Source organism: Colletotrichum spaethianum (genome assembly GCF_022836535.1).
Source record: "Colletotrichum spaethianum MAFF 239500 DNA, contig02, whole genome shotgun sequence".
Taxonomy (NCBI): Eukaryota; Fungi; Ascomycota; class Sordariomycetes; order Glomerellales; family Glomerellaceae; genus Colletotrichum; species Colletotrichum spaethianum.
In genome coordinates this window covers 1614507-2063102 of record NW_026054772.1, presented here as the reverse complement: position 1 = coordinate 2063102, position 448596 = coordinate 1614507, and the positions used below count along the sequence as shown (strand labels likewise).

The following is a 448596-nucleotide window of genomic DNA, read 5'->3' as shown; positions in this document are numbered from 1 at the left end:
TAAGCTAAAAAATCTTTTTTAAATAAATTATTTTTATTTTCTTAAACTAATATCTTTAATATATTTATTTTTATTAAGGCTATAAGGAAACTTAAGACGTAAAGTAATTAGCTTTTATAGTATATAACTCTTTAGCTTAAAGTAAAATTAAAGTATATTTAAGAATTTATTAACTTAAATAGACTTAAATAAATAAAAAAAAAATTTAAATATTTTAATAAGATTTTAAATATTTTAAGGATTTTTACTTTTAATAAATTTATTATTAATATAAATCTTAAATAAACTAATAATAAACTTTTTTTAATAATAACTAATTTAAATATTAAGGTTATATATTAAATATATATTTTAAATATTAATATAAAAGAAGTTATTTAGAAATAATAAAAAAAGGTATTTAATATAATTAATATATAAGTAAAAATATTAATTATTAAATTATTTTTTAAGTTAACTTAAATAAAAGCTTTAATATAAAACTAAATAATATTTTACTTAATATTTAAGATTTTTAAGTAATAATATATATTAAGTAACTTATTTAATTAAACTATTATTTAAAAAAAATATTTAGTTTTATTAAATTAAATAGCTTTAAGTATTAACTTATTTATTTAGTTAATAAAATAATAAAATTTTTATTTTTATATAAAAATCTTAAACTTATTAGAAGTCTAAGGTACCTTTACTTTAAGAACTTTTCTAAGAGTAATATTATATAAAATTACTTTATTTTAAGTAACTTATAAACTTATAGAAATTATTTAAAATAAAATAATAAGCTTTTTAGTTAAAAACCTAAATAACTATATAATAATTTTAATTAGTATTTTATAAGAAAACTTATTAGTAATAAAGTACTATAAAAAAAGGCCTAATATTTATATAACTTTAATAAGTTATTTTATTATATTAACTAAGAATAATTGTTGAATGGATTCTCTCTTTCTAAGAGAACCTGTTTGTATGATTGTACTTAGGTTAAAGTTAAAGTAAACCAAAGATATATTTTCTGTAATTATCTTCTTAACTATAAGACTTAGCTTTTATATATAAGATATATGATCTTATATATCCCTAAGTTAGTTTAGTATAAATATACTTTTAATCCCCTTAATAGATAACTAAGGGCTAAATATCCAGTCTATGCCCTCTGCTATAATATGTATCCTTAAGTCATGCGTATTATATAATCAGCTAGTACTATTATTCTAATACTTATAACTTTTTCTTTTATGACTATATAACTTCTTATAATGTCTAATTAGGTTATACTAATTATAATATTAATAACCTTATTGTATAACCTTATAGGTTAAGCTATTTGTGTTATATAATAAATTACTAATATTAAAACTCTAAGTAACTATTTATTTCCTTCTTACTTAGTTAAGTAGATAAGTTATATATTAGTAAAGTTTCTTTTTTCTTTATTAACTTTACTTTTACTTTTATTATTAATATACTTTTTTTTTTTTATATAGTAATTTTAGTTATTTAAAACTTTTTTTATTTAATTTTTTTTTTTATTTTTATTTTTTATTTTTTATATATATTATTTTTTTATATAATTAATTAATAATAATTTTTTTTTTTTTTAATTAACTTTAATAATAACTACTTATATATAAGATTTCTTTTTATATATTTCCTTTTACTAATTTATTAATAGTACTTTATATAATTAATTTATTATATTTCTTATTACTCTTAGTAGTTTAATCTTTAGTAATATTAGTATATATATTAATATATTTAATAGTTATTAGCTTTATTTTTTAACTAGTAACGCTAATAATTACACTCTTTTGTTAGCTTTAGCTATTAATATATATTACTTTTGTTTTTACTTTGTTTTTATATATTAACCTTAATTGTAGAATAAGGAGCGTCTTATTATTAATATACTATTACGTAATATTAAGATTTATATCACTAGTAACACTTCTATTCAGCAGTTTATTACTAGTATTATTTGCTACTAAGGCTACTTCCTTGTAGTCTTAGTTTAGTCTTATGGTTATATAGCTATTACTTATAGTAATAAATGCGTAACTACTAACTCCTTATGCTTCTACTAATATACCTATATTCTCACCTTTCAGGGTAGCGCCTACGCTAAGTGCGTCTAGTAGTTGCATAGCGCTTATTATACCTACTATAGTTAAGATATTGATTCGTCTAACAACCTGGGCAATAATAATAATAATAATAACAGTGGCCTTAGCAACTACAAGGCTCTTAATATCACTAATGCTTATAAGCCTTATATACCTGGCAGTAAGCTTAGTAAGAACATCAGCAAGGGTAATCACTTTCTTGGCACTTCTGTTAGCCTTATGGTTATTAATAAGGAGTAATTATATAACTTCTTTTTCTTAAAATCTTATATAATAATTAAATAGATTATATAATATAGTAATTTAAGAAGGTTATAGATATAGTAGAGGTATAATTTAATATTAAGATTAGTATTAGTAGTAGTTAAGTATATTAGATACTTTTTTAAGGTTATACTTTATTTTTAGATAATTAGTAATATATAGTAATAAGGTTATATAAATTAATTATTAAGTATTTTCTCTTAATCTTTTAATATATACTTTAATTTAAATCTTTAATATGTTTATTATAATTAATTATTTAAATGTTAAGTTTAGTGATTTCTTAGTAAAGGCGTTAGTAAAGTTATTTTTTTTATTAATTTATCTTACTTCTAAGATCTCTTTTTTTTTATATAACTTATATAGACTTATAATATTAATTATAAGCCTTTTTTTATTTATTATATTTAGTTATATAAGGTACTTATATAAAGATTATAAGTCTAAATAGATAATAACTAGAATTTTTAAGAGTTATAATATATAAAGGATCTTAGTAAGTGTTATATTAAGGGATATCTTATTATTAAATCCTGTAGTTATCCTATATAATTTGCTTATAAGTATACTTTATATGACTCTCTTGTATTTTGTTAAACTTTAATATATAATGTTTCCTTTAATCTAGAAGTTTGTTGTTATATAAGCTATTTTTTTAGCTAGTATAATAATAAATCTAAGTTATAACGATAGATCTAAGTTATTTATAAATGATTTATCTATAAAGATATATATTTTTGTATAATAGAGATTAAGAGGGATATATGTAAGGCCTTATGTAGGGTTATTGATTTACTACTAAAGTTATATATTTAAAGCTTTAATATTCTTCTTATCAGGTTCTTTAGTTTAGGCTATAGTTAATAGGTTATATAATGCCTCTAGTTAATAGATAAATGTGAGGTATGCTTTTCTTGCCCTTTAAAAAATATACTACTAATATGTATTATGTATATCAGGATTAATGAGTTTTAGGTGCTTTATTTAGCTTTTTTAAGTAAAAGTAATATAGTTATTATACGATTAAATCTTTCCTTTATTAAAGTTAATTTTACTATTAGGTAATAAGGTGGTCTTTAGTTTTATATAAAGTCCTTTTCTTTTTAGCTCTTCTTCTTCTTTCTAGGAGAAGGTAGGTGTAGTAAAGCTAAGTGTATTATTTGTTTATATAGCTATAATCCTAAAGGTATTTGGTTCTTTTGTTGTATATAATAAGTATAAATTATATATTAACTTTGTTATTTTTAGATCTTTCTTGTGATGCTTAGAATAGGTTTTGTACTAGTATAGGCCTGATTTTATTAGGCTATATAGTAGTTTTAAGATATAAAGAAGTGTATTCTTAGGGTATTTGTTTTTTAACTTTTTAGGTAGTTATGTAATAATTGTTTTAGTTAGATGATTATTTAACTATGTATATACCTAAGTTATGTCTCTGAGTTCTTTTTTGTATTTATAGTCTTATATAAGAGTAAGTCTAATTATAAGTATAAGCCTTTAGCTTATCTATTAGATAATAGGTGCTTAAGTTAAGAGTTCTTCTTTTTTCTAGTCTTTATACTTTTATATAATAAGTCTTAATTTCTTATATAGCTTAAATAATAAGTTCTTAATCTTTTATATTATTTATGTCTTATAAATATAAAGGTAGTTATGCTTTTTTAGATTATATAATACAAAGGTAAAGACTCCTTAGTTAATAAGGTTATTTATTTCTATTTAGTTTAACTCTTTATATAGAGTACTTAGTATTATAATTATATTATTAAGCTATAACTTTTCTATTAACTTCTTATAGTCTTTTTTTTTTTAAGATAAAAATATTTAATTAATATATATGTTGGAATAACAGCACCAGCTGGTTGTACGACACGCACGACTCAGGGACACACATCATGGCAGAGGGCACAGACTGGATATTCGGCCCTCGGTTATCCATTGAGGGGATCAAAAGTATATTCATGCCGAACTGACTCAGGGACGTACGAGATCATATATCTTGTGTACGAAAGCCAAGTCTTGTAGTTAGGAAGATAATCACGGAAAATATATCTTTGGTTCACCCTAACTTTAACCCGAGTACGATCGTACAAACGGGTTCTCTCAGGAAGAGAGAATCCATTCAACACTGATCAGTGGTTGCTTGGCAATCCGTGCGATTGCTTTGTGCAATCACAGATTAGCAAGAGTGAAGAGACAAGACTTAGGCTTTACGGCCGGGCTACCGGGTAGTCTTGCACTTCGTGCGAGGCGAGAAATCCTCAGGGATACCTAAGGGGTCACGCTAGAAAGTCTCTTGTGCTAAGAAGCCTTAATCCTACCTATTGTCGCCTGCTAAGCTGAACCGGGTAGATAGGATAAAGACGACTTTTGCTTTACTATCGTACAAGACAGATTCCCGTTGTCGCCTGCCAAGCTGAACCGGACGAGAATCTTTATTGTACCGTACGTAGAGTACAAAGTGTGCGCCACGGCACCAAACAAACCAATTTTGACGTCGTACGATACGAAACGACTACCGAACACAACATGGCTTCCCAAGAGGATCCAGAAGACAATCGTCAAAGCCAATATGACAATATTGATGGATACCTGCCAACGTACGAAGAAATAAGTGCAAGGAGCGAAGTCCCACTGCACACGTGGAAGAAGACTGTGAATCCTAGACGCTGGGGAAATCCAGTCGATATTACACAGGCACCGTCCGAAGAAGAGATGACTACGTACATTGCGTACATCAACATGGAAATGCTTCATCTTAGGCAATCAAAGGAAAACCTGACAATATCACTGTACGAAGATTTTAACGAATGGTCTACTTTCCAATGGGAAAAGGTCTATCGTGCGTTCAGGGCAGAGTTCATACGACTTATTGAGCTAAAGGGATTCCGATTACCGCCAATAAGAAATGTGAATCAACAGTTGGTTGAATTCATCAAGGAGATTGGGAGGAAGTTTGATGAGCAAGAAGAACAGCTTTCTACTCGTACAGCACTTACACCAAGTCGTACGATTACAACAACTCAAACACCTGTTCGAAACCCTGAATCAACTTTACCCCAAAACACAGCTGAACCAACAACAGAGCCAATCGAACCCCCGTACGATACACAGACAACTCAAACATCAATCGTACGAGAGCAGTCACAATCAGCTTCAGGAAACATACCTCCTGGAACAAGATTCACACAGGAGGTTGAGAGTTTTCCACAAATCCAGGGTCGTACAACACCTTTACATCAAGGAGACAGCATCTATGACCTACCACCAAGACGAATAGTCCAGAATGGATTGTGCGAGCCAACTACAATTTCAATCTTCCAAAAGGGATGGAGAAAGGACAGGAATTATACGGGCAAGCCGTACGATATCCTGTACGACAAGGCAAAGGTCTTTATCAGTTTTTGTCGACGCCTCAGGATCACTGAAGACCAATACCATGCAGTATTTCCTGATATCTTGGCTGATCGTGCGGAAGAGTTTTATCTCCATCACATTGGACCAACAAGGAGATGGGACGAGATGTACAACATGTTAGAAATGCATTTTAACACTAACATCAACCACACTCTCTATTGGACAGATTGGACAAGTCTATCCTTCGCACGAGTCAGACAAGACAATCCAGACAAGAATCTGATGGACGTATTAGAGATACTCTTAGACAAGATACCCCTCGTACAACGGGCACTTGGCCCAGGTTTTCAGGGGGAGATTATGCTTCGTACGCAAGTCACCCAAGCGTGCAGAGGTGTACCAGAGCTAGAAACTGCTCTAAGCAATCTTAAAGCACATCACACGTGCGAGCAATTCTTTTCTAGTCTAAGAGCATCACTACAAGTCGCTTTAGACAGGAAGTCTATGTCGCACGACATCAACTTCGTGGATAGAAGGTACTCTAACAACAAGAGTTACCCACGACCATCGTACAATAGACCGTCAGACAACAGAGGATCTTCTCGACAACCTTGGAAAGGTCAACCTTCATCACGACCTAGGTTTAATCGTGCAATATCTAAGAAAAGATGTTTTGTGTGCAAGAAGGAGGGTTGTTGGTCTACGAATCATTCGGACGAAGAACGTAATCGCGCGAAAGACCAATACCTTCAGGCATGCGGTATACTTGAACAAGAACCACAGAGAGATTTTGCCTCGTACCTTCTTGACTTTGAAGGAGAAAACCCAGTGGACGAATCGTGCGATGAGGAGGGAGAATTTACAGGAGATGAAGAGACATCAGCTTTCCTAATGTCTTCTTCATTCTTCCATCGCACGACAGGGGAGGATATCTTTTCATTACCAAAGACGTCAGAGGCCTGTCAATTCTTGTTGCACGATCCTTATATCTCATCGTACCAAGGGGAACTATGGGATACAGGAGCAGCGAAGTTCTCTACTGTAGGAAAACCTCAAGTCCTTGCATACCTACGGGAGAACCCTCGTACGGCAATATCCTGGGGACCAGGATCAGCAAACGTACGATTCGGGGCAAGTGACTCAATCACATCGGTTGGCACTATGGAAATGGAGAATCAGCTTGGAAAGGTTACGTATCACATCCTTGATGCTCCTACTCCGTTCCTGTTTTCATTGTACGATGCAGACAGGTTAGGTGCATATTTCAACAACGTCGACAACGTGATTGTACGGCAGGATGGAAAACCTATCCCAGTCGTACGGAAATGGGGTCACCCATTCTTCAACCTTAGTCGCACAGAGGCCAGCATGTTCTTCACAGAAGGACAACTCCGAAGGCTTCACAGACGATTTGGACATCCTCGTACGGACCGTCTTTACCACCTCCTGAAGAAGGCTGGGCATCACAACATTGACATCAACATTCTAGAAAAGGTCCAGAAGTTTTGTCATCATTGTCAATCGCACGACTCAGCACCGAAGAGGTTTAAGTTCACACTTAAAGACGAAAGCTACTTCAACTATGAGATAGTTGTGGATGTCGTACGACTAAGAGACAAGAACGCCTTACATGTTATCGACACAGAGACAAGCTTCCAAGGAGCCACCTTCCTGAAGTCCTTATCTGCACGAGATACGTGGAATGCACTTTGCAAGTGCTGGATCAGCACGTACGTTGGTCCACCAGACCATATCGTACATGACCCAGGTACAAACTTCGCATCAGCAGAATTCAGGAACTATGCCGACATCATGGGCATATCGTGCGAAGAAATGCCAGTAGAAGCTCACTGGGCAGTAGGCAAGATAGAAAGAGCTCACGCTCCTCTGAGGCGTGCGTACGATATCTTGTATGCTGAGCTTGGGCACAACACGGACGAGGAAATCATCCTCCAGATGGCTGTGAAGGCATTGAACGACACAGCTGGTCCGCACGGCATCGTACCTACACTACTTGTCTTTGGTACATATCCAAGGATTAACAAGGACTCACCTCCATCGCCCGAAATCACCCAAAGGGCAGAAGCAATCCAGAAGGCAATGAAAATGCTTCAGAGCATTCGTGCAGAAGTAGAGATCAATCGTGCGATCAACACCAGAAATGGCCCTAACCTCCAGAGCATACTATCACTACCGATCCAGAGTGAGGTTCTAGTATGGAGAGAAAACAAGGGATGGACTGGACCGTACGAAGTCCAGGCTATAGAAGGCCATACAGTGACAGTCAAGATGGTCAATGGTCCTACACAGTTTCGTGCGACACATGTCAAACCATACCATCAAGACACAGCACAGTCAGATTCAGATATCGCACGACCTATTCCTCAGAAACAGCCAAACAAGAGAGGAAGACCAAAGAAAGGCCAGAGAAGGGCTGTACGACAATCACCACGTACCAATCAAGCATTTCTATCTCAGAAAGAAAAAGACCACAAGGAGTTAGCAGAAAAGTTACGGCTTGACAATGTGATTACAACACCAGGTGCTCCGTACGAAGAGTCAGACCAAACAGAGATAGACAACCTTATTAACCAGGGAGTCTTCACCTTTGTACCGTACAATCCAAAAGAGCATGACCACCTCCGTATCTACAAGACACGGATGGTACGAGAGATCAAGAACTTGTCATCTAAGCCGTACGAGAAGTCAAGACTCGTCGTACAAGGGTATGGGGACTGGGAGAAAGAAGAACTCTTAACCCAGGCACCTACTATCCAACGGATGAGCCAAAGGCTCATACTTGCGATTGGACCTACCCTTGTGCGAGACTACAAATGCAAAGGGGAACTCAGAGACATAACTCAGGCATATACACAGTCGGACGATCGTCTAACCAGGACAATTATCGCACGACTACCCAAGGAGTTAGAAGACAAATACCCTAAGAACACACTTCTCCATATCTTGAAACCACTATACGGCCTAGCAGAGTCAGGCCTATACTGGTACAAAACCTATTCTGAGCATCACAAGAAAGATCTGAAGATGACAGAGTCAACGTACGATCCATGCTTGCTGTATACAACAGAAGGACCGGATACCTTCGGGATTACAGCTATGCAGACAGACGATACACTTAGCTTTGCTACACTTGCCTTCTCCCAGAGAGAAGAAGAAGAGCTGAGAAGGAAAGGACTTCGTGCGAAACCAAAGACCACCTTATCGCCCAACAGTGAAATTGACTTTAATGGGGGAAGGATTCAATCGCACAATGACCACATTACCTTTACTCAAAAAGGCCAGGCAAAGCACCTGAAACTCGTTGATCCTGATGCGCACGATGCACATCAGCAGTATGTTTCCCAAAGGGCAAGAGGAGCATACCTCGCATCTATCTGTCAACCAGAGGCATCGTACGACCTGTCAACTGCAGCCCAAACTAAGGAGCCTGATAAGAAGGATATTGAAGCTTTGAATGTACGACTTCAGTGGCAAATCGATAACCCTACACGAGGTCTTACATATATCCCTCTTGATCTCCATCGTGCGAAGATGTACATCTTTACGGATGGATCATTTGCAAACAACTCAGATCTATCGTCACAACTTGGATTTGTTATCGTACTAGCTGAGGAAACAGCTCGCACGACAACAGACTTCCAGATCAAAGGAAACATTATACACTGGAGTTCAACAAAGTGCAAGAGAGTCACACGAAGCGTACTTGCAAGCGAGTTGTACGGGATGACCACAGGATTTGATAGTGGGATATCCCTTAGTACGACACTTACCAAGATCCTTCGTACATTACAACTCCCAAGGATTCCAGTTATCATCTGTTCAGACTCACGATCTCTGTACGAGTGCCTCGTACGACTAGGCACAACAGATGAAAAGAGGCTTATGATTGATATTATGAGTCTACGTGAGTCGTACGAAAAGAAAGAGATCTCAGAAGTGAGATGGATTGATGGGAAAGATAACCCTGCCGACGCCTTCACCAAGAAATCGCCAAACTCAGCACTTGGACAATTGATTACAACAAACACATTGAGGATTCGAATCGAGGCGTACGTTGAAAGATTAGGAGAAAACACTTGACAATTAATTCGTACGACCTCACCGCCGTACGTTACCAACTATCTGAAAACGAAGTGTAACCTCAAGAAGGTATCTGATATACCTGACCACTACCAATTCCGATATCAATGTCGGATCGTACCTCCACCATATCCACAACCTTCCCGAATTACCATATCGTGCGATCCATCTGATTGTCGTACGAGATTTCAGGGAAGAGAAGTTGTGCGACTACTCCTTGTCGATAACCATGGGGCTGGCAGAAGTGCCAAGGAAGCGACCGCCCTTGCCGATGTTCTTGCCAAGCTTGCTGCCAGGCGTACGAGGCTCACGAGCATTAGTGACGTTGGGAGCCTTGTAGTTGCTGGGGCCGCCGTTGTCATCATCGTCATCATCATCGCCCGGGTTGTCGGACGAATCAACATCTCGACCGCGGTGGGTGCAGCGAGCACCGTGCAACTGCTAGACGCACTCGGCGCAGGCGCCACCCTGAAAGGTGGGAATGCGGGTGCACTGGCGGAAGCGCGGGGAGTCAGTAGTCGCGCATTTATTGCCACAGGCAATGGCCGCACGACCACGAGACTGAACCAAGACCGCAAGGAAGTAGCCCTGGCGGCGGATGATGCTGGCAACAAACTGCTGGACAGAAGTGTTGCTAGTGACGCGGATCTCGATATCGCGCGACGGCATGTTGATGATGAGACGCTCCTCATCCTGCAGTCAAGGTTAACGTACGAAGACAAGGTAAGGACAAAAGCAACGTACGTTGATGGCCAGAGCCAACAGAAGAGCGCGATTGTTGGCGTTGCCAGTCGGAAGACGAAGCCAACGACCACCGGACGCATCGGTATGCATACCGATGTTGCCGAAGATCGAACCACCGGGGGCAGCGAGAGACATGATGGATTGATCGTGCGAGGTGCTATTGATGAATCAGTAAGAGGAAACGTATGAGAGGAAATCCTACGTACAAGTAGTTGTTGTTGGAGTTGATTGAGGAAGAAGGGGAAGATCGTCGTTGATCGATTGTATGGGAAAACGACGCGTGCGAAGGGTGAAGAAGAAAAGAAAAAGAGGAAAAGAAAAACAAGTGAGAAGGGGTTTAAATAGCTAAGGTTGCCGTACGAAGGAAGGAAGGTACGTCAACAGCAGGAGCAGAAGTGAAGTCAACGAGGAAGGAAGGAACTTCACCAACACGTGACTTGCCTGCTCAACCAGGCAAGAAGGAAATGGACAGTTGCCTGGAGTTTTGATATTGGTGATTTATCGTACAACGCAAGTGGCCTAACCCACAGGGTTGTACGATGAGGTTATTGATGTCACAATCAGCGCAACCTGATTGGACACCGCAGGGAGTCGTGCAGTCACAAAAGAAAAGTTGTGAGTGTTGGAATAACAGCACCAGCTGGTTGTACGACACGCACGACTCAGGGACACACATCATGGCAGAGGGCACAGACTGGATATTCGGCCCTCGGTTATCCATTGAGGGGATCAAAAGTATATTCATGCCGAACTGACTCAGGGACGTACGAGATCATATATCTTGTGTACGAAAGCCAAGTCTTGTAGTTAGGAAGATAATCACGGAAAATATATCTTTGGTTCACCCTAACTTTAACCCGAGTACGATCGTACAAACGGGTTCTCTCAGGAAGAGAGAATCCATTCAACAATATAGTAATTATTATATAGCCCTTTTTTAGTTTTTCTTTAGTCTTCTTTTCTTATTTAGCTGTTTCTAAGGAATAGGTTATGTAATATCTGACTTTAACTGTGCTATGTCTTGATGGTATAGTTTGACATATGTTGCACAAAACTGTGTAGGACTATTAACCATCTTAACTATCACTGTATAGCTTTTTATAGCCTGGACTTTATATAGTCCAGTCTATTTCTTGTTTTCTCTTTATATTAGAACCTTACTTTAAATTAGTAGTAATAATATACTCTAGAGGTTAAAGCTATTTCTGGTATTAATTATACAATTAATCTCTACTTCTACACAAATACTTTAAAGCATTTTTATTACTTTTTAGATTACTTTTACTCTTTAAGTAATTTTAAGTAATAAAAGTAAATCCTTATTAATCCTTAAATATATACTAAAGATAAGTAGTATAAATATAATACTATATGGACTAACTATGTTATTTAATGCCTTCATAGCTATTTAGAAAATGATTTCCTTATCTATATTATACCTAAGCTTAATATATAAAATATTATATATATACCTTAAAGGAGCATAAGCTTTTTTTATCTTACCTACTACTTAGTAAGCTTTTATTAGTATTTCTTTATATAATATGCCTATAATGTTAGTATAGTTCCTAAATTCTACTAATATAAAGTTTATACCTAGGTTATGTATAATATAGTCTGGTAAACCAATGTATATACTGATCTAGTACTTGTAAAGTGTATTCTATATATTTTGTGTAAATAAGGACTTTAGGAAGGTAGCTCTTTAGAAGCTTATCTCTATGTTAATAACATGTAAGGCGTTCTTATCTCTTAGTTATATAATATCTATAATTATCTTATAGTTAAAGTAGCTTTTGTCTTTAAGTATAAACTTAAACCTCTTTAATGTTAAGTTATATAATTAATAATAATAATAAAACTTTTAAACTTTTTCTAAAATATTAATATTAATATTATAATACTTAGCCTTCTTTAGGAGGTAGTAAAGATAGTCTATATAAGGATATCTAAATTATTTATAAAGCCTTTAAAGTTATTCTTTTATAAAGAACATATTGGCTTCTGTGTAACTAAGGTTGAAGAATAGGTGACCCTATTTCTGTACGACTAGGATAGGTTTTCTATTCTGCTATATAATTATGTTATTAACATTATTAAAATATATACTTAACTTGTTTATATTATATAATGAAAATAGGAATAGAGTAGGAGTATTAAGGATATAATATATAACCTTTCTAAGCTAATTCTCTATTTCTATAGTGCTAACTAATATAATTAAGTTATTTGCCTTAAATTATATGTTTACTAATCTTAGTCCCTAGGATATTATTATACAAGGGTTCTCTTATAAATATATAAGGACTTAAGGTTTCCTTATAGTAAAGAACTTTGTTGCTCTTATATCTTATAGTTCCCCTTAGTATAATAAGATATAAGGATTATATAATAAGAATTAATAGGCCTTTAATGTCTTTAGTAATAAAAAGATATTCTCTTTTATTATATAATGGAAAAATAAAGAAGACATTAGGAAAGCTAATATTTCTTTATCTCTTATAAATTCTCTCTCTTTATCACATAATTCATCCACTAGGTTTTCTCTTTTAAAGTTAAGAAAATATAAAACAAAATCTCTTTATAGTTCTTATTTAAGTATACTATATACCTAAAGGTATTAGTCTTTTATATAATTACATTCTTTATCCAAATAATTCATAAACTAATAACCTTTTTTTTTATATATAAAATATTTTTTTTTAGATATTATATAATTAAACCTAAGTTATAATAAAGGTTAACCTTTTTAAAGTTATTAAGAAGATCTTTTGTTATCTAATAGTTTATTATATAATAGTTATAAGTAACTCTTATTATTAGAGTATCTTCTATTTATAAAGTTAATGTTATATAATATAGACTTCTTATCTAAAGTAACTTATAGTAATGCTTTTAGGCTAGAAAAGAATTGCTTACATATGTAATATGCTTTAAGATTACTTAGAGTAGTTTTTAGCTCTAGTATACCTCTATATGCTTAAGTGACTTATATATAAAGCATAATCTCTCTCTGAAAACCTGGGCTAAGTGCTTATTATATGAGGGGTATTTTATCTAAGAGTATTTTTAATATATCTATTAGATTCTTGTCTAGATTATCTTGTTTGACTTATGTGAAGGATAGACTTGTTTAATTTATCTAATAGAGAGTATAGTTAATATTAATATTAAAGTGTATTTTTAATATATTATATATCTTATTTTATCTCCTTATTAGTCTAATATAATAGAGATAAAACTCTTCTACATAATCAGCTAAGATATTAAGAAATACTATATAGTATTAGTCTTTAGTGATCCTAAGGTATTAATAAAAACTAATAAAGACCTTTACCTTGTTATACAAGATATTATATAGCTTACTTATATAATTCCTATTTTTTCTTTATCTTTTTTAAAAGATTGAAATTATAGTTAGCTTACATAATCCATTCTGGATTATTTGTCTTAGTAGTAGGTTATAGATACTATTTTTTTAATATAAAGGTGTTATATAACCCTGGATTTATAAAAAACTCTTAACCTCTTATGTGAATCTTATTCTAAGAGGTATATTTCTTAAAGCTAATTATAACTACTTTTATATAATTGATATTTAGGTTATCTATGTATTATATAAGGGCTTAATTAGCTCTATTATTAGTTTAGCTATGTTTTAGAGTAAAGTTAATTTAAGGTTTTAAATAGGTGTTTAAGTTATTGTAATTGTATAACTTAGTGTAAGTGTTGTATAAGTAGAAAGCTGTTCTTCTTGCTTATTAAACTTCTTTTTAATCTCCTTAATGAATTTAACTAGCTGTTGGTTTATATTTCTTATTAGTAGTAATTAGAATCCTTTTAGCTTAATAAGTTATATAAACTTTGCTTTAAACGTATAATAGACCTTTTTTTATTAGAAAATAGACTATTTATTAAAATCTTTGTATAGTAATATTATTAGGTTTTTTTTTAATTACCTAAAATAAAGTATTTCTATGTTAATATATATAATATATATAGTTATCTCTTCTTTAGATAATACCTATATAATATTAACTAGATTTCCTTAGCATCTAGGATTCATAGTCTTCTTTTACGTGTATAGTAGGACTTTACTTTTTATACTTATTTCTTTATATATTAGTAGGTATTTATTAATATTGTTATATTAGCTTTAATAATTATCTTCTAGATCCTCTTAAGAAGCTATATTATGTTTAGTAGTTGTTTTATATTATATAACGTTAAAATTAGTTTATTTAGTGCTATAGCGTATACTTTATACTTTATATATAGTATAATAAAGATTCTTGTCTAGTTTAGCTTAATAGGTAATAACAAAAATCTATTTTATATAATAATAAAGTAAAAGTTGTTTTTATTTTATTTACTTAGTTTAGCTTAGTAAATAATAATAAATAGAATTAAGGTTTCTTAGTACAAAAGACTTTCTAGTATAACTCTTTAGGTATCTCTAAGGATTTCTTGTCTTATATAAAATATAAGACTACTTAGTAGCCTAGCTATAAAGCCTAAGTCTTATCTCTTCACTCTTACTAATCTATAATTATATAAAGCAATTATATAAATTACTAAGTAACTACTAATTAATGTTAAATAGATTCTTTTTTTTTAAGAGAACCTATTTGTATAATTGTACTTGGGTTAAAGTTAAGGTGAACTAAAGATATATTTTCTATAATTATCTTTTTAACTATAAGACTTAGCTTTTATATATAAGATATATGATCTTATATGTCTCTAAGTTAGTTTAGTATAAATATACTTTTAATCCCTTTAATGGATAACTAAGGGCTGAATATCTAGTCTGTGCCCTCTGCCATGATGTGTGTCCCTGAGTTGTGCATGTCATACAACCAGCTGGTGCTGTTATTTTAATAATTATTTTTTATTAAAGAACTTAAATAAAGTATATATTTATAACTATTTATACTATTAGCCTCTACTTAAATATATTTATATAAAAAAAGCTTTTATTAGCTACTTATTTAGATTAGCTTTAATTACTAATAATAATAAATAATAAATCTATAATTAAATTAATAACTTTTAGAATATAGACCTTTAAGCTAAACTTACTTAAAAAAAGTAGCTTTAAGTAATTCTTTTATTCTAAAGAAAAGATCTTAAGAAATATAATAATAAGGCTAATAATAATAAAAATAATAATAATAAACCTAGTAATAACTTACTATTAAAAGTTATTATATATATTATTAACTTTACTTTACTTTAACTAAACTTAGATAAAGCTACTTAGAAAAAGAAAGTTTATAGCGTTTTTATTACTTTATACTTTAGCCTATATATCTTTTTATATAGTACTATATTAAATAACTATAGAGCTACTTACCTAATAAATAATATATTCTTCTTAGAGTTAAGTATAGTTTAAGTAGTTAAGAAAAGCAATTAATAGGTTAATTTAAGTACTACTTTATACCTTATTTATATAAAAAGTAGATATATAATTAAAGGGATTTTTAGAAGCTAAAATAAAGTAAACTAGGACCTTATACTTAAGTATATAGTATATATAGAGAATTTTTATATAAACGTTATATTAAAAGCTTTACTTTATATAATAGGTATTTAGTACTTAGAACTTAATTATACCCTTTAATATAAAAGATATTTAGATAGCTTTATAGTTAAATAACTTATATAAAAAATAAATATTACTTTCCTTAAATATAAGCTTTTTATTAGTTATTTTACTTATATATAAATCCTTATAAGTAATATAACTATAGTTAATATTAATGTAATAATACTACTTTACTATAATACTCTTATATAACCTTTATACTATAAGAAAAGTACTTACTTAAACTCTACTTAGCTTTAGTATTTATAAAGTAGCTATTTAGGACTTTAAGCGCTTAAGTAATTAGTCTTAAATACTTAAAGGGTAAAGATTAAGGCCTATAAGAGATTAAAATACTTTTACTACTAAATAACCTATATAAAGAAAATAGTCTTAAGATAAAGATTAGAATAAAAGTTATTTTACTTATACTATAGAATTACTTAGGACCTCTTTAATTACCTTAAAGGGTATAATAAGAACTTATAGCTTATAGTAATTAAAGATAAATATATTAGTTATTTTTTTAGATTTCTAAGGGTATTAAAAACCTATAAGAGTATATTTAGAGTTCTATATATCTTTAAGTAATAAGTAATAAGGTAATATAGCTTTACTTTATATAAAATAAGGTAAGATATAGACTACTTTGTTATAGTGATTAATAATGATATAGAGTTCTAATAATAAATAAAAAAAGAAGAGATTAAGGTTAAGATTACTTCTTTATATATAAAAAAGCTAAATAGTAAAGCTAAGAGGGTTAGCTAAGAAGTAATAACTAGAGGTATTAAACTGCTTTTTAGAGTAAGCCTTTTATATAAACTATAGGTTAAAGTAGTAATAGCTAATATATATTTCTATAATATTAACTCCTTTTAGTATAATATTTAGCTTTATTTAATTAAGAAAAAAAAGAAATAGTTTAAATAATATTTTTACTAATAATAACCTTAATACTAAGTAACTTTTAGCTAAGACTTATATTTATAATAAAGATAATGTTAAATAGATTCTCTCTTTCTGAGAGAACCTGTTTGTATGATTATACTTGGGTTAAAGTTAAGGTAAACTAAAGATATATTTTCTATAATTATCTTCTTAACTATAAGACTTAGCTTTTATACATAAGATATATAATCTTATATATCTCTAAGTTAGTTCAATATAAATATACTTTTAATCCCCTTAATAGATAACTAAGGGCTAAATATCTAGTCTGTGCCCTTTGCTATGATATATATCCTTGAGTTGTATATATTATATAACTAGCTAGTACTATTATTCTAATACTTATAACTTTTTCTTTTATAATTATATAATTCCTTATAGTATCTAATTAGGTTATACTAATTATAACATTAATAACCTTATTATATAACCCTGTAGGTTAAGCTATTTGCGTTATATAATAAATCATTAATATTAAAACTCTAGGTAACTATTTATTTTCTTCTTACTTAGTTAAGTAGGTAAGTTATATGTTAGTAAAGTTCTTTTTTTTTTTGTTAACTTTACTTTTACTTTTACTATTAATATACTTTCCTTTTTTTATATAATAACTTTAACTATTTAAAACTCTTTTTACTTATTTTTCTTTTTCTCTTTTTTTTTTTTTCTTTACCCTTTATATATATTACTTTCTTATATAATTAATTAATAATAATTTTCCTCTTTTTCTTTAATTAACTTTAATAATAACTACTTATATATAAGATTTTCTTTTATATATTTCCTTTTATTAATTTATTAATAGTACCTTATACAATTAATCTATTATATTTTTTACTACCTTTAGTAGTTTAATTTTTAATAATATTAATATATATACTAATATATCTAGTAGTTATTAGCTTTATTTTTTAACTAGTAATACTAATAATTGCGCTTTTTTATTAGCTTTAGCTATTAATGTATATTACTTTTGTCCTTACCTTGTCTTTATATATTAACCTTAACTGTAGGATAAGGAGCGTCTTATTATTAATATGTTATTATATAATATCAAGATCTACGTCACTAGCAATACTTCTATCCAGTAGTTTATTACTAGTATCATCTACTACTAAGGCTATTTTCTTGTGGTCTTGGTTTAGTCTTGTGGTTATGTAGCTATTGCTTATAGCAATAAATATGTAACTATTAACTCTCTGCGCTTCCGCTAATACACCCATATTCCCACTTTTCAGGGTAGCGCCTACGCTAAGTGCGTCTAGCAGTTGCATGGCGCTCACTGCACCTACTGTAGTCAAGATATTGATTTGTTTAATAACCTAGGTAATAATAATGATGATAATAATAGTAGCCCTAGCAACTACAAGGCTCCTAATGTCACTAATGCTTGTAAGCCTTGTATGCCTAGCAGTAAGCTTAGCAAGAACGTCAGCAAAGGCAGTTACTTCCTTGGCACTTCTGCTAGCCCTATGGTTATTAATAAAAAGTAATCGCACAACTTCTCTTCCCTGAAATCTTATACAATAATTAGATAAATTACATAATATAGTAATTTAAGAAGGTTATAGATATAGTGGAGGTATAATCTAATATTAAGATTAGTATTAGTAATAGTTAAGTATATTAAATATCTTTTTAAGGTTATATTTTGTTTTTAGATAATTAATAATATATAATAATAAAATTATATAAATTAATTATTAAATATTTTTTTTTAATCTTTTAATATATACTTTAATTTAAATTTTTAATATATTTATTATAATTAATTATTTAAGTACTAAGTTTAGTGATTTCTTAGTAAAAGCGTTAATAGGGTTATTTTTTTTATTAATTTATCTTACTTTTAAGATCTTTTTTTTTTTATATAACTTATATAGACTTATAATATTAATTATAAGCCTCTTTTTATTTATTATACCTAGTTATATAAGGTACTTATATAAAGATTATAAGTCTAAATAGATAATAACTAGAATCTTTAAGAGTTATAATATATAAAAGATCTTAGTAAGTGTTATACTAAGGGATATTCTACTATTAAATCCTATAGTTATTTTATATAACTTACTTATAAATATACTTTATATAACTCTTTTATACTTTATTAAACTTTAATATATAATGTTTCCTTTAATCTAGAAGTTTGTTGTTATATAAGCTATTTCTTTAGCTAGTATAATAACAAATCTAAGTTATAATAATAGATCTAAGTTATTTACAAATAATCTATCTATAAAGATATATATCTTTATATAATAGAGATTAAGAGGGATATATATAAGGCCTTATGTAAGGTTATTAATTTACTACTAAAGTCGTATATTTAAAGCTTTAATATTCTTCTTATCAGGTTTCTTAGTTTAGGCTGTAGTTGATAGGTTGTATAATGCCTCTGGTTAACAGATAGATGTAAGGTATGCTCCTCTTGCCTTTTGGGAAATATACTACTAATGTGCATTATGTGCATCAAGATTAACGAGTTTCAGGTGCTTTGCTTAGCCTTTTTAAGTAAAAGTAATATAGTTATTATATAATTAAATCTTTCCCTTATTAAAGTCAATTTCACTATTAGGTAATAAAGTAGTCTTTGGTTTTACATAAAGTCCTTTTCTTCTTAGCTCTTCTTCTTCTCTCTAAGAGAAGGCAGGTGTAGCAAAGCTAAGTGTATTATCTATCTATATAGCTGTAATCTTAAAGGTATCTAGTTCTTCTGTTATATACAGTAAGCATAGATTATACGTTGACTTTGTTATCTTCAGATCTTTCTTGTAATACTTAGAATAGGTTTTATACTAGTATAGGCCTAACTCTACTAAGCCGTATAGTGGTTTTAAGATATAGAGAAGTGTATTCTTAAAGTATTTGTCTTCTAACTTTTTAGGTAGTTATGTAATAATTATCTTAGTTAAATAATTGTCTAACTATATATATACCTAAGTTATATCTCTAAGTTCCTCTTTGTATTTATAGTCTTATATAAAGGTAAGTCTAATTATAAGTATAAGCCTTTAGCTTATCTATTAGATAGTAGGTGCTTAGGTTAAGAGTTCTTTTTTCTTTTAGTCCTTATACCTTTATATAACAAGTCTTAACTTCTTATATAGCTTAAATAATAAGTTCTTAATCTCTTATATTATTTATATCTTATAAATATAAAGGTAATTATACTCTTTTAGATTATATAGTATAAAAGTAAAGACTTCTTAGTTAATAAGGTTATTTATTTCTATTTAGTTTAACTTTTTATATAAAGTACTTAGTATTATAATTATATTATTAAGCTATAACTTTTCTATTAACTCCTTGTAGTTTTTTTTTTTCTAAGATAGAAATACTTAATTGGTATATAGTAATTATTATATAGCCCTTTTTTAGCTTTTCTTTAGTCTTCTTCTCTTATTTAGCTGTTTTTAAGAAATAAGTTATGTAATATTTAACTTTAATTATGCTATGTCTTAATAGTATAGTTTAACATGTGTTGCATGAAACTATATAGGACTATTAATTATCTTAACTATTACTATATAGCCTTCTATAGCCTAGACTTTATATAGTCTAGTCCATTTCTTATTTTTTCTCCATACTAGAACCTTACTCTAGATCAGTAGTAATAGTATACTCTAGAGGTTAGGGCTATTTCTGGTATTAATTACATAATTAATCTCTACTTCTATATAAATACTCTAAAGTATTTTTATTACCTTTTAGATTATTTTTGCTCTTTAAGTAATTTCAGGTAATAAAAGTAAGTCCTTATTAATTCTTAGATATATATTAAAGATAAGTAGTATAAATATAATACTATATAGATTAGCTATGTTATTCAATACCTTCATAGCTATCTAAAGAATAATTTCTTTATCTATATTATACCTAAGCTTAGTATATAAAATATTATATATATGCTTTAAAGAAGCATAAGCTCTTTCTATTTTACTTATTACCTAGTAAGCTTTTATTAGTATTTCTTTATACAATATACTTATGATGTTAGCATAGTTCCTAAATTCTACTAATACAAAGTTTATACCTAGGTTATATATAATATAGTTTAGTAGACTAATATATATACTGATCTAGCACTTACAAAGTATATTCCACATATCTTATGCAGATAAGGACTTTAGGAAGGTGGCTCCTTGGAAGCTTGTCTCTGTGTTAATAATGTGTAAGGCGTTCTTGTCTCTTAGTCGTACAACATCCACAACTATTTCATAATTGAAGTAGCTTTTGTCTTTAAGTATGAACTTAAACCTCTTTAGTACTAAGTCATATAATTAACAATAATAATAAAACTTCTGGACTTTTTCTAGAATATTAATATTAATGTTATAATACTTAGCTTTCTTTAGGAGGTAGTAAAGATAGTTTATATAAGGATGTCTAAATTATCTGTGAAGCCTTTAGAGTTATTCTTCTATGAAGAACATACTAGCCTCTGTGTAACTAAGGTTAAAGAATAAGTAACCCTATTTCTATATAACTAGAATAGGTTTTCTATTTTGCTATATAATCATGTTGTTAATATTATTAAAATATATATTTAACTTATTTATATTATATAATAAAAACAGGAATAAAGTAGAAGTATTAAGGATATAATATATAACCTTTCTAAGCTAATTCTTTATTTCTATAATATTAACTAATGTAATTAAGTTATTTACCTTAAATTATATATTTACTAATCCTGGTTCCTAGGATATTACTATATAAGGGTTCTCTTATAGGTATATAAGGACTTAAGGTTTTCTTATAGTAGAGAACTTTGCTGCTCTTGTATCCTATAGTTCCCCTTAGTATAATAAGATATAAGGATCATATAATAAGAATTAATAGGCCTTTAACGTCTTTAGTAATAAAAAGATATTCTCTTTTGTTATATAATAGAAGAATAAAGAAAATATTAAAAAAGCTAATATCTCTTTATTTCCTATAAATTCTTCCTCTTTATCACATAATTTGTCCACTAGGTTTTCTCCTTTAAAGTCAAGAAGGTATAAAACAAAATCTTTTTATAGTTTTTATTTAAGTATACTATATACTTAAAGGTATTAGTCTTTTATATAATTATATTCTTTATTTAAATAATTCATAAACTAATAACCCTTTTTTTTACATATAAAATATTTTTTTTTAGATATTATATAATTAAACCTAGGTTATAATAAAAGTTAATCTTTCTAAGGTTATTAAAAAGATCCTTTATTATCTAATAGTCTATTATATAATAGTTATAAGTAACTCTTATTATTAGAGTATCTTCTATCTATAAAGTTAATATTATATAATATAAACTTCTTATCTAAAGTAACTTATAGTAATACTCTTAGGCTAAAAAAAAATTACTTATATATATAATATGCTTTAAGATTACTTAGAGTAGTTTTTAGCTCTAGTATACCTCTATACGCTTAGGTAACTTATATACAAAGTATAATCTCCCTTTAAAAACCTGGGCTAAGTACCTATTATATAAGGGGTATCTTATCTAAGAGTATCTCTAATATATCTATTAGATTCTTGTCTAGATTATCTTATTTGACTTATACAAAAAATAAACTTATTTAATCTATCTAATAGAGAGTATAGTTAATGTTAATATTAAAGTGTATTTCTAATATATTATATATCTTATTTTATCTCCTTATTAGTCTAATATAATAGAAATAAAACTCTTCTACATAATCAGCTAAGATATCAGGAAATACTATATAATATTAGTCTTTAGTAATCTTAAGGTGTTAATAAAAACTAATAAAGACCTTTACTTTGTTATACAAGATATTATATAGTTTACTTATATAATTCCTGTTCTTTCTCCATCCCTTTTAGAAGATTGAAATTATAGTTAACTTATATAATCCATTCTAGATTATTTGTCTTAGTAGTAAGTTATAAATATTATCTCCTTAATATAAAGGTGTTATATAACCTTGGATTTATAGAAAACTCTTAACCTCCTGTGTAAATCTTGTTCTAGGAGGTATATTTCCTAAAGTTAATTATAACTGTTTTTATATAATTAATGTTTAGGTTGTCTATATATTATACGGGGGCTCAATTAGCTCTGTTGTTAGTTCAGCTGTGTTTTAGGGTAAAGTTGATTCAGGGTTTTAAATAGGTGTTTGAGTTATTGTAATTATATGACTTAGTATAAGTGTTATATAAGTAAAAAGCTATTCTTCTTGCTTATTAAACTTTCTCCTAATCTCTTTAATGAATTTAATTAGCTATTAATTTATATTTCTTATTAGCAGTAATTAGAATCCTTTTAGCTTAATAAGTTATATAAACTCTGTCTTAAACACATAATAGACCTTTTCTTATTAGAAAATAGACTATTTATTAAAATCTTTATATAATAATATTGTTAGGTTTTCTTTTAATTGCTTAAGATAAAGTATTTCTATGTTAATGTATGTAATGTACGTAGTTATCTCTTTTTTGGATAGTGCTTATGTAATATTGACTGGATTTCCTTAGCGTCTAGGATTCATAGTCTTTTTCTATGTGTACAGTAGGACTTTGCTCTTTGTACTTATTTCTTTGTATATTAGTAGGTATCTATTAATATTATTATATTAGCTTTAACGATTATCTTTTGGATCCTCTTGGGAAGCCATGTTGTGTTTAGTAGTCGTTTTATATTATATAACATCAAAATTGGTTTATTTGGTACTATAGTGCACACTTTATACTCTACATATAGTATAATAAAGATTCTTGTCTAGTTCAGCTTAGTAGGTAATAATAAGAATCTGTTTTATATAATAGTAAAGCAAAAGTTATCTTTATTTTATCTACCTAGTTTAGCTTAGTAGGCAACAATAGGTAGGATTAAGGCTTCTTAGCACAAGAGACTTTCTAGTGTAACCCCTTAGGTATCCCTAAGGATTTCTTGCCTTATATAAAGTATAAGACTACCTAGTAGCTTAGTTATAAAGCCTAAGTCTTATCTCTTCACTTTTACTAATCTGTGATTACATAAAGCAATTACATAAATTACTAAATAACTACTGATTAGTATTAAATAGATTCTTTTTTTTTAAGAGAACCTGTTTATATAATTATACTTAGGTTAAAGTTAAGGTAAACTAAAAATATATTTTCTGTAATTATCTTCCTAACTACAAAACTTAGCTTTTATACATAAGATATATGATCTTGTATGTCCTTAAGTTAGTTTGGTATGAATATACTTTTGATCCCCTTAATGGATAACTGAGGGCCGAATATCTAGTCTGTGCCCTCTGCTATGATGTGTGTCCCTGAGTTGTGCGTGTTATATAACTAGCTAGTGCTGTTATTCTAACAGATAACTTTATATATATAGTTACTAAGTATACTTTATTTAAAAGGACTAAAAGAAAAACATAAAAAGATAATGTTTTAAGGTAAAACTAAGGGGCTATATTAGATACTTAGTAAGCTATATTTAGAATACTTATAACTTATACTAAATATAAATTTTTTTATTTTAATAAATTATAATTATATAAAATATAATGTTTAATAAAAGCTAATTATATAAAAAAAATAATATAAAAGTAATAATTTTAGCTAAAAAAATATAAGTAATTATAAATAATATATAATACCTAAATATAACTTATAACCTTAAATTCTATATTCTAAGTATTATAAAAGAGGATAATATTACTCTAATCTTATAAAAAGAATACCTTTTATAATAGCTCTTATTATCTATTTTTATACTAAAAATAGTATTTTTAAATAAAAAGAAATAAAGTAACTATAAAGTAAACTATATTTAGTAAAAAGAGTAGCTATTAACTCTTAATCTTTTACTTAAACTAAAAGATATTTTAAATTAAGAGATTAGAATAATAATAACTATTAAAGACTAAGCTATAGTAAACAAAGATATATTAGAATCTAAAGAAGTTAATTACTTAACTAAAGTAATTAAAAATAAGATTATTGTTTATACTAATTTACCTTTAAATAAAGGGAATAAAGTAAAGAAAGAACTAATAATACGTTTAGGATTAGTATTTATAAGCTATACTAACTAAAAGTAAAAATTAGGTAATAGTAATCAGGACAGCCTAAACTATAATGCCTTAACCTAGTAAAGCTAATACTAATAAGGCCTGCTACTAAAACTAGCGTTAATAGGCCTATTTAATAAGATAAAGAACACTAGTTACCTTTCTATATTCCTATATTTAAAATAAAGCTAAGATATATTCTTTAATACTTTTATATTAGATAAATAAAAAGTACTAAATAAAAAGGCTACTAGATACTAAATAATTTATAGTTATATTTATATATTAATTATTTAAGTAAAATATACTTAGAAAATACTAATATTATATAATAAGAAATAAATAAAAGAGCTATTATTTTTACTAAAGAACTAAAAAAAGCTTTTAAACTTTTTTTAGTTATATTAAGACCTTTTTTTATAAATAGTAATAACTAAGATTTAAAAGCTTAAGTAGATAAGTACTTAGAAGGTAATAAACTAGAGTAAAGTCGCTTAAAAACTAATTCTTTTAAAGTAAATCTTTTTATATAAGATAAACTAAGATAGTCTTTTTAACTATTATAAAGCATAAATCTATATAAAAAGTAATATATAAGAAAAGTATTTTTTTAAATAGATATATATAGTAATACTTATAGTATAAACCTTTTATATTATAATAGCTATTATAGCTAGATTTAACTTTAAGATATACTAATTTAATATAGTTAATACGTTTTTAAACGCTAAGAAAAGACTAAATAAACTACTTATTATATACTTTTTCCTAAATAGCTTTAAGATACTAGATAAAATTATTGAATTATAATATGTACTTTATAGTCTTAGAGATATACTTCTTCTTTAGTATAAAGAACTTTTAGGTACCTTATATTATCTTAGGATAAAGGCTATAAATAAAGACTTATATCTCTTTTAGACCTTAGATAAAAAGATATTTCTTTTTTTTTATATTAATAATATCTTTATACTTTATTATAAATCTTATATAAGAAATATAAAGAGGATTATAAAAGGAATCTAAATAATATATAAGGTAAAAGACTAAGGCTTAGCTAAATAGTATTTAGGTATATAGATTTTATATAACTAGCTAAAGCAAAAGATTTATTTAGCTTATAACTAATACATTAAGTAAATTACTAAAAGATTTAACCTTATTAATTTAAAGATACTAATTACCTTATTACTAATAGTTACGCTTAAAAAGAATAACCTTTAAGTAACCCTAGTTAATATAAAACGTTTCTAAGAAAAGGTTAGATTAATCCTTTATACTATAATAATAATTTAATTTAATATTATATTTATATATATTTTGCTTTTATATTTCTTAATAAACCTTTTATATATCTATTAATAGGTAATAAATTAAGTTATTAGATACTTATATTATACTTAGTATTTAGTAATATACTTTAGTACTTTAAGGGGTATATAGGTATTACTAATTATAAGTAACGCTTTATTTATAGATAATAATAAAACATAAAGATTATTTTAAAAATATATTATTTTACTTTTTAGAGGGCTAATTTAGTAAAAGGCTATTTAGTAAAATACTATTATAACGTTAATAACTAAGGCTAAGCTTCTTAGCCTTAAGTATATTACTAAAGAGATTATTACTCTTAAATATCTTTTTTAAAATATATAACTAAAGCTTAGTAATATATAGAAAATTAATTATAATAATAATTAAACTATTTACTTTATTATAAATAAAAGTAACTAAATTTTAATTTACTTATAGTATATTAATATTTAAAATATATAGCTTTAATAAGAATATAGTAAATGTTTATTTAATATTATATATATACTAATAAATAATATACTAGTAAATAGTTTTACTAAGAACTTTATTAAAGTAAAGTTTAAGTACTTTAAAGTACTCTTTAACTTATAAGATATATAAATAAAGATTATATATACTAAAAAAGAAATATTAGTAAAAGAAAAATACTTATAAGCTATTTAAAATTATTATTTATAGCTTATAGGCCTTTACTTCTAGTAGAAGCCTAAAAAAGAAGTTTTTTTAGTACTACTAACCTTTTAGAAGTATTATATATTAGTCTATAAAGAGCTAGTATATAAGTAGAGATAATATAGGTATTAACTAACTAATAAGACTATTAATTATAACTTAAATAGTATTTACTTAACCCTTATTTATAACAGTAATAGTTATACTAGAGGTAGAACTACTAAACAGGGTTAGACTAACTAGTATATTCTTACTAGGTAGTACTACTATTACCTTACTACACTTTTATATATTATACTAAATATCTTTAAGTTAAAGGGTTTACTTAAATATAATATAGCTTTATAATATATTAATTATTTAGCTAAAAACTTATAAAAACAATTAGTATTAAATAAATAATTATTATATATAAAAATATATACTTAAAGTTATATTATTATATTTTATAGCTAAAGACTTTTAAGCTAAATAGTAAAGCTTAAAACCTTTAATAATTATAATATAAGAGGTTTTACTAAATATATAATACTAGTACTTAAGGGTCTAGCTACTACTTACTAGTATATATTAACCTAAAAAGTTACTATATAGTATACTCTAAACGTACTATAAGCACTTAAAGTCTCTTTAAAGGGTAAGCTCTAAGGTCTTAGTATACTTTATCTCCTTCTCCTTTTTCTTCTCCTTATTTAACTCCTTTTTCTTCTTTATAAACCTTATTATATTTATTACTATTTAATTAAGTTAATATAAAGTTTAGGTTAAATATAAGTAAATATAATATATAGTTGTTCTAGGTTATAGCCTAGGCTTATAGGCGTATATTAGTATAGGCTAAGGCACTAAAAAAAAGAAGTAACTTTAAATTATCTTTATCTTTATTTATAGTACTTATAAAGAAGTTATCTAAGAAAAAAGGCTATAAGCTATTCTCTTTATTATTAACCTCTTTACTATTATAGCCTCTAGTAAGAAAAGTCTATTTTTATATATTAATACTACTTAAGATATAAAGGAGCTAGCTAAAGGATAAATATATAAAAAAAAGAAAAACTATAAGCTAGTTACTAAAAAAATTAAGAGAGCTACTACTTTTCTTATTACCCTTATACGCTTTATTACACTTCTTAAGTTAAACTATATGTATTATAGTAATATAAGTATATATAATAGCCTTTTTATTAAGCTTTAAAGGCATTTATTTTTAAACGTTAATATTATATAAAAAGCCTATAATATAAATAAATATATATATATATAATAAAAATAAAAATATTTTAGATATATAATTATTATTATTATAAATAAAAAAAATAAAAAAACCTTTTTTTATTAAACTAAAAAAAAATAATATTATTAAAGAAAATAAATACTTAATTTAATAATTAATTAGTTAATTAAAAGTTATTAATCTAATTAAATTATTTAAAAGTAATAAAAAAAAAAGTAGTTTTTTTATTATTAATAACTAAATATAATATTATATAATTATTTCTTTTATATTTATTACTTTAAAAGTAAATATTTATATTTTTATTTATTTTTTTAAAATAATTTTTTTATATATAGCTATTATTAGATATATAATAGTTAAAATCTATTAATCTACCTAGGGGAGTATATCCCAATGCCTTCACGCACATCACATAGCCTTGTGAGATTTGCGCTGGGCCCAGATTAACTATTAGTCCAGTCCCTTCATGCAGATCCACCACACAGGATACGTATTTATTCGTTTCAGACAAGGCAATCCTACACATAGAAATCTAAGCCGTTTTCCTTATGTCTTTTCCACCCTAAGTGGTGACTCTACGACACTAGCCAAATAATGTATGTATGACGGCTATTATACAGGGATTAGTGGTACCCTAACCATTTCTTAGACTCTTATCCATCAAAGAGATCGAACTCGCCAGGAAAGCCGAGCATAGCATAGTCAAACACCTCTGCGCCAAGATCTGATATGTTCGACTGGAAGAAGTGAGGCGTAATGGGCTGGAACATGTCACCAGTAATGCTTGTTCGCCAAGACGGGGAGTCTTCTTCGACTGGCTGAGCCGTGGTATCTGCGCGGGCCACTGCTTGTGTTTTCGGCCTTGCTCCTTCTGGTGGTGGGCGAGGAAACTCGTCTTGGGCCATCTCGTTGATCATTCGTAGCGTGTTGCGGTGCACTACAATGATCTCGAGCTGGACCATGAGCGCCTTGAGAGCATCGGCCGACTCTTGTCTCATCTTCCGCGAGCCCAATACCTCAACATCTATTGATGATTCAAAGAGCGGAATTTCGCGAGCCAGGATGTCAAAAGCGTCTCGGAGACATTTGCTCTGAGGCCACCGCTCAGCAAGAACTGCAAGAATTATGCTACATGCTCTGACGGCCTCTGAAGTGTCTGGGAGTTGATATGCGGCAGTCCTCAGGTGTGGTGGCGTAGCAAAGAAGCAGTACAGCAGTGCAACACCACACTTGAACTGTGCGATGAGGCCCAGCCATAGCTCGGTAATGGGTGTCTCCCGCTGGAACTTGCGGAATATCAGACATGCCTGAACGCATGACTTTACCGTCCAGTCACCTGCTGGCCCCGTCACTGTCGTCTTCGTGGGCTGATACAGCATCGCGAGGCTGTAGTTGTAAATCATGTGCAACCACTCGCTACTCGTAAAGTTTTTCGACCTTTTGTCGGCGTACTGATGGCACAGCGCTCTCCATCTATGAAGTTTCTGGAGCACCCGTAGACGCCAATGTGATAAGCCATCAAATTGCGCCGAAAAGTCACGATGAAGGGTAGTGTTGAGAATTTCGGATTGAATTCGTCTGCAGTAGACCACATGAATGGCCGCGGAGACACTTGTGAGCCGCGGGGTGTCTGGATATGGATCCAGGGGGAATGAGGTGCCACAGGTAGCTTCGAGGTCCATTTCATCGACGTTTGCGTACATCTTCACCGTAATTTGATAATCTGGGACAGAAAAGGGCAGGTCGAACATGGTGCTGACGGCGCGGTCCAGAGTGTACGCGGACCAGAAAACGCGGCGGCGCATTTGTACGCGGATTCTGGTGGCTACGTCCAGTGGAGGGGAAGGTTCTGCGTCGGCGAGATGGAGTTGGGCCATGATGCAATAGCGCATCGTGGCCGAAGCGATGGAGATTATGCGCTCCGTAGAGGGGGAGTAGATTGCGTGCATTGCGAGGAGAAGGTAGGCTTGGATGTGAAGGAGGCGGTCGGGTTGGGCGAAGACGTGTGAGAGATATTGAGTCACGGCAAGGCGGTAAAAGGCCTGGTGCGAATGATGCCGGACCTGATTCTGAGAAGATGTCTTTCCGACAAGCAGGCCTATTGAAAAGATCATGTTGGTAAAGTAGGATGCCCATGTTTCTTTGGGACGTCTGGCAGGGCTGCGGAAGCCATCGAGGCTGAGAAAGGGATATCGACAGTGGACCTTGTCGTGGTAGATGTTGAACAGAGCTTCCTCTGTTACTACATCGAGGGACCGCCCTACGTCGTGGTAACTGAGGCCAACATGCCTTCTAACCGCGTTATCATCTTCGAAAGTTATAGGTGACGGGTTATCCTCTTCTGAGCGAGCGAAGGTAGCCAGTAGACCTATAGCGGGAGAAGTTCTGGAGAGTGAGGTTTCTGGTACCGCCTTGGATGCGAATGATACTCTTCGTTGCGAAATCTCTTCAGAATGAACCGTATGAGATATTGCACTTGTATGAGACGGTTCCATCTCATGAGTGTAACGGTTGTTACTCTGATCAACAAAAGCCTGAAGCCGAGCGTTGGTTTCTTCTAAACGTGATATGCGTTCCTCCAACGACGCGATGTCACCTAGCCAGGCCAGAGGCATATGCGTTGAAGTAAGATGGTCCGAGTTTCTGAACATACCAGTCAGCCTGCAGCCGTGGAGCAGTGGCAGTAGCAGTGCTTGTAGCAGGAAGCAGAACGATGAGAGATCCTCGTTGCAATCATCTTCACCATAGCGTGCAACCTGACATTCAATTGCCTTGGGATCGGGGCATCTTACACTTGTGGGTACCTGGGATCCAGGGGACGAGGGTGACTGAACGAAGGCAGGACTGGGTCGTTGCATTCCTCTCCTGATCTAGCGCAGTTGCTGCACGGTCTTTGATCGTTACATTTTTGCTGTAGAACGGTCATTAGCTTCGTGTTGCTCTTGATGTTAAAGTTCAGGGTCAAGAGTAAAACTGTGAGCGAGTAGTTTCAAAGATTCCATGATAATGCTCCAGGGAGGCCAAAATATGGCTTGACTTGCTTTACCTTTCTCCGACGACAACGCGAACACGCATGCGTCTTGACTCGTTTGGCCGGTGGTTCGCTGTTCTCGGATGCAGATGAGGCGGTTGTGGGGTCGAACAGCAGGCTGTTGACGGGCCCCGGCGTCGCCATGGCCATGAGTGTTTCTTATATTCTACTCAGTATTTTTTGCGTGGGGTATTGTTTCGTACAAGACAATTGATGGTTCACTAGAAGACCTGCAAGCTGGCTACGCAGCCGTGTAGTGAGTCAGGAGTCGCAACGTGAGAGGAGATGATTGTCGTCCACGGCTGAGTTGCCCGAGGAAATAGTGCAACTGATAACTAGATAAGTCACATTGACCCCCCCCCGTCCCTTTTGGGAGGCTGGCCAGACTGCCGAAGCTCTATCTTATCCCATCGAGTGCGGCAAGACGCCAAAAACTCATATCCACTCAAGTCTCCATCTTTTCTCCAAAAATGAGAAGTTTTAGCCATATGATTGGGCAAGTACCTATCTCTGTGCAATCCCGAACAAGTATATAAATGGCTTTACCCCGCATAGGGGTTTTCTGACGTCTTGCCGCACTCGATGGGATAGGACTGAAGTGAACCTGAGCTGAGGACTAAGTATCCGAGCATAAACCACTCATCTGTGCATGTATTACCTACTATTGCGTGCAATAGCGCTCGCTCTTTCGTTTGTTTCGCTTAACACTGATCGCGTTGCAGTTCAGGTAATTCTCTTCAGTTTCTGCGTAGTCTCTTCCGTCTGCCATATCGTAACACAGGTTAGGTTTTAACGGTCGGCTTCGCCGCTCAAATCACGCGCTTTAGCGTCAAAAAAAGGAGGACCAGGCTCCACCAAAATTCCCACCTCCGTTAGATCCGCCATAACGGGAAGCTAAGACAACTCTACACACTCCAACCTGTGTAGTTTACTAGTTTTTAACATCTCTCACTTATGCTTCAAGAATCTAAACAACCTCAACCCGATGTAATAAACGGCGTATTGGGTTTCGCCAGACAATGGTTTCCCCTTTAGTTCGCAGAATAGTGCAGGTTTGTGCAAATGTCTCCAGACTCTGGGCTGTGATCCAACCGCCCACAGGCCTCTGCCAGGCCCGTTGGCGTGCCAAGCTCCTCCCCAAGATGCCCTTCAACGCCCCAGAGGGTCCTTCAGACTGCTCTAGAGGGACAAGGACACCAAATTGCTGGACCACGGGACGCAAATTGCCGTTGAATGGATTTGAACTGGCATTAGCACCCGTGCCCTTCGCTCCAAGGTACCTACCTAGTGAGTGTACTCTGTAGACGGCTTGGAGGCAACATGGGCAGATATCAACCATGACACTTCATACAGAACATGATTAACACCGTCAATCGAGATTCCCGAGGAGGAGCCCACTAACTTTTGGGGTTTTACCCGCCAGTACAGTTTGCAAGTGGTGAATCAAAAGTCTCATTTCTTGTGATGTTCATGTAATTGTGCTTTTCTAACTATCCAATGGCTTTGCTGGCGGTGATGGGTATTTCAAAGTTAAATCGTGGGTGAATCACCGCAATCCGATTGGCAAGGGATATACAGTGTTAGGCCGGGATGCCCCCGGCGATCTGAATCACAGGCCGAGAACCTGGCGAGCGGCCAGCTGACCCAGATCTAACGGTCAATCTGACAGTAAAGTTATTGTAGTGCTTATCTTAGTGTTACTAAGTCATACGGAATGCTTATACAACGCTAGTCGAGGAACATATATTCAACACCTATCTTGGTAGTCTCAAAAATTCATCCTATGTCTCTACTTTTTGTGTTACATCTTACTCCCTTACTCAATTCCTCGCCATAGGGAGGAGTTTGCAGTGAAACAACTCGTTTTTGCGAATGTTATACCCTCGTACCTTGATCATACTCGCCTCTCATGTTTTGCCCAACCCCTACCGCACTTACAGTCTATCTTGCATACCTGTTCCTGGTATAAGCTGCCCGAACACCCAAGGTAGATTTCGAGATTGAGACTGCCTACTATTCCTTCTTTAACGGGGAGTGCTCAGAAACCGCATATGAGGCCATGAAGGGCCAAAGTGGCGATGGATGGTTTCTAGGTGTCGACGCAACGCCAGCAGTAAAGTCGCTTTTACAGCCCGAATATGATGTACTTTGCGACTTGGACGATGCAAATAAGCTTGAGAGCTTGATCGGTAGCGTCATAGAGAATATGGTAAGTACTTATACTTTTACAACCCTGCAATCGAATTCAATTCCATAGGTTAACACAGGAGCTCGCCGCAAGCGCCTTCGACCCAGTGAAAAGAAAAAGTTTCTCAACATAAGGCCCCAAGACTTTAGTGTGGCTCATGCCACGCAATTATTGGACGTCGGTGTTTTGCCTTGTTAAGAAGAAGCTGCCTAAGGGTTATCTGCTTTGGGGATGCTTGAGCACCTAGCCTGTTATCAAAACACCAAGGATGGTACACTCAAGTAAGCAAGAGAAACCAAAGGTAGTTCTTAAATAATCTACTAACTGATAATTCTTAGTCTTGACAATAATTCCTGTGCAGGTAAGGAGGACAGCCCCGAACCTAACGGAAAGCTACAAGATAAGGCTTGGTCTCTCAAAGGCAGCCTTCATCCTTTATTAGTTAGGACGTAGGTTGAAAGCATCATCACCCAGCCCACCGGGTACCCGGACGAGCTTAGCGTGTGGATTGCTAAGCACTTCGACGCCCAAATCGGCGCCTTCAATAAGCTTGGGAAGACCTTTGAGAACGTTCTTAACTCTAACCGTGAGGTTTCATTATATGAGTTCCGCGGCTTAGGCGTGTCCCCCAGAGCGGGCCTGTCTGAACGCGTTGGTCAGATGCAAAGCGAGGTTGTAAAGTTTCACAAGCAATATTCTCAGGAGCCGACATCTTAACTTGGTAGATAAAGCAACAAGGTTGTGAGATTTTGACAAAGCTAGTAAGGATTAATGTTAGTAAATAAACAGCATTTTACCATGATTAACTAACTAGTATTATCATTATTATCGCCATTGTTATGTAGCTGTGATTTCAACCTCGGTTTCCTAACGGCAACATTCAATGCGGCCCATTCTGGTTTGACGGAGACACGTTGTAGACTTATATTGATTGCAGTGGAGTAACTAAAATCATAAAAATGCTTGTACCTCATCCATACATCCAGTTCTTCGGTCGCGACTGGATATCCTCTGTTCCAGCAGCCGTTTGCTCTTAGCCTCTCTGGAAGCATACACAACAAAACCGACGTCTGGACTGTTTCAGTCGTTAAAGTTATTGACTATTAGGTTGAAGATTAACAATATGCATGATTTGGACTCCTTTACAATGACAAGAAGCCTGATATGCTTCTCGGGTTTATAGGAAGCGATACGAGGCTTTGATCATCATGAAAGCTCGTTGACGGTATCACATTACTGCTACCACGTTTTAAATGCCCTTAGTTATGAAATCTATCTTGATATGGCAGGCTGTAGTGATGATTCACTGTTCTCCTACGTCTCTAGACCAAAGTAAGCGCGTGTCGCTGAGCAACACTTTTGAAGCCTCTTGGCTAGCATGAATGTAACTCGGAGGGACACGAAAACTTTCTGTTTGTGAATAATACCCTAGGGTCGGACATTTTGAAGCGGACAGTATTGCTCCCAGCGATTGCTACTGGAGCTTAGCCGATAATTCGTTCATTGCCGCCGCTTGTTTTGTCATGCCGGCAAGTAAGAGGGCCAGGTCACGTCCAGCCATTGCAAACCTGACGACTTTGTCAGTAGCAGGCCACGTGTGATAACAAGCAAATTCTTTAAACTTACCGAATGGGAGCATGGCGTTTCGAAAACTCTTCCAGAAGGTCTGGCCTAGGTTCTAGTCCTCCCAATCCTACGAACACTTTGCGTCCGTTTATGCTCGCTTTTTCGGCAGCAACAGCAATCTTCGCGACAGTCGAATGGAAGAGCTCCGAATCATACTGGCCAGGGATACCAAGCCTTCAGAGCTGTTAGCAGCCATACTATTCACGATTCTTATCACTGAATTCTTACTCCATGCAAAGATCTGCGCAGCCGATGAACAAAGCATCGATACCAGGCACAGCTGCGATTGCTCTACCCGGTTGTTAACATATGGACTTGAATGATCGTCTGTCCTTGGCTCGACTCACTCTACGTTTTCAACTCCTTCCTTTGTTTCGATCATGGGCATAATAAGGACCTCGTCATTAACGACCTCTGCAATGGCCGCGTAAGACAGTTGCGACGTGTACTGAGTCATTGCTGTGACCATAGTCACTGAGCGATGCCCCTAGTTATTCAAATGTGAGTCTGCGTTACCTAAGAAGAAACTGCTGTTCGTGTTCATAGAAGCTTAGAGACATCGCCGAGATTGACTAACCAAAGGAGGAAACTTGGAAGCGTTGACGCACAATCTTGCCTGTTCCACATTGTTGACGTGAGGCACGATGATAGCTTGCGCGCCAGAGTCCAGACAGCGGGATATCCATTCTGGGGCGCATGTTGGTACAACTACTGTTGGTGTAATTCTATGTTTCGCTGTTAGCCAACGCTGCACTCAGCACCAAAATCGATGAACCAAATACAATACGAATGTGGGAATGTTAGATTTATGATGCGACTTACCCGACATTTAAACACGAGACGGCAATGTCTTTCATCGTCTCCATGCTCATGGCCATGTGTTCAAGGTTCATCAGCACGGCCGAGTATCCAGCGCGCTTAGCGACCAGCGGCATTTCGGTAGAGAAGGCGACCCGGAGGCCGAAGGAGTGTGCAAGCTTGTTGGAGAGCATCAGATTCTTTACGAGGTTTGGGCGGCAAACCTCCCGCGCGAGAGCTACTTGATCAGTTGTAGTTGATGACATGCTGAAGTTTTTGTAAGTAAGCGTTGGTAACTTGTAAGAGTCCTATTGTAAGAGGTCCAACAGCATCAATGTAGACAGATAGTATTGGAAGATTGAATATTTAAAGTACAATAAGTGAGATCTGAAGAAATGTTACCGAAGAGTCAACAGCTTGCATACAATTCTGAAGCTTGAATATGTAGAGAGTGGAGAGGCAATTTTGGGATGATAACAACCCGATCTGGCCGAGCCGAATTCGGATCCCTACTTAGCTTTCCTTAGCTGGCTTGGACTGTTAGTCTTATCCAGCCCTCGTCGGAGAAGCGTAGATAGATAAAAATGCGGGGAAAGATCGGGGACCGTCCGACAAAGAACTGCAATCTGACTGTTGCTTATCTTCGGAAACAAGGGGGTGTAGGATGCCGACGAGGGTGACCCACCAGTCTGTCCTTGGCCACTTAGTATGCTGATAGTGCAAACTACCGATATGAAGTTGGTTTGATACGTTACCGAGAGGCTACTGGGTGTTTATCATGATCCGCGGTGGTGGATCGAGTGGTATTAAGATAACTCAATCGTCAATTGACTTGTAGAATGGACGACATGTTTCTTTACCTATGTTTCCACCACAAGCTGTAAACCCTTCGCTTTCCGTTTCGTCGTGGTCAACCGAGACGCGCTATACAGATCTTTGCGACAGACCTGCTACTGTCTGTTATTATGGGCGACGAGAAAAAGACCCATGAGGTCAACTCGGCAACTTCTCCCACTGCCTCGGACGTTGGCATCGGTTTCCACGAAGATGCACCTCAACACGCTTCTTGGGGAAAGAGGATCATGTATCATCTTTGGGATGCTGATCAGCACTTGAAGAGTCCGCAGGTACTACCAACACCAAAACTTGACACTAAGCGTGGTAATTGACGGAGAACAGGAGCGTGCCTTGGTTCGAAAGCTTGATTTCGGCATTCTCATCTGCGCAACACTTGGATGGGTAAGTGCCTAAGTTAGATTTTGTGTCTTATTAAGGTATCTAACTCAAACAGTGGATGAAATACATTGACCAGAGCAACATAACTAATGCTTGTAAGTTACCGTGTTCGCTTTCAAGGAGTACCTGGTTCTAATACGTGGGATCTAGACGTTAGCGGAATGAAGGAAGACCTGAATATACAAGGCAACGAATACACCTACATGCTAAGTTAGTTGGTTTTCGGAATTGGTCAGGTTTCAAACCAGGACTGACGGACAATCAGTGTGCTACACAATTGCCTTCGCCATTATGCAGATCCCATCCAACTTGATTGCCCTCAAGATCCGTCCACGTTACTGTATCGTAGTTTGCGAGCTAGGATGGACCGCCTTTACGTATGCACTTCTCACTTTTTCGGCTATTCTTCTTTGAAATGACGCAATGGCTCGAAAATATGATCTGGCAGCTGACAGAATAACTTTATTTATAGGTTCGCACAAGCTGCCGCCCAGAGCAGCAATCAGATGTACGCCTTTCGCTTCATGATTGGCCTCTTCGAATCTGGCTTCTCTCCTATTATCATTTTTCTTCTGGGCTCGTGGTATACGAAACCAGAGCTTGCCAAGCGTGTGGCTATTTGGCATATTACGGGCTTTTTCGGCCAGGCTACTTCTGGGTTCCTTCAAGCTGGTATTCACAAGTCGTTGAACGGACATCTTGGGATGGCGGGTTGGAGATGGATGTACATCAGTAAGTGGAAGATTTCTATCACTGTGAGTATGTTTTGGCTGACCGGAGCAGTTTGCGGATGCATGTCCCTACCCGTCGCCCTCTCCGTGTGGTGGCTTCTCCCCGATTACCCTCATAATACAACTGCTTGGTATCTCACCGAGGAGGATAAGCAGATTGCCATGCAACGCGCTGCGAAACAGGGGAAAGCTGAGATTACAGGAATAGTGGACTTGAAGCTGGTCAAACGGATGTTTGGTAACTGGCGTTGGTGGATATTGTGTCTGATGTACATCTTTGTAAGTCACGCAGCATCCTGTTCCGCTTCGCTGGCCCATTCGAGGCTGCTAACATGACACAAATAGTACGGGAATTCGTGCCAGGCCAATAACTACTTCGCCATCTACCTTCGTAGGTATAACAAATTAAAGACCTACAGCTTTATAAGCTAACATCACTGCAGGCGAAAATGGGTACAGCGTTACTCAGCGCAACGTCATCCCCGCCTGCGCCAATCTCGTTACCATGGTCACCGACTTTGCATGGGGCTTCATGTCCGATATGACTGGCAACAGACCTCTTTGGATCATCGGCCCTCTGGTGTGTGATAGCATCCCCAATGGTTCGATACATTCACTGATATTAGCGCCCAAGATGTGCACCACTGTCGTCGGCTCTTCTATCTTGACAGCTTATCCACCGACAGACGCTGCTCGTGTAGCTGGATTCTTCCTAGTCTCCTGCGGTTATGTCACAGCCGTCACCTGGGTAAGTGGATTACGGACGTTCCGCATTGCTGATCGCGGACTAACGAAAGCCCACACAGACTTGGGCAAACGAGGTCAATAACGGCAACGCGGAAGAACGTGCCTTGACCATTTCTAGCATGAACGGACTGTTCTATGCAACGAGTAAGTACCTACCATCTTGCACCGCTAGAGGCCACGATTGACCCAAATTCAGACTCTTTCCTCCCTATTCTCATCTTTCCTCAGACCATGGCACCCACATTTGAGCGAGGATTTCCTTCTATCTTGTCATTTGCCCTTGCAGCGGTCGTACTAGTTTGTAAGTCACTCCCTTTCCCTGCCACAGACCCTGATTATAAGTTAACTCCGGTCATCTAGTCATTGCAGACTTCCTGCATAAACGCCAACTAGGACAGGAAGCTCAGGTGGCTGCAGCTCAGCCTGTCTCTGAAGCTGCTATGCCAGGCGAAGGGGAGGAAAAGGAGAAAGAGATGGATAACAAGCTTTCTGGAGTCATCGAACCAGTTCGAAACTCTTCCAGTATCATTTGAGTAACAAGGGTGAGAATGCCGGTACGTGGATGTTGTTCACAATGTCGATTCTAGCGAGCATGCCAGTCATTACCTCTATTTCTCCTAAGCTTGACAAGCTTTCAGGTTTACTCAAGTATTTATGCTAGTAAAGTGTGTCAGATTGGGTTCTAGTACTTTGCAAAATAGCGCAATTCAAATTTACAGTTACCTCGATGAATTTGCTTTGATGAATAGACAGAACTGAACGTTGGAATAGGCGCTGTGATAGGCACTACGATAGGCGATGGCAGAAGAAGATAGGAATAAGCCCTAGTGATGATGAAGAAAGTAATCACCTGGGCGTATGAGTCAATAGTGATGTAGCCCTTATCTCTACAGTGATATTAGTGGCCGAGTGTGGTATGGCTCCAGGTGTCCATGTGGGCAGCCTAACTCGGCCTGACATTCGGCTATCTATAGGCGGTTTCTGGTAACAAAGCACCGTAGGTTGTCTGAGTGACTTGCCAATCGTCCCCATTATTCTGTTGTTGTAACAATTCAAGATTCTTTCCCCTGTATTTGCGCATGATACTGATATTGCTAAAGTCCTTTTTCTCTCTTCATTTGACCAACGTGCTAGCCGGCTACCTTATACCAATTGCAACCTGCTTATCAAACCTTTCGCCACTCTCTATTCTGGCTCTGATGTCATTGATGGTTTCTGCTAGTCTTATAATACCCTCTTTAATGTCAGCCAACTCATGCCATGCCCAGCAAAGTCGGACGCATTGAGCGAAACCATTCTCAGACTCCGCTCTGAGCACACTACCTTCGTCCCCGGTTACAACGAACATGTGTCCAAAGGCGATACGAAGTTGTTTTTCTTCAAGAGCTATGGCGGCTACAACTCGAGCAGCGGGCAGGTCGTGGGGAAGCCGGAGGTATGTGAAAAATCCCCCAGCTGTCGCTACCGTAACATCCTTAGGATGTCTTGTCTCACTAACGACCCCTAGCGGAACTAAGATGTCGTTGATAGAAGACATGAGAGCATAGTATCGCTCTCGATACGTGGGGATCAAGGTGTCTTTGATATGTGCTTGGAGATTGCCGCTGCGGAGCATTTTGTCAACAAAAGTTGACGTAAGATGTGATGGCGCACCACCCGAGCTTGAGGAGCCCCTCAAATCGCAAGTTAGTTGAAACAGTTTTGCAGTTTTATTGTTTTGTTTTCTCAGGAAGAGAACTTACACCTCCGCTAGTTCTTTGGCAAAAGCCGGAGCGCTATCCGCCCATCCTACTCGCACACCAGGGCCAATCACCTTGGAAAACGACCCGTTGCTGACCGTGTTTCCCCAAGTGCTGTAGCCTAGCATGTTTCGATCTACATCTACGAGTCGTGGCGGGACGATGGCAATAGGTTGCTCTTGGATAGACGAGATATCTGCCCAGCACAGAAAGTCGTAGACGTCGTCGGACACGACGAGGGCATCGTACTCTCTAGCGAGCGCGACAAGTTCTTTACGTGTTTTTATAGAAAGCGTCTTTCCACTGGGATTCGAAAATGTCGGAACAAGGTAGATGACATACTTATAAAGCTTTGGGTACGTTTTGCCCACCTTTAAAGTTGGCTGATCAACCCGATCAGCTTTCTTGGAGTCTTCGATTGCTTCAGCCTCGGCTTTTGCTAGCTCGTGGCGCAGAAAATCCATGTCGATGCCCTCTGTGTTATCTTCTGGTACGCCCCTGAGCCTGCCTTGGAAGCCATTGTCCTCGAAGATCGGACAGGCGAGGAAGTACGTTGGCTCAACCATGAAGATTTTCCGGGTGTAAAGAGGGTCTGTGAATTTGAGCAAAATATTGGCCAAATTACCCGACGCGCCGTTATTGATGGATATACCCTCATGGTCTATTCCGATACCATAGACAGAAGAGAGCCAATCTGCAACACTTCTACGAAGTGGAGGATGTCCAACGTGAGGTCCATAAATAAGGGCAGCTGCAGTCTCAAACTCTGAACTAAGAACCTGAGTGGCACCCTCCAAGAGACCGCTAGCTGCAAAAAGTCGAGGAGATGGCCAACCCAACTGCAAGTTGATGAGTGGAGGCCGTTCGGAAGGGGTTACGACAATGTTGCTTCCCATTGTAACAGTAGTCCGAAGAGTAATACAATGATATGAATATGGATTCGTCAGGATATGACACTGAGAATGATCAAATAACAAAACTGTGTAAGCTGTTCTCCAGGTTCACAGAGGAAAACACAAAACTCTACGACCTCTTTTCATCTGCCAGTGATTCTTATCGGGTGGTCTCCGATACTTGGCGATAGGACCTTCTCCACATCGGGCGCTAGGCGACAGTCTCCGAAAGGATCCCGACACAACCGATGGATGGCCTCATGATCTCATCGTTATCCCTTATCCACCCAACAGCGTGCTGCAGGCATATCTACGGATCAAATGTGATAGAAAGTATCAGCGACTGGAAATCTTGATCCATGATGTTCCGAGCTTGAGCTTGTGGGAGCGAAATGTTGCTGATAAGCTTTGCAGTGTGATTATGGAAGAACTAAAGGAGCCTACTCCCCAGATAGAGTACTGATCGCTAGAACCAGCTCATACGCCAGCTCATTAACACCGTAGTAGAAGTTCATCGTTGCCTAATCAAAGATTTGTCACAAATGTCTCAAAAGTGGAACGGCGTCAAGGCTGAGAGCGAAGCCTTCGCAGCTGAGGTGCGTGAGATAGAAGCATGGTGGCAAACGGACCGACAAAAGCATATCAAGAGGCAAGTACCGTTGCCGTTCATGAATCTCCAATATGGTAACATTAACAGGCCTTACACTGCAAATTCCGTTGCTGCCCTACGAAATATCGGATTCAAGATCGAATATCCGTCAAGTATTCAAGGCAGGAAGTTATGGCGCATCCTCAACGAGCACAATGCCAATGGCACGTATGAGTTGACATTCGGCACAACTGAGCCATTGATCGCGAAGGAGATGGCTAAAACAAGTATTATGCCAAATGAGATTATTTCTGACTTCAATTCTGACTTCTAATGTTAGTGCAAACCGTATACGTATCTGGGGCGTTGTGCGGACTTTCCCAGGCAATGTGGCCTGGAGAGGATCATGCAGACTACCCAGCGGACCTTGTGCCGTCCGTCGTAAAGCGAATCTTCAATACCCAGCTCTTCCACGACCAGCGCCAAACCCAGTTACGGATGCGATACTGTGAAGTCGATCGCGAGTCTCTGGAGTGCATTGACTACATGCTCCCCATTGTAGCTGATGCTGACATGGGCTTTGGAACTTTGACTGGGTGCATGAAGCTCACCCGAAGTTTCGTTGAGGCCGGTGTTGCTATGATACACATTGATGATCTGGCCATGGGTCTAAAGAAGTTTACTAATGGCGAAGGAAGGACGATCGTACCTACATCAGAGTACTTATCGCGACTCACAACTGTGAGAATGACTTTTGACATTATGGGGTCAGTAAGCGCGAATTCATTAGAGAAAGGCCCAAAGCTAACTGCTACATCACAGAGCAGACACCATGTTGCTTTGTAGATGCGACAGCGATCATGCGGAGTTCATTACAAGGCAAGCCCCAACGGTTAGATGGACTCGGCAACCATCAAAGGCTAACCTTACATTTAGTGTGATCGACCCTCGCGACCACCCCTACGTACTTGGAGCTACCAACTCTACACTCTCCTTCATACAGTCATTAGAAGAAGGAAAAAGGACCGGTAGAGATTATTTGACCGTAAAGACAGAGTGGAAAGCCTCCGCAGGGTTAATGACTTTTGATGAAGCTGTTAAACTCGCCGCAACTGAGGAGCAATATGAGGCTTACATTCAAAAGATTGGTCATGGAACTGTAGCTTTGCAGGACCGACGAGCGGCTGCCAAGCTTGTAACTGGAAAAGATGTTGTTTTCGACTGGGAGCTTCCGAGAACACCCCTTGGCCAGTACATGTGGCAATGGAGCACAAAGGCTGTCATCGATAGATGTGTTCTTGCGGCCCCTCTAGGAGATGTTACATGGAGTCGCCAAGGTATGTGCATTCGCCTCCTCATATTGAATTTTGAGACTGACCGAAAAAGACAAACCAAGTATGACCCAAGCTACTCGTCTATATTGTATTCGCCCGTGAGATCTGTACATACTGATCGACTTTCCCACAGACAAGGAAGACATGCAAGAGTTCCACACGGCCTTGAGAAAAGTGTACCCCAATCGCCTCTTCGCCTTCGGATACACCGGTGCGTATGACTTCGGCAAGGGCGGTTACTCGCCAGAAGAAGTCGAAACCTTCCCCACGGATATCGCCAAGATGGGCATCGTATGGCAAGTGCAGCCAATCTGGGCCACGCAAGGTTTGAGTCTGCACGCCAAACAGTTTGCGGAGAAATTCAAGAAGGAAGGTATTGCCGGTTATATGCGGGATGTAGCCACTCCTGCGATTGCAGGCATGGCCACAGATAAGTACGGTAAACCGACTTCTCGTGGTGGATATCTTGCAGATGCGTTCTTTGACATTGTCGCAGGAAGTGAGATCACTGAGCAAGTCTGAAGAAGTTATCAAATACGGCATTATTGTTTCATTTGTTTAGATGACGATGAAGTAGCTTTTACTATGGTTTATCTCAATAACCAGGTCACGGAACATGTCAATTATCTCACTAGAAGCAGGTACTATAGCAAAATCTTAAGTTCGCTGAATACGCGTAAGTTGTCCGAAGCCACAATAAATCATCAGTGCATACATGGAAACTGATGTGGTGTCTTATTTACCCAGCTCTTTTTGGTTTCTTTGTCTGAGCCGCTTGTAGCGATAGCCTCGGTGTGCGCAGCAGAATCATAGCTTCAATTACTGCGTGTTACAGTCATTTCTGATTGAAATGGGGTGTTTGGTTAATCAGTTCACTCCTAACATAGCTGTCTAATCCTTGTTCCTAGTCGGTGCGCGTTTTGCTCCCTGACCACTGAGTCTGTAGATGCCGTTAAGCTAGAAAACCGACATCCCCGCTTTGAAGTGGAATCCACCCCTCGGCTTGGTGGCAGAGTGGTCTAATGCGCAAGACTAGAAATCTTGTTCCTTCGGGAGCGTCTGTTCGAATCAGGCCCAAGTCGTAGCTTTGCTTTTTGCACATACACACATTGTTTCGGAAGGCACAGTCACATCTAGAAAGCTTGGGCTATGGTGAATGCTTAGTATCCTGACCGTGTACGTGCGGGGCAGACAACGGCTCGAGGGGTTTTCTTTCGTGGGGCTCAAAGAGATATTCTTCCTGACAATTCACCACCCGACATAATGTAGTTCAAATGTTTATCTAATTCATCAATCGTAAGATTCTACAGATGCATCCTTTCTAAAGTTTCCAAGACGGGCCAATAGAAGTGATTTCATCATAAAGGAGACTGTATGTCACAACCAGTCAGTATTGCATACCTGTGAATGGAGTCGGACAAGATACTTACGTAGTGACGAAGTTAGCATAATCTTCTCCTGTCACTTGCGGCCGTAGATACTTGGCCGCCAGCTCAAACTTGTTATTCGCGGGAGCGGCCTTGATTAGTTCTTTTGTGACGTCGTCAAGTATGTTGAGCATCGTCGCCTTGTCGAGTTTCGTGCCCTCGGCGGTGCTGACGCCGTGACGGACCCATTGCCAGAGCTGTGTGCGTGACACCTCGGCGGTAGCAGCATCCTCCTGGGATTACGTTAGCTCTGGTCGCGGAGAGTAAAAATGCGAGTTTTTCGACGCACCATTAGGTAGTTGATAGCACTGCAGCCGACACCACGCAGCCAACCCTCCATGTAGGCAAGAGTGATGTGGAGGTTCTTCCTCACGCCATCGTCGGTGATCTTGCCAGGAACCACAGGGTTTAGAAGGTCATCGCGTTTAACGTCTACTTCCGAACGAACAAATATCTGATTCGCAGTTGGCATGTGCTCGTTGAAGACCTCACTTGCGATAGAAGCCAGCGCAGGATGGGCAACCCATGTGCCGTCGTGTCCAGCTTTAACTTCGCGAAGTTTGTCGGCGCGGACACTGTCCATCGCCTTGGCATTGGCCGCGGGTCGTCCTTTCTTGGGATAAGGGCCGCCATGCCACCCATGGCGTGCACACCGCGCTTGTGACATGTGCTGATAAGTAGTTTAACGTAAGCATCCATAAATGGGACAGTCATAGTGACGTCGGAACGATCGGGCAGAATGAAGCCGGGGCGATTGCGGAAACGTTTGAGGAAGGTGAAAATGTAGTCCCATCTACCGCAGTTGAGGCCAGAGCTGTGGTCTCTGAGTTCGTAGATGATCTGCCAAAGGTCAGTACGTCTCTTGAGAACAACCGCGGGTTTCGCAAACCTCGTCCATCTCAAATACAGCACTGATGGTCTCAATCAGAACAGTGGCGCGGATCGTACCCCTTGGGATTCCCATATAGTCCTGTGCCATGTTGAAAACGTCGTTCCATAGCCTGGCCTCGAGATGAGATTCCATCTTAGGCAAATAGAAGTAAGGTCCAGCTCCACGAGAAATGAGCTCTTTGGCATTGTGGAAAAAGTACAGTCCGAAATCGAAAAGGGCACCAGACATGGGCTCCCCGTCGACAGTGAAATGCTTCTCATCCAAGTGCCAGCCGCGCGTTCTGGCAATCAACGTTGGAAGAGTACGGTCAGTTCTGAGTTTGTATTCCTTCTCGCCGAGACGGAAGTCGACTTGGCGACGGATGGCGTCGTATAAGTTGGCTTGGCCGTAGATCATGTTGTCCCACGTGGGTCCATTGGAATCTGGTATGTATAAGCCTAGGCGCCCATTTCTGATCTGACAACTAACCTTCAAAATCGGCCATGTAAGCCCAAACATCAGAGTTGAGCGCGTTGACAACCATTTTCCTGTCTGTAGGCCCGGTGATTTCGACTCTGCGATCGACCAAGCCAGGCGCAGGTGCCGCGCCCTTCCAGTTCTTGTCATCACGGATGTGCTTGGTTTCTGGAAGGAAATCCGGTAGTCGTCCCTTGTCTGTTTCGATCTGACGCTGTTCGCGGAGCTTTAGAAGATTTTTGCGAGTTGTCTCGAAACTGCAGTGCAAAACGGCAAGGAACTTTACGGCATCCTTGGTGAGGATGCGGCGGGAGGCTTCATTCCCGGCACCAAGAATGGAAACGCTTTCTAGTGTTGATGTTGATTGAGACATTCTTGTGTTTTCGAAGGTTTGAGGGCAAATGGAAATGGTCTTCACTGGCGACTGCAAAGTAATTTATGATATCACTCATGAAGGATTGAAGTGACTATGCTAGGCATTAAGTACTGTTCTCACGGTTAATGGCGCATCATGCCATGCTCGGCTTTCTTCCGATGGTGTTCTACTTCTTCAGGGTATCTGATGAAGCTACTCGGCTCGGCAGCCGAACCGGAGGCGGATGAGACCCGATTGGCCCCACTCACCCTGATACTCCCACTCACGGCCGAACGGAAGACCCACTTGGGAGATTCCCTGCCGAGTTGCTCTTCATACGTCATTCTGATACTGAACTTCAGAGATCCGATGCTTTTGAATGTTTGATAGCCTTTACATTCTGTATTAAGTGATATTACTATGACCCGTAACCGCCTGGTGCCATCATCTTCTCTAACTCAGCCCAATCAAGCTGGTCAACTCCTGTAAGAGGTAGTGTAGGATCATTGAAACTGTTGTAGATGCCCTCAGCAGCTTCCAACCCGAAGGCCTGCTCAAGGTTTTCATCCAGATTCAAACCAAACAGCGTATCCGAACCATAGGTATCCGCACCAGGTCCTCCAAACATCTCACCCTCCCATGATGGCACTGAAGAACTCGGCGTCGGTGTGGTCAGAGGCATCTGGGACGTTGAAGACTGCCCCGACTGCTCCAGTAATACAGATCCAGGAGTGTTCCCCATGTGGGGCACCCCATGTGCTTCCCCGGATTCTCCCATTTGTACGTCATGGTCCTTATCAAAGGCTACTACATCGGCCCACACATGGGCTGAGAACTGCCGTACGTCCTTGAGGCGCTGCGCCGCTGCATTGTTGCCTGCTTGAGACAAGTACTCCATAAACTCAATGGCTTGAAACAATTCCTGTGGCGGTGGTTTTTGACTATCGTTCTTGTGGGCGAAACCGCGCATGATCAAGACAAAGGCGGCAGCAAAAGCGGCGTCTAGATCGAAGAAAGCAAATGGTGCTGCATTCATGTCAGTATCGATATTTATTTGAAAAACGCCAACAGTACTACTAACCAATTTCCTCTTGTCTCTGCATAGCCATAAGAATCCGAATAATCCTCAAAGCCGATTCGTTGCAGAGCAGACAAAGCTGAGAGATAGCGGATGACGCCGGTCCCTGTTTTTGTGTCTTTTGAACCTTGTCTTTCACCTTTTGGAGTAGAATAGGTCTGATACAAAGGATGATGGCCTTCGGGTAAACACAAGTCAGCATGCTACTTAGTTAAAAGGCGCAAAACGCTTGGAGGGATTAACACTTACTTGGAACAACCGTAGATATAGTGATGCACCAGCTCTGGTGACCTCAAACTGCTTATTACTAAAATCTATGGCAAGGTTTGCTGGGATAGATCGACCAGTGTCATGGAGTGATTGGAGCAGGTTCCGCATTTTCCTGACCAAATCGGCTTGCGATAAGGCGCCTCTGCTGTATAGCGCTGTGGTCCGTCACAGTCAGCAAATCCAATCATGTTAAGTGATGACAGAACTGTCCATAGACGCTGGAATCACATACATGACATTATCTCGCCCGTTGTACGAGCAATTTGCACATTTACATTGAGTGGCTCTGGAGAGTCGAAACCTGGTGATGGTCCGGGAAGATCGAACGAAAGATGGCGGTCGTCGACAGAAGCAGGACGTCCAAGTCCTGCGGATATACGTCTGATGGGGCATGAAGTCAGCTCGTACTCTTCCACTTCGGTTCACGACACACTTACTGATCCAACATATATACTGTCCACCACACTCTCATTCGATGTGCTCTTTCTGATGGGAGGCACTTTTGCTCTGCGAATGGCAGATTGCAGCCTAAAGTCAGAGCAAGCCGCACGGTTGTGCCCACCTGATCGGTCGTCAGTGTTCGTTGCGGAAGGTGACTAAGCTTGCCCTTACGAAAAAATACGCATCGTTTTTCCTATCATTCCACTGCAAATATGTGGTTGCAAGGCAGAGAATCTCAAGGCCAACAATGCCATACTCGCTGATGCTGTGCAGTGGCGGCAGCCGTCTCATTGCTTCAGCGAACCAAAAGGCTCCCGGAGGTCCGCGGACTTCGCGCGGATCTTCTTCCATCAACTTGCCCATCGCCATTACCAACAAGTACAGAGTGAACCACGGAGTGTCCATTTGTCGGGTGCGCGAGGACTGGCTCTGGAACAGCAATGTCATGTTGTCTGTAAACGTCCGTTGATCTAGAAAGTGTTGCGTAACGCCCATATATGAGTTGAACAAGTTTAACAGTCGGTTGGACTCGGCTTCCTTGGGGAAAGCCTGATGAGGAATGCCCTTGATCAACTCATTTGTGGAGGTCCACTCAGGGGTAAAGGGAAGATCTCTAGGGTCTTCGTTCTCCAAATGCTCTGGGGCGTCTCTTTCCGGCGAGTTTCGATCTTTGCCATTGTTTTCATGGAAAAGACTCCGCAGCCGCTGCTCAAAGAGAGGGCCTGGTGCGCTTTCTATAGATGCTGTTTCATCGAACGTTAATCTCTAACCACATAAGCTTGCTATCTGAATCAACAAACCATAGCTCGGAGGCGGCACTTCGCCGGCTGGTTCAAACGGCGCAATGCCTGTCGGACTAGGATTTGATGCTGCGGTTGACACACCCCTTGACTGGGGGCTGGGGTGTGGGCGTGGTTGTTTAGCAAGCTCTGTTGGAAGTTAGACCCGGCTTCTTCACAGTTGTCCGGTGAACTAGAGAACATTCAACTCCTTATCTACCTTTAATTTGATCTTCATATCGTGTTAAAGTTGCCCTCAGCTCTGAGACGTAGCTAGTTAATGGGTTAGTTGGCTAGTTGGAGAAGTCCGATTTCGGAACCCGCTTACGCTTCTGAATACCGCTTTCGCCCATCGCCAAACTCGCAGTCTAAGTTGTTTCGCGCACAATTCCTACAAGGCTGTTCTCCTGAACACTTCACCTTGCGTCTTCTACACGTATTGCACCTGCATATCACCACCTCGGTCAGTAAGCCCGTCATTCGGTGGAGTGTTGGTGGGGGAACAAATTGGGCAACTGACGCGTTTGCGGACCGAGCTTTGACCGCCGCTTGCGGAGGCATTGCACCTTCGTTGTCTGCTTCGGTCTTGATGTGACGTTTCCTCTTGCGGCTCGAAGACGACGATGAGGCTTCAGTCACCTTGAGAAACTGCCAGATTTCGTCTCAGTCAATTTGCAAAGTCTTCATGTGATGGCGTTGAGGTAATTGAGAGAGTGTGGGGCCGATAAGGATGACTCGCCTGGGATGAGGGGTCCGGGGTAGGCGATAAGGAGCCCCTGTAGCTGCTAGTCGACATTGTGATATCCGATGTTCAGCCCCGGTAAGCTGAAGTCCTGCAGGTATGTTCAGCTGATGCATCAATCGAAGGTTATGCAGGTTTCGGCCAGGCTGATGGACAGTGCCTAGAACAGACCAGAATCCTTGATGCTCCACTGAACCAATTCTGAAAGGCCTCGTAGCCTGTAGCGGTGACTGGAATTTTAAATGCAGTTGTTTAGACGAGAAAAGTCCGGCCTAAACTGGGTTATGAGGCAACATAATAATCTTAACCACGGAGCATACATTAGGCTCCTCGGCGCTTATCCGAGACCGTGCTTCGCTCTATCCTGGTGAGGGTCCACCCTCGGCATCAAGCTCCGAACCACCCATAACAACACTGCCCATGATGAATTGTCAACAATTGAAAAATCTGGAATGCATAGGGTTTGACGTCGAAATCAATTCCAAGTCCTAGCGTGGGACGCCTTACATTCTCGCGTGTAATGCGCCCTTGGCGTTCGCCCTTTCGCCTTCATAGCGAGTTGTGTGTGTCTCAAACTCGGTCCTTGAACCATTAACTATCGTGCTCGCGATCGAATAGGCCCTACTTAAGAATGTCGAACGCATCGCATTGTCTCGACACTATATATTGCTTCAACAAAAAAATTTTTCACAATTCCAGAATTACCCGAGACTCTCGTTGATGGATGGATTTTGGTGGTTTAACCCCATTGAGCCAATACTAGTTTGAATCCGGAAAACTTGCAGTCCCATTCATCCTTCAACACTAGCCGTAGGTCTAGCACATCCATTGCAGGATGATATAATTTCCAATCCTTTTCCAACCTTGTGGACGTTAAAACTAAGCTGACGTGAGATTACCCACACCAGCTAATGTGAGGTCACCAGCGCATTAACTTTATTATAAGAAGCGACCTGGGTCCACAAAAGTTAGTCAAATACTCCGAAAACTACTTCCTCAGTAATCCATACTTCTACCTTATCTTCTACGTTGCATTCAGAAACTTATCTTCATAACGCAACATCGTCAAAGACATGGCTTCAACTCAATCATCGACAGAGCGTAGGAAGGTCATCGAGGCAACAACAAGATCCTTTTTAGCAGCATACACAGACAGTCAACAAGATCCCTCGCTCATCAATCGCGACGTGACTTCAGACTGTACCCGTCATATGATCCCAAACAGCATGCTCAAGGCCTTTGGTGTCCCACTGGATTTCACCATCGATAATGAAATGTACTTGCAGAATATCACTAAGGAAGTCCGAGTGTATTCTGTCCAGAATAGCGTCATTTCAAACCTGGTCATTGACACCGAGGCTCGCAAGGCCTCGTTCACATCCACATCGGATATCGTGTACAAGGAGGGCTCAGAGGCGCATCTAATTGAGTTCGCCTGGTTCTTGGACTTCAATGAAGATGGGTCAAAGGTGAAGAAGGCCATTGAGTTTTGCGACAAGGATACGGTCCTTCTTTTGCACAGCAGAGTTGAGGCGGCACAGTCCAAGGAGGACAAGGGCTCGTCGATCCAGAAGCTTGATTAAAGGCAGCATCAGCAGTCACTTGCAGTCATAATCCCTAAATCATATGGATTTACTTTCCGAAGATTCTCTTTGCATGCTTTCGCCACGGGTCTGCAAGAAGGCAGACATGTGTATGACCGCTGTATAAACGGCTGCTAGCGATGAATTAAGACTTCATTCGACAGGCGGCCCCTTCTTGCCCAATTTCTCAGTCTGAACGTGCAAACAAGAAGCAAAAATGATGCAACTTTCATCCACGCATTAAAAGTCGATTGTGGCCTCTTTGAGAAAGGTTTAAGTCGATGCTATGACTCTGCCTTCGCTGGGAGCCTGATTGAATACCACCATGACTTCTTGACCACTAATTGAGTTTCGTTTTAAGAATGTTAAAAATATGAGCAGTCCTATGATTGAGGCCAGGCGCAGAGTGAATTGAACTTCTATTCAAACTAGGATACCATCCTATCCTGCTGTAGCAACTAAGACCCGTGCTTACGCCCTTCCAAATCCTGCGATTGGCCGCTATCAGTTTCTGATCCCCCGTCTTAGTTGGATGCGTCTAAGACCTTATAGAAGAATGAGACAGCATGCAGCTCCCCGGTGGCACTCGTAGCATATTTTGGGCAGATACCCCATTCTGTGTACCCAAGCTTCAAGTAGAATATGCGTGCCGGACCCTCTGTCGAAGTGTCTAGCAACATCATTGTCTTGCCCAACGCCTCCAACGCAAATTTCTCGGCTGCGGCCATAAGCTTCTTACCCAGCCCGTGGCCCCTTTCTTCTGCAGCGACTAACAACTTCCTGATTTCTGCCTTGTGCGCATGCGTCTCTTTTGGCTGAGTAGCTATTTGGACAGTCCCAATCACGTTGAACTCTGGGTACGATGCATGAGTAAGAACGAGCAATGCGGTGGCAGGTTCCACTCCGAACAGTTGAGCTGATAGTGATTCCCAATATGCCGTCGCTTTGGCTTCGGAAAGAGGCACGCGAAAGCCGAGAGATGACGAAGCCGGATCAATATTGACGCATGATTGGAGAAGTCGACCTAGGCCTGGGACCCATTGTTTGAAGTCTCCTCCGCTTTTTACATGATGAATAAGAAAGCCTTCGGAAACGTTCTTGTCCGTCATTTCGGTCATGTTGTGGTCTTTGGGGAAACTCTGTAGTTTTCGACAATGCAGCACATAAAGGGTTTTCGAAGAAGCAGAAGCCATAGGTAATGCACCATTCTTATCTTAAAAGAACGGCTGTGAGTCATACCCTTACGTGATTAGTGCGAAGGCAATGCCGCGCAATGAGCGGGTGGATCAATTTCTCCGGCATCTGGAACCTATTTTCCCCGAAGGACCAACCCTTGATAGTTGTCACCCATGCTCCATCTTCACTTTGCCGAAACAACTACAGATTCTGACACCTCGTCATTTGCATCGGAATAACTCCCTGCCTGCTCGCGTTTTCTTCCCCTGAGAGTCAATTTCACCTTTCATCTCGGACCTCTTTGGAGATTCATAACCACTACAACCTATCGTTATATTCAGCATCTAGGCTGAAGACAAACGACTGAATGACGGAGAGATGTTCACTGTTGAGTAATCCCCTTCTTACTCTGATGCTGCTCACATGAGCTACGGAAGACAATGCAATAGCCTCGAGGTAGTATAAGCCGAATCTTGCAAATGGGCTCATAGTAAGGAACGGAAAAAAGGTGGGGCTAGCAAGCAAATAACATTGTTGTTGCTATTCTCGGGTTTTGTGAAAGAAAAGACTATGGCACAAACGCTTGCACAATCTCATCCCATCTCTTCAGAGCAAAATCCGGGTGGCCACACTGACCCTGGCATTGTGTTCGGCTGTCCAACAATCTCGTTCCTAATATCCAGCTCCTTCTTCCTGTCTCCGAGTTTCAGTGATGAATCACCGCGGCCCAATGTCGCCTGGGAAGACTACCCATACCTAAGGCGGTATCGAACTTGCTGTTTCTGTGAGGGTTGGTCGACGGCTTGGTCTTGTCGCTGATTTTCAGTGTTATGTAACTGGGTTTAAACCCTTTGAGGAGGAGCGGGAGGAGCACCGGAAGGAGGAGGGCCAGTGGGGGTTCCGGTAGGCTTGGGAGGCGGGGTGCCGCTGGGAGGAACACCCTCAGGCTTAGTACCGGTAGGACGAGGTCCGGCAGGAGGAGTGCCGGAAGGAGGGGCAGGGCGAGAAGACTCCTGACGGCGCTGCTGCTGGGGGAGAGCAGACGGAGCACCGGAGGGAGGGGGACCTGTGGGGGTTCCAGTGGGCTTCGGAGGGGGGCTGCCAGAGGGGAGAGCACCCGAAGGGCGAGGACCTGCGGGAGGAGTGCCGGAAGGAGGAGGTCCAGAAGGCTTCACACCAGAAGGCTCAGCACGCTTAGCGTTGGCCGTAGGAGCAGGAGCATCGCTAGGGGGGGCTCCAGAAGGCGGAGGGCCTAGAGGCGCACCGGATGGAGGAGGACCGCTGGGACGGGGAGGAGGAGTACCAGAGGGCGGGGTACCGGAAGGAGGGGTTCCAGTCGGCTTGACGCCAGTGGGAGCAGCATCGTCAGCGCGCTTGGCGTTGGTAGGCTTGGGGCCGTCGCTGGGCGGGGCACCCGAAGGAGGAGCGCCGGAGGGAGGGGGACCAGAGGGGTGAGCACCCGAGGGGCGAGGACCTGCGGGAGGAGTGCCGGAAGGAGGAGGTCCAGACGGCTTCACACCAGAAGGTTCAGCACGCTTAGCGTTGGCCGTAGGAGCAGGAGCACCGCTAGGGGGGGCTCCAGAAGGGGGTGCTCCAGAGGGAGGAGGACCGTTCGGTCGGACACCAGAGGGCGGTGCGCCGCTTGGGCGAGGAGGGGGAGTACCGCTGGGAGGCGCTCCACTCGGCGGGGATGGGAGGGCCGAGTTTTGGCGACGGTTCATGATGCCGCGGCGGCGATTCTGAGCTGGAGGAGTGCCGCTAGGGGGCGGGCCGGTAGGCTTGAAAGTTCCGGAGGGGTGCGGGGGAGGGGTGCCGCTCGGGGGTGCTCCACTACCATGGGGCGGGGGGGGGCGCGAGGCCGGAAGGAACCGGGTCAGAGGCCTGGGGCGCCGGCGCCGCATGGCCGATAGCCGCAATGGCGGTGACAAGGGCGAAAATGAGGTTAGAACGCATCCTGGCGACTAACGAAGTGAAGAGCCGGGGGAAAATGCGGCAAGCAAAAGAAAAAGGATAAAAACCTTTGTACGGGGTAAATCAAAAAGAGGTTGATGGTAAAAAGAAGAAAGCTGCTGAAGAAGTAAGATGGGATGAGTGTAGTGATGAGAGGGGAAGAAGCCCGGATATGTTGGATATCCATCGTGTTTATACCTGTTTCGACGCTTCACCGATGGCGAGGGCGGGTCGACCTACACTATGTTCGAAGCCTAGCACGTCTGCTATGGTGGGACTTGACGACAACACAGCTTAGCTCCGCAGTTCGAACCTCTGTGGCTCCATCACAACTCTGGCAGCCTGGGTTCATTAGACGATCCGTCACGGCAGTACACTCGAGAATCACGACGAGAAGCTCCATTCCCCTGAGGGAGGTCAGTGCAATGCTTGAATAGACAAGGTACTCTGTGGCATGTCCGCTTGCGCGGCTTTCCGTCTTCGACTATTGTTGGCCAAGTCCTAATAAGGCCGGTGGTGTCAGGTTGAGTGAGATGGCTCCATAGGAGGCCGTCAAGGGAGACCAGGGTTGATCTTCGCGTCTATTTTCAATATAGGAGGTGTTCATCGGTTCTGACAGTTTTTGCAACGGTTGGCCTTGGGAAGCCGCTTGTTTCGAAACGTCTGGTCTCGCACGGCCATCATTTGCTGGTAACAAAACTTGGCCCCCTTACTCCAAAGCCTCCCGAGACTACGCTTGTGGCGGGGACACGCAAGCCCGCCCACTTCCCGAATTAGGGTCCTGGTTAACATTCCGAAAGGCTTGCGCCGCTGCCCGCAAGCACTCAGGGGCGAATCAGTCGACTGAATTCGGGACTAAGGCAATGGAAATGCTTGCTTCGATGAATTCTTTTCAAATGCGACTTTATCCTCTAAATTGCTTGCATATTGAAGACGGATCGAACAGCGATGACCGAGGTTTCCCAACATGGGCTCTCGGAATGGCTTTGTGCTATCCAGAGAGGACAGATCCCTGCATAACTGTGACTAAAGGCAAAGGAGAGAAGGATCCTTCTCAGCCACGAAGATGCCATTACCCCTCTGCCCCCTTACAACGGAGCCTGCACTGATGACGCGGACAGCTCTATTGTAAGTTCCCCATCAAGTCGTACGCATCTTCTGTCTATTCTTGGAAAGAAAGCATCTTCGATACAAAGGGGAGGCGAGTTGACAGCATCCCATCCGAACTGGGACTGACCTGCCCTGGTAGACCTATCCAATAGCTACGAGAAAGCCTGGCACCTATGCAGTCACAAAGTCGATGAAACCAATAGCTTGGACACAGGCGACGTACACCACAATCAACTTGGTTCAGTCGCTACTAGGGGGTGTTGATCAACTGAGATGTAAAAAATAATTAAAAATGCGGTACGGAGTGGGCACAGCTGCAAGGGATGCGGTGTTTCCAGGCCAATCGTTCGCGTCGACGATCTGCGCACAACATATCAGCCTAATACAGGTTGAAGCATAACTGGCGGTAACTCCTAGTTCGGTTTGATGTAGATAGTAGTGAAGTCCTATCGCATCATTGCAGGGAACATTGTCGTCAGGTCAGATCGACAGCTGAGCCATTCTCCGTCCATTGGTATCCAGATTTGCAGTTTTCTCTTTGATAACGAGTTTTCAGCTGGCCACTGTACTTCGTGTGCGATGTTTTGTCTCCACGATTCTTTATTCCAAGCGGGAGGTCCGTAAAGGGTTTCAACTTATTCAAGATGATTCTGTACTCTACCACATATTAGTGTTTATTGTCGCAGCCAGGACTAGCGTCATGTCAAGAATATGATGCAACTGTCTGCGGAAGTCGAGCTCCGTTCTAATGGTCCTTATCATTCTCCGCAACCAAGTCATCTTAAAAGAAATATTAGTCCACCAAACATCCACAGCGCGAACAGTATGCGTTTTAAGTGCCATAAGTTATCCACTCTGGTTTGGCTAAGCTATAAAACACTTAAACCTGGCGAACTCGAATGAGAATAACCTATCCCTCTTAGGTTCTCAGTAGTAGTAGAGACGAATTAGTATAGCAAGTGAACCGGTAAAGCCTGCAGTACCCGATCAGATGCCATATTTCTAGACATCAGCACGCTTGAGTTACTAGTAGCAAATATTCGATCCAAGGTGCTGGCAGGATCGTCGCCGCACTGAAAACTTGGGACTTGGCAGCTGAACTTCAGACTGTCTCCCTTCAATTTACATGTATAACCAACTACTAATTGACAGTCAGAGAGGGAACCAGGAAGGAAAAGAAATAGCACAGGGACAAAGCAGAGAGGCTGAGCTAAAATCTCATTATTGCCTACACTTGGTACTTGGCTGAAAAGTGTAAAGACTCGACATCCGGAGGCGGAGACAACCCATATGCAACCCGTCAAGCTTTCACAGCTTTCCACAGCAGCGAAAGAGCGGGGTCCAACCCTGAGACAATGCATGAGAGAGTCTTACAGCATTTCAGCCGCACTACGCAAGCTTTCCCCTACACCTACGACATTCTGCCCTTCAGTGGGCCCTTCAAGCGGGCCTACAGCGTCAAGCATCATTGGAAACTCCAGGGCATCATGCCCGAAAGCCAATTGGCTGAGCCCCCTATTCGATTCCCCGTTCCGGCCTGTGGGGCCGGTCCGACGCGCGTGTGCGCACGCTGCAGCAAAGCCGCCCGCAACCAATTTTTTCCACGGCGCAGGCAAAGCCTCAACCGCCACATCACGCACTCGCTCATTCTCATTCGGTCTCAGTGAGGTACTCACTCACCCACTCACTCTCATACGCATACTTTACCCACATACCTGCCTTCCCTTCCGTCTCGCGCGCTTCCACCCGTGGCGCCGGCGTGGCGATGCCTTCCCCGGCACTCGGGGTACACAGCCTGCCTTTCGGATTTCACGGCGCAGTAATCTTTCTTCGCAACTCGGTGTTACTCACGTCATTGTCGCTTATTCTCGTCACGCTCGGCGTCATCGGGTACCGTCTGCTCTTCCACCCCCTTGCCCGCGTCCCCGGCCCCCGGCTGGCTGCCATTTCGAATGTCTGGTACGCTTGTCAGGTCCGCAACGGACGGATGCTCAGGTTGGGCAAGTCACTGCATAAGCGGTATGGTCCGGCTGTGCGCGTCGGGCCGAATGAGGTTTGGTTTGATTCTGTAGATGCATTCAAGCACATTTACCGTATGTCCACCAAAAAACTCGTCACTTGCCAGATTAGTGAAGGAAGTGCTCACCTATGACAGGTGCTGGTAGTGGCTACGACAAGTCAGACTTTTACCGTGCGTTTTCTACCATTCCCAGACACCTTGATTACAATCAACTCACCGCGATCTTCCAGTGTCCACTGCGTTGCAAAGACCAGACATTACTTACACCCCTCTGCCAACCTTTACATCTCCCGATACCCTTGACTTGCTCTCGGAACGCAACACGCAGCGCTACCGCCTGCAACGTCGTCTAGTAGGACCTCTGTACCAAACCAGCTATCTGAAACGTCACGAACCAGCACTTGATGCCGTATTAGGAAGGGTAATCGCCACGCTTCGTTCGCTTGACGGTGCCGAGATCGACCTCAAGGAATGGATGCACATCATCGCGGTCGAGTCTCTCTCAGCCGTCGTCCTCACCTGGTCGCCCAACTACCTCCGTGACAAGACAGATCACTCGTCCAGCAGCCATGGTTACATGGGCTGGCGCCGCAAATCCATCTTTGGACTCTTTCCTCTCGCCGTCAAATTGGAGCTGCTCTCGAAAACATTCGGGAGGACATTTGCCAACCTCTGGCGCGTAACGTACAAGACGCCCAAGAACTTCAAGCCCTTCTTCACGGGCGTCTACAGACAAGTTTCGCGACGGGTCACGTCCGCCCTGGCTGGCAAGCCGATCTCGAAAAACGACCGCAAGGACGACTTCCTCACGGACCTCATCCAGCTGCACAAGGACAAGCCCGACTTTTCGGAGACGTACCTCCGTCGCATGGCCATCACCAACTTTGGCGCTGGGCACGAGACCATGTGCTCGGCGCTGACGTCCATCATGGCCATGATCGGCTCCCACCCCGAGGTACAGCGCCGTGCCGCCAACGAGGTGCGCTCCGCGACCGAAGACCCGAAGGTCTACGACCACGCCGTGCGGTTGAGCTACACCCAAGCCGCCATCAAGGAGGCCCAACGGCTGTACCCCGTTCTCGGGATGGCGTTGCCCCGCACGGTACCCCCTGAAGGGTTTGCCGTCGGTGGGCAAATGTTCCCTCCGGGGACGACCGTTGGATGCAACCCCGTGTCCTTGCACAGGAACACGGCAATTTTCGGAGAGGATGCGGAAGGATACAATCCGGAGCGCTGGTTGGACGCAGACAGAAACCTCAAGTCCATGGAGCGGTTCAACCTCACCTGGGGAGGGGGCGGAAGAATGTGTCCCGGGAGACACCTTGCCGAGTTGGTGGTCTACAAGACGATACCGGCCCTGCTGGAGCACTTTGACGTGGAGGTTGTCATGCCCCGGAGGAAGAAATACACTATTACTTTATGGCCATGCTTACGGGTGTGAAAGCCCGATTCGTGGCCAAACAGAAGAATAAATGATACCCTTGGGCCGTTGCTAGGATACATCACGAGGTAACGGGTCGAGGACTGCTATTCGGGGGTCGAAAGCCTGTCAGACGAAGAACACGGGTAAATGTCATCAAGAGGGGCCGATTAAAAGCAATCCAGGCAAAATCTTGATGTGAGAAACGATACAAACGAGGGGTGGTATCACGGCGGTGCTATAGTAGATATATATAAGTTCTCACGACACAAAGACAAACATCTACTTTGGGACACATCACCTAATACGCAGCTATGCTTGCATCATGCTTCTGTTCAAAAATATCTTAGCCCATCGAGCAAAAGTCGGAATGTCGACGATCAGGGGTTGATATTCTTACAGTGCCAAATGCATAGTGCGGTTCACTAAAAACCGTACACCGAGTACGTACCTCGAGGTCTGGAGAAACGGTGCATCCGATGTCCCGCGGACCGCAAACTCCACACCGCAGACTCGCCAGTCAGAGGCACGGATTCCAGCCTGGTGGCGCACTGGTAGCGCAGCAATCAATCCACATGCCACCTCCGAGGCCAAATTCCCATTTGCAACACGTCGCCAGCCTGAGAGCATCACCAACAGAACCTCCCCGCCATACACCCCAAGTCGGCTCGACAGCCGCAAACCGCCCACCATGGTTCTTCAAGATCTTGGCCGTCGCATCAACACGGCCGTCTCGAATCTCACCAGGGAGCCCAATCTCGACGAAAAGGTGCGCGCCCTCATTCCCCCCTACTCTACTCTACCCCGCAGAACCCTCGTCGCATCGCCACCGTTGGCAGAGAGGCACAGCTACTGACTTCTCACCCGCGTTGCAGGCTTTCGATGGCATGCTCAAGGAGATTTGCGCCGCTCTGCTCGAAGCAGACGTCAACGTGCGCCTCGTCGGCCAATTGCGAAAGTCCATCAAGAGCACCGTCAACTTCAAGGAGCTCCCGCCCGCCGTCAATAAGAAGCGCCTCATTCAGAAAGCCGTCTTTGATGAGCTCGTCAAGCTCGTCGACCCCCACGCCGAGCCCTTCAAGCCGAAGAAGGGCAAGTCCAACATTATCATGTTTGTCGGTCTGCAGGGTGCCGGTAAGACGACGACGTGTACCAAGCTCGCACGACACTACCAGGCGCGAGGTTTCAAGGCCTGTCTGGTGTGCGCCGATACCTTCCGTGCCGGTGCCTTTGACCAGCTGAAGCAGAACGCGACCAAGGCCAAAATCCCCTACTACGGCTCGTTGACGGAGACGGACCCCGCCGTCGTGGCGAGAGAAGGTGTGGAAAAGTTCAAGAAGGAAAAGTTCGAGATCATCATCGTGGACACGTCGGGTAGACACAGGCAAGAGGAGGCACTGTTCCAGGAAATGGTGGACATTCAGACGGCAATCCGGCCTGACGAGACCATCATGGTGCTCGACGCATCCATCGGTCAGCAGGCCGAGTCGCAGGCCAAGGCCTTCAAGGAGGCGGCGGACTTTGGAGCCATCATCATCACCAAGACGGACGGCCACGCCTCCGGCGGTGGCGCCATCTCTGCCGTCGCAGCAACACATACGCCCATTGTCTTCATCGGCACGGGTGAGCACATGCTCGACTTTGAGCGTTTCGCGCCGCAACAGTTTGTGTCGAAACTGCTGGGAATGGGCGACATGGCCGGGCTCGTGGAGCACGTGCAGAGTCTGAAGCTGGACCAGAAGGACACAATAAAGCACATCACGGAGGGAATCTTCACGGTGCGCGACTTGCGGGACCAGCTCTCCAACATTATGAAGATGGGCCCGCTATCCAAGATGGCCGGAATGATTCCGGGCATGAGCGGCATGATGCAGGGCATGGACGACGAGGAGGGCAGCGCCAAGCTCAAGCGCATGATTTACATTTGCGACTCGATGACGGAGAAGGAGCTCGACTCGGACGGCAAGATGTTCATCGAGCAGCCGACGCGGATGACGAGAGTGGCCCACGGATCGGGCACGTCGGTGCGCGAGGTCGAGGACCTGCTGACGCAGCAGCGGATGATGGCCGGCATGGCCAAGAAGATGGGCGGCAACATGAAGAACATGCAGCGCGCGCAGTCGGCCATGGCCGGAGGAAACAAGGCGCAGCAGCTGGCGGCCATGCAGAAGCGGTTGCAGAGCATGGGCGGCGCCGGGGCTGGCGGCGGCATGCCGGACATGGGCAGCCTCATGAAGATGCTTGGCGGCGCCGGCGGCATGGGCGGTGGCGGCGGAATGCCCGACATGTCGGCGATGATGCGGCAGATGGGTATGGGCGGCATGGGCGGCATGCCCGGCATGCCTGGCGCGCCGGGTGGTGGCCGAGCACGACGAGGTTAGGTTTGACGGGGTTGTTGTTCCATGTTTTGTTTCCTGGCGGAGGGGGGTGATGTCAAAGAAAATATCCGTACAAATGATGTTGCATCGACGAGGCGACTGAAAGTGGAGCGAAGGAGAGAGAGAGAGATATGGATGAAGACATGACAGTAACTGGAGTCGCCGGGGCGGGACCACATTCGGAGCCCTCTTATTCATAGGCTTGGCGTTTAGGAGGAGGGCGGAATACAGCAAGACTCTCCAACCAGGAAAAAAACAAACAAATGCTTAGGGACTTTGGTATCGACATTGATGCAATCGTGAATCCGAGATGATCTATTTGTCGCGAACCTGTAGCCGCGCCTGTTGCTGCTGCTCGACCGGTGATGCAAAACTGACATGCCCGGAGATGAATTTGGGTGCGAGGCGTAAGGATCATCTCACGAAGCCGCGCAATGCGGTGGAGAAAACTGCTAATCCCAGCGTCGATTCCCAGCAGCAGACTCCATAGGCACGCGGCCGTGTTTCCCAGACCGGATCGTCTCCTTTGGGGTGGTTTTCTATCCCTCCCACTTGCGTGTGTGGACGGACCAAGTTCCAACCGGCGCCGATCTCCCTGGCGGGCCAAGACCGCGACCAACTGCGCGCCCTCACGGGGGATGGCCGGGCTCGTGCCGCCTTAGCCAGGCGAGCCATGGCGCAGCAGGTGGAATCGTGATTGTGGCGCGGGATGGTGGTGGCATCTGACCAGAGGTTCGGCGATCAGTACGTGAGTGAGCGAGTCTGGAACAGACCGGCGTCTACGAACATTATAGGGGGCTAGGGACTGTGATTTCCTAGCAGTGTGCGCCCGAATGGCATGGTGAGATGGGATGATGTTGATTGGCAATGATCGGATCTGGTGGGCCTTGACATGGGGTGTTTAATATTTTAAGTGTGTAGAATGACGTCGGTTACGCCCGCCGTAACGATCCCATCTTTCAAAGACTTCACCTTTGCACATCACGTACGATGTGTCACATAATTGGTCCTTTCTTTTGTATTGCAATAGGGAGTCGTACTGTATCTCGGACATTCAATGTGTCGCGCTGTTCAAGCACTTGGACGACACCGCAGACTGTCAATACAAGCCACTCGCAAGTGAGATAGTGCGGCCTTGGCACGCGCGAATCAACCAACGTCTGCCCCAGTCCCGGGTCAAAACAGACTACCTAGGTACTGCGTGCTGCCAGGCCTCAGGGACCCAGGATTGAAGAGACGAGACCGGATCAGCCAAGCTGCTTCCTGGTTGTGGAACGCCGTCTCGTCTAATAAGCGAGGGAGATTGGCTCGGGCGACGTCTCTTTTCCATGGGAGACGGTATGAGATCCCTGGCTCAGCACATGGTACCTAATTACTTAGTGACCACATCCAGGTACAGCGAAGCAATATCCTTCAGCACTAGACGCGTTTCAGCAACCCAGTTCTATTGGCGTTGAAAGTTTTGGTGCGCCCGAAAAGATATGCATTGTGTAACTGTACTTCGAGGATCGCAGGGGAAGAATGCGGTCAGGTCATCAGAGTTCTTTTCGCGAAACGCAACGTTGGACAATAACACCCTCTCCCGCCGCCACCGCGTTACGCCCCGGAGCAAATTGTCCTGAAACTGTATTATGTATGCTTGCCTGCCCAGGCCCCAGATTGTTGGTTAGGGTCTCTGCTATGGCATTCATCCGACAAGACAACAAGAAAACCAGAAACCCAGCCGTACCTGTAGTTTGTTTTGCAGCGGGACAACAATGACATCCCAAGGGCCCACCGGGCCAACAGATAGCGACAGGCTGCAGGACGGGTCGCGATCGGCGACTCTTCTCTGAAAGGTCCTTTTGGAACAACATGCGCCCCTGTGCGGACACCCGATAAAATCCTCGGCCAGGGAGACTGCAGTGTTGACGCCTCAAATCTTGTATGGCGTGGCTTGCACACCTGTGGCATCATTCAAGTCCAGGCCTTTCCCAAATCTCTTGGCGCCCCGGGGCCATGATTGGACAACTCGGATCTGGAGTGCCGGCGACAGGGGTTTCGAGCGACGGGAACGGACCCGGTGCCCACGCGTTGGAGGCGGGATGACGTCGGTCTGTCGTTCTGTTGTTTCTGTCGCACTCGAAGAGTGGCTTGACCTTTTTTTTTGATGAGTATGGTCGACAAACAGGGATGGCTGCCACGCTTTTCTCGTCCTGCACCACCACACACCATGACCGCACCGGCTCGCCTTTCCACGGTCGCCCACGTCGAAAAGCGTCGAATCACTAGCCACAATCCGGGGTTTTAGTGTGTAACAGGAACTGGACTGGGCCTGGCGCGACTCCCTCGCAAAAGGGCGCCCCCCTCGGAGCTGACAGTGAACCATGTCTTGACACTCGTCCCGGTCGTCTAGCCGCTCATCGAAACGCCCCTAGCAGAAAAAAAGCCTGAAATGAAGCACGGCTGGAATGACATATGGCATGTCCACTTTTTTGCTGCTGCAAGAGAGCGTTGTTGACTCTGTCTTGCCTGGCTTGCGCATTCGTGCGTTCGCGCTGCGTCCCCGTCCCCCCTCTCTCGATCCATCTCCCTCCCAGACGACCCTTTCTCGTCCCAAATCGACGATGGTCCCCAATTACGGGATTAAACAAACATGACGTCAAGCATGGAAAGCTTCCTTCCCTACCCGCATTGCGGACGGCCTGACGGCCTGGTCCAAGCACCATCCTACCTTATTCCTTAAGCTTAAAATCGACGCTGTCCTCCCCTTTTGCCGTTCCTCTCGGTCTCTTGTAGTTCAAGCCACCCCTTCCATCCAACACAAGCTCGCCAAGAAACGTCTTGCAGCTCCCGGCGAGGCACAAGCACAGCCATCCCGTCTTGGCGTTTTCTCCCGCGAGTCTTAGTCCAACTACACCTGACACCATCCCAGTATCGCAGAAACAACATCACCATGGGCATCTTTGGAAAACGTCGCGAGGCGGCTGCGGCTCCCGCCAACGGTCATGCCAACGGTCACCACGGCGTTGCCAACAAGCGTCGCACCGCCGAGCCCTACACCATGGCTCGCCGCCCTACCTTTGGACAGTGGCTCAAGGGAACGCTGATCGACATCATCACCATGATTTGCATGGGTGCCATCGGCCTCGGTGTGAGTGACACTCTCAAATAAAACACCCGCTCGCAACAGCACCACTAACGCAGACACCCAGATCTACATGGCCCCTCCCGCCCCGAACCGCTCCTTCGCCGTCACCTTCGCCGACGGTGAGGTCGTCTACCCGCAGTTCGCCTACCCCCTGCGCAACGAGATCATCCCCATCTGGCTCGCCGCCTTCCTCGCCTCCGTCATCCCCATCTGCATCATCCTCCTCATGCAGATCCGCATCCGCTCCTTCTGGGACGTCAACAACGCCGTCATCGGCCTGCTTTACTCCCTCATCTGCGCCGCCGTCTTCCAGGTCTTCCTCAAGTTCCTCATCGGCGGCCTGCGCCCCCACTTCCTCGAGGCCTGCCAGCCCGACCTGTCGCGCGTCACCGTCAGCCAGGGCGGCATCGCCCGCGCCGGCTACAGCGCCGCCGGCTTCCAGTCCCTGTACGTCACCAAGGAGGTGTGCACCGGCGACATCAAGGAGATCAACGACTCGCTCGAGAGCTTCCCCAGCGGCCACACCACCGCCGCCTTCGCCGGCCTGGGGTACCTCTACCTCTACCTCAACGCAAAGTTCAAGGTCTTCTCCGACTACCACCCGGCCATGTGGAAGCTCATCATCACCTACATCCCCATCCTCGGCGCCGTCCTCATCGGGGGCGCCCTCACCATTGACGAGTTCCACAACTGGTACGACGTCTTTGCCGGCGCCGCCATCGGCATCGTCTTCGCCTTCTCCGCATACCGCATGACCTACGCCGCCGTCTGGGACTTCCGCTACAACCACATTCCCCTGAACCGCGGCCAGGCCTTCACCTACGGCGCCGATGCCGAGCTGTACGATGCCGTCTTCACCCGCAAGGCGGGCTGGGGCAAACGCGGCGCCGGCGGCCTCATGCACGGCGGCGAGAAGCACCACGGCCACGGCCACGGCGCCACCACTGGCATGCATGGCGGCGGCGTCCACGGTGCTGGCGTCAACGACTACGGCGAGCCCGTCGGCTCCCGCAAGCCCGTCGGCTCCGGGTCGCGCCACCCCGACGCGATGGTCTAAGCGTGGATATGCCTCTGGCATGCGGCTTGTAAAGCACTTTTGTCTCGTCTGGCAGTATTCAACCAAGAGGTTGAACCTTTGCAGCAGTAGCGTTGGAGTCTTGGAGTTTGAGAGTTATGAGTAACGGCCTTGCTGAGAAGAACTAGAATACCCTACAGCACGACTGCTTGTAAATTAGTCTTTTCGCGTGGTAGCATTAATGAAGTGGTAATACTGAAGCTTGTTTGCCGCGGCTGGTGTGATGTCTATGTTTGATCCGTAATTGTTTGTTCCGAATGCCGCGTGAGTACGATGAACAAACAGGCCGTGGTACCGATCGTCTCTTGGGTTTGTGGTACTGGTCATCGCGCTGTGGTACATGTCTCTGGCAGCCATGGTATTCCAATGTTCTGGTTGCAAGCTGAATTCATGGGACAGCAACACTTCGAGACGGATGTTGACGAAATTGGCCTTCGATTTCTCATATCAAATATAAACAATTGAGTTAAAAAATAATTCAGGGCGAATTTTGATCTAGAGTTTGGTTTTGTCCGAAGTATGGAATCCCAAATTGTGTTAGCGAGGCGGAAGTTGAAGATTCAGTACGGACGCCACTTCGGCCCGAGGCTGGGATAGCTTTATTGCCGTACAATTCATGGGACAAGAGCTAATTTCCAGACCATATGGTCATTTCTCTCCCAGTAAGCCGGTAAGCTGTTGTCGGACTCTAATCTCCTCGCTCTGCGTCGGCGCGTAGTCTTGGTTTCCCCCCAGGCAGTTGTGGCCGATTTCAAATATGTAAGGTCCTTTGACTAGCAGCAAGCCTGGCTGTCATCTTCCAAAAGCGTTGATTGGTAGGCTACATCTTCAAGTAGGATATTCTACGATGGCTCAAAGTTCTATTTGTTGAGGAGAGCTTCCAACGACCAAGTACCCGTCTGAATCAAGTTACACCCCCTTGCTCGTAGCAGCACCACAGTTAGGATATAAACCCCGATGTTGTAATTATGACAAAGAGCCCACGAAAGTTCAACTTTAATTTTAAAATGCTTCAATGAAACGGTAATTTGTACCCGGCAAGGAGAGCAAACACCGAGCACTGGTACCGTTGACGGCCTTGAATTTTTTTACAATAAAAAGTGCAACCGAAAGCTGTGAGTCTTGGATTTTTTTTCGATTAAAAAGCTATTGAGCGGCGGTCAGAGTCTTCCGTGGAGACCTACGAGATATGGAGGACTGTGAGCGACCGAATCCGAGTGCCATGTAGGTTATGTCATGTAATTTCAGCATGAAAGGGGGCTTCAACAGAGAATGTGAAACTTGATGGGCTATTGGGCCAACAAGAGAACTTATTGAACGCTATATGGTATGGCACTCCCCTTGACTTGTCTCTTGTGAACGACTGCGAGGTTGATGGAGAATTGTGTTTGATGAAAGTTATCCAAAAGGTGACGTTTCAGATCAGTTCGGCTGTCAATTGACATCGGAGTACAAAAACTTAGCTTGACTACTTGGACCTACTTCACTTCACTCCGATGACCTACATAATAGCTGTTGAGTTCATATGCAGCAGCAGTTGTAGATAGATAGGCTGTATCATCGCATAATACACTTGATTACTGCTGACACAAGCCTGCAACTGGCTGAAAAGGGTTACGGTTAAAAGGGCCTTTTGCTTAGTCAAATCCCTGTTCCTCTGTAAGTCAATATTGATTGATGGGATCTTAATCCCGCTTGCGATAAATTTTCACTCACAAGTAACAGTCACTTCCATTCAAAATGGCGGAATCACGTAGTCTGGACCCCAACTTTGGATCCCTTGGAGCCAGGGAGGAGGACTGGCCTGACGTCGATGGAGATCCTGATACAGAAGAAGGGGCCGAGGCCATGCGGCGCGCTGATGCAGCTCTACACGCGACCATCGAGCGGTCCATATGGCAACGAAACGCGCAATCAGTCCACAGCGACGCCATCCCAAGGGCTCTGTATATCAAAGCGCAGAACCAGCAAGACCAGCTCACAGACGAAGAGCGGCAGCTACTCCTCGGCCGCGGCGACGTCGTGGGCAAGGCGCTCGCTCGCCCCGACTCCCTCACAACAGACGAGATGCACCAGGCTCTCCTCTGGCCGCGGCCGGGCGTGGTACGCGCCAGCATCCAACGCGCGACGGGCGGACGTTTAAGCACGCCAAATGAGCTTTACGCGAAGGGGAAGGATGCACTGAATCGTGGCCAGTTCAGCACGATGCTGAACGACGAGGAGGTTGCGTTGCTGGCGCGCCGATTCCACGCCATGGACGACGCAACATTCTCCGATGTAGCCATATCGCAGGCTCTCGGCCAGCTCGGGGTCGCGCAGGCCGCTGAGCTACTGTCAAGCAGGTTGGGACTGGAATTCTCTGTTTTTCATGCTGCTTTGATGCGTCAAGTGGGCCAGATGCACCCAATGCGACAGATGGCACCGTCGTTCCTTGGTCCTGGTCCTGGACAGTCGTTTCCCATGCCAGGACCAGGATTTCGTGCGGCGCAGAGCCAACTAGAGCAGAGACAACAGCCTAGCGACATCATCAGCGCTATGACAGCTCTCCATGAGCAGCACCGGCTCGGCAACGTTACCGACGAAGAGGTGGCCGCTCGGAACAGCGAATACCTCGCTGCCCTACGAGCTTCTTCCCAGGTTCCATCGTTATTTTCTCCCAACGGCTTCCCATCACCATGGCCCGCGACACCTCCTCCCTCGCGCGCCGACCGCTTCGGATCTGGCCCCTGGCCTCCCATATCCAGAATGCGCAGTCCAATCATCCTCTTCGCCAACGAAGCGGGTATGTCAGGCCACGGAGTCGAGCCTGGGTGGTCTGTCCTGTCCGAGGAACAAAAGACAGCTTACCGCACCCGATCCGAGACAATGCGTCGCGAGGCTTGGGCTGAGCATGAAACAGCTGTAGCCGAGGGGTCATCAACTTTTGCCCTTCCAGTCTGGTACAGCGGCAGCAGCCCGCGAGAAACTTAGCAGGCCTTCCATAGCAGTGTTCGGGTTCAGAACTCGACGATACGTCAGCGCAAGAGAACAAAGACGCAGCCATTGGACTACATGGGAAGTTTTTTAACAGCACGCCAACGGTACCGTTTTCTGAAGAGCCACGAACGGAAGCACATCTACCAGGGAGTCCTACACGGTCCCGTCCGAGGTAGCTGACGCTGCGCCCGTTTTGTCCGAGGCGAATCCACTTCCCTGTCTGAATACGGTGCACTCCTCGCTGATGTTCGGGTGCTAATGCTGAAGCGCAATACTCACCTCAATGGCACCAACGTTATGCCGCAAAAGAAGAAGCGCGCCCCGAGTCTCGTCGGGTACGTGCCGCCGGCAGAGCTGGCCATCACAGTCCAGAACGGCACCCAGGTAGCAGACCCCGAGCATCCAGGTGATTTCCATTTCGGTCACCGGGGGCGGCAAACACTTTTGTACCTTACTTAAACGATCTATACTAGAGCAAAGAAAGCACTTTGTTTTGGTTCGTGTATTAAATAGAGGTTATTTGCATAGTCGTGCAGGTGATCTTAGTTAGGAGCAACGGTGGAGGACTTGCCAGGGCAGGCTGTAAATCTGGACTATGTCCATATCCACAAACATCCACGTATGAACCGTTAATATCCAAGTTGCATTTCGGGATTTCAAACCTCAATCGCTCTATCTCGTCCCCATGTTGGTTTAACGGGCGGTTGGATACTCGTACAAGTGATAGCAACGATCAATTCAAGTGTTGATAATTGCTAGTTGTTGAGTTTTTTTGCATGGAGAAAGCAAGTCTTCTTGGCTAGCCAGCAGCAAGTTGAAATAGGCTTGCCGAGTGTGGGTGATACTGGCCCACGCCTCCAATCTCCTGTTGCCTCACAATTGTCACTTTCCAACATCCCAAATCAGAGGCTCGTAACACAAATAGGGTTGCCCGTTCCTGAAGGTCCCTCGCCGCAAAACCCAGAGCAACAGTCGTTTCCGGCCTGACAGCCATCTATTCAGATGTCAACACCGAGCCAGAACCCTTTTTTTCTTCCTCTCCTTTTTCTTCTCTCGTGCAGTGAAGCGACTAGTGTTACGAAGAGGTGCGGAGTACACTTACGATCGAGCGGGAAGCATTCAGAAGAAACCTCATTGGGATCTACAAGAGAATCAATGTGTGTCAGCGTTGAGCACTATGAAGACCCAGGAGGGTCAAAATATTGCTTACTGATGGGATAAAGAGTGATGCCAGGAGCTGCAGGAGCCGGTGCTTTCACGAGTTAGAGTGTCAGTACGGAACCGAATTGAAATAGTGTTCCTAGCTCGCTTACAGGCAGCGACAGTGGCCAACAGAGCCGAGAGAATAAAAGTAATCTGCATCTTCATGTTGTCGATTGTAATAGTGTCCAGACTGTCAATAGAGCTGTGTTGGACAGGCTTTTATGGGACAATTGCTATAACGTTGGTTGAAGGGTATTCTTTATTGAGGGGAGCAAACCGAGGCAGCGGGCGTCATTTTAACAACCATCTAAGTTCAGAGGCATATATCATCATCTACGATATTATTCAAGATCGCCGTGATAATAATAGACAACACCTGATGCGATGCCTATAGCTAACCAAGCGTTAAGCCTCAAAACAGGAATGCTGTGAACTCCGCGGCTTCCGACCAGGCTGAATGAAGTCCAGTTTTCCCCGGAATTTTGGCTACAGTGAAAGAATGACTCGGCGTTGCGTCGAACATTCATAGCTCCATCACTTTCCCAACCTGTCCGAAGCTCTCGTTTGTATCGGCTTCTGAGGAAGAATGGTTAATAAAAGGGGTTCCGCCATTGATCGTATGCGCAAGTTTCATATAAAGTAATATTCAACAAAGAAAGCTCAGTAGAGAAATCGGTTTACTTAATCTAAGTCTTATTAATCTAGGGTATTCTACAAAGGCGAAACAAGACGGTGCCGAGTAACCGGCTACAACTTACTGGGCCGACCGTTCCGATGGGGCCGGTGGGGGTGGAGATGATAGACAAAATGTTTAAGAAGCAGTGAACGTTGATAGACTGAATATAAGATCAAATAAGCACACGGAGTTCGTCGCCTCCGACCTCTCCATCTGATACAACACTAAAATCGGTGGGCATTGAATGGACATCAGCCATGCTATCTATGGTGGAATATATGAACCTCTTTCAAAATCGCTCAGAATGCCTCGAGAGACTATGAAGCACAAGTGGTGTCTTCAAAACATCCTTCCTCACGCCAGGCAGGATTTCCGATGCTGAGGTAGGTTGCTGGAGTTTCTCACAAAGTTTTCATTCAGCACATACGATTTGAATTATTTCGTCCCTCCTTGGTGACGCGCAAGTCATCTGCTTTCCGCGCCTTCATACAGACGCACCGGCAATCTCGAGCGGTTTCTCAAAGTCCTTCAAAAACAACCACTTCCCGCTCTCCTTCCACCCCTTCTGCTTCCATTCGTTGGCACCCTTGGGGAAGTATTCCATGACCCCGTATAAACTGTCATCGTGCGCCGCCACGACAAACACATCCGCGCTCGCATCGAATTTCTTCACCGCAGCTAGCGTCTCCCGCGCCTCGCGCACATCCAGTGCCAACAACGTCTCTCCCTCTGGGGTCTCGGAAATCGTGTGGAACGCGATACCGTCCGCGTCGCCGCCCGCCGGTCCCATGACCTTGCTGTAATGCTTCAACTCCGCCGCGTTGCCCGCCACGGGGTGGATCGCGTGGAACGTCCGGCCCGCGCAGCACAGTCCCGGCAGACGCACTTCGTCGGGCAATCTCGCGCCGGCGTGCGGTCGCAAAAGGGAGCTGTGATGGAAAGAGTCACCCGCAAAGTATATGAAGCTGTCCCCCGCCGTGCGGGCCAGGGCATTGATGTGGCCCACGGCGTGGCCCGGTGCCGAGAGGAGGTAGAAGCTGCCGTCGCCGAAGTAGTCGAGGGCTTTCAGGCCGCCAATCTCGAGGTCCGTGGTACCGAAGTCGAGTTCCCGGACCTCGCGACCCTCAAACTCGCGGGCGAGGATTGGGGCGTCTGGGACGGTTGGCCAGCCGGGGAAGTAGGCTTGCTTGACGCCGGGACCGACCACGAGGGATGTGGAAGGCGGGAAGAGAGATGGGCGGCCGATGTGATCTGGATGGGCGTGGCTGTGGATGTGAGCATGATGGCTGATCGACTATTCACCGCCAATCGGAGCTCCCTACCTCCAGAACAGGGCTTCGATGCCCCCCAAATCAACACCATTCTCCGTCAGAATCTCCGAAACATATTTCTGCGCCGTCATGGTTGCGTCCATATTCTTACCCATTTCAATGACGGGCGGCGAGAAGTCATGCTCCCAGTCCTTCGGCAGCCCGAGATCGAACACTACACGTCGCTCGTTCCCCTCCGAGTCTGTGTGGGTCACCAAGAAGGCATACCCGACACCGTGCCATTTCTCGAAGCCCTTGATGGCAGGGCCCATGAAGGGCGCCGTGGGGAGTTCGCCATCGAGGGTCGTGTCGATAATGGACACTTGGACCGAGGAGGTCGAGGAGGGGATGTGCAGGGAGTCTGTCGTGGACATCTTGCGATATGGTTGGTTTGTTGCCAAAAGGAAAAGCTGGCGCGGTTCTTTATCGACCGACAGAGTCAAATTGGCAATCAGTGTGGACTTATATACCCTGAACGGAACTGGGTAGGCGACCCTCTCGACCCCGCCAGCTTCCTATTGTAGAATGATTCTGCGCGGATTGTTGGAGCTGAACACCAGGCTAGCGGCTCCATTGACTAGATGCTGCGGTGATGGTTAAGCGACATTCGGCGGGACCCGGTGTTTCGGGATGACGGGGCCTGCAGGCTGACCAAGATCACTGACCGCGGATAACCCGAACACAGTTGGCACATGTGTGTGCAGTCAGAGTTGGCAAGTTCATCGAAAAAGATTCCGCGATCTCATCTCAGCAATGGAGTCGGAACATGGAAGGACTGCTCTTTCAGCCTCAATCTGCAAGGCAAAGCCGGACATCCCCAATATTACCCGCAAGAAACCCAACAACCACCGACACCCAACATCACTTGCCACTTCTCCCATGTGATCTGAGGGTTTTCAATAATAGGAAACGAAAACGTTCCATCAAATGCGAATGGGGAGTTTTGCCTGGATTTCGAGTACTCACCGATTCTGTCTACCCATATTTTATCATTCCCCTTGCCCTTTCTTTCTATCCTGATGACAGATCCTTATGAAGGATGAAGACAACCGGTGCGAGTTTGCTCAAAGACGTAGTAAATGGCTCGCTGAACGATAGTTCTCCAAACTAAGCTTTGTTTAAGAAAATTTGTCAAATTCAGGCTTCATAGTCAGTGATGGTAGTTATGGATTCTTGGTCGTTGATAGTAATCGACTCCAAGCGTATGGTCCGTCACTGCATACAATGATCTTCTCAACGTCTCTGTTAATTCATGCATATATCCCAACGCAGAACATAAGCCGTTGCTCCGAAGCGGAATTTATCGGCTTGCCTTTAACAATAGACATCCTGAGATCGTCTAGATGAAGTGTCTGCCACATCATTGTAAGCATGGCTAGGTTGTGCATGGAAAAAGCTGACGGATAGTTGAATCTCAATGACAATAGGAGACGCTACTATAGATATGGGCGTGTACTACGTTAACTCTAGATGGTACTTTTAGTCTCAGGCCGGGTTCCAACAATGCCGAAAAATACACAGTGACATCTTTTTTACTAAGATGAAGTGAAAAAATAATTCAACATATGTTCAATCATCATGTTCTTTCCAAAGTGATTTGAAGTCACAAGTCTAGAATACAGACCTACGCAACAGCACAAGATATGGGATCTGGCTAGTGGACAGCCACATCAGCCACGATTAATGATCAGACAATGTTGACATGGTAAAAGGTCATTATTAAGCACATCCTATTAATTGACAAGACAATGAATCCCTTTTGTTCCATCTTAATGCAAATCCGTATTCTTCATGGAGCAGATAAGCCGCTTAAGCGGTCATCTCAACTCAACCTCCACCTATCTCTCGGCATGCCTAATTGCCTTTCCTCTCTGAGACTCGGCCGTCAAAAAAGTCATGGCGTGGATCTAGCTTATAGCTACGATGCGTTTATGCAAACGGAATCCTCTTCGTGATAGTGGTATCAATTACTCTTCTTTTTGCGTAAAATGGCAAAAGAACACAAAACGACGAATTCGACAATGCTGTTTCGGATGATGTATCAGACAACTCAGACCTTCTCGTTGCTGTTGCTGGGAGATCCCTCGCCGGTGCGGGTGTCGCCCGAGAGATTGGTGTTGGTGCGGTGCTGGGACCGGCTGCGGCGGCCGGTCGATTCGCCGGTGTCCTTGCGGCCAAAGGAATGCCAGCTCTTGAAAGAGCTGAAGGTGATAGTCTTCTTGAAGTCGCGGCCCTCATCCTCGCCACCCTGGCTGAAGGCGCCCTTGACAACCTGGTGGTCGTCGAGGAGGTTGAAGGTGCGCTTGACGAACTTCCAAGCCTCGACGCCAACGACATAGAGGAGAGTGAACCCGACGACGATACCCCATTCCCAGGTAATTCCAATGTGCTTGAAAAGGGTGGTGTTGAGAGTCGGGATGTAGATGACAGGGAAGACAGAGAGAGCGCCGATGATGACGGCCCAGAAAAGGAATTTGTTGGAGTAGATGTCCTTGAAGAAGGGGAATTTGCTCTTGCTGTCGGGGTTGAGACGGAACATGGATCGGCGCAAGTTCTTAAACTCCCATGCGGAGATGAGGATGATCCAGGTGAGCTCGGCAAAGACGGCAGCACGGGCGCGGAAGACTGGCCTGCAAGCCTCGGTAAAGGTCTTGTTGCACTCGTTACCCAAAGCTCCGCCGTTGGCACCGTAGACGACGATGATGAAGGTGGCCAGAGTCAGGGCGCCCATGATGATACCGTAGACAATCATATCGACGATGATCTGGTTGGTGAAGACACCACGCTTCTTGTTCTGAGGGGGCTTGCGCATGACATCGGCGGCGGCTTGCTCACGACCCAGACCGAAGGCGGGGAAGGACGAGGTAACCATGTTGATCCAGAGAATCTCGAGGGGGGAAATAGGGAAGACTGAGAGGTCGGCGCCGTCACGGAAAGCGAGACCGCAGCAAAGTAGGATGACCTCACCGACGTTGGAGCTGAGCAGATGGAGAATAAACTTCTGGATGTTGTCGAACATACGACGACCTTGGCGGATAGCGGAAACGATGGAGTTGAACTTGTCGTCAGTCAACACGATCTTGGAAGCGGACTTGGCAACGTCAGATCCGGAACCCATGGCAATACCGACGTCAGCACGGGCCAGGGAGGGGGCATCGTTGACACCGTCACCAGTCATGGCCATGAAGGCGTTGCGGCGACGGAGGGCGTCGATCATGCGAGTCTTGGTATCAGGAGCGCAACGAGCAATGACCAGGGGCAGTTCAGGCATAGCGTCGATTTCCGCATCCGTCATCTTGTCAAAGTCGGTGGCCTTCTGGACAATTGATTTGGCGAGCGCGTCGGGCAAGACACCGAGGTTCTTGGGGATGATTCCAACCTCCTTTGCAATGGCCTTGGCGGTCTCGGGGTGATCACCGGTGAGCATGTGGACCTTGATGCCAGCGGAAGAACACTCAGCAATAGATGGCTTGGTCTCGCGACGGGGAGGGTCGTAGATTCCAGCGAGACCGAGAAGAGTGAGACCTTGTTCGACTTCGGTGCGCAACGCGTTCTCTTTCTCTTGGGAGACGTCAGCCTGCTTGGTGGTGAATCGTCCATTCCAGTCGCGGTAGCCGACAGCAAGCACACGCTGGCCTTGGGAGGCAAGGTTGTTCATCTGGTTGAGGACTTCTTCTTTGAGCTCCTCGGTGAGTTCCACCTTGTCATCGCCGAAACCAATGTGGCTGCACAAGTCCAAGATTCGCTCGACGGCGCCCTTGGTGAAAACAAGACTGTTTTCGGGGCCCCAGATGTCGGAAGCCTCGTTGGTCTGAGGAAGGTCGTAGATGACGGACATGCGCTTGATAGAACTGTCAAATGGGAACTCAGCAAGCTGCTTCCAACCGAGGCCCTCAAGGGACTTCTTGCCGAGCTTGAAACGGTGGGAAAAGATCTGGAGGGCAATCTCGGTAGGCTCGCCAGTTGTCTGCCACTTGGCCTCCTCTTCGTCGTATCGAACGGTGGCGAGGTTGCAGAGGGCGGAAGACAGGAGGAAAGCCTTGAGACGGGGCGTCATCTCAGCCTCGTTCTCGGCCTCGGGCTCCTTGGCGGGTGACTTGTTTTGCAGCTTCTCCTCGGGAACGTCAAACTTGAGAACAGCGGCGGAACGCTCCTGGTCGTAATCGCGCTTGGGCGCCTCCTCAACCTTCTCTTCCGGCTCCTTGGACTCGGAGTAGGTGACTCGGCCCTTGGTCGGGTCGTTGGGGCTTTGCGAGTCGCGGACGGTGTAGGTGTGGGAGAAGGGCAGCCAGGCCTTGCGAACAATCATGGCACCCTGAGTCAGGGTCCCGGTCTTGTCGGAGCAAATGTTGGTGACACCACCGAGAGCCTCGAGGGCTGAAAGGTCTCGAACAACGACGTTGGACTTTCTCATGACAGTCACGGCGACAACCATGGTGATGGTGAGGACACTATTTCGCTGTTAGTCAACAGTGTGAATTGAGAGACAGAATCCAGAACCTACGCCACAAGAGATTCGGGGATGATGGCAATACCGAGAGAAACGGCATAGATGATGACCTCGCCAGTAACGTCGAACTTGTGGGCGGCGAACACAATGATGGCCAGGATGATGGCACAACCGAAGAGGATGTAGGCCAGAGCAGCGAGCTTCCTCTGCAGAGGAGTACCCTCAGTGAGACCCAGGAATTTACCGACGGCATCGTAGATGCGCTTGGTGAGACCAACGACGGGCTGGCGCTTGCCGTACTTCTTGTAATTCATTGAGCGGCCAGGCTTGCGAGTCTTCTTCTGGGTAGAGGCGGCGATCTTGCCAACCTCGGTCTGCATGCCGGTAGCGACAACGATACCACGGCCACGACCCTTGCGGACAATAGTGGTGGCATAAGCGATATTGAGACGGTCACCGATACCGACCTCGCCCTCCTCGGTGGCGAGCTTGTCAGTGCCAGGGACCGTAATGTTGGCCTCGGAGATCTTGTCGACGGGCTGAGCCTCACCGGTCAGGGACTGCTCATCGCAGGACAGGTTCATGGCCTCAAAGACGCGCATATCGGCGGGCACGGTGTCGCCCATCTTAAGCAAGATGATGTCACCGGGAACAACTTCGGCACTGTTGCACGGGTCAGCTGTTTGCCAAGCAGAATCAAGCAAGATGGCCAAGGGCCAAGGGCCAAGAGAGCCAAGGAGTGAAAGTGGGGGGGAATGCGTGTCGACGCATTGCGTGTACTTACTTGGGGATGACCTTGGTCTTTCCGTCGCGCAAAACAGTGGCAGAGGGAGCAGATAGGGTACGCAGAGCGTCCATCTGCTTCTCGGCGCGATATTCCTGCCAGAACCCGATGGTGACGTTGGCGACGATGACGAAGGCGAGGACACCGCCCTCAATGTAGTCGTTGATGGCGAAACTAAGAATCATGGCAAAGACGAGGACAAGCACCATGGCATTGAACAGCTGCTTGCTGAGAATGGTGTACCATGGCACCGACTCGCCGACTTCGAATTCATTGGGAGGGTATTTTTCTTGCGCCTGCTGGACCTGCTGCGATGACAATCCCTTATCGGGATCGACTCCAAGCGTCTGAGCGGTCTCTTGGACCGACAGCAGGAAGGGGTGCTTTTGGTAGTCACCAGACATTGTGTCGTGTCTGAGCCGGCGACGTCGATGATATGGAAGCTGCTCCCATTCACGGGGGAAGTTGGGTAGGGAGGAAGCTTAGATCAGCAGAGGCGGGTTGGTGGAAGTGAGACGGTGTTTTGGTGTGTCTCTCAGGTGAGGTCGGAAGAAAGATTGGCTTCGAGGACTAAGAAGCTTCTTCTGATGAGTTCGTGGGGTGGAGAAGAAGGTGTTTGGGTTGGCAATCTAGACTTTGAGATCGCTAAGGATTGGGGGGACAAGGCTACCTTTATAGATGGACAGCCGAGGGACTGGTAGACTTGGAAGCCAGCAAGGTTTAGAAAACTTTGGAAGCTTGTGCTGAGTAGCTTGTAAGGTCATCGGGGTAGGAGAAAGAAAGAAAAACCTGGGAAAGACGCCAAGGTCTGGGCATATGATAACAAGACACCCCCCCTCTTCCACCGTCTGCTCGGCGGCCCACGGGTGACAAAACAAATCGCCGCTTTGACCAAACGGCCACACCAACCACACACATACATTTCTTGCCTCAACACTACCGCTTTGAATCAGCGAGAATGGGCACCGCGCACTGCGATTTCCGAGAAGGGCTTGATTTCATAGAACTAAAGATGCTCTTTAAGCAGAGGGTATTGAAGATTACTTAACACTTCAGCACCTATGGGCTTTAGGTTCTGCGGAGACCTCGTAGAGCCTTTGCCTTCTGATGCTACCATCCATAACAACTTTACGGAGAAGGAGCCACATGGCTGTGAGAGAATCCAAATGAGTACGGTGTTAACTTCAATGAGGCCCTTACTATGCGGAGCGATCTGAAGTTAAAATGCCCGCTTTGCGAAGCTCTTGATTGAACTTTACATGATTAAGGCAAAACTTGCGATTTCCAATGTATGAAAACTCTGTGAGCCTGAGTGGGGGGAGAATAAGAAGAGAACATGCTCCTTCTGGGCTGTAACCAGCAACGACTTCAGATCCAACAACGTAAGATACAAATCACCAAACCATGATAGTAGGAGGCTGATATTGCAGGCCTATAGTGATGCTGTTCTGCCTACAATATTTTCCCAACTGTCGTCAAAGTCCAAACTTGATGCCGGGCTATGCCTAGACAGTATGTCAAGCGGCCTTCGTTGAGCCAGTTGATTTGAAACAATTGTGAAGCGTTGTGCTGTAAACGTATGATTAGGACGGTCCAAACCGAAAATAATAAAGCAGGCAATAGCCTCACATGAAGAGAAAAATTTGTTTCTGACCTCATCGCGATCGAAAGGCGCTTATCTTGATGGGCTTGACACGGTGTTGTGGTTTGGGGTGTGGCAGTTGGACAAAAGCGGCGGGTTGTGTTTTGGAATTCACTTGCGCGGGTCGGGTCCCTCACGGAGGGGCTTGGAGTAGGAGACAGGCAAGGCATTCGGTCATTGTGCCGACTGCAGCGAGTGTGATTGGGCACGGATGCTGTTTCCAAGACGGTAGGCATGGAATTCGCAGCTTGGCAGAGGGTCGAGAAATGGTGAGCAAAGACTGCTGTATACGCAAGGGTGGTAAGCTCCTTGGCCTCTTGGCTTTTGGAGACGGAGTTGGGACCGTTTCTGAGCCTTTGGAGGAGAAAAGAAGACGGTCCGGTTCAGTGGTGGTTCTCGGGTGACGATGACCTTGGCGGAGCGCTTGGCGGAGCTCTTGGCGGAGGGAAGCGGCGTCGACGGAAGTGGGGCGTCCCAGAGGGAGTGGGGACCGGTGGTGGGGAGAGGAATAAGGTAGGGAAGGGACAAGGGAGGGTGCTGGGGAAGAGGGAGCAAGAGCGACTCTAGACCCGGACCTAGACTGGGACCCCTCAGCTTGCTAGATGGAGCAGGACCGAAAGACGACGCACGAAGAGGAGGAGGTGCGTGGGGAAGAGAGACAGATAAGACAGACTCACAATCATGCAGAAATGGAGAGACATCGAGATGGACCGGGGACTGGGCATTTGAGAGGAAGGACCGTCTCTGATACTGACCTGATGCGATGCGGGTGAAAGGGCGCGTTTGCTTTGCTTTTCTCGCAGCCGGGAGGCCAATTGCGCTGGAGAGGGTGCCCTTTTGCTTCCTCCTGTTGCCCAACTAGAGTTTGATCAGGGTTGCCAGTTGCGAAAACATGTAAACATACCGAGACACGCGTGTGGTGAGGACCCGGGGAGACAAAGGACGGACGAACCACAGACACGAACGACATTCCAGGATTCCCCCTCTCCAGCCGGCAGCAAAAGCACCCGACTAGCCAAGCATCCGCAGTGCACAGAGTTGAGATATCAAAAGTGAGTAGTAGGGGAAAGGAAGTTGAGTGCGAGTCTGCAGCCCGGACGATATGACGGCAACACACTCCAGCAAGTGACCAGTGACGCCATTGGCCGCCACCGGGCGAATAAGGTTATTTGATGCGGTGCACCAATGACAAGGTGCTAGTGTCGACTGCGCCATGGGCAGGAGGCGCATCACGTGCTGCTGCACCTGCTCCTGACCCCGGGGCACAGGCCTTCTCGCATTTTCTATGGAGACTTCAAGGCAATCTATATTGTGTGATTGGCTGCAGACTTCTTGGCTGCTGGGCTCGTTCCTTCTTGGCTTTTGCCTCTGGCGCCCTGTCGGCCTCCCCTCAGCGCTGGGTTACAGCGGGTGGAGGTACCTTGCCAGCCAAGATGCATAGCCCGGGTACTTACGCGACTCAGCGGACTCGCCGCAACTGTTTTGCTGTACGGCGGTCACAAAGGGGGCAGATCGTAGCGCCTTGGCTGCTGCAAAACTCCACCGCAATAGCTGAGAGCCACTGAACCTCGATGTTGTGTTTCGCCTTTTGGCTGTTTGCGTTGCACCTTCCCGGCCTTTTCTGCCCTCCAGTCCCATATGTGCATCCTGTGTTGCACGCACGCTGCAAAAAATGGAACAACTCTCGGCTTCACCTCAACAAAAAAGCCTCCGAAACAGCAACATCCTGACCACTTCTCCCTTTTCTATACACGCCACTCATCTGCTGAACTCCAGTTTCCACCCCATGCGCCATGCCGAAGCCAATCTGAATATCCTTGGAGGCTGAGAGGCTCTATCCTCACAGTACCCTCTCTCTCTGTTTACGACTCTTACAAACAAGGTTTGATATCACGTGTAAGCGTCAGCTGACCGGTCTTCCTCGTATGGGACTGCTTCCGGCCACGGCGGAACGCTACAAGGCCATCCGTCATTGTTTGCGATACCGAGAAACCGAGAGCCGCAATCTGGCTTCGCGTTCCGCCGGGCGGAGCGACACCGGATGGCCACGGCACGCCACGTTCAGTCACTTTTCGCTCAACTCCGCTGCCAAGATCCGACTTTCACCACATCAATCCGCCACGCGCACTCACATAAGCACACCCCATGAACTCGTGTACACGCAGCCACAGCGACATAACAACAGCCGCTAGCTACACAAGCCAGACAAGGCAGACCGGGGATTGGGCGGTCGGCCAGTCGGCGCGGGCAATGCAGGAAACGACATCTCCAGATTCCGGACAACCATTCACAATGACGGCCTCCGTAGCGAGCCCCGAGGGACGGATGGAGAGATGTGCAGACGAAAAAAGCAACGCTGTTCCGGCTTCAAGTGAAAAGAATGTAATTGTCTCTTCCACGGCATTCCTGTCATTGCTGCTTAGCCAACTTACGTGCGTCTCCGAACCCTCCAGATGCGTCCATCCCGAGCAATGGAAATGTACAAATGCGACGGACGCACACGACCCCCCCTCTTGATGGTAGTGCTGCGGCGCCTTGTGCGTGCGGCCTCGTATGGATACGGTAGCCACCCACCATTGCGACTCCGTTTGCGCCGGCTCTACTTGGCGCACCTTGGCAGTTCTTGTCCTACGACTCAACGACGTTGGGTTGACTCCAACGTGGGATGACCGTCGCTGGGCCTAGACATTCCAGACTCCAGAAGTTCCCCATGGTGCCCATCTAACCCACCCTCCCACTTTGTCGTCAATTGACCACTCACGGCCTGCTTCTGCATCTCTTCCCCATCAGCGATCCGAGAAGTCAGGACACACGTCTCGAAAAAATCGAGACATCTATAAACACAGGCCACAATGGGCGGACGAAGAGACACCACATCGCACATGGAAGGGCACGGCTGCGATCCAACCGCGATGCTGATCCTGTCTGTCGGTTTTACGTCAACCACCCATCAACCCCGCGCCCGGCGCCCGTCCTTGCGCTCATCCCCCATGCGAAACAAGTATCGCTCCCGGCGGCTATCTCTGTTTTTTTTTTACAAACACTCCGTCCGACCCTTTTCCAACCCCCGAGCATCTCCATCATCGAGAGCACCCTAATTCCAATTTCTATCGGATTTTTCCCGGCCCAACTTCATATGGTCTGACACGGTCACAATCTTCTCGGTGGGGTCGCCAAGCGCTTGGCTTCTCGCGACCGCGCAAGATGGTGTGGGCCAGGCCAAGTGACGTAGGAGGTTCAACCCAGAAACGCCCTCCCGTTTCCCTTCTCCGCCCCCTTGGCCTTTGGGCTCTCGATTCTCTCATTTCTCGCTCGCTCGGGCCAGAAAACACCACCGGTTCTTGGTCGTACGTCCTTGGCAAAGAAATCTTTCGCGCCAAGCCGTCGACCGTTCGCCGTGGTCCCCTGACGCTCTAAGCCGTCGAAACCCAGATCCGGTCCATGAGACGACTCGGGTGGGAAAAAGCTCCAAATCCTGCTCGTTTCCTTCGATGCCGTCACCTCGCACTATCGGCTTTCGCCCCGAACCAGACCCTCGGAGCCGCTTGTCATGTTCGTCATCATCAGACTAGTCGAGCGCGCCAGGCTATGGTGGCTGCCACTCGGTAGTGTAAACTAACCTCACCCTCTAGGTATCACTACGGAATATACGTTTGCGGCGATCCTGGGGTAAGACAGACCGTATGGTGGCTACATGTCGCCGGCCGGCCACAGGCACTCAAACACAACTCACTGAGTAAATCCCACGCCGCGGAAACGTGCCTGCAACGATGATCAGCAATGGCATTGCAACCTAAGCCTTCACCTATCCGTCTTGTCCGTATTGTCCGTCTTGTCTTTGTCTCGTCATGTGACTGCTCCACGCAAGGCTTGACTTTTGCTTGACTTGCTTCCTCCCATGAGCTTGTATTACGGCACCATGCATGCACCCGAGTCTTGGATGATGGCATCGGCCCCATTCTCACAGAACCCTTTTCTCTACCGGCCTCGCAGGTTTGGGGGTGTTTATGCAGAAAGCCCACCTTGGCTTCGATGCTTGGCCGCGACGCCGTCATCTCACAGGAGAATAAACGGCCGCTGGATCTCAATGCGGTCAAGGAGGCAGGAAGGAGGGCCTGGCCCGATTCCTAAGGGTCCTGTTCTCTGCGTTAACGCCCTCCTCTCCACTTGCGAGTCCCGTGAAATCTTGGTCCTCTTGGGTCTTTCTTGGCCTTGGCGATGCTGACCAACGGCCGCACTTCACGTTGTTGAGCGACTCTCGCCAAGACTGAGCGATCATCTGAAACTTTACGGAAGAGGAACAAGTCCATACGAGAATCGACGCCTTGGGGTCGTCGATTCGTCTTGCCACACCTTATCTGTCGAAATGTCTTCGGACTTGGGGATTGTAGATTACCGACTTTGGATGACTGCCATTGGCTTCGCGTCGCAAGGCCAAGCTTCGGCCGAGACTATCGATTGAGTAACACTCTCAGAGTCTATTAGCTGGTCAAGCTTGTAGATACTGGTTACGATGATGAGTTTACTGTGACTGCTTTATTGAGTTTTTCTTTTTAAAATCTTGTCTGTTCGACGCCAGTATAATCTGAAGCTGATAGCGGCGTTACAAATCATCGTGCTGGAATGAGCTTGCTTCCACAGTATTCTTCACCATCTATTTTCCTCAGTGGGAAGTGCAGAGTATGCGAATATGTGCTTGAAGCTGGCCCATAGTCACAGTCTCGATCGCACGTTGTATACGTTCTCATTGTACTGTATCCGATTGCCTTCAATGTCCTTCGAATCACAGGCTTCCGTTTGGCAGTATTGGAATCCGAGGATATAGTTCTGGCCGTTATATGAAGTCTCAGATACTCAAGACACCTAGAACTCCAGGGTTACATCCCGAGATAGAAGCTTCGCCCCAGACCATAGTGTTTCAAGGCTTCTCATAAATGTATTGAGATTATCGCATAAACGCTTGGGCAACTGTATACGTGGCCGGCCTTCCATTGGTAGTAGAGGCAACGATACGTTGATCATCTAAGGCCCTTGCGTAAAGGTTACACACACCATCAGGCAATTCCCTCGGCCAATATGCGCTCCGCGTACAGCCTCGGTACCATTATCGACGATGACATCCGAGGTTTGTATTTGGTTGTCTGCCATGCGCCTCAAGAAAAGTCCGTCGGTTTGGTAGGGTATAGAAGCAGTAAAACCGGCGGATTTTTCTTGAGGGCGCGTGTCTGCTTGCTCCTGCAATACACCCTCCCAGACTGTTCAGATCTCTCCTAAAACTGCGATTCAACGTCCAAAGAAGTTGCTTAGGGCTGGCTCTAGGGGCGTATTTGTTGGCCGGGTGGTGGATGAAAAGAACCGCGACAAAGTGCGAGGAGAAAGTGTGTTGTTCCATGATTCGACTTCTCCCTGTGCTCAGGTGCCGGTGGGATCTACGGCGATCAACAGGATCGTTGCGGCGATCACAGTGGGTGCGTGCTGAATGCCAAATTCCAAAAGGAACCGTGATGATCGCTGGAAAAGTGTGGGTGGGAACGTAAGCATAAATTGTCATTGCGTGCGTTAACGAAAGTCAATCCGTCTACAGCCGATGTTCTTGACCTACCAAGAGACTTCATCAATAAGTACGTATGATGAACATTTTGCCCACCGAGCTGTCCGATTAATTAATCAAATTGTGAGTGGACTCAAAAGATGTCCTACGAACTTGGCAAATTGTTAAGGCGTCTGGATCGCATTGACTGGCCGGGTCGTCAAAATGGCCTTTTTTGCAAATTGAACCTATGTCAGTATTGCTGCGAAGCCCTGAAGCACGGAATCGCAGTCTGACTGGCTCCGTTGAGAAGATCAATGTCGCAGTTGCGCACAAGCTGCGGAGATCCGACCTAAAGCAGCCTACATGATGTATCTGTTTCACCTGTATTCATCCCCTGCCGCCGTACTCGGCGGTGCAGTTTGCTATGATTGTGGTGTTAAGTAGCGTCGACCGCTTTGAAGAGCCTGGGCAACTTCCTTTTGGGGGCCTCACCGTTCACAGCCCACCAAAGATTGAGTTGAGTTCATCTCCCTACTCTTTCAAGTGTTGATAAGATCCCCCAGGTTTTCATACCAAACCCAGTCACAAGGTTCTTAAGAATTGCAGTTATCACTCACTAACGGTTTTCAGGGCAGAATCGAAACCTACATTGGTGGCGGTGCTGTTCGCAGACATCAGCCCTACTGGTGGTGTACTCGCATTTAAGACTCCACCATCCCAAGAGCAAACCTGTGATCTACCGGCACTTCTCCTTTTGAAAGCTAACGAAGATCAACAGGGTATTTTCGAGATGAACCAAGATCACTTAAGATCCCTATCTAATCGCGCGTATCCCATTCCTTGCTCTTTGCGGTTCTGCTTGACAGATTAGAACCTCCCGACAACATAAACCTTGTCGGGGTCCCTACTGACGCTCAATTGACCTCGAGAAAGGAAGGGGGAAAACCCGGACTCTAGTAGCATGTAGTGTGTCTGTAAATACAGGGCTATAATTGGGGATACGGTAAGGATGCCTACTGGCAGGAGGCAAAACAATCTTCGGACTCGCCAATCGGTCTGACACGACATCACCAAGTCGCCGTTCACCTCCCTTGTAGCGCTCCCAAATCTGCGAAAATAGGTCCGAGCACCTGTCATGCATGCGGCCTTAATCCTTATTCTCTTCCACATTTAGCCCTCAGTTCGCCATTCATCTCATCTTTTGACGTATAGCAGCTCTTTAAAGTCTTCGAGGCCGGACATTGCTGCTTCGGATGTGGCTGTTGCTGATGTTACAATTACGAACACGGTGCGATTGTTTCACAGCTCCTGTAATTTATGCTTCGTCATGGTGAGAGACTCACTATCCCTGTTGGGCTGAGAACTGGCTTTCATTCGCGCATTCGGCTACTCTACGATCCCAGCAACAGTTCCTTGTCATTGGCTGGTCCGTGACTTTCAAGCTGTCAAGTGTTGTCAGGCTGCCAATGACGGGTGACGACAAGCATCTCGCAACCTGATACCCACGAAACCTCAACACGGACGTTGGTCGTCTGCTTCCGAATACAATCGCGTCAGAGGGATAGGGCTTCCGAGTACGACCGCCATACCCAAGGGTAGGAACCTTAATTACTCGTGTATACATCACAGCTGTGTCTCACGTCTGAGGCATCGACACAGACGGTAACCATTGATGCCGGCTTCTTTATCTCGTCTCAACTGCGATCTGACTATGCTCCAGTCTGTCGCAAACAGCTTGACCGGTGCCTATAAACACTCCATCTCCCGCCAACAGAAACCCAACTTTTGCGACCTTTATCGAGACCTCAAGCACAAGAACCCAGCTATCCACTAAGTTTCAAAACACCTGAGCTATAAAAAAACATCTAATCCCACTTAGCTGAAATCCTCACATCCTTACGTAATGCACGCCCAAACTTTGGTTCTTGGCCTCCTAGGCCAGGCTGTACTTCTCCTTGCCGCCCCCCTCAAGCCCAGAGCAGTCATTGAAAGGCGTAATGACCTCGACAACATCCAAGCAACCCTCGCACCAATCTTCGCCTCGCTTCAAAACGTCGATGTTGCAGTCCTTGGCCTTGGCACTCCCGCCTCAGCAGCCAACTTACTTGCCGCCTCTCAACAAGTCCAGGTTTCCCTCAACCAGGCCACCGTGAACGTCCGAGCCATTGGAGACCTTTCCGCCGCCAAATCCCTCAAACTGCGCCAAACAACAGACAGCCTTGCCTCCCAGACAAGAAGTACACTCAATGACCTGGTTGCTCGGAAGCCTATCCTCGACCAGCTTGGCGTTAGCAATGTTGCCCTACAGTCCCTCCAACAGCAGCGGGTCGCTACCATGTCGCTGAGTCAAGCACTAGCCGAAAAGGTCCCCAGAGTCGGACAAAAAGATGCCACAGCAGACCAGATCAGCCTGCAGGCTATTTTCAACCAGGCAATCGCTGCTTTCTCTATTCCTGCGACTCCCGGCGCTGCGGTTCCCGCCCCCGCCGTCCCCGCCACTACTCCTCCAATTATGGCGATAGCTGTACCGCCTCCCCAGAGGAAATCTTCCACCCGTCGCAAGGATAAGAAGAAGGCAAAGAACAACATGGTCGATGGCGTTGCCCTAGCTTAGGGTCGCCTAGTTTCAATGACGTGGACGTAACGGCCTAGGTTGATGGGCAGTAACGAATTATGTTGGTTTTATAATATTGATTTTGAAGCCGGCGTTTCATAGCACCGCAGGACGGTGAGGGAGAAGAGTAATTTGAACTAGCTTACTATCGAGTAAGATAAAATGGAATAGAACAAAAGCGATTTTGACAATTGTAAAGTCTCTGCATTCAGACAATAAAACGAGAAACTATGAAACAAAGTGCTACATGAACCAGGAGTCGCTGGAAGTACCGTTGAAACCTGCCAAAGTAAGGCACTCGAACCGACTCATCAAATGCTCCCCTGGCTTTTGTTTTATTACTTTTGCTGCCTGCGCTATCCTTCCAGTTTTCGATGCTTTTTGGGCCAGGAATTGGATCCAACTCTCATAAACAGGTGGCAATTCTCACCTTTGGGAGTAGGCGAAGGTGTCTTCTTCGAGGTTACAGGTTAGAGCACCCGGTAGATAATGAAACAGTACGCCAGGATGTCCTGTAAATCAAAAGGTCATGTTCAAAGTGTACTCTTCTAGCCCATTTCTTATCGATCGCTTGTCAGCCCAATTCTAAATTTCCCTTTCCTTTGTTACCTGATTTGAAGTTTGGTCTTGAGAATTTAGTTTTTGGTAACCAAAGCTCAGGAAACTTTCCTTCACCAGCAGGGTATGCTGCTTTTCAACAACACAAGATTTTTCGAGTAGCGATTCGACCATTTTGGTAGGTCCATGAGACCTGATTCTCTTGATAATCTATAAAACTGCACCCCGCTGACGAGCTGGTCATGGAAGCCTACTTCTTTTCGACTTTGCACACGCCAAAAATTATAATCACTCCTATACTTTAAATCTGTGTAAGAGGGAAGCCGTCTCCTGATACTCCTCATTTTTGAATATTCTTACCAGTTTGTGTATCCTTCAAACATACACCAGCCACTTAAATAAGAATAAGCTAATCCCCGCGATGAAGCTCAACACCCTCGCCATACTCCTGGCACCCCTTGTCCTCCTCACTGCCCCAGCAGCCGCCGGTAAATACCGGTTCACTCCAAACCGTGTCTTCAAAATTGAGAGTGTCCCCGCGTGCATAGCAATATGCATGAAAGAGCTCGAGTGGCGTTTGCAAGAGAAGGCGCTCCCCAAGGCCATCATCGAGTGGTGCGACAGAACGTCACCACCGCATCGCGCTGACTGGATCGACTTTGGCCGCAAGATGGACGAATGCAAAGTAGTGCAGTGCACCAACGTGCGGTACTGGTACGATATGGCGACATGGCACTGGAACTATTGCTCGTGGCATGACCATCGCAAGGCTAGCTTGGCGTGGGTCAACGATTACCGCGTCAGCGCGTGGTGGCCCAATGACGAAGGTCGCCCGAGGCCGCCTGGTCATGAGAGTTGGATTTCAGAGAACAGGACTTCAGATGCTACACCGCGATAAGCTTGGATTTTGGTGATTGGACTGAAGTCGCGAATTCCGTGAATTAAGGTTTTGGTTATCCCTAAACTAGAATTTCCTGTTGGGTTGCATGGTTAAGTATGATCATGATTACCGCCAAAAGATACTGAACGAGAAATCGGCAGTCTTGAAACCTTGAAACATTTTTGTCGTCTAGTCAAATCAGATGGTTTTCTACCAGTATTAAGGTCCAAGATTCATGGAGTATGCATGATGTTCAACCGAACAGCATTTGTTACATAACAAACAAACGCTTTCCCTCTTGGATATTTTTTTGTCTTACGCGAAGACAGAATATCGTGAGAAGCCACAATCATCGCACTGAAAAGTTAGTTCCACGTTCGTAGCACCTCTTGGGGTCGATCAAGGGAAGCAGCCTAACCCTGTTAAAACCATGCTGGCTAGGTGCTGTTTTCTAGGGCGAGACTTAGATGTACCATGCAGCCATCGGCGGGTCGTCTATAAACAAACAAATGTTGATTGGAGTGAGTTGGCAGCATTGTGTAAAGCATGTTGGCGGAGAGTGAGGAGCTGATATTCTGTATATACTGTAGCCAACGTAATAACAAGAGTCCGGGTTGGCTTGCACTCACTCATCTGAAGCCATTTTACTATAGAGGTCTCTTTTAGATTATCAACTCCGTCAATATTCACCGCTGGCACTTCTTGTTTGATACGGTGACTCTGGGAGAAGTCAACTTAGTATGAAGGAAACCACTAATGGGGGCTACTCCAATACAAACAGCAAACAGCAAGGCCAGAAGGACAGAAATGCACCACAGCTACTACACAATATAAGGTATGGCTAGTAACTTTGACAGAGAGCGCCAACAGCGCATACAGCAGGAGGCGCGGGAGCGGCAGCTCAGACTTATTCGAGAGTCAGAGGAGGTAAGAAAGTCCCTGAACAACTCCACATGAGAAAGTACAACAGAAACATTAGTCGCCGGACCCAAGGCAGAGCGTTTTCATTATCGAGAATTTTTTATTGAAAAGTTTGGCGTTCTTTACAGAGAGTGCGACAGCAGCGACAAGAACAAGAGCGACAACGGCGTGAGTGGCAAGAGACCCGTGGTCTAGAGCAGCAGCGGCGACAACTTGAGCAGCAGGAGCAACAAAGACGCGAACTCGAGCGTCAGGAGCAACAACAACAAGACCGTGAGCTTCAAGAGCAGCGGACACGAGAGCAACAGGAACGAGAACACGTACGCAAAATGTGGCGTTGTTTTTAGAGGGTTGATTATTGGCGAAGGTACTAGACCAGTGTAGTTCCGTTTTAGCGGTAAACTTGCATACCTTCCCAATGGCGTTAATAGTAGTTGCGAAGACGGTCTTGTCACTTAGCAACTAATACAATAATTACTCGTTGTCGCCAAACACCTCTCTAGACGCAAATAAAAGACGAGGCCACTGTTGGATCCCCTCCCACATAATGTTGGACCTTGGGATACATGCAGATGTCTCTTTCCACCTGAACACCAAGTCCGTTTGGTCCCGAGGCTCGCAACGTGTCAGGAGCTATACCCTTCTCCACCCAGTCAACAATGTATTCCATCGTCGGTGGAGGACTAGGTCCGCAGTGGAAGCAGTGGCCGACGCCAGGAGCCACAAAAAAGCGATAGTAATCAGGAGCCTCTGGATCACGGATTAAGACACGGTCGTAGTAGTCGGTGCTCCCGTTGAATGGAATAGCCGCGTCTACAGTTCCATGCCAGTTGACCATCTTGCCACCCCTTCTCTTGAAAGCAGATAAATCCGGGTCCGAGGTTCCGATAATGGAGTCGTATTCATTGACAGAATCGTGTACAAGATCATCCCATTCCTGATGCGTTATTAAGCTTATGTCGAACGAGGGGTCTTTTTTGACCCAGTATCGAGCCCAAACAGCGAGTGACTCGGCCTGGCAAGAGCCTTCTTCATTACAATGGATCTGTATCGGTCCAGTGAGTGGCTGTGTTAGATTAGTGCCTTTGCTGAACCCGTACCATTGAAACTCGCCCGTGGAGCTTCGAGGCCCATCCCATGTCGCTTTGATCACATGCGCAGCCGCAGAAGACACTGTTGTCTCACCACCGTCGCAGTCAATTGCCTTTCCTACGACGTCCTGGGGGTCAAAGTCACAGAGATCAATCCTAGAAATAATCCCATCTTCTAGACCGTCTAGCTTATCGCAGGCGGACAGAACAGCGGTCGTGATAGCATCAAACTCGCAAGATCGGGGATAAGTGCGCAATTTGTCCATGACGAACTTTGGCCAAAAGGTGGCCCAGAAAAATCTGACCCAGTTCACAGCAGGAAACAAAGCAACGATACCGTCGTAGTCCTTTGGATATCTTTGCGCAAGCATATGACCTTGTCTGCCGCCAGTAGAACCGCCATGGAAGTATGAGTACGTTGGTGCGGTGCCATAGAACGCTTCTGCGACCGCCTTGCCGATAGTGGCCGTATCATGTAGCGCAACGGAGGCGAAGTCCATAAACAATGGCCAGTTGACGTTGCCAGGGCTGGCCAGAGCCCAGGAAGGTTCGTTAGCCTCAGGACCAAGAACGTCTGACGAGTGCCCGCCATCAGTGGTGGCGGTAGCAAATCCTGATGCCATAATAGGCATCATCAAGAATTCTGCCACCATCCCTCCCCCAGTGGCAAGATTGCCTCCACCGATACCCGTGAATCGACCGTTCCAATCGTCGGTGGGAAGCAGAGTATTGACGTTGATTATGTCGTGCCAACCTGGATGTGTGTAGGTGACAGTGACATTACAGAAGTTGAGGCCTGCGATAATTTTGGAGTCTGGCAGGCCTGCTGCAAACGGGCCAGGAACGTATGTATGATTTCTTTGCTCGAAGGCTTCGATAGAGAGTATGCTCACTCCAGTGATATCGGGGAGAGATAACCCTGCCGGGCTGCACTTGGCAGTAGACTCTAGAGGTATTTGAGTAAGCCACTGGCTTGCCCAGGCTGAGGGGTTCCAGTCGCTAGGAAGCAAACCCCAGGCCATTTCGAGAGTATGTTCGATTGGATAAGGTTTGGTACTTTGTATGAGGAATCAGGAGATGAACATGGATGGCATTGAGCCATTACAGTGATGTGGATGCTAGCCGTTTATAATAAACCCTGGGTGGTGTCAGAAAATTGTGAGGGCAAAAAGATAGTAAAAAGTAGTGTGTTGTAAAGATTGTTCGTCTTCTGATCTCAGCATGTTAAGTCTGACCCTAATCGCCGAAGGTCACAGCCAGGTAATCATCAGGAAACCAGTTAGGAATGCCCAGCTTAAGGATGAGACTCGGCACGCTATAGCCTGCAGCAAAATAGTACAGAGCCAGTGAGGGCCGTTGGTGTTGTTCCCGCGTACCCTCTGGGACTGAATGTACAATCCAGTTATATCATGCAGTAAGCGCTTACTTGCATCAGGCGCTTTTCATGGCGCCAATGTGGTCAAGCAATCTCGCAGCAAGTGGGCTAGTTTGACGATGAAGGTGCTTCCGGAATCACTCCTATCTCGATGCTTCTCACTCTCCCGAAAGCCCATTCCGGGGAAGGAATCATGCCGGGGTACAAACAGAGCATCTCCTGCATTGGAAAGAGAGACAGCGAATACCGCATGACACGCATCCGACTTGTGACGGCGTCGAAGAGTCGAGGACTACCCGATATGAACCATACGCCTTGAAAGGCGAGCGAGAGGGGCGCAAGTAGATATGCTGGTGGTTGCCCTCCGGATACAGCGGAATATCTCACGTCGAGGTTCCGAATGGAGAGACTGTGCTTGCGTCTATTTTCGAGTTTCACAATAATGTTGTCCATTCATGTCGTGATGCTCTGCATCTGCGTTTCTCACCTTTACACCGATCCTTGATTGAGCACCTTGCAGCATGGAGCCGCTAGGGGCGCAACCGCGCAAGGGTCTCCCTGGACTATCTGTATCTTTTTACAGCGAAATGCCCGTAAACAAACGTCACCGAACAACAATCGTCCGACTCTGAAACCTTGACCGGCCATCAAAATCCAGCAGATTCGGGCGTAGGGCTTCAAGTATGTCAGCACCGTAGTGAGTTCTGTTCTTGGGCGCATCTGCAGGCGAGTTCTGACGACCTTCTCAATCGGTGCTGGCTCGAGGCTCGGCACTGTCTTTAGTATGCAGGACATGACAAAGCACTCCTCAATTATCGAAATGCATGCGCTCTCCACAGAAGATGGGGATCTGACTTTACTGCCTGAGTGAAAATGCTGTGGTTCTCAAACTCCGATTGCGACTCAATAATCGCTCTGCTGTGTGTCCTTTTAGGTTGGATGTGCTCTACAAGGATTTAGTTAGTATCATCAAACCCAGCTTTACAAGCTCTCGAGTGAAAATTCTTGACGTACCCCAGCCGATTGCCCACGCAACACCACGTAAGACTTGAGAGAGACCTGTTTGTCGCTACGGCCTTCCAATCGCTGAGTATTTCATCATTGTGAGCATTGCCCATGTGCAAATGATCTAAGCAGCTGGAAGGAGGACTTGCGAACGCCAACTAGCCAACGAGTCCCAACGAATGAGAAAGAAATACAGGCTAATGGAGATGATATGAGGCCGGTATATCGATAATCCAACCAAATTGAAGGCTATGTGGTCTTGCTGTCTGCGGTTGGACTTGATGTAACACAGCCTTATCATAAAGTTTGAAGCTTTGGTAAAGACATCAACTCAATCAACCAGTCTGAAAGACCTTGGAAGTAGTTCTTTCCATATAATATTGCGCACATATGTTTCTAGCTAGCTATGGCAGTCATACGTGGTACCAATCACAGATCGGATGAAGGCTCTTGCTTTGCTTGAGTCTTAAGAACACCAAGTCAAGCAACATGTTTAGCACAGACAGAAATTTAGAACATGATAGCGATTTCTGTTAGCGTGCTGATGGAAAAGAGCAAAGATTTACTTGCTTGTCGGAAGTCATCGCCCGAGTATCTGTTCCTGACACTCATATTCGCACTTAAATCGACCTCTTCAATTAGCCTTTGTCCAAGGCCATCGTATTGGTTTCGCTGCAGAGAAGGGCTATCAAAGTAGGTAAATTCCGTGCTGTCCCCTTAGAAGGGTCTGATGAAAAACATAGTCGGATAGATTGTAGTTTGCAGTATAGTTTCAAACAATCAAACAAGTCTCCAGTGCGACCACACGCATCTCCTAGGCAGCCAACTGCCTCTATGTTCGAGAAGTTCGGTCCAACGTAAGCTTTTAGCTCATATCTCGTGGCTGTGCATCCCTCAGTCTATGTCATTGGGATGGGGACGTGCCTTCATTGTGAGCTACATAGGCTGGCCGTAGATATTGCCCATAATGTTACAGCACGCGCCCCAACGATGGAAACTTAATCCGTTGGGGATATCTCCAGCCATTACTCAACTTTGGACTGAAATACGGTACATTCAATATGCAGGCTCACCAGCTAGTTCATGCCGTTAACAATTAGCCGAAACCTGCAGCGAAATCGTGCTTTGGTCTCGACGAATAGTTCGCCCTCTTTGACTGCCAGTAAGTTCGAGTTGCTCGCATACTTACAAAAACATAAGGATCTCTCTTCTTGGTAACCCTACACTCACGGAATTCGAGCACATCACCCGGAGTCGCAATCATGGACCTCTCAGAACTCACCAAGAAGACGATCGACGTCTTCCGCGGCTCCACTTATACATACTACACATCGCCGGCCCAAAAGTCTAAGCTAACTCTCATCCTTTTCCACAGATGGCCCGACACCGCTCATCTCTGGGTCGGCCTCATCAATGACCACCTCTATCTCAGGGTTACGGCATTACTGCTGTAGATAACCTCGGATTCGGCGAGTCTTCCAAGCCCACCGACACAAAGATATACGCATGCGATGGTATCGCAGCCGACGCTATTAAAATCCTCGACGCAGAAGGCATCAACAAGGCGATATCGCTTGGTCACGATTGGGGCTGCATGATCGCCCAGCGGCTGTACAACTTCCACCCCAACCGCGTGTGTGGTCTCGTCGTCATGCTCAATGTCGCCTACACGGTACGCACGGATCAATTCGACCTCGACAAGATCAATGAAAAGACCAAAAAGATGTTCGGTCGAGGCATTCACGAATATTGGCACTTCTTCACGGCTGACGACGCCTTCGAAATCATGAATCAGAACCTTGAGTCCGTCTACGCCGCTGTTTTCGGCAAACCCGAAATCTGGTACGAGACCGTTGTCACCCTGGGCGGCATGCGTCGCTTTGTCAGTGAGGGCCGTACGCAGCCGACGCAGCCGTTCGCGACCTCTGAGCACAAGGCGGACTCCATGGAGCGCTTCAGCAAGGACGGCGGGTTTGCGGCGCCGAGGTGTGTGTATACGGCCACCAGCACGGCTGCTCAGACTGAGTCGGACAGAAAGTTAACCGAGGAGGCCAAGACGGTGAAAGTCTCTGTGTTGTATTGGGGCGGCACACGAGACTACGTGTGCAGACCAGAGTTATGGCAGCAAAGCATCGCTTCTGGCATACCACCCAACGTGAAAAGTCTCACTCGGGCCGGTGGGCACTGGGCTTTTCTTGAGAGGCCCAGAGAATTTGGAATGGACGTGTTACGATGGTTGCAGGATACATTCCCATAGGAAATGGTAGCGAAATAGTTTGGTACTCGATGTGGGCATTCTCTTTGTCTTTCGGGGTCGTTTGAGAGCGGTGTGTTTGTTGTGTTAGGTTTGTTAGGGAGACCGTCGAATAGTGACAATCAGTCGAAATGGATTTCGCAGGGATGGCCTAGCAAGCATGAGTGCAGCGGGGCAGTCGAATTATCATCTTCAGCCACGAACATACAAAAGTTAAAATATTATCAACCTCACGATGTAGGATTGAGACTGGACGATCAGGGGATTGAACCCTGGGCCTCCCGCAGACATCAGAGACAATGCAAAGCGGGCGCTCTACCACTGAGCCAATCGCCCGGTGTAGTGTTGTGACAAGTGATGCCGCAATCGGATGCTCACGACGGCCGAAAGTGATACTGAGAATCCCCGCCATGCGCGCCCTCACGCGAGCGGAGAAGTCAGCACAGCAAAGCCACGACAACGAGACACACTATCAAACCCTAAGTGGATTGTCACTTGTCTCCATCAAGCCCCACAATGACACAGTAAAGCCGGGGCGAGCTGGAGTCTACCTGGATCAAATGTTCAACAGCAACTGGGTCATGATCGGGCACAAAATCAAGCTGTGGGAACTGGATGTTTCCGATAGGTTCTTGAGCCACCTGCACGAGACATGTTGCCACACCGAGCGAGGCTTAGCCTCGATTTCTCCCCTTGGTGTAGTTGGTTCATCACGTTCGACTGTAATGGTTACATTGTCATCGAAAGGTCTCTAGTTCGATTCTGGAAGGGGAGAATTTCTCTTTTTGCATTTAGCGTGGTGTGTATGAGTGGTTTTTGTTCATCTCTCAAGTTATGTGGCGTTGCGAAAGGTAGTTATTGATTATTTTTATCCTTTCTCGCAAACATTTGGCCATGTCGATTTACCCTTCGAGGAACAAGACTAAGCGCCCGTCGATTAGGCGAGAGTGACAGTTTGTGACCCTCGCAGGACTGAGGCATTCTGAGCTCAATCTTTCGCTGCTTGAAATACAATTCACCAGCCACATTACACGCGAAGACAAGCAGTTAACAGGATCACTTCTCGACTCAGACATCGCGGTTATCCTCCCTCCATGACCGCTGCCCAATGCCCCCGTCAACATCAACGCCCGCGCGGCGTTCCTCCTTGATCGCGTCTCTCGCCTCTTGTTGCTCCTGCTTCTTCCTGTCTCACTGTTATCATCAAATTCACTCATACATCGGGCTTTAGTCTCAGTCCCAAAAAAACAAAAACAAAACACTTACTTCTCAAGCCCGCTGCTAAAATCATCGATCCGAACCTCCTGCCCGGGCACTTTCTGCGTTCCGCTCTTCCTCTCGACAGCGTCCGCGACTTTGCCTTCGGCCAGCGTCTCCATCTGCTCCGCCTCGACGTTGGGGTTCTCCAGTCCCTTGCGAGACTCACTTTCAGAAACGTATGCCGTGTTCTCGCGCTCCGTCGCGTCCACAGGACCCGAGGAGTGCACTCCGGCGCCCAACGCGCTCGGCACCGCGTCGTCGGTGGACCGGGTCTGCGACTGCGGGAAGGGCGTGCGGCCTAGCGCCGCGTCGCGCGCAGTGGTCTCGTTCTGCTGAGTATGGGAGGCGGCGGCGTTCTCGACGGGGTTGCGGGTTGCCGGGTTCGAGGCCGTGGTGTAGGCTTCCGCCTTGGGGGGCTGAGAGGGCATCGAGGACGACATATTTAGTGGTTGGCGGTTTACAATGTTGATGAGATATGTGGAACTAATAATGCGGCTGAAGTATCGGCTGCTTTGAGACTTTTACTGCGTGCAATGAATGAGATGTTCTCGACATGAGTGTCCGGGTTGCACAGGTCGTTCATGCGAAAGCTCCAATGATATCAGTGACCGTTCGATGACGTCGGTGGGCGGGCGGCCGTGGATCGACGCTTGTTCACTCGATGACAAGGCGAAAACAAATCCTGTCCGATTTCCCCATTTCCGTCATTTCAAACCCGCAATCAATTCAGTTTATCACTTTCTGTGGTCATGGAAAACTGTTATCTAAGCTGATTGCAATATGTTTGGACCATGGGCCGTCCTATTGCTGGTTGTTTCCTACCGTCCAGATCGTGCTGCATCACGCCTCTTTCCAGCCCTGACCTTATTTGAACACAACCGCACCTAAGAAATCAAGCTTCTGCAAGCTATTCTACTCGCACAAATGAACCATCGTTGTATCAATCGCGGGCCCCAGCTGTCAGAAGCCGGCGACGGCGGAGCTCGGTGACCCGCTCGGTGATCGGCTCCGGCAGCCGCCGACCGGGTGTCCCGTCGTCCCTTCCGAATTTGTATGTACATCAACTCTTTCGTCGCTGGCGAAAGCTACATGGACTGGCATCAACGGACTCTCTGATAAACAGTCTCGGAACTTGCAGTTTGATGATTCGATAGGGCAACCCAGCCAGCAGGGCGTCGTGGCGGCAGCAGCTAAACTCCACAGAGAGGGACGGCGTAGCCCGAGGGAGACATGGCTTCTCGACTCGTGTCCTCTGTAGAGTGCCCCTAAGATATTCGTGCTAACGTTGGTGGTGATGTTAATGATCAGCTGTGCCTCCATGTCTTTAAGCCGGCGTCTGCAACGCACCTCAAAGCCTTCCACACCAATGTTGCAGCTTCCCAAGATTCATGGGTTTCAACACGTCGACCCCCGCGTGGACGACAATAATTGGTCATAGCACCTCGTAAGCACATGTTCACTTCGTGATTGATTTCGTCCGAAGGTTATCCCCAAGGATGCGATGCGATATCCCCTTGTTCGGATTGGTCCGCCGGCGCGGGGTCATCCCCTCTTCGCTCGCGATCGATACCAAAATTGCATCACCGCTAATGCCACAACACTGCATCCCATCTATTCTCTACAAGGCAGCCTGATGTTTCCATCAAGCATCCAGGTCTCATTGGCCGCACTCGCATATCGATACTCCAGCCAAGACAAACTATCCATCGAGATGGGGGTGGAGCGTCCGCGCACACGGTTCCGATTCGGCGTCCGCAGGTGCTGCCGAGTACCGGCGAGAAATTGTTTGGCCCAATGTCTACCACCTGTGCTCTCCCAACAGTTAATCCGCAGATCTAGCGCTTCTCTATTGTAGGATATGAGTCGTAAATCGCGTGACATCGCGCAAGCTTTCGCCTCAACGGCCCGGGTCTCGGTGTCTGGAGTGGTGTGTAGTCGTAACAAGGGCGTGTATAAGATACAGCTGAGGTCCTCTGTCGAGGTTTCATGCAACCATCCTCATTATACGTGAAGCAGCGTTCATAGTGAGAGTAATTCAACAATGTCTCCATCAGCAACAGAGGCCGCAGCAGCCAAGGTCGAGGATATCAAGGCGAAGATCCTTCCCACGAAGGAATCGCAACCTGATTCTGACTTTACGTCTCAAGATGAGGCGCTCCCCGAGCTCCTGACAGGCCACAGAGAGCCACTCAAGCCGACCGGTGTTCTAGACCAGTACGAGCACTTCGACGTGACGCCCGTCATCGGCCGCGAATACCCGACCGTCGATCTGAAAGAGCTCCTCAGGGCCCCAAACTCTGACGACCTGCTTCGCGACCTAGCAATCACCAGTAAGCCCATTCTCCACTGGGGAAGTATACATGACTGACGACATGCTTAGTCTCGCAGCGTGGCGTTGTATTTTTCCGCAAGCAGGATAATATCGACAACGACCTGCAGAAGGAACTCGTCCAGCGCCTCGGCGAGCTTTCGGGGAAGCCGTCGACTTCGAAGCTCCACATCCACCCTGTCAACAACTCTGGAAGAGGCGACACCACGGACGACGAGATCAGTGTCATCTCGTCGGCGCAGGCGAAAAAGCTGAATCTGCACCGCTTCCTGAACTACAACAAGAAACAGACGCAAAAGACGCAGTGGCACTCGGATATCACCTTTGAGCCAGTGCCGAGCGACTACGCTCTGCTGCGCCTGACACAGCTGCCAAAGACTGGAGGAGGTCGGTTCCCTCCACTTTTGCATTCTCTCACTCCGTTGACATCCTTTTAGACACGCTCTGGGCCTCGGGCTACGAGGTATACGACCGGATATCGAAGCCACTTCAAAAGTTCCTCGACACCCTGACTGCGACATACGCCCAGCCAGGCTTCAACGCAACAGCGGAGAGTAACGGCTTCAAGCTCTACACCGACCCCCGCGGCGCCCCGGAGAACGTCGGTGAGCTCCTCGAGGCCGTCCATCCGGTCATCCGCACCAACCCAGTAACCGGGTGGAAGAGCGTCTTCGCCACGGGCCAGCACGTGGCCAAGATCAACGGTCTGTCGGAAGGGGAGTCGAGGCACTTCCTCGACTGGTTCGTGCAGCTGATCGTGGAGAACCACGACCTGCAGGTGCGAAACCGCTGGCAGAACGAGAACGACGTGGCAATCTGGGACAACCGCTCGGTGTACCACGCCGCGACGCCGGATTATCTGACGGAGGGCTTAGGAGAGAGGAAGGGGTCGCGTTCCGTGAGTCTTGGAGAGAGGCCGTACTTTGATCCCCAGAGCCTGAGTAGGCGGGAGGCCTTGCGTGCAGAGGCCATTGCCAGCCTAAAGTCGGACTCGAGTTGAGACAGCTGTACAAAGCGGAATGCAGATCGTGCGAGGTTCACGGGGCCTCGGGTGCGATTTCAGTCAGACCGGGCGGAAACCTCTGCTTTTCAACCTAGGGCTGTTCTCTGGATGAAGTAGCGCGCGTACTGGACCTTGGCCAACACACGGTCTATGGCTCGCGCTCTGGTCTTCTAGGTTGCCTACTGAGCACTCTTTCTTTCTCTTCTTTTCCGTCTATTTCGAGCGGAATCTAGAATACAGTTTGGGAGAAAGATCAGATGAGGTCGTAAGCCAGCCGATGTTCCGCTTTTCGACCGGCCCCCGTTAGAGTTTATAGCCATTGTCATGGCAGTCGCAACAGCCAGGTCAAAACAGAGCACGTTCGCTTTCGTCGACCCCCAATCCCTAAAGATCGAGTGGATGTTCGTCACAACCATTTGCTTGTTTGCCTGCTTGTTTGCTTGCAGAGAGTCGGGCAACCTGCCTCTACGCATGCAGAGAAAATGGCCGTGATGGATACACCCTTCAGCCATGAATTAGCAGCGAGGTTTGAGACTTTGGGAAGAGCAAGGAGGGACGTTGGAGTCTTGACATGATGCAGACTCCGTCCTTTCTGCGACAGTGAGACGCTGGAACGGTTTGTGCTGAACTACCCGGTGCCGTTACTTGAGACACTCTGTAATCCGGTTCCTTCCTGTCGGAGGCAGATGAATTAATGGCCCAGGAGGATGTGGCCACACCGAAACGCTCTCGTTTCTCATTGTCCCGTTGAATCAGTGTTCCGTAGCGAGTGAGTCGTCAAAATACCGCAGTTGGCAGGAGGAATAGAAACCGACGATAGTGGCATACAAGCAGCTCATCAGCTTCCGGCAGCTGTCGTATGAGGTCCGGTCTGGAGCTCGGGTGCGTTGGGCTCCCTGTGCCCTGTTCAACACCCGACAGCCGAACATGGGTCGTATCGGTGACCGCCAAGCGACTCCATCGTAAGCCCGGGTGACTGAAGCTGACCGAGCCAGAAGCCACGAGAGTTTTGGGGGGGGTCTCTAGATGCTTCGGATAACACGATTTTTGAGCGCTAGCGGCGAAGTTTGAACCTTTGAGAGGGGTTGATGAGGCAGCGCCGAGTACAGTGTTGTCATGGATCGGGAATTCGAGCCGACATGTTGGTCAAATAGGAGCTGAGAAGCTTGGTTCAGACGTGGATTTTGAGCACTAGACCGGAGGGTTCGTTTGTTGGAGGACAAGCCGAAGCGAAACAGACACGGCTGCGCGTGTGCTGCTCATACCTGGTGCAGTTGGGATGAAAGGGGTGGTTGACCGATGGAGATGGACAACTCCCCAGGACTCTTCCTACTCGCTCCATGCCAAATGAGACGACAGCAAGTTCACAGCGCGTCACAGCAGTGCCAGCAAAGGCAAGTCTTCACGGCCCGCTGCACGGCTTCCGGCCAGAATCCTCGGGCGACAGCTGCGGCAGCAAACTTACAACCCACACGGAGCCGCGTCAGTCGCTTAGCTTCAGGGGCGACTCTAGCCATAGCCGTCCCGGGTCAGCCACAATAAGGGGGTGGTGACCCCTGCACCGGCGCACTGTGTCTCGCTGGGCACCTCTTCCGCATCGGGTAAACTCGACTGTATCTCAAACTGACCTCTCACTCGTTCGGTCTCTTGCGCCCACTCACCCTCCGTGATGTTGCCGTGGTACCGGTATGGACGTGAACACCCGCCTCGAGTCGACTCGACCTATGCCAGAGCGCGTCTATGCAGAAACTCTAAAGTAAACAGGGCCGGCCAGATGCGAGGAACGCGAGACGGCCGGATAGGCGAGGCCTGCTCCGGCATCTTCCCCCGAACCGACGACTCTACACCCTTTTGTTTTCCCAGAGTCGCGGCTCCAACCCATCGGGTCCTTGGCAAACGACCGAGCTAGAGCTGAAACGCCCTCATCAAGGGAGGCCCGTCGTCACCCTCAAGGCCTGGCATACCTACCGCCTATCGTTACACCGTACACCGTACACATGCACCAAGATATTCTCCGACCGACGTTGAGAGATAACCCGAGGGAGGCTCTTCCCAGCCGTTCTAACCGCCTCATGCCTGCTCAACTCTGTTGATCTCCCGACTGCATGGGTGACTCAGCGGAGGAAACAATGGCTGCTGTGTTTGTATGTCTCCCAAGGGCCAATCCTCCGCGGTGGAGGAGAACAGAGCTGGCGTCAGGGGGAGCACGACCAGATCCGTGCAAGTCGGACTGTTAGAGAGAATGCTTCGCGTTTTCTGATGGAGCTGTTGTTCGTACGACGCCCCTTGTTGGTTATGGGAGTATCATCAACGGAACCGTGCATCCGGGCACGTATTTCGTTCTGCCATTCCAACTCTGCAATATAACAACGCTTCAAGATCGGTATTGAGAAACGCATTCGCCCTGTAGCATTGAAATCCACCGCACCGATTCGCGCTCCCAAACCAAACCGCTTCACCACGGCCCGGGGAGGGCACCACGAACCACAAAGATGTAACGGGAGCGGCACATTGTCCCGGCCTCCTCCTCTTGTTCCTCCTCTTGTTCCTCCTCGACCCCTACCCAATATTAACCCAGGCCTGGGCTCCGCTGATTCGACCACACAACACTCCCGCTCCTTTATCCCGTTGTCACCGCTTTCCGGCTGCGGGTACATTTTCAAGGCCGCCCATCCAACGGGATCATCACCCGAAAGTCTGGGGCACTGCTACGCAGTGGTCTGCAAGACCGCAGAGACCACTAGAGAAACGACAGGGGTTCATGTGTCTGTCACAGATCGTCTCCATCCACCCCCCTGTCGTTGCCCCTGACCCGTCGTGCGCGTCCACATCGCGGCCATTTCTCTTTCTGATTATCCTCGACTAGCAGGGGCCGCATCGTTGCACCCGTTCCAGAAGCCCCGTTGGTATAAGGGCGAGTGACCCGCCAACCGGCTTCGACGCCTCCTGGGTGCTTCCTTTTCTCTCTCGTCGTCTGAATCTTTTGGGGGCGTCTTCACTCCTTCGACGTTCGACAGGAATAGTACGTCGAGCTCGGCCTCGTCTAGGTCAACGAGTCCCTTCGAGTGCGAGCCACTGGTGGCGTACGGAACACAGTACACATCTCGAATACACAATCAACAGCCCAAGTCAATAACGGACCTCACTACCTCAACCAAGGCGGTCAAACATCATCGCCAATCCTCGAAGAAGAAGAAGAAAACCAGCTTCGAGACAGAACCCCCAACCAAACAATGGCCTCATGACAGCACTTCCCCTGACCGACACCTCTAACATGACCAAAATGCCGCCGCCGCGCCTCAGCATCGGCACCGGCGCTGCCCCGCTCCTCGCCCTCCGCTCTGTTGTCCCCGACGCCGCGGCCACGGCGACGACAAATATCACAGCCCCGCCGTGGCTCAGCCTTCTCTCCCCGCCAGACGACCCGAACGAGTGGAACGGCGCCTCCGTCGTGCCCGTTGCCGTCATCTCCGCCATCGTCGCGACCGCCTTCGTCTGCATGCGCTTCTACACCCGCGCCCGCATCCTCCGCTCCATCGAGTGGGATGACTGGACCATCCTCGCGTCTCTGCTGTTCGCCATCGCCACGAGCGCGGGCATGGTGACACGTACGTTCTGCTCCCGATGCCCCCCCCCCCCCCCCCCCCCCCCCCCCCCCCCCCCTCAATTTTTAATATTTCCCGGACTTTGCCATGTGAGAAATTCTGGATCATTGACGATGCCCACAGAACTCAAGTTCGGCCTCGGCGAACACCTCTCCTACGCTTGGCCCTCGTACTCCTCCTACGTCGAGGCGGGGATCTTTACAAACCTCTTCTACTCCATCAGCCTCACCCTGACAAAGATCTCCATCCTGCTCCTCTACATCCGCATCCTCACCTACGACCTCTTCCGCCTCCTCGGCAAGATCCTGCTAGGCGTCGTGCTCGTTTCCCACACCTGGATCATCATCAGCATCCTCACGACCTGCATCCCCCTCAGCGCCGCCTGGAACTACGACCCCTCCGCCCCGCCCGCCTACTGCCACCCCATCTCCGTCTTCTGGGGCAACGCCGTCATGCATCTGATTAGCGATTTCTTGATCTTCCTCCTGCCGTTGCCCGTCATCGCGACAATGCGCCTCCCACGCCGGCAGAAGATGGGGTTGTACTTTGTCTTCTGCCTCGCGTTCCTGTAAGTCGTCCATGCCCCCATGCCCCCCTCCGTACCGAACAGCAACACTAACACCACCGCCCCAAGCGTCTGCGCCATCTCCATCCTCCGCCTCGTCCGTCTCTTCCATACAGACGAGTCCCTCGAACAAATACTAGACGTGACCTGGTCCAACGTCCGCATCGCCAACCTCACCAACGTCGAGGTCCACGCCGCCATCGTCACGGCCTGCCTCACGACGCTGAAACCCCTCCTCACCCGCCTCTTCCCCGCCTTGGCCACATCCGTCACCGGCAGCGGCTCCTCCTCCACTACCTTCGCCGCCACCCGCGACGAATGGGAAAAGAACTTCTCCACCGCCGACGCCGAGGCCCACTACCAGCGGCCCCTCACCATCGGCACCAAGCCGAACCGCCCGCGGGTGCAGCGGGACACCTTTGCGAGCATAGACGACATGAAGCTCGCGCTGCCGACGCCCGAGGACGCCGACGTCCTGACGTCCATGAGGCCGTCGGCGGATACCAAGGGCGGCCGGGACGGGGAGTTCCGCCTGGCCGAGGTCGACGCCGGCGCGCCGCTGCGGTGGCCGTCGATGCTGGTGCGCAAGTCGAGGCTGCAGATGCCGCAGGGCGTAAAGACCCGCGGCTCGACGCTGCGGCGCGCGATGAGCTACCAGTCCGTCGACCGGCTCAGCACTTCGGTTTCCGAGAATCGAATCTCATGACGCACATGTACAACAACTAAGGGGCGTTTACTGGGGGATTCTTTTCTGTTTTTTTTTGATAGCGAGCATATACAACAAGCAGGCGCACGCGCACGCACACACAGCTGACAGCTGATAGCGTTGACAACGCGGCACAGCAACGAGCCACTGGGCTCTGGATCACCAGGAACATGAAGTTAGTCACACACGGCGTTGGAGTAGCAAAAGGTGCTTAGGGTGGTATCATGCGGTTGTATACCCGTTCAGTGCAGAGCGCGCCTGTTCATAGTGCTACGAATAATGACGTTTTCCCAAAAAGCCAACGATCCAGTTGCTTGTTTTAACGCTCGCCGGTTACCCAGAGGGTTCTTCTTTTTTTTGTGACAATCTGAATTTGGTCCTTTTCAAGGGGTCAGCAACGTGGAATCTTTCGATAAGACAGGTCGTATTGTGCTCACCTGCTTCCAAACAGAGCCCCCTTCCTCCACTGTCTCATGGCTCGACGACCTTCTCGTCTGCCTTTATATCATAACGCCCGCCATCTGGTGATGCGGGGTTTCAAACATGTTGGTTCCATTTCGGCCACAAGTTTAAGAGATGAGATCAGCCACGTTCATGGGCATCTCATCGATCTGGGTCGAGTAGTACACTGCAGTCCGAGTCAGCTCCATCATCTGCCCAATGGGTTCGGACGATACTCACACTCAATGTCGCGCAGAATGCGCACGTCCTCGCTGGTAACGAAGTTGATGGCAACACCCTTGCGTCCAAAGCGACCACTTCGGCCGATGCGGTGGATGTAGTTCTCACGGTTGCTCGGCAGATCGTAATTGATGACCAAACTGACCTGCTGGACATCGATACCGCGCGCCCACACGTCAGTCGAGATGAGCACACGGCTGTTGCCCTGGCGGAAGTCTTGCATAATGCTGTCGCGCTCCTTCTGCGGCATGTCGCCGTGCATGCTGCTGACGGTAAAGTTGGCCTCGCGCATCTTGTCCGTCAACCAATCGACCTTCCTACGGGTGTTGCAGAAGATGACGGCCTGCGTGATGGTCAGGGTGTCGTAGAGATCGCACAGGGTGTCGAACTTCCAGTCCTCCTTCTCGACGGCAATGAAGTATTGCTTGAGTCCCTCGAGCGTCAGCTCGTCACGCTTGACAAGGATACGCACGGGGTCGGTCATGAACTTGGTCGTCATGTCCAGCACGTCGTACGGCAGCGTGGCGCTGACGACGACAACCTGCGTCGCGGGGGGCAGGTAACGGTAGACGTCGTAGATCTGCTCGCGGAAGCCGCGGTTGAGGAGCTCGTCGGCCTCGTCAAGGACGAGCATCTTGATGTGGCGCGTGCGCAGGTGGCGGCGGCGGATCATATCGGCGACGCGTCCCGGGGTGCCGGAGACGATGTGCTGGCCGTAGTCGAGCTTACGGATGTCCTCGCCGACGTTGGTGCCGCCGATGCAGGCATGGCACTGGACGTTCATGTAGTCGCCGAGGGCCATGACGACGGACTGGATCTGGGTCGCGAGTTCGCGGGTCGGGGAGAGGACGAGAGCCTGGGTCTCGCGCACCGCCGTGTCGATGACCTGGAGCATGCTGATCGAGAAGGTCGCCGTCTTACCCGTACCGGACTGGGCCTGGGCGATGGTGTCGCGGCCCTTGCAGACCTGGACGATGGCGCGGGACTGAACGGCCGAGGGAGACTCGTAGCCGTAAGCATAGATGCCACGGAGGAGGTTCTCTGCGACACGCAAGTCAGCATGCGATTATCCAATGGCAACGGGCAGAGGGGTGAGTGGTGTTCGGCAGCCTTACCCTTGAGAGACATCGACTCGAAGGTCGGGTGGACGGTGACTTCCTTGGAGGTGGAAAACTCCATCCTCTCCTCGGCCTTACGGTCGATTCCGCTGCCTTCCGCCATGATGATGGTTGTGTATTGAGCCGGGGTGGTGTGTAGTGGTGTTTGTAGAAACGGGGTTCGCGATGGTGTTTGATGGTGTTGCGGGCAGTCGACGCAGGCAGGCAAAGGCGAATTTTTAGAGGGGCGCGCTGAAGCTTCAATGGGCGCGGCGGCTTTCCAGAGCAGTGACCTTGCCTCAATGGAAGAGCCCAGCAGGACCGGCGCGGAAGATCCAAGAAGCCGGGTGGTGGAAATCAGCGCCGAGTTTGCCACAGGGCGGTTTCCACAGCGCTCGACAGCAGCTTTGCAATCGCCAGAACCAGAGCTAAAGCGACCTTATTCAGTGGGCCACTCAGCAGTCGCGCTCGCCCAGAAGGCTGCCGACCTCGAATTTTCCCCGTAGCCTTGCGACGACCACCATCGTCAACCCTCCCCACGAACTCCCCCAGACAAACACACACAAACAGCTAGCCCGGTTACACTCCCCTACGCGCGCGACAATGGGCGTAATCGAAGAGCAGCGCTACCTCCACGAGGACCTCGAGCGCCTCGAGCAGGGCATCGCCGACCGCATCAGCGAGGAACCGAAACACATCCGCGACCGCCTCAACCGTGACCACGAGATCGGCCAGCTGCTCGACCAGATCCAGGCGCAGTCCGTCAAGCTCCTCGATATCTACCGCGATGCCGACGGCCAGCGGTCGCGTGAGATCCAGAGCATTGGCACGGGCGACCCGTTTGAGGAGTTCTACAGCCAGCTCAAGGATGCGCGCGAGCACCATGCCAAATACCCCAACGAGCAGGCCGAGAACTCGGAGGTGCGGTACCGCGTCAAGAAGCCCGACGACGGCGAGATCATGCCCTACATCGTCGACCGCCTCTTCACGGGCGAGGAAGGGTTCGGCCGCTTCTTCGACCTGCACACCTGCCACGAGTCGTACCTCAACCTGCCCAACGTCAAGCGCCTGTCGTACCTGCAGTACCTCGAGGTGTTTGACAACTTCAGCCCGGGCCAGGGCGGCCTGAAGCGCGGCGAAAAGCTGACAGACCAGTACTTCAAGTACGTCGGCGAGCTGGCCGAGTACCTCGAGTCCTTCATGCGGCGGACGCGGCCGCTCGAGAACCTCGACAAGGTGTTTCTGGGCTTCGACAACGACTTCGAGACGGCGTGGGAAAAGGACGAGGTGCCGGGGTGGCAGAAGGAGGAGGGCACAAACGGCACGGCGCGGGAGCCCAGCACGGCGGACGCCGTCTGGTGCGACGACTGCGAGAAGGAGTTCAAGAACGAAAACGTCTACCGGTCCCACCTGACGGGCCGCAAGCACATCAAGGCCGCCGAGGCGAGGAAAGCGCGCCGCGACGAGGAGGGCGGGGACGGGACCAACGGCAGCACCGACGGCAACAAAGTGTCGGCCACGAGGCTCAAGGAGAGGGCGGTCGCCGAGCGCGAGTACCGCGTCAAGCGGCTCGCGGCGGCCATGAGCACGGAGCGCGGCGACACGCGCGTCAACGTCGAGCGGCGGCAGGGCATGACGGAGCGCGAGCGCCAGCAGGAGCTCGAGAACATCATGAACCTGTCGTACTCGGCGCCCGGCGGCGGGGGCATGCACGGCGGGGCGGACGACGGCGATGACGACGACGACGGCGACGACGGCGAGGAGAAGATCTACAACCCCCTCAAGCTGCCGCTCGCGTGGGACGGCAAGCCGATCCCCTTCTGGCTCTACCGGCTGCACGGCCTGGGTGTCGAGTTCCCGTGCGAGATCTGCGGCAACTTTGTCTACATGGGCCGGCGGGCGTTCGACAAGCACTTCAACGAGGCGAGGCACGTGCACGGCCTGCGGTGTCTGGGCATCAACAACACGAGCTTGTTCCGCGACATCACGAGCATCGAGGAGGCCGTCAACCTGTGGGACAAGATCCAGCGCGAGGCCAAGAAGTCCAAGGTCGACGAGGGCAGCGTCGTGCAGATGGAGGACGCCGAGGGCAACGTCATGCCAGAGAAGGTATACTACGATCTGCAGAAGCAGGGCCTGTTGTAAACGGGGCGAGATTTGACGAGTGGGGGGTCAGGAATGAGGGCGCCAGGTGTATAAAAAAAAAAAGGTAATCCGAGTCGGAGCCTCCAAAGACGAGAGGCAAATGGGGGGGGAGACACTTGTACATGTAGACGATCATCTCCTCGCCCCTATTGATGAATGGGGCGTGGGACAGCAGAAGAACCTCAAGCGTGGTCAACTATTTTTTTCCCCCGTTCAAGTCAATGAATGATGAGGTCTGGAATCCATGCGCGTGATCCGGTTGCAACGAGAACGACATGCTTGGCCTCGCAGCCGTGGCTTCTGAAGGTCGGCGCAATGACGTGCAAAATGTAGGCTTGCCCGAATACCTGGCCCAGATCGGGTACGACAGAGCTCCAAGAGGCTTCACTTGTCTCGTAGACGTTGGTGGAGGCGAGGGAACCAGACCAAGTCCCGTGCCTTTAGCCAATCTCGTGATCGGCAACGAAGAGTGGAAAAGGTACCGGTGTGCGGATGAAGAACCATCGTCACGCTCGTATCAAAAGCTGGCAAGCAAGCAACACAGGAATCCATCTATAGGGGTTGAAGCACACCGTCACGTCAGAGAAGCCAGGTGGTCAGCCGCATTGCGTCATTGGGAATGCAGGTGGAACAGATGTAGATGTAGTAAAATCTGCGCCATTCTCTTTGTGAGGCTGCAGTGAGGTGTGGGCGGGTTTCTATGTCTCCGTCTCAACGTCTATGTAGTCTATCAACTTTGTACAGTATCGCCTGAGTCTCCTTCTCTTTTCGCTTTCCAAAAAAATCCATCGCTTTCCCAAAAACAAAACAAAATTCGACTTTTTTGTCTTCCATTTCGATCTTTTCTTCCTTTCGATCGTCGTGTGTAACCCAGAAAACCCAGATTGATTCTATGTGAAGCCCCGATTGTCTCCGCTGATATCAACTGACGCCCGCCGTAAAACCGTTTGGTGTCCCAAGAAAACAAAAGGAAGTTGTCTCACTGGTTGTCACCATTTTCCCTCCTCATTAAGTTGTCCTTTAAATCGTCCCCTGTGAGTATAGTGCGGGTATCCAGTTGTTGGATACATTCAAAAGCATGTCGCTATTATCCCTCTCCGGATATATTTAATCGTCTTCAAAATCGTGAAATGACCTTTGGAAAGTAGTCTGTAACTTTAGTCCACGAACAGGCCAGACATCTCCTCGAGGAGCTGGTCGGCAGTCGGGCGCTCAGCAGCATCCATGCGCATGATGCGGTTGATAAAGTGGGAGGCGGTGCGGAAGTCAAGAGGCTCAACCTTGCGACCAACGGTCAACGCCTTGGCAGCCATGGCCTTGCCGGGACGCGCACGCTCAAGGTAGGTCTCGGGAATGGCACCGAAGCGGCGGGACTGCTGGCGGAGGACCTCAAAGACGTAACTACGGTCGTGGTAGCGAGCGTTGGTAGGACGGAAGGGGTTGTAGTCGCCGCCGTGGAGGAGGGCAATCATCATGGAGCCGAAGGCCCAAATATCGCTGGCAGTTCCCCAGGGAACCTCCATGAGCACCTCAGGGCTCGTCCAGATGGGAGCACCAATCAAGAAACCCTTGGTGGCGACATCTGAGTCAACCGAGTAGGAAGCACCCAAGTCACCAATCTGGACATCGGAGAAGCGCAGATCGGGATCAGCCTCGGAGGCCGAGGCGTAGTTGACGAGGATGTTGTCGGGCTTGATGTCGGTGTGAACATAGCCATCCTTGTGCAGGGTGGACAAGCCGCGGAGGACGGCGCGGGCGACGAAGTGGATCTCGCGGTTGGTCAGGGGCTTCTGGATGGTCGCGTTCAAGAGGTGGTCGTCCATGTGGCGGAGGACGATCATCGGGGCGTCCTGCTGGATCTCGTCGATGACAGGGCGGAGGAAAGGGTTGCCTTGGAACTTGCGGAGGACGTTGTGCTCGTTCTGGGCGCCGGAGATGCCTTGAACGCCCTTGACGATGGACTTGTTACCCATGGGGTTCCTGGTCGAATCGTTAGTCGGTTGACCTTGTTTTCATTGAGAGAAAGAGCAAACTTACGTGGCGATCCAGACACCTTCACGGATCTTCTTCTGAATTGTGTAGCGGCTGGCGTTTCCGAGAAGGATCTGGCCGATCTCGAGGGACGGGGTCCCGAAGGCGGAAGCGAGACCTCTGGGAATCATTGTGACTGTGCGTGTGATGTGTAGATGAGGGATGTGCTTATATTCGGCTGCGGTGAGATAGTCTTTGACGGTTCGTCTCGTCCAAGTTCGGTTCTTCAAGTGACAGCTTGCAAGGGCTGTCTGAGAAGAAACAGGTCGATCACGGTCATTAGGTGATATATGCCCCGATCGAAGTCGTGGAGAGAAGCGCCTAGAACAAGATTGCCGTCATTCGTAAAGATCTTGTCTGTTCAAACTCGGTGAAATGGTCTGGTAGAGGAGTGTTCGTTGGTATGTCGATCGAGTCGAGTCGTCGAAGAATTAGATAAGGTAGTGTTGAGCTGGTTGTCAGAGGAGAAGTAGCAAAGCTGAGGCGAGTTGAGTCGGAGGAGCAACGCTTCTTTAACGGGCAGTCGGGTACTTTCTGGCGGTACCTCGCAAAAAGCCAAGACGACCACCAAAGGCAGGCTGCAGGGCAGGGGCGTGGCGTGGCGTGGATGTGCATGCATGTGGGCGTGGGTGTGGACGAGGGGTGTGGGTGTGAGTGTGGATTGGTGTGGAAAGGGAGTGGGGTGCAGGGTGGAGGGGAGGCAAACTTAGCAGCATTTGGCGTCCAGTTTGGCACTTTGTTCGACGTGTGGCACTCGGATCACCTCAGTGACTGGGAGGGAAGGGCGAAGAGGACCAGTGTAAAAGGCAGAAAGGTCCAGACTTTGCTCGATTGCAGCGGGATGCGCGAGCCGGACTTGGCAGATGAACTGAGTGAGGCAGGGGGCGGCGGTACGTATCTCCCCCCCCCCCCATTGTCGGGATCGAGAAGATACGTACTCTGTACAGAGTACCCTCATCGTGTTGCAACACAGACGGACGAACAGACAGACGGACAGACAGAGACAGATGGGTTCCGGCTGGGCATCGGCTGGAAATAGGACTTAGCAGCTGCCACCGCTTACTGGCGCGGGTGTCACGGACTGCTGAGGTTGCCACGGGTTGAGCGCGCCGCGGCGGTGAGGCAAATGAGTTTGCTCCAATTTAGTTTCAGTGAGCTGGGAGCGACGGGGAAGGGGAGGAGGGGAGACGGGTCCAGAATAATCGCACAGAACGTTCCCCGAGGAGGGGGAGAAAATATTTTTCTAGTGCAATTGCACCTTATCCTTCTACTTGGGCCACGCCTGCGGGCACCACACACAGCCGCCCAGGGTAAACGTGCATGGTCGAAGGGGTTCGGACTGTGTGTGTGTGTGTGTGTGATGGAGGGTGGCCTATCGGTCCATTGCCGTAGAACTCGCAGCACCGCAGCGGCCGTGGGCGGTAGCCTGTGGTCTAGATCGCCCATCCGTGGCCGAGTCGAAACAGCAGAACACAGTGTTCAACGAAGATTGGAGCACAGAGAAGAACCAGCCATCAGGCTTAGTAGGGAAGGTCGAATTGCCCATCACTGGGAACTGATGCTCCAGTCCCCCCTCCACAGTGATCCAGCCTGTTCCAGTTTGCTCCATGATTGACCTTGGAACCCTTGAGATCGACAAGGATGCGCCGTAACTGGATGATGCGCCCATCACACCCATCTACCTAGGGGTCCCTTCTCCGGCCCAGGTACGCGCTCACACCCTCTCGGGGTCTCGAGCCCTGTTGGCTAAAGAGGGCCATTCGCGACGACACCCTCAGTGACCACCACCACTAAGTATGTCCATGAGGTGAATTGGTTGGTTGACAAGCCGCTGTCACCGATGGGCCGGATAGCTGTGTCTGCATTTGTGGCTTGCCCAAGTGCTCACGTCGTATTCCGGCACGGCCAGACGTGTTGGGTTTGGTGCACACAGAGTTCTGCCGTTGTCATCTTGTCACGCATCCGCAAGTTAAATGCCCGACGGGGGGTGGCCGTCTCCTCTTTCCTGTTCCCGAATCAATCGGCTTCGGCTCCCAGCCAACTGCCATAGTGCGCCGCGCATACCGGCTGCGGGCTGAGAAGGTGACTGATCTGAGGTGTGTGTGAGCGAGTGATCAAAAACGAGAGATGAGGTGCAGGCAGTAAGCCGCAACCCGTATTCCGTACACCACGGCTTGTCCAGCCCATTTAGCGGTCAGCCACCCACAAGCGCCTCCAACGCCTCCAACGCCGTGGCCGACAAGCCTCCAAAGCCGCAGGACCGCAAGCGTTACGCCAGTCAGTTGAGGAAACTGCTGGTTCTTGCTCCAGGGGCTTTCGCCGGGGGAACAAGCTGACAAGCGTGGTCCTGTTGCTGCTTGGTCCGGCTCTGATAGCTTGGAAGCTTGAGCGCTTGGCAATGCCTGCATCTGCATCTGCATCTGCGTCTGTGTCGCCGCACCTTGCACTTGCGTCGTCTGCATTCCTCACATATAGACACAGTGTGTCAGGTGATACAGTGGCCTGTCCCGCAGCGGCATTGTTGTGTCTCGGAGACTCGGTCAAGATTATCTCACCAGTGAGTCAAGTCAGACGTGGGGGAGGAGCAGCCGCGCCGATGACGGCGAATTATTGCGAAATGGCAAGCGAAACTGGCCCCCTATCGGGTCAGCGACACGAAGGGACCAGCGTCAGTCCACGGGCTTCTGTGCCAATCGACAAGGCCAATTGATCGTATGTACTAGCATTCTGCGGATAACAGCAACAGCGGATGCGGGCAGGAGGCAAATCGAAGTGACTGATGTGCGCTGGGATAACTGGATGCAGCGGCTCCTCTCTTCTTCGACAAACACCAGTCCGTCCGTGGTGTCTCTCGAAGGCTCGATCGGTGCGCCCGGCCACATCATATTTTGGGTTTGGCTCGGGCTTCTGGGGTAGGTCGGTCGCAGGTCGGACAATCAATTGCTCGATTTCTGTCCCGCCTTGCATGCAGCAGCGGCACTGCTTTGACACAATTGCTGCGTACTACGTATGCCTGGGTCGCCATGCTTGGTAATAATTGTCACCGCCAGCGAATGGCCATCTGGAGACGGCCGGCCATTTGCGAAGCGTGCGTAAATGTGCGTAATTTTTCGTAATGGCAGACGAATGGCTTGCTCGTCGGCCACAACCAAGGTGCCGTGCCCTCGATTTGTCTCGATAGTCGCTCCGTTCGGAGACTCTGGCAATCTGAACGAGGCAGTGAGGAACTATGTTTCTCAAGCGACACCAATCGAGCAGGTTGTTTGGGCGGAATGCTGGAATTCTGTTTTTGACAAAGGGATAACAAATGATGCCAAGGGGGTTGAGTTGTAGTGAAACCGGCCTCATTGGGTTCGCATCGATGTGGCGCGCGAGCTTGATTACCGGTAGAAGGGAGCTTGGTCAACTGAGTTCGTCAATGGAGTTAGCGTGAAAGTGGAAGCGGTGCGTCGTGACCCAGCTAGGGAAAGCTTCACCCCCAGAGCTACGAGGGTGGGGTTTTGCGCACCACGGGACGAAAATGTCACGACATGGGAAAGTAAAGTGAAGGAAGACAAAGTATGGGGGAATTTGGGGCCCGGGGATCGTGGTCAGTGGCCGGGGACGACGATGGACGAAGCCGGACGACGATGGCTTGGATGGGGTGATGAGGGGGATGGGGGGCACGAACAGGTACAGCAAGCAGGTACCTACTGTAGCCAGTGGGAGAAGGTGCGAAAAAGTGCAGGTGCACTGCTATCCCTCGGACAGCAGCGCCAACCGGAAGGCACGACGATACGGAAGGCTAGCGGCCAGCTTCCCCGGCGTGTCTCTGAACCCCCCCCATCCCTCATGCCCCCCTCCCCCCCTGCGCCCCTGTTCCTGCCCGTTCCTCGTTTCCTAACCTGTGCCTGCCATCCCGGCAAGGTGAAGGCCAGGTGAGCAGCCACAGCCTTTCCCGAGTCCCAAAGTAGACTAGCGTCTCCCAACTCCCGACCGAACATTTCTATTTTGGAGGCACTCCACGCCATCAAATGATCCGGAACACCGTCACGAATCAATAATCACTAATAATTCTCGGCCGGCCCCCCATTCTTTTTGGCATTTCCCTCGCCAAATTGCTTGTCTCCCACCCCCATTTCACACATTTCAAAAAAATTTCCGTCCATTTCGGTTTCTTTTCCCCCGTTGGCTGGCCTGGAACTCACTTCCTTCCCTTGCCCCTGGAAACACCACGGCTGCATCCCACGGGTCACGCACGTCAATCTGTCTCACCGTGACATTTTGCTGCATTCCTACCCCAACTTCGTGCCCTCACCTGACCAGATCCAATTTGTCGGTCCCTGGCCGTGTGCAACCCTGACACCCGAAAATTCCAGCTCCCCCAACTTTGGTCTCGTTTCTCTCTGCGCCTCCCACGCTTTCCCGTCCCCAAGCAAGACAAGACGTGGAGATACCCGACTGTCCGAGCCCTCGGCCGACATCGCTCGCGTCGTCGGCTAGCCGAGCTTCCTATTGCAAGCTCGTGTTGCTGTTGCTGCAACCCCCCAGACAGATCCAGAACCTGGAACCTAGCTTGCCCTGCAGTGCAGTTAGTTGCACACCGCTCTCTCACCGGAGGACGTCCGATGTCATCGTCTCGAGCCGTCTCGCCTCGCGTCGCGCATTAATCAACAGCGCAACAACACTGGTAGCCACCGCCAACAATAGCATTATCGAGCGCGCGCGCGGTCGCACACACACCCCTCGAACAAGCTGCCTACCTTCCTACCTTCAGAGCATACACCCGTCACTTGCATTCTCCCCAGTTCCCTCCCAACTCTCTCACGCAACCTAATTCGACTCGGCCCAAGATCTGGCCTGAACCCGAGGCTCGCTGACACAGGCCCAAACCCAAGTCCACGTATGCTTTCACAAGCACGCCGAGTCTAGACTCGCCCGCTGTGCCTGCGCCCAGCAAAACTTTTTTCCTCCAAAACACGTCGCACAACACAATGTCCTGACACCGTCCGCCCTTCCCTGTCCAGTCATGCCTGTCCAGTCCAAACCCATACCCGCCCTCTACACGGTGTACATCCTCCGGTCTACGGTGCGCCACGCGTCTCTCTACATCGGCTCGACACCCAACCCACCGCGCCGTCTGAAGCAGCACAATGGTGAGGCTCGCGGCGGCGCTGCGCGCACCTCCCGCCTGAGCCTGCGGCCCTGGGAGATGGTGGGTTTGGTCTCTGGTTTCCCGGGCATGGTTGCTGCATTGAAGTTTGAGTATGATCTCCGTCCTGTCCCTCCCAACAATGGGGGTTTTTTTTTTTTTAATCTTCTCCGTATCAGCTTCCGCTCTGCTTCGGATGAAGGCTCCCCGACCCACCCCCCTAGCTTGCACATGCTTCTTCCCGCCGACTGCAACTACAACATGTTCGTGCTCGTGCTGACTACCAGACAAATAGGTGGGCGCTGACCAACCCACATCTCTCCCTGCACATACCATCCGCGTCGCGGATCACTGTCTCGACCGGAGTTAAGAAAAATGGCCATCCTCGTCGGCCTCGAGCGAGCCTGTCTTCGATCCTGTCCAACCTGCAGTTGCTCCTGAGCGTACCCAGCTTCCGTCGTTGGCCACTGAGACTGCACTTCTTCGCAAAGGATGTCCATACGGCATGGCTAGTATCGTCCGCCACCTCGACCGAACCTCTTCGAAACACGCTGGACGTGGTCACTGACTTTGGCCCCGACCCTGCGGCATCTGCAGGCGACGCCGCTTGGGGCATCCATGCCTTGCCTCTGGACTACACGCCTATGAAGGAATATGTTGAAAAGGGACAGTCCATCACAAATTTCGAGAGAGAGGGCAACTGTGTTGTATGTGACAAGGCGCTGCCTCACGGTCAAGGATTGCTGGCTGTGTGCCCAAATGAAGCCTGCGAAGGCGTCGGTCATCTGTCATGCTGGAGTCGTCATATGCTCCACAATGAAAGCGAGCAGCAAGCGGTTGTCCCTATTCAGGGTCGCTGCCCCCAGTGCGGGGGTTATGTTCAGTGGGTCGATATGATGAAAGAACTGACGCTGCGGGAAAGAGGCGCCAAAGAGGTTGAGACCCTCCTCAAGAAGAAGAAGAGGCGAACCAAGACATGATAAGATCGATGTGGACCCGCAAGTGTCAACGATGGATCTACAAGATCAATCTGCGAGGTAAAATCTCTGTCGGCCCGCGAATCCTGTTTACCCAAAATGCCATGAGTCAGATTGCGTCTTCATGAATCGGATGGCCAGGAACCGTTTTTTCGGAGTTCGTCATAGCGGAGGGACGCTGCTCCGACAAAATGTCGATCCCACTTGACAACCCAATCAGTGTTTCTACTGTCGTCGCGAAAGACAACTTATGTCTGAACAAAATAGCGGTCGCTTCTCGGAAATGCTACCGATCGGGTTATCTTTACCTTCGACAGCACATGGTCAGGGGCGTCTCTCTTTCCACTCGATTGGAAGAAGGATGGTTCAGTCTGATTACTTGGGCCACCGTCGTACATGATTGTAGCCTCGGTCTTGGAAGCTCAATGTCAGTGATGGCAAGAGTCGTCCGACAGTGCTGAAATGCATCGTCAAAGTGGCCAGGAGAGTGTGCTCGCTCTCAAATCGGAACATGCGTATCTCGGAAGTTCCACATCCGGATGCGAAGTTATCCAGAAGATGCTGAACGCCGCGACATAAGAGTTGCTGCCAGGCACGTCCGGCTTTAGGTAAAGTCAGACACCGAACCGGCAACGGCCTGGGGATCTGCAACACCGGTAGACCTTGACGCCACGGTCTAAGACTTTAAGACAGCCTCGGGCTGGAGGATACGGCTGCAAACGTGGATGACAAAGATGTCGACTAGCTTGGGCGTGTGCGCATGGCATAGCCCATACAGCCAACCAAGCGGTAGGTTGTTCACGCCTAGATCTCAGTAGCTCAGACTAGACAATACAGTTAATGCTTCCATGGAGATCATCACTGTCCCCGGATAATGTTTCGAACGTCCCCGCGTTTTGATATCGAAGATATGCCTTGATATAGGTGTGATCTGCCATTGATTAGCTCGTCCGTAGTGTATAGACATGTGAAGCATCCTGGACTACTCGTGGTTGATAGACCAACAAACACCACGTAGAAGATGGCGCCGCATGGTCTTGGTCGACGGCTGCATTCGCACTGGGTTTGTGTTTCCAAGATTCGAATATTTCTAACCGCTGGGACAGCCGAGTTCAGAACGCGGCCTAAGACGGAGCGTTTCTCCCCTGACTGCGGCCTGCCATGTGCGCAAACGACTGAGACTCTGTGAAAGAATGGATGCTGAGGGATCGCGTGGGGTATGGATATCATGGTCCTGATCGGAAAGCGAGGCCGGCTTTGACGATTCCCATGGTGATCCCGCGGGGGTGGTCACCGGTCTGCGAGTGTAGGTAGCTCGGTAGCTGTGGGATGCCAGGTGTCGTTGGCTTCTCCATCTCTCAACGCTCTTGGTCGGGCTCGGTCCTCTTGAAAATGGAATATCCAAGATTGACAGGACGTCCACTGGACCGGAGATTGGTTGTTGAAACTTGATAGCATCGATGTGAACGAGCTCCGAAAAGAGTGGGTTTATTTCGGACTTGGGCTGGCGTTAACGGGTCTTCCCGCTGCTGCTTTTCCAAGCATGAGTTATTGATCCACAGAACTGACCGGTATACGATGTCCAAGGTGTAGTTGAATACGGATAAGACCAGCCCATCAGCGGTCGGCTGCACCGACGGGTGGTTCTTGTCTCTTGCTGCCCAGATTTGAAGTGAAGTACTCGCGGTTATCAGATGAAGGCTCGTTACTAACTAGAACTGAAATCATTCTGACTACTGAGTTCTTGGGAGTGTTGACAGTCGTGTAAGCTGCTCCTGCTCCTACCTTTCGGACGGCCGCTTCCTGACGGGTGAGCGGTATACGACATGATATCAGTTCACACATTCAGAACTACAGACAGCATGCATCTTACAAGTAAACAGCATGAACCCAAAGATACTCATGTGTTGCTGTTTTCAATCATGTACAAACTCTCCGTTTCCTCCGTTCGTCAAGACGAACACGGAGCGGGCAGATGGGTTCCATGACGGATGAAGATAGGAGTGGATGAGGGTAGAAGTGGAATTCTTCTCATCCCTCACTGCCCGGGGTAGAAAACAACAAAGAAAAAGGCGAGTATCGAAAGCCGATAGTGGTTATTCAAAGCGTAAATTGAACAAGCTGTGAGGGATTCTAGCGCAGTAGATATATAAACCTTATCAAACACACTATCCTATCACCATCATTATACCGCCATTAGAACTGTTGATAGGAGAGGGCGTCTGACTGCCCACAAGGGGTCATGGCAGGCGTGCCTCTGTTCTTGTACATGGTATAGTATGTTCGTATGCTGGATCTTTGGGAATACCAAGTTATCATGGCCGGTGGTCCCCTCTGGTCCTATTACACGGGCACAACGGGTTCCCTCGTCAGGAGACTTGACGCGGGTGAGAACCGCAGCCCGTGATCCGTAAGATTGAAGCCGATACCGAGGTCATTGCTACTCTGTGTCAACACTTATACCTGTTTGGCTATACCAACAACAAGTGGCGCGGGCAAGAACATCGAAAGTAGCAGGACTAGGCCGTGCTACAGAAGAAAGCGATCTCCTCAGTGCTAGGTAGGCTTGGCCGCGAAGACTACTTGGATACCCATAAGAAGGTCCTACATAGGCGTTAGTTTGACCTTAGACTACGACCCGAGGACGGTGTTCAACGAGAAGACGTCCAGAACAACCTGACTCCGACCAGGGCAGTGTCAAGGCTGACCTCTCTTTTCATAGGCCCGTCCGCGAAGGAAGAAATGAACTACACGAGGCCATTGCCATCATGTAGCATCCACACTTACGTCTATGGCGTGTTTCGCTGCGAAGAGAGTAAGAATGACGATTGTGGAAAGGCAATGCTTTCAAATACAACTGAATTGGTCCCCTCGCCCGTCACGGACATTCGGCTCCAGCAACATCCGATCCCAGCAGATGATCGAAAACTGCAGAATTACCATCATCTCGTGTTGTCGTTTGCCGAAATCTTGACCGTGGTCAGAAAATATGAAGGCATGCATACTCCTACTAGCATTTCATTCCAGGTTCGAAGACTGGGCGTGTTCACCGCTACACTCTGGGCAGCGGTTAGCTCAACACCATCGAATAGACTGTAGTAGTACCACGGTGGTATCATGGAAAGCAACGTTTCAAGGGCGGTTGTAACTTTTCGACCCTGAACGCCGTACTGAGGAAGAAACCCGTTCATAGATGGAGAGCACAAGCTCAATGCATGGACCAGTGTGAGCTCAGTCTCACATTCATAACAGATAGTTTGTACAAGTTCCTAGGGTTGAGGCTACCTCAATATTGGACAATAAAGCTTGAAGCCGAATCTAGCACCGCCTCTCTTTATGCAAAGTTTGAAGACGTAGAGCTGATGGTGGTCGTGGATAACAAGCAACGGCAGGCCGTATGACAATGATCAGGAGAAGACCATAAGAGCGTCTAGAGTTTTGGTTCCTACAGGCCACTCTAATTCAAGTCCAGTCAGAGGCTAGCATGATGGATCTCTTTTAGAACCTATCATTAAGTTCGCCAAACACCATCGCAAGGGACGATTTCTACCAACATCGATTGCCGTGGCAAGCCCGATTACAAACACCGACTAACAATCTCACCTATGAGACAAGACAACACGAGTCGTGAGACGGATATAGCATTAGGCTTCCGAAGACACGATTGTTCAAAGTAGAGCCATGGCATGATGCTCTTACTGCGGAGCATCCGAATAACAATTCTCAGCCAGGAGAAGAGTGACAACCTCTGCTTTTGGTGCTTTTCGAACACAGCAGCCCGGTCCAAGAACAGACCTTGACAAAAGTGTTCAAGTCCCCCCCAGTATGACCAAGTGGCATGTCCTGCTTCAATATCAAACCGGCCCAAGGATCGTGGTCATGGTCGCGAAGCCCAGTTCCGTCGGCCGATGACTAAGCCGAGGCCGAAGTCTGCGGTGCGAATTGGGCTTGCCGCAAGAAATGCAAAGGAGAAAAAAAAAGGAAAAAGAGTGAGTCTTCTGGCGCCCGCCCCCGCAAACAGGGCTCATCCTCGACCATGGACCGATCTGGGACGCTAGGCAGGTTTCTCCAACGTCATGCTGCCGTGATTGGTTCGGTAAGCGATGAAAATTGGCCACCCCCTGTCGAGTCAGCGACCGATATCAGATGTTGGTTTCCTTACGCATGGGCGGGAACACCGTAGCGAAAAGAGCGAAAAGAGTGGGCTTGCTGCTAGCCCGGGCTTTTTCCAGTCTCGTGGCCTGTGACACCCAAGGCACCATGAGGCAGCGGAAGCCTAATAATGCCTGTGATCTGGCCCCCATCCTGGTGGTTCCGGCGCGTTATCTACCAGCAGATGCTGTGAGCGCTGCTTCGGCGACAGCATTTCAATCGGCATTGTAGTACAGTAAGATGAGTATTTATGTGCGTAAAACCCGACCGAAGCATCCATCCCTGGCTGTCGTTAATGCCCTTCCAGGGGCAATTGATTGACTTGCCTGCCGGATGGCCCCTCTGCTATGATAGCGCAGGGAGAAATGCTTCAACATGTCGCATCCATCAGCTCAGCTTGGCAGTTCGGCCAATCGCCGGATACATGTCGGACGACCACTCCGGGATGGCCCTTGGCGGCCAATGTTTACTCGACGATCAAATGCATGCATGCACCCCATTCCCACAGAACTCATAACAAGCACATCGTACACCGCAGTGGACGGCCAAGCGGTGATTCCAGCGATGCGCGCTGCAGATTTGCGACCGTGCACTAAAGCGATTCATGGGCCCGCCGCTGCGACGTCGTCGGCCTTTGGTGGAAGTGTGTGTTGTGTTGTGTGTGTGTGTGTGTCTGATGTCGCATGTCGACCGACTTGGATGGCCACAATTGGGGCGTTGTACCTAGGTACTTAGGAGTCCCAAGAGACGGAGGGCGATGTACCTCGGGCCAAACACCGCAAGGACGGCAGGGTTGGTTCTCATCAAAGGGAAGCGAGTGGGAAAAAATCGAAATGGCGCAGGGGCTAGTTGCAGCTAATCCCCATCGCTCCCTTTGACCCGAAGCCCTGATCTAACAATTGATACTATGTACAGCCGTTACGATCGGAGAAAAAGAGTGGCGAGCATAGCCTTGGGTTCGGTTTGAGAGGGTTCATCAGGAACAGACGCCATCTGGCAGGCCCAGCAGACAGAGGCTCCTGCTGTGAGGGGGTCAGGGTAAAAGGCCGAAAGGCTTCATATGGTGCGTCGGGTGCATCTAGTGCAGAGGGAGGGAGAGAGACTCCAAGGACGTCATGGGTGAAGGACGGGTACCCGTGGAGGTACTCGGTACTTCCAACTGGTGACCTGACGTCCAGTGCGGACCCACTTGTAGTGGGATTTTGCACCGACAGACGTGAGCTGTCCCTTCCGTTCCGCCCTTAATCGCCCTCGCACCTGCCCCCGTCGACGGTGTTGTTCCTTCCTGAGAGCGCAGGTACCTTGGCAGGACCCGTGGAACCTCCGCCCCCGTTCATGCTGCGCTGCTGCTGCTGCTGCTCTTTCCCACAGCTGAGGTGCGCTTTCTGCTTTTGCTTTGGTCTCGGTCTCTCTCACCTTAGTGGAGGAGGTATGAAAGAGACGGAGAGGGAGAAAGATCCTCCTCCTCTCCTGCTGGCCTCTGCCCGAATCTAATATCCCGTACAGTACCGGGTGTTGCTACCGCTGCCTTCTTCGTTCCCGTCGCTCTTGCCCGTGCATGCCTGCTTTTCCACTTCTTTGCATCGCACCTGCCTTGCCTCGCCTTACCGTGCCTTCCCTTACCTTTTCCTCATCCGCACAATTCACCTGCCCGTTTCCATTTTCTCTCCTCCTCCCAATTTCGCCCACACTAAGCCAGAAGCTGCCCGTGCATCCATCCATCTCTTGTCCCTTCCTCTCTCCCCTCGCTTCCCATTTTCCTCCCGTCTCCTTCGCCCACTTTGTTCATCCACCCGGCCCGGCCTCCAACTGCACCTCCCCTTCTCTTATCCACACATTCCCACTTCCACATCGCTTCCTCCTCCAAACCCCAGTTTCCCTTCTACAACCCATCTTCATGACTCGGATCCCCTCCTAATCCGGTCATTTTCAAGGTGTTTTTAGCACACGGGCTCGTCACAAACACACCTGTGCGCCATATTCAACCTGGATGCGAGCCACACCCAGTGAGTACCGTACCTTACCATACGCTATCCCAATCCTTCTCGCCGCCGCCGCCGCCGGCATGTACCTGTTGGTTGTCTGCACATTAAGCTTTTATCGACTGTACCGTATATCTGACTTCTCCCGCTCTTCTACTCCCCCAGGCCCATCTCTCCCTCACAGCTTTTGTGAGATGCGCTCTTTCTGGTGACGGCAACCCGAAGAAAAAACAACCATCGGCGGAACAAATCCACTGCCTCGATCGAACAACATCGAGCTCTCGTAGAACCTGTGATGCGACAACACCCCTAGCCTACCGATCCCAATCCGCTCGCATGATCTCTCACGGTACCCGCCGTATATCCAAACACTCGTGACTGCGACACCAACGAGAGCCGATATTCCCCGAACCGGTCCGCCATTGCGTCCGTTGAAAGCTCTCCGACCACACTGCCACTATGGTGTCTGCCCCTACGACGGGCGGCACTGCCGCTGCTAACGGTAACGGAAGCGCGAACGCGAGCTCGCGAGCCTCTCCGGCCGTCGGCGCCCCCAATACGGCCTCGGCCAAGTCGAAGGCCGCCCAGGTCAACTCCAACGGCTACCACCCGACGAACCCCCAAGTACCTCTCAGCTCCATGCGAAGCACACCCCTCGACTTGACCTCGGTCGAGCGACGCGGACAGGCGACAGCGATCAAGGAACCCGTCAAGAAAAAGTCCCGCCCTCACGGCCTTGAGGATGCGCCCACCTACTGTCCGACGGACGAGGAGTGGAAGGACCCGATGGAATACATCAAGAAGATCTCTCCCGAGGCGAAGAACTACGGCTTGTGCAAGATCATCCCGCCCGACTCGTGGAACCCGGACTTTGCAATTGATACAGAGGTTGGTCTCAATGTTACACCCAAGGAGCGCAGGCTCTGATGCCGCGATGTGTTGAATGGAGACATAATGGCGTTCAATAATGTGCTGACAATGATGTACAGAGATTTCACTTTAGAACCAGGAAGCAAGAGCTGAACTCGGTTGAAGGAAGTGAGTTGCCGCCAGGTCGATTCCCCTGGCCGACGTCGATGCTGACCATCCCAGGCACACGAGCAAACATCTCGTACCTCGACGCTCTCGCCAAGTTCCACAGGCAGCAGGGCAACAACCTACACCGCCTTCCTTATGTCGATAAGAAGCCCCTCGATCTCTACCGTCTGAAAAAGGCCGTCGAAGCCCGCGGCGGCTTTGATAAGGTTTGCAAGCTGAAGAAGTGGGCCGAAATCGGTCGTGACTTGGGCTACAGTGGAAAGATCATGTCTTCCCTGTCCACCTCACTCAAGAACTCATATCAGAGATGGCTTTGCCCTTATGAGGAGTATCTGAGGCTCGCCAAGCCCGGAGTTCATCAACAGCTCGAGTATGAGAACGGCGGTCCCTACACCCCTAGCCCCGCTGTCACTCCCATGAAGCGGTCAAACGTCAACACTCCCTCCAGCGCTCGAGCGGACTCCCCCGCTCGTAACGCCTCGGATGCGCTGCAGGCAAGTATCAACAGCCTCAAGAAGGAGGGCGATCGGGATACTCCTATGGCGGATGCACCACCAGCGCCTACTCCCGTCACATCAGGCTTTAGAGCAATCAACACGGGAGGCTTCACTCCCGTCAACTCTGGTTTCAAGAGCGTCAACCGTCCTACACCCCAGGACGATGTTACCAGCACACCGCCACCCAAGTCTTTCAGTCCTGTGAACTCCGCAAAGAACACACCAGAGTACCGACCTTCAAACCTTGGTCCCGCAGCGCTCAAACGTCAAATGAGCTGTGAGAGTCTCGACTCAGCAAAGAAGGACAATGCAGCAGACAAGGATGATGGTGATGCTGGAAGCAGCAGACGAAGTAAACGTCTCAAGAAAGGTGAGTGACTTCCCCTCATTCTTGCACACGCACCGGTCAGCACAACCGTGCCATGTCAGCAGCTGCATTGCCAACTGTACCCGACCGTCACGGCGGGCTCTGCATGCAGCGAACACAGGGTTGCATGGGTTTGGCAGGGGTTTTGTGCCGTCTCGCATCCCATTTTCCCGACCGAGGAAGGCGGCTTGATTGTTTCTGCGACCTGCTGTATCATGATTGGCTGCCTGACACTTTACTAATGCATTTGATTTGCAGATACTGTGCCGACAGTGGCTGGATCTCACATGTCCCTGTTCCGCCCTTCCGTGCCCAGAATTCCCCGAGATGAGGCATCAAGCCCTGGCGAGGTGAGCTGCGATGTATCATCTCGAGTGCTAATCCAAGATATTGACCCTCGGCAGAAATGCGAGCAATGTGGCAAAGGCGATGAGAGCAGCCCCCTGATTGTCTGCGAGTCTTGCGACCACGCTTATCACGGCACCTGTCTCGATCCCCCGTTGAAGCACAAGCCTGAATCCGAATGGAACTGCCCGAGATGTCTTGTCGGCGACGGTCAGTATGGTTTCGAGGAAGGTGGTCTCTACTCCCTGAAGCAGTTCCAGCAGAAGGCCGCGGACTTCAAGCAGGGCTACTTCGAGAAGAAGATGCCGTTCGACCCGGTCCTCAACTGCCATCGCCCAGTCACTGAGGAAGACGTTGAGACGGAGTTCTGGCGCCTTGTCGCCGATATTGAAGAGACGGTTGAAGTCGAGTACGGTGCTGACATTCATTGCACCACTCACGGGTCCGGCTTTCCGACGGTTGAGAGACACCCTAACAATCACTACTCCACCGATCCCTGGAATCTCAACCTGCTGCCTCTGCATCCCGAGAGTCTGTTCAGACACATCAAGTCCGACATCTCTGGTATGACTGTACCGTGGGTGTATGTTGGCATGATTTTCTCCACCTTTTGCTGGCACAACGAGGACCACTACGCCTACTCTGCCAACTACCAGCATTTTGGCGCGACCAAGACGTGGTACGGTATCCCGGGCGAGGACGCTGAGAAATTCGAGGCTGCGATGCGAGAGGCTGTCCCCGAGCTGTTTGAAACGCAGCCGGACCTTCTCTTCCAGCTGGTTACTCTCTTGACACCGGAGCAGTTGAAGAAGGCCGGTGTTCGAGTGTATGCCCTCGACCAGCGTGCAGGCCAGTTTGTCATCACTTTCCCGCAAGCGTACCACGCCGGCTTCAACCATGGATTCAACTTTAACGAAGCCGTGAACTTTGCCCCGTGCGACTGGGAGCCTTTTGGTCTCTCGGGCGTGGAGAGGCTGCAGGTTTTCCGCAGACAACCCTGCTTCTCGCATGACGAGCTGCTTTGGACAGCTGCCGAGGGCACAACGAACATCGGGCTCACGATCCAGACAGCTAAGTGGCTCGCCCCGGCACTTGATCGAATCAAGAAACGCGAGTCAGCGCATCGAGCCGATTTCGTGGCGAAGCATCTCGAGTCACAGTGGCACGACTGCGGTCTGGCCGGCAAGGAAGGCACCGCTTGTCCCCTGAAGTTCGAGATCGACGACACCGACGTCCCCGAAGAGGAATACCAGTGCTCCTACTGCAAAGCCTTTACCTACTTGTCTAGGTTCAAGTGCCTCAAGTCGGGCAAGGTTCTGTGCCTTGCACATGCAGGCCACCAGCCATGCTGCGACATGCCCGAGCAGCAACGGCTGAACGGCGATGGCCACGCCGTTATCTACAGACAATCCGAAGAAGACATCGAAGCAACCTATGAAAAGGTCCTCGAAAAGGCGCGCACGCCAGAGGCCTGGGAAGAGAAGTACGAGAAGCTTCTGGAAGAAGAGGCCACGCCTTCTCTTAAGACTCTTCGGAATCTCCTACACGAGGGTGAGAAAATACCCCATGACCTGCCCTCGCTCCCTTTGCTTCGGGAATTTGTCGAACGGTGCAACGACTGGGTGGAAGAGGCCACCAACTACACGATTAGGAAGCAGCAGAACAGGCGCAAGAGCGAGAAGTCCATCCTGAACCGAAAGAACTTGCTGGACCAAAAGGAACGCGATGCGCGCAATGTTTCCAACGTGTACCGTCTTCTCAGCGAGGCTGAGCAAATCGGATTCGATTGCCCTGAAATCACCCAGCTGAGGGAGCGGGCTGAGGCTATCGAAGCCTTCCAGAAGAATGCAGCTAAAGCGCTGGAACAGATCCACCTCGCCGAGCTCTCCGAAATCGAAGACCTACTTGAGGAGGGCCGGACTTTCAACGTCGATATGCCGGAGGTCGACCGCCTCTCGCGAGTTCTCGAGCAACTCAAGTGGAACGAAAAGGCCAGGAACAACAGAGGCGTCCTCCTCTCACTCAACGAAGTGCGCGAGCTCATCGAAGAGGGAAAGCGCCTAGACATTCCCCCATACAACGACCACCTGTCCTACTACATCGATCAGATGAACCTCGGTCAGCAGTGGGAGAAGAAGGCCCGAGAGTTGATTGTCGCCGAAGTCGTCCACTACCCTCAGTTGGAGGCGTTATCGATGCAGGTCACCGCCAACTTCCTACCCGTCTCGGCAGATACCTTGGCTGCTGTGGACCAGATCCTCTACAAGCAAAGAGAGGCCCACCGCCAGATTGTGGACTTGACCGAAAGATCGCGCGACCCCGACATCCGGAACAGACCTAAGTACGCAGAGGTCGCCGAGATCATGCGCCGACTCGACGACTTGAACTCGAAGCCCAATGGCACGCTGGACCTAGAGCGTGAGCAGAAACGGCACGAGGATTGGATGCGAGAAGGCAAGAAGCTATTCGGCAAAACCAACGCGCCTCTCCATATCCTCAAGAGTCACATGGATTACGTCTTCGAGCGGAACCAAGACTGTTTCGACATCGTCAACGACAAGCCTCGCATGCCCGCCGAACCCGCGTCGAGAGAAGCCAGCCCGGATCAAAAGGTACACCGGTGGGAAGATCCCCGATTCCGCGAAGTGTTCTGCATCTGCCGAAAGGTGGAGGCTGGCATGATGATTGAGTGCGAGCTCTGTCATGAATGGTAAGTGTCATCAAGGCCCCGGAAGAGTCTAGAGCTAACAGGCGCACAAGGTACCACGGCAAGTGTCTCAAGATTGCCCGTGGGAAGGTCAAGGACGAGGACAAGTATACATGCCCGATATGTGACTGGCGTGTCAAGATTCCTCGAGATGCCGCCCGACCAAAGCTCGAAGAGCTCATCACTTGGTCCGAGAAGATTCCAAGCCTGCCTTTCCAGCCCGAAGAAGAGGAGGTTTTAACAAAGATCATCGACAACGCCCAAGACTTCCGGAATCACATCGCCGGATACTGCAACCCTCTCATGTCTACGGAGTCCGAGGCGGACACGCAGCGGTTTTATCTGCGCAAGATTGAGGGAGCTGAGATCCTGCTTGCCTACGAAACAAACTTCTTCAGACAAGAATTGCACAAGTGGTGTCCTGTGGCACCCAACGCACCCCCAGTCCTCGAGGTCTCCAAGAGTACACGCAAGCCACGACCGACCAAGCTCCAGAAGCTTCTGGCCCAGTTTGGCGTTGACGATCCTGAGGATCTTCCAGAGAACATGAAAGCTAAGGCCGCGAGCCTGAAGCGGAAAGCCCAAAATGCCGAGGCCGCCGCTGCCGCTGCTGCTGCCGCTGCCGCCGCCTCTGCAACCGGCGCGACCGTGCCTCCTGGCATGTCAGGGAACAGCCGCAAATCGGAACAGTCGTCAGCGACACCTCCTAGCACTTCTCATGGTAACGTTGGCCGCCAGTCCATTAGCAGCAACCACGACCCAATGGATATCGATAACGGCCCGACGCTTCATCCGGGCCTGTTCATGTCCAACGGGGCACCGGGCCCGCAGCTCGTTGTTGGTAACTCGTCGCTGTCTCTTGAAGAACGTTTGCTCCAAGGCCAGGAAGATGGGCTTAACCTGCACACCGAGGCTGGGAAGAGTAAGGCTCTCGAGATACTGCGTCGGACCGAGGTTGGCCGGAAGCGAGCGGTGGAGATGTTCGGCCCCGACGTGTTCAAGGGCGATGTTGGGATGCTCAACGGCAGAGACGATGTGCCTCGGTCCCAAGAAGAAGAGCGAGCAGTGAACAAAATGTTCGACGACCTCACGAATCAAGACGACGACGACGTCAAGAGAAAGCAGGAGTCTTTTGATGGCCCCATTACGGCGGAGAGTCTCGAGAGTGAGCGAAACGGCATGGATGCCCTGCTTGACGGCGATTAGGGTCTCCGTCCTGCTGCCTACTATGCTGCTTCGCCTCATTTCGACCATAGTACTTTCAACTTCTGAGGCATGGGCGTCAATGGTGTTGACCGGTATTCTTTATTTGCGACGGAGTTTCGAATCGGGACTCGATATTTTCCTCAAGGCGTGGGAGAGCCAGTTTCTATGGGTGGCGGGGTGTATGATCAGGTGTCTGAGGTTATGGCATACCACTTTGCATTAGATGGATAGGGGCGTTTATGAGGATGCCAGATGCGTGACTCAGTTCCGGCTATCGTCAATAATTGTGCGTCGCATTATCACAGAAAAGTGTTCAGTCACTGGAAAAGTAGTTTTATTTCAGACGTTAATGAACATCAAGGCATTGTGGCCTTGCTAGTTGATCCCTCATTAAGCCCAGGCGCAAGCGAGTCTTGGGGTAATTTTGATCGCATGCCATTAACCTTAACCTTACCTTTATCCAAAGTAAACGTCCGAGAGATGCCGTAATTTGCAAGCTACAACTCAATGTCGTGCTCTTGATTACAGATACCCTGGCCAGAAAGCCAAACTTGTTTCAACACCTGAGGGTTGGAAATCTTGGTTATGAGCCGAATATAATGTACAGATGAACCGGAGAATATGGTTACGTCAATTTCTTGATCTGATGGTACTAACTGCAAGCTAGACCTCGGTCTTTCGTTATTCATGTTCCTGTCATTTCAACGAGCTGGAGGCCAAGACTGGAAGCGTTTGCCTTTCAACAAAAGCTGTCGCCGTCCCGCAGAACGGATCCTGCCATCTCCTACGCGTCGACATGAAGGCTCATCCAATGGGCTGCACCAAATATGTATGTCTAGACCACCAACCAACCATCCGCAGTAGCCAGCGCAGATTCCTGTGGATTTCAAGTGGAACGATGCAGGGAATCATTGAAGGCAAGAGACCATTGGCATGCGCTTAGCACAATACAGAAGCATCAAGCTTGACCTCTGCAAGGTATCAAAACACACCCCTACAGCGTGATGCTTGCCTATCTCTCGCAACAGCACTAAGTAGAGTGGCCTGGGGTCTACAACTCAATATAACAATATTCGCACTCTTCAGAGCTGTGAACGCGGCTCAAAAGCGCACGCTACAGACTGGAGGTCGTTCCCCATCCGCGTCAAACATCACGAAAAACATTCAGTCAAGGCGAAAAAGTATGTAGATGCCTATAAATGAAACGGCTTCTAGACGGCTGCAAACCAGAACCCGAGATCAACGAAGGATCCATTCCCAGAATTACTCTCCGGCCACCCTTAACCCAAGGGCTTTACCAGCAGCGCCTTTCATGGGTACTGTCTTCCTCCCAAGGGAGTCGGAAGCACCATTAGTTATGCTGCGGCGGGCGGCCGTTGCTATCTGAAGAGAAGAAAAAGAAGAAGAAAGAGGAAAGAAGCGCAGAAAGTCGCGTTGGTTTTGTGGCCGTGGGAGAATTTTCGGAAGCGGTCTGTGCGCCGGGGGCTGCTGCTTAGCTAAGGCACTATGCGTCTTCTGCCCAAGCTTTTTTTCTCCTTGGCCAGTCAGCACGTCCCTTTGCTGCGCAAGTCACGTGGTCTGCGCGGCTTAGGAAGTGGTCTGCGCTGATTGGTCGATCGCAGCCGAAAAGCCGAGGGGATTCCCGTGCTTCGCTTCAATCGGGAGGTAGATGGGCAAGCGCAGAAGTCTCCATTTATTCTTGGAGAGAGCTTGACATCAACACTCTTCGACCCGATATCTCTCGCCCGACCGCTCCTCCACGAAGAGCGCACCCTGCCGACGCGAACAAACTTCCCGAGTTCGAACCACTGCTGGCCTTTCCCGAGACACCAAATACACACAACATCTATCCAACATGATTGCGCAGCGGGTGGGCGTGTCGGCCCTGCGCCGAGGTTCGTTGACATCATTGAAACTTGAGGAGAGCGAAGGATCAATGGAAGGCTGACAATGTGGTTATTGGTATGGCAACAGCGGCAGGAAAGCCCTCCGTCTTCTTCAACTCCCAGGTGCCCAGGATTGTCGCCGCATCGAACATGTCGACGACCCAGATCCGGTACGCAATTGCTCCCCCCAACCCAAAGCCCTCGACTATTCCCTCATCCCCCGACGTTCCGATCTTGAAACTCAGATCCTAACCATGCATGCATCATAGCCCCGTCGCGACCTCCAAGCTTACCCCCGATGACGGCCTCGAGCTCCTCGCCAAGCAGCGCCTCAACCGTCCCGTCTCCCCGCACTTGACCATCTACAAGATGGAGCAGACGTGGCTCGGCGCCTCCATCTGGACCCGTATCACCGGCGGAGGTCTGTCCGCCGCCTTCTACGTCTACTTCGGCACCTACCTCGTCGCGCCTCTGCTCGGCTGGCACGTCGAGACGCAGTCGCTCGTCGCCGCCTTCGGGTCCCTGCCCCTCGTCGCCAAGGGCGGCCTCAAGTTCCTCGTCGCCTGGCCCTTCACCTTCCACTTCTTCAACGGCATCCGCCACCTGACCTACGACCTCGCCATGGGCTTCGCCAAGCCCGAGATTGTCAGGTGGGGCTGGATCATCTGGTCCACCTCGCTGGTCACTGCCGCCGGCCTGGCCTTTGCGTGGTAAACGAAGAGGAGAAGAGACAGAGACGAGGGGGGAAGAAGGCTCGAGCGGCCTGGTTCTGCAAGGTGGTAATGGGGACGAGGTGGGGATGAAGCGATGCTGCTGCGAGGAAGACTTTGGGAGGACGGGAGACGGGAGACTGGAGTTCTGATTGGTTGGCGCCTGGGATTGCTGGGCGTACGGCCTCCCTCTGCTTAAGGCGAGGGATTGTATAGACTGAAAGTTGTAAAATGAATTCCCTTGAGTAACAAGCAAGTTAATCAATTGTTCCACCTACTCTTATCGACAACCCATTGAGAGCAGCGCTGGAGCTGGGGAGGTGTTGGCTCGCCGTACGAAACACGAAAAGCCGGGGCCACACATACACACCCCTTAATCACTCGCTGTCATACAGGAACAGTTGAATGCCTATGTATGGCGGCGCTCCCGGCAAACCGACCTCGAGATTGCTTATACATAATCTTTTTCAGCGATGTACTGAAACTCCAAAAGGGCCGCTTTCGGGCAAGACGCAAGATGGGTTACCTACATCAAGCACACATGTCGCCTGACTGGGTTATCACATGAGATTGGTAGGCAATATGAGACTTTTATGCCGAGTGAATCGATTGGATGTTATACACCGCGTTGCAACTAATGTGGTATGCCTCCCGGATCCTCTTTTGCCCTGCCTTAACCCAAACGCCATGACGCCTTCCTGAAGACTACCTGCACAGGTGCACATTACTCTATGTTTCTGGCATCCAGGACGTGCTTGATCAGCCTCCGATTGCCCAGGCTGTTGAGCCGTTCGCCCAAGATGGGCCCAATGAACTCGTTGAGTTCGGCGGCGTAGTTGTTGGCGCTGCCGTTGATGCCGTTGACGGTCGCCCTGTCGTCCTCGATCATGGTAGCAATGGCCTTGAGGATGCCTCCGACCAGCATCTCAAACTCGATGCCCTCGCCCTTGTCCTTGAGCGGCTGCAGAATGTTGTCATTGTAGGCCCGCAGGCACTTGAGGACCAGCACGCGCACCGCCTCGGGGCCGCCGGCGGATGCGACGCCGGTGATAGCACCAAAGTGCGTCGCGGGCGGCTTGTCAGGGTCCATGAAGAACTTGAGGCACGTACGGACGAGCTTAGGGCGGAGCAGGTTATTCGAAGCGGCGTACTTGCGCGCGATCTGGCCCAGCAGCGAGGCCGAGAACTCTCTAAGTTGGTATTGCTCCCGCATGGCGTCCGCGCCATCCTCGGCGCCGATCTTGCGGCTGAGGATGCACGTCAACACGGGGGCGGCAATGGAGTTTGCGTAAGGGTCCAGATAGAGCTTGGTATTGGCGATGAGAGCGGCCGTGAGTTCCATGGCCTGGCGGAGGGTAAAGACGTCGTCAAGGCGGTGGGTAACCTGGTTGGCGACGAAGTTTATGAAGTAGGGGATTAACTGGTGTAGGCCGGGGTCGTCGCGGACAGACTCGAGGGCGGCCTGTCGGAGGCGCACCACTTCCTCGTCCGGGTTGTCGTCGAGGAGGGCATTTTGGACCTTTTCGAAGTAGAGGATGAGCTCTTTAGAGACGACGTGCTTGACGGCCGGACGGAAGGAGAGACTGTCGTTGCCAGCGAGGGCGGCAAGGGCAGGATTGGCGCCGGGACCCTTGGGGACGAGCTCTTGGCTTCGCGATTCTGCTGTCGTCGGGTTCTGGGGGATGGATGGCTGAACGCCTTCGATGGCGAGCCAGTGTGCTAAACGACAACAGTTAGCAGACGCGACGAATTGCGGAAGGCTTGTAGGGATGGCGCACCCGTGAAGCTCATATCTCGCGGCACTTTAGGCAGGGGTGCGTTGATCAGCTTCTCAAAGTCGACCTCCTCGTCCTCGATGTAGAACAGCGGCTGTCCGGGGCCCAAGCTGGCCTCTCCGTATCGCAGCGGGCGCGTTGAATCGTACCCGTAAAGAGGCTCGATGTTGAGCGCCTTGAGAGCGGTGCTGATATCGTTGACAGTCAGGGTGGTGCGGCGTGAGGCGCGCATGAAGCGAAGCGCCTCGACAATGACCTGGCCGATGCGGTACTCGACATCTTGGGTTAGGCAGCGCAGTGCATCGTCGTTGAGGTTGGGAATGCCGACCGACTCCGCAACATCTTTGACGTTGTCTGGGTTCCAGAGCAGCTTTGGCGTGTCCTGTGCCGCCATCGCGCCTGTCGTTTGTTGGGTGAGGTATTGATGTGGCGGAAGTGGTGGTGTTTGCGACACGAGGCGACGCGCGGGTTGGTTTGAGTGGAGGAGCAGGACGAGGCTGATGGGAATCTGAAAGTTGGGGTAGCACGAGCGCGGCGGCACCGCTAGCCAGGGGAGGAGCTCGGGACGGGCAAGATTCAGACAGGTTGTTCGGAGTGGGGCTATCTAAATTCGGGAATTTCTCGCACCCAGCATCCTTTCTCTTTATGGGAGACGCAGATAACAATTAATCACCACGATGAGCTTGCAGATACTTCCTTCTGAATAAGAGAGCCATAGCTCCACAGAAAGTGCTACTTGTTCCACTCGTAGCTGCTGCAATAGTCTCAAATGACACCTTCAGAAGTGGAAGGACCCCGCTGTTCCAAACTGCAATCAATGTCATGTTGCTCAGCGCGAGGAAATAGAGCTTTGTCTTGATCAACCACAAATACGGTAAACCCCAGGACAAAATTTCATCCTGCAGAATTCAATTCGAATTTTTTTTCTGCCTGTGGGAGCCCGCTTGGGATTTTGCTTCACTCCCCGATACGTCGCGAGATCAAGATCTCCCACGTCTTCCTCTAAGGCGATGCGGGGCTTAGCAGAGCGTGTAGATCCTACGATGTATTGGCCTGTCTGACTAGGGATGAACCTTCTTGCTTTAAGCCTTCTACTGACTGCTTATCTAAAACTCTAAAGATCATTGAGGGAATGAGGTCGCCAAATGGATTGTTGTATTAGTGATATCAACCCGAGGCTATCATTGCCCTTGGATACCGTGCTGATTTCGTGAACGAACACATCTGTGCCAACCAGATAAACAGACGCAACGGGTACTTTGAATGACTTGTGAGCATAACGGACCATGGCCAGATTTTCAACGCCTGTAATAGGTATGGATCGAGGACTTATCAGCTCGAGCCTGTAAACGATCATGAATACAGTGGAGCTTGGCACTGTCCCAAGATACCGATAGGTTTCTGGCGGACGGGGACCACCGACAAACTTTCTGGGAAACGAGAGTAGCCTATGAAAGACTTGAAAGAATCATCTTCACAAAGCAAGTGGAGATTAAACCAAGGGAGAGTTCCGGATATTATAAGAACAAAAACTAAATTGTTCGAAAAGACAAATGAAAGTGGCATGAGAAATTGGGGCGGAAGAAGTTGCACTGGGGAGGGGGAATCCTGGATTTTGAAGCATGGTGGATAAATGGAAGAACGCAAGAAACATGCCTAGCGTTGTACTCGAAGGCTAAATAACAGTGAATGTTGTTTGATTCGATATAAGTTCTGCATCAACCGTACTGTGGACATAGCTCGGCAAGAAGGATTAAGCTAATGGTAGCAGTTCTTTGTATGCAACTTCTGTAAACGTGCTAGGCTGGGAAGCGAGGTCGTTTGTCTGTACGGGTGATTGCCCTTGGGCACGTAATTTTACTTTACTTCTTTCTCCGCAACCAAGTCCGCAGGATCTCCGCATCTACGGACCAATGTCTTAGTACGTACTACCAAAGCTTGTTCAGGCTACATTCTAGGACTTCGTACAGCAAGCAGACTATTGGCATGATCTATCACTTCCAGTGACTGATTTCTCTAGCCTCAATATCCACGCGCAAACCAGCATGGGCCGAAGATCCAAACAGAGAGCTTGCTTGGCCTGCGTCGAGGCCAAAAGACGCTGCGACCAGACTCTTCCGTCATGTTCGCGATGTGAGGATAAGGAGGTCGACTGTGTCTATCCCGCAATTCGTCGGTCCCGACCGTTCCCGTCATCATCATCAATATCATCGCACTGCCTTGACCCAAGGTTGAGCTCCGGTTGGCATATCCCTTCATCATGGCCTGAAAGCAGCATGGACGATATCGGGCTTCAAGGGTCAGATATAAACGCAATGGACGAGGTTCTCTTTGCTCCATCAACGACATCAGATCCGACCAACGCCGCAACAGCAGCATCATCTTCATCTTCCTCCACTGCCAACCAGACCGATAACGAGGCGGCAAGCCATCTTGGTCCACATGCGGAAGGTCTGAGGTGGTTCCTCCAATCCCCGTCCTGGGCTATCGCCTACCAACGCTCACCTCCGACCTCCGTCCCGCCTGCCGCCGTCTTCACAAATTTTGTTCGCGGATTACAGACATGGCTCGTCCGCTTCCTCCACAAGGGTCACAATCCTTTCATCCACCGCCATCTATACTCCGAGACTACACTGCCGCAGTGTATGCAGGACGCCTACGCAGCCATTGCTATAGCGCAGACCGTCACCCCAGATAACGAGCACTTTGTTGACGCTGTTTCTAATAGCTACATCATGAATCTATTGGCCGCCCACTCCACCAATGATCCGTCTTTCATGCCACTGCTCTCCACTAGGGAGCATCTAGGTCGCACGCAAGCCCTCCTGATTCACCTCTTATTGTCTCTATTTTCTCCGTCAATCTCCCGCCGAGCCAAGGCAGAGAGTCTGATAGACACACTCCGTCTATGGGCACGTCAGTTATGGGAGTCAGCCGCCGTGGATGCAACTGCATCACCGATATTTCCAAACACGCTATCCATGTCATGCGATCAGGCCCTCGAGAACCACGAAGTGGTTCCGAGGTTGTATCAGGCTTTTGTCCTCTCCGAGTCCATACGCCGCACGTTTCTTCTCACAAGCATCGCCACTGGTGTTTATACCAGTCTCAAGGCAACCTGGAGTCACGCTTGTGCTGGGGATGTCTGTATCACTTTGCGAGGAGAACTTTGGGAGGCCCCGTCAGCTGCCCGGTGGGAGGCTGTCGCTAAGAAAGATGATCCGCTGTTCACATATAGTCTTAAGGGCCAGTCCCTTCTATCACGCGGCATAAGAGCTGCCGAAGTCGACGAGTTTGCTCGACTGATCTTCACCGTCCTGTGGGGACTCGAGAAGGTTGAACACTGGGTTGTCAGCACCGGAGATGCAGTATCTGTTACATACTGAGACGAGAGTTCGCTGTGTTCTTGCTACTGATATAATACACAAAGAATGGACCACAAACATAATTTGAGAAGACATGTGGCACGAAACAAGCAGCGTGATTTACTAGAAAAACTGGCCTCGGGTCTGTTTGGCTCACGAATAGCTAAGAACGCAGTAGAACAACGCGAAACCTGAGAGCGCCTTCTAGCTGAAGACCGATGACAAGTTGTAATTTGTAAAAGGATTCTCTAATTCTATAAACTTGACTTGCTACATTAAATCTATACCCACGAACATTTACCCAAATGCAATCACCACAGCGCCAAACTAGGGAGGCCAGCAGCCTGTAGTTGCTTGTTAACCTCCGTTGTCGTGTTCTGCCACAACCCCCTAACCTGGTCCTCATCCGAAGCGACTGGGTTGGGTTCTCCTATCTTTCCTACCGGGAACACGAATTTTCCCTTATACTTGACCGGATCTTCGCGCGCTTCTTTCGCAACAGCAGCAAAGAGGGGCGTCGCGGCGCCTTGCTCCGGCGTCACAAAGGTCCACCGCGCAATCACTCTGACCAAGGCTGTGTTGATTGAATCGACACCCACGGTAGCAACCTCACCTGGATGAACTGCCATTGAAAGGATCGGGAGCTTTTTCTCGTCCAATTTTCGCTGAAGCTCTTGGGCAAAGATTACGTTCGCGGCTTTGGAGACGCCATAGCGAGTGGTATCGAAACCGAACATGAAGCGGCCAAGGTAGCGCCACTGCCAGGGTGGCGAAGGAACAGGGTTGCGGAGGAAGTCGGGGGAGGTGAAGCGGAACTTGTAGCTGGACGGAACCATCGCAGTTTGGGCGCTCGAGCTCATTGTCACAATTCGGACATCGGAATTCTTCTCTTTGGTAGCATTTTCAAGGAGGGGGAGGAGGCGGTTCGTGAAGACAAAAGGTCCGATTAAACTAGGGAAGAATGTTGTTTTAGCACAGCAACTAATTGGATTCGGGAAAATTTCTCAACGTACTTGACGGCCATATGAATCTCCCATCCAGGTCCCACAAGCTCTGTGGATGTTGTTGCAGCAGCCGCATTGTGGACTGACCAGAGCAAACATTAGACCGGGAGAATCAACTGCGATGCAATATCTCAACCCTCACCTAATATGTCAATTTTCGCCTCTTTTTCCTTCAACTTATCGGCGACAAAGCATATGCTCCTTAGGTCAGTGACGTCCATGATTATCCACTGCAAGTTATCGGTGTCGATCTCTGGGTGAGCATCCTGGATACGCTTCCGCGTCTCGATTGCTTTCGCCTCGGATCGTGTGGTGAAGTAGACTTTTGCTCCCTTCCAGGCGAGGAGTTTCACTGTTTCGCGACCAATGTCGCTGCTGTTGAGGGCTTTGGTTAGTCTCTTATCCTTTTCGAGGCCAAATGCGTCTTGCACTTACTTTCCGCCTGTGACAACGGCAACTTTGCCACGCAAACTGACCGTGTCTCTTAGAGGATTCCACTGAATAGTCATTTTTATTGAGCCTTTCTGCAAGACGACTGGGTATATTTGAAACTCGAAACTGTTGCCAACTGGAAAGGTTATCGGGTGGTTCCTATCTGCGATCAAGTTGCATAGAAGTGATTGTGGTGGCTTTAGGAGGATCTGCTCTATGATATACCCAGAGAGATGCCCCAGTAATGGCATATTGTTGTGTTTTGGCATCAGAAGACAAGCATAGGATCAGGAGGCTGGCGGAGTCATGTAAGATGTTGATAGCCAGCGCTCTGCCTCCGCTCAAGCCGGCTTGAAATATTGAGACGCGGACATTGGGTGATGAGATTCCGTTCAAGGCAAATTGCAATACTGCATTTGAAAGTAAGCGCTGCTAAGCCACGCGAATTGTTCATTTGCTGATCACATTTGTTGGGCCGTCATAGGATCGGGGACGAAACAGCGGACTTGCGGTGGAGGTGGCGGAGGTAGGGTGGACAGGACGCGGAGGAACGTGGGCACTAGCATACGGCGTGCCGGAAACTCATACCAGCTTGTCCCCTCCCGAATATTGTCACTCGAAGCATGGTATGGTTCGATAAATTGGAGCTAGTACATACGACTATTATAATGTTTGATTTTTGCAACTATATTCTCAGATAATTGACCCATCCTATGATCTTGAGCAATATAGATTTTGTACAGGTTGATTCAAGGGCAGCCTTCCCGTTCCTTTACATAAGTAATGGGAGGCTCCCAAGTCAGTCTTCATACCCGAGCAAATGGGCGACGTTGATATCAGCCGAGTTTGACCTCTTGATTGAATCACTGGGAGATCGTGACGAGCAATTACAACTCCATTATTATCGAAGCAAAGAGCGAAGCCGGCTACTTTTTTGTACAACAAATAAGTCGATTTTAGTGTAAGGGGTATGAGTTGGGTGCTGAGATGAAGACAGATACAATGCTGTAGCATTAGGAGAGACTTAACTGATCCTGAAACAGAACATCTGTGATGTCACAATGAACAAAGTAATGATTCGTAGACAGGGTCAAACGTCTGATTTGGCTCTTATTCGATCTTTGATTACATGCCGTACAGCTTGATGCTGTTTGTCTGAAACATAGCGATACGCTACGCTGATTCAGGCCTCAAGGCATACACCACGATGAACTCCGCCAAGTCGATCGGGGTATCTACAATCTAGGACTGAATAGCCCACGAACTTAACAATTGTTTGTTTAATGTCGGTGAGTGCCCGTAAAGTGAAACCCGCCCACAAACCGGCCTAACGTTTTCAATTCCTATAGTTACGATACATGGAGTGACAAAATCAGGTCAACTGTCAAGACAGCCTTTATAAACATAAACTTTGGAGTACAAAGTTTAGTTGGGTTTAGAGTTGTTTATCGGTGACTGTATTTTGTTTGAAGTAGAAACATCCGATGTCGCCATTTGCATGTGGGCTATTGAAACACATGCCCAGGGATAAATGAGACTTCACTTCTCATATAGTTTGACATAGGATGATCGCTTTCGGCTTCAAAGGTGGATACTGATAAAAACCGATATGTTTATTCTTACCCAGCTGCCATCATATTGACATTCAAAGCATGCTCAAATATATTTCGCACATCAGAATGAACAGCTAACAATGAGCTTGAACTTGTTAGATTTGAAATCTGATTACCACATCATGTTTCTGGACTCCGGGCTCTTCGTTCAGTTGAGGAAACCAGATCCTCCATCTCACTACTCCCTTTGTCCTGGCTTCGGTTATCTTTAACCTGCTTGTAATGACTATCTAGACCCCAGATAGTCCATACCACACATGCCAGGATGGCAAACTCCATTAACATTGTCATGAAAAGGTAAGTCGTCGTGTCGCCGTTGACAGCACTGAATTTCTTCGCGCCTGTGCTGACATAGGCGATCGTGTATGAGATTCGGACAGCCATGAACGGAAAGCAAGCGGCGAAGCCAATCAGAGAACGTCTCTCAGGTTGAGGGACCTGTTTCCACTTCTGCACCAGGTATATGAAAAGAAGCACTCCCCAGAAGTAGAGCGCCGCGAAGAGGCCCACTCCAGCTTTGGTCAACGTCCCGGGCGCCATAGCATTTTCCGTCTTCTGACTTGCGAGAGCGTAGTCCGCGATGGAGATGGCGAGTCCGGCCCAGCAGATGAGCTCAGGTATGCGGAAATGCCATTGTGTTAGGACGTGAACGAACGAGTTTCTGCAATGCCAGAAGTCAGCATGTCAGGTCCTTCTTAGATATAGTTGGCGATAAGAATATTTACACTCTCTTCAGTAGATCCAGCAAGACGAAAGTGAGGAGGACGAGTCCCAAGGACTCACAGACAAAGATGGTGGCCCAGAGAGCCCTGGAATCGTTGGTAATGGTGCCCAGCATGCAGCCGGAGCCGACTATGCGTATTGTAGATATGAAGGAGATACCAAACCAGCCCATCTTATTTTGCACCCGGAAAAGGATACCGAAGCACAGAAACACAAAAAAGACTGTGATTTGGGCGATGGCTACACCGTCGCGATAACGAAACTCGCGCGCCATGTTGTGGAAATGATACGTTGATTATGAGCTAAATTCCAATGACAATGTCTCTTAGTATGAGACTCAGAAACCGGACTGGTGTGGTAGCAAAGCGACAAGTAAGACTGTATTTAAATAACCTCTTGTAATCTTTTCCGGGCAACTGCTGCAACTTCTCGACTTTAAACTTTAGGTGAAAATGGGGTGTAAAGGGTATACTGGTGACCTTCCACAGCCCCGGAGGCCGCTTCAGGCCCCTCTTAATCGGATAGACGAGTGCGAGTGCGACCCGCACCAGGCAGATTAGCGCCGATTTCCCGTGATTCGTCCAATAGCAACCGCTGACATGGACCAAGACGGCTCTGGCATCTCGAAGTTGGCACCTGCCCCCTTACGGCACCACCCTGCTCACCCATGCTGATGGATCTGCATTCCTGTAGGACACTACCGTAACATGTGGATTACATCAACCCAACTGCCCACAGTGGCGAAAATGTACCTTCAAAGATGAAACTAGATTGATGGGCCATCGGCTTCTGGTATAGAACCTTCATACATAGAATTGAGACAATGCTTTCAGATAGCGACAATGATATATTTATATACCTGCTCTCAATTGTCAAAGCCCAAGAACTCAATATTGATAATTCGAGCAGACGGTACCACGACTTGTCCCAAGAAATCAACCAAGCCAAATAATGGACTTGGACGACCTCTCCAGGTGCCACTGAGGCCAGAATTCTCTCGGAGTTATTCGCGGAGACGCTACTGCCCTGAAGGACATCTACAGGTTCGGTCTTTCTTAGAACCTTCACTGTTCCAGAAGCACTAAGGGCGAAGTTTCATTGCCTGTGCTCTCCGTTACGAATCGAAATCCGAGCTAGCAACCCCTCACTGGCTGCGTATGCACACCGACCTCAATCATCAGCTCTAAAACCCCTTCGTGACGTAGAAGCTGATGCAACATGTCGCCTTCTTATTTTGATACTTGATCATGAATTGATTAGCTCAGTAGTCCCTTAGCCCGTAATGGAACCACTGTACTCAAATGCCGCTGGGCCTTGTTGCTGTAATGTAGCTCTGTTCAGAACATTGATATCGTCCTTCATGGAAAAACGATGGTTTCATGCCTGTAAACCAATATGTCTCGATGTTTGTTTCCAATTCCTTTTGAACCCATTTACCTGCGCGATTTCCATGTGCGACTACGGCGAAGGCATTTCTTTATCAACCCCTGTTGCAGGTTTGTGCGGGTCAGTCTGTGACAGCAAAATGCTCCGAATGCACATTCTGACTAAGACAAGCAACCACCAAACGTACTCCCGGTATATTTGGTGGATTCTAGAGACTAGCGCCATGCCTTACTACCTAAGACACCCAGCCATCGATATGACCGCTAAGATGAAAGCCGCGGGGTCCTCAACGATAGTGTGCATCTAGTCTCGGCCACATTCAATCCCCTTCTCTTATTGGACGTCGAGCGGATACGAATATGACGCCATGGCGTTAACATTCTGCCGTGAGAGTGCCCTTCCGTCCTTCATTACGGTCTATCTTCTTCATCGCTGAGCCAACACATTTTTTTCCAAAGCAACAACCGACGACACACCCATCTGAGCTGCCAGTTCGGTTTACAGTCAGTGACATGGAAGCCCCAAACTATGAAGTCCGTACCTCAGACCCAGACCAACGGGAGATATTGGTTCATGGTAGCTCGGAGAGCAGCAGCGTCACCCAGGCTGCGATGTCAGCAGGCGGCGATGGTTGGTCCAGTAGACTGACAGCCGCTGCGCTTAGCGAACTAAACGCGTCGCACGTTGACAATGATTCTCTCGTGTCGCTGAGCATTGATACTGATCTTAGCGACGGCGATTCAGCTTTGGGAATCGATGTGGATAGGGCATCGTCATCGGCCTCAGTGGCATCGAGTGTGTACAGGTTTGTGGAAGAGTTCGGCAGGACGTATCATAGATACAAGGAAGGCAGTAAGCTAGAAACGTGAAAAGCCGCCTTCATACGCTTCACTGACAACATGCTCTAGAATACTTCCTCCCCAACGATGAGGTTTGCAACGCCGCGAAGTACACCTGAACATAAAGGCTGATCTCTAATTAGCAAGAACAAAGCCGTCTGGACCTACAGCATGCAATCGCCCTCCGCATCTTTAACAACGAGCTTAGTCTGGCCCCCATATCCAAGCCTCACCGCGTCCTCGATATCGGAACTGGAACGGGCATCTGGGCGATAGAGTTCGCCGATAGGAATCCGGAGTCAGAGGTACTGGGCACCGACCTCAGCCCGATTCAGCCCGAATATGTCCCCGCCAACTGCTCTTTCGAGATCGACGACGCGGAAGATGAGTGGGCTTTCGGGCAAAAGTTCGACTACATCCACGGCCGGTACATGTGCACCTCCATCTTCGATCTTCCAAAATTGTTCGGCCAAGTGTACGACAACTTGAACCCAGGTGGATGGGTCGAGTTCCAGGAGACTGTGATCGACTTCAAGGCCGTGGATGCTTCGCTGGAAGGCACCGCGCTGAGGCGGTGGAACAACTATCTTCTTGAGGGCATTCGGAAGGCTGGACGTGATGCGCTTTCACCATTCGAGTATGCAAAACACATGACCGATGTTGGGTTTCAGAGCGTGCAGGAGAAACGATTCGCAGTGCCCTCTTCTCCTTGGGCTCGAGGCAGGAACCAAAAGATCCTCGGCGCCATGCAGATGACGAACAACCTCGAAGGAGTACAGGGCATCACAATGAAGATCTTCACCCAGGTGCTGGGCTGGTCTCGGGAGGAGGCTGAACTGTTGCTTGTTGATGTGAGGAAGGATATGGCGGATAAGAACATACACGCGTACATCACAATGTTAGTATCTCCTTCCCCGTTGGTATCAGCGGCATTTGTAAGCCTGGCTGATTGTGCAAATGCAGCATGTCTATTTGGGGCAGAAACCTTAGCAGACGGGGATGTCTGCCTTTTGAGAAGGCGATTGAAGGTCAAATCCCTGAATGCACGGAGGAAAGAATGTTGGCGTGCTACGGCCACTCGGCAAGTGTGTACTTCGTGTCACGATCCAGTCCTTTCAAACCATAGCGCCGAGAACTCAAGGACCTGTCTTCTTCGTATGGTGAATGATATCTTTTGATATCCTCGAGTGCTCAAAATACGAATCGCCTGTCCATTTTACGAGATGGTACGGCTCTGTGCCGCGTACTTCAATAAACTTCGCCAATGACAGACGGGATGTCGCTGCTGCTATCGCGGCGGCTGCCTTCCACCATTTCGGGACCCGAGTTGTATGCAGGTAAGACTCATGATTTTACGCTAATCTTTAGAGCTGAAGGTTGCTTGATGTTCATATTACAACGACATCAGCATACCACGCAAGGCGCATACTTGCGCATACCGTAGCGCTGATAGGGCTTGGTTGTTTGAGTGGTGATTGTGAGCCGAGGCTGCTGGGCTCAAGATCCACTTTCAATTCTTCCATTCGCGCTGTAAAAAGCGATAACGATGGCGAGGTTCATGGTAGGTTGACCGATGGTCCGGGGGAGTGTGTGCCAAGAAGGGCAGCAAAGCCGGGCCCATTGAGTACGATCATCGGCGTTATGACGATGCGCCCCATCGGGATTAAGGCCGAGACAGCTCTTATTAAGTCGTAGCTCTAGGATACAGCGAGTTTGTGGCGGGGACGATCTCTTCCAACCCCACTCGCTGTCACCGATTCATCCACTCGGCGTCATCCTCCCGCAACCAAACCCGGGACCCCTGCCCCTCCAGATGCTGCTTCTGGCAAGGCATGGAAGCAGCCGGAGAGTTTAATCGTCCGCATGCTTTGTCAACTGAGCGTAAACATTCGAAAGAAATGTGGAGTTTTCCTTGTCTTTCTGTTGTTGAAGAAAATTTGGCGGGGTTTCCACATCAATGCAGAGGTGCGAGTCAAACCACAAAATGCCCACCACATGTCAGGGCCAGGCGGAGTGAAGGAAACGAAAAAGGACTACATGGGTGTGACGTCAACCTGACCAATTGGCGCCGAGGAGGTGCCCATGCAATTCTTTTCCGCACTACATTCCGCGCCCCTACTCAGGCCAAATAAGCTGCTTGATTCTGATGGTGGGGTAAATGCCCAGAAATACCATGATGGTCAAACCGTCGATGGAGCTATGATGGAGTTACGATGCGAGTACAAAAGAGCTCGACACCCCGCTAGACAGGACACATCTGCTCTAGAATCAAGACACTGAATACTGCACAAATCAATACGCAAGATACCCCCCAATAGTTCAACTTTAACTTTCCAACTTCTCGCATCAACAACGAAAAATCATACACAATGGCCCCAAGGTTCTCGTCGTTCTTACCTCTGTCGACAAGACTGAGAAGTCTGGCAAGCCCATCGGCTGGTACTTGGTACGTTGAAGATCTCTTTGCTATCCGTCATTTGTGACCACCAATGTTAACCCAAAACTTCAGCCCGAGCTTGCTCACCCCTACGATGTCCTCAAGGAGGCCGGCGTCGAGATGACCTTCGCCTCCCCCAAGGGTGGTGTCGCGCCCCTCGACCAGGCCTCTGTCCAGATGTTTTCTAGCGACCCTTCATCCAAGAACTTCCTTGAGAACCACAAGGACGTCTGGGAAAACACCGAGCCTCTTTCCAAGTTCGTCGGCCGCGCCTCCGAGTTCGACGCTATCTTCTACCCTGGCGGCCACGGCCCCATGTACGATCTCGCCTTTGACGCCGACTCGCACAAGCTCATCGCCGAGTTTGCTGCCCAGAACAAGCCCATCGCGTCCGTCTGCCACGGCCCTGCCGCCATCGTCAACGCCAAGACCAACGACGGCGAGTATCTCATTAAGGGCAAGTCTGTTACCGGCTTCTCCAACACCGAGGAGGACCAGGCTGGCTACACCGCCGAGATGAACTTCCTGCTCGAGAACCGTCTCAAGGAGAATGGTGGCAAGTACGAGCTCGCTGATGCCCCTTGGGGTGAGAAGGTCGTCGTTGATGGCAATGTCATCACCGGCCAGAACCCTGCTTCTGCCCTTGGTGTTGGCAAGGCCATTGTTAAGGCTGTTGGCTTGTAAGAAATGATTGTATGACATAATGAATCGCGTTATGATGGGTGGTTATTTATATGATAAAATCAAAGCGTATCTTTTATATCTTATTGAAACACTTGCATGAGTCGCGGCTTTGGGATCGTTGTGGTGGATTGTTAAACTCATCGCTTAAACTCAACAACAAACGTGGGTATTACTGGCGAAAACATTGCTGACACAATATCATGACTTTATTATGCTGAATAAATAGCGTTAAACAGTTCAATACGATTTCCTTTTTTGCGTTTAAGTGCCTTCAAGATTTCGCATCCAGGACCCCAAGAATTTCAGCTGATACGGAAGAAAGTGAAAGACCCGCACGTTGTTCTTCAAGCTCCATGGTTGTTGGGCTGATCTACCTTTTTGCGGGCATCCTCCTTCAACTTGGTATCGTCAGGCCTACTCAGCTCCACTTGAGGCATCAAAAAGAATGCAACAAAAAAAGCGATTGCGGCAAGTCCTGACATGACTAAAAATATGACGCGAAATGCTTTTCTATATCCAGGTAAAATCACGGCTCGCAGCTTATCCGCCTCTGCTTGCGAGAGTGTTGAGAGAACATGTTGTGGGTTTGCAAGCAGCTTCCGTGATTCTTCGTCATCCAATCCAAGTGTTGCTATGCTGCCGGAAAGAATGTTGTTGCTGTTGATTTACGGTCAGTCCCAGGTTTAATTACAAGATCTGGACGATGGCAGCAAGGAGAGCGAGTGCTTCAACTTACATGAGAGTTCCGGATATTGCAAGCCCGATGGTGCTTCCAAAATTTCGTATGAAGCTAGAACATTCATAAACATGAGTAAATCCATGGTGAGGGTGAATGAGTTGACTTACTTCCGAAACGAGGTTATCACAGCCATATCTCTTCGGCTAACACCTGCTTGAATTGCTATCAAAGCTCTGAGTGAGCCGTCAGCATTTGGGACTGCGTCTCCATGCTTTCTTGAGCGTTCACTTACGGCTGAAGTGTATTTCCAACCCCGGCACCCACAAGTAATGAGTACCCTACCTGCTTTCCCACGCTGGAGTTCTCATCAAGGGTCGACAACAGGCCAGCACCAACAGCCCATAGTACCCAGCCTAACAAGATGCACTCTCGGTAACGCCCGACCTTGTGTACCACAAGTCCAGACAACGTGCTGAATAGTGTTTGGGTAAGAGTGATGGGAAGAAGCATTGCACCAGCCTTGGTTGCTGAGTACCCATAGGCCAGCTGGTAAAAGGTTGGGATATAGTAGACTTGAACAACGAAGTTCCATCCGTTGATTGCCATGGTGATGCAGGCTCCGTTGACTATCTTAGACTTGAAAATGTGGACTAAACATAGCTATATCAGTGTGTGTCCTCAAAGGGGAAAACGCAGACTGATTTGACTTACGAGGTACCAACGGAAACTTGGCGCCTCTCCACTGCCAAAGGGTGAAGCCAACACAGACGAAGAAACCTACAACGAGAGTTGCGATAACGTGGGGCGAGTTCCAAGGATAATCTCCGCCACCCCAGGTCAGGCCCAGCATGAGGACAGTAGTTCCAGCCAAAGCAAGGAAACTCCCGACGAAGTCAACAGCTCTGACTTTCCTGTCCATGGATACCTAAGTCAGCTGCTACTCCTATGATAATTGATTTTGCCAGCTCCACACTGGCCGCACTTACACTTTCCAGTTCCCTTCTACTTTCCTCAGAGGCATAAAAAAGATGACGCAGAAAGTGCATAGAAGGGTGAGTGGCATATTCAAACGGAAAATCCACCTCCATGAGTCCCCGGACTGCGACGCCAACGCACCGCCAATGACAGGCCCTATGCCGTTCGCTATGGCGACAACTGCACCCTAGCAATTCGTTAATTGAGATTGTTGACAAATAGTGTAGACTCTGGCGATGAACTGAATGTCTTTTTGAAACCCCAAAAAGAGAAATCTTACCAGAATACCCTGGTACTTGCCCCTTTCCCTAAGAGGCACCACGTCGCTCACAATCATCTGTGCGACGGTCATGAGCCCTCCACCTCCAATTCCAGTCCATGCTCGAAAGATGATGAGTTGAGTGCCCGAGTTTGCAAGTGATGAAGCCAGAGAACCGGTGAAGAATATGGCCAACCCAATCAGAAGAATTACCTTGCGCGACCAAATATCCGACAGTCGACCGTATAAAAGCTGGCCTACCGTGGATGTTCTGTGCAGGGCCTATTAGAAGAGTAAACTCTCATAACGAACCGATTGCCCTTTGATCAAACTTACATGAAGTACCCACTAGCAATCCAAGCCGTCTGGTTGCTGGCATTAAGCGAGTTGCCGATGATGTTCAAGCTGGCAGCCAGTGTGGTCTGGTCCATAAGAGCCACAAGGTCCACGCTGGCGCAAGCCAGAAAGATCTAATGTCGATGAGCTAAAGTCCTGTTCTCTTCTGAGTACTCTCTTTCAATAGATAAAACTTACCGTGATGATTACTCTTGGACGAACATAGTTAGTCTGCTCATTGAATTCGTGCGCGGGCTTCTCATCCCCAGAGGCATTCGCCAATTCTGAGCCCAGACTTTGCTGAGTTTCATCCGTCGGCCAAACATCAGGCGATGTTTGCGTAAGTATTCCGCTCACATGTCCCTCCTTCGCGGCCATCTTAAGAGCAAACGAGGGGTCTCAACTCTCTTCCAAGAAGTCAAAGAGAGAAGAGCACTTGATCTGGCCGATCTTTAGCTCAAAAGAAAGAAGAAACGGGGAGAGAAGTTAGCCGACCGGGTCGTTCATTCGTAGCATCGGAGACCGAACATCGGAAATCAGATGAAAGGGGATATTAACAGCTAGGGCTTTGAAGTGGTATCAGCTTCGTAACAATGTCGTTTAAAACCTCTAGACTCCTGGTTTCCGAGTGCAAACTGCCGGAGGCCAAAAGCTTGAATCCACTTTCATGATGAGGGTCGGTGGGCTCGAACCCTTGTCTGGGCATCTGATGAGCTGGCTTAGTTTGACAGGGATAGGGTTGGAAACGAGAACCCTTGTGGATTGGCTGGATTGCTCCCGCGAAACGTGCTCAACTGGGGAAATGAGCTCAAACCAACTCCCCCAAACCTCACAATTGAGCGCCGTTTATATGTCCGCGAAACTCATTGGTTTTATCCTTGTATGTCACGGCATCTTGAGCCGTATTGTAACAGTAGTTTATGATGCTTGCGGCTTTTGCTCGGCCCCCCGAAGTGTGATCGTCGGCTCTGTGTTACGTAGGCTCTGACATGCTGGACATTACCTGCAAGGTGTCAACAATTGTCATCCCAAGACATGAATAACCTTGATGACTCGTGTCGATCAGAGGTTCTTGACTGCGACTTTTTCCGTTTTCTGCATGGTCTTCGCATTAGTCTGGGATTTCACGCCAATCACTCAATAAAGCCTCGAGAGGAAAGTGGACGGATCCGAAGCAGGAGTTGTACCAGATGCCGCCAATTGGTCAAAAGCACACGTTTCTCACCCATGGTCATAGTTTGGGGCTGTTACAGCAGAGCTGCACTCGCAGATGAAGCCCCACGATTGCGGATATCAACGGTGACCGACACCACGGATGAGCGTGTTTCTTTAACCCACACGTCGTCGAATCATGGCATGAACTGTTTCGCTAGCTGCTTGAAGCAGCATCTCGCAATTCGTTGTGATGAAATGTATATAATGCCACATCCAGTCTGTCAGAAACACCGACTTCTGTGTTTCCGGTCTCATCATACTTTCTTGTTGTTCAACAAGTTTCCCAATTCTGCCCAAGAGTATCGCTATCATGATCGAATCCAATCCTCTCAATGTCTATACCGGACCAAACTCCGTCAAAAACTACTTTGATCCTGATACCGCCCCCCCACTACCCCTTGTTGAGATACCAGACAGTCTGAACCCTTACCGGAGGCATGGCGTCCGTATCTATGCAAAGATGATGTCAATGCATCCCGCCAACAACGTCAAAGCTATGCCCGCCCTCAACTTGCTCCAGAAAGGCGTCGTTCCAGGTAAGACCGAGACAATTGTCGAGTACAGTTCTGGGTCAACTGTCATCTCCATGTCCCTAGCGGCTCGGGTCTACCATGGAGTGCCAGATGTCCGTGCTTTTCTCAGCAATAAGACAAGTCAGGCAAAGCTACGGTTGATGCAATTTTTTGGATTGGATATGTAAGCCATTTATAATGATCCATTACCAAACGGAGACTGGGTAAGTTTGGCTAATCTGGTTAACCACCATCTCTTAGCACGTTGTTTGGTGGACCATCTCAGCCTGAGCCGTTGGACAAAAGAGGCGGCATCTACGCCGCAAAACATATAGGCAGCGAGAAAGGTTCCGCGATTAACCCAAACCAGTACGAAAATGATGATGTAAGATACTCGTCTTCATGACGGACACGACTCGACTGATCACAAGTTGTTGGCAGAATTGGAAGTCTCATGTCAGATGGACTGGGCCTCAGATCTTCAAGCAGTTGCCACAAATCACACTGATTTGTGCGGGCATGGGAACTTCCGGTGAGTCCGGGTCAACTAATTTTCTCAATGAAATCTAATAGTGATATTAGGGACCCTTACTGGCTTGGGGACTTACTTTAAGAACGCCAAGCCTTCTGTTTACAGGCTGGGTGTTTGCACCGCACCAGGCGATCGTGTTCCTGGCCCCCGCTCGTATGCGCTGCTCCAACCGGTCGAGTTTCCTTGGAGATCTGCTGTTGATCACGTGGAGCACGTGGGGTCCCATGAATCGTATGCCCTTTCCCTGGATCTATGCAGACAGGGTCTCATTGCGGGCCCCTCGTCCGGATTCAACCTCCAAGGTCTTTATCAATTCTTGGACAAGCGTCTCGCAGCTGGAAGTCTGACTGAGCTTGCTGATGAATCTGGCGAGGCGCATTGCGTCTTTGTATGCTGCGATTTGCCTTACCAATACATCGACGAGTACTTTGCGAAGCTGGGGCCTGAACACTTCCCCACTATCCACAACGAGGTATGTGTATCATTCTTATTTTTAACATACACTTTGCTAAACGTTCTCCAGAACCTTCAAAAGGTTGATCTCCATCGTTATGACGAAGCCTGGGAGAAGGATCCGATAGAGATCTTCATGCAAATCCCTCAAGCAAGCATCATCGATACCGAAGACGCTCAGTTGCCCAGCACGCCAAGATATATCGACGCCAGCAGTGCCTCCCTTATTCCTCGTCTTCCGAACGTAATCATAATTGACCTGAGAAAATCGGAAGACTTCCAAATGAACCACGTTAGCGGCTCCGAAAACATTTCTATCGTGGAATCAACCGATTGGAAGCCCTTTTCAGACGCAACGGTTCTCGAGAAGTTATGGCTGAAGCTGGAGGCCACGTTCGACCCAAAAACCGAGACAGGAAAGACCCTGGAAGCGCATCGACAGAAGCCGATTGTTGTGCTGTGTTATGATGGGGACAGCGCCCGGGTCGCCACTAGCGTGCTGCGTGCAAAGGGATTTGGAGCAGACAGCATTCGAGGGGGGATGCGCGCGTTGATGGATTTCCAGCATACTCCCGAGGCTTCCATAGTCGCATCCAAGAACTTGGCCGTGACCTCAAATGTTGAAGAACTGCTGGTTAGAAAAGAACCTTATCTGAGACTGGTGTGAGCTGTGCAAAGGGTGGACAACTGATTGAAAAGTGGTACATGACGAAGCTATGAAACACAATTTAATGACACATAAATTTGCAATCCGCGCGACTTCTACCGTACAATCTCCAACGAAACGCCCCCAGACAAATTTCACCAACTCTCTTGGTATCAATCATCATTTAAGCAGCACTCCTTATACCTGTTCCCTATAATAGACTTGCAAATTGTTCAACCATCCAATACTTATGGAAACATACAGATCCTCCACCTCCTTCAGAAAACTCGATCTTTTGACATTGTCTGAACTCGATGAGAAAGAATCAACTCCCCAATTGCAAAATTACCTATCAGATGGCAAGCTTATTTAAAGCACAGCGACAGACCAGTTGTTGTATTTTTGGTTCAGCTCTTGAAGTGGACCGTAATGAACGTCCTTGCCTCTGTCATTCGCCGTGACAGGGATTCCTATCTCAATGTGAGAAATGAGATCTTAGTTCACGGTCAATTAGCTCGAGCAGCAAAATTATATCAACGGGACACTGACTTGATTGTGGATGAAAGGTCGGCCGAAAATGATCAGATCGAGCTTTTCATCCCTCACTAAAGCATCGGCTTCATCAACCGTGCAATCGTAGTTATCCATCAGAGCTGAAGGACTGCCCGGAAACTTGACTAAAGGACCAAACTCGAGTACCGGGTCGTATCACGCTGGTAGTGGGAACCCTTCGGGTCGTGTAGTATTGCCAAAGAAGTCGCCAGTTTCAGTATTGTGATTGGCTCCACGACGAGAGAGATTCATGATGCCCACCCTTCGCTTCACAAACTCTCGGATGAGGTATGTGTAGACCTCTTTCATCTCTTCGTAAGTGACCACGAATCTTTAGTCTGATCCGTTGGGCAGATCTTCATGCAAACAAGCTCAGGCTCGAACACTTCAGCGAAAGCGTCAGTAACTTCAAGGATAAACCATACCGGTTCTCGACTGATCCGCCGTATCCGCTAATGGGCTTGTTAGCGCGACTTCCCTCTTTATCAGCAGGCTATTATTTGAAGAGAACGTAAACCAACACCTACGAATTCAAAAATTGCTGAGGCAAGTATTCTCTACAAGGTTGCTAGCTGCCCCCATCACGAGAAGATTCAAGAAACCAGTACTGACCCTTGAGCCAATATCTAAACGCCGTCAAAGCCCGCTTTTTGGGCGAGAATCACAGAGCGGCGATACATAACAATTAGCTCGCGGGGATCTTCAATCGAGGTGATGTTATCGGTGTGCTCCTGGTAATGTTGTACTTAGCATACAGAGTCGGAACAAGACTAAGGTTTGTCAAGTCATACTGGGGCATCTGGAAGATCACGATATTTGCATCTCTCAGCCTGGATTGTGGACGGAGCTACAACAAACTGGCTTCTTTCATGCATGATGAACACCCGATCATTCTCGAAGCGTACTACTGCAGAGATGATGGATTGACTACATTCAGGAAATCCTTTAACATTAGAGATGGCTCACCACCATCGAACCCCAAAAAGACCAAAGGGCTATACCACATTGCACAGGCGCACAATGCCATCGTCAATCTTGGAGAAAGGCAAGAATTTTCTGGTGTCCAGACATTTAGATAGGATGGAAGGCGAATTGAAACTGTCCAAACGCCAGAAAGCTTGTTCATTCCCCAAAATAGTGTCAAGCGCTTGTCCAAAACATACCTAGCTCATCTGACCGCCATCGTAAATCCGTCTTACGCAACTACTGTAAATGCTCCCATGGCCCTTTCTTGAATCCCAAAACACACAAAATTTCTCTTAGCGCAGTTCTGGAAATAGCTCATGGCGGAAATGTTTACCAGCAACCGCACCATTCTCTTCGAGTTATCTTCCCCAAAGCATAGGCCTTTTCAACTGCATTTAAATCGCTCACATTCTATCAAAGACACATTCTATAGGAACATGTGACAATGGGTATGAGGCGTTAACTGCTGCACGCAATTGACGGTGTCGTTTTTGCGACAGAAAAAGAGATATAAACGCAAGCAAAGACCGCAAGAAGTGATGAAGTGGAGACTATTTAAATCCATGTCTTGCAGACTACAGTTACACCTTTTTGAGGGAGAAACGAAATTCAGAGCTGGGAGCTAAATTGCTAGCTGACTGCTAGTCTCTAGCGCAGGGCATAGGTTTCGGTCAGTGAACGCTCAAACCTCGAAAGAGTACCATCAATTTGTTTTGGTGACGCGTGGCGTTGTAGATGCTGGAATGCTGTGACAGACTGTGCAGCAGAGGATGCGGCTTCTAAGTACCGCTCCCCTCTTGCTAGCTATATCAAAGAGTCTACCAACACTAAAAGAACAATACCGTGCGGGATCATATTAAAGCGTTGCCAAAGTGTTCGGTCAAAGCAGTCTCGAGAGAAACGAGAAAAGGCTGACTGGATCCGTAAAATTATGCGTCAACTATTGCCTTGGTTTTTCACCTTCATTCGCATCTGATTTTTCTACCAGTTTCTCTTCTCTCATTGCCATCTATATCATCCCTTCGTCTGTCCAGGCCAATTCTGAAGTGCGACCGGGTTACAGAATGATAATGGCAAACGAAAAAGAAGTTAGTGTCTCTTTATCTCCGATATCTGGAGATCTAGAGCGTGGAATAACTTTCTCGAGCCTGCCGAATAGTACCCCGTCAGCATTCCCTGCTTCCAAGACAAGACGATCTCCCCGTGTAGGGAGTGCCGACAAAGCCCGAGAATTAGTACGACTGGCACTCACAAGGCTACGAGTACTCATCAACGAGAGACATGACACACGAAAGCCTGTGTCACAAAAGGGTCTCTTTGCGCACAACTACGTCGAACCCCTATTCAACTGGTGGGGTGCCAACACTCGCGTTCTCACCACGCAATGTCTCGGCCGAGTGGAAGCACGCGACGCCTTCGGGTCTGTAAGCAAGCTGGTGAATGGGGCCTCTCATAACTACGCCGGATTCTACAAGGCCTCGCCAGAGGCTGAGGAGCTTCAGCGGATGTGTCTAGAGATGCTGCCGGTGTCTGACAGCAACGCCGTTCCTTTTCTCCGAGACGAGATGCACCGCGCAACTGCCAATTTCCTAGGGGCAGATTTTTGCTTTACGACCAGCACAGGATACGGCTCGAACTACGTTGCGCTGCCTGCATTGATTGACGGTTCTACGGTGATCCTCATGGACGAGCATTGCCACAACTCCATGTTTACTGGTGTTTTTCTTGGGTTCTATTCGAACTTGCAGAAGTTCAAGCACAATAACATGGAACACCTTGAGACATTGCTCAGTGGTTGTGTTGACGAGTCTGTTAAAATAATTGTTGCCATTGAGGGGCTGTACAGGTTAGTGCCCCATTGGTTTGCCGCCAAGATTCTATGTATGCCTTTCTGTGACTGACTTCCGAAACGAAAGCATGGAAGCCGACGTGCCACCACTAGACAAGATTCATCGTCTTAAAAAGGACTACAAGTTTATCCTATACTGCGACGAGGCACATTCGTTATTGTCCCTTGGTAAGACGGGTCAGGGATGTCTCGAATACTGGAACGACAAACACCCACATAGCCCCTTGCCATGGAATTTGATTGATATTCGGACCGGTACACTCTCAAAGGCCGTTGGTGGCATCGGGGGTGTTATTGCTGGCAAGGGCGTTTTCGAAGAGACCATACGGAAATACATCAGCAACCTGGACGAGAAAGAAAACGTCTCCTTGCCGAGCTCCACTATGGTACAGACGCTATGGCTGCTTGGTCAACCCAGCCGAATTGACCGCAACCTCCAACGGCTTGCTGAAATTTCACACTTTTGTCGGGAAGAGCTGGGGCGCTTCGGCATCTTTGTCTACGGCGACATTGGCACTCCTGTGCTTCCAGTCTATGCTGGCAGGCCTAGTGTCGCTGCAAGATTGTCCTACGCATTGCGTCGCGGTGGGCTGCTGGCGACTCCTGTATGCACTCCGGCCGTGCCTTTCTGGGAGAGCAGGGTCCGCATCAACTTATCAGCAGACTTCACCGACGACGATGTGAACCGGCTTGTTGAAACTGTTATCCGAGCTAGCACCAGCGTGGGCCTTTGCAAGACAGCCGGCATTGTCAAAACTTTCTCCAAGGCTGATGTCTGTTCTTTCGCGAGTGAAGCAGACCCCAATGAAGCATCAAGGACATTTGATCGAATTCAAAACCTCATCAGGATGGATGCTGCTAGATGCGCCAACAGCCACCAGCAGCAATTGTTCAAAAAGACATGCGGCCCACCAGTAGTCCAAGCCGGACACGTTGCCCGGGCTCAGTATGGCATTGGGGCAGGAGGTGCAAGATGGATCTGCGGCACATTCCCGCCACACCTCGAGGTTGAGAGCCTCGTTGCTCGTGCGACAGGTATGGAAGCTGGGCTGACCTATGCAGACGCGTCTATTGGTCTTGCTTCAACGATCGCAGCCCTTTCACGTCCCTTATTGGGGCACAGCACGCACTACATGCTCTTCGAACGAGGTGTGTCCCAATTTGTCCGTGACGGCCTCATGATGGCACCAAAGAAGGACGCACCAGTGCTGCTTGGCTACATCGACCTTTTTCAACTCGTGCATCATGTCAGAAAGCTTGCTCAGAGTCATGAAAGGCTGTGCCTGACTGTCTACGTCCGCGTTGGAGAGGATTTGCAGCACAGTTTCTTGTCATCCACTCTGGAGGGGATTGCCACCTTAATGAGCCCCGAGTCCGTCATGACAATCTTGCTCCACTGCACCTCTCAGTCCTTGAACTTGAGAGAGCTCATTTCAGTTCCAAGTCGAGAGAACATCCATGTTCTGATGTCGGGGTCGTTCAATCGTATCTTTGGCCTGCCATCCGGCTTTCTCACCGGCCCAGAGAGTTTGATCCGAGAACTTCGGTATACGAGTCGGGCATACATGTTTACCACGTCTCAGCCTCCTTTCGTTATGGACATGTTGCGCGCCGCACTGCAATAATCTCAGAGGACCGGCGGGTTAACTTGAACAAAAATTCGTTCGGTTTCCCACGACTTGTTCGCCATTGCGCCAAGGAAACGATCGTGCCGTGGGCGTGCTTCCTGAATGAATGTTTAGCATCAAGCTTAGCCGCGTCATCAAAATCTGACAAAGTCATTATGTTTTCAAAACTCAGCTGTTTGAGGTTTTTACTGCAAATGTACCGTTTCAATGTTCCACCCAGCTATCGAAGATCGAGTAGATAAAATACAATTAACGAGCATGAAATGAAACTACTTCTTTACCTGCAGTTCCACTACTAACGCCACCATGGGTGTCTTATTGACGATTCTCATATTGAACATATGACCCTCGGTGGAACGTTTATGAGATCATCGCCTACACACGTAACAGCCTTCTCAAAGTCAAACCCAGCACTCCAAATCATCAGGGATACCTAAAAACTGTCCACGAGTGTTGTCATCAGAAAACTACTTGTTTTTCTGGGCTCTGATCATAACCCATAGTTCTCCAAAGGCGAGGAGCTCGCAACTACGACTTTTACTTCCAAACCCCGTTACACTTCGAATGAGTTTCCAATCCACAGCATGCCAGAATGCCTGCAAATATCAACAATTTCCTGAAGATAATAGAAGGATTGATCGACGAGATCAAAGTAACCTTGTTCCTTGTAGCTCAAGAATTTGAGTATGCATTACGGTATAGTTTGAAAGACAAAAAGCAAGCCTGGAAAGGTGTATTTCCAACAATGTTAAGTAAGGGTAACCGGCGGCTAAGCTAATAAACTCATTTTGCCACCCATGACGGACGTGGAGTGGGTAAACAGGGAAATCTACCGTCTCACGTGTCTATTATCATGCCTTAGGAAAAAGGGAATAAAGATAGCCTACTTGTTGCTGAAAGTGGCAAAGTCACCGGGGACTATAGTAGGGTTCAGGCAGAGAGCTTGCAGAAGCTTGGAGAAGCTTGGAGAAGCTTGTATATGACGGACAAATGCTTTCGACATCAACTTTGAACGACGTTGAAATATGGGGCTAAAGTCGAGACGCATCTTGATTCTCGTCCTTGATTAGACCACCCTGTTTTAATGGAGAAAGTTTCTAGCCTTTTGCGGCTCAGCAAGGATCAGCAGACCGCGCTACGGGAAACTCTTGGGGAACGAAGACACAGGAACCCTGAACCTAGGCCAAAGAATTCCAAAGCTTAACGGCACCGGACGGGCGCGGAACAGATGGCGGGGTTGAAGGCGGACACTGCCGGGATCTTGTGAACCTAAGCGCGGAGCTAGGGACATGTTTAACAAGTATAGAGCGCGGGGCATCGAGCAAGCTTATTCAAGGACAAGGTATGATTAACTCAGGTTCATTATAGTATAGGGAGACGCGTACTATGTACAAGGTGGCTTCAAACTCTGCTCTGATTTACGGGAGTCAAATGGCTTTACTATGCAAAGCATGAAAATCATGTTTGGCAGAACTCTAAATCACAAGTTGACAGCTAGACCCTTTCAGAGGGGACAACTGTAATATTGTAGACGTAACTCAGAAGCCTTCCTCTGGTCATAAACACGGCTTTGAAAATAGGAATCTTGCCGTGTGCTGGTGTCCAGCATGGCCTCAGCTTTGCAACTTGGCCACAAGTAGCAGGCGCTCTCAGCCTTTCCAGAAACAAGCGTATCAATCAAAGCATCTTAGATAGTAAACACTATGTTCCTCGGTGGAAGGCAGATCAAAAGCCGAAGCTTTAGGCTTTTTTGGGCTGATCGGCGGCCGGGTCAGGAGAGATCGCCATTCGGGCTCAAATGGAATGTATTCGATGATCGACGGCTTCCCGCCTCTATTACCATTCCGTCGGGATCGCCGGCGGGCCATCTCGGTATCGTTTTGTCGTCTGGTGAAAGTTTATTCTCATGCTCAGGGCCACTGTGCGGGATGTCGGCGTAACACGCCGCACCGACCCCTCTAGGCCTGGACGGTCATTGTTAAGCTCTGGGGCTATGCAAATGTGTCGGGTAAAGAACCTAGTTCAAGACTAGCGCAGTGTATCTCGAATTGTCCGACGCGTATGTCCAAGTTGCGGCCTGGGCAACAGACGGATCTTCTTAACGGTCCTGGGCCGAACTTTCCGCCTTGTTTCCCTTCGTCTCGTTTTTACCTTCTCCTTTTGTTTATAGTGACTGGTACGTGCGAGCCCTACATCTCCAAGCTTCACGCAAGTTTCGTTTCCCATCCTGTCGGCGGGAGTCATGCATGGCCTTTGGCCAGCATCCTACCTGACCCGCCAAGTCGTAGTCCAGGAGACGCAGGCCTTTGGTGCAAACCGAGATCTGGATGAACAACGAGTGGAAAAGCTTAGAACATTCAACGGACTTTGAAGTTTCGCTAGTTGAGTTAATCAAGGTGGGGTTTCTCGGGCTTCATCCGATATTACTGATGGCAGATGGGCATTTCATGAACGACAAAGGATGTCCGAGCAGGCAAACAGCCTAACGGACCCGAGCGTCTCCGCGGGTGGGCTAACGGGCTGCGAATACTTGCCCAGGGTGCCTTGTCGGAAACTCTCGTGGTCGTTTTCGCAACTGGCAAGCGATGGGAAAAAATGAGGCTACCGCCGATGGTACGCGGCCGAGGTGGTGATGTTGCTGCCCACCTAGGCCGAAGCATGTCGGCCAAATTCGCTGGCTGTGCATGATGGTGACGAACGTATTTTCAAAGTCGGAAGCTTAAACGGCTGGATTCTGCAAGCAATCCTCGGCGTCCGTTCTAGACCTGAGCTGGAAAAGTACAAAAGAGGTTGAAGTCCCCAGTCCAAGTGCTTCTCTGTCTTCAGCAGCGGCATGACAAACAGGCTCAGCTTCTCGAACCCAAGATAAAAGACTTCAATCATCTTCAATTCTCTCCTCTCTCGAAGCTTCTAAGCCCACCACAAACAAAAATGGTTTCCTTCAAGAACTTCCTCATCGCCACTCTCGTCTCCAGCGTCATTGCGACACCCATCCAAAGCCCCGATTCTACCGACAACGATCTTGAAATCGTCAAAAAAGTCCCTGTAATTGAGTCCCGGGACAAAGATTACTATCGTGCCCCTTCAACTACCAATGGTGGCGTGGGGAACGGGTACAACAACGGGTACAGCACCAGTGGCGGCGGCGATTGCAATTACTCTGAGAAGCAAAGGCTTGATCAGGAGATCCAAAACAGGTACCAAGAAAAGGACCGCCTTGATAGTGAAATCAAGAAACGTGAAGCTATGAAAGATCAGCTTGACCAGCAAATTCGTCAGAAGCAGGGAGAGTGCCACTAAGGAACAGAATGGATCAATACATACTGGCGAGGCGTTGGCATTGGAGTTGAAAGGCGCTGGTAATTTGTTGTTTGCTGGGAACATAAATCGCCTGATGAATGGGGCTTGAAGGATACAACTATCAATTAGGTTGAAAAATAGATTGAGAGACCACAGACACTGGATATCGGAAAAGATGCAAATACATTCCTTAATCATCTATATCCATGATAAAACTTTGCGAAATATTTAGCCCGTCATTCTAGTATACACACCCACATTCGCACTCAATTTCTGAGACCGGCCATGAGTCCGTAAGGCAATAGTTTGTCTTTCATCAACCTGCCTAATCAGATATTGTGGTATGTCTGGTCAAACTAATCTAGCCGTATTCTTGCTAACTAATTGGTCTTTATGGTGAATGCTAAGGAAGCGAGGAGAAATGAGACATGGAAGGCGTGCACCAATGCATGGCACACAGAATATCTCTGGACTAATTATTCACTGAGTCTAAACACGTGAGACAATGACACACTGCTTTAACCGCCTTCATAGTCCACAATAGCGTCCGCAGCACATCGCAAGAAGACCTTTGCGGAACTGCTTAGCGGCACGGTAGAATTGTAGAGAAGCCTGACGACCCACTAGCGCGAAGAGCACCTCGACATCTACCATCAAGCCCCTTGGAACGCCGGCATCCACATGACGGAGATGCTTACATGTACCCGTGACTTCGTCATAGGCAACTACCAAGCATTTTTTCTCGTCTTGGCCTTGAACGATGACGGTACCATAGCGCAGTTCACGAAGATAATGAACTACCATACAAACAATTAGCCTCGTGGCGGTGGCAAGTTAGGCACTAGGAAATCATTGAGTACACACGGACGGGATGCCAGTGTTCCAGAAATAAAGAGCCGAGTTCGGTGCGAATGCATAGACAGTCGCATCGCCGAACAAGATACATCAAACATGAGGTATATAATCAGACCAATCTCTTGCTTATTGACTCTTAATCCCACAATAATCTTACAAAAACAAGAGTCTCCGGAGCCTCCTTATTCCTGCTTGCTAGCGGCGCCCTCCTGCTTCATGCCGTCACACCCGAAAGCCTTGCCCGCGACCTCTTCGGCCTTGCCATACCCCTGCGTCGAGGGGTCGCGCTGCTGGCTCGCAGCCTTCATCGTCGATGCTGCGTGTGCCTTGTCCTGCTCGCCGGACGAGGTCCAGGCGTGGGAGCCCGTGACGCTACCAATGGCGGCCTTTTGTAGACGTTAGCTAAGGTGCTCCCATCACGCAGATATGTCTTCGGGTTGAGGACCGGAAGAGGATTGGGGGTTGAACCATACCTCGGCGGCGCCCTTGATGTACTCGACGTGGCCGGCGACAAGGCCGGGTTGCTGCTGGTTGTTGGTGTTTTGGGAGGCCATTATGGGTATTTTGATATGCGGTCTACTATTTTTTGAGATGATATGAATCTGGTCGTTGTCTTTGAAGTTGTGAGGCACTATTGGTATCCAGTAGATGCTCTTCTTAAAGGCAGCTTGCGGTGATACAAGGTGCAGAGGCGACCATGTTTCCCATGACGTCAAGGATTACCGACGTCATTATGCTGTGGCTGCATCACATGATTCTCCCGCCAAAACGTAAGACGACCGCAATTAATGACAACTTGCCATATCTGGAGCTAAGATGCACACGGATTCGATGGTATTTAACTGATAACATTGTTGTGGTGCATGTTCGTCCGGAGACACTGTCCCATTTAATGCACCAAAATGAACACAACGGACGAAGGAACTCAAAGTATGAATGACATTGATATTTCGGGGTATCGCTAGGTTGGAACGCATCAATTCATGACACTCGCATCTTCCAAATATTTAAACATCAACGTTCTCGTTGTGAGATGCATCGAAATCGGACTTCTTGCCCTCAACAGCAGCAACGCGGTCCTCGAAACGCACACCAGCCCTCTTGGTGCGCCACGCGGGAATGTTGGCGTTGAAGAGCTCGTCAATCTCCTCGAGGGTCTTGCCAGCGGTCTCGGGATAGGTGAAGAAAATGTGCACGGTCATGGCGGCGCAGAAAGTGCCGAAGATCATGTAGGTCTTCCACTGGATGTTGGTGAAGGCTGGCGGGACGAAAAAAGCAAGGGCAAGGTTGAAGGCCCAGTTGCAGGCGGCGGCGAAACCAACACCTGTGGCGCGGTACTTGAGAGGGAAGACTTCGGAGGCGTAAATCCAGCCGATAGGGGCCCAGGTCAGACTGCGGCATGTTAGTCATGTGGTTCTCTTAATTTGCAAAGAAAGGGCTGGACACTCACCCGTAGACACCCACGAAGATGTAGCAGAGGGCAATAACACCCTGAGCGGGCGGACCGGAGATGGCCCATCTCAGGTTCGTGTCGCCGTCTACGCTGTCGACGGGGTTTCCGTGGACTTTCATAACAGCACCCGTGGTGAAGTGGATGATGCAGCAAATGATGGCACCGCCGATGAGGAGAGGTCGACGGCCGAGACGGTCAATGATGGGAAGGATGGCTCCGGTCGTGACCAGGAAGATGACATATTGGATGATGGACGACGTCAATGCAACATTGCCAGTCTGTGAAATCGCGGTCAGCTGTGTTGTGAAGAGATGGAATCTTGAGGATGGGCAACTCACCATGCCAGCCATGTTGAAGATGTAGACGAGGTAGTACAGCATGACGTTTCCTCCGAGAAGCTGCTGCCAGATCTGGACACTGCATCCAGCCAGGGTGCGTTTCCAGACGCGGGGACCGAAGAGGCCCAGAACGCCGATGTGCTTAGACTCGGCGGCAACGCGTGCGGCTTCCTTGACCTCGTCCAGCTCAGCGAGAACAACGGGGGCCTCACGGTCACCGCCGGCATGCAGGTGAGCGAGGACCTCGTGGCACTCCTCCCATCGGTCCTTCTGGGCCAACCAACGAGGGGACTCGGGGAAGAAGAAGAGGGCAACGCCGAGAATGAGACCAGGAATTCCCTGAACACCCCACGCAATGCGGAAGGCACTGGGCGTTTTGATGGTGACGACGCAGCCATATGAAATAAGGTACATGATTAGGATACCCCACTCGATGGACCACTGTTGAATACCGACAATGCGGCCACGAATGCGAGATGGGGCGAGCTCGGCGAGGTAGACGCAGCACTGCGAGCTGGTGATACCGATGGCAAGACCACTGACGACACGACCAACGATGAGGTGGGGGACGTTCTGGGAAGAGCACTGGAGGACGGCGCCAATGATCCAGACGACGGAGGCGAGCTTGAGGGCGCCGCGGCGGCCCCACCAGTCGGCAAGGAAACCTGCAACCAGAGCACCAACCAGGGAGCCGCCGGACATGGAGGCAGTGATACCGCCCTGCAAGGTCGAGCTCGGATGGTTGAAGTACTCCTTGTAAGAATCGGCACCGATCCAGGCACTCATGGAACTAATATCGAAACCGAAGAGCATGCCGCCAATGGTACCAAAGGCGGCGAGCGCTGGAGAAGACGAATCAATATCGAGAAACGTAGCAACGGGCCCCGGTGTCGGGGCTCGGAGCAGGTGAGCCTAGGTCGAGGTGCATACCGTAGATATTGTAGATGCGATACATGATGGGCAATGGTTATGCCTCTTCAAGGCATTCCCGGGGATAACGAGGTGCAAATACTTGTCGCGCAAGGGGGGAATCGAGGAAAGAGTAGCACGCTGCGATGCTGCATTGAAGTTGTGATCAAATCCACGAGAAGGTAGAACGAACGGTGGGAATGGGGAGGCCACCGATTATATAGATGAATGCCACCGTCTGCATACCCTGACGCAACATACGGTAAACCGACCACTATCACCGAGGCGCACCTGTCAAGGAAGCCAATAAAGGAAACCCACCTTTCCACCCTGGTGCTTCGTTCAATGAGGGCGGGCGGTTGGGCGGGCGGTGGAGTCGAAAGTCAATCTCTCGACTTTGAGGTAGGGTATTTAGTATCTAGGCGTGATCTGAGGCGTAGAAAGCAAGGCTACCTGCCCCGGCAGCCGGCGTTGAAGCCATCTCAGACCCTAAATTGCAAAAGGTCTACCGTAGCCATTGTCTCGTGTTAAGCGCACGTATGAGAGGGCGAGAAAGTCGACGGGTCTGGGGCACACGACGTCATTTCCGGGCGAGAAGCCAAGGACATGGTGTTTGCTGTCTGGGGAGCAAGGCGTGGAGATGTCAATTAGTGTGTCGTTCCAAGCCCGGGATGGCATGGGATGGACCAATGTTTATTGGTTGGTTGGTTGGCGGTTTGAGGGTAGCGGAGGAGGAAAGCATGGTGCCCACCGCCGAGGACGACGCCGTGGGGCGTGAGGGGAAACCTAGGAGAACGAGGGGGAATGGGGGAAGCAATTGGGGAAAATTGGGGGAAAAAGGCATACCTAGGTAGGAAGGAATGTCTGTCGAGTACCGGTATCGTCGCGAATTGTCGCCTGGGAAAAGAGGTGGGAAAAGGGCGGCCTCTGCGTTGGATTGGAGACCGTACGATACCCGACCCAGTCACGTCTCCAGTAAAGAAAAAAGAATGGGCCCGTATCAGCTTACTGCCGTGGGTTTTGGGCAAAATCTTGGTGTTTGGGTTGTTTGTTGAAAGCACAGCACTTGCGCTTAATCAGGCCAGACGCCAAGATGATGGCAGTAAGGTAGGAGGGAAAGTGGAGCGCATGTCGTTGGTGCCTCGGGCAAATACCTATCTGGGGCTCTACGAGATCGACGTCACCTCTTTCCTTGCCGAGGAAGGCACCATCCCGAAGGTGGATCCACCATTCCGGCGACCCGCACCTGCTGTACCGTATCTACTCGGTCAACTGGGCCCCCATATTAATCCGAGCTAACCTAAAGCAGCTAGCAGCCATCCGGCCCACTAGGCCTGAAATCGAAGGCGGTCAATCGGCCTATAACCATCATCCTTACCTCAAGCAACCTCCACTATTCACCTCTACTATACCACTATTTTCGTCAACCCACTACCACTTTCTCCACAATGCCTAACCGCCAGCCGCTGGGCAATATCGACCGCAATACCCTGCTAGTTACGCTGCCGTAAAAGAAGCCTTATAGCAAGACGGCTACTCTAATAACTAAGTAAAGTTATACTATAGTAAAGCTAGCCCAGAGATCATAGTAATCTTATTACTAATATAAGTAAGTTGTTATACTAATATACTTTAAGTATTACTAGTACTTTATTAAGGCCTAGCTAGTTATATTTTAATAGAAAAATAATATCCTTTTTAACCTTACTAATGGCTTTTATTGCTTAACTTTTTGTAAAGCTGCTAAGTACTTTAAGGTACCCTCTTCAATAGTATTTAACTAGTATTAATATAAAGATATTATTATTAACCTAGCTATTAGTAGTAATAGTAGTTAGCTTAGCTAGCTTGATCTAGAGGCTGACCTTTATATTTAATTTTGCTAATAATATGATAAATCTAAGGTTATTATTATTGGTTAGTTTAGATGTATAGTAAGAGCCCTTTTTGCTAGTAAATACTCTAGCTTATTTACCTTTTGCTTCTCTGTTGGTTGGTTTAGTTGCTTCTGTAGCTACTAGAATATTTCTTATTATTAGCTTATAAAGTAGGCCTTAAAGTTGTTTACTAATTATCTTGTTATTGTTACTTAGTTCTTTTATTTTAATTAATAAGTTAGTTAGCTAGTACTAGCCTAGTTGCCTTTTAACCTATTTGGCCTTTGATTTTTAACTTATTATATTATTAACTTTGATAAGACCCTTATACCTTTTAAGTATCTTAATAGGTTAATATAAGTTAATAAGGGTGCTTATACTATTACTAATAAGACTAATTATAGTAGCTAAAGTAAGTATTAAGTTACTTTTATTTTTTATATTTTTACTAATAGTATTTAATATATTTTACTTAAGCTTATTTTTTATAGTAAGCCTAGTAGTTAAGGTAATTAGATTAAGGGTAATAAAGGTAATAAGTATAGTAGTTAAATTATTATTAAATTTAATAATATTACTTATAATAATAAATATTTATTTAATAGGTAAATAACTAAAGAGTTTTTTTTTTTAATAGCTAGGTAAGAGTATTTGTTAGTTATAGATGTTATTATCTTCTATAAGACCTTATTTATTTTATCTTGACTTTATATTAATTATATTATGCCTAGCCTTATACTGCTTAGCATAACCTCTTTTCTTTAACCTCTTAATACTACTATTAATAAGCCTTTTAAGTAGTGGCTTTCTGAAGCAATAGATGACTATATCTATAATATAGAGCAGCTAGCCTAGGCAGCTAGCCAGCCATTTGTTTAGACGACGTTAATGAAGTGTATTATGGTTACTTATATAGTGGCAGTAGCAGCCAGCTGGCTGGCTGCTGATAAGGCTGCCCAGATGGTCTGTCAGTCATTTATCTAATGTGGGATATCTGGTTACCTAGATGGCAGCGATATTACAAGGATCAGGATCAAGGATACCTTAATAGAGACTATTTTATAGGATAGGTAAGATACCTTTAACTATAATAAGTATATTAAAGAAGAAATGCTTTCTGACTTAGAGATTCTTGAAGATGTTGATGGGGATAATATAGAGTATATATCTACAGCAGAAGACGTCTAATAGCCTATTGGAAATAATCTAATGGTTCCTATTGACCTCATAAGGCCTGCGCGGCTGTGGGATCTCTAGGTACTGCTGTAATGCTGAAAACAAGGTTTATTTGTCATCCCTTGCCCCTCATCCGCCCCCTGACGTACTTGACTAACCCCTGATTCTGCCAGCACACTATCCCCTTTTCAGCAGCCGCTTGGCCCCTTTCTGTTACCTGGAATTAATATGGGGGCCCAGTTGACCGAGTAGATACGGTATCCGCTTGTGGCTGCCGCAGAAGAACCCCGGGGTTCGTATGGAAAGGATGGGAAGGACGACGGGAAGAGGCAAGCAGGGGTGGCGTCGGGTGAAACCGAGGGAACCGGGCCTCTTGCACGGCTTTGTCCAAGATTCTTACTATGTACTATGTACTATTATTTCTTTCGCCCGTTGCCGCAATGCAAGCGTCACTCTCATTGGGCTTCAATCCCACGACGGTGACGTCCTGATATCTGACTGTCACAGCCAGCCAAGGCCATGGTCCTAGTCACGAGTGTCACGATGTCTTCTTCCCGACACGACAACACCGAACACCTCGGACTCGTTGTCTGGTCCAGCGCGTCATGACCCGACTGGAAGGATACCCCAAATGTCCACCCGACATCAAAGAATCACTGCACCCCAAAGGGACCCCCAAGCAAGCCCAGCTGAGTCCACTAGAGGTTGGACATTTCATCTCACAATGAAGGACATCTACTTTGTACGTGTTGGTTGCAGTCGAAACTTGTGGCAGATCTGGGTCATGTCAAAGAGTCCATCAGATGCATGGCCGTTGCTGAGAATACTGGAGCCTGTGATGCTTGACTTCGCGCCAATATCGGGGTAAACGGGGCAGCACCACGACGTTGGCGCTTGTTCCCGACGAGGCAGAACATGGTCTGCCCAGCACTTCGCACAACGCGAGTCTGTTTCTCATGTCACCCTCATGCACACTCCGAACCGCGCCGTGCTCGGCGTTCTAGAACAAACAAACGAGCAGTTCAGCAGAATAGAGACCCAAAACGGAGACTGTAAGTGCATAGGCTATACTCAGGCTCGGCACTTAGAATCGCCCCGGGATTCGTCCTTGTCGTCTTGGCCGTGATTGGCGCGTGGCGGAGCTTACCAGGAAGACAAAGATACGCCCAAACGCTCAAACGCCCAGTCGCAGCCCAGACTTTTTTGTTGTTCGCGCTCCAATCGTATTCTCCAGAGCTTCACACACTCTCCCCATTGCGACCCTCGCGCCGGCCCCACGCTACAAACCCAAGTTCAAGGCCGGTGGAGTTTCGGCCCCGGGACGCATACAAGCGCACCCATCCCCACCACGATGACCCACGACTTCGGTCCCCCGCGGCCGACTAACAACGTTGCACCCTGCTTCGGGTATATCGGTGCTACGCCGGCGCGCAGGATCCGGGGAGACGCCACTTGCTTAGACGGCCAATATTCAGGTCAGTCATGACAGGTGGGCACGTCCATCTTGGCTCTCGTGAGACTTCGCGCTAATTCAGTCGTCTGCGCGGTAACTTGGCATCATGTTGAAGCGGGAGAGTAAGGATAATGTACGTTGGACGCTATCAACCGTCAAACACGCGCTAGTATTCCGGCGTTTCCGTTACACCAATACGTCAAGACCCATTGGGTCTTGTATCAAGACCGCAATGACCTTGGCATGTCGTTAGCCATGCGCCGAATTGGGCCGATAATGGAAGCAGTTCCAGCCAGTGCAGTGGATCTTGGCCTGTCGTTGATGGTTACTATCCCGCTCAGTTGAAGCTGGAGGCGAGCGCTTTGGTCGATAGTAAGCCCTGAAGAACGGATAACAACCACTTAATTAGTTCATACTGTGGATATGCTCGGCAGCCTCCACGCTCATAGAAATGTACTAAGCATTCCTCAACAAGAGTCAGTCTGCTGGTATCTAACCCCCTCATGAGAAACGGCCCACTACAGCCATCAAGACGTTGGGCCTCATCCGCAATCCTTCCGCCATGCGGAAACAATCCTAGATATTCGAGGCTCGTAGTATTACCCAGTGGCTCGTTTTAGCCTGAATCGTAGCGATGTGACCTTCCGAAATGTCTTTTAAGAGTTCGGTAGGCTGGGTTCGCTATCTCGAGTCTCGAGTTTCTCATGGCTCGCCTTTATTTCACAGAATCCATTGGTCTGAAGAGTTATGGCAAGAAGATCGTGGCTGTGCTATGAGAAGGCAGATAGTAATCTGCGATGGTGACAGCACTTTCGCCACGTAGAACTTTTTTCTCCTGTGCATGTTAGTTTATCAAGAGGCTGACAAGACGACATTTTGATAAGGCTGGTCCTGCGGTAAGCAGACCAACATTATAAACCTTGACATCGTCTCATTGTCCATGGCCAAATTCTGATGCTGGATGCGACACGGTAAAAGTAATACTGATCTACACAACGGGTTGAATCAACATCTTTTGCATTCGTTATTTGGATTGCCCCCGACTATCCAGCGTTGCAACAGGTTTGCCGATTTCCGATATAACCGCACGGCGACAAAGTAGATCCGTAGATTCGTGGTCTACGCCTGCGAGTATCCCTTCCCTTACACTCTGTTCTGATGGAGAATCAAAGGGGGAAAAAAGCAGTCAAGTCGTGGCAGACTTGGAGATAAGGGAATGTGGTCATGAACTCGGCTTCGCCGCCGCTCTGTTTGAGTCGTAACAGAGCTCGAAGACCACATAGAACCCGGGTGTCGCAATACTGGGGTCTGCTATGTCGAAGGTGAGTTGTAAAGTAGTATGATAACGTTGTATATCCTTACCTTCATCTTTTCAAGGTATCTTACTAGGCTGCCAGCATTTCCATGGTCAGTCATCAATGCGCTGCTGACGTTATTATACGGCGCGAGTCATCCTGTACGGGTGTGATGCATGCAGGCCCAGGATGACACGCGCCATGTAATAATGTCATTCTCAGAGACCCTGCATAACCTCATCTTCGGAGTTCCGAGGGCTGAGCTGCTCGAACTTGCCAGGGGCTACGTAGTCTTCTTGCAAACTCTAGAAGCTTTCCCTGCATTTCAGAGGTCCGATAGCCGAGTCGGCACTGCCGATCAACTATTAGAGGTGGATGATAGACTTCACTAAATTCTATTACACCCGGGTATCAGAGGATCTGCTGTTTCTTTTCCTTGCGCTCTTTCGGTTGACGCCAGTGTAGTCGGATCCACATGATCATGGACTCGCCGTTTTACGAGATCCGCACTGCTTCGTCGAGCAGATGGGTGATCGCGAAAGACTGCTTCCTCAATAGTTATGGGGAGACAGCAAGTGTGGTTGAGCTTAGTATTCAAGACGGAGCTGAAAAAGTTATCCATGAAAGTGGATTGTGTTCTCAGCCAGTGTGGAAAATGGTGCATATAACGCTGAAGATGGTACCCATTGCCTTCAGCTTAACGTCCAGCATACAGATCACGTAGGAATGACAGTGGGATTACACAACTTCAATGCTTTGTAACGGATCCTTTCAATGGTCGCTGTCTTTGTCGATGCCCTGCTGCGAATATGTCGATCAGTCCTCCGCTGGAGCCAGGATCCCCAAGGTACACAGGCTTTAACTCCTTGCCTATCTCATATTTTCCTTGCTGCTTGGTCAAGCCTGTCCCTCCAAGAACTGGGTATCGTTGTCTGCCCTTGGCGATTTTGAAAGCCAAACTCGAGCCGAGGTGTGATTTCGGATAAAAGTTTATAGGCGATGAAAGACCAACCACTTGGGAAGACGACGCCAGATAACCAGAAGAGTAGTCACGGGCACAAAATCTACACCATATTTAGACTGAAGAATACAGATAGACAAAACCCCTTATGTCACAGTCAGCGCACACATGAGTGGGTTACCGAGATTGTAGGCTCGCTGTCGTGCAACCCTTACATCAGCGTCCTCGCCTTACCTTTTCCTCCATACCAGTATTACAGGAGCAAAGTCTATCGTTCTTATGCGAAAGCATTCTACGGTGTTTGAATCAATGTTCGCATTGTAACCTTGATATCATCACCCTCCTCTAGGGGTTTCTGAGGTTGGCTTTTTTGCAGGTGCTTAAGACGCCCTGTGGAGCGCTGTTTTTTCGCAAGAGAGGTGTCAACAGCCAAAGTATCCAGAACAAACCACGTGTTAATCGAATTGCCGCTTTCTCAGAAAATGGGGACGAGGTCAACTTCTACAATGTAATTCATCCTCAACATTGATACAAGGACCCGATCCCCGAAAGAAAATTTGCAATGAAGGAGTTGATCTCGATGGCAATTTCGGGGTGAAACCCCTATCAAGCATTGACTTCAATGCTCAGATGTGAACCGGAGTTTTACAGGATACGCAAAAGTCCGGTCGCCAGCGCAGCCTGGTCAAGCGATGAACCAGCCACTCCAGATAACCGGTCGAGATCCCCCCCCCCAAATCGCTTTGGAATCCATTTTCAGTTAGATGGAAGTGACGAGTGCCTTATTTTAAGCAGAGGGTACGTGAGAGCCCTGCACGGAGTCGGCAAGTCAACATCATGCAGATACATGTCCGTGACGGGTGTTCGGCTCCAGCGCGGCAGCCTCCATGTCCGCGTAATGTGTCATCCATCGGCGACGGAGTTGTAGCTAAAAGGCCGACTGGTTTTCTTGCAGGAAATTGCATGATAATGAGCGACAATCTGACAATATAACAAAGCATCTGCACCACTTGGCATTGGATCAACAGCTCATATCAAGCTTTCAATCGCAACCAAAGTCATGGCGAACGCACTAAAAAGTATCGAAAAGGTGAGAAGAAACATGGAATGACTTCAGGACTGAAGAGCAGTCTAACTAACTCTGATGTTAGGTTATTATCATCGGAGGTGGTCCGGCCGGGCTGCTAGCGGCACTTCAACTCCACAACAGCAACGGGTTGTCGCCAGTGGTCTATGAAATCCGACAGAAACCAACCACCCTTGGCGGAGCCGTAGGCATACCGTCCAATGGCCTCCGTCTTCTGCATCGCCTAGGTCTGTACGATGAGGTCGTAGCCAAAGGCGCTTCTACGCCGAAGCTTGTCTTGCACGCTCTCAAAGGATGTGTCATGGGCGAGATGGATCTGGCGTCATGGAGCAAGCAGCAAACCGGATTCGGGTACTTGCGGATCCTGCGAACCGACCTGATGGACGTGCTGCTGCATGCTGTCAAAAAAGCAGGCATCCCGATCCACTTCGCTAAAGCCATCCAAAGCATCGACGAAAGAGACAACAAGGTCACTGCAAGGTTCGCTGATGGAACAATGGACACGGGCGACTTCTTGCTCGGTTGCGACGGAATACATTCTTCGGTTCGCAGCCTGTACATTGATCCGGGCTGCACACCGGAGTACACCGGCTTCTCGAACATGTATTCCCTCATTCCAACCGCGAGCGCTTCACCCGCCGCATTGTCTATTCGGACTCTCACAGCAACTCTTACATCGAATGGGCTCCTCGCATTAACGCCTGCAACAGCGAACCGTGATCTCCTATACTGGTTCTTTTCGCGCGAGGTCCCCCTCCCGCCCGGAGGCGATGTGCGTGACGGATGGGAGGAGCGCGGCAGGACAGAAGCCGACAATTTCAAAAACACCTTGCTCGATCTTTTAGGGAAAGAGAAGTCGGAGTGGACTGATATGGTGCGGGATATCATATGGAACACCAAGTCTGTTCAATTCTACCCGATCTACAAGATGCCAAGGAGGAGGCCGTGGTCCAGGGGACGTTGCCTTATCATTGGCGATGCCGCTCATGCGATGCCGCCGCATGCCAGTCAGGGAGTCTCCATGGCACTCGAAGATGTCTTTTTGTTTTCAAAGCTGTTGAAAAGCAACATTTCTCACATCGACGACGGTCTGCAGGCATATGAGAAGAAGCGCAAGGCTAGGACGGAGCAGATGCTTGATACAGCGGAACGAAACGGGTCGGTGCGTAAGCAGACGGCTCCATGGCGTCTTCGAGCCAATGAGCTAGCTATTTCCGGGGGCTTGTGGGTTTACAAGATAGCAGGCTTGGAGAAGTTGGGCCTGGGTCAGAAGCCTCTGGCTTATGATGTTGAGGAGGAAGAGTTTTAAATGACTTTTGTCAAGTGCCTGTTAACTACTTGGTGCATGCAGTATCCCGCTGGGGAGTTCAGACGCTGGGTATAAAATGCAATTCAATCTGAGTTTAGAAACCCAGATTACCTCATGTAGAAACCGAGATCCTTGCATCGCATTCAATCAAGTCTGATATGTACCGTTAGGGCAGATCGAGGTCATCACCGAACGTGACTCTATGCACATGCCCGGGGAGAGCTTGTGGCTTGAAGATTTTGATTATACTCAAGGGGCTATCTTCCGTCTATGCAATGGTGTTAGACGACCAAATCACAGTTTCGTCTGCGCAGTAAGATGTAAAAGCTAAACTTCCGCATACCATCCACCGGTTGGGTTCGAAGGGTGTTCATAGCACCTGAAACATATGAGCGTCATTGCTTGTGACGTAGATAGATGCGTTGCAAGATGATTGCCCTGATTGATACTTTTTGAAGACCGACGTTCCAGGCTCTGTTATTTGGCTTTGTCGAGCTGAGCTCGGATGCTAGGACCGCCAAAGGTTATTTATCATGACGACAATCATTTCCGTCGGACTTGAAGTCGAAGCCCCGCCGACCGCTTCCAATGCAGGGTAAACTCTACCAGACAACTTTGTTTCCGTGATACAGTCTCGCACGAGCTTTGATATATAAACAAGATACCATTTAACTATTCAGGGGGGCTCGTTTCCCTGTCAACAAGCAACCGAAGATTTAACATCAGTATATTAGCCATCTCCACAATGTACAACTCTCCGACCCCCCCTAGCCCTCTTTCTAGCAGCAAACTAGGATGGATAGGCAAGTTTAAACCCAGCCCCATATCAGACGCTGCATTGTACATATTGTTCTTACCTGAGAAACAAATCAACAGGACTGGGAACTATGGGTTCAGCCATGGCGACTAATTTACAAAAGCACTTATCACAGAAACAGGCACCAAGTCTCCGATTCTATAACCGCACTGAATCCCGTGGTGAGATGCTCAGCGAAATCGGAGGGATCTCTTCCACGATTCACGACCTCGTTGCGAGATCAGACATCATATTCTTATCTCTGAGTGATGACGCGGCGGTCGAGTCGGTGTTGGAAGAAATGCTCGAAGCGGGAAAACTGCCCACCTATCTCGACAAGAAGATCGTTGTAAACACAACAACCGTTCAACCTGACACTTCCGTCAAGGCGAAGTTGAAACTGCAAGAAAGAGGGGCGAGTTACGTTGCAGCACCCGTTGTGGGAACCTGTCCTACCGCTGCTCAAGGACAACTCATCTGGATCTTGGCTGGAGCTGAGGCTTCCGTTGATGCAATCAGTCCGTACATCATGTCCGCAATGGGAAGAGGTGTCGTGATGCTAGGAGAAGATGTACAGCTCGCGAGTTTAATGAAGTCTCTGGCGTACGTACAAATCTGAACACAAAACAAAAAAGGTTGAAATGTAATACTTTTCACAGAAACTCCATTACAATGGGTATGGTAGAAGTTATAGCCGAAGCTCACGTCTTCGCCGAAAAGGCAGGACTGGGAGTACAAGCTGTTGAAGCTTTGATTCAGCAGCAGATTGGGTCTATAGGGCTTTTCGTTTCACGGCGACTGACAAATGGAGCCTACATACCCCCACGAGGCGAGCGGCCATGGTCTGATGCTGGCCTTGCATTGTCAACTGCCAAAAAGGCTATGGATACCGCTTGTAAAAGCAAAATACGGCTGGAAATCCCCTCACTAGTAATGAAGCAGCTGGAAAAAGTAAAAGAATTTGCCGAGACAGAAGGACGGCAGTTGGATGCTTCGGCAATTTATGGCGTCATTCGGATGAACTCAGGACTTTCTTTTGAGACAAACTACGTAAAGAGGAGAGATGCTTTTGCTCAGCCTTAAAGTGTTTTGGTATCTGTCAATTGACTTTTGTAATTCTTAGTTGTCGAATAAACCGGGTTTGAATGTTTCGCTGAGATATCCTCTTGATAGTAGGCTGCGCTTAGAGTGATGGTATCACGAGTCCTTCTCAGTCATTCTTCACCAGATGACGAAATTAAACGAACTGAGTGCGAAAATACCCCCCCCCCCCGGGAAAAAAAAAGGAAAAAAAGGAAGAAAAAAAGAAAACAGAGACGATGAAAGACATCCTGTACGAGTGTTAGGAGAGACTCTCCATCCCAGTCATCGTGACGGTAGACTATCCTAAGTGCACCGAAGGCGAGTTGATGTTTTGGCATCTTCTAGCGGAGCCTTTCGTCTTGCGATTATGCTCTGAAATGTCTACGTCGCCAACATGTGCCTGCCGGTGGGTGTTTTTTGAACCCTGCGCTGGTGCATGCACTGAGGTAGCCTTGCATTCTGTCTCCATGCCATCCCCGCGCGATCCGCCCCCAAGGTGCATATCGGGGGGCCTTGAAGCAAGGATCCGCTTGCTGATCTCACAATAGCTTCTTCCTCGACCCTTTCAATGAACCTTACAGGAAGGGAGATATCATCCGCCACACCAAAGCTAGTGGTCAGATAGGAATCTTTAAACTCCTCCCATAACCTTGCCTCGATGTTGCTCTTTTTGTCTTCTTCCCTAGTTGGCCAGGGATAGTACGGGTCATTATCTCAGAACCCTCTCACCGCCTTCTTAACGCCTTCTTCGTTCAGTGTGATCTTTCCAACCTGGTTAAAGTCAAGAAGCCAAACGTTTACCGCCCGCTGTAGACATTTGGGGTTGTTGTCGCCGAGCTCTCGATTCCAGGTGGTTGCCATTTCAACCGATGCATCATCTCCAGGCTGAACACATCGAGTCCTCGTCTTTGGCGACGAGCCTAGATCAAACTCGACATCGAAAGCGTCATAGTGGGTTTCCCAGTGCATGACGGCGAGCGCTTCAGCTATGGGTGTGACGAATGGCATGGGGTCGACCCCCAGTATCTCCATCTTATCCAAAGTAAGCTCAAAATTCCGCAGAGTGAAGTCGCCCTCGACCCGATTGTTTGTTCGACGACGGCCAAGATAAATACGCAGCAGGCAGTTCCTGTTCTTCTGGTTCATATATGCAAGTTCCTTCTGTTCCTCTGGGCAAAAAGTGTCAATGAGTGCATCTCGAATCTTCCGGGGCAGCGCTAGTATTCTCTCGGAAACAAGGAGTGCCGTGGACTTGGTGAGAAGGATAGGATCATCTGGAAGCGCTCTAGCTGTTCTATATCAAGTATACCATATGTGGATGTCTTGCGGGGTGATAAAGTACGCCGGCTGAGGAATGCAAACCTGTACACCCTTCCTCAGGTCGGCGGAGTAGGTATGTTGGTGAATAGTGTAGTCCGTCCACAACTCTGGGTGCTTGTTCCATCATTTGGTCTGTTTGATGACACCTTCTCCGCTTGCAGAATCGTATATTGTAGCGCAAAACCCTTCGCCAATATGCTCGAGATGATGCTCTTGACGCTCATCATTTTTTCCTGTTGTATTGCGGCGGAAGTCATCGGGTCCAGCAGTGTTTTGAGAGAGATGTAGCGTCGCAGTGTTTCGATTGATCCGAGATCTTGGTTGAAGTCGATGGTGTGGACATGGTCCCTATGGAACCTAGTATTGTTGTTGGTGTCCATGATATGGGACTATAACTTGGAACGATCGAGATATAGAGAAATGTTGAGTGGCTGAACACTTTCCTTCGGTTCTTTCAAGCGTTCCCATACTACTTCCTTCACCTTTCATATAGCAGTCATATGCAGCTTGAAATGCCATTGGAGAAAGGACAATGTGTCCTCGCGGAATTCTAGATTCTACAAGCATAACTGTGGCATTTCTGATTCCATGGTGACTTCTAACTTTGGGTAAACCACGGAAGGTTTGAGGGTTTTTGCAGACGACAGCAGTAAGTGTCTTTCCACTTGCCATGCCCATTGAGAAAGCATTGATAAAAGGTCATCCTAACCATGGCATTGTTAATGGTTTTTTTCCCCCCCCTTTTTCCTTTTCCACCTTTTCTTTTTCCTAATAATGCATGTCAAAAGCGACAGGAAGAATAGTGTTTGAAGTCCAAATTTTCTAATCACTCACAATTAGGGGTCAAGCCTTTAACTGCTTATTCACCTGTTGGATCTCCAATGCCTCTGATGTAGTGGTTGGAACAAGGGCAACCTGAGGCAACCGGAGGATGGGATGAGACCGGTTGGTCAGCCACACCTATTAAGTTAGGGTCAGCCATTCAGCCACGAGAAGGGGCATATCTCACTTGCCGCTGGCTACGCTATTAACTTCCCATCTCCATACCGGTCGACCACATTAGGCAGTCAAGTGACGTAGCTAAGTCTACTTGTCCTTGCCGCGAAGAAAACGCCAAAGGACAAGTCACCAACGCTAAGATCCTTCAGAAGCACCTCCGGCTTTAAGCAACATATTCCCGTAGCCCGCTTCCTCGATGCTATGCCCTGCGCTGTCACATTGTTACTCTCGAGATCGTCGTCGGTTATTTTTAACATCTTTCTTCTCATTTTCTCGGAGCTTCCATAGTTTCAATGGCGGCTGCATCAACAATCACGATCCGTGGAGCAAGAGAGGGGGATAGTGATGCCATCGCTAAGGTGCACTACGCCGCTCTTGACCAATTCCACGAATTTTATGCGGCATTTTTCGAGCGCCATCCAAGAGAGATCTTACTCTTATCCACCAGGGCCGCCTTACAAGACCCCAAGAACCGGATTTTGGTTGCAACTCTCCCCGAATCAGACGCCGTTGTGGGTTTCATAAAGTACAATGTTGTCGATGCCACCGAGACGCTTGATGCACCTACGGCGGTAGAATCAATGCAACCTTCCGAGAGTCAACCCATCGTACCGTCCTTTTTCACGATCAAGCCTCACATGAAGGAGCTATGGGAGCGCTTTGGTCACCCTAGGGAGGATGAAATGGATGAGTGCTACATGAAGGCAGTGAACGGGCGAAAACACAATTGTGAGATCCCTGGATAAGGCACTAATCAGGGCTTGGTCTATTGGCCGCTTATGTCCTGCAAATTCAATTGCCACTGACACGGGTTTCAGACGTGAAGAACATCATGGTGGACCCTGAACACCAGAGAAAGGGGATTGGGGCAAAGCTTCTGCAGACAGTCATTGACATCAGTGATGCTGAGAGGCTCCCTACATTTCTCGTCGCTTCGGCTGAGGGTTACTGTCTCTACCGAAGGCTGGAATTCGAGGATCTGGGAACGTGGACTATCGACAATGATCACTGGTCAAAGGAGATTTTCCGACACGAGCAGAAGCTTGGAATTGCGGGAAATGAACAGTTGATTGAGCAGTACCGAGGAACCAAGGAAATTGAGCGTTACATGATGCGATGGATGCGGGAGGAACACTGACCACAAATTGTCCTTTGCCTAGGTATGGAAAAAACAAAAAACCAAGGGTCATGAGGAGATGCCACAGTGTCGCATCATGATCAAACTTTTTCTCAAAACTCTGTAATACCATGATTTGACTCCGTGCTCGTAGCCGTCTTGGAGCCGTGTACTATTACTGAACGACGCTCGCAGAGCTCGCAAGCTTTGGTCATGTCTTGGCAGTTCGGGAGTCTAACAAAGTGGTTACCGTCAAGCTTTCAATGTTAGGCCACTTTGTCGTCAAAGCTGCGACATAAGGTTCGGCTCTGGCTGTCAAGCCGTTAACAGTCATTCTTAGTCCCGCCGGAGCCTGTTGGATGTCCAAGACAATGCACCAGAACACGAAAAGCGGGAATGTGAGCATCCATTTCAGCAGAGATCAACGCAGTCTAGGGGACAGACTCTGGATGTCATTGGTGTATGCAGGTAAATGTAGGTTATTGCTGCGACACTGCTCATGATTAGGACCGAAAGTAAGGGAATGCCGTCCAAAGCTTGTTTATGTGGGCAGATGTCTTATCAATCCGATGAATACAGGCGTTACGATCCATCTACAGGTGGGATGCGCGATGCGGAACGTTTGGCAGCCGTTCTTCTAGAACTCAACCAAATGGGACGAAAAACATGTTCGACGTCACGCGACGTTTGTATTAGCACAGAAGCTTCTTGGCTATTTTGTTTGTGCTTAGAATTCTCGATATCTTTCTTCACATTCACGTTGCGAGCGACTCACTCATGTTCTCGGGCCGAACCGTGCAGGTTGATAAAACCTAATTCGGCTGTCGTACGGGGATGAACTACAAACAAACATAGCGCTCTCCATATACGGCAATTCTTGGCAAGGCACAAAGCCAAGCTCAATGGCGAACCCGAGACTCTGATTTGTCGACGCTGAGTTCGTCTGATACGATACAGAATCGGCGCGTGCGGTCTTGTCCGATTGCCCACGATGCTACTCCCCCACCACTCGGCTACCTGCCGATTTGACAAGAAACCAGTAGTCGCAGTCGATCCTGACCACATTATTCGCTGTCTTGTGGTCAATGCTTCAACTCAGACCGCGTGGGTTCAACCCTGACTAGCAATACGACGGAGTTGGTGCGCTGATAACTCAATGGCTGAACAGAGAGTCCGTGACCACGACTCCAACCTGATGAAAACACTGTGATGGTGACATTTCTCTCGTGAGGTAAAGCGCTTTGAGAAGCAAAGCCAGTCTTTGGACAGCCGAGAAAGGAGCCTAAGACCGAGATGGATCGCCTGACCTCTCTGTCAGAGATGCATTGCATAGTGACAGCACTTGATGTTTACTACAATTTCCTTCTTGGCCAAAACCATTAGCCAGTCCATACCGCTGCAATCCACTGCCATTCTTAAATTTAACTTCCTGATCGATTCAAAGATGGCCTTCAAATTCAAATCAAAATGCAGAAACTCACGCTGAGGTCAGAAAGTCACGGTTAGTCCCTGATCGCTATGCTCAAAAGCTGGTTTTGTCCAAAGCTCAGACTTCGCAGCGCTCTCGACATGTCCGCAGATTATTTTGCCGGGGGCGCAGGTCTTCGAACTAACTCTCATTGCTTGGACCTAACCACGACATAAGCAAGGTCGATACTAAACAACGCGGGATGCAATCTAGCAGCATATACTAATGAAAGACTATGCGTGTCTCGAGTTACTGAGCAATATGGATTAAACATGCATGGAATGCTGCATGGAAGCCAATCTAATAAAAGTGCTCAAGCGCATCTAACCGACGTCACCTCTGCGCAGAGTCCAGATAGCAAAACGACAACCATTTGAGATTGCAGAAGGTATTGGTGCGACTCGCTCGCACACTCGTGTTCGCCGACTGAATCTTCTGATCTTTTCAGATTGGAAGAGTTTTTCTGGTTGCGTGGCTGCGCGAGCGACCGGACAACTTTGATTGATAACCGGCTGTGTCATTTGACTGCGAGACTAGACGAACGGCTTTCACTCATGAAATGTCCGTGTTCAATGAACCTAGTCAAGGTCTCAGCGTCATTGCTTTGAAGCATAGTATGGTGGCCCGCTTTGAGCCATTGGCGCAAATTGAACCTCGAAAAGACTTTCCCAACTAAGAATGAGCCTCGTGGGACATCTAAGACCAGAGGTTCGGGAACGGTGGGGCTTTGTCTAATTGTTGAACCGTTACACGGAGACTCCGCGGGTTGGTATGTGCTTTCCTGGATGAACTGCTGTGCTATTCGGAGTACCGAAACCCTTTCAGATGCAGGTTTAGACGACAAACTCAACGTCACCGTTGACGGCATCTCCCAAACCGGAAATCTTAGATGTAGTGGAGGTTCATGGGGTGTTCCCCCAGATCTATTTCCTATAAAGTACGAGAGAGAATCCTCTGTAAGTTATCTCTCTTATCATTCAACACACTTCACTTCTTCTGTCTCGTTCTTACAATCAGCTCTCATACACTTGCATTCTCTACAAAATACTCCAACATGAGGTTTCTTCACACCGTTCTTACCTTGTCGGCCCTGGCGGTCAGCATTGATGCTCTCCCTTCTCGGTGATTAAGCAAGAGGATGGCCCGATCCAGTAAGCATTAGCTTGTCCTATCGTATGTTTTGACCATGCTAACAGAAAATTAGCGATATGTCTCTCCATGGCTCCAGCCTCATTGCCCGTCAGGCACAGCCACCTCCTTCAGCTTTGACTCCTGAGCCCGCCGCCGACGCCGACATTGATGAGTTCGAGGAAGAAGAAGAAGTTGACGACATTACCGATGATGGTGAAGTTGATGCACAGGGAAAGAAGAAGAAGAAGAAGAAGAAGAAGGGCAAGAAGGGCAAGAAGGGTAAGAAGAAGGGCAAGAAGCCTGAAGCCGAGAAGCCCGACGCTGCTACCCAACCACCTCCGGCCGCTGGAGCAGCACCTGCTCCGGGAGGCGCCGCCGCTACGCCTGCATCAGGTACCACTCCAGCTGATGCCCAGTCTCCGGGGGCACCCGCCGCTGCCGCACCTCCCTCAACACCTGCTACTCCTCGCTTCGTTGCCAGAGCATTCAAGGCTTGATTCCTCAATCATCTCATTACGGAGTGAAGATCTGTCAGAGCATGGAAATCTAGAATTGCTTAGAAGGGATAGGAATAATAGTTGCTGGGTTCACGGTCTTCTTGAGTTTTTCTTTAAGTAATAACTTTTTTTTAGATGTGTTGTGGGCTGTTTGATACAGCGGCGATACTTAATAATGTACAAATGTTTGATCCATCAACTCTAGCCCATCATCGTGAATCATCTCAGTTGATGCTAACAATGGGAGACTCGGCTCTTGGACCTATGGAATCGCTCCCAATAATTCTTCCGAACCACGAAAGTAGCTCGTTTCAACATGTTCCTCAAGAGTTTCTAAACCAATGTGTTAGTTCAAATTGCCTATTGTAGTGCTTACCCATCAGTCATCTGTAATAATTTATACCACACTGCCATCTTTTGTAAGAGTTGATTCATACTGAGCAGATAAGGAAAATACTGTGGCTGTCTGGGGGCTGAGATATGGAGATGTAAATATGGGTAGGAAAAGCATAATTCACCACGCCCTTGAGATTACGATGTGGCCAACTACTAGATCGTGCATGGCTAATCACTCCATTCTCAATCTACCCCGACTGTTTGAAGTCTGTCTTCTTACAAAGCATTTAACGTGACTTTCGGAACCGTCGCACTGCTTCTGAGCTGAGCGTTCACGCAATTACATCATGCCCTCGCCTCTGCACGATACCTACGTGCCGATAATGTCAGTCCTCCAAACTCCAACATGCTTCTATGTTCTAGCATCAATCTCAGCAGGGTTGCATTGTTAGGTGATAAAGGAACTCATTCAGCAAACGACGCTCATTTCATGAATGCTTTCACTCATGACGCCGTATCTGATATCATGGCCTTTGAGATAGCCTCTACACATGATTCATGCAACCAGTTCTCTCAGCAACCGTACAAATTGTACCTTCTTTTGGGTCATTTCGCATCAAAACGCTTTAAAAGTTTTGAATGCTCATGGTCGATAAGACTCATTGAAGTATACTTGATACCTGTGATAGCGTCAGAAAATAGTGAGATGGACATTCCACAACTACGTTAAGTTCAAAGGTTATCCATCAAGAGATTGTTTCATGAGCTGCCAAAGTGATTGATCGTTTTCCTTCATTGACCTCGCACAGCTGCCTGTAACCTGAGAACGTCCTCATCACATACTGGCATGCTGTATTCAAAGAGCTTTAGCACAGCAATACTTAATAATATTCTTTTGTCGTCTATGCACCATGCTTCTCGCATTCCCATGCGGGCTTAAATGTCCATACGTATACGGATGGCAATGGAGGTAATGGATAATTAAGATCAGTAGATTCGGGAACCCTCTTGCAAGAGACTCCCCAGCAAGTAACGTGCTCTTAGGGTGTGCCGAATTGTCTGCATCCAATGCGGCTTGTTATCGTTTATCGAGAACGATGTCCAAGCCATTTATGAAAAGAGACACTCAAAACTTCATGCTGATAGAAAAAAATAGTAAGTTGATATTTAGAGATACTGGCGAAACTTATCAAGCCAACAATCCTAAGCTCACGTCACTTTTCAGTACTCAGCATCTTCCATCTGCAATCTAGACGCTTTTTTTCAGCCATAACTTGCGACGTGACACGGCGTATCATCGAGACATATATGCTACATACTCATATCCCAGAACTGTTACGACTTGTTAAACCCTCTTCTAAATACCTATGACGCGTGAAAAGACATAATCAAAACGGTTAGTCAACGACAAATAGAGGGCCGACCTGAGAGTCGAAAACAAAAGTTTTAAAGTTTTGAAGAATGCTTATCATTCAGTGAAAAAGCTTTTTAACTTAACGTCCTTTTCTTCGGGTAGAATAACTAAAGAGGGGGCAGTATTTAGTCTCTAGGTTTAGAATCAGATGACAGTAGTGCCAATCATTCACTTAAAAGACCCAAAAAGATATACCAGTCTTTTCCATACCCCGTTTTGAGAATCGAAGTTTTCGACACCGCATTTGAGATCTGTCTCCAAAAACCTATCCATTTTTGTCCAGATATGTGGTTCGGAAGACACGTGCTGGCAAGCCCAGCTGAAATCACGTTGTGACCAACCTACACAATAGCGTAAACCATAATAGAGCACCTGTCACTGTAGCATCACTCAATAAGAGAATTTTTAGATCACGGGCTATAGCTTAGCCGAACCAAGAACGGAGGAAAAGTATCCAATTTTTGGAAGCAGCTGCCGTCCCTAGAAGAAACCTTATCGGAAGAAGGTTTTTATGTAACAGTCGAGGTTTTGCAGTGCTCGTATCTGCCGAACCCCTCTTCTCGAGAACAACGTCGTCGCGCCAATCGATGGCAGCTTCATCCCAGGTGGATTGCAATAAACGAAGTTGATCAGCCCCGTCTTACTCGATGGTTCGCTTCATGTTGCCTGCACCAGTCGTGCGGCATGCAGTTTTGAGTGACATTGCTAGCCATTAAGTTTTGGATTGTTCCCCCGCTCAGACCAAAGCTCGGATGGTTTGGATCTCAATCTGTATATCAGCCCGTGCCATGTCACGGTCTGCTTAAGAGGAAGTCGCGATCTGTGCTATGTTCCCACACGTATTGAAGAATTTCACCAAATCTTCACAACTCTTTGGCCACAAAAGTTCAACATGTCTTACAATGAATCTTCCAACATGGGTCGTGATCGAGAAATGAAGATTCGGATGGCTCAGGAGGCTCAAGCCGTAATTGAGTTCGAAGAGGATCCTCACCGCGCGGCGCTAGAGGATAACCCAGCTGAGGCGCGGGTCAGCATAAAAACCTGGATTGCTATCTTTGTACAGTCCCGGAAATTTCGAGCCGCAAAATGATAGCCAGCTAACCACAAGCAGTCTATGGCGTTCTCTTTCGGGCCACCTGTTGGACTTGCATTCCTCACCGTCGCCTCGGTCGTTGTGCAAGTTACTGGAGAGCTCGGTGGGCAAGACCAACTTGCCTGGGTCGTAGGATCATGGTCTCTTTCGACAGCCTGCTCCTTCTCTCTCGCAGGACCCCTCAGCGATGTATTCGGCAGAAGGATATTGGTTCTGGGAGGCCAATTCACCGTTGCAATCGGTTGCATCGCTGCGGCCGCCGCGCATAATATCTCGACTCTCATAGCGGCCGAAACACTTATTGGCCTCGGGACCGGTTTTGTCTTCGTTTCCTACGCAGGCGTACCCGAGATGCTACCCAATAAGTGGCGGTCTCTTGGATTGGGAATTTTGGAATCTGGCATCGCTTTACCCTGGTAAGTCTGAACATCTAAGTAACTTCCGCGTTCCGTTTCGCATGGTTCAAATGCCTTCTTGAGTCAAGAAACTCTGTGTTCTTCCCCCAACTTTTCGGCACACAGATCTGGACACCGGTTCCAGGCAACGTGCCGACCATACCACACCTCCCTTATGATGATGAGCTGGGGAAACCCCCGCATGAAATGCAAGCGGTTAAAATAGCATGTTCGTCTGCCAGAATAGATTCCAGATGCTGACCTTGAACCTACAGGGGGATCCTTTCCGTCCTGCTCGGCAACGCCCTCTTCAAGTATACTTCGTGGCGATGGATATTCGGCATCGGCATCATCATCGAGTTCATAGCCCTTGTCGGCACTTGGTTCTCCTACCATCCAACTCCTCGGCCCCGGGGCGACTTCGACAAGACTCGCCTGCAGCAACTCCAGGATGTCGACTGGATCGGATTAACCCTCTTCACATTCGGGCTAGCGATAGCTCTCATCGGCCTGACGTGGGGCGGCACGCCGACCTACCCATGGAACAGTGCTGGTGCCATCGCACCCATCGTCATCGGATTCTTAGTCTTGGCCCTTGGATTTGCCTATGACTTCAAGGTCGCTGCACATCCTATGTTCCCATTGAAGCTATTCGTTATGTTCCGATGTTACTCTGTCCTGCTGGTTGTCATCTTCGTCTCGGGCATGAATTTCCACGCCATGTCAGCTCTTCTACCACAGGGGTTCTTGTACATGTTCACCACCGACGGTATTCATATTGGAGTGCTCTCTCTACCTAATACACTGATGATCGGCTTCACAGGTGTGCTTGCGCCGCTTATCGCACACAAAGTGGGCTATATCAAATGGCAACTTGTCATCGGCATGGCCTTTCAGGCGATATTCATCGGCGCCAGTGCAGCAACTGTCTACCCCAACCAAAAACTTGCTTACGCTTTTGTTCCTGCCATCGGCGTGCCCATGTTTGTCTGGGTCACAATTCTGTCTTACGCAATTGCCAGTCTTCATGTCCCCCATTCGAATCTCGGCGTGGCCATGGGTCTGCTAGGTACCTTCAGATCAGGAGGCGGAGCCGTGGGTAACGCGATTTTCAACACAATCTTCCAAGAGAAGTTCCACGAGTTCGCCGGGGAAGAAATCTCAAACGTGGCCATCAGTAACGGACTGAACCCTGCTGATCTGGGCCTCATAATCCCGGCAGCTATCGAGTTCAACATGGGCAATCCTCGAGCACTACTCAATGTCCCTGGTATTACGCCAGGAGTCCAGGAAGCTCTTCGAACGGCTGTGCGAGCTGGAGCCGGACACGCCTTCAAGATTGTATTTTACGTCACTATTCCATTCAGCGTTGTTGCATTGATGTGCAGTCTTGTCGTGGAAGACCCAACGGCTTACATGACAAACCATATTCAATCTGCTATGGGTCAGGACCAGGAGGTGTCGAAGTGTGGCAAACGTTCAATGATACCCGAGGACAGCCAGGCCATCGAGTTCGACACAAGGGAAATCCACGTAGAGCCCATCAGAAAGAATTGATGGTGACGACCGCCTTTGTTTTTAGGACCAAGGAGTTGTATATATAATGTGAACATTGTATAGACTCGAGCTGGTAACCCGAGGAGCCAATCCATCTACTATTGCACCGTTGGGTAACATGATGCTCGAGATGGGTGTCCGATTCTAACCTTGTTGTTTCTTTCCCTGTGCAAAGAAAATTCGCCTTTGACAGAAGGCTAAGGCGTGCTTGTTGCCTCTGACGTCCAAATGCCGATTTCAAACTACTGAAAGTGTGATATTCATATATAGATATGATGTATATGACCCAGTCCTATATGAACCATTCATCGCCAGCACCTATGTCACAGTAAAGCCGAATTTAGAGTAGTCGAAGAGCGTCGGTACTACCTGCACATATAGATACCAGCCCTCAACTAATTGTAACGAATACTAAACGACTATTGTTTAGTCCAGATAGAAACAAACTGTCAGACATGAAATACAAAAGGTATCCTTTACAAAACTTCGAAGGGTCCATGTCATTATCTACGTGCCAGTCAATCGAGCACCAGGCCACTAACTTCCACATAGGCCTTTTATTGACCTTTCCAAGCTCACTGACCTGAATTGATATGTTATTGAAATTGATCGCTCGTATGCCAATGTCGCCTCCTTGCTCCCCTGCTTCAGGCTCTTTCCAGACAAGCCTCATTCTATACTCCTCATCTTCACCGTCTCGCATTATGGTCTGGCAGTTCGTTTTGCGCGGTTGTATGAGTAGGAACTGCCATTCCAGAGTCTAGTTCGTATCGAGCGTCGGTTGGGGCTTCGAATATTGGATTCGTATTGGCTTCGGCGGAATGCGTATGCGGTTGCATGTGACCAAGCACCTTAGACTCTTGTCCGTAATAGTCGTTGGCCGGTGAATGCGAGCCGGCGGTAGATGCGTTGACGGTTTCAGGGCTCGGCTTTCCAATGGTGCTGCCATCGTGTCCAAGCTCGTGATGACGGTCGCTCGCTGAACTTACTGCGTTTCTGGAGGCTTTTCTGCGGCGCCACCAGAAGAAGAACGCGGCTCCCAAGATTGCAACGGCTCCCAAAGAAACGCCTACACCAATGCCGGCAGCAGCGCCTGTTGAAAGCCCTCCAGAAGACGAAGACTCAGGGCTTGAGCTCGCGGTAGTAGAGCCATCGGTGGCAGTAGGTGTCACTGCTCCTGAGTCCGTTCCTGTCGCAGTTGCGGTTGCAGATGTCAATCCCGATCCGGATGATGTCGCTGTGCCGACGGGAGTTGTCTATAAACTGTCAGTAATTTTCTCACCTCCACATCCACGATTCCAGAAGTAAACTTACGCCTGCAGAGTAGATGGTAGAGTATGCTCCATCGTCAACCGCCTTGGAGCTAGTCATGATCCAATGCTGGGCAGGCTGCCGTGCCGACACGCCGTCGGTACCCTCAATCTCGCTCGACATGAATAAGTTGGACCCCGGGTGGACGTCAAGAACGTATCCTGTGCCATTCGCTACATTGGTGAACTTGAGCGTGCCCTTCTCGCTCTCCCATTCGGTAATGTCCCACTGTTGACTCTCGTCCGATTCCGTCTTTCTTAAGCACCCCCTCGTTCCACTGGGGTGGACCTCCGCTGAGCTCCAGCATACAGAAAGTTGCTGGCCCACGCCGGCGGAGTTCAGTCTCACAAGATACCGTCCGTCCTTATCACCAACCGGTTGAAATTGCCACAGCGCGTCCGTTTTCCCGAACACTCTAAGCCCATTGTTGGTGTCCTGCAAATTCGATGTGAGAGGATCCGAGACGTTGGCGACACGACCCTCTGAAATGGCGTACCACGCGTTCGAGTCCAACTTGACTGCCGACATCTTGACCGCTTCGTTGAGGTGCAGATGTGGCTAGCTTTCGTCTTGTGGGGGGTACTACTGATTCAGTATTGTCCCGGATGGTTCGTAGATGATTCGTCACAAGACCATTGACGGGCAAAAACGCGGACAATGCACCAAGACCAGAATGAAATTTGGTAAACTCAGCAGATCAAAGGGAGGGAGGACGAGATCTAAAAGGCAGACACCAAAGAGGCCTGCAGGGGCTTGGGGGTGACAAGATGCTGGACCCCAACAGTAAAAGGCACATCAACCGGCGCAGGGGTGAGATTGCATACACCATCACGCAGGAGGAGCGGGACGGGGAGACATGCCAAGCGGCGGAAGGGCTTAGACTGGCTCATTTAACACTCCCCCCCTGACGCCCTCAACTACTTCTGCTGCTGAAGGATCATCGAGAGATGAGGTGGTTTTGCAGTCAAAAGACTTCTTACTGGCCGACGCCTGCCTAAGTACAGCGCTGCCGCCACACGTGTGAAACCGATCATGAGGAAACAGACGCACACAAGCACAACCAAGCTCGCCAAAGTCCCACTGAGACACTGAGGCAGACATGGGATAGGTCTCGCCTAGCCTTTAGGCTACAAAGTCCTCTAGTTTAGCGGAATCCTTCAGGCCCACATTGACCGGCCTCCTGCTGGAATTTTCTCCTCCTTGGTAGCTCTGGGCGTCATCCACAGAGGGATGCAACGGGCCCAAAAAAGCAAAGATTGGCGCGATGCTCGTGATAGTCGCGGCTTCGAAGGGAGTATCAGAGGCGCACAAGTGCCGGCTCGTGTTGAGCAATGCAAAGCCACAACCGTTTTATTTTTTCCTTGGGATTCAACACTAAAGAACAATAAACAGCCACACGACGATGGATTCCACTGCAAGAGAAAATACGACAAAAGTAAGCTTCTGTTAGACGCCACTGGAAACTTAGAAGCAGGATGTCGCACAACCAAGAACAAGAAGAGTGGGTGCTGTTATAAGACAGTAAGCGCTAGCAACTCAGCCCTGTCTATTGGGGGCGCGAATGGCCATTCAGGCACGCCAGGTCAACATCGAGACCAGGGTTGCCTCAATTTGTTCGTCATCCCTCGCCAGGCTTTCCGTCTTGATTCGGCAAGATGAGCGTCGACCACCTATCCGTGGTCGGAGCATGGCCGCCAATCTACCTGCACAGATAGAAAAGTCCGATGGACTTGTCTGAGCGAAATAGGAACGCAGACACAGTCACGCGCATGCGGAGCTGTGACCCATCGGCATTCCGCTGGGTCATCTCATTCGCGTATGTGCTGCAACCACGATTCGAGTTCACGTATATCTAGCCCTATGAGAGACGAGGAGGTGTGGCTGCTCGATGATTCTACTAGCACAGAGATGCTTCAGAAACACAGCACTTCGCTCCTGTTTCCAAGCAACAACCCGTCCGTTAAATACTGATCGAATAAGGCATGGAAACCCTGACCAAACCTCTTGTTACCTATGGGCTGTAACTCCCTACGAATCTGCCAAGGTCATCCATCGTTTCATTTATTAATGCTTGGCTGCTGAAAGCCCAATCGCCGCCCATTGCAGGGGCAGACAAAACACCAGGCCAGGCCTGCTGCTGTTGACCGTCTGACAGTCAGCTGGATCCTTGCTTTTTTTGAATGATATTATTACGGTCAGTGTAAGCGAATCCGAATACAATCCGCTGCTTTCGCACAAATGTGTTGGAAATCTACTGCCTACCGCCAAAGTATCACAACTCATGTCAACCAGTTGGTCGAGTGTCTTCTCTTCTTTTGATTGTACTGTGTTGCAAGCACCGCTGTTCATGCCGCATCATTGGCGCCAGTCTGCTTCATGACTTCGGTCGAGAATGAGTCTTGACTGGTTCGGCAACAATCTATATGAGATCAAATGCACAGGTATCAAGTCACTTTGGGACTGTCAGTACCAGAAGTAGCGGAGCGTTTGGGTACCTTACTCGATTGGTCAGCTCGCAAATGTTCCTTCAGCGCACTGATTAGTCAGTTCGACAATTAAGAGACGAAAGAGACGGGCGGCAAATCTTTACCCCTAGACGCTCTTCTGACGCCCCAAGATCATACATAGTACCAAGATCCACAAAAGTATTTCGCGGTTGCCTCGTCTCAATGTTTTGACGCTGTAGACGCGTCAGACACTCGAGACTTGCATACCGATGATCCGAACCCCTCGTTTCCCTTCCTTAGCTTCTAGATCAAAGCTTATTTTATTGAGTGTCTAGAACTAGGTTAGGACGTCCAAACTAGTCAATATACCCGCTGTTGTCAGCACGGTTCGATATCTTCACCGTGCCTGGGATATCTTGCATCAAAACACAAGGGAACAAAGCACTATTCCTGGGCCATCCGATTTTAACGGCCGAGCTTTCGGACATGCTTCCGAAAACATAGTCTGTCCGGTACTAATGCTGTCCGTGTACTGGATTCCGTCGATAACGGCTTAGAGTCTGTTATCCAAGTCCCACCGCCTGTGTCGAAGAGCTGGCAAAGATCAAGTTTGTTTGTAGTCATGGAATACCTCTACCATTGCCTAGAATTCGACTGCCTGATTTAGCTAACATAGATTGCAAGAGAGGCATCCTTTTGTGAGAGCTTGAAGCTTTCTTGTTATATTTGCATCGCTATCTTTGGACTGTCTCATTGACGTTCGCTTTGTATAAACAGTACTACAGAGCAGCCGAAGGCCACCCAACTACTGATAAACCAATTTCACCCACATGTGAATTGAACAAAGGACCTTGACGGGTAGTGGGGCAAGGTGCTGTGGCGCTCGGCTCTCAGCCAAGAATGCCCTTAAAAGTCCTAGCAGTTGTCTGATTCTCCACTAAGGAGGTTTTCTTCCGCCCAGCGGCTACGGCAGTTGAAAACTGGTGTAACACCCATTCTTCCTGGCATTTCACAGGCTCTAGGCCACATGCCTTGAAATCCTTGTCATGTTGGCTGCTTTCGGTCCATTTCCTGACTCCTTATGGACCAAGGCACGGATCATTCGGAGAACCTGAAGCTCCTTGCTGTCAGTCAAGCCTTCGACTGAAGTTGTAAGACAGTCCGGTACGGAACATCTACCTCATAGGGTTTGTTAACGGTCGATCAATGGGGAAAGCTCAGGCGGTGTTCAGTGAGGTATTGCGTAGGGGCATCTGACGATCAATGAAACTAAGCCAGGGCTCATCCTTAAATGGAATTTTCATGAGAATTCACATGTTGAGCTTACCATCAGATGTGTTTCTCCAACTTAGAATTAGAAAAATGCTTTTACGAGTCCTACATTCAGTCCAATTTTTCTTTTCCTTAAGAGACACGGGTCTCTCCCTACAGTGTGAGACAATTGTTTTCAGTCCTCCGTAGCCACTTGGATCAAACAACCGTGCCACGACAAATTGACCAAAAAGCCTTAATGCCCTTGCCGATACGTGGCCATGACATGGGATGGCGCCTGCTAGCGCCATCTCCGTCTGAACTAAGACAGAACACCCGTGACTCAAGAGAGACAAGCTTGCACCTTGGTCGCTTTGATCAGCTCCCCTATAAACCTTGTCGACGTGGTAGGCCCCAAGTATCAGCTCTGTCGATACTTGGTCGACTGTTTTAAATCTGCAGACTAGCATGGTGCGGTTTACTAGCAAGGTTCTATCTGAATCTGACAAACACGTTACGCCAGCGTAGTTGAAATTCAATCGTGGACCGTTGAAGAATTGATATTAGACTCTCATAGCTGCCCAATTCGAGCAAAAAGTTTGCAAAGGTTTGGATTTTGCATCTTTCAGACTACTTCCTCGCGACCATATCTCATCAAAGATCTTCCTTCACCTCCCATCCTCTTGAAGACCAGTAGGATCAAGCATAGCCTCACCTGAAGCCACGAACGTTCATTTTCTGCTATGCAGCTATCGTCATCCCGAAAATAGAATTCAGATCACATACGACATGAGATTTCCACCGGCCAAGGTGGTCCTATCATGGCCATCGCCGAATTATTTTGATCCCGTTGACCGGGCCCAGCACTCATGATCATCGAGCTGACTTCGCTGAGCATTGCAATTCTTTGTCTGTGTCTGCGATTGTACGTCAGATTCTTCATCATCCGCAAAATCTGGTGGGATGATTGGCTGATGGTTGCTGCGACTGTGAGTTCCAATGCAGTCTCGTCATGTAAAAACGTGAACTGATAGATTTATAATAGATATTCTGCGCGTCTGTCACAATCTGTGTCATCTTTGGTACGACTTCTTGCATTCCTTCTAGCCATGGTTTCAAGTTCCAACATAGAATGGCTAATATTCTATCACGCAAATAGCAACGCAACTGTATGGATGGAATCTTCATGTGTGGGACTTGACTCCAAATCAGCTGAGACACGGTCGTCAAGTAAGCATTACCAGATTTCGCCAAATCAAAGGCCTGACCTAGGGACTGACAAGATGAACAGGTCTCCATTGCCGGGCAGACCCTCTTTCTTTTCGCGTCTGGATTGTCAAAACTCTCAATCCTCGCCAGTTACCTGAGGATAGCTCCTCTTGGCTCCTTATTCCGACGGTTGACATGGGTGGCCATGGCTGTCATCTTTGCCCTCCTATGGATATTTCTCATCGTCCTGTGGACGCAGTGCTTGTAAGTTGCGAACATGTTCAAACTTGGGTGCCTCTTATACCAAGTTAGAGAACTCTAACGCCGTATAGGCCTGCTTGGCACTATTGGGACCTCTCTGTCCAGAACCGGAATTGCCTCGATGAGTGGCCACCATTGGCTGGTCAGACTATTACAACAGTAGCAACCGATTTCCTCGTTTACATCCTACCCATACCCACCCTATTCCGTTTGAGACTTCCTGCAGCACAAAGACTTGTGCTTATTTTCCTCTTCAGCCTCGGCACAGTCGTTGTTGTGGCTGGAATCATGAGGACCTATTGGGCTCACTACGTTGAAGAAGAAACGTACGATGTCACCTGGGAAGGTTTTGATCTTTGGGTATGGACAGCGCTTGAGGCCAACCTTGCCGTTGTCTGCGGTTGCATCCCTGTACTCCGTCGCCTGTTAGCATCGATGTCGGAGACTAGATCATCAGCTTCGGTAAATATATCAGCCCCCCCAACGATCGGGTCTAGGAAAAAGCACAAAGGAAGGCGAGACGACCTGGACCATGATATCGAAGGTTATGCGCTGGGCCTAGTCAATGTGCCCTCGTCTACCGACGGTGATTCCATAAACATTCCTCTTCCGATTTCAAGTGTTGGATGGTCACCGATTCTAGACTCATGGGCAAGACGGCAGCACCAGCGACATTACAGACATGGACATTATAAGTAGGGACAAAAACCGTAGCCCATTTTAGCACTGACCTATAGTAATTTAATGCCAGTTGTACAAATATCCGTAACAGTTCTTTTCACGTAGACATCCTCTTCTACACGGGGATAGACACCGCTCATAGCTAATAGGATGTGTGTTTCTTCCAAGTGGAAAGTCTCCTCAAGACTACGATATGTACGCACGTGACAAGGGTGGCCAAGCTGTGGAATTGTGGTGCTACTCCTTCACCTCATCAAGCAGCACAAATCAGAACGAAACATATGCGATATTTGGGCTAGTGCTCTGGAGAGCCTAGTTGTATCTCATTGGCAAAGCCTAGATCCATTTTCCGTCTCCCAGACGTTCCTCTTCACTGCCAAGCGAATGTCCCAGGATGCACCTCGATCGGTAAGTCGTAAGGCGCTCAGAGCTTTCCCATGATGCAATTATTCCTTTCTCTTCAATAGATTAACAAGCACGAAAAACAAGGTAACGGGAGGATTTCTAGAGCAGTGATATCTGCTTGTGGCTTTGTTGAAGCTTTATGTCTTCTGCAGTACAGGATAACCGCAAAGGAATAGAGAGACTCTTGAATGTTGCAAGTAGGTTTGCAAAAGTCACAGATTCACTGGCCAAGGTTCCCAAGACAGAAATTCCATGTGACCATAAGCCAGTATGATCCTAACATATAATAATCTTCCCGGAGAATTTTGACATAGTACTCGAGTGTTTGGAGTTGACTGTTTCAAGGGCTGACGATGACAGCAAGGATTTCTACCTGCATCAACGAACTAACCAGGACGTCATAACCTACGAAAACACATTTACCCTACTGTTCCCTCTCCGCACAGTCGAAAGCCAATATTTTGATCTTCTTTATCCTCCTGAACTATTGCGAAAATCCAAGGCGCTAGAGTAAGCGAGAAGCCTTTCGGAGGGGACTAATGCACTAATGTAGCGCAAGGTCCAAGCTAGATAATTATGTCGCAAACACGCTTTAGGCCCTATCAGATGTGAGAAACAAGCTTGACCCGTATTTCCCACTCGAGAATAATCGAGTCAAACCTGAATCGTGATAAATACCCAGATGAACCTTGAAAAATAGCTAGGAACCCTATTTCTTTCCTTCGCATGTTTGGTGGGGGCATCTGTTAATCATTTCCTTGGTTTTTACTAGCTCGCCGTTCCCCCACAAAGACCATAACTCGAGTCACCAGCGTGCCATTCGGGCGGCAATCGACCGAGTGCGGACACCCCTAGCCCCTGTACCCTCACCAAGCCTCTCCCCGCCTTTTTCATTGTCATCAGTGTTGCCGGTTTGAAGTCGCGGTTGTCCTATAGTATAGCAGGGGTAGCGGTGCAGTTCGATTGGCACGCCTGCAACGAGCTCATAGCTACTTGCAGACCGCATGCGGGACACAAGAGGCGCGACCTCGTTAGACATGGCGACGTGTCAGACATGGTAATTGGTTTACAAAGCCAAGATGCCAAGTCATTCGATGGCTTGTGAGACCTTGAAGCGACCCAGTCTCCTGTAATATCCAGGAACATACTGATCTGGTCGTTGAACTGCCATTAACATCAGTAAGTCGTATATAATTATGGAGTCATTTCCTATCAGACATTGCTTTTCAAGGTTCAGCCACCTCATGACTTCGCCCATTCACCTTTGCTCTCTAGTCTCTCTGAAAACATGAGACTTTCAGCGGCTTTGTCAATTGCCCCCCTGGGTGCCGGTCTGGTCCAGGCCATCTTGGACGTCGATGCCATTACTAAGAAGTACTTTGGCAATGACGCGCCTTGGTACAAGAACCGCGTACCCTTTTCGAGTCGAGCGACACCCAGATCACTGATGTTTATTACTACCGGTGGAACCTCTTCCGCACTCATCAGCGCGACATCGGCTCAAAGCATGGCTTCATCTCCACTGAGTTTATAGATAACGTCGGTTGGCAGACTCAGCCTTGGGCCTCTAACAACTGCGCCGCTATCTTCCATCTTTCTGAAGGTCGGTGGTGCCGTGACCCGCGGTTCAAGCAAGACTATGCGACATTCATGTATAGCTCAGACAGCAACCCGCGTCAGTTCTCCGAGAGCATGGCCGATGGAGTTTGGAGAAATTACCTTGTCGATGGTAATCCAGAACTGGCATTTTCTCTCTTGGACGATATGCAGAGAATTTACAATCTTTGGGTTGGAGACCATTTCGATAAATCCAAGGGCCTATTCTGGGTAGAGCCCATTGCAGACGCTACGGAGTACACCATCTCCAGTATCGATGCCTCTGGCGGCTACGACGGTTTCTTTGGAGGCAATGCGTTTCGACCCACTATCAACACCTATCAGTACGCGAATGCTCGTGCCATCGCAAAGATCGCTTCTCTGAAAGGCGGCCTTGATAACGTCGTGGAGGAGTACAATACTCGCGCCGAGGCACTAAAAGCGACCCTTCAAAGGGATTTGTGGAACTCTACCTTCGAGCACTTCATCGACCGCTACTTCGTCGACAACGAGAACGTAACCTACTGGGACTTCATCAGAGGGCGTGAGCTTGCTGGCTTCGTCCCCTGGGCTCACGACCTCCCTGATGATGATGCGAAGTTTGGCAAGGCTTGGAAGCACGCACTCAACCCCGACGAGCTTGGCGGTCCCTTCGGGTTGCGTACCGTTGAGCCCTCGTACGAACATTACATGCGCGTGTGGAGATACGAGGGCACTCACACCGAGTGCCATTGGAACGGTCCTTCTTGGCCCTACCAAACGACGCAGGTACTGACCTCATTGGCCAATGTGCTTGACCACTACCCAAACTCCTCATCCTTTGTTGCCGTGAGCGACTACACCAGACTCCTTCAGCAGTACGCCCAGCAACACTACAATAAACACTACAACAACACTCTCGACATTGAGGAGAACTACGATCCTGATACTGGTGAACCGATTGTTGGCCTTGGTCGCTCGCACCACTACTTCCACTCTGGCTACGTTGACCTTATTCTCACAGGGTTCGTCGGTATCCGTCCACGCGAAGATGATGTTCTTGAGATCAACCCCCTAGCCGATCCTACTGCCATCTCTTACTTCCGCGCCGAGCGCATCTTGTACCACGGTCGCGAGGTAGCTGTTCAGTGGGACACCACTGGCGAGTACTACGGCCAGGCAGGTTTGCGCGTTGAGGTGGATGGCAAGGTCGTTGCTTCTTCGGATAAGCTCGAGCGACTCACTGCCCAAGTCATCCGCACATCCGTCTCGGTAGCCCGCCCCTTGGCCAAGTCAATTCAGCTCCAGGCCACGGAGCCTCTTCCAATGATCAATGCATCCATTCCCAACTACAACGTTGATCGTCTCCACGACGTGTTTGATGGACGTATCTGGTTCTGGATTCAAGACGCTATCGCAAACGGCTTTGATACTCCTGAGGACAGCAGTTCCGAAGAGTGGGTCAGCATAGAGTTCGGCTCAACTGTCGATACCGCCCGTGCTGAGATTGCGTTCTTCGCGAATGAAGAAAAGGGCTTCGATGTGCCTATTAGCTACAAGCTACAGGTTCTAAGCGGCAAGTGGACTGATGTCGCCGACGCGACCTATGAAGAGCCTCTAGCGAACGGTATCACCAACGTCAAGTGGACTGGCGTTTCTACAGAGTCTGTCCGCATCCTAGTCACGCCGCAAGAAGGGAAACGCGTCCGCTTAGTGGAGTTGAAGATTTTTGAAGAGTGAGCACGTTGTCAACAGGACCAAAAGCACTATACGTAGAACAGCTCATAAGGATATTAAACTAGTAGTATTGGCGTTGTAATGAAATGTGCAAGCAGAACTTTAGTGAAGAAAGATGGTGAACGGTACGCAAGCCACCAAACATACTTAAATACTAGCAGACTTTCAAATAAACAGTTATTAGTGTAAAGTTTGCCGATCTGTTCTCAGTGATCAGCCGGAATCGTAAGTCGAAGTTAACTACTCAAATATTGAGAAAACCTACATTGTCGATTCGAGGTACAAAACCGAGTCCTTTACATCAACTGAGAGACACCGCGACGGGCCACAGCAAGATTAAGATTGTCTAATGGTTCATCTGAATGAATGCGGGGGGCTGGTGGGTTCTCGATGAACAAACTTCAAGCGAGCTACATAAAAAGACACTGTCAACCACAACCGACCGACGTACTTCCCATCGCATCAACTTCAGTTATTGATACCTCGTTTCTACAACCCTAAAGTTAGTTAGCTTTCGGGTGACTTCGACAACCTACAAGCTACCTTTGTCAATCTAAAATGCCTCAGGTCAACAAGAGGCTGTTCAATTTCTCAATAACCTCTAAGTCAAGTCACCCACTTCTGGGCACCCCACCCATGTGGGCACCCACAAAACGAAGCTATCGCAACAACACCACCCTTTTCAATTGACTATCGCCGAGGCCCAGATGCAACTATGATACAGCTTTCTGCCTTACTAGGGCAATTAGATGCGCTGGATTCATCTGTGTCAATTTCAGCATCACTAGCCTCGATCTAGGCTTGCCATATATCGCTAATGTTAGTGAACTTAGTGTTAAGGTTGATTTTGATAGTCTTCTTTTTTTTTGCTGTAGTATTGCTGACTTAGGCCTGGAGAAGCTGTATCTAGTGTTAGGTAATAGCTAGCTAGAAGGACTGCTCTTGGAAGCCTTTTTTGACCTTTCTGAAGAGCTAGCGTTATGTAGTAATACTTTGATCTAGTTTGCTAAATAAGTCTAGTTAACTATTAAGGTCCCTTATCTTCCTAGGTATAGACTATACAATAGCAGATGAAGCAAATGCCTATCCCTTTATATCCTAGGTATCCTAGATACCCTGGGTACCTTAGGTAGCCTTATTAAGTGGTATTACTAGTGTTATTGCCTTAGGTAATAGCAAAGAGCTTATAAGAGGTTTATCTATAGTAATAGGCTATAGTCTAGTATATTTCTAGCTACTTAGAATATTCTTTTTTATTAGCCTAGCTAAGCGTGCTAGCTAATAATAAGATAAGAAGTGTCTTTTGTTTATTATAGTTGAATTGTTCTATTAGCTAAGGTTAGGCTAAAGCTTTTTATAATAAGCTGCCTTGACTAGGCTAAAGACTGACTGATCTAGTGGCTGAAGGATATGGGAGGTATGTGGTAGTAAGAATAATAGATAGACGTTATTAATATAGTATTATTATATGAATTCTATTGTTATATAGCTCTTATGCTTATCTAGGACTAGTAGTCTAGCCTAATTAGGCTAGGAGGGGGTAGTCTATAGCAAGAAGACCTTTAGTAGCCACTTAATAGCAGTTTTATTAGTTGTCTATCTATTCTCTATTACTGTAAACTCCTATCTATCATAAAGGCTAAGATTTAAAAGAAACTACTACTACTAGACTATCTTACCCTTATATATCACAAGAGGATATAGTACTAGGCTATCAGCTAAGATATACTTAATAATAGATACCTAGGCTTGTAATCTAGGCTGTTTTTTGTATATAGACTTTGTCTTTACCTTGCCTAGCACTAGCCTATTTGCTCTTTAACCCTTAAGGATACTAGTCTTATCTATATTATATCTATTAGCTAACTAAATAGCTGATATTGATGGGATTACAAGATATTTAAACTAGTCCTTAATAATCTCAGTAGATGCCTTATTAACACGTCTAGAATCAATAGATCAACTTCTCTAGACCTTAATAGATAGGTTTCTTTGTACAAAGGCGTCTATTTATCTTTTCCCTAGAGGCTAGGTATTACCTATAGCATGGAGGATACGCTGGGCAAAAACCTTGACTTGTTGATGCGTTGGCGCAAGCCTAAGGTCAGCCTGTATCTGTACCTAATTGGCTAGCTTAGCCTCCTGACTAACAGAGAGCTGCTGGAGGTCAGTAAATGCGATATCTCTAGGTTGGATACCCTTGAGGCGATTCTGAAGTGTTGACCGAGGGACGCCCTATTTCCTAGATGCTGCCTGGACAGGGACGCCGTTGGCGATATCCCCAAGAGCCTTGCTAACCTCATACTCGGTATATTGACCTATAGGGTATAGAAGAAGGTATCTGCAAAAGATGAAGTGATTTGGATAAGGGATGAAAATGTTGTGATAGTTTGAAGTGGGAGGCTGGTCATGGTGTTGAGGGATTTTTGGGGTGCCCAGAAGTGGGTGACTTGACTTACTCTAAAATCGGTCTGCCTATTCCTCCGCACGAATGCAGAGCCAGCGGAACTGGAGAAGGCAAGAGAAGACTAGGGCAGGAGTGGCGTTAACAGACCCTGTCATTCTCTAGAATCATCAAGCTACTGGGCACTTTAAGAGATGAACTACCAACATCAAGTAATTATGATGACATTGGTTTCCTTGGAAATGTCTGATCATAACACGCCGTATCGCCACCTAATCACATAAATGCAATGCTAATCTGAGCATAATACACCGTGGTAACCGTGCATCACATGCAATTCGCGATCCCTTCGTTTTACCTCCGCTGCAGCGAATTTACGCTTTCACTTAGGGGTTCATTTTTTTATTTAAAGAATCTGCTGCATCTTTGCAACCTGGGGTGCGAAAGAAATCCAGGCTATGGTGCCAGTGGCTCTTGGAAAGGAAACACATCAAGAGCATTTGTTACTATCCCTCTACTAGTGTTGGTATTATTTCCCTTACAGGGTGTACCAGCTTTAATGCTAGATGTGACTGAAGCCGCTAAGCCACCATACATGATTTCTCGCCAGGGAGAGCTAAATCTATGCAGGTGACGCACCAACTCACCAATGACTGTGTAGCCTGTGACTTCATCGGCACACGCCACAATCCTCTGCACCGTCTGGTGTCCAAGTATGTGCCCGCTAATTCCCCCGCGTGTAACGCCACACTAGCAACATAAAAGGATTGGATCTGCCCCCACCGCGGAACCGGCGGTTCTATCTCTCAATTGCCTCGGTCAGTATGCAGGCAATCCGACTGTTATCATCCACAAGACTGTCTCTACTTCTTATATCTAATTACTGTAATTTATACCACCCATAATTTTCCTCGGCACTGCATATGGTGTCAGTTTTGTGATGGCTTCCTCCCCGGCACAGCAGGCGGGACTCGAAGGCAAGAGTCGAGAAGGGATGATTGCCGAATCTATCAGGAAGAACGAAGAGATTCAAACCTTATATCCCCATGTCGACTTCAAAGAACAAGTCATAGAGCCCTCTATCAATCTGACATTCGACATCCAGGTAATCATGTCCCAAATTTCGTCTTTAAATGGATGACCGTGTGTCTGGAAGTTGTGAGGTCGCACCCGTTCCTAACATGAGGCCAGGAACACGTTGACGAAGCCAATCAGAGAAGATATAATACCCTCATTGCTGAAATGCTGGAACACACTGCTGAGCCAGACCTCGCTGAGAGGCTCCTTTGGGAAGCAAGAGAGTGTCTTACCGGTTACCCTAATATCCTCGCTCAGTTCGATGCGATCTTTATTGGGCAGCGATCGGCTTCGAATGTGATTCGGGAGCTGCACGAGTGTATGATGATGAAGAAGGGAGTGGAAAGAAGGATGAGCCAGCAAGCCGACGATAGTCTAAATGGAAATGGACAATGAGGCCGGTTTGTGCATTACTCTCGGGTACAAAGTACGGTTAAACGTCCATACAAAATAAGGATTATCTGTCAAATAGCATTTTTCCTCCGACCGCTCTCGTTTGTAGTTGGTTGTCAAACAGTATGTAGACTTATGGCAGTATATTAAAAATCTACATAGTCGAGATATGGAGTCTGGGTTGAACCGCCAAACACGAGCAAGTATCTATGAAATAACAACTCAATGGCGCTGGTGATAGAAGCCTCCACGTATAATAATTTCGACAAGGATTAATCCGAAATTCAAGAGAGTCAATTCGCCAAGCACTGGTTCAAACCTCCCAATCGGGCATGCGGCTATCCAACCTCTGGCCAATCTCTGGCCAAGGAAAACCAGAATATTTATTAAGGTTCCTAGCTCGCCAAAGACGTGTCTCCAAAATGCAGATCATGTCGAATTACGTGACGCGGTCATTTTTCTAACCCCTGTATCTAATCTTCCTTTGTCTCTTTAGGAAACTGTAAAGCAGGGTACATTCATAGGACAAGTAAAAGGGCTTATTCACCCTTGACTTCACACTCTTTATGGACGACGAGCGGATGCTTCGAGCCTTGTTGATGTGTAACATTTATGCTAAGACTCCTCAAAAGGTTTGATGAGAGAGCCACCAAGGCTATAAAAAGGATTACCCACTCTTGTGAGTCAAAAATCTGAGTAATTCATGGACATGACAGAGAGGATCCAGATAGTGAAGGTAAACCCTAAAGTCACGCTCAGGAGAGTATCAATGGAACTGTGTGTTCTGCGACATGATCAGCAAGATACCGAGAGGTAACAGATGGTCAGGTATATCCAGGCGTTGGGCTGACAACTTTCCAATATAACTAGCTACATATGATTTGATACGAATTGGAGCGCAAGATTATGCAACAGTTCTGTTCACCACAAAGGCTTCTGGTCAGACTTTCGTACGGCAAATCAAAATACGCTTATTCCAGACACCGAGATGGGCTGTTGTCCGGCCATCATTCGGCCTTACCTGAAGCGTCATATTTGGAATGGTCTTGGTCAAATAACTCTTCAGCAGGCAAGTACTTCCTGAACGTGTTGTAGGTTAATGTCAATCCCATTCTGCATCTGTTATATTCTCAGTGAGAACACAGCAAATCGTCCTGCGGGCGCCGCCAAGAGAGAAGTAACGAGTGGAATCTAACCGCCTCACTCCTGATATATGGACACAGAAACATAGGGAAACAATACGGCACCCCAGACATGCGGCATTTGTTACTTGTATGGAAATTGGTTGCCTGCACTATCATCAAATCGATAAAGGCTCGAAGCTCGGCACCCTACTTAAAGTTATTAAAACAAGTGCTGGGATCATCGAGCTACCTTTCCCATGTTCTGTGCTCCAGATGCCCGCACGCTTTGCAATACAGCTCATTTCAATAGCCGACAGCCTTCTGTGCAGCACCAGACACCAGCATCGCCGCGTTCGTCAAGCTACTCTTTACGTTGCCTTCGACAAACGCAAACGTCGCAGCGACGACCTCGAGCCCGTTCTTCTCGATAAACGCCAGCGTGTTGAACCCCATGCGGTCAATGATGTTCTGGGAGCTGCCACCAAGCTTGCTCGCGTCGCCCTCGTACTCGCCCCTCAGTGTCGGTGGGTCGAATGTCGCGGGGAGGCTGGGCGAAGAGGTGTGCTTGAGCAGAAGGAATGTGTACCGGGACGGACGGGCGTTACCCACAATCAGGTGGGCAGCCAGGGGCGCAGGGCCGACGTAAGGGGAGATGGCGCTCCCGCCGTTGACGATGACGTCCCCCGAGTGGCTGAGCGCCACTTTGGCGACGAGCCAGTGCCGGACCTGGCCGAAGGTGCTATCGTTGTAGTGCGTGAGGTCTGGGTCGACCATCAGCAAGACGTACTCGTCGTCGGATACATCGTCGGGCTGAGGGAAATGTTCAGCAGGGTCTTGGTACTCAAAGGGCCGCCTTGAGACTCAAGTTTTTACTTTGAAGTTGGTAGTGATTTTCGGCTCTACTTGGACTTGATCCCTATGGAGCCTCTCCGCTGGAGCCCTGAGGCTCACTAAAGGCCAGTGTACTCCGAGATTATACGGGATCTTCGTCCCTGCGGGAAGAACATCCGGGATGAGCTGGTGCTCTTGGAAGACCTTTGTAATGTCCGTCATTTTGAGTGCTGGCTTTTCGATTTGCGGTTTGGTGAGTGCAATAAATCCAGCTCGTAGGCGAATTCGTCTGGTTTTAGATTGACGGAACATATTAATAGTTGTAAAAAGCAGTGCCTCTTGGTAGATAGCCAAGGCAGTGAGTGAACAATGATGCCGCGATGACGCGACCACTCAACCGCACTGAGACCACATAGTGGCAAAGTTGTTAACGGCCGCTGTGACGCTGTTTCTGAGATGCCTATAGCCCTAATTAGGCCAAAGAGCATCTAAAAAAGCTATCCATTGGTTTGCAGGCTTAAGTTAATCACCTTTACTAATTAGTCACTCTAGGTACACTAGGAGCAATGAAAGATTCTGTGTGTAGTGTAGCTTGTGTACTAATCGCCTACTTGCGGGCTCTCTTTATCCTACACAGTTTTAGTATTGGTATACGAAGAAGATTATTATCATAAGAGTATGTCCTAGCTAGACATTCTTCTATTGATCTTTATATTGCAGAACCATGCTAGTTACCTTTGAATTCGCTACTATACCACGTCATTCATGCATGTCACCCCCTCTTCTTGTTTTTTTTTATACATCTGCAATTACAATGGATCATTAAAGAGGTTAGGTTGAGATGGAAGACCTACAGAGACTAGCGAGAAGATCCCAGGTTTACAAGGCTACGAACAATCAAACCTGGCCTCTCAGCTGCCCTTAGGTCTAGATAACCCCCTTTATACCTAGTTAGGGTCCTGCATCTCTGGACATCCAGTTCCAGTAGCGTAAGCTCCGTGCCATGCATCCTCTGGCTTTAGTCAGTATACTAAAAACCTTGCTCTTCCTCTGCTAGGTAAGGTTTTTAACGCACTAGAGAATTCTATGCTATGTACTGCGAGACCTAAATGGCTATGGTCAGACGGTTGGTAAAATCAAGGCTGACCAATTACACACAGATCGGGGTTCCTAAAAATAATTTCTTATTCCAAAGGTCGCACCAGCTTGTGAACTCTATGAGTTGAATTCTGTATTCCCTCTCGATAGTAACATCTCTTGATATGTTCAAAACATCTAGAACCTCGTCTTTCATATCAAAGAGGCTACGTTTCCACGAACCCGCTGGCTGATGCTCATACTCAAGCAAAGTTTGTTCAATAAGCATCATGGGCGTTATTTCGAACAGCTGGTAATGTCCGTAACTACCGTAACTACGGTAACTGGCGCCGGGGACAGAGAATATAAAGGTCTCTTCATCGAGAAGAAAGTAGGAGCGCACCTTGTCCTTCGCTTCGTCCCTGATGTTTTTGGACAGGAAAGACGGCTCATTATCAACGGCTTTGCAAACATCTTCAAAGAACGAATGATCCTTGCCGCCCTGGGCTAGAACACGTCGCTTTATGCGAGCAGCTTCTCTGAACCAGTCATAAGAGATCAGCAGAGGGACTTTCCGTGCTTTCTCCAGCATACCAAAGCAAGTGGTGAGCTTTTTGATTCGTTGAGGGAGCGCCGTATTTGGCTTGGGAAGCTGATACTCTGAATCCGATACGCCGTGAAGCAGGGCTGTGAAATACGAGGCCATGATCGTGCCAGGGTCTATGGATGCCCCATTGGACCCAAATGGCTGTTTCGCCGAGGCCAATTCTCTTTCTAATCCAGGAGTGAAGTGGGCATGAAGTTGATCATCGGCTGTAGTCCAGGCAAGTTTTCCGAAAGGGAAGTCGCACTGTCTCCCCAGAAGTCGATTCGGCAATTCCTCATCAGCCATGCGGACATCAGGGCTTGGATCCAGCGTCACAGAATACAGGTTGATAACATGGCACAGCACCGAGCCCTCTATCTCCATCTCGATGCCTCCGTTCTGAGTGTTGATATAGCCATCAGTTGAAGGTCTCCAGGCAGCCACACCCGTCCCGGGGTGGACCCCTAGAGCGTACAGGAAGTAGGCCCAACAGGCCGTTCCAGCCAAAGGCAATACTGGCTTTGGGCTTAGCCTCGGACTCTGTGCTCCCCAGCCACCCCAAGACAATCTAGGCTTTCTGCCGCCAGTTCCCAGAGCCGAAGGTGCAGCCGGGATGGCTCCGTCGATCCGAACGAGATACTCCTCAAACTCCTTCAAGGGAGGACGGGGATGCGACTCTGGCCGTTATCGTCCAACGCCTCCTCTTGCCAAAGCCCGAGGCTTCGCTTCAGCGCCTGGGTTTTGGTAATGTTCTTATAGACGATAGCGATGGGCTCGCGTATCAAGGTAACGAGTGTATCGGCAAGCGTGATGGTCTGAACAATGTCGCTTTCAACGATGGAGAGATCCGAGCCCGATGGCTGGGCGGCTTGTGTTGTCGCCAGTGCCATTTCGGGGTGAGGTTCAGGTCTCCCGGGTCGTTTGATATCTCTGAGCTTCGTCTAAGTCTGAGCGATGCAATCTACATACCCTGCGGGCTTTTAGCAAACGTCTGTTTATTCGCCCCTTTGGGGCAGATTGTATCCATAGCGAAGCCAGGCCCAACTCCGTCGACGCTGACTTTCCTACCCGAAGCGTTTCAGGCTGGACTTTTGGCAGGGGCGCCCTACCAGTTCAGTTCGGCGGCTAGATAGGTGGTGAGAAAATGAGAAACACACCTCCTGACTTTGCTTAGCAAAGGCTGCAGACTTGCGATAGATACAGGTTAAGTTGTGACCTCAATTTTCATAGAAATGCTCATGGACTGTTGTTGGAGGGCTGAATATGAGTGAGAACGGATGTTGACTGCGGCTGGTAGTCGTCCAGAGAGAAAACATCACGTGTATGGTTGATTGCCTAGGTGCGGGGACCAAGCATGTTCATTCGCTAGTACTCGGTAGCCAAGAAGGCATTGCATACAGCATCCTGATAGGGCACAGTCTTCTTTTCTCATACTACTTGCTGTGCAATATGCCACGGTAGAGGTCGTAATGACCATCATTAGCTTCCTCGCCAATAGTGGCCTTGATCTCTTGGCACCAACGCTGCCCACCACATGACCTGATCGCACATCAACTACGACACCGACGACCTATTCGCTTCAAAGAGCCTTGAAGAATGCCTTGTGGGAACCCGCTTCCTCGGGTGGCATAATCAAACCGCCATGTATATCGGCACCCCCGCGCGTCTCATGGCACAGCGACCTGCGGAGGTGACCCAATAGATGAATGGGTGTGTTGATGACAGCAGAGCATGAGAAAAGAGAGGAAAGAGACAGAAGCTTAGAAGTAGCTCCCCCTTCTGACGACTATATTTCACCTTTCTCTTTCCCTCCTATGTACTCAAATAATTCAATGATGCTGAATAATTTGAAGGGTGAAGACGGTTCCGTTGTCATGAAACAACGTCGTCTGTTTGAACTTTACACGATGGCGGTACAAGTCTGGTTACGGTTTCTACGGAGAACAAGTCGGAGCAAACCCGGCTCACGCCATACAACCTCCTCTTTGAAAAACAGCGATGTTGCGTCGAAGGATCAGTCTTGCAGGTAGACGTGCCAAGAGAGGAAGGTCGTCAGCTGGCACGTCGTGCCCTCATTGATCACCTTCCAGCCCCACCACTGTGCATGCATGGATCCTCAGAATCCTTCGAGATTGCGGGATGGTACTTGAACGTCGACCGTCTCCATTAGACCTTATCTCTTTAACTTGCGCTTTCCATCTTTCCTTCTCGAAAAAGGAAATTTATCCAAGAAGGCTTAAGGGGTTTACGATGGAGTCCCGAGACTCATCGCCAGCGCGGCCTGGCGCCCGGGAGAAGGACGCCGACTTTGACTTACACGTCGACCACGGAACCTCATCCCACGACCCCGAAGAGGCCTCAAAGTCTCTCCTAAACCCTCACCCCACCGACCGCGACCGCAAGCGTTGCTTCACGACCTCGTACACGCGCCTCGTTGTGATCGTCCTCGTCTCCCTTCTCCTCGGTGCTCTCACCTCCCTCGGCCTCACCACCCTCGTATCCCACATCCACAAAATCTCTTCCACTACAGCCCACCGGAACGACAACACCCTCGCCTCCCCATCCCACGACCCCCAGTCCTCCGTCAAGTTCCTCCACCCAGCACCCTGTGGCACGACGCCGTCCGAAGCCCGCGCCTCCGGGTGCCTCTTCGACCTCATCTCTTTCAACTGGCTTCCCCCGGCATGCCACGACGCCGAGCTCGCGGCGCAGTTCGAGGAGGAGCTGCGTGAGGCGGGGCAGCTGTCGTGGTACGAGGACATGCAGCGCACCAAGCCTCTGTCAAGGGACCAGATCATGACGGGGGAGCACTCGGGGATCTACGTCTCCCTCGGGTACCACCTCCGCCACTGCACGGCCATGTGGAGAAGGATGCACCGCGCGCTGATTCAGGGCGGCGGCGGGCTGGGGCGCGTGGACGGGTACATCTGGAGCTACCACCACACGAGGCACTGCGAGGAGATGCTGCTGGCGGGGCACAACGGGAGCGCGGCGGGGGAGCTGTTCACGACCGAGGTGAGGATCAAGTATCCCGACTGCGGGGTGGTTATGGAGGCGTAGGTAGTCCGTAGACGCCGGGGTATCCTCCAAAAAGTGTGAGAAATGTCTCGGGGAACGTGCGAAATCCGAATCTTCATTCGTGGCAAGTGTCTTCGGACCTCTTCCCGTCGGGCTTCTCGGAGGCGATCCAACTTTGCAGAGACTTTTCCTTCTCGACCCTCCGCTCCTGTCGACTCTTCAGCCGTCGACTCGCCGCCCGACCACCGCCTTCGCCATCGTCCTCGCCCTTCGGGACCTTGGGCTTGGCGAGCAGTTTTCGCGAAAACGGGATCCGCCAAATATGCGGCCCGACCTCGGTCCCCGTGACGCGGTTCGTCTCAATCACCGTCCTCAACCTCTTGGCCGCCTCCCAGTTCGACGTGATGGTCGTCAAGCCGGCCTTCCACCCGTACAAGAACGAGCTGACGTTCATCGCGTTCAGTCCGGACCCCTTTTGGCCCACCGCAAGGGCGACTTGGGGGAGTTGGTTGAGGGCGACCATGCGCTGCGCGTCGTCCCAGGAGATGCTGCCTATGACCGTGATCGGGAGCCGGAGGCCTCGGGGAACGGGATAGGCCGAGAGCGTCTGCAGCTCGTCGATCCGGCGCTGGCGGTCTTCCTCGGCGGCTTCGGGTGTATGCGCACCGCCCTGTTCAAAGAGGATCCGAGTCCGGGCCTGCTCCGAGTCCGTCCCAATCTCGTACACAATCTTGAGAAACGTGTCCGCCGCCTCCTTCGTGCACACCAGCTTCCGTCCAGTCATGGCGGGGTACAACGTGTTCACCAGCCTCGGCCCGTTCTCCACCTCGTCCGTCGCATCGATGCGGTGCTGCTTCGACCTCAAGAGCTCCGAGTCCGGGCCGATCGCCATGTGGCTGAAGTCCGACGAGAGCGCCATGAAGACGGAGCAGTCCACGTTCAGCGTCGCCGTGAAGTCTTTGAAGTAGTCCGTGTTGATGAGGTTCGTGATGGCCTCGTCCAGCGGCGGCGTCGGATCCGTGAGAATCCCCTCCGGCCCGTTGGCGGTCTCGACGACAAGCTCGACATCCTCACTGCCCATCTTGCGTACGAGGCGGAGCAGGTGGTCGACCATCTCATTCTCGCCTTCCGAGATGCGCGACATGAGGATACGCACCCGGGGTCGACGGTAGTCCTGGTATGATACCCGCGCCGCCGAGACCATGTGTCTTGCGAACTTGGCGACTTCGATGCTGTCCTCCGTCTCGTCCTGGAGGATCTCCAGCATCGCACTGTCTGCGCCCTCGTCTGTAAAGTCTTCTTCCCAATCCCACCCAGCATCGGCCATTTCATAGAACAGCCTCCGCTCCGTTGTCGTGACGACCTTGATCCAATCCGCGCCGCCGTTGACGATGAGGTCGATCACAGCGTTGATGGGCTTTCCGCGCTCCGTCTTATAGGACAATTCCCTCCGCATCCCGGCAAGGTCAGAGCAGCGCTTGGTGACCTCCCACACCGTTTCGTAGAATTTGTAATTCGATGCGTCTAGCCTCAGCCGGATCTTGCTGTCGAGCTCCTCGAGATCCACCTGCTCGCTAGCGTCCACATTGTATGATTGGAACATCTTCTCCAAGTGCTTCTTCTCGGACATGATAAGCCGTTCGAAGGCACCAAGCCCCGGAACGGCCTGGTTCCATGATAGGGGTTTGTGGCCTGATGCCGGGCGTCTCTCAATGGCAGCTTTGAGCTGTTCTAGCTCCTCAAGGAGGACAGTGATGCGGTGAATTATGAACTGGCACTGTTGTAATAACGTGGTGTTGGGGTCCGGCTCGAACTGTGGGAATACTGCCATCCTCGATCCCTCCTAATTTTGTAGCAAGGCTGTATTGGTTGTTGGGCGTTGGTATGAATAATATTGCGGTACCTTCTGTTTCTCAGTGAAACATTTGCGTACGTCTCCCCTCGCCAGTAGTTTGCTTCACGTGTCAGTTTGTCGAGTGAAACGGGGAGACCATTGGCCGGCAAGAACATCGATTTCGATGGCTCGAGGTGGTAGCTGATGCCGTCGAGAGCTGGGAGTTTGACACCGTAAGATGCTGTGGCTCAACGCACAAGACAACTTCGGAATATTCAAGCCCTCAAGAGATGACGGAGAGTTCTTCACAAGCTGCCAATCGCCTGGGTCACCCAAGCTCGTGGGATATTACTTGCTGAGTCACGATTAGCGACTTGATTTCTTGACAAAGACAATCGATACGTCTCCAGGCGATGTGGGAAGAATAGCAAATAGAGAATCAAACGAAACACACAAGTATGAAGAAAACGGGGGCATGTACCGTTTGCAGGTCCTCAAGCCGAACGACGGAAGCATCCGGTGATAGAGGTGCTGTGGTTGTAGCTGGGCATTGGAACTAGGCATGAGGCACGTGAAGCAAAATCATCACTTTTCCATCGGGTGGGGCTCCGACGCGGGGCCGAGAGCCGGTCCCTGGGGTTGGATCTGGACGGCATTAAGGGCCCACAGATTCTTCAGTGAGTCGTCAGCAGACCTATCGGTACAACATGTCAAGATGTGCAGTGCACCCTCAAACCCCCAAGGGCCAAGGTCAACAATTGTCACCCAGACAATAAGCGATATACAGCGGGTTGGCGGCGAGGGCTGAGTGCCTCAATCTTCGCATTGCATTAATCCCCCTCGTTGACGTTGGTCCTAATCATGTTCATTAAGGCGCATGTACCGCCATTCCAACCCATCATCCAAATATGCCATGCCGTTCATCCACTGCGGTCTGCAAAGTCTCTGTATCCGGAATTAAATGCGATCCGGCGCCGTCGTCTAATCCAATGGCACAAAGGTATAATGCCTCAATACAATGCTTCCCTCCAAACAAAGCACAGCAGCTTAGAAAACAGTACCATCGCTGTCGATTAGAATGGGTGGCTCCTTCGTGTTGGGTCTGCTGAATTCGGCCATCTCTCGTCCGCCCTAAACCGAAACGTTAGTTAGATCCTACAGTACAGCTGTAAAAGCTCGAAGCTGAGAACGCTTACCTTCCAGCTGCCGGCTTCAAGTAATTGAGCCAGAGTGAGCTCGTTCCCGTTCAATTCATTCTTTAGATACTTGTTGACCTCGACGCAGAGTTTGTCCAAAAAGCCAACCGTCACACCACGCCACTCGACAATCACGTCGTCACTGGGCTCGAACATGGGCGCGACCTCGACCGGCTTGACACCCGCCTTTTTGCAGTACTCGTCGTAGTGCTGGAGACCTCTGTCAGTATCCTCGGGTCTCAGCGTAAGAACACCCAGATCAATGAACAGGCCACCATTGCGGTATTCGGGCAGGCCGGTCAGCAGCTCGACCCCAGCAAAATGAACACGCAGTAGCGACTGCATGGGCTGCATCAAACTGTAGCAGAGCCACTGCGTGAGCTTGTGGAACGGCAGGATAGATTCCCAAGCGGCGGTCGAGTTCTGGGCAGAAGGGGGGAAGGGCGAGAACTGCGAGGTTGTCGGGCTCTGCGGGGGCTGCGGCATGGACTGGCAAGGCCAAGCGTCGCCGAGTGACACGCCATTGATCGAAGTTCGGGATGGCGGCCAAATTGGCATGAGACCGTTCATGAGAACACTCCACAATGTTGGGAGAACGACAATCGGCATGGAAGACGCTTGCGTCGAGGGATGCGACAGCAGGTAGTCTGGGTCGTGTTAGCTCCCCTACCCGGCGATTGCGGACAACAAAGAAACATACCAATCATGTTGCCTGGCCGGCCGTTCTCGCCAAAGTACTCCTTCTTCTCGGTCAAAGCATTCGCCAGACGCTGGAGAAGCTGTGTTCTGCCTTCAATTCCGGCCATCTCGTTTCCAGGCTTGGACTGAAGACCGGCGGCCATCTTCTCGACCGTCAGGTTGCGCAGTCCCTCTTTGTCGACCTGAAACTTGTTCTTGCTGTCGCTAGAAAAGATACCCTAACGAACCATTAGCGGGTGTACGGGTTAGCTTGGGAGCTCTGTGGACCTACCGTCTTGAACATTTCCAAGCTCGCCACGGCGATTCCCTCTGACCGGCGGTATATGCGTCCGTTTTCCGTGCTCTTGTAGCTCCACTTCGTGCCCGCACCTGCATCGAGCAGCACACTGACGAGAAAGAGGTCGATCATGCGGCGGCACTTCTCGCTGTTGTCAACATCCTCGGGAAACGTAGAAAGAAGCTGGGCGATGCGGTCGCGGCCGCCGACGCAAAAGTGCTGGTGTCTTCCGTGGCCGGGGATCGTGTTGAAAGGTGCATCGTAATCTCTCTGCGAGGGATCGCCAGGTCAGTATGTACACTTTGAAACAATAGGTCTCGGGAGGGGAAAACTAGGCGCGGCCTGACCACGCGGGATGACGGACGACATACCTTGATAATCTGGGAAACAAACGAGACCACGTCCGGGAACTTTCGCATGTCCACGTCGAAGTGCTTCAACTCATTCCGAAGGGCCTTGTCCGTCACGATCTTGCTTCTTTCTCTCACGGCTCCTAAGCTTCGGAGGTACCCCGCAGGGTCAAGCTGCGGGTCAGGAGGGCGCGGCAGGTCGACCTTGGGCACGGAAACAGGCGAGAAGGGCGTCAAAGGCGTCCCGGGAGCGGAGCTGGTTCCTGACGTTCTGTTCATGATGTTGCTGCGTAGTGGCGGTGACTTGATGCTGGATGTACGGGAGTTGATGCTCACGTTTGACGTGCTGATCGATGGCTTGCTCGAGGCTTTTGGGGCCTTTTCCTTGCGGGAGAACAGGCCCATTTTGGGCGGATGGGGGCCGGCGGCGGAGGGGCTCGAGAGATAGCGGGTGGTGGGGTCGAATAGAGGGGTTCAAGCGGTGCTGAGCTGGCCGTGAGTTCGAATCAATGCGAAGCTTCCGAGTGGTCAGCTGGACGATTGGTAGGCTGGCAGGCTGTAACACGGGGCGTGTTGGCGGCGGTCACCGAGGCCGGGGGCTCCGAGCGTGAGGGGAAGATCGCAGGCGGGTTCCTAGCTTCGCTTCGCGACGATGCCGAGGGAGATCGGAGACGGACGGTAAGATGCAACAAGCAGCAGGGACGGAGGGGGGAGAGGACCGAAAGATAAGAAGTCGAGGTTCTCCCACTCAAGTTTGATAGGGGGCAGTCTGCTGCGCTTGCGGGGGAACAATAACAGCGAGACACTGAGCTGGAGCGGCGGGCGGCAATAGGAGCAGCAGCTGGGCCGGTTGCGCGCGAAATGTCTAGGCCCTCTCTCGTGCTGGGGGGGGCTTGTCTTGTAGTGCTTGTCGGGGGGGGGGGGGGAAGGGTTGCTCTGGGCTCAGGGACCGGTTCCCTTATTGGTGTTAGAGTTCTCGCCGACGTCGATCTGGATCAGGGATAACCGCTGGAGCTAGACGACCTGTTTTTGGCCTGGTTAGCTTCAAAAATGTCAAGCCACTTTGAGCCATTCCCACTGTGCCCACGCCGGACACAGCCAACGGGAAGGGGAAAAAGACACGCAACCGCCGGAAGAATGCGCAGGAAAGAATTGGGGCTTTTGAGGGGGGGGTGAAAGTTATGCAGGAGGGGCAGAAGATGCAAAGATGTGCTAATCAGGCAGGGCAGAAACTTTGTGCTCCACGGGGGGAGTCGCAGTGCTGCATCTGTTCCTGGCTCCTCTCTGCGCACTTCATGCCGGTGGCCACTCGCACTCTTGAAGCATCACGCTGCATCGTGGGGCTAATCGGCAACCTTGTTGTCGTGCAGGCATGCAGGTGGTATTCCGGGGCAGCCACTAGAAAATGTAAAGCCATATACATCGCACATTTGTGAAGTATGACTCGAAGGACTTCCAGGGGGGGCAGGGTGAGCTTCAGCAGGAAGGGAAGCTGGCCACTTACTCAGTACGTGGTTTTGGTGCCTTCTTCTCACTTGGAGATGGAGACTGACGAGGCAGCAGTGTCCAGCAGATGATCTAAAGCCCGACTATTATCTTGTCCTTGTTGCTCGTCGTGAATCGCAAGGGGTGAAGAAGGCAGAAGGTCGGGTCTTCAAGACAGTGACGGGATGGCAAAACAGGGCGATAAAGAGGTCGGCGGGCAGACGCCAAGGTCGAAGTCGAGGCTGACGTGGAAAGCAGAATGTTGAATGATGAAATTGGAGAGCCGGGAGCCTTGGGCGGTGCAAGGTGTTTGCGGAGAGGGTTTGGCAGCAGGAATGAGGTTACTAGTAAATCTGCGTGTGTCCCCGAGGGTGCGTCGACCGGATCTGAGCTAGTCGGGCGGGATCTAAAGAGGCGTCCAATGTTTGCAGTAGTGGAAATGACGATCAATCTGCGGGCACTCTAATCAATGGACGCAGACAGAGACGCAGACGCAGATACGGCAGAGTAGCTTGGCTGGGCGCTGCGGAAAAAGCAACAGCACCCAGCGGCACGGCGTCAATGACACACTCGGGCTCGGGCAGCAAGAAAGTGACAGCTCGTGAGTGAGCTTAGCCCTCGGAGGCTCTCACCACCGTCTATATCGGGACGGGGTAGTAGTGCAGACGTCTGATGTTGACACTGCGACGGTCGAATATGCAAAGCCGGTTGGACCTGAGGTGCAGCACGTAATGTTGCCGGACGCGTTTGGAGGATGATGGCTAGGAGAAGGAGAAATGAGCGCGTCTCAAAGGTCGTGGTAGTACCTTTGGACAGTGAGAGCTGAAAATGAGGCGAAGAAAGAAGAGGCAAAGGGGCAAAGAAGAGGGAAGTAACGGCGAAAACAGGGCAAGGTGAGACTGGTGCGAAAAGCTTTGTTGCACGCGGGTCGAGACGAAGCCGAGAACGTGGGGAGAGGAAGAAGGTGTGGATACCGGAATGATGGAAGAGACGGGAGGTGCCACGGCGGGGGAGCAAAAGCAGCACCAGAACACGGCCTGGGGAGCTGGAACCAGGAACCGACGGGAGACGGTGACGGAGGGGGAAAGCAAGGGGGAAGAGGTGGTGGTGGTGGAGGAGAAGGAGGAGGCGGGCTTGGAGGGGCAGAGGAGAGACGGAGGCAGAGAGACTCAGATTCCGACTCAGACTCAGACTCACGCCGGCCCTAGCAACAAGTTGGAACCCAGACAGCCGAAATAAGAACCGAGACACAAAATGGTGCTTCCTCCAAGCAATCGGTCCCAAGTGCCAGGTACAGCGTGGAGATTCGGTGACGATGCGAGACGAGACGAGACGAGACGAGATGAGACGGAAAATAATGACAGAAAAATAAGAGGGACGAGGTGAGGTGTGATTTGTGAGGAGGAACAGGATGTCATCGGCGTCCGTCCCCATCCGTACCTGCCTACATAGCATAGTATGCAGGTCATACACACCATAATGGTACTACATACAAAGCGTCCCTTACCATGTCGCCATACAAACTGGCCCCTTTAGGCTGTCCAACCGGGAAGACGGGTATAACTCTGAGCGCAGAGGTACGGGCGTATGCTCTACATGCCTAGGTAATTGCCTTGAATGGTATAGAGGTATCCGAGGCTCTTTCGTTCCGCCTCTGTTCGCACAGCGTCGAGTCCTGCTTCGCCGGTCCACCAAGTGGCCCATGTCCGCTCGTCGCCTTGCAGGCGTGTGCAGTGGATGACATGACAAACCGCTCTCTCCATCTCTGGCATCCTGAGCTCCTCTTTCGAGGGACGGCACGGGAGGGAAGGAGGGAAGGGACGAGCCAGGAGATGGGAAAAGCCTTCAGTGGGGAAAAGGTCGCAGGGATTCCCGGACCAACAGACGTGAGGGACTTTAAGGATCACCTTTTTCGGGGTCCCATATATCGAGGACTCAACGTACGAGGCTCCCCCTCGGATATTGGGGGTGTCCACTCTGGCAAGGTCTCTGGGACTGTAGCCGAGGACCTTTGAAAGAAGCCGGCCCATTGAACTGACTGGATGAAGAAGTAGGTAGTCGTGTCGTCCAATGTCGTCCAATGTCTGCATACCTCCTAGTGTATGTACTATACTAAACTACAAACACCAATTCGCCAAGCTCGGATGTCGACCCCACCACCGCCGGCTACCTAGGTGGGTAGGTAGCTACATAGTACTTACCTTGCGACGTATGTACCATTGGTACTGTAGTACTAGTGTAGGTAATACAGTTTGCCCTGCTCACCGGACGATGGGCCTTTGGCAGGTGCGGTGCACGGGGAAACCAGGCGTGGTCCCTGCCGCCGCCTGCCCTGTGTCAGCGTCTCCTGCCAGGCTGTGGCCTGTGCTTCCCTTCGCACCTGCACTCTCCGTCCCATTCTAGGTATTCTATTTTATACTATTTTACTTTTTCCTTTCTTGTCATTCAAACGTTGGTACGAACCGCCGGCCGAAGCTTCGTCTTCTCCTCGTCTTCCTAGCAATCCAGTCACCATGCTCTCGGGTTGCCGACCCCGTGGCGCGTGTCCCCGGGCGCGACGGCCAAGCATGGGGGTTGAGGTTCCTCACCGAGTCTTCCCCAGATCAGCATGGGCACCTAATGCATCACCAACACCGCACCACCATGCCAACCAACACCACCACCGCTGCGACCTCGCTGCTGATCCGACCCACCTTCGCAAATCACCAACCGCTTTGGCTCCTCTTCCACCCAGACCGTACGTCGTACGGACGGAATCCTTTCAGTCCTCCATGCACCGCACCGAGCATGGGGGGGGGCGGTCCCTCTCCCCGCGGAATCACTCCCGGCGAGCCACGATACTCGTCTCAGCTGCATATTATGGGCTGCGCTTCATCTCTCTGCAATGATACAGTATGATAACAATCGGCATGGCAGTGCAACGGCCCTTTCTTGATTCATGACGTTGGCTGCTGCAACGGCTCCGGTGACGCTTCCGGCGCCCGATCAAGAATGATCGACTGACAGGCTCCGACAGAGCCCGAATGATTGTTTTTTTTTTTTTTTTTTTTGCTCCCGCTTGTCTTCTCGTTGTCCCTTTTCTTTTTCAACCTCAAGCTGGGCAGACTCCGGTCGACATGCGACCATGGTGCGGTCGTCCCATCTCGCGAGCCGGGGCTGCTGGCTTCCCAGTGGAGGCCGACAACAGACGACAAAGAGGGGGGCAGAAGGCGGCACATGAGTTGGAAAACGTGCCGGACCCGACTCTTTTCTCGAAAATGGCTTGCATTACGTGCATGCGCGGAATACTGCATTTGCCGCAGACAGTACATCCTCAATACACGAGGATGGACACTAGGCAACCGCCCACCCCACCGTATCAGGTCGTCGTGGTCGTTTCCGAGAGCCGCCGGGGGTCTTGTAACCGCGTGATTCGCTTCGGTGTTTGCCTGCTTCAGGCCGTTAAAGGGTGACCACACGGCTGCGCAAAGCCGACCCACGCAGTCCAGACTCAGATCACAATCTACTTCAGCTTGCCCTACATGGTCCGGCCAGCAATGGTCATCTCGTTTTCTCACGGGGCCGAGTACGAAGGCGCCGGTACGCCGAGATCGAGAATCCCCGTTCGTGCTGCCTGCCCATCGTCGGCCATTGCCCCATCCGCACTTCCGGTTCGTGGGAAAAGAGAAAAAGGTTTGCTTCCCAGATGTAACGTCGGCCACCCAGGCACATGCAACGCCAAAGACCGGCTCACTTCGGTTGCTTGGTCCTGCAGCTGAGCATGATTAACCGATACAAATATACAGGTTCGTGCTTACAGGCTGGCAAACACGACAGCAAATGGACCGGCAGGGGTCCCCCTCAACGACCCCGAGGAAAGCTCGATTGTTCTCTGCCCAGTACGACCTATGGTAAACCGGAGGGCTGCAAAGATTGGCAAAAAGAGGTGACGCTACCAGGGACCCGGGCTCTGTGGGATGGGGAGGGTGGCCGGCCTGTGTTGCAGTGCATCTGAAGCCTGCAAGGTACGGGAGACTGTGCACGCTTCTGGAATGGCCCCGGCTTGGGACCGCATACCGCGCTGCACTCGATGCCCGAGTTGCTTTCGTGTGGTGGATGACTTTCCACTTGCCTCGTCGATCATGGTGCCTCGCTTCCTGATCGCATTGGACCATGGACCGCTGCAGCCCCTATCACCGGAATCGTCCAAATGTCGAGCCGATTTTGGCTGAATGCCTACCCTGCCGTTGCCCTGCAGCATGTAGGGTGCCAGAAATCACACATACCTGCAGGCAGCGGCAGCACAGGATCAGAGACTCGGTGCCCTTGACCACCATGCCGCGCAACTTCTCTCTATCGGATCTTGGGTCGACGTCGGCAAAGCAGCAATAGTGCTTCTTTTTTCCCCTGCTATTTCCCCTGCTGGTCTGGCAGACCAAGCCAATATTCGTGCACCGGCGACGATTGGGAGCACGGAAGTGAGATGCACCAGCCCAACCGTCAATCGGGTAGTCGGCGCCACAACCCCTCTCTGGAACGGACCTAACAATACAAAAACGTGTCGAGACTGGGATGAAAAGAGCCATGGGCGCGCCTTGTCGCGCGTCGTGGGGACTCAAACGCGGACCTACAGGGCCAGATGATGAGCGAACAGGCTCCTCAAAACTCGTTTTCGTTTCTGGAGGCCAGGGTGGGAGGATCAGGAGGTTTGCTCCGGGATACAGTAGGTGAGGCGGGTATAGCTTCACATCTGACATTCATAGCTAGTAGACACTTGCGCTCAGGACCTTGAAGGCCCAGCTGCAGCGGGAACTTGTCGATCGACTGCGCTTGGCGCCCTTTGACAGGTCACCCAGTGTGCGCCAAATCTAACAACAGCATCCGTCTCGAATGCCACGGCGAACAGCGACCTCGGACCGAGTCATTTGCCAACAGATTCTGACGCTGTAACGAAATCGCTGCAGTGCGAAATACCAATCTTGAGCAGACTCTGGATCACCCACTGGCTCGTGCCACTTTCTTCACGAGCCGGGGGCATTTCAGACGCTCCATTCTCACATTCTCACAACAACCCCGGCGATGCCCTTGAACCACCCCGGTCACCAAGCTCAGGCCCAAACGTGCCCTGTGTCGCCCTGGGCTGAAGTGGCCTGGCCTTCTCGAATTTCGACAAATCCAGGGCTACGAGGGGGGTCTAACTCGAAAAGGGAGTTGCTCAGCAGGTGGTCCCATCGAAAATTTGGTGCTGCTGGACTTTGCCATGCGTCTTCTTTGTCCCAATGTGCTGTTCAGCGTGGCTCCGCTCCCGGCGTCCTTCTCCGCTAAAAGGTAATTCTGCTTTCAGTATCATCGTGTGTCCATCTCCTTTCCAACTCCTTGCCAAGTCCGCCTCGAAGTCGCAAAGGAGGCTTGCTGGCCGACGGCGACGCAGCCCCCCGGCCTAGCACAATTCCGGGAGACCACCTCCCGACACTGCCACGAGGTGGCCATGCTGAGCTACCGATGGTCTGGGTCGGAGGCACTCCTGATTCCTAATGCGAGATCAGCTCGTGGCCACTGCCGCCGGTAATTCGCTTTATGGCTTGAGCGCCGGCCAATGCTAGGTCAATACAAGCGTCTAGGGCTACTGGCCAGGGAATAACGCGGTACAACCATCATTAGAGAGAAGACTCGTTGGTCTCGGTCGATTGCCCCCGCTTGTCAATAAGCTCGTCCATCATCCAGCGGTAGCTCGAAGACTCTCGCTCGTGGCAATCCTGTCGCCCAGGTCATGTCTCAGTACGACCCGGAATGAGTTCGCTCCGGAATGAAATCGCCTGAGTAATTATCTGTCTAGGATAGGGACGAGTCCAGAGCGAACCCACCGCGGATAACAGCTTCTTAGCTTGGACCCTGGATGGCGCCTTTCTACCGTGCCACCACGTGGAAGCGTCGGTGGCTATCTTTTGTTCGGCATACCGCTTGCCTGTCGGTACATACACATCATCGCCCAAGTCCAAACAGCCTCACGATACTACAAGTCAATCAAAGAGTTACAACAACACAAAGCAAAACAATGCTCGTGTGGACTACGTTGCGTCATAACTGGACAAAAAGGATGGACGATCTGGGAATCGAACCCAGGACCTACCGCATGCTAAGCGGTCATTATACCACTAAACCAATCGCCCATGAGATGATCTAGCCCGGACTTGAACCGGAGACCTTCAGTGTGCTCAGTCGAGAGGACTCGAACTGTTAGACTGACGTGATAACCAACTACACCACCAGACCAATTGTTGTATGGAGTCCGCGGATTAAGGTATTATCAATGTGGGAGATGATAATGTGGGTGTGCAAAATTTGCAACCGGAAAGTCACAAGCGGGGATCCTTGCGGACCGGGTCGGAGCCGAGGCCGGTCGATGTGGAGACCTGTTCCGAGTAGGCATGTACCTCCTACAGCGAGCGATGTGAAGAGCGGTGGCCATTGTAAGTCCTGCATTTTAAAATAATAGCAAACGAAATTCAAATCCACTGCTTGAGTTTGCAGGTGTTGAAATCGCAGAGCCCAGTTCGACAGCGTTCTTCTTACACAATTCATGATTCCGCAACGCGGCAGGGATACTGTCGGAAAACAACCTCTTGTCAACAACCGCCCAACTCGAAACAGATCACTGAACCACTTTTGCAAGATATCTCAAGGCCGTTTTGTCACACCGTCGTATCCTCAAATATGGATGCTCCAACCCGGCGACTCGTGGGAGTCCAGACAAAGATGTACCTCTCCCACGCTCAAACCCAAGCGTACCTCGACGCCCTCATCGACACCCTTGCAGAGACCCCGCACCTGTCCTCCAAAGTCGACGTCTTCCTCCTGGTAGACCACGTCAGCCTCGCCGCCGTCGTCTCCCGATGGAAGGCCAGCCCCCACAACGGCTCCCTCCGCCTCCGCATCGGCGCCCAGGACGCCTCTCCCGAAGACCGCGGCGCCTTTACGGGGCAGGTCTCGGCGGCTGTGCTGGCGGAGGTCGGATGCGAGATGGTCATGGTCGGGCACGCGGAGCGGAGGCGGATGTTTGGGGAGGACGACGGGCTCGTCGCGAGGAAGGCTGCCGCGGTGGCGAGGAACGGGATGGTGCCCCTGGTTTGCGTCGGCGAGGCGGCGAGGTCCGAGGCGGGGGGCGCAGAGGCCGCTATCGCTGAGTGCAGCGCGCAGGTCGAGGCCGTGATGCGGGGGGTCCCGGAGGAGGGGGAGGTCGTGCTTGCGTACGAGCCCGTGTGGGCCATCGGGGCGGCGGAGCCTGCTGCGGCGGAGTATGTTGTCGCGGTTGCGCAGGGGATCAGGGAGATGGAGTGCGTGAGGTTGCGGAGGGGGGCGGTCAGGGTCGTGTACGGGGGCAGCGCAGGGCCGGGGATGTTTGAGGGGGTCAAGGATGGGGTGGACGGGCTGTTTATGGCGAGGTTTGGGCTCGATGTCGGGGTGTTTGGGAGGGTTGCGGGGGAGGTTGCTTCTGCTTGAGGACTGTTTGTGGTGTTCCAGACGGGATGGGTCAGGGGTTTGGGCTGGGTTAATCTGTTGGCTTCATGAGGACTTGCAATACTTTTTGTCAACTTGTTGTGACTTTCTGCACGAGCGTTAGCAAGTTTCGTTGGAAACGCATAGCGAAGTGGTAAGAAAGGTTATGGTATGCAATTGGAGTTGGAAAGTCACAAGAAACATTTAGTGTTCTTGTAATAGATGGTTCTCATGGTTAACTACTCCATGCTTACAGTGTAGCCGGTGATCTCACGCATACAGCAACGGTTTGAACTGGGCAACCTGGCAATGGAACAATCTTTGGAACATTGAGTACTCTCACAAAGGAGCTTAAAACCAGATATTTTGTCTGCAGGTCTTCCAGTCGTGTGACTGGATTCCTATTATCATGCCAGCAGGTTTCCCCCCGTGCTGGAGAGATCTAGGGATTACAAGTGATATATTTCTCTCTATAGATATGAGCAAGGCGATCTACGTTCTCTATCCAATCGGTCCCAATCCGTCTTCCTGTTGGCCTTTTTGATGACCCTCCTCACTCAAAGCGAGCTTTCTCCAGCGTTGAGACATCCAGACGAGTTCCGTGGCTTGACCAAATCCTCCGACAAGATCATCGAGCTGTGCAAACCTCGTTCGACCGACAACCTGCCAACATTCTGCGAGTCATTCGAAGATTTCTGTTCAAGCATGGACAATTCGAGCTGTTGCCTGACATCATCTCTGTGATGTACTACGATAAATGCACAAATAAGAAGGAGGAGGAAAGAAAACGAATACCAATGAGAACACAACTAGCGAGTAGCACTGTGTTTCAAGAAAGTTCATTCAAAAACAATACACCCCTGTCCCAAAGCTGACGGCAAACTGTGAAGAAACTGCGTCATTTTCAGAGGCAAGGTGATTGCTTGCGGTCTTTGGGTCGTCATTCAACATGGCTAGTTGTTACTTGCGTGTCTATGAAAGTCTTGCTTCAATCCGGCTCAAAACCGTCGGGAAAATGGCGACGAAGTTCATGTCTAGTCGCTGTCTTTGTAATTGTTGTCCTGGGAATATGAGTCAGCTAACATGAGACTTTGTCTCTGACCGTGACTTGTAAAAAGTCAGCAGGAATACAACATTGACATCTCGAGTTCTGCTGTAGATCTCCAATAGAAACCTTTAGCTTTCTTCCGTTCACTGTGTGACACAACATTTGACAATAGGGAGAGTGGTTCTCTATTATTTCTGCGATGCAGTGTCCAGATGATACATGAGCTGTCTCGGGTTGCTTCTACACCCATATGGTACAGTATCGTGCTCTTTCTTCTCAAGTCGGGAGCCTGCCGTCCCTTTTCAATATTTTACAATTATGAGCCTGGTCTCACATGAAAACTCCGGGTGCGCGCCTCTCATTTCTTGCGCATCTCGCTCCAGAACTTCTGTCTCTCCTGCTCGCCTCGCTTCTCAGCATACTTCTTTGCCTGCTTCGCTTCTTCCTTCGAGCGGTTCGCCTCCATGTAGTTTCCGGCACCGCCCTTGGCGTTGTGTACAGTCTGCTTCAGGCTGTTGATGACGCCGCTAATGCTGCCGTCCTGGGCAGGCGTCTCAGCGGGAGCGGAGGCCGCGGCGCGGCGGGGAGCTTGGTATGTCAGGCGGGAGGGAGGGGCGGTCGTAGTGGCGGGCGCGGGCGTTGAGGGGAGGGGCATAAGGCCAAAGAAGTTGCGGAAGCCGGCCTTGGTGAAGAGCCAGTTCTGGAGGACACCGACAAGACCAGTGATAAAGAAGTACCATTGGACGCCGGCAGGGAGGTAGGCGGTGAAAATGACGGACAGGGGGCCGAGAATGTACATCATCAGCTTCTGCTGGGCCTTGGCCTGGGGTGTGGCGTAACGGGAGCCGAGCTGGGAGTTGCACGTCAGTGATTTGTATGTTGAGAGTGGTTAGGTAGGACATACCTTGACCATGGCGAACATGGCGAAAGGACCGGCAATGGGCAGGAGGAAGAAGGGGTCAGACACGGTCAGGTCGCTAATCCAGAGGAAACCACCCGTCTCCATTCCAGGAACGGGGATGGACGCAGCACCGTTCAGGACACGGAACATGCCGTATCCAAAGGGAATCTGAAGGAGACCCCAGAGACCGTTCAGAGGGTTCACTCCAGCGCGCTTGTTCATCATGGACAAGTCGCGACGGAGCTCAGCCATGCCGGCCGAGTCGCCACGGGACATGGCCTCTTGCAGACCGGTGCGGATCTCCTCGTACTTGGGGTCTTGCTGCAGCTTCTGCATGCGCGCCGAGGTGTCCTGGGACATGAGGAGGGGCTTGAACATGACGATACGCAGGAGGATGGCGGTCGCGGCGATGGAACCCCACCAGGGCAGGCCTGAGTAGACATGGAGGTGCTCAAAGGCCCACTGCATCACGCTTGAGGGGCCCCAGCCGAAATCGAGGCCGAGAGTCTTGAGGAAGCCGATCTGTTCCGGGAGGTCGAGGAGCGCGGCGGCGTCGAGGTCAGGAATAGAGCCCGAGGGGGTGGCGGCAGCGAGAGCTGGTTCGGGGGTGGGGATGGAGGGCGCGGAGGCAGAGGCGGCGTCGACAGCGGCAGGTTCGACGGGAGGTTGTGCGGGAGCTGCTGCGGGAGCTGCTGGTGTCGGGGCCGGTGCCGCGGGCTCGGGCTTTGAGTTCCAGAGGGAGAAGGCTCGTCTCGACTCGAAGGATCCGCCGATGGCTACTGTGCCGGCGAGGCCGCCCAATCTGGAGTTACCGGTCCTCAGAGAGGTCCAGGGCGCACCACTGCTGCGCAGGGAGGTTCCGAATTGCCGTCCATCGCCGAGTCGTCTGGATGACCTGGAGATCTGGCCGTTGAGCATTAGCGTTGGGCGCGACTTGTGCCGTAGTGCCTGGGGTCAGGGATTGGGCGGAATTTACAGATTGGCTCGAAATGCTGCTGGTCGCCCTCACGGAGGGGAGGGAGCGAAGGACGCCTCTGCTGGGCAGCATGGTGGGCTGGATGGAGAGGAGAGGGTTGGGGGGTGTCGGAATTGAAGGTTGTCTCTCCAAAGTCTCGACGACAAATGCGCGCGGTTGCTGGGAAATTTTTGGGGACCAACTCTGGGAACCGCGGACGCGCCGGGAAAATGTCGGGTCGCCTTGAACGGGACACGGGCCCAAGCTCCGGCTCCGTGCCGCGGCCAACCCGTCAAGTGAGGTCAGCATTGGATACTGACGAATGGAAGCTCTTTCAATCTCGGCTTTGAATCGGATTTGTTCAACTAAAGATCTGCCAATGCCTTTGTTCAAGAAAAAAACGCCTTGTTTTGATTTTTGGTTTGAGAGCTTGCATATGGACGGATCGCGGGCCTTGGACTTGTTACACCCGGCCCACCCACGCCGCCTGTCTAGGAGTCACCATGGTTCCGTCTTCTGTAGATGCCTTCCGTCTTCCTCTACGCAGATGCATGCTTTTTACCTTGCTTAGAGAGCAGTTCATGCCAAAGCAGTCCTAGGGCCGCACACAATGGCCTCAATTCTGCTGCGTAGCATCATCCCTTCCTGTGTTACAGAAACGGCTCGCGATTGCCATAAGTCGAGACAACTCGGCATCGCTGAAGCAATAAGGCCCTTATTCCCATCCACCTAGTCATTCCAGACTCGTCAGGTCGTCCAGACCTGTGGTAGGCCGTCGGTGCTTGTCTCGAATCTCCAGGCCGGGGCCAATAGCGTGCGCTTGTCTCCGGGACATTGGGAAGACCTGTAGCGTGTTAGACTAATCACTGCAAGCTATATCACACGTTGTGCAAGTTGTCGGAAGCATCTGCATGGTCTCGCAGCACGAGCATGCCAGCCTCGCGGGGTATTTCCATCGTACCTTGGTGCCGCCCCATCCCAATCTGTACGCAGCCTCATGTGCAAACAACTCTCCAAATCCGAGCATCATGCCATTGATGAACGGCAGAAACAGGTTGATGGCGGCGCCGCGGACCAGGCCCCAGAACGTGGGCGGCTTGTAGAGGATAATTGGCGAGTTCGACGAGGGAGGTGATTCCGTAAGGTCTTCGCCCTGGGAGTACTGCTCGCTGTCGGACCGGATTGTCACGCCGGACTCGGCGAGGGGGTGCAGGGAGTCGTCGGAAGCCATCGTCGAGGCTGTCTTGGGGGGTGATGACGGTGGTGAATGGGAGGTTTGTCGGGGAGATCAAGTCGACGATGAGGTTCCCGAAACTCGGCGCAGTAGATGCTAGCACGGGGAGCTACGGCGTCACCTCGGAAAATCATCACAGCTGCCGCCTAACCTGGACAACGGGAGGAACTCTGCGGGGTCTGTGCGTTGCATCTCAAGGAACAGCTTCAGCCACTGGAGATTAGATAAGCACGCCGTAGCGGTCGACTTTCTCATCAGGCCTCCATGGTGGGGGAATAAGGTAGGTACGTACTTCTTCTGAGCGGGACGTGGAAGGTGGCTCCTCACGTCACAAGGAACGTACTAGAGAGGTACGGATGCAGCAGCAAGCTCCAACTGACGACCACTGAGCTGCCTGCTATTCGTCTTCACCTCCGCCGTCTTTGAACTTCTGCAGGGCGCAACCTTCAAAGAAACCCATACACCACTTTCTCCATACAGGTCATTGATTCTCTTGCCTGCCCCCGTATTGCATCGCACATTATCCTCTCTCGCCCAACTTCCCCCGAGATACCGCCACACTTCACGGTTCCCCGCCAAATCACAACCAGTGCCGCCATCATGTCCGGCAGCAGCAACAGCGCTTCGCGCAACAACATCTTGCGGGACTTCAAGAACCTAACGGGCATGCCCGAAGCTCGTGTAAGCAACGCCTGTCGTCTTGATCTCTTACCCTGCTAACCTCCAACAGTGCACAGAGTACCTTGAGGCTGCGAACTGGGACATTGGCCTCGCCGCCCAGGCTTACTACGCCGACCATGATTCCGAGGACGACGTCGAGCCCGTCGCGCAGGCCCAACCCGCAGCTCCTGCCCCCGCTGAATACACCGGTCCCCGAACTCTCGATGGCAGACCCGCACCGGAGTCTGCTAGCAGAGCCAGCACGGCGAAGAAGGCGGCACCCAAGAAGAAGGGTCTCGCAACGCTCAGCTCCATCAGCGGCGGTCACGCACACGACGACGACGATGATGAGGATGACGAAGATGACGACGACAGAGGCCGAGGAGACCTCTTCGCTGGAGGTGAGAAGTCTGGATTAGCTGTGCAGGACCCGTCCCAGGAGGGCGGTGGCGCCAAGAAGATCATTAGTGACATTCTTGCCAAGGCGAAGGCGTAAGTACCAATTACCAAAAGAATATTTTAAGCCGTCACTGACAAGAGCCAGCAATGCTTCTCGCCCCGAGACTGCATCGCCCGCTGGTCCTTCGCGCTCCAGTGTCTTTCGAGGAACTGGCAACACCGTCGGTGGCGAAGGAGCCGACAGCCGCAGCATCCCCGACCCCGACGCTTTCCAGGAGGGTGCTGGCGGTCCGCCGGGCCCGAGCGGTGAGCCTCAGGAGCGCACTTTGCACCTGTGGCAGGATGGCTTCAGCATCGATGACGGCGAGCTTCACCGATTCGACGACCCGGAGAACGCAATGGACTTGAACATGATTCGTGCTGGTAGAGCTCCTCTGCATTTGATGAACGTCCGTTATGACCAGCCGGTGGACGTGAAGCTGCACCAGCACCAGGAGAACTACCACGCTCTACCCAAGAAGTACAAGCCCTTTGGCGGGGAGGGACGCCGACTCGGTAGCCCGGTTCCCGGCGAGGGCAGCTCTTCTGCGGCTGCGGCTGCGGCTGCTCCTGCTGTCTCAGCCAGCAGTCAGACCACTTCCGCCAGCTCGACAGACCCTCAGCAGGCAATCGATGAGTCCCAGCCCACCCTGACCCTGCGCATCCAGCTGCCCAACGGCACAAGATTGCCTGCTCGTTTTAACACAACGAACACCGTCAACGACGTCTACGAATTCGTGCAGCGTGCATCGGCCGACACCCGCACCAGGCAGTGGGTTCTGGCGACGACCTTCCCGAACAAGGATCACACTGACCGCAGTCTGGTTCTGGGCGAAATGCCCGAGTTCAAGAAGGGCGGTACTGCAGTTGTCAAGTGGGCTTGAGCGGGATCATTACAAAAATGGCGGGAATAGGGCGGCGTTTGGTACTTTGGTCCCGCCTCGTGGCTGGGTGACTTTGGGTCGGGCATCGAGGCAGTTTGCCTCTGCGCGGAATGTAGACTAGCTTGAGCAATAGACATGCCCACAAGTAACAACAACGTGGTTAAGTGTGACTTTTGATGCCTATTTGCACTGCCTTATGCTAAGTGTACCTCTGTTGTACAGTTTCAGAATCCTCCAACGCCCTTCGAAATGGTATCATTAATCATCCCTGCCATGCGCCACTGCGGCTAGCTGTCGCCCACACGTGTCTCCAACGTAAAGTAGATTTACAATTTCTCCAGCCACGCCTCGCGCTCCCCTCATGCATGCCCGCCGCTCTGAGAAATCATTGTGGCCGGGCCGTCGAGGAATTTGAAGTGTTCAATGGCAATCTGGCAGTTGAGCATGGCGGCGTTGAACCTGGCCTCACCTGGTGGCAGGATAACCATCAGATATGTATTGGTCGTGAATTTGAGGATGAACAGGTTGAACCGCGTGCCGGCCTTGTGCTCCATGCGCACGAACTGCTCAGCATTTCGCGGGGTGCCGGTGAAGCGGCTAATGGTCTGCTTAAAGTGCTTCATAATGTTGGACATGCGCTCCAAACGGTCCTCGGTGGGGTTCCGCTGCCCTTCTTCTGAGGTCCAGGATGAGACCGCGAGGAAAGACGTGCGCTCGAACAGCAGCAGCTCCTCGGCCTCGATTGCAACGCCGAGATTGGCGAGGTTGCGTTCTATAGTGGCCAAGTTGGGGACCAGATCGTGTATGATGCTGGCCCACGCCTTGTACAGACTCTGATCCCAGATACTCGTCGCAAACGGCGTGATATCGAAACCTTGCCCGACGGGTGCCGTCGAGGGGCTGGTGGGGTCGTCGTCCGGGTGCTGCTGCTGGAGGTAGCCGATGCTGTTTGCGTACTCGGCGGTGCGCTGGCGGACGACACGGACACGGTCGTCGTAGACGGATTCCCGGTGGGCGGGAACGACAAGGTCCATCTTGTGGATGAGGACGTAGATCTTTGCGCCTGGGGAGAACTGGAGGAGGGCGGAGATGATGGAGACGTAGGTGGCGAGGTCACGGTCGATGTCGCGAGACTCGATGTCGAAGACGTAGATGAGGACACCGACGTTGGAGAAGACATGGACGCGCTGCTGGGAGAGGTAGTTCTCCATGAAGGCTTCCTGGCCACCGCAGTCCCAGAGGTTGAGGGTGAGGTTGCCGAGGAATTTGACGTGGGAGAGGTCGATATCTATTGTGGCACCGCTAGAAAGAAGAGATTAGCCGGCAATGCTGCAACCGAAGAGAAAAGCGAGGGGAAGCCTACAGTCTCCGGGTGTCGCGTGCAATGTAGTTGCTAAAGATGATGCTCCTCATGCTAGACTTTCCCGAACCACTCTTGCCCATGAGCAGGACCTTCTTCTTCTTGGGTTTCTTGACCTCAGCCAGGGGCGCATTGGCCGGGCCATTGTTGTAAGAAGTGTCGGCCATTGCGCGCAGAAGCTATCCTCCACCTATGTACTGATGCAGGTCGTTTCGAAAAGGGTTTTCGCTGGTATCTCGAGATGTTGGAGCGTTTGAAGGAGCTCCGTCGTCGGAGCTTCGGGTAGACGATGTGTCGCCGGAGAGATCCTTTTGGTGGGAAACCTCGGCCGTCGATGCGACCAACTTAAAGAGCGACTGTTTCGGCGCGCTCAACAGAGTCGTGAACGATTGATTGGGCGTCGTAGAGAGCCTTGTACGAGGTCGAGTGCCCGACGGGATGATGATCTTGGTCCGCGACTTGATTTCCAGGAGGCGCATGGCACAGTACGTACCTTGACGGATCGGAGGAGTGCGAGTCGATAAGATAAGATTGCTGAGGTAATGTCGTTGCGCCAAGGGACACCCCGCTGTTGCTGATTGCACATCTCCATTGAACCCATTCTAGTTCCACATGTTCATCCCATCAGTCGCCTTTCGTTGACCCCACGGTCAAGGCCACGACGGCAGCGACCGACGCCAAATAGCCTTGAAAACCCTCGATGAGTGGCAGTAAGTACTGCGACTTGGTTGTCCTCTCGGCTGCTTGGAGCCGGCCGCGACGGTACCAAGGCCCCTCCCTCCTTGAGTTGTGCATTTCTAGCGAAGGCAAGGCTTTCCTGAAGTGATACGGACATGACTTATACCAAGAGCCAAAGTGACCGCTGAGGCAAGACTCGGGCAGCACGTGGTCACGATTTGAATCAAGTTTATAGGCTCAGTCACGAGGAACGATGCAAATGTTTGTTTCCCTACATCATGGTCATTTTCACGCCAGTCCAGTGCATCAAAGAAACTACAGTCTTTTTTTACGGCTTTTCTTCGATCCGCCAACGTAGCCTCAAGCTTGTTTTACTTTGGCAAAGAACTTGTCATCCATTTGATGCACGTCTGATAGCTCAGAGCAACGCGGCCCACTGGGAAGATGCCCCCGTTGGCGAAGTCGCCCTGCATATAGCGTACGTCGTCGTAACCCAGCCATCCAGGGAGTCCAGCCTCCCCCATTGCCTCCCGCTCAATGGAAGGGATATACTAGCTATCCAATGGTGAAGGATGAGGCCCTTCAGAAGGGACGACTTAGTTGCCCCGCCGCCTGCTGGAGTGTGAGACTTTGTCTTGGCTACTCAATCCTAGAGTCATGCCCACCCAAACTTCGCTTATCCCTTCGACTGGAACCAATGAATGCGATGCTGTCATTGAGTTTCGGGATGCCATTCTGCACACAAGGGGCCTGGTAGTGATACCGGCTAGCGATGGACTAGTGACGGCTTGTCTGGTGGATCTGAGTCGTCCCATTCGCCCTCATGAATACCAACATCCGAACGAGCGCCCATCCCTTCCCGAGATATTTGCAAGGCTTTTACATATCACTGTTCAGATCCCACTTCATGCCGGCACATGGTGGATGGAATCTGTCTGTTGCCTTGCCGACAAGGAAACTGATGGTTTGCAGCTGATAGACTGTCCTTGCGAGCATAAGATTGCGCTGTTTTCCGTGTTCTGAGATTACTTGTCGAGTGGAACTTGGTTGCATTTCGAGCACCAAGGAGACGGCCCCGGGCCGATGCACCCAGGCCGAAGATGAACACGCAATTCTCGAATCCGCAGCGAGGTTCTCCCCGCCGGCCAGAGCACCCAGGCAGGAGTCGATCGCGGGGAGTGAGTGCACCGGTTCAACGAACCAGAGTCGAAACACAAATCCGCCCTCCTCTTCCCAGCAACAGGCCTCTTATACTCGCGAGATACACTTCGCCTGAAGATGCACCAAAGACGGCTGCTCCGTCAACGCTGCCCCATCGCTCTAGCGGCTCCCCTGGACGCGTGTACAGCTCACCAACCCGGCCATTCGATCGGTGTCAGAGTCCTGTTATGACACTCCGTATATTGTCGCCAAGCCGACATGGCAACCGGGCCGAGAAGAAACAGGATGACCAAGAGAACAGATTGGCACAGGGCTCAGCAGACGATGTTCCTCCGTCGCCAGGTCTCAGAAGATCCATAAACAGCAAGCTGACTTCCCCGAAGCGTCGACGGCTGCCGCTGAGAGATTCCATCCTCCTGACGCGCAAAGATTCGGCCGAGTTCTCGACGGGGACCATATCGACCGATGCAGGTACGCCGCGAAAGCCACCACCGCCGTTGAGACAGCAACGAGCTCGATCCGAGACGTCGGAGATGAGCAGCATGCCATCCACTCCGTCCAAGTCAAGAATTCCGGATCTGCCCAGGTACGCAAAGAAGTAACCTAATTGCTGTTGATGTCGCACGCTAATCCCATTGTCAGACTTGGAATTCGTCCTTGCGATCACCCGCCCAACATCCCGCAGCCACCGACTCCACCCGCACGTCTTCCGCCGAGGGAGACTAACTTGGATAGTCAACAAGTGGCAATGAAGAATCCCGCTAATAGCTCGCTGGTTGCTGAGAAGCCACTAGTGTCTCGCATCTGTTCCTTGATCTTGGATGAGGAATTCGGCGCTGGCGCCGACAGGTCTTCCACACCACTCAAGGTCTGGGATACTGTGGTTAGGTGCTTAGATGACATATCGCGGCTCGGACAACCAGTACCTGCTGGCAAACAGGAAGAGCTGCTCTCTTCAGACTGTCAAGCCCCGGAGTCACAACGGCCCCTGGAGACACCTGCTAGCGGTGTTGGCCAGGACAATACTGGAAATGCTGTGAACGACAATCCCCATGGCCCAAGCCTGGAGGATAAAGTCGTCGAACTTAACGACATGCCGATGCCCGGTCATCCATTCAAAGATCATCCCCTAAGCCGCCACAGTCACGCCCAGTCGCTGCCATGCCCATACAGACTTCGCAATCCGATACGATTCAACGTCAGTGACAAATGGCAATGTGCCACTGGTAAATGGAAGAACCTTGCAGAGTTACAGTACGAACTCCAACGTATGGCAGCTAAAACCGAATGCTGACAGTTCCTAGGACACACATCATCAAGGACCACAAGAAATCCAGCAATGCCCATCTGTTTCAATGCCCGCGCTGCGAGAAAGGCTTTCCAGATCCTGCTGCTTTCAGGGAACATTTGATGCTCCCGAAAGATCAGATGTGCGACCCCACGTCTGAAGAAAGTTCTACAGGCGCCGACGTAGAAGATGGTCTCACGGCTGCCAGAGCGCGAGATCTTTCCTACAAGGTAACGAACGAGGGGTTAAAGTCCTGGGACGACCTCTGGCGATGGCTCTTCCCATCCGATAAGGTGGCGCTACGGCCTGGTAAGTTCTACTGGCGAACGAATGAAGGCGGACCTGCTGACCAAGTGTAGTAACCCTACCCGCCGTCGAACTCCCACAGGTAGAGCAGGAGGTGTTCGCAAGCAGCAATATGTCTAGTCTGAAAGCCAGCTTGGAGGAGCGTCTCAGGCTTCTAGCAATGCAATCGGCCAACGACGAGTCGTTTTCCTCGCAGATACCGGTTATCACCGGATCTTTGTCGTTGGTCGTCGAAGCACATCTTCGAAGTGTCTTCATAGCCTGCCGCAACCAGCCGCCTAGCCACTCCAGGAAGGTATCATTGACAAAGGACTCAGTGACTGGCCGGCCTAGGAATCTTTCATCAGCATCTTCGTCCAGCGCCAGGAGCATTGACAGGCTGGATCACCGTGGCCCAGTCATTGCCCTCAACGAAGGGCAGAGCACTCTGAGAGATGCGTTCCGCGTCCGAAACCATCGACAAAAAGGGAATAGCGACGAGACAAGGCCCGTAAAAACATCACGAGCCGTGACCCTACCGGTTTCTAAGATGCTCACGATCCCGTTCCCGCGCATATCGGCCTTGACAGAGCAGTCCGACGTGGGCCTCAGCCTAGCAACAGAAGACTTGAACGGCTCCCCGAAAGTCCCCGTGTCGGACGCCGAGTATTCCTCGGGAGTCGATTCCAGCCCGAGCAGCGCCGGCAGCTTCCGGGAGTCCAATCATACGGACATACGCTGCAGTAAATGCAACATGCGACCGAGTCTGCGGCCGGACGAGGACATATTTGCCGATCCCAACTTCAGCGGAGGGCCATCGGCTACCCAGGCGCAAGATCCGACGTGCAGGTTCTCGGATTCGGGGATAGGGATCTTGTGCAGGAGCTGCAGAATGTTGGAAGAACTCATCAATTCTTATTCGAGGACGTCGTCGCCGGCGGCCAAGTCTGAGAGGCGCAGTGGCGTCGCCGGCAGTGTGCCCAAGGATGCGGACACGACATCGGCTGCACCTCTGTTCTCGATGGACACCTCGAGCATTGTGGACGAGAGCGAGGAGGAGACGCTATTCGACTTGATCCTCGACTCGGCCACTTATCTCGATGACGATGGGAACCGCAAGACGGAGATTGTTCCATCCATGTTTCCTCTTCCGCCAGTCGGGTTGTCCAAGTATGATCGGTTCGGACAGGACGGCAACTTCTTCTGACTTCCTTTGTTTGATGGGTAGCAACACGGCGTTCTGGTATATAGTAGCCGGCACCGTCGTACCATCGGTTTAAGTCGATGAGGAAAGCCTTCTGGTTTTGTTTCATATCGCGAGTACTGGTCGGAAAAGCAACATTGGAACCAGGCGTTGGGGTTTTAGCAAGTGATTGAATTCCCATTTGTCTCATGCATCTTGTCGATAGACTATACCAAGACCAATGCACACCATATGTATCCCCTCGGTCTGCGCCTCTCTCCCTCGCGATAATCGTGAAACCAGTACCAATCCACAATCTCTAGGTCGGGGTCAAGGTGGAGGGACGTCGCGAGGGTTGAGGGGTCGAACGGGCCCATGCTGGGTAGGGAGGCGAGCCCTTCTGCGTCCGGTGTGCCGATGAACTTTGGTAGGCGACCAAGCCTGTGCTGTTCCAGTTCCTCAAGGCTGATGGCTCTGGTTTGCTTCCTTCGCCCGCGCCGCTGCGCCTCCTCTCGATACGTTTCGTCACTAAATGCTGAGATTGCCCCGCTGCCCGAGGAGCGTGTTTCAATGGTCATGCCTGAGTTTGTGCCTTGGCCTTTCTTTGCCAGCAGGCACTGGTCGGTCAAAATCGAGCATCCTATGTGTTCCTGCCATAGTTCCATGCATTTTCTTTTCCGGCGCCACATTCAGAGGCTCCGTCAGTTCCTTCTTACCTGCCTATGATGCGGCATGTTACGAACGGATACTGCTATTCTGGTGGATTGGGTCATTCTGACAATAGCTGGCTTCATGTTGTTGCCGTTTGATAACATCCAGTCCGCGAGTTTGCTCTTGCGCTGCTTAAAAATCAGATGACAAAGTAGGAGCCAGAAAGTGTCGATGCGCAATCATCAAGCAGTTACGCAGCTGTGCTAGCAACCCTTTTTGGAACTTCATCCAGACATCCATCTTCATACATCTTGGCAGAGTCCTTTCCGGCATACGATTATCGAAGTATTCCGTTTTAGTCGTTTTGAATACAGTATCCCGTTAAGATTCGCCTCTCCCGCCGCCATGTCTGACGCTGCCATGTCTGCCGCTGCCGTATCTGACGCCGCCGAGGCTGCCGCCAGCCGAGCCCACCTTGCCGCGATGGGGTTTCCGTTCCCGGGCGAGTCGGTTCTCAACGAGCCGCTGCCGGACACCCTTGCTGCTCTCGCCAACGTGTTGGTAATCCCAACAATGGCCGCGATGTCCGAGTCTGAGTACCAAGAGACACAGGATAGGAAGTAGTTTAATACCATTCCGAAAGCGAGGGCCTTCGAGGAGCGGCGGCGTCAACACAAATTGATGCAAGAGTGGCATAATGATGTCCAAAAGGAGTATTTTGGGAAACTTAAGGTGGTCGGTGGTGGTAAGCCGCCATACGCATAGGATGACCACCGCCGTTGGTTGAACAGTCGGATTGACTCGGGGTCCATACCCGTGGCTGATATAGCCGAATTGGCTGAGTTCGCCGAGGACGCAGCTTGTTGGGCTTTTGCGTAAGTGAACCGTCGATAGCAGCCCAAGAGCATCACTAACATTGCAGCAGGCAGGCAAAACGACATGCTTCTCTCCTGGCAAGTAAAAAACAAGGCCAAGAGTGAAAATACGGCTACTATACCTTCAGCAGCCGCCGGGCCCACGAGCGCCACGCGGCGGAATCGCGCCAGGACGCACTCGGCTAGGTAAGGGTGGCCGTGAGGCTACGTGCGGCCGAGCGAGCGGAGAAGGAAATGGGCCGGCCAAATTTGCTGGTGGATCTCGAGTTGCGAATGCCCAGAATCTAACGCCCTTACGGTCCGACAACCTTTCGATCGATTTGAGAGCTCGGCAATGGCTCGGCGATGGCTCGCGGGAGGATACCACCACACCCACTAGGACACAAGTGGGTGTTCCTTTCACATTCATTATGCGAAGGAAAACGCAAGAAACCCGAGGAAAAGATCACTCGTACTCTACTGCGAAGGAAAACGTACAAAACCCCCGATGCGGTCAAGTCCAGTGTTGTCTGAAGGTCTTGAGGTCTGACGGTTGACGACTCCCTTCAACACCTGGATAATGGCAATGACCAAATCGGGTACGTCGACGACGAGTTCGCACTTCTACGCAGTGTCGACGATCAACTCCTTGCCGCAAAGAAATTTCGTAAAGACAAGGAGGCCAAGACGAACTCAACCATCAACTGTCCTCATCAGCAACATCCACCGACCTTAACCACGAGTCATTTCTTCAACATGGGTATAGTGCTTCGACTGCCACGGTTACCATTTGCTATCAACCTTGAGAAGCCAGTACTATCTGTCCGAACAACCAGCCACGGGCTCCTAACAGCTTTGGTCATCAAGCCAGTCTCTGCCAACGCCGTTGGCATTCTGTCGTCTGCTTGCCATCTCCACATGTGAGCTCGTTAAAGCCAGCCAACTTCTGCTTTTTCCGTCACTAGTCACTTCATCCCTCGCTTTTGCACCAGCCATCGCTACAAGAAAACATCTGGTAGTCAACAAAAACAACTGGCGACTCCCCTATTCATCTTCATCTCCAACAAAGAGTTGTCAACCGAAAGCTTCCAATCCTTTTCGTTATTTGCGCATCTTTGCCCATCCCTATCAACCAGAACCAGAGCGACTGGTCATCGGCTTCCATCGTCAAATGTTTCTGAGAAGACGCGCAAGCCATCAAAATCCGAATTAAGTTTCATGTTGTTGGTTGCCTGTTATCAAGCTTCAAGCCGCATCTGATTCGGAGAAAATCTTGACGGGTAGCTTTCTCCGAAACGTCAGGTCATACACTACATCTTACCAGTCAAATTTCCCACTTCTTCTCTACGCCGCAAACAATTCGAATCATCCAACATACTACCAATTACCCGTCCGTTCCAACTGTGCGGATAATTGAACGAACTGTACTACCAATCTTTTCAAGTAGCGATTCAAAGCATCATCATCCCGGCTTCCAAAACTCATTACTTAGACTCTCCACTCAAGCATTGCCAATTACAGCCTTCAGCCTCGAGGACAACAGAGAGCTTACTGAGATGGATCCTTTCAAAAAGCTTCCAGCCGAGCTCCGTGTACAGGTCATCTTGATGATCCGTTCACGACGTACTATTTTGCATTTCATCCAGGCCTCGCCTGTCATGCTTGAACAATACACCACATCGAAAGGATACATCATAAGAGCGTTGCTTGCCTCCGACCTCGATGATGAGATGATTCAAGACGCTATGGCGATCATTCTTTTTCCTTCACTGCATACCACCAAACCCTTGACGCTCACAGAAATTCGCCATTGTCAAGCTTGGGCAGCGCAACAGCTCCCCAATCCGCTACTCAAACCTTCAAAAGAAAGAAACCGTCGATTAATCAAGAAACTCGACAGACTACATGGGCGCCTGTTATTTTTATCGAGGACTACCTGACTAAGGCTACTGCTGTCTTTCCTCCACGAGAGTACATCTGCCTTTCTGGTTTATCACGAAGTCAGAACCATTTGACGTTCAAGGATCAGTCATTTGGTCCTACATTTGATGCGGCCAATCTTACAGGTCCCGAAAGAAAACGAGTACTCAGAGCTTTTTTGCGCTGTCAACTCATGTCCTTGATTTATCGTGGACAAGTATTTGAAGCCCGATGTTTCCTGAAGAATTTACGTCAGTACGGGGGCCAGGAATTTCAGCCGTTCGACCGAGAGGCCATTCTTTGCGTTCGTGCATATCTAGAGTCTCTTTACGCAGCCATTTTCGCACATTGCAGCGATTCATGGCTACCGGAGCCCACCTCATCTCCCAACCCTAGTCTGCTTTACCCAGATAACCTATACGTCGACTCTAAAGCTTATGCCTCCCATATGGGCCGGGAGTGCATGTGCGTTCGAATTCCATTGAAACTGGCGAACTCTGGCTTCGACCTTGTCATGAACTTTCTTCGATACGCCACGGCCGGACGGCATGGGCGAGATCGCCTCAAGCAGTGGTTTATGGACGTCTGTCCGGGGCAGGAGCCGTGGGATAAGACGTTCAAATGGGGTTCCTCGGTGGATCGGTTGATGCGTCCTCATTGCGAGAATAGAGACGAAGATGATCATCAAAGTGGCCCAGGCATGTACCGTGTGCTCTATCCGCTTATTTCAGGCTCGTCTCGACTGCACAGAGACATATACCGACAACGGGCGTGGGTGTTCTTCGATGACGCCCGGTTTTACCCATCCTCTGGTGCAAAACCACATTTTCCGACTGAGAACGATCTTGAAAAAGAACAATCTGACGCTGCAAGATTGTATGAGGCATGGTTTATGAATCCAGGCCGTGCCAGAGCTCTGCATCGATCACAAACGTGGCATGACGAACAGCGTTGGAGGTGTCGTGATGATGAAAAGATTGGAAATTCTCAAGACTCGAAGCTGGAGAAAGAGCGCCAAGATTCACTGCCTCAGGTAACAGGCGAGGATTGTTTTCGGATTCAATTTCCGTTCTGGGCCTAAGAACAGCATCCGGCTAATGGAGTGGTATGGTTGTGGCCTGCTTCTCTCAAGCAGCGTGTACATGGCATATCATAGCAGGCAGTGATCTTTTAGTAACGTGTTCTAGTAATTTGGAAGCGGAATTGAGCGATAGCGTTGCAAGCCCTAAACAACCACCGGTAAATATTGCAAGCAATTGACAACCAGGTGAAAGTAACAAGCTGGCCGACGACCTCCCTCCCCCAACGCACATACGGTAACGGAAGCTCAACCGCCACAGCGTAAAAGGGGACTAATCACATCAGCCAATTCATCGGATCGGGCAACCAGTGACGTCAGGGCTGCAGGGGTAGTCTCGCAGGGGTGGATCGACCGCAACCGCCTCTACAGCACAAAGCAGACGTCATACTTACAGCTTCAGCTTCGAGCTCCCTCCCAAGCTCAGGGCAGCTGCTGTGCCCGGACACTCAGTCACTCCCTCAGTCTCATGTCATTCATGTCACTTTTACATATGCCACTAGAACTTGATCCAGAGCATTCCCCTCCATACTAAAAAACCAATTTCCCAATAAAAGCCCCTCTCCCCCCTCTTTTCCTCGTGGGCTTGTAAAACTCCCATTCATCACCAACTCAACACATATACCATTGAGCCTCAGCCATAAGCACAATGGCCGACCGAGGAGAAGGCTATAACGCCCGCTTGGGCGTGAACACAAACGAGATCCCGACGCCGCAACACTTGCCCAACGCGACGTCGGGCGCAGAACAAGACCGGTACGGCGGCTGGTTCGGCGGAAGGGCCGCTGACAAGGTCGGCGAGAAGATGGACCAGGCCGCAGAGAAAATCAGAGACAATGTGCCCCGCGGTACTGCAGCCGAGCAGGAGCGTGTTGCCGGCTGGTTCGGCGACAAGGCCGACAAGGCCGGTCACAAGATCGACCAGGCCGCCGAGACGATCAAGGAGAACCTCCCCCGCGGCGCCGGCGCCGAACAAGAACGTTACGGCGGTTGGTTCGGCGGCAAGGGAGACCAAGCCACTGAGAAGCTCCGACAGAACCTCCCACGCGGCTCTGGTGCCGAGCAGGACCGTTACGAGGGCTGGTTTGGCGGCGACAAGCTCCCCTCAGCTGACAAGCTCGGCGAGAAGCTGCCGCACGTCTCGGGCGCCGAGCAGGACCGCTACAACCGCTGGTTCGGTGGCGACAAGGGCCCCTCCGGTACCTGGGTCAAGGAGCATCTCCCCCAGACTTCGGGTGCCGAGCAGGACCGCTACGCTGCCCACTGGGAGGGCGCCGTGGACAAGGTCACCGACAAGATCAAAGAGAAGTTCCCGCGCGGCACCGCAGCCGAGCAGGAGCGTGTTGCCGGCTGGTTTGGCGACAAGGCCGACAAGGCCGGTCACAAGATCGACCAAGCTGCCGAGAAGATCAAGGAGAATATCCCGCGCGGTGCTGGCGCCGAGCAGGAGCGCTTCGGTGGCTGGTTCGGCGGAGACAAGCTGCCGTCCGCCTCTAAAGTCAAGGAGCATATTCCCCAGACTTCAGGAGCCGAGCAAGATCGCTTCGGTTCCCACTTCGAAGGCAAGGCCCCGTCGGCAGAGCGCATCTACAACAAGCTTCCTAGAGTGTCCGGCGCGGAACAGGACCGATACAGCTCTCACTTCAGCCTTCACCCGAGCAACCCTGTCAACACCGCAACGACGACGACGCTCGGTCTGCTCCAGAACGCCCTCCTTCCCTCCTTCGGCATGCACGCCGGTCTCAGCACCGTCACATACGCCGTGGCTCGTTACACCAACAGAGCCGAGGTCAAGGACTGGCTTTGGCCCTCGGGCATGGTCGCCAACGCCTGGTGGACCGCCATCGGAACGCGTGTGGCCAACGACGGCCTCTCTATCTCCTCTGCATGGAACTCCCTCGGTTATACCCAGAAGCTGCTCCTCACCGGAGTCAGCGCCTGGGGTCTGCGTCTGCTCTACCGCATCGCATCCCGCAGCGTAAAGCGCGGCAAGGATGATGCCCGCTACGTGGAAGCCAAGAAGAAGGACCCCCACTTCTGGGACAAGGCCTTCTTCACCATGTTCCTTCCCGAGGCTGCGCTGCAGGCACTGATCTCTCTGCCGTTTACTCTGCCGTTCCGTGCGCCTCTCACCAGCGCTAGCGCCTCACCCTTCACCGACTACCCCGAGACCTTCCACAGCTTGGCTGTCTTCCTCTTCACCACCGGCTTCGCCCTTGAGACCCTCGCCGATACCCAGCTTGAGAACCACTCTCGCAAGAGCAACGAGCTCACCCGTGAGGGCGTCTGGAGCATCGTCCGCCACCCCAAGTAAGTAGACCCAGCCCCGAAACCTGAAGGACATATCACTGACAAGCCATCACCAGCTACCTCGGCGACGCCCTCTGCCACTTGTCTTTCCCCGTTCTGCTCTACAGCGCCGGCATGATGCACCCCCTCGCCGTCCTCGGACCCATCTTCAACTACGTCGTCCTCCGCTACCTCGGCGGCGACAAGGAGAACGAAGCCAACCAGGAGGTGCGCTACGCCAAGGAGAACCCGCTCAAGTTCCAGCAGCTGCAGGAGTACAAGCGGGACAAGAACAGCTTCTGGCCCAGCCTCGGCGAGTACGACAACAAGTGGGTGTGGATCGTTGCCGCGTCTGGTGTTGCCGGTGCTGTTGTCGAGAGAGGCCTGCTTGCCTACTTCCGTGGTTGAAACGATATATGATAGAACTTGTCTGAATAGTGTAATAACTGCCTGCGAATGATGGCACACTTTTGAATGAAAATTTTCATCTGTTCACCGTTTATCATCGATTGAATACCGAGTGACAGTTTTGATGGCCCTCAGTTGGAATGTCAATACACATGGTCATGGGCCCCTATTGCTGTTGTCTCATTCATGTGAGCCAGAATCAGGCGACATATTGAGTTCTTCGACAACGCTTCTCATTCCCACCTTTAATTATTTACAGTCATTTAAAAGAGGCTTCTCAACCTCGGTTGATATTCAAAATATGTACTAGAATTCAATCCCGCCTGCCTCCCCTTCTCAGTCAGGCAGTTTACGCACTTTAGTCGCACTACACCCTCTACAACAGCTTCAGGTCGAGAACAACGCTGGGAGTGCCCTCGAAGCCCTGGGGCATCGAGTAGGTAAAGTTCCAAAACTCAAAGTCGCGGAGCGGCGAGCTGGTGCCACCGACAGACCCGGCGAACGACAGGCTGTACGTCTCGTTGACGTTGCCCGTGACGTTGACGGCCAGGCCCTGGACGTCGGCCCAGCCGGAGACGGTGGGCTTCTTGAGGAAGGTGGCGACGACGAAGGTGAAGATGGAGTCGGCGGTGCCGTTGGGGTAGGTGAGGCTCAGCTTGTTCGGGGCGACTTCGACATCGAGCTCCATCTCGGTGGGGTAGAGCTGTGAGGCGTGTTAGCTGGCGGGGGGTTCTCCGACGGAGTGTGATAAGTTGAGGGGATGGAGAAACCTACCGAGATGAAGGCGATCTCGTCGCCAGTGTTCCACTGGATCACGGCCGGGTTGAAGGCCTCCTGGTTAATCGCCGGCCCGCCGATGACGTTCTCCTTGAAGGACTCGGCGCCGATGGTCAGGTTTTCCGAGAGCCAGGAGGAGATGTTGCGGGGGACCAGGTCGTAGGGAGGGTAGTAGGTCGACGCCGAGAAGGTGTGCTCGCCGGAGAAGGTAGTCAGGTTCGCGACGAGACCCTCGGGCATGAGGCTCTCGTGGAACTCGGCAAGGATGGCGAAGAGGGGGGCCCAGGCGTAGTCGGCAGAATGGGACATGGCCGGGGGCTTGTGGAAAGTCAGCATCACTCTGGTCAGGCACAACATCTCCAGGGTTGGGAAAGACGGAGGAGTTTGACTCACATAAGCAATCATGGACGAGTTATCCTTGCCAATCAACGTCCAGAACCACAGCGCCATGAGACTGACGTAGCGGTTCATGTCGTAGCCGTAGGCGCGGTCCCAGGGGCCGGCCATGTTCTTCATGCTCGGGTGCCACAGCTGGGCGACGGACTTCCACGTGTCGGAGAGCATCTGCGGACCCTTGATCGACATGACCGAGTCCTCGGGGAGGTACTTGGACCAGAGGGTGAGGCCGAAGAGGGAGACGCCCGTGTAGGTGCCGGAGTTGAACTCGGAGAGGGTGTTGGCGCGGTCGAAGAGGTCGATGATCTCCTGGGCGTAGTTCTCGCCCGACTGCGTCATGTTGGCATCGCCGAAGCGGCGGCCAGTGTAGCCCGAGACCAAGGCACGCATGATGGCCTGGGAGAGTCAGTTTCAATGTCCTAAAAGGGGCAGGTGACGCGGGCCACATACGGGGTTACTGTAGGCGGGGTAGAGGTTGTCGTCGTCGACGCCGCCGACGCGGTACTCGTCGCCCTTGGTGGTGTTGTACAGCGACTGAAGGATAAGATCCTGCGTGTCGTTGCTCAACAGGTGGGGGAACTCCTCGAGCGCCATGACAAGCGTCGTGCCGACGAAGCCGCGCCAGTTGGGGTCCCAGGAGTTGTAGATGCTGGGCGCGTAGTCCGGCGAGCCCACGTACGGCTGCTCGGGGTACATTTGGTAGTCACCATACCTATGTCTTGTGAGATTCACGCACTTTTAGGCCTTTTATGGTCCAATTGAGTAGGAAAGCTTACCATTGCTCAGACACAACCTTGAACTGTCCGCCAATGGTGTTGGTGATGATCTTCTCGGCCTGCGCGACGTCGTCGCCCTCGTTGCGTGCCAGGAGACCGAGCGCGTACCAGATGGAACTGCGCGTCTCGTGTCTCAGGGCCGCGGCGGCGCTGATGTCGTAGAGGTAGCCCGCCTTGCTGTCGTAGTAATTGTCCATCCAGGACATGGACTCATTGAAGAGGCCCTGGGCGCGGACGGGCATGGAGGCGGCATACGACGAGGCGGTCGCCGAGCCGGCCGCGAGGGCCAAGATGCCCACTGCCTTTGACGTGCTGAAGACCATCGTGAGAGGGTGATTGAGGGGGCTTGGTGTAGGGGAGACAATGGACAAAGCTGCAGAGACCTGGAAAACCTAGGAGAGGCCAATTGGGAGCCCAGGGACCCGGGCTATCTTAATATAGGTGTATAGCGATACATCGTGTTGATTCTCCCCCGGCCAAGACCGCGGGCGCAGGTTACCATCCAGCGCAGGACCCGAGGGGACCGTCGTCATCGTACCTTGCATTGCAAGAGGGCCCATGTCAGCCCGCGCGTGACCGACGACGGCAATGGGCAGAGGCCCCGTACCAAGAGACGTCAACCACGGGCGACCCTTACATGGGAGCTAAGCTAACTTGCCGTGTTAGCCCTTGGCAACCGGTGGCCCAGCCACCGGGTCGGTGTTGATGGCCGTGTTAGGTAAGAATGCGGAGGCGATAACGAGGGGTGGGAACTGGGCATTGCACTATCACAAGAGAGGGTACGTTCGCCAACAAGTGGGACGTTGTAATTCCCCAATGGCAAGCAGTAATTCGGTACATTCCCGAGCCAAAGGGAACAGGCGATAGCGGAGCGCGACATTGAGCCGGGGAGAAGGGAAAGAGAGAGAAAGGCAAAGTCGGGGGACAGATGCTTGATTAGCTTCGGCAGGGATCGTCCTTGACGATGACTCGATGTCGACCCTGACGAGGCCGTGGTGCCGTGTTACTTCTCCGCACTTTTGGAGTCCTGTCGGGTCGAGAACTGCAGAGTGGCCCTTGTTCAGACGAGTTAAAGGGTCCGATAGGCCGGGTTGACAGCCCGGCCCGGCTTTGACCGGGTGATAAAGTTGCTCTATCGATATTATCAACCGCTGCGCTTTTATCGTATCTCTTGCTCATTGCGTCTCCCGTTCCTGTCCGCTAACTAGCCCCAGAACGCAATCTGCCCCGTCGTAAGGATGCAGCGTATCGGGTCGCGGCAAACAGCGGCTTGTGTCCGGGTTCCGTTGGCTGGTGCAATCATCCAACGGGGTCCTGGCAAGGTGCTATCAATTGTGGACTGACGGCAATTAGGGGCGAAAACACCGTAGGGGTTCTGTACATTGTGCATGAGCCATGGATATATGTTTCTCGTGATGCCCACGCGCGTGGAAGTGGGACACAATGGCACGAGATCACAACTGTTGCTGATTGACAATTGAAGCCTGTCTTCTGCACAACTCGGGATCACGGCAAAGTCAAAGACAAACATAATGGCAGACCTTAAGTTGTCCACAGACATCTCATCGAGTCCGAGGAAGAGCGTCGATGCTGCGCCGGAGAAGAGCCTCGATGCCGATGAGCTTCGTCTGGCCCAGATGGGTAAGTTGGCAAGTCACGGGCATCCATCCTCAACTTTCTAACATGTTGATTAGGCCACACCCAGGAGCTGAAGCGTCACTTCAGCACGCTCAGTCTCATCGGCCTTGCATCAACGACAACAATTTCCTGGACCGGCCTGGGTCTCGGCCTCATCACTGAGATTAACGCCGGTGGCCCGGGCGCCGTCATCTACGGCTTCATCCTGGTGACTCTGCTGCAGTGCTTCCTCGGCGCGTCCCTAGCCGAGTTCGTGTCGTCGTACCCGACCGAGGGTGGCATGTACCACTGGATCGCCGCCGTCGCGCCCAGGAAGTTGACGGGAGTGTTGAGTTTCTTCACCGGATGGTTCAGCGTACTTGGCTGTGAGTCGAGCTCTTGTTACTGACGCACTGATCGCAACACTGACCGGTCCACAGGGATCTTTACGACCGCCTCGACGAACCTGATCTACGCCCAGGTCCTCATGGCCCTGATTGCGGTCTACCATGGCGACCTTGAGATCCAAGCATGGCAGACCTTCCTCGTCTACCAGGGACTCAACCTCATCACGGCCGCCATCGTCATGTTCGGCAACAAGATCATCCCCGGGCTGAACAAGTTCTCGCTCTTTTACCTTCAGATCGGCTGGTTTGTCGTCATGGTCACCGTCGTTGCATGCGCGCCCACCCACCGCAACACCGAGTTTGTGTTCCGGACGTGGATCAACAACACAGGCTGGGAGAACCAGGTGGTCTGCTTCATCACTGGTTTGGTCAACCCTCTGTACAGTCTTGGTGGACTTGATGGCGTTACGCACATCACGGAAGAGATGCCCAACGTGAGTCGATCCTAGGTTTCCCAATGCAGCAGGGTAGGGTATACTAACGTTTCACCAGCCGTCGCGCAACGCGCCTCTTGCTATTGCTATCACGCTCTGCATCGCCTTCGTCACAGGTATCACCTACCTGATCTGCCTCATGTTCTCCGTGCAGGACTTTGACGCTCTTTCCACGACCAACACCGGTCTGCCGCTTGCCGAGCTGTTCCGCCAGGTTACACAGAGCGCTGGCGGAGCGTTTGGTTTGACTTTCATTCTCTTCATTGCCCTGGGCCCTTGCGTTGTCAGCTCCCAGCTGAGCACTGGAAGAGTATTCTGGGCCTTCTCCCGAGATGGTGCCATGCCCTTCTCCAAAGTGTGAGTCTCATTGCGTTCCCTGTGCAGCGGCCTGAATCCAAGCTGACAAGGTACAAATCAGATGGTCGAAAGTCCACCCTAAGTGGCAGATCCCCATGAACTCCCAACTGGCTGTCACCGCCGTCGTAGCGGCGCTCGGATGCCTCTACCTCGGCTCCTCGACTGCCTTTAACTCTCTTCTTGGCACCGCCGTCACCATCAACAACATCTCCTACATGTTCCCCATCGTCACCAATCTCCTCACAAAGCGAAAGAACATGCACCACGGCGTATTCCACATGGGTCCTACCCTGGGCCCCATCGTCAACGGCGTTACTGTATGCTGGCTGACGTTTGCCATTGTGTTTTTCTCCTTCCCCTACGTTATGCCCGTGGAGCCTGCCAACATGAACTACACTTGTGTTGTTGTTGGTGGACTCACCGTTTTGGTTGGAGCTTGGTGGTTCAAGGTCGGCTCGCAATACAGCGAGAAGATGCTCCAGGCAAAGGAGGAGTAAATGGATTCGAGATTACTAGGGCTAAAGCACTTGGCATCTTGGAAGGGGCAGCGTGATGATATGGTGAGGACCCGCAGTAGAGCGGCTTGTACAGCGTAAAGGCCAATAATTGGAAGATTGGCATGTAGAGTAGAGCCCTTCTAAGTGGCAGTATAAACGTGGAGTGGGGCCAGTATGGTCGAAATACAGTATAAAAGATCGAGTTATAGAATTTGACATGTGTGCCATGGAACGTGACATGCAGTCGTGACGCATGTCGCCATCCCGTCACTCCGCAGTCCCGCTTGTGTCCATACCTAGTGCAGGCGGGTACCCAGATTGATCGTATGGAGAGGCCCAGGCTTCCGGTAACGTTCGGGACTAAGCTCGCTCGTCTACCGGATCTATGGACTTCGCCACGTGGGGTAAACGGGTCCCAGAAGGCCCCCATCTGTGAAATGAGCTACCGGTGATACCGGCGGGGTGAAGCCGGCAACCGGGAGATTTGCCGATACCTTTGCATGGTCATGCGTTAGGAACTGTAATGCACTTTAAGCCGTCGAAATGATGAGAGAGAGGACAAAAGTGCATTCGTCATCTCCCTTAAACTGCCACTTCAACCTTTCCAGCTTGCCTATTTCCAACTAAGACTACCGCTTGCCACAACATCTTCTTGATACCCTCCTCCTTTTCACTTGCTTTCATATCCAGATCTTACTAGGCACGTCGAGACAGAAAGCCAACATGAGACTTATCATTAGACCCGACAGCAGATCGGCATCCGCCCATGTGGCCCACTACATTCTGGGTATGACCTCATTCAACGCTTCAGCACGCCCTTGGTCAGCTACACGAAGCAGAAGCATTCTAACACCCATCAGATCGCATCAGAACCTTTGATCCAACACCCGAGAAGCCGTTTGTTCTTGGACTTCCTACGGGCAGCAGCCCTATTCAAATCTACGAAATTCTGGTCACTGAATACAAGGCTGGCCGTATTTCTTTCGAAAATGTCATTACTTTCAATATGGTACGTATCGAGAACCGATGCAGTTGATTCAACAACGTATGTGTTCCCTTGTATTTGAGTCCAACCTAACATGGACTTCTAGGACGAGTATGTCGGGCTTCCCCAGACACACCCAGAGTCATACCATAGCTTCATGTTCCACCATTTCTTTTCACACGTGAACATCAAGCCTGAAAATGTCCACATCCTCGACGGCAATGCGCCTGACTTGGATTCTGAGTGCGCGGCTTTTGAGGATAAGATCAAAGCAGCCGGTGGCATCGACCTCTTCCTTGGAGGTGTCGGTCCGGACGGTCACATCGCCTTCAATGAGCCGGGGTCGAGTCTGGCTTCTAGAACTAGAGTGAAGACGTTGGCGATGGATACTATACGTGCCAACGCTCGCTTCTTCGGAGGTGACCTGAGCAAGGTCCCGCAAATGGCTTTGACTGTTGGTGTGCAGACAATCATGGAAGTAAGGCTTTCTGGTACACATGAACTTGCGAGAGACTCGGCTGACAACCATCGGACAGGCGAGGGAAGTCGTCATCATTGTGAACGGAGCAAGCAAGTCTATTGCTCTTCAAAAGGCGATTGAAGGTGGAGTGAACCACATGTGGACGCTATCATGTCTTCAACTCCACCCCTACTCGATGATTGTGGCGGATGAAGATGCGACTCTGGAGTTGCAAGTGAAGACAGTAAAGGTGCGTAGGGTTCTGAGGAAACGAAACATAAACTTTCTGACACTCATCGCACAGTACTTTAAGAGCATCGAAAAGGTCGGGTTGGGCAAGGGTTTCGAGCAAAAATTGCCTCTGAGGCTGAGGACCGTGTCGCTTGCCAGCCCTCCTCAAACACCAGCAGACAACAAGCCGGCTTTTAACGAAGACCACCTTGTAGAGTTGACACCGGATAGCATGTCATCTCGCATTGCGTCGTGGCCCGTCATTTGAGGTAGAACGCGAATCTAAAGTGGGATGTTGAGAAGGGTGCCACTACTAGTAGATATGTCGCGTGTACCTAAAAGGAGTTATATGGGTAGAATGATTTGATGACCTAAACATGCTTCAAGGAGGTTTGAACAACGATTATGGATGGTCTCATGATAATAAGTGAAATTGACGCTCAACCGCCCTGATTCTCATAAGACCACAGGTCATATCCCGCCTGAAGACTAGACTGATCAAAAATGTACCACGAGTTGTCCAGATTGCGAATTTCTTGTTCAAAGCCCTCAGCTGCCCCAGATGCGGGTGTGTGGAGTCCCTGAAGCTTCTGCTCAAGCCGTGTAGCCAAAATCCCTCTCAAACTAGGCTTTGGCTCATGCATCTCTCTCAACTTTTGCAGATGAACGCCGACGTTTTCTAGATCTGTGGATAATACGTCAGCTTGACAACCCGTTTCACGTAACACGTGCAGCCTTACCATCAGGTTCTCCGACCCCTCCGTCAACTCCTTGAAGTACGATGAGTGCAGCCCATGTGATCATGACCAAGTCCCAATTAGACCATATAGCAGAGTCACACATCTGAAGCTTAACAGCTGCTCTGGCTGAGACTAGAAGTTCATGCTGCTCTTTAGGAGTCGTGTTCGAGAAGAGGTTGCAGCCCCTGGCTGGATGATATATAGACAAGACAAGGAGTCGATGCAGGATATACTGCCGGAACACGAGCTTTTTCTCGTGCTCTGACTCAAAGTCCTTGTCACTAAACTCTACTAGCCAGTCATCCAGTTGACGTGCCCAGTCACGGATGACAGCTCCGTCAACCCCACTGAAAGGGACGAAAGAGATCTCTGCAACGCTAGGCTCACTTTCAAAGCATGACCAGATTGTCGGGAGGCCTCTTCCAGTAAAGTGTGTCAAGCCTGTGTGCATCATCCTTGACAGCCGATAGAGTTGATCCTGCAGGGGGATCTTCAGCCTTGGCAGCGGCGCTTCGATAGGGATGATCGGACAAGAGAGGTGGATCGACGCGTGTTCAAGATCCACAATCTAAAAGCATTAGGACGACTTCACAACTGCAACGGTAAGACATACCTGGAGCCCGGAGAATAGCCGTCGCCACTCGCGAGATCGCTCGTCAGCATTAGATGGACAATGCTCCAAGATGAGACGGTATGCAAGCGATATCCAGATACCAGTCTCTTTCACGACAGCTTCCCTGAGTAGACCGGCAAGTATGATGCCCAAAACTGTTTGAAACGCCCACTCTTCTGCAGAAGCCTTGTCATCTGGAGCCTGGCCGACTTCACTTTGCGGTATGCACAGCTGAGAGATCGCACTGCACAAGACGGTGAAATAGTCCGGCGCCAAGACGGCGACTTCAGGCGAGCCCCGGATGCTTGAACAGTAAAGCATAGAAGCCAACATCAGTGGTCTAGGAGCTGAGAAGGTCTGTTTGGTAGGAAGGAAGTGCAACCCTGGCATGCTTTCATGGAATCTGCGAGGTTATGCTTGAGCGTTCTGAAAGGTGGTTCATGTCCGGTAGTAGAATGCACGTACGACAGCCATAGACGCTTGATCAAGGTTTTGTCCCATATGTTTGAACTAACATTAGAAGAACAGCTCCTTCTTAGGACAGTTACTGCACCCCACAGAGCGCCAAAAGAGTTTTCTCCAGGCGTCTCAGGCTCTACTGTCATCAAATCTGGAGATGCGGGCGATTCGACTTCTTCGACGTTGTTAAGTGACGGAAGCCCCAAGTGGTCTTCGATTCGTTTCAAGCGAAGAAAGATGGACTTGTTTAGCAAAGGGCTCTGCTCGTTTGCCTGGAGGAGGGATGCAAGCGAGAGACTTTCACGATGCGAGGCCGACTACAGCAAGCACGGTTGTCAGACAAAGCCACATAGCCTGAACGAGATAGAAACATGGCGGGAATAACGTACATTGGCTCTAGGTACGAAGACACAAGGCACTCCTGCTCGTAAGCATCTTCGGCAGGTGGACCCATTCTCGATTCTACATTTCATCTACATCCGCGAGAGTCATGTCAGAGTCGAGACTTGGCAGAGGGTCTCAACAGACATACCTTCTGCTTTCTACAGTTGACTGAATACGCACGCGAGCATCAGTCTCCACACCAACAGGGCAGGCAAGTATGGTCATTGGGCATGGCTTACCGCACGCCTTGCGGGCCTTACTCGAACCCGACTCCTCGGGCTCAAGCCCCACCGACGCCTTGTCTCTCGCTTGTTGAGCTGGAGCTGACATTGCGAACAGCTTGTGCACTGGTACTTCAAGTCCCACTCTACCATGTGCAACAAATTTGTGTAAAGCGCTGATGTTTGCGGCTTTCCTTTGGCCGGACTGCTGCGCTCGGCGGAGGCCCGGTGAAACAGGTGGGATCGGAGTTGAATTGTCATTTACCGGTTGCGCCGGGGGACACCGGCTTTTGAAGCTTCAAGTCGTTGGTGCTGCAAGAGAAACCTAGACCTGGCACCTGATAGGCCAAAGAACCGTCATTGGAGGAATTTCTGGCCAATTTCGATCGGCCCACCCGGCCCACCCGGCCCGGGTTGGCCGGACGGCAATCCGGTGACAGGCTAAGCTACAGTTAACTAATTAACCAGTTGCCGTTGTGTGCTCCGATGAGATGGTTTTCCGCTGAACGCCGTGATTCCTCATGCGGGTTCAATTCTCCGATGCGAATTACAAAACTTTGCCGCAAATGTTTGGGTACTTGATCGAGTAGCCTGCTGAGAGGTGTTGGCACCCATGAACCTAGCTTTCCATCCAACACTGCCTCGAACCAGCACCCTCTACAGAAGTCGGCGTCTCAATGTCTTATGCCGAGTTCGAAGAAGACCGGGTTCCTAAGCTGATAGCCCACGCCCGGAAAATCGCACATGACTTCGACTTTCCAGCGGAGGAGGTCCGGCGCGCAACACTCCACTTCTTGAAGCAGCTTAGTCAGTAAACCTCCTGTCCGATTGACTTGCCCGCACTAACATGACCAAGACGAGGGACTCCAGCGAGATGGCACCTCAATGTGCCAGATTCCGTCCTTTGTGACAAACCTGCCCAATGGCTCTGAGAAAGGCGTCTGTCTGGCCATCGACCTCGGCGGTACCAACTTGAGAGTATGCTCGGTCGAGTTGAACGGGGATTCTACGTACTCTCTTACTCAGTCTAAGGCGGTGATCCCAAGACATCTTATGTCCGCACCAACCTACAAAGATCTTTTTAGATTCATCGCCTTACAAACCAAGACCTTTTTGGAGAAGTACCATGCTCCAGATTTGGATGCATGGGCTCTGTTGCTGAAAGATGAGAACGTTACCGAGGAGGAACGAAAGAAGCACTGTAAGAGCTTGGGCTTCACTTTCAGTTTCACGTTTGATCAACACGCCATCAACAAGGGAACTCTGATGTATTGGACCAAGTCATTCGACATTCCCGATGCGGTGGGCCGCGATCCCTGTGCAATGCTGCAGGAAGCCCTTGACGAACAGCAGTTGCCTCTCCTGGTCACTGCTCTCGCAAACGACACGGTTGGCACTTTGGCGGCCCGAGCCTACACATCGCCCGGTCAGTCTAGTAATGTGGTTGGTGCGATCTTTGGAACGGGAACCAATGGCGCCTACATGGAACGCATCTCTCGTATTACCAAGCTGCATTCCAAAAAGGTGTTCCGGGACTCGGAACCAAATGCAATGATGGCGCTCAATACAGAGTGGGGTGGTTTTGACAACAAGCTTGAGGTGCTGCCAACAACGAAATACGATCGCGAGCTGGACCGGGACTCCGTCAACCCAGATGACCAACACTTTGAGAAGAGGATATCCGGCATGTATCTGGGCGAGATCCTTCGACGGATTCTCGTCGACCTAGTCCAGTCACAGCCAGGTCTTCTTGAGCTCAAGGTCTCTGAAGATTCTTTGCTTCATGTACCCGACAGTATCGACAGCTCGCTCTTGTCTATGGCGGTTAAGGATGACACCCTGGAGCTGGAGCACGCACGGCGCGAAATATCAAGAGTGCTCGAAGCCACCCATGTATCAGTGAACGACGCGAAAGCTATTCGGATTCTTTCTGAAGCGATTGGTCGGAGATCCGCGAGATTGTCTTCTGTTGCGATTGCTGGGGTCGCCCTGCAATCTGGAATCTTCGGGCCAAAGACTGTTGCACAACTTTCGCCGTCTTGGAGTTTGGGCATCAATATCCTTAAGCCCATTCTCTATGGTGTTCAGAGTCTTTGGAAGCTCCTTGCAAGCTGGCTCCATGTCAAGATCCGAGATACCGCCCCCCAAAAGGCGTCTTCGAGCTCAGTTGATGACTCCAATTCTACTGAAGCCGACGGCGAGGATGAAATCATTGATATTGGCGTCGATGGATCTTTGGTCGAACATTTCCCTAACTTTGAGAAGCATCTTCGAGAAGCTCTTAAAGATATCCCTGAGATCGGCGACCATGGAGACAAAATGATTAAAATAGGGATGGCTAGAGATGGCAGCGGTGTTGGGGCTGCGCTGATTGCATGGGCAGCAAGATCGTAATACAGGCAGAACACGACCCCAAAACCAACATCTAGATTTTCCACTTTCATCAATCACGAAGCACCACCACGACCAATCGCAAGTGCTCAATAACTCTATCCCCGCCAAAAGAATCATCCAGCATGGTAAGCCTGGCCTCTTTCTTTCGCGATTCTTCCGCCGAAGGCACAGGATCAAAACTAGATTCGAGCACCGTTCCAGTTGTTGCATTGAGTGAGAAAAACAGGCCAAAACCGAGACAGAACAAATTCCCGTCCTCGTCCATCATTCAGCCGACTCCATCCCCGCCCGGGCTTGGCTTCCCTAAGTAGTTTTCGCTGGGATACCTTGTTTTTTAAAAGGCTGTGAGCGGCTAGCAGAGTGTGTGCTGCCAGACATCAAACATCCACCGCATCACACCAGAGCAAGAGACCCTCAAAAACAAAAACAAAAAGACTCCTCAAAGTGTGTTTCGCACGCCAACGCCTAGGCATCCTCGACGAGGACCCGGACATTCTGGAACCGGAGGACCATGAAGGTGACGAGCTGGAGGAGCTGAAAACGCAGGGAGCCACGCTTCCCCGGACGCTAATGGCCACAAAAGCTCCCCGAGAAGTAACAATCGTCCAGCCGGCCCCCAGCCATGACGGCTCATCTACCTTCGCGGCATTCTTCGTCTTGGAAACCAGTCGAAACCCGGACGCCGCTGACCAACGGCCCCGGTTTGGCCTGGTCATCTACGACACTGCAACTGGCGCGAACGCGACCCGGGCTGGGAGGCTGGCGCGCGTCATGTTCGATCGCACCATGAGCGAACGCAGGAGAGCTGAGAACGAACCGGACAGGATTGAGGTCGTCGCGCTCATAACGTCTACCGAATCCGCCCTCCTGACGCCCCGCGACCGCGCTGAGGAATGTATTCGCCACTTTGAGCAGGAGAGGAACAACCGTCTCACCATTGCTGATCTAGTGGATGCCAAGTCGTGGTTTCTCCCGGAGCGTATTAATGATGAATGGTACGCCTGGGGGATCATCGTAATTGACCGCCTAGAGGAGCAATGGGAGGGGGCTCTGGGCTACTTGGAGGACCACCCTAACAAGGATTCACATGCCGTCTTGGAGGAGGACGCCTTCAACAGCCCGTTTGGGAGTTTCATCGCAGTCTACTGGCAGCCACGCGAAGAGATGTGGGAACGTTGCGAGGAGCCTGTGTCGCCTGAAGCACGTGTTTGGTTGAATCGGATGAAATTGGAGTTAGTTGGGCGCATGCTGGGAGCCGAGGGATTGTCGCGGAGCGTCAGTAGGTTCTATGGGCACTTTTTGCCAGAAGGAATATTGGATCGAGAGTTGGAAGCGACTAGAATAAGGACATAGTTATATACGACTGAACTGCCAATGCTAGCCGTTGATTCAGGAACAGAGGGTAAAAGAGGAGGTTTTCTGCCGAGTGGTGAGGTTCTATTTTTATCTAAATGTGTAAAGTCACGTACATAAACAAGGACACAAGTTTCATGGATAACTGAACAAAAGAAGATAACAAAATACTCTGAAAGATCGGTATAACAATGCAGGCCAAGTCGAAATATCATTTAGATACGTGTCGGAGCCGTAAGATTCACCAGTGTTCCGTCTCCCCTGACCGTCATAGACGGGTTCCCTGTGGCGCCGAAGACAGACCACCCCGTCCCGCCGGATCCTGGCCGCGGAAATTTGGCACAGGCGGCGGTGGCCCATCCGCTGTTACCAAAAGCCGAGTTGAACCACGCTGGATCGTCAACGTTAGACTTGGAACAGTCTCGCTTACCATCAGCCTTGAGTGAGGTATAGTAAGCCTGGTACCAGGCCCTGGCTTGGCTGGCAAAGGTCGCGGCGTTACTCTCAACGATGAGCAGCGTATCCTCGATATACCGTGCGTACAGCGCGCGCAACGAAAGGTTGCCGCCGGCGCTGTTAATCGGCGCGCCAGGCCAAGTGTTCCAGAAGTTGGCTAACTGGTTGTCAAAGAACCAGCAGAGCCATTTTTCCGAGGTCACGGGGACCTGGCCGGACTTGCAGCCCCGTATGCTGGGCTTCTTTGGAAAAGAGGAAATTTCCACTACTCAGATCAACCTTGGAATTGGTTTCTTTGGCCGGTCTTGTGAGCTGTCCGTTACTTCGTCGTGCTCGGGGATTGGATGTTCAGCAGCAGGATTTGGTACGGCAGGTCAATGTACCGGCACGCCAGGCTTCTAATTCTACGACGAGATTCAACAGAAATTCGGCAAGACCGCAAGCAATTACAATGACAAGACTGCGACCAGCTATTTGAAGCAAGTTAATTCCCTGCTCTTCCGTTCCATCTTACTACTGCGAATCCTAACGTCTTGAACAGCTACGACGGTGACCAATGAATCTCATTCGAGAACCGGGATTCCATTATCGAAAGGGTGAAGTACGCCAATACTAAAGGCCTGCTCGGCCTCGCCATTTATCCTATCGACATGGACGATGATGCAAACACCCTCCTCAACGCCACTCTCTACCCAGTCGGCCCCGGAAGGTTCTCGTTGACCCCAAAGCTCTCTCGCATGGTAATACACAGTCGCAAACTTGGCGATATGAGTCGCATCTTCCTGTTCGCTGCCTGGTTTCATCCCCAACTTCAATAGCCAATATGAAAAGACCAATATCACGGCTCATCAGATAGGGCAGCGCATCAATCGGCCGGCTGGCCCTTCACCTATACAGATATCCGCTACTTCTTCCAGCAGGGAGTTTTCTTGTTCTTTCAGTTTCCCCAGCCCGAATAATTTAAAGTAAGTGAGACCTCATGGGCCCTATTTCCCGCGGAGGCTCACGAGGCCCAGCAAAGTCGTATATCACACCTTTAGGTGGCAGCTTTCCCCGACACCATAGGCAAAATCTATATCAGGCCAGTCGAAATTTCTCACTTTATCTCCAAGCTAAAACCAGTCAGATTATCAAATGAAATACCAGCTACTCATCCATAATAATTATGTGAATAATTCGACGAACTGTACTACTAACCTATTCCAGTATACTAGAGAAGTGTTGAGAACACCACCCGGCTAATGGAGTGGTATGGTTGTGGTCTGCTTCTCTCAAGCGGCGTGCGAGTGGCATATAATAGCAGGCCGTGATCTCTTAGTAAAGTGATCTAGTAATATGAAAGCGGAATCGAGCGACAAGTGCTGAGCCTGGAAAGCGTCCAGGTAGCGTGTTAGTCAAATCGTGCGTTCAGGTATTTGTGTAGCTCTCAACTACTTGAGTATCAACATTGATTGCCAGGACTAAGGCTCCGCATTAAGGCTCTTTCATCCAAACAGATTTTATCCATTAGCAATCCTTCTGTAAACGTTGTTATCACAACTGTCGCAAATGGCAGCAGAGGTAGGATCAGCAAGAGACGGTCCAATATGCGACTCAACATGAGGAAAAATCCACAGGCGTCACGGAGCAAAACTCGACACTGGGCGCTGACCTTAACAACCTCAATGCGGCGCTTCCCATTGGCGATCGCGAGTGCGAGCCTGATACTACAGAGAGATCGGGTGCAGGCAGCCATGGAGGGATGCCAGGACTGAAGATATAAACCCGATAGCAATCGGCAGGGCGGTTTTAATTCTAAAAGCTTGTGATCACATCACTCAGAAGGCGAGAAACTCAGGTCTATGGCGGCATGGTAATCCTTTTGGTCTGTTTGCATTGCACTTGGTGTGTTAACCTTTCATAAGCGGAGTTCAAGTTGTGGACACAAAGGCAAACCGGACCTAGCGAGGCAGTATGCAGCTTGTGGGGGAAGAAAATGGGTCAACAAAAGTGAAAAGTAAAAAACCGGAGGGATAACAGTCATTGCGAGTTCCAATAAGCTATATACGAGGCTGGAAAAAAGGCAAAAACACGAGGTCGTGCCCGGGTTCGAACCGGGGTTGCCGGAATAAGCGATTTTGATGTTATCAAAATCCGGAGTGATTACCACTACACTACACAACCGCTGTTATTGATGGAATGACAAACTATTTTAGACAACTATCACCCACACATCCACATGGTGCCCACACACAGTCGATGACTCATGCATTTGCCTCCACACGGGGCCAAGGCGCGGAGAGCACCTCCAGGTCATCAACCACACTTTAATTCTATGCTTGTTTTGCATGGTGTACGAACATGATAAAACCACTCGAGCCATGCTACAGAGCGATCTTCTCCAGAAAATTGTTTGCAGCCAGGCAAAGCGCATTCTAGACTGCAAAGGCGCCGCTTAACCAGAGATTTGGGCACTTCTAATGTTCAAGGCTGAATTAATCTTGGGGCGTCTAAACCAGTTATGGTAGATGTTCCGCAAGGGCTATTTCTCACGACGCGATGCGGTGTGCACAGTGGACGTCTGGATCGCTACGCTACATTCCCAATTGATTCACAGAACGACAGATATCTTGCCCGCTTGAAATTCTAAGATTCCTATTAAAAAAGTGTTAAAGTGAAACTCTTATTTCATATTTCTTTTGTATCAAACTATTCGGCTGCGAACTCCGCATTTTCCTTCACTCTGCTCACCTCCCGACTTAATTCTTTTCTGAGCATAGCTTAGGGTGTTAAATCTTACTGTTGCATTCCTGGCCCCCAACCTCCCCTGGCCCTGACAATGATGAACTTTAGACAGGCAAAAGACGGGACTATGAAAACCTCACACGGCCTCATGCGTATGTTATGCAGTGATGTGAGAGCGCTGGCGACATGAAGCTTGCGTTCAAATAAGTACGGCTTCGGGTGTTTCCACCTGTTGCGCTGCCGGTTTCGCGCAATCCAAGTGAGTAGCCCCAGCCTCTGCCGCAAGACTTGTTTCCGATGCTGATGCTAACCAGCGCTCTCTGCCTCTTTTGCTTCTGCCACTGGCAATCTTACTGGTTCAGCCAGGCCCTGCAACCGTGGCCGACATTCCAGGAGTCTTCAGACCAGTCTATCCGCTCATGCCCGTCTCACAGGCAGACGGAATCTTGAAGTATCTCAAGGGCCTACACAAGATCCTTGAGCACCGACCTACGAGGTCTTCAGCAAGGAAAGCTACAGCCAGGAAACCTACGAGATGAAGGGGCTGAAGACTGTCATTTGACGAGGCAGCGTCAGTGAATACTCTTCATCCACCTCTGATTCCCGCGTGACGTGGCAGGATACGCTCATGTGGTACATCACCCGCGACAATGCGCACTGGAATTTCAGTACGACCATCCTGGATATTTGGGGTTCCACCCTAGTTGCCACCATCGTCACCAATCGGTCGCTTCCCGTCGGACTTACAGGGCCATCTCTTAGTCAACGTTGTAGAGATCATGCGCTGTGAGGGGAATTGGACGGAAGCGGGAGCACGCTAGCAGGGCGGCTCTGATTCCAGTATACAACTCTCTTGGCTCTTTTCGCAGCAGTCAATTCTTATTGGTCAGGCCTACTACGGCATGGCTAGTATCCAAAATCTCCTCAGCTTCGCGGCCTGTCTGGACGCTGTCACTTTCTGCAAATACGCCATTAATGAGTACTTGAACAATCCCTGCGTCAGGCTGTGCTCCACGTCTGAGCCTGGGCCAAAACTATCAGTCCAGACATGATCAGAGTAGGCCCACCGTGCTACAGCCTTCACTTTTGGATACTTGAGACTGACACCAAGAGCATCACGCTATGACAGGCATCGGTTGGGCAGCCCAGGCCGAACTCGTAGCTCAAATTCAAGGCCTCGATCTCTACAGCCAGGGGGGCCAACTTGCTCTTGAAAGGTGCCAACTACACAGCTAAGTTCAATCTGAACCAGACGGTGACTTATGACCCGAAGTGGTTCCGGTGTGAGGTAATGCTTGTGAATGGGCCTTGGAGCACTATTTTTCAATACGAGCGCGATGTTACGGCGCCGAACCCAATGTGGGACATCTCTGATGCTACCACTATGTAGTGAAAAAGAAGTTGAAGGCGCCGTGGATAACTAAAGCGAAGCAGACTATCGAGCCCGAGAGTCAACTGACAGGGTCGAACCATACAAGTTGGGGAGGTCTAATCTGTGCTGGCTAGGTACCCTTGATGGTCGAGGCATTTGACCAACGTTAGACAATTTCGAACCCATTCTTGTAAGACCTTGGATTCATATCATTTCTTTTACGGCTGAGTTTGGTGTCTTTGCAATAGACTCATATATGTGACTTGGTAGACAGATTATCAACATTTACGAGCGTTCCTTGGGCCAATTTGAAGATTGATTAACGCTTAGTCTGTAGCACGACATGAGATTCCGGGGAATGGATAGCGAGGCCCCTTCAGAATGGACATAGATATATGAAACTAGCTAAACGAGAGAAACAGAAGGCCTGATATAGTCCTTCAGCTACCAGTTATCAACATGGTAAGACAACACGGGAGAAAATGATTTTGCATAGTTTCTTGACTATACACGGTATGAGCCTTATTCGAGTCTGTAGAGAAGAGTTCCAAACCCTAACTGGTCGTATCCGCCGCTGTTCGGGCCGTAATCTCCACCACCACCCTCCGCACCCCCGGCGTTCTCAACGACGAGGTCACGCATCGACTCAGTCCAAGAAGCATTCAGACCCTTGATGACGCCGTATTGAGCGTAAAGAAGCTCCCATATTGGCCGAAATTGTCCTCGCCCATTGTCGCTGATGGCCGTCGCGGTCCCCTGGCTGTTAGTCAAATTCGTAAAGGGAACGTCGTATCCAAGGTTGTACTTTGCGGCGTATTCCGCGCTTGATTACTCGTTAGTCATGGCCATAATTACTGCGCACAGAGAGAAATACCCCGTAAGTATTCTGTTGTCAAGATAGGCAAACAAATCGTCACCTTGGTTGTACGACTGCTGAGCAAAGACGCCGAGAAGTGCAAAGTCCAGCAGAGCATGACCCTGATCACGCCCGGCTTCCTGGCCTTGGCCGAGAGTTTTATTCGAACCAGGCTCATCGTGCAACTTCCAGATAGCAATTTTGATGGCGCCGTTGCCTGCTCCATTCTGAAAGTAGTTGACTGCCTCGTCATACATGGTTCTGTTATCCGACAGAATGCCAATAGCCTGCATGGTGCATATGTTCGCAAGGTCCCAATTCGCCCAGTAGTGGTCGATGACAGCGCCATTGTGTTTGATGAGAAAATCGTGGTTCATAGGGTAGAATATGCTCTGCAGCATCTTGATCGCCGCAGGAAGGCCGTTCCATGCGCTCCATTCCCGAAGTATCTCGGCTGCGTTCGCGAGTTGGTAGCCGTAGATGCCACTTGCGAGGAACTTGTCTGAAGAACCGTTGATGTACTTGAGCGAGCTGCTCCAACTGTCTAGGATTCTGGCCGATGCATTTGCGTGTGATTCATTGCCGGTTATCTTCCAATAAACAGCGTTAGCGTATGCGGCAGCTGCGTCGCGGAAGAGAGATGCATAGTTTTCCGGGTTGCATTCACGGCCAGCGCCGCCGCGGCATACGGTCTCCTTAGAATTTGGAGTATAGGCGGCGTTGGCGCGAGTTGCGAGCTTGTTTCGGCCGGTGGTCCATGGTTCCTTGTTAGCAGCGAGGAAGCCCGTAATACGTTGGAAGTCATTGGCCGTATGCAGCAGTCCTGGGTGCTTGAATACAGAAGTTGCGCTCGCTTGAGATGCCAATAAAAAGGACCCCGAGAGGGCAAGAAATTGACAGTGAAAGCTGCTGAACTTCATGTTGTCTTCAAGAGGTTTGAAAGAGGTCTTGAGTAACTTGGACTATAGATTTACAAACGAGGGTTCGATGAAGGCCGCTCTCTTAAGCTTGAGGAGTCTTGCCCGCTAATTAGACTGTACCCGTCTCCTCTCTTCCATGCTTTGCTTTCCCTGTGGTACCGATAAACCATTGGGCCCAATATCATTTAATAACCCCGGGACTTCTCCCGACCATGGTAAGGATAGCGGATGGCCTTGCATGTGTATGTGAGATACTACCTAGACAAGCACGAGAAATCTGACAGGTCTCTCGTTGGGCCTCAAGAGACCCATGTATGTAAGGGGTATGCCAGCTGCGTATGAAGGTCTAATGTGTGGGGTTGAGCAGCCTAGCGGCTGATCCCGGGCTACCTCAATCATGAGCGGGATCAATCCCGGCATCTTCTCCGTACAAAAAATTCACAATCCGCAGAATTATGTTGACAAAGATTAGGGAGCATTGTAAAATACAAGCTGCGAGTTCAGCAGTATGAGAGTGCCAAATGACACTAGCTTATATGTTAGCATGAGCAAAACCAAGATTAATATGCTGGTGTTATGGATTAGTTGGATGGCCTGCAATTATTGTGCCTACTTCCAAATATGGATAAGTGCCTCTTACATACACCGGAACGCTATGTTAGCTGAAGCTTCTTTAATCCCGGCAGCGAGCCGTGAAAGGCGGCCTTCTAATTGCAAGAAAACTTGCGTGTTTTCTTACTTCATCCGGATGCTTTGTGCAGGGTCGAACATTATTAATCAACATTGCATTCAGGGTCTGGACAAACGACACGTCAAAGTCCTTTTCTGCGGAAATTTCTTGACATGGTTGGACGCAAAACTATGCTATAATTAGGGTGAAAAGAACTAGAGGATAACTCATACACCAAGTGTGATTGCTACAAGGCTGTCAATCAGGGAGGAGTGCAGGTAACCTTGAAGCAATGACTAAGAAGACAATAGCTCGTCCGGAAATGCCAACTTTAGCTTGACGAACTGTCTTATGTCAATTAAACCGCAGTTAAGGCAGCCCCAAAACGTATTCCCTTGGATCTTTAACTACAAGGTTTGTAATCGGTCTGCTCCATGCATTGCCCTTTCGTATCGTACATAATTTTTATTCCTAATTTTGAACCGTGTCATTGAAGTTGCCGAGCCGCTAACAGGTCTCGAACCACTGCAGGTGGCCCGCATAACCCCTATCAACAGTACCGTGAACTATTCATGAAGGGGCCCTGTTAGTTCTGGAAGTGCTCTGCAATTTACGTTCAAGTCAATTGTTGACGGACAGGTCTTCACAACAACTGGCACATACGGCCGTAATACGAATATCAATTAGAACGCCAGATCATACGACGATACTCCGTACAGAATGGTATACATATGATATTGGAACAACTTCAACGCTTTAAACTTTTTGACTTCAGTAGCATGCAACAGGAATGTTCAACAATCAGTTGGTTCACGTAGTCATTATTGTACGCTAGCCAACAGCTGTTGAAGTGGCTTCACTGGATGCAAGCTTCGAAAGACCTTTGATTCCAGACTTGCATGACAATGCCAGCACAAGGGTTAGTTTGACAAAGTCTGCTGAGCATTCGCTCTGAGAGTTCAATCGATCGACGTATAATTCTATTTTTGAATGATTAGTCATCCCCGGAGTGTATGCACAATGACTGAGCAGCAAAAGCGTCGACTTGAATGCAACGTGCTAGGAAGTTGGCAATGATTACGTGAACCGTAGGAGAAGTCGCCAATTGAATGTTGCCCGTTAGGACTTGGCGGACTCGGTTTCGTGAGCCATCGATGCCAAATCGGGGTTGCCGAGCCCGCTAGTAGGACACAACGGTATCTCGACACTCCGACATGAGACCCACACTACCGCATCATGTTACGACACTGGATGTCATTGATTTATCAGACGAGAAATGGTCGTATCCTTCGGGGGCCTAAGCGGCGTGCGTGCATACAATCTGTCTCTCATCCCAGCGAGAAACGGACTTTTGCGAGATCCGACCACTCCGTTTGCCGAGGTGTCTCCACCCCGTCCCGCGGGGTCTTCTGAACGGAGCATTGAATGTTGTGGTTGAGGCCACTTTTGTGAAGGATGTCACTGGTGGTCTGTTGAAGGAGAGTTTTGCGGCGCTGGCCAAGTCCGCTGCGGGGATGCTCCTAATTGGCGCCTCATCTTGTGTCCCAGTCCCGATAAAGTCGACTGTGCCCATTATGTGAAGCTCAGAAAAACCTCGCAGGCAAATTCATCTTCTTTACCTCAAGAATTGTTTGTCTTTCAACATAGCATTATTCACAACTTTACCATCTCACCAAACCATGGCGCAAGCATTCGGCAACCTCCCCAGCGGGGTTCTCAAGTCACCTGAGAAGTTCACACTTCGAGTCCCGGACCAAGATCTGGATGATTTTAAGCAGCTCTTGAAGTTGTCCAAAATCGGCCCGGAGACCTGGTATAACAAGCAAGATGGTGGAGCTTTTGGCACCACCCGTGAATGGCTCATCAATGCCAAAGACGCCTGGCTCAAGTTTGACTGGAGGAAGCAGGAAGACCGCATCAACTCATTCCCAAACTTCAAGTCCAAAGTTGAGAATTCAGAACTGGGAACTGTGGAGATGCACTTTACAGGTCTTTTCTCGAGCAAAAAGGACGCAGTTCCCATCATTTTCATGCACGGCTGGCCGGGCTCGTTTCTAGAGTTCTTCCCGATACTTGATTTGCTGGTAAACAAATACACTCCGAACACCCTGCCGTATCACGTTATTGTACCGTCGCTACCTGGGTATGGACTCTCGTCGGGCTCGATCCCCCTGGACAAGGAGACGCGTCAGGAAGCAGTGGCTGCCTCACTCCATCAGTTGATGCTGGATTTGGGATTTGGCGGAGGCTACGCCGCTCAAGGCGGCGATGTTGGAAGTTTCATGGCCAGGTACATGTCTGCGTACAAGGAATGCAAAGCATTTCATCGTGAGTCATATCAGTTGGGGATCTCGGAACTGTTGCTGACGAAACTTCAGTGAACATGCTTTTCCCAGGAGCAGAGGACGAAGTTGGCAGCCCCGATGCGCTTCCACAGCAAGAACTTCAACTTTTGCAAAAGATGGCGACCTGGCGCTCAACAGGAACCTCGTATGCCTTGGAACATGGATTGAGACCTGCGACTATCGGTTTGGTTTTGTCTGCGAGCCCACTGGCTTTGCTGGCTTGGTGAGATTAAGCTACCAACATACCTCAAACAGCGCTCAGTACTTACGCATGAATGATTATAGGATCGGAGAGAAGTACTTGGAATGGGTAGACCCACGTTTTCCTCTTCAGTTGGAGACAATACTTGAATTGGTTAGCCTCTACTGGTTTACGTCTACCTTCCCGAGGAGCATCTATCCATACCGTCCAATGGCCGAGAACATGACTACCGGAAAACCCATCAAGATCGCGACATCGAAAGAAACTCCTTTGGCGTACTCGGCCTTTCACAGTGAGCTCAGCTTCATGCCAAAGCTTTGGGCTGAGAAGGTTTACCCGAACCTGAAGCAATATCGTTCGCACGACAAGGTAGGCATCTTGTATATCTGAGATCTCCATCTATATCACCTGTGGGGTGCTGACACAACAACAGGGAGGCCACTTTGCTGCTCTTGAGCAACCGGAGATATTGCTGCAGGATGTAGAAGATTTCCTTAAATCTGTACAGATCACGGGCTAAGATCTAGCCAAAGATGTTTCAAGATGATCAATTCTTTTTATCCAAGCCCGACCTCATAGCCTTACATGTATATTGACTTGAGGTTCTTTGTATTCCATGCCATTCTCGTATGGGCCCAGCGGCCGTGATTCCTGCGAATAGGCGATAGGTCCGTCTATTCTCGTAACAGATGTGTATCTACGTCTTCGCTGCCAATATCTATAACCACCAGATGAGTTAGCATCGACCAGATCTGACGGTCACAAGGGGGACTTACACGCAAGCACCAATGATACCAGCTAGAACGACGACACCAACGCCGACGCTGACCCCAATGATGATCTTCTTGTCAACTCCTCCAATTTTACCTTCAAATACCTCTGCAGGGCTGGTGCCAGTGGCAGACGGAGTAGAAGTAGAAGGAGGAGGAGGAGTGAACACCTTCGGGGATCCACTGGTGGATATCAAAGACTGAGCGTCGGATCCGAAGTTGACAACCTTTTGCACCGCGGCTTGAGTTGCCGTTGGAAATGTAGCGTCCACTCCTGAGGCCACAGCTGTGACAAAAGTCTCGGTCGCGACAAACTTCTTCAGGCTCTGAAGCTGAGGCGGACAGTTGACGAAACCCGTTGTTAAGCACTCAATGGCCGTGTAGGTCACCTTCTTGCTCAATGTTGTCGTCGTCAGCTCCTCGTCTCTCTTAGCCTTGGTTGGCGTCGCGGATACGCTAGCTACTATAGTCGAGGGTTCCCGACGGATGGCGCAGCCATCCGCGAGAGTTGTGTAGAAAATCGGGATCTGGGTGCTTGGCACGGGACCCCAAACGCGATTTCCAATCTGCACCGACGCTCCGGCTGCCGCGCCCAGGGCAAACTGGTATGCGTTGACGGCACGAAGAAGACAGCCGTCCTCGTCGGGCGTCGGAAGTGCAGTGACATTGGTGCTGAGCTCGGCAATGTTGGCAAAAATGCCGACTTGGATTCCGGCGGAAGCACCTGGTATCGTGAAGTTGTTGTTGAAGAGCTCAACTTCTTTGCTGTCGACTGGAGAAGAAAGCTCGATGCCAGCGCTGACACCAACTCGAAGGACGGCTTTGAGCACTACGCCCGCGCTTTCGATGATGACTGGCAAGAACTCGAACTGACCGCCGTTGCTATGATTTGTGATAAGCCACATAACTCCAGTAGGTCGCTACTCATGGGGAAAGATGACACTTACAAGTTTACGCTCGAAACGTTCTTGGAGAACAAGGCAATGTCGAAACCAATGCTGTCGTCCATCCGAATATGGAACCCGCTGCTCATTTGGACCTCGCTCTCCACGCTCAAGATAAGATCAATTGCGAACACAACCCCAAGCATCAAGTCATCACCAATCTTTGACCCCAGAGGGGTCGTCGAGCTGTACAAGTTAAGAGTGTACGACAAGCCAGCAGAAAGTGTAGTGTCCAGTTGCATGTAAAGCTCCAAGTCGTCGAATCCGAACCCAAGGCTCGCTGACGGGAAGTCAGGAATACCGACGTCAAAAGTGATATTCAGGGGCGGAAAGTCAAAATCGTCGGCGTCCAGACCGTCAGCTAGTTTGTTTGCGACCCCGGACACGTAGTCCTTGGCGTACGTTGTGATGTTGTCAAAGGTCTCTACAAATTCGTTCCCAATGTCCTTGACTACTTGGGTCGCATTGAAAGTTCCATCGATGGTGAGATGAGCGCTGGCCTTGCCCTTGATGTAGCATTTTGCGCAGACGATGTTGATGCCGCCTTCTAGCGTGACATTAACACTCCCTGCTTTTCCTGACTGTTCACTTCGTTGATGGGGAATGTCAGCAATCATGCTTCTAGGCAGCACCGATGCGGGGAGGGCTTTACAATCTGAAGAGAACTGCATTATCAAAGCTTCGGTCCAACGATGTGCTGTTACTGAACTTGGTCTCTCTTCCTTCGACCCCAGCATTGTAAAGACGTCGCTGGATAGTCCGCAAGGTTTCTGAGGCTGTTCTACCAGGGCTGCTTCGCACTGCCAACTCAACTGGAGCCTGACCCGCAGTGAAAGTACAGAACAGGGGAAATGTCCATAGCAGGGCAAGAAGTCGCGGCAGCATTGTGCTGGTGCTGGTTTTGAGGTAAAGTTAATCTAAAGCATCAAGCCAGGATTTGATATCGTCGGGAGACTGGGGAAGACATTTCGTTTTTGAATGTTCTGCAGCCCAGTATACTTTGGTTTGATATCCACAAACCCGCCGGAAGACTACGAGCAGGGTCCCTAGAAAACTGAAATAGCTCGTGCGGTTGGCTTGGTTGGTGAAATAGGCCCCCGTCCTTGTGTGGTGTCTCGTCTGAATGCAGGGGTCGAACAGCTGCGGTGGTTACACGACCAGAGGCGGTGGCCGGACCCTCAAATCCTACAGCCTGACTACAAAAAGGATTGAACGTGTTGGTGGAAGCTTCAAACGCGATCATTCCAGACGATGCAGCCTGGTGGTAGTTGATAGTATCAGTTAATGGCGCGATTCATATTTGGTCTCTGTCTGGGAACGTGTTGCTAAGAAAAGAATCTGCAACGAAAATTCCCAAGAAACGGATTGGTTGCGAACGGATAGCAACATCAATAGGCAGCAGCGTCCGGTATAGAGGTCGGTTGCACAGAGAGGGCTATTAATGTCGACTGGCAGCGGGCACAGCTGAAACAGTGTTGGCAGGAACACCTCCATTGCACATCTTGGCTTCAATATTTGACAAGCCCCCATACATGGCTTCGATACTTCGAGTCGTACAAGGAGTACAAACTAGCGATAAAGTAGGGCGTTTTTTAGGCCCCCACGTTGTGTTGGTTGCTACCAACTGCGACGCGAACTCCGCAAATGCAGGAGGTGTGTGTTTCGGACCCCCTTTTGAACCAATTTCGCAGCTGGTCGCTGAATCGTAACTAACATGTAGGGGAACCGTTCTGGGGTGAGATGCAGAGATGGCGCCATTGCTTCTAGATGTCTATCTTTCGCTCCAACCGTGACTTATCTCCTCCACCCCTGTAGTCTCACCACATTCGATTGGACAACGAAAACTTATGAGGCCGCAATAGCTTTAGAGCCAGTCGGAAGATCGAAGACCTTGCCTGGGTTCATGATCCACCTGCGACTTGGTCAATACAATGGCATTGCCTCGGGAACGGCTGGACTTACTTGGGATCCACTGCTTGCTTCAAAGTCTTCATGAAGTCAATCGCATCCCTGCCGAGCTCCTCAACAAGGCAGTCCTTCGAGAACATGTCAGCTGTGTCAATGAGAGTGGAGAGACCGTCAGCCGAAAATTAAGCATACCTTCTTCCCAATCCCAATCGCGTGCTCGCCCTGAACGACAACTTAGCAGATATCACGGCAGCAAGTACTAATCACCTACCGAAACCGTCCCCTCCATCTCTAAAGCCCTGCTCATCATATCGTGAACACACTTGGCAACTGATGCTTGCTGTTCCTCGTTCTTCGGGTCGTACATGACCGCCTGGTGGAAGTTGCCATCGCCGACATGGCCGATGACGCTCGCAAACAGGCCCAACTTGCCAGAGTCCTCTTTGGACAGCGCTTTGAACAGACATTAACACCCATCAGCCACAGCAAGAAATGCCTTGTCGCTGGTGGAATGGGCTATAAACTCACTAATTATCTCGGCCAATCTCGAGATGGGTACGGCCACATCAGTAGACCACAGCGAGTATCCTTCGGGCTTGATCGAAGTCATCGTCCACAATGCCTCCTTCCTCGCGGCCCAGAGATCGGCCTCCTCCTGCTTGTTCCTGGCGAAGAAGATTTTGCGTGGCTTGAAAGGCTGCACAATGTCCTTCACCCGGGAGACATCCCCCTTGATGGCCTCGGTTGTTCCTGAGAACCTAAGTGCAGACAATTTTAGTCAACACGGATGTCCCAAGATGGAAGAACCTTCATCACCAGTGTTGGGCTTACTTCAAAAAAAGAGTTGGACTCTCATCCCATGCCGTTCTTCTAACAGCCTCACTCCCATGCCGGTTAATGACCTGCATCTGCACCTCGTCCAGAAACTCCAGCGCCCCAAGCTGGATTCCCGAACGGATCAGCTTCGTGGCCGCCTTCGCAGCTTCGTCAATCGTTGGGAACGAAACCACAGCGACGCTGGTGTCCTGCGGCACGACGGCAAGTTTCAGCGTAACCTCCGTAACCAGCCCCAGCGTTCCCTCGGCGCCGACAAACATCGAGGTGAGGTTGTACCCGGCCGAGTTCTTCCGCGGTCGTCGTCTGGTCTTGATGACGCGGCCGTCGGCGAGAACGACGGTGAGGTTGATGACCCAGTCCTTCATGGTTCCGTAGCGAAAGGCGTTTGTGCCGCTGCAGTTGGTGGAAACCATACCGCCAATCATGGCGGTGGGGGAGGGGTCTAGGGGGAGGAAGAGGCCCGAGTCTTCCATCGTCTTATTGAGGGTTACCCAGTTAACCCCCGGTTGGACGACGACGTCCATGCTGAGCATGTCATGTTAGAAGTTGCATGCTTTGGAGAGGATATGGGACACGTACTCATCAGGGTGGAAGGCGATGATTTTGTCCATGTGCACAAAGTCAATACAGATTCCGCTATAGGGCGACGAGAAACTGCCCTCGACCGAGGAACCGGCACCGAACGGTACTTGAAGTTGTCAGCCTCTACAAACAAAGCGGTGTCACGCAAGAATGTGCGGGAGTTATCTGGCGCGAGACATTAGCTTACCCATCGGCACATTGTGGTTGTTGCAAATTCTAGCTATTAGAGAGACGTCTTCTGTCGTCTTAGGGTAGGCGATGGCCACAGGCCGCCCGCTCGAGTTTGAAGTCGACCAATCCGAATGTCCGTGCAGCTCAATCTCATCCTCGTCGAAGCTGACCGCGTCTTCACCCAAAGTTTTGGAGATCTCTTTGGCCGCCTGTGTGTGCTTGAGTTCCCGTATACATCCAAGACCGGTTGAGAATTCAACTTACAAGCAACATATGCTTCCGATTTGCAAACTCCACCTGGGAGAATTTGCCCCGAGAAGCGGCTTCCTGCCCCGAAGCACCGGATCGACCAAGTAGGTATCCTGCCAAGAGGGGTATGGCACCGAGAGCCAGCAGCTGAAGAGCTATGAATTGGCTGCCCTTCTTGGATGACTCTGAGGAGGCTGTATGGAGTAATTTTGGTTGCGGCGATTTGAATACGAGCCCAGAAGGCAGACCTTGGCGGCGTGCCAGACTTCGGTAGGGATGGGCGGTACTTCTCAGCAGAGAGCCGGAGCGCGAAAAGGCACGAAAAGCCATGGTAATCGGATCAACGGAACTGCAAGAGATGTCGAGTCAAGAATTGACGCGATGGTTATAAGCCGATTCGCTTACCTCCCAGCAGAAGTGGACTGCTGGACTATCAATCTTGTGGCTGGGAGAGACAAGCCGGCAGTGAGCCAGTGGCCCTTGGAGAAGAAGACGTCGATCGCGATGGCTCAGAATCAATTGATCGCGAATAATGACAAAAAAAAAGCACACGAAATACGAGAGTACATAGGACTAGACGATTGTCGCGCCGGATTGATGAAATTTGATGTCGATGGAATGAGGACGGCGACGCGACAGGCCCGAGATTGGGAGGGGCTTCGGCTCCGGAACCCGGGAAAGAATTGGGCCGAGGCAAGCCGGGCCCCCGACACTTGGACATTATCGGCAGCCATGACCTACGAGATACCATCGAATCGACCAGCAGGGAGTTTTGATAATTTTTCGTAGTTTGAGCACATGGAATGCCCTCTAACTCCAGTTTAGGCCAATGTGTACTTGACGGTCGCAAAACTCGGGACTCAAGCAGGCCACAGTCTCCTGGCGTATGCTGTTAGTGACCTGGCCGCGCCATCAGGCCGAGGGATCCCACATACACCTCAAGACGTTTGATGACTCACCCGCCACATTCACAACCTCCTATACTCGATCGCCATTAAGGAAACAACTACAATCAACCTCACCCGACAAGCTTGATTTGTTAAATGAAGCGGACAAAGAAGGGAAATCAACACCATGTCGTCCGCCAGCATCACAATCACCACCCTTCCCAAATCCCACCCAGACCCCTCAAGATTTCACCACCTGACAAGCCTCTACAAATCCTTTCGCCTCCTCTCCCTCCGCCTCTCCCCAGAGTCATTCGGCTCGACGTACGCCCGCGAAGCCGCCTTCCCCTGGGAGACATGGACGTCGCGTCTCGAGAACCCGCTGGCGACAACGGTCGTCGCCTATGAAAGTCCATCGTCGGACCCCAGCCTTGCCCTTGACAACGAACCACCCTCGGCAAGTGCCAAACTCGACGCGTCTATGGACGCGGAATGGATCTCCTCCCTAACCATCATGGGCCCGCTCAACCCCTCAACCCTCGCAACATCCCTCCATCTCGACCCCGACCTCGTCGACTTTGGCCCCGCGCATGCGACAGACAAGCCGACTGCGAACTACGTGCTGAACGGGATGTACGTGATCCCCTCCGCAAGGGGCAGGAAACTGGGCATCCACACGCTCGAGTACGCCAAGAACCTGGTGGCGTCGGAAGCGGATTCGCACGGCCAGCATGCGCGAGTCTCGCTCATTGTCGACTACGACAACGTCTCGGCGAGGAGGACGTACGAAAAGTGCGGTTTCGAGATTGTGCATCGGTACTGGTTTAACGACTATCGCGAGGGGAGAGAGGCGCGGACCGAGGCGGCGGTCATGATGCTTGATCTCGAAAATGAAGGTGCCCAGCATGTCAGAGACGATGATTCATGAACACATCGTGGACGCTCACAGAGGAAGGCACTCGTTCATAAGCTTTCACATTGTTTCACATGTTCGAGAGATTCAGGGTCTTTTGGCGATTTTGTTTTATTTGCACTACTAACAATATCATGGCTTCCTGCTTGCTATCACTATCATCAATCTCCCCCACGATCAAGCGTGCTTGCCAATACTCTGTCAAGACACAAAGCAACCCAAACCAGCTTCCAATTTTCGTCTTGTAATACATTCCCTCAAAGTGTCCGAAACCTCAGAAAAGCTGCTCAAGAGCATTCAAGACGTTCTGAGTCTTGTCTCCCAGCTCGGCCTCGAGCCAAGCCACAGCCTTTTCCTCCATCATCTCCCAACTGTCACGCTCACCCGCCAACTTCTTTCGCAAGAAAGCGACAACGGCAGCGGTGGATGATGCATTTGAATGAGAACTGCCATCGACAATCTTTTCCACCGTGCTCTTGACATCCCGGGCCGAGATGCCAAGGATGGCGAAAAGCTTCTCCGACCACACCCAAAAGCCACTGAAGTCTTGCAGCGAAACAAGGGCAGAGAACTTGTCAGAGGGAGACATGAGGGAACCATCCCTACTTGCATCTGGCCTGCCCGCCATGTCACCCATACCATCCATGTCATCTTCATCGTAATCCTCATCGGGGAGGGGCATCGACGCAGCTTCGGCCATTTCTTTCTTATACTGCCCTAAAAGGGCGTCGTCGACTTGTGCAGTTGGCGGGGCCAATGCGCACGCTTGCACGATTGGAGGCTCATCACCCTCAGTCCATTGGATACCAGAGCGAGGGGCTGGCGGGGGGGGAGGAGCAACACTCACACCGAACCCACTTCCTCCGGACCTTTGTCCACCGAAGAGGCTTCCTGTTTGGGGAGGAAAGGGAGAGGGAGAGTCATCCATGCCAAAGGCGAGCGGTGGGGATGGCTGTCCACCAAAAAGACCCCCTCCAGAGTTATTGCCAAAGAGGCCACCTGTTTGGGAAGGTGAGGCAGAGTAGGCAGTGGCTGTGCCAAAGGGAGAATATGAAGATGCCGGTGCACCAAAAAGACTTCCAGAAGGGCCACCAAACGCTCTCGTTATACCAAACCCCCCAGTCATAGAGGTAGGAGGGGAAACGGCCGAGGGGTTTGCAGACTGGCCGAACAAGTTTCCACTGGTTGGAGCTCCTGCTGTTCTCGCCAATGAATTCGCTGACGACATAATGGTGAACATCTGTGACTGCGGTGCCATTGAAGCTGGTTGAGCGGGGACGCTTGGCATGGGTGCAGAAGACGAGACCCTAAAAGCCGAACGGGCCATTGCCTTCATTTTTCTCATGGGCGCACGCAGGGGCGGTGTCGCGGAAATGGGGGCGTTCGTCGACTCTTGTTGCTCATCCTCCTTGGACCCTGTGCAAGTTGGGTCGTTGTCGACAGCAACGAATGAACACCACTTGCCACCAACCTGGAATTGGATACCAAGACGGACAGCTTCTCGTTCCACCATGCTAGGGAATCGACCCGGGTGCTTTTCCTTGAGTGACTGGCCGTCTTTGCTCTTCGCATGGAAGATCCAGCCACGGCCCTCCTCCAGCTCCTTGACGGCCTTTCGAGCGGCGAGTTGATGGATGGTCTCGGCCTTCTCCTGAAGGATCGCGATGGGGACCTGGAGCTCCAGAGGTCCTTGAGATGACGTTCCACGGAGGATAAGAGACTCCGGCGTCTTATCTTTCAGCTCCCTGTTGGGAGAGAGTAGAAGGTAGACGGTAGTGCGGCTGTAAGGATAGAGGGGCGGGATCTGGAAGGGCGCCTGGAGCACCTTTGGGGGCTTGACGACAGGGACATGAGAGTACCGCTCCGTACCAGTTCCATCGAGCCTTGGCTTCTCGTCTTCCACTTCCATGTCCTCGCCTGCGCTAGTATCAAAGAGTGAGATGGGCTTCTTGGGCTGTTCGGGTGCGCCCTGGTCAAGGGGCTTGGGGAAAGTCGCAGAGTCTGGCTCAATCACCTCAAAGTCGTCTTCGGGCTCCGTTTCCGACTCGGCATCGGCATACTTGAGCTCCAGGGTGTAGTCGTTCACGTGTGGCGTGAGTGCACCCTTGAGCATCCGGACCACCTTACCGGACATCTTCTCGCTGTCGGAGACGGCCTGGGAAAAGCCGTTGCCAGCTCGGGCGAGGCCCTCAATGAGGGAGTGACTGACATCTCGGCCAACTCCCAGAGTGAACAGACGAATCGCACCCTTGGACTCTTGAATGTGTTTGTTGACCATGGCGAAGAGATTCTCCTCACCCCAAACTTCGCCATCCGTGAGTAGAAACACCTCGAGGTCGAGATCGGTGTGGCGGCGCTTGAAGGTTTCCTCGATGGGAGCATGGATCTGAGTGCCTCCGTAGTTGGCATCGAACGTGTCGACGTGCTTCATTGCGGTTTCCAGGGTGTTTTGGTCGTAGGTCATGGACTTGTCGAACAAGAAGGAATGTCCTGAGCCGAAGCTGCAGATGTTGAACATGGCGCCGACAGGGAGAGACTTTAGGAAAACCTTCAGCGCGCTTTTCAGGTCAATAACCTTGCTGCCTTGCATGGAGCCGGAACGATCGCAGATGAAGACAACCTCGGGCTTGGTGGTGGCCATCTTGAACTTGGGAACGAGGGTGGCCATGAGGGCCTGCTGGTGGGGGATCGTGGGGTGTGTCTCGAGGACAGCGACGGGGTTGGAGGTGTTGGTGGCGATGACCTGGATGACGAAGTCGTTGTTCAGCTCTGCAGTGCCCAAGGAGAGGGTGGCGGACGCGAGCTGAAGGGAGGGGGTAGCGTCAGCCTTCATCGTGGAGGTCGAACCGACAGACACAGCGATGGGGTGCGAGGGTGACTGGATCGACTTGATGATACTTCCGGATGGCACCTCGGCGTCAACAACGATGCTGATGCCCTCCTGGGTCGATACGTTGGTAGGCTTGCTCAACAGCGTGCCGGGATAGGAGCCATAGCGCGGGGCAATGGAGGTGGGAATGGTGAACCTGATGCCGTCGACTTCGGCATCATGCTTCAGCTCGCCGAGATACTCGATCTTGACGGTGATCTGGGCGCTGGCGGGCGCGTTGCCAATGGTGGTGCTGAACACGTCGCTTGCGTCAGGCATCTGCTCGAGGAGACCGGCCGTCTGGCCCTTGGCGACGGCGACGTCATACGTCTTGCGGGCAGTGTTCTTCTCCTGCACCACACCCCGGATTATGCGGTCATTGTTGATGGTGCAGGTAAATGCAACAACCGAGACGCCATCGTATAGGGGAAAGTTGTAGCGAAGCTCTGGGATGGCTGCGTCGGAGGAAGGGTTGACGAAGGTTTGAGTGAGGGCGGTCCGCGAAGTCGAAGCAATGATGCGGGCATGAACCGACTGGGATAGCGGAGGGAGATATTTGCGTGGACCGGGGAAAGAGCTTTGATGAACCGGTTCAAAGTAGTAGAGCCCGCAGACGTGCATGTGAAGGCGGCCGCTGGGATTGTTACCGAAAACCATGACGGATAGTGAGGATGAGGCTCACGGGTCCAGGTGAGGTTTGGGCGTTCCCGAGAAGACGGCAAGGTGTCGAGTATAAGTTGTTGCGTTGTGGTGATGCCGTCTGATGCGTTTGTTGCGTGGGGGTGTCTTCAGACGAAGGGATGTCGTCCAGGTGGTTTCAGGGACGAGGTTGCAGTGTGGATGATGAGGTTGAGGAGTGTCGATGATGGTGTAGCAGGGAAGAAGACTCGCTACTTATATGCGTCCATCTTGATCGTCTTGAATTCAGAGGTGGTGTCTTCTGGCTCGTCTGTTTGTCATCATTGGCGTCTTCAAGGCTGAATACGCAGCCAAGTGAAGCAGGAAGAGCGGCCGCCAAAGAGCAGGCACACTCAGGCAGCAGCTCCCTTGTCTGGGGGAACCAATCAGCGACAGTTCTTCATGTGCAAGTCGGCTCTGATTGGCTTTGGATGGCCGTAGTGGTCCGTGCTATGGTTGCCTCTGGACCCCAACCTGACGCTAGTAGGGCGTGCAGGGGCTTTGCTGCCCCGCAATCTCCACTTTTGCCCGCCATCAATCTTCGGTTTTGCGCCGCGGCGTATTACAACGAGGTTGATTTTGAGCTTTCGCTTCACCAAGCAGCGACCACTCAGACAATAGAGGGCCTCTGCTTGGTAATGCGAGCCCACCGTCATCCAACTTTTCATCTTTCGGTTCCTGTCAATCGTCTTTGGTGACTCGATCTAACTCTCCAAACTTAGGCACCTAGGAGAGTCTGATCTCCAATGGCTGCCTATTTGCTGGATGACAAAGACTGGGAGGAAGTGACTCACATGTGCTCTGCATAAAGGCCAGCATTCCAGTCCTGCCACACAGCTGACCGCCCCGTTACCAATCAACCACTTTGGATTGCATGGATCTATTGGACATGATTTGCAGATGCAGGTCCCTAGCAGAACTTTGGCTTCTTTGACTTACGTCGTTTGGCCAAACGTATTTACCTTATCATAGGTGAGTATTGACCAATACGGAAAGAAAACAAATGCCCTTTATGCAGCTCCCATTCATCAACTACAGAAGTTTCCCATAGTCTAGGAAACACACCAAAATGTCGCCCCATACAACATCATGCATCCATCCTTTGCCTTTCCACCCGTTCCCCATATTGGCTTTCAACTGCCAAACGCCAGGATGTGTCTCTCCAACTCCCCAAAGTCGCCCAGATCTTGGCCGGTAAGAGCGAGATCCTGGTTATGGTAGATGGAATTCCAGTCGTATGCATCTTCCGGCAGTATGTCCGCCATTCCCTCGGCCTGCTCCAACGGTTGAGCTTCGTCGTTTCCTGCTGCTGCTGGCTGCATCCACAGATAGGAGATGTCATTCCACAGACTTGAATCGAGCAGGCTCCTGGACCCCAGTTGACTAGCCCGACCGGCCGGCGTCAGGCCGCCTCCTTCGGCAGACCTACTTTTTGTCGAGTCCGAAAAGCCCTGCTGACTACCCCGAGTCCCGTCACCATCTTCTCCCGTTGTCGACACGACAATAGTCGAGGGCTGTCTGCCTTCCGCAGTGATACTTGCCGTTCTTGGTCGGTTCGTGCGGAATTCACTAGGGCTGTTTTTGGGTATATCCAGGAAGGTTGAGAGGTGATCCCGCATCCGCCGGACTTCTCGCGCCCTCTGTAAAGCAAAGTCGTTGCCTCGGCCGACGAGGTAGTCGAGAATCTCCAGGGCATCAGATAGGCCTGGTCTAGGCGCCAGCTTCTGACTCTCCTCGCAGGTCGAGTCGATGATGAGAGTCAAGATCATGATGAAGGCCGCCGAGAAGATGGCATCCAGGTCGAAGAAGCCAAAAGTTGCTGCGATGAGCTCGGTCAGTCTCCCACATTTTTCGTGCCACACTTGCCTGGGCTTTCTTGGACTCACTCAATATGTTTCTCTTCCGCAATGATATCAAGACCTCCAAGAGTCGGCGCGCCGCTTCCGAACATGTCCTACTGAGCCGTCCAAGTGGCGAAGCTCCCAGCTGCAAGTCACCGCCGCTTTCTTCATCGAAGATTAATTTCGATACATGGAGCATGACGGGTCGGATGGTCAAGAGGATTGCCTTGTGGATTATTAGTCCAGGTTTCTTAAGGATTACACTTGACCCACTTGGTAAAGCATCATATGGAGGTATGCAGACGTTCTCAGCGACACGTCCCCTTCCATTGATTGCACGCCAGACAAGTTCGGCGAGAGCTCTCCGGGAATCTCCTTCGCTATCCAGTAAAGCGACTGCACAATGTCTTGAACATTGGGGACGAATGTCTCTTCGGGATGTGTGCCTGGTCCGTAGATTGCTAGCAAATGTGAGTGTCAGCAAACCCAAAACTAAAATATGAACCGAGGCCGACCTACTTGATAGAATTCTTCCTGTAAGTTTTGCAATCTTGATGTTGGTCCTGAGAGGGAGAGCGGGCGGAAAGCCCGGCGAGTCGGTAGGCATGTCGACCTCAATGACATCGTCCACAATGCCCGAAGGATTGCCAGTCGCGGCAGCGAGACGTCTTCCCACAACAAGGTCAGCAACCCTTACCGCTAACAACGTAAAGCACGGCTCGGTTGAAAGGTCGCTCACCTTTCCTGCATGTACACCGTCCACCACAAACGGTTCAGGTGCACCTTTTCCGACTGCAGCAAGTGATGCGTGCCTGATTTGCGATGATAGCCGTGCGTTGTCGCTAACCGGAGAGCAGAACTGATCTACCAAGGTAAGAACAGGGGCAACCCTAAGATGACACGATTGGCTCACATAAAGATAGGCCTCCTCCTTGCGGTTTGCATTCTGCAAATACACCGCCGCCAATGCATGAATCTCGATGCCCAACTTACCCAACCCATACAGCTCGCTCAGACTCGGAAGTTTCGACTGGACATACGCAAACATGCCCGATCCAGGCAGCCCGCTCTTTTCTTCGACATCGAAGCTCCCCGAGAACAGCTTGCCAATGGCGAACACGAGCAGCATCTCCAGGTACCACGGCGTCTGCGACTGCGATGCGTCGCCCAGGTTCGAGTAGAAGAAGGCCAGACGGTCGGAGAACTCGCGCGTGTCGATGTGGTGCTGGGTGTATCCGATGAAGAAGGTCATACTGTCAAAGAGCTTGCGGGCCTCTTCCTCTGAGGGCAGGGCTGGTGCGTCATTGTGAGGCTTGACAGTGGCTGCACGGGGCAGCGAGTGGCTTAGTAGGTTGATGGGATCTCGCCGGCCTAGTCGTTGATATTCCAACAGGTTTTGGAGTCGTGACCCGAAGGTGTGGCTCGAACTCAGTGAAGAGTCGGCTGGTATGGCTGATGAGGGGCGTCAGGACAACAAAAGCCGAGGTGGAATCATAAGGAGACTAACCGGATCCAGGTGAAGACTCAACGGCATTGCTCGCATTGCTCCTTGATAAGGAGTTCGTCGGGACAGGCGACGCGAGCTGGTCAAGAGCTAGCCCCAGCAGGGTGGATGCAGCGTTTACCTGCGTAGCGTTGTCGGTAGGGGTCTGCACTGTAGCCCTAGTTGGTGGCCGAGTAGGGGACTCTATCTGCCTCGTTGATACTCTGATAGTATCGTTTTCCCTTACTGTTTCTGGGTCAGCTTATGCCAAATTTTGAGGAAACTAGTCATAAGTAACCATTGGCAGTTGTAACACCGGTGCCTTGGCTCTCGTATCGGGCCAGCCTTTCTTGGAGATCTTGGATCCGGCTAATGAGGCATCAGAACAGCTAACAGCGGACTGCAAACTTGGATGAACTGACGTGACAGAGTACACCCGCTTCTTTCCAGGCTCTGGGAACTTGCACTCCAGGTCACGCCGGCTGCAGTACGTGCACGGCGCGTCGCCCGAGCATTTCACCTTCTTCCGCCTACAAGTGAGACAACTGTACCCACACACCGCCGTTAGAGGGCTCATTCATTAAGGATAGGCAATGCGTTCGCAGGAACAGTGCAAGAGGAGTAGGGGAGTTGAGCGCCTTGGCCGAGAGATACCGGAGCATGTTCGGAAGGGCTGGGAGCTTCGGAGACTCACGCCGAAATCGTCTTTGCCGCGTCGCGACTCACACCGTGCCGGCTGCTGAGTGACAAACGCCTTGGCGACGCAGTGACCTCGGAATCCATTACCTCTGTTCCAAAAGTCGCGCTCTCTCCGGCGATGCAATGCTGCCGATGTATCGTGATTCCACCGTGTTGTCTCGAGTCTCGGGTGTTGGCTGAGATGAGGGGACCACGCAAGACTGTCAAGGATGTGCCGCATCGGGAGATGAGATGGCGGGACGCCGAATCTCGGAGCGGGGTGCCGGCGCTAATTTATCGCCGTTATCACCCAATTTCGTTATCTCCTACCACATTGTTCTTTGAGACGATTTAACCCATATGTAGGAATAGGAACTTGGCAGGCTTCGACTTCACATCACGCCTCCCACATAAAACACAACTTCAGTCTTGAGCTACCGCTCAATCTTGCCCGTCTTCAATCCTGCCCGAGCCTTTCCTACCCCAACCCTACATATTTCACTAACAAAACTACCTATACTAACTATATCGACATGGTGCGACCAGATGAGTCGGGAATGTCCTTGTGCGTGCGGCTTCGGAAGGTGTTGTAGCCATGACCCAGCAGTTGGCGTCGCTCCTCAAAACGGACGGCGCGGAACACAGCGCGAGCGATTGATAATTTTCTTCAACGGTGCAAACAGCCGTCAGCCTGATCCTTGACAACTCAGGACTTATCCTGACTCTTGGGTGTCGTCGTAGCACACCCGATACCGAGAAGGCGGTATCAAGTGAGTTTACCTTTCGCATTGACACCGGCAACAGTGCCTGTCCTACGTACATCCTTTCGGGGACAGCGCACGACCGGAAGATAACCGTCTACGCCGACAGCACTTCAGCAATCAAGCTAGCGTTGACCAGGTCAGCGCCGACTGAGTCATGCAGTCTGATGTTCGCCGCCGCTGTGAGGCAGTATTATAATACACCTGTGGTCTAAGCTTCATTCTGTCAGACTTGTATATTGTCGCGATGCCCTCACGCGCATCGCGCAGCCTTGTGAGATTTGTGCTGGGCCTGGATTAACTATTAGTCTGGTCCCTTTGTGTGGATCCACTACGCAGGATATGTATTTATTTGTTTTAGATAAGGTAATCCTGTATATAGAAATCTAAGCCGTTTTTTTTTATATCTTTTTTACTTTAAGTAGTAACTCTATAATAGTTATAAGCTTAGCTTATATTATACCTTTAAACTACTATATTTAGAGTATACTATAGGCTAAAAAATCTTTTTTAAATAAATTATTTTTATTTTTTTAAATTAATATCTCTAATATATCTATTTCTATTAAAGCTATAAGGAAACTTAAAATATAAAGTAATTAGTCTTTATAGTATATAACTTTTTAGCTTAAAGTAAAATTAAAATATATTTAAGAATTTATTAACTTAAATAAACCTAAATAAAAAAAAAAAGTAAACCTAAATATCTTAATAAAATCTTAAATACTTTAAGGATTTTTATTTTTAATAAATTTATTATTAATATAAATCTTAAATAAACTAATAATAAACTTCTTTTAATAATAGCTAATTTAAATATTAAGGTTATTGTAACAGCACAACTCCCTTAGCCAGATGGTTGTACGTCACAAGGGCATATAAGCAGTGTTAACAGCAGGGCTTGCACGCGTGTAAGCACTGACGGATCTTTTGGGTCAATTGGGTCAATTGGTTAGGCCGTAGAGTCAAAGGGTCCTTGCGACCGACGTCACTGTCAGCGTCTGTTACAATTGTGCTTGCACGCGTACGGTCAGACTAACAGCTGCTGGACTTGGCATGTGGCAAAGAAAGGCTTGATTGCCGTCACAAGTTCGATTCCCGTAGTTGTCCCTGGCTGTCAAGGCGAGCGCTGGCGAAAGGCGGGGTAGGACTTGTCTCATCGCTAACTCTAACCTTGGGGGTCTGTATTGCCTATGTGTGCCTTGGGGACAAGGCAGCCTAGGAGAGGGTATAGTTGTAACAGCACAACTCCCTTAGCCAGATGGTTGTACGTCACAAGGGCATATAAGCAGTGTTGACAGCAGGGCTTGCACGCGTGTAAGCACTGACGGATCTTTTGGGTCAATTGGGTCAATTGGTTAGGCCGTAGAGTCAAAGGGTCCTTGCGACCGACGTCACTGTCAGCGTCTGTTACAGTTATATATTAAATATATATCTTAAATATTAGTATAAAAAAGGCTATTTAAAAATAATAATAAAAAGTATTTAATATAATTAATATATAAATAAAAATATTAGTTATTAAATTACTTTTTAAATTAACTTAAATAAAAGCTTTTATTACCCCCTTGGCAGGGTGGCCACTGCTAGCGTCACGTGATGCTAGCTATTACGTGGGTAGTGCATGCCTAACTATAAGTAGCGGTGTACACGTTAAGATAGACCTTAATACAATCATCCTTTATACATCTCTCTGACTGGTAACAAGTAGTAGTATAACCTTCATATAGGTAAAAAGACAGGTGTATTAGCCAAAAGGCCAAGGAGCTACTACCTCACAGAAAAGGCAGGAAGATAGCAACTTCTTAAAAGAGCTATAATTACACTTTTACATGAAGGCAATTAATTAGCTAACCCTCAAGTTAACCGCCAGACCTTCTAGTTAAGCCAAGAAATAAACCTCAGTAAATAAAGGCTAAGGAGCTATTACTTTATAGAAAAGGCAAAAAAATAGCAACTTCTTAAAAGAGCTATAATTGTACCTTTACGTAAAGATAATTAGTTAACCCTTAAGTTGGCCACTAGGCCTTCTGGTTAGGCTGAGAAGTAAACCTCGGTAAACAAAAGCAATAACACCTATACCCTATACTTGTATATTGCAATTGACCTCTCTGCAGTAGATGACACCCCTATCTGCCGACCTTCAATTCAACCCTATCTATCTGACGCGCTTACCGACATACTTACCAACGCGCTTACCAACAAACCCACCAACACGCTTACCAACACGCCTACCAACACGCCTACCGACACGCCTTCTGCTATTACAGAAGAAGGTTACCGGACTAGCCTAGTGAAGCAATAGGGACTATTGCTTATTAAAGCGTCGGGGGGCAGTTGTTACCCCCTTGGCAGGGTGGCCACTGCTAGCGTCACATGATGCCAGCTATCACGTGGGTAGTGCGTGCCCAACTATAAGTAGCGGTGTACACGTCAAGATAGACCTTAATACAATCATCCTTCATACATCTCTCTGACTAGTAACAGCTTTAATATAAAACTAAATAATATTTTATTTAATATTTAAGATTTTTAAGTAATGATATATATTAAGTAACTTATTTAATTAAACTATTATTTAAAAAAAATATTTAGTTTTGTTAGATTAAATAGCCTTAAATATTAACTTATTTATTTAGTTAATAGAATAATAAAATTTTTATTTTTATATAAAAATCTTAAACTTATTAAAAGTCTAAGGTGCTTTTACTTTAAGAACTTTTCTAAAAGTAGTATTATATAAAATTACTTTATTTTAAGTAATTTATAAACTTATAAAAATTATTTAAAATAAAATAATAAGCCTTTTAGTTAAAAACCTAAATAATTATATAATAATTTTAATTAGTGTTTTATAAAAAGACTTATTAGTAATAAAGTATTATAAGAAAAGGCCTAGTATTTATATAACTTTAGTAAATTATTTTATTATATTAACTAAAAATAATATATATTACTTTTTACTAAAAAACTTAAATAAAGTATATATTTATAGCTATTTATATTACTAGCCTCTACTTAAATATACTTATATAAAAAAAGCCTTTACTAGCTACTTATTTAGACTAGCCTTAATTACTAATAATAATATATAATAAATCTATAATTAAATTAATAACTCTTAAAATATAAACTTTTAAGCTAAATTTATTTAGAAAAGGTAGCTTTAAGTAATCCCTTTATTTTAAAGAAGAAATCTTAGGAGATATAATAATAAAGCTAATAATAATAAAAATAATAATAATAGACTTAGTAATAACTTACTATTAAAGGTTATTATATGTATTATTAACTTTACCTTGCTTTAACTAAACCTAGATAAAGCTACTTAGAAAAAGGAAGTTTATAGCGTCTTTATTACTTTATACTTTAACCTATATATCCTTTTATATAGTACTATATTAACTAAGAATAAGATTTATTATAAGAACTCTTATCTTATCTAATTATATCTTTATATATAATAACTATATAAACTTACTATATCTATATTTAGATTAAGTAAAATAGGAGCTTTATAACTATATATAACTTGTCTATATATAAAATAAGCTTATAAGAATCAGGTTAACCCTAGAATTCTAGTCTTAGATCTAGTTAACCCTAGAATTCCAGCCTTAGATCTAGTTAACCCTAGATTCTAAAAAACAAACTCCTAGATTCTAGATAAGATTATTTTATTAGATAATCATATTACTAATAAGATATTAAGAAAAAGATATAAACCTAAGATATTCTTACCTTTTAAAAAAAAAAGTTAATATAATAGCATATATAAATACAATAACCTTATCTTTTTACCTTTACTTTTACTAAGTCTCTTTACTTCCTTATAACTATCTAAGAATATTACTAACATATTCTAAGTAGTTATAAGCCTAGCTTATAAAAGACTTATACTTATATTTTTATTTAATATAACAAAAATTCAACCTTACTAAAGGACAAACCATATTAGCTAAGGGAATTTTAAGGAATATAGCTCTAAGGTAGCTACACCTTATACCTAGCAGCCTATATTTAGCAGAATAAAGGGACTAGCTTACCGGGCAAGCACTACACCTATTGCTATATTTTACGCTACTACAGCTCTAAGCAAATCACAATTCAATTTCACCTTACTGGTTAAAGGTTATTTCTAGTCTATATTTAACAAAGACTATATACCTTAAACTGGAATTAAACCTAAGAGCTTTAATTAAGTTACTAATTTAACTAGTTAATCTAGAGGGTGGCTAAACCTCTAGACTAACTACTTTGCTGTCTAGTGAAAGCTTCTTTAGTTAAAGGCCTATATATATCTTTAACCTAAGACAACCACGTAATACTATACCGTTAACAACAACACTATAATAACCTAACTACTTCTAAGACCTATTTTTTAAGATAAATCTAATAGTACTATCAGAATACTAATATCTCTCTTTAACTAGCTAGAATTAACCTATAATAGAAAAAATCTATATTCTATGCCTTTCTAGTAGTCTAAACTATTTAGTTTAGGTAACTAGATTTGAAGCTTTACTTATAAGTAACAGATACTAAAATCCTAGCTTATATAAAGCTGTTTTGTGAAGATTTGCTTCTATAGGTTATAAAAGACTTTATAACAGGATATAAGGCCTGGAAAAAACTAAAGGATTTATATAAACCTACTAGTTTTACTAACAAATATCTTACTTATAAAGAGTTTTTTAATATCTCCTTAGAATCTTTTGATTCTATAGAAAATTACCTTAATAAGGTAAAAGAGCTTATAAACAATCTTACTGTAAAATCTATAGTATTACTAAAACAAGTAATTATTGCTTAAGTATTAAATAGCTTAAATAATAGTTATAAAGGTTTTATAACTAATATAATATAAGCTCTAAAAAAAAATTTAGATTTATATACTATTAAATCTTTATTTATAAATCTTATAAATAAAGCAAAAAGAAAAGGATCTTCTATAGTCCTTTATACCTTAATATATAATAAAGGATATAAAAAACCCTAAAAAAAGACTAAAAAGATATATTATAGAAATTATAAAAAATCTAGTTATAAAGTTAAAGACTATGCTTTTTTTTATCTTTATAAAGCCCTAAAAGGCTAGATAAATAAGAATAAAGAATCTAATATATATTAGAAATATAAAAAAAAAGCTAATCTTAAAAGAAGATAACTTAATAAAGCATAAAAAGCCTTAATAGCTAAAAAGGCTATTATAGAAAAGCTCTTAGATAATTCTAAATCTAAAGATGTAAATATAACTATAGCAGAAACAGAACTTATGGATATTATAACAGATAACTAAGAGGAAGAGGATCTTATTGATCTAGACTTTGAAGACGTAAGTCCTTTTATACTCTTTATAAGTTATAATAATAATAAGATGTTAGGTTATAATATAAATAATTCTATACTTATATATATAAATATAAATAATAATTATATTATATTTTGTATAAATACTGTTATTATAGTGAATATTATAATAAATAAATCTTTTTTTATTAAGACTATTATAATAAATAAATAAGTTAACTAGAGAAAAGCAAGAAAGCAAAAAGTAACCCTTATAGGTAATATCACTATCTCTTTTTTTTTAGATAATAATAATATATATATATTAAAAAACTATTATTATATGCTATAATTAGGTATTAATCTACTAAGCTAAAATAAGATAAGAAAGCTTAATATAGCTTCTTTTTTCTGGGATATAAAGGTATCTTTAATAAATATAGTTAATAAAAAGACTTTTTATAAGAGGGAACTAAAAGATAAACTATATTATTTAAATATTAAAGTCTTAAGTAAAAAGGATTTATACTAAAATAATAATAATAATATATATATAAATACTATAAAAGATAATAACTTTATAAAAAGAAAACCTTATAAGTTTAAAAAGGTTAATAATAAAAAAAGAAATAACTATATAAAGTAGTATAATAGATTAGGTTATATAAGTCTTAAAGTTCTAAAAGAACTATAGAATAACACTAATATAAGTAATAATATAACTATAGAAGAAAATAACTTAATATATAATATGTTAAATAGATTCTCTCTTTCTAAGAGAACCTGTTTGTATAATTATACTTAGGTTAAAGTTAAGGTAAACCAAAGATATATTTTCTATGATTATCTTCCTAACTATAAGACTTGGTTTTTATATATAAGATATATGATCTTATATATCCCTAAGTTAGTTTAGTATAAATATACTTTTGATTCCCTTAATAGATAACTAAGAGCCGAATATCTAGTCTATGCCCTCTGCTATAATGTGTGTCCCTGAGTTATATATGTTATATAACTAGCTAGTATTATTATTCTAATACTTACAACTTTTTCTTTTATAACTATATAACTCCCTATGGTATCTAATCAGGTTATACTGATTATAACATTAATAACCTTATTATATAATCCTATAGGTTAGGCTATTTACGTTATATAATAAATCACTAATATTAAAACTCTAAGTAACTATTTATTTCTTTTTTGCCTAATTAAGCAGGTAAGTTATGTGTTAGTAAAGTTCTTTTTTTCCTTATTAACTTTACTTCTACTCTTACTATTAATATACCTTCTTTCTTTTATATAGTAACTTTAGGTATTTAAAACCTTTTTTACTTATTTTTTTTTTCCTCTTTTCTTTTCTTTTTTACTCTTTATATATATTATTTTCCTATATAATTAATTAATAATAATCTTCTTTTTTTTTTAATTAACTTTAATAATAACTACTTATATATAAGATTTCTTTTTATATATTTCCTCTTACTAATTTATTAATAGTACCTTATACAATTAATCTATTATATCTCTTACTACCCCTAGTAGTTTAATCTTTAGTAATATTAGTATATATACTAATATATCTAGTAGTTATTAGCTTTATCTTTTAACTAGTAACACTAACAATTATGCTCTTCTACTAGCTTTAGCTATTAATATATATTACTTTTATTTTTACTTTATCTTTATACATTAACCTTAACTACAAAATAAGAAGCATCTTATTATTAATATGCTATTACATAATATCAAGATCTATATTACTAGTAACACTTTTGTCTAGTAGTTTATTACTAATATTATTCGCTACCAAAACTACTTCCTTATAGTCTTAGTTTAGTCTTATAGTTATATAGCTATTACCTATAGCAATAAATGCATAACTACTAACTCTCTACGTTTCTGCCAGTATACCTACATTTTTACCTTTCAGGGTAGTACCTATACTAAGTACGTCTAGTAGTTACACAGCGCTTACTACACCTACTATAGTTAAGATATTAATTTATTTAATAACTTAGGTAATAATAATAATAATAATAATAGTAGCCTTAGTAACTATAAAGCTTTTAATGTTACTAATACTTATAAGCCTTATATACTTAGTAGTAAGCTTAGTAAGAACATTAGTAAGGGTAATTACTTTCTTAGTACTTCTGCTAGCCTTATAGTTATTAATAAAGAGTAATTATATAACTTCTTTTCCCTAAAATCTCATATAATAATTAAATAAATTATATAATATAATAATTTAAGAAAGTTATAAATATAGTAGAGGTATAATTTAATATTAAGATTAGTATTAGTAGTAGTTAAGTATATTAGATATCTTTTTAAGGTTATATTTTGTTTTTAGATAATTAGTAATATATAATAGTAAGGTTATATAAATTAATTATTAAGTATTTTCTCTTAATCTTTTAATATATACCTTAATTTAAATCCTTAATATATTTATTATAATTAATTATCTAAGTATTAAGTTTAACGATTTCTTAGTAAAGGCATTAGTAAGGTTATTTTTTTTTTTAATCTATTTTACTTCTAAGATCTTTTTTTTTATATAACTTATATAGACTTATAATATTAATTATAAGCCTCTTTTTATTTATTATACCTAGTTATATAAGGTACTTATATAAAGATTATAAGTCTAAATAAATAATAACTAGAATCCTTAGGAGTTATAATGTATAAAGGATCTTAGTGAGTGTTATACTAAGAGATATTTTACTATTAAATCCTATAGTTATCTTATATAACTTGCTTATAAGTACGCTTTATGTAACTCTTTTGTACTTTATTAAACTCTAATATATAATGTTTCCTTTAATCTAAAAGTCTGTTATTATGTAAGCTATTTCTTTAGCTAGTATAATAATAAATCTAAGTTATAACGATAGATCTAAGTTGTTTATAAATGATCTATCTATAAAGATATATATTTTTATATAATAGAGATTAAAAGGGATATATGTAAGACCTTATATAGGGTTATTGATTTACTACTAAAGTTATATATTTAAAGCTTTAATATTCTTTTTATTAAGCTCCTTAGTTTAGGCTGTAGTTAATAGGTTATATAATGCTTTTAGTTAATAAATAAATGTAAGGTATACTCCTTTTACTCTTTAGGAAATATACTGCTAATATATATTATATATATTAAGATTAATAAGTTTTAGGTGTTTTGTTTAGCTTTTTTAAGTAAAAGTAATATAGTTATTGTGTAATTAAATCCTTTCTTTATTAAAGTTAATTTTATTATTAAGTAATAAGGTAGTCTTTAGTTTTATATAAAGTCTTTTTCTTCTTAGTTCTTCTTTTTCTTTTTAAGAAAAGGTAGGTATAGTAAAGCTAAGTATATTGTCTATTTATATAGCTATAATCCTAAAGGTATCTAGTCCTTTTATTATATATAGTAAGCATAGATTATACATTAACTTTATTATCTTTAGATCTTTCTTGTAATACTTAGAATAGGTTTTATACTAGTATAGGCTTAATTCTACTAGGCTATATAGTAGTTTCAAGATATAGAAAAGTGTGTTCTTAGGGTATTTATTTTTTAACTCTTTAGGTAGTTATATAATAATTGTTTTAGTTAAATAATTATCTAACTATATATATACCTAAGTTATGTCTTTGAGTTCCCTTTTGTATTTATAGTCTTGTATAAGGGTAGGTCTAATTATAAATATAAGCCTTTAGCTTATCTATTAAATAGTAGGTACTTAGGTTAAGAGTTCTTCTTTCTTTTAGTTCTTATACCTTTATATAATAAGTCTTAACTTCTTATATAGCTTAAATAATAAGTTCTTAATCTTTTATATTATTTATATCTTATAAATATAAAGGTAATTATACTCTTTTAGATTATATAATATAAAAGTAAAGACTTTTTAGTTAATAAGGTTATTTATTTTTATTTAGTTTAACTTTTTATATAGAACACCTAGTATTATAATTATATTATTAAGCTATAACATTTCTATTAACTTCTTATAGTCTTTTTTTTTTTAAAATAGAAATACTTGATTAGTATATAGCGATTATTATATAGTTCTTTTTTAGCTTTTCTTTAGTCTTTTTCTTTTGTTTAGTTGTTTCTAAGGAATAGGTTATATAATATCTAAATCTAATTATATTATATCTTAATAGTATGGTTTAATATATGTTATATAAAACTGTATAGGACTATTAACTATCTTAACTATTACTATATAGCCTTTTATAGCCTAGACTTTATATAGTCTAATTTATCTCTTATTTTTTCTCTATACTAAAACCTTACTTTGGATTAGTAGTAATAGTATACTTTAAAGGTTAAGGCTATTTCTAGTATTAATTATATAATTAATCTTTACTTTTATATAAATACTTTAAAACATTTTTATTATTTTCTAGATTATTTTTACTTTTTAGGTGATTTTAGGTAATAAAAGTAAGTCCTTATTAATCCTTAGATATATACTAAAGATAAGTAGTATAGGTATAATATTATATAGACTAGCTATATTATTTAATACCTTTATAGCTATTTAGAGAATAGTTTTCTTGTTTATATTATACTTAAGCTTAGTATATAAGATATTATATATATACCTTAGAGAAGTATAAGCTCTTTTTATCTTACCTATTACTTAGTAGGCTTCTATTAGTATTTTTTTATATAATATACTTATAATATTAGTATAGTTCTTAAATTCTACTAATATAAAGTTTATACCTAAGTTATGTATAATATAGTCTGGTGGATTAACGTATATACTAATCTAGTACTTATAAAGTATATTTTATATATCTTATATAGATAAGGACTTTAAAAAGGTGGCTCCTTAGAAGCTTGTCTTTATGTTAATAATGTATAAGGTATTCTTGTCTCTTAGTTATATAATATCTATAATTATCTTATAGTTAAAGTAGCTTTTGTCTTTAAGTATAAACTTAAACCTCTTTAGTACTAAGTTATATAATTAATAATAATAACAAAACTTCTAGATTTTTTTTAAAATATTAATATTAATATTATAATACTTAGTCTTTTTTAAGAGGTAATAAAAATGGTTTATATAAGGATATTTAAATTGTTTATAAAGCCTTTAGAGTTATCCTTTTATAAAGAATATACTAGCCTTTATGTAACTAAGGTTAAAGAATAGGTGACCTTATTTCTGTATAACTAGGATAGGTTTTTTATCTTGCTATATAATTATGTTATTAACGTTATTGAAATATATACCTAACCTATCTATATTATATAATAAAAACAGGAACAGAGTAGAAGCATTAAGGATATAATATATAACCTTTTTAAGCTGATTCTCTATTTCTATAGTACTAACTAATGTGATTAAGTCACTTGTCCTAAATTGTATGTTTATTGATCCTGGTCTCTAAGATATTACTGTATAAGGGTTCTCCTGTAGGTATATAAGGACTTAAGGTTTCTCTATAGTAAAGAACTTTATTACTTTTATATCTTATAGTTCTTCTTAATATAATAAAATATAAGGATTATATAATAAGAATTAATAGGTCTTTAATATCTTTGGTAATAAAAAGATATTTTCTCTTATTGTATAATAGAAGAATAAAGAAGATATTAGGAAAGCTAATGTCTCTTTATTTCCTATAAATTCTTTCTTTTTATTACATGATTTATTTACTAGGTTTTTTCTTTTAAAGTTAAGAAGATATAAAACAAAATCTCTCTATAGTTCTTATTTAAGTATATTATATACTTAAAGGTATTAGTCTTTTATATAATTATATTCTTTATCTAAATGATTTATAGACTAATAACCCTCTTTTTTATATATAAAATATCTTTTCTTAGATATTATATAATTAAACCTAGGTTATAATAAAGGTTAATTTTTTTAAGGTTATTAAAAAGATTCTTTATTATTTAATAGTCTATTATATAATAGTTATAGGTAACTCTTGTTGTTAAAGTACCTTTTATTTATAAACTTAATGTTATATAATATAGACTTCTTGTTTAAAGCGACTTATAGTAATGCTTTTAGACTAGAAAAGAATTACTTATACGTGTAATATGCTTTAAGATTACTTAGAGCAGTTTCTAGCTCTGGTATACCTCTGTACGCTTAGGTGACTTATGTATAAAGTATAATTTTTCCCTAAAAACCTGGGCTAAGTGCCTGCTATATAAAAGGTATCTTATCTAAGAGTATCTCTAATACGTTTATTAGATTCTTATTTAGATTATCTTATTTAACTTATATAAAGAATAGACTTATTTAATCTGTTTAATAGAGAGTGTAGTTAATATTAGTGTTAAAGTATATTTTTAATATATTATATATCTTATTTTATCTTCTTATTAGTCTAATGTAATAAAAATAAAACTCTTTTGTATAATTAGCTAAGATATTAGGAAATACTATATAATATTAGTCTTTAGTAATCTTAAGGTGTTAATAAAAACTAATAAAGACTTTTGCCTTGTTGTATAGGATATTATATAGCTTACTTATATAATTCTTATTTTTTCTTTATCCTTTTTAAAAAATTAAAATTATAGTTAGCTTATATAATCTATTCTGGACTATTTGTCTTAGTAGTAGGTTATAAATGTTGTCTTTTTAATATAAAGGTGTTATATAACCTTGGATTTATAGAAAACTCTTAACCTCTTATATGAATCTTGTTCTAAGAGATATATTTCTTAAAGCTAATTATAACTATTCTTATATAATTAATATTTAAGTTGTTTATGTATTATATAAGGGTTTAATTAGCTCTGTTGTTAGTTTAGCTATGTTTTAAGGTAAAGTTAATTTAGGGTTTTAAATAGGTATTTAAGTTATTATAATTATATAACTTAGTATAAGTACTATATAAGTAGAAAGCTATTCTTCTTACTTATTAAACTTTCTCTTAATCTCCTTAATAAATTTAATTAGTTATTAATTCATATTTCTTATTAGTAGTAATTAGAATCCTTTTAGCTTAATAAGTTATATAAACTTTACCTTAAACGTATAATAGACCTTTTTTTATTAAAAGGTAAACTATTTATTAAAATCTTTATATAATAATATTATTAGGTTTTTTTTTAATTACTTAAGATAAAGCATTTCTATATTAATATATATAATATATATAGTTATCTCTTTTTTAGATAATACTTATATAATATTAACTAGATTTCCTTAGCGTTTAGGATTTATAATCTTCTTTTATATATATAGTAGGACTTTACTTCTTATACTTATTTCTTTATATATTAGTAGGTATCTATTAATATTATTATATTAGCTTTAATAATTATCTTTTAGATTCTCTTAGGAAGCTATGTTATATTTAGTAGTTATTTTATATTATATAATATTAAAATTAGTTTATTTAGTGCTATAGTATATACTTTATACTTTATATATAATATAATAAAGATTCTTATTTAGTTTAGCTTAATAAGTAATAACAGGAATTTGTCTTATATAATAATAAAATAAAAGTCATCTTTATTCTATTTACTTAGTTTAGCTTAGTAAGTAATAATAAGTAGAATTAAAGCTTCTTAGTATAAGAGACTTTCTAGTATAACCCTTTAAGTATCCCTAAGGATTTCTTACCTTATATAAAGTATAAGACTACTTAGTAGCCTAGCTATAAAGCCTAAGTCTTATCTCTTTACTTTTACTAATCTGTAATTACATAAAGCAATTACACAGATTACTAAGTAACTACTAATTAGTATTAAATAGATTCTTTTTTCCTAAAAGAACCTGTTTATATAATTATACTTAGATTAAAGTTAAAGTAAACTAAAAATATATTTTCTATAATTATCTTTTTAACTATAAGACTTAGCTTTTATACACAAGATATATAATCTTATATATCCCTAAGTTAGTTTAGTATAAATATACTTTTAATCCCCTTAATAAATAACTAAGAGCCAAATATCTAGTCTGTGCCCTCTGCTATAATGTATATCCCTAAGTCATGCATGTCGTATAACTAGCTGGTGCTGTTATTCTAACATAATACCTATATAAAGGTAAACTTTACTATAAAGGTAAATAAAAACTTAAATAACTATAATAAAGAGTATAACTATATAGAAAAAGTTACTTCTAATCTCTATAGACCTATAACACCTTCTATATATAATAAATATAAATAGTTTATTATCTTTTTAAAAAAAAAATCTAGACTTATCTTTATTAAACTCTTAAAAACTAAAAAAGTAAAAAAAGTAAATACTACTATATTAAAATATATAAATAAAAATAATATAAATAGTAAGAATAACAAAGGGTTATTTATAAATAGTTATAAGGAAAAGTAGAGAAGAATAAAAGTAGATAGAAAAGGTATATATATATTAACCGTTAAGGTTTCGTTATATTATTTTTTTTTATATAAAACTATCTAAGTAAAGGGGATATCTCTTAGTTATATAGAAAGTCCCTTAGATACGTATAGTATCTAAGTGTATATCTAAGCGCATATCTAAGCGCTAAGAGGTACTTATAGTTTCTTATATATATATATATATACCTATATAGGCCTATAGATAAGCATAAGCGCTGGTATATGTAATGCTTAGAAGTATATACGTTTATATATAGTAGACTGTATTAGTTTGTAGTAGTTTATATTAGTATAGTTATATATAGTAATATATACTTTTATAGGTTATTTTTTAAGAAGAATCTAGAAAAAATAACTATATATTTATAGGACTTTTAGTTATAGAGTTATAAAGAGATTTATATATAAGAATTATAAGAATTTTACTTCTTAATTCTTAGTTTTCTCCTTAAGTTATATTTAAGTTATAGATATAACTTACTTTATATAAAAACTTATAAAAACCTTATATAGAGAAAATTATAAGAAAATTAGTTATAGTTATAGTTATAGTTAAAAACCTTTAAAGGAAAAAAAAAATTTTATAAAGGAGAAACCTTAGTATTTAAGCTATATTATTTTCTTTTTAGAAAGTATTTCTTTATTATCTATAGTTTCTTTAGGTAAAAACCCTTTTTTATTAAGATTTATAGTCTCTATAAAATATTTAAATACTTCTTTATTAATAGATTTAGTAAATATATCTACTATATTATTTTTTGTATAGATATAATATAAAGAGACTTAATTATTATAGATAGCTTGTTTAAAAAAGTGATATTTTATATTTATATGTTTAGATTTCTTATGAAGCTCTAGGTTTTCTGTTATATGTTGTGCTGCCTTATTATCTATTAAAATAATAGGCTTATTTAACGTTATATTTAACCTTAAGTTATTATATATATAGGAAAAAGAATTATATAGGTATATAGATTCCTTTATAGCTTCATATAAAGCTATATATTCAGCTTCATAAGTAAATAAAGTAATAGTCTTTTGTTTTATACTATTCTAGCTTATTATATTATAGTACCTTAAGGTACTTATATATTTAGTAGTAGACATTCTATTATCTAAGTCTTTAGCTTAATTAGAGTCTAAAAATATAACTAACTATAAATTAATATTATAGTTATATATTAATCCTAGATTAGGATATTTATTTATATATCCTTATATTCTATTAAGCGTAATAAAATGCTTTTTAGATAGGTTACTTATATAATGAGTATATATATTAACTAGATATATTATATCTAGTTTAGTCTTAAGACTTAAGAAGAATAGAGATCTTATCTCTTATTAATATTAAGTTATTTCTTCTTTTATTGCTTGCCTTATATTTTTCCTAAGCTTAATAGTAGGATTTATAGGCGTATTATAAGGATAAGTATCCTTTTTATTATACTTTTCTAGTATTTTATTTATATATTTAGTTTAATAAATATATAAGATCTTATTTGCTTTATCTATACATATTTTGTTCTCTAAAAACGTATATAGAATTCCTAAGTCTTATATCTATAAATCTTTATTTATATTATTATAGAAATATTCTATATCTTTATTTATAGGAGCTACTATTATTATATCGTTTATATGACAGGCTATTATAGCTCTTATATTATTATTATTAGCTATAAAGATACCTTTATTATAAAGGGATTCTTTAAAGCCTAGTTTTATAATTATAGATCTTAACTACTTATACTAGAGTCTAGGGCTCTATTTTAAACTATATAAGGCCTTTTTAAGCTTATAATATAAAGCTTTTTCTGTTATATTATCTGTATATTTTAGGGTATTTGTTTTATAGTTATAAAAGAAACCTATAAGTAATTTTACTTATATTTCTTTATCTATATCAGTATAGTAAAAGGCATTAGAGATATTAAATTGCTTAAAAAACCAGCCTAGCTTTATTCCTATTATAAATATAGCTTTATAATTCTTAGGTTTATAGGTAATACTAAAGGTTTCTAAATAATTAATACCTATATTGTTGGAATAACAGCACCAGCTGGTTATACAACACGCATAACTCAGGAACACACATCATGGCAGAGGGCACAGACTAGATATTTGGCCCTTGGTTATCTATTAAGGGGATTAAAAGTATATTCATGCTAAACTAACTTAAGGATATATAAGATCATATATCTTGTATATAAAAGCTAAGTCTTGTAGTTAGGAAGATAATTATAGAAAATATATCTTTAGTTTACCTTAACTTTAACTTAAGTATAATTATATAAACAGGTTCTCTTAGAAAAAGAAAATCCATTTAATACTAATCAGTAGTTACTTAGTAATCTATGTAATTACTTTATATAATTATAGATTAGTAAAAGTAAAGAGATAAGACTTAGGCTTTATAGCTAGGCTACTAGGTAGTCTTGTACTTTGTGTAAGGCAAGAAATCCTTAGGGATACCTAAGGGGTTATGCTAGAAAGTCTCTTGTACTAAGAAGCTTTAATTCTACTTATTATTACTTATTAAGCTAAACTAGGTAAATAAGATAAAGACGACTTTTATTTTACTATTATATAAGATAAATTCTTGTTATTACTTATTAAACTAAACTAGATAAGAATCTTTATTGTACTATATATAAAGTATAAAGTGTATACTATAGCACTAAATAAACTAATTTTAATGTTATATAATATAAAACAACTACTAAACATAACATAACTTCTTAAGAGGATCTAGAAGATAATTGTTAAAGCTAATATAATAATATTAATAGATATTTATTAATGTATAAAGAAATAAGTATAAGGAGTAAAGTCTTATTATATATGTAAAAGAAGACTATGAATCCTAGACGCTAGGGAAATCTAGTTGATATTATATAGGTATTATTTGAAGAAGAGATGACTATATATATTATATATATTAACATAGAAATGCTTTATTTTAAGTAATTAAAGGAAAACCTAACAATATTACTATATAAAGATTTTAATAAATAGTTTACTTTTTAATAAGAAAAAGTTTATTATATGTTTAAGGTAAAGTTTATATAACTTATTAAGCTAAAAGGATTCTGATTACTGCTAATAAGAAATGTGAATTAATAGCTAGTTAAATTTATTAAAGAGATTAAGAGAAAGTTTAATAAGTAAGAAGAATAGCTTTCTACTTATATAATACTTATACTAAGTTATATAATTATAATAACTTAAATACTTATTTGAAACCTTAAATTAACTTTACTTTAAAACATAGCTGAACTAATAATAGAGCTAATTAAGCCCTTATATAATATATAGATAACCTAAACATTAATTATATAAGAGTAGTTATAATTAGCTTTAGGAAATATATTTCCTAGAACAAGATTTACATAGGAGGTTAAGAGTTTTCTATAAATCTAGGGTCATATAACACCTTTATATTAAGGAGACAATATCTATAACCTACTACTAAAACGAATAATCTAAAATAGATTATATAAGCTAACTATAATTTTAATTTTTTAAAAGAGATAAAGAAAGGATAAGAATTATATAGGTAAGCTATATAATATTCTATATAATAAGGTAAAGGTCTTTATTAGTTTTTGTTAATGCCTTAGGATTACTAAAGACTAATACTATATAGTATTTTTTAATATCTTGGCTAATTGTATAGAAGAGTTTTATTTCTATTATATTAAACTAATAAGGAAATAAGATAAGATATATAATATATTAGAAATACACTTTAACACTAATATTAACTACATTTTCTATTAGACAAATTAGATAAGTTTATCTTTTGTATAAGTTAGATAAGATAATCTAGATAAGAATCTAATAAACGTATTAGAGATACTCTTAGATAAGATACTTTTTATATAATAGGTACTTAGCCTAGGTTTTTAGGGGGAAATTATGCTTTATATGTAAGTTACTTAAGTGTATAGAGGTATACTAGAGCTAGAAACTACTTTAAGTAATCTTAAAGCATATTACATGTATAAGTAATTCTTTTCTAGCCTAAGAGTATTACTATAAGTTGCTTTAGACAGGAAGTCTATGTTATATAATATTAACTTTGTAGATAGAAGATACTTTAATAACAAGAGTTACCTATAACTATTGTATAATAGACTATTAAATAACAGAGGATCTTCTTAATAACCTTAGAAAGGTTAACCTTTATTATGACCTAGGTTTAATTATATAATATTTAAGAAAAGATGTTTTATATATAAAAAGGAGAGTTATTAGTTTATAAATTATTTAGATAAAGAATATAATTATATAAAAGACTAATACCTTTAGGTATATAGTATACTTAAATAAGAACTATAAAGAAATTTTGCTTTATATTTTCTTGATTTTAAAGGAGAAAACTTAGTAGATGAATTGTGTAATAAGGAGGGAGAATTTATAGGAGATGAAGAGATATTAGCTTTCTTAATATCTTCTTTATTCTTCTATTACACGATAAGAAAGGATATCTTTTTATTACTAAAGACGTTAAAGGTTTATTAATTCTTGTTGTATGATCCTTATATCTTATTATATTAAGGGGAACTATGGGATATAGGAGCAGCAAAGTTCTTTACTGTAGGGAAACCTTAAGTCCTTGTATACCTATAGGAGAACCCTTGTATAGTAATATTCTGGGGACTAGGATTAGTAAATGTATAATTTAGGGTAAGTGACTTAATTATATTAGTTAGTACTATGGAAATGGAGAATTAGCTTGGAAAGGTTATGTATTATATCCTTGATGCTTCTACTTTGTTCCTGTTTTTATTGTATGATGTAGATAGGTTAGGTGTATATTTTAATAACGTTGACAATGTGATTATATAGCAGGATAGAAAACCTATCCTAGTTATACAGAAATAGGGTTACTTATTCTTTAACCTTAGTTATATAAAGGCTAGTATGTTCTTTATAAAAAAATAACTTTAAAGGCTTTATAGATAATTTAAATATCCTTATATAGACTGTCTTTATTATCTCTTAAAGAAGGCTAGGTATTATAATATTAATATTAATATTTTAGAAAAAGTCTAGAAGTTTTGTTATTATTGTTAATTGTATAACTTAGTACTAAAGAGGTTTAAGTTTACACTTAAAGATAAAAGCTACTTTAATTATAAGATAATTATAGATATTGTATAACTAAGAGATAAGAATGCCTTATATGTTATTGATATAGAGATAAGCTTTTAAGGAGCTATCTTTTTAAAGTCCTTATTTATATAAGATATATAAAATACATTTTGTAAGTACTAGATTAGTATATATATTAGTTTACTAGACTATATTGTATATAACCTAAGTATAAACTTTATATTAGTAGAATTTAAGAACTATATTGATATTATAGGCATATTGTGTAAAGAAATGCTAGTAGAAGCTTACTAGGTAGTAGGTAAGATAGAAAGAGCTTATGCTTCTCTGAGGCGTGTATATAATATCTTGTATGCTGAGCTTAGGTATAACATGGATAAGGAAATCATTCTCTAGATGGCTATAAAGGTATTGAATGACATAGCTGGTTTATATGGTATTATATTTATATTACTTGTCTTTAGTATATATCTAAGGATTAATAAGGACTTACTTTTATTACTTAAAATTACTTAAAGGGTAAAAGTAATTTAAAAGGTAATAAAAATGCTTTAGAGTATTTATATAGAAGTAGAGATTAATTGTGTAATTAATACCAGAAATGGCCTTAACCTTTAGAGTATACTATTACTACTAATCCAGAGTGAGGTTCTAGTATGGAGAGAAAATAAGGGATAGACTAGACTGTATGAAGTCTAGGCTATAAAAGGCTATATGGTGATAGTTAAGATAGTTAATGGTCTTATACAGTTTTGTGTAATACATGTTAAACTATACTATTAAGACATAGTATAGTTAGAGTTAGATATTGTATGACTTATTCCTTAGAAACAGCTAAACAAAAGAAGAAGACTAAAGAAAGGCTAGAGAAGGGCTATATAATAATTACTATGTACTAATTAAGTATTTTTATTTTAGAAAGAAAAAGACTATAAGGAGTTAATAGAAAAGTTATAGCTTAATAATATGATTATAATACTAGGTATTTTGTATAAAGAGTTAGACTAAATAGAGATAAATAACTTTATTAACTAGGGAGTCTTTACTTTTATACTATATAATCTAAAAGAGTATAATTACCTTTATATTTATAAGACATAGATAGTACAAGAGATTAAGAACTTGTTATTTAAGCTATATAAGAAGTTAAGACTTGTTATATAAGGGTATAAGGACTAAGAGAAAGAAGAACTCTTAACCTAGGTATTTACTATTTAATAGATAAGCTAAAGGCTTATACTTATAATTAGACTTACCTTTATATAAGACTATAAATATAAAAGGGAACTTAGAGATATAACTTAGGTATATATATAGTTAGATAATTATCTAACTAGAACAATTATTATATAACTACCTAAAGAGTTAGAAGACAAATACTCTAAGAACACACTTCTCTATATCTTGAAACTACTATATGGCTTAGTAGAGTTAGGCCTATACTAGTATAAAACCTATTCTAAGTATTATAAGAAAGATCTAAAGATAACAGAGTCAACGTATAATCTATGCTTACTGTATATAACAGAAGGACTAGATACCTTTAGGATTATAGCTATATAGATAGATGATACACTTAGCTTTGCTACACCTGTCTTTTTTTAGAGAGAAGAAGAAGAGCTAAGAAGGAAAGGACTTTGTGTAAAACTAAAGACTACTTTATTGCTTAATAGTGAAATTGACTTTAATAGGGAAAAGATTTAATTATATAATAACTATATTATTTTTACTTAAAAAGGCTAAGTAAAGTACTTGAAACTTGTTGATCTTGATGTATATAATGTATATTAGTAGTATATTTCTTAAAGGGTAAGAGGAGTATACCTTGTATTTATTTGTTAACTAGAGGTATTATATGACCTATTAACTATAGCCTAAACTAAGGAACTTGATAAGAAGGATATTAAAGCTTTGAATATATAACTTTAGTAGTAAATTGATAACTTTATATAAGGCCTTATATATATTCCTTTTGATCTTTATTGTGTAAAGATGTATATCTTTATAGATAGATTATTTATAAATAACTTAGATCTATTGTTATAACTTAGATTTATTATTATATTAACTAAAAAAATAGCTTATATAATAATAGACTTTTAGATTAAAAGAAACATTATATACTAGAGTTTAATAAAGTGTAAAAGAGTTACATAAAGTATACTTATAAGCGAGTTATATAGGATAACTATAGGATTTAATAGTAAAATATCTCTTAGTATAATACTTACTAAGATCTTTTATATATTATAACTTCTAAGGATTCTAGTTATTATTTATTTAGACTTATGATCTTTATATAAGTACCTTATATAACTAAACATAATAAATAAAAAGAAGCTTATAATTAATATTATGAGTCTATGTGAGTTATATAAAAAGAAAGAGATCTTAAAAGTAAGATGGATTAATAGGAAAAATAACCTTACTAATACCTTTACTAAGAAATTGCTAAACTTAGTACTTAGATAATTAATTATAATAAATATATTAAGGATTTAAATTAAGGTATATGTTAAAAGATTAAAAGAAAACACTTAATAATTAATTTATATAACTTTACTATTATATATTATTAACTATTTAAAAACAAAATATAACCTTAAAAAGGTATTTAATATACTTAACTACTACTAATACTAATCTTAATGTTAGATTATACCTTTACTATATCTATAACCTTTTTAAATTACTATATTATGTAATTTATTTAATTATTATATAAGATTTTAAGGAAAAAAAGTTATATAATTACTTCTTATTAATAACTATAAGGCTAGTAAAAGTGCTAAGGAAGTAATTACCCTTGTTGATGTTCTTGCTAAGCTTGCTGCTAAGCGTATAAGGCTTATAAGCATTAGTGACGTTAAGAGCCTTGTAGTTGCTAGGGCTGCTGTTATTATTATTATTATTATTGCCTAGGTTGTTGGACAAATCAACATCTTAACTGCGGTAGGTGCAGCAAGCGCTGTGCGACTGCTAGATGCACTTGGCGTAGGTGCTACCCTGAAAGGTGGGAATATAGGTATATTGGCGGAAGCGCAGGGAGTTAGTAGTCGCGCATTTATTGCTACAAGTAATGGCTGTATAATTATGAGACTAAACTAAGACTATAAGGAAGTAGCCTTGGCGGTGGATGATGCTGGCAATAAACTGCTGGATAGAAGTGTTGCTAGTGATGTGGATCTTGATATTGTGTGACGGTATGTTGATGATGAGATGCTTCTTATTTTGTAGTTAAGGTTAATATATAAAGATAAGGTAAGGACAAAAGTAATATATATTAATAGCTAAAGCTAATAGAAGAGTGTGATTATTGGTGTTGCTAGTTGGAAGATAAAGCTAATGACTACTGAACGTATTAGTATATATACTAATGTTGCTAAAGATTAAACTACTAGGGGTAGTGAGAGATATGATGGATTGATTATGTAAGGTATTATTAATGAATTAGTAAGAGGAAATATATGAGAGGAAATCTTATATATAAGTAGTTGTTATTAGAGTTAATTAAGGAAAAAGGGGAAGATTATTGTTAATTAATTATATAGGAAAGTGATATATATAAAAGGTAAAGAAGAAAAGAAAAAGAAAAAAAGAAAAATAAGTAAAAAAGGTTTTAAATAGCTAAGGTTGTTGTATAAAGGAAGGAAGGTATGTTAATAGTAGGAGTAGAAGTGAAGTTAATAAGGAAGAAAGGAACTTTACTAATATGTAACTTATCTGCTTAACTAGGTAAGAAGGAAATAGATAGTTGCCTAGAGTTTTAATATTAGTGATTTATTATATAACGTAAATAGCTTAACCTATAGGGTTATATGATGAGGTTATTAATGTTATAATTAGTGTAACTTAATTGGACACTATAGGGAGTTATGTAGTTATAAAAGAAAAAGTTGTAAGTGTTAGAATAATAGCACTAGCTAGTTATATAATACGTATAACTTAGGGACATATATTATAGTAGAGGGTATAAACTAGATATTTAGCCCTTAGTTATCTATTAAGGGGATTAAAAGTATATTTATACTAAACTAACTTAAGGATATATAAGATTATATATCTTATGTATAAAAGCTAAGTCTTGTAGTTAGAAAGATAATTATAGAAAATATATCTTTGGTTTACCTTAACTTTAACCTAAGTATAATTATATAAACGGGTTCTCTTAGGAAGAGAGAATCTATTTAATATATATATTAATTAAAACCTTATACTACTTACCTAGCTTTATATTTTAACAGGTTATTATTTATATCTATTTTTAATTTATATACTTATCTTTCTCTTAAGGGCTTAATTCCTTTAAGTAAAAGAAGTATTATCTAAGTATACATATTATATAAGTTATTAACCTCTAAAACCATTACTTAAATCTATTTATCTCTAGAAGTAGAGATTATAGCCTTTTTATAGGTAATAGAGTCTTTATCTGTTGTTATAGTAAGGATATATATAGCTTTATTAAACCTATTTATCTTATTATTTTGATTATTTATAGTAGAAAGTATTGGTTTAATTATAGGGTAGTCTTTTATAGTATATAAAGCGCTTTTTTAGTCTACTACTTATTTATAGTCTTTAAGCTTATTATTATTCTGCTTAGGAATTTCTACTATTATCTTAGATTTATTATTATTATTATAATTATTACAATTATAATTATTATAATTATTATAATTATAATTATTACAATTATTATTATTTGTTATATTATTATTATTTATTAGCTTTATATTTATACCTCTAGGACTTAAGTCTTTTCTTCTACTTTTATAGTTATATAGAGATATCTTATTATTACTACTATTTTCTTTATTATTTATATTTATATTATTATTATTAATAGTAGAAGGTATAAACTGATTTTCTAGAATAACTATATCTCTAGTCTAAAAGGAAGTTTTCTTTTGAAAATCATATACTTTATATATATTATTTCTATAGTTAAGTACTATAGCTTTTATAGCTTTATTATCTAGCTTCTTTATCTTAGGATCCTTATTCTTATAGTAATATATAGATCTAAAAGTTACTATATTATTAATATTAGGCTTTATATTATTACTTATTTTATAAGGGGTCTTATAGTTAAGAGCTTTATAAAAGGTTATATTATATAGATTTACTGCTATTAAAGTAGCTTTTCTTTATAGATATAAAGGTAAATTTACTTGTAAAAGCATAGCTTTTATTTTATTAGTTATAGTCCTTATTACTCTTTTTATTATACTGTTAAGCTTATAAGTATAAGGTACTTTTATATTATGATTTATCTCTTTAATTATATAGGTATAATTTATAGTATTATTATTAAATTCTAGACCGCTATCTATATTAAAGTCTTTTATTTTATTCTTATTTATATTATTCTTATTTATATATTCTAGAATAGTAGTATTAACTTCTTTTGCTTCTTTAGTTCTAAGTAGTTTTATAAATATAAGTCTAGATTTTGTTTTTAAAAAGATAATAAACTATTGATATTTATTATAGGTAAAAGGTATTATAAGTCTATAGAGATTAAAAGAGACTTTTTCTATATATTTATAAACCTTATTATAGTTATTAGAATACTTATTAACTTTAGTAGTAAAGTTTACTTTTATATAGGTATTATAAGTATAGTCTTCTTCTATTATATTATTAGTTATATTTGTATTATCTTTAAGTTATATTAAGACTTTTGTATTTATGTGTCTTAGTCTATTATACTACTTTTTATAGTTATTAATCTCTTTATTATATATAACTTTTTTATATTTATAAGGTTTTCTTCTTATATTTATAGTATTTATATATTCTTTATAGTTATTAAGATCCTTTTTATTTAAAACCTTTATATTTAGGTAATATAGATTATCTTTTATTTCTCTTTTAAAAAAAGTTCTTTTATTATTTATATTTATTAAAAATACCTTTGTATCCTAGAAAAAGGAGGCTATCTTAAGTCTTCTTAGTCTATTTTAACTTAGAAGATTAATACCTATTTTAAGTATATAATAATAGTCTTTAAAGATATATATATTATTATTATTAAAAAAAGAAATTACTATATCTTTTTGTAGAGAGATTTTCTTTTTTCTTATATTTCTCTAGTTAATATACCTGTTTATATAAGTAGTCTTTATAAATAAGGATTTATTACTTATAATATTAATAGTAGTAGTAGTATTTAGGTAGAACGTAATATATTTATTATTTTTAGTTATATATATAGGTTTATTTATATTATTTATTTTATTATTAGTTATAGTTATTATAGAGGAGGTTATATAACTTATATCTTTAAAATCTAAGTTTATCTTACTCTCTTCCTCTTGTTAAGGGTTATCTATAACTATATTGCCTACAACTACAATATACGCATTTTCTGTATCTAATTTATCTAATTCTTCTGAATCTTCTTTCTCTATTATAGCTTTTTTAGCTATTAAGGCCTTTTAGGCCCTATAGAGCTTATTTCTCTTTATATTAGTCCTTTATTACCTTAAGACCTTTTTCTTAGTATTATCCTTATTTTTCTAGCCTTTAGGGCCTTAATAGGATGTAGAAAGTTATAGTCTTTAACTATATAGTTTTTTAACTTATAGTATATATAATAAATACCTTTTGTCTTTTTCTAAGGCTTTTTAATTCTTTTTCTAAAAATAGAAGTAGTATATAATACTATAGAAGAACCTTTTTTTTTTGCTTTATCTATAAGATTTATAAAAAAAGATTTTATAGTATAGGAATTTATATCCTTTCTAAGGGCTTAAGTTACGTTAATTATAAAACCTTTATAACTATTATCTAGACTATTTAATACTTAAGCTATAATAACTTATTTTAGTAAAGCTATATCTTTAGAAGATAAGTTATTTATAAGCTTTTTTACCTTATTAAGGTATTCTTCTATAGATCTAAAGGATTCTAAAGAAGTATTAAAGAACTTTTTATAAGTAAAATATTCGTTAATAAAACCAGTAAGTTCATATAAATCCTTTAGTTTCTTCTAAGCCTTATATCCTATTATAGAGTCTTTTATAACCCTTAAAAGGGAATCCTTATAAAATAGCTTTATAAAAGCTAATACTTTTATATTACTTTTCTATTAAAAAGGTGTAATTAGAGGAGTTATAAGACTAAAGTTAATATCTTTATTAATAAGTAAAGCCTTAAATCTAGTTACCTAAACATTATAGTTAAGGCTACTAAAAAAACATAGTATATAGATTTTTTCTATAGTATTAATTTAGTTTAAATTAGATTAAAAAATAAGGATTTTAGTTAATTTTGGTTAATTAGTAAGAGATATTAGTATTCTAATAGTACTATTAAATTTGTCTTGAAAAATAGGCCTTAAAAGTAGTTAGGTTATTATTAATAGTATAATGTTACGTAGTTGCCTTAGGTTAAAGATATATATAGGCCTTTAATTAAAGAAGCTTTTACTAGACGATAGAGTAGTTAGTCTAGTAGTTTAGCTATCCTTTAGATTAACTAATTAAATTAGTAACTTAATTAAAGCTCTTAAGTTTAATTTTAGCTTAAGGTATACAGTCTTTGTTAAATATAGACTAGAAATAACCTTTAACCGGTAAAGTAAGATTATAATTTACCTGGAGCTGTAGTAGTATAAAATATAGCGATAAGTATAGTACTTGCTTAGTAAGCTAGTCCTTCTATTCTGCTGAATATGGACTGCTAAGTGTAAGGTGTAGCTGCCTTAGAGCTGTATTCCTTAAAGTTCCCTTAGCTAATGTAGTATATCCCTTAGCAAGGTTAAATTTTTGTTGTATAAAATAGAAGTATAAGTATAAGGTAAAAGTATAAGAGTTATCTTCTCTATTAAGCTAGGCTTATAACTAGTAAGAATAATAAGGGGTTATTTATAAATAGTTATAAGAAAAAGTAAAAAAAAATAAAAGTAGATAGAAAAGGTATATATATATTAACTATTAAGGTTTTATTATATTATTTTTTTTTTATATAAAATTGTCTAAGTAGAGGGGATATTTTTTAGTTATATAAAAAGTTCCTTAGATACGTATAGTATCTAAGTGTATATCTAAACGTATATCTAAGCGCTAAGAGGTACTTATAGTTTCTTGTATATATATATATATACTTATATAAGCCTGTAGATAAGTATAAGCGCTAGTATATATAATGCTTAGAAGTATATACGTTTATATATAGTAGACTGTATTAGTTTGTAGTAGTTTATATTAGTATAGTTATATATAGTAATATATACTTTTATAGGTTATTTTTTAAGAAGAATCTAGAAAAAATAACTATATATTTATAGGACTTTTAGTTATAGAGTTATAAAGAGATTTATATATGAGAATTATAAGAATTTTACTTCTTAATTCTTAGTTAAATAATAATAAAATAAGAGAATTTAATATAAATAGTAGTCTAGAATTTAATAATAATACTATAAATCATATATATCTAATAAAAGGTATAAACTATAATGTAAAAGTTCCTTATACGTATAAACCTAATAGTATAATAGAAAAAGTAATTAGGACTATAACTAATAAAATAAAGGCTTTACTATTACAAGCTAACTTATTTCTATATCTATAGGGAAAAGCTACTTTAATAGTAGTAGACTTATATAATATAACCTTATATAAGGCACTAAACTATAAAACACTATTTAAAATAGTAAATAATATAAAGCTAAATATAGATTATATAGTTACTTTTAGCTTTATATACTACTATAAAAATAAAGACCTTAAGATAAAGAAATTAGATAATAAAGCTATAAAAGCTATTATTTTAAACTTTAAAAATAATATATATAAAGTATATGATTTTTAGAAAAGATTCTCTTTCTGGACTAGAGATATTATTATCTTAAAAAATCAATTTTTACCTCTTAAAATACTAAATAATACTAGTAATAATAATACTAATAATAATAATAATAAGAATATTCTATATGATAATATAAGTAGAAAGAAAGCCTTAAATTAAGGAGATAATATAATAAATAATAACAATTATAATAATTATAATAACTATAATTATAATAACTATAATTGTAATAACTATAATTATAATAACTATAATTATAATAATTATAATAATAATAAATCTAAGATAATAATTGAACTTCCTAAGCTAAATAGAAAGCTTAAAGATAAATATAAATAAGTAGTAGACTAAGAAAACGCTTTATATACTATAAAAGACTGCCTTACTATTAAACCTATACTTTCTACTATAAATAACTATAATAATAAGATAAATCAGTTTAATAAAGCTTTTTATATTCTATCTATAACTACTATAAAAGACCCTTCTATATATAAATAAGCTATAACCTTTATAAATAGAGATTACTAAATTTAAGTAATATTAAAAGAAATATTAGGTCTATATAATTTAAATACTTAGAAAATACTACCTTTACCTAAGGATATTAAGCCTTTAGGAGGTAAATAGGTATATAAAATTAAATATAATAATAATAATAAACCTATTAAATATAAAGCTAGATAAGTAATACAAGGTTATAACCAATATATAGGTATAGACTACCTAGAAACCTTTAGTACTACCTATAAACCAGAAAACTATAAAGCTATATTTATAATAGGCATTAAACTAAGCTGGATATTTAGGTAGTTTAACATAACTAATGCCTTCTGCTATACTAATATAAATAAAGATATATAGGTCTAATAACCTACAAGATTTTCCTATATAAATAATACCTATTAATATATAAATAATAACTATAAGGATAATAACCTATACTATAAGCTAAATAAAGCTTTATATGGTTTAAAACAAAGCCCTAGACTTTAGTATAAATATTTAAGATCTATAATAAATAAATTAGGCTTTAAAAAATCTCTTTATAATAAAGGAATCTTTATAGCTAATAATAATACTATATAAGCTATATTAATATATTACATAAATGATATTATAATAGTAGCTTTATTAGAAGAATATATAAATATCTTTTATAATACTGTAAATAAAGAATTATAGATAAAAGACTTAGGAATACTATATACGTTTCTTAGGAATAAGATAACTATATATAATAAGATCTTATATATATATTAAACAGAATATATAAATAAACTTCTAGATAAATATAATAAAAGGGATATATACCCTTATAATATACCTTTAGACCTTAATATAAAACTAAAGAAAAATATAAGGTAAATATTATAAGAAGATATAATAAAATACTAACAGGAAGTAAGATCCCTACTTTTTGCTAGCCTAAAAACTAGGCCTAATATTATATATTTAGTTAATATATATGCTTAATATATGAGTAATCCCTCTAAGGAGCATTTTATTGCCTTTAATAAAATATAAGGATATTTAAATAAATACCTTAATAAAGGATTAGTATATAACTATAATATTGACCTCTAATTAGTTGGATTTTTAGACTCGAATTGGGCTGGAGATCTAGATGATAGGATGTTAACTACAGGATATGTAACTACTTTAGGGTACTATAATATAATAAGCTGGAATAGTATAAAACAGAAAACTGTTGCTTTATCTACTTGTGAAGCTGAATATATGGCATTGTGCGAAGCTATTAAGGAAATAATATACCTATATAATTTATATAATTATATAATACTAAATTTAGATTTAAAACTAAATCTTAATATACTTATTATCCTTATAGATAATGAAGCTGCACAACGGATAACAGAAAATCTAGAGCTATATAAGAAAGTAAAGTATATTGATATAAAATATCACTTTTCTAGATAAGCTGTTAATAATAATAAGGTGTCCCTATTTTATATATATATAAGTAATAATATTGTTAATATATTTATTAAAGTAATAAATAAAAATACGTTTAATTACTTTATAGAGACTATAAACCTTAATATAAAGGGGTTTTTACCTATAGAAACTAAAGACAATAATAATAACCTTAATATAAAGAAGGTTAAACAGCTAAAATACTAAGGTTTCTTTTTTAATAAATTTTTTATATACTTTTTCCTTATAATATAAGGTTTTTTATAATATATATAACTATAATAATATATATAAATATAACTATAGTTTTTCCTTTATATATAAAGGTTTTTACTATAAGATATAATATACTATAAGTTTATTTTAACCTAGAATAAACTTAAGGGGAAAACTAAGAATAAGATTTATTATAAGAACTCTTATCTTATCTAATTATATCTTTATATCTAATAACTATATAAACTTACTATATCTATATTTGGATTAAGTAAAATAGGAGCTTTATAACCATATATAACTTGTCTATATATAAGATAGGCTTATAAGAATCAGGTTAACCCTAGAATTCTAGTCTTAGATCTAGTTAACCCTAGAATTCCAGCCTTAGATCTAGTTAACCCTAGATTCCAGAAAACCAACTCCTAGATTCCAGATAAGATTATTTTATTAGATAATCATATTACTAATAAGATATCAAGAAAAGGATATAAGCCTAAGATATTCCTACCTTTTAGAAAGAAAAGTTGATATAATAGTATGCATAAATACAACAACCTTATCTTTCTACCTTTACCTTCACTAAGTCTCTTTACTTCCCTGTGACTATCTAAGAATATTACTAACATATTCTAAGTTATTAGATAACTATAAAGCTATTTACTTAGTAAATAACATATTTTTCTTAAAGCTAGGTATAGTTTAAGTAGTTAAGGAAAGTAATTAATAAGTTAACTTAAGTATTACTTTATACTTTATTTATATAAAAAATAAATATATAATTAAAGGGATTCTTAGAAGTTAAAATAAAGTAAACTAGGACCTTATACTTAAGAATATAGTATATATAAAGAACTTTTATATAAATATTATATTAAAAGCTTTACTTTATATAATAAGTATTTAGTACTTAAAGCTAAATTATATCTTTTAATATAAAAGGTATTTAAACGGCTTTATAGTTAAGTAACTTATATAAAAAGCAAACATTACTTTCCTTAAATATAAGCCTCTTTTTAATTACTTTTTTTATATATAAATCCTAGTAAGTAATATATTTATAGTTAATATTAATATAATAAGGCTACCTTACTATAACACTTTTATATGACTTTTATGCTATAAAAAGAGTACTTACTTAGACCTTACTTAGCTTTAGTATCTATAAGGTAACTACCTAGGACCCTAAGCGTTTAAATAATTAGTCTTAAACGCTTAGGGGGTAAAGATTAAGGCTTATAAAAGATTAGAATACTCTTATTATTAAATAGCTTATACAAAAAAAGTAGTTTTAAGATAAAGATTAGAATAAAGGTTATTTTACTTATACTATAAAATTACTTAGGACCTCTTTAATTACCTTAAAGGGTATAATAAGAACTTATAGCTTATAATAATTAAAAATAAATATATTAATTAACTTTTTTAATTTCTAAAAGTATTAAAAACCTATAAAAGTATATTTAGAGTTCTATATATCTTTAAGTAGTAAGTAATAAGGTAATATAGCCTTACTTTATATAAGATAAGGTAAGATATAAACTATTTTATTATAGTAATTAATAGCGATATAGAGTTCTAATAATAAGTAGAAAAAGAGAGAATTAAGGTTAAGACTATTTCTTTATATATAAAGAAGCTAAATAGTAAAGCTAAAAGGGCTAGCTAGGAAGTAATAACTAGAGGTATTAAACTGCTTTCTAGAGTAGGCCTCTTGTATAAACTATAGGTTAAAGTAGTAATAGCTAATATATACCTTTATAACATTAGCTTCTTTTAGTATAACGCTTAGTTTTACTTAATTAAGAAAGAAGAGAAATGGTTTAAATAATATTTTTGTTAATAGTAACCTTAATACTAAGTAACTTTTAGCTAGGACTTATGTTTATAATAGGAATAGCTTTATATATATAGCTATTAAGCGTACTTTATTTAAAAAGACTAAGAGAGAAACATAGAAAGATAATGCTTTAAGGTAAAACTAAAAGGTTATATTAAATACTTAGTAGGCTATATTTAAAATACTTATAACTTATATTAAATATAGATTTTTTTGTTTTAGTAGGTTATAATTATATAAAATATAATATTTAATAAGAGCTAATTTTATAAGAAAAATAATATAAAGGTAATAATCTTAGCTAAAAAAATATAAGTAATTATAAATAATATATAATACTTAAGTATAACTTATAACTTAGAATTTTATATTCTAAGTATTATAAAAGAAGCTAATATTACTTTAATTCTATAAAAAGAATATTTTTTATAATAGCTTTTATTATTTACTTTTATACTAAAAATAATGTTTTTAGATAAAAAGAAATAAAGTAACTATAAAGTAAACTATATTTAGTAAAAAGGGTAACTATTAACTTTTAAACTTTTACTTAAACTAAGAGATATTTTAGATTAAGAGATTAGAATAATAATAACTATTAAGAACTAAACTATAGTAAACAAAGATATATTAGAATCTAAGGAAATTAATTACTTAACTAAAGTAATTAAAAATAAGATTATTATTTATATTGATTTACCCTTAAATGAGGAGAGTAAGGTAAAGAAAGAACTAATAACACGTTTAGGATTAGTATCTATAATCTATATTAACTAAGGGTAAGAATTAAGTACTAGTAATTAAGATAGCCTAAACTATAATGCCTTAACCTAGTAAAGCTAATATTAATAGGGCTTATTACTAGAACTAGTAATAATAGGCTAATTTAATAAAATAAAAAATACTAGCTACTTTTTTATATTCTTATATTTAAAATAAAACTAAAATATATTCTTTAATACCTTTTTACTAAAAAAACAGAAAGTACTAAATAAAAAGGCTACTAAATACTAAATAATCTATAGTTATATTTATATATTAATTATTTAAGTAAAGTATACCTAAAAGATACTAAAACTATACAACAAAAAAAAATAAAAAAGCTATTACCTTTACTAAAGAACTAGAAAAAGCTTTTAAACCTTTTTTAGTTATATTAGGACTTTTTTCTATAAGTAGTAGTAACTAAGATTTAGAAGCTTAAGTAAATAAGTATTTAGAAGGTAATAAACTAAAGTAAAGTTACTTAGAAACTAATTCTCTTAAAGTAGGTCTTTTTATACAAAATAAACTAAAATAGTTTCTTTAATTATTATAAAGTATAAATTTATATAAAAAGTAATATAGAAGAAAAGTATTCTCTTAAATAGATATATATAGTAATACTTATAGTATAAACCTTTTATGTTATAATAGCTATTATAGCTAAATTTAATCTTAAGATATACTAATTTAATATAGTTAATACGTTTTTAAATACTAAGAGAAAACTAAATAAACTACTTATTACGTATTTCTTCCTAAATAGCTTTAAAATATTAAACAAAATTATTAAATTATAGTATATACTTTATAGTTTTAGAGATATACTTCTCTTTTAGTATAAAGAACTCTTAAATATTTTATATTATTTTAGAATAAAGGCTATAAGTAAAAATTTATATTTCTTTTAGACCTTAAATAAAAAGGTACTTTTCTTTTTTTTATATTAATAATATTTTTATACTTTATTATAAGTCTTATATAAAAAATATAAAAAAGATTATAAAAGGAATCTAAATAATATATAAGGTAAAAGACTAGGGCTTAGCTAAATAGTATCTAGGTATATAGATCTTATATAATTAGTTAAAGTAAAAGATCTATTTAGCTTATAACTAATATATTAAGTAAATTACTAAAAGACTTAACTTTATTAACTTAAAGGTATTAATTACCTTATTACTAATAGTTATACTTAAAAAAAATAACCTTTAAATAACTTTAGTTAATATAAAGCGTTTTTAAGAAAAGGTTAGATTAATCCTTTATACTATAATAATAATTTAACTTAATATTATATTTATATATACTTTACTTTTATAATTCTTAATAAACTTTTTATATATTTACTAATAGGTAATAGATTAAGTTATTAGATACTTATATTATATTTAGTACCTAGTAATATACTTTAATACCTTAAAGGGTATATAAGTATTATTAATTATAAGTAATACTTTATTTATAGATAATAATAAGATATAAAGATTATTTTAAGAATATATTATTTTACTTTTTAAAGGTTTAATTTAGTAAAAGGCTATTTAGTAAAATACTATTATAATATTAATAATTAAGGCTAAGTTCCTTAGCTTTAAGTATATTATAAAAAAAACTATTACTTTTAAGTATCTTTTTTAAGATATATAACTTAAGCTTAGTAATATATAAAAGATTAATTATAATAATAATTAAATTATTTGTCTTATTATAAGTAAAAGTAACTAAATTTTAACTTACTTATAATATATTAATATTTAGAATATATAGCTTTAATAAGAATATAGTAAACGTTTATTTAATATTATATATATACTAATAGATAATATATTAATAGATAGTTTTATTAAGAACCTTATTAAAGTAAAATTTAAGTACTTTAAAGTACTCTTTAACTTATAAGATATATAAATAAAGATTATATATACTAGAAAAGAGGTATTAGTAAAAGAAGAATACTTATAGGCTATTTAAAATTACTATTTATAGCTTATAGGCCTTTACTCTTAGTAAAAGCCTAAGAAAGAAGTTTTTTTAGTACTATTAACCTTTTAGAAGTATTATATATTAGGTTATAAGAAGCTAATATATAAGTATAGTTAATATAGGTATTAATTAACTAATAAGGCTATTAATTATAGCTTAAATAGTGTTTACTTAACTTTTATTTATAATAGTAATAGCTATACTAAAGGTAAAACTACTAAATAAAGCTAAATTAACTAGTATATTTTTATTAAATAATACTAGTACTATTTTACTATACTTTTATATATTATACTAAATATCTTTTTAAGAAAAAGTCTACTTAAATATAATATAGCTTTATAATATACTAGTTATTTAGCTAAAGACTTATAAAAATAGTTAAAACTAAATAAATAAATATTATATATAGAAATATATATTTAAAGCTATATTATTATACTTTATAACTAAAAACTCTTAGGCTAAACAGTAAAGCTTAGAACCCTTAATAATTATAATATAAAAGGTCTTATTAAGTATATAGCGTTAATACTTAAGGGTCTAGCTACTACTTACTAGTATATATTAACCTAAAGAGTTACTATATAGTGTACTTTAAATATACTATAAGTACTTAAAGTCTCTTTAGAGGGTAAGCTCTAGGGTCCTAGTGTACTAAAACTGCATGGGATAAAGGAAGCTAGCAAGTAAGCAGTTAACACACAAACCACACTAAACACCAAGGTCCTAGTATCGTTACGAGTGCACCTGGAGTGACCGATTACCCTAAGCGACTACCTTAACGCCTAGACCATAAGATACTACTCTTTTCAGGTCCTCCTTAGCCTAATTAAGGCTATAAGTAAACTAGAAAAGTATATCCTTTATGTTTTATAGTCTATTTGGATTTGCCCTTATTACTAAGTAGTATATATATATGTGTTATGATCTCTAGAGGAGAAGGATACTTTCTTAGACCTTAGAGGTCTAGTTAAGCCTAAGGAAACAAAGTAATAGTTACTTATTATATGTCTTATTTAGATATTAAAGTAATAAATTTGTTTATATTTATTTAAGTGCTTGTTTAAAGATATTAAGCTTATTTGTTTACTTAGTAATTAGATGCTAATACCTTTTTAATAATATCTAACTAGAGTTCTCTTTTATACTTAGAAGGGTTTTGCTTAGTTATGTCTAATTAGGCCTGTGATTATGTCTGTAGGCTAATAAAAACAAAAACGTAAAACCTTGCCTCTTTCTAATTATCCTTTAGTTTTTTTCTTTATATAATATATTAAAAAAAGAAAAATATAAAAGTATAAAGGTAAACAATATATAAAAGCAAAAACTACTTATTCTTATTATATTCTCTCTGATTAGACTTATAATGTTCTTCTAGTAGTAGTAAAAAGAGTATCTTAAGCTACTTACCTTATTATAAGCTACCTTTCTCTTAGCCTTAAGACGCTTCTCCTTAAACTTAGTATTCTACTCTTATCCTTAATTATACTACTTATAACCCTCTTATCTAAGCATAATTATAGGTTATAGAAATAGCTACTAAGAGTATTATTATACTACTACTATTTTATAAGGGTTCTTAAATATATTAATATATTTATTTTTAGTATAGTTAATAATAGACTTAACTTTATACTCTTTTAGCTTATAGTACTACTTTTATATATTAAATAAGGCTTTTTTATAAGTATTTTATTATTCTTTAGTCTTTATATATATAATAAAAGCTATATTAGATAATTGCTTAAGGTTAAGGGGGTAGTATAAGAGCATAGTCTTTATAGTAGCCTTAGACTTAGTATTACTAATCTTCTTTTTATTATCTATATCTTAAGCCTAATTAGGCTTAGGAGATAGCTTTACTATATTACCTTTTAAAGCTAGCGTAATAGAGAAGCCTAGCTAGTCTTATAGTACACTAGTATTTAAAGGGAAATACATTAAACTAAAGAGACTAGTAAAATTATTATCTTAAAGTATTAAAAAAGACGTTTTTTTAATAGGCTTAAAAGTCCTAAGAAAAGTATTAAAAAATTTAAGTATATTCTCCTTAGTTTAATTAAGCTTATTAAATACTTTTTATTAAAGTCTCTTATTATAATTATTTAGTATAAGCCTTAGCTTATTATAAAGGTTTTTTTTGTTATAGTTTTTTAGTTTACTAAACTCTTTAGTAACCTATTAACACTAGAAATAGTTAATATAGTTAATAATATTACTTTTACTGTTATTCTAAACTTTTATCTTAGTTAGACTTTTTATAATATTAGTAATATTATTTTAAATATAGTATTTAATGAATTCTACTATATGTATTTTATAAGTCTACTTATTAAGCTGTTAAAAGCTAATTATAATATCTACTTTTATATAGATTACCTTGATTAGGTTAAGAGTAGTATTAATGCTTTAATAGAACTTATAAAGATAGTCTATATTAATAGTATACTAAAAGGTTATATCTTTATCTCTCTATATACTATTATACTAAAAAGATTATCTAGTAACTTAGTTAATAAAGAGGGTAATAAAATGATTAATATGATAGGTAATAAACGCTAAGTAGTTTGCCTTTTAAATCTAGTTCTTTTAATTAGGTTTAGCTATTATAATAGGGGTATTATAGCTCTAAGGAGAGCTATTAGTAATAAAGTAATTAACCTTAATATCTTAAGTAGTAAATACTATAAGACTTTAAATATTATTAAAAGCTATTTAAGACTACTTAACTAAATGTTTAACTATATTATAAATACTAAGAAAATAAGTTTTTAACTTATTATTTATCTACTTTCCCTAAGAATTATCTTATAAAAAGCCTTTACTTTAGTAATTATATATTATACTTATAGTAAATGTATTATTACTTAGAATCTATATAAGAGTAGGTCTATTACCCTGATTAGATAAACTAGGACAGTTAGGAGGTCTTAGTAGAGTAATAAGGTCTTTAGTAGCTAGGTCTGTGAACCCTTTAAGTAGCTTAAGGTCTTTAAGATATATATACTATAATTTCTATAGTATCTTAATAGCGTTTATGGTTTATTTAGTTAAATTAAAGAGATTATTACTAAGATTCTAAATATAATATTTCTTAAAGAGAGTTTAGTAGTGCTTTAAAACCTATATATTGTTAATTTTATCTAGGCTAGTAAGAGTATTCTAGATAACGTTAATAGCTTAAAAGGAAAATATAATAAGTTATAGATATATATAGATAAGTCTAATTAGAGTAAGAAAGTAAAAAGAAAAAAAGAATAATATATAATTAATTATTAGTTAGTTTAAAATTATATAGCTAAAGTTAATAGTAGTAATAAAAAAAGGAAAAGTAAAAGTTATTATTAGTAGGTTTTTTAGGCTTATTTTATAGCTCTATTTCTAATAAATCTTAACCTTATTATAAAAAAAAAAGTAATTTAAAGTTATTAAAGAGAAAAAGTAAAAAGGTAAATATAAGAAAATAAAAAAGATAGTTATTTATTTACTTAATATTTATAAAAGTAAATAACTTTTTTTTATTTATAATAATAAATTACTTTTTTTCTCTTAGTTTTTTTTTTTAATTAATATATTAAAAAAAGTAAACTATAATTAATAGAATAAAAAAAAGAGGCTAAGAATTTTCCTTTAGATCACTTTTTTTCTTTTTTTATATAACTTTATATTACTTCTTAAGCTTTATCTTTTCTATAACTTAAAACCACTTAATAAATCAACTTAACTTTCTTACTATAGCCTTAATTAGATATTACTATACCTCCTAAGTATAAGCCTAAAGCTACCTAGAACCTATAGTTCTTTACTTATAACTCTTTTATTAAAAATAATTACTTAGCTATAACTCTTATTAATACTATAATAAGTTATCTTTTACTTTTTGTTAAAGGTTTATAGCCTTAATTAGATAAATTATAACTTTCTTAGTGTAGTAAAAACTTAAGTCTTTAATTAGTAGTCTTTACTATAAAGTCTAGTTTACTAATAAAATTTAAAATAGTTAGACTTATAAGAAAGTTACTTAGGCCTTTTAGTAAACTATTATAAAAAGTAATATCCTTTAAGTCCTCTAAGATTATACTAAGATTAGCTTATTTAAGTATTATATTTTTATTTATACTAATTATTAAAGTACTTTTAGATCTTTAGCTTAAAAGCTTACTAGTTATATATAGGCTAATACTGCCTTAGCTGTTTATAGCCTTAGTAGTTATAATACTATTTCTTATAAATACTATGAAAAGGGTTAGTAGGCTATTTAAGCTAGGCCTAATTAGGTTGCTTATTTTATTTTCTTCTAGGAATATATTTCTTTTTTTAATAAATTTAGTAATATATACTTTAATTACTTTTACTATAAGACTTAAGTCTAATACTACTATTAAAACAAGGACTTTTACTAAGAGTTTAGATATATAAGTTAAGTAAAGAGTACTAAAAAGTAAAAAGCTAGTGGTAATAGTGTCTCTTTAAGTATTCTTAATAATATCTCTTTTATTAATTTTATATAGTTCTTTTAGTTTAACTTTTTAAAACTTATTAAGGATTAGTATAAAAGGCTTTTTAAGAAAAAGAGAAAGTTGCCTAGTATCTTAAATAGCTTTATTTAAGTATAAAATAGTATTAACTAAAAGATAAAAAGTAATAATAAGGATTTAGACTAGGGATATAAGGTTATTTAATAACTTAGTAGTTTAAGCTTAGGATTTAAAGTAATTCTAAGATATTTTTAGGTCTAATTAAGTATTTCTTTTTCTAAATAACCTTATCCCTAAGTTTATTAATAAATATAATAAAGGTTTTAAATTAATAAACTTTTTATAAAAAGAAATATATATAAAATATTATAAAAATAATAATATAATATAAACAATAATAATAAAAAATAAAAAGATATAATAATAAGCCTAATTAGACTTATTATATTATATTAGTATATTATATATCTTTTATTAAGTCCTTAGGTTAAATATTAATTATAAGTATAAATAATAACTTCTAATACTCTAGTTCTTTATAAAACATATTATTTTCTTTTTTAAAGTATAACTATTAAAGCTTTAATTATATCTATATAATATCTTTATTTTAATTAAGGCTAGAAGCTATATCTGTTTTTTAAAGTTTATTTTAATAGTCCTAGGCTAAAAAAAAAAAGGTTATTTCGTCTTTAAGCTTAGCTTTAGTCTACATAGAATTCTTTAATTCCTAGAAACTAGTGTTATTCTTAATATACCTCTTAAGACATTTCTTAGCGTATATAGCCCTTATAATAAGGTTACTAGTAAATGTCTCTAGGTAATATAATACTAAGTTTTTAGATACAAAGTAGACTTATAAAAAGCCTTATTAACAGTATATAAGTTTCTTAGCTTTTGATTTATTAATTGTATGTTTCTTATTAAAAATAAGAACTAAATTACTAAGCTAAAGCTTCTTTAACTATATTATATGTTAATAGTATATATTATAGTAATCTATAGATTTCTATCTTATAAGAGCTATATTCTTAGCTATAGCCTTTTTATTAATTTAAAGTTATTTAAAAAAGTATATCTTAATAATAAGTTCTTAATTAAAGTTATAAACTTATTTTTAGTCTAATACTCTCTAAGTTAAAGTAAATTCTTTAATAAGTGTAATTACTTTATATTTTATAGTTAAAAAGAAAAGTGTATAGCTTATTAGTGTATAGACTATTATTTAGTCTATAAATAGCGTAATAGGTATAATCTTCCCTTAATCTCTTTTTCTTTTATCTAACTAAGTTAAGATAATATATGTAATAGGTTTATAGCTTTATTTATTAACTTTATTTACTTTTAAGTTATATACTAATATAACTTTTTTTTTAATATTATATTTTTTATTTAGGTAATCTATAGTCTTTTTGTTTTTTAGTTTACTATTAATAATTATTTCTCTATAAATACTATAGTAGTAGAAAAAGTCTTTTTAAATAAAGTTAGTAACCTAATTAGAGGTAATAGTCTTTACTTTCCTTGCTTTAGGCTAACCTATTATATCACAACGTCTCTTAATTAGTACCTAGGAACTAATCTACTAGATATTAATAGATATCTTTGTAAATAGTAATTCTTTTAAGGCTATACTAATATACTAGTTGTTTATCTAGGTTAATTAAGCCTTTTAATAGGCTAGGTATAACGTAAGCTAGGCCTATACCTTCTAGTATATATCTTTCTAAATATAAAATATAAAAAGCTAATAAAATATTATATTATGTCCTTAGTATCTTAATTTAATATATATATTTTTAATTAAGTTCTTTTAAATCTTTAGGTTATTAATAAAGTATCTAAGGATTAAGTATCTCTTTATTAGTTAGTAATATAAATAGTTATCTTAAGTAAAATAATACTAGGCCTTTATTTTAAACTTCCTAAAAATATATAGTAATATTTTATCTAAGCGTAACAGTATCTTTAAATAAAAGATAATTTATCTTATTTAGTTAGTTTAGTACTAATTAAGGTAGAGTTATACTTTAGGGAGTTAATATAAGTAAAAGGTCTTTAAAATACTAGATTTAGATCCTTTAAATGATTTATATAGTTAAATAAAGTAGAGGTTAGCGTTAATAAAATCTTTAACCTAATCAAAGCTCTTATATTCCTTAATATTAAATAACCCTGGTGCTTTTTATAATAACATATCTATTACTATATTCTTTATTTCTAGTATATACTTAATATTAAAGTTAAAAAGATATATCTAAGTAATTTACTTAGTAATTAAGGCGCTAAGAAGATTATAAGACCTTTTATTAAGCTAAGTAACTAAGACTTATATATTAGTTTCTAATAAAAATCTAATACTATAAATATAGTTTTAGAGCTTCTTTAATATTATTAAAACTACTCTTAATTCTAGTTTCCTAGAGTTATATTTTAACTTAATACCTCTCTAAATACTACTTTTATACTTTACTATAGCCCTTTAAATACTAATAATTTAACTTAGTACTATGCCTTAACCTTATAGGCTTGTATTTATGTTAATAACTATTAACCTAGCTTCTAAGCTATAAAATAATAAAATAATTATAAGAGAAGTTATTAGTTTAGACTTAAGGGTATTTATAGTATTAACTTAATTAGGCCTTTAAATAAATATAACGTTTTTTTTAAGGAGTTTCTAGAAAAACAAAGTAATCTCTAAGTATTTATTAACCTATAATTTATAGAACCTAGTTATCTTTATAAATAACTTAACTTTACTAATATCTTTATATTCTTCTTATTCCTTAATCTTAATAACGTTTACCTAATTAAGGTAGTAACCTTTAGAACTATAAACATAGCTAATAATAATAGCTATTCTTTAAAGCTATTATGATTTCTTATTAGCTATTATATAGCCTGTTAACTTAATATTAAAGAGTACTATATTAATATAATAAATATGTTTATAGATATAGCGTTAAATACTAGCCTAATTAAAAAGCTTCTTATTGTTGTATATAGTTATAAGCCTTTTAATAATAATATTATTAAAAAAAGCCTAGTAATAATATAGTATAAGGTTATAGAGTATCTAGGTAATAACTCTTATGAACTATACTATAGAATTAGTACTACCTTATAGTAAAGTATATATATATAAAAGTCTAAAAAGAGTAGTAAACATTATTAAATCCTTGTTTTTTTTAGCTAAAAGGACTTAGTTATATTTAAAGAAAAAGTCTAAAAGTAAAAGAATCTAGTATATATTAAAGTCTTCTAAGAAATTCTTTGCTCTTAGAGGAGTAAAGGTATTATAAATTATAACTCTATTTATTTAAGTAGCTAAGTTAATTAGGTATAAAGAACTATTCTTTTTTTTATAAGAAACTAAGGGTTTTATATTACCTTATAACCCTCTTTTAAGATCCCTTTATTAATTTATACCTAAATAATATTTATAGCTTATAATTTAAATACTTTAGGTATTAGAATTCTCTTTTCTTACTAAGCTTTATAAGGTATAATCTTAATTACTTGTAGGAAAGTAACCTTTAGGTTAAGTGTACCGTTTTTAGAGAAGTTCTAAGTAAGAGTATTTTTGTGGTTTAAGAGGACTTAGAGAAATAACTTCTTTTTATAAGGTAGAAGATAGCTTAATGTATTTATAATAGCTACTAATTTGTCTGGTTTAAGGCGTAAATAAGGCTTAATACTTAAATATTTAGGCCTAATTAGGCCTTAAAATAGTCTCTTATTAGGTTATATTGTTTTTTTAGCTTTAGTTAAGTTCTTAACTTTCTAGAAGGGATTACTGTTAAGGGTTAATTTGTTAAACGGTTAGTTGTTAACTAGATATATCTTTTTATCTTTTCTCTTATATATAGTAAATACCTTTATATTTTACTTAGTCTAATTAGGCTAGGAATAATGTTTTGTTAGTTTTACTATATAGCTATATAGTTACCTTAGGAGAAATAGTGTTCTTTTTTTGTTAATTATGTTAAACTACTTAACTATTTACTTCCTAATTCTTTCTGTTTTTATTTTTTTAATAGTTACTAATAACTAGTTAAGGTAAACCTTAGAGTAATAGGCCTAATCAAGATAATCTATGTTAATATAAGGTAAGTTAAGCTTTTTAATATAGTAGGAATATCCCTTGTTATTATACCTTTTAACCTTTACTATAGTCTTATAGACGTCTTTTATAGCTAAGGTAAAAAGTATAGTTAGTGCTACTTTTACTAAATAATCTGATTCTTTTTTAGATAATTAGATTACTTTTTTATTATTTTCTTATAGCTTATATCCAGGAATTTCAAGCTTTCTAGTAATAGTCCTAGTACTATTACTAGACTCTAGTTTTCTTAGTCTTAATATAGCTTGGTCTAATTAGGGAGATAGCTCTTAAGAGCTTTAATATAGTTATTTTAGTCTAGTAAATAGTCTAGGAATTTCTTAAGATTACTAAACTTTAAGAATATAGCTAAGATATAAAGCTAAGCTTACTTTGTTATTAGTATTAGTGTAATTATATTAAGGCTATATATATAGTTAATCTATATATAGAACTTAAAAGGTAATCCTAAAAAAAGTAATTTATTTATTCTTTTATTATTAGTAATAAATATACTAGTTAAGAAATAGTAGCCTTTAACCTAGATAAGTATAATAGCTGCTTTATTAAAAAATATATACTTTAAATTAGAATTAAAAGTATTTATTTTAAGTAGTATAGTTATAAGCTTAATAGTATACTTGTCTATATATAATCTTAAAATAATGTTAATTTATAAACTATTGTTAATAATACCTTTAATTAAGTTATTCTAATCAAAGTAAAGACTACTAACTTAGACGTTAATTATAAAGTAAAGTATTATAAAGTATAGAATAATAGACTTAATAGTAGTTAAGTTAAGCGTCTTAATAAGTCTAACCTTAGTAGTTCTGCTTATAAGGTTTAGGACGTCTCTATTATATTTATTAATTGCTTTATAGGCCTTTAATCTTTCATATAGTTTTACCTCTCTAATCAAGTTAAAGGAAGCCTCTAGGTAAATGTCTAAGTACCTGTTATTATCTAGTATTTAGTGTATTATTACTATTATATCCTAGTTAAGCTAAGGCTAGACTTAAAGTGTAATATTAAAGGAGATAATAATATTCCCTTTAAATTTCTTAGTAATAACTTAAGTAGATATAGCTTAGTCTATTATCTCTAGTTAATTTAAAATAGAATCCTTTTTAGTAGGTTCTTAAGTATATTCTGAATTATATGTGAAGTTAATGTACTTATTTACTAGTATAGCTTAAATAAAAGGGGGCTTTGAGCTCTTAGGAGTTTAATAGGCCTGATTAGGGTGTACTAGACTAGTAGGTTATGTTAGTAGAGGAGTCTAGGTATAGGTATTAATATTTATTTTTTTACCTTAAGAGCTAGTACTAGAAGTGTTCTTTTTTTAATATATATTTTTTAAAATAAAACCTTAGTATACTAAATAAGGCTTTACCTAATTAGGGTAGTATAGAATAGGTTGTAGTATTATGTTTAATGACTTAGTAACTATGTTTATTTTTGCTTTTTAAGTTAGGAAGACTTTAGTATATATTTTAAGAGATACTAAGATATATTTAATAAGATTTACTTAAGTATTTTAGGTATATAATAGTAAGTAGTACTATATCTTAGGTTAAAAGGGACGCTTAATACCTTAGTTAATTATATGTTTTATAGCTTTTATAGCTTCTAAGAATAAAGTGTTATTTACTATATAAGTAAGGATAGTAACTTAGTTAAGCTAGTAGTTTTTATAGGCTTCTTAGATAATAATATTAAGTGTTGAATGGATTCTTTCTTCCTGAGAGAACCTGTTTGTATGATTGTACTTAGGTTAAAGTTAAGGTAAACTAAAGATATATTTTCTATAATTATCTTCTTAACTATAAGACTTAGCTTTTATATACGAGATATATGATCTTGTATATCCTTAAGTTAGTTTGGTATGAATATACTTTTGATTCCTTTAATAGATAACTAAGGGCTAAATATCTAGTCTATGCCTTCTGTTATGATGTGTGTCCTTGAGTTATGTGTGTTGTATAACTAGCTGGTGCTATTATTTTAATACTTATAACTTTTTTTTTTATAACTATATAACTCCTTGTAGTGTCTAATTAGGTTGTGCTGATTATGATATTAATAACCTTATTGTATAACCTTGTGGGTTAGGCTATTTGCGTTATATAATAAATTACTAATATTAAAACTCTAGGTAATTATCTATTTTCTTTTTGCTTAGTTAAGTAAGTAAGTTATATGTTAGTGAAGTTCTTTTCTTTCTTGTTAACTTTACTTCTGCTTCTGCTGTTGATATACCTTCCTTCCTTTATATAGTAACTTTAGTTATTTAAAACCCTTTTTATTTGTTTTTCTTTTTCTTTTTTTCTTTTCTTTTTTACCTTTTATACGCGTTATTTTCTTATATAATTAATTAATAATAATTTTTCTCTTTTTTTTTAATTAACTCTAATAATAACTACTTATATATAGGATTTCCTTTTATATATTTCCTTTTACTGATTTATTAATAGTACTTTATATAATTAATCTATTATATCTCTTGTTGCTTCTGGTAGTTTAATTTTCAGTAATATTAGTATATATACTGATGTGTTTAGTGGTTATTGGCTTTGTTTTTTGACTGGTAATGCTAATAATTGTGCTCTTTTGTTGGCTTTGGTTATTAACGTATGTTACTTTTGTCCTTACTTTGTCTTTATATATTAACCTTGATTGTAGGATAAGGAGCGTCTTATTATTAATATGCTATTGCGTAATATCAAGATCTGCGTTACTAGTAATACTTCTGTCTAGCAGTTTGTTGCCAGCATTATTTATTGCCAGGGCTATTTCTTTGTAGTCTTGGTTTAGTCTTGTGGTTGTGTGGCTATTGCTTGTGGTAATAAATGTGCGACTATTAACTTTCTGTGCTTCTGCTAATATACTTATATTTTTACCTTTTAGGGTAGCGCTTGTGCTGAGTGCGTCTAGTAGTTGCACGGCGTTTGCTGCACCTACTGCAGTCAAGATGTTGATTTGTTTGATAACCTGGGTAATGATGATAATGATAATAATGGTGGCCTTAGTAACTATAAGGCTCTTAATGTCACTAATGCTTATAAGCCTTATACGCCTAGCAGCAAGCTTGGTAAGAATATTAGTAAGGGTAGTTGCTTTTTTAGTACTTTTGCTAGCCTTATGGTTATTGATAAGGAGTAATTGTATAACTTTTTTTCTTTGAAATCTTGTATAATAATTAAATAGATTATATAATATAGTAATTTGGGAAGGTTATAGATATAGTAGAGATATAATTTAATATTAAGATTAGTATTAGTAGTAGTTAGGTATATTAAATACCTTTTTAAGGTTATATTTTGTTTTTAGATAGTTAGTAATATATAGTAGTAAGGTTATATGAATTAATTATTAAGTGTTTTTTTTTTAATTTTTTAATATATACTTTAATTTGAATCCTTAATATGTTTATTATAATTAATTGTTTAAGTGTTAAGTTTAGTAATTTCTTAGTGAAGGTATTAATAGGGTTATCTTTTTTATTAATTTATCTTACTTCTAAGATCTTTTTCTTTTTGTATGACTTATATAGACTTATAATATTAATTATAAGCCTTTTTTTATTTATTATACCTAGTTATATAAGGTACTTATATAGAGATTATAAGTCTAAATAGATAATAACTAGAATTTTTAAGAGTTATAATATATAAAGGATCTTAGTAAGTGTTATACTAAGGGATATTCTACTATTAAATTCTATAGTTATCTTATATAACTTACTTATAAGTATACTTTATGTAATTCTCTTATACTTTATTAAACTCTAGTATATAATATTTCTTTTAATCTAAAAGTCTATTATTATATAAGCTATTTCTTTAGCTAGTATAATAATAAATCTAAGTTATAATAATAGATCTAAGTTATTTATAAATAATTTATCTATAAAAATATATATCTTTGTATAATGGAGATTAAGAGGGATATATATAAGGCCTTATGTAGAGTTATTGATTTACTACTAAAGTTATATATTTAAAGCTTTAATATTCTTTTTATTAGGTTCTTTAGTTTAGGTTATAGTTAATAGGTTATATAATGCCTTTAGTTAATAGATAAATATAAAATATACTTCTCTTACCCTTTAAGAAATATACTACTAATATGTATTATATGCATTAAGATTAACAAGTTTTAGGTACTTTACTTAGCCTTTTTAAGTAAAAGTAATATAGTTATTATATAATTAAATCTTTTCTTTATTAAAGTTAATTTTACTATTAGGTAATAAGGTGGTCTTTAGTTTTACATAAAGTCCTTTTTTTCTTAGCTCTTCTTCTTCTCTCTGGGAGAAGGTAGGTGTAGTAAAGCTAAGTGTATTGTCTGTCTGTATAGCTGTAATCCTAAAGGTATCTGGTTTTTTTATTATATATAATAAGTATAAATTATATATTAACTCTATTATCTTTAGATCTTTCTTGTGATACTCAGAATAGGTTTTGTACTAGTATAGGCTTAACTTTGCTAGGCTATATAGTGGTTTTAAGATATAAAGAAGTATGTTCTTAAGGTATTTGTCTTTTAACTCCTTAGGTAGTTATGCGATAATTGTCCTGGTTAGATGATTATCTGACTATATATATGCCTAAGTTATATCTCTAAGTTCCCCTTTATATTTATAGTCTTATATAAAGGTAAGTCTAATTATAAGTATAAGCCTTTAGCTTATCTGTTAGATAGTAGGTGCCTAGGTTAAGAGTTCTTTTTTTTTTTAGTTTTTATACCCTTATATAACAAGTCTTGACTTCTTATATAGCTTAGATAATAAGTTCTTAATCTCTTGTACTATTTGTGTCTTATAGATATAGAGGTAATTATACTCTTTTAGATTATATGGTATAAAGGTAAAGACTTCTTGGTTAATAAGGTTGTTTATTTTTGTTTGGTTTAACTCTTTATATAAAGTACCTGGTATTGTAATTATATTATTAAGCTATAACTTTTCTGTTAACTCCTTATAGTCTTTTTTTTTCTAAGATAAAAATGCTTGATTGGTATGTAGTGATTGTTGTATAGCCTTTTTCTAGCTTTTCTTTGGTCTTCTTCTTTTGTTTAGCTGTTTCTAAGAAATAGGTTGTGTAATATCTGACTCTGACTGTGTTATGTTTTGATGGTATGGTTTGATATGTGTTGTATGAAACTGTGTAGGACTATTAACTATCTTGACTGTTACTGTATAGCCTTTTATAGCCTGGACTTTGTATAGTCTAGTTTATCCCTTGTTTTCTCTCCATACTAGAACCTCACTTTGGATCAGTAGTGATAGTATGCTTTAGAGGTTAGGGCTATTTCTGGTGTTAATTGTATAATTGATTTCTACTTTTATATGAATACTTTAAAGTATTTTTATTGCTTTTTAGATTGCTTTTGCTTTTTAGGTAATTTTAGGTGATAGAGGTGAGTCTTTGTTAATCCTTGGATATATACTAAAGATAAGTAGTGTAGATATAATGCTGTATAGACTAGCTATGTTGTTTAATGCTTTTATAGCTATTTAGAGGATGATTTCTTTGTTTATGTTATGCTTAAGCTTAGTATATAAGATATTATATGTATACCTTAAAGGAGCATAAGCTCTTTTTATTTTACTTACTACTTAGTAAGCTTCTACTGGCATTTCTTTGTATGATATGCCTATGATGTTGGTATAGTTCTTGAATTCTACTAATGTAAAGTTTGTACTTGGGTTATATACGATATGGTCTGGTGGACTAATGTACATGCTGATCTAGCACTTGTAAAGTGTATTCTATGTATTTTGTGTAGATAAGGACTTTAGGAAGGTGGCTCTTTAGAAGCTTGTTTCTATATTAATAACGTGTAAGGTGTTCTTGTCTCTTAGTTATATAATATCTATAACTATCTTATAGTTAAAGTAGCTTTTGTTTTTAAGTGTAAACTTAAACCTTTTTAGTACTAAGTTATGTAATTAATAATAATAATAAAACTTTTAGACTTTTTCTAGAATATTAATATTAATATTATAATACCTAGCCTTCTTTAAGAAGTAATAAAAATAGTTTATATAAGAATATCTAAATTATCTATAAAGCCTTTAGAGTTATTCTTCTATAAAAAACATATTAGCCTTTATGTGACTAAGGTTAAAGAATAGGTGACCTTATTTCTGTATAACTAGGATAGGTTTTTTATTTTGCTGTATAATTATGTTGTTGATGTTGTTGAAATATGTACCTAACCTGTTTGTATTATATAATGAAAACAGGAATAGAGTAAGAGTATTAAGGATATGATATATAACCTTTCTAAGCTAATTCTTTATTTCTATAGTGCTAACTAATATGATTAAGTTATTTGCCTTAAATTGTATGTTTACTGATCCTGGTCTCTAGGATATTGCTGTATAAGGGTTCTCCTATAGGTATATAAGGACTTAAGGTTTCTTTATAGTAGAGAACTTTATTGCTTTTATATCCTATAGTTTTTTTTAGTATAATAAGATATAAGGATTATATAATAAGAATTAATAGGCTTTTGATGTCTTTAGTAATAAAAAGATATTCTTTTTTGTTGTGTAATAGAAGAATAAAGAAGATGTTAGGAAAGCTAATGTCTTTTTATTTCTTATAAATTCTTTCTTTTTATTATATAATTTGTCTACTAGGTTTTTTTTTTTAAAGTTAAGAAGGTATAAGGCAAAATCTCTTTGTGGTTCTTGTTTAAGTATACTATATACTTGAAGGTATTGGTCTTTTGTATAATTATGTTTTTTGTTTAAATAATTTATAGACTAATAACCCTTTTTCTTGTATATAAAACATTTTTTTTTAGATATTATATAATTAAACCTAGGTTATAATAAAGGTTAACTTTTCTAAGGTTGTTGAGAAGATCCTTTGTTGTTTAATGGTTTATTGTATAATAGTTATAGGTAACTCTTGTTGTTAGAGTATTTTCTATTTATAAAGTTGATGTTGTGTGACATAGACTTTTTGTTTAAAGCGACTTGTAGTAATGCTCTTAGGTTAGAAAAGAATTACTTATATATGTAATGTGCTTTAAGATTACTTAGAGTAGTTTTTAGCTTTAGTATACCTCTGTACGCTTAGGTGACTTGTATATAAAGTATAATTTTTTCTTGAAAACCTAGGCTAAGTGCTTGTTATATAAGGGGTATCTTGTCTAAGAGTATCTCTAATATGTTTATTAGATTCTTGTTTGGATTGTCTTGTTTGACTTATGTAAAGGATAGACTTATCTAATCTGTCTAATAGAGAGTGTAGTTAATGTTAATATTAAAGTATATTTCTAATATATTATATATCTTATCTTATTTTCTTATTAGTCTAATATAATAAAGATAAAACTCTTTTATATAATTAGCTAAGATATTAAGAAATACTATATAATATTAGTCTTTAGTAATCCTAAGGCGTTAATAAAAACTAATAAAGACCTTTGCTTTGTTATATAGGATATTATATAGCTTACTTATATAATTCTTATTTTTTCTTTATTTCTTTTGAAAGATTAAAATTATAGTTAGCTTATATAATCTATTCTGGATTATTTGTCTTAGTAGTAGGTTATAAATGTTGTCTTTTTGATGTAAAGGTGTTATATAACCTTGGATTTATAGAAAACTTTTAACTTTTTATGTGAATCTTGTTTTAAGAGGTATATTTCTTAAAGCTGATTATAACTACTCTTATATAATTAATATTTAGGTTATCTATGTATTATATAAGGGCTTAATTAGCTTTATTGTTAGTTTAGCTATGTTTTAGGGTAAAGTTAATTTAGGGTTTTAAATAGGTATTTAAGTTATTATAATTGTATGACTTGGTGTAAGTGCTGTATAAGTAGAAAGCTGTTCTTCTTGTTTATTAAACTTTTTCCTAATCTCTTTGATAAATTTAACTAGCTATTGATTTATATTTCTTATTAGTAGTAATTAGAATCCTTTTAGCTTAATAAGTTATATAAACTTTGCTTTAAATATATAATAGACCTTTTTTTATTAAAAGGTAAACTATTTATTAAAATCTTTATATAATAATATTATTAGGTTTTCTTTTAATTACTTAAAATAAAGTATTTCTATATTAATATATGTAATATATGTAGTTATCTTTTCTTTAGATAGTGCTTATATAATATTAACTAGATTTCCTTAGCGTCTAGGATTTATAGTCTTTTTCTATATATATAATAGGACTTTGCTCCTTATACTTATTTCTTTATATATTAGTAAGTATTTATTAATATTATTATATTAGCTTTGATAATTGTTTTTTAGATCTTTTTAGGAAGCTATATTGTGTTTAGTAGTTGTTTTATATTATATAATGTTAAAATTGGTTTATTTAGTGCTATAGTGTACACTTTGTACTTTATATATAGTATAATAAAGATTCTTGTCTAGTTTAGCTTAGTAGGTAATAATAGGAATTTATTTTGTATAATAGTAAAGTAAAAGTTGTCTTTATTTTATCTACTTGGTTTAGCTTAATAAGTAATAATAGGTAGAATTAAGGCTTTTTAGCACAAGAGACTTTTTAGTATAACCCTTTAGGTATCCCTAAGGATTTCTTGCCTTATATAAAGTATAAGACTACCTAATAGCCTAGCTATAAAACCTAAGTCTTATCTCTTTACTCTTACTAATCTGTAATTACACAAAGCAATCGCACAGATTACTAAGCAACTACTAATTAGTGTTAAATGGATTCTCTCTTCCTAAGAGAACCCGTTTATATAATTATACTTGGGTTAAAGTTAAGGTAAACTAAAGATATATTTTCTATAATTATCTTCTTAACTACAAGACTTGGCTTTTGTACATGAGATATATGATCTTGTATATCCCTAAGTCAGTTCAGTATAAATATACTTTTGATCCCCTTAATAGATAACCGAGGGCCAAATATCTAGTCTGTGCCCTCTGCTATAATGTGTGTCCCTGAGTCGTGCGTGTTGTATAACTAGCTGGTGCTGTTATTTTAACATTAAGAACTTTATTTATCTTAACGTTTAATTCTTAAAGTACTTTATACTTATAAACGTTATAGTTTAATATAATTAGGTTAACCTCTTTATTCTTTTTAAGTTATAAGTATATCTAATACCTTCTTTAGTTATATATATTATATTAATACTAATTAAGATAACTTAGAATAAAACTTAGTTTACTAAAGGAGAATAGTTGTTAAGCTAGTAGTATATATAGCTATAGAGGACTAGATATAGAGACGTTATAACTATATATAACTATAAGTTAATTATTAAAGATAGTTTAGGCTTTAAGACTAGCTTTTATAGTAAGTATAAAGGCTATTACTGTTTTTAAAAGTTTGTTTATAATAAGATTAGTTATAACTTTAATGTCTTTAAAAACAGACTTTTTAGGGAGTATACTCTTAACTTAATTAGGGCTAAAAGGCTACTTTAAGGAATAAGGAACTATAGCTAGTAAAGAGGAAGTAAAAGTATTAGAATCTATATAATAACCCTTATATCTTAACTTCTATCTTACCTATATAAGTATTACCCTCTTAAAGGTACTAAAGTTTCTTTTTTTAAATAGATTAATAGGTAAAAGTCTTATCTATAAGGATACTATTATAATTATGTTTTTAGAAAATTATATAACAAAAAGCTTAATTAGCTCTTAAGCGCTTATTATAGGTTTTCCTTTAGCCTTTACTTTTTCTTTTATACTTTTAACCTTCTAAAACAAAGTTATAGTTTCTATTAAGTTATTATCTTTAATTAAGTTTCTCTTTATAAGGTCCTTAATATAGTAGTTTAGTTAAAGGATAACTTCTTTGTTAAGTTATTTATAAGTGTTAAGAAAAAACTTACTTAGTTTTTACTAAGTCTTTTTTTTAGCTTTAATTTTTATTATTACTTAGTATTTATTAAGTAAATACTATAGTAATACTTTTATCTTTTTTTTATTAAAGTAACCTATAAGCCTAGTTAAGGCTTTATACTTATTAAAGAAATCAGTAATATTATAGCTGTTAAAGGTAAAGGCCCTTTTAGTGTTTAGCGGTAATATCTTAATAGTTAACTAACACAGGTAATTTGTTCTGCTTTAATTAGGCTTAATAGACCCTTAGTTCTTAGTTATATTTATGTTAACTATTGTTAATAGGTTTGCTATTAAGAGTTACTAAGCCTAGAAGTCTGTTATAGTAAAGGAGTCTAATGCTAGATTAGGGAAAAGGCTTATGTTCTTATTAGCTTAATTAGGACTCTCTTTGTATTACTAATAGCCTAAGCTTAAGTTTTTACCTTTGCTTCTCTTAGTAGTTCTAAAGTTAAGAATCCTAGGACTAGTCTTAGACTTAATATTTATAGTATTATTAAAGCCTTAGTAACTCTAAAAAGCTTTATTAGTAAATAAGACTACTTAATTAGTTAAACCTTTAAGTTACCTTATATTAGTTATTAATAGGGTTAGCTTAGATATATTACTAATATTTTAATAAGCTAGTTATAAGAAATATAAATAGTATTAATTACTTTAAATTAATCTTAAAGTATTACATATAAAATCTCTTTAAAGTTATTACTTAGCTTAGTCTATTAACCTAATTAGACTTAAAAGTAGTATTTTATATATTCTTATAAGGTATTAGTTTATTATATCTTTAATTAAGTTTCTAAAAGGAATACTTATTAAGTCTAAGCTAATTCTAAAAGAATATTAAATTTCTATTACTACTAATCTATTAATACTAAAACATTTAGTCTTTATTAATAGTATAATATTAAACCTGATTAGACTAAGGCTTATATAATAATAAGCTTTTAAGAAGTTCTAGGCTTAGTTTATAGTTATAATTATTTTATAATTTATACTAAGAAAGCTTCTTAGTTTATTAATCTTAGTAAAAGGTATTATTTTTATTTTATTATTTTTCTTTTTTTTTTTATATCTTATAGGCTTTTTTCTTTAATTAAGCTTACTTAGTACTTACTTATAAAAAGATTACTTATATAAAAGGTTTATTTAGCTATATTATATTATTATAACTAATTATTTATTTTTTTACTTTTTTAAAAAATTCTGCTTTTTTTAGGTCTTATTTATTATAGTTTCTTAAGGTTAGGCTTACTTTTATATCTAAGACTAAGTCTAATTAAGTTAAAAATATTATTTTCTTTATATCTTTTTAATAATATATTTTATTATTTAAAGCTATTTTTAAGGTACTAATATTAAATTTATTATAAAATTAAAATAAAATAATAAAAAGATTAGTAGTTTAATTCTATTATAAAGTACTATTAAAACTATATAAGATAAAGAAAGCTAGTAAGTAAATAGTTAATATATAAACCACACTAAACACTAAGGTCCTAGTATTATTACAAGTATACCTAGAGTAACTAATTACCCTAAGCAACTACCTTAACGCCTAGACTATAAGATACTACTCTTTTTAGGTTCTCCTTAGCCTAATCAAGGCTATAAGTAAACTAGAAAAGTATATCCTTTATGTTTTATAGTTTGTTTAGATTTGCTTTTGTTACTAAGTAATATGTATATATATATTGTGATCTTTAGAGGAGGAGAATATTCTCCTAGACCTTAGAGGTCTAGTTAGGCCTAAGGAAATAAAGTAATAGTTACTTATTATATGTCTTATTTAGATATTAAAGTAATGAATTTATTTATATTTATCTAAGTGCTTATCTAAAGATATTAAGCTTATTTGTTTACTTAGTGATTAGATACTAATGCCTTTTTAATAGTATCTAACTAGAGTCCCTTTTTGTACTTGGAAGGGTTCTGCTTAGTCACGTCTGATTAGGCCTGTGATTATGTCTACAGGCTGATAAAAACAAAAACGCGAAACCTTACCCCTTTCTAGTACTTTACCTTTTTTTCTTTTTTCTCTTTCTCCTTGTCTAATTCCCTCTCTCCCCCTATAAACCCTATCACATTTATTACTATTTAATTAAGTTAATATAAAATTTAAATTAAATATAAGGAAATATAATATATAATTGTTTTAGGCTATAGCCTAGGCTCTTAAGGCTATATTAAAGTAGGCTTAGGTACTAAGAAAAGAAGGTAACTTTGAATTATCTTTATCTTTACTTGTAGTACTTGTAGAGAGGTTATCTAAGAAAAGAGGCTATAAGCTATCCTTTTTGTTGTTAACTTTTTTATTACTATAGCCTTTAGTAAGAAGAGTCTACTTTTATATATTAATACTATTTAAGATATAAAGGACTTAGCTAAAGGATAAATATATAAGAAAAGAAGAGACTATAAGCTAATTACTAAAGGAATTAAGGGAATTACTACTTTCCTTATTACTTTTATATATTTTATTACGCTTTTTAAGTTAAGTTATATATACTATAGTAGTATAAGTATATATAATAGCCTTTTTATTAAGCTTTAAAAGTATTTATTCTTAAATATTAATATTATATAAAAAGACTATAATATAAATAAATATATATATATATAATAAAAATAAAAATATCTTAAATATATAATTATTATAATAATAAATAAATAAATAAAAAAAAAAGGCTTTTTTATTAGGCTAAAAGAAAATAATATTATTAAAAAGAATAAATACTTAATATAATAATTAATTAACTAATTAAAAGCTATTAATCTAATTAAATTATTTAAAGGTAATAAAAAAAAAAGTAGTTTTTTTATTATTAATAACTAAATATAATATTATATAACTATTTTTTTTATATCTATTACTTTAAAAATAAATATTTATATTCTTATTTATCTTTTTAAAGTAATTCTTTTATATATAGCTATTATTAAATATATAATAATTAAAATCTATTAATTTACCTAAAAGAATATATTATAATACCTTTACGTACATCGTATAGCCTTATAAGATTTGCGCTGGGCCCAGATTAACTATTAGTCCAGTCCCTTTGTGCAGATCCACCACGCAGGATATGTATTTATTCGTTTCAGACAAAGCAATCCTGCACGTAGAAATCTAAGCCGTTTTTCCTTATGTCTTTTCCACCCTAAGTGGTGACTCTACGACATATATCATGGATGCATGCTTTGTATGATCTGCGAAGAACCCTGGGCATGTGTCCAACAGCGGCTAGGAAGGAGAACAAGCGAGTCTCCTTTCTCGGGCGACTGACTCCACGGTCCTGTCACCGAGTCGTCGTTGGAGTTCAGTGGCATAGCGGCCACTCCATTCTTTAGGCAGGCCAAATTAGTGACTCGGCTTAGCGGCACGGCGCTAATAGCTCAAAAATTTGTTGTCTTCAGATCTGTCGGTCTTGCCGCATACCATCAGCCGTAGTTGAGCTCGAATCGGGTTGCAAAGCCAGGTTCCGTAGGTTCAACCTCTTTGACAGGGTGAAGGATCATTGGCGGTAAACAAGGCCGCCCATGCTCAACCTCCCAAAGCCTCCCACCAATTTCTGTATCAACGTACCCCATCCAATTGTTGTACAGCCTCGAGGGAGGCTCAGCACGGTAATACCACGTAGTCCCTTGGTACCTACGCTCTCTTCCGTAGCCGAAAGGACTACCCTCACCCCCGCTGCCCTTATCCCCGGAATTAAACCATTTATCCAGGAAAGTGCCATTCCAACCACGGTCAAACCAGGTAGGATGAGGCGCGAAAACGGCCTTGAATCCGTGCAAGAGAGCAACGGTCTGAGGAGTCATCTCTGAAGCGATATGGTTACCACGCAGATTTTCAACATGCATGATATCCAGAAGACGTTGGGAAATGCGGGATTGGGTAACAATAGTAGCCCGCCGCGGAAGGGTCCTGGGATCGGGATTTTGATCATCCTTGTAACCCCAGATTTTGTCCCCAAAGATCCAACTGCTGTTGACCGGGTCATAAATAGGACCCAGAGTGATGAGGTCGGCGTCCTCCCCGACCCCCCATCTATACGGGTCATCTTCAGGACTTGCCACTGGTGGCTTGGGACCGACGGGATGGATAAAAGGTACTTTGGGCGGGCCCCAGACCTGGCTTCTGCCGCGCGTCGCTTGTTCGGTATACATGCGAAAGTCGGTGTCGTAATTTCCATGGAACTCAGGAATGTAGTAGCGCTCGTTGCGCTCCCACAAACCCCTTCGAGGCTGCTTCTTGGAGAACTGTTCCAGGCGCCTCACGAAGTCGTAGCTATGGCCGACAACTCTGACGTCCATTTCCCAGTTCCAAATGTAATCGAATTCCGGGTGATCGATGCTGAACTTTTGCACGGAGAGCCACTGAGCATGATGAACAGTCTTCTCCTCCGCGTCCGTAAGCGCCGTGTAGACATCCCAGACGGCCTGGTCATTCCAGGGTTTGGTAATGCTGTGGAATTCTTTTGGGATATGCGTGTCGAGAATCTTTTGGCGCTCCTTGTCATCCCAAATATCGACCGAGTCATCGCGAACGTGTAAAAGTAGAAACACCTCATACTCCCCGCCGGACCGGAGCGAAAGCTCGGAGATGAGAGATCTGATGACCTGCTTGTCGTTCTCGGTGTATTTCTTGCCGGTATAGGTTCTCAACAGAACCGCCGTCCGAGCCTCGTGCGCTGCGTTCTCCCGAGTGTGCAGCTCGTCGTCGATCTCATTCCTAGGTACGGGCCCCGAGTTTTGCCTTTTCGCCATCTTCATTTCCTTCCCGTACTTTTCCGCAATGTCTGGATAAGTTGTCGTGAGGTATACGTTCGGCTTACCACTTCCGAACAGGGCGGCGTTCTGTTCCGAGCACTCCTTCTGCAAATCACCCCATTTGATGCTATCCCAATCGATGGGAAGACCAGTCTTGCTGTGCAGCTGAGGGGTCAGCCCGTACGGGCCAAGTCTCGTGTCGCGCTCGTAACAAATATTGCCGTCCATGTCTAGGGCGTCAAAGCCGCCCATACTCGGCTTGGGAAAGTCGCGTGGGTGGCCTTGGAAGACCAAGACATCTTCCACAGGTTCGCCAAGCGCGCCTACACATGGCACATATGGGGCGCGGTGCGTTTTGTTCCATTCGCCGCTGTTGTAGTTCGGGTACGGGTCGAAATGAACTGGCCGCTGGTTCGCGTAGGGCTGTTCTTCTGCAGAAGAGGGTCTGAAACGTTCCGCATGTTTGGCTAGCCGATCGTCTTGTTGACTCAAAGAGTTGAGCGTGTTTCCATAGATTGCGCCGCTTCCGGGGAGCCTATCATGAAGAAGTGTAAGTAACCTGTATACGGTTGATCGTGATGCGCGAGTCAGTGAATGTAAACTTACTTCTTGGCTGCCTCATACTCCCTCGCGAACTGATCTCGCAACTGTTGCTCATGATGCGACCTCGCAGCCTCTGCCTCCTTTTCATTCTTCTTTCTCTCTTCCTCCGTTTTTTCCTTTTCCTTTTCCTTCTTCGCCTCCTCTTCTGCCTTTTTCTTCCCCTTCTCCTCTGCTTGTTTTCTATTTCTCTCAATCTCATCATTCACTGTTTTCTGGTTTTGTTGCATTTCCAGTTCCTTGGTTCTCTCGTCCTCTTCCGTTTTCTTGTTGTCTTCCTGTGTCTGTAATTCACTGTCTTGCTTGAAGTTACCTTCGTCTGGCATCTCTGAATGTTCCGGTCTGGACGGCTCAGGTGGCAAGACCAACGGCTTGTTGCTGGACTCATCAGGCAGTGTTGTGGTGTGGCCGTGGCGCCAGATGACAATGTTCCTCCCATTGCGGATATAAGTCGTCCAAGAGGAGTAAAAGAGAAAAACAGCCAAAGCCAGAAATATGAGCGTTTTGGGTCGTGCCCTGGCCCTTAATGGACTTGGCTTGAACATGATGACTGTCTCAAGCATTAGAGGCTACAGCGCTCTGGTGATCCAGGACCCTGTGTGCAGTTTTGAGTCGATCAGCGATCGTGTGGCTTCGAGATATTGTCTTGGATATCAAAAAGAGATGTAGTACAACACGCCAGACTTTATGAGCCGATATCTTGACCAGTTGGCGCAAAAAGAGTGAATCTGGCCGTTCGTGGATGAGCGAAACTGTATCCGATGAACTTGGTGCCAGGGAATAAGAATTCCAGTGAGTCTTAAAGAGCATGTTCTCTGAGGGTGTCTACCGAACCGCTTCAAATCACAAGGATAGCCTTTCTATTCCGGTGTGACAAGTGCGTCTACCAAAACTAGATAGATTAAGGGTGCCGTCGGCAATATTAGGGCTGTGTGGGTTTCGAACATCTTACCTGAAAATCATGAATCACGCATAGCGTTATTTATAAACGAGAGACATACCTCTGCTTTAAATAACCTTTGACTGATCTTCTAGCCATATCAGTGACAGCAACAGCAGTCTTCTTGACAGCAGCCGCAACATTAGCCGTATAATTGGTTACGAAATCAGTTTCTGACTGACATTTTAAGGGGACGTATGCAAGATTCTTAGTGTAATGGAGTCTTACAAGAGTTCCTGATCACACCCTAAGGGGTCTCATTCTCTACAAGCATGATACATCGTTGGAAAATAAGGTTTTGACTACAGTTTTGATACATGCGGATGCTCAACAACTGTGGAGCCATGGCCGACTACAAGCAAATGTCGGGGAAGACTTCCTCTGATGAACAATTATGGAAACAGGACAAATCCTGTCCATTTCCGTTCGCGTTCGTGACTTGGTACTTTTCTTAAACTTACAGAACTAATTAGAGAGCATTTGTCGGTCGTTAGCTGCTCCAATTTAGTTTGACTTGAAGGAGTGATGATGCCAGCCCCAACGAAGAAATCAACCATTTCGGCAACAGATCACTTCTTGAGACGAATTGATCCTGTCTCTTTGAGATGAACTCGCCAAATTCCAGCGTCACGTCTCTCTGAAACCCTCGAAAGGTGTCCAAATGGCAAGGTCCAGGCGGTGGTCTAGGTTTGGGGTAACAGGATAAAGTTTGGGCAAGCAAGGACCGTCTATTGAAATAGCTTTATTAAACCTTTGTGATGGTGTGATTTGGCAACTGTTCCCTGCCGAGACAACCGTCTGTATCAGTAGCACGTAATGCTCTTGGCGCAACGCTCAACATCGTACAGATAGCCACTCACATTTCGCTCCGCATGAACCCGACTCATTCATCTTCTCGTTCATAAGCACTGCCCTGCTTTACTCTACCATAATCCTTAGGTCCCCTTCTGTAATGATATTTCACAGGATCAACCTAGACCGCGAACACCTGCCGGCGACTCTGCGTTAACATAAGACAATTTCCCTAAGTCTCGTGGGAAGTACTGGTGCCTGGTCCTGTCAATATTGCCATTAGGCTATCCGTCTTCATCCCGCATATGCCTGCACTCCCGGACTTTTGAGGACAGAAACGGATAGGAGGAGGTAATTGCAACTTTACAAGTGAAGCACACGTCTAGATTAACTCACTGAAACTTGCTTTTCTCTTAACAACGCTGCCATTTGCTCGATTTTGATGGTTACCACCCCCCATCGACTCTGTATAATTCTCCAACGTGGTAGCCCGACGCTTCCGGGGTGCAACATGTTAATTATGAAGCGTAAGGTAAACCCAGGACACAACGTCATCCTTCGTAACCTCGTAATTCGTCAAACAACACCTGTCACATCGTGATGTTGCTTCTGTAAGGATCGGGGCTCCTCTTGAGCGGCAATCCACCCCGCCCTGATGGCGTCCACCCTTTGCCGCACCAGACCCCGCGGCCAGACGACGTGTGGCTGGCCGTTATCGTGCAGCTCAGCTTCTTTTTTAATGGCAAAGGGCGCGGTGAGGCGCTTCGCGACAAGTTCGTGGAGCACCAAGGCCACAGGCATCGCCTGCTTGTCCAAAGTGCTTAGTATATGGTGGCTAGCTTCAGCTGGCCGCACGACGAAAACGTAATAAAGAACTTCTGGATGGTGCGATTCATGAGTCCGGGAGGAATGACTCTGGGGCTGTGGTCACGTTGTCCGGGTGGCTAACTCATTTGTTGTGGTGGGATCCTTCTGGTGACCGCCAGAGGACCTTTAACAACAAAAGTATGTCGAGGCGGCAGTTGACGCTAGATGGGGTCGAGTTCCCCGTCATCAGTGCTAAACATATTCCGGCTTCTATAACGAGATGCCCCGTGGTGGTTTTTAAAGACACCACAGGGCCGGAGCAAGGCGGCGGGAGAATTAACGCCGAGTTTTTGACTGAAATCCCGGGTTTCCAAATCCAAGATGCCTTTGCGAAGATGGTGCGACCCATCTCCGGTTGGTAGTTGTTAGCGCGCCGTCGTAAAGTTCGTTTCTAGTCAATAAAACACTCAAGAATAGCGACAGAGGCGGCAGAAGAGAAAATCCACCAAAGCACAGTACATGGTCTAATTCATAGACCAAAAGCTCTTGTAAAGGGCTTGGTCCAAGTTTATTCGATATAGAATCGCTTCTAAAAGAATAATACAAGTTAATGAAGCAGGACCTTGCCCCGCGACCACTTCGACGACGACGGCAGACTAGCGACGACGGCGCTGCCTGCCCCTCCCGCGCCCAAGCAAGAGCCCGAGCCTGAGCCGCCTGAGATGATACCCACTGCAGATTCCTACTACTGGTAAATGAAGACGCGACGCCGAGTCTTGCTTCCCCTCCCCGCTGGCTGTTCTGGGTAGGAAAACACAATCCTGTTTCACACCTTTGAGATTTACAACGTGGTCAACTGGGCCGACGACGGCGGCGACAGACTCTGAGACGAGATGAACGCCTGTGGCTATATCACGGGCTTGGACTGGTACAAATACGAGAAGGGCAGCACCGCGTTCAAGAGGGTATGGTTCAACCTCCTGCTGTTAATCAAGCTCGGCTGCGTCGAGCGCACCGTCAGATCCACGGGCGGTTCCAAGCTCCCCCGAGTCGACAAGTGCTTTATAGACGGTCCAGGGTTGAAGAGGGACCTAGGCGTTGGAAAGGCAGCCAAGGTCCCTCCGTTGGCTGTACCCGCGACGACGAAATCGACCCTGGTAGGCCCCATTTTTGTCGCGCTGTCGTACTCGTACGGCACGATGCCGCTGTCGCATTCGCACAGATCCCTATGAAGGTCCTCGGAGAGTTGTGTGACGGTGACTGCGACCATGGAGCCGTCCAACCCCGGCAGTAGCGCCAGGGGCTTCGAGACCATTGTCCGACGGACCAACATGCCCTTGCTCCAGGAAGAGATCCACACGCGGAGTCCTCGTCTTTGATCTTTCTGTCTGGGGATTGGAGATGTGCAAGAGTTGATATATATCCAGCTGTGAAAAGTTATTAAAGGGAGCTTTTGAGGCATTGTTAAGGCATGGTTGAGATTTGACATTGATTAGCCCATTACATATACTAAACAGTATTGTCCTTCCTATCATTTCAAAGGTCAAAAGATTCAATGGAATGGTCTCCAGCCTTTAAGAAATGGAGCACCTTATTCTTTATGAGACAAAGCAGATCAGTTCGTGACCAGAATGTTACTTGCACGAGTCAAGAGAGGATCAAGAACTGTTAAGATATCATCAACAATTATCCCTTTCTTCTCAGACGCTCTGGGTGACCAACTCGCTTTCTGTCCACCAACATGCCCACAGTTGGCAAAAGAGATTCCAGACAGACTTCTAAGACAGCATGAGGCAAATCCTTTAGTTTTCACATGACGACTTTTAGTTAAGTTCCTCTGAAGTTTTAGAAATGCATTTTATAAGCAGTTTCATTTAGTTCAGCCTACCACTCCTTTTACACAGAAATAACGCTTCATCAATTGAATCAGTAGCCACAGACTGTCGTCATAGTAGAGCAGAATGACATTGGGAGGTTTCTTGCTCGATCATTGCGTTATTTTGATTTCAGTATAGAGGGATAAACCTATCGAAATCGTGTGAATCCGCGATAAATGATCTTCCGAGCTTCGGATAACTAACTACTTTGCTAGATCCTCTGCCGGTAATCACGTTAGAAATGACTGTAAGAGTCTGGTATCGGACAAAGAATAGAGTCAACGAAGGCTACCCGTAGGATTGAATGGGTGACTGCCATTTGAATCTGTCTCTATGTATCCTGCTGTTGCTAACCGGCTTTCCCTGAAATGTCGCCTTGGACTAAATCATGTGAGAGACTTCCTTCCTTTTATGTGATCATGTCATAAGAAAAAGTAGGAGGGACTTTCTATGTATATGGCAGCTTATGTTACGTCGCCTTATAATAGGAAAATTCTTGATCCTACTCACCAAAGGTATACAACTACGTGTTAGACATCTAAAAACTTAAACAAGCACGCCACACTGATTAGAAATGATGGAAGGGTTTAAAATTCTCGTAATTAAGCTCTCAATGCGTTCCTTGAGATAATTAACACATTCTCCAGCTTCATGATTTGTTTACCGCCATTCCATCAAACAAGCCGAGTTGTGAAATTTTCCAAAAGTCCACATCTTCAGCAGGCATCTTAGAGACATTGGCCTTGCCTACTTCTAACAGAAGTTTGATAGCGTTGAGTCGATTCTGCTTATGTTCCTTGGAAAACCACTCTTTAGGCCTCCATTGAGATGCACTTGGAGGTGGCGTATGGCCCTCAATGTCTGTCGAATCAACGATGACTCTTCCTGTTTCAAGTAATAGCTTGACACATTCTTCTTGGCCATATCCAGCAGCCCAGGATAGTGGTGTGCAGCCATTTTTGTCCACGGATTGGACATTGGCTTTGCCCATGCCAATAAGTATCCTTATGGTGTCTCCATGCCCGCTTCGAACAGCCCAAGATAGTGGAGTTCGGTCTTGACTATCTCTAGACTCGACATTGACTTCACATGTTTCGAGAAATCCCTTGTTCGTTTTCACTTGAGCTCTGACAGCAGCCCAAGTGAATGGGGTGCGGCCCTGATTATCTTTTGCTTCAATGTTAACTGCATTCGTCTCAAGAAGCGCCCGGGTAGCTTCCCAAGTTCCATTTCCGGCAGCCCAGGAGAGTGGCGTGCGGCCAGCCTGGTCACCCAGGTCAACCATACTTAAACTTAAGTTAAGCATGAGTTGAATGGGAGTTTCTAGGCCCTTTTCAGCAGCGAGAGATAGAGCAGTCCGTCCATCTATATCTTGTGAGCTGATGTCGCCTTCTGTGTTCTTGCGTATTAACTCTGCGATCTCCAGGTAACCATTTGCATAGGCATAGAATAGTGGTGTACGGCCCATTTCGTCACGACAGTCAGCCCTGACGTAAGGATTGTCAACCAAGAGCTTGACGACCGTCTCACTACCAGACCCTGCAGCATACGATAATATCGTGCGCCCCTCTTCATCTACTGAGTTGACGTTGCATTTGTTAGTTCCGAGAAGTAGCTTCACAATCGTTTCGTGGCCCAATTCAGCCGCTAGCGATAGCGGCGTACGCCCCCCAGCTCCGCGATCGATATCGAAACGTCCAATATCTGAAATCAGGCTTGAGAGTAACTTCGTCATACCAAGACCCGCGGCGATATGTGTCAGATCATTGTCCTTCAAATACTCGATGTAAAATATCGCATATGTCTGGAGAATACGGTCGGCGTGTGCGCACATGTTCAACAGGTTATAATCCGGCCAGCCGAACAGACCGAGAAACCCGTTATTATAGGTTTCGGCGGCTTCGCTATGCTTCATGTGAAAGGTAAGACGAGTCAGCGCACGCTGGAAGAGAGGAAAATCCAGCAGCTCGTGATTGGTATGATTATCGATGTTCCATTGGTAGTTCCAAAACTTTTCAATGTCATTGAACATAACCATTTTGAGATGACGAACGTAACAGCGAACCAGGTAGCAGTGGGCAGCAGGAACTGATAATTCGTATGCACGAATAGTGTCGTCGAGGAATCGAAGGCCGTCTGTAACGAAAAAGTCCTTTACAGACTGATGTATAAACTGGACAACACGAGTGTTCCTGTCAGACTCTACAAACTCGACGAGTCCACAGCTGAGAGTTTTGATTCTTCTTTCAAATCTTGAATCGTCAGAAATGATGTCATCTGACTCCTGGAATTCTCGGATTGACTGTTTTGCCTCGGTGTCAGTCGCAATAGCCCATCTCAACTCATCAATTGTCAAGGGGAAGCCAGAGCAACATATCCACTGCGCCAACCTTAAGGTCTTCTTGCGATCATCTGTGGTCCGAATCAAAACAAGATTAAAACCGTTGAGCTCCTTAGAAAATTGCATAATCTCTTCTCGGATGCGGCGCAGTGATAATCCTTTCCGATTAAGTTTCAACACCTCGTCAGAAGCAAGGCGTGCCCATATGAAACTTCCATTGGCGAGATCAGATACCAGCAGTCGGGTTGCTGAATCCAAATCTTTTGGATACAAACGGTTTTCAACGAACGTAGCGATGTCCCTCCTGTTCTCGTCTTCCAAATTAATTGCCATTCTGTTTTCGGGTATTACCACGGGATAGTGGCGGCATGAGAGACAGATACTGAATCGCAAGCCTGTCAATGAAAGCGATTCGAGTTGTTTGGAGAGAAAATCAACTATGTCGTCTGCGACATCCTCACCAGCTTCGTCAAGCGCGTCAATGAAGAGTATAAGAGGCCTTCGTTTTAACACTCTCGGAAGTGATCGCTGGAAGAAGTCTTGCAACTGTTGTAGATGCCATTCCCATTTTTGGTCTACTTCACCAACAGTGTGAGTTTGACGATCAAAATGGGTTATCACTTCAGGAACAACCTCTGAGAAAGTGAAAAGAAGCTGATGTAAGAGTGACCGTAGGAGGCCTAGGAAACTCTTTTGCATGTCGTCGCCACGAGCGTGGAAAAAAAAGAGAGAGTAATGGCATCCGGCCCGTAAACATTTGAGCCCATCTGACGAGCATGCTTCATGAGCGTCGATTTTCCGGAAACTGGATGTCCTGCGATCCATAGGAGGCCACGATGTGATCGGATCCAGCTCTGAAACGTCTCGTGCTCTAGAAGCCATTCGCAAGTGTGCTGGGTGGCAATTCGGATTTCGTGATGCCGGCTATGCATGTCTGGGAATGCCAACGACTGTAGGCAACTCTGCATCACGTCAGATGAATTACGATGTTGTTTGAGAGGACCTAAGCTGCAGAATCAGTTCAAGACCACACTTTACAAGCTCTGCAAGGGAGAGGTGGTGACATACAGGGATTTTCAAATCGCTTGGGGACTTCGCTGGCGGCTTGTGCAACGAGTTCGGCAAGCCGTCCCTTAACGATCGGATAGCTTCCCCGGCTTTTGTCTTTGAATTTGACTAGGCCTGAATGATCGGTGTCTAGCGCAATGTTGTCTTCGTCTGCCATAGCGAATATACCAGTACTCGTAGCCGAAAGTTGTGTCACCAGTAATGACGGCTCGCCTGTCTTGCGCAGTCTCCCGTTTTCGTCAATCTCGACAACAAGTTAGCCCGCGTTTGAAATTCATAAACTATAGTGTCTAACCTCAAGCGTTGCAGAGAGCCGCAGTTCATAGAATGATATTACTTGGTAACGGCCCTTACAGCTCTGTGCGAAACGGGACGAAAGTTTTCTGAGGTAAGCTGACGGCTCGCCATGCCTCCCAACCTGAAGACTCTGTATGAAGGTTTCATTCGGCTGACCTTGAACAATGGCGTTCAGTGTTTCATTTCGCAGACCGTGATTCGGCACGCCGAAGAAAAGTAGTCCGAAGCAGGATTTACATAAATCAGACTCCTTATTTTTCCCCGGAAGCACAGCACGGATGAGCAACTCTTTGATCAACAAACCTCCAAGGCTATGGCCTATGAAGATGATGGGGCGATGGGTAGTCTTGATGGTCAGCTTTTGCCATTCTGTACCTCAAGGATATTAACAACCTACATCATCTTCTTGCCGGAAGCTGATAAGATGCTCCAAAAGAGAATGACCAAGCTCCTCTATTGACTGTTAGTTGATACTGCCCTGAAGCGTCGTATCATATCTATATAGTAAGATCCGAACGTTAGGTTGATCCTTGGGGAGGAAGTCGTGCAGCCATACGCAATCACTATCCGGTGCTTTCCAGGATCCAAGCGCATGACTACCAAGACCAGGCACAGCGATAATGCTGAGTCCAACGAGTCAGTGACTGCAGACATTCGCCACGATAGAACAGTATAATGTGGAAAGGTTCCTCACTCGACGATCGCGGTACTTGGACCTTGGTATAGAGGGGTAAACCCATCAAAATCATGGGAATACTTGTATCGATAGTCTTTCCGAGCTTCGGATAGCTGCTTCACCAGATCCTCTGCCAGTAATGACGTTTTAAATGAGACAGTAGCGCAAGCGGTTTCCTTATAAAATGGAACGACAGAGCGAACTGTCAGCGCAGTCACTGCCTTTTGTAGCACCTCGTCCTGGTCGACGATAGCCTTTAGGTTCTTCTCCAACTCATCAGACTGATCGTTCGGGATTTCATCCACGCGTATTGTCAAGCTCTTAATGTTCGGTTTCTGTTCCTGAACTTTCGGCACCTCGATCCTTCGTCTTTTGGGGTCTGGTTGGTGGTGGTCCTCCATCTGAATTCTCGATTGAGTTAGCTGTGGGCTTCCAGTCCTATAGGCGCGATGTGCTATTACCAAAATGAGGATCTCTGCTACCTCGAGCTGAGATACAGTTGCGAAGCCGGAGATTGAGTAGAAGTTTGCATTACCATTCGAAACAGAAGGTTTTAGGATGACAACATTGGCAGACTGCTGTCAGCATCTATTCCCGACATTATAACCTCCCAACAGCCCCCGCCCAGTCGAAAGTGAAGCGGCACAGTTCTCACGTGACATGCAGGCCTCGGCCGCCTGATCGCCAAAAAAAGCTCATAGCCGTGTGGTAGTTGCATTAGGGATCCTTCTTCCCAATGAACATGCCGAAGGCCTTAGAAAACCACCCTTTGTCCATGGTAGACCGTCCTGTATTACGGCGAGTAAATTGGCTTGTTTCAAGGATGCCATAGTGGTCGGAAGTAGCAGTTTTGTTGGGCGGGTTTTAATTGAAGCAGCATTTATGGTGTAATTGGATTTGGACTTGTTTGAGTTGCGACGCGTACAAGGCATGCTTTCTGGAAAAAAAGACATTTAACAATGCAATTGGAAGACTGTTACCCTCATGTTCATTCTAGCCATTTGCAGGTGATCTTGATATTCCGGTTGTGCCATTGGCTTCTTCTATTGCATGCCTGATGTGGCGGAAGAGTTATACTCCGTCATAAATCATGGTCCGTCGGGGTGCACATGTCCAGGTCTATCGAAAGACGGCGGTTTCAATCAATAAACTTGCTGGGGACAGAAAATGCTCAAGATTCAACGGTATGGCACAAGTGAAAAGAATGGTACAGGCACATCCCTCAAATTAGAGGCAAAAGAATTGTCAGAAGCCAAATGAAGACAAGAGATCAAGTTCAGTCAGTCTCAGTTTTGGACATTCCTCAGCAGCTTGATGAGACGCAAGTGAATGTATGATGCAAGATTCTGAAATACTCAAAAAGAAAGCCATTCCCATCCTCGGCATCCAACATACCCTATGTCTATAGTACCACAAACTCCATGCTTAGTGCCAAGTGCAGTCCATTCATCCACTGTCCCTTGCCTGTCAGTATCTCCCAAGATACCCGTTTAACATGTCCTTGACCCAGTGTCTAACGACATGCACCAGTCTACATACGTCAATGCTTCACAGCCCTCTGCGACCCAGAATTAATCAATGGGCGACGACGGGATGGGCTGGCCGCGGTCCTGGTTCAAGTTCAGGTTCAGATTCAGGTTCTTACGGCTGTCAAACAGCCTCGAAACGCGGTTCTCCTGCAACTGGTGCTCCGTCTCGTGCACCTTGTTCAGGTCATAGTGGCGGATGAGGAAGCTCGCGAAGAAGGCAAGCACCGCCAGCGCGACGTACACGCCGTGCACGCCCTTGAAGCCGAAGGCGTACGACTCCAGGACAGCGTCCTTGAAGGTGCCGTCAGGAAGGGTCTTGATGACCACGAGATACTCCTCGGCCCGCTGCGCAATGTCCTGCGCGATGCCCTTGCGCTCGAGCTTCATCGCCATGACGTTCTGGAACGTCGTGGACCCGACGTTAACACCGATGGCGCAGCCCAACATGCGGAGGAACAAGTACATGGCCGCCGCGTGGCCCGAGTTCTGGGGCTCCACGATGGCGCCGGTGACAAAGGTCTGCGCGTTGAGAACGAAGCCGTGACCGATACCACCAATGGCCAGGGTGACGATGTGGACCGGGAGCGAGGTGTCAACGTCCCAGTAGATGAGAAGGCCAGAAGCGAGCGACATGAGAGCCCAGCCGATCCAGATCGACCAGCGGTAGGCATTGAAGCGGGAAACGAGGATGCCGGAGATGATAGAGCCCGGTAGAAGGAGAAGGGTGACGGGGAGCATAGCCACACCAGCCATGGTGGGGCTATACTGCATAACAGAGAGGAAGTAGAAGGGGATGTAATAGAGCTGGCCGTAGAGCTGAGCTGGCCGTTAGCACATGCTTTGAAATGAACATTTGTGGAGTTGGCTCGACTTACAATGAATCCCTGCAGAAGACCGAGAACATAGACGGTGATAGCGCTCACGTCTGTGAAGAGAATCTTCTTCAAGAACGGGAACCTCGCATAACGGTGCTCGTACGTCAGCGTGACGATCAGACCAGCAGCGCCGATGAAAACGGGCACTAAAGTCTGCGCGCTGCGCCAAGGGAAGTCGTTGCCGCCCCAGGAGATGCCAACAAGGAAAGTCACCATGGAGCCGATGAACAAGAAGCCACCGAGCCAGTCGACGCGCTTGAGCTTCTCAGAGAAGGTCGCCGTGGGCGGCTTCAAGGTCAATAGGATGGGTACGGACACGAGAGAGTAGCCGCAGATGGGGAAGTTAAGATAAAAGATCCATCGCCAAGTGGTGTGCTCGGCAATGGCGCCACCGATGATGGGACCAATGAGAGAACCGACGGCCCAGGCCATTTGGCTTGCATATGGTCAGTTGACTGTTTGATTTCAGAGACGGCATTGATACTCACATGATTCCGTAAAGCTTTGGGCGGTGACGGAGGGGCACGATATCGGTGAAGACCACCAGGCTGAGCACATACATGCCTCCAGCACCGATACCTTGGACAACGCGGCCGCCGAGCAAAAGCGCGATGCCGCCAGCAACGCAGCAAAGGATTGTACCCACGGTGAAGAAAGCCAAGCTGCCAATCAGAATGATGGGTCGGCCAAAGATATCACTGAGAGACGCCAGGAAGGGCATCGCAACCGCGCATGAGATCAAGTACGCGGTGCCGACCCAGAAGGCTTGTGTAGAGGTTCCGCCAATATCTTGGATAATGGACTGCCAAGACACGCCAGTCAGCGTCTCAGTTCAAAAACAATGAAAAATGCAAAACACTTACCGGTAGAGACGTGACAATCACGTTGGCGTCCAAAGCAATGACAAAGGACATGATGGACAGCGTTGTGATGATGACCATCTGGTGCCTCGACGGCTTCCACTCGGGAGGGCTGACAGACTCATCCACCAGCATGGGGTCTGAAGCTCCTCGCTGGTCTATCTCCTTCGGGTCCTTGATGGCGGTATACGACGCCGGGTCGTACGCCGTCGACGAGTATGTCGACGTCGAGACGGCGCTCTCATGGTGTTCGCGGTAAGCCATCTTGAACGCTCGCTGCTTCAAGACAGTGCTGTACTTGCAAAAGAAGAATGGAAGAACAAGCAAGATGGAGAAAGGGAAAAGAGTGAATCAGACAAACTGCAGGTGCTCGCCCTTCTTTAGTATCTCCTTCGCAGCACATACCTTGTCGGTGCTTCTCTCCGCGTCTAGACGTGGCAATCACGTCCAAGGGCCGGTTTGCCGTGCGCTGGCGTATGCAAGGGGAACTCTAACAATATCGAGGTACATGATGGCTTACACATATTCACCGTAGGCTGCAGCTATCCCGAGCCTCACCAGGTATCACAAGTTCGGCCCAAAAAGGGCAGTCGGATACTCGGGGGGCGAGCTAGTGCCCACCGTCGCCGAGCTGCCAGCCTGACTGCGGCACGATTCGGCGTGTGCTTCATTTTCCACGACGCTGGTTTCTCGCTTGTTTCATTGGCGGCTGCTGCGTGGATCAGTGCAGAAATAACGCTCACTGACGCCACATGGTTGGCTCAGGGCTGAAACTGGTGTTGTGGTGAAGAGCTGGTGTGGGTGTGTAGAGTTTGTGCCGCCTGTTCTGGTATGTAGGAGGGAATAGGCGGTTTGATATCTTGGGATCAGGGCCTCGGACTCTGATCACTCAGCTTGTTAAGTTGTAGACAGCAAAGGAGAGCGCTCTACCGGTAGTGGTTCGGATCGGATCAAGCTGATAATGTCTTTGACAACACCGTTGAAAATGGTATTTCAGCTCCAATCAGGGTTATTTGTATCTGAATGCGACTGTCTGTTAGGGTGTCGAAAGTCTGACAAAAGCATGCTGCAATCATAAGGCTCAGTGTTATCTCGGCCGCCCAGCCAAACTGTCTTCTACTCAACTTGACGGATGGCTTGGCCAAAAACCACCACTTTGGTTCTAGCAGGTAGAATGCGACTCTAGATGGAGCTAGGTCGGGTAGGATATGCCGTACCCGTACCCGACAGACGGGACCCGTGCGTGCTTCATTGGTGCATACCGGTTTAAGGTAGCCAAGTGGCGGCCGTCTTCTGTTTTGGGTCTTATCGGTAAGTCGGGTTGGGCTGGGTTGTCGTTCTGGTTTCTTTCAACATCAGACGATCTGACCGGGAGCTCGAACAGACGTTCTTGGAACATCCCAGTCGCATAGGTTCTCCGGTAAGATACAAGCTTGATGGCATGTGGTTCGCGTCGTTCTCGCTTGGACCCACGTATGACTGATGCGAGCAGCAGGCTGTTGTTGAACTCTTGCTGGAGGGAAAGTGGCAACCTTCGGGCGATGGCCAGAGAGGATAAACTGGTGCGGACTCCCTCACCAATGATACGTGAGGTCGCGTAAACAAGCGGCTCTTTCTCAACTAAGGGAGGGTGTAGGCCGACGGGTCTAACGCTTTTCCAGTTGTTCCTCTTCAAGTCAAGAGAAGGCTTCCTTTGCTTTTGGCGATTCGCACACGTGCTTACAGACAGTAGGTGCTTGACCATATCGTCTCACGTCATCGACTTTTGGAAACGACACACAGCCACCGAGACTGTTTGAGCGAGAGGATCTTGCAGATGGTGAACATTCTCTGGCGGAGAATGTGTTTGAGCGCGCGTCAACATGCACCGTTGTACTGTGATAACTACACGTACGATATTAATCCCATGTTCGGGCGCGCGGACACCAGCGCAGGCCTAGCGCTGTCAGAAGAGAGATCTCTTGGTATGGCGCCGTAGGATCGCTACAATGTGCCATGAGACTTCCTGCTTTTGCATGGCGGACGTAGTACGTCGATGACGGCCAATTCTTTGTAGATACGGCAGTTGATCGACTCTTGTCATTCGAGTTGAAAAGTTACATCTAACACTGGAATCAACCGTTGAACCTGAGTTGATGGACACAGACAACCCGTTCGGGGGTATGTGCGCAGCTCTTGGCGAACAGGTATTATCGGACGAAAACCAACACCTAGGCTGTGCACAAAGAAAAGTTTCATTGCGGATCGAGGTGAGTGTCAAGGAGCGCGCCTGAGGCGCAGCCTGATTTGATCCAAAGTGAGGGAAATGTGCAGAAAATCTTTATTCAGGAGAAGCCGGAAAGTAAAAGAAACATTACACAACAGAGCGCTCAACTCGAGCCGAACCTTTATTTTCCAATTCCACGGATGAGTTGGTCCAGTGTCGGAACTGTCTTGCCGGTAGCCTCGACTCGAACATGCGATCAATTTCAGCCGGCGTTCGTCCCTTCATCTCTGGCACCAGGAAGAAGGAAACGACAAGCCCGAGAGCACAAAGTCCGGCAAACACGAAACCGGTCTTGGCTTTAAGGTTGCCCTTGTCGGGGTTGAACATGTACGGCAGCACAAAACCAAAGATAGCATTGTTCGCGCCGGCAGTAAACCAACCAATCCCTTGGGCTTTGGAACGCAGATGAAGCGCAGAGGTCTCGGCACTCACAACGTGCGACGCGGGCCAAACCCCAGCCCGGCCACAATAACAACGGCTATCAGTGATATGGCAGTGTACCTGCAAGCTGATGTTAGTGTGTGGTGGAACGTCCAAAGCACGTGCAATAACTCACCATACGGTTACAGGGCCTGGGAAGCATCCCGCGATACCCATGGCGGTCCACACTAGTGTCAGGAGCGACAGTGTGGTTAAGATAAGCCGCCTGCGCCCTATTCTCGAGAGGGTCCAGATGCTGACGATGTTTGCAATGAGGCCACAGACGAGACCGAGGATGAGGATGATGACACTCAAATTGGCCTTCATGCCGACCATCTGCACGAAATAACTGGATTTGGCAAGCAAGGTCAGACCAAATATGTTTGGTAGCGAGTTGGCGAACATGATGATCAACGTCCGCCGAAGATTGATGCCTCGGAAGGAGTCAATGTAGGTGGCCTTGGTCTGCCGTCTCTCATGCTCGATATTCCGCCGGATGATCTCGAGAGTATCCTCTGGAACCGCGCCTTGTACATCCAGCTTCGCCTGGGCCTTGCGGGCCTTTGAGTCTTGGTTCTTGCGGAGCAGGAATGTTGGGCTCTCGGGAATGAGGAAAGCCATCAACAACGGGAGGGCGGAGAACGGCCACTGCGATGCAAAGCAGATTGTGTATCCATTTTCCATGTTCATGCACGCAAAGATAACGGCGGCTCCCGTAAGCTGTCCGAGCAAGGTAAAGATGGGAAAAAAGGCAAGCAGTGGTCCTCGGAGGTTGGGCGGCAGGATCTCGGACATGTACGTTTGTGAGGTGGTCATTACCATGCCGATGGCCCCGCCCTGGAATCCTTTGCCTGCAAGGAAGACGCCGCGCCGGGTGTGGATATCGGGGGACAGGTTTGATATGAAGCAGACAGCCACGCCGATGGCTGACAGGAAAGAACCGACAGCGAGTGACGCCCGGCGGCCGTATCTGTCCTGGAAGATGCCTCCGATCAGGGAGCCAACCATGGAGCACCCAGGGCTCACGAAGTTCCAAAGACCGAGCCAGAGTGATGGCAGGATCCATTTGTCGTTGAGGCGCTGACCAAAATCTTGCCTGTAAGGGGCTTGGTTAGCCCAAGACGTCGGCACCAAGACCGGCAAAGAGCCGTATCAGGGAAAAAACACATACTGAAAGCTAGGCATAGCTGATGTGGTGCCAACTATAACATAGTCATAACCGTACATGAGGATGGCGGATGTCATTCCGACGCAGTAAAGGACGACACGACGCCACTTCTTGATGGACTGCCAAAGGGTAAGGTGGCCATAGTGGTTAGTTTCCAGCTCCGAGGTGCTGGTACTGGCTATACTGTTCACGGCCTCCAGCCGCCCCACGTTCACAAACTTATCGTCGCCCATAGTAGTGTGGTCGCTCATGGCATTTCCATTCGGAGGGCCCAAGGATTCGGAAGAAGTATCGAGGTCTGTTTGCCGCTCTGGAGGTACGCGATGGCTTATCTTTGACGTCAAAGGTGACGGCAATGGGTGACAATGACAGGAGGGGCGGGAGTTGTTGAAGAACGCATCTAGAAAATAAGGGAGCGACAGCATTTTGAGCCAGGAGGGTGGCATGCGGTTGGCGCCCACGAAGATAGGCTAACAACAGCTGGGCTTGGGTTCTAAACCGCATTCAGGTCTTGGCGATTCTCCGAGGTGGGATCCGCATAACCAAGACATTCAGGGTTGCATCGCAGCACTGCCAAGGGGAGTTATTTGCAACTGTGAACATCTGTGGTCCCCCAACGATGAGATATCTGCCCAATGGTTGGAAGATGGTGAAGTTTGCATGCTTGTTTCCGTCATGCTGGACACGAGAGCGGCTACTAAGATAGCTCACCGACATGGTTCACCTGCGACAGGCAGAGCGCAGCAGTGAAGATGGAAAAGAAGCGAGCTAGAGTGGCAAGTCGGCTCGGGATTGTCCCACCCATGGGTTGAATCTTGGGGGGTGGGGTTGCATTGATTTGCAAATCACCGTTGTGAGGTTCCGAGACCACAATCCAGTGCGGCAAATACACTCGCTATTATCGTTCGCGTTGGATGCTGTCAGCGGCAACCTGACAGAAGCTTTGCGCCAAGACGACCGGCGCGCCCAGACTTGACCAGTGGCTGATGGGCTTTTTGTTTCTCCTGGCTAAGGTTCCAGGCGGCGCATCAATATGCAGATCTCACCTGACTGTTGTGAATCGCGTATCAGACATGGAAGTCGAGCGCGTCCTAGTAGAACATTCGTTCAAAGGTGATAGCGCCGCATGCCACCATATGCAAGTAAGCCCTGGCCGTACAACGCTGACGAGGCGACAAATATTTGAAGATTCTCTCATTCGGCGATGCAATGCCGGTGTGTGATGTTAGAGCGACGTTAATAATCGCCAAGTCGTAGGCAGCTAGCATAGGATATCCTTGCCCTGCAACACTACAGGATTGGACATGACTGAGATATGCCCCGTTCGGGACGAACTGGAGGGTTCGCAATCCCTGCAGCACACCCTCTTGGTTAAGCTACGTCCGTAAGGTGTGGAGGCATAACCCACTCCAACGGGCGAAATGCACATGGACGGGGGTTCTCAGATGCAAGATGCGGGGAGGGCATCACGGTGCATGGAGACGGGGAGGCGTGGAAAGGCTTCCGGGCCCGTTGTCGGCGGTATGGGCGAAAGATAACAAGGCCGAGTTCCTGGGGGCGCTGAATGGGCTTCGGAGCCGGCATGGAATTCTTATTGGAACGTATTGAGTGATGGGGACGGAACATATGGACGCGGATGATTCGTCGGCTTCCGAGCGGTTCAAGTGGCTGACGAAGGGCTTGGGAGGCGGCAGCAGGCCTGCAATTTTTTAGTGAAAATTTTGTTCGAAGCGACGATGCAGAGAGCAACGCCAAGGGACAATGTCTCTTGCGTGGGCAGCCAAGTGAAGAGGAAAAAGCAACGGTTAATTTGCGAATAGATTGGAGGGGCAAAGGAGAGGAGAAGAGGTGAGAGGGCCGGTTGCTTGCAGCCTGCAATGGAAATAGACAAGTCGCCTACCTACGTCGATTTGGTCAATGCAGAATGGACTGCTTTGTTTCTCGCTCCCTTTTCCGATTTGAAGTGCTCGGAATGGAAATCGCAGCAACGGCCTCCTGATGAAGAATGTTTGATTGAGGATTGGGGTTGTTGATGGGGAATCAAGATGAATTCCGTGCACGTGGGTACGGCCGGATCCTTCTTTTCCACCTTCCATGCTTCGTTCCTTCCTTCCCAGCACCCCTCCACCTCTCTTCCAGTGGGTTGGTTGGGCTCCTTCTCCGTTCCTTCCTGACACCCTACCTAACTCTCTCCTCCTCCCTTTCCCACTTTCCCATCACCACATGGCCTGTGCGCACTACACGAAAGGCACGGGCCAGGAACCGCTCTAGCTCGAAGCGGGCTAGCGTAATCATGGGTGGATCCGACTCGTTGACATCACCACTGAGAGCCGCTGATGAGGTCGACGATGTACTTTTTCTGCGTCGTCATAGCTGTGCCAGCCAGCCCCTGGATCTGTGTTACAAGCAGCCTTGAATCGACCTCAAAACTTGCATCGACTTCAACGTACCCAATTTGACGTATAAATCAGGGCTCTTCTCCTTTGGCTGATTATTGTATGCGATTCACCTTGATTCTAATGGCGACAGCAACCCGTTCGAGCGCCCGTTTGGCCGCCACTGCAACCGCCACAAAGCCAACGGAGGACGTTGAATCTGCCGGCAACCGTGTCACCAAATCAGCAAAAGGCACTGCCCGGGCTGCGAAGCGAGATCTATCGGACAAGGAAAACACTCCCCAACCCGAGAAGAGGAAACGCGCCGCAACCAAGACCTCAAAGCCCACCCCGTCCAAGAAGGTCAAGACTGAAGACGGTGACGATGCGGCATCATCGGGCCTTGCCAATGTCCCCCAATCGACGCCAATCAAAAAGGATTCAATCAAGACTGAGAGCCCAGACGCCAAGACAAAGGTAGCAAAGTCGCCCGCTGACCTGAAGTCCAAGAAACTCAAGGCATACTCGCAATACGCCGACAAGTCACCGTTCCCCGACTTTTCTCACCCGACCCCGGATGAGTGCCGCTTAGCCCACCGCATCCTGGCTAAGCTCCACGGCAAACGGGAACGTCCCGCTGAGGTCAAGGCTTCCACAACCCGTGCCGGCTGCGGTGACTCACCGTCTGTCCTCGACGCCCTCGTAAGGACGATCCTGAGTCAGAACACCAGCGACACCAACTCAACCCGTGCCAAGAAGAGCATGGATGCCGTCTACGGCGGAAGCGACGAGTGGGAAAAGATTGTCGAGGGCGGGATTCCCAAGCTGCAGGAGGCCATCAAGTGCGGCGGGCTGAGCCAGGTGAAGAGCAAGGTCATTATTGGCATTCTGCACCAGGTGAAGGAGAAGTACGGGTCCTACTCGCTTGACCACCTCTTCAACGCCAGCAATGAAGAAGCGATGCAGGAGCTCATCAGCTTCCAGGGCGTTGGGCCAAAGACTGCCAGCTGTGTTCTCCTCTTCTGTCTGCAGAGAGAATCGTTTGCCGTTGACACCCATGTGTGGAGGATCACCGGACTCATGGGCTGGCGTCCCAAGAGCGCCTCTCGAGACGAGACGCACGCGCACTTGGATGTCAGAATCCCGGACGAGGACAAGTACGGGCTCCATATCTTGCTCGTTAAGCACGGCAAGGTATGTGATGAGTGCAAAGCCGGTGGCAAGAGCATCGGGAAATGTGAATTAAGAAAGGCGTTTCGGCAGGAGAAGATTAAGAGCGAGGAGGGGAAGCCATCGGAGCTTGACGAATAGCATTGTTAGTGAATCATCTTAATATTGCGTTTTTTTCGAAAGCGTTCCTGTAAAACAACTGCTTATAACGTAACCTGGCCGATAAAATAAATACAATGCTTGAACAACTTGGAACAGCTTATTACTGATAACGTTTAAAGTAATTCATCAATAAGTCACCACCGCTTCCCTATCACACAATCCAAAGAAATGTGAGCACGCAAAAAAGCTGCGAGGAAAACTTTTTTGATGAAAGTTTAGGGTACTCATAGCTCATCCGGACCGTAACCAAGTGGCAGCGGTTTTTCTAAGATCTGCTCGCGTATCTCGAGCTTATCACACTGGGCCGCAATAGCCAAGCACTGGGCCACCTTGCCATCTCTCTCATTGTGCATTGTGTTCACTCTGCAGCCGACATTGATCCGCGGTTTCAGCCAAGGTCCTATTTCTCCTTCTATTCAGTCGGTTTGCAACCCGCGGCCAGTTTCTGTGGTGCCGGCAAAAGCATCTCTTGATTCAACAACCTGGTTGCTTACAGGTAGGTTAGACGGTGTGTAATTGCATATAAAATAGATAGTAAGTACAGGTTGAAAAGCTTCTGCCCATGTGCGCTACTGAGTTTCGCCTGGCATTACCAAGTCAAAAACCGTGTAAATTTGGAACATTCTCAAAAGGTAATTCTTTTCATTAGGAGAAAGGTGTAAGGTGTTTCCGTTTTTCATAGGCGACAAGGAGGCTGAACAGCAGATCTGATAAATGTGGTAGCTTGGTAACGAGACCTAGGTCTAGTATATCCTCTCGTTTACCGGTTATAGCGTATTGTAGTGGTGATTTTTTATAAGAGCTTCGTAGTCAGATCAAGTGCCAAGGCTCGTGATAGAAACCTGCAAGGCTAGTACACTGCATGTGTTTGTGTGCAGGCCGCAAGCGTCGCATTTCTTGCGAGTGTAGGTAGAGAGTAGCCTTTTTTATTTTCTTTATTTGGGGGGGAGGGGGGTGATTGAGAAGCAAAAATTCTCATACATGAAATATTTGCATTTCCAGGTGTGTGATTTGAGCAAGAAGGTGATTGGGTTATGCTAGGAGAAGACAAAGGTCATCCCACTGGCAATGCGAGGAACAGATCTAAGACATATGCAAGACGGTACTTCCACTACTTTGGGTTAGACGTTGTCTGATATCCAAAGATCACTTATCTGCAACGATATCTAAGCATTCAGGGAGGCGATCAAACAAATACTTGTAACGCTTCTTCGTACCAGTGCTTAGCAGTGTCTAACAGTACAAGTCTAAATAGGTATAGAATTCAAAGAGATATCGGTGTTAGGGCATGCAAGGCGTGCTATCTGCTTCACTGCCATTCAGATGATACTGAAAAGAGGAGAAAATGTGAAGTCGTGAGTGAACTAGAGTCTCAATCATGGTAGCTTTCACGGGGGGGGGGGCGTTTTCATGCATTGTACACAAAACAACTCAAAATATTTTTGCAAGGGTATCTCAGGAATGCATGTAACCACTCAGCATGTGACGTGAAATCAACGCACCAGAAACATGGGTGAGTCAACAGATAATAGTTGAACATCAACAGTAATGAAAATAAATGAACGAGATGGCCGTTCAATAATTATTTGGTTCATACACAGGAACCAGCTTTACGTGTGCTCTTCTTGTCACAGTGCCAGGCCAGCCACTATAGATATATACCCAATTCACCCGAAAAGAAAGCGTAACAATGGAACTTCTATCCGAGGGTATATCGTAAGTCACTGCCTAAAATAAGGCATATATTCGTTTCCGCGTCTAGTCTTCCTGGACCGTTTTGGTAGTGAGGCTGCTGGGAAAATGGTTAGATTGAAGAGGCTCTCTTGCTGTAAAGAGAGTTATATTGTTATTGTGATGAATCGACAAATCTGAAAACAACCTAGACCAATGATTAACCATACTTGAGCTAACAGAACGTTTGTGGAATCCCTTGCTCCGTCGTAACTTGTGGTTCACAGCTTGCATGCGCGCCATTCAGAATACGATCCGAAACCTTCGATCGTCAGCGCTTCGGCGTCTTCCGGCTTAGTATTGGCCTCGCAACGTCAGAGTCTACTACCTTGCGGGTATCTCCCAGCTCCTCAAGCAGCACAAGCTCTTCAAGCAACACAAGCGGAACAAGCAGCTCAAGCAACACAAGCGGAACGAGTAGCTCAAGCAGCACGTTTCCCCTTGCTTCTGCAACGTCAATAAAGCAGCCGAGCGCCACCAACGTACCATAAATCGCGGGCCATGTCATTCTAGGCTGCCTGGGATCCGCCGCCGGTTATCCCACCTTCATAGAGGTTGGACGGGATCCAAATATGACGCCTATTAGATGCATCACCTTGGCCCAAGGTCGCCGGCACGGCGGAGTGTACCTCGAGTACGTAAACGTCGTTCGCACTATGACGTGTAACTCATGACTAACTCTGCAGCAAAATTTGCTACGGGTTCGAGTCCCTTGAAGATACATCTCTTGTACCAGAAATCAACTGTGACCTCCGTTGCCCTGGAAATGCTGCACAGCTTTGCGGTGGCATGTAGCCGGCGCTTCCCCGTAAGAAGAGACATTCGGACGCAGGTCTTCAGGAGCGCCGTTCCCGCAAACATCTTGCTCACTATCTACGGGGTCCTTGTAGATGTGCCTGGTACGACCATTGTCGTACCCGGGACGACCATTGTCGGTCCCAGCACAACCATCGTGATACCACCCACGGCGGGCATCGGCCCGAGTGCTACTATCGCCGGGACCGGCGTAACTCCTCTTGGGCCGACAACTGTTCCCCTTCCCGTGGTACCAAGCGGTACCCTTGCTCCGGGTCAACCCACCACTGTTTTCGGTCCCGACGGGGCTCTTGTTACCGTCACCTCCGTCGTCACCACCATAACCTACACGACCGTCGATCCTGTAAGGCCCACCGCCCTGAGTCCCGTCGAGCTCTGCACCACACTCTACTTCGAAGACTGCCACTGCCCAGTGCAGGCCATTCCCGAGGTGCCCATGGCCACGTACGAGGCCCAGTGCGACAGGTGTGGCCTGGTGGGAAGAGCATTGTCACCCTTACTGTCCCTATGGATCTCGGCTCAAGCGGTTCATTGGGCGCCAACAGGCCAGCATCCGGAGGCCAGCCGCCCAGTCAACATTTCGGAGGAGCCCTGGGGACTCCTAGCAGCACTCTTGGTGTCGCTGGTCAGGATGTCGACAAACCCCCAGCCGCACCCGAATTCCAGGCGGGGCAGAACGATGATACCGCTCCGCCATTCACCGGCCCCCCGGCTGGTGTAACGCCTGGCAGCCCAGCTAATGTATCCTCCGCCAGCTTAGCCGGTGGGCAGCTCAGTGGCCAGTCTGGGCAGTTTGGTGTCCCACTGGCTCTCCTAGTGCTAATTCTTCCAATACTGTCTCCCACGGAGGGGCACAGTACCCCGGAGCATCAGGCTTAGTATAGGGGCCTACTGGCACTCAGTCAACTCCGTGCAGGCCGAGCACAGTGGTTGTGGCGAGTACGGAGGGAATTCAATCCGGCCTCAGCGCAGCGTACATGTTGTCGTCCATCACCGCTTGTGTGGTCGCTCTGGCTTTTATCTTTGGATAACGAGGTCGTTGGCGTACTTTATTGACAGTTGGCCCTCCATTGCTTTCAGTATGGCTATCAGCGTTCTCCATGTCTTACATGTTATTAATCTTACTAATATTCAATACCCGTTCTCCTACGTGCTCCTTGACCTTTGGCCAAACTAACCCCAATCAATACACAAAAAATTCGCTAGACCCACTGTGAACCTTCCTCAGTTGGTACAGCCTGAATCATAGAGACGAGGTATTAAGTAGGTGGACAGCAAAGCGCAGTGGATAATTCCAAGACTCCTGAAGAGCCGCAAAAAGCCAAATATCCAACGCTCCTTGTCCAGCTACACCTGATCAACTTGACGCTTGTGAATGACAGCGGTATCATCAGGAGACAAGATTAAAAAAACGCGTTGAGGAGCAAGCGAGAACAAGACCGGCAGGGCCTCAGCTGGAGTTCTTGTTATCATCGGATTTGAGGGCGCCCTTGGCTGGAAACACGGTACTAAGAACTGTCTTTGCGGAGGGATAAAGAAGCACAGGATTAGGAGACTGGCCGGCTGTCATGACAATCAGCCCGTTGCGGAACTAAGAAGTTGGTGGCTCAAATTTCTTCGAGGCACAGAGCCCGGTCATTGGAACCGACGATTGACTGTATGTGGTGTATTTTATTGTTTGCCGGCACTGCGGGTAAGAAGCTAGCTAACGCGGGTGAGCGATTTTTGATCAAAGTTAGGGGGTGCGGGGCACGGGTAGTAGTTGGATCGATGACGACCAGCGAATACTTGGTATTGTAATTATGTTTTGGGTGGTTTTTTACCACGCGATGGTGTTATCCACATTCGATTTTGGGCTCCTCCGTGTGGCTTTGTGAGCGAGGACATCGACGTGGGGCAGCAAGCAATGCATCATTACACGTAAGTGCCGTTCTCTTGATAAGGTTTTTTGGTTTTAGCTTTGACTCATCTCAACGGATTTATCAATCACTCACGAGTTGCTAATACGACAAGAGCTATCAAGGGGCGCCTCCATTCCCATCATTCCTAGCTGCCGCTCGGGCCGCACAAAAGGCGAGTACCTCAAACTGAGGGAGCGCGTCGTCGAATGTTACCCAGTATTTCTATCCGAAGACATCGCTTTCAACTGCCAAGAAAGCTCCTCGTGATTTTGGCTTTCGACATACCGACTTGTTGGCCACGCTAAGCCAAGCCACAACGGCTCACCATGATCGCCTCTGGCCACTTCGGTAGGATTTGCGCAGAGTTAGGACCAACACGGTTGCGCTAAGCTGGGGGAGCTGGAAATCCTCAACCGACAGGGATGCGAGCCGGCCGTGCTGTCGCGTTGCTGGAGTCGCGCTCGAGGTGTTAGTTTGTTCCCCCGTCATGGACAGCCTCCCCCTGCCACTGCTGCTTGCCATGTGTTTTGAGAGGGATCCATATCGGCCGATTGCGACCCAAGCCTCTTTGCCCAGCGTTCGTGTATTTATGATTGATACCTCATGTCGGTGATTGCAGAATGCAAATCATCCTACGACAATGGAATGTCTTTAAGATCCGCGAGTTTGAAGTTTGTGTAATTATGATTTCCAACGGTCTGACTTATTGCTGTTTCTCAAGTGAAACTGCATCGAGATATCGATTGTCGCATCCCGCAGAAGGGCCAAGATTTCTCAGCCCGAGAGAGCTTTTCGGCTTGTCAAAGGCACGCTTGATCGTGACGTCAATCAGCCTCTTGGGGCGTGGCTAAAGAACCCGCCACACCAATTCAGAAAACTTCGACGAAGTGTTCGAAGCGTTGTTTCGTCGAGCCGCACCTTTCGTAGCCAGCTCCGGACAATCCTGAACAAAGGGATCGTGGTTGCGCGGGAACGCGACGCGAAGACAAGCTTATCTCCCACGGACACTCTGATGTGCATCTCCAGGCGCACAATTATGTAAATTTGCAAGCCCCGGTTTGCCCGAGCTTCCAAGTCGTTTCTTAGCGGGAGGCTTCGGCGGGCTTGAGACGGCGCCATTGACATCGATGCGCCACGCTACTGCAGGTCCTTGGCGGATAGCCAGCAACACCAACTCAGGAACCGCCAGGAATGGGGATCATTCACTCGTTTCTTGCTGTGGCTCACCTACAGCTTCCAGTCCTCGGACCAGACAAACAGCACCCGACTGTCATCCTGGTTGTGAGCTAAGCCAATTCTACTGTTATGCGGCGAGCCGTTCCAAGCTCAGGACGTATTCCCACTTTTCGATCTGCCACTAATGAAAGGAGGGCTCAGATGCTTTTTTCCGATGTCTTGTTTGCTCCAACACTTTACGTAGCCGGTTTCTGCGGGTGCTCAGTGACGGCCAGATGCATGCTATCATCTACTAAGACGTCGGGGGTTGAGAGTTGTTTGCTTTTCCTCCTGATTGCCGAGGCGCTACCAGGCTGCCTCCGCCCTTGCATGATGTATTGCCCGGTCTGAGTTTGTGCAGCTGGATCTCGAGCCAAGGGAGCCCAGGGAGATATAAGGACGCCTCCATATCCCGTCAGTTAGAGAGAGAATAGTAGATTCTGAGGCACGCAAAGCAAGATCTCCATCCATCATCCGTTTCTCACTCCGCAGTCTCAGTCGTTGACTACGGGCATTACATTCGCTGCAGCACACACTCACTGATTTTATCAAGATGAAGTTTTCGATCGTTACGTACTTCGCTGTTGCGGCATCGGCTGCCGTTGTCGACACCGACAGCGCCATGGAGATACCTGCGGCTCTCGAGGTCCCTGCCGTGCAAGCCCGCGCCACGGGTTGTAATGCCGACAATTGCCTCCGTGCCGTGAGGGCCACTCGCTACGGCACTGCTACCATGGAGCTTCGCATGGCTGAATGCAGCTCATTCCTCGCTGTCACAGAGACCCCAAGTGCCTCGTAGGTTTCCTTACACCCAAGTCTTTGGTCACTTCAGCTAACACGTTATCAGTACCGTCTACGTTACCGAGTCCAGCATCGAGACGATCACCGCCAACGCCACCAAGACCATTTACCAGCGTCAAGCCGCTGAAACCTCCATCTCCACCAAGGCTATCCCTGAGTATGCCTCCGCGTGTTCGGATGCAGCCCGCTACAGCTCTGCTTGCTCCTGCTTCGGCGCCACTGCCGCCACGACCACCATCCCAGCGTTGACCGTCACCTCGACAGTGTCTTTCGTATCAACCACGACCCTCGCACCCTTTGTCAACGTCACCCGCCCTGCGCTGTCCTGCAGTAAGGTCTGGAACTGCGGCGACTCCACGATTCCCCTCTGCTCCGGCGAGTCTGGCTGCGTGTGCTTTAAGACCGTCGAGGGACGCGACGTTTGCGCCGAGCCAAACGAATGCGAATCCAGCTGCGACACGACCAACGACTGTGGCAACGGCGAAGTATGCATCAAGCAGAGCTGCTGTGCTGGAGGCACTTGCATGAAAGTCGATGTTTGCTTGAACCAGGTCCAGCCGAAGATGATGTTCAAGAGGCGCAATGCTGCCTGGATCAAAAAGCAGGTTCGGGCTGATTTGCACCACCTCAGCTTGGTTCCTCACGACTCGGAGGAAGAAGCATGATTAATTACCCATATTTATTATAGAAACGAGAGAGATTGGATGACACATGCAGAGTCGTATCCTGGTACATACATAAGAAAGAGACATACCCGTTGTAGACGTCTATCACAAAATCTATTCAGCCATTATGAGGCTATGTTTTAATCAGTTTAAATCAATCAGAAACAGCACGATTCACCTCAAAAACACATCCTCTGTTTTAATTGGAAACTGAGACCGTAGGATTGAAAATTTGTTGGGGGTCTGTGATAAGCTTTGGGCTGGGCTTGACTCGCTGCCTCCCCTTAGCTTTGTCTTTCATAAAGCTGAGCATGTAGGCTGTCGGGGGAACAACGGCGGCATCTTCCGCAAACATGAGAAGCGTTTGCTTATTGGGGCTGGCCAAGTCTGCACTTTAATCCGATGGACAGGGGCAGTTGCATTAGCCTCCACGCATACAATGAATATGTTACAAGCCATTAATTTCGGTGTTGTCATTTCGATCCAGAATGTTGTCACCATTATCTGGAGTCTTCTTGGTCACATATGCGCGAAGCCCAAGCATATTTCGTCGATGCTGTCTTGTAACTCCTGAATGTTGATCGGCGGTGCCTCAACATGTGGCAACGAAAGATTAATCTTTTGCAGGCCACGATCCCGTCATGTGACAGTCATTTGTCAAAGGCACAAAGTACCTCTGCAATTTCAACGGTCAATCGTGTGGTTCAATCATGAGGTACTCATGAGACATGATACTTGTCCGTACTAGAGGATCTCTCCGAGGTTGAGGAACACATTTCATGGGTTACTACAAATCAGCTTACCTTAGCTATCCTTTGCAAATCAACCACCCTCATCTTAGTGCCAATTGAAATTTCCAGTCATTTGTACCCGGACTGCTGCACCAGCCAATCCTCAGTTTGGTGAAGTCACGACGCAAAGATATGCTCATACTTGTCACTCACGCAACATGCAACATCGTGCAGAAGTTGGTCGACAATTTACCCATCAAAGTCCAGTAAGACGACTTTCTCAGGCAAATTATAGCAGTTCAATGTGTCGTTAAACTCGCAGACTTTGTATTGAACAACGACTACTGTAATATCGAGGCTCTAGCCGACGCCTTCGTGACACAAGTGCAGTAATCTCCGCGTGTGGCATCTTCCCTGCTGAGCTTCAGATCAACAACCATCTTCTTCACCTCAGAACTGCTCAATGCGTCATCGTCCGCCAATTCGTCTTGTAGACGTGTGATAATGACTGAATCCGGGGTCTCCTTGGTATGCTAGAGAGTTTTGCGTCGTTCGTTGCCTCCCGCTGCGTGGCTAAGATCAGCTACCCTGCCTCACCGCTTGATATCTTCACCGGGATTTTGACCAATGTCTTCTAAGTGATGTCAGGAAAGTCTTGTGGTTCGATCGGCAAGAGCGTCTATTGGAACAGCAAAGAGGAATCCATGAGATCGCGGAGAGACAGAGGTAGCCCGACGTCTTGGGCCACTGAAAGAAAGGTAGCTGAGTTTGTTGCAGTGATAACCACGAGAGATGATGACGAAGTACTGTGCTTAGAGCTCACTTGGTCAGGGACTTTATGAATGCATTTGTAGAGGTCAAGGGCACTAAGAGTGCGCTTCATTGCAGGGGAACAGATAAAAATACAATCTTTAAAAGAAACTCGCATGGAGACTCAGGAGCGTAATTGACTTAGGGTTCTTTCCAGTGCGCAGCGTACCGCTATCAGTATCACACCAAAAACGGACACGGGATATGGAGAATGTTAACGGTGACAAGCTTGACGTTGAACCCACGCCATTGGAGGAATTTTTGCAGAACGACATCTAAATGTCTCACTTTGGAAAAGATTATCGTCCAGAAGCTTGATCTGACGTTTGAGGTTATGCACTTGAATCAAATTAATCACGAAGGTCTCTGTCCACAGTTGCCATGATAGTGCAAACTTTAATTATCTGCCGCTATAAATAAACCAAGTTCGCGTCAAGGCCTTGCCGCAATTCGCGAGGTTGCAGCATCCCAAGTAGACGGCCGGCTTGGGCACTTTCGTCATTCTGCAATTTCGATAGTCTCATGTAGTCCAATCGCATATCTCAAACCTTCAGTGCCCGATGCACAGCTGAGGATTTTGTGTTTCACAGCAGACTCTCTGCGTGCCGACGAATAGTTCTGCCATCTGCGGATGTTTCGGCGGGGTTTGGCGACATTTTGCTTAGCAATCACGCACCATCACGAACTATGTTGCATATGGCGTCTTTCATTGCGTCTACGTCGTGACTGAGCTTATTAATCCGGCGCCATCGGCATGTGCGTCTCTACCGCTTCACCATATATGTAGGAGGTGGAATACCTATCGCCTAGGTTATTCTGATCATCTTTATCCGTAACGACAACAATTCCCTCGGCGCTTAGCTGAACTACAATATTTAGATTCGGTCGATATCCGATACCCATAGAACGTTCATAATATCAAAGCGCCCTCCTGTTTAACCACAACATGTCTCATTCGGCCGCTGTTCAACCCGCACCCAAAGCTCCACTGGAGGTCCAAGACGTCAAAACCCCACAGCCTGGTCCGCACGAGCTTCTCATCAAGAACGAGCTCATTGCACTTAATCCGATCGATGCAAAGTTGGCGAAACTTGCTCTCTTCCCCATTGAATACCCGGCTATCCTCGGAGGATCTTATGGAGGCAAGGTCGCAGCCATTGGCAGTGAGGTTACCAACTTCAAAGTCAGCGACACGGTCGCTGCAGCAAAGGCTGGCGGCGTCTCCGGAAACAAGTACAGCAGCTTCCAGAAGTATGTCGTTTCTCGAGATGTTACCACGAGCAAAGTTCCGGAAAGCGTCGACCTCCACATCCCAGCGGGATTGATCGGCAACTTCACTACCGTTGTGGGGCTATTCACAGAGCACCTTCGTCTTGAGAGGCCTGATCCGGTCGGCAAAATGTCTTCTAAGGGCAAAAAGATTCTGGTCTACGGCGGAACATCTAGCTTCGGTAGCTTTGCGACGCAGTACGCCACCCAAGCCGGTTACGACGTCGTCACTACCACTTCCCCGCAACACAGGGATTTCGTCGCAAAGTTGGGTGCTGCTTATGTTGTTGATCATACCCAGTCTCACGATGCGATTGTAAAGGAGCTGGTTGCGCAAGGGCCCTACGACCACGTTGTGGACTCCATCTCCTTGAAGCCCACATACGCCATCACCACCGAGGTTGTCGCGGCACAGGGTGGTGGAAAGGTATACGGATTGCTGCCACCCTCAGATGGTATTCCCAAAGGCGTGACTGCGGAGTTTGCATCCTGGGGTGCACCACTGGCTGAGGAGAAGAATGCGGAATTACTGCAGTGGGCCTTTGGGACCTACTTTACACAGGCCATTGCTAAAGACAAGATTGTGGCCTTGCCCTCGCAAAAGATTAATGGTGGATTGGGCGGACTGAACGAGGCAGTTGATGTTCTCTTTAAAGGAGTCAGTGGCGTAAAGGTTGTTGTCGAGCTTTAGGTTTGGCAGCTGCCACAAAGCTATCAACGCACAATATCTCAATGTAGTTATAGAAATAATACAAAACTTTCCGTCAGTTCTACTGGCAGTACACATATCGTCAAAGAGAACCTGTGTTTCGCATCTAGCGTTGTTGATTTTGATTGTATTTTATCTCCTAAGTTGTAGTCCAGCAACACATGGGCTGCTGTTCTACATTTTACTGCCCACTTCATCAAACCAACGTCGAAAACCGGCTGCAAGCAGCGGTAGGATATATATACGAATATATAAGACTGTTATTACATACACTTAGATTACCCCCTCCGTTCGCTACGATCCGTTCGCACACAAGACTCCGCCTCTATACGAACCAAATCATTCGGTGGAACGAAGAATATGTATTCGAACCAACGGGTGTTTTGAGTCGCAGGTGAGCTTCCTGAGCTCGGCGGAGAACCTTGAATGTTCGTTAAGCAGCGGGCGCGGCAGGAGTTGCGGCGGGAGCTGCAGGCGCAGCTGCTGGGTCTTGGGCAGGGTTGGCGGCAGGAGTTGCGGGAGCTGCAGGCGCCGCGGGAGCTGCAGCAGGGGGCGCACCGCCGCCGCCGCCCTGTTGTGCCGGTGCCGGAACAAAGGCCGCGTTTGCCAGCGGAATCTGTCCGACGGATCCACCGGAGATTGTAGTTCCGTCAACGTTGGCCTTTGCCGCCGCCGCCAATTTGGAGTACTGAACGACTTGGTTCGCGTTGGTGCTGTGTAATTCGTAAGTCCTCGTGTTCCAAGCCACCGAGTTCTTCCACTACTTACGGATTGATAACCAGGACCTGGCCCTCTTGACAATGCGGCCCCGTAGCGCAGTACAGAAACATCGGGTCGGCACTCGCAATTGGCATGTTGAAGGTTCCGACCATGGCCTGACCGTCTTTGAAAGGGATGTGGCCGCTGTGAATAGCAGCAGCGTTTTGTGCCTGTAGCGGCTGGCACGCGGAGCCCTCAGCGCTCTGTGTTACGGTATGGTTACCGTTGCTGAACTGGAACTGGACAACATCGCCGACCTGAGCCTGAATCAAGTTCGGCACGAAAGTGTCTTGTGCGCCACCGACTACTACTGGGATGAGTTGGTTGCCTTGAGGGGTCGCTGGGGCTGCTGCTGCCTGTCTCCTGACTGCGGTTGTTGTTAGATATCGTGGCCAACAGCCCAGTATGCTATTCAGAAAAATAAGAAAGCTTACTCCTAAAAGGACGGTGCGGAACACCGCCCACAACGGTTCCATCAGGAGGGAAGGGGTCTCTCTTGGAGACAGGCTGAGGCATCGCGCTGATCGTGGCAGCAGCCATCAAGGCCCAAGCTGAGTTGAATCTCATGTTGAATGACAAGAATGGGAAATCGGAGGAAAATCTGCGAGAACGACTGAAGTGAACACTGCTCAACAGTGACTATCCCCAAATGCGATTAGAATATCTGTAAATGACTGTAAAGACCGGTCTCGATGGAAATCACAGCTAATCCTCACTGGGAGGGTTTTGTGAAAGGGAAGAAAGGGAAGGTGTGAAGATGGAGACAAAACTTAAAGTTCGAGTAAGTCTAATTTTTGGATTATATTAGCATTGGAATCTAGCAGATAGACGTTCCGAAAAACTCGCACAGCCACGGACCAGCAAGACTCTTTGATGGGGGCTCTAGGGGGCCTTGGTAATCATGATAACGGACACTGCAGACACAGGGGGGAGAAGAGAGCGGGCCTGTTCACGGCCAAAGAGACGCAAAACAGCACCTACGACGAACTCGTCCTCGGCGGTGATGCTGGACATCTGTAATGCTTGTGATGCCAAGATGTCTGATGTTGTTCCGCGACGGTTTGAGGCTCTAGCGGGCGATACCCCTTCGGGAAGCCAGAGCCTCACAGGGTGGGTGGTGATCTGGCGGAAGATCATGTCGATTGGATCGCCGCCGTCCCTTCTCTCCACCGGAGATCATGGGATGGCGTGAAGCTGTGTTTCTGACTTGACATGTTGGTGGGGCCGAGGTGGGTGTATGGAGCCGATAAGAGGCCCCCATTCGGGAGCTTTCCATGTTTCATGTCGACTTCAGGTCGTTCCCTTGGGTCTTGGTGCAAGTTCTTGTCGGCTTGTGTGACGGGCAGCTTGGGAGGCCAAGATCCAATCTCTGTGTTTTGCGACGGCTTGTCATGGCTTGTCAGTATGTGGATGGCAGGTCCTTGCCACGCCAAACACCGACGCGCCCTCTCAGTCCTTCGGCAGTAAGCGTCGGCAGACCGCCACGAGGGCCTGAATCACCGCTTAGTCAGTTGCCAACGCCGGACGAAAACGATCCAAGATGAGACGAAAAGAAATGTGCAGTGCTCGGCGATGATCCGACAGGCGTGCGTGGGGTTCGGCCGCCGTAAAACGTCCGTGGGCCCCCTCGCGGTCTCGCGAAAACTTGACAAGATTGACGGGACCTAAGAAGATCATCTTGAACGATCGACGTTCAAGACGTATCACTTTGTCGTGCCCAACGCTCTCCCAGTGCCCATCGACACCAAGAAGCCGCGCCGACATTACGCCCTCAGGTCGGACTGGGGAGACGCGACAGACTGTCACGGACATGAGGGAGCAATGCGCTAAGTAGTCAATACGAGCTGCCATCCCACCCTTCGGACTTCCATCATCACAATCGCCCCACCACTCCGACCTGCCAAGACATACCTCGGACACGGTTGATTCTCGGTATTTCTGTTGCATTCCTTTCTCGGCCTTCGTTTCCTCAATGCCTGTGTCGCTCTTGGGGAGTTGACGAGGAGTGCCTGGTTGGAGGGGCAGCTCCGCACAATATCCGCTACTCAGCCCTAGCGTAGAGTAGGTATACTTTTCTCCGACCAGAAATCGTAGCTACGAGTAATCCTATGGCAAGGTCGGTTTGTAAGCTTCCCAATCATGCTTTCACCTGCATCAGGCATTTTGCTTCCGGCCGGTCGGTACGATCCGATCTCCAACGTTGGTTCCGTGAACGCTCTTGTAGTCCTCGGAATGGACGGGTTGCTTCCACAAACCTCTCCTACCGGGCTAACCTTCCTCAAAGGAATCATTCAATGCCACGGGCTGCTGTGTCCATACGCTCGACTGCCGCTCTCCATTAAACACCGACAATTGTAGCGCCCACGTGGATAGTAGTCCAACCGAGTGGCCCGTCCGTCAACACGACCTAGCTCTCCGTCAATGTGACTTAAGCAAGCTCGCAAGAGAGATCAGGTGATTTTCTTTGAAAGTAAAGTTGCAGGGATGCAGAACCATTGGCCCACGTTTTGACCGTTCTGTTACTTTGGATATCCTGGTTTTGGCTTGAAAGGTATCGGTAGCCATCAATATCAAGATGTTGAGAGGTACGTTACGTGCTCACCGCGCGGGAAGAACGACGTCCTGGCAAACCTCCTTGTTGATCCATGCTGAAAACACGAGGCATTGAACGTCGCGTGGCCGGGAGGTGGGGGTGGGGTCTATTCCTCATTGAGCCCAGCTTGGACAGTTGGGCATGATATTCACCGTCCAGTCTCCAACGTCCACCACACCACTTCTTAATCCATCTCAATTCCCCGGGACCGAACGTATATCGACATTTCTCAGCAAAAAGGAAATACAGTGGAGGCCGTCTTCGGGAACTCAGGAACCCGTCCATGCCCGCCACAAAAGATTTGATGACGTTTCTCAGGTAAATTGCATCATACTCTCTTGATCGGATGTCTCGACGAACTGCGTCAGAATCACTGTCAAACAAGTGATTGCAAAGGTTGAACTACGAGACATGACCCGTATCTGGAACTCAAGCCGATCCGGATCACACCGAAATTGAGCTCGTGCATCTCTGCCATTGCGGTAGTAGTTCCGACGTTTCGATCTTTGCTAATGTCCGGACCCAGTGAAGATATATCTGGCTCACGCAAGGCGCCGTTACCAAGTTTTCGGAATTCCACTACAAGTCATATACAATTTGTGAGCCGATTTGAATATCAATTCGCCAGTAATGGTGACCGAGCAGACACCCATAGGTACGCAACTCAAGATCCGGTTACTTCAATGCTCCTGGAATGGCACGCTGGACAGTTCTTGCACCTGCATTAACCATAGGAATCTAACGTCACATGTTCAATCGCGGAAAACATGTTCGGTCAGCATTATAACTGGATTAAAATGTTCCCATTTGTGTTGATTGACTACCCTGTTACGATCGTCTGTAACGTGCATGATCGCCTACGTTTGCAGTATCTTTTTCGACATCATGCTCATCCCTTAGCGCTGGCGCTAGTAGGCCGAGTCTGTCTTGTCCAGGCTTGCAGGATCCCACTGGTCTTGGAGATGTTCTCATGCCCGGCCACGCTGGTTGCCTCGTAGCCCAAACGGTAAACATGAATCGATTCCGAGAACAGCGGGCGGTGGTGTTTCCAGCCGGTAAGACTTGTCAGTTTCGTCGAGTCGGTCCACTGAGGGAAGCTGATGATTCCCGGCGGCCATGGGTCCTCTCCTTCTTTCAGAGTAGAGGAGTCGACATATTGGAGGCCGCCCTGAATACCGTACTCAACCGTCAAAGCTTGCGCCACTTCGTCGACCGTCTCGTATCGTTGGGCTGAGATGTTGAATGTTTGCCCCTCGACCTCTTTCCTGTTTGGATGCGTAGCGATGGCGACGTAGGCTTCCGCACAGTCATCTACATGGAGGGCGTGGACGATGGTGTTTGGTGCAGCTGGTAAGAGGAGCGGCTTCCCTTCGGCAGCAGTCTTAGCCGCGACGTCAAAGAATGCCTTGTAAAAGCTCGAACTTCGACCGTATACATTGGTGGGCCTGACAAGAACCGGAGCGAAGACATCAGAGTGATCAAAGATCCTCTGAGCATATGTCGCTCGGTTAGTCAGAAGGGGGATTGTGTTGATGGGAGACTCCTCCGTATGCGGAGCCAGGTCCGGGGCTCCATGATAGTGTGGGCCTATGCCGTAGTCCTTGCAGCCCGAGGTGAAGATGACAAGGGGTTTCAAGCCGGCTGATGAGCTTGCTTCCCCAGAGTCCGAAGTAGTTGAATGGTGTTTCGGTAATGAGGGATATAGTCGAGGATGTTTTCCGTGACTGAGACGATGACGTTGAGGGTCGGTGGGAGGTGGCTTCGAATGGTGGCGTGGGCGGTGCGGTCGTCTATTGCGCCAACGACGGGAATGATCTCCTCCTGGGCGAGCGCTGTAGCAGACGAAAGAGACCTTACGAGGCCATAAGTCGTCCATCCAGCAGCTACAAAGGCGCGTGCAACGGCGTTGCCGATGTAGCCGTTTGCGCCGGTAACTCAACCACCCTGCTTCCCACGCAACCCCGCATACCACGCAGCCCCAAACCCCCATCAATATCACCATACCCATCAACAACATCCATTATTCCTCATCCCTACCACCTACCCAGATGCAACTTTCTGCTTCACTAGATAATTCAGATCCACTGGATTCACTTGTGCTACTCTCTGCTTCGCCAGCAGCAATTTGCGCCCGTCGGATATCCTCGATATTAGCGAACGTCGTGTTAGGGTCCGTCTGGACCCTTTTTCTCCTGCCTTGTTGCTGACTATCCGTCTGGGCCTGGAATGCCTGGGCCTGACGCTCTAGGACTGTCAGTCTATAGGCCTGTTGGTCCCAGCCTTTTTGGACCTTTCTAAATAGGTGGCGTTGGGTGTAGATTTCTCGGGTATCTTGCGTAAGCTGGTTGAATAGGTGCAGCTGACGCTGAAGATCAGCAGACTTACGCGGGGTTGACCATGGGACTATAGATACAGCTCCATCCCACTGCTGACTTCCTGACTGCCCAGCTGTCTGGCCGTCTAGCTGTCTGGCTGGCTGGCTGGCTGATGCCTTAGACACGAAAGGGCTAGATAGAGGTTGCGCTACATCAACTGGCCATAACCCAGTGTGTTTCCAGCCGCTTTTAATAACCTGGATAGTCAAGGCGTCTAGACGTGCCCTTCTATAACAGTCTATAAAGTTCCTCTTGCCTGTTACAGTTGAATCGCTTTGTATATCTAGGTACCCTAGATACTTCCTATAGGCTGCCTTAAGAGGTCGGAATACTGACTGATCTAGAGGCTGGAGGACGTGTGATGTGTGCGGCGGCAGAAACAGGAGGTGTATGTGGTTCCGGAAGCATCGCCACAGAAAGTCTGTTGTTGTATGGCTATGATGGGCGTCTAGAACTAGTAGTCTAGTATCTGAAGGGTCCTCTGGGACAGTCTGAGGGATAAAGACCTTTTCTAGCCATTCTAGGGCATTCTGATCAGTTGTCCAGCCGTTCTCTGTTGCTGTGAATTTCCAGCTAGCATAGGGTTGAAGATCTAGAGGAAACCACTGTTGCTGGACTGACTTGCCCTTATACATAACAAGAGGCGGAAGTGCGCGTCCTCTGGCAGAGACGCACTCGATCAGAGATACCCATGCCCGCGATCCAGGCTGTTTTTTCTGGATATACTTGGTCTCTGACGATCCTAGTACTAGCCCATTGCTTCCTTTGCCCTCGAGGATACCAGTCTCATCCATGTTCCATCTATTAGCTGGCTTGATGGGCAGGATTGCTGGCAGATCAAGGCGATGAAACCATTCCTGGATAATGTCAGCAGTTGCCCCATTAATTCGCCTAGCGTCAATTGCCCTGCATCGCTGGGTTCTGATAGATGGGTTTCTGCGAAGAAATCGCTGCATCCACTTCCTCCCAAGTGGTCGCTGCCCATCGCCCAGCATGCGCTCAGCCAGCCCTTTGACTTGCTGATGGCAAAACGCAGAGCCTAGGGCAGCCTGCTTAGATATCCACTCAGCAAGTAGACCTTCCTGGTTCTGAGATAACCGCTGCAGTCTACCAAAGGCAGTATTTCTAGACTGGGTACCATGGAGACGTTGTCGTACAGTCGCCTCTGGGATGCCCCATTTGCGACCTGCCCCGCGGATACTAAGCCCGTCAGCAATATCCCAAAGTGCCCGCTGCAGCTCATGTTCACTATACTGCTTCATCTTATAGTAAAAAAGATATCCTCAAAAAATGGCGTTGTTTGGGGTAGAATAGAAGATGTTGTGATAGTTAGAAAAGAGGAGTAGGTTTTATGGTGACGCGTTGTTGGGCTGCGTGGTATGCGGGGTTGCGTGGGAAGCAGGGTGGTTGAGTTAACAAAGACAGTCTTGGGCGCCATTCTGATCGATTGCAGGTTATCGACGTTCTACTTTTCATCATTGTATGTAGGTGGCTTTGGATGATTTATAAGTCATTCCTCAGCTACCTTTATTGCGGGAGTGCTTACGGAGCGGAAATCAATTCGCGGTCTACTAGTGGTAGAGTGGCATAAGGCGGCCCAATATTAGGTCCGGCTAGCAAGTACCTTTTGTAATGCTGAAGCAAACGTTCTAGGGGGCGATGCTTCGTCATTGCACCACAGTAAATAGAATACTTTATCTAACATGCGTCTCTCGGCTCAAGCCACGTTGGAGCGAATCTGTTTATGCTATCCAAAAGTCAATCGATTCAATTGGTTCACAATTGGCCCAGAATGATGAATTCTGTCATTTTACGGAAGGATTCGTCTTGTATGGTACAGTGGGTCGATAACGTTATGGATTGTCAAAATAGCTGTTGAGCGCGGAGCAATGCATCAAATAGCCTTGCTAAGCCAGTATGATTAGTAAGGCGTCAAGACTAATCATATTCCTTTACGGCATTCAAGTGATGAGATGTGAGAAAATACTTCTACGAGGGCCCACCGAAGCACAAAAGCAAACTTGTACAGTGATTTTGTGGTACAGCACACCCCATCTGTGTTCTTTGCTATTTAGTATGACAATGTGGTTGCACAAGCTCTTGGAATACTCAACATTTTGAACTTTTCATTCCTAAGGCTTTCAAGTTTAGAAAACCATTTACCACTACATTTTGTTTGCGTCTTTAAGATTTGAATAAATGTTCTCCAAAAGTGATTGAAGAAAACAAAGTGTTTAATTGTGTCTAGCAATTTCTGCAAGCACCCATTCATGTAAGAGGTAGTCACCCAGGAGGTGACGAAAGAATGTGAACTATCACATAGCAGAAAAACTTGAGATCACTTTCAACGAGCTCCATGTCAGTAAACTCAACGTTAGAAAAGAAAACTCCTCAACAAGATTGCAACGTGCTAAATGGAGTACGAAGAGACTTGCAGCTGGGTATAGCCGCTGGAATTTTTGTTACTAAGCCTCTGCTATTGTAGATAATGAAAGAGACATAACTGTAGTAGAGAATTAACCTCGGTACATACAAAATAGCTACCCTTTAACCCCTGCTATTTTTTTGCATCTAATCAGAGCCTACATCTACTTACGGCAGAGGCGGTCCGTCTGCAGAGTCAACCAGTCTTCTTGACGGGCAATGTACCAGTCTTCACTTCCAACAGCAGTAGGTGCGTAGAAGACCCCCCACGGGTCAATTTTCTTCTTCAACTCATACAATCTGCCGTAGTTTGAGCCGAAGAAAGCCTGGCCAAAATCAGGCTCCATGACATCGCCCTCATTACCGTAGCCACCACCGCCGGGAGCGATGTCGCGAAGACGACCCATTCAGTCCTGGGTAATGCGAACGTTGGCAGCCTTGACCTCCTCCTTGGTGGCCGTAGGACTCTAGCCGCCACCGATAATGGCGAATATGAGGGCCTCACGCCAAGCCGGGTTGGCGGCACTTGCAGTGGCATCAGCGGGAGCAGCGGCGTTGATGTTGTACTGGATCAGAGCGGAACCTTCGTTGATGATGTCCTTAAGTGTGGCAATTGTCTTGTTTAGAAGCACGAGATCTCCCCAATTAGCCTTGGAGATGAGACGGCTGGCAGTACGGACCTCCGCGGTTCCGACACTCTCCATGGGGAAATGATTCTTCCAAGCAGTGTAGAAGTTGTCGTGCTCAAAGTACTCCGGCTCGACACTGAAGCCAAGAGTAGTCCACTCCTGGACGAGAGGCTCAACCATGGCTTTGAATTCGCTAAGAGCCATGCCAGGAACCATCCAGGGGCGCATACTCCAGAGAAACGCACCGTTACCCGCGGGGAAGAGGGTGGAGTAGCCGTAGGTCTTCTGGACGGAAAACTCAGGGAACCGGCGCCAATAGGCCTCCATTGCGGACCAGAAGGCGGTGGAAGAAATGTTCTTCTCGGCAGTATTAACGGACCAACTCAAGCCGGCAAACTTGGTCTTAGGATACACTCTCACGGTCATTGATGTGACAACACCCCACGTGGCACCACCGCCGCCACGGACAGCCCAGAATATATCGCTGTTAATATTGTCATCAGCGGCGATTTGGCAACCATTGGGAGTAACGATGTCGACGCTGAGAATCTGGTCAGAGCCGAGGCCGGCAACAGGGCTCATTGGAGAGTGACCACCCCCAGCAAAGTAGCCACCGGTAACACCGACACTGCGGCATTCACCGCCAATAGCAGTATAGCCCTCCTTGTCAGCAGCCTCATATAGTTCGGAGACTTGAATTCCGGCACCAAGTTTGAAGGCAGGGCCTTGGTAACCGCCGGCAGATTTGTAATTCTTGATAAATCTGATACCCTTCAGGTTATGAGTCCAAATGGATAAGGAACCGGCACCGGTGTTCTTGCCCAAGAAGTCGTGGCCGGTGTTGCGTATGACCAGGCGGAGGTCAAGGGTGCGAGCAAAATTGACAGCAAGCTGGATTTGAGCAACGTTTGTCGCCTTTACTGAGTATAGAGGAAACCCGCCCAGCCCGCAAATGCCGTTGTTAGCGGCGTTTTGAGGCTGGCACGTGGCGCCCTGATAGAGAGGGGACATGACTGAGGTTGGGTGCTCATCGCTAGTTAAAGTCAGTCGCGATTCTCTTGATATCTCGTAAGCTGAGATGACTTACTGAGTATCAAAGTTGCTCCAGTTATCCAGCAGGTACTGACACCTTTCGGCATCATAATGCTCGCCCGCATAGCAGGTAGCTCCCAGAGGCACGGTTTTTATAACGGCACCACCGGTCAAGAGGTCAAAGACCTTCTAGACGAACTCATTAGGGTAGAGCAAGTCGCCAGGGAAAGTCTTACATTTGTTATTGGGCGTGGCGCGCTTCTGAGTAAGTTGGCTCTCAGCAAAAGTAAAGAGTGAAATGTTACTAAGCTCAAGTTTGGTGAGGTTAGCCAAGACAGCATTAGTCAACTGGATGGTCTCCTCCGGGATGTCAGCATCAGGAAACTCCTCGGCAGCTGGAGCAACAGTGTCCTCGTTTGCAGCTTGAATACGTAGTCAGCATGGATGATGGCGATGGTGGGCAGTGGAAGTGGAAGTGGAAGTGAATTACCAACGGTTTCACCATCGACGACAATGTGCTGAGCGCCCACAAAGTTGGCCAGCGTCATGGCCGCAGCGGCGAGCAGAAGAGCTCTTCCGAGGGAAGGCATCTTGACAAGATAGGAAATTGGCTTATCGAAGAAGATTGTGGATCCTTGCAAGTTGGATTTTAGAGGGATGAGGACGGGGGAAGAGAAAACATCACAATGGATGTGCTGCTCATTTGTGAATATATACACGTTGGATCACGGACGGTCTTGGGCCATTCATACCAGATACCTCCCAGCACACGTGTCTATCTGAAAGCTATTGGCTATAAGCCGCATGATTCCTCCTTGGCTACTGGGATCCATGTTATCGCCACGAGGAATGGGGATTTGACTACCTAAAGTGCAGCTTATATCCGCGGGCAAACTAAGACTCCATCGCCAGGAACAGTGTCAAAGAAGCTGAACAAAGACCGAAAAAAGCAGGGTGGTTATCCCAGGGGAGATTTTCTTCACCAGCAATGGAGATATTTCCCTTGTTGCTTTGCCATAGTGTGTAGCAGGGGTCTCTTACACACGAAGGCTTGGCGGAACAGGCATCGGGTGAAATCAACAACCTCCAGCCCCCAATTGGTTAATGGCAGCCCGCCGTTTCCGTCAAGACACAGCGGCGACCACGGTACTGGTGGGAATTTTCTGCGGGTGATTTTAAGAGCCGACCCAGGAGCCTTGTCGCAGAGATCGTGCTGTAATTAGCGGGAGCGATTCTTCTTTCAACGTCTGTGATTCAACAACGACTCGAGACTGATACCAATTCCGAATTTTCTATCCACTCATTATTGTCAGACAACTTTTGGGGTGTGTCAACAACAGGCGGCACTCGAACTAGTAGTTACATAGTCGCCGAAAGCACTGGCTGGCCATAGCCCATCGTCGGGGCACAATCACGCCAAGGGGTAGTAAATTCCCTTGCCGCTTGCCAAGCCGCCTATTTAACACCCAGGCCGAACAGACTCTGCAGGGCAGGGAAATCTGCGACCTTTAAGCAAAACCTGAGAGAGTTTCCTGGAGATACCTTTTCCTTCTATAGTGCGGCCACGAAGTCAAACCAGAGTACTGATAAACCTATTTGCATCTAGCTCAGGACAGTCCAGAGCATGAGAGGAAATAGGTACTAACTCCCGATAATAATTTAGACATGTCTTCAGCTTTCCATGACTCGAATGGCCTTAGAAAAAGCTTCGAATATCGGACCATCAACCGGCTGTTCGAAAGTACTGCACTGGTCAACACAGTTGACCGAGTGAGAACTAGAAGGATTCTGTGCCACGGGGCTGTTTTTCGATGGGAACGCCATGACTGCGAAGCGGGCTCGGCGTAGCTAGGATGCCTTTAGCCGTTTTTGCAGAAACACATCAAGATCTTGAAGTCGATTGGCTTCTCGGTGGCCTTTGTTCATCTCGAACCATTTGGGTGGCTTTATGTGCCCTCTCATTGCATATGAGGTAGTACTCGGATACCATCACCCAAAGATCATGTTTTGGGGCTTATAGCCAGATCTAATTGGTCCGGGGGATGAATTATTCAATACGCAAGCGAAGACGGGACAACAGCGAGCGATCAACCTTTGACTAAAGTGATGACTCCAATGAAGGGCTTCTTCGCTGCCTAACCGCAAACTCTGATTATTCAGCTTGTGTAATGATGCTCCTGTTCAAGGCAAACAGAACTAGATACGCTAACCGTCTTAGTGCGTGGGATTTATCTATATATTTTTTAGGGCAGTTCACTGCGCTTTGAACTCCCTCAAGAGAAAGACATCAAACAGAGCCCTCGAGAGAAAACGCCACTATATTGAATTTCTCGAAAATGGGGAAGGCCCTAATGCCCTGGAAAGAGCCGGCCCCGCTGCATTCTTTCAATTGCCCTGTCGAACTCTCTTTGCTTCTGTGGGCTGTGGGGCAAGCAAATGGTACCACACACCTTTATACCTTCTGACTGCCCAGGCGTGTGTATGCCGACGAGGGCAGAGAAGCTTGGTGCAGCTGCAGCAAGAAGGATTCTAGCTGCGTAGGACGGAGACCGGGTTAATTGACCTTATTCGGACGAACTACCTGAGCGCAGAGTTCGGCGTCCGCAGCAGAATGCCCATGTATTGACTACGTTAACAGGTGAAACATGACAACAACAACAAACGTCCGAAGGCTTGTCGGGCATAGGCACGCGTAGAGAAAAGAGAAATGACCTATCATTCCTCCCATGACGCCAACCCGGCCGCCGAGACCGACTTTTGCATGGCGGGATGGAAGGGTCCCCACCGATGCTCGCGCGCAGCAAAGACGCCGATACCTGGATGCGGGAAGACTTAAGCTGAGCAATTAAGCTTGACCACCAGATAGCTTGAGCATTGACAATTCCCCGCAGCAGACAGGTCGATACATAAGGTCTGTCGAGGTATAAATCGTGAGAATTTCGTTACATGTTGATCTTTGCTTGGCTCGATAGGCGTCTCCTTGGGTAGCGAAGCGGCGCTTCGATTGGGTGGCCGATTGGACATGTGCTGAAGCTTCAGACACATGGCGAAGGACCCAAAGAGTCGTTAAACTCAAGAAAGGCTTGAATTGTGTTCCGGATGCGGTCTTTCGCGTCGCTATCTTAGAGTTCCATCGCACTTCGACGACACTAAATTAAATCAACGTGAAAGAGCAATGGAGTTAATGCAACCTACTTGAATATCATTGTGAACCCTGAGAGGCACCAAAGACACAAGAAAACACATGATTTATCCTAAGTCATGCAATCTCATATTACGTCCGTAAGAAATAGCTGCGTTCAGCCTTAGTCGGTAGCCACATTCTTGAATGTGGACGTTCCTGTGCAACCTGCGGCACGACCCGAAAGCCCCCGAGCTTCCACGTTCCTTTGATACTGAAGAACTTCTTGATCAAATTTCGGGTTGAATTCAGAAGCCATACTATACGCAGCGGGAATCTGAATCTTGGCATTCGATACAAAAAAGTCGTCCATCCCTCTAGAACGCGTACTTGATAATGCTGCTTCAAATCTACTGTTAGCAATACCATGCGTTATTTTACTCTGATATCAGTAGCTGCCGCTACCTTAGTTGCAACATCACGAGGCTTTTCATTGCCCAGCTGGAATGAAACGCCATGTCTTTGCAATGATGAAGCTTTAGATATCGCTAATCGATGGCTCAGCATTTTCTCCACCGGCGGGGTTTCTGGCAAGGAGGAAGTGGCTACTATTGTCTCTCAGAATCTCGTCAGCGCGGATGATACTTTTGGTCCTCCAACATTCGGGATTGATGCCTTCTGGGAAGGCGTCAAAACACCTCTCAGCACCACGACAAACGTGACGCAGGTTACGAACTTCTACTTACACACCTGTGATCAGATTGCTCTCAACTGGCAGTACACTGCCGTTGCAACCGGCGTAAACTCGTAAGCCTCGTGTCTGACATATTTATTGATATGGATCTGTTAACGGTAAAATCCTGTGTAGGGCCATTCCTGCAGGAACGCCTGTCTCCTTCACTGGTAACGACATTCTCCAGGTGGACTTAGAGACAAGGCTGGTTTCCAACGCCACGTCAAGTGGACAATGGATTCTCCTAGCTCAACAACTTGGAAGGAATTGCACAGTCTTCTGAGGAGGTCTCCGTCATTTGCCACAACAGGTGGAAATGGATTGGCTACCTCCTACTGTGTTGGACTATGGGTTCCTAAGGAACAGAGGCAGGATACGGCATACCGCAGTGGAGGGAGTTTTTAATTTGGGGTTTGATATAGACATTTAATTGACACGTAGAAGTCTTCAATGTGCTGAAAGCTTTCTGGCTAACCATCCATCCATTGGTAGCCAAAGGGGTGATGCCGCAATGCCAATTGGTTGAAGTGAATGATCAGCCGAAAGAACGGTTTAAGATCATCGTCTTCCAATTGATCGTCATGACCGCAACGCTATGGCGGCTAGTTATTCTATGCTTCCTACTACCCAATCCAACAGGACTTCACCCCTCAACAACGACTCGTGACTTTTCTCTTTTTGTCAAAAAAGAGGGGAGTCAGTATCATCTACGATCTGCACCTTGATGCTGCCGTTCCTGTAATCCGAAACGAGTGTAAGTGCGTCTATGGCCTTTTCGAGCGGGAAGGTGTGGGAAATAAGGCTCTTCAGGTCGAGAATCCCACTGCTCAGGCAAGCGATGCCCGCTGGCCATGTGTCGCGGTATCTGTTGATAAATTCTAGCTTGATCTGTTGTAACCAACCGTCAGTATTGCTTCTACCTCCCGCGTCGAAGTTGGCAGTTCGCCACTCACCTCGGCAAGAGAGATGTGCATGAAGGGCAGGTTGTTCATTATCTCCCGCCCAACGCCAATTACCATGACCGTGCCCCCGCGACGAACCGTGTACGCGGCCGTGCAGATACTACTCTCGACACCCGTGCACTCAAGAACCGTCCGCGGGGCACTGTACTCGTCGTCGCCGAATAGCTTGCGAACTGCTTTGCCGTTGCTCTCGTTTCCAAGCGCGGGGTTTACCTTGTACGTGATGACACTGGGGACGAGCTTCTTGGCAAATTCAAGGCGTGAGGACTCAATGTCGGTAATGACAAGCGGATGGGCACCCGAGGCGCGAGCGGCAGCGAGAGTGACGAGTCCGATGGGTCCAGCGCCACAGACGACGGCACCAACTCCGAGGGAAAGGCCGGCGGTGCGGATGCCATGCATGCCTACGCTGAGAGGCTCGAGGAGGGCGCCTTCGGCGTAGGAGATGTTGTCAGGAAGCCTATCGGAGGGCCTTGGTTAGCTTACTTCCTCTACCCATCAGAAAGGTTGTCACGGTGGATCGTGCAATCGTCAACACGACTACAGTCTCACGGGAATCGGCGTACTTGTGAAGCCACTTTGCAGGATGGCACTTGTACCGCTGGATAGTGCCATGGTAAGGATACACTCCAGCGAATTGGACATCTTCACAGAGGTTGTAGCGGCCCTCAGTGCAGAGGAAACACTCTCCACAAGGCACGCCGGGCTCGATCGCGACTCTGTCGCCAGGTTTGAGGTTCTTTACGCCCTCGCCACAACGAATGACAACGCCGGCGGCTTCGTGGCCAATGATGCAGTCGCCTTCGAAAACAAGAGATCCAATGCGTCCTGTTTTCCAGAAGTGGATGTCGGATCTTGGGAACGTAATCGATATCAGCTTTCTGCTTTCAACTGCAACTGGTTTCAGGCCCAATGGGGAGGGAACTGAGAACTCACCCGCACACGCCTGTCGCCTTGACGTGAACCAAAGCTTCTCCCGGCTTAGGTGCCAGGACTGGTGCTTCCTCTGCCTTAAGCTGGTGATCTGCTGTGACGACCAGTGAGGGGTTCGGGAGGGGTGCTTTGAGAGTCTTCTGATCGGCGATGATGGGAGCGGAGCGCTGCTTCAACTCCGTCACGACAACGCAGCAGCCATTGACCTTTGCGGGCGCGACGCCATTGACGGGCGCCCCAGATGCTATTGTTGTGGCGACCATTTTGGGAGTCTTTGCGTTTGCAGGGTAATGGTCCGAGAGGGAGAGGGAGAGGGGAATGATCCCTTCAATCAATTCAACAGGAAGTCAAGAGGTGTCTATGGTTGGTCAAGTAATTGTTAAAAATTATGTTCAGTATCGTTGCGCCACAGCAGAAATTGGAGGATCAAGTTTACCGCCGAAAGCTGAGAGTAAAGTTGGACAAAAGGAAGTCTTAGTCCAACCAGATAGAATTTGTTGAAAGCTCTCCCTCCTTTCGCATGCGCGCCGTCTCTTCAAACAGACAATTTTGCCGTCGTGCGGTTCCTCTTGGTTGGCATGAAAGCCTAGATTGTATATAGCTAACCACCACAGCTCCGAGGAGCCTGGTCAGCATGCGGGGAACATATTGAGTGTGTAGGATTTCCCTTTTGATCCTACCGAGATCTATGGTTATCACTAATTGCCTGATTAGGAAGTATTAAGCACGCGGCAGCTCCAGATCGGTGTGACGGGGAATATGCTAGCTGCCGCTAATTCGTTCAGATGGTGGGGTCCGGATTTCGGAGGCAGAGGTATCTCATGAACCGAGTGCCGAGGATCAACGCAGCGCGTGGACTTGGGAGCACTAACAATATTGCGTTGGTCAAGTCGATTGACCGGCAATTGAAGTTTCCGGAAGTATGAAAGAGAAAAGGAGACACGGAAAGTTCACGAGAGAGGGATGAGACAATTGCAGGGGAAATCTATTTCATAAATTCATGGCAGCTTTTGTAATTATTCATGCCGTCCGTGACATTTTGCTCTCCATTCCTGTGAATTCATCCATTGGCACCATTCCTCTATAGCGGATTTCTGTAGTATGTCACACTTAGGCGAAGATGCGCAGAGGGCGCTGTGGTAGGTAGAATCCAGGGTCATTGAAGCGCAGACCGAGGTCAAGATCAGAGATGGACTCGAGCTCACTAGCAGTCAGGTCGAAGCCGTTGACCTCGAGATTCTGCTTCAGGCGGTGCTGGCTGTTGCTCTTGGGGATAACAGCGACGCCGCGCTGCGTGGCCCAGCGGAGTAGGACCTGGGCGGGGGTGACACTGTGCTTGTCGGCGATCTTCTTGACGACATCAACCTCAAAGAGGCCCTTGGCGTCAACGGCGCGCTTATTGGAAATCTCAATGAAGGACTGAGGGCCGAAGGAGGAGTAGGCGGTGACGGCGATCTTGTTTTCCTGGGCCATGGCGATGAGATCGGGTTGCACGAGGTAGGGGTGGTGCTCGATCTGAAGCGATGAGATTGGGTGGCGAGCGTAGGACTGGACGTCGTAGAGGGACTGGGCCTGGAAGTTGGATACGCCAATCGACTTTGCGATGCCCTCATCGACGAGCTTCTCCATGCACTCCCAGGTCTCGCGGATCGGGACGTTATCGGGCTCAACGATAGTTGCCTCCTTGTCCATCCACCAGCACTAATTTCCACAAATTAGCTATGCATCTTTGACTATCGAGAAGGACAGCGCGGAGGCGGCAACTCACAGGGTACTCATTGACGGCAGGGTCAATCCACTTGAGAGCGACTGGGAAGTGGATGAGAAACAGATCGATATAGCCCAGGCCCCAGGCCTCGTTCTGCTTCTTGGCCATGGTGACGGCATGCTCCTTGCGGTGGTAGTTGTTCCACAGCTTCGTGGTGATGAAAATGTCCTCGCGCTTCACCAGACCATCGGCAATGGCACGGCGGACGCCCTCGCCAGCCTCCTTCTCATTCTGATAGTCATAGGCGCCGTCAAAAAGGCGGTAGCCGGTCTTGATGGCCTGTTATAAGGAAATTGTCAGTCCATACCAACCATCTCTTGAATGCAGTGGAGGTAACACTTTGGAAATCTAGGACTTACGTTGTAGACGGTGTCGGCGCAGGACTCACGGGGAACTTTCCACAGGCCGAAGCCTACGAGGGGCATTTCACGGCCAGAAGCGAGGGTAATAGTGTCCTTGCCCATTATGAAGATTTTGAAAAAACGATTATAGATATTGAGGGAAGAGAACTTGCTACAGAAAAGGGAAAAAGTTGCGTTATTAGTGAGGAAGGGTTGTTCAAGAATGACAACATTTGAGTTCTGATAGTCTTGGACGTCAGAATCCTACCTCGCTTTCGACAACCCCGCTCCCGGTTCTGGGAACACATCAGGCTAGCCCCGCCATCTTGGGGTGTTATCCGGCCAGATTCACTTTCTCAAACATCACCACGGGGGTTCGATAACGGGCGTGCTTAAGCTTTCCGTATCTGGCAATGTTAAGCACCGGGAGGCGGGAAAAGGGCAGGCAACCCCGCGTTTAGCGACCCAGGTTGACTCGTGCTTTACAGGGTTCGATGAGGGTGATGGTGGTTAAGCCAGTGTAGATGGGATGGGTTTTATGGCCATCTATCGTGAAAGACTGCAAAGCTGAGCGCAGTTCAGCCTGAACCGACTCTAGCTCCGGACATTGACCGGCCATAGTCCAATGACGCTGAGGCTTCTCTGCAGAACGTAGGAATTCGCGAATAAATCTCCATCAAGAATATCCACATCTCCGGGACTCCCTGTCAACTCATGTCCAGAACCGTCATCGCTTGAGGTGAACCCCAAATTGCCCCAACCCGTCCCCTGTTCCATACACCTCGTTCTCCAACCAAACTCATTAGGGTCCATCTTCCCCTCCATGCTCGTCCAGCCCGCATGTCTCCGCGTGTTTCCTCCACTGTTAGTTGGGGGTTCTTTCTAGTCGCCTTCCCGATCCGACAAAATTATCCCCTCCCTCCCGCAATGGGCCCAACGCATACACCGGTTGTAGAATTAACACGAGCCGAGTGCGATAATGACGGATGGCACTGATTCAGTATTAGGAAGCGGTGCTGGTAATGGAGATGCAGCCGGATCTTCGAAACAACGGCATAAGAGAACGCGGACTGGGTGTCTAAAGTGTCGGATCCGACGGCGCAAATGTAAGTCTCTTTCAGCCTGCGTTCATCATCGTTGACGACTGCCCGTCGCATCATCCCACCGAAGAAGCAACACCTTCACTTCCTCTCAGTCATGTTCGGTAGTGCTTGGAACTGACTAGATGGATCTTGAACAACACAGGCGATGAGGCAAAGCCGAGATGCCAGCGCTGTATCGACGGGGACTTTGAGTGCCAGTATGGCCCTCGACTCACATTTCTGAACAAGAACGCTTTGACGGTGTCGCAATCACCGAATGCGGGTGATGCCTCAACGCCGAGATACTCCAGATTGCAGGTTTGCGGATTGAACACATTGTCATTTTAGCTCTGTAGCTCACAATGTCGTCATCCAGTTCGTCGGCTCAGGAGCTTCGAAGCATACCCAAAGAGGCGTATCACCATCCTTTGTGCCACAGAAACCTGCAAACCCAGCAACAATCGCAACCGACACAACCGACACGCCTGTATCTGTACCGCCTTCGCAGACACCAACGCCAACAGTTTTGACCTTTCAAGGCAATCCTCAACTCTCAGACCCTAACGTCCCAAAACCACCACCCCTAGAACCGAGCTTTGCGCCCCTCTCTCACCATCCGCCACCTTTTACGCATTGGCGATCCCATAGTGTCAGCAGCATCGGCTATGAGGGCATTACCTCACCGGTGGACAAACTTCATATCACGGGGAAGCCGACAGGGAAGACTCCGAACAACGATGCGGCTTACGAAACCGCACTCAACGTGCTGCTTTCATTGGGGAACGAAGGTACAGACATAGTTCAGTCGCCAAACCACAGTTCTGGGTCATATGCTGTCAGTGGGGATGGCATCGGGTTGAGTCCACAAGAGCTGATGTCCGTGTCGCCAAACTCGGCGAGGGAGAGGAGGGGATCGGAAGTGACGTATGTTTCAACGTTTGGTAGCGTTTCTCAGGATCGACTGCTGCAATTGCTTCGCCACTTCAGATACCAGGTTGCACCATGGGTAGGTCCATTTGTGCTGGCTACGCGCTTCTCTGCTAACGTTGGCTGAGCTTGACTTGTGCGATATGGGCCAGACCTTTGGTCTTTACGTTCCACGACTTGCAATCGAGAATGCAGGAGTTCTACATTCACTTCTAGCTGTAGCGGCCATAGCACAGCAAGCAGACACGAGAACGTCTTTCAAGGATGTTGAATACCTCCAGTCCCTTGCTGGTTCGATGCCTATGCACGCAGAAGGCATCTCCCTCAGTGACGGCGATCTGGTCCACCTGACTCTCTGGACCGCGTGCCAATTTACCTCGAGCATCTTGGACGGATGGCAGGATCTGCCCACCATGATAGGGGACAGCTTTTGGACGATGGCGCTTGCCGAGGCAACTTCGAAGACGATCTCAATCTTGTCCGTGTTGGTACGGCTTGGTAAGAGAGCTTTCCCTTTCTGACCCAGCTCGAAAGGTCAAGGTTAATCTAACTCTCACTCAGAACTCGCAGCGGCGCTTGTGACCGGCGCACCCATCTCCGTCCCTGAACAACTTCACTCTAACCCGATATCCCAACCATGGGATTCCTCTACAATTGCAGAAACTATGTTTCAATACACCATCGAGCCGCTCCTCCTCTGCGCCAAGGTAGTCAACTTTTGCGCCGGCAGCTTCCCCCGGCAAGCTCCCGATCTCGGCGCTCCTCCAACCCCCGTCCATCGCTGGACAGTGCTCAGTGATGCCTTAGGCACCTGGTACGCCAACCGGACCCAGGAGTTCCGGCCCATGGTCGAAATCGACGGCGACGAGAACCTCTTCCCTATCATTCTCTTCACCAATGGCGCTGCTGTCTTCGCGAACCAGCTATACCATACCGCCATGCTCCTGCTGCTGCAGAACAAGCCGCGTACGCTGCAAGCAGCGGGCAAGAAGTCGTCGTCCATGTCGCCGCTGTGGCACGCCCAGCGCGTATGCGGCATCGCGCTGAACAACGACCGGCGAGACACCTGGGATCTCTGCCTGGTTGCGTCGCTGTACCTGGCTGCGCAGAGGATGACGTATGAACCGCAGCAGAGGGCCATCCTGGAGTGTTTTGAGCGCGTCAAGGCGTTGACGGGGTGGAACGTCGACGGGTTTTCGACAAAGGCCCGTGAAGACTGGGGACTGATGTAGGCGTCCAAATGTGTACCGCCTTTGGTAACGCTTAATATAGTAATTATCATGATTGCAACGCATGTGATCATCTGGAAATGTCTGCTATTCTCAGCTCTTTGCGTACTTTGTAGCCCCAGGCGGCCTCTAGATCGTCGATTCTCCAGCACGTCCCCATCCGGTGACAGCTTCGATGCTGCGGATGAGCCTCACGAGGAGAGCGTGCTCTGATTTGTGACTGAGAAGCCTCCCGGCAACCCACAGGGGCTGTATTGCGTTGTTCAAACAGCCTTGGTGGGGGTTCGCGAGTGATATGCCGCAGATGCATTTGGCATGCCAGATGGCCGAGCCAGTAGCGCCGAGCTTTAGGTTAAGCGGCTTGGGCATAGATCCCAGAAGCAGCGTGCATGCCGTGTGGTAGAGCTGGTTCGATGAGATGGCTGCCCAGTGAAGAAAGAGGATCTGTGGGAACGGGCTGCTTTGGATGCTCTGGACCGGAAGCAATTCCGGTGGTCGGTCTCTCGCCCATGCTTGAAGGTCTTCCCAGAGCCGGATCCAGCGCTCGGTCAGCTCGTCGGGGTTGCATCCGTCGGCGTCGCCGAGTTCAAAGTATCGCGTCCTGTCGGCCACAAGCTCGCAGACTTTGGCGCATAGGTAGACTGCGTAGTTGGCGTGCATATCGGGGGTTCTGGATTGATGGAAGAGTTCGTATGCTTCGTTGTGGGAAGCGCCGCTTGGCAACCACTTGGGTGGCGTGAGGAGAGTGCTCTCCGTACCGTCCGAGATGAGGGCACCACAAAGATCTGTAGGGCTTGTCAGGAATAGAACACAGTTGAGTGGATGGCATACGTACCCATTCTGGCGTAACACCAAAAGACGGCTTGCAACAAGCCGCCGCTGAACCCGTGGACGTAGAAAGAGTCAAAAAGTGCAGCGCATCCCTCCAAGTGTTTCCTCCAATCCTGTGCACTGGCAGACATCATCTCCAGACAACACAAAATCGTGCAGATAGGGATGATCTTCTGATCGCGGGATTGGAGAAGGGGCGTCAAGAGGCGGATGGCTTCTTGATATAGCTCCAGGCTGTCAAAAGAAGTTTGCTTACCCTCTTTTCGTTCCATTTGCCTGGCCGACAAGGCTAGAACAGCATATAGCAGCGCCGGAGAGTTACGTGCGAGAACGGGCACTTGAATCCCAAAGGCGCGATCACTATCAAACATGTCGAGCTGCTCGAGTGTAAGCCTACGGTGGTTAAGTCAGACACGGTTTCTTACCCACGGCGCAACCTCGCCGACGTAGTTTTTGAGATACTCCAGCCTCCGACCCGTCCCCAGGATTTGACCCGCCTGTCGCCGCGCAGCACCCTCGTCGCCCAAGATCGTCCCAGGGGCCGCGAAGCCTCCGGCGGCGAAACCACCATCAGCGGCCTCAGGCGTGCCCTCTCTCGTCGGAGCAGCCGTCTGGGCCGTGTTAAAAATCAGACATCTCAACTCCTCCTGGTAGGCCAGGTAGCCGGGATCGGTGACGAACTCATCGAGCCTCCACGACTCGGCCGGTGATGTCGAGGCCTCGGAGGAAAGATGCTGCGACGGGGTCGGGTCACCAAGACCCCACCTTGACGAGGCCACGGTTGTTGCGGCTGCTCCGAAGTGAGATAGAGGCTGTGACTGTGAGTGAGACTGAGTTTGAGATTGAGATTGGGAGCCGGAGCTTTTGACGCTTTCGACGCTGTTAATAGGCGTTGGGGCTAACGCGTCGTCGTTTGTCGTTGGCGAGAGCATCATGATAGTTGGGAGCCAACGCCTTACTATCTTATCTTGACAGGCGAACAAAGCAAAACAATGTTTAAAACATTAACCGTGGTGGTGACCAAAGTCTCCTTCGGCTCGAAGGTTTCGGGAGGTCATGCGCGAGGGAGAAAAAGAATGGATCTCATCGTGGAGACTTCGAGTCCTTGCAGAGGGTCACTGCCCAATCGAATAATGCCAACCTGGTTACCAAATTCCAGGATTCCATCAGCGTCCAATGGCCCCATGGCTAGTGCCTTGCGCTGTCCAAGCACAAGGGGGAAAGGTGCATTGATTGCTGCGGGGGTGACCAAGTTAGCGGAATCTGCGGGGAAGTCGACCACTGATGATTGGTCTTTGGATTGTAATCCTGGGAATACAGATGTCTAGGCCGTGGTCTGCTCGAGGGTAAGGTCCAATAGTTGTGTTTGTCCCCGCATCGATGGTCTTTGGCGGATGCCCTGGTGAGAGAACGGAGCTACGACTGTATGAGAGGACAGGGCTGTTAACGGAGGTATCTTAATGTATCGGGGTGTAGTTTTGGTTGCCGGAGTTTCTATAAAACTTTCCAACTTTGAGTAGACACAACTAATGCTCAAGAAGGCGAACCAAGATAGATTCTGATGTGGTGCCTCTAAATGCTACAGAGAACCAACCTTCTATTGAAACCAAGGCTGCCGAACACTCGTTTAGAAATGAAAAGAAAAAAGGGTTGCCTTACATAAGAGGAAGTTACCATATATCGAGTAAAGAACAAGCCACTTTGCACAGGAAGCGAACGCTTGCTGCGTCGCGCGCCGTGGTTTCGCCCAACTCGGCCTTGACTCTTCCGTGACGGCGGGGTTGAGACCTCGGGGTTTCGGTGCTGATGTCACCGGCCGCGGGGCTCCTCGAACTCTCAGTCGAAAGAGGAAGCCGACACCATCTACCGGTCGATAGCAAGTGGGTCACATCTGATCAAACAGCTTCTTACATTGGGCCCTGCAGCCCCATGAAACTGGAATCCGGGGTCGCTTGGTGGTATAAGACGACATTGTGCTCTTTCTGCTGGTTATGGACGTTAGAATTACGACAAATCACCAACATGCCTCTTCAAATCTCATCCCTGCGTTTCGAGCATCACCCGACTGGGCTCGGGTTGTCCTCCCCGGCTCCCCGGCTATCATGGCGTGTCATATCAGACGCAGTGCCAAAGAACTGGCAACAGGAAGCTTATGATGTCGAGATCACTCGGTGCGCCAAACAACCCCAGACGTTTCACGTAGACAGCACCTCTACTACACTCGTCCCTTGGCCCGACTCTTCTTTAGTGTCAGGTGAAGTCGCCTCGGTTCGCGTCAAGTCTCGAGGGCACTCCGATGATGGACAAGTAGACACAGAATGGTCCGATCCGGCAACCGTTGAAGCTGCCCTCCTATCGCAGGACGACTGGAAAGCAAAGCCTATTACCGCACCCCCACGGTCGGAATCTCACCCCGACGAGCGAGGTATCCGGCCAGTTCGGTTCCGGAAGATATTCAACGTCCCCGAGTCCAAGGACGGTCGTGCCAGACTTTATATTACCGCCCTCGGCTTATACGAAGCCTACCTCAACGGCACTCGCATTGGAGACGAGTGGCTCGCTCCAGGGTGGACCGCATATCAGCACCGCATTCAGTATCAGGTCTTTGATGTGAGGTCTCTATTGAGACTAGGCCAGCCGAATGTTCTATCAGTAGAAGTGAGTGAAGGATGGTATGCTGGCCGGGTGCTCTGGGGCGATGGTCTTACTTGCTTCTATGGAGACCGCATCGGCGTTCTCGCTCAGCTCGAGATACTGAGTGAGACTTCACCGAACCCGGCCTTCCTGCTCACAACGGACAATTCCTGGGAGTGCCATGCCTCGCCGATTGTCGGTAGCGACATATACGACGGCGAGACGTACGACCTCGGCCTCGAGGTCACGGATTGGCACCATGACAAGAGTCAGTGGTCCAACGCCGATACCTTGCCGTTTCCCAAGTCCTCCCTAGTCGCATCACCCTGTCCCCCAGTGCGAATCACCGAAACAGTCAAGCCTGTCAAAGTCTTTACCGACGTTGCGGGTAAGACTTTAGTCGACTTTGGCCAGAACCTTGTCGGCAAACTTGTGGTCCATTCTCTGAAAAAGCCCGACGGCCACCGCCTCAGGATCCGCCACGCAGAAGTTTTGGAGAACGGCGCCCTAGGCGTGCGTCCCCTCCGTGCGGCGAAGGCGACGGACACAATCATCTTTGGCGGCGGGCGAAGCCTTCAAGAGTGGTCACCACATTTTACATATCACGGGTTCCGTTACGTCGAGCTCGACGGATGGGACGCCGGCGAGGTGACTCTCGACTCAATTGCGGCTGTTGTCATGCACACCGACATGCAGCGAACGGGCTTCTTCTCTTGCTCTAATGACGACATCAACGCTCTGCACCGCAACGTTGTCTGGAGCATGCGCGGCAACTTCGTGTCTATTCCCACTGACTGCCCCAGCGTGACGAACGTCTGGGATGGACTGGTGATATACAGATCTTCAGCCCAACAGCCTCATTCCTTTACGACTGCGCAGGTATGCTGAGTAACTGGATGCAGGATGTTATACTAGACCAGAAGGACGCCAACGGCATCGTCCCTCTCGTCGTGCCGAACGTGATGAAGGACGGCCCCTGGCCAGCAATGCCTCAAGCAGTGTGGGACGATGTCGTGGTTCTTGTTCCGTGGACTCTGTACAAGTGGTTCGGCGACGCTGGCGTCTTGCAGGAAACTTACCCCGGCATGAGAGATTATCTCAAGTCCATTAAGCGAGGAGAAGACGGTCTTTGGGATCCCACTCTCTGGCAGCTGGGCGACTGGCTCGACCCCAACGCACCTCCAGCCGAGCCAGGTCTCGCCAGAACCGACGGAACTCTCGTTGCGGACGCGTACCTCGTCTATGTCACAAACATTATTTCCCAGATCGCCAGCGTCCTCAACATCACCGCTGACGCAGAGCACCTTGCCGCCGAGTACAAACGCCTCAAACAGCTCTTCCAGGACAAATACATTACCAAAGCAGGCTTTGTCGTCGCTGATTCCCAGACAGCGCTCGCTCTGGCCCTGCTCTTTGACCTCCACGAAACTCCCGCTCAGCGAATGGCCGCGGCGGAGAGGCTCGCACGGCTGGTGCAGTACTCCAAGTTCAGGGTGTCGACCGGCTTCGCAGGCACTCCCGTCATCTTACACGCGCTGTCGGAGACGGGCCATGTGCAACACGCGTACCGCATGCTGCTGGAGACAGGGTGTCCATCGTGGCTGTACCCCGTCCGCATGGGCGCGACGACGGTGTGGGAGAGGTGGGATAGCATGTTGGAGGACGGTACGATCAACCCTGGCGAAATGACGAGTTTCAATCACTACGCACTTGGGAGCGTTGCAAACTGGATGCATGCCAGCATCGGGGGATTGTCGCCGATGGAGGCGGGGTGGAAGAGGTTTCGGGTTAGGCCGCGACCGGGAGGCGGCCTTGAGCATGCGGAGGTTACGTACCTGAGTCCGAACGGACAGATTCAGAGTCGTTGGGAGATCAAGTCGGAAGACAAGCTGGTGCTGGAGCTGACAGTTCCGTTGAATGCTACTGCGGTGGTTTCGTTGCCGGATGGGAGCGAAGAGAAGACGGTCGGATCTGGGACTCACACGTTTGAGAGCGGTCTTGCTCCCGATACGAAGGGGCAATGGCCGCCCAAGGCTCTCTTGACTCAGTTTGGACTCTGACCATCAGGTTTTGTAAGCGACAATCTGCAAGAGTCTCGCGAGGTGTCTGGATACATGCCGGGCGTAGTGGTCTCTGGATGGAGGAATTGGTGACATCTACGGGCTAATTCCTCGTCTTAGCGTGGTAAGACGGGCATAAGATTCGTAGGTCACTGCAGAGAACAAGACTTCATCCACGTAACTAACAGTCACCTCATTGGATCCTGTTGTGGTTTGCCAATGGTTGTAGGTTTGCTGTCTCCAGGGGTTCGTTCCATTCCTCTATCGCAATTTCAACTCAACCCGATAAGCGAATCGCCGTTCTTGCTGCCGATTGGGGCGTTTCAGTACGATACTCTTCCCGTGTTGCCGTAGAAACGTTAAGCTTGAGCTGTGACCACACGCAAAGAGGGACTTTGATTAGGGACTTTGGTTAGGGACTTTTGCGACAGCTCCCCTGTTATCTCTGAGTCTTGAACCCCGCCGCCGCATTGCATCATTTGGCGGCCGCGCCATCCCTCTGCAGTGACCTTCCAAGCTCGGTTACGTCGCTGGCAACCTTGCTTGTGAGGTATCGCTCTTAAAACAACGTTCTTAGCCCAACTTCCTCTCCATCTGCCGCCTGATTGTTCCTGTTGATCCTGCATCCCCATCTGTATTGTAGAACTGTAACGTCGCCGCCATGCGCTACTCCTTATCAACCAAGCTACTGCTCCTGCTGGGCTCTTCGCAGCTGGTTCTCGGCTCCCTCAGCGACCAGGTCGTGATCGCGCCTTCAGTAAAGGATGGTGGCGTCGTTCCAGGAACCGTGTGGGCTGTCGACAGCTCCGTTCGTACGGCACTCGAAAAGCACTCCGATCCCGTCGATGCCTTGGTCTCTCTGCAGCCGGAGATGGCGGCCAAGATGTCCGAGGCTCGCCTGATCCACGTTTTTGGCGAGAAGAAGGCTGAATGGATGACCGAAGGAGATAAGCTCCGCCTGCGGAGGAAGGGCAAGAAGTTCCGCGACATCACAGACTTCCAGGAGCTCTACACTGATTCCGTCGACGCAAAGTCCGGGAAAGCCAGTACGTTCTCGTCCCTTTGTTGGGGGCACCAGCACCATCCTACTCGAGGAGATATCTAGCTAACCACGCCATAACCGCAGACCTCCCCAAGATAACTCACCAAAGGCTCATCAAGCCCCTCTTCCCCAAAGTCAACCAGGCCGAGATGCACGATGTACTCCAGCACATGACGAGCTACTACAACCGCTACTACGGCGGCCCGACAGGCGAAGAGAGCTCCGTCTGGCTGCACGACCACATTGCCGGCATCATCGCGGCTTCCCCGCTGCACGCACACATCTCGCTCGAGTACTTCACCCACGAGTTCCCGCAGTCTTCCATCATCGCCCGGTTCGAGCCAAAGGTCCGCGACTTCTCCAAGCCGTTGACCATCATCGGCGCACACCAGGATTCGGCCAACTACCTGTTCCCGTTGCTACCCGCACCGGGCGCCGATGACGACTGCTCCGGCACCGTGAGCATCCTTGAGGCATTCCGTGTGCTGGCGATGAGTGGGTATATCCCTCAGGAGGGTCCTGTCGAGTTCCATTGGTACGCGGCCGAAGAGGGCGGGCTGCTTGGTAGCCAGGCCGTAGCAGCGTACAAGAAGAAGGAGGGCGCGAACATTGGTGCCATGATGGAGTTTGACATGACTGCCTTCATCGCGAGGAATGCCACGGAGTCCATTGGGTTCATCAAGACGGATGCGGACGCGCCCTTGACCAAGTGGGCGGTAGACCTGAGCGAGGAGTACATCAACATCACGACGAGCGTCTACGAGCTGATGCCGGGCGCCGGGTCCGACTACATGTCGTATACGAAGCTCGGGTTCCCTGCAACGTTCGCTTCAGAGGGCAACCCTGTGGCTGGCGGGTTCCCCGGCGAGTTTGATCCGTATGTGCACACGGACAAGGACACAATGTGGGTCGATGACGAGACCGGCGTTTTCTCCATTGGCCACATGGCGAGGTTCTCTGAGCTGGCTATTGCTTTTGCTATCGAGCAGTCTGGCTGGGATAACAAGTGGAGGTAAAGTAGCCGCGACAGGTAGCCTTTGTCTAGACCTCTTATGGCTCGCTGCTTCGTAGTGTTTCGATTTGAGGCCAGAATCATCCAGGTTCAGGCCTCTTTAGATGATCACTGAATCACTCCCCAATGTCCTGCATTGGTTTCAGCCAATGCCGAATGTGACCTTCGCCCATCAGCGGGGCTCGTACTAGTGCAACTCGTAGCTAGTTTTCTTTCGACTTCGGTGCTGGATGATGCGATCGATGACAAATGCGGGGAGTCAATGCTAAAGTGCGGAGTCGCATATAACTGCCCGGATAGTCCATCGCGTGAGATTTGCTTCATGTGTGAACCCATCTTGACTGCGAGTATAAATAATTAAGCTTAATCGATTATTCAAGTTATACGCAGAGTCTTCACAGGATCCCACACACAACACTGCAACAATGGCATCAGCAACGTCCTTCCGCCAAATCATTGGCGCCCCGGCCTCGACGGCCTCGCCCACTGACAGCACCCTCGTCATCATTGACGCCCAGAACGAGTACGCCGAGGGCAAGCTCGCCGTGGCCGACGTCGCCTCCTCCCGCAAGGCCATCGCCGGCCTCCTCAAGAAGTACCGCGACGCCGGCGGCAGCGTAGTGCACATCATCCACGACACCCCGGAGGGCGCGCCAGTGTTCACGCCCAAGACACGACTGGCCGAAGAGTTTGAGGAGCTCGCGCCCAAAGACGGAGAGAAGGTTGTGAGAAAGAACTTCCCCGGATCGTTCGCAGGAACAGATTTGGAGACGCATCTGAAGGGGTTGGGGGAGAGGGGGAAGAAGGTTGTTTTGACAGGGTACATGGTGAGTACTTTGGATGCAACTGGTTTGGAGTGAAGGAGGATGCTAACCCGAACGGCAGGCCCATGTTTGTGTATCCACAACCGCGAGACAAGCTGCTCAGCGCGGGCTTGATGTGCTCGTGGCGGAGGATGCAGTCGGTGATCGTGATATTCCTGGCGTTGATGCTGCGCAGCTCACCAAGGTAGCACTGAGCGAAATTGGTGATGCTTTCGGCACCATTGTTCAGAGCAAGGACATTGCGTAGGCACGATATTTCACCGGCCTCCCTCAAAGGAAGTAAGAATAAGGGAGGAACTTCGATTCGTTCTAAATCAAACCATCTAACCAGGTTTCTGGTTTTCGTGCTCAATCCTCCTGTTGTGCATCTGCGACGAGAGGCAGACTGGTTTTTCCCAAATCTCATAATCAACGAACCTTGGCAAGTGTCCCTGGCAGACATTGATGATTACAGCGTTGAACCCTCCCAAGTTCCCCAAGCCATTCATCTTCTGTACACCAAATGAACGACCCGAGATAGAGGGCCTGTTGTGGTTTAATGGAAGAGCGAACACTCATTGAGCCATGACAGGCATGCTTACCTCAATGGTTTCCCGGAGCTCGGCCCCACCCATTCCGTACAGTGCCGGAGTATGGCCCGAAGTCAGCTGCCATTGGCGCACACTCCGCAATTGAGACATAGGGAGTTCAACAAGGGAGAAGCAACCTTGAGGAATGGGGTAACACGATATAAATCCCAACACAGGCTGAAGCGCATTCAGAGCCTGCAGTCACATAAGCTTCGATTCAATTGAACTTTTCTTCTGTGGTGGCTTTCTTCGGTCCCTTCCTCTGTATTCAGAGATGGCGCAACAGAAACCCACCGTATCGAGGAGCGCTCCCAGCTTGATCGGCCCGGCCCCCGAGCGGGGAAGATACCTCAGGATAACAATGTTTATGAGGAAGCTGCCTGATATCACGGACGAGTACTTCCATGCGTACTGGGCGAATAACCACATGCAGGTGTCACTAAGCAATAGCACCTTTGCCAGCAAGATTCGCCGTTACAACCAGGTATTTGACTGTCGAAGCCGAGTACACACGGCAGTATGCTGATGGGTAGCGGTCAGTATCACATCACTCCCGAGCTACGGGAGCAAGCTGAGAGGCTCGGCGGTACTGTGTTAGACTTTGACGGGGCTGCAGAGTTTTGGGTTGAGACGCTGGAGGATTGGGAAAGCATCGCGCGGGATCCCGAGTTTTTGCGGGTGGTTTCGGGTAAGTCGGTGTCTCCAATCTGTGTATGCACTCGGTTGCTAAATATTTGGGCCATAGGTGACATGCTCAACTTTGTGCGTGAGCCGCTCCATGTCACTCTGGGATACGACTACTTGGTCGTGGGGAACGATTGGGACGCAGCACCAGCGGCGTGAAGCTACAAACTTTGCTAGAGTCAGCACATTTCGATATTACTCAAATTGCTTCTTGTTTCTTCGATCATCCATCTACATACTTCCCTGTGCTGGATTTGGTCCTCATTCCTACTTCCCATGTGAAGAACGATCCACTTGGACCATCCCGAACATCAGGGAAGTAAAGTGTCAACTCATCTTCCACCTATGCCCCGTAGAACTAGACAAAACTTTCGGGAAGGAGGATCCTTGGCACCCGTGGACCTGCGTCCCCGATGACAAGAAACAAACGAATCCAGATCCAATGCTGAAATCGGCGATTGGCGGCGTCGTAATGCGGAGAAAACAGTGCCACACCGACAAGGTGCAACGTCGATCAGCGCGGCGGCCCCTAGCTCTTTTTAAGCCCACTAGGTATAACAGGTACAGTAGCAGCTAGGTAATGAGAGGATCTTGAAGGGGTTCGTCTCTCCCTGTGCTTCTGCGGATGATGAGTGCCGAGGCAGCAGTGGAGAGGTGAAAGTGAGGGGACCACAGGTGCCACATCGTTCGCGGGGCCGCGCAGCCAGCCGACTTGGCGAACAACGAATTCATAGCCCAAAGAGGTATCAGTGTCGTCATCATTCTGTATTTCTTCTTGAAGACCAAATTTTCTGGTCATCTGGAGCCACTTGCACAGCTGGAATAGTATGAGAGCCAACAAGAGCCAACAAGGGACTCTCTAGGTTTAGCCAGCTGGCTTCGGACCTCGGACATCTCAGTTCTGCGAGCGCAGCATTGGCGCGCTCATTATTACAGGAAACCTCATTGTCATGGGACGATCCCACGATGGTTGATGGCTTGGTTAAAAGGAACAATGGCAGCATGATGGGATGAACCTCAGGATGTCATCATTCAGACTATACGATAGCAATTGAGACAACCTTCTTTTTTTCCTACGATTTTGAAGCTGTCACCGAGAGTTATTAGACTTATTAATAGTTATCAGACATAATCCTAATCCACACTTGAGAAGCTATCACGATGAGACTCTCCACCCTTACGGCCATCCTCTCCTGCGCCGCCGTTGCGAACGCAGCCGCAATCACCAACGAGACAACACCCGAGCCGACCATTCCCAATGTTGTTCAGTCTACCTGGGACGGGAAGTGCTTCTACCCGACACCGGACGCAGCCTTCGACCTGGAGGCCTACCTCGGGCGCTGGTACCAGGTCGCCGGCACCGTTGCGCCCTTCACCGCCGGTTGCAAGTGCATATTTGCGCAATACTCTCTGAATGTGAGCAAGCACAGCTTCACGTAGGCCTTGAGCGTGAGGATTTGGATCAATGGCTGACTTGAGTAGGACAATGGCACCGTCAAGGTGAACAACACCTGCGAGGCCGGGGGTCGCGCCATCAACATCCTCGGCACCGCTGCGCCCGCCGACCCGTCGTACGGAGCCAAGGGCGTTCTTCGCGTCCAGTTCCCCGGCCAGCCCGGACCCTCCTGCGCCGGCCCCAACTACGTCGTCCAGGGTGAGTGTTTCGCGCCGCAGAAAAGGCATTGATAGCTTCCGTGTTCGCCATGTTTTCTGACATGTTTCTGCCCACAGACTACACCCCGGACTTTGCGCTCGTGCAGTCCAACAACTTCACGACCCTGTTCGTGCTCAGTCGCCAGCAGAACCCGGAGGAGGCCGTCCTTGATGTAAGTCAAACCCGAACACGACACAGAGCGTTTGCCCAACAGCCTGCAAGGGGGAGTGCACGGATACTAACCATGACCACTTTTGACAGGCCTGGATCGCGCGCGCCGGCCAGCTAGGCTCGAACCTCGTCGACGTTGTCAAGACGGACCAGACCGACTGCAAGTTTGCCTGAGACGCGGGGAATTCTCCAGAATCTGCACCCGTTACTGATTCTGGAGAGCACAAGGAATCCGTGCCTGGCGCTTGGCCTGGAGCGGAAGAATTGAAGTGAGACAGGAAACCTGGAGGTCCAAGAGCGGTCATTGAGCACGTTCCATTGCTTTAGAAAAGACATGCAAAAACAGATGAAAAAATTCAAAATTTGCCATGACGCCGCAGATCAGTGACAGTTGATGACATTCGTGAGTATGAGCGACGGGTGGGCTCGAGCCTCCACACATGGTGAGGCAGCCCTCGGAGCTTTGCAACGGCATCGAACCATTGGTCAATGGACATGAGGGGAAACCGCGAAACCTTGCAGCTCAGCTCAGCTCAGCTCTAGCTATTTCCCATTTCTTTTTTCTTTTTGACTTTGGAGCTTGGAGCTGTAGCTCGATACGATCCATTCCTTTCCTTTCCTTAAAGGTTGTACCAGTACGACCCAATCACCCAGCCATTTTGTGCCACTTATGCAAGGGGTTTCTATGACGACACCACCTTCACCCGAGACACCATGACGGAGTGGCCGCGTGCGGTCTGTGGTTTGTGTGAACGCATCTGTGGGCACCCCATTTGGGCCTTGTGGAGGATAGATGGAGGCTGGGTGTGAAGCTCAAATCAGGCGGAGCTATGCAGCGGTGGAGGGGGAGATGAAGTAGCTCAATTGACTTTCCCTCAAATAGCTCTTTGATTCCTCGCGCGAGAACATTCGAGCACACAATCATTTGTCGTTTGCATTGAAACCGTGATACTGCTATTCCCAGCCCGAATCGACCTGTCACCAAGCCAAACACCCCTATCAAACCTTACAATACAATAGAGTCGAACGTTCCGTCAGCAACCGTCAATATGGTCAAAGGCAGGGAAGAGGTCGTTTCCGAGTTTAACGAGTACGTCAACATGACGGCTGAGGAGCTAGAGTCCTGGCTCAAGTCAGGCGACTCTAACAGCGCCGGCTGGCCCAAGGACGATGCCGACGGCGACGGTGAGACGGTCGGACACGACAGCGGGCGCAAGATTGTGGAGATCCTCCAAGCAAACCCCGAGAAGAAGGAGGACGAGTATACGGATGAGCAGGTCGACCACATGCGCAAGGTTGTGGCTTACTGGTAGGATTTTTGTGGTTGTCCTACAGCGATATCTGCTTGGATGTCTCGTACTAATGTAGTGGACAGCAAGCGACACCTCGCACAAGAGTCTGAGTCGAATAGCGACAAGTCGCCCGAGGAGTTAAAGAAGACCAAGTCGTACGCTTCGCTGAAGAACTGGGGTCACGACTTCCTCAAGGCGCAAGGAAAAGAGAGTGGCGCAGCGAAGTCGAACGGGAAGTCGTCCAAAAAGGAGGGTGAGGACGAGGAGGATGAGGTTGAGCAGGTTGATAACGGCGAGACCGAGGAAGCTGACGAGGAGGTCGAGGAGAAGTCTGGTGACAAGCGGAAGAATAACAGCGATGAGAACGGGACCAGCAAGAAGCGACAGACACGTCAGGGCGAGGGCCAAGCTACCAAGGAGTCGGGAAAGAACGGGAACAAGAAGGAGGAGGCGGATGAAGAGGATGGTGATGAGGAGCTGGAGGATGATGACGAGGATGGCGGTGATGGTAAGGAGACCACCAAGGGCCCCAAGAAGGGTGATACCGTCAGCTGGAACTGGGGCAACGGCCAGCCTGAGGGCAAGGTGCTCGACGTCAAGGGCGAGAAGTAAGTGCATATTCAATACAATGTGAACATTGTGGGAAAGCTAACCAACAACCTAGGACGACCATTGAGACAAAGCGCGGTAACGAGGTCACTCGCGACGGAAAGCCTGAAGATCCGGCCGTGGTTTTGGATACCGGCAAGTCGAAAGCCATCAAGTCGGCGCACGAGCTGAACGAATCATGAGCTGGAATTGATTTATCCCTGAAGGACGCCGCGAATCCTGTTGCCGTGTAGGAGTAGGCTGTAGTAAAACTGGTATTTTCGTTTGATTGCCACGATGATCAATGAGCGGTTTTCAATCACGCGTGACTTGCATGAGTATGTTAAAATTCCCCGTTATTATATGTTGATTTAGTACAAGAAATTTATGTGATACGCCGTTTACAACTCCTCGACCTTCTGAGCGTCATCAGAACTGGACTTGGTCTTTTGGAACTTGGTGACGGGATCCTTTTGCGCTTCCTTGACCTCGTTCCAGAACTTCTCGCCATTCTCCTTGTCATCCTTGAACAAGTGATCAATCACAAGCTTCTTAGGCGTCTCGCCCATCCACTGGAAGAGAGAGAAGTCGCGGAACTCGTCGGCCCTAAAAATTTCCAACATCTCGATAGGCTCATCGCCAATGTTCTCAACAAAGTGCCCCATGTTCTTGGGCACGATGCCGACATCGCCAGGGACATAATCGAATGTGCGCGCGGTGCCCTCGGCCGCAAAAATGGTGATGCGCGCCCGGCCCTTGATGAAAAAGGACCACTCGTCGGCGTTGGGGTGCCAGTGCATCTCGCGCAGCGCGCCAGGCTGGATGGTGAGGTGGGCGGCGGCGACGGTCTTGGAGATGGGGAAGTTCTTGGAGTCGGTGATGCGCACTTCGCCTCCTGATGTCTGCTCCGGTTCCTGGTCGAGCATGCGGTGTGTAAAGTTGAAGCGTGACTTCTTGGCATGCTTTCCCGTGGGACGCTCCTCGTCGATAGGGCCCGGCAGGGTGCCCTGGAAGATGTACTTTTCACTCTCGGGGAGGTGCTTGAAGACCTCGGGCTCGAGGTGGAAGTTTTCGGCGATGACGGACTTGGGGGTGTGGGCTGTTGAAGGACGCATCAGTCACTGAGAACGATGATACACCATCCTCACGTTGTGTGGACTGTATAGGGTTATAGGATGCAGAAAAACGTAAAGTCGGGAATGTGCAGCAAAGAGCCGGAATTACTTACCAAGCCAGTCGGAAAGAATAAAGGTCGACTCCTCGGAGAACCGGCCATCGTCAAATATGAGGAGAAACTCGGTGCCATTGGGACTCAGGCCCTGCAACGAGTGAGGCACACCGGAGGGGAAATACCAGAGGTCTGCATGCCGAGTGTGTCAGTAATTGTGGTGTGACGGATTGATCGGCAAGGATGGACCAATACTGACCTCCCTTCTTCAAGTCGTCCATGAAGTTGCCGCCCTCATAGTCAAGCGCCGTCACGCGGACCTCGCCATCCAACACGTACGCCCACTCGGCTTCCTTGTGCCAGTGGAGTTCGCGAATGACACCCTCGCCAAGACGCATGTTGACACCAGCCAGCTCGACGCTGGTGGACAGTTCGCGGACGGTCGTTTGACGAGTCCATCCACCTTCCTGTCATGGGCGATTCGTGTTAGTTGTGATAATCTCCCAAAGTTTTGGTAGCGGGGCTCTTGGGGTCAATTGAGTTGGTAGAGTGCCAATTGGCACCTTAGCTTCGAAAACTTACCTCAATTCGAATGTGTGAGTCCGCAAAACTCCAGCGCATGTTGGGCATGTTCCCCTTATCCGTCGACGGCGGGCGCACGAGGTCCGGGTTCTGGCGCGAGCGCTCGCTGTTCCAGGGCCCTAAGACGGATGCGCCGAGTCCGTTGCGGAAGGGCAGCGGGTCCAGGCCCTCGCCGATGGAGTCGACGGCGCCGTCATTGGGATCCTTGAAGCCCGGCCTGTAAGGGTTGCCGGTGCTCTTCTTGCGGTAACTCGCGGGGATGTCCATGCCCCGTCGGAGGCGCTCGCGCGGGCTGTCGTAGTGCGGTGCCGCCGAGCACAGCTCGCTGACGAACGCCCAGAGCAACAGCAGCTTGGCTGCCGTTGTGGGTTGGGTGAGCTGCATGATGGGCCTAGCTTGCTGTGGAAGAATGTGACGATGGACTGGGGGATCTAAGGCGCCAAGAAGAACCTTGGGACAGGGAAACAATAGGAGACAACTGAGGCTCTCCAAAGTATGGGGAAAAGACGAGAGAGTGGGAGAGGTCTACGAAAAAGATCACTGCAGGCTTGTGACGTTGGGAAGAGGATGCGATTTTATACCCGTTTCTTGACCTCCTCATCCGTCCTATCCATGCTATGCCTTGACCTCCTCCCCCTCGGCCTCGCCATGTCGCAGCAACCCAAGTTGTGTGGTACGTAAACATTGCAGCTTACATAGGCGTCAACCTCGTAGTCATCAGCGCATCACCTCACCCGCACATCGCTGCAAGCCGGCATGTGCACTACATCTGCCGCACACACACCAACCAATACGTCGACAAACATGCCGAACCTCCGAGCCCCAAGCTCACCCCCCACAGCTGTGGCAGCAATGGCAGGGTAGAAGCTTCAACAAGGCACAGAGCTGTAGGCTATTCCTGCTGCATCCCACCTAAACGTGACTGACAGGTTCTCTACAGCTCTTCCCCTCACTGGCTGAAACGCGGCAGAGCCATGAGCGTGGATATCCCGCCATGCGGGGATGAACCAGTCAGGCAATGCTCCCCAGTGATAGCCGGCGCAGGGGAACAAGCACGATGTGCGCGGGACACAGATTGGAGCTCCGGGTTAAAGACGAGGGGATGAGTAACCAAACTAGGGTCTGAGGCGGCCTGGCGCCTGTGGAACTGCACTCTCGCTGACTCTCTTTTCTGCTGATCTAACAGCCCTGACGAATCCTGTAAGCCCCCCCCCCCCCCCCCCCCCCCCCCCCCCCCCCCCCCCCCCCCCCCATCGTTCGCTCCGGCGTTGGGGAAGTCTGCAATGACCATGACGCAGGTTCCTGCCGATTGAGCTTAACTCCAACGTAGCTCCGGGGCCATCGATTGGACGGGGAATATGTCGGTGATCCCAGAGAAGAAGCTGGTCAGGCCCTGGTTTCACTCTGTAGCGCTTCTGCACATCTCATCCCTTCTGTGTTGTTTGTCGAGGTCGGGTTTCTCCAATGGTTCCTCTCCGTCCTGTCACTTTCCCCCCTCTTTGATGTGTATGCCTGTCCATCCCGTCCTTCCTAGAAGCCCCAAGTCACAGACGATGCCCGGACCGTCGAATGGCAATCGACTTCCGTTTGAACGCCGAGAGCGGGGATTCGCGTTCTTGGCTTTCTTCGGCATTGCTTTCCGCCCTTGGCCCATATAAACCAGGCTGGAAAACCTGGAAACTTTTCGCGGGTGGACCACGGAATATCCGAGCTTCTCTCCTACTGTACCGGTAGTGTTCGCAGCTGAGCATTGCGCGTCGTATCCGCCCAGAGATTCAAGTCTTGTTTCTTCTTCCTGGCTCCATCGCATCAACTCGTGAGTTTATTGCGGTAGATCCACAAACTTCCGTTACGAACGTCACCTGGTCAGAGCTCCTCTTAGTGGAGATCCTTATTTCAGATTAAGCTGAGGCTTTCCACACGAGATTCCCTCACCAACAAATCCCGACCAATTGCTCAAGAACTATCAGTGGCCTTGCTCAAACTCGCCCAACATGAGCGCAACCGAAGGCAACTACGGCTCCGTCACTAACTCGGTGCCCGTGGTGAACGGCGACTCTCGCCCTTCTGGTGACGAGGAGCAATCTCTCCTTGGCGGCGGCAGAAAGCCAGCCTCCAATTCTCTGCGCAAGAAGCTGACCAAAGACGTCAAACGCGACTGGGCTGACTTGGTCCTCCTCGCGTGCTACATCATCACTGGCCTACTCGACAGCTCTTCCATCTCCATCTGGGGCTCCTTTGTGTCAATGCAAACAGGTAACATCTCCCTTCCAATGCCCACAACGCTTTCCCACTCCAATGTGCTCACCCACGACCAGGAAACACCGTCTACATTGGCCTCGGCCTTGCCGCGCCAACTGAGTCAACCCGGTGGATCAAGTCCGCCACGTCCCTTGGCTCCTTCTGCCTGGGTTCCTTTCTCTTCAGCCGCTTCCATCGCCTCTTCTCCCCCAAGCGCCGCTGGGTTCTGTGCGCGTCATTCATCGCGCAGACGCTCCTTTGCATCGCTGCCGCCCTCATCCTGACCTTCGGCCCCAAGGCTGGCAAGGACGAAATCTCGTGGAACGTGCTCGTACCCATCGCCCTCATTGCATTCCAAAGCTGTGGCCAGGCCGTGACGAGCCGCGCGCTAAAATACAACGCCCTCACTAGCGTCGTGCTGACGAGCATCTACTGCGACCTGTTTTCCGACGCCGAGCTGTTTGTCGCCCACAACGCTGAGCGGAACCGTAGGGTGGGCGCGCCTGTTTTGCTTCTTGCTGGTGCCATCTTGGGCGGGACTTTTGCTCACACATCTCTGGGTATTGCTGGCGCGTTGTGGACGGCATCTTTCTTGAAGTTTCTGGTTGTCTTGTCGTGGTTTTTCTGGCCTGGCGAGTCGACTTCTAACGAGGAATAGTGGGAAAGGTACGTGTAGCGAAAGTTGAGAGATGGCAGTAGCTGGAGAATGTTACGTAAGCAGTTGATCTCAGATATGAATATAGGTCTGCAGTTTGATTTCGCTCTGAAGTGGAATGCTACTATCTTGTGTTGAAACGAACTTATGAATTTATTGTCTCGTGATGTTACTCTTGGCTCGCAATCCAGATTATATTGGGCAGAGCCTTGGAATAAAGGATTTCATGAAGTCTGAAGCCAGAAATGGAGAGCAGCCAGGTTGTAACAACGACAAGGCCACCAAAATCTCACTTGGCCGTTACGTAGGAGAGTTGACATATGCCGCGCGATCCAAACAGGGGACATGTTTGTCTTGCTTGGCCTAGGCACCATAATTCTCGGAAACAAGTACGATATTAGTAACCTGATTGTCAGCTGGAGCGATGACACCTTGTCGCAAGTCTCCTGCCTTCCATGATAATTTCAGTTGCTCGATAGAGTTAGTTCAGTTCAGTATGTTTGTCGGACAGACGATGTGCTTATCGAGGCTCGATAACAGAATAGCTTATCGCCTTGACAATGGTTTCAACTCTCTAAAATTCAACATCGTGCGACCGTTGCAGTTACGGTACACGCAGTTCTATCTCATGAGTGACGCATTAGAATCTTAGTTCAACTAAAGGAGTAAAAGCATGATTAGGTTTGCTTCGGGTTATGATAAACACACAGACTTTCCAACATATGACTGTCTAATCTAGAATATGTACGCTTCTATCAGTGTGTAAGTCAACAGTAAATGTACGTGTCTTCGGAGCCGGCTTCATTTAGTGTCATTTCTTTCGAGGATTGTCTTGGCTACATTAATGTGTCCATTACATAATGCTGATTGGAGTGGTGTCTTGCCAGTTTTATCTGCAGTAGTGACGTCGACCGCGCCGTCGAGAAGCCGCTGGACCACATAGATTTGCCCGGCACCAGAGGCTGAATGAAGTGGCGTCTGCCCCTTGTTGTTTTTAGCGGTGATATCGGCCCCAAATTCAAGGAGCAGGTCGACAATTTCGTCATCTCCGTTCTCTGAGGCCAAGTGGAGTGCTGTTTGTCCCTCATTGTTTCTGGAGGTGATCATAGCCTCGAAATCGAGAAGTAAGTCGACTATGTTGATATTTCCGTTCTCCGAGGCTGCTAAGAGTGCTGTGCATCCGTATATATCCGCTGCATTAACTTTGGCTCCCTTCTCAAGAAGCAGTTCAACTACTTCAAAATGCCCGTTGCCTGAAGCTACATGAAGTGCCATCCGTCTAGCCTTGTCTACAGCAGCAATATCGGCCCCAGCATCAAGAAGCAGCTTAACTGCATCCAAATCTCCATTGTATGAGGCTGAATGGAGCGCTGTCCATCCATCCGTATCTGCTGCGGTGACGTCGGCTTTGGATTCGAGAAGCAGCTTGCCCACATCGGTGTGTTTGTGATCTAAGGCTGCATGTAATGCTGTTCGTCCGTTCTCGTCTGTTGTAGCAACATTAGCTCCTTTTTCAAGGAGCACTTTGACCACATCAGTGCATCCGTTGTCTGAGGCTGCATGTAGTGCTGTACTTCCATTTTGGTCTGCTGCAGCAACGTTGGCTCCTTTCTCAAGAAGAAGCTTAACTACATCAGAATTTCCACTACTTGAGGCCAACTGAAGTGGTGTTCGTCCTTTTGTATCTCCAGCGGTAACGTCAGCCCCTTCGTTAACGAGTTGCTCCACTCTGTCAAAGCATCCGCGGAGTGAAGCTACATTTAATGAAATTCTAGCGTCTTTGTTGATAGTAGTGGTGTTGACGCATTGTTGGAAAAGCAATTGAGTAACTTCCACGTGTTTATGCAACGTGGCTGAGTCGAGTGGTACCCAACCATCATTGTCTGTTGAAGCAACATTAGCTCCTTTTTCAAGGAGCAATTTGACCACATCAGTGCATCCGTTGTCTGAGGCTGCATGTAGTGCTGTCCATCCATCCTTAGTTGCTGCAGAGACATCAGCTCCGTTCTCGAGGAGCAGCTTCCTTGAGGAGAAGCCCACATATTCCAAACGAGGGCTCACTATATAGCAGTAGAAGATGGAGAGAGTCCGGCCACCAGCATGAAAGAGACTCAAGCACAAGCGCCTTGTCTGCTGTTTCTGGCTTCTGGTTCTTCTGCAGAATCAGCATATTGCCAGAGACAATACCGAGATTCATCTCTACAAGGATGTGCCGACGCGACGAACCCAACATAGATAGTATTTAAGAGAATGCAACGTTTGAGGAAACTACGGAAAAGATTTTGCGTCAGAGTCCAGAGGCCACGAGTGTCACGCAAAGTGGAAAGCTGAATAGGCGTGGTAGTTAATTGCTTACAAACGTGTGTTCCTGCATAACCCAACCGCGAGATGTTTAGGGTATGTGGATCCCTCGTCTAGATCGCCTTTTCAAACACGTATACCAACCCAAGCCTGGAGATCGTGACTAAACACGGTGCCAGAACTGCCGCGTTTCCCTTGGTAACCGTTCCTCAGATGCCAATGGAAGACTCTATGGCCGAGAGGTCAAGATGCTATTTCGTAGATGTGGCCGACTCGCGGGCATCCTGGGAGCCCGTCGGCCCAGTCTGGCGAGTCTTCTAAAGGAAACAGGCTGTCAATCCATACGTAGTCGTATCCTAGGTCTACGGTGATTTCCACAGCATCCCTAAAACATTGGTTGAAGTTGGCGTCTGAAGCTGGGATTGCTTCTAGGAAGGAATTGCAGGCCGCTTGTGACAAAGGAAGGAAGAGACGCAGTCTCCAGTAGCGACTCACTTCAGTCTGGGGGCAATACATGAAGAACATGTAAAATAGCAATGTGTGTATGATCCGAGAGCATTTCGATGCAGTTTGAAGGCCCCGAATAGTTAGCACGGGTAACTACGATGGTACCAAGCCGTTGGTGGATGAAACGATCACATCACACATACTCAGATTCCATGCGTGGCCAAACCCAGCAGCAACGTTCCCAAACACTTTTTTTTAAAAGGACACAAACGCCCTTCATTGCCCCATATATTCGAGAACGAAATAATGCAGTAATCTCATATCTTGAAGCTTATGCTCGGAAGTCAGACTACGTGCCCGCTTGAGTATGTCGTAGCATCTAGGATATAGAATCGCCGTTATGCGTCATAACTATAGGCTAACCTTCTTAGCATTCCTATCCAGCGCCCTATCTCTGTTGTACCTCTGATTTAACACCGCTATGCCACTCTAGTGGAGGTGTTAGCTGCCTGTTATAGTTAGATACGTCTCGCATGTGGTAAGATACTTCCAACGGGTATCCTAGGGTACCTGGAACGGTCTCGCAGAACCCCCAAAAACGGAGCCCTGAACCCTACCATACGCATTCTTTGTGTCAAGTAGCCAGGCTAGCGCTTTAGATTCCGAGTGTGTCACGCCTAAGCTACAGCCACGATACTTCGAGTTCATTGCCTCGATACAAGGATTTGCAGATGTTATATAGAGACCTCTAGATTTGCATTTCCTTTGCATATACTTATCCGGCCTTGCTGATATCATGTATACCTGGCACCACACCGGGCGGAGATCTTTGGAATCGCGTTAGTCTCTGGCGGAAAAACCAGGACCCGGGTTTCCTCATGTAGTACCATATGAAGTATTATGGCCGTATCTTAGAACCGTAAACTCCGCGGTCGCATGAATACCCGTTGATGAACACGTGGGTGATAACATATTGAACGATGAGTAGCCAAAGTGCAAAATAAACGCTGGTAATTGTTTCGACGCCCGTAAATATTCCCGCGGGGCGCCGAGGTGGGCCGGGCTGTAAGGATTTAGGAAGAATTTATGGGGTACAGTCCGTGTCGGTCTATCCATCTTTACGGAGCTCTTTACGCAGCTCTTTACACAACAATCGTTTGTGATACTGTAATTGGGTTTAAGCAACTAGTATCGTTATCGATTTTCATCTCTAAAGTCAAGGGCCCTGGTGTGTTTCGGGACTAGCGTTGCATTCATGAGGAGTATTCGTCAAGGACTGCCACTGATGTTCGTCGCAAGTCATGCCTTGTTTATCTCGGGTCATCATTTCTTTGATTCCTTTACAACACAATCTATGAATAGAATAAAGTGGAGTGGTCTAATTTCTCATGATCCATCATGGGATGAGAGTAGACTCATGTGACGATTAGGAGACGAAATGCAGAGCCCTTCGCAAGTCTCTAAGTAGACTGTAATGGGGCGCTTGGGTTTCTGCTGATATATAAACCGTGCAGATTCCCAGATTCAGCATTGAAGATCAAATGATATTGATCAGTTTTATCAGCTTCAAGACAGACCCCAAAGCCTCTAACATCTTCTACGTCTTTCCTGAGTGTTACTTCTACATCTATATCTAAGCCAACCTTAACTATCAAGCCCCTCTTACCAAACCCCTCAAGAACTGTAAAAATGGTATCCATCAATCCCACCACCCTATTTCTTGCTGCCATAGCGATCGGCAACGTTAACGCCTGGACCTGGACGCACTGCACCAATGCAGAACGATGTGTTGCCGGATCTAACCCAAACGCCAGCGGCGGCACAACCGGAGGAAATAAGAACATGCCCTCAACAGGCTCGAGGTTCAGCTATGCAGGGGGCTACGTATTTGTTGCCGATTCGTGCACCAACTTCTCTTACCAGGGTAGTGACGGTTATTGGTACTCGCACGAGAAGGACGGGCTATTCGTTTCGCCCGCTGGCTATATGCGCACTGCTCATGATTGCAACCTACTTGTAATTGATAGCAAGTCGCAGACTACTGGAATTACCTGGTGGTGGAAGCATAATGGGGGCGACTGCTGTCTCCCCGATGAAGTCGGTACAAACATTTTTAACATTGAGGCCTATTACACTGGTGCACAGTAGAGTGGGAGCCGGTCGCTTGCCTGGAGTGAAAGGACTTCCGCGATCTGCAATTGTGCGATTAGGTACGAATAGAAATTGGGGTCGTAGACACAATGTATTTTTGCAGGCGACCGATGTTGTTTCCCCTCGTATTAGTGAATAATTGGAAATTTCTACCGAGGACATCCTTGCCCAATAAAAATTGCATCAAGTCGTTCCTAGGAGGAATCGATAGTTGAATTGTTTACAGACTGCTCTGACAAGTACATAGAAACAAGTGTTGCTTCGATCTGGCATCATTTGAGGACCTAGCTTCCTCCCACTCTTTGACTTATGAAATACATCCTGCAGGGTTGGAGTCCGACTACATACACCAAGGGCTCTGTAAGACCTGGAATGGCTTCCTTGTTTTCAGAGAATGCAGCAACACGATCTACTAGTCTACAATTTGATCCACGTATAAAAATGGAATCATTCTAACTACAACCCTAGGCAGCGGAGTAAAATGGGCCAAAATTTAATCTACAGGACGTTAGGGTCGCGGGAGCGGACTCCGCGGAGACTTAGTCAGGCCATGTCTAAGCTACGGGGTGTGCCATTCGATTGATAGACCAGTAGAAAGAGCCAGCACTCTAGGATATAGATTAAAATAAGTGGTTTCAGGGCAAAGTTGCATTGCTAGATTATGAAGTCGAGGGTAGTAGTTAATTAAAAGTGTCTATGACAACTAATGCTACATCTCATCCCTCGGCCACTACCACTACCACTGCGGCTAACAGGCCACGTGTTGGACATATTGCGGATAGGTTATGAACCTCCGAGATTAAGCTGGTGACTTTGAAAATATTCGAAAGTATTATTGATGGAAAAGTTTGTAGCTGCGAGGAGCAGCATATTGGGGCGATGGAGCCGTGGGTGGCTGTTGATGAAGCTAATGAAATGGGCTAGGTTGTGCTAGAAGGCATTTCATGGCCGACAATAGCTGTTATCTTCATTCGATCATGAAAACTAACCCTTGATTCAGATTACTGCATTTGGCGAAGTGCGGGGGTTTATTAGATGAGTGTACTTATTGAATTGTCGAAACTTGACTTATTATAAGTAGACTTGTCCCCGGCTTGCAAAATTCATTCTGCATCGCAAGATTCGTGGAATAACCCAAGCCACATTCGTTGTTTGAACCACACCTCTTAACCGTTTTGACACTACCCAAAATGAAGCTCTCCTACAAAAGTCTCATCTGCATTTTCGCCTCTCTCGACGCCATTTCAGCACAGCCATGCCAAGCTTACGGTCCCGACGCAATGATCGTACAAGGGGGTATCGGATACCGTTTCTATAATTCCGATCCGAACCACTGGAGCTGGAACGCTCAAGCAGGCTCCGCTGTTATCCAAGACGACGGGTGGGCCTTCTTCGACGGCGGAAATACACATACAGCAGTAATGCTCGTAGACTACAATAACGGCGAGCGGTGGATGTACCAGCCGCCCAACGGGGAGTCGGGCTGGTGTACACTTCCAGCGGGAAGACAAAATGGTATTCTTAACGTGAAAGGTTTGGGAAATTAGGGGCGACGTGAGAAATGAGTCTGGCCACCGGACAGCGAATTTGGCATAAGTAGCGCTGGCTCCTAGACTTTCGCCTTGAATCGATTTTACGATGATTAGTATTTTCATACATAACCACCGCTCTGAATAGTGGATTAAAAGAACAAGCCACTTTCCAACCATCGTGATTCCCGCGCCTCCTTCGTATTTTGTTTTGTTATGAGACAAACTGACTGGAACAGTCTCGTCATTCAACTATTCTCCTCTACACCCCCGCTTGCAAGAACACGTCACAACATTATGCTATTTTGCGGTTGATTTCTATGATCAATGGATTCATTTTGATATTACTAGCACAGTTGGACTGACTAATACTCGGATAGACCTGCTGTTAACAAGCGCAAGTACTGTCCCCACTCAAAAGTCTGAGCCCAGTTCTCCCTATCTTTCCTATCCGCAATGAAACTATGCTGGCGATTTGAAAGGTCGATGATAACGTGCCCGAGCGACCACCTTCGTGTTGGGTTCTGTTATCATGTAGCAAGTAAGATTTCAGTTGTAACCTTGGTTCCAAATCTAAGGAGCAGATAATTGCGTAACAAAAGTGATAAGTTAAGGTTCTGCTGTTGAGGTAATCAGTATCGTGATAATCGAGATCCGTCATGCATTACCATAGACCCCAGGATATTCAAGACGAGGCCAATCTCGTCACATTAACTCTTCCGCGTCGATCGGACTGAACTGATACCCGAATACGTGGAACTATTAACAAAGCATTGACTAAGCTCCTCGTTCTAAGCCGACAACACGAACACCTGTAGATAGTCTTCACAATCTCAAGAATGGGAAACTTTCCGTCAGTTTAGTGGAGGACTTTCAATCGTGCGGTCAAGTGAATATTTCACTTACGCGAATTCCCTATAATTACGTAGACAATCACCTTCCAAGCCGTCTCGTGTGGTACGTTTGATTCCGTTGGTCATCGAAGTTTTGCAGGCTTGTTTAATTGTTACATCATGTATGTCACAGCGAAATGTCTTGAACACTCTGGACCGCTACAGGCGAAGATGTGTCCTTACATATGTGGAGAAGGATCAGGTTGCCTTGTGATTCCTACCAGCCTGTTATGGAAGCATAAGGGCAGTACCAACAGGGAAAGCACCGCAATATGTGAATACCATTAGCGGAGATAGATAGAGAAACAGAGAACCAATAAAGGAAATCTGAGAAGAAGAAGATAAGGAATTTGACGAGTTGAAGCGTTGGCTGGAACTCTCAGGCTAAAGCCAGGAATAAAATGTAATGCATGTTGAGGTTCATCTGCGTGAAAACTAATTCGCGTCTCACGGACAACAACAGGGTAGAAGCCCGATAAGTGGGGCCGGTCCACCCTAGGTATTCAGTCCAAGGTTACCGTAGCTGATGTCCGGTGCCGTGTAGGTTGTCTCCTTCGCAGCGTTCCGGAGCTGCGGGAGCCGACTTACAGTTCTCAGTGTCGAACCTTGGAGACCTGCTCACTGACCGACGGTTCTGTTTATTGGCCATTACCACCAAACGGAAAGTTAGGTGCCGCAACGGGTCTAGCACAGTAAGGGCTGACCCTGTCTTGGTTTTCTGCATCAAGTCCCCGCTGGCATATGCTTTCCGAATGCTTCACGTTGCTACTTAGGGGTTTGCTTAGTACGTCTGGTATCTGCAATATCTGTCACTCAATTCGCTGCCTGGCAGGATGGAGCTAGCATATTCAGGATGCAAAGAAATCCATCTCTGGCGTCAGAAATCAGACCAAAACCCCGGGCGCTCGTACCAATGATATGGGGCCAGAGCCCACGGGCCAATCAACCCAGCTTAATTACAGCCTTTAGATTGTCTCTTGAACCCAAATCGGGGCGCTTGGCACGTCAGCGTACCTAGCCCCTGTTTAGCGATGTAAGCGGCTGCAGTCCTCGTCTAGCAGGCGGATCCATCCTCTCCAGCACGCGCCTAGCCTGTTTGGTTGGAGAGTTTCTGGCAGTTTATCTAGCGAAAGCTCCCTTGTTTGGCGTCGTCGCTGCTTTGCACATTCTGCATCTTAATTCATGTCCCTGTTGTCGTTTGTCTCATCCGACTGACTGAAGATGGAATTGCCAGCTCTTGCCGGTACGATCTTTGCCGTCGTCGTCGTCGGCTGCTACCTGCTCGAGTCGTTCGTCTTCCTCTCCAAGGACCCGCGGGAACCTGAGTACTCCCGGCCCCGAGTACCGCTCATCGGTCACATCCTCGGTCTCAATAAGTACGGCGCCGGAAAGTACTTTACAAAGATCGCGTGAGCTACTTACCCCATCCGTCGTCCCGCCGTGTTCGTAGTCAGTAGCAATTAACTTTTCCTTCTAGAGCTCAAATCAAGGGCAGGATCTTCGCGGCGCCCATTTTCAACTTCAAGTTCTATGTCATTTCGGACCGCAAGTTCATTGCATCTATCCAGCGCAATGCCAAGACCATCTCCTTCGTGCCCTTTGCGGTCAAGGCCTCACAAAGCCTCAGCGGCATCTCCGAGAAGTCGGCGAAGCTGCAGGATCACCTCGAGGGCGGGCCCGAGGCCAAGGAGTTCGACAGAGTCCAACGCGCGACATTGGCCGCCGGCTCCGATCTTGACGAGCTGAGCCACGTTGCGACACAAGTAAAACTTGACATGATTGAAAAGCTTTTGGTTGACGCTTCAAAGTCATCTGACTCCGCCACTCGGATCGACCTGTTCGCGTGGGTCAAGCATGCTGTCACATTGTCATCGACGGAGGGCATGTTTGGGCCCCTGAACCCTTACAAGAATCCTGACCATGAGGCCGACTTTTGGTATGACAAGACTATTGCGCCGTGTATTTGTTGCAGCGTATACTGACTGCTCTGACAAGGACGTTTTCTGAAAAAGCTCACGTGCTCCTTGGTGGTGGCTTCATTGCTAACCTTCTCGCCAAGGACGCCGTGCAGGCTCGCGACCGCAACAGCCAAAGGTACGAGGAATACGTCAATCTCGGAGGCCTCGAAAACGCCTCGGGTCTGATCAAGGGCCGCTCACGCGTCATGGCTGAGAACGGCGTATCACAACGCGACATCGCTCGCAGCAACGTCGGCTTCGATATCGCGATGCTCGCCAATTACGTCCCCACGTCCTGGTGGGCCATCTTCGAGGTATTTTCTCGCCCGTGGCTCGTCGAAGAGATTCGGAAAGAAGTTAGCAAGGCCGTAAAGAAGCATGAAGACGGCAATTTTACCTTGAACTTGTCCATTCTCAAGTCCTCGTCGCCATTGCTCCTGTCGTCGATCCAGGAGGCGCAACGTCTGCACATGATCCACGCGCACATCCGCGAGGTTCTTCATGACACGATCATCACGGTGGACGATATTCCTCAACTTTTCAAAAAGGGCAACTATGTCCAGCTCAACGGCATTCCCATCCTCCGTAGTGAAGAGACTTGGGGCGCCGACGCCACATCCTTCGATGCGTACCGCTTCATCAAGATGAAGAGAAAGGCCGATGTACCTGGTGTGGCGACGCCAGGCGACCTACCACCTCACTCGTTTCCCGTCTGGGGCGTTGCGCCACACATCTGTCCTGCGCGGTGGTTCGCAACGGGCGGGGCGATGGCGCTCATCGCGTTGATGGCGTTGAAGCTGGACATGGAGGTCGAACCGGGGTTCAAGGGCGAGGGTCCCGCAGGAAGAGAGTGGAGGATGCCCAAGGTCGCGGGCGTTTTTGCTGCACTGCAGTCTCCCGGTGAACCGATTCCGGTTGTGGTGCGGCCGAGGAAGGAATTTGAGGGCAAATGTAATATCGAAACAGGAACGTCTGGAACCAGACTGCAGCTGTCGGTGGGTTGAAGTCATACAGAACTCATGCCATGCGGAACAGTATTGCTTGACAGACTCTACGCGCATATACAGCGACAAGGGTCCTTATTGTTATGCTTAGTAACTAGAGACAGGTAGTAATGGGATATATCCCCCCGCTCTCACTTGATCAACTAGTGAAAAAGCAACAGACAGTCAAAATCTGTTCTCAGAACAATCAAGGCGTCATGATCATGGCCTGGTCTCGAGCAAGTCATTTGATCCATAGAAGGAAGTAAACCAAAGAGGCAGCATCTTGCTCCCCCACCGCCGTTTCCTCTTATCTTTTGGAGTACTTCCTGGTCTGCGGTATTTGATATAATTGACCTATTAGGCTCCTCTAGTCTTTCCAATTCAGGACCTCACCCTCTCTTTACCGAATGCTTACACTCTCCAAAGTCGGACAAAGACACGCGAAGCAAGCTCTAGATCTACATCGTCGGTGAAGTTGATGTTGTCATCATTGATGTGGGTAAGATGAATGACACCACTCTTAACCGAGTTGAAGTTCCTCTGACCTTCTTGATTCGGCCAAGTGATGGTGTTTTCCCCCTCGGGCCCCATAGCAACCGACTCAAGACACTCCGATAAGATAAGAACTCGGACCGGCTTCGGCGTCGAGTCATTCGCCGGGTCCAATGAGAGCTTTCCGCGGGTCGTACCTGCGCTCGGTTCCCGCTGCGTGTCGTACCTAGGTATCGGTGCCTGTGCCTGTGCCTGTGCTTGTGGCTGCTTGGGAAGCTCCAGCTGTCTTCAACCTCAACCTCCCCCGAACAACCTCCCGCACCCACCCCCCGTATATCTCCGTCTCGCTCTCTCTCTCGTCTACAGGTCGCCACAAGACGATATATCCACTTCCCAGGAATCGCGTCATCGCATTGGTCTAAGTCAATGAACCGCTTCCTCCTGTCCAACTCCAACAGCGCCGCCGTTCAAGCTAGACATCCCCTTGACGAGTCGCCCGCCATGACCAAACACACCCCGGACTCTCTCCGCTCCCGCGTCTCCTCGCTCTCCCTCCGGCTCCAGGCAATGGAAGCCGCCGAAGCACTCTCGCGCTCCCAGTCCCCCGCGCCCTCCATGCTCGCCTCCACCACGCTGCCGTCCTCCGGCTCCAACACTGCCCCGGCCTCCAAGCCCTTCCTTCTTGCCGACATGAACGGCCGGTCGCCCGCCGAGAACCCCGTTTGCGACTCATGCTGGAACGCTCTTCGCTACAGTGAAGTTAGGCAGACCACCCGTGCCGCCCACCCGTCCGCCTGCAAGCTCTGCGCCGTTGCTGCTGGCAAGCCCGAGGCATACACCAAGCCGTTTGTCGATTTCCTCTCCGAGAACCCTACAATCTTCCACGCCGTCTCCTACTTCAAGGACAAGCTCGCCGCCGCCGGCTTCACCGAGCTCCCCGCGCGTGAGAGCTGGGCCGATAAGCTCCAGCCCGGCGGCAAATACTGGACCACCCGCAACGGCTCCGCCCTCATCGCCTTCACCGTTGGCGAGGCCTACAAGCCCGGCAACGGCGTCGCCATGGTCGCCGGCCACATCGACGCCCTGACGGCCAAGCTCAAGCCAGTCAGCTCCAAGCCCACGCGCGCCGGCTACCTCCAGCTCGGCGTCGCACCCTACGCCGGCGCCCTCAACCAGACCTGGTGGGACCGCGACCTGTCCATCGGTGGTCGTGTCATTGTCCGCGACGAGTCTTCCCACAAGACCACCACCAAGCTTGTCCGCCTTGACTGGCCCATTGCCCGTATCCCCACGCTTGCGCCCCACTTTGGCGTCGGCATGATGGGCCAGAACAACCCCGAGACCCAGGCCGTGCCCATCATCGGCCTCGAGTCCCCTTCCGACTCCTCCACCCCCGTCGAGCCCCTCGGCCCCAAGGGCGCCTTCGTCAACACTCAGCCCCCGAAGCTTGTGAAGCTGATCTCCAAGGAGCTCGGCCTCGCGTCCCCGACCCAGATCCTCAACTGGGAGCTCGAGCTCTACGACTCCCAGCCCGCGCAGACGGGCGGCCTTGACCGCGAGTTCATCTTTGGCGGTCGCATCGACGACAAGCTGTGTTCCTGGGCCGCCCTCACCGGCCTCCTCGCCGCCGAGTCCGACCCCAACGACGGCATCATCAAGCTCGTCGCCCTCTTCGACGACGAGGAGATCGGCTCCCTCCTCCGCCAGGGCGCGCGCGGCAACTTCCTCCCCCTGACCATTGAGCGGGCCGTCGAGTCCCTCAGCACCGTCGCCGACGTCCCTTTCGGCACCGACGTCCTCTGCCGCACCTTTGCTTCCTCCTTCCTGCTCTCTGCAGACGTCACCCACGCCGGCAACCCCAACTTCCTGGGATACTACCTCGAAGAGCACGTGCCGCGCCTCAACGTCGGCATCGCCATCTGCGGCGACAGCAACGGCCACATGACCACGGATGCCGTCTCTACCGCAATCCTCCAGCGCGTCGGCGAGCTCAGCGGCGCCCCGACGCAGACGTTCCAGATCCGCAACGACACGCGCAGCGGAGGCACCGTCGGCCCCATGCTGAGCGCCGCCATGGGCGTCAGGGCGGCCGATGCCGGTCTGCCGCAGTTGAGCATGCACTCGATCCGCGCGACGACGGGCGCGCTGGACCCCGGCCTGGGCGTCAAGTTCTTCAAGGGCTTCTTGGACCACTGGGAGAAGGTGGATGCCGAGTGGCAGTGAGTGATATATCCTGGAATGGCTGGCATCATATGGACGCGGAGGCTTCCGGGGAGTACATAGAAACGGTGGTTCAAGCGTGGCGTATCGAGGGTGCGAACGGGGTATGATTTACGACTGCTTGTAGGTTATGTACTAGCTCGATTAGACGCATCATTATGGATACGTTCCAAGTCACGAAATAGTTTGCCATACATGTCACATGTGAACGTTGAACGCCTAGTACGGCTTGTAATACGACTTCGAGGATCGTCTCATCATTTACGCGGATATCGATGTCTACTGATTACCATTACTGGTGCATCGGCCTCCGATCCCCGTGGTCATGCACCAGACTGCCCGCCTGGCGAATCTCCACCGAGTTCTCGTCCGACGCGACCGACTGGACTTCGTCATGCTCGTCCTCCGATTCCGAGCCGTCGTCGTCGCTCGCCATGCCGCCGGCCTCCTCCAACTGCTCGGTATCCGCATCCATCGGCTTCCTCCTCTTCTCAAAGTCCTGTCTGTGCGCCTCGGCGATGATCTTGGAGAAGCTCCGTTGCATCGTCAAGATGCCGCTCATCTTCCTGTGTCGCAGGGTACCCTCCTCCATCCTCTGCTCTGTCGGCCGGGCCGTCGTGGCACCGCTTGCATTCGAAGCGTCGGGCCTCGCGTCGCCCGTCGTCTGGGCGATGTTGCTGTCCTTGACACCGTCCTCGGCGATGTCAGACGAGTGGTGCGAGACGAGCGGCTCGATGTTGTAGGGCAGCGGCACGTCGCGCGAGGCCTTGTACTGCGCGACGTTGGCGCAGTGCTCGTTCTCGACGCGGAAGAGAGTCCACATGCCGCGGCGCGTGACTTCAGCCAGGGCGACGAGGAAGGAGACGATGGTGGAATGCTGCGCGTCGTGGGTGAAGATTGCGTAAAAGATCCAGGCGAAGCGCAAGATCGGGTCGGCCACCATGATGAAGTAGTACGGCCAGCGCTTCTTGAGGCCGGTGATGTCGCGGAGGAGCCGGTGCCGGCTGTGCGGCTGGAGGAGGGAGAAGTCCATGAACAGGTCCCAGATGGCTGCTTCGTTAGTACCGTGGCATGGGAAAGGGTGAGAGGCGACTTACAGGTGTAGATGGCGTTGATGGTGGAAAAGGTAACGAACATGGCCAGTTGGCCGTGCGTGTTATTGATGCGGTACATGGAGAGCGACATGGCGGCCAGGATGGACATCGTGTACTTGCCGCCGTTTACCAGGTGAGGGAAGATGTTCCTGGTGTCTCTGTAACGGCGCAGGCATTGTAGGAAGCGCCAGATGGGAGGCAGGGTGCCCAGGAAACCGAGGAGCCGGGAATGGTTCGAGTTGCACTGCACCGGATTATCCCAGGCATTGGCGTATATGCAAAAGAACAGCTCGATATTCTAGAGGGCGTCAGCTGAGGCATCCAGCGAGGCGCAGATCGTGTCAACTCACACACATGGCATATGTTAGGGAGCAGTAGATATCGCCGAGGAAGAAGTCTCGGAACTCGACCGGATACAGGCCGGCAAGCAGGAGACGCCACTAGAAGCTGTCAGTCTTTCGTCCCCCAAAGGCTCGCGAAAGAGACTTACATGAGCATATGCGAACCACCTTCGACTCCTCGCCATGAATATCGGTGCGGGCAAGAAGATAATGAAGGCCGATAGAGCTATGAGGGCTACGGGGTAGTATTCGTACACCTCATTGGTTCCATACTCGCTGAAGTTGAGCCAAATGAAAACACCGAATATGAATGTGAACAAGCTAGGAAACTCGGCGAGCTGTCGCCAGTCCAGATTGTTACGGGTATCGAACTCGAAGATAAAGGGGTAGTTGATTTTGTTCCGCGTCCAGATGGCGCAGTTGATGCAGAACATGCAGAACAGCAGGAGCATCAAGAAGTAGCCTCCGTAGATCTGCAGGAGGTAGCTCGTCCGCGATCGAACCTCTGGATCTTTGTCAAAAAGAAGCTGCCCGCCAAAGACCGCTCCCTGGATGGCAAACACCAGCCCAGTACCCAGCAGTATTCCACACCGAAAGGCGCTGCCGGACTCGTCGCCGGGTCTCCGACTCAGACTTCGCAGCTTTCCAGCCGCAATCTTGTGGTTTCCGCGCTCAAAGTAACGAGCGTAGAGATCTTCCACAGCCTTGATGTGTCCATCGACGGCATCGCTGGTTACGAACCACGACTTGTTGACCTTCTCGTTCATATAGCGGTACGGCGGCCGGGCATTGACGGCCTTGTCGTACTTCTTGTTCAGCTTCCGGAACGCCGTCCGGTTCAGAAGGGCATAGGACTTGAGCAGCTCAAGGCCGCGGTAGAACTCCTGCAGGGCGAGCTTCAGCTTCCGCTTGGCGGTGCGGTACGGGACGTCATGTTCGTGGGGCCTTCGGATGTAATCGCGAGTCGCGTCACCGCCTTCGGCAGGACGCATGACGGGTGTCTGTGTCATTTTCGAAAGAGCCCGAGAGTTCGGCCCCGGGCGGAAGATTTTTGACTTGACGGGATCAATCCAACCGAGTGGTCCCTTCTGGAGGCCGTCGCGGTCGCCGTTGCCTCCGTTCAGGAAGTCGATTTCGGCCTGACGCTTCTGGGCGTGCAGCTCCTGGGTGCGCCGGTTCCTCATCTCATGCAGCTGTTCCTTGAGAAGGGCAAGACGCTCACCGGCCTGGTCCTCCTTCATCTTGTAGAATGCCTCAACCTTTTCCAGCTCCGAGTCCAGAAACTCAAAAAATTCCTTTTCTTTTTGTCTCACAGTATCCAAGGCCATTCCCTGGAGACCATATTCCGAATTTGTCCCCACTCGATTTAGGGGCGTCGAGAACAGTCGGCGGAGCCCACCCCGCGGCGAGGCATTGTATCCGGGTCCAACGGTCGCCGGGTGAGGTAGTCGTAGAGATGACGGGGTGCGTTCGTGCTCGGTGGCAGGTGTCCCAACCGTTCCAGGTTCATCCGCGATCATGGACGCGCTTCTCGGGAGGGCCTGGCGTGTCGGCAGCACCTCTGGCATGGAGTCTGCCTGCGGACTGGGACCACTATGATGTGACGGCGCATGTATGGCCGGCCCGGGTAGCTCAAAGGTCGTCTTCCGTTTCAAAGGGTTTACGCTCTCCTGCTGAGGCGGTGTAGGTATGAAGCTCCCGTATTGCATGTCGCTTGACCCATCGTTGCGGCCTTGTCGCTCGTTGTGCGCCGCCGCGGGGATCGCTCGTGCCGGTGTCGTTGGCTTCTGATACGCCGAGCCGACTGGGGCCGAGCCTTCGCGCAACGAGGTGCGCTCATTGGGGTGGTTCGCGCCTTTGGAGTGGCCATATTTCTGACTGTGGAAGGGCGAGTGGGCGGAAAAGAGGTTGGCGGAGATGCGGTTCTCGGCCTTGTTGACGTTGTTCGAGGGGCTACCGTTGGCGCGATTGATGGCGCGCGACACGGCCTTTACATACTTCTTGCCGGCCTTGTAGTTAAGGTACTTGATGCGCCATTCTGTTGGAGGAGTCTAGAGTCAGCATGCGGAAGAAGCAATTGGGACAGAGACACCCCGGGCTGTCGCACCTGGTACAAGGTCTTGCTCGAGTTCCTTTGCGAACTTCATGACGTAGTGGCGGCGCCCTTTGCGCAGCGGCCCACTACCTCTTGAACAGCGATTCCCGAGAGCACGAACGAGTAAACGCCATGAACCTCTGAGGCGAGATGTGAGCTGTCAGGGTGCAGTGAGGGGTTGTGTCTGTAGACCTTCAATGTTGCGTACAGAGACTCTCAGGGTGGCACCCGGACTTGTCGATCGGATCTTGGCGTTTTCGTCTGATTCCTCGCCCTAGGAATAAACCGGCAGAAACAATTGCTGTTGTTTTTTGTTCGAGGTGCGCAGAGGCGAGCGGTTCGGCTTCCTTCGCCAAGCTTCCGTCACGGCCCCATTTGCCCCGCCTTTTCTTTCGTCTGATTTTTTGTCATGTCTTATCGTTATCGCTTGTTTATCCGTTAGTGATCCGAAAGCCCCCAAAGCCCTGGCTGCAACCGGCCCAATAAACAGCGCGGCGTTATAGCAGGACATTGCGGCGGTAGAAGATGACCGAGTGCTAGAAGTCGCTGTAGCCCAAGTTTGATCGCTCGCGATCTGGTGAAGCCGGAGGCTCAATCGTCTACCAATTGGTCGTCTAGCTTATGTCAGCTTAGGATTGGTCTCAAATCGCCCACCTTTGCCCGTCAGAACCGGAACCGATTGTGTAAACGTCGAAAGGCACCCGTCTCCTCTATCTCTAGTTACTTCCAGCTTCCTGTGTTCACAGCCTCTGCCGATTGACTTTCACCCCAAGTTAGACAAACACCGTTTCATTTTCCCGGCCCTTCGAGATAGAATCATTAGCCGAATAGCCCGTTTCGAAACGTCTCAACAATATGGCCAGTCGAGGCCCCAGAAGAGTACCTACTTCCAGGGTTCAGCCGGCTTTTGAATCTGTTCCGAACAAGGTCCCGAATTTGACAGAACACTATCGTTGTTCGCAAGCATGGCCATGCCGATTCTTGAGTCGGTCTGGTCAGGGATATACTGTCTTGTGAGGTGTGACTTGCATCGCGGGCCGACGACGGCGCCAGGTACCGCACTCGTAACCCATCCATGACATGGAAGCTATGACCGCAGGGTCGCCTAGATGCTTCATGCGGTGAATTCGTAGCTTTACGCTGCGATATGCTTGTCAACACCACTGCGGCCCCTCCTCAACAACTCGTTCGACAGCCAAAAAAACACTTTTGTCCGGAAGTGCATCCGAAGCTGGGGTGGAGAGTCACTACTGGAGTCCTATTAAACACACGATCCTTGTTGTTTTGACGGATCTTGCGCCATCTAGCTGCCATAATAGGGGTAGGCGGATCCGAAAACCGAGGCTTGGCCCTGTCGAAGACGCAAACTTCCAACAGCTTGATGCATTTCAACACGGACCGCCTATCAACGGCTTCTAACAAATGGACACACGGGCCTAAAGACCCTTTTTCTCGCTTTCTGCCCCCAACAGTCTCCACGCATGTTGGTGCAGTCAGGCGGAGAACCTGTCGCCTCGCCAGGGATTCACGTCGATGGGGATGCACTTCACCGCATCGGGCATCCTGTCCACGGGCCGGTCGTCGTCCCCCGTTCCCCGGGATGGAAGTCCAGTCCAGCGCGAGCCAGGAGCTCGCCTTATCGAACGGTCCCCACGAATGCGTGGAGAGAAGGGGGGCCAGTGTGGGAAAAAAGAACGCCGTCGACGGAGAGGGGGGCCAATCATCATCGCCGCCACCAATAGACCGCTGAGAGACTTTCCGACGTCCGCTATGGACTGGGCCGAGCCTTTTTTTAACGGCGTTGCGGCCACAGTCCCCCGGGCAATGCGTTGGGTTTATGTCCTGCACCAACGGTAATGTGGCAATGACAGCTTTTGACACCATGCAGCCAGTCTGCAGAGGCAACGATGGTGGTGGTCACTCAACCCTCGGCCATGTTTGATTACCACCTTGCAGCACACGATCCCATTTAACCGCCCCAGCTAGGGCCTTGGAATGCACGGCGCGGAGATCACGGTTCCTCCCTCAGCGATAGTCGTGACTATGGTGTGCGAATCACGCTGGCCAAACTAAGACATATCTTTTGCATGTCTCATGCATGCGAGACAGTTCCGACACCTCATTCCTGGCCAAGAATGTCACATTCAACCTCAAGTGTTGCCAATGCAGTTAGCTCGGCGACATCAGCTTCAAGCATCCCATCTGAGAGTTCTCAGCTGGTCCAAGTCAGAAGCAAACTCGTCATGCCACGGGTCACTCAATGTCCCTACCCATGATTGAGTAAGCGCCCTGTTGTGGGTGTCTGGAGAACTTTTGTCCGACCACCCAGTTACACCAGCCACGAGTTCACGAGATGCCGTCGGGGCGAGCACAGCAGCTAGTTTTGTCTCACCGCGGGAAAGACGATCCGTGGAGAGTCTCGCGCCATGTGTTTTTCTCCACTCTGTGTCTCGAGTCTCGAGAACATGGACATTGACAATGGCCGACAAGGTATGCGATCCCGTCGCTGTGACAGCGCTTGCAGCATCAGATGATGCAAGGTCTCGATCTTTTCCCTGAAGGAAGCGCGGCGCGGTAGCGGGGCTTCGCTTATGAACTCAATCGCCCCGTTGAGTGGATTGGCCCGGTTGGTGGTTGTGCTGTTGGAACGAGAGTGCGCTGTTGGAGATGAGTTTCCCAATATGGGTCATGATGGGCCCCCATGCGCCGCCTACGCCGCACTCAAGCCCGCCCAACTCAAGGGAGACCCAGTTGCACGACGTGTGTGGGTTCCCTCGTTTGCAAAGAGCCATAGACGATCTTTTTACCTCATCCTGGCCTCGTTGCGTACACATCGGAGCACCTTTGAGTAGACAGGACGGGAGGGGCGAGATGGGCGAGCGGGCGTTGGTCCTTTTTTTTCTTCTTACATCCTACCCTGCAACGCAGGCTGGGTCACCACAACTGCAACAATGGTTGGCTACATTTCAAAGTCTTTTACCAAGTTGCTGGGACGGTTGAACATTCCACAGCCTTGGTTGGCTGCCTACAGCTTCCCTTGAGGCGCGAGTAGGTATCCGAGACACCAGGACACCGTAGAAGCAAATAACTCATCTATATCAGGCCTGGCTTCCCTCTTCTTACCCACCCTATTCTTCGAGGTACCCTTGTCTGTTCTTTTTTGCTTATTCTCCGAGTCTATTTGTTCTATTTCTTGCATCCAAACCCTCATGGCTGCGAAGGCCTGTGAGCGTTGACAACATTATTTGGGACGTACTTGAATCGACTCCATCCCGTGCGGGCGCGGCATCGTGAACTTGGCAAACCTCTTGGTAGCTGCCACCGAGTGCGGTCTTCGCAAATCATAATGAGTCGACCAAACCTTGTGCACAGGGCCTCTCGGAAGTGTCTGAGTAGCCTCAGACGAACGCTTTCAAGGGATAAAACACGGTCAGGCGACAAATCGAGCATCAGTGGACGGTCTTCGACAAGCTGGTCCTCATTCTCAACGATCTCTCTGTTCACGACAAAGACTATGGAAGAAGACGAGTCTATCGTCGTCGACGATTCCATCCCCGAAGACTCAGAAAACGATATATCCGCGCAACCGCTGAACCAGTTTCATTATTTCCAGCAACTGCCCCCTGAGATTCGTCAACAAATTTATCAAGAGTTCTGGGTGGTTGCCGGAGTCGAAAGGCATGCGTTCCTACACAACAGAAAGATCATATTCTCGCCCTGTATCACGGACCATGCAGCGCCGGATGAGCGGCAGATCGGGGTTGCGAAGGCTTTCGAGAAGTCCGGGAGCAACGCAGAGGTGCAACCGCACCCAGAGTGGTATAAGAGGATGACTTCGAGATGGTGTAACCACTGGAAATGCGAGGAGTTGTGGGAGGACGTGCGAGACGGGAAGGAGATTGACGCGCACAAGACGCAGTCTTATATGTCTCTCCTTCTGTCTTGCAAATGGATGTAAGTTGCATCCACGGTCGACTACTGACATCTCCCTGAAGCGAGTAACGAATCTGATCGCCACCCCAGATACGACGAATGCCACGAAACTTTCAAAGAACACAAAACCCTTACAATCACAGACGGCCACACCCTCCAGCGCATCTTCCACTGCCCGCGGCCCAGCTACCTTTACGAGGCGACCTACATCAATATTTCCCTCCGAGAGGACAGCGGCAACTACCTCTACCTCAATGGTGCCTCGATGTGGCACATCCTCTCAGAACCCGAGTTCAAGGTGTCGCACGTCTACCTCTGGCTCGATGCCGAGTGCCCCGTCACCCGCCGGTTGCTGACCGAATTCCGCGAGCTGGTCAACTGCGTACCGTCCTCCGTCGCACAGCGGCTAACAATCAATTTCCCATGCGACGCCGAAGACGGGTTCTGGGCGTGGGATGAGGTCGAGATCGAGACGCAGGACAGCAAGTGTGGGGGCGTCCGGACGAAGAAGTTGGAGCCGTTCATACCCGAGTTCACGGCCGTTGCGAGGGGGAGACAGAGGTTCAATGAGACTTCAGGGGGGTATGTGAGTAGTGCGGATCGGGGGCGTCCATGGAGGAAGATTTTACGGGCGAGCAATCCCTTTGAGGATGTTATGCTATACGGAAGGGGGTTCCTTGATAATGCGTACATCTAGGAGATCAGGGTTTATTCAGATACCAGTCCAATACAGCGACATTTCTGATGATTCGTTCTCATTCAATACGGATATTGTTTGCTAAAGGGTGCTAATATGCCCAATCACATGAAAGCCTGCAAACATCATGACCAATAGGGTCTACGGATCTTCTCGGATAGTCTCACCGTTATAGTGATTCGTGGACCAGCTCTGTGGCTTTTCTCAGATTCACTCGTTCCGGGAATAGAGTTGTTACACGAGACTAAACTCCATCCAGCTAGGTATACAAGTAATCACCCTGGTCACATGTATTACAGCTGTAGGTGCATGAACAGCGGAAAGATACCACACACACTAATATTCCTTTTGCATAGTTTCCAAGTAATAATATGTTCACGCTTTGAAGAAAGACGAGGGCAAAATTTTACTTTCCGGAGAATACATCAGGGTTTAATTAGTAATTCAGTCGAACGTTATTTCACTTTCCCTGGTTTTAAAAGGCTTCTTTCCGTAGATGGACCAGCTAGTAAAGTCAGTAAGCCGTGTTCTTGGGGGTGCAGATATGCGGCCAAGGATCTGGGGTTGTCTTACATGTTGAAGTAAGCATGGATATTCCGATCAGCAAAATCCTTGCGAGCACCCATGGTCGTTAGAAGCACCTCTTCCTTTGTCCAGTTCAATCCTCGCGTATAAGATGCCATAAACATCCCTTCCAGATTAGGTGCGAGGTTCTCGTAATTCCAGATACCGAGTTCCTTGTGCTTCGAGTCCCTAGGCCAGCTGTTTGTCGGCCACTTGAATCGCCGGATATGGACGTCTTCAAATCCCGCGTCCTTCAAGACCCCTTCCATGCGAGAGAATTTCTCAAAAGGCGATCCAAGGGCTGCCAGTCCTTCGGCCCACAAGTCGAAGCTCTTCTTAAGGTTGCACTGGTCAGTAAGCGTACCGTCGTCCGATACAGGAATAGCATCGACCTCGTTGAGCTCAAGGTAACCGCCAGGACTCAAATTACTACTAACGATTAGAAGGTCATGGATTGAAGACTTCAAGAGACTTACTCGTAGCATTGTTTAACATATCTAGACCAGTTACGGATGCTGCCCGTCATCATCCGACTGTGAATATAATCAAAAGGCTGTGAAAAGTTCCATTCTTCCTCGATGTCATCGATCTCGAATCGAACATTAGGTGGAACACTAGCAGTCAGGGTAAGTTAGTATTGTGAAACGTGTAAATCGATCCGGGAGGGGAAGCGCCGTACAAGCCGGGTTGGACAGCCGATAAATCGACACCAGTGACCTAACGAATGTTCAGCACAAGGTCTCTTTAGAAGGTAAGGATTTGTCTAATCACATTAGATTCTGGGTGCTCATCGCCGAAGTCAATAGCCCAGATCCCGGAACCGGTGCCGACATCGAGAACTCGCCCTACCTTGAACTCCCGGTCGTTAGGCGGTGCAGTTCCGAGCTGGTCGTCAAACGTCCGAATGAAAAGATTGTGTTGCAGGTCTAAACCGACCTCGAGGTCCATGATCAGTTTCCAATGCTTGGGTCTAAAGTGCACGAGAAAGCGTACCGAGTCTATCGTTTTCTCTCTCATCATTTGGCATCGCATACTCTGAGTCTGTCAGTCCCACTCAAAGCGTGTCCTACTTCATCAGATAAACCTACTTCCGTCCTTGTATTTGTGGTATGTGCGTCCGTTCTCAATCCTGTAATCAAGGATAGAGCTGGTCACGCTCGTGGTTGACGAAGCAAGACTCTCCTGAGAAATGTCAAATTAGTGCTGTGATTCAGGTGGTCCAAAAATTGGGCTTCCGGTTTCCCTACTCGGCTCACCGAACTGTCATCGTCCAAAATCTGGGGAAGGATTGAGATTAGTTCATGCGCTGAAGTCAACGACTCGGACAAAGACTCGTACCTCGTCGGCTGCAAGGAATCCATTGTCGTCAACTGCAGATGTTTGCTGGGCTAGGTCTGCATTGCCAACCTGGCTGCTGTTTGCTTGGTTATCGGCCATTGCACGGTATCAACGCACTCTTGCCTTTTTTCCAATCGCTATAAAGTCCAAGACAAAGTATAGGTACTCAATCTCCTCTCGGCCACCTTATATACTTGTGAAAATTTCCAACAGGCCTAATATTGTGTCGCTTCGCGGTGATTTACCCTCTTTGGGACAACTGAGTTGTTTGTCCTTGTTTACCCCTCTTCTCAGCAGGAAACAACACGCGTATGCTGCATGATACAAGTGCTTCTGCATCTCGACCCCGGTGGAAAAATGAATACCTGCCAGGAATAGCAGCTGGTATGTGGCGCAGATAACAGCCGGCGGTTATGTGGTCTCTTCCCCATGTCAGTTGTTGCATGCTGCAAAACTGCCCCCATTCCCCCACTTTTACTGGCCTTCTCACCCAAAGCACCACTAACAATGGAACAGATTTTATGATTAGACGTCCATGTAGATATGTTTGTCCTTAGCATGGAACTGTTGACAGGGGTGAAAAGCACATTGATTGTCGGTAAAACATCAATCATGGTGGCCATCTTAGAAGCATCTTCAGCGTAAAATTCACAAGATAAAGGATGTTAAATAGTCGATATGAACTCAGTCTAGAAACCCCCGCAATCAACATCGTTCGAGCAAGTCGTCAAACCACAGCCAAGTATCAGAATACCACATTCAGTCATGTTCACGAACTACCTAGGTTTCAAGGGCTTCCTTCCATGGATGGACCATCTAGACGAATTAGCAAATGCTCGTTAGTTGGAGGTAGATTCTCAATCTTACATGTTGTAGTATGCGTGGATGTTCCTGTCCGAACAGTCCCTACGGGCCTCCATTGCAAGCACAAGGACTTCCTCTTTCCTCCAGTTCATTGCTCGTGTCAGAGGGGCCATGAGGAACCCCTCCCAGTTGGGAGAAAGATTCTCATGATTCCATATCCCTAACTCCTTGTACTTAGGGTCCTTAGGCCAGCTGTTCGTCGGCCATTTAAAACGGCTGACTTGGATATCTTCAAATCCAACATCTTTCATAACGCCTTCAAGGCGGCTGATATCCTCAAAAGGCGATCCCAGAATGACCAGTGCTTCAGACCACAAGCGCACAGCTTTCATCAACGAAGATTTCTCAGTGAGGGTCCCGTCGTCAGAAACAGGAACTGCGTCTACATCGTTAACCTCAAGGTAACCCCCAGGGTTCAAGTGCCTAGGCTCTTGGTCAGAATTCCATCCACACATTTAAAAAGCAGAGTACTAACTCATAGCATCTGCGAATATATGTCTCCCAGTTACTGATACTACCGGTCATCATTCGGCTATGAATGTAGTCGAAAGGCTTTGAAAATGACCACGGCTCCTCAATATCGTCAACCTCAAATTTGACATTTAGCGGGACACTATAACGTTAAGTCAGTATTCTATAATGGAAGGTTCTTTGTGGGATAGTAGTTTAGTTACAATTCAATTTGGACGGGAGACAAATCGATACCTGTTACCTATTTGAATGTTAGCGCGCAAGAATGTTCATGGCTAACGACTTTCTCACATCAGATTCAGGATGCTCGTCGCCGAAATCAATGGCCCAAATCCCAGATCCAGTTCCGACGTCAAGGACCCGTCCAACGTTTGAGTTCAGGTTATTCGGTGGTGCAGTACCGAGCCGGTCGTTGAGTGTCCGGATTACAAGGTTGTGCTGCAGGTCTATATTGGCCGGGCATCAGTACGCACACAACGAAGATGTCTTAAAGCAAACAAAGGAGGCATACCGAGTCGATCTAACTCTTGGTCGTCGTTGGGAACCACGTATTCTAGGCCGCTTAGCATTGGGTTTCCCGATTTTTGGCCATAGTCGTTAGTAGACTTACTCCCGTCCTTGTATGCATGGTATTTTCGCCCATTTTCCACCCGGTACTCGAGGACCGAATTCGTTATACTTTTAGTGGATGAAGCATATCTCATCTAAGAATTTCTGAATCAGTTTCTGTAATACATGCTAAATCTTCAATCTTGTGCACTCACGTAGCTCGACGACGAGCCATCGTCCGTGGTCTTGAGGGCAAAACGTCAGCATGCATAGATTGTCGCGGGCCAAGAGAGGTCTGACGTCGTCTGCGGCAAGGGCAGCATTGATCTCATCTGCAATGTTCTTTGGGACCTGGGTACTGGCGCTGGGTGGGCCGTCTCCCATTACAGCAGTAATTCTAGTGCTATCCGACATTGTGCGGGTGAGGACACAGCTGAAACTCGAAAGTTCTTGTCGACGCACGAATGCGGCGACCACTCAATGCATACATGAATCCGAATATATACCAGGTGGTCGGATCAGAATTGGACTCGCTACGCGGCGATTTGTCCACTTTGGGAGATCCGAATTGTTGGTCCTCATTACCCCTCTTCTCGACTGGAGACAATCATGCATGTTGGTTACAGTCCACATGAGTTACAGACACTTTACAACAAAACCCCTGTCGCAAATGGTTTGTTTTCTTTGTTTGGCCAAGCGCGGCACTGGGGATCATTAAGTCACTGCAGGTCCTCTTCCGCAGGTTCTGTGTTGCTCCGTATAGGGACAAATTTACCCACTTGCATTTGATCAGTCCTTCCAGTCCTCAGACTTTCGGTCTTGACCAGCGCCAGGATTATGGACTGATATAAGAAAGATATGTAACAGACATGTTGGCTTTGTGGCTCTCAGCGCTCAATCTTCTACCAAATACATTCGAAAGTGGTATAATAAGAATGATCGCACATTTCCTTCGTTTGCACAAGGGGCTTATTGTTTACTTGCTTCAACAGACTAAGCCCTGTTCTACGAAACCGGGAAGCTGAGATCGATGATTCGCAGCGACGTCCAAACAAGCATTGATACAATCAGACTCACGACAGATTTAATAAGCATGACCCCACGGGCAAATCAAGTCTCAATTCGGTTAAACAGTCATATTTTGATGCATGATGCGCAGCCGTTCTTCCGTTGAATTTTAAAACAATATTGAATACGTGCTTTGCGGTTCTCTTGCTGAATAGTGTGAGCGGTCGAGATGGAACCAGATCAAATTAACCAGGCCTCATCCATTGAATAAGGTAACGCTATACATGTCCTTCAGTACAGTCCATGACTATTAGTCCGGTTATTATGGTACGTCTCCTGTTACTCGTTTGTTAGGATGCTGGAAGGTTATAGCTGGGGAGGCGGTTATCAGTAGTAAGGCTATAACCAGTATCATAGCAATGTATATAATAATCAACATTATCCCATCTGGCATATTGTCACTGCTGCATCTTCCGCCATTTCTGGCATGCTGTGGTGCATGTCCGTATTCTATGCTCAATAGTGAAGACAGGGTCCGTGTATTGAATAGAGTATCTAGAAGGAAATAAACCCCTCTTTTGAGAATGAGCGAAGAAGCCCTTCGAGGATATTCTAGTCGATAAAATTGATTTACAGTGTATGCTAGGCTTGCTAAAAAACACAATGGTGTAAATAGCAATTGGTTTAATTGGCCAACGTTAGTACAAGAGAATAGCACTTTAATACCCGGCCACGCAGGTCTCCAAATGCGCTGCAAACCAAGAACCGAGCTGATTTCTAGAGTTTTTTTGCCTAGACACTAAAGACAACGCTAGGGATCTCGGGTTACTCGGTTTCTTCTCCTAATTCTTTGACTTCTCGGTTTCTCGGTTTTTCCAGTTAGAAACCGAAGTTGTTAGTGATGATGGATCGGCTTTACCCCGGAATCAGTATGGTTCCCGAGGCTCTCATAGCTAAACGAGCAATACGAGCACTGCCTGCGAGCGGAGCTCCGCTCGTCGGTCTTATACAATGCCGTCTCTCGCGTCATATTCGACGCAGAAATCACTCTTGCCCAACGTCAAAATCAGCATTGGCGCGTGCCCGACCGTCTGGACCGATGTGGCCTCGGGACCTCGCATCTACCCGCAGTTTCCGCTTGGTTCAAATCGCCGATCATTGGTGTTAAAACTTTGACGACTCAATTTGGCTGTGCATCGGCAGTGGATTGCTTTAGCCGAATTCCCCTACAGCTTTCTCCCCTGACCGTCAGTCACATCCCGGTTAAAATCACGAGCAGAGAGCAAAGGTCAGCGTCACACACGATGGAAGTCTTATCGGAGCGTATAGACACTTCCAAAGTCTCGAAGAAGCCACATCGAAAGTCTAAACTCGGATGCCAAACTTGTAAGAGGCGTAAGATAAAGGTTAGTCCGATAGTACTCTATCCCACGCTATCACCTCCCATAGTCAGATATTGGGCAACTCCCTAACTCCCCTTAACATTGAGTGGACGATTGAGTCCGCATGGACTTTTGTAATCCCAGCGCGGTGCGTTGTTCATTCCACCAACTAACATCTTGTCTCTATCAAGTGTGACGAGCTGAAGCCAGCGTGCCAGAATTGCGTCCGGCACTTGGTTTACTGCGACTTTTTAAAGAACAATGCGACACCGGTGACCACGCACAGCTTACATATCACGCTGCAAAGCACCGTTAACGTCATCGATGAAGTTGCGCAGTCGGCGCGGCTGTCATCGCCGGTCAACCAGGACCTTAACTTTACCGACCTGGAGCTTATACACAATTTCACCACATCCGTTTGTTCGACGCTATCAACAGACCCTCTCGTCCGCCAGATGTGGAAGGTCTCAGTTGTACGCATGGCACTAGAATGCGAGTACGTAATGCGTACATTGCTTTCCATCTCGGCGCTGCATCTTGCGCATCAACAACCCGAGCGGAAAGAAGTACTTGTGGCAAAAGCTCTTTTGTATCATCGTTCAGCCAGCAGGGAAGCAATGAAGCTTATGAGTGCTCTTGACGAGCGTAATGCAGAAAATCTATTTCTCTTTTCACTCCTAACCATATTTTTTGGTAAGTGACGGCGTTTCTCTTATTGTCCCCACTATGTTGGCTATGGACTTAGTTCACCTCACTTTGAGTCAGTGACTAATGTTTTACCAAACTCAGCCCTTGCATCCGGCCGTTATCTCAAGGAATCAGTTGTCGTTTGGGAATCCGCTTTCCCGGATTGGACTTTCCTTCTGTCGGGAGCTTGTTCACTCATCAAACTCCTCAACTCAAAGAATTATGGGGGTCCACTTATTCCCCTTTTGACCTATGCGAAAGAAAGATTCTTCGCCGCCCGTGACGATTCGCGTGCTCAGCCAGGAGCGTTGGAGGATCTTCGAAAGCGCGTGAACGGCAGCGTCATTGATGAAGACAGGCTAAGAATTCATAACCTGGCGATTGATGAGCTACGACATCCTATGTCACTCGCTATGCATGAAGGGGGCCGCGGTATGGATATCATGGACATCTTTATCTGGAAGTACTTCGTTTCCGATGAGTTTCTGCCCTTGCTCAAGACGCCAGGTGCGGATCAGGAGGCTATTGTCATATATGCGCACTTTTGTATCGTCTTGAAGAAACTGGAAAGTCAGTGGTGGCTTCAGGGTTGGGCGACGCATTTGATATCACAGGCGTGGGAGTTGCTGGACGAGAACCACAAGTCGTGGATCCAATGGCCGATGGAAGAACTTGGGTGGTCACCTCCAGCATGAAGCACAAATATACGATCACTCGAAAGCCGTAGCATTTCTGACTTTGTTTATCGATCAAGTCCTGCTACTATAGCCTTTGTGTCCTCGTCAACCATGCTACTGAACAGCAGATCACTAACACGTGCTTTTATATTACCCTCAGCCCTCCGTCAGTATTTCATTTCGTTTTATTGCAAAGTACCAGAAAGGAAAAGACCACCCAGCAAGTATTGAAGCCTATGGCTGCGCAGTTAATATGATAGCGATATTGATATGAGAAGCCCACGAGGTTGATATGTACATTTCGAGGTAGGCGCGAAAGACGCTGCATTAGGGATATAGGTTTTGGTTAAGAAGGAGAGGGAAAAAACGTTGAACATTAGGGTTATAGAGGTCTTGTTGGTAGCCAACTGTGTCTAATTTCCGACTGTCTCGGCCTTGGAATCAAGGCGGTAGTTATTTGTTACTGAGCCAAACTCAGTCGGAGTACAAATCAATATCAATATATTGTCAAACTTTTGGCTTCTAATCTCGTCAAAATCGAGCCATTACTCCGTGACCTGCTTGACCATCATGAAAGGACCAGATTTCACCATCTCAGTGTTCACATACAATGTTTCCCCAAGCGTAGCCAACACAACAACTAATGTCGAAATAGAGCACACATAACTGTGCAGTAAGACGTTTTAGGCGGTAACATTTGTATGAACCAGGGTCACCTCTCATCTTTGCCAGACCTTAGCTCAAGTAAATCGCCAACCCACCTACAGTAGCACAAGTATCCCAGGCAGCGTGTTAGGTTCATTTGGATAGATGGAATATTCGAAGATCAATATCATAGGGTCAAAAACCAGCCAAGCTCGAGCTTGCATGCATGACGCTGAAACCTGGGTGAGTACTCTAGTGTAGGTGATTATCAGTGCCTCGTCAGTATGGTATGGGTACCGCTGCCGCCCGCTCTTCCGCTCTCACGGACTACTACAATTCGGAGATCATAGGTAGAAGTCTACATGTCGGTTCGCCAGTGGCTCAAGCACCTCTTAACCTCACTCTTTGCGGACTTGTCAGGTCTATAATCTCCGTCGAGCTTTTGGAATCATTTGCGGTGCCCTTATCACGCTAGGGTTTTTTGAAGGACGTGCTAACCATAATACCATCATTTCATTTCTAGTCATGTGACTTCGTCAACGTATGGCATTACGGGAATTCTCTGTAACCTTCTTGCGACTCAGCTTTTGCTCGAGGATTTCTAGGGTGGAAATCATGTAGCCTACCTTGAAAGTTGAGGACTCGGGGGGCATAAGACTTAATGAGGTGTGACAATTAACACGCGTCTTCTCGGGACTGCGGCAGAGTCGCTGGGAGGCAAAGTCGTCCTGGACTAAGCGGGAGCTTCGGCTGAAGCTGTACGGGGCTCTCCCAATTTAAAGATGATAATCAGATGAGATGAAATCAGTCCAAAGTTTAGGCTAACTGTGGCAAATAGATTGCTGTGCCGCGATTCAGAATGGCGAGTCGCGCAGTTTGAATTGCCTGGATCCCGTATCCTAGATTCGTAAGGAGCATATAAGCTTTTTCTTGTGGATCATTGATACCTAGGTACCGGAGCAGACCCCGCTCTTTCATCTATAACAAATTAATTTCTCCATCCCATGCCTCGTCAAACAAGCCGATTAGCCGTGGATAGTTAAGCCACGAGTACTATACCACTTTAAGGAGGACCTGACGATCTACATCAGACCTTGCAGTAGTCCCTGTTCTTTGTAGTAGGTGTATGTAAATGGCGTATAACTGTCTTAGCTGATGTATCTATTAGCATTCATCCCATCCCGCGATTCAATGTACCAATCTAACCTAGCCGTAGTCATGTTATTAGCTCGTTTGTGTGACGGGGACCGGCTTGGAACAGGCAGAAGCATTTGGGATGAATATATAAGTTTCCGCTCGAGATCCATACTAAAAAGACTTTTTTTGCACTGCACTTCGATTTGCAATTGAGTTGTCATAATGTCGACTCCCTTCTTCAAGCTTGTCTTCCTCGCCACTGTAGTCACTGGCTACTGGCTACCAGAGACTGTAGGCAAAGACCAATTCAAGACCTGTATCGTTCCTAAGTCCAACGGCGATGACTCTCCAACCATCATATCCACTGTTAAATCTTGCGGCGTCAACTCCCGCATCGTTTTTAGCACTGGCACAGAATACAACTTGCTCACACCATTGACGTTCTCAGGTTTGACAAACGTCGAGTTCTCAATTCAAGGCAACCTTACACTATCAGACAGCCCCAGTGCCGTCTCCGCGGTGGTCCAAAATCGCACAATTTATCCGGGCCACTGGATTACCGTCAGCAACAGCAAAGGCGTCACCTTCACGGCTACTGATGCCCAAGACGGTGGTTGGATCAATGCCCACGGCGACAAATGGTGGCCCAACGCCGGTGACAGCAGCGACAATGGACGCCCTCACCTCTTCTCATTTGGTGTCACAGGCCTTCGACTTCGTGGCCTGAAAGTCCTCAATCCTGTAGCCTGGTGCTTTTCAATGGGAGGACAGGACGTCTACATGACTGACACTCTGCTCGATGCGCGGTCCATGAATGGTTTCCCTTTCAACACAGATGGCATTGACGTGAGCGCTTCGAACGTCGTTATTGACGGGTGGACAAGCCACAACGGTGACGATATTATCAATGTTTCTCCACCCGCGGTCAACGTGACGATGCGCAATATTGTTGCGTATGGAACACATGGTATCTCTGTTTCATGCTCTGCTGGAAATGGTAGCGGGTACTTGTTTGAAAACGCAGAGATCCACGACTCACTACTGGGAGCTCGCTTCAAGGGCTCCGTTGGTACAACATGCCAGATTTCCGACGTAACCTGGCGGAACATGACCATTACAAACACGGCCTATCCAATCCACTTCATCGAGGACTACGTTGATCAGGAGAAGGGGGCTGCAGGAAAAGACGCTTCTCTGGCAGCATTCGCAAAGAATTTCCGTTGGGAAAACATCAACGCACACACTGCAACGAGTCTTAAGGACGGCAGTTGTGTTTCTACTCCGTGCTGGAGCAAGACTCTTGGTAAGCTCAGACTTGATGGCCAGCTTCCCAGTTGAGGCTTGAGATTGCTAACTTGCGACCCTTTGCTTAAGATGAGTCAACGAACAAAGGGTTGTATATCATTTGCAAAGACGCGGCCCATTGTCAGGATTTCCATTTCTCTGGCATCAGTCTTACAGCAGCTGTAAGTGGCTTGGAAGCAGATAATTCTCATTGATGAGATTGAATCGGACTAATTATTGTGGCTCTTTAGGACGGCAGCGCGGGTCAGATGGTATGTGTTGGATTGGAAGGTGCTACGAATTTGGGTATTCCATGCACCAATGGCACCTTGTCTGCAAAATAAAACACTGTTGTGAACATTTAACTAGTATATATACATTTATATAGTTATCTATGATCGTGGACTCAGCAGAAACAGACTGACTGCCATGGGGTAAAACTTTTAACTTAAAAAACAAATTCTATCGATCGTATAACTCTTGTTGTCGGATTAACTGTTCTGACCCCTCCTCATTTTGCCAGATTTAGTATTATTTCTGCTCTTCTAGCTGGCAGTTGCCCTCTTTCGTCTTCGACGCAAAGACTGTGCAGGGTTATGGCTATGTAGATAATAAGAACCATGATACTAGAAGAGAAGAAGAAAAGAAACAATAGGATAGTCGCTGAACTCTCAATAATAAGATGTCGTACCGAATTTGATGCTGAACTCATACCTTAGTTGCAACTATTAGAAGTATTGGATATTTGGCCACCTGAAAATGGCTTTCGACGACTAATCTCTAACTTCTGTTACATAGTTGCACCTCACATGCCTTACTGATGGTCATATAGCCCGTACATGATGCAGAGTGGCAGAAGCAACATATAACCAGGCGATCTCATGGTTTAAGGTAAACCCTTGTATTTAATATGGTAAAGGATCGGCTATCGTTCGTAGCTACAAACTTGTATGTTGTGGGGAGCGAATGTAGCGAACACGTCGCATCCTTAAACATGTGACTACAGAAGCGTACAAAATCCAGATTGATGGCTTTACAGTAACAGGCTGTATATCCCATCCGGTACGTTGGTCTCTTATTTGATACAGAGAACCGAGTTGCCCTGGTACGAGCATTCTGCAACGCTTTGTAAGTACATCTTCATCACAATGCTGTGGCTTTCTTGAATGGGGCACACTTACTTCCGTCGAAGATCTGGCCAACACCGTTGGTCCAGTAAGAGCACTTGGTGCCGCCGGGGTGGACGTCATTAGTGTTCATCGTGGTGCAAGCCTCATGCACGGTGGCTAGAATACAGATGATTAATTAGTCCAAACTGGCTCTCCTCAATTTCACGGTTCAGCTTGTTGTCCAAAGAAAATTTACTTACAGCCTCTGATGTTGTAGTAAACGTTGTTTGCAACCCAGACTCCGTTAGCAGCCTGTGCCCAAGCGTGGCAGCCGGAGGCAAGGAAGAGGGCAGCAGGAACGATGACGGAAGTGAATTGCATCTTGACTGGAGAATGTGTTGATTGGATGAAGAATAGAATGTTTGTGTGATTGTGTGAGTGTATGAATGTCTGAGTCTGAAGAGAAATTTCTGTTCGGGATGATGAGGAAGTCTGTTTATATAGTTTTCGGTTCCTTCCTGGCCTCTATTGTTCAAACCTCGGCTGAATCCTTCGCGCAAGAGTCTTCTTGATAGTCCTCCTGCATGGTTCTTCTCAACACGCGAAGTTCCCGCAAAGGAAGGAGCTCGTGTAGTTTGTTCACAGCCCTCCTTGTCGTACAGAAACCTTTACGATCCCGGTTTGTGACCTCAGACTTGCCGCCACTGTCATGTCAGCATAACGAAGGAGCTCGCGTACCATACTCCACACAGGCAGACAGCGATGTTGTGCAACATGTCTTATAACGATTCATCCACGTACGAAGTACAAAACACAAAGCACAAATACACAGATAAGCACTAACTACTAATGGAAAGAGCTAGTATAACTCGATGAAAGACGGTTTTACTAGGCAGTGGACTTATGCACAGGTTTGTTTTTGCTCTCGACTGATTATATTTAGCCGCAGGTGGGGACTTGATCACTTTACTCCGACACACACACAGACAAAAGCGTCTCCTTATCAACCATTTCTGAAATACAAGAGCGTATGGGATATGGCAGATGACAAACAATACCGGTAATAAACACGATCATTTTACTTTCTGGGGGGAACATACGCAACGCTGTTCAACCTAACTCAGATGGCACCAAAGACAACCGGTTCCATCAACTGCGGTTAAGCGACAACGAAACGAAATGCAGAGCAGCACCAATACATTACAGGCGGATTGTGCCTGAGTGAGCTGATAAAATTTATAGTCGCATTGGACTACCCCATTATGGAAGTCCATGATATAAACCCCTCACTATAGTGGATCGGACAAGGTACGGGCCGCAGAAATGGATGAACTAGCTCTAGGTTGTGGACATGCTGTGCTTTTTGTTGTTGATCGTTTACGGATAGAACTGATGAAAGGATTAGACTAATTACTATGAGGCCACCAATCGGTGGCAACATATCGATCAAGGCTAACGTGCCGACCCGTGGCCAGACGATTGGTCACTTGGAAAGTTTCACAACGGGTCTCGGGAAGATCCTAAAGGATCAGATCGATAGAGGCTTCCCGTAAGCAAGTACTGCTTTTGGGTGCGTTATTTGACAGCAAAGCAAGCCGAAAAGTTCGAGAGGCATCAGCATGCTGGTTCATCTTTAAGCAGCGCCCTTGTACATTTACCTTTTCCATGTATAAAGTTTTCTCATCATTGAACTTGATAGGCTGCACAACTACCTTTGCCTTGAGTATTCCTGTAAGGGTCTCTTCAATCTGGACGTGTCAGAGTAGAAATTGGTGGTGGAGTGAGAGAAACTCTGGCTAGAGTCGACGATCGGCTATATCCGTTGTGTGGAGCGATCGCTTGTGGGGTTGTGTGTCGGTTGTCTGATACCACCAATGGCTGCGTTGCCACTTGGTTAACTCGGCAGAGAGAGCCACTAGGTCGTTCAGGGGCGGACCGGGACGACCGGCACATGCAAGGACCTGCGACCTTCAGGAAGCTGTGAAGGAATGATGTGCATGTCTAAAGGATCATGTATGCAGAGACGATGAATCCCTGAGAAGCAACCCTGGCCGCCTCCCGTTTAATACAATCCCCCTGCCAGACATGCATGGCCACGTATTGTGTAAGTGTATGTGTGACATACGGAGAGAGAGAGAGAGAGAGAGAGAGTTTGTATATGTGTGAGTTGAGGTGAGGCCTTGTATCGCCAGCCTCCCTCCGTGGGTATCTTCGCTGCCCAATTGACAGACGCCGAGAATCTGACTCCATCATCAACACTGCCTGGCCTATCTGTCGATCAGGAGAGCGATGACTGCCAACCCAAAGTGCTTTACGATTGACAGTGTGACAAGGGATCTTTGATATAGTATGCTCATTATACGCTTCATTTCAGGGGCCAGCCTTGGGTCTGATCACCAAATCCATCGTTCTCTTCCACAAGGTTCGGGGGTAATATTACATGCCTAATGTTACCAGACGTACTACTCAGCCGGATTTCGATGGTCGCATCAGACCAAGCTGACACATACGTACAGCAGTTGTAAGGCTATTACTTCTGGCAAATATATGTTTCAAAACAAGCTGCCTTCAATTTACACATGCTAAGCCTATAAAAGAGGTCGTCACTCACTGTTAATAGATGGTTACGTTCGTATCTATTTACCCAGAATATCCGCGAATTTATCTGGTCGGACCCTGGCCTTTGCTGCTTATCTCTTTAATGTATCCTCCGTACCTGCAGTGTCAACAAGCGGTCAGTGAGGGGATTAGGCCCGCCATACACATCTGTCATGATAGGAGTGCATGCACAGTCATTACCGAGGTCTTAAAATCCGAAGGCGCTGCGTACCTGGCGGTTGCAGGATTTGAAGGACCAGGCATTAGTAAGGTAATGTGTATTGTGAGATTTACGAGAGCGTTCACCACAATAGGAACCACCTTGTTGTCTATGCTGAGCAGGAAAAGACGACAGCCTAATACTGTGGATCTTCGAGGCAGACTGGAAGCAATGGAAGCAGTGGAAGCAGTTAGGGAGTTGATCACAAAGGAGTAGGGTGAGGATACTGTTCTCCAATATCTGGAGAAACGTAGACGAGGCTAATAGCTGATAAGTAAAGAAATGTCTTTTCAAGTGTCCAGTAAGTCAAAAAGTCATTTTACGAAGCGACTAGTCAGCAGAGAAACCGGGCTATTGGTAGAGATCCTGCTGTTACATGTACTGTTTATCATGTGTGTGCTTTCATTGAACAACTTTCGTTATCAGCTACGTTGATCACAGTTATAAGTTTACACGCTATATAGTGTAGAGCTAATTGGATCAAATCTCTCTAAGTATTTGCGTCTAAGCTTAACCTGCCAGTTGTTGTGAACACTCGGTTGCTGCAAAGTGGTCGTTTCTCTTACACATGTTGCAATGCTTGGAGGTTCAATCACCTACTACATTGGGTTTACCGACCAGCTAGAGTTGGTACATTGATATTTCGGCTTCACAATCACCTTGAGGCTATTTCTGCTGACTTTACAGAGTGGTGAGGATTTAGACTACTTGGAGTACTAAAAACCACCCGAATCCCAACCCTGTGATTGAGATGAGGGGCCTTATGGGCGGATAGACTGTTGCTCCAGCGCTGGGTCTCATTCATTAGTCAATATGAAGCACGGGTTTTGCAGTTATAACGGTCCGACTCGGATGGTTTGTTATACTAGCAACTCTCAAGGATATTTGACCCGATCTACATTCCCTTATGCGGTTCTACCAGAACCCTTTGTTCCAGTCACTCTCCATTATGTATCTCATCCCAGTGCACTTCAGGGAAGTCCTCTGAAGGGGTGTCCAGAAGTGGTTGCTCAGTACCAAGCAGATTCTTATCAAAGAAGGCTCTGATAAATGTTCTCGAGATTTTGACCATTCTGTCACCGTCAATGGGACCCATCGAACGTGTTGTGCCGAATATCTTCCAAAACGTCAGGTCGGACCAGTCACTATGCGTACTGCCATCTACAGAGAGCAGACGCCACCAGCCAGTTTGCCAGGCGCGGTAATTGTTCCAGGTGCGATCGGTGTTTGAATTGTGGTTTTGGAAGCCAAGAATCATTGATGGCTTTTTCAGGTCCGAGTCGGAGGTGCTGTTCAAGCGACCAAAGTTTGTACCGTCTACGTTGATGGCGGCAGCGACGGCGTCGCTCTCAAGAGCCATAGTCAGAGCAGCAGAGCCTCCGATAGACACACCAAACGCGCCGAAGCTGTCAGTCTTGAAGGGCGCCTTGAGTTCTGCCACCAACGAGGGGAAGTAGTCAATGAAGTGCAGTTGGTGCTTGACCCTGGTGGCGTGCAACGACTCGACCCATTCATTAGGGAAGTTACTGGAAGCTGGTGAGAGGCCGTAAACACCAGTGCCATTGGGGTACCGCACAAAGGGCTGCTCATAGACGTGGTCAAATGCAGCCACGACGTATCCTTAAGCGCGAAGTCAGCGCCGGCCCAAAAAATCCAGCAATCGCGAGCTTACCGTGCGAGACAAGGTCAGAGATAACAATGTAGTTGCCATCAGTCGGTGGACCCCAACCACCGGGTCCGAAGAGAAGCGTTGGGCCTGTTCCTTCTTCCAGATATGAGGCGTTCCACCGCAGTGTCGACGTCAAGTGAGAGATGTTGTAGTTCCACAGTGCAGCGTACTGCTCAACAAGCTCGGCCTCTAGGTACGGCTTCGGACAAGGCTTCTCATTTGAAGTAGGATAATACAGCGTGACAAGATATTCGGTTGCGACACCGTTCGGCCACACGGGGTCTTCCTCGTTCAAGTAAGGAATAACAAAACGCTGGGCACCGACATTGTACTTGCCAGTAGGAGCAGGAATTGGTTCTCCCAGAACTATCTGCGTAAGCGACACCCAGAGATGGAGCGTTAGAGCCCAGGGAGCGTGAACCTTCATGGCAACCATTGAAAACGCAAGAAAAGGGCTTGCAAGACCTGACAAGTCAAAAACTATTGCACACGATGTTTATCTGTTTAAATAAGCATTGTAGCAAGCTTTTTTCTTCTGCTTGGCATAGGATTTTGGATCCTGAACCCCTTCCACGAGAATGACAGAAAGCCACCGCCACGAGTAATTGAATCAGCGGTACTGTCGAATCAAAATGGCCTGCGTTAATCATCAGGATCAGTCTTGCCTCAATTAGGCAGTTGGAAATTCTGTGCTGGATCTTAACCCCAGTCTCGATGTTGCCCGAGAGCGCTAAGAGGTGTCAGCTTCAGCGGAGCGCACCAATGCCACGGGTATCTAACAGCGTGCGTTGATAGCAGAAGCGCTAGTGATCACGCTCAACACCCCCCGCTCTCCTCTGCTATCAGATCGAGTCTATGTAGCATGGTTTGGAGTTCGCTTTAGGCAGAAGCCTCTACGTAACTACAATTATCCACAGGTCGAACCAAATGGTACTTCTGTCCCACGTCGCAGGGATGAGACCCTCGATGGAAATGAAAAGTAACAGTACTATTTCACTCAGTCGTGAAAACAATGGCATTCAGAACCTACCTTTCAATGACACTAAATGTTCATGACTATTCAACTTCGTATACAACAGGGTCGTATTCGAATGCTGCTGAATGATAAGGCGTGCATTACGCCAGCCTTGTTTGCTTGACATAGAGAATGCCTGAACTGTCTCTGCACGCAGCCCAACTGAGACACAAATTCAAAGCGAGAGCGGTCGAACTGACTTTTAACACAATAGTTTCGAAATCAAACCATGGGGGAGCATCCAGTCGACTCTGAGAACTTGTAGTCAATGGGATGACTGGCTGGCTGGGGTGATACCAAGGTCTACATGGCAAATCAAGGTTTTGAATACTTGGCGTTTTCATGAGATCTAGAAATTGCAGACAAGCAAGTATCAGCCTATCCATGATAGACATCCGTCTCTGATCAAGACGGTGATGGCCCGTGATACGGCAAACCCAGCATCGGGGCCGGAAGGTGCCGGGATCCACCGAGCCATTGCAGCCCGATGTTTCTCCACACAGGTATCGGTCCGCACAGGCCCACTTGGCAGCGGGATGACGTCGCAACCCGCGATCTGAGCCAGTTTCTTGCGTCTCATTCCCACCTCGTCCTCCGCAGTACTCCCATTCCACGTGCCACATCACGAAACTCACAAGCCAAGTGGTGTTAGACTAGTACTCATTTTCCACCACTCAACAACCAGGGCCACAATCTGAAACCCTATCCAAGAGGCTGCTCGCTTATGTGGAACCGGTGCTTGGATTCCCGCGCGTGGCGTACGCATTTCTGGTGTGGCTGCCAACTTCCAGGATTTTGTCATTGCGCTTGATGATGCCTGCGCAGGGGTCCAGACGGGGGTCCTCCCGGCGGCCTGACAGCACGGCGGCCTATGGCATCCCGTCTCGAAGCCTCCATCACAGACACGTATGACGTATCCATGAGCATCATCAGCCACACGTATGCATACGCGCAACCGAGAGGGATGCGCGAGTGACGACTCTGGCGAAGGTGTATGTGCGTTTGTGTGTGCTAAGCTTCGGTCAGAGTTTGGACGGGGGTATATCAGGCTGGTGCTTCCTCGTCGTGGTTCCCGTCCGCTTGTGGTGTTCATCCCGTTGATCTATTCCAGACCACAGCCGACTTTCGAGCATCAAGAACTTCATTTCTGTACACTTCAGACACTACTATCATCTATCAATCATCATGGCCGAGTGGGCGAAGCAAACCTACAACCAGCAGTACGAGAGGTGGGTTCCTTGGCTTGAGGACCAGTACCTGAAATGGTTCACCAAGGACAACAAGGCCAGCTATGCCACCAAAGGTAAGCCACGATGTTCTTTGCGATCTTCTAGTTTCGAACATTTGCACTAGTCCCTGGCTAGTCGTTAAGAACTCCCACTAACGCATCATGTCCAGACACCCTAGGCCAGACCAAGGTTACCGGCGTCGAACAGATCGATACCCTTCAGGATGGCGTTCATAGCCTCGTTGGAGGCCAGGTCGGCCAGGGCGGCCTCCTCCAGCCCGTCGGTGACATGGCCTCGAAGGAGGGCATCAACCGCGCCGAGCGCCAGGGCAAGGACGATGAGGGCGGTTACGTCCCCACCGCCGTCCCAGGCTCCGGTGCGCTGAACCAGGCCGGCAGCGGCGTGGCTGACGGCGGCAAGGCCGTTGCTGGCAAGACTACCGAGGGTCTCAAGGGTGCCGGCGGTTACGTCGGTGGCCTCTTCGGCGGTGGTGCCGGCAAGAGCAAGCCCGAGCAGAAGTAAAGGCCTTGCCTCGGCATCAACAACCTTTTGTTCGTACTGTGCACCAACCTGTTAGGATGCGAGGGAATATGCGAGCGTGTTTTGTGTTAAATTCGGATGTTTTGCGGCGTTGGATGAGAGGCTTGGATTTATTGTCGATTAGCATCGGACCCAATACCCATAAACAGAACTTGAATGCCTAATTTGTCTTTCCATGCCCTCAATATCTGTGACTGTCAGGAAATGATTCGCGTAGAACAAACACGATATCCACACTCAGGTGTGGCGCCCGTGATCCAACTGTTTGCCAACCCATGCCGTTTGCTTGTCTGCATCTTTTGTTGGCTAGGCGTAATGCCTGTTCAAAATCGTTTGCTGGACTGGCACGGGTACGACTTGTTGTCTCCTTGCCATTTGAAGGTGTATTATCCACCCTTACCATGAGCAACTTCGGTCTAACTACACCGGCTTTTGCTTTCGTTCTCGGAGCGAGTTCCTTTACCGAGATGAGTGTCGAGAACCGCCAACCGAGCCGTCTGGGCATCCGTTTATTGACAAACAAGTCACTCCATTTAGTTGGAAAGCTCAAGAGCAGGGCACGCCGTCCTCGGCCTGACAACGTCACGTTGAGCCCTCATGTTGTTACCGTTTCCAAGGTGCTCAGCGGAAGTGACTCACTAGAAGCCCTTCTCACGGCTCACGAAAACTACAGCACTTCATTCGATGACTTCTGGAGCAGTATCTTCCTTCATTATGACAGCGACCGACAGAAACCTATGGTAGATGATTAACTCGCGACGGGCTTCTTTGGCAAGCTCCCGAAGAAATTCGAGAGATGATATATCAGGAGCTCTGGCGCGCAGCCGGCCTGAGCCAGCACATCATCCGCACGCAGGCCGGATACGCCCACTCCCGATGCTTGTTCCGTCGGCCCAGCACTAGGACTGTAGACGGCGAGGAACCGTGGGATTTTAACTGGACGGTACCGGATGCGCGCGGGCCGGTGCCTCTTTGGTATAAACGCAAAATGTCGACTTGATGTGATCATTGGAAGTGCGAGGGGGCGAGAGAGGAAAGAGAGATATGGCGAGACATCGCAAGAGGCCGCATGAGTCACTGTGTTCATGTCGAAACGTGGACGGCCTTCCTACCCATGATGTTAATCTGCAAGCGAATGTAGGTTATCGGCTTCCGTTCAGCGCCGGGGCATAAAGGACCTGTGGAGCTTTATCCTAGCAACATTTCGCTTACACATCAATGAGAAGGTACCTCGAATGTGCTTCGTCGATCTACGAATCCGTAGCCTTTACGATCACCGACATTAGCCTGGCACGAAACCTCTTCGGGGACCGGCATCGGGGGTCCATCGGCCACCCGTTCCAGCGCATCAATCTATCGTTTTGGCGACAAGCCGGTGAAGGCAGCAACTTTGAGCAATGGGTCAATTTATGGAGCACCATCCTACGACTTCTCGATACCCCGTATCTGGCGGCCGTGAACCTCTGGCTAGACAGTGATATCTACTATGAGCGGCACTGGCTCTCGGTAACGACTAACGTGCTCCGCCGGATGCCCGAGGCGCTGACCCACAAGGCCGCAGTCAATCTGCCGCCGGACGGACACCGAGACCGAGCTGTAGCGACCGCGTGGCTGAGGGGCTTAGATGAGATGCCGTGGGCGGAGTCCACAAGGAAAGCTAAAGGTACATTTGCGGAGCAGGAAGCGGAGGAGGCGAGGTGTTTCGAGGTGAGACGGATGCGGGCTTGAGGTTGCGGAAATGGGCGGGTCTAGAACTTTAGGTTAAGATGAGCGTGTAAGGCTGGCCCAGTAAGACGGAGAGTTGGAGGCTGTGGATGTGACGGATCGGACGACATAGGATCTGGGGTCGCAGGCTAATGGCTGAGCATGGTTAAGAGTCAGAGTGGGAGATGGACGATGAACAGCTACCAATGGAATCATCGCGAGCATCATGGGCATCGCTCCGCCGGTATTCACTAGTTGTGGCGGTTCCTATCGGGAAACGTGTTAGATGCCTCCTCGACTGATGTGAAGGACCTCCTTACACGTACTCAAGAGAGATCCCGGTGGCATGTCGCAGCTTTTCGGCGAGAGCGAATGAACACCTTCGTCAAAGTTCCAGTTTTGACGAAACAAATGGCATGTTGCAAACTCTAAAGGGGATTTTCTCGTCAGAACGGTCCTGCGAGGTGAGCTCGACGACGCGTGTAACAAACCGTTATGATACCGCTGTGACTAGGTACGGCACGTACTCGGCGGATTGCATGCATCATCAGCCCCTTCGTCAGCACTTTGCGGCACAGAGCTTACGTACTGCCAATTCAAGTAAATTGAAGCTGGGCGATACTTTAGCACCCATGCGGGGTAGCTGTTGATGAGCAAAGGAGGGGCAGAGACAACCCAGCTCGCTGTTTCGCTTCCGGCGCGAGCGTGAATCGCGTTCCCAAGCCCGAGGTGTTGCATGTTCGACATGCCTTTGCATGCTCGCGACACGGTAACGGAAGCGTTGGGAATGCCGTGGTTCATCACGCCAGGACCTTGTTGATGCCGGATAGCGCGGCTGAAGATTGCTTGTCCATCAGCACCTCAGGAAACTCAATCACACGTGTCAGGTCAGATATACCAGGGGGAGGGTTTCCTCCGGATTAGAAAAGCTTAGAATATTGAAGCATCGTGAAGGTCGGAGCCTCCTTGTTCACGGCAATCCACCGAAGGGAGTGCCCCGGCCGGCACGACTCATATTCTTACTAAGTCCCCGGAGTTGTGTGAGCCAGCTGCGCCCGCCGAGAAAATGGGCACCCGGCCGAGGCGGGAAAATATGGTGCCACTATTTGACAATACTCCTGATGCCCCATGACAGCTGCAAGTATCGCGCCATTTCTATATCCCCGCCTCTATCCGTTCCAAGAGTTTCGATCAACAAGTCCGTCCTTCCTGGGCTCTTCTATTGAATGACACAAAACTTCCTCAAATCGACCGGGCGAGGTGCCGGTCCACGGCCGAAAAAAGGAAACGGGGGCTCCATGTGTATGTGTAGTGGGACCCGGGGCCCCTATACCAAGGGACGCCGGAGTGGGCACGGTAAGCTCGACGAGATCGGAATCTGGATAGTTGATCGGCGACTTGTCTCTACAAAAAGGAACGCAATGGAGGCTCTGCCCAGGGCGCGGAAGCACATCGCTCCCATGTCCTGCTAGCGTGCATACAGGTCTCCCGGCCGGGGGGTTTACCTTAACTGAACTGAGAGCTAGAAACTCCTGGAAAGTAGACAACTCGGCCCACGGCTTCTACGCACACCTGCCAACTCTCGAACGGATTCTTTGAGAACCAGGATTCCGATGATCCGGATGAAGGAGAGGAACGGGCCTAGGTCGTCCGGCGAAAGGTGATGTTTTGGGACGGCGTGATGCCAGGACTAGAAATGCATGCAGGCGTTTCCATCCTAGTCGGGCGAAACCATGAAAACCAAGATTTCGCACCCATGCTCTGCACAATGGAACTGGGGTCAAGGTGCCAGACCGGTCCCTCTCTCCTGAGGGGTTGCAGAAAAAAACGAAGCTATTCGCAATTCGGTGCCGGTGGGGGAAGGGTGGAGGATGTGCACGCACCGTTTTTTGTAGAA

General features: G+C 46.7%; 121 protein-coding genes and 6 non-coding genes across 127 annotated transcripts; 65 read left to right on the top strand and 62 right to left on the bottom strand.

Moving 5' to 3' along the window:
* Positions 1 to 29033: 29033 nt before the first annotated feature.
* Positions 29034 to 30494, bottom strand: ColSpa_01454 (pyrimidine pathway regulatory protein 1; the record flags this gene model as incomplete). Its single annotated transcript, XM_049267666.1, has 1 exon — positions 29034 to 30494. One exon carries the CDS (start codon positions 30492 to 30494, stop codon positions 29034 to 29036), a length of 1461 nt encoding a protein of 486 aa, XP_049123623.1.
* Positions 30495 to 35073: 4579 nt separating this feature from the next.
* On the bottom strand, positions 35074 to 35682 carry ColSpa_01453 (uncharacterized protein; the record flags this gene model as incomplete). The annotated part of the gene is made up of 3 exons (XM_049267665.1): positions 35074 to 35167; positions 35226 to 35399; positions 35573 to 35682. The coding sequence occupies 3 exons, from the start codon at positions 35680 to 35682 to the stop codon at positions 35074 to 35076; spliced, it is 378 nt and encodes a 125-aa protein (XP_049123622.1).
* Positions 35683 to 37765: 2083 nt separating this feature from the next.
* ColSpa_01452 (pantothenate transporter liz1) lies at positions 37766 to 39270 on the top strand (the record flags this gene model as incomplete). The annotated part of the gene is made up of 6 exons (XM_049267664.1): positions 37766 to 37991; positions 38043 to 38269; positions 38354 to 38381; positions 38434 to 38738; positions 38797 to 38881; positions 39131 to 39270. The coding sequence occupies 6 exons, from the start codon at positions 37766 to 37768 to the stop codon at positions 39268 to 39270; spliced, it is 1011 nt and encodes a 336-aa protein (XP_049123621.1).
* Positions 39271 to 40475: 1205 nt separating this feature from the next.
* Positions 40476 to 41042, bottom strand: ColSpa_01451 (uncharacterized protein; the record flags this gene model as incomplete). The annotated part of the gene is made up of 1 exon (XM_049267663.1): positions 40476 to 41042. One exon carries the CDS (start codon positions 41040 to 41042, stop codon positions 40476 to 40478), a length of 567 nt encoding a protein of 188 aa, XP_049123620.1.
* An 869-nt stretch (positions 41043 to 41911) lies between these two features.
* ColSpa_01450 (mitochondrial 2-methylisocitrate lyase) lies at positions 41912 to 43814 on the top strand (the record flags this gene model as incomplete). The annotated part of the gene is made up of 4 exons (XM_049267662.1): positions 41912 to 42245; positions 42299 to 42725; positions 42781 to 43295; positions 43426 to 43814. 4 exons carry the CDS (start codon positions 41912 to 41914, stop codon positions 43812 to 43814), a joined length of 1665 nt encoding a protein of 554 aa, XP_049123619.1.
* Positions 43815 to 44292: 478 nt separating this feature from the next.
* ColSpa_tRNA_038 lies at positions 44293 to 44374 on the top strand. Its single transcript has one exon. It is a non-coding gene; the product is annotated as a tRNA-Ser (tRNA).
* Positions 44375 to 44613: 239 nt separating this feature from the next.
* On the bottom strand, positions 44614 to 46440 carry ColSpa_01449 (malate synthase, glyoxysomal; the record flags this gene model as incomplete). Its single annotated transcript, XM_049267661.1, is given in 6 exon segments — positions 44614 to 44662; positions 44723 to 44952; positions 45009 to 45389; positions 45407 to 45559; positions 45609 to 46033; positions 46080 to 46440. The coding sequence occupies 6 exon segments, from the start codon at positions 46438 to 46440 to the stop codon at positions 44614 to 44616; spliced, it is 1599 nt and encodes a 532-aa protein (XP_049123618.1).
* A 400-nt stretch (positions 46441 to 46840) lies between these two features.
* Positions 46841 to 47458, bottom strand: ColSpa_01448 (uncharacterized protein; the record flags this gene model as incomplete). Its single annotated transcript, XM_049267660.1, has 1 exon — positions 46841 to 47458. The coding sequence occupies one exon, from the start codon at positions 47456 to 47458 to the stop codon at positions 46841 to 46843; it is 618 nt and encodes a 205-aa protein (XP_049123617.1).
* A 1000-nt stretch (positions 47459 to 48458) lies between these two features.
* ColSpa_01447 (uncharacterized protein) lies at positions 48459 to 48680 on the top strand (the record flags this gene model as incomplete). Its single annotated transcript, XM_049267659.1, has 1 exon — positions 48459 to 48680. The coding sequence occupies one exon, from the start codon at positions 48459 to 48461 to the stop codon at positions 48678 to 48680; it is 222 nt and encodes a 73-aa protein (XP_049123616.1).
* A 2278-nt stretch (positions 48681 to 50958) lies between these two features.
* ColSpa_01446 (uncharacterized protein) lies at positions 50959 to 51315 on the top strand (the record flags this gene model as incomplete). Its single annotated transcript, XM_049267658.1, has 1 exon — positions 50959 to 51315. One exon carries the CDS (start codon positions 50959 to 50961, stop codon positions 51313 to 51315), a length of 357 nt encoding a protein of 118 aa, XP_049123615.1.
* Positions 51316 to 53333: 2018 nt separating this feature from the next.
* On the bottom strand, positions 53334 to 54392 carry ColSpa_01445 (translation initiation factor IF-2, mitochondrial; the record flags this gene model as incomplete). Its single annotated transcript, XM_049267657.1, has 1 exon — positions 53334 to 54392. One exon carries the CDS (start codon positions 54390 to 54392, stop codon positions 53334 to 53336), a length of 1059 nt encoding a protein of 352 aa, XP_049123614.1.
* A 2924-nt stretch (positions 54393 to 57316) lies between these two features.
* ColSpa_01444 (cytochrome P450 monooxygenase sdnT) lies at positions 57317 to 59012 on the top strand (the record flags this gene model as incomplete). Its single annotated transcript, XM_049267656.1, has 2 exons — positions 57317 to 57644; positions 57802 to 59012. 2 exons carry the CDS (start codon positions 57317 to 57319, stop codon positions 59010 to 59012), a joined length of 1539 nt encoding a protein of 512 aa, XP_049123613.1.
* Positions 59013 to 59682: 670 nt separating this feature from the next.
* On the top strand, positions 59683 to 61372 carry ColSpa_01443 (signal recognition particle receptor subunit alpha; the record flags this gene model as incomplete). The annotated part of the gene is made up of 2 exons (XM_049267655.1): positions 59683 to 59760; positions 59867 to 61372. The coding sequence occupies 2 exons, from the start codon at positions 59683 to 59685 to the stop codon at positions 61370 to 61372; spliced, it is 1584 nt and encodes a 527-aa protein (XP_049123612.1).
* Positions 61373 to 64304: 2932 nt separating this feature from the next.
* On the top strand, positions 64305 to 65556 carry ColSpa_01442 (putative lipid phosphate phosphatase 4; the record flags this gene model as incomplete). Its single annotated transcript, XM_049267654.1, has 2 exons — positions 64305 to 64502; positions 64564 to 65556. 2 exons carry the CDS (start codon positions 64305 to 64307, stop codon positions 65554 to 65556), a joined length of 1191 nt encoding a protein of 396 aa, XP_049123611.1.
* A 1758-nt stretch (positions 65557 to 67314) lies between these two features.
* On the top strand, positions 67315 to 68544 carry ColSpa_01441 (uncharacterized protein; the record flags this gene model as incomplete). The annotated part of the gene is made up of 1 exon (XM_049267653.1): positions 67315 to 68544. The coding sequence occupies one exon, from the start codon at positions 67315 to 67317 to the stop codon at positions 68542 to 68544; it is 1230 nt and encodes a 409-aa protein (XP_049123610.1).
* A 159-nt stretch (positions 68545 to 68703) lies between these two features.
* On the bottom strand, positions 68704 to 68967 carry ColSpa_01440 (uncharacterized protein; the record flags this gene model as incomplete). The annotated part of the gene is made up of 2 exons (XM_049267652.1): positions 68704 to 68805; positions 68830 to 68967. 2 exons carry the CDS (start codon positions 68965 to 68967, stop codon positions 68704 to 68706), a joined length of 240 nt encoding a protein of 79 aa, XP_049123609.1.
* A 1946-nt stretch (positions 68968 to 70913) lies between these two features.
* ColSpa_01439 (cytochrome P450 monooxygenase mpaDE) lies at positions 70914 to 72113 on the bottom strand (the record flags this gene model as incomplete). Its single annotated transcript, XM_049267651.1, has 2 exons — positions 70914 to 71694; positions 71752 to 72113. 2 exons carry the CDS (start codon positions 72111 to 72113, stop codon positions 70914 to 70916), a joined length of 1143 nt encoding a protein of 380 aa, XP_049123608.1.
* Positions 72114 to 73789: 1676 nt separating this feature from the next.
* On the bottom strand, positions 73790 to 77377 carry ColSpa_01438 (calcium-transporting ATPase 3; the record flags this gene model as incomplete). Its single annotated transcript, XM_049267650.1, has 3 exons — positions 73790 to 76190; positions 76244 to 76852; positions 76974 to 77377. The coding sequence occupies 3 exons, from the start codon at positions 77375 to 77377 to the stop codon at positions 73790 to 73792; spliced, it is 3414 nt and encodes a 1137-aa protein (XP_049123607.1).
* Positions 77378 to 86051: 8674 nt separating this feature from the next.
* Positions 86052 to 86762, top strand: ColSpa_01437 (uncharacterized protein; the record flags this gene model as incomplete). Its single annotated transcript, XM_049267649.1, has 1 exon — positions 86052 to 86762. The coding sequence occupies one exon, from the start codon at positions 86052 to 86054 to the stop codon at positions 86760 to 86762; it is 711 nt and encodes a 236-aa protein (XP_049123606.1).
* A 979-nt stretch (positions 86763 to 87741) lies between these two features.
* ColSpa_01436 (uncharacterized protein) lies at positions 87742 to 88218 on the top strand (the record flags this gene model as incomplete). Its single annotated transcript, XM_049267648.1, has 1 exon — positions 87742 to 88218. The coding sequence occupies one exon, from the start codon at positions 87742 to 87744 to the stop codon at positions 88216 to 88218; it is 477 nt and encodes a 158-aa protein (XP_049123605.1).
* Positions 88219 to 89620: 1402 nt separating this feature from the next.
* Positions 89621 to 91234, bottom strand: ColSpa_01435 (putative feruloyl esterase; the record flags this gene model as incomplete). Its single annotated transcript, XM_049267647.1, has 1 exon — positions 89621 to 91234. The coding sequence occupies one exon, from the start codon at positions 91232 to 91234 to the stop codon at positions 89621 to 89623; it is 1614 nt and encodes a 537-aa protein (XP_049123604.1).
* Positions 91235 to 93854: 2620 nt separating this feature from the next.
* Positions 93855 to 94849, top strand: ColSpa_01434 (bifunctional epoxide hydrolase 2; the record flags this gene model as incomplete). Its single annotated transcript, XM_049267646.1, has 2 exons — positions 93855 to 93992; positions 94025 to 94849. The coding sequence occupies 2 exons, from the start codon at positions 93855 to 93857 to the stop codon at positions 94847 to 94849; spliced, it is 963 nt and encodes a 320-aa protein (XP_049123603.1).
* A 247-nt stretch (positions 94850 to 95096) lies between these two features.
* On the bottom strand, positions 95097 to 95182 carry ColSpa_tRNA_037. Its single transcript is given in 2 exon segments — positions 95097 to 95132; positions 95147 to 95182. It is a non-coding gene; the product is annotated as a tRNA-Ala (tRNA).
* Positions 95183 to 95533: 351 nt separating this feature from the next.
* On the top strand, positions 95534 to 95621 carry ColSpa_tRNA_039. Its single transcript is given in 2 exon segments — positions 95534 to 95572; positions 95586 to 95621. It is a non-coding gene; the product is annotated as a tRNA-Tyr (tRNA).
* Positions 95622 to 95914: 293 nt separating this feature from the next.
* ColSpa_01433 (uncharacterized protein) lies at positions 95915 to 96546 on the bottom strand (the record flags this gene model as incomplete). Its single annotated transcript, XM_049267645.1, has 2 exons — positions 95915 to 96032; positions 96113 to 96546. The coding sequence occupies 2 exons, from the start codon at positions 96544 to 96546 to the stop codon at positions 95915 to 95917; spliced, it is 552 nt and encodes a 183-aa protein (XP_049123602.1).
* Positions 96547 to 98147: 1601 nt separating this feature from the next.
* On the top strand, positions 98148 to 99435 carry ColSpa_01432 (alpha-ketoglutarate-dependent taurine dioxygenase; the record flags this gene model as incomplete). Its single annotated transcript, XM_049267644.1, has 3 exons — positions 98148 to 98436; positions 98487 to 98822; positions 98873 to 99435. 3 exons carry the CDS (start codon positions 98148 to 98150, stop codon positions 99433 to 99435), a joined length of 1188 nt encoding a protein of 395 aa, XP_049123601.1.
* A 3286-nt stretch (positions 99436 to 102721) lies between these two features.
* ColSpa_01431 (uncharacterized protein) lies at positions 102722 to 104314 on the top strand (the record flags this gene model as incomplete). Its single annotated transcript, XM_049267643.1, has 3 exons — positions 102722 to 103046; positions 103167 to 103611; positions 103678 to 104314. The coding sequence occupies 3 exons, from the start codon at positions 102722 to 102724 to the stop codon at positions 104312 to 104314; spliced, it is 1407 nt and encodes a 468-aa protein (XP_049123600.1).
* Positions 104315 to 104883: 569 nt separating this feature from the next.
* Positions 104884 to 106216, bottom strand: ColSpa_01430 (ATP-dependent RNA helicase FAL1; the record flags this gene model as incomplete). The annotated part of the gene is made up of 3 exons (XM_049267642.1): positions 104884 to 104942; positions 104996 to 106036; positions 106111 to 106216. 3 exons carry the CDS (start codon positions 106214 to 106216, stop codon positions 104884 to 104886), a joined length of 1206 nt encoding a protein of 401 aa, XP_049123599.1.
* Positions 106217 to 106695: 479 nt separating this feature from the next.
* Positions 106696 to 108237, top strand: ColSpa_01429 (pre-mRNA-splicing factor sap61; the record flags this gene model as incomplete). The annotated part of the gene is made up of 1 exon (XM_049267641.1): positions 106696 to 108237. The coding sequence occupies one exon, from the start codon at positions 106696 to 106698 to the stop codon at positions 108235 to 108237; it is 1542 nt and encodes a 513-aa protein (XP_049123598.1).
* Positions 108238 to 109394: 1157 nt separating this feature from the next.
* Positions 109395 to 110399, bottom strand: ColSpa_01428 (serine/threonine-protein kinase PKH3; the record flags this gene model as incomplete). The annotated part of the gene is made up of 2 exons (XM_049267640.1): positions 109395 to 110217; positions 110275 to 110399. 2 exons carry the CDS (start codon positions 110397 to 110399, stop codon positions 109395 to 109397), a joined length of 948 nt encoding a protein of 315 aa, XP_049123597.1.
* A 4877-nt stretch (positions 110400 to 115276) lies between these two features.
* On the top strand, positions 115277 to 116379 carry ColSpa_01427 (structure-specific endonuclease subunit SLX4; the record flags this gene model as incomplete). The annotated part of the gene is made up of 2 exons (XM_049267639.1): positions 115277 to 115512; positions 115695 to 116379. 2 exons carry the CDS (start codon positions 115277 to 115279, stop codon positions 116377 to 116379), a joined length of 921 nt encoding a protein of 306 aa, XP_049123596.1.
* A 6590-nt stretch (positions 116380 to 122969) lies between these two features.
* ColSpa_01426 (lysine-specific demethylase rbr-2) lies at positions 122970 to 123437 on the top strand (the record flags this gene model as incomplete). The annotated part of the gene is made up of 1 exon (XM_049267638.1): positions 122970 to 123437. One exon carries the CDS (start codon positions 122970 to 122972, stop codon positions 123435 to 123437), a length of 468 nt encoding a protein of 155 aa, XP_049123595.1.
* Positions 123438 to 123586: 149 nt separating this feature from the next.
* ColSpa_01425 (protein ECM5) lies at positions 123587 to 124423 on the top strand (the record flags this gene model as incomplete). Its single annotated transcript, XM_049267637.1, has 1 exon — positions 123587 to 124423. The coding sequence occupies one exon, from the start codon at positions 123587 to 123589 to the stop codon at positions 124421 to 124423; it is 837 nt and encodes a 278-aa protein (XP_049123594.1).
* Positions 124424 to 124699: 276 nt separating this feature from the next.
* On the top strand, positions 124700 to 128670 carry ColSpa_01424 (complex component lid2; the record flags this gene model as incomplete). Its single annotated transcript, XM_049267636.1, has 4 exons — positions 124700 to 124762; positions 124817 to 127467; positions 127509 to 127973; positions 128214 to 128670. The coding sequence occupies 4 exons, from the start codon at positions 124700 to 124702 to the stop codon at positions 128668 to 128670; spliced, it is 3636 nt and encodes a 1211-aa protein (XP_049123593.1).
* A 2036-nt stretch (positions 128671 to 130706) lies between these two features.
* ColSpa_01423 (succinate--CoA ligase [ADP-forming] subunit alpha) lies at positions 130707 to 131270 on the top strand (the record flags this gene model as incomplete). Its single annotated transcript, XM_049267635.1, has 2 exons — positions 130707 to 130726; positions 130826 to 131270. The coding sequence occupies 2 exons, from the start codon at positions 130707 to 130709 to the stop codon at positions 131268 to 131270; spliced, it is 465 nt and encodes a 154-aa protein (XP_049123592.1).
* Positions 131271 to 131990: 720 nt separating this feature from the next.
* ColSpa_01422 (transcription initiation factor TFIID subunit 7) lies at positions 131991 to 133435 on the bottom strand (the record flags this gene model as incomplete). The annotated part of the gene is made up of 2 exons (XM_049267634.1): positions 131991 to 132985; positions 133045 to 133435. 2 exons carry the CDS (start codon positions 133433 to 133435, stop codon positions 131991 to 131993), a joined length of 1386 nt encoding a protein of 461 aa, XP_049123591.1.
* A 2587-nt stretch (positions 133436 to 136022) lies between these two features.
* ColSpa_01421 (uncharacterized protein) lies at positions 136023 to 136427 on the top strand (the record flags this gene model as incomplete). Its single annotated transcript, XM_049267633.1, has 1 exon — positions 136023 to 136427. The coding sequence occupies one exon, from the start codon at positions 136023 to 136025 to the stop codon at positions 136425 to 136427; it is 405 nt and encodes a 134-aa protein (XP_049123590.1).
* Positions 136428 to 137541: 1114 nt separating this feature from the next.
* On the bottom strand, positions 137542 to 137919 carry ColSpa_01420 (putative oxidoreductase TDA3; the record flags this gene model as incomplete). Its single annotated transcript, XM_049267632.1, has 2 exons — positions 137542 to 137785; positions 137846 to 137919. 2 exons carry the CDS (start codon positions 137917 to 137919, stop codon positions 137542 to 137544), a joined length of 318 nt encoding a protein of 105 aa, XP_049123589.1.
* A 1656-nt stretch (positions 137920 to 139575) lies between these two features.
* Positions 139576 to 140452, bottom strand: ColSpa_01419 (uncharacterized protein; the record flags this gene model as incomplete). Its single annotated transcript, XM_049267631.1, has 2 exons — positions 139576 to 140116; positions 140181 to 140452. 2 exons carry the CDS (start codon positions 140450 to 140452, stop codon positions 139576 to 139578), a joined length of 813 nt encoding a protein of 270 aa, XP_049123588.1.
* Positions 140453 to 144960: 4508 nt separating this feature from the next.
* On the top strand, positions 144961 to 145524 carry ColSpa_01418 (glyoxalase 3; the record flags this gene model as incomplete). Its single annotated transcript, XM_049267630.1, has 1 exon — positions 144961 to 145524. One exon carries the CDS (start codon positions 144961 to 144963, stop codon positions 145522 to 145524), a length of 564 nt encoding a protein of 187 aa, XP_049123587.1.
* A 967-nt stretch (positions 145525 to 146491) lies between these two features.
* ColSpa_01417 (efflux pump dotC) lies at positions 146492 to 147122 on the bottom strand (the record flags this gene model as incomplete). Its single annotated transcript, XM_049267629.1, has 2 exons — positions 146492 to 146853; positions 146915 to 147122. The coding sequence occupies 2 exons, from the start codon at positions 147120 to 147122 to the stop codon at positions 146492 to 146494; spliced, it is 570 nt and encodes a 189-aa protein (XP_049123586.1).
* Positions 147123 to 147769: 647 nt separating this feature from the next.
* On the bottom strand, positions 147770 to 148151 carry ColSpa_01416 (uncharacterized protein; the record flags this gene model as incomplete). The annotated part of the gene is made up of 2 exons (XM_049267628.1): positions 147770 to 147907; positions 147972 to 148151. 2 exons carry the CDS (start codon positions 148149 to 148151, stop codon positions 147770 to 147772), a joined length of 318 nt encoding a protein of 105 aa, XP_049123585.1.
* Positions 148152 to 149298: 1147 nt separating this feature from the next.
* Positions 149299 to 151152, top strand: ColSpa_01415 (putative small nuclear ribonucleoprotein F; the record flags this gene model as incomplete). The annotated part of the gene is made up of 5 exons (XM_049267627.1): positions 149299 to 149684; positions 149762 to 149885; positions 149942 to 150032; positions 150083 to 150504; positions 150556 to 151152. 5 exons carry the CDS (start codon positions 149299 to 149301, stop codon positions 151150 to 151152), a joined length of 1620 nt encoding a protein of 539 aa, XP_049123584.1.
* Positions 151153 to 154566: 3414 nt separating this feature from the next.
* Positions 154567 to 156123, top strand: ColSpa_01414 (aminotransferase fum8; the record flags this gene model as incomplete). Its single annotated transcript, XM_049267626.1, has 1 exon — positions 154567 to 156123. The coding sequence occupies one exon, from the start codon at positions 154567 to 154569 to the stop codon at positions 156121 to 156123; it is 1557 nt and encodes a 518-aa protein (XP_049123583.1).
* Positions 156124 to 159057: 2934 nt separating this feature from the next.
* Positions 159058 to 159426, top strand: ColSpa_01413 (uncharacterized protein; the record flags this gene model as incomplete). Its single annotated transcript, XM_049267625.1, has 1 exon — positions 159058 to 159426. The coding sequence occupies one exon, from the start codon at positions 159058 to 159060 to the stop codon at positions 159424 to 159426; it is 369 nt and encodes a 122-aa protein (XP_049123582.1).
* Positions 159427 to 160463: 1037 nt separating this feature from the next.
* On the bottom strand, positions 160464 to 160835 carry ColSpa_01412 (uncharacterized protein; the record flags this gene model as incomplete). The annotated part of the gene is made up of 2 exons (XM_049267624.1): positions 160464 to 160667; positions 160755 to 160835. The coding sequence occupies 2 exons, from the start codon at positions 160833 to 160835 to the stop codon at positions 160464 to 160466; spliced, it is 285 nt and encodes a 94-aa protein (XP_049123581.1).
* A 453-nt stretch (positions 160836 to 161288) lies between these two features.
* ColSpa_01411 (high-affinity glucose transporter) lies at positions 161289 to 163027 on the bottom strand (the record flags this gene model as incomplete). Its single annotated transcript, XM_049267623.1, has 5 exons — positions 161289 to 161426; positions 161604 to 161673; positions 161732 to 162012; positions 162073 to 162914; positions 163003 to 163027. The coding sequence occupies 5 exons, from the start codon at positions 163025 to 163027 to the stop codon at positions 161289 to 161291; spliced, it is 1356 nt and encodes a 451-aa protein (XP_049123580.1).
* Positions 163028 to 170803: 7776 nt separating this feature from the next.
* On the top strand, positions 170804 to 172139 carry ColSpa_01410 (6-hydroxynicotinate 3-monooxygenase; the record flags this gene model as incomplete). Its single annotated transcript, XM_049267622.1, has 2 exons — positions 170804 to 170833; positions 170895 to 172139. 2 exons carry the CDS (start codon positions 170804 to 170806, stop codon positions 172137 to 172139), a joined length of 1275 nt encoding a protein of 424 aa, XP_049123579.1.
* Positions 172140 to 174732: 2593 nt separating this feature from the next.
* On the bottom strand, positions 174733 to 175164 carry ColSpa_01409 (uncharacterized protein; the record flags this gene model as incomplete). Its single annotated transcript, XM_049267621.1, has 1 exon — positions 174733 to 175164. One exon carries the CDS (start codon positions 175162 to 175164, stop codon positions 174733 to 174735), a length of 432 nt encoding a protein of 143 aa, XP_049123578.1.
* Positions 175165 to 176630: 1466 nt separating this feature from the next.
* On the top strand, positions 176631 to 177475 carry ColSpa_01408 (uncharacterized protein; the record flags this gene model as incomplete). Its single annotated transcript, XM_049267620.1, has 2 exons — positions 176631 to 177066; positions 177156 to 177475. The coding sequence occupies 2 exons, from the start codon at positions 176631 to 176633 to the stop codon at positions 177473 to 177475; spliced, it is 756 nt and encodes a 251-aa protein (XP_049123577.1).
* A 2585-nt stretch (positions 177476 to 180060) lies between these two features.
* Positions 180061 to 180550, top strand: ColSpa_01407 (uncharacterized protein; the record flags this gene model as incomplete). The annotated part of the gene is made up of 2 exons (XM_049267619.1): positions 180061 to 180073; positions 180186 to 180550. 2 exons carry the CDS (start codon positions 180061 to 180063, stop codon positions 180548 to 180550), a joined length of 378 nt encoding a protein of 125 aa, XP_049123576.1.
* Positions 180551 to 183192: 2642 nt separating this feature from the next.
* Positions 183193 to 185348, top strand: ColSpa_01406 (trichothecene efflux pump TRI12; the record flags this gene model as incomplete). Its single annotated transcript, XM_049267618.1, has 3 exons — positions 183193 to 183330; positions 183415 to 183812; positions 184067 to 185348. 3 exons carry the CDS (start codon positions 183193 to 183195, stop codon positions 185346 to 185348), a joined length of 1818 nt encoding a protein of 605 aa, XP_049123575.1.
* A 1122-nt stretch (positions 185349 to 186470) lies between these two features.
* ColSpa_01405 (uncharacterized protein) lies at positions 186471 to 187187 on the bottom strand (the record flags this gene model as incomplete). Its single annotated transcript, XM_049267617.1, has 2 exons — positions 186471 to 186611; positions 186663 to 187187. 2 exons carry the CDS (start codon positions 187185 to 187187, stop codon positions 186471 to 186473), a joined length of 666 nt encoding a protein of 221 aa, XP_049123574.1.
* A 7014-nt stretch (positions 187188 to 194201) lies between these two features.
* On the top strand, positions 194202 to 196228 carry ColSpa_01404 (beta-L-arabinobiosidase; the record flags this gene model as incomplete). Its single annotated transcript, XM_049267616.1, has 2 exons — positions 194202 to 194324; positions 194354 to 196228. 2 exons carry the CDS (start codon positions 194202 to 194204, stop codon positions 196226 to 196228), a joined length of 1998 nt encoding a protein of 665 aa, XP_049123573.1.
* Positions 196229 to 201526: 5298 nt separating this feature from the next.
* ColSpa_01403 (uncharacterized protein) lies at positions 201527 to 202276 on the bottom strand (the record flags this gene model as incomplete). The annotated part of the gene is made up of 2 exons (XM_049267615.1): positions 201527 to 202033; positions 202175 to 202276. The coding sequence occupies 2 exons, from the start codon at positions 202274 to 202276 to the stop codon at positions 201527 to 201529; spliced, it is 609 nt and encodes a 202-aa protein (XP_049123572.1).
* Positions 202277 to 204370: 2094 nt separating this feature from the next.
* Positions 204371 to 204607, bottom strand: ColSpa_01402 (uncharacterized protein; the record flags this gene model as incomplete). Its single annotated transcript, XM_049267614.1, has 1 exon — positions 204371 to 204607. The coding sequence occupies one exon, from the start codon at positions 204605 to 204607 to the stop codon at positions 204371 to 204373; it is 237 nt and encodes a 78-aa protein (XP_049123571.1).
* Positions 204608 to 205967: 1360 nt separating this feature from the next.
* On the top strand, positions 205968 to 206777 carry ColSpa_01401 (uncharacterized protein; the record flags this gene model as incomplete). The annotated part of the gene is made up of 1 exon (XM_049267613.1): positions 205968 to 206777. The coding sequence occupies one exon, from the start codon at positions 205968 to 205970 to the stop codon at positions 206775 to 206777; it is 810 nt and encodes a 269-aa protein (XP_049123570.1).
* Positions 206778 to 206850: 73 nt separating this feature from the next.
* On the bottom strand, positions 206851 to 208566 carry ColSpa_01400 (uncharacterized protein; the record flags this gene model as incomplete). Its single annotated transcript, XM_049267612.1, has 1 exon — positions 206851 to 208566. One exon carries the CDS (start codon positions 208564 to 208566, stop codon positions 206851 to 206853), a length of 1716 nt encoding a protein of 571 aa, XP_049123569.1.
* Positions 208567 to 209616: 1050 nt separating this feature from the next.
* ColSpa_01399 (uracil permease) lies at positions 209617 to 211496 on the bottom strand (the record flags this gene model as incomplete). Its single annotated transcript, XM_049267611.1, has 5 exons — positions 209617 to 209700; positions 209766 to 210412; positions 210466 to 210682; positions 210736 to 211011; positions 211113 to 211496. The coding sequence occupies 5 exons, from the start codon at positions 211494 to 211496 to the stop codon at positions 209617 to 209619; spliced, it is 1608 nt and encodes a 535-aa protein (XP_049123568.1).
* A 2061-nt stretch (positions 211497 to 213557) lies between these two features.
* On the top strand, positions 213558 to 213815 carry ColSpa_01398 (uncharacterized protein; the record flags this gene model as incomplete). Its single annotated transcript, XM_049267610.1, has 1 exon — positions 213558 to 213815. The coding sequence occupies one exon, from the start codon at positions 213558 to 213560 to the stop codon at positions 213813 to 213815; it is 258 nt and encodes an 85-aa protein (XP_049123567.1).
* A 4838-nt stretch (positions 213816 to 218653) lies between these two features.
* On the bottom strand, positions 218654 to 218725 carry ColSpa_tRNA_036. Its single transcript has one exon. It is a non-coding gene; the product is annotated as a tRNA-Ala (tRNA).
* Positions 218726 to 218731: 6 nt separating this feature from the next.
* On the bottom strand, positions 218732 to 218828 carry ColSpa_tRNA_035. Its single transcript has 2 exons — positions 218791 to 218828; positions 218732 to 218767 (listed from the first exon to the last, which is right to left on the bottom strand). It is a non-coding gene; the product is annotated as a tRNA-Val (tRNA).
* A 483-nt stretch (positions 218829 to 219311) lies between these two features.
* Positions 219312 to 220055, top strand: ColSpa_01397 (putative triosephosphate isomerase; the record flags this gene model as incomplete). The annotated part of the gene is made up of 1 exon (XM_049267609.1): positions 219312 to 220055. The coding sequence occupies one exon, from the start codon at positions 219312 to 219314 to the stop codon at positions 220053 to 220055; it is 744 nt and encodes a 247-aa protein (XP_049123566.1).
* A 1403-nt stretch (positions 220056 to 221458) lies between these two features.
* ColSpa_01396 (mitochondrial inner membrane protein OXA1) lies at positions 221459 to 223049 on the bottom strand (the record flags this gene model as incomplete). The annotated part of the gene is given in 3 exon segments (XM_049267608.1): positions 221459 to 221950; positions 222005 to 222803; positions 222814 to 223049. Coding segments are annotated over 3 exon segments (1527 nt in total).
* A 640-nt stretch (positions 223050 to 223689) lies between these two features.
* On the bottom strand, positions 223690 to 224187 carry ColSpa_01395 (mitochondrial import protein 1; the record flags this gene model as incomplete). The annotated part of the gene is made up of 2 exons (XM_049267607.1): positions 223690 to 223800; positions 223918 to 224187. The coding sequence occupies 2 exons, from the start codon at positions 224185 to 224187 to the stop codon at positions 223690 to 223692; spliced, it is 381 nt and encodes a 126-aa protein (XP_049123564.1).
* Positions 224188 to 224790: 603 nt separating this feature from the next.
* ColSpa_01394 (UBX domain-containing protein 1) lies at positions 224791 to 226172 on the top strand (the record flags this gene model as incomplete). The annotated part of the gene is made up of 3 exons (XM_049267606.1): positions 224791 to 224871; positions 224921 to 225093; positions 225395 to 226172. 3 exons carry the CDS (start codon positions 224791 to 224793, stop codon positions 226170 to 226172), a joined length of 1032 nt encoding a protein of 343 aa, XP_049123563.1.
* A 359-nt stretch (positions 226173 to 226531) lies between these two features.
* ColSpa_01393 (Ras-related protein ced-10) lies at positions 226532 to 227699 on the bottom strand (the record flags this gene model as incomplete). The annotated part of the gene is made up of 2 exons (XM_049267605.1): positions 226532 to 227474; positions 227536 to 227699. The coding sequence occupies 2 exons, from the start codon at positions 227697 to 227699 to the stop codon at positions 226532 to 226534; spliced, it is 1107 nt and encodes a 368-aa protein (XP_049123562.1).
* Positions 227700 to 230532: 2833 nt separating this feature from the next.
* Positions 230533 to 231085, top strand: ColSpa_01392 (uncharacterized protein; the record flags this gene model as incomplete). Its single annotated transcript, XM_049267604.1, has 3 exons — positions 230533 to 230569; positions 230669 to 230968; positions 231048 to 231085. The coding sequence occupies 3 exons, from the start codon at positions 230533 to 230535 to the stop codon at positions 231083 to 231085; spliced, it is 375 nt and encodes a 124-aa protein (XP_049123561.1).
* Positions 231086 to 231698: 613 nt separating this feature from the next.
* ColSpa_01391 (uncharacterized protein) lies at positions 231699 to 232151 on the top strand (the record flags this gene model as incomplete). Its single annotated transcript, XM_049267603.1, has 1 exon — positions 231699 to 232151. The coding sequence occupies one exon, from the start codon at positions 231699 to 231701 to the stop codon at positions 232149 to 232151; it is 453 nt and encodes a 150-aa protein (XP_049123560.1).
* Positions 232152 to 233183: 1032 nt separating this feature from the next.
* On the top strand, positions 233184 to 233402 carry ColSpa_01390 (uncharacterized protein; the record flags this gene model as incomplete). Its single annotated transcript, XM_049267602.1, has 1 exon — positions 233184 to 233402. The coding sequence occupies one exon, from the start codon at positions 233184 to 233186 to the stop codon at positions 233400 to 233402; it is 219 nt and encodes a 72-aa protein (XP_049123559.1).
* A 3877-nt stretch (positions 233403 to 237279) lies between these two features.
* Positions 237280 to 239327, top strand: ColSpa_01389 (uncharacterized protein; the record flags this gene model as incomplete). The annotated part of the gene is made up of 2 exons (XM_049267601.1): positions 237280 to 238940; positions 238997 to 239327. 2 exons carry the CDS (start codon positions 237280 to 237282, stop codon positions 239325 to 239327), a joined length of 1992 nt encoding a protein of 663 aa, XP_049123558.1.
* A 376-nt stretch (positions 239328 to 239703) lies between these two features.
* ColSpa_01388 (uncharacterized protein) lies at positions 239704 to 241599 on the bottom strand (the record flags this gene model as incomplete). Its single annotated transcript, XM_049267600.1, has 5 exons — positions 239704 to 240030; positions 240102 to 240422; positions 240498 to 240896; positions 240951 to 241212; positions 241277 to 241599. The coding sequence occupies 5 exons, from the start codon at positions 241597 to 241599 to the stop codon at positions 239704 to 239706; spliced, it is 1632 nt and encodes a 543-aa protein (XP_049123557.1).
* A 1209-nt stretch (positions 241600 to 242808) lies between these two features.
* Positions 242809 to 244588, top strand: ColSpa_01387 (choline transport protein; the record flags this gene model as incomplete). Its single annotated transcript, XM_049267599.1, has 5 exons — positions 242809 to 242917; positions 242971 to 243279; positions 243334 to 243734; positions 243793 to 244091; positions 244153 to 244588. 5 exons carry the CDS (start codon positions 242809 to 242811, stop codon positions 244586 to 244588), a joined length of 1554 nt encoding a protein of 517 aa, XP_049123556.1.
* A 723-nt stretch (positions 244589 to 245311) lies between these two features.
* Positions 245312 to 246532, top strand: ColSpa_01386 (glucosamine-6-phosphate isomerase 1; the record flags this gene model as incomplete). Its single annotated transcript, XM_049267598.1, has 4 exons — positions 245312 to 245375; positions 245449 to 245597; positions 245680 to 246051; positions 246110 to 246532. The coding sequence occupies 4 exons, from the start codon at positions 245312 to 245314 to the stop codon at positions 246530 to 246532; spliced, it is 1008 nt and encodes a 335-aa protein (XP_049123555.1).
* Positions 246533 to 249358: 2826 nt separating this feature from the next.
* Positions 249359 to 251075, top strand: ColSpa_01385 (glucokinase; the record flags this gene model as incomplete). Its single annotated transcript, XM_049267597.1, has 2 exons — positions 249359 to 249488; positions 249538 to 251075. 2 exons carry the CDS (start codon positions 249359 to 249361, stop codon positions 251073 to 251075), a joined length of 1668 nt encoding a protein of 555 aa, XP_049123554.1.
* A 570-nt stretch (positions 251076 to 251645) lies between these two features.
* ColSpa_01384 (uncharacterized protein) lies at positions 251646 to 252428 on the top strand (the record flags this gene model as incomplete). The annotated part of the gene is made up of 1 exon (XM_049267596.1): positions 251646 to 252428. The coding sequence occupies one exon, from the start codon at positions 251646 to 251648 to the stop codon at positions 252426 to 252428; it is 783 nt and encodes a 260-aa protein (XP_049123553.1).
* A 215-nt stretch (positions 252429 to 252643) lies between these two features.
* Positions 252644 to 253073, bottom strand: ColSpa_01383 (uncharacterized protein; the record flags this gene model as incomplete). The annotated part of the gene is given in 3 exon segments (XM_049267595.1): positions 252644 to 252819; positions 252859 to 253045; positions 253062 to 253073. 3 exon segments carry the CDS (start codon positions 253071 to 253073, stop codon positions 252644 to 252646), a joined length of 375 nt encoding a protein of 124 aa, XP_049123552.1.
* Positions 253074 to 254957: 1884 nt separating this feature from the next.
* On the bottom strand, positions 254958 to 255047 carry ColSpa_tRNA_034. Its single transcript is given in 2 exon segments — positions 254958 to 254992; positions 255011 to 255047. It is a non-coding gene; the product is annotated as a tRNA-Gln (tRNA).
* A 2455-nt stretch (positions 255048 to 257502) lies between these two features.
* On the bottom strand, positions 257503 to 258756 carry ColSpa_01382 (uncharacterized protein; the record flags this gene model as incomplete). The annotated part of the gene is made up of 2 exons (XM_049267594.1): positions 257503 to 257803; positions 257855 to 258756. 2 exons carry the CDS (start codon positions 258754 to 258756, stop codon positions 257503 to 257505), a joined length of 1203 nt encoding a protein of 400 aa, XP_049123551.1.
* A 3989-nt stretch (positions 258757 to 262745) lies between these two features.
* Positions 262746 to 264304, bottom strand: ColSpa_01381 (uncharacterized protein; the record flags this gene model as incomplete). The annotated part of the gene is made up of 2 exons (XM_049267593.1): positions 262746 to 263625; positions 263691 to 264304. 2 exons carry the CDS (start codon positions 264302 to 264304, stop codon positions 262746 to 262748), a joined length of 1494 nt encoding a protein of 497 aa, XP_049123550.1.
* Positions 264305 to 265532: 1228 nt separating this feature from the next.
* On the bottom strand, positions 265533 to 266956 carry ColSpa_01380 (D-lactate dehydrogenase [cytochrome], mitochondrial; the record flags this gene model as incomplete). Its single annotated transcript, XM_049267592.1, has 6 exons — positions 265533 to 265599; positions 265650 to 265723; positions 265788 to 265817; positions 265867 to 266048; positions 266124 to 266353; positions 266427 to 266956. 6 exons carry the CDS (start codon positions 266954 to 266956, stop codon positions 265533 to 265535), a joined length of 1113 nt encoding a protein of 370 aa, XP_049123549.1.
* A 15-nt stretch (positions 266957 to 266971) lies between these two features.
* Positions 266972 to 267764, bottom strand: ColSpa_01379 (D-lactate dehydrogenase [cytochrome], mitochondrial; the record flags this gene model as incomplete). Its single annotated transcript, XM_049267591.1, has 3 exons — positions 266972 to 267120; positions 267202 to 267394; positions 267450 to 267764. 3 exons carry the CDS (start codon positions 267762 to 267764, stop codon positions 266972 to 266974), a joined length of 657 nt encoding a protein of 218 aa, XP_049123548.1.
* Positions 267765 to 268508: 744 nt separating this feature from the next.
* On the top strand, positions 268509 to 269249 carry ColSpa_01378 (uncharacterized protein; the record flags this gene model as incomplete). The annotated part of the gene is made up of 1 exon (XM_049267590.1): positions 268509 to 269249. The coding sequence occupies one exon, from the start codon at positions 268509 to 268511 to the stop codon at positions 269247 to 269249; it is 741 nt and encodes a 246-aa protein (XP_049123547.1).
* A 259-nt stretch (positions 269250 to 269508) lies between these two features.
* On the bottom strand, positions 269509 to 272760 carry ColSpa_01377 (WAS/WASL-interacting protein family member 1; the record flags this gene model as incomplete). The annotated part of the gene is made up of 1 exon (XM_049267589.1): positions 269509 to 272760. One exon carries the CDS (start codon positions 272758 to 272760, stop codon positions 269509 to 269511), a length of 3252 nt encoding a protein of 1083 aa, XP_049123546.1.
* Positions 272761 to 273914: 1154 nt separating this feature from the next.
* ColSpa_01376 (uncharacterized protein) lies at positions 273915 to 274732 on the bottom strand (the record flags this gene model as incomplete). The annotated part of the gene is made up of 2 exons (XM_049267588.1): positions 273915 to 274647; positions 274668 to 274732. 2 exons carry the CDS (start codon positions 274730 to 274732, stop codon positions 273915 to 273917), a joined length of 798 nt encoding a protein of 265 aa, XP_049123545.1.
* A 148-nt stretch (positions 274733 to 274880) lies between these two features.
* Positions 274881 to 275874, bottom strand: ColSpa_01375 (proline utilization trans-activator; the record flags this gene model as incomplete). Its single annotated transcript, XM_049267587.1, has 4 exons — positions 274881 to 275083; positions 275142 to 275290; positions 275362 to 275414; positions 275536 to 275874. 4 exons carry the CDS (start codon positions 275872 to 275874, stop codon positions 274881 to 274883), a joined length of 744 nt encoding a protein of 247 aa, XP_049123544.1.
* Positions 275875 to 333754: 57880 nt separating this feature from the next.
* On the bottom strand, positions 333755 to 336231 carry ColSpa_01374 (uncharacterized protein; the record flags this gene model as incomplete). Its single annotated transcript, XM_049267586.1, has 2 exons — positions 333755 to 335645; positions 335693 to 336231. The coding sequence occupies 2 exons, from the start codon at positions 336229 to 336231 to the stop codon at positions 333755 to 333757; spliced, it is 2430 nt and encodes an 809-aa protein (XP_049123543.1).
* A 1763-nt stretch (positions 336232 to 337994) lies between these two features.
* ColSpa_01373 (uncharacterized protein) lies at positions 337995 to 338219 on the bottom strand (the record flags this gene model as incomplete). Its single annotated transcript, XM_049267585.1, has 1 exon — positions 337995 to 338219. The coding sequence occupies one exon, from the start codon at positions 338217 to 338219 to the stop codon at positions 337995 to 337997; it is 225 nt and encodes a 74-aa protein (XP_049123542.1).
* An 899-nt stretch (positions 338220 to 339118) lies between these two features.
* ColSpa_01372 (uncharacterized protein) lies at positions 339119 to 339457 on the top strand (the record flags this gene model as incomplete). The annotated part of the gene is made up of 1 exon (XM_049267584.1): positions 339119 to 339457. One exon carries the CDS (start codon positions 339119 to 339121, stop codon positions 339455 to 339457), a length of 339 nt encoding a protein of 112 aa, XP_049123541.1.
* Positions 339458 to 346055: 6598 nt separating this feature from the next.
* Positions 346056 to 348012, bottom strand: ColSpa_01371 (efflux pump fus6; the record flags this gene model as incomplete). Its single annotated transcript, XM_049267583.1, has 4 exons — positions 346056 to 346829; positions 346889 to 347324; positions 347377 to 347690; positions 347752 to 348012. 4 exons carry the CDS (start codon positions 348010 to 348012, stop codon positions 346056 to 346058), a joined length of 1785 nt encoding a protein of 594 aa, XP_049123540.1.
* A 2089-nt stretch (positions 348013 to 350101) lies between these two features.
* On the bottom strand, positions 350102 to 351835 carry ColSpa_01370 (MFS transporter fmqE; the record flags this gene model as incomplete). The annotated part of the gene is made up of 3 exons (XM_049267582.1): positions 350102 to 350492; positions 350571 to 351530; positions 351606 to 351835. The coding sequence occupies 3 exons, from the start codon at positions 351833 to 351835 to the stop codon at positions 350102 to 350104; spliced, it is 1581 nt and encodes a 526-aa protein (XP_049123539.1).
* Positions 351836 to 354121: 2286 nt separating this feature from the next.
* ColSpa_01369 (putative DNA glycosylase) lies at positions 354122 to 355288 on the top strand (the record flags this gene model as incomplete). The annotated part of the gene is made up of 1 exon (XM_049267581.1): positions 354122 to 355288. One exon carries the CDS (start codon positions 354122 to 354124, stop codon positions 355286 to 355288), a length of 1167 nt encoding a protein of 388 aa, XP_049123538.1.
* Positions 355289 to 357806: 2518 nt separating this feature from the next.
* On the top strand, positions 357807 to 358577 carry ColSpa_01368 (uncharacterized protein; the record flags this gene model as incomplete). The annotated part of the gene is made up of 1 exon (XM_049267580.1): positions 357807 to 358577. The coding sequence occupies one exon, from the start codon at positions 357807 to 357809 to the stop codon at positions 358575 to 358577; it is 771 nt and encodes a 256-aa protein (XP_049123537.1).
* Positions 358578 to 361525: 2948 nt separating this feature from the next.
* On the top strand, positions 361526 to 362438 carry ColSpa_01367 (uncharacterized protein; the record flags this gene model as incomplete). Its single annotated transcript, XM_049267579.1, has 2 exons — positions 361526 to 361767; positions 361820 to 362438. The coding sequence occupies 2 exons, from the start codon at positions 361526 to 361528 to the stop codon at positions 362436 to 362438; spliced, it is 861 nt and encodes a 286-aa protein (XP_049123536.1).
* A 2487-nt stretch (positions 362439 to 364925) lies between these two features.
* On the top strand, positions 364926 to 365939 carry ColSpa_01366 (dehydrogenase azaJ; the record flags this gene model as incomplete). The annotated part of the gene is made up of 1 exon (XM_049267578.1): positions 364926 to 365939. The coding sequence occupies one exon, from the start codon at positions 364926 to 364928 to the stop codon at positions 365937 to 365939; it is 1014 nt and encodes a 337-aa protein (XP_049123535.1).
* Positions 365940 to 366390: 451 nt separating this feature from the next.
* Positions 366391 to 367283, bottom strand: ColSpa_01365 (extracellular serine-rich protein; the record flags this gene model as incomplete). Its single annotated transcript, XM_049267577.1, has 3 exons — positions 366391 to 366670; positions 366726 to 367083; positions 367151 to 367283. The coding sequence occupies 3 exons, from the start codon at positions 367281 to 367283 to the stop codon at positions 366391 to 366393; spliced, it is 771 nt and encodes a 256-aa protein (XP_049123534.1).
* A 315-nt stretch (positions 367284 to 367598) lies between these two features.
* Positions 367599 to 367853, bottom strand: ColSpa_01364 (uncharacterized protein; the record flags this gene model as incomplete). The annotated part of the gene is made up of 1 exon (XM_049267576.1): positions 367599 to 367853. The coding sequence occupies one exon, from the start codon at positions 367851 to 367853 to the stop codon at positions 367599 to 367601; it is 255 nt and encodes an 84-aa protein (XP_049123533.1).
* A 2345-nt stretch (positions 367854 to 370198) lies between these two features.
* Positions 370199 to 370746, bottom strand: ColSpa_01363 (uncharacterized protein; the record flags this gene model as incomplete). Its single annotated transcript, XM_049267575.1, is given in 2 exon segments — positions 370199 to 370714; positions 370732 to 370746. The coding sequence occupies 2 exon segments, from the start codon at positions 370744 to 370746 to the stop codon at positions 370199 to 370201; spliced, it is 531 nt and encodes a 176-aa protein (XP_049123532.1).
* Positions 370747 to 374272: 3526 nt separating this feature from the next.
* Positions 374273 to 374515, bottom strand: ColSpa_01362 (FAD-linked oxidoreductase patO; the record flags this gene model as incomplete). Its single annotated transcript, XM_049267574.1, has 1 exon — positions 374273 to 374515. The coding sequence occupies one exon, from the start codon at positions 374513 to 374515 to the stop codon at positions 374273 to 374275; it is 243 nt and encodes an 80-aa protein (XP_049123531.1).
* Positions 374516 to 374575: 60 nt separating this feature from the next.
* On the bottom strand, positions 374576 to 375748 carry ColSpa_01361 (FAD-linked oxidoreductase ZEB1; the record flags this gene model as incomplete). The annotated part of the gene is made up of 3 exons (XM_049267573.1): positions 374576 to 375221; positions 375269 to 375278; positions 375508 to 375748. The coding sequence occupies 3 exons, from the start codon at positions 375746 to 375748 to the stop codon at positions 374576 to 374578; spliced, it is 897 nt and encodes a 298-aa protein (XP_049123530.1).
* Positions 375749 to 375958: 210 nt separating this feature from the next.
* On the bottom strand, positions 375959 to 376359 carry ColSpa_01360 (uncharacterized protein; the record flags this gene model as incomplete). The annotated part of the gene is made up of 2 exons (XM_049267572.1): positions 375959 to 376191; positions 376260 to 376359. The coding sequence occupies 2 exons, from the start codon at positions 376357 to 376359 to the stop codon at positions 375959 to 375961; spliced, it is 333 nt and encodes a 110-aa protein (XP_049123529.1).
* Positions 376360 to 380304: 3945 nt separating this feature from the next.
* On the bottom strand, positions 380305 to 381781 carry ColSpa_01359 (L-arabinitol 4-dehydrogenase; the record flags this gene model as incomplete). Its single annotated transcript, XM_049267571.1, has 4 exons — positions 380305 to 380511; positions 380577 to 381045; positions 381152 to 381439; positions 381522 to 381781. 4 exons carry the CDS (start codon positions 381779 to 381781, stop codon positions 380305 to 380307), a joined length of 1224 nt encoding a protein of 407 aa, XP_049123528.1.
* An 847-nt stretch (positions 381782 to 382628) lies between these two features.
* On the bottom strand, positions 382629 to 383750 carry ColSpa_01358 (putative NADH dehydrogenase; the record flags this gene model as incomplete). Its single annotated transcript, XM_049267570.1, has 3 exons — positions 382629 to 383219; positions 383287 to 383565; positions 383646 to 383750. 3 exons carry the CDS (start codon positions 383748 to 383750, stop codon positions 382629 to 382631), a joined length of 975 nt encoding a protein of 324 aa, XP_049123527.1.
* Positions 383751 to 385779: 2029 nt separating this feature from the next.
* Positions 385780 to 386868, top strand: ColSpa_01357 (uncharacterized protein; the record flags this gene model as incomplete). The annotated part of the gene is made up of 2 exons (XM_049267569.1): positions 385780 to 386134; positions 386198 to 386868. 2 exons carry the CDS (start codon positions 385780 to 385782, stop codon positions 386866 to 386868), a joined length of 1026 nt encoding a protein of 341 aa, XP_049123526.1.
* A 126-nt stretch (positions 386869 to 386994) lies between these two features.
* ColSpa_01356 (uncharacterized protein) lies at positions 386995 to 388631 on the bottom strand (the record flags this gene model as incomplete). The annotated part of the gene is made up of 3 exons (XM_049267568.1): positions 386995 to 387650; positions 387701 to 388073; positions 388122 to 388631. The coding sequence occupies 3 exons, from the start codon at positions 388629 to 388631 to the stop codon at positions 386995 to 386997; spliced, it is 1539 nt and encodes a 512-aa protein (XP_049123525.1).
* A 1087-nt stretch (positions 388632 to 389718) lies between these two features.
* Positions 389719 to 392390, top strand: ColSpa_01355 (uncharacterized protein; the record flags this gene model as incomplete). The annotated part of the gene is made up of 2 exons (XM_049267567.1): positions 389719 to 391209; positions 391233 to 392390. The coding sequence occupies 2 exons, from the start codon at positions 389719 to 389721 to the stop codon at positions 392388 to 392390; spliced, it is 2649 nt and encodes an 882-aa protein (XP_049123524.1).
* Positions 392391 to 393051: 661 nt separating this feature from the next.
* On the top strand, positions 393052 to 394448 carry ColSpa_01354 (leucine aminopeptidase 1; the record flags this gene model as incomplete). Its single annotated transcript, XM_049267566.1, has 2 exons — positions 393052 to 393436; positions 393517 to 394448. 2 exons carry the CDS (start codon positions 393052 to 393054, stop codon positions 394446 to 394448), a joined length of 1317 nt encoding a protein of 438 aa, XP_049123523.1.
* A 421-nt stretch (positions 394449 to 394869) lies between these two features.
* ColSpa_01353 (putative isomerase PM1503) lies at positions 394870 to 395515 on the top strand (the record flags this gene model as incomplete). Its single annotated transcript, XM_049267565.1, has 2 exons — positions 394870 to 395271; positions 395330 to 395515. 2 exons carry the CDS (start codon positions 394870 to 394872, stop codon positions 395513 to 395515), a joined length of 588 nt encoding a protein of 195 aa, XP_049123522.1.
* An 841-nt stretch (positions 395516 to 396356) lies between these two features.
* Positions 396357 to 396680, top strand: ColSpa_01352 (uncharacterized protein; the record flags this gene model as incomplete). Its single annotated transcript, XM_049267564.1, has 2 exons — positions 396357 to 396525; positions 396583 to 396680. The coding sequence occupies 2 exons, from the start codon at positions 396357 to 396359 to the stop codon at positions 396678 to 396680; spliced, it is 267 nt and encodes an 88-aa protein (XP_049123521.1).
* Positions 396681 to 397682: 1002 nt separating this feature from the next.
* Positions 397683 to 398520, top strand: ColSpa_01351 (apolipoprotein D; the record flags this gene model as incomplete). The annotated part of the gene is made up of 4 exons (XM_049267563.1): positions 397683 to 397937; positions 398004 to 398175; positions 398253 to 398347; positions 398437 to 398520. 4 exons carry the CDS (start codon positions 397683 to 397685, stop codon positions 398518 to 398520), a joined length of 606 nt encoding a protein of 201 aa, XP_049123520.1.
* An 875-nt stretch (positions 398521 to 399395) lies between these two features.
* ColSpa_01350 (uncharacterized protein) lies at positions 399396 to 399659 on the top strand (the record flags this gene model as incomplete). The annotated part of the gene is made up of 1 exon (XM_049267562.1): positions 399396 to 399659. The coding sequence occupies one exon, from the start codon at positions 399396 to 399398 to the stop codon at positions 399657 to 399659; it is 264 nt and encodes an 87-aa protein (XP_049123519.1).
* Positions 399660 to 399695: 36 nt separating this feature from the next.
* On the top strand, positions 399696 to 400429 carry ColSpa_01349 (uncharacterized protein; the record flags this gene model as incomplete). The annotated part of the gene is made up of 2 exons (XM_049267561.1): positions 399696 to 400246; positions 400303 to 400429. The coding sequence occupies 2 exons, from the start codon at positions 399696 to 399698 to the stop codon at positions 400427 to 400429; spliced, it is 678 nt and encodes a 225-aa protein (XP_049123518.1).
* A 198-nt stretch (positions 400430 to 400627) lies between these two features.
* On the bottom strand, positions 400628 to 402360 carry ColSpa_01348 (oxalate decarboxylase OxdC; the record flags this gene model as incomplete). Its single annotated transcript, XM_049267560.1, has 4 exons — positions 400628 to 401325; positions 401455 to 401586; positions 401654 to 401861; positions 401977 to 402360. The coding sequence occupies 4 exons, from the start codon at positions 402358 to 402360 to the stop codon at positions 400628 to 400630; spliced, it is 1422 nt and encodes a 473-aa protein (XP_049123517.1).
* Positions 402361 to 403970: 1610 nt separating this feature from the next.
* On the top strand, positions 403971 to 404875 carry ColSpa_01347 (uncharacterized protein; the record flags this gene model as incomplete). The annotated part of the gene is made up of 2 exons (XM_049267559.1): positions 403971 to 404232; positions 404295 to 404875. 2 exons carry the CDS (start codon positions 403971 to 403973, stop codon positions 404873 to 404875), a joined length of 843 nt encoding a protein of 280 aa, XP_049123516.1.
* A 4434-nt stretch (positions 404876 to 409309) lies between these two features.
* ColSpa_01346 (uncharacterized protein) lies at positions 409310 to 409768 on the top strand (the record flags this gene model as incomplete). The annotated part of the gene is made up of 1 exon (XM_049267558.1): positions 409310 to 409768. The coding sequence occupies one exon, from the start codon at positions 409310 to 409312 to the stop codon at positions 409766 to 409768; it is 459 nt and encodes a 152-aa protein (XP_049123515.1).
* Positions 409769 to 413414: 3646 nt separating this feature from the next.
* On the top strand, positions 413415 to 415155 carry ColSpa_01345 (7-alpha-hydroxycholest-4-en-3-one 12-alpha-hydroxylase; the record flags this gene model as incomplete). Its single annotated transcript, XM_049267557.1, has 3 exons — positions 413415 to 413602; positions 413671 to 414129; positions 414189 to 415155. The coding sequence occupies 3 exons, from the start codon at positions 413415 to 413417 to the stop codon at positions 415153 to 415155; spliced, it is 1614 nt and encodes a 537-aa protein (XP_049123514.1).
* Positions 415156 to 416055: 900 nt separating this feature from the next.
* ColSpa_01344 (vacuolar ATPase assembly integral membrane protein vma-21) lies at positions 416056 to 417852 on the top strand (the record flags this gene model as incomplete). Its single annotated transcript, XM_049267556.1, has 1 exon — positions 416056 to 417852. One exon carries the CDS (start codon positions 416056 to 416058, stop codon positions 417850 to 417852), a length of 1797 nt encoding a protein of 598 aa, XP_049123513.1.
* Positions 417853 to 418141: 289 nt separating this feature from the next.
* ColSpa_01343 (protein SYG1) lies at positions 418142 to 421431 on the bottom strand (the record flags this gene model as incomplete). Its single annotated transcript, XM_049267555.1, has 5 exons — positions 418142 to 418899; positions 418947 to 419241; positions 419294 to 419383; positions 419434 to 421322; positions 421392 to 421431. The coding sequence occupies 5 exons, from the start codon at positions 421429 to 421431 to the stop codon at positions 418142 to 418144; spliced, it is 3072 nt and encodes a 1023-aa protein (XP_049123512.1).
* Positions 421432 to 426578: 5147 nt separating this feature from the next.
* Positions 426579 to 427099, bottom strand: ColSpa_01342 (putative methyltransferase tdiE; the record flags this gene model as incomplete). Its single annotated transcript, XM_049267554.1, has 2 exons — positions 426579 to 427002; positions 427050 to 427099. 2 exons carry the CDS (start codon positions 427097 to 427099, stop codon positions 426579 to 426581), a joined length of 474 nt encoding a protein of 157 aa, XP_049123511.1.
* Positions 427100 to 427317: 218 nt separating this feature from the next.
* Positions 427318 to 427521, bottom strand: ColSpa_01341 (uncharacterized protein; the record flags this gene model as incomplete). The annotated part of the gene is made up of 1 exon (XM_049267553.1): positions 427318 to 427521. The coding sequence occupies one exon, from the start codon at positions 427519 to 427521 to the stop codon at positions 427318 to 427320; it is 204 nt and encodes a 67-aa protein (XP_049123510.1).
* Positions 427522 to 429984: 2463 nt separating this feature from the next.
* On the bottom strand, positions 429985 to 430209 carry ColSpa_01340 (uncharacterized protein; the record flags this gene model as incomplete). Its single annotated transcript, XM_049267552.1, has 1 exon — positions 429985 to 430209. The coding sequence occupies one exon, from the start codon at positions 430207 to 430209 to the stop codon at positions 429985 to 429987; it is 225 nt and encodes a 74-aa protein (XP_049123509.1).
* A 3076-nt stretch (positions 430210 to 433285) lies between these two features.
* ColSpa_01339 (uncharacterized protein) lies at positions 433286 to 433567 on the top strand (the record flags this gene model as incomplete). The annotated part of the gene is made up of 1 exon (XM_049267551.1): positions 433286 to 433567. One exon carries the CDS (start codon positions 433286 to 433288, stop codon positions 433565 to 433567), a length of 282 nt encoding a protein of 93 aa, XP_049123508.1.
* Positions 433568 to 435553: 1986 nt separating this feature from the next.
* Positions 435554 to 436669, top strand: ColSpa_01338 (putative exopolygalacturonase C; the record flags this gene model as incomplete). The annotated part of the gene is made up of 1 exon (XM_049267550.1): positions 435554 to 436669. The coding sequence occupies one exon, from the start codon at positions 435554 to 435556 to the stop codon at positions 436667 to 436669; it is 1116 nt and encodes a 371-aa protein (XP_049123507.1).
* Positions 436670 to 437690: 1021 nt separating this feature from the next.
* ColSpa_01337 (uncharacterized protein) lies at positions 437691 to 438105 on the bottom strand (the record flags this gene model as incomplete). Its single annotated transcript, XM_049267549.1, has 3 exons — positions 437691 to 437731; positions 437797 to 437901; positions 437985 to 438105. 3 exons carry the CDS (start codon positions 438103 to 438105, stop codon positions 437691 to 437693), a joined length of 267 nt encoding a protein of 88 aa, XP_049123506.1.
* A 3374-nt stretch (positions 438106 to 441479) lies between these two features.
* Positions 441480 to 442638, bottom strand: ColSpa_01336 (putative 1-alkyl-2-acetylglycerophosphocholine esterase; the record flags this gene model as incomplete). Its single annotated transcript, XM_049267548.1, has 2 exons — positions 441480 to 442162; positions 442215 to 442638. The coding sequence occupies 2 exons, from the start codon at positions 442636 to 442638 to the stop codon at positions 441480 to 441482; spliced, it is 1107 nt and encodes a 368-aa protein (XP_049123505.1).
* Positions 442639 to 444411: 1773 nt separating this feature from the next.
* ColSpa_01335 (uncharacterized protein) lies at positions 444412 to 444977 on the top strand (the record flags this gene model as incomplete). Its single annotated transcript, XM_049267547.1, has 2 exons — positions 444412 to 444529; positions 444625 to 444977. The coding sequence occupies 2 exons, from the start codon at positions 444412 to 444414 to the stop codon at positions 444975 to 444977; spliced, it is 471 nt and encodes a 156-aa protein (XP_049123504.1).
* A 1236-nt stretch (positions 444978 to 446213) lies between these two features.
* ColSpa_01334 (uncharacterized protein) lies at positions 446214 to 446723 on the top strand (the record flags this gene model as incomplete). Its single annotated transcript, XM_049267546.1, has 1 exon — positions 446214 to 446723. One exon carries the CDS (start codon positions 446214 to 446216, stop codon positions 446721 to 446723), a length of 510 nt encoding a protein of 169 aa, XP_049123503.1.
* Between the last annotated feature and the right edge of the window lie 1873 nt (positions 446724 to 448596).